At 41.0% G+C, this 576716-nt stretch overlaps 4 protein-coding genes across 13 annotated transcripts in view; all 4 read left to right on the top strand.

The window, feature by feature from the left end:
• Positions 1 to 165746, top strand: part of LOC127583286 (endothelin-converting enzyme 1-like) — a 251969-nt gene extending 86223 nt beyond the window's left edge. For 5 of the 8 annotated variants that reach the window (XM_052039077.1, XM_052039080.1, XM_052039078.1 and 2 more), the window contains 18 exons: positions 49281 to 49367; positions 66126 to 66264; positions 77451 to 77663; positions 101525 to 101649; positions 105168 to 105314; positions 108062 to 108127; positions 112790 to 112978; positions 115943 to 116085; positions 116929 to 117043; positions 128618 to 128728; positions 131896 to 131994; positions 137111 to 137188; positions 141152 to 141255; positions 142739 to 142849; positions 148458 to 148525; positions 154784 to 154974; positions 157508 to 157603; positions 158641 to 165746. In XM_052039077.1, the coding sequence (XP_051895037.1) occupies positions 49281 to 49367; positions 66126 to 66264; positions 77451 to 77663; positions 101525 to 101649; positions 105168 to 105314; positions 108062 to 108127; positions 112790 to 112978; positions 115943 to 116085; positions 116929 to 117043; positions 128618 to 128728; positions 131896 to 131994; positions 137111 to 137188; positions 141152 to 141255; positions 142739 to 142849; positions 148458 to 148525; positions 154784 to 154974; positions 157508 to 157603; positions 158641 to 158817 (2259 nt within the window). In that variant the 3' untranslated portion in view covers positions 158818 to 165746. Of the gene's footprint in view, positions 1 to 3092; positions 3523 to 20709; positions 20859 to 23405; positions 23533 to 49280; positions 49368 to 66125; positions 66265 to 77450; positions 77664 to 101524; positions 101650 to 105167; positions 105315 to 108061; positions 108128 to 112789; positions 112979 to 115942; positions 116086 to 116928; positions 117044 to 128617; positions 128729 to 131895; positions 131995 to 137110; positions 137189 to 141151; positions 141256 to 142738; positions 142850 to 148457; positions 148526 to 154783; positions 154975 to 157507; positions 157604 to 158640 lie in introns of those variants that run through there. The other 3 variants (XM_052039076.1, XM_052039075.1, XM_052039083.1) reach the window with 3 other exon arrangements.
• A 25070-nt stretch (positions 165747 to 190816) lies between these two features.
• Positions 190817 to 457379, top strand: LOC127583306 (eukaryotic translation initiation factor 4 gamma 3-like). The gene is given in 37 exon segments (XM_052039146.1): positions 190817 to 190966; positions 191077 to 191144; positions 231944 to 232025; positions 261977 to 262096; positions 307259 to 307351; positions 328993 to 329178; positions 338464 to 338572; positions 342999 to 343052; positions 348707 to 348804; positions 353594 to 353719; positions 359570 to 359657; positions 363057 to 363095; positions 365615 to 366352; positions 377985 to 378073; positions 382989 to 383226; positions 387232 to 387365; positions 390268 to 390390; positions 393657 to 393830; positions 397683 to 397880; positions 398537 to 398683; positions 402822 to 403058; positions 426061 to 426165; positions 426635 to 426773; positions 427446 to 427540; positions 433952 to 434022; positions 434024 to 434046; positions 436713 to 436803; positions 440424 to 440620; positions 442204 to 442319; positions 443740 to 443912; positions 444919 to 445044; positions 446916 to 446997; positions 447138 to 447236; positions 448212 to 448358; positions 450603 to 450684; positions 453679 to 453825; positions 454753 to 457379. Coding segments are annotated over 36 exon segments (5010 nt in total). The 5' UTR covers positions 190817 to 190966; positions 191077 to 191082; the 3' UTR covers positions 454935 to 457379.
• Positions 457380 to 479703: 22324 nt separating this feature from the next.
• On the top strand, positions 479704 to 504411 carry hp1bp3 (heterochromatin protein 1, binding protein 3). 2 transcript variants are annotated; one of them, XM_052039434.1, is made up of 12 exons: positions 479704 to 479868; positions 482493 to 482595; positions 485841 to 485985; positions 486858 to 487011; positions 488521 to 488664; positions 489622 to 489705; positions 496904 to 497058; positions 497895 to 497985; positions 498705 to 498864; positions 501272 to 501383; positions 502833 to 502964; positions 503360 to 504411. In XM_052039434.1, exons 2-12 carry the CDS (start codon positions 482529 to 482531, stop codon positions 503634 to 503636), a joined length of 1521 nt encoding a protein of 506 aa, XP_051895394.1. In that variant the 5' UTR covers positions 479704 to 479868; positions 482493 to 482528; the 3' UTR covers positions 503637 to 504411. The 2 variants fall into 2 exon arrangements, with proteins under 2 accessions (XP_051895394.1, XP_051895393.1); XM_052039433.1 differs by having other exon boundaries at positions 479755 to 479868; positions 482505 to 482595.
• A 19257-nt stretch (positions 504412 to 523668) lies between these two features.
• On the top strand, positions 523669 to 572214 carry sh2d5 (SH2 domain containing 5). Of its 2 annotated transcripts, XM_052039634.1 has the most exons (10): positions 523669 to 524054; positions 526374 to 526454; positions 527853 to 527927; positions 538783 to 538929; positions 550892 to 551164; positions 551624 to 551707; positions 555229 to 555382; positions 558759 to 558867; positions 570254 to 570413; positions 570501 to 572214. In XM_052039634.1, exons 1-10 carry the CDS (start codon positions 523998 to 524000, stop codon positions 570690 to 570692), a joined length of 1332 nt encoding a protein of 443 aa, XP_051895594.1. In that variant the 5' UTR covers positions 523669 to 523997; the 3' UTR covers positions 570693 to 572214. The 2 variants fall into 2 exon arrangements, with proteins under 2 accessions (XP_051895594.1, XP_051895595.1); XM_052039635.1 differs by lacking the exon at positions 550892 to 551164.
• Positions 572215 to 576716: the final 4502 nt, after the last annotated feature.

Genomic DNA, 576716 nt, shown 5'->3' with positions numbered 1-576716 from the left:
TAACTGCTACAGTATGAACTAGAAACTGGGGCACATCCCTCTGAGGACTTCTCTATAGTGGATGGTAGCAGAGACTGCCAATATTACCTCTCTGTATCCTTGCAATCATCCACCCACCAAGCTGTTATCAAAGTCATGATTGACACCATGGACTCTCAATATTACTTCTCCTTCCTGGAGTTCTCTGCTCTAAGATGAGCCAGAATCTCCAACATTTTGGAACTCTTTTTGTTCCGTCGACTCATTCCCATCTCCAGATTTATGGTACATCATTCTGACCTTCCAAGCTTTCCCCTCTTCTCTTCTAGCTACACCACAAGGCCTATCTCTGGACAACATGACAAGGCCTTAGCAGGCGCAACTCTTGACCTTGTTACACTGGAACTCAGAGGTCTTGTGCTTTGTGATGCTGTAGTCCATATTTCCTTATGACATAGAAGCCATTTCAGCCCATCGAATTTATGCTGGCTCACAGAACAATTCCGTTCCTCTCTAATTGTTGCTGTAACTTATTCTTCCAACATTCCCATCAACCTCCCCCAGATTCTATCACTCGCCTACACATTGGGAGCAATTTACAGTGGCCAATTAAACTACCAACCTACAAATCCCACTTTAATTTTTATTGTTGTATTTGGTGATTTCTGGCACTGCTTATGTTACATAAACCCAGGACATTCTACAATGTAACACAGCTGTTAAAGTGCAGGTATTTCCCTTTGCTCATGCATTTATAATTGCTCTGCATTAATTCAGCTGGGGGTTGATTCATTCTTGTGGCAGATGCTTGTGTGAGTTAGAGGTCAGCTTGGATTTCTTGCTGTTTATCTTTTAATTAGCAACCAGGGACTTCCTAGCACACATCTGTTTTTACTGGGTATTTTAATTTTAAAAAAATCGGACGTCTGGGCTTAGCAAAGTGCAACGCCCCAATGTGATGTGTAATTAGTAAAGAGTAAATCAGGCTCAAAGATTCATTCAGAGGCTTAAGGGGCTTGTGGAGAACGACTGCCGAAGATATTAAGGGAATTTACAAGGATTCCAAGTGCAGAATTCAAAGGATGAGGCTGATTGAGGGGTCAAGAATACTCAAGGCTTCACATTGGTCTTCTCAGGAATATGGAAGTAGAAATGGAGGAGTTGGGGTGGGAGGGTGTGGCACGCGGAAAGAGGTGAGACTTGCATTTATGTAGCAACTTGCTACAGCACCTCCAGTCTGCCGCTACACCGAGACGCAGTTAGAGCAACACCTTTTGGTGTGCCCATTGCTCGGGTTTGGGGAATGCAAAATTCACAATCTTGCTAATAGTGCCTATTCACAACCTCTGGCATTGACCTATTATTTCACAACCAATGTTTAAATACTATTACAACATAAACAAGGTTGGCACTCATCCAAACCCTGCAAATACAAATGAGAAATCTCATTGGTAAAAGATCTGAGCACATTTCTCAGTAAAGCTGTATTTTCTCAGTTGGTTTATTAACAGAGCTTCCTCTCAACTGTCTTATCATACGTTCTTAGATTTGCAGTTGGAATGGAAACTGGTCATGCTGTAATTAAGCCCTTCTCGACAATAGAGAATCTACGCTACAAACTGGAGGGTGTAATTAGAGTGACACGTTTACCATAACAGTTTCTATTGTAAGTGTGTACAAAATGTAATCTTGCTTCAGTTTATACTTCTACATTAGGTACAGTATAAGATCTCCAGTTTCTATTCCTTGGGCACTATTTGAATTACTGATAAAGATCTGTATCCACATTTGAGTGTTTTTATGTATTTGATGTAGTTTTCGTGTCATTTGTGTGTTACATTATTCTTCATGTGTAAGGAAATACTAAAATTATAAAAGACTTTAAAAACCCTTTTTATTTATTGAATTTATCTGCGGGATCCTTTAACAAATCTGTTTCTTGAAGATCTGCTTGCTGCTTGAAATTTGTCTCTCCTTGATTAGTTTCCCTTGGATATAATAAATACTCAGACATGCTGAGTGATGGGACCTTCTGCTCCAAGAATCTAGTGTCATAGTTTTAATTCCCTGATCCATGCTGGTCTTTCCCTGTGATACTTCACTATCATTGCCACTGTTGTCATGAATAACTTCAATAAGATTCATAACAATTTCTTTATCTGTCATATGCACAGGTCATGATTCACTGGTTTCACAGTGCCATAGAATGAACATCAAAAAAGAACTGCAGATGTTGAACATACTCAGTAAATCAGCATCTATAGATAGAGAAACTGAGTTAATGTTTCGGGTCAAAGATCCTGGTCTACTGTAATGTCATTAAAACAAATTAATTAGTTTTAAAGGGTACTTCCTGTCGTAGGAAACGCAGCACCAATTGGCAAGTGGCAAAGAGATCTGGTAAATAGTAACCAGGCAAACAACCTGGTGAGATAATGCTTTATTTTTCATGATATCGATTGATGAATAGATATTGAGCAGGGCGTTAGAGATAAATCAGTCATAGAGATTATGATCACAGCGTCATGACAGTGCAGTACTCCTTCAGTACTACACCTAGATTTTTGATCCACTGGAGTAGGGCTCCAACCTACATCCTTCCACTGACAGAGACTCAGCTAGTAACACATTCTACCATGGCCCTGAACATTAACTGGTGAAATTAATTACTTGGATTCTTTTTTTTGGAGACCCCACAAATATCAGTGGGATGATTGACCAGCTTCTTCGGGGGAATGGGGAGTGCTGGCAGTGGGAAGTGTGTGGTTAAGGGAAAGCCATGTGCCAAACAGCTAGGAGAATTGGAGACAAGAGACCGCAGATGCTGGAATCTGGAGCAACAAACAATCTGCTGGAGGAACCCAGCAGATCGAGCAGCATCTGTGGTGGGGTGGAGGGAATTGTCCACGTTTTGGGTCGAAACCCTGCACCAGGAGCAGGAGAAATGCCTGTACTTCAAAAGGAGAAAATATATCTTTTAAAAAATCTGCATATCTGAAATAAAAACAGAAAATGCTCAGCAGGTCAGGCAGCATCAGTAGAAAGTGAAACAGAGTTAATATTTGATTAGAGGTCTTCAACCTGAAACATTGACTCTGTTTCTCACTCCACAGATGCTGCCTGACCTGCTGAATACCTGGCCTACAAGGAGCAACTTGTGCCTGCCCTGTGCTGCTCTTGTGTGTGCCTGCCTAAATTGAATTGTGTTACTGACATGTACTCTGTGCAGCAGAGCTGGTCTCTGGTCCCCTCTGCCCTCTGTGCCGCTGGACACAGACCTTGCTGTGTGTGCAATGGACATCCACGTGGGTACCTTCCACACCTCAGAACTGGAGTGGAACCAAATCTTCCTCAACCCCCAAGGGACTGCCTGAGAGGCAGTCTGGTGGAGGAAATGGAACCAAACTAGCCCAGCCCAAGTGAGGAGGTAGAACCTCTCCTTGCTGGTATTTGCGTCCAGGAGTGTTTTGTGACCTGGTCAAGATGGATCAGCAGATGTTTAAGCTGAAGATGCTTCAGATCTCGGGTGCACAACATTGTATGGTACGATGAACTGTTATGGCATGCTCCTAATAATGTGACTTGATATTCCTCTAGTGCACTTGTCTGCATGGCAATGAATTGAAGTATCTCTAAATTGCGTTTTGTTTCGTAGACAAACACAACATCTGTGGGATTCCTTTTTAAGGGTCTGAATTTGTTTTAAAAATTGCAGTGAAGTACAATGAGTGAGCATGGGTGGTGAGGGGCAAGGATGGAGTTGGCCATTGGTACAAATTCAGCCTCCTTCGGTGGACCCTTCTGGCTGCTCAAAGGCTTGTATCTTTGATTCAGTTTGACCGATGATGGTGTTTGCTTACAAACTGCCCTCGGGGACAAAGGGCTGTTTGTAATCAGATGTTATAATAGCATTCTGCTTTCAATTGCAGCTGACTTGTATACACATGGCTAAGATGGTCAGCTGGTTGCTGCCTCCATTGCAATGGTGAAACGTTAACTTAAAAACCTTCTCACTTTCAATGGAATGGGAGCAGCAACAGCATTTCTCAGGCACTGTGTCGAGCACTTCCACTCCAGTTGTATGGATTCTGAGGTAGCTGATGAGGCCAGTGTGGGACAAGCAGACCTGCCACGGGTGGGACTTGGTGGGGTGGGCTGAGAGTTAATGTGCTCATTCCAGCAAAGTGATAAGAAGCTCTCTGTGCCTTCTCCATTTTGGTCACAAGCCCAGGGTTCCCATGAATCGATGGGGATCTTGTGTCTTCTCAAGAAGGTCAAGAACATCCTTGAGGCGTTCCCTCTGTCATAAGAAGAGATTAGCAGGAGGACAGAGCTGGGAGTAGTCTCTGGGAATCTAGGCTTGAGCATGTGAATGATATGGCCAGTTTAGGTATATTTAGTCTCTGTTGGCTTGGGAGAGAACATCGATGTTGGTTCACTTATCCCATCAATGGATGTGGAGGATTTGGCATAGGCAGCATTGATGACCTCTCTCCAGTGCTTTGAGGTGCTGTGTGTAGTCCTTGTCTCTGAAGCATACTGGAAGACTAGGATCACTGCTGCCTGGTAGACCATGAGCTTACTGCTGGGTTTGAAAGTGACCTATATTGTTTGAAGTCTAATTAGAACATAGAACACTACAGCACAGTACAGGCCCTTGAGCCCACAATGTTGTGCTGACATTGTGGACCTGTTTTTATTGTCAACAGTCAGGATTGTATCAGAGGGAAGATCAGTAGAGGACCTTTGATTTGCTTCTGAGATGTCAACTATGACAGAAGGGAAGCAGGGCTCTCAACCTTATCTCCTCTCTTTCCCCCACTTGTGCTCTCGTCCCCTCTCCTCCAAGCCAGAGGCAGAATAGGATTTCCCCCTTGTCTTTCAGTCTTTCACCCCACCAGCCTGTACGGTCAATAGATCAATAATTTCTGTCACCTTCTCTGAGATCTTTACCACCCTCCTCTTTTGGCATTCCATTCCCTTCATGACACCCTGGTCTGCTTTTCCATCCCCACCAACTGCTCCCCTTCTCGATGCACTTCCTGAAGCATCATAAAGAGAGACAACACCTGCCATTTTAGAGATGCAAGAGACTGCAGATGCTGGAATCTGGAGCAACACACAAAGCGCTGGAGGAACTCAGTGGGTCAGGTGGCATCTGTGGAGGGAAATGAACAGTTGATGTTTCAGGTCGAGATCCAGGTGAAGGGATGGGGCCTTGTCATAACCAACGTTGTCAGTGAAAGACCTCATGGCAACACTCCTGATCCAGGCACTGATACCTCTTCCAGATTATATCATCCTCTGTGTGAGAGACCACAAGTATGTCCAGATCACACTTGCCATAATGGGTACTGATGACTGTGGGACCAACTGTCACTTAATGTTATCCCCATTGGTCTGGCCCCAAAACGGTGGCAGCAACAGAAGTGTTGCCACTATAACATCAATATCAAAGATCTCGAGTACCACACAAAGTTGCTTTCAGTGGATGCTTTGCAGTCATCCTGAAGGCCCTGACCAACAGGAGGCACAGAGCGCCCACAGAGACGATGACCCATTGGCTAACAACTGCCTAGCTTCTAATATCATCTTTAGCCATTCAGTATGGTCTGAGAGACTACTAGATAGTGCACTCTATGTAATTATTTTATTCATTAGTTGCTCTGTCTGGTAAACGTGCAGACGGTGGGATTACCCTCTCACGTGATGATTAGGTGTCCAGTGTCAGTGAGACATGCTCAGTTGATGTAAGTCACTGAGATGAGATGCGGTAAATGGGTACTGTTGATGGCTCAATGCACAGAGCTACTACAATGGATCTGTGGACAACAGGAGAACAGGGTTGTGGGGGGTCATGCAACAAACTGGAGCTCTGGCCAAAGCTCGGATCTGCCATGATGTGGACTTCTGCAGCCCAAGCAGGGAACAGATACCATTCGGAGGAGAGATGTGGGATCTTGACAACATCCAGGAATTCTTCACTCAGTACAGAATCAAAACAGCAGATAGCTTTGATCCCCATAAATTGTGAAGAAATGGCAATAGGATCACCCACCCTCAGGAATTGGTACTCCATGCCCTGCGTCAGAACATTCTCAGTGTGTGACGCAATAGGATCACACACCCTCAGGAATTGGTACTCCATGCCCTGCCTCAGAACATTCTCAGTGTGTGTCTTTATCTGTCATAGCTTTTAATGAGTTAAATTCCTGTAATTTGATCATTGGGCTCGCAGCTTGATGGAGGGGGACAAAGTTCAAGCTGTTAGCGATAGTGAATTAATCCATAGAATTGCTCACTGCCAGGCGATTGTTTTGTGTACTTTTCAACACTTCTGTTTTGTTTTATTAACCACTGGGCCTGTCCAAGGCAGTGATGTTGAAAAGCTGACCTGTGACCAGGCTGATTGTGGATTTTATATCCCAATATAAAAGTCTAATTATGGGCCAAGCAGCCCTCTCCAATCTGCTTCAGATCACTTGGCAGATGTTGGCCTACCTCTGGTTTCTTACTCATGTCCATGTTCTAACGGTAGTTACAGTGTAGGTGCTGTGGGCTCTTCTTTATATATTGCTGCTCTGTACGGCAAGTAAGCCGTATATCCTTTATTGATGGCAAACAATGTTCTACTGGCAACAGTGGCTGATGCAGCAATGTATCAAAAGTCAAACCACATGGTGCCCACAGTTCTTAACAGTGTATACACACCAGTAAACTGCATTAATAAACTAGACTATACTGAGAGATCAACTTGGTGGTTGTGAAGTTCTTCCAGCCTTGCTGCCTGTTAAAAGTCATAGAGTTATACAGCAGGGAAACAGGCCATTCAGCCCAACTCATCCATGCCGACCAAGATGCAATTAATCCATTGATCTTTTTCTTCACCTCCACCTGCGCTTCTGATAAAAGAGCATCGACTGAAGTGTTAACTCTCTCTTGGATGATGCTGACTATTCCATCACTTTCTGTTTTTACCCCCTCACACCTTCCAGAGTTTTGCTAAGTATCTTGAACACTATGTCCTCTGTTTAGCTGCCCTTCTGCCAATGGAAGGAGTTTCTCTTTGGTTACTCACTCAGACTCTCCCATATTGTCTGTCCAGCGAACACTGACCTTGCCTAGTCTCATGACCAAATATTCCACTTCCAATATGACCAGGTATGATTTTGTCAGCAACATGGTCATTTAGCCCAGGAACTATAGATTTTGCCACCTTCCTTCTCCCTTCCAGTTTGTCCAGCTGTTTGACCTTGTCTTGGGTCAGATTCCCTTTGGCTGAGGCTGTGGTCAACTTCATTTGAGCAAATTATTCTTTTCAGCTAAAAATCCATTGTTCTGCCCTCTAACATGCTACTCTGAAGCTGTACAACGCATATCTTGCTCTGCAACTTTTTTTTTGCTTAAGTTATACCCTTATTACATTAGCCAATTTCCCTTGGATCAGAAGTCTCTCTGTTCTATTCTGGGCCGATATCCAAATTATTTCTTTACATTGTGTTCCAAGTATCAAGCACTTTCCTCTTTCTACAGTCTAAAACTTGGCCTCTCCCAGTTGATGGCTGAGTAGAACGTGTTTTCACTAATCAGTGAGCTCGTCTGTGTGCTGAGCTGCTTGCTATCTTGACTGAATGTTCTTGGCCATATAACAAATCAAGTGATGTGAGGTTACTTTGTAGAATGTGATGTGATCCAATCTCAGAGATTGGTTGGATTTTTACTTGAGGTGGTCACAGGAATCTGGAGAGATGGAAGGATCAGTCGTCAGTAACATGGAGGACAGTCAATTCAGAAATAAAATCCTTTTTTTGTTCATGTGATTCCTATCTCTCTCTATCCAGAGCACAACATTTCAAACTCTTATTTAAAGACTGAATAGAAATTTGGTCACATAACATAGGACAGGAAAAAGCTACAGATGAAAGTTGGCTAAACCTTCAGTTAAGTATTTTGTGCACATTTTAATGACTATCTAGAAAATGATCTCATTTTCCATCAGATTTATCATTCAGTTACTACACTACTTAGTGGCTGCAAAGATTGCATCTGCTGGGCTACATGCGGAGAGTTCAAGTTACTTTATTGTCATTCATCCATGCTATAAAAATACATGGCGGAACGAAATGTTGTTTCCCCCAGACTCTCACAACAGAGGACATACATAGAACAGAAGACATACTATAAACACAACAAAAAACAAAAAATCAAGAAAAAAAGTGCAAAAAACGGTATATACAAAATACAAATTTAGTGTAGGGTTAGTGCAAAACCGAGTTGGACAAGAGAAATACAAGCTTGGGAGAAGGGAGAACTTGCAACACATTAATCGGTACACTGAAACCAAATGTGCCAGTTCCAGCACACTGCCACACAGGAAAACTCAAAACACTTCTGTGAAACTTCCTTGCTTTTTGTGTGACTTTTACAAATAGCGTTAGGGTGAACGACAACATTATTTTAACCAACAAAAAAGCTTGAAGCAATTTCTTACCTTTATAGTTGGAGTTTATTGCACAGTTTGCACTGGCTATCTACCCTCTCTCATGTCCCTTAAACTCGTCACCTCATCCACCTTTATGACTTTGTCCACGTCCCGAGAGTTTTCTTAATGTATCACTTGAAGCATGTGGGGCATGGGGTGTTGATGTGAATGTATCTGTGATGTTGGTGATAAAGTGATGTCATCCTAAGGCATCAGTTATGCTACAATCACAGGAAAGATGGATGTTGTCTGGATCCTGTTATGAGGAAGGAAAAACTAACCACATCCTCAGCCCTGGTGACTGTGTTCATATCAATGGGAAGAATTGGCCCAGCTTTCTCCTGATGACCACAGCAGCAGCAGCCGTGAATGTGAGCATCAGAACTGTTTTTATAATTCCAATTGTTGTTACGTTGAAGGATCAGTTTGTTTGGAATTTTCAGGAATGTGTGGATTTTAACTCTCATTTTCCTTCCTTACCCATTTTTGGTTTTGTCTGCCCTTAAGTATGATTTATCAGAATTCACTCACATACCACATTAATTTAAAAGTTCCTTGTCTCTGCTGAAATCCATGCTTCTCCTTTGAAATGGGCTCCCTTTCCTCCTCGCTATTGAAGGTACCGCAGCAGACTCTTACTGCTCTGTGTGTCCTCACTTCGGACTCACTGACTATCTCTCCCGTTGTCCGCTGGTATGAGTGGTGACCTGGTGGTAATGCCCATCTAATGGAGAGGGGCCAACTAACCTTTGATGTATAAATTAAGATCTCACTAAGTGTACAGGATCCAATGAAAGGAGGTATTTCATCTTTATAGATCTTTTGAAGTTTTTGTGCAAGTTTCAGAGGATGTTTGGCAGTCGGTTGGCAACTGAAACGAGGGTTTCTTCTGTATCTCTTAAACCACATTACTGCAGTAAGCTCAGCAAATCTGTACCACCACCTTTCTATGGCTCTCCCCCAACCCCAAGCTAGTCTATTTCAATTACTTTGCCTGCACAGTGTGCTGCGTTGATGCATGTTATAGATTAGTGCATACATACTGTTATACCTCTGTCATACCTCTGTTCTTGCCCATTTTGACCACCCCAGGGCAGACCCTGCCTCCCAAACAGACCAAATGACTGACAAGTTCTTTGAGGAGATGGTGAGTGTATCTGATGTATGTGTGAAGTTTTAGCAAGATGTTTGACAAGATCCCACATAACAGAAAATTGAAAGACCATGAGAAGTAAAAGAAGTCTGTGGATCCAACCCATGCCACTAAAGCTGTCAGGCGGTAGCTCCACTGGTAGAACCGTTTCCTCCAGTGATGTGGGTTCAGTCCTGGTCTCTGAAGTTTGTATGTTGCCCTGGTGACCATGTGTGCTTCCTCCAGGTGCTCTGGTTTACTCCCACCTCCCACAGACATGCAGGTTGGTAGGTTAATTGCTCCTTGTGTGTAGGTGAGTGGTAGAATCTAGGGAGAGCTGATGGGAATGTGGGAAATGGGAATATGGATGAATGCTTGATGGTTAGCATGGGTTGTGTGGGCCTAAGGGCCTGTCTCTATGCTGTATGACTCTATAACTATGACTAAAAGGTGGCAAATTGGCTCAGTGGAAGAAAGCTAAAAGTAATGATTGATGGATGTGTTGGTGTCAGTAGGGCAGCAGTGAGCTGTCCTGGGGTTCTTGGCCAATATATTCTGTGGTGCATACTTTTATTTGTCCATGAGGTGTGCATGTCCCTGACACTTACCTTAACCACCTCTAACTGACTCTTCAGTTAGAGATGATTAAGACCACACTAATGACTTGAACTAAGTGTTGGCATTTACAGACAATTCCAAAATTGACCATATGCTGGCAGTGAAGAAAGATTCAAAGGACAGGCGACGTGGGTAGAAAAGTGGCAAGTGGAAATCAGTCCGGGGAAGTGCACACGAATAAGTTTGGGTTGAGGCACTACACGTGCAGGGTAGTTGGGTTTGAGTATTTGAATTTAATTGAATCTTGCAGGGCACAACAGGCAGGATGCAAGGACGAGGTTGCCGCAGGCTGAGGAGTTTAGAACCAGGGGTCACAACGTCAGATAAGGGGTCAGCCGTTTAGGACTGAGCTGAGGAGAAATTTCTTCACAGGGAGGGTTGTGACTCTTTGGAATCCTCTGCCCTGGTCAAAACTGAGATTGAAAGATTTATTATATATATTTTTCTTTCTCACGTTTCCTGAGATGGAAAGAGGCCATTTGGCCCATCTCTTGCAACAAACCATCATTCCCAATTCCCTCACTTATTTCCATGTAATCTATTCTCTCTCTCACACACCAACTAATACAAAGTCCCCACCCCACTGCTGATTCTTCTACCAGCCAAGCATACAAGGGGCCATTTATAGTGGCTACTTGACCAACTTACCAACCATCAATTCCCCCCAGATTCAACCACCCACTAACTAGGGGCAAATTATGGTGGCTTATTTACCTACCAACCTGCACATCTTTGGGATGTGGAATGAAACCAGAGCACCCAGGAGAAACTCACATAGTCCAGGGAGACATGCAAACTCTACCCAGACAGCAACAGATATCGGGATCAAATCCATGCCACTGAAGCTGGCAGACACAAATGTTGGAGCTGGGAAGCAGCAGCACTACATCCAGTGGGCACCACCTACACTCTCTCCAGGTGTATCTGGGCACAGACATATCCTCGGAAGAGAGGCAGCTGGTTTGATTGGAGAGGCTTCTCCAACAACCTGTTGCCTGGATCCGTGAATGGCCACCCTGGCCAAGGGCAGACCAATGAGAAGGTCCTCTGATCAATTTCTGCGCCCCCCCCACCCCCCCAAGCCTCCACACCAGATGCCTAAAGATCAGCAGCGTAGGGCTGAAGTGCAACCAGAACTTGAGGAGCAACCTCAAGGCCACAGAAATGGTGGTGGGCCTGGGAATCACGAAGGTAGTTCTGGTCACAGTGTGAAAAAGAGAGTTAGGAGAACAAGGCAAGGGTAGGAGAACTCTGGTGTGAGGAACAATTGTCAGGCTGTCATTATTTTCCTTGGAACAGAGAGGTGGCTGATCTTGTTTTATAAAATTATGAAGGGCTTGGATGAAATGAATAGAAGTTACTAACCAGGGAAGATGTGTTTAAAGTCATTGGTGGAAAATTGAAGAGAATTTATTTGGTCCTCTCCTCTAGCATTTCCCTTCCCCCCACAAACCCCTGGGAGAAGTAGGGCGGGTGGAACTTGCTGAAAGAATTGTCCAGAGATGGTTAACAATCTTAATGGTTTTACCCACTGATAATGGCTGTGTAAATGTTTTGTATACAGTGGCTCGTTGTGAAGCTTCTCTAGTTCTGAGCCTGTTTTAAATAACTAGATCAAGTTGAATTTCCTCAGTTCTGGGGTGCTTACTGCATGGGTCTTGAAATGCCTTCAGCTGGATCCTAAGGAGACTCAGTCCACTGACATCATGATTTAGGTGTTCTTCACACTGAGTTATAAGAGAAGACAGGAGACCAGTTAATCTTGAACAAGGATGACTATAAGGGAAGCTGTTGTCAGGGTACATTAAATGATAGAGTGAAGGTAAATGGAAAGCATGGTTTCAAGGTAAACTAGTGGGACAAGAGAGCTTGGGTTCAAATTAGTGAATTTGAATTTCAAAATAAATTCAAGACTGGTGTCGGGGGGAATCTCTTCACACACAATCTAATCTGCTGTTGGAGACACAAACCTTCAACAGCTGGTTGGAGGTGGTGGTGGTTAGGGAAATGGATGTTGGCTTCCTCTGTGTGTGGGTGTGTGGGTGGGTGGGTGGATGGATGGATCAAGTGATCAGAAGGCATTTTGCATTTGGGACTTGACAGCCTCTCTGCCCAATCTTTGTCTGCACCTCGGCTCATCCATTACTTCCTTCCACTGACACTTCACACAGCCCAGAGGACCTTGGTTAGGAGTGTGTGGAGGTGGAGGAGTCAAGTGGGAAAGGGGGAGTCTGGTGCTGCTGGAGCTATGTCACAGTGGGGTATGAAGGGAGGACATCACAGTATGCTGCATGGGACAGCTGGACACCAGCATGTTAAATTTTAAATTTTATTTACAGCATGGTAACAGGCCCTTCCGGCCCAATGAGTCCGCGCCACCCATCTTAAACCCCCAAATTAACCTACCCGTACGTCTTTAGAACGTGGGAGGAAACCGGAGCACCCGGAGGAAACCCACGCAGACACGGGAGAATGTACAAACTCCTTACAGACAGCGACGGGAATCGAACCCCGATCGCTGGCGCTGTAATAGCGTCGTGCTAACCGCTACGCTACCGTGCCGCCTTGACAGCCAGCAGGCCAGCTCCAAACCATCGGCTGTTAGTCATTACATCCCCCACAGGAAGTGTCTGCGGATAACCCGTGGAAGTGGCTTTCACTAAACCCTTGCTGTTTACATCAGTTTAACAAAGTGGGTGACTATGGGAGGAGGGAAAAAGTGATTTCATTCGTCTTGTGCTTTTCACAAATCCCTTGACTTCCAAAAGTGCTCTACAGCACATACTTTGGGCTTTTCTTTAGGTATTTTAGTGTGAGAAAGACAGCATCCAAGGAGTGGACAGGATTCTCCCGTTGGACTGTGTGTCATTACCACTCAGTTCCACTCTATACCCACTTGCTTGTGGTGATGCGCTGAGCATGGACTGGAGCTACCAGTTGCCAGAAATCAGACTTCAACCTCCAGAGCTTTACAGTGAACAATGCAGGAGGGAGCTCAAAGGGGCAATAAAATACTTTAGATTTGGGGAGGGGAAAATATCTTTTTTAAAACTCCAATCACAGTTTCCAAATTCCAGAAGCTATTTGTCCACCGATCTGTTGACAGTCCAAGTTCAAGTTTATTGGCATTTATACCAGGTTTGAACCTGACCTTGGATGCTGCTGTTTGTGTGAAGTTTGCAAGTCCGCCCTGTGACTGCTCCAAGCGCTCCGGTTTCCTCCCACATCCCAAAGATGTGCTGGCAGGTTCATTGATCACTACTTGCCCCTAGAGTAGGTTAATGGCAAAAAGAATCAATGCAGAGTTTGGGGGCATGTATGAGAGAATATAGGTTGAAAGATTGCAGAGAAATAAAGAGAAGAGGACTGGGACTAATGGAAACCAGTGTGGATCAAGTGGTCTCCTAATTTGCAGCAGGATGTAAATGAATTGGTCAAATGGGCAGACTCATGGCAAAAGATGTTTAATGTGAAGAAGTGGAAGGTGGTGCATTTTGGTAGAATGAATCTGCAGAGGCATCTTGGAATAAAGGATACTGTTCAAAAAGGGGTGCAGGAACAGAGGGACCTGGGGATATAGGTGCACAGATCACTGGTAATAAGGCTTACACGATTGATAAAGATATAGAGTATAAAAACATGCTGAACCTTTATGAAACACTGATCCAGCCTTAATTCTGGTCACCTCATTATAGGATGGACATGGAAGCACTGGAGAGGGTCCAGAAAAGCTTTGAGGATGGTTCCTGTGATGAGGGACAAGGACAGACATTGAAAGGCTGAAACTCTCTCAAGAAGGCCGAGGGGAGGTTTGACAGAAGTGCATAAAATGATGAGGAGTCTGACAGAGTGGATAGTGGGAGGCTACTCCCATTGGTGGAGGGGTCAGGTACAGGTACCTGACAAGGCAATGACCTGACAAGAGGTTGCAAGGAAGAGAACTGATAACAATGTGAGACAAAACATTGTCTACAGCATGTGTCTGGAATCTGGAATGTACTGCTGGCAGATGAGATGGAGGCAGATCCCACTGTGGACTTCAAGAAGAAAAATGTGCAAGGCTCTGGGGAAAGAACCCAAGAGGTACAAGCAAGTTCCTCTGGTAGAAATCCAGCATGAACACAGTGGGTAAAATGGCCTGGTCTTCTCCTGTAACAATTCTGTCATTCTATTTCATTATAAGTGTGCAAAAAGAATTAAAAAGAAAAGGAAATCACTTTAGTGATCTGCCCAGAGTAGCAAGTTCTCACTTTAGTGAACTTTGTCTTCAGTTTGTGACACAGCCATTAGGGGGAGATGGATCTGGAACATGAATGTTAAGCACAAAACATGCTTGTACTCTGGCTGAAAGTCTAATGGCAGGATGTGCATTGGACTGCATTTATCAGCAATTGGCTTTTTGGGTTGAGTAGCTTGTTTTTAATATTAGCCTGTAAATAAGACAAATATTGATCTGTGTTGCCAGTTATATCATATCATATCTTATCTTAATGGTACAACAAAAGAGCTTTGCTTATCTAGAGAAGGAAGGAGATTTGAGCTAAAGTTACAAACCTGATCTCTGCAGAGGAAGCTTTGTTAACATTGATGGTGATACTGTCTGCAATCAAACAGTCTGTGGCAAGGCTGGGTGGGGATGACTGACTGGAAACTGATAGGGATGCAGGAGCAAGAGTTAATTCCTTACTATAGTTGCACTATTCGGCTAGATCATAGCTGATCTTTGCTTCATCTGCCTGTCTTGGTTTTTCAACTATTACTATAATTACCTATTAAAACCTGTCAGACTTGGTTGTGACCCCACTACAACAGCATTACAGTGAAGAGAGCCCTTGGGTTCTGCTTGATTTTATCCCCCCAGGTGAGGTACTGAGGACTAGGTAGTGTGTCAGTGAGGGCGGGTGTTTGCAAGGAGCTTGTGGCAACTTGAGAGGCCAGCACAAAAGTAACATACTTACCCCCACCTTTCACAGTTAAAACAGGCCACCCAAACTTCTAGCCTGACACTCAAAGCTCCCCTTGACCCTTTGATCACCCTCCCCTCCCGTGACAGCCTTGTCTGCCTCTCCCAACCCCTCCCCTCCTCCACCTCCAACACCCTCCCTACAAATTACCATGCTGCTATCTATTCATGACTCCTACCCAATAAAATTCAGGCCCTTCTAATCCCAAAGTAAAAGGATGCATCACATTCAGCGAAGTGGGTGATACAACTGAAGGGCTTAAGGTATGGGAGTTGGTGGTGTAGGTCATGGAATTGTACTGCACAGAAACAGCCTACCTTGACAATGCTGACTGTGATGCCGATCTCCACTAATCCCATTTGCCTGCTTTGGGTCCGTATCTCTCAACACTTTTCCTATCTATCCTGTCTAAAAAAAATCTTCTGGTTGGAGAGTCAAAGAAAAAGGAATAGTCTTAAAATTGATCTTTTCAGGAGGGAAATATGGGAATAGGAAGAGATGGAGAAAGCTCCCGGAATGTCTGGGGCAATTTTACTTGCCAGATCGAGACCAATGTCTTTCACCTTGCGAAAACCGATTGAGGAGTAAGACAGAGTGGTTAATTAGACAAAGTACTGGATGTGACTGAGTGCTGGATCAGAGTCGATTGGTTTGAACGCCTCTTGTTGCCTCTTCACCCAACTCAATGCTGGAGATGCAGTGACTGTACAGCATTCAGTTTTGATCAATCCAGGAACATACCATCGAGAGAAGGCAGCTCCTGTTCACCCATAACTCCCAAACACTGATGCACCAAACCACTCCTCTACTGGAAAAGATGTTATTCCTTTTGCCAATCACTTCCCCCGGAGCCAACCTGCAGACTCGAAGGTTGAAGGCTCGCTCCCAGCTCTTCTTTCAGTATGAGCAATATTAAATATAACAACCAGCATCCTCCTAGGCTGTAGCTTCTTCACTTTCTATTCTTGTCTTCAGTCTCCCTGGCCTGATTAACAGTATTCATCCTGAGCCACTAACCACTTCTCTGTTGCCTGATATACTGCGCGTTGCCAGCATTGCCTGTTTGAATTCCTTTGTGCAGGAATTTTGTGCAAGAGACCTCACTATGTGTGATATTATTTTGCAATGTAAATAGAAATGAGGGAGGGGGCAGTGGAGGCTTAAACTACTGTAGGGGACTGAGCTTCCAGCTGTGCAGTGTCAGGCAGGTTTCTGGTCTCCATTCAAGTGCCTGCTGACCACAAGGCTGGTGCTCAGGACAACCCAGAGGCTCAAGGTCACTTTAACTCATTTCTTGCATATTTTAAAACACAAATTTAATTCACAGAATGGTTACAGCACAGAAGGGGGCCATTCGGCCCATCAAGACTGTGTCAGCTCTACGTAAGAGCTTTGTTTTAATAAAGGGTCTTCGACCTGAAATGGGTAACTATGTTTCTCTTGCCACGGATGCTGCCTGACCAGTTGGCGCTTCCACATATCTTGTTTCTGTAGCTACACGAGCACTTCAGCCTCTCCCACTTGGCCCTCCTCGCCCCACAAAATTCTTTCCTATCAGATTTTTCACCAGCTCTCTCCTATGGTTGAAACTTCCTCTACCATTACCACAGGCAGTGCATTTTGTACTCTAACCACTCACTGCATTTATATATATATATGTTTAAAAAAAAACTCTCATGATACTTTTGGGGGGGAAAATGTTCCTCATTCCATATGTCAAATTCTTTAATTATGTTGTTGGCTTAATTATTAGTGCAAGCCCTGTGCTCATGGTGCCGGTTATGACTGTTTCATGTGGCCATTGGTGAAGAAGGCGTTTGGCACGCTGACCTTCATCAGTCAGGGCAGTGAAGATAGGAGCTGGGACGTTATGTTGCAATTGTACAAAACGTTGGTGAGGCCACACTTGGAGTATTGTGTACAGTTTTGGTCACCCTATTATAGGAAGGATGTCATTAAGCTGGCAAGAGTGCAGAGATTTACAAGAACGTTGCCAGGATTCAAGGCCCTAAGTTATAGGGAGAGTTTGGGCAGGCAAGGACTTTATTCCTTGGAATATAGGAGAATATGAAGGGTGATCTTATAGAAGTGTATAAAATCATGAGGGGCGTAGATAGTGTGAAGGCACACAGTCTTTTTCCCAGGGAAAGAGAAACAAAAACCAGAGGGCATAAGTTTAAGGTGAGAGGGAAAAGATTTAAAAGGGACCTGAAGGGAAACTTCTTCACGCAGAGGGTGGTGCGTGTATGGAATGAGCTGCCAGAGAAAGTAGTTGAGGCAGTTACAACAACAGCATTTAAAAGACATTTGGAGAAATACATGGATTGGAAAGGTTCCGAGGTATATGGACTAAACACAGGCAAATGGGATGTGCTTAGGTGGGCACCTTGTTGGCATGGATGAGTTGGGCCGAAGGGCCTGTCTCTGTGCTGTATTACTCTGTGGCCCCAGTAGACTTTCAGTTGTAGCTGTGCATTACTCTGCAGAACCTGCATCCTTCTTGCTAATTAGAAAGTTGAGAATGTTTTTAAACTTGATGTGGGAAAGAGAAAGAAAACTCATTAAAGGAACGTTGGATTAGAGCCAAAGCTGTGGATAACGACCCATGGAGCACATTCACTGTGGCAAATTGAGATTCCGGATGCGTGCTTAGAGTCTCTCCACAGGGCTTTAGCTTATACATTTTAGCAACAGAATGATTTCCTGTGTTGCTGAAGCTACTGTCCCCTCAAAGCCTCCCTCGAACAAACATTGCATCTTGCTAATTTTTCAGTCACTGGACTGTGCCCACCCTCCGATGAATTAACGCCTTGTCACCAAGAAGAGCTTTTCAATGCTTATGAAGAAATTTTGAGTTTTGTTCTTTCGAAGTCTGTGCTGTCATCCTAGCATTGGTTAAGCTGCTTAGAACATAGTGGCCAAAGTTAGGCAAACCCCAAAACCTGAAAAGCTGGAATGTTTTTAAGAAATCGTGTTTATACGGAAATGTTAATGATTACTCCTTCTGAAGCAGGAACAGCTGGCATAATTGTGCCACGTGCAAAAACCACTGAGCAATGTTGGAAATGGTGTACAATAAGGATCCCTTTATAAGGGAATTTTTTTTTATTTATGTACATTGGACATGTTCACACAGGCAAGATGAGGCTTGAGACATGATTGCTGCTTTTAGGATTCTAAAGGAATTCAATAAGGTAGATGATAAGCTCCATCAGCACAGAAAAACTTGAAGGCAGACAAAATCAAAAAGTAACCTCTGGTATATTAGTTTACTGAGAATGTTACCAACCCATGGAACGGAGTCTTAGAGCATTTAAAGAAATATCTGAGCAAGCACTTGAATCACCAAGGCATAGAAGACTGTGGACCAGTGGTAGTAAATGGGATTAGCATAGATAGGTACTTGATAGTAAGCATAGTCATGATGGGCCGAAGAACCTGTTTCTGTGCTGTATCACCCTGTGAATCTAATCTCTTGGAATGGTTGAAGCTGTTGGCATTGATTCATTCAAATTAGTTAAGGCTTCCTTTGTGAAAATAACATGGAATATATGAGATATGATACAAGTGTAGCATGTTTGGGAGGATCAGGTAACTTGTAAGGTTTCCCTTGAAATCTGGCTTGGTTTGGTGTGGGCCAGTTCATAGAGATTGATGGCTACAATAAGCCAACAACTCCCTGATCATTGTACTGTCCCAACCACTGGGGTGGCTGAAGATGAGTGGTTGAACTGCGACTTTACTTCACCTGCCACTTCTGTGAGATACAATGAGGGTTGTTAATGGAAATACTCTGTTTGGATCTCTGCAATGGGTAGACTAACAGGAGATAGAAGATTAGATTAATGGCTGTGAACACTTGCATTCTTTTAGATAAAGGGCTGAGGAGCTGAGGCTGCAGAACCACAACTGGCAATCGAAGTGAAGCCCGTGTGACCACTCCAGAACAGGTTAGCTAGGATGGCGAATAAAAAAGGAGCCAAAGGGATATGGGAGAACATGGATCAGAAACCAGCGTTCACTTACTGGTCAATCAGCCATTCCTGGACTGGGGTTTGTGTGTTTTGAGGTTCTCGCTGTTATGACAACAGACAGCTCTTCCTTAGGATTTTGTTTTTAAAAACCGTTCAACCTGGCCTGGACTTCTGAAACATCTCTCACTTCTACTGCCAGTCAACAAAACATTATAACATTCTTTTTAACCACTGGTGTTGAGAGGGGGAGCACTCTTGATTCTGATGTTTTGCCTTATTGAGTGCATCTAATAAGGTAGCTTTCAAGGGAGCAGCTATGCAGGTGATGAGTAAGATCAGTAAGTTAACTCTGTTAACTGTATTTCTCTTTCTTCAGATGCCCCCTGACCTGTTGAACATTTCGAACATTTTCTGTTGTTTCTTTTCCAGATTTCTAGCATCTGTAGTTTTTTGTGTGTGAGTTTCACTTACTGTTGAACTCACTGCCTCTTCCCTCCCAGGAATGGGAACCTTGAACAAATTCTTCTCTCCTCTCCAGCAGGATTTTCAAGTGTCTCTTTTACTTTGTTCACCCTTATTTCCCTGCCTGTCTTCAGCTTCTCTCAGCTCTGACAAAAGGTCTTTGACCTGAAACATTAATTCTGTTTCTCTTTCCACAGATGTTGCCTGAACTGCCGAGTGTTTCCAGCATTCTGTTTTTGTCTGTTCCATCTTGTTCCTTATTATGAACTATATTTCTCCCTTCTCCCATTCTTCCTAATTTTATTTTGGTTCTGTTCCACTTTTATTCCTTTCTGTGAAGCAGTGGCCATCTCAAATATCACTTTCAAGTGTTATAACATGTTTTAATCTTTCCCCATGGAGGCGTTATTTGAAGTCCTGCGATCAGTGGTTGGGACCACCTGGTTTTCATTACGTTTAACAATGGTAACCAAGGGGTCACTGTGGAGAGAGGGGGTCAGGCATATAGAGATGTCAACACAGTTCAATTTAAGAAACTTGCTTTGAAGCTCTTCCAACTGTTGTATACAACAGCTGGTTAATTTATAACCTCGGTGGTTTGGAAAGATCCTGACTGATGGCACAAATTCCATTGTGGAAATGGCTGTGTTATGCGGAGTTGCCTGTTAAGGGTTTTGGCACTGGCAGGACACCCTGCTGTGCTGCTGATGTTGCCTGCAAGTTAGCAGCGCAGCCACGTCAGAATCAAGTTTATTATCACTGTCTTATACAGAAATGACATGAAATCATGAAATTTGTTGTCTTGCAGCAGCAGTACAGTGCAGGGACATAAAAAAACTATAAATTACAAAATAAATAGTGCAAAAAAAAAGGAACAATGAGGTAGTGTTGGCGTTCATGGATCGTTCAGAAATCTGATGGCGGAGGAGAAGAAGCTGCTCCTGAAACATTGAGTGTGGGTCTTCGGGCTCCCTGACGGTAGTGATGAGGACAGTTATCGGTCTGTACAAGGGACTACAGTATTCAATCCACTTGAGCCCTAGAACGAGGGTATGACATCCTGAGGGCACGGGAGGAAGTTGGAGACACAAGAGACGGCAGATGTTGGAATCTGGAGCAACACACAAGAAGCTGGAGGAACTCAGAGGATCAGGCAGCATCTGTGGAGGGAAATGGACACTCAACACTTCGGGTCAAGCCCCTTCGTCCAGACTGAAAGATGGAGGGGAGATGGCCGGTATAAAGAGGTGAGGGGAAGGGGTGGAGTAAGAGGTGACAGGTGGATCCAGTTGAGGAGGGTTCATAGGCAGATGGAGGAGGAAATGGTGGGAATAGCGACAGAGGCCGGGAGGTGATGGGTGGAGGCAACAAAGGGCTGCAGATGATGGAATCTGATAGGAGAGGAAGGTGGGGCGTGGAATCGATTAAGGGAGGTGGTGGGGGGGGGTGCAGATGGAGATAGCAGGGGGAGGCATACCAATAGGAGGAGTAGGTGGGTGATGGGAGTGAGTGGAGGAGGGGAAAGAAACAGGGTGATGGGGGACTAGGCTATGTGATAAAGATCTTAGTTCCAGTCACTTCTCAAATCTCAGACACCTGATGACTCAGAAGAAGGCTATTCAGTCCATCGAATCAATGCTGATTATCAGAGTATTCCCATCAATCCCATTCCCCCACTTATTTCTGTATAACCAATCCTCTCTGACAGGCCCTCTGCTCACCTGCCACCCACCTACACCGAGACAGTGTACAGTGGCCAATTAACCTACCAGCATATCTTTGGGATGTGGGAGGAAGCTGGTGCAACCAGATGAAACCCACGTGGTCATGGCAAGAATGTACAAACCCCACGCAGATGCCATCCAGAGTCAGGATTGAACTTGAGGCGCTTAATCCATGCGGTAGCAGTACTACCTGCCATGCCACTGCGCTGCCCTTCAAATGCCCCAGGGAAGCTGATTCATTTTGAATCGCAGCTCACCTTTCCACAGACGCAACATCAATCTCGATTTACGAGGCAGCAGCTCTCAATATTGCATGCCAATCTATGATCGCCAAACCCTTGGGTCAAATGCCCACTCACACAACCCCCCCCCCCCCCCCCAACTACCTGATACCAAACCGCCTTCTTTTCATAATCAGCAGGTAGCATTAACCCTTCCGCGATCTACAATAGAAACAACACTCAAGTAAATCCAAGCTTTATCCCTTTCCTCTGCTCCAATGCTCCTGTCAGCTGATATTTTTATTGTCAGTAGGTGTTGACTGAATTGCTCCCAAGTCTCTCTCTACTTTATCGATGTAACATCAGAGCATAGAACAGTACAGCACAGGAACAGGCCCTTTGGCCACTGTGTCTGTGCCAGCCATGATGCCAAATGAAACAAATCCATAAACATTGCACTGATCTTGTACAGCAAGTGCTGAGTTATTCTAAATGTTGAACTGATTCAGAGAAAGTAGTCTTCCTTCCCTTACAAATTTGGTAAAATGTGACATTAGTCCCATTCCGTGCCCATGGGGATAGATATTAATTAATTTACCCTGTTACTGGTAATACCGTGTCATTGAATTACTATTAATAGATGCTGGAAATTTGAAATAAAAACAGGAAAGCTGTAGACATTCAGCAGGTTAAGCAGCTTCTGTGAACAGGGAAACAGAGTTAACATTTCAGGTCAAAGGCCCTTCAATCATTAGGTTTTCAACCTAAAATATTAACTCTGCTTTGCTTTCCACAGATGTTGCCTAATTTGCTGTTTCTACTGTTCTGAATTCACAGACCTGTTTGCATCTGCTTTTACCATGGTCCTGAAGCACTTCTCCCAGAACTTTACTCAAACTGCTTTTGTTTTCTGCTGTCTCAAATTTTTCTGCTTTACTCTTCCCATGCGTATACTCCTAATCTGAAGTTTATGCTTTGCTTCATTCGGGAGCTCTGAATGTATCCCAGTCCAAGTTAAGAGCCTCTATCTCCTGTCCTGTCACTGGGCTGTGGGTGGCCAGGTCCTGTGTCTGTATGTCGATTACATTGTGAAATACAAATATATTATGGCATATATCTTCATTGTTAAAATATTATTATAGTATTCTTATATAGGTATATTCTAATGTGGTATGTAGACGATTAAAATAGTTTAACCTCCAACTCAGCATGTGCAATGCTATACAGAGATGTTAGGGGATAATTATTGTTTCTCTTTTGAAAAAATAAATCTCGGCCCCAGCATCAAAGTGTGTCATTTATCTATGAGCAACAACCGACCAATTCTGACACACACAATGGCTCTTTAAATCTCAGCATGGCCTCTGCATTAGTGACGGGGGGATGGGAATCCATGCAGAAAGACAGAGAGAAGCAAAGCAGAGACCAGAGGAAAAGTTAGAAAAGGGAAGAGTAAGAGTGGGGTACGGAAAAGTCAAATGCAAAGGACACAAAGGTTACAAGATTCTAAAGGGACAAATGAGTGTAAGGGCACTTTATCTGAATGCCCGTAGTATTCGAAACAAGGTCAGTGAATTTGTGGCACAAATCACGACAAAGGGGTATGATTTAGTGGCCATTATAGAAACGTGGATGCAGGGTGGAGATGAGTGGGAATTAAATATACAAGGATATCAGGTAATACGGAAGGATGGGCAGGAAGGTAAGGGAGGTGGGGTAACGCTATAATAATATAATATTAATAACGTTACAGTGGCACAGGCAATAAACCCAAGAAATAACTGACACATGTAAGAATGGAACGGCAGTTGTCATGGGGGACTTTAACTTCCACATGGATTGGGCAAATCAAGTTGGTCGAGGCAGTCTTGAGGAGGACTTCATAGAATGCATCCATGATAGCTTGCTTGAACAGCATGTTACTGAACCTACAAGGAAAAATGCTATCTTAGATCTGGTCCTGGGCAATTAGAAAGGTAAAATTAACAATCTTGTAGTTAGGGATCCTCTTGGAAAGAGTGATCATAGCATGATTGAATTTCTCATACAAATGGAGGATGCAATAGTTCGATCTGAAACCGATGTATTATGCCTGAACAAGGGAGACTACAACGGGATGAGGGAGGAGTTGGCTAGCGTAGACTGGAAACGCAGGTTATGTGGTGGGACAGTTGAGGAACAGTGGAAGATTTTCGAAGAGATTTTTCATGGTGCTCAACAAAAGTTAAAAGCAAGGACAGTAAGGGTGGGGAGAGCCAGCCGTGGATAATTAAGGAAGTAAAAGAAGGCATCAAGCTAAAAGCTCATGCATACAAAGTCGCCAAGAGTAGTGGGAAACTGGAAGATTTGGAAAACTTTAAAAAGCAACAAAGAACCACTAAGCAAGCAATAAGGAAAGGGAAGATGGATTACAAAAGTAAACAAGCACAAAATATAAAAACATAGTAAAAGTTTTTTTATAATTATATAAAGCGGAAAAGGGTGGCTAAAGTGAACGTAGGTCCCTTTGAAGATGAGAAAGGGGAATTAATATTGGGTAATGTGGAAATGGCTGAGGCCCTGAACAACTATTTTGTGTCAGTCTTCATGGTGGAGGACACGTCTAACATGCCAAAGAGAGATGCTAAGGATGCAATGGGAGGTGAGGATCTCGATACAATCGCTGTCACTAAAGAAGTGGTGATGAGCAAACTAGTGGGCCTAAAGGTAGACAAGTCCCCTGGTCCTGATGGGATCCATCCCAGGGTATTGAAAGAAATGGCGGAAGTTATAGTAGCGGCTTTGGGATAATTTACCAAAATTCTCTGGACTCTGGGCGGGTCCCGGCGGATTGGAAGACAGCGAATGTCACACCACTGTTTAAAAAAGGATGTAGGCAAAAGGCAGGTAACTATAGGCCAGTTAGCTTAACATCTGTAGTCAGGAAAATGCTTGAAGCTATCATTAAGGAAGAAATAGTGAGACATCTGGAAAGAAGTGGTTCCATCAGGCAGACGCAGCATGGATTCAGGAAGGGTGGGTCCTCTTTGACAAACTTACTGGAGTTCTTTGAGGATATAATGAGTGCAGTGGATAGAGGGGAACAGATGGATTTTGTGTACTTGGATTTCCAGAAGGCGATCAATAAGGTGCTGTGTAAAAGACATCCATAATATAAGGATGCATGGAGTTGAGGGTAATGTATTAGCATGGATAGAGGATTGGTTAACCAACAGAAGGCAGAGAGTTGGGATAAATGGGTCTTTCTCTGGTTGGCAATCAGTGGTGAGCAGGGTGCTGCAGGGGTCAGTGCTGGGCCTGCAACTGTTCACAATATACATTAACAATTTGGAAGAGGGGGCCGAGTGTAGCGTATCTAAGTTTGCTGATGACACTAAACTGAGTGGAAAAGCAAATTGTGCAGAGGATACGGAGAGTCTGCAGAAAGATATCGATAGGTTAAGTGAGTGGGCAAGGGTCTGGCAGATGGAGTACAATGTTGGTAAATGCGAGGTCATCCACTTTGGAAGGAAAAATAGAAGATCAGATTATTATTTAAATGGTGAAAGATTGCAGCATGCTGTACTGCAGAGGGACTTGGGAGTGCATGTGCATGAATTGTAAAAGGTTGGTTTGCAGGTGCAACAGGTTATCAAGGAGGCAAATGGAATGTTGGCCTTCATTGCTGGAGGGATTGAATTTAAGAGCTGGGAGGTTATGCTGCAGCTGTACAGGGTACTGGTGAGGCTGCACCAGGAGTACTGAGTGCAGTTCTGCTCTCCTTACTTGAGGAAAGATATACTGGCTTTGGAGGTGGTGCAGAGGAGGCGTTAGCCTATGAGGAGAGATTGAGTTGCTTGGGACTATACTCACTGGAATTCAGAAGAATGAGAGGGGATCATAATAGAAACATATAAAATTATGAAAGGGACAGATAAGATAGAGGCAGGAAGGTTGTTTCCACTGGTAGTCAAGACTAGAAATAGGGGACAAAGCCTCAAGATTCGAGGGAATAGATTTAGGATGGAGATGAGGAGAAACTGCTTTTCCCAAAGAGTAGTGAATCTGTGGAATTCTCTGCCCAGGGAAGCAGTGGAGACTACCTCACTAAATATATTTAAAACAGAGTTAGATTTTTGCATAGTAGGGGAATTAAGGGTTATGGGGAAAAGGCAGGTAGGTGGATCTGAGTCCACAGACAGATCAGCCATGATCTTACTGATTGGCGGAGCAGGCTCAACGGGCCAGATGGCCGACTCCTGCTCCTATTTGTTATGTGACACCTGCCATTGATTTTATTTTGGTTCTGGGTGACGTGACCTCTCTGCTGAGCCTGAAGACTCGCAGATGATGCCACTGCCTCTGGAAACAGCTGGTACCCTGTCAGGAGTTGAATGGTTCCCCGACAGGGGTTGACTTGGTCCTAATGCAGACTGTGTTCACCCTGAGCTGCTTCCAACAGATTGTCAATTTGCCTCTCTCTCTGGGTAGTTTTCCTTTGATCTCGCTTCCTTTTTACTTGTAGTTTTTAAGGCACCTCATTATCAAAACTCTCACCAAGCAAAAACCATCAAAAGGTTTGTTCCATGACTCATTGAGGGTCCAATTTTAGCTTGGTGAGCCACAGGAATGGGCAATAGCACCCTGTGAAGAGTCCTGTTTTTATCTAAATAAAATAGATGTGCAGAAAAATCAGTTGATGCATTTACCTACAGAAACTCTTGTTTATCTGCCAAAAGTTACCTACACATGATGCATCCACCTCATGATCTTAAAAAAAACTTGTCCTTGCTGAGTGTCTTTTGCCTATTCTAAGTGCTCATATGGCCAGTGAAGTGGTTGAAAATGAAGTAACGTAGACGGTGCAAGGCCCAATTTTTGCAAAGCAAGATCCTGCAAACAGCAGTGTACACATCAGATATTTTGGGAGAAAAGTTCAGTCAGCAGTTTACCGTCTCAAAGTGTGAACTATTGCCAGTTGGCTGCAGTGTGACGACTAATTTTTGGCATATGTGTTACCAGAGGCTTCTTGCTCTTCCCCTCTCCACCATCCCATCCCCCACAGAGCCAGATGGCAGTTTTGGGCCTTCCAGCAAAAAAAAGTAGAGAACTTTTTTTCTGCTGATTTAAAGCCAAAAATTGATTTGGCAAAAAAATAAATCTGTTGACCGCGTTGCTGCAGTTCCGGGTGCAGATATGGTTTTGATTAAATTTGGTTTTGGATGCAGTTGGAGGCTGGCAGTTTTTATATGCAGGTTTGCAGCTCCCACTCTAAACGTTCCTTGGCAGCAAGTGGCATCTTCAATGCGGACAACAATGACATTGTTCTACCGTAGAATGTAATATAGGAGGAGGGAGGACGGCCAAGGACTGTATATCCACAGTCCAGTGCACTGAAAGTATCAGCCGCACTCTTCCCAAACATTTTAGCTCTCTCGATGCCTTCAGCGTAACCCTGAGGTGACCTGGCAGTCTGAGATGTCTTCACCCAAACAGCCCAGTGAGCAGAGGCTGGTTCCCAGCCCCAACCCAGCTCTCTGTGAGGTTCTGTCAGGTCCAGCTGAGCACTTTATAAATAACTGCAGTAATCTCCACCATTTGATTTTGTTTTAAAATGCTGATCTTTGTTTTTAAAATGTTGATGGTGGTGGGTGGGGGGGTGGTGTGGTGAAGGTGAAAAGGAGACTTCAGATTGAACTTCAAGTTAGAGTGGTACAGTGGTGCAGCCAGTAGAGCCAAAAAACAAACTGCTGGAGGGACTCAGCAGGTCAGTCAGCATCTGTGGGGGGATAGGGAAGGAATGATCAATGTTTCAGCTCGAGATCCTGCATCAGGGCTAGAAGAGCTGGTGCCTCTTGACTGCATTGACCTGGTTCGATAATGAGCTCTGCTGCTCTCTATGTGGAGTTTGCATGTTCTCCCTGTGACCACATGGGTTTCCCCTGGGCACTCCATTTTCCCCCCACATTCCAAAACTTGTGGGTTGGTAGGTTAATTGGCTACTGTAAATTGTTCCTAGTTGGTATAGATGAGTGTTTGAATCTGGGGGGAGTTGTTGGGAATATTGGGAGCATAAAATCAATTAGGAATTGGATTGAATGTGGAATTAGATTATTGTCACATGTACTGAGATATGGTGAAAAACTTAGTTTTGCAAGCCATCCATGCAGATCATTTCAAAGCAGTACATCGAGGTGGTACAAGGGAAAAGCAATAACAATGCAGAATATAGTGTTAGTTGCAGAGTGCTGGTAGACAATAAGATGCAAGGGCCATGACGAGGTAGACTGTGAGGTCAAGAGTTCATCTTTAACATACAAGAGGTCCGTTCCATAAATAAAGGATAGAAGCTGTCTTTGAGCCTGGTAGTGTGTGTGTTTTCAAGCTTTTCTATCTTCTGCCCAGTGGAAGGGAGAAGAGAGAAGGTCTGGGGTGGGAGGGCTCTTTGATTATGCTGGCTGCTTTTCTGAGCCAGTGAGAAGTGTAGACAGAGTAGAGTTAGTGTAAAACAAAATGGGTGCCTGATGGTTGGCATGAGCAGTGGGCCAAAGGGCCTTTCTGTGCTGCTTCTCTCTGTACATCCAGTGCTTCCACTGGCTGCCTGTCCCCAGAATCTCTCCCAAGAACATCCTGAGCAAGCCGGCCTGATGTTTGCACAGGACCCACCCCTCATTGGACCTCCAGCTTGTTGATTCACTGAGACGGTGTTGAATGAGAATGTAAGAAACTAAAGCAGGAGCAGGCACTTAGTCCCACATCCCTGCCGTACTTTTCAATAACATTATGCCTGATCTTTCATCTCCACCGCTTTCCTGTATTAACCCCCGCCCCTCCCGTGAGTCACTTAATATCCAATAATCTATTGATCTCTGTCAGTGGCTGAGATTCCACAGTCCAGGCACAGAATTCCACACATTCGCCATCTCTTGCGGAAAAATTTTGTTTCATTCCGGTCCTTATTTTGAGCTTGTGACCTCTGACTGGACAGTGAGTCAGGAATTATCGCCCCTGAATCTACCCTGTGGAGTCTCATAAGAATTTTATGTTTTAATAAGATCACCTGTCACTCTTCTAAAGTCCAGAGAGTATAGGCCCAGTTTGATTCATCTCTGCCCGTGGGAAAACCTGGTATTCCAGGAACTAGCCTGGCAAACCTTTTGCGACTGTCTACTGTTAGTATCTCCTTAGGTAGGAAGACCAGACTTGTGTACAGTCTCCCAAGTGGGGTTTCACCAAGGCTCTATGATTAGAGCAAGACATCTTGTGGGCCGAAGGGCCTGTTCTGTGCTGTACTGTTCTATGTTCATTCCTGTACTTGCTACAGGGAACCTAGTGATATGCCTGGCTTCGTACAATAAATTAGCATGCAGCAGTGAACCCGAGACTGCAAACTGCCATCAGGGCTGGGCACTAGAACTTGGGATAGGCACCTTAAGAGTGTTGGCTGTGGAGATGCGACCACTGAGGTAGTTCCATGGAGGACAGTAAGACCAAGACTGCCCAGGTCTCACGAGAAGGCAGGTGACAGTGGGGTGGAAGTTGCACAGCTGACAATATGTGTGTGAATAATTGGTACTTTCGAACTCTGACTTGCACATCTGCATGGCTCCAAGTTGCAAACCTCAGCAGGGGGAGGAGAGGATAGATTTGAATGCAAGTTCAATTAATGAGACTCCTTATTAAATTGGACTGTGCAGAATCTTTATAAATCCCCTCTCCCTCTTCCCTGTCACTATGTCATGGTAAACTATAATTGAATATCCTCAGGATGTTGAAGGTGATGTCTGGTGGGAAGGTTGACATTTTGACCTTTACTTTTGACCTGAAGTCTAGCCTGGTCTATACTTAACAAGCGGAGGCAAATCACAGGCCTGTTAGTTTTTTTTTGTTGGTTGGAATCTGCTTCAGGAGCTGACACTGTAAATGTTAAAATATCACTGCAACAGGTTGTTAAACAGAAATGAATTGTAATTTGACCAGCAGTGTTCTTCAACAACGATATTCAGTCATGCACTGGGAGATATGGAGTTGAACAACTTAAGATGGAATGACATCCCATCTCCTTGTCTTGTATTTTGGAATACACGTTACGGTAGACTTGTTGGATGAGTGGCCTTGGAGATGTAGCCTTTGAAGTGGTTCAGTGGAGGGCAGCACAGTACAGAGATGCTGCCTCACAGTTCAAATGACCCAGGTTCAATCCTGATCTCCAGTGCTATCTGTGTAGGATTTATGACTGTGAGGGTTTCCTCCCACCTCCCAAAGACGCGCAGATTGGTAGGTTAATTGGTGTAAATTGCCCTTCATGTGTGGGTGACTGGTAGAATCTGGCAGGAGTTGGTGGGAATATGGAGCGAATAAAAGGCGTTGGTATAGGATGTGTCAAGCTGGGTGCCTGATGCTCAGCATGAATTTGGTGAGCCGAGGGACCTGTTTCTGTGCTGTATGGCTATCTGTTTAAGGCAGGGATATTTCAGGATGATCATTTTGTGGAAGGAGGAGCTGCCTGTGTTAAAAGTTCCATTCCTTTCCCTATTTCGCCAGGAACACCAACAACTGCATTGCAGTCGGTGCCTGCATGACCTTGGACAGAGGGAAATGCCTTCTAACTGGGTTCTAATTGTGATTAATGCAACACCCAATATTGGGCGACGTCTGCCAGCACACTCCCATTCCCAGGAGTCTGGAGTCTTCCTCTCAGCCACTCCTGATGTTTGCCGCCTGCCTATCCAATCCCAATCCCAGTCCCCCAAACCACCAGTTATTGCTTCAGATCCTGTGCACAGTAAACTGCACTCCACCCACTAATTTAAACAAAATAAGCAACTCAAAAAAATTTAATGGGATTATTTAAATATATTTTTAAAACGTTAGATATATTGATGTAGTTTAATATCATTTCCCTCAGAAACAAATATACCTACTAACTTTTGCAAATTACCGCAAAGTAAATTAAGTTTTTGTAACCCTTTGAAGTTTATCCAACAATTTAAGGAGAGCCTTATTTATAACCATTATGGTACTTTATTTATAGCCATTATGGTGCTGGATTATCACAAATCAGGCAGCCAATTTGTAAATGGCAAGATCTCACAAACAACAACACTATGATGCTGGATGCTGGAGCTCCCATAATGAGGCTTTCCACTCCAGGACATCCGGGATGTCCAACTTCTTTACTAACCATGGCTTCCCCCCCTACTGTGGTCGAGAGAGCTCGCACCCGTATCTCTTCCATTTCCCACACCTCTGCTCTCACCCCTCCCAGACCCAACAGGGATAGGGTCCCCCTTGTCCTCACATTTCATCTTACCAGCCTACGTATCCAACACATCATTCTCTGCCACTTACGCCATCTCCAACAGGACCCCACTACCAAGCATATCTTCCTCTCCCCACCCCTTTCTGCCTTTCACAGGGACCACTCTCTCCGTGACTCCCTAGTTCACTCCTTCCCCCTACCCACCCCACTCCTACTCTGGGAACTTTCCACTGCCACCTCCATCCAGGGACCCAAACAGTCCTTTCAGGTGAGACAGAGATTTATCTGCACTGCCCTTAATATCATTACTGCATTCGGTGCTCCAAGTGTGGCGTCCTCTACATTGGTGAGACCAAACGCAGACTAGGTGACTATTTCACAGAACACCTGCGCTCTGTCCATAACTGCAGCCTGAATCTCCCCATTGCCAGTCACTTCAACTCCCCCTCCAACACTATCACAGATATGTCAGTCCTTGGCCTCCTTCACTGCCAGGAGAATCCCAAGTGCAAACTGGAGGGGAACAGCACCTCATTTTCGCTTGGCACCACCTATCACTGCTCTGCTTTTCCCTCCTATATATTTGCTTCCCTTTTCCTATCTTCAGTGCTGAAGAAGGGTCCTGACCAGAAATGTTGACCACCTGCTTTTCTCCACGAATGCTGCCTGGCCTGCTGAGTTCCTCCAGCGTCATAGTGTTTTTTGTCTAGATTCCAGCATCTACAGTCCTTTGTTTCTCTCACGAACAGCAATATGAAAACAATCAGCTAATCTGTTTTGAATATTAAATGAGAGAAGTGTAGGCCAGGAGAACTCGGCACTCATCTTTGAATAGATCCATAGAGTAGGCAAATAAGTGCTTGTTTTAATACTTGATGCAAAAGATGGCAAAATTTGGACTTGGAGACACAAGAGACTGCAGGTGCTAGAAATCTGGAGCAACAAACAAAGGAGCTGGAGTGACTCAGCAGGTCGGGCAGCATCTATGGAGGGAAATGGACAGTCGACATTTCGGGTTGAGACCCTTCATCTGGACTGGAAAGAAAGAGGGGAGATAGCCATTAGAAAAAGGTGGGGGGAAGGGGTGTTGCAAGAGCTGGCAGGTGATAGGTGGACCCAGGTGAAGGGGGGGGGGGGGTAGGTAAGGGAGGGAGGGAGGAGAGTTGGAATGAAGTAGGATGCTGGGAGGTGATAGGTGGAAGTAGCAAAGGGCTGAAGAAGATGGAATCTGATAGGAGAGGACAGTGGAGCATGGAATAAAGGGTCGAAGGTGAGGAGGGGAACCAGTGGGAGGAATGTGTGGGCAATGGGCAGATCGAGAGGATGGGAGAGAGGAAAGAGATGGTGTGATGGGGGCCAGTGGGAGAAGATAATTTAACAAGGAAATTTGGACCTGGGCAGGAACATTACTAACTGAACTCTGAAACCTGTGTTTCCTCTTGTTCTGGTGAATACAGGGAGGTCCTTTGTACTCCTGAAACAATTCTTAGCAACTGAAAGGGAACTTCTCCAACTCAGCTGCATCCCTCTAAATCCTGCTTTTCATTTCATCTGCTAGTTACATTTCATTTGTTTCACTTTGCAGTTTTTGAATGGTCTCCGATTTCACCGATGCAGGCCAATGGATGGTACCCTGCTTGTCAATGACACTGGTTTGAATCGAGTCTCACAACCCAGTATTTACATGAATCAGGAATATTATTTGCCCCAGTACAGAGCCATGCATCCTGCTTCCTCCCCAACTCCCTTTCTACTGTCTTCAATATTTAGTCTTTTCAGCCACTTTCTTGCCAACACCCAAGTTATTTGCATAATCCTTCTGTCTTTGACCAAAATATCGTAAACATAGAAGATTTTCAAATCAACCTTGCAACTCTAAGTACACATTGTTCAAGCATTTACCACATTTGTCTTTTTCACTAATTAAAGAATTTGGTCAGATGGGGTCATTCCTGTATAAAGCTGCGTGAACCCCTGTCCCCAGGTGACTCGCTGACAAAGATTCATCTTTTTAAACATCTGGAATTGAAGAAAGACTGATCCTGGGGTCCCTGTGTAATAAAAAAAACATGGCATTGTGTTAAGTTGTTGTTTAATCTACCATCACCTCAACTGTGTTCGTTGACCATGCTTTGATTATCTTTCCCTGTCTTTATCAAGTTTTACTCGCACTTGCTTGCTTTACTAGTTACTTTCTCCACACTTCCAAGTATTTGCTAAGGCTTTTGCTCCACACTAACTTCTGTTGGTGTGGCAATGCACACACCACTGAGGCTTGGCAACAGCTATGCAGAGGAAGCAGACAGCAGCAATAATTGGCTGCCACCAAATGATACAAGGGGGCCACCACAAATAAATGTCCCGAAGTGGAATCTCTTCTTTTATTGGCCAATTGTATCCGAGTGCTCAACAGTGGGCATCTGAAAGTGAGAAATGTACACGTACTGGTGAAGCAGGAGATGAGCACACTTAATACTGACAGGCAGTGCAGTGTTGCTGCCACATAGCTTCAGCCACCCAGGTTCGATCCTGACTTCTGGTGCTGTCTGTGTGGAGTTTGCACGTACTCCCTGTGACTGTGTGGATTTCTGTTGTGAGGGCTGATTGGCCAATAGTCGTTAAGCCAATCAGCCCTCACAACAGCCTTCACTGCTCTTCCTTCAAATTTGCCTCCTGTAACAACTCCTTTCCATTTTCCCAATTTTTCCCTCTCTCGTCATGTTGCCGACTGTCAGCAGGTCAGGCAGCATCTGCAGGGAGAGAAACAGAGAGGAAGGGCTTCAGACTTGAAGCGTTAAATGTTTCTTTTCCACAGGCAATGCCTGACCTGCTAAGTGTTTCCAGCACTTTCTGTTTTTATTACTGACACTAAATTTATCTTTTTTGAACAGCAGCTATTGGTAATTGTCCTGATGTTACCACTTGCACCACCTCCAGCTCCATCTTTTGTTTCTCGATCTATTGCCTTCCAGTTTCATCTCACTTAATCTCTGGTGCCTTCCGTCCTGACTATCGGCCTTTTTTTTTACCTTTGCAATCCCCTTACCCGGCATCTACTCAACCTGCTATCGAGAACTGACCCAATTCTGATCATTGCCTGAAACAGTAATTCTGTTTCTCTCCCCACGGATGCTGCTCATTTTGAGCATTTTTCTGTTTTAGATTTCTGACATCTGTTTTTGCTTGATTTCTCTTAATGTTTTTTCCAGATTGTCTGGTTATGCATTTCACATTTGCAGAATTGTCTTTTATTTCAACCACGCTCCTGATTACTGTGTTAGCAGATTCAGTTGTGATGCACTTGGATCCAACTGGCTTGGTGTGTGGTTTTGAAGACTATTGAAAGATTGTAGTTTTCCGTGGGTTGTGTGCAGATCTGTGTTGAGGAGATTGTGATGAATTGTAATGTCAACACAGCCAGGATACAAGGCAAAAGGAGACTGATGATAAACTTCAAGATTCCGAAAATGTGGGAAATCTCGGAGCACAAAACTATTGATTTTAAAATCGAAATGGTCGCGGAGGGTAGTTGGTGAAAGAGCATGAGGACCACTGTAGCCTCCATTAGGATATGAATTGGTAAATTGGTTTATTATTGTCACGTGTGCCGAGGTACAGTGAAAAACTTTGTTTTGCGTGCCATCCAGACAGATCATTTCATCACGTCAGTACGTTCAAGTAGTATGGGGGAAAACAATAACAGGATGCAGAATAAAGTGTTATGGTTACAGAGAAAGTGCACTGTAGGCAGGTATTACAACAATTAGCAAGGTCATAATGAGGTAGATTGTGAGGTTAAGAGTCCATTCTTATCATACTAGGGGACTGTTCAATGGTCTTATGAAAGCAGAATACAAGTTGTCCTTGAGCCTGGTGGAACATGCTTTCAGGCTTTTTCTTGTATCTTCTGCCCGCTGAGGGAGGGGAGAAAAGTGCCTGAGGTGGGTGGGGTCTTTGATTATGTTGGCTGCTTTACCTAGGCAGTGAGAAGAGTAGACAGAGTGTATTTTTAGATGCCTTGGGCAAGTTGGGTGGTGGATTTGGATTCCACAGGAGATAAAGACCCAAAGTTTCCCCAGATGAACTCTACACAGTCCTTGGATGCTTGTTGCTCCTTCTGACTAGTTTGTTTCTGCCTCCTGTGCCAAGTCTTTCAGCCAGGTTCTGTTGAATCTGGCAGCAGAATCTTAAAAAAAAGTGTCAAATCCAGATTAGCACGTACAAGGTGCTTAACCGATCCAACACCCAGCCATGTGTTTGAATGTGAGCCAATTGGTAGCCAATGTTTTGGAGCAAATACTGGTGTCACCAACACCAAACATGAATAAATGAGTGCCAAGAGGGTGCTTTTTCTTGCATTCCTATGAAGGTGTCAGGGATGGCTCAGTGCTTTCTCCCTGGGCCATTGATTCGTGGGTTCAAGTCCTGGTTCAGAGACTTCAGGGCATAATTTATGCCCATGCTCCTGAGCAGTGTTGAGGGGATGTTTCATTATCAGCGATGCCATCTATTTGAATGAGGTGTTGAACTGAGACCCCTATCAAACCTCTCAGGAGAATGTTAAAGATCATAAGGACATAAGAAATAGGAGCAGGAGTCGGCCATCTGGCCTGTAAAGACTGCTCTGCCATTCAGTAAGACCATGGCTGATCTGGCCGTGGACTCAGATCCACCTACCTGCCTTTTCCCCATAACCCTTAATTCCCCTCCTATGCAAAAATCTATCTAACTGTGTCTTAAATATATTTAATGAGGTAGCCTCCACTGCTTCCCTAGGCAGAGAATTCCACAGATTCACTACTGTCTGGGAAAAGCAGTTTCTCCTCATCTCCATCCTAAATCTACTCCCCTGATTCTTGAGGCCACGTCCCCTAGTTCTAGTCTCACCTACCAGTGGAAGCAACTATAGCTAGGGGAACATATCCTGTGGAATTTTGAAGAGCATTAGTGTTCTCCTCTCCCTATTGGCTGGGCCAATTAAATTCTAGGGTTTTTTTTTGGATCAATACCATATTGCTGTTTGTGGGATCTTGCTCCATATACATTGGTTGCCACATTTCATTCATTGCGACAATTGCTGCACTTCAAAGGAATTTCATTGGCTTTGAGGGACAAGGCACTATAGAAACAACATTCTTATTTCTTTCTTCGGAGGGTCAATGCTGAGCTGGCCTCCAGCCCCAGGCTAGGGTGGAGGAATAAAGATCTAATTTAAGATCCTGCCCCTAACAGTGTTGGGCATTTGTGGACATGTACCTGCGTGCCAAAGTAGATTGTATAGAGGTGCTGAATTCCTGGGCAAGCAGTAGTGTGTGTAAGAGTGCAGCTTGGGAAGGGAAGGGTTTGACAGTTAGATGGAATAGTGGCACAGCAGGTAGAGCCACAGCCACGCAGCTCCTGTGACCCGGATTCAATACTGACCTCGGGTGCTCTCCGTGTGGAATTTGCAAACCTCGTTGTTTACTCAATGTGCACTGGTTTCCTCCCACATTCCAAAGATGTGCAGGGCTGCTAGGTTCACTGGCCACTGCAAATTGCTCCAAGTGTGTAAGTGAGAGGTAGAATCCAGCAGGAGTTGATGGGAATGTGGTGACAGTAAAGTGGGATTAGTGTAGGATTGGTGTAAATGTGTGTTTGATGCTTGGCACTGACTCAGTGGGCTGAAGGACCTGTCTCCATGCTGTATCATTCTATGACTCTTGGTTATAGATGGGAAGAGATGACCATTGACACCCCTGGTTAGTACATGCTCAAGTCTAAAGAGGCGCAGTGACTTGCGTGGTAGAATGCGGACTGTAAATGGGTATCTTTGCAGAGACTCCTAGCCATTTGCCCTTCAGTATCTCACATCATTCTCAAAGACTTGTCTATGGGTCTCCACTATAAACCTGCTGTAGCCTGTCCAATGGCTTGACAGGGTAGATGCATGCAGAGCTGCTATTTCCCCAGACTGGGGTGTCAGGAACAAAGGATCATAGTCTCATTCAGGACTGAGATGTGAAGAAATTTCTTCACCCGAAGGCAATGGCTGGCATTCTCTGCTGAGGAGGGCAGTGGATGCTTAATCACTGAGTATATTCAAGACAGAGATCGATGCATTTCTGGATATTAAGGGAATTGAAGGTTGTGGGGTTAGTGCAGATCAGTGGCATTGAGGTAAAAAAATCAGAAATGATCTTATTGAATGGTGAAGCAGGCCAGAAGAATGAATAGCCTACTCCTTTTTCCTATGTTAACAAAGTGTATTCTTCCAGAGAACACTGGACAATAGTCAGGAAGTAGAGCCTGCCTCATTTCTTGGTAATTTCTCCTGGGGCTTAAAATCATTAATGAACAGTTTTGAAAACAAGTTCTTGGCAGTGTAAGTCATTCTATGCAAATTTATTGCACCAACTGCTCTTAATATGGTTGTTTTATTTGAAGGTGGAATTTGTGCGGAAACATAACTGGGCTTAATGTTCCTTGTTCTGTGTAGATGGGCAGGGTCTACTGGATAAATGGAAGCAGTTGTCACCCCTGTTTATAACCTGCAATTAAGAATAATTAGTGATGGCAAGATCTCAACACTAAATCTTCAGTCTGCAGATTGAATGGAACAACAGCCAGATAAAGGAGTCAACACATGTCAGTGTTTCTACAGCAACAAGAACTTTTTCATAAATACTGTATACACTGGTGATAAATAGTTGGCAGTTAGGTCATTTGAAGTGAACAAAATGTGAACTATGTGGTGGGATCAGAGATTACTATTGGGAACTGCTGACTGCTTCTTGCATTGCATCAATGCTTTCAAATCAATACCGCTATTGATTCCCATCATTGGCACTTGCAAAGCACTAAATCAGTTAGACTCGTAACTTTTGAAAAGGCTTCTCTGTACAAAGAAAATATTAGGTAGTACCAAAAAATGTGAATTCAAGGAGAGTCTTAAAGTAAGACATAATCACTGCTGGAGGTTTTGAAGTTTAGCTGGCAGTTTAGGTCATTGAGTTAGTGGTGAAGTAAAGGAGGCAAATGTTTGCGTTAGAGAAACTTAGTGTGTGGTAAGGTTTGGTATTGAATGTATCACATTTAACATGCCACTCAATGCTCACTCTTGGGAGCTATATTGATAAGCCTGACTTGTGTCTTGTACACAAAGCTTCCAGTTTATGTTTAACAATTAACTTTTCATGCCAGTAGCTCTGCCTTGCCACAACTGTGCTGCCAGATGTTAGAACACATCAGCCCTTTGCTATTCTGTGGATGGTCACCCAAGCTTGTATGTATTGGGAATGAGAGCCAAAAACACTGGGGAAACACTCAGCAGATCAGGAAGCATCTATGAAGAGTGAAACAGAATTAACGTTTCTGGTCAATGATGCGTCATCAGAACTGGGAAAAGTTAGAAGTTGGAGGTTTTTGGATAATGGAGATAGGAGTGGAGGGAATAAAATGGGAAGGCCCATGAGGATATCATCCAGGAGAGAATGAATGGTTATAGAGATGGTTGAGAGGGTGATCAAGGTGTATCTGAAGGAACAGTAAAAAAGAAACAGCGTAAAGAGGGAGGGAATGGAAGCAAATGGAAACCTGCGAGTGGACTGCAATGGATGATTAGTGGAAATTGTTGAATTCGTTTTGAGTCCGGAAAGGTAATGACGTGCTATGTTGGAAGATGGAGTACTGCTTCTCAAACTCACCTTGGGATTCATTAGAATAGTATTGGAGGCCAAAGACCAGGTCAAGGTGGGAGAGGGATGAGAATTAGTGACGTTTCGTGAATATGTTTCTGTAAACATTCAGTAGCAGTTGTCAAACGATGAGCAGGTTTCTCATTAACACGTCTGGTGTGATTTTTCACTTCTTTTTGATGCTTCTCCAGGGATGCTTTTATCTCATCCTGAACTGTTTTGTTTTCGCTCTTGCGCAAGACCACATCTTAAACCAGGTTTAATCCCAAACAGATTCAAAGTCATTCTCTATTGAGGAGTAGCATCAGAAATAAGAGCAGAAAATGCTGGAATCACTCAGCTGGTCGAAAAGGGAAACAGAGCAACGCAGAAAACACTGGAGGAACTCAGCAGGTTGAACACTTGCTTCACCCCTTCCCTCCAGCCCTTTATACTGGCTATCCATCTTTCAGTCCAGATGAAGGATGTCGACCCAAAACGTTGGTTGTTCATTTCCCTCCATAGATACTGCTCGACCCATTGAGTTCCTCCAGCGTTTTGTGTGTGGCTCCGGATTCCAACATCTACAGTCTTTGGTGTTTCCAAAGGGAAACAGAGTTAACATTTCAAGTCAAACCCTGTCAGAGTTAGAAAGAGAAAATGTTAATATCAAGTTGAAAGGAGGATGAGGAGGGATGGATAAGACAAAGGGATTGCCTCTGATAGAGTTAATGTTCTTTGACCTAAAATGTAAACTTTGTTTCATTATCAACAAATGTTACCTGACCTGCTGAGTGTATCCAGCATTTTCTGTTTTGGCTTCATATTTCCAGCATCTGCAGTATTTTGATTCTCATTGTTACAAGATAGCATGAGATGGCCATTCATGTTTAGATGAAGGCTGGAGGGTTGGGACTGGGTGATGCTGGCAGAGCCCAAACTCAGCGCCACTAACAAGAGAGGAAAATGTCCTCCTATTGCAGAGTCAGTAGCACCCTCCATTACTGTGATGCATGTCCATTGGTTGGATTTGGTTTGTCCTGCTTTTAATGTGCAGTACTTCAGCAGTTGTCGACATATTGACTAGACGTGTTGGGATAGCTAGCCGGAGACTCAAGTGCTGGCGGACAAAGCTTCAGTGTGATGGTCAGTCAGTGCAGGACCCAGGGCCCATGTGGTTTTGGGGCTACCAATTCACTCCATGGTTTCTTGGCACTAGTTACCATGTGGACTACATCAAGTTGCTAGAAGATTCCTTCCCCCCCCCCTCCCCCCCATGGTGGGGGCCTCAGGAGGAGACTGAAGTGAACCATTTGAAAAATGTCAAAATTAGGAAAGAAAATGGTCATGGCTGCTGTGGATTGTGTTGTGATAATTAATGATGAATCTGCGGGATGTCTGGGAATCTTGGCTGATTCAACAAGCAGACAGGAGCAGTGATCAACAGTACTGAGAAGATGTAGAAGCAGGAAACGCTGGATGCACTCAACGGGTCGGGCAGCATCTGTGGAGAGAGAAACAGTTAACATCCCAGGTCAGAGGCCATCAGTTTCACTTTCCACAGTTTGGGTGACACATCCCGGGACGCAGGATTCTGCGGTGTGGCCAGAGTATAAATGACATCCCCAGGGGGCTGCCTTTTAAGGAATAAACCTGAGCCTGTGACTACATTCCTATCACACAGGTCCAGGTGAAATGCTGTGCCTCTGAAGACTGCAGGAGCCAGCTCTTTGTGGATGGTTTGGCCTCCTGCCCCAAGTTCCCAACTCTGAGTCACCAGCCACACCCATCCCAAAGCCTCCAGTAATGAAGAGCTGACAGTGCTGTCACACTGAGGCACACATTGAATGAGTAGCTCAGCAGCTAAATGCTGTGGCAACAGGTGCTCCTCATTAGTTATAGCACACTCTGTGGACTTTGGAAGGTATCTGAATGCATGCAGACCGTTCTGGATCTGGTCAGTTCTCCCACTGTCGGCAGACTAGCTAGAATAGCAAGAATTTAGCGAGCTGCACTCCCTGTTCTCCTGAGACTTTCATGTCAGTTACTGTCAGTCTGTGCAGTATATGATGTGACATTAGGTTCACTCCCTGGGGCAAGGAGAAGGTCAGGGGCACTGACGTGAATCACAACAGAAATCCCTGGTCCAATTCTGCATTAAATTCCACATGAGTTTCTAATCTGGCTTCTTTACTGGCAGAAAACAGAAAATGCTGGAAGCACTCATCAAATCAGACAGCATCTGCGAAAAGATAAACAGAGTTAACCTTTCAGGTCAGAACCACTGGCCTAGCAGATGCTTGATTTCAAGCCTAACCTCTGCTTCTAACTGGAGTTTAGCTATATCTACAAAGGGTTAGCTTTCATCTACTGGTCTGGCCTGAGTATTACTCTGATTCCCTTTTCATTCTTGTGCCTTTCTGTGTTTAACCTGATGCTAGTTTAGAAAGTTCCTTAGGCTGTTGAGGACATTATCTTTTGTAGCTAGGCTGTGTTATACCTGATACAAGAAGCTCTCAGAATCCCTAGGTCTCCTGCCCTGCATTCTAGCTCAGACTCTGGGTGTTGACAGGTGTGCACCTCTTGAGCTCCACTCCTTAAGTAATACCAAGGCCTTTGTCCAAAATGAAATTCTCCTCCTAATTCCCTTTGTCTAACTGTCTCAGCCCTTCAAAAGCTGCCACAACTCTCCTCACTAGATAAGATATCTTTATTAGCCATATGTACATCAAAACACGCATTGAAATACATCTTTTGCGTAGAGTGTTCTGGGGCATCCTGCAAGTGTCGCCATGCTTCCGGCCCCAACATAGCATGCCCACAACTTCCTAACCCATACGTCTTCGGAATGTGGGAGGAAACTGGAGCACCCGGAGGAAACCCATGCAGACACGGGGAGAGCGTACAAACTCCTTACAGACAGTGGCCGGAATTGAACCCGGGTTGCTGGTGCTGTAATAGCACTACGCTAACCGCTGCACTACCGTGTCTGCCCACTAATCCATGAACTCTCCCTTGAAACAGTGGCGTGCTCTCCTTGCTTATTTACGTTTATACACTCCCAAAATAAATGGGTGGTGAGCAAATTGATCTTTGACTGTTGGAGGACAACTTGCACTTTCCCTAACATTAGTGTTGTTCAAGTTTACCTCCCATAGAATGTTTGCAATGTTACTGCAGCAGTGCTTACTTTAAGTTGCTGAACGTTAGAATCTAACTTTTCCAATCAATACTATACCAATGTCCAGGTTAAGTGATTTAAAATGCATGGTTAATGGTTTGAGTTAGTTCCTCCTCAAAGGCACTTTGGCAAACTTAATTTATTTGCATCATCTGGGGCTTTTATTTCCTGGAAGATCCTCCGGATGATCCGAACTGGTGTTATCCAGTATATTAGCCACTAACCACATGTGGCTATTTATGAATCCAGATGTAATGAATTGGATTTCAAATTAGTTAAATATGAGTAGTAGGCATGGAGCCAGGCTTGTCCTAAAACTTGTAATTGCACAGCATGTGCACATCAACTTTAACCTTTGCATATTGTTGGCAAGACAAAAAGGTAGAGTCTACGAGTGTTTTTTTGCTTATTGTGACTGCATTTCTACTTTGTATTGTATATTGAATACATATTAAATGAATTGAGGAGTGAAATGTGTTCACCTATAAATTGTTAGTCCCTTAATACTAAGATTACTAAAACGGTGTTGTCATGGCAACAGTGATTTAGACCAGGCCATCAAAGGAAATTTGGCATTAGTTTGTGAAAGGGCAAAGTGATGGCGAATAACTTTACAACCTTCTTGTAATGTTTTCCAGGAGTATCAGCAACCTTCCGTACACTGGAGACATCCTTATGAATTAGCCTGAAGCTTGCTTTAGTTGAACAAATTCTATAATGACCAGATCTCACTGAGATCAGAGATTACTGTTGGCTAGTAGGTGACTTGATAGAAGTGTACAAGGTGATAAGAGGCATAGATTGAGTGGACAGTCAGAGACTTTTTCCCAGTGCAACAATGGCTAACACGAGGGGACGTAGTTTTAAGGTGATTGGACGAAGGTATAAGGGGGATGTCAGGGGTAAGTTTTTTACACAGAGAGCAGTGGGTGCGTGGATTGCACTGCCCGCAGAGGTTGTGGGGACAGATCCATTAGGGACATTTAAGAGACTCTTAGATAGACACATGAATGATAGAAAAATAGGGGGCTATGTGGGAGGGAAGGGTTAGATAGATCTTAGAGCAGGATATAATGTCAGCACAACATTGTGGGCGATACTGTGCTGTAGTGTCCTATGTTCTAATATGATATCCTCTTCCTTCCCCAGACACTAACATGGAATCTTCCACAACCAACCCATGCGGAGGTTGGTGTTTCTGCTCGTGTCTCATCGAAAAGACACAACCTTCAATAATGCACTATGCACTCATTACTACATTGGAGCCTCAGCTTGGGTTTTAAGTTTCATTACTTGGAGTGGCCTTGGCCCCATTATATCTGACACGGGCAGTGTGGTCCCCTTGAGTTGAGACTGGCAATAATGTAGAACAGAGCCAGAGATGTGCACTCCCCTTTCATCGAGAGATTGGGAGGAGCCACTGGGTATTACCTCTATCTTTCAGAATCTGCTTCTCAGCTTCATTGGTAGATTGCCAGCACATGATCCATATTCTTCTATACCACGCATATTCGTGAGTCTATCAAAAAGCCTCTTAAATGCCGCTATCGTATCTGCTTCCACCACTACTCCTGGCAGCCCATTCCAGACACCCGCCACTTTTTGTGTACAAACAAAACTTTCCCCACACACCACCTTTAACCTTTTACCCTCTGATCATAAAGGCACGTCCTCTAGTATTTGACATTTCTACCCTGGGAAAAAGATTCAGACTGTCCACCCAATCTATGCCTCTCGTAATTTTATAAACTTGGTGTAATTTGGGGAGCAGCAAAAAAAAATCACAAATGGAAGTGAATAAAGTGCAGGGAAATGAGCAGGAGTTGAATGGTGCTGATGGGATAGGTCTGAGGGCACGGTGGTGTAGCGGTTAACGTAACACAATTACAGCGCCAGCGACCTGGGTTCAATTCCGGCCGCTCTCTGTAAGGAGTTTGTATGTTCTCCCCGTGTTTGCGTGGGTTTCCTCCGGGTGCTCCGGTTTCCTCCCACATTCCAAAGGCGTACGGGTTAGGAAGTTGTGGGCACGTTATGTTGGTGCCAGAAGCGTGGTGACACTTGCGGGCTGCCCCCAGAACACTCTATGCAAAAAGATGCATTTCACTGTGTGTTTCGATGTTCATGTGACTAATAAAGATATCTTATCTTAGAATGGCATCCTTTTGTGTTCTAATAACCAAATGAACACCTAAAGACAGCAAAAGTAAGTTAAAATACTGGAGATGTCAGCAATCTGAAACAAAAATCGAAAATTGTGTTTAGTTCTGATCGCCTCATTATAGAAAGGATGTGGAAGCTTTAGAGAGGGTGCAGAGATTTACCAGGATGTTGCCTGGATTGGAGAGAATGTCTTATGAGGATAGGTTGAGCGAGCTAGGGCTTTTCTCTTTGGAGAGGAGGAGGATGCGAGGTGACTTGATAGAGGTGTACAAGATGATAAGAGGCAGCGATCGAGTGGACAGTCAGAGACTTTTTCTCTTGATTGACATGGTTGACTTGAGGGGACATAATTTTAAGGTGATTGGAGGAAGGTATAAGGGGCATGTCAGGGGTAAGTTTTTTTACACAGAGAGTGGTGGGTGTGTGGAACACACTGCCAGCAGAGGTCATGGGGGCAAATACATTAGGGACACTTAAACTCTTAGATAGACACATGAATGATAGAGAAATAGGGGGCTATGTGGGAGGGAAGGGTTAGATAGATCTTAGAGCAGGATAAACTGTCGGCACAACATTGTCGGCTGAAGGGCCTGTACTGTGCTGTAGTGTTCTGTGTTCTATGAAAATGTTGGATATGCTCAGTTGGTCAGGCAGCATCTGTGGAAACAAAAGACTTGATGCTCCAGGTCTCTCATCAGACAAGAGACCAATGATCTGAAATGTCAGCTCATATTTTCCCTTTGGCTGATGCCTATCCTGCTGCGTATTTGTAGCTTTTATTGCCATGAAGAACATATTGGCCTCCATTCTAATGCTCCACGTGGGTGTTACCTCAGTACCTGTGTTGGGTGACGGGCCCCACTGCCATTTTTAGTTGTCAACACCAGTGCCCTCAATGCAAGTGAACATTGTTGGTCACGTGCATCCTGGCCTTCAGGGCATTGGAATGGCCAGCGACTGTTGGCCCAGTCAACCCTGTGTTGGGTAGGCAAGTGGGGGAAGAGCCTTGTGCTGTGATCAGCCAAGGTTGGGGGTTGAAGGAGGGTTCAGTCCTTGCATTGGGGTGATGATGGCAGTCACGAATTGTGGTTGGGTAGGGTGTGGAGATGATTGGAGCTTTAGGTTGGTTTGGTGGATTGGGGGAGTTGTCAGGGGAACTGGAGATTTGAGTGGAGCAGGGCTCTCCCTTGGGGAGTTGGGAGAGTGCCAGGTGTTCGTCGGTACAGAATAAATAGTCCCAATCTGCCACTGCTTCGGGAGGACCTAGTTTTCTAGGAATGAAAAAATTGCAGGTGCTGGAAATCTGAAATAGAAACAGAAGATGATGGAAACACTCAACAGGTCAGGCAGCATCTGTGGAGAGAGAAACACTGAACATATCATGAGAGTACCTGGTGATGGCCACATAAAGTGGTACAAATTCTGTCACAATGCTCCAAACAGACCATCAGTTAGGTAATGACATCATCATATGTGCCTCTGACACACAAATCCCATCCCTAAATTCCTAGCAAAAGTTTCCAAATTGTTGTAATGTGACCTGAAAATTGTTATTATTGTGTTTCATGCTAGAATATAATGCAGCTGGAGAAAAAGCAGCAAAGGGGATCCAGGAAACTCTGGTCTTTCATCTTATTGCCATTTGTGGGGCAGGCTATAAATCCAATGGGGACCTTTCTTCAAAGATGTGCTTTTGGCAATAAAACACTTAGTACTTTGAGGCTGGGAAAGGCAATATTGTAAAGAACGTTCTCAAAAACAGCTGGACTAGTCTCCAGCTGTATGAAGAGACCATAAGATCCAGGAACTGGCAGCCCCAAGGTACCAGAGGGTTTTTGTTACTTATTTGTTCAGAGGATGTGGACATTACTGACATTGTCAGCATTTATTTTGTATCACTAATTCCCCCAGAACTGAGGAGGCGGTGAAGAGTTAACCGCATTGAGTCAAACTGGCTAGTGTGTCTACAATGATTTCCCTCCCTGAGAAACATTGTTGAATCAGGTGAAGTTCTTGTGACAGTCTGGTAATTTGATCTCTTCAACTGAGACTATCTTTTTTAATTCCAGGTTTATTGAATTACCCGAGTTTAAATTCCCTAGATGTCATAATGGGACTCGTTTCATTCTTGTATTCACTTGAGATGTGGACATCACTGGTAGGGCCAGCATTTGTTGCCCTTGAGAAGGTGGTGGTGAAGATGCTGCCATTGTGCTGTCCATCAGGAGACAGGATTAGGCACCATATTCGGTCATAGAGAGATACAGCATGGAAATGGGCCCCTTGGTGTGATGACCACCAAGCACCCATTTTTACACAAATCCTACCCTTACCCATTTTATACTCCCCACATTCCCATCAACTACCCTTTGCCCCCCGCACCTCCCACCCACCCACCCACCAACCACCAATTCTACTATTCAGCTGCACACCAAGGGCAATTTACCTATCAATTTCACATTCTTGCAATGTGGGAGTAAACCAGTGCAGTCACAGGGAGAAGGTTCCAAGTCCACACAGACAGCACCAGAGGTCAGGATTGAACCTGGGCCGTTGGAGCTGTGAGGCAGCAGCTCTATCGGCTGCACCACTGTGGTGTTGGTGAAGAAGCAGTGATGTACTTCCAGATTGGTAAGGTGCATGATTCAAGTTGAGGGGAGTGTACAGCTGGTGATGTTCACAAGCACCTGCTGCCCTTGTTCTAAGTGGTGGCCGTTTGCAGGTTTGAGAGACATTGAAGAAATCTTGATGAGTTGCCACATCTCATTTTGTAGCTGGCTCACACTGCAGTCAAAGTGTACCACTGGACAAGGGAGGGATTGGTTGTAGGCTACCAATCACTTTGTCTCACTTGATGACAGCCGTGTCTTAAAGAGCTACCACTTAAAGCTTTTATTCATTGTGTTTATTTTTAATGCAATGGCAACACAAAAAAGGGGAGAAGTCTTTTTACAAATGAGTGTAATGTCCAGAATGCACTGCCAGAAAGAGAGGAGGAAATGGATTTGATGGAATTTTCTGAAAAGAATTGCATATATCTGGACAGGATCTTGCAGGACGATGAAAAGTGTCAGCAGAATGGAACTAACTGGAAAGCTCAAATAAAAACAGAAAATGCTGGAAACACTGAGCAGGTCAGGCACAGAGAAACAGTTAACGTTTCAGGTTGAAGATCTCTGTCAGCTGGAAACATTAACTCCATTTCTCTTTCCTCACATACCACCTGACCAGGTGTTTGTTTTCCAGCATTTTCTGTTTTCCAGCATCTAGCAGTGCTTTGATATTTCATTGGGAAGTTGAGCTGAATGGCCTCGTGCCATTCTCTGATTTGAAGAAGTGTTTAATCAGTAAACACTCCCTCAAGTTAGTCCCTCTCCATTTAACCTTTGTGCTTAGTCAAGGTTGTGATAGTTTATCTGTTGTTTGGCCCCTGTCCAACCAAGGAATAAGGTGTGTGCACGTGCAGTGTTGTCCATCTCTGCAGATTACTACCTGGATGGCTGGCTTTGAAAACAGCACAGAAACAAAACAATTCAGTCTGACAAGTCCTTGCTTGATGCAACTACCTCCTCTTCCTGTAACACTATCAAGCTTTTCCTCTCTTCTTCTTTTGTGTGTTTCTTCCTGCAGCAGCTACTTGCAGTGTCCCATAATTCAAAGCTTACCCAGCTGAACAAGATCCCTGAACAATATTAGCCACCCTCCAGTCTTCTGACACATCACCTGCCATTAACAATGATGCATACATCTCAGCCAGGGCTCCCCCAATTTCTTCTCTGGCTTCCCACAGTGTTGTTGGACATACCTAATCAGACCCTGGAGATTTATCTACCTTTATACGTTTAAAGATATCCAATACCTCCTCTTCCTGGTTCACCCAGACCTCTTCCAGCCTGGTCTACTGCATTTGGTGCTTAAGGTTTGGTGTCCTCTACGTTGGTAAAATCAAATGCAGACCAGGTGACCATTCTGTGGAGCACCAATGCTATGTCTGCAATGGCCATCCCGAGTTTCCAGTTACATCACTTTAACTCTCCTTCCCAATCCCACTCTGCCCCATCTGTCCTCAGCCTTCTCCATTGCTATGGAGAGGCCAAACACAAATTGAAACAACAACATCCCATTACCTACTTTGGTAGCTTCCAACACAATGGTATGAATATTAAATTTTCTATTTACATTTAGCTCACACCCGTGTTCTCCTCCCCCGCACACTCACCTGTTCACCTAGTTTTCTTCTCCATTTGTTCACTTCTCCCATTCCCACACCCCCCACTCGCCGCCTGGTTCCATCCGCCCATCAATCTCTCCACACCGGGTTCTACCTATCACCTACCAGCCTGTATCCCACCTTCCAATGTACTGCTATACCGTGTCAATCTTCCCTGTTCCCTCTCAGTCCTGATGCAGGGTCTTTACCCAAAATGTTGACTTGCACCTTTTGCCTCCACAGATGCCACTTGACCCACTGAGTTCTCCCAGCATTCTGCTTTTTGTTTTCAATTACATTACACTGTTGAATTATTTTTAAATGTGTAATTGATCTGAAAATAGCCTCAAAATCTTAACTAAAATTCAAACCTAAATTTGCAACCAGGAACTCTAGTCGCCCCCAGTGTATGCAGCTGGCACAGGATCTTGGGTTGGGCGGACTTATTGTAACACCAGATGGAAATCAACTCCACATGGGCATGAGGTTGTTCACTTTCACAAACCATTCTGTAACTTGAACACCCCTGTCACAAGATGTGGCTGAGAGCTGAAGTGCAATACTGAAAGGGTTAAGCCAGTGCTTTCATTTCACCTGGGGAGCTTATTGGTGAAAGTCAGATCTGACAGCAGATAACTGGAACCGCTCTGACTGCAGGAGGGACTACAGAGCTCTATAGGAATGTCTTAACAAGCTCCTCCCTCTGAAATACTGCTGGTTTAACGAAAGAAACGTCAAATTTGAGAAGTACCAAATTCTTCTGACAAACAAGTACAGTTGTTTGTATCTGAACAGGATATTTACTTTTCACAGACCTCCATAGCTATCAATGTGGGAGTTCAAGAACAAGGAAGTTCTTTTCCTATTAACCTTTGCGTTTGACTAAGTGCTTTTGTTCGTTCAAACCCTATCACAAAATATGTTGTGAAGCACTATGAAAGGAATTTAAATTACTCCAGCTTCCGGCTCCAAGAGGTGCTTCAGTCGAACTTGTTGCCACAAAGAAAAACATGTTGCCATTACGAAGGATAAAGGAGTCTGGCACTAAGAGTTCTGGGAGCTAATCTGTGGCAGATCAGTGTTTACGTTTCAAAGGATTTGGTTTCCTCAGGTGTGGTTTGACACACTAGCTTGTGCAACAGGAGACCTTGTTTGCTTAAACTTCGTGGGGTTATTATGGATCTCACCTGACCTGATACTACATCATATGGCGGGTCTTTGAGGTCTGACAGAGAAATATGGAAGTGCTCAGAGAATCTGTTATCCATTTGGCCCTTCAGATGTCGACTTACAGGCGGGCCACCTTTGACGAGGATGACCTGATCGACTCCGTTGCTGAAGATGAAGTATATCCAGAGGGCGAGCAGGTAGGATGTTTGTGAAAGGCAACTTCATGTTTTACCTTTTATACCAACCATACTGCAAAATTCCCTATGCTTTTCTAAAGCACTGAGCTGCTTCCATTCAGAGTGTAACCCTTACTGTTACATGTTTTAAAAATGTAAATTCACACTAAGCTTTGAAGTCCAACAAGTCTTGATTTGCCTTTGCTAATTTTCCTTCAAGCATCTTGGAATCTTTTCATTTCCTTGGCATTTCTGTAGTTTGTTTTATTTCCTTTCCCTGTGTGGGAGATGCTGTTTGAATTTATCATTCATTTCTTCCCAACCCCCCCCCCCCCCCCCACTACCAATCCAGGAAGTCTGTAATTCTCAGAGCAGGTCAGTAGCACAGTGAAAGCTACCTGTCAGGCGACATGAGCAACCCTAGCTACTCCATCCTTTGTAAAGCCCTTACACAGTTGGTCTCCTGAAGTCTTGCCAAACTCAGTTAGCCAGAAGGGGAATCTCACCTGGGGTGTGGCTTTCATTCAGGACACAGATCCTCTCTCCCATCCAACCTCTCGGTCGTTCTCAGGAGTTCTGCTGGAAGAGAACTTCCAAAATGACTTCAGTTCTTGCCTCCCTTTGAAGTGAAGGATGCAGAACACACCAGGTTTTGTGTCTGTCTGCCCCCATCTCTGCATCCCCACTCACCCAGGGAAGTAATGTTCAGTGACTGTAGCATCAGGATTGCATTAAGTCACAACCTTCGTCTGTGGTACACAGCGCTCATTCATCACACGATGCTGGATGTTGAGTATTTGCAGGCTATAGCCAACTGCATAGGCTAATTGCTCTTCCCTGGGCATTTTCCCTGTATTTTGAATAACATTTAAGAATGGGAGTGATGCCAATTCTCTCAATTGCTAGCCCCGTGTGAACTAGAACCAGTTGTCTCAGCAGGTCAGCTATGATTCTCCAACATTGCAAAGTCAGGGGTCAATCCTGACACTATTCTGTGAAAACAGAGTCCAACTGGTATCCGTCCAATGTAATTTTTTAAGATGTAATAGTAGAACACTGGGATTTAATTGGGGTTAATTGACATTCATCAAGCTAAGGGTGTGTTCCTAAAATTCGCCCCAGCTCCACTCCCATTACAATTCCAAAGTGAAATAAGGGAGGTGCACTTCACTAAACAAAGCAAATGTATAAAGCTTGTGCCACCAACACAAGAATGTGCAGAATGCAATGACCATTGGATTCTACGTGCAAGATCACTTATGCATGAGAAGAGGATCAATTTTAAGGTTCACAGACAATTTAATAAGATGAAAGAGCAGACAACTTGCCAATAGGATGAGATGGTTTGACAGTAGCACAAGAAAGGATTAGAACATGCATTTAACATGTCAGACATCAGCCATGGAACTCTACATTGAGACACTTATTCATGTTACATTGAATGTGATGGGAATGATGTCAGAGGCCGAGGACAGAATGGGAGAGAGAGTGGCAGAGAATTAAAGCAGCAGGCAGAGCTCATTAGGCGAGACAAACAGGAGGTGCTGTACAATGCAAAGGCAATCTGCACTTGATCTCCAGTGAAGAGGGAACTCAGCATAAGCTTTGAATACAATATACAGTGGCATGCAAAAGTTTGGGCACCCCTGGTCAAAATTTCTGTTACTGTGAATAGCTAAGCGAGTATAAGATGACCTGATTTCCAAAAGGCATAAAGTTAAAGATAACACATTTCTTTAATATTTTAAGCAAGATTACTTTTTTATTTCCATCTTTTACAGTTTCAGAATAACAAAAAAGGAAAAGGGCCCGAAGCAAATGTTTGGGCACCCTGCATGGTCAGTACTTAGTAACAACCCCCTTTGGCAGGTATCACAGCTTTTAAATGCTTTCTGTAGCCAGCTAAGAGTCTGTCAATTCTTGTTTGAGGGATTTTTGCCCATTCTTCCTTGCAAAAGGCTTCTAGTTCTGTGAGATTCTTGGGCTGTCTTGCATGCACTGCTCTTTTGAGGTCTATCCACAGATTTTCGACGATGTTTAGGTCAGGGGACTGTGAGGGCCATAGCAAAACCTTCAGCTTGTGCCTCTTGAGGTAGTCCATTGTGGATTTTGAGATGTGTTTAGGATCGTTATCCTGTTGTGGAAGCCATCCTCTTCATCTTCAGCCCTTTTTTCTCCAAACTTTCCTGCGTCCTCACCACAAAATTCAGCATCAGAAGTTTGCAAAGGAACATCTAAGCAAGCCTGATGCATTTTGGAAACACATCCTGTGGACTGATGAAGTTAAAATAGAACTTTTTGGCCACAATGACCAAAGGTATGCTTGGAGAAAAAAGGGTGCAGAATTTCATGAAAAGAACACCTCTCCAACTGTTAAGCACGGGGGTGGATCAATCATGCTTTGGGCTTGTGTTGCAGCCAGTGGCACAGGGAACATTTCACTGGTGGAGGGAAGAATGAATTCAATTAAATACCAGCAAATTCTGGAAGCAAACATCACACCGTCTGTAAAAACAAAAAGCTGAAAATGAAAAGAGGATCGCTTCTACAACAGGATAACGATCCTAAACACACTTAAAAATCCATAATGGACTACCTCAAGAGGTACAAGCTGAAGGTTTTGCCATAGCCCTCACGGTCCCCTGACCTAAACATCATCGGAAATGTGTGGATAGACCTCAAAAGACCAGTGCATGCACGATGGCCTAAGAATCTCACAGAACTAGAAGCCTTTTGCAAGGAACAATGGGCAAAAATCCCTCAAACAAGAATTGAAAGACTCTTAGCTGGCTACAGAAAGCATTTAAAAGCTGTGATACCTGCCAAAGGGGGTGTTACTAAGTACAGACCATGCAGGATGCCCAAACTTTTGCTTTGGACCCTTTTCCTTTTTTGTTATTTTGAAACTGTAAACGATGGAAATAAAAAAAGTAATCTTGCTTAAAATATTAAAGAAATGTGTCATCTTTAACTTTATGCCTTTTGGAAATCAGGTCATCTTTTACTCGCTTAGCTATTCACGGTAACAAATTTTGACCAGGGGTGCCCAAACTTTTGCATGCCACTGTATAATTGAAAGTACAACAGCTGTGTTATCTCACAGGAATATTTGTGACCTTGAACAGTGGAAAGAGAGGTAAAAGAAAGAAGTGTTCCATCTCCTGAAGCTGCTGGGGTTGGGAATGAAAGTGCTATTGCAGGCAATTGAATTGTGGAGCAGAGTCAAGGGAGCAGCTATCTAATACTGAGATTATTGAAGTGGGCACTGAAATCAGAATTCATTCAAGTCCCTGATGGGAAGATGAGTCTAGGGTTTCTGATCAGTTTGCAATCAGCAATATTGCACTTGCATTTGGGGTGGTCTATATTTTCTTGAACTTCTGTTCAACCTTCTTTACAGATTGTACAGCTCATGAGAGAATATGCATTTGGCAATCAGGCACTTTTGTAAATTGGAACTTGATTAAAAATGCTGTTTTAATTTTTTTTAAATAGTGTTGAAATTATTGGAAGTGAACTTGACCAGAAAATGGTTCTATTTATTTAATTTAGTTATGATAGTAAATTTCAAAGTCACTTGTAAAAGATTTTGCATTTTTTATTAGAATGTTCTTATTTGTGTCCTTGCGTCAAAAGATCAAACAACTTTTGGAGCCACCTTGATGGGTCCAATGTAGTTAAAAAAAAACACAGTAGCAGTTGTTTCATACTTATTGTCTCCTTAGGTTGTGACCAGCTTCAGTCCATTAAGGTTCATTCTGAAGCCATTGAACTTGGATAAAAGTTGTTAACACCCAATGCAATCACAATTTGAGCACAGGCACTATTTTCAATTGCAAGCATGTTTTTTTAAAAAAAAGACTATTTTGAGTGACTCACTATTTGAAATGTTGAAAGATGAGATACTAGAGGCATTCGGTTTGATGGAGCCACAGGGTAGCTGAGCAGGTCAGGAGATGGAGGTTGATAGATGTGTGGACAAGGAAGGTAGTTTAATAGGAGATGAGGTTTTGGAAGCTGTCTGTAGCTATTCTGATAGGGAGGCATAGCTACAAATAAAGCATCAGACATTAAGAAAGAGGAACAGGTTGCATGGAATGCACAGAGTTAGAGGATTAAAAACTTTATGCTACCTTGAAGGTCACCCAGATGGCTTGATAGAGGAACGAGACACCTACCTGTTCAGTGCAGAACAAGTGTTTTACATTAAAACAATCCAACTCCCCTCAAAGCCCACCAATCAAACTTACTCTGAATTGCAGCCCAGTGTTTACCTAATGGCCTGAATGTTTAAATGCTCTAATAAAATGTTAGCTGTCTTAGTGGCATTAGTCTCACCAGCAGGTCAAAGTTATAGGTTTAATCAAGACCTGCTGTAGGTTCTGACACCTCATTGCAGCCCTGAGCAGATGCTGCACTGCCAGAGGTGCCATCTGTAATTCAGTGACATTCATTTTGAAGTGGGGAAGTGGTAGATTCATACAGCATGGAAACAAGCCCTTTACCTCACGGCTTCTGTGCAGACAATCAAACCCCCATCTCCATGTTGCCATCAACTCCTCCCCGGATTCTACACTCAGCTACACGCTAGGGGTAATTTACAAAAATAATTAATCTGTCAACCCACCTGTCTTTAGGACATGGGAGGAAATTGGAAACTGGAAACACCCTAGTGAAACCCACACAGTCATGGGGAGAATGTGCAAACTCCACACAGATGGGAATGGAGGTCAGGATTGAACTTGGGTCACTGGAGCTGTGAGGTAGCAGCACCACTATGCCATCTTCTTCCTGGAGTCCTCACTAATATACCCCTCAATGACATTGTTTAATAAAAATATAAATAATTTGTCCAATAAGCTGGATTTTCTGGGCCTTTGTGCTTAAGTGTTTCCTGGTTTGAGTGTTCGGCTGTAGCTCTCTAATAATAAAAGAATATGGAACATTACAGCACAGTACAGACCCTTTGGTCCATGATGTTGTGCCAACCTTTTAACCTACTCTAAGATAAATCTAACCATTCCCTCCCACATACCCTGTTCTATGTGCCCATCTAATAGTCTCTTAAATGTCTCCAATGTATCAGCCTCTACTAGCACCCCTGGCAGCACATTCCACACACCCACCACTATATAAAAAATATACCTCTATCCCCTGTATCTTCCTACAATCACCTTAAAAATAAGCCCCCTTGTATTAGTCATTTCCACCATGGGAAAAAGTTTCTGACTGTCCACTCAGTCTATACCTCATCATCTTGTACACCTGTCAGGTCACCTCTCATCCTCCTTCACTCCAAAGAGAAGCCCTTGCTCACTCAACTTCTCCTCATAAGATGTTCTCCAATCCAGGCAACATCTGGTAAATCTCCTCTGCATCCTCTCTGAAGCTTCCACATCCTTCCTACAACGAGGCGACCAGAACTGAACACAATATTCTAAGTGTGGTCTAACCAGGGTTTAGAGAGCTGCAACATTACCTCATGATTCTTGAAGTCAATCCCCTGACTAATGAAGGCCAACACACCAAACACCTTCTTAACAACCCTCTCAACTTGTGACAACTTTGAAGGATCTATGGACTTGGGGTCCAAGATTCCTGTTCCTCCACACTGCTAAGAATCCTGCCACTAACCCTGTATTCTGCCTTCAAATGCAACCTTCCAGAGTGAACCATTTCACACTTTTCCAGGTTGAACTCCATCTGTCACTCCTCAGCCCAGCTTTGCATCCTATCAATGTCCCATTGTAACCCTCAGCAATTTTCTGCACTGTCCACAACACTGCCAACCTTCATGTCATTTGCAAACTTACTAACCCACCCTTCCACTTCATTCAAGTCATTTATATATAATAATAAAAAAAAATCAGTGCAGGGGTCCCAGAACAGATCCCTGAAGAACACTGCCTGGAGGTCAGTGACCAGTAGAATATACTCCATCTACAACCACCCTCTGCCTTCTATGGGTGAGCCAATTCTGAATCCACACAGCCAAGTTTCCTTGGACCTTCTGAATTAGCCCATCATGGAGAACCTTATCAAATGCCTTACTAAAGTCCATATACACCACATCCACTGCTCTACCTTCAAAGAATTCAGTCAGGCTTATGAGGCATGATCTGCCCCTCAAAGCCATGCTGACTATTCTTAATCAGACTATGCTTCTCCAAATGCTTAAATTCTGTCCAAGAATCTTTTCCAATAATTTGCCCACCAGTGAAGAAAGACTCTCTGGTTTATAGTTTCCAGGGTTATCCCTACTCCCTTTCTTGAAAGGAGGAATAACATTTGCCACCCTCCAATTATCTGGTACAATTCCTGTGGCCAGTGAGGACACAAAGATAATCACCAAGGGCTCAAATCTCTTCCCTCACTTCCCATAGTATCTTGGGATATATTCGGTCCAGCCCCAGGGACTTGTCTATCCCAATGTTTTCCAAAAGTTCCAGCACATCCTCCTCCTTAACATCAAGATGTTCTAGCTTATCAGCCTGATTTACGCTGTCCTCACACACATCAAAGTCTCTCTCAGGTGATTACTGAAGCAAAGTACTCATTAAGAACCTCCCCTACCTCCTCCGACTCCAGGCATACATTTCCTCCTCTATCTCTAATCGGAATTCCTTCACTATAGTCATCTTCCTGTTCTTCACATACGAGTAGAATGCCTTGGGGTTTTCCTTAATCCTACTCACCAAGGCCTTCTCATGCTCCCTTCTAGCTCTCCCAAGTCCATTAAGCTCCTCCCTGGCTACCTTGTAACTCGAGCCCCATCTGATCCTTGTTTCTTAAACCTTAAGCAAGCTTCTTTCTTCCTCTTCACTAGATATTCCACACGACTTGTCAACCATGGTTCTTTCACCCTACCATCCCTTTCCTGCCTCAATAGAACAAACCTATCCAGAACCCCCTGCAAGTGATCTCTAAGCAAACTCCACATTTCCATTGTACATTTCCCAAGTACATCTGCTCCTTATTTACACTCTCAAGTTCCTGCCTAATAGCATCATAATTCCCCTTCCCCCAATTAAACACTTTCCCATACCATCTGCTCCTATCCCTCTCCAAGGCAAGGGTAAAGGTCAGGGAGTTGTGGTCACTGTCTCTGAAATGCTCACCCACCAAAAGGTCTGATACCTGACTAGGTTCATTACCTAGTACCAGATCCAGAGTGGCCTCTCCTCTAGTCACCCTGTCTACATTGTCAGGAATCCTTCCTGGACACCGAACAAATTCTGCCCCATCCAAATCTTTTGCACTAAGGAGGTGCCAATCAATATTAGAGAAGTTGAAATCACCCATGACAACAACCCCGTTATTTTTACACCTTTCCAAAATCTGCCTCCCAATCGGTTCCTCAGTGTCTGCTCTGCTATTTTGGGGGGGGGGGGGGGGTGGTGGGGGCCTATAGAATACTCTCCATGGAGTGATTGCTCCCTTCCTGTTTCTGACCTCCACCCACACTGATTCAGTTGATGATCCCTCCAGGACATCCTCCCTTTCTACAGCTGTGATATTATCCCTGATCAGCAATGCCACTTCCCTCCACCTCTTACCCCCCTGTCCCTTTCAAAATATCTAAACCCCAGAACATCCAGCAGTCATTTCTGCCCTTGTGACAGCCAAATCTCTAATGGCCACTACATCTGGTTTCTGGAGGGAGAGACGTAGTGTACACAAACTGCCCCATCCTCTGACCTATCACTCTGGTTCCCATCCCCCTGCCAAACTAGTTTAAAGCCTCTGCAACAGCTCTAGTAAATCTGCCCGCAAGAATGTTGGTCCCCCGCCAATTCAGGTGTAACCCATCCCTTTTGTACAGGTCATACCTTCCCCAGAAGAGATCGGAATGATCTGTCTCTCCCTCCAAAAACAAATCTGATTTGTTTTATTTAGTGGGTAAGCTGGCATATGGAGCTGACAGTTGAATCTTTATATTCAGCATTGTTGCCAATAATATCCTCCTGACCCATTCCACACTTAAAGCAGAGTTTTCTGTAAATTCACTTTGTTTCTGGAGGGAAAGATGATCAAATCTGAAACCCTGTCCCCTGCACTAATTTCTCAGCCACACATTCATCTGCCAAATCAACCTATTCTTACCCTCACTGGTGCATGGCACAGGTAGCAGTCCAGAGACTACTACCCTTGAGGTCCTGCTTTTCAGCTTCCTACCTAGATCCCCATATTCATTTTCCAGGACCACATCCTTTTTCCTACCTACATCATAGGTACCAATGTATACCATTACTTCTGGCTGCACACCCTCCCCCTGTAGAACGCTGTGGGCCCAATCTGAGACCCCTGACCCTGGCACCCAGGAGGTAACATAGCATCCTGGAGTGTCTTTCACATCCACAGAACCTCCTGTCTGCTCTCCTAACTATAGAGTCCCCCATCACTATTGCTCTCCTTCCCCCCCCCCCCCCCCAACTTCTCTTCTGAGCCACAGAGCCAGGCTCAGTGCCAGCAACCTGACCACTGCAACTTTCCCCAGTAGGTCATTCCCCCTGCAATAGTATCCAAAGTGGTATACCTGTTATTGAGGGGAGTAGCCACAGGGGTACTCAGCACTCTCTGCCTATTCCCTTCTCTTCTGTCAGTCAACCAGCTACCTGCCTTCTGCAACTTAGGTGTGGCTATCTCCGTGTAGCTTTTATCTCTCACCTCCTCATTCTCTCATCCAAACCAAAGGTCATCCAGCTGCAACTCCAGTTCCCCAACAGGGTCTGTAAGGAGCTGCAGCTGGATGCACCTCCCACAGATGTAGCTATCGGGGAGACTTGAAATCTCCCAGATCTGGTGGGAAGAACACACCACGGACCCTGGATCCATTGTCACTACTTTAGTCAGGCACTTGTACACAAAGAAAGAAACTTTCCTCAGCCCCACCACCCTGATACACATCCGCCAGAGCCCCAGCCCCCCACCACCCTGATACACGTTCGCCAGAGCCCCAGCTTCCACCACCCTGATACACGTCTGCCAGAGCCCCAATTCTGACACTGGTCTGCTCCAAAATGGCTACTTCACTTGACCCTACCTTCTTTTTATTGGTTGTTGCCAATTGGCTAATTTCCTATTCAATTACCACCTAACAATTCACAGCTGTGCCTCGGAAAATAACTGGGTCCCGACACTCACCTCTGTATATGGCTCCCACTTCTCGCACCGAGAGTCCCACTTCTCGCTCCAGGTCACTGTCCTTGCTGCCTGGGAAAGAGGTGCGATGTAAATTCAACTCTTCCCTTTCCCTTTAGTTTACTTTACAAATCCAGATCCACAGTGTATTTATTTACTTTTGGGATGTGTGCATCACTCTGAAAGCCAGCATTTATTGCCCGTTCCTAATTGTCCTCAAGAGGGAAGTGGTGAACTGCTTTCTTGATCCACTATGCACATGGAATGCTCAGGATGCCCCTGTGGTTGGAAAGTAACACAAGGTGCTACTTGAAGAAGGGTAGGGGTTTGCCTTAGTCAAGATCCATCTCTCACCCAGCACCCAAAAGGGTGTGGTCTGGAAATTCACCTTTCCTTTACTCACAGACGGGCAGCTATTGCACCGAGCACCAGTTTCAGCAGAGTCCCAATTGAAGCCAAGTCATCAGGTGTTACCTTTTGCCCATTGTCCTTGCCCCTTCATGTACTGTGTGTGTGGTGACGTAAGTCCCGGTCTGTGGGGGTAGCAGAGGGAGTGGAGAAAAAGTGCTGGTGGTTAGAGATGCGGAGCAGGGCTTTTGAAGAGGTACACATCTGGGGATTGTTGCCATTGCCATGGTTCTGGGTGTGCAAGATCAGCATCAGAAGATCTTTGGGAGGTCAAGTGTGGTGTGAGGGGTTGGCCTGTTGGAAGGTTGGACCCCAGGAAAGCATTAAGTCAAAAAAAAAAGCCAAACAACCTCCACCTGGACCAGGTTACCAGCACTGCGCTAGAAGTACTCTAAGTCTCCTTGATGGCGGTGCCACAGTTGCTTTGCAAGCAGGCCTCCTTGAAACAACGGGCAATGCATCAAACTCTCAGGGGTCATTCGCAAGGAGGGGCTCTGAAGGACTTCCAGTCTAGACCAGTTCAACCAGGATATTGACAGGTCCATCCAACCCCAAAATTGAGAAAGTTTTTCAGATGCATCATGCTGAAACCAAACCACTCTGTGTCTGAATTGGCTTCCCATTGACTCATCATGCTCTTTGTAAATCCAGCTGCACAGTTTTACAGCTCTCAAACCCCTTTAATAACATTTAAAGTAATGCATTGGCTAGAACACACTCTGGGACATCTTGAGGACCTGAAAGGTGCTGGGTAGGTACAAAAGCATCACCTTTTACAGGGGATGGTACTGTATCCACTCAAGACCATCGAGCTCCTTGAGTGTGCATCTGGTGTTTAAAGGTTCAGTAAATTGAATATAATAACACAAAGCTTCTTTATGTAATGTTTAATCCTGCCGGTTAATCTGGTTATTGTTCCCTTAAAGATGTTTTACGCCGGAGGGAGTTTCCACTCTTAACCCTTACCAGCCATCAGCTTGGAGATTAATGGGATCTTGACACCAACTCATCCTAGTGCGCCTAATAAAGAATAGTAACCAAATGGAAAGTGAGTGCAGACTCCTTCATTGGTCCAGGAAGGGCACCTCGCAGGAAAACAATGAGCAGTTTTGAATATTGGGCACAGAAACCTCCTATTGTTTGTGCATTGGCTCCAGACACTGTCTAGCTGCTGAGAGACCAGGACATCAGCATTCAGTCATCCGAACCAATCAGTGTATGGGAGAACGAGCCAACTGCTTCTCCAAGCTTAGATCCTTCAAACTGAAGTTTGGCCTCTTGCTGCTCTGCTCTTTCTCTTTCAGTAAATGCCAAGCAAAAACTTAATACCAATATTTTAAAATTATTTTTAAAAAGTGAGTCTTTAAGTGACAAACACAGGATTTACCTTTTGACCTCAGAATTTTCTTAAGGTACATTCTCTCTGAAGCTCTTCTTCAACAGAGCAGCTCAGTAATATGGTTATGTTCTAAATTAAGTTTTTAAAGAAAAAGAGTGTTACCTCTTTGAGTTATTCATTGTTCATCAATCAAGGTGAGGATTTGTTCTCTAAAGTGTTTCTGCATATTATGTTTGTCAGCCTGACATAGGAAGAAATATGAAAGAGAAGAAGCTTGTTCTGGTGCCTTGGAGTCTAATGACAGTCCCTTTAAAGTATATATTTTTCAATTTTTAGAAAATTGCCAAGGAATTGTGAACTTAAAATTGAGTGCACTTCTGGCAGGAGTGCTCTTAGAACCCTGGTATTCTACACCTTGGAGTGAGGCCATTTAATCCATCTTTGGAAACTGTCCACTTATTCCCACCTCCCTGCCCTTTCCTCAGCAGCCTGTAAATGTTTCCTTTTTAAGTATTCACTCAATTCTCCTGTGAACTTTATTACTGACTCTAGTTCCAGCTCCATTTCAGACAGTGGATTCCAGATCATCATCGCACACTGCGTTTAAAGGGAAAATTCTCCTTGTTACCCCATCTAGATCTTTTGGCCAGTTTCCATAAATTTGTGGCCTCGGTGTAGTAAGTCTCAGCCTCGGGAACAAGATCTCCACCTGGTGTGACCACTGCAAGGGGCATGATTCCAGCTTCAAATATTTCCCCAAGTAACGTCAGTCCCTCATCTCTGTTGCCTTTCAAGTAAATCTCCCATGAACCCTGTCTGAGCCTCTTTCCGAAATCATGATGCACAGGACCAGACAAGAGGGTTGAATTTAAACCCCGAGAGTGCAGGTGGGTTGGGGTCAGCTGAGATGTTGAAAGTTTTTCAGTCTTCAACCCACCTCCCAGCTCACCCACTTTTGGGTTTAACACGGTTCGGACCAAGCACCAGTCCTGATGTTGAGGGAAATATAAATATTTTCGTGAAGCTGGAAGCCTGTGGTTTACCCCTTGCTTTCTCAGATTCACAGAACCTGGGAATTCAGAAGCTCCAGGGAGGTGAGGATAATTTCGGGGAAAACCATCATTGTTCCTTGGTACCCTCAGTACAATACTTGAAATATTTCAAAGAGTTTATGCTTTCAAAGACTCCAAATGGTATTGTCTTGTGCTGCAATTACTCCTTGCTAAGCTTTTTCCCTACTTGAGCATGAGAAGTTTGGACAGTGCTTTTCTTCATTGGCTGTTATTGACCTCAGTTTTTAACCACTAAAGGAAGTGCCTCCAGACCTCTCCATGACACGCACTACTGACAAGACCAGGGAAGGCTTTGGCTCTTTGCTATCAATGTCCCATCTGAAGTTGTGGGTAAATTCAGATCCTCTAGCATCTGTTGGTTTACACTATGGCACAGTTATCCATGTTTTCAAGGTGTCAGAGCAGAATCAGAATCAGGTTTATTATTACTGACGTGTGTCACGAAACTTGTTTTGCGGCAGAAGTACAGTGCAAAGACATAAAGACAAGTTACAAAAATAAATAAATAGTGCAAAAGATGAATAACGAGGTGGTGTTAACCCTGACCTTGCAGAAAGAGTGCATCGTACCATCACAACAACATCAAATTAGGAAACGATAGTGAGTGGCTGGGGTTGGTGCTGGAAATAGGTGGTATGAACAATAGTTTTAAATAAAAAATAGGGAACAAATAGAAATGATCCCTTAGACATCACTCACAGAGAAAATGTAAAAGAGTTATAATACTTTAAATCGTGGGAGACAAATATCTGAGTGTAATATGAGACTGGAAGGCTTGAGGGTGTTACCTAAATCGGCACCCATTGTACAAAAATACTGAGTACAAGGAATAATTGGGAGGGTGTGAGGTCATGAAACTTGGTTATTGCATAAGAACATAGGAAATGAATGGCATTTGGCCCACGTGCCTGCTCTGCCATTCAGTAAGGTAATGACCTTCTAGCTCAGCACCACTTTCCTGCACTAATCCCATTTCCCTTGATTCCCTAAACAGCCAAAAGTCTATCAAGCTGTCTTTAATATATTCACCACAGCCCTCCTGGGTACAGAATTCCAGAGAATTCACTGTCCTCTGGGTGATAAAGTTGCTTCCATCTCAGTCCTAATTTCGAGACTGTGACCTCTGGTTCTATACATCCCGGCCAGGGAAGTGGCACTCCTGCATCTATCCTGTCAAGCCCCGTAGGAATTTTGTGTGTTTCAATAAGTTCACACCCTGCTTTGTTGAACACCAATGACTATGGCCCAACCTACTCAATCTTTTATCCTGGGGTTATCCCCTCCCCTCCCTTCCTGCTATGCACTCCCTCTACCACATGTTTTGCGAGATTCTGCCAATTATTTATTAAATTTGCTAAACTTCTTGTAATTTAACTGAAGGGCCTTGTTTGCAGCTACAACGGATGACCGTGGGTACATATACATTGATTATAAGCACGACATATTTATTGTGTAGACTGCATCCTGAATGAAGAAGCAATACTCAACAAGGATGAAAGTCACAGTTTGTCCATGGAAACCACAAGGCTCCTCCTCTCAGTAACTGTGGCACGGTCCCTTTACCTCCAGATTCTTCATGCTGCTTCTCTCTCTCAGAATCCTAATTTTAATTCTGTTGTTTTTTTCCCTTTGATCTTGCATAAATAACAACCTCCTGGTCTATTGGTTTTCTACATTTATTGTGCCTTTCTCAGCTTTGACTGTTCTTGATGTAGGACTGGCACATGAACAGGGCCAGACTTTGCCACCAATGTCCTGGCTCCCACAATAATGCTTTTAAATCCCCCCGTTTTCTTAACTCCTAATTCACTTGTTTTGAGAACCATCCTTGTTTGAACATTCCTTGCAAATATAATTAATATCATGGTGCAGCCCATTCTCTGACCTTCACAGTCTCTGCAGTTAGCATCTTTTTTTGACTTATTTAACAATCATACCCTGTTTCTTGATTTCATTCTGTTAATACTGGAAAAAAAGCAATAAAGAAAGAAACTAAAACTTTCTCTCTGTAATTTAACACACTTGTTTTCTCATGCAGGATTCCTGACCTGAAAAGTTGACTCTGTTTCTCTCCCCGTGGATGCTGCCTGAGTTGTTGAATGTATCTAGCATTTTCTGTTTTTAAGACTGTAAGATATAGGAGCAGAATTGTCGTTTGGCACATTGAGTCTGCTCCACCATTCAATAATGGCTGATTTGTTTTAACCCCATACTCATGCCTTCTCCCCGTAACCCTTAACCCCCTTACCAATCAAGAACCTATCAATCTCTGCCTTAAATACACCCAATGACTTGGCCTCCACAGCCCCCTGTGGCAATGAATTCTACAGATTCACCACCCTCTGGCTGAAGAAATTCCTCCTCATCTCAGTTTTAAAGGGATGTCCCTTTATTCTTAGGCTGTGCCCTTGAATCCTAGATTCTCCTACTAATGGAAACATCCTCTCCACATCCACTCTATCCAGGCCTTTCAGTACCCACTAGGTTTCAATGAGATCCCCCCTCATCCTTCTGAACTCCATTGAGTACAGGCCCAGAGATATCAAATGCTCCTCATACGTTAAACCTTTCATTCCTGGGATCATTCTTGTGAACCTCCTCTGGACCCTCTCCAGGGCCTTGGATACGGAGCCCAAAATTGCTCACAATGTTCCAAATTTTTGCCTCTGATTTCCAGTTTTATTACTCCAATTACTCCAGAATCATGGAATGGTTCCAGCACAGGAGACCATTCAGCCTATCATGTCCATGCCGACTCTCTATCAGAGAGTCTCTCCAGTTCCAATGACTGGTCCCTTGCCTGGATCCAATTTTTTCATCACCATGCATTTATCCAATTCCCTCTTGAAGGCCACAATGGAACCTGCCTTCACCATATCTACAGACAATGCATTCCAAATTCTAACCGCATGCTGCATAAAAAGTTTTTTTTTCCTCGTGTCTCTCTTAATTCTCTTCCCCTTTACTTTATATCTGTGACCTTTTAGTTCTCAAACTCTCCACCAATGGAAGCACTGTCCATGCCCCTCATCATTTTATATACTTCTATCAAATCTCCCCTCACCCTTCTCATGAAAGGAGACAACCCCCCGCCGCTCTAATCTGTCATTTTAACTGAAGTCCCTCATCCTGCAAACCAACCTTGTAAATCTCCCCCGGGCTGCCTCCATTGCCTTCACATCCTTCCTAATAATGAGGCCACCAGAATTATAAATGATACTACACTCTTGCGAGGAAGGCCAGACTAATGCATAGTAATGGTTCAGTCTGCCTTCCCTGCATTTATAGTCTATGCCTTTGTTGACAAAGCTCAGGATTGCGCACGTCTTCTAACCTGCTTTCTCAACTGGCCCTATCACTTTCACTGATCTGCACACCCTTAATCTCAAGGCTCTCTGCTCCTACACTCTGTTCAGAACAGTATCCTTTATTCTATAATGCCTCTCCTTATTTTTTTCTCCCAAAATTCATCACCTCACATTTCCCTATGGTAAACTTCATCTGCCTTGCCTTTGCCCATTGTGTATTCATAATGTAGTTGTTCTAATGATCTTTTGAAACGTTACTGTATCACAGTAATGGGGAGGTAACTGTCTAGAACATTTGAAGCATCACACAGTTCGGGCTACTCCCTACAATACATATCTTTGGATAGGGAGACAAAAGCCAACCTATAATATTCTAGGTGTGGTCTAATCACGGCTGCATATAGTTGCAGCAAAGTGTTTTCAATTTGGAATTTAAAGCATTCTTTCTCGGAAGGCCAACACTTCCTCCCAAGCAGCTTGATGTACCAGAATGTCAACTTTCAGTGATTCGTGGCTTTCAAGAAACACCAACACCTTTCAACCTCTCCTCACAGTCCAGGGTGAGAGGTTGTAACTAGTTGGATGCCCCTTTAGCTCAGTGCTGGGGCCCCAGCAGTTCACAACCTATATCAACAATTTAGATGAAGAAACACAATGTAATCTATTAATTTTGCTGCTGATATAAAGCTGGGTGGCAGTGTGACTTGTGAGGAGGATGCAGAGAGGCTTCAGGGAAAAGAGACAAGGCAAATGAGTTTGCAAGGACAATGGCAGGAGGAACACAATACAGAAAATTGAATTCATTCACTTTAGCAGGGAAAACAAGATTTAAAAGAAAATGAGAGATTGAAAGGTGTTGGTGTTTCTTTAAATGGAGCCACAGGAGACTGCAGATGCTGGAATCTGGAGCAACACAGAAGATGCTGGAGGAACTCAGCAAGGTCCTGATCTGAAATGCTGACTGTCCATTTCCCTCCATAGATGCTACCTGACCTGCCGAGTTCCTCCAGCAATTTGTGTGATGCTCCTGATCCAGTCCCTGAAAGGACCAATGGGCTGGGCATATTCAACAGCAAAAAGCTCAGCCTATTGTACAAGTGTAGGTGTCCTTCCACACGCACCTGAGGGCTACTAGGATTTCTAGTCATACATGTGAGGTTAACATCTAATGCTTGGCATAAATACCTGGCCATTGTCTGCCTATTCTGTCAGTTTGCCTCCTTGCATCATCTTCAAAGGTGAACTCTTGATTTCCCAATCAACCTCATCGTGGCCCCTGCACTTTGTTTCTTTACCTGCACTGCACTCTCTCTGTAGCTGCAACAATAGATTCTGCATTGTTTTTCCTTTTACTACCTATATGTACTTATGTATGGCATGGTCTGCCTGGATGGTTCACAAACAAAAGCTTTTAGCTCAGTACATGTGACAGTAATAAACCAATACCAATACCAGAAGTGTATTGATTGAGGAGAGGTTTAACTATATTGTGGCTTTTGTATTTTTCCAGATGAACATCAAGAGATCAAGGGGTCTGAGGGGCTGTTGGAGCAACAGGACTCACCTGGAGAAACGCCTGCTGGTTCTAATCATCCTTCTTGTGCTGGCACTATTCTGCAGCGTCATTGCCCTGCTCTTCAGATACAGAAGTAAGTCCTTCATGGGGATTCATGTAATTGAAATTAAAGCAGGTCATAGCAGCAGGAACAATCCATTATGCCCTACAAACACACTTTGCCACTTAATTAGATCTTGACTCCATTCACCAGCTTTGGTTCCCTAACTCTCAATACTCTATCATGGCAATCAGATGGAGATCTGAAATAAAAACAGAAAATGCTGGAAAAACTCAGCAAGTCAGGCAGCATCTGTGGAAAGTGGAGCAGCTAATGTTTTGGGTCTGGGAGCCTTCAGAACTGGGAAAGAGAGAAAACAAGCAGAAACAGAAAAGGTGGGGGAGGGATGGGTAGAATAAAGGGAGGGTGAGGCCAAATGACTTAACATGTCCGTCAAGTCGCAGGTTATTTTTTTTTTGTCTGAGTTATGTGTTGCTAATTATAAAGCTGTGGGACCTGCCAAGCAAGTCAGAGTACATAAATAGAAAAACAAAACAGAAATAAAATGATAACAGGCGGAAATGGCCCGTTCTAAAACCAACCGAAAGAGTGGGTTATCTAAAGTTGGATAATTCGATATTGTGCCCATCTATCATTCTTCATTCTAACCAATCAAATCTCCCAGATATAGTGCCTTTAACGGTCCATCCTCATTAAATTACATCCATTTTGTGCAACCTGGCCTCATAATTCAAACATTTTTATCTGGTGAACCTGAACTGGACTCACTCTAAGGTCAAACATAAAACACTACTACACATTACAGGCCCTTTGGCCCACAAAGTTGTGCCAACATTTTATCCTGCTATAAGATATATCTAACCCTTCCCTCCCGCATAGCCCCCTATTTCTCTATCATTCACGTATCTATCTAAGAGTCTCTTAAATGTCCCTAATGTATCTGCCCCCACAACCTCTGCCGGCAGTGCATTCCACGCACCCACCACTCTCTGTAAAAAAAAAAACACTTACCCCTGACATCTCCCTTATACCTTTCTCCAATCACCTTAAAATTATGTCCCCTTGTGTTAGCCATTGTCGCCCTGGGAAAAAGTCTCTGACTGTCCACTCGATCTGTGCCTCTTATCATCTTGTATACTTCTATTAAGTCACCTCTCATCCTCCTTCTCTCCAAAGAGAAAAGCCCTAGCTCGCTCAAACTGTCCTCATAGGACATGTTCTCCAATCCAGGCAACATCCTGGTAAATCTCCTCTGCACCCTCTCTAAAGCTTCCACATCCTTTCTATAATGAGGTGACCAGAACTGAACGCAATACTCCAAGTGTGGTCTGACCAGAGTTCTATAGAGCTGCAACATCACCTCTTGGTCCTTCAACTCAATACCCCGACTAATGAGGGCCAGCATTCCATATGCCTTCTTAACAACCCTATCGACCTGCATGGCAACCTTGAGGGATCTCTGGACGTGGACCCCAAGATCCCTCTGTTCCTCCACACTGCTAAGAGTCCTGCCATTAACTTTGTATTCTGCCTTCGAATTCAATCTCCCAAAGTGTATCACTTCACACTTATCTGGGTTGAACTCCATCTGCCACTTCTCAGCCCAGCTCTGCATCCTATCAATGTCCTGTTGTAATCTACAGCAGCCTTCTACACTATCCACAACACCACCAACCTTTGTATCATCAGCAAACTTACTAACCCACCCTTCCACATCCTCATCCAAGTCATTTATACAAATCACAAAGAGCAGGGGTCCCAGAACAGATTCCTGCGGAACACCACTGGTCACCGACCTCCAGGAAGAATACGCTCCATCTACCACCACTCTCTGCCTTCTATGGGCGAGCCAATTCTGAATCCACACAGCCAAGTTTCCCTGGATCCCATGCCTCCTGACTTTCTGAATTAGCTTTCCATGAGGACCCTTATCAAACGCCTTACTAAAATCCATGTACACCACACCCACTGCTCTACCTTCATCAATGTGCTTTGTTACATCCTCAAAGAATTCAATCAGGCTCGTGAGGCACGACCTGCCCCTCACAAAGCCATTTGACTGTATCTAATCAGCCTATGCTTCTCTAAATGCCAATAAATCCTGTCTCTAAGAATCTTCTCCAGTAATTTGCCCACCACTGAAGTAAGACTCACTGGTCTGTAATTCCCAGGGTTATCCCTACTTCCTTCCTTAAACAAAGGAACAACATTTGCCACCCTCCAATCATCTGGCATTACTTCTGTGGCCAGTGAGGATGCAAAGATCGTTGCCAAAGGCACAGCAACCTCCTCCCTAGCTTTCCGTAATCACCTTGGATATATCCTGTCCAGCCCCGGTGACTTATCTATCCTAATGTTTTTCAATAGTTCCAGCACATCCTCTTTCCTCACGTCGACATGCCCCAGCATATCAGTCTGTCGTACGCCATCCTCACAAACATCAGGCTCGCTCTCGCTGGTGAATACTGAAGCAAAGTATTCATTAAGGACCTCCCCTACCTCTTTTGACTCCAGGCACATGTTTCCTCTTTTATCCCTGATCGGTCCTACCCTCACTCCAGTCATCCTCTTATTCTTCACATACGTGTAGAACGCCTTGGGGTTTTCCTTGATCCTACTCGCCAAAGACTTCTCATGCCCCCTTCTAGCTCTCCTAAGTCCATTCTTAAGCTCCCTCCTGGCTACCTTTTAACTCTCCAGAGCCCTGTCTGATCCATGCTTTCTAAACCTTAGCTAAGCTTCTTTTTTCCTCTTGACAAGATATCCTACTTCTCGTGTCAACCACTGTTCCTTCACTCTACCATCCTTACCCTGCCTCAGTGGGACAAACTTATCCAGAGCCCCATGCAAGTACTCCCTAAACAACCTCCACATTTCCACTGTGCACTTCCCCAAGAACATCTGTTCCCGATTTACACTCCCAAGTTCCTGCCTAATAGCATCATAATTCCCCCTCCCCCAGTTAAATACTTTCCCATATCATCTGCTCCTATCCCTCTCCAAGGCTATGGTAAAGGTAAAGGAGTTATGGTCACTATCTCCAAAATGCTCTCCCGCTGAGAGATCTGAAACCTGATCAGGCTCATTGCTTAGTACCGGGTCCAGTATGGCCTCTCCTCTAGTCGGCCTGTCCACATACTGTGTCAGGAACCCTTCCTGTACACACCAAACAAACTCTGTCCCATCTATGCCCTTTACAGTAAGGAGGTGCCAATCACTATTAGGGAAGTTGAAATCACCCATGACAACAACCCTGTTATTTTTGCACCTCTCTAAAATCTTCCTCCCAATCTGCTCCTCAGCATCTCTACTGCTATTGGGGGGGTCTGTGGAATACTCCCAATAGAGTGATCGCTCCCTTTCTGTTTCTGACTTCCACCCACACTGACTCAGTGGACGATTCCTCCAGGACATCCTTCCTTTCTGCAGCTGTGACACTGTCCCTGATCAGCAAAGCTACTCCCCCACCTCTTTTACCTCCGTCCCTGTCCCTTTTGAAACATCTAAACCCCAGAATATCCAGCAGCCACTCCTGCCCTTGCAACAGCCAAGTCTCTGTAATGGCCACCACGTCACACTTCCATGTACTTACCCACAATCTAAGTTCATCAGCCTTGTTCCTGATACTTCTCACATTAAAGTAGACACACTTCAGCCCATCCAACTGACTGCAATTTTGCCCTTTCAACTGCCTATCCTTCCTCACATTCTGCATCTACCTGTACACTAAATGAACCAAGCTCTGACTCAATGCATTCTTCCCGAGGCAGAGCATTCAGCAATGTGGTCTAATCTGAACCTAATATAATTTTCATAACTTTTTGTACTTCTTTGTACTCCAAACCAATGAGATGAAAGTTAATTTTCCAGTGGCCTTCACAAACAGAGAGATGATTTGCTCAATGCACGCATTCACTCAGCAGTCCGCTGTGTACAGCCCGTGCCTGGGTTATGAACACCTGACTTATGGACACCCCATATATATGAATGAGCTCCCATTATCATTAAATTCAAAAGCCTAACGTGTGTACATACATTCGTTCCCATGAATGGTAGAACTCTCTCACCACTTCTAGTAATTCTCGTTTCTTCTCAGTCTCATCTGATTTTGATGCCATTCATTACAATACTGTGGAGGTGTGTTACCACATCGAGTGATTTTCTTTGTTTTTTCTGACTTACGACATCTGTGAAAACGGAACCCATTCATTATCCGGGATAGAACCAAGACTAACACCTGTAGTGCTGGTTCTCGATGGGTGACTCTCAATCTGGCAGTTAACTTGTCTTGATTGGCTGAGAGTAGAGGTCATTAGGGCTGTTCCCAGAATCCAAACTGGCCAAAAGGGAAGCGATTCAGGTAAGGAAGAGTTATAGATCAGCTCCAGGAGTTACTTCTGGGATGTTTCCAATCAGCCACTATAGGTATGGAGAAACTTCGGAAGAAAGTCTATTTGCAACATCTCTGTGATTTGCTAAAGTTACACGGCATCTTCAGGGAGATACATGACACTAGGTTTGGTCAATAGTCATCTAGTAACGTAATAATGATTCAGTCTTGAACGAGTCATACCAATTTAAGTACAATGTTTCATTGTGTGCATTACCAAATGAGTTTGTATGGAATCTCACTAGCAAGGAGTTCTCTGATCAGTGAGGCAAGTGAATCACATTAAAGTTGATGTTCTTCAAAAACATTAGTTTGAATGTTCCTCTAGTGTTGAAGGTAGGAAAGATTGGAACCAGTGATTACCTTATAATAAGGATAAGGCTTTTAAATGACTGAAGCTTAGAAATTCATTTAGTGGTCCAGTGGGATACAGAAAGTGCTAACCATATATATCTTCACCATCTGTAGAACATAGCTAAAAGGGAGCGGAGGTTATCAACTTTTTACAAGCCATGAGTGCAGTTTGGTAAAGGCGGAACAAAGTGTTTCCAGTCACTGTTCAAGGGAGCCTGGAGGGGAAGACAATGGATGACAGAAATAATCATCCGTTTTGATACAGGAATGCACTGTTTAGCTTCTCCAGTGCATGTTGATATCTACCCTCCAAATAAGTAAACATTTTAATCGTGTTTACCCTCCTTTTCCCAAGTTGCTTCCATTTCTCTTCTTTTGTCCATCTGTCTAAACTAATCCTCAGTGTTGACATGGCTTTTGCCTTAAACATTAACTTCGAAAATGGAATAAAAACAGAAAAAGCTGTAAACCAAGTAGGAAAGAGAAATAGTTAACAATTCAGCTTGAAATTTCTTTGTCAGGAGTGGGAAAGAGAGAGATAAAAGCTCTGAAAGGGCTTTTAAATGTGCATTTGATCCAGAACAATTTCCTTGTTGAACTTGGCTGTTCTGTTTGAGTAAGTGCTTTGTGAATATTTCTGGGAGGAAAGGACTGGTTCTGGATGATAAGCAATTTTTTTAGTGAGTAAACAGTTTAAATTGTGTTTCAATTCACAGAGCAAAACGGATGCCACAGACTTGTAAGTGCAGGAGATCACTCAGTGGCAAGAGATAGATTCTGCTCTGTTGGGAGTGGTTGTGACTGAAGGTGTATGGGATTTAAGTTTATGTGGCGGGACAAGAGGTAGAGCTGCTGCCTGAGCAGCAGAGATCTGGGTTCAGTCCTGACCTTAGGTGCTGTCTGTGTGGAGTTTGCACATTCTCCCTGTGACCATGTGTCTTTCCTTTGGTTTTCTCCCATGTCCCAAAGATGTGTGGGTTGGTGGGTTAACTGGCCACTGTAAATTGCCCCTAGTGTGCAGGTGAGTGGTAGAGTCTGGCAGGAGTTGATGAGAATGTGGTGAGAATAAAAATAATGGTATTAATTAGTGTAAATGGGTGGTTGCTAGTTGGCATGGAGTCAGTGGACCAGTGAGCCTGTTCTGCATTACATCTCTATAACAAGAGAAACCAGCATTGACCTGCCAGAAGCAGAGAAGTTCAAAATCGTAAATAAAAGTTTTGCTGGAGTAAATGTGAAGTTGTTTTTACTGCTGGAGTGCATCACTAATTTAGAAGGCATGGATTTAAAATCATTGTCAGAAGAATCAAAGGGGATATTTTTTGTCTAAAGCTGGAATGCTTCCTGAAGTGGCAGTAGATTCACTGGTAACTTTCAGAAAGAAATTGAATACATCACAGAATGGTTGCAGCATGACCACGGCTCGGCCTGTCAGGTCTATATTATTGAAAAGATAACGTTTCCAGTTTGGAAGAAAGGGGAGATAAGTGGAATAAATTGCACAGCTTTTTCAAGAGCCAGGACAAGCCAGATGGAGTGATTGACTTCCCCGGGTATGAATCTGTGGTGAAGATCAGTATAAGTGCCTTGCTTATGCAAACACCTTCCCGGTCTATGTGCTAAAAACTTGCTCCTGCAACACCTGGCACACCTTTCGTTCCTGTCAGCAATTGCAACATCTCCAGTGTTGGCAGGAATAAACTGTGAGTTACCTTTATGTCATTGTCAAAAAACAATGGACCCAAGCCACTTCACTAAGATGCCAGATGAAAATCCCACTAAGCTTGTTTGTCTTTGCTGTAAGGATGCTTGTATGTTTAAGATGACTTGTTGCTATAGTGTTTCCTTGCACTCTGTATACAGGTGCTTCTGTTCTCTGTTAAAGGGATTAGGTAGAAAGGGCTCCTCTGACCTTTCTAGAATTCCCCTGGGAAGTGGCTTCAACGTGCTGTAGATGCTGTCATTCCCAGTCACATGCCAGAGTTCCAGGCTCAGTGCATGGCTCCTGTCATATGCCAGCGGGGGTCTTTAACCATATCTTGGCACATCTTACACTTACTTAAGATTCCCTTGACCACTGTACGTGCTTGCAATGTGTGGACTTGTTTTATACTGTAAGTCACTCACCACACCGATCTCCAAGTCCTTTCAGTGACTACATAAGAAATAAAGTCATGGAGTCATACAGCACGGGAATAGGCCCTTCGAGCCATTGATTCCGTGCTGACCATCTAGTAACCTTTTACAGCAATCCTACACTCATCCCACTTTTTATTCTCTCCACCCCTCCCCATCCACCCCAGACTGTACCTCTCAACCACGTATATGGAGCAATTTACAATGGCCGATTAACCTACCAATCTGCATATCTTTGCGATGTGGGAAGAAACCAGCATACTTGAAGGAAATCATGCAGTCACTGGCACTGCGAGGAAGTGCTTACTACATATAGAATACAAAATAGCTAAAATAAGAAGGGGGCTCGGTGTTCTGAAAGAATTAAATCAAACGGGACATAGTGATGTCCGAGCCCTTGGTGAATGTGGCCTTACACAGGAGCATTGTGAATGCATGGGCAGTCTGAGCCTGGGATTAAACCATTCCCTCGTGATTAGATTCTGAGCAAAACTACATCCAATGAATAAGTCTGTCAAATCCAGATACAAGAACATGTTGATCTCCCACAATATTTTTTAGTTTCTTCCCCCACTCAGATATAAGTGGGTAAGTAGGTTAATTGGCCACTGTAAATTACTCCCAGTGTGTAGGTGAGTGATCGAGAGTAGGTGGGGGAAAGATGTGTAGAACAAAGGGAATGTCTGTGATAGGATTGTCAAAATGGTTTAATAGTAGCACTTACCAGCATATTAAGTTTCATGGTACGTGTAATGAGTTGTTGATGTAAGATTGTAAGATGTGCTCAGCAGGCTAGACTAGGATGAAAGAATGATAACAAAAGTGAGATAACAGGATGTAAAACCAAAAAATGGAGAGAGTGGGGTCAGGTACGAGGGTAGTGAAGGTCTGGGGAGAAATACAGAATGGATGTTCAAGGGAGTGTTGATGGTTGAAATAAGGGTTAGGCTGGTAGTGTTGGGGTGTGTGGACACTTGAGTTGCCATAGCACAGCAGGCCACAGGCCATGTGCTGGTACATCTGTAGAAATTTGCAAGAGTCTTTGGTGACATACCAAATCTCCTCAAACTCCCAATGAAGTAGAGCTGTTGGCGTGCCTTCTTCATGAGTGCATCAGTGTGTTGGACCCAAGATAGATCCTCTGAGATGATGACGCCTAGGAACTTGAAGCTGCTCACCCTTTCCACCGCTGACTCCTCAATGAGCACTGGTGTGTGTTCTCCCAACTTCCCCTTCCTGTAGCCCACAGTCAGTTCCTTGGTCATGCTGACGCTGAGTGCGAGGTTGGTGTTGTGACACCACTCAACCAGCCGACCTATCTCACTCCTGTACGCCTCCTCATCGCCATCTGAGATTCTGCCAACAACAGTGGTGTCATCAGTGGAGGAGATGGGGAATAGGTGAGCAGGTCATTAGGGTTGGGGAAGGGGAAACAGAAGGGGTGAGGAACCACAGGAACGAGGGAAGACAAAGGGGGGGAGGAGGGAGGGGAGAAAACGTTTGGGGAGAAGAGGAGAGGGGTTACCGGAAGTTAGAGAAATTGATGTCGAGGTCGTCAGGTTGGAGATTACCAAGGCGGAATATGAGGTGTTGTTCCTCCAACCTGCATCTGGCCTCAATGAAGACGTCAGTATGGGAGTGGGCTGTAGAATTGAAGTGGCTGACCGCCGGGATATCCTGGCTGTTGCGACAGAGCGAAGGTGCTTGACGAAGCAGTCACCCAATCTGCATCAGGTCTCCCCATTGTAAACGATGCTGCACCGGAGCATCGGATGCAATAAATGATGCCCTCAGATTCACAGGTGAAGCGCTGCCTCACCTGGAAGGATTGTCTTAAGGCCTTGAATGGTGGTGATGGAGGAGGTGTAGGGGCAGGTGTAGCACTTAGTGCGGTTGTAGGAATAAACGCCAGGAGCATCAGCTTTGGGGAGGGACAAGTGGACGAGAGAGTTATGGGGAGAGCAATCCCTGCAGAAAGTTGGGGGGGTGAGAGGGGAAGATGTGCCTGGCAGTGGGATCCCGTTGGAGGTGGCAGAAGATGCGGGAGAATGATGTGTTGGATGCAGAGGCTCGTGGGGTGGTAGGTGAGGACAAGGGGACTCCTGTCCCTGTTATGTCGGGGGGCAGGAGGGGATGGAGTGAGGGCATACATGTAGGAAATGGAGGAGATGTGGGTTGAATGGCCTGCTTCCTTGCGGTACGACTCTATAACCCCATTTTGGGAGCATGCCCATATGTACGTGTCCAATATTCCATCTACGTCCTTCTCCTCGTTAAAGCTGATCAAATAAGTGTCCACCCTTTTGCCCTGCACATAGGTGATCTCACCTCTGAGTAGTACCAGGCTGCAGAGGTCCAGAGAGATTGCAGAGAGACTCAACAAGTCAGGTAACATCTGCCAAGAGTGAAACAGAGTTAACCTTTCAGGTTGAAGATTGGAAGTTCATTAAAGTGGCATGTTGGATTTGCAACCAGCAATGGAATATTAGAGGCCAATTCTGCATGAAAGGACATTATTCATCTGTCAACCGCTCAAATGCATGGATAATAAAATGTGCATTTTGTGGACATCACATGGTTTGCAATTGACCTATTTTCTAAATTGAAATTAAATTGTAATGTCAGAGAGTGCACGATGTCGTCCAATTTCCCGGTCTATTTCCTGTAATTGCACCAAGGATGGGAAACTTCTTTCTGTAAGGTAGAAGGTTGAGAGGTGATTTGCTATTTCTCGGATTTTAAATGGTCTGGGTGATTTAGATGATAATAAACTCTTTCACCTTGTCCGAGAGCAATAGAACAGACAGCGCTGTATGAATTGGGGTAAATTCAGAACATGCAAAAATATTTCAGTGAACAATTCCTCATTCTACAGATTGTGAATGCAGTTGATGTTGTTGCAAATGAGATCATGCATCCATTGATACTGTGAGTGGCTTTTCTACATTAACATAAGTTTTTGTGGTTATAGTTGAAGCTCTACGATTCAGTTCTGGAGTGTCAGCACAGACTAAAGGCTGGGGTATGAGCTTGTATAGAGTGGTTTCCTCTTTGAATTTGAAGACCTTCTTTGTCAAGGGTGAGAGCTGAACATTTGGGACTGCATCATGTGTTGCAGCTCTCAGGGGTTAAGAGCAGCTTTGACCATAATGCAAAAAGTGTGAATCAAGAAATCAGCCATAGCCTGGCAGAGGTCACGAAGCGGTGAACACATCCGCTATGTTTTTCAAAGGGGTTTTTGTGGGTCACTTGCATGTGAATGAGTTGGGGAAAATTTCAGCTGAAAAATGAGGAGTGATATCTCCTTGGCATTCACAGTAACTGGTGCAGGTACTGGGCATGTAAAGGAGGTTCTTGTCTTCCACAGGGTGGTGATGCCATTTCTGCTTTATTAATCATGTGAAAGAGAAACTCCCATGTTCTCTCTTTCCCCTGCTAATTCCTATTGCATTCAACATCTTTTGTACATCATTGTTTTAAGAAAATGGTTTCAGCTACTGTGGCCCTGATAATAAAATGTGTCCCTTTAGTGGAAACATTGATCAGAATGTCCCGAGATAAATCAACAGCTGCCACATCCCCATTAAAGTGGGGCAGGTTAAGAGCAGATTAGGCCAGCACTTAGAGCCTGAGGTCGAGCAGATAAGATTTCTCTTTCAGCAAATAAAAAGAGGACGCCCTTTGGTCTGCCCGAAACTTGTTGGTCTCCCAGCACTGCGAGATGTCCGTAGGGGAATGCAGGCGACTGGCACATTCCAGGCTGCAGGAGTACGTGCTGAGGGACGCACTGAAGCTGGGTGCAGCCAATGCAAGGACTCAGTGGGGAAGGACTACAGTTTAGGGTTCTTCTGCCACTGGAGGGGCAGGGTCAGGTGAGGAAGCCCCTTTAATATTGTAAATGTGGGATTGGGGTAGCACCCCAGGGAGCCACACGAGTGGCATCGGTGCTGTGGCTTTTTTTATATATAGAAAGGTAACACTAATGATTGATCCATACACAAATGTAAAGGTTTGCACTGTTTTATTGTTGTATATACTGTAGTTTGTTTTTTACGACGAATAAAGTTTATTGTCCACTTGAGTGAAAATGAATGCTGAGCTGCTGTGTCACCAGTTTGCTATTGCCCATTAACTACACAGAATGAGTCACAGGTATTTTTCAATAAAAGTGGAATCTCGCTGCCCCCTATATAGTCTGTTTCTTTCAAAGAGTGAAATATTATACATGGAAAGTTTTGACTTTAAATCTGGGTCCTGTCAAGAATTTCAAAGTACTTTGGCGATTTATTTTGATTTGCCAGGTTATGTGCATCCACTGGCACTGGGTGACGTTGATTTAGCTAAGTATTTTTGGATCTTCATGTGTTTTCCATTGCAGATACCCCAAAAGTTTGTCTAACCGAGTCCTGCATCAAGATTGCCAGCACTCTCCTCCAATCTTTGGATCATTCTGTTGACCCCTGCCACAATTTCTACAACTACGCCTGTGGAGGCTGGATTAAGGCAAACCCATTGGAAGATGGAAAGTCCAGACAGGGAGTCTTCCACAGCATCTGGGACCATAACCAGGTCATCATGAAGCATATCTTGGGTAAGTGTGTCCTCATGCTACCTTGTGCTAAAGCTATCCTGATTTCCAGTGCATGGGCAGCTCATCGGGGTGTCAGATTGTCCTAGCATTTTTTACACACTGAATGGGCTGAATGGCCTCTTTGTTCTTAACTGTAAGCACCTGTGGTTCATGGCAAATGTGCTTGCATTTGAAAAGAAAACCAAAGTTGTATGGATCAAATTTTTCGCTGACAAAGTTGTCCTTTGATTGAGATGTTGAACCAACATCCTTCTGCTTATCTAAGTGACTGCAAAGGATTCAGTGCCAGTGTTTGACAAGGCACAGGAGAACTTTCCCAAGCATCCTGGTCAACATTTGTCTCTCGATCAGCATTTCGAAGTGGATTATTTTGTCATTATTTTATTGCTCTTTATGGGAACGCGTGGCCCGTAAATATTTTGTCACATTTTATTTGGCTGCAGAGATCGTAGATATCTGGAGGTTGTGAAGATAACATGGGAATGAAAAAAATCTTTCATGCTGACAAAATTCTTGTCCATTTCCAGTTCTGGCACCAGGTATCTTGCATTGTACCAGAACCTTACACAAGTAATACAACAGCAAAATACCCCTCTTTCACCACATTCTGTCTTGCAACATTTAATGAACTTGTGATAGACTCAGGTTGCAGTGTGCCCCTGGTTCAAGTGCTGCAGTATCACCATGCAATAGTTAAAGTGATTTCTGAAGTGCAGAGTATTGTGGGTATTGCAGCCGCCATTGATGGCCAATTGACGTGCTTGCTTTATGGCTGAACAGGGTGGAAGTTGTCTGAGTGCTGTTTGGCTTTTCATCACAAGCTCCCTTTTACTTTAAACAAATGGCAGTTTCAGTCAGACTCCAACAGTGGAGGAGTAATTCAAATGTGAGGGTGCCTGTTTGTACTGGTGTTATCTGAAATGCACCATCACATGAGATACATTCCACGTTAGAAATGTGAAACTTCAGTCTGGGAATTGAACCTTCCTTCATCTGTCAAGTAAGTGCATGAGAACTGTGATATCCAATGGATTATTGACCAGTGGATCCCTGTAAGATCCCTTCATTCCTTCAGCTCCCATTGACTTACAGTGTGCACAACCTCCAGGTAGGGAGCTGCTGTTTGCAGAATCAGCCTTCATGTGCTAAACCCAGAGATCAAAGTATCTCTTGCATTATAGTGAAAGTTCAACTTCAGATAGGTTTGGAACTCTAGAGATTTAGATTTATTAAGACTCTGCTTTGTAAAAAGAAACATTTATTTATCCTTCTGATTTTAAGATTTCAAGCCTATCCCTATTCATCCAGTGAAGGTGTTGAGAGCCCTTTTGAAATTGCCACCTTGACGTGCAGGAGCAGTTTGGTATCAATGAACAGCTTCCTGCATTGGTGAAGAACCAAAGCCATGTGCAGACCTAACTAGACAAGAGGATTCCATCGCTAAAGGACACAGCAAACCAACTAGGTTTTAATAACTTTACAAAGGCTTCACCGTGAATCTTCTGGATGCTGTCTTTTATTTCTAGATTTTCAAGATGTTCTGAATTCCAGATTACCATGATGGGATTTGCTTACTTAATATGACATAGAAGGAGGCCATTTAACCCATCAAGTCCATGCCAGCTCCCAACAGAGTAATTCCATCAGTCCCATTACTTCCCTGTATCCCTGCAACCTCTTCTCTCTCACACTCATGTCAACTTCCCTTTGATTCTTTTGCTACTTATCCTCACTAGGGGTAATTTACAGTGGCCAATTAACCTAGCAGTGCATATTCAGGATGTGGGAAGAAACTGGAGCACCCAGTGGAAAGTAGAAAGTCCGCACAGAGAGCATCCAAAGTCAGGATTGAACCTGGGTCCCTGGAGCTGTAAGTCAGCAGCACTACCTGCTGCGCCACAGTGAGGTGGCATTTTCTGGATTACTCACCCTGGTCTTGGGGTTACTGGTCCAGTACAATACAGCTCATGTACAGTTCTGGACAACAGATGAGCATCATCTAAAGCACAGAAGTGATTGTAACATCAGAGAATACTGGGCACACTCATCAGGTCAGGCAGTGTCTGCAGAAGGAGAAGCAAAGTTAACATTCCAGGTTGAAGGCCCTTTGTCAGATGCTGCCTGACCTGCTGAGTGTTTCCAGAATTTTCTGCAGTATTGCAGTCTTCACAGTGATGACTGAATTGCAGAGGGTAGCAGTGCTGGTTGAATGCACTTTGCACTTCATGCCTGAGGTCGGCATCATGAACTGTCCAGGCAAAGTATCCAATGCAAAGCCAAACTCCATCCGCTCAACTCCAGTAACTCTCACCCTCAGAGCATCCTCTCACACTTCCACACGTCAGCAACACCATGTCAGTAGGGCTGGGGGTGTTGATTAGTGACAAGGCTGCTCAGAATTTGGTTGAAATTGTTGCAAAGCAATGGAGGAGTGAGGTCCCATTAATCCGAAGACCATTTGAACCTGAAGCCCAGAGGTACAGGTGGCTCACACTCTGCACAGTTGATTTGCTGTCTTGTGCGCAGTCTGAGGAGATCGGTCCCACTCCGGAAAACTTTGGGATGAGTCAAGCTACTTTGTTCTCTTCCACTGTTATTGTCTTCCTTTAAAATTATCAACTTAATATCTACTTTGGTAAATTCACAAGCCTCCTTGGATGATGTGCAAGACATTTTATTCAGTGGCTTTTTTAGCTGAATCCTTTGATAACTAGAAGCAGGTGAGCCAAGTCTGGATGCTATTATTAAAAAACATGTCTCTATAGAAAGATGATGATGAAAGATATAAGACTCGAGGTCTGATACTTCGTGGAAAGGATTAAGTGTAAAACATGAGATTCAAGGTGCTCAGTTCATAAGGGTTCTTGCTTTTTGGTGATTTCTTTGTAACACGAGAGAGGTGAAAATCATGATCAATATGACAGGAGGGAATCGGATGAGAAAGCTGAGTAATGGAACATTTCAAGGTCTTAAATTAGAAACTGAACTTCAATGCATTGATGCAAATGAATAGAAGAGTCTCAATTTGGTCCCACCTGGCTCAAGGACAGCTTTTATCCCGCTGTTATAAGATTGATGAATGGTCCCTGAATCCAATAAAATGAACCCTTGACTCACAATCTTGTTATGGCCTTCCACCTGATTGTCTGTCTGCCTGTACTGCACTTTCTCTGTAACCGTAACACTTTATTCTGCATAATGTTATTGCTTTTCCCTTGAAGGAACACAATTAGAATTTTAAAAAGTCCATTTTAGTGCAAAGTGGTCATAGTGTTGCTAAACTGTGGTGATTAGAATTTTGCCGGTTGGTTCAAGAACTGAATGGTTGAAGGGTTGAAGCTGTTCCTGAACCTGGTGGTGTGGGACTTCAGGCTTCTGTACCTCCTGCCCGATGGTAGCTGGGAGTAGATGGCATAGGCCAGATGGTGGGGATCTTTGATGATGGATGTGGCCTTCTTGAGGCAGCACCTCCTGTAGATACTATGGGATGGTGTGCAAAACAAAGTTTTTCACTGTACCTCAGTACATGTGGCAATAATAAACCAATTTACCTCGCAATTTACCAAGGAAATATTGTTACACAGGTTGAAAAAAGCTGCTGTAGCTTGGGCATGTTTTATCCCAGAGAGCTGTGCATCCCCTACAATGTCACAAGCATGTAGAGGTCGCAGAGAGAACAGACCTACTAAGTGAAGCATCTCTCCTGTTTTAGAATGATAGAGTTAGACAGCGGGGGGATAGGCCCTTTGGCCCAGCGAGTCCTCGCCAATCATCAACCACCCACCAATCATTCTCCACTTCCCTCCTGTTATGCTGAAGTCTGATGCTTTATAACTAAGGGTGGTAGAAGTTCAGCTGGCAATTGGATCAAATACGAAGGGCTTTATTTCAACTCAACCCACAGGGCAGGCATCCCACTGACTTAGGGGAAATGCCAGTTTTGCACTTCTGCTTAGTTTTGATTTTGCTCACTTCTGTGGAAAGTGGAATCAGATGGGGTGTAAAACCATTGATACAAACTCCCACCGGTTTCCCAGCTGGTGGGCTGAGTTAAAATTACTCTTCATAAGTAGATGCTTCAGGCATCGAAGGAACTCCTTCAACACTTGCTCCTGCCATCAGCTGGCACATGCTTATACACCAACAACTGACCATGCTCACTTACTTCCCCTTCCACTCACAGTTATATTCTACACCCACGTTCCCACCTGTACAGTTTCCAGCAGGTTTGACGAGACTCCCTTCAGGAGCAACAACCCGAGCTGCTAAAACATACACCTCAACATACACCCTCTTTCCCCTCTCCCACCCTCTCCAGCTGCCAATCACCCACACACACCTCCCTCTGGTTCCCCTCCCCACCTCCCTCCCTTTATTCCAGGCTCCACCTGGATTCCATCATCTTCAGCCCTTTGTCCCCTCCACCTATCACCTCCCAGCCTCTGACGCCATTCCCACACCCCCCTCCCTCATCTGCCTATCACCCCCCCTTCACCTGGACCTACCTATCACCTGCCAGCTCTTGCTCCACCCTTTCCCTCCACCTTTTTATACCGACCATCTCCCCTCTTATCTTCCAGTCCAGATGAAGGGTCTCGACCCGAAACATCAACTCTCACTTCCCTCCACAGCTGCTGCCTGACCCGCTGAGTTCCTCTGACACTCTTGTGTTGCTCAAGCTTCCAGCACATGCAGTCTCTGGTGTCTCCCCGCCCTACCCCCACCCACCGCACCAACTACCCAGCAGTTCATTCACTGGCACCCAAGACACGAGCTGTAAAGGACCATCTGACCTGGTACCACTGCATTGTTGTGTGGAGCCATAAAACCAAATGTGCTCAATCCCATTCTCTCTGCGCAGTGTATGGGGAAGGAGTCACATGGGGAGCTGTACCAGGCAGGAGGTGACAGTTGCCACTTTACATCTACTTTCACCAACTGCTGCTGAGCTTTGATCTTTGTATGTGTTGCAGTATCCCTGTCCCCAACCTCTTTATAACCTCTAACAAGGATCTGAGAGACTTGGCTACTGTAGTCTGTTAAGCATAAGATTCATTCACATCTGTTTGTTCTTTTTCATCTTGGGCTTGTTTCCTTTCAATGTTTTCTCTTGTTCAATTCTATTTCCTTAAATGTATTTTTAAATTTTGAAATGTGAGGCTGGATGATACCATTGAGTTATTTTTAAAATACTTTCACTCGACTGGTTGTGTTCGCAGTCCTTTTGTAACCAGCAGCTTTGTGGAGTTGATTAATTCCAAACTCCAGGCACTGCAGGTCTCTGACCCTTCCTTCATTTAGCATTGGTGACCCAATGTTGACTAACACTCTGTCTTTTATGCTCCACCTTCTTCAGTTGCTGCCCACTTGACCACATCCTCCCTGTATCAGCTCCAGTGCTGTACCAACAGGCCAGTTACACTGTAGTCTGAATTCGCTGTCGTCCACATTCTAGGTGATTGCAAATAGCTGAACAGTAGATCCAGCCAGATCGGATCTTGCATTAGCTTGGCCTAGATTGATAGGGCAACAAGGAAACTTTCTGAAAATCAACCTTATCTCACTTGATCTTGACTTTCAAAAATTCAGATTGACATTGTGCCTTTTGATTTTTGGAAAGCATTGTTGAAGTACTGTATTTTGACCTAGGGAGGGCATTTCTAAGCAGCACTGCCCTAAGAGGAAGAAAGAGATGTTTTACCTTATGCACACCTTTATAGTGCTTCTTCCTTATGAGACACCAGGGAGCAAGGTAGATGTACAAGGACTGAGATGATGCATGGATGGCCCTTGGTGTGAGATAGGATACGGGAACAGAGATATTTAACTGAGCCCTCATCTTGTCAGATGACCGTGATGGCAAGTAGAACATCAACTTCCTCAGAAAACTAAGGAAATTTGGCATGTTCCCAATGACTCTTCCCAATTTTTACAGATGCACCATAGAAAGCATCCTATCCAGATGCATCAGAGCTTGGTACAGCAACTGCTTTGCCCAAGACCGCAAGAAATTTCAGAGCGTTGTGAAAGCAGCCCAGTCCATCACGCAAACCAGCCTCCCCTCCATTGACTCTGTCTATACTTCCCCCTGCCTCAAGGAAGCAGCCAGCATAATCAAGGACCCCTCCCACTCCAGTCATTCTCTCTTCTCCTCCCTCCTGTCAGGCAGAAGATACAAAATCTTGAGAGCATGTATCACCAGGCTCAAGGATAGCTTCTGTCCTAATGTTTTCAGACTCTTGAATGGGCCTGTCTAAAGATGAACTCTTGATCTCTCAATCTACCTCATCGTGGCCCTTGCACTTTATTTGTCTACCTGCATTGCACTTTTTCTGTAACTGTAACACTATATTCTGCATTCTGTTTTCCTTTTTTACAAACTCAATGTACTTATGTATGAAATTATCTGACTGGGTGGATGCAAACAAAAGCTTTTCACTGTATCTCGGGACATGTGACAATAATAAACCAATTACAAATTAGCAAAAGTACATCACATTATGTGCACAGCAGATATTGAGACACTTTCCACCTCCATTTCCCAACTCTACTAGCATTCTTGTTGCCGCAAGTTTTGCATAAGAACACAAAAGATAGGAACAAGAGTAGGTCTTCTGGTGCTTCGAACCTGCTGCACGATTCACCAGGATCATGGCTGATCTTTTATCACAATGCCATTTTCCTCCACTATCCCCATGTCCTTGTGATTCCCTTAATTTTCAGAAATCTATCACTCTCTGTTTTGACTGAACTCTGTGCCTACAGAGCCTTTCACAATAGAGAATTCCAAAGATTCCCCAAATCCTGAATGAAGACATTTCTCCTCATCTCAATCCTAAATGGCTATCCCTGATCCTGAGACTTTGACCTCTGGTTCTTGACTCCTCACTCAGTGTGAAAGTCAACCCGTGCTGCGATAAAGTAGGCAACAACAGAACCAAGGAGCGTACAATTAGTGCTTTATTATTTAACGCTAGCAGGAGTGAGGGATACAGAGAAAGACTAAACAATGTAACCCGAGCTCTGTACTGATCCCCACTCAAAGATTTATATATTTGTGTACCTCCTTTTATACTTAATCTAAAGATGCCTATGTGCGAAGTTGCACATACTTGGGTAGTTGCTTACAGTGAACTTTTAGCAAAACAAGATATGCCTTAAGCACTCCCAAGCACCTGCACATCTTGCAGTCATAACTATAGTCACGCCATGGATGAAGCAATAACTGCCGTACATTATTAACCCTTACATATCCAGTTACTTTTACAAGAGGAAAAATCCTTCTAGCATCCAGCCTTTCAAGCCTTGTAAGAATTTTTCAATAATCTGCAGAGGACACAGGCCTGGTCTATTCAATCTCTCCTCATATGACTAACCCGTCATTCCTGGAACAAGTCTAGCGAATCTTCACTGCAGTCCACCTATTCCTACACTGTGCACATGATTTCTTTGGAACCATTTGGTAAGAAAGCTGAAGAGGCAGGATTTGTACTCAATCAAGTAAATAGGCAGGGCAGGTGAGAGAAGGGAAATATCTCAACAATAGTGATCATATTTTAACCTTAACTGACTTGAGGAAGTATGGCAAAACTAGGGCAGTAGACATTTTGAGCATCTGAGAGAACTTAGGAAAATAAAATCATATAGTACGTCAATTGAAATCTTTAAAACAGTGTTTGCAGTGTGTGGCAAATATGTTTCCTTGAAAGCTAAACTAAAGAGTCACCATTAATAAAAATATAGGGGAGAAGTTGATGGAAAGATACAAGCAATGGTAGATGGAGTGCAGGGCAAGCAAGAAAATGGAAAATAGAAATAAAAAGAAAGACAAGGAAGAAATGAAAAGCAAATTATCAAGAAATAGAAAGCAAATTATTGATTTAAGCTACCTCCGTGTATATTTCAAAAAAAAGATTTATTATGGACTTGTCCATAAATGATGGATAAAAATATAGCCCATCAATGGGGAATTGACAGAAGTATTAAATAATTTTTCTTCAATGTTTATAAGGGAGATGGATCAGGTGGGAACAATATCAAAAAGTAAAATTACTGATGATATAAACAAATTTAAAATACAAAGATGAGAACCAGAATATAAACTACGCAGTAATATATAAACTAACTAGTAGAACTGCTGCCCATTAGCACTGGTGACTTGGGTGCGGTCTGTGTGAAATTTGCATGTTCTTGTGAACTCATGGGTTTCCCCTGAGTGCTCTGATTTCATCCCACATCCCATAGACGTGCAAATTGGTAGATTAACTAAGCACTATAAATTGTCTCTGGTGTGTAGGTGAGAGGTAGAATCTGGGGAGAATTGACATAAATGTAAGGTGAATTAAAGTGGGGGGGGCTAGAATTAGTGTAGATGGTCATGTGATGGTTGGCATGGACTTGATGGGCCAAAGGGCGTGTTTCCGTACTGCTTGACTCTATGACTAATCAAACTCAATACGTGTTTGGCACTGTGAAAAGTCTTCGGACAATCACATTGTATTTATGTTAATCAGATTGAATCTGCATTTTAAAGGTATCTAAACAAGAGATAGCTGAGACACTTTTACACATATTCAGTAATTTCTTCAAGAAAGGTTTAGCTCTGTTTAAGAAGGGTCATGGAAGGTGTCCAAAAGAGCAATAGACCAGCCACCATAAAAATGGTGGTGTGGGAAATAATGGAGCTCTTACTAAAACAAAAAGCAGGAAAGCACTTGAGGTAAAAATATAAAAATGAATAATGGACATTGATTCAAAAGAAAAAGTCACCCTTGGTTGACTTCACCGAGTTATTTGAAGAGATAAAATAGATAGCAGACAGGCAAATGCATGGATATACTTGATCTAGATTTCTGGAAAAGGCTGTTTAAAAATGCAGTGAAAAGGTTCAGAGCATGTGAAAACTGGGACATAGAACAGAACATAGGGCTATAAGACAGAGGGCAGACAGTGGCAAAAGATGGAAAGCTGGGTCCCACAGGGATCAGGGCTTGGACCACTTCATAAATTAGTATTCAATTCATATTAACCATCAATACTTTGGAAACCAAACTAGAGATTTTTCTGTCCAATCTCAACTGATTTTTTGAATAGAATGAAATAATGAGGTAAATGTGTTTATAAGTGAAGAAACAGAAACCATTTCTCGGAATTTTTTTTAAATGAACAGCCCAGTGAGATTTAAGCCAGGCAGAAACAAGAGATCAGTTTTACTATGAAAGCAATGCTGCTTACTGACTCAGATTTGACATGTAAATCAGCTTTCTTCACTGGAATGTGTTTGAATCTTCGAAGGATGATGAATGTTTTATTTGGCATTGCTGGCCATTGTCCCTCCATTGGTTTCTCCAGGATTTAGTTGTCAAAAACAAACAATAATTGGCAAAAAGCCTGGAATGTATTGTTCAAACCTTTATCCACTTGACTGGGTGAAGTGATTAAGATTCTCCTGTATTGAAAGAGGGTCCTTAATCCTCTGTCACAATCTGAAAGTCCAGAAGAAGATTTGCGAAGTGTTCCTGCAAACCCCTGTTCTTTGCATTGATCTGCTTGCTCCCACCAGAGGTAATTGGGGAAGATTTATCGGAGCTTTGGCAGCTAACAGTTTATCTGGGTTTTGTAGAACTGTGTAGAAATTACTACAGCCCCCTCAGTTGCACTGGAAAGCAGCCTTGTGCATCTGACCTCCACTCAAATTCATTCCAAAAGTCTGAAGCCCTAGGCTCCAGATGCGACTCCAAATATTGAACTCAAAGGTTTTATGTCGTTTAACTATTACATCTCAATTTACTTTTGTATTTTGTCTTACAATCCAATAATCCATTGGCTTCTTATTGCACACTGTCTCCTTGGGGTGCTTCTTTTAATATCTTTGGAATGTAACCCAGCAAAATCAACCTTGTTCAGATTATTCTCTTTGTTTTCCTTACTGAAATTCCTCTTTGATGCTGGTCTTGCTCATTCCATCATCTTATCAGTATTGATCAGATGTAATCGTTCCAGTATCGATGCACTAAACAAGCTGTTAAATATAGATACAGAAGCAGGTTCAATCTGCTGGTTCGCCGTCATCAATATGATGATAAATTGTAACCTAACAACATCCCTGAAAGAATACTCAATAGCTGAACTCGAGTATTAATTGTAAGCATCCTGGCTGGTGAATGTTGATTAAAATTGAACAATATCTTGAGAGGATTACAATAATTTCCAGAAACCAGCCAGGTCTTGAGGACCTGAGTTACAGGGAAAGGTTGGACAGGCGAGGACTTTATTCCTTGGAGCGTAGGAGACTGAGGGGTGACTTTATAGAAGTGAATAAAATCATGAGGGGCATAGATAGGGTGAATTTCCACAGTCTTTTTCCCAGGGAAAGGGGAATCAAAAGCTAGAGGGCCTAGGGTTAAGTTGAGAAGGGAAAAATTTAAAAGGGGACCTGAGGAGCAACTTCTTCATGCAGAGGGTGGTGTATGTATGGAACGAGATGCCAGAGGAAGTGGCATTTAAAAGACATTTGTTCACATACAGAGATAGGGAAGGTTTTGGGAAGTTAACATATTTCTTATGTCAAATTATTCAAGCAGACCAAGAGACTGCAGATGCTGGAACCTAGAGCAAAATACAATCTGCTGGACGAACTCAGCGGGTTGAGCAGCATCTGTGGGGGGGGGGGGGGGGGAGGAATTGTCAACGTTCTGGGTCGAAACCCTACATCAGGACTAAGAGTGGAGAGGGAAGAGGGTGATGGGGGTGAGAGAGAATTGAGCTGGGAGGGGAGGGGGGGTAGGTGTGGGGGGTAAGTGGATTCCACCCTTCCCCCTCACCCACCTGGCTCCTTGTGCCCATCATCCCTCATCTCTCCTCAGTCCACCTATCACCTGGCAGCCCCCGTCTCACCATTCCTCCTCTCCTCTTTATACCAGCTATCTCTCCTCTCCATTTTCAGTCCTGATGCAGAGTCTCGATCTGAAACATCAACAGTTCCTTCCCCCCCCCCAACAGATGCTGCTCAGCCCACTGAGTTCCTCCAGCAGTTTGACTTCTGTCAAATTATTCATGTTCTTTTTCCCTAAGCCGTTATTCACTGAAAGAAATCTACCTAAAGTGAACTCGCTGTTACTGATACCTGCTGCTTCCACAGTCTCCTGAGGGAGTCTAATCCATCGATGGCTCCATTTCCTTTGATTCGCGTGTCTTATTTGGGGAATCTTTCAGCGGATTAGTGCCTGTCCCACCAAAGGCAGCCGATTACAGACGCCCAATGGATTCTAGCTTTATTCCTGAATTTCACTGGGTTATTCTTGGCAATCTCTCTCTGGCACCTGCTTTTTTACTAACTACTTGACATTGAGAACCATTCCTTTGATAAGTCCCATCAAGCCCCATTGTAAATTATATTGTTTTTAAATCTATAAACACAAAAAGGGAGAATGTATTTCAGATGTTTAACATGTGCGTAACTGCGTGTTTGTATCTGCATGACAGATTGCAAGCATTGCTTGGTGTTTGGCAGCACTCCATTTAAGGAAATTGGGCAAAGGAAGCAAAATAAACACAAGCAAAAATAATTAGAGACCTCACTCGAAACTTGAGCTGACTTCAATGAGGCCAGTGCTAAGCCCTTTGCTCCAGGGCCCTGCAGCAGTCAGTAAACAAGGTCAGAGTGCAATTTGCTGCAGGAAGTCTTCGCACCAACCCATTACCCTGTGATGATTCTTTAATCAGGGCCGTCCCATGAAAGGGTTTGGCTTCAAATGGAGCTCAGCACCATCTAGGGGCTAAAAGGGAATGATATCAGTTTCCTGAATTCCTTTGTATGGGAATATGGGAAACCTTGTACAAGGGAGATCCAGTCAGTGACTTGGATAAAGGCACAAGAAATAAGTGGCCTCTCAAGCCTGCCCTGCCATTCAATGTGATCAAGGCCTCACCTCTCTGCCAGATCCCCATAACCCTCAGTCCCCAGCTCCTTCAAAAATATATCTACCTCCACTTTAAGTAACTCTAATAATCCGGCCTTCACATCTACCTTGGGCAGAAAATTCCACAGAGTCACTACCCCCTGCGAGAAGAACTTTCTATGTATCTTGATTTTAAATGACTGGCCCCTCATCTTGAAACTATGTACCCTCATTCGAGACCATCCCATAGTTAAAACATCTTGGAATCTATCCTGGATACATAAGAGACTACAGATGCTGAAATCTAGAGCAACTCACAAAGAGCTAGAGGAACTCAGCAAGTCGGGCAGCATCTGTGGAGGGAAACGGGCAGTCGACGTTTCCAGTCGAGACCCTTCATCTGGACTGAACAGCTTTGACCCACTGAGTTCCTCTAGCAGTTTGAGTGTTGAAATATCCCCTGTCATACCCCCTTAGGATCTTTTATGTTTCACTCTGATCTCCCCTCATTTGCCTAAACTCCAAAGGCAGGTGAGACATAGATTCCTACTGATGGTCAGACTTTGGTAATGTGACCAGGCTGGTGAAGCTGGGATTGTTTTCCTTCAAGAAGAGAAGGTGGAATTTAATCAAGGAGTTATAAACAGCTTAGATAGTTGTACCATTAATGTTTCCACTGTGTTGATAACCAAGAAACAGCCTTCATTTGGAATTGGAATTGGCTTATTATGTACCGAGGTACAGTGAAAAACTTGTCTTGCATGCCATTCATACAGCTGAATTCAAGGTAAAACAACAGGATGCTGAATAAAGTGCATCAGCTACAGAGAAAGTGCAGTGCAGGTAGACAATAAGGTGCAAGGTCATACGAGGTAAATTGTGAGGTCAAGAGTCTATCATATACCAGAAGACCGTTTAATGGTCTTATAACAGCGGGATAGAAGCTGTTTAATTGGTACGCAGGAAGTGTGCAGTTTTTTATTGAGTAGTAGTATGGAATTCACCACCCAAAAGGCTGGAAGAAGCAGATTCAACAGCAACTGTCACAGTGAAATTGTGAAAAGTACTTGAAAAGGCAGGCTGCAGAAGCTGGAAATCTGGAGCAACACACAAAGGAGCTGGAGGAACTCAGCGGGTCAGGCAGCAACTAAGGATGGAAATGGACAGTGACGAATGGTCTCGACCCGAAATGTCGACTGTCCATTTCCCTCCACAGATGCTGCCCGACCCACTGAGTTCCTCCAGCTCCTTTGTGTGTTGATCTTGAAAAGACAGAACTTGACAGGCCACAGATCGTTCCCTCAGTGACCCTGTAATGACCTCCAATGATTCTTTAATTGCAAATCAAATGGAATTTTGTTAAACTGCTACACTCTTCCACTGGTGCCTGTTATAAACCTGTGCTTTTCCTAAGATCAGAACCATTGTTGGGAACTTGCCCAGAGCCTCTCCTAGTCGACCAGTCCAGCTTCAGTATTAATGCAATTTTGTCCGAACTTGCACAGGAACTGCCCCAAAGAAATTCCCTGTCATTTTGCTTAGTGATGGAGCCCTATAAACTGTCCTAATCTTCAACTAACCTTCATTCAGCTAATCTTAGAAGTTCTCGTCACTGGGTGGAAGTCATGGAGTCAGAGAGCACAGAAATAGGCCCTTTGATCCATCAAGTCCATGCTGGACATTAAGCACCCACTAATTTTACACTAATCCCATTTTACTCTCCCTGCATTCCTGCATTCCCATCAACTCAGCACCCCCCCCCCCCCCCGATTCTCTCACTCACCTGCACAATAGGGGCAATTAACAGTGGCCAATTAACCTACCAATTCATACCTATTTGGGACGTGGAAGGAAACCAGAGCGTCCGGAGGAAACCCACACTATCGCACGGAGAACGTGCAAACTCCGCACAGACAGCACCGGAGGTCAGGTTTGAACCTAGGTCGCTGGAACTGTAAGGCAGCAGCTCTACCCGCTGTGCTACCGTGCCGCCTGATTCTATTAGCAACCGGGCTGCCAGATGCATTGAGACCATCCATCAGTATTAATGTTCTCAGCACGAAACAAGCAGAAGTGACCCTTAAAAAGACAGTGGGCATCCCCATTCTTGAGTATATTCTTTCTCAGTTATCGAACAAATTGAAGTCAATCTTGTTACATCGGTCATTGTTCCAACTATGTGGCCTTTGCCCTTGGGGGCAGATTGGAGGAATGCATTTGTGTTCGAGGTGAAGTGGGATCCAGGTTACACTATCTGTGACCAGTATAAGGTTTCGTTGTCCATGTTTTCTCTACAAGTTGGGTAATGTGAAAAATGTCATGACAACTGGGCCAAAAACTCTCAGCAAGTGTTTTATAGGGATGAATTGTTTTCCGCAATTTCATTTGTCTTTTAGCCGTTTTTGAATGATGCTTGCAAAGTCTGGGCTTCTGGTTTCTGACCCATACCTTGCATAAAAGTGATCATTTTAAACAAGTCAGCCCGGTAAATGAGTGTCAGTGACACATTGTGCCACGTTTGCCGTCCAAGGCAGATGTGTGATTTGTCACCAGTTGCCACAAAATTGGCAACCCTGAGCAGATCTGACATGTGTGGAAAAGCAACAGACTAGAGCTTTATTGAGTTTGTGGTATAGAAAGGAATAACGTAAAACAGAGGTCACAGTGCAGCTTGCAGTGACCTGACCAAGAACTGCTTGATATTAGCACTGGTTATTAGAATTCCAAAACAGTATGGCATTCACCAGTTTTGATATCCTGCATGTTAATGAGGTTTAAATGTTTCATTCTTCATTGCAGTTGAGTTCACCATTATACATTTTAAATGAAAGCAGATTGAAAGGATCAGTTATGTGGTCAGGGTCAGCCAAGGATCACACTTGCTGATTGACCTTTTCCTTTCAATTTATTTTAACCACTTTTGCATTAAATTGGCTTCATTTAAGTTGTAAACACAAGCAGCCTCTGCTCGGCCTCATTCCCTGCGGCCCATTTAGCCAATAGCTGCAGACTCTGACCCTTTCTGGCCTCTCTTTTTCCGAGCCCAGGATCTCTCATTAAAGATGACTTTCTTTTCTGTTTGTTCTGTCAGCGTTCACCTCCGGCTTCCTCCCCTCCTGGAGATAATTGTTTCCTCCTGATACTACTGATGCTCATTGTGTACGAGGTGCCATGGACAATAATGTTCTCATGTCTATAATGTCTGTGTGGGAAGGTCACTGCAGTGCCAGTCAAAGTGATGGAAGGAAGCCTTGGTTAGTGTGGGGGAGGGATTGTTACTGTCTCGGTTACAATGAGGAGGCAGGGTGTCACAGTTACTGTCAGTGGGGGCTACTCTGTCTGTGAGGATGGGAGCTGTGTCAGTCACTGTTGAGGAGGGGTGGTTTTGTCTGTGTGTGGGGAAGGGTCACTGGCTTGGGAAGGGGGAGGTGTCAAGGAGGGAGGCTGTGTTTGCAAGGAAATAAGAGCAAGAGTAGGCCACTCAGCCCATCAAGACTGTCCCACCATTCGATATGATCACAACTGATCTATGCTGGCCTCAACTCCTCTTTTGTGCCCGTTCCACATAGCCCTCAATTCCTCAACCTTTCAAATATTTATCTATCTCCACCTTAAATATTGGAGACACAAGAGACTGCAGATGCTGGCATATGGAGCTGGAGGAACTCAGCGGGTCAGACAGCATCTATGAGGGGAGATAGATGGTCAATGTTTCAGGTCGAGACCCTTTGGGTCATTGGGTCTCCATTTTACTAATCCACTGCAAGATGTGCCCAATCTGAGAAATTTTCCACCTCTCTTTGACGGGAGTTCTGTGAGGCCCTCTCTCCCTACTCCCCTTCTGTGTTTTCTGCCGCTCTCCTGAACAACGACTTGGCCGTCTGTGGCAGTCCTTATGTCTCGACCCAAAACGTCGACTGTCCATTTGTGATGACATTGAGTGTACCATCCGAGAGCTCTAAACTTAAGTCAAGTTATACTATCTGGTATGAGTATATATGAGCACCCTCACCATACTGAATCAACCTATACTTCAAGGACTAGTTTACTTCACTACTTTAATAATCCAGCCGTCAATAATCACTGTCTCGAGCGGTGGGTCCCCCCTTCCAACCAAGGAGAAGATACTTCCAGCTAACGTAGCAGTCTAAACACAGTTTATTTTAAGTGAGACACATTTAATTCCAATAAGTAATTCTTAACAAAGATTTGTAACTTACAAAGAATTTCCAAACACAAGCACAATTCTTCCAAGCTAAAAAGTCATACCAGCAAGTTGCAGATGAACAAGTCGTCCCGTCACAAAAACCAAAGGCTGAGGAATGAATTCTAGGTCATCTTTCTGTAACCCCTTCTCTCTGTCATTTCATTCTGTCATTCCCCCGGACCCTGACTGCATCCTAACATTTATACTGCTTTTCAATTGGCTTGGGATGTTTTTTCAACCGCATTTTCAGGCCAGGTGACTGGAGTGTTTGATTAGGCCAGCGAGGACCCCATTGTTCTCTTGTTTCTGTTAAGAGGCTGAGCTAGGGAATATTGGTTAGAAGTTTAACTCAGCAAACAACAATTTGTGCTGTTGTTGCAAAAGGGACTTTAGCTTAATGAGCAACCACTTCTTGACCTTTGGACAGGTCATGCTGCTGTGCTAAAAAGCTGAGGTTAGCAATAAACCGCTTGGGGCCTGGAAAGTGAGTATCCATCACACATTTCCCTCCATAGATGCCACCTGACCTGCTGAGTTCCTCCAGCATCTTGTGTGTTGCTGCATGTTAAATATATCCAATGATCCATTCTCTACCACCCTCGGCAGCAGAGAATTCCAGAGATCCACCTTTCTCTGACAGGAGAAATTTCTATGCATCTCAAGTTTTAAATGATCAGCCCCTTATCTTGTACCTATGTCCCCTTGTTCATGACTCTCCCACTGGTGAAAACGTCTCAGCATTTATTCCATCAAGCCCCCTTAGGATCTTGTATGTTTGAATAAGGTCACTCCTCATTCTTCTAAACTCCGGAGAATAAAGCCCCAAACTCCAATGTTGGGAGGGGGCTGTGTCTGTCTGTCAGGGTGGGGGGGCAGGCTCGGGAAGGGGCTGTGTTGGTCAATATCGTGAGGGGGTCTGTTTCTGGGAAGTGAGGAGGCTGGGTCAGTCACTGCAGGGAGGAAGCTGGAGCCAAATCTGAGCCTTGACCCCAGGTGTGGTGCACGAGTTCACTGCGGCTCTCTGTGTCACACTCCGAGCCTGCTCTCAGCTGTCCAGTTACTGTCCAGCTCCCGTCGTTACCCAACACATCAAGAAAAATAACACCATTGAATTCTGGAGATTGAGGTGAGCCAATGGGGTGCACATTGTCCTCCAGGAACAAGCACTGGTGCCTGGACTGACTGTTACACAGCAAGAGGAAGTCACGCACCCAAACACTCCAGATCAGTGGTGTCACCATTAATCGTGAGCTGGACTGGAGTGAAATCAGTGGAAAATGTTGTGGTTTCGAAGGCTCACACCCCAAGAGTGAGCCTGTGGAGGGAGAGAGAAAGTGTCAGAGGGTATCTGAGAGCAGTGAGACAAGTCTTCAGGAGAAAAGGGTGAAAGTTTTAAAAAAAAGAAAAAAGGTTTAAAGGATTAACCGACGCACTTCCAGGGTGTAAACTTTTCATTCTGGATACTCAAACCTTGGGCTCCAATGAACACCTGTAATGGGGAAGGGGGAAGACACTCAGTAAATGTTTGGCCCTGCCCACACTCTGTTGATTCCCTTTCTGAACCACTCTTTCCCTTTTGTGATCTTTCCTTTCCCATTTGAAAGGCTTGACCACTGTATGCCTTGTCACCATGGAGACGTGTCACTGTTCTCTCACACATGTTCAGCTTCTCAATGAGATTATGTGGAGAAAAGTTTTCATGGTAGGAGACAGGTTGTCGTTCTATATCTCCCTTATCTGTTCTGTTAACCTTTATTTTAAGTTAGATTTAAAGAAGAATTTTCTTCATGGAATAAAAATCTGTAGTGTTTTTTTTAGTTGGGTTGGATAGTGGAGAGTTATCTGGAAAATTGTTTGCGCATGATTCAGATTCAGTCTACCTTATTACATAACCAAAGGTGTTCATCCATCCAGGTTCCTGGGATCTTCAGTAACACAGGACATTTCAATCTATCTTGCAGCAATGCTCCTTAAAGCCAGTGAAGATTCAGAAAACAGTCAGAATCCACTTTCCCTGGGCCCTCGCTGAAATAATCTGTCAGAAATATAAACAGGCCCTGCTAAGCTTAGTGTTAAGTGTATGTCTTAAGCCATGTGGAAATTTGTAATAAACATCAAGGGGTTTCTGGAAAATGTCTTGCAGAACTGGTGTACATAATTGAGTAAAATCCATTGTAATGTTCATAGCTTCTTCAACAGAAGCTCCCAGACCCAGAACCACTATCACTAAGAAGACTCAGGGTAGCAGGCAGATGGGGACAACGTCGCCTGCAATGCTCCCTCAATTTGATGAGGACTGCCATGGATCTAAACGGTAGCTTATTCACACCTTCTCGAAGGCTGAAAGGGATGGGCAATAAATGCTGGCCTTGCTGTTAACACCCACATCTTATAAGTGAATTAAAAAAGACAAGAATTTCCCCCAATGTTTGTACCTTTATGCTTTCCTATTCTTTGAAGCTTGTGTTGTTCATTCAAAGGAAATTCCCAGATGTAATCTTTCTCTGCCATTGCTAAACTGCAATAGGGTTTTGAGGCAGAGAGTGATATCTGAGAAGAACCCACAGTGTTGAGGAATTAAAAGTAAAAATGTGGGAAATATTCAGCAGATGAGTCAGCCTCTGTGGAGAGAGAAACAGAGTTAACCCTTCATCAGAACAAGGCTGAGTATTTTGTTTCTAATTCCAGCATCCACAGGATTTAGCTTCTGTAGTGATCAGTGGTCTCATTAATAGGACGTAGATCATGAAATTCTAGGCCAGATTAAACAAGCAATGGGTTCAGACTAAACAATAGTGGGGATAGTGCTGAGGATGAGAGATTTGGAGCACTAGGTGGGAGCTAAACAGGACAACTGGGTCAATCAGATATTTAGACCCTTCAGCTGCAGGTAATATCACTGAGCCAGCATGTCAATGGGGAAAAGGTGTCAAGGATGGAAGAGGTCAGGAGGTGTCTGTGTGACATGGGTGCAATGGGCAGGATTGAAGAGGGAACCATCACTGGCTACACTGGACTGCAGGAGTTGTGGTATATTTGAGAGTTAGTATACAGAACAAGAGTTCTGTGTATCATGTGGTGTGACCTTTATAATGTTGTCATACCAACCACTGTCATTAGTTGAGGGTTGATTGACTTCAGTAAAGGATGCGTGGTTGATAGCTTGACCTGTGTTGTCTGTTTTATTATGTAGCAACACCAAAGAGCTCATGGGCATTACATAGGTGGCGAGTTTAGAATATTGCTGCTGAGGGAGCAACAGAACAGTGGTCAAGTGGGAAGTTAACAGAAAACAGGGTGCCCTCGGTAGTGTGAGGACGCTTGGTGGTGGAGTGAACTTGGTGGATATGCGAGCAAACTCGGGGTACACAAGTGGTCTTGGCTGATTGCTCTACATATGGAACAGATGGAAATGTTCCTGAGGGTAAACAGTATTGTTGAGGTCCTTGAGAGGATACAGAACAGAGAAATGAGACCATATGGGAGAAGAGGAACGTTTTGCTGGTGGTAGGGCCAGAGGCATATGAGATGATGTGTCCGTTAGTCCCACAGACGACATACGAGATCTCTTATGAGGACATTGCAAAGTTTTGAAAGGGAGATGTCATAATACATGATACATGAGGAACCAGAGGAAACTAGTGGTGAATTTGTGGTCAGGCTAAAAATACATGCAAAAATATACAGTTTTTGAACTATTTTTAGATCTGTCTTTCTGGGATCATTTAGTGTGCAGACTGGCCAATAGGAGAGTTTGGACCAAACTACTTGATGCATGTAGACAATAGCTTCCTGTGCAGAAACTGTTGAAAAACGTGAGGCTGTTTTGCTTGGTGCACAATTCCAAGATGGTGAGTTAGCAGCTAAATGTGGGAGCTTCCCAGGAGGAGGTAAGGCAGAAGTTAGATCACTGCAAGGAGATCCAGCAAAAGTTATGTGATAAAGGGCTAAAGGTGGTGAAACAATATGGTGGAGAATAGGAACATGGCATTCCAAGTAATGGGTGGGTGATGTGGCCTGTCAGGTCATCAAGAATACTTCCTCTGAGGCATAGAGAGCATTTGAAGAAAGGCAAGAATGTGCAATGCTGACTGTTCAGGTGTCTGCCAGCAAGAGAGGATCAGGCTAACGTTTCACTGCAGGAGCAAGTAAAACCAATGTTGCTTTCTGAAGACAGTGAGAAATGAGGACAGACGGTGTCCTTCACTGTGTCTGGAGAGATCACCGTGAGGTTGTGAAACAAGCTTGCAACACTGGGGCCAGAGAATTGGAACAGAATGAGGTTCCCACAGTGAAGGACAGTCTAATGTGAGCAACCCAAGTCCAGGGTGTTAGTTGTACAGAGCATTTCTAAGCATTGAGAATATTTGCAATCCTCACTAGTACCCAATTCATTGGAAGAGTCCATAAGCTGGAGCGTATGAGAGAGCCGGTTCACCGGAGCTTTGGTACAATGGCTGCACCATTACAAGAATTCACAGATCAGGTGAAAGGCAAAAGGCTCGACATGAGGTCCTGTAGTGAGGTAACCTCCGTTATGTCTGGCACAGGTGATACTACTGCAGAAGATGTAATTGTACTCAGTGTCCACAAGTATTTTGTGGTTTTTGGAGTTACTTAATGGAGCACAGATTGAGCTGGATATTCTGAGTGGCTGCATTTTGTTGTGAAGGTGCTTCAAAGGTTCTGACAATCCCATGAAGGATTTCACAGTCGGCGTCAACTTAACTGACACCAGTCCAAGGTAGTGTAGCCAAAGTATGACAGGAGGTTGAAAATTGTAGGCATTGGAGATAATCCAGAGAAGAAAAGTCAGAAGAAGTGATTATGAGATTTCAAAAAGGAAGAGTAGGAAAGTAGAAAGGTCCATTGTCTACAGGAGGTCAGAATGTGAGACTGAAATTAAAGCGACAAGGAGGGAGAAAAGAAGCAAAGTTGTTGTTGCAATTGTTCATGATACTCAGTTTGTCAAAATGCAATGTATAATTATAGCCACGATAGAAGTGGACAAGTTTTAGCCTGTATTAAGTTCTATGTTTACACGTTATTGTAACACAAGATATTTATAAACATGTTATACAGACAATTATGTAAAAGTAACAATTGTAATACAAGGGCAGCACAGTGGCACAGCTGGTCGAGGCGCTGCTTCACAGAACCAAAGACCCAGAGTTCAATCCTGACTCTGTTCGGGGTTTGTATGTTCTCCCCATGACCATATGGGTTTCCTCCACGCGCTCGTTTCCTCCCACATCCCAAAGACATGCACGTTGGAAGGTTAATTGGCCACTGTGAATTGCCCCTAGATTGTAGGTGAGTGGTAGGATCTGGGAGAAGTTCATTAGAATGTGGGGAGAATAAAATGGGATTTATGTGGCATTAATGGGTGGTTGATGATCGAGGCAGCTTCGGTGGGCCAAAGGTATTGGTTTATTATTGTCACTTGTACCAAGGTACAATGAAAAACTTGTCTTGCATACCAATCATACAGATTAATTCATTACACAGTGCAGTTACATTGGGTTAGTACAGAGTGCATTAATGTAGTACAGAGAGCATTGATGTAGTACAGGTAAAAACAATAACAGTACAGAGTAAAGTGTTACAGCTACAAAGAAAGTGCAGTGCAATAAGGTGCAAGTTCACAACAAGGTAGATCATGAAGTCAGAGTCCATCTCATCGAAGGGCCTCTTTCTGTGCTGTATCTTTCTATGACTCTAGGACGTGGGACTGTATGTGCATGAAACATACCCAGAGAAGTGATCCATTGAAATTGCTAAGTGCCTGGAATCAGAGATATTAATGACAGCTCATGCATTTGGTTATACTTATTACTTGCAAAAGGTTTACTATTTTTGAAGGGGAAGGTTTGACCTTTGCTACATTACATCAGCCATGCTGTTGGTTGACCACTGACTACCTTCAATGGAGGATGTACTGTTGGTCTATCTTTTCTTGCCACGAGGCAACACCAAAGAACCTTCCAACCCTCCAGCTGTGATAGGTCCTAGTGGGGTGACTCAATTGAATGCTGTGGGAGGGCAAGGAGTAGATTTAAGCATGTTTCAGGAGAGTGAGCTGGGTGGGAGAAGGTTGAACATCGAGCAGTGGTTGGTGAGTTTATAAATGGTGATACATAATGGCAGTTTTTATGGAGAACAGAAAGTTACAGGAGAAACCTCATGCACCTCCCAGTAGCTAAATATGCATCCTTTTGCAGAGTATGCAGTCTCCACTCTCAAATAAGCAGACAGAACAACAACTGAACAATGAAAGTAAGGCATGAGATACAACTTCAGTTCAACTGGCAATATTCCACATTGATCAACTTACAATAGAAGAACTATACAGCAACAATGGGACCATTCAGCCCATTGAACCTATGCTGGCTCTTTGAATGAATCTCTTAGCCCTCAATCGTTACACGTAGCCCTGCAAAGCTTTTCATTCCAAGTACTTACCCAATTCCATTTAGTTGCTATTGAACTTGTTTCCAGTCTTTCAGGCAGTACACCAAGATCACAGTAAAAAGATTCCTCCCTCTAGTTCTTTTGAGAATTAATTTCTAAAAGAAGTAGCTGAGAACATTATATGTATCCTAACTATACTCTTCACAATTTGCTTCATTTTGGAGTCTTGAGTGGAAAATTGTGCATGACATCTTAAGAAAGATGAGAAAAGGGAACCAGGGAGTTAGAAACCAACAATTGGCAGGGTATTACCAGAATCTGTAATTAAAGATAAACTGATTGAACACCCTAATTTTTTTCCAGCTAATCGAGAGTGCTAAAACCTATTTGTAAACACTAAGTTGTTCTTAACAAAACTGATTGAAATTTTTGAAGAGAAAAATAAACTAATGAACAAGGAAGCATCAATGGATATTTTTTGTATGACTTTCCAGAAGGCATTTCATAGACACATGCATGAAAGAATGTAGTTGAACTTGAAGCTCGTGGTGTTGAAGAGAAATCATTGATGTGTTCAGGAAACTGGCAGGCTTTCAAACTGGCAAGACTAGTAGTCTGCAAGGATTTTTCTTGGTTTCTCAACCACTTAGCTAACAGGATAGGAAACCATTATCAAAGTTTCCAGATGAATGAAATGTGGGTTGTATTGTAAGCAGTGGAACCTGAAGTCACAAGGAGAGATTAAGCAAGAAGATAAAACTATGACAAATGGATTTCGGTAAATACAAATGTGGTACCATCCACCTGGCACGTTAAAAAGGAATGATTATAAATGGAGATAAATGATGGCAGGAGAATGCCATTCAGTTGATGCTGGCACCCAGCAGAGCAATCCCATCAGCCCCATTCCCCCTTCTTATTCCCCTGTAGCCTTGCAGCTTATTCACTCTCGCACATGCCCATCAACTTCACCTTTTGATTCTTTTGCCACTTGCCTATTCTAAGAAGGAATTTTCAATGGTACACACGTTTTTGGGATGTGGGAAGAAACCCACACGGTCACAGGAAGAACATGCAAACTCCACACAGACCGGAGGTCAGAATCGAACCCACATCCCAGAGCTGTGGAATAGCAGCGCTACCTGCACCACCAGATTGACCAGTATTCCACCTGAAAGGGCAGCCAAAGCAGACAAAATGAGTACAATTAATTCTTAATGAAAATATCGCTAAAATAGATGACTGAACTTTAATTAACCAGGTGCATTTATGAATGTTGACTTTTGCATTGAATTTACACTAAACCATAGTAACAGTCCTTAAAACATTTGGTTTCACTCCAGAAAGCAACACGTTAAACACCACAAGTGAAGCTGAACGCAAAGCCCAGCGTTACTATCAGGCCTGCATGAATGAGCGCAAGATTGAGGAGTTGCAGGAAAAGCCTCTACTTGACATCATAAACAAAGTGAGTACCAAGAGCTGGAGAGTTAGTCTATCACTGCATCAACCTTTGTACTCCTATGTTGTCTCCATTGATTTACAGCAGGTGCTGGGTCTAAGTGTGGAATCAAGATATTGTTTTTATTGATCCTGTACCAGGTATAATTCAGGTGTAATTATAATCAGTTCATAAGAGCACAAGAACACAAGAAAATAGGAGCAGGAGTGGGCCACTCGGCACCTCAAGCCTGCCCTGCCATTTGGCATGATCGTGGCCGATCTGCCCCAGGTCTCGACTCTGTTCTGCGCCAGTTCTCCATCGTCCTTAGCTCCTCGATCTTCCAACAATGTATCCAGCTCCTCTTTAAATATCTCACCCGATCTGGGATTGGTGACGATTGCTTGAGCCCCTATTTCCTCAACTTCTTCCATGCTGCTATCTTAGTCAAGGTTGCCTTTTAATACCTTTGCAGCTCTGCTCATTCTGGGAGGGTTTATTAGCTGACCTGACGGAGGGTGTGCGCAGTATCCTTGTGGGAAAGTTATTGGAAGGGGATCCCATTCAGTGCTGCGAAGAGTAAGATGATGCTACAGAAATCTGGTGCATTTACACTGAGACCTCACTGATGATCTCAGATTCTGCAGTGTTTTGTCTTGGTACCACAGTGGATGTTACCAATCAGTGCCACTAATATGCTTCAGGTCCCTTGAATGAACTGTTTTCTTGTGCCAAGTCCTGTGGGAACCCCACCACTGTGCAGCATTGAACTGTTCTCCACTGTTTAGTATACAAGGAAAAGTTAATAAACTGTGAATTCCAACAACAGTTTGCATTTGTATCAAATCTGTGCTCATCTTTCATGCTACTCTCTGCTTGAATCTGTTGAGTCCTGTTTCTATCAGTGTCACTGCACTGAAACATCACTTCTCAAAGATCCAACTGATCTTCTGTATGACTGTGGCTGCGTAGATTCTCACTGGTCATCCATCTCAACCTATCTCCAAGCATTGACATGAGTGAATGACACCAATACTCCAGCACCTCTCCATCATTATCCAGATGGTTCGGACTGCCTTTGCCTGGTTCCTGTCACAGCTGGTGAATTGCCAGCAATGGCTTCTTTCTGCCCTCCTACAATATTGCTTCTGATCCTTGAGGATCCTTGGTACCATCATCATTCTCACTTACACGCTGCCCCTCAGTTACAGCATCCACATACGTACGGTGAGGCAGGTTTGAGTGGCCTGGTGGCCTACTCTTACTCCGATTTTCTTGTGTTCTTGAATCCCTTAATATCCAAAAATCTGCTGATCTCTGTTATGAAAACCAGCCTCTCCTCCGTGGACTCTGTCTACACTTCTCGCTGCCTCAGGAAAGCAAACAACATAATCAAACACCCCACCCACCACAGATATTCTCTCTTCTTCCCCCTCTCGTTGAGCAGAAGATAAAAATTCCTGAAAGCACATACCGTCATGCTCAAGGACAGTTTTATGCTGCTGTTATAAGATTATTGAACAGACCTCTTGTACAATGATACACTCTTGACCTCACAATCTACCTTGTCATGACCATGCACCTTATTGCCTACCTGCACTGCACTTTCTCTGTAACTGTAACACTTTATTCTGCATTTTATTGTTGCTCTTCCCTTGTAGTACCTCAATCCATTGATGTTGTGAAATGATCTGTCTGGATGGCATACAAAACAAAGTTTTTCACTCTACCTCGGTACATGTGACAATAGTAAACCTATTTACCAATGAATATACTCAGCAACTGAGCCTTCTGTAGCCCTCTCCTGGGAAGAGTTTAAGATTCACTACTGTGAAGAATTTTCTTTTTCAATCTTTTTATTGAATTTCAAATTAATTCAAATGAATATACAAAACATTAATAGTTCTACATATGGTGCGACGGGATCGAGATAACAATAATAAGTTAATTTATACTCACAAGGAGTAAAATATGTAATCTGGACCTCCCGCTCTCTTGCTAAGTGAACATGATACAGAAAAAAAAAGAAATTGAAAAGAAATCTGATTATATGAAAAGAAAACCCAAATCAAAAAAAAAGTGTAATAATAAACAAAAGCAAACCAAAACTTCAAAAAAAAAAGCTGGACTGATATTTCTTCGGTTAAAAAAAAACATTACTATGTTGTCAGCTCCACTCCTCTATATTCAAAGGTTATTGAAAGGGGTTCAAAAAAGGTCAGCTTATATCATATGGAAATACCGAATAAATGGACTCCAAACTTGCTCAAATTTAAGCAAAGGATCAACAGTACCACTCCTAATTTTTTCTAAGTTTAAACATGTTATAGTTTGAGAAAACCATTGAAATGTGGTAGGGGGTATAGGGTCCTTGAATTTAAATAGAATGGATCTCTTGGCCATTAATGTAACAAAAGCAATCATACGACAAGCAGAAGCAGGTAGATGGCTACTGTGAAGAATTTTTTTCTCACCTTGTTGTGAATGGCCCACCCTTTATGTTGAGCCTGTGGTCTCAAGTTCCAGACACCCCAGCCTGGGGAAGTATCCCTGCATCTACCTTGTCAAGCTCTGTCAGATTTTTGTATGTTCCAATGAAATAGACTGACAAAATGTTATGGCTTTGCTGTTTGGCTTCTAAAATGGCTGCACTGTACAGCACTCAGAAGGGCAGGAGCAAGATATTTGGAGCTCAGAGTTGTGGGAGCTGGAGGATGTTGCAGAGAAGGGAAGGGGTAAGGCCATAAAGGGATTTTAATACAATAAAGAGAATTTTATAGACTGAAACTTTGAAGCTAATCCCATACCAGAAGTCTAATTGGACAGTCAGGGCTACCTTATAACATTGATTACCAAGCAGCAACTTGCAGTTAGACACTTCCTTTAAAACAGAAGCTTGATCAATTGGCAAGTGGATGAATTTAGAGTCTTATTGAGATGCACGGGCAAAATTGGATCCAAGTTTAATTCCTGGGCTGTGGTACCTCAGTAAAAGGATATTGGGCATCCCATTCCTGATGATAATCTGGAGAACCTTGTCTGCAAATTCTAATGTGTAGACGCCCACTGACAATGAGATTAGGACTTGATATGATTCCCCCACAGCTGAATAGCTGCAAACACTTGCAGCCTGGAATCAAAGATGAAGATTATCAAACATGAAGAATGTAATTGTAATAGAAATTAATAAGATGGATGTTCAAGTCAATGGGGAGAATTTGTTTCTATTGGTAGAAGGGCCTGCTTCATGGTGTTCCAGTGCAGCACAGGCTACTTGGTCATGTTAAGAGTACAATTTAAATGCAAATTATTTGTTGTTGGAAAGATGGTGAGGAAGATGAAAACAGATTCAAAACAGAATCAAACACTGAACAAGGAAACAAATTGCAGGACAGTGGCCAAAAACAGGGCAGTGGGATGAACTGGAAGGCTCCTCCAACATGTTGGCATAGTAATGATGAGCCAAGTGCCCTCCCTCTAATACATAAGTGCTCTAATTATAGTTATGTGAAGCTGTGACCTTAATTTCTTAATTCTTGCTCCAGTTGGGAGGTTGGAACATCAGCAGAGTGTGGAACAAGGACAATTTTCAAGAAGTGCTCCGGTCTGTCACAATCAACTACCGAGCCAACCCATTCTTCTCCGTCTACGTCAGCACAGATTCCAAGAACTCCAACAGTAACGTCATTCAGGTACGCAGCTGGGAACAAGGCCAGAGCCCTGTGTGACAGAAAGAAAGCTAAACCCTGAGGAAACCTGAGCTGCATTTGAAGGAGGCAGAGTGAATGTGGTGAGCAGACTGGGGAATGAACAGGTTGAAGTGAAGCTGATTAATGGTGTGAAGTGCAGTGAGGAAAGGCTGTCCAAAGAGACCATGACCACCTTGCACTTTGCCGTATCAAAGTCCTCTGTCTGGCCAATTTGGACCTTGTATGCTGGTGGCGACCTGTTTCATATCTAGAACATAGAATATTACAGCACAGTACAGGTCCTTCGGCCCACGATATTGTGCCAACATTTTATCCTGCTCTAATATCTATCTAACCCTTCCCTCACACATAGCCCTCCATTTCTCTATCATTTATGTGGCTATCTAAGAGTCTCTTAAATGTCCCTAATTTTCATTTGCACCCATTTTGTAAAAATGGGTGAGGGGTGTAGAATGGGCTTCTAACTATCTCTCACATACCTTACCCAACAAAAGATAAAATCTGCCACCATCCATGCAAAGAAAGTCAAACAGCATGGAAGCAGGCCCTTTGTCCCATCTATTCCACACTGACCATCAAGCACCTCCTACACTCATCCAATTTTATTCTCCCCATATTCCCATCAACCGACGAGATTCTACCACTCAGCTACACACCAGGGACAGTTTACAGTGGCCAATTAACCTGTCAACCACATGTCTTTGGGATGTGGGAGGAAGCTAGATCACCCAGAGGAAACCCACACGGTCTCAGGGAGAACATGCAAACTCCACACAGACACTGTTGGAGGTCAGGGTTGAACTCAGGTCTCTGGAGGGAACAGCTCTCCTTACTGCTCCACTATACTGCCATCAAATGAAGTTCAGGATTTCCTCAAAAGCTGCTTCCGGCTCCAAAAATACTTCCCAGCCAAGGCTCTGACTCATCCATCATGAAAGCCAGAGGAAGATATAGGAAGCAAACATACAAATGTCTTTATAAGTGTGGGGCTCCTGCCTTTAATGATCTTTCCACAGTTCCTATTCTCAGTTATCAGATCCAAGAGACTAGATACAAGCGGTTGCAATAAAATGAAATACAGAGAATCTTGTATAACCAACACTGTTCCCTTGGCATCTTCCAGTTATGATGCAGAAAGAACTCTTGCATTGGTTGGTTTCCGTGGTTCTTGAAAGAGTTTCCTCTTCTACAGCATCACATGCAATAGGACATCCCGAAAGTAGAAATATAGTAAATGCAGAGAATCTTGGAAATACTCAGGAGGTTGGGCAGCACCTGTGGAGAAAGAAGCAGAGTTATTGTTTCAGGTTAATGATCCTTCATCAGAACCTCTTTCAATTGCCTGGCATTTTCACTTTTTATTTCAGATTTTGAGCATTTGCAGGTTTTTTGCTTTTTCAGAAACAAGAGGTGTGCCTGGAAAGGTGTAGCTAGAAAATCTGATATTTTCAGGAGAGGAAAGAAAAATGACCACTGGAAATGTGGGCTAAAAGATGGGAATTATCTGAAATTATCCAATTTGACATTGAGTCCGGAAGGCAGTAACATACCTAGTTGGAAGATGAGATGCTGATCTTCAAAATTATGTCACGCTTCACTGGAACAGTGTAAGGAGACAACATAAATGTGTCAGTGGGGGAGTGGGACGAGGAATTAAAGACTACCTGGAATCTCTCTGTGCAACTTAAAACTTGCTTCATTTCTAATTTTTCCCAGTTCTGATGAAAGATCATTGCCCTTAACCTCTATTTCTCCCTCCACAGATTCTGCCTGACCTGCTAAGTATCTCCAGCATGTTATGTTTTATTTCAGATGCCCACAATCTGCAGTATTTTATTTTTTTAAAATGGAAGAATCTCAGCAGCTAACTCACACACAGCAAGCTCCCCTGAACAGCAATGTGACAATGAGCAGGGAATTTGCTTATGGTGGTGTTTAACAAGGGAAGAAGTCAAGGGTTTCAGTGAAGATGTTTTGAGATTCAGCAAAGGTTTGGTGGGGAAAGAGACAGTGGGTAGGAAGATGGGAATGCATAGTTTTCTTTGGCATTTTGTGTGCACCAGATCAATGGGTGTAAGCAATGGATAAAAATAGTCATCATGAGGGAACCAAGTGTAACCATTCATGGAGATAACATAAAGGAGTGTTTATTTTGCCCTGTTTGGAGAGTAAACAATTAAGAGATGAGTTCTGGATTTTTACACTGGTTTTTGTTTCATTGGGCGCACTGCCAATATTAATGGCAATTGGAAAAAACTGGATGAGATCAGTCGTGCAACAGAGCCAATGGAGGAAGCTTGGATTTCTCCAAGAGTTATTCTTGTCTCCAGGTTGGTGGAAAACCTGGCAAAGTCGTATAAGTGGCCAGAAGGGGTTTTCACCAGGTGCTCTGGTTTCCTCCCACATCCCAATTAATTGACCACTGCAAATCATCCCTGGTGCATGGGTCTGGTGGGAGAATTAGAGGGGGTCATGTAAATGGGCATGTGAGAGAAAATGTGAGAAGGAACTAAGTGGGAGGAATGGATCAATGGGGTTAATTTGAGAGCTGTTATGGATTTGATGGGCTGAATAGCCTTCTCCTATGTCATAAGGAAATATAAGAAAGGGAAGGTATAATCTTGATGAGAAAAGAATTAAAATGAAACCCCTATATCTGTTTTCACAATCGCATGCAGGTTCCACTCCCAGCTGTCTAACCTTATCGATATTCACTGCTTCCTCTGTAGGTAGACCAGTCTGGAATATCTTTGCCATCAAGAGATTATTATCTCAACAAAACTGCCAACAGTAAGGTAGGTGAACTCAGCAATGTAACCTCCTCAAACCTCTTGTAAGTTAAATCAATATCTCTAGTTTAGATTCAGCCTCAAGCTGTGGGCCCAGACTGAGCCCAATCAAGCAGTTCCCAATATCCTGCAGAATGTTCCTTGTTGATCACCTCGCCTTTATCCCCCATCCACCACCCACCACAGGTAAGTGTGAGTTTCCTACTAAAGTGCTTCACTTAACATGTTGATAAGACGGTGAGTGACAGCAGGCTCCAAGGGTGGGGATTGATTCTCCACCTCTTGACCTTCTGCACCCTCCTCTTCCACAGTCTCAGAATGTCAAAGACAATTGTGAAGTCCCAATTCACCTGAGCTGAGCTATTTCAACAAGGAAATCTCTGGGCTTTTGCTGCTTGGTTTGACAGCACCCTGTGACCCAGTGCACTTAGCTTGTGTCATTTCACTGAAGGGAGGGCAAGGTTTCTGTACTGGATTCATCTGTTTTAGTGAAAATAATGTTGAGCAGAGTCTGCAAACACAGTAAATCTTCCTTGTAAATGGAGTCAGAAGGAAGATATCCTCGTCCCTCAGTAGTGACATAAGTGAGGGTGGGAGAAGTGGTGGATGTTGCGATTGCTCCTTGTGTTGTGTGCATCTCTTCCAATGTTGGCAGCGTGACTTCAGCTATGCCTTTGCTGAACAGTTATTCGGGCATATTTATGAACCCATCCTAATATCTCAGTATGTGGCTCAGTACCAAATTTTATCTGATAATCATCTTTGATCCATTTTAATAAAATGTCATGTTTGTTTCCAGAAATACCTTGGAAAATTGGCCAGTTTGCCACTCCCTCCACGGGAGGTAAATGAGCCAAGTATTCTTGGGCATTCCCGATCACCTTTAGAGGAGCAGAGCATTTGCCTGCCCTTGAAAGGGGCAAGTGGTGGACGAAAGACAGTGGTGTCTACCCACCAGGCTCGGAAAGCCAAGATGTCAGTGGAGGAGGGTGTGCTGAGTGAGCGGGGGAAATTTGGCTTCCATCAGGGAGCTTTGGAAGGTTCACGCAGTTAAGTCCAGACCCAGACAAGGAGTTCAGAGAACCATAAATGGGTAACTATTTCCTGCAACCTTGACCCCACCCCAACACTCCAGTAAGCATGCTAACTTAATCAAGTGGCAAAGGGAAAGTTTAGAGAGTGAGAAAGCACTGTGCTGTGATAACTTAAGTGGGTTGGTGCTGGGAGTGAGAGATTCTGCTCAGCTGAACTACAACAGAGAATGCTGCAGATACCCAGGAGGTCAGGCAGCATCTGTGGAGAGAGAAACTGAGTTAATATTTCAGATCAAAGATCTTTCGTGGGAACTGATCACCTTTCCTAATCGGGAGGCTGGCAATGAAGTTTATTTAGAAGGAAAATGGCTCCCAACACAGAGCTACTGATGTTCTGTTGTGATGAGGGCACGTGTTACTGTTCTGGATATTGTTTCATTTACCAATAAGTGTGAGGTGTTGCATTTTGGAAGGACAAATCAAGGTAAGACATATACAGTAAATGGTAGGGCACTGAGGAGTGCGGAGGAACAAACGGATCTGGGAGCTCGGATACATAATTCCCTGAAAGTGGCATCACAGGTAGTCAGGGTTGTAAAGAAGGCTTTTGGCATCCTGGCATTCACAAATCAAAGTATTGAGTATAGGAGTTGGGATGTTATGGTGAGGTTGTATGAGACATTGGTGAGGCCAAATTTGAGTATTGTGTGCAGTTCTGGTCACCTAACTATAGGAAGGATATTTGTAAGATTGAAAGAGTGCAGAGGAGATTTACTAGAATGTTGCTGGGTCTTCAGGAGTTGAGTTACAGGGAAAGATTGAACAGGTTAGGACTTTATTCCTTGGAGCGCAGAAGAATGAGGGGAGATTTGATAGAGGTTTACAAAATTATGAGGGGTATAGACGGAGTAAAGCGAGTAGGCTCTTTCCACCTAGATTGGGAGAGATAAGTACAAGAGGACATGGCTTTAGGGTGAAAGGGGAAAGATCTAAGGGGAACTTCTTCACTCAGAGAGTGGTGGCAGTGTGGAACAAGCTGCCACCTGACGTGGTAAATGCGGGCTCACTCTTAAGTTTTAAGAATAAATTGGATAGATACATGGATGGGAGAGGTCTGGAGGGTTATGGACTGGGTGCAGGTCAATGGGACTAGGGGAATAAAGTTTCGGCACAGACTAGAAGGGCCGAATGGCCTGTTTTCTGTGCTTTACTGTACTATGGTTCAATCATTGTAGTTGGTGAAGCTCCAGCAGTTGCAGACGGCAGTGTTTTAATGCAGATGCTGAAGACTTCAGCTGGCTTCAGTACTGTGGAGATGTTGGTGGAGCCCTGTTATCACCTTATTGAACACATCACTCCTTGATCATTACTTAACAACTGTGGTGATGCTTTAACAAATGCATTAATAAGAGTGTATTTAGCTGTAAGTATCCAGTCCAATGCTGGCATTGCTCACATTGTTTACCCAAAATCAGTCCTTTAACAAAAAATATAATCACTGTGGCTCTGGTATACAGTACAGGATACAGCAGGAGGGGAAGTAACAAAACCAAAAGCAAATGCTGGAAACTCAGCAGTTCAGGCAGCATCTGTGCAGGAAAAACAGTTAATGGTTAAGATCGATGACTTTTTGCTGAGAATCTGATCATTTTGTCTGATCCCTCCACATAGAAATAAATTGCCAAGAGGCTGACAATCAAGTCCAGTTGGAAGGAAAACAAAGCTGCTGCCTGCTGTGTGCAAGCACAGGGTCAGTTCTAACACACGTGTCACTGGAACAGGTCCCAGTTTCAGAATCCAGATCTCAGTTGTGTGGATGAAGGGTAGAGAATGACGAATGTATGATCTGGATTGCTGGTGACACACTGCCAGATGTAATCCAGAACATCATCTTCATTTGAACTGTATCCTCTATTCGTGACTTCACCTGGTCAGTGCCTCAAACCAGATGAAGTGAGGCTGGTGTTCACTTTAACACTGACTCATGCTTTGCTTAGTGGTCCAAGCTGTTAGAATCCCACACACCCCTGTTTTAGTCCATTTTTAGTATACAGATTAATAGGATAACATCTGTCCTAGCAATACATGGATCTGTTCACACTTCAAAAGGGTACTATTATTTTAATCTAATGTGAACTTGGTCTCTTTTGGAGAATATTACTGACTGTTGTTGCAGATGTGTTTCTGGGATTTGTCAAATGGGATTTCTCACTGTTATATTATGAGCTTCAACAGTAACCAGTCAATCCATGTAAAATTCTAAATCAGAGATCTAGACAGGGAGATTCCCAGTGGATATTGCTCAAACCTGTCCAGTTGATGATGAATTGAAACCCATTTTTCTTTAAATTATCCACCAATATCCAGTGACTTTACTTGTGGATGAGACAGAGGAATCCACTTGAGCACCAGCAAGAATGTGACAGTGTGTCTGAGACAACTGATGTTTTCCTCTCATTTTGGCTCATAATTATCCTTTAAATCTAGTGACAGAGAGTTTAAAGACAGTTGCCTTCAGGCTCACATCAGCAGCCTTATTTGATGCAAGTGTTACTAAATTTGTAAGGTTGAAAGGAGGAACTGGGCCATTTATTTCAAATGTAGTTACGGCGTTTATTTGTTTAAGTTACAAGTAAATGACTCGTAGATGTATGACTGGGAGTTTATTAACTCTAACTTACCTCAGAGTAAGTTGAATTGAGATTGTGAAGTTGGTTTTGAAACTTTAGAGTGGTAAATGGTGCCAGTTAACACAAACATTAGACCATATAAAAGAGCAAGAATGAAGATGAGTCACTAAACAACTCAACAGAAAGAATACAGACATATAGGGGAGAAAGTTATCTTTGGTTGCCAGTATTAGATGTGTATACTATGTTTTGGATGCCAGTTTTACTCAGCTCTGCTACTTTCTTTCAAGATTTTGGTTGTATGTTGTTGACAGTAATTACTTTATTACACTTATTCACTTATTGTTAAATGTCATTGCTATTTAAAGTTTAACATTAAGTCTCATTTTCATATAGTTCTTGTGGAAGTCAAGGATAATATCAGCAGTGAATCTAATTGCTGAAGAGTCTACTATCCACTGTTATTGGGTTCACTGTCATGAATTTACCTGGACGCCAGAGCCAGTGGAGGTACATTTGAAACCATCAGGAGAAGAAGTGGGCTTACTCCCCCTAGGGATTCAGGCAGAAGATGTGGGATTATCAGTGATGGGGCAAGGTTAAGGAACCTGTGCACTGGAGGAGTTTTTAGGTAAATGATCAGTGCACTCCTGATATTCACCAAGGTAGATGATTTAAATTGAAGTATCCACAAGAAATGGAAAGGAAATCCCAGCAGTGTGTGTCATATTATCAGAGGCACTGACAAACGATAATCGAATGGGCCAGACTCTGGTGCCGCATCAGTGAAACGTGAATGGGAAGGCATTAGACAACACAGATGTGACTCTTGCAGGAAGTTCTAACCCTAACTAAGGCTTTTGATTTATCATAGATTGTTGTGGGATTGTTGTCATCGCCAAAGGATTCTACCTTCAAAATTAGAAGCCCTGTTTGTGTTTTATTTTGTAATTCTGCTAATTAAATGGTTTTGAAGTAAACCATCTGTTTGCCTTTCCCTCCAGGTCCTAACAGCTTACTTCAATTACATGGTGGATCTGGGGATGCTACTGGGCGGTGAGGAGGCTTCCACCCGGGCCCAAATGCAGCAGGTTCTAGACTTGGAGACAACCCTGGCCAACATCACAGTTCCACCGGAGGATCGCAGAGATGAAGAGGCTATCTACAAAAAAATGACAGTACGCAGCCTCCAGGTGAGCTACGTGTGATGGGGCCAAGTAGCCAACTGAATCAGTATTATCTTGCTGCTTTGACTCCATTTCAGATATCACCTTGTCTACTGAAATGGTGAGCAGCTGCCAGCCACTCAGGGAAATCAGTGCATAGGTGGCAGAAGGTAAATAGTTCCGCTAATTGATCCATATTCTGAACCTTGATTGAGTGTTCTTTCCGCCTTCTCTTCTCTTTTCCCTCCTTCCATCCCTCTCTTTCCTCATCCCTCAATAGTCCACACCCATCCACTGCAGTCGATAGACCTGCCAGCAAGTCAGAGTGCACAGGGGTACAAGTCCTGTTCCTAAGGTTGTAAAGGGAAGTGATAATGAGATGTTTAACATTTCCCAATAGAAAAGTGATAGGTGTCACACGACTAGGAGGAACTGGTCTTGTTGGGACTTGTAGATCCCTAAACCATCTACCACTGAGGTTTTCCATTCCTTTTGTCAGGGTCTGATGTAGGGTAATTGATTGATTGATTACAGCAATTTGATTGTTGGTTTTGTATGGGACCTTGGCTGGATCACTCATGGAGAACTGGGCACAGTTCTAGCATTCCTGTGAAGGACATGGAGAAGATGTAAAAATAATTTGCAAGGATAATACCAGCACTGACTTTATAATAATGGGGAAGGACAGAGCAGATGTGGGGGAGGGGGTCTTTTCTCCAGAAAAGAGTTTAAATATCCACTTTATTGAGTTCACCCTGCATCCTCTACGATGCTCGCATGGCTGATGGGATTTCTATGTCACATGCAGATCAAATGATGAGATTCCCCATGCAATGCTCCTTCAGATCTACTGACAGGGAACTTGGATCATTGTACTCCTTAATCATAACCCCACCGCCCCCCCCCCAAACTCCCAACCACCAACTCCCCCATCTTCCTGACCTCCCCAAACACCTGATCACCAACATTCCAAACACCTCGACCCCTGGAACTCCCCGATTTCTGACACACCCAACTCCTCCACATATCAGGGAATGACCTGATTGTGTTCTTTGAAACTATAAAGAGTGATAATGGGCAAGATGTAGAGAAGAGAACGGGCAGGGCAGCAGCTGGGTGTCTGATCCTGGCCAGGGATCCAATCGTGTTCAGAGTTTGCTGGGGCGGGTGGTGCTTTGCCTTGGCCTTGTGGGTGATTCAGGGTGGAGACTGGGAACTCTGTGTGGGGCAGGAGGTTGGGGGGGGGGATGCGGTTCAAGGGATTGGTATTTCAGCGATGAGCAGGGTCAGGGAGTTTGGTGTGTGGAAGAGTTGGGTGCGTCAGAAATCAGGGAGTTCAGGGTTCGCGTGTTTGAAGGGGAGGTCAACTGGATTGGGAGTTGGTGATTGGGAGTATGGTATTTGGAAGTAAAATGATCTAAGTTCCCTTCCCATGGATTAAAAGCAGCGATGCATGGGGAAGCTCATCATTTGATCTCCATGTGACATAGAAATCCCATCAGTCGTGACCATTGTAGGGGATGCAGGCTGAGAAGACGGAAGAACTGGAGGGATTCAACTCAACAGGGTGGAGTTTTAAACTCTGATGTTGCCAGATGTGGACACAGAGCTCAAGAAGAGTGCGCTGATTCTGGCTGGATCATGAAGTACAACAGAGGCTTAAACCTGAACCACTCGATTCGACTGGTTAGCACATTAATATAACGTTGCAGCAGGGAAGTGCTGGTGGGAGGGTTAGAAGCAGCTTTCCACAAATATAGGCAGACAGCCTCCAAGTGATTGTTCTCCTGTGGGTATCTTATCTATGGAGTTTTTGACGAGCCTGCAAATGTTTGTACACTAATTTACATCTGAGGAATTTATTGGTGGAGAACTTCATACAATAGATGATTCTATTAATAAACATACAAAATGCCTCTCTTTACAATTGGAGCCCAATTTGGCAATGGTGACAGTCACAGAGTGGAAGCTTCCTGCTTGTTATCCGTGGCTAATTTCTCCAGTGACGTGAACGTTAAGATCAGCTGGAATACTGTCTGCACCTTGTCACGCAATCAGACCACACCACCCGTGTCTGGTGCTGAAGTTTGTGTTGTTGCTCCTCTGAGCCAAACCCCACACCCATTATTGGATGGTTAAACTGATTGTCAAGTCTGGTGTGGTCCAATGGTAAATGTGGACCAGCCTCAAAGGTGACCTCAGCAACACATTCAAGTGGAAGCTCCTTATGCAGAATGCAATATCTATGCTTGCATAACCACTCCCACCTTTCAGTGAGTAAAGTATTAACTATGATCAAACACACATACACACTCACCTTTTCCCTTCAACACTTTATCTACTGTTGAACAAGAAGGTTACCGTTCATCTACATTCGCTGTTTCCGCGCAACCGGTGACGTTACCTGTTAGTCATTTTTATTTTGCTGATCAGAAGTGCAATTAGCCACATCTGGATTATGTATTAAACAACCCCCAGCTCGCATCAGTTCAGCCAACTCCAATTGTTACCAGGAATCACTCACCTGCTTAATTCCTTTTCATCTTCAGCCATCATTCATCTCTCAGTGCAAGTTGATTTCTTTCTTCAAAGGAATTAATTTATTCCCTACATCAAAACGTGGATGAAGTGTGTCCTTGGGTTACACAGCTGAAAACACCCCCCCCCCCCCCCACAAAATGGATCATTGGCTCTCCCCATCCTCCAACCTTGACAACGTTTGAATCCCTGTGTTGCACTGAGTGAAGACTACAAAGGATTTGTTTCCAAAGTAGCTTCACAGTTAACTGTTTTATCTCTTTGGGGGTTTTAATAATCATTTGGTGACCCCCTCATGGTGTCAAGAGCCAATAAATATTAATGCAGTTGGACTGCACTACGAGTTCTGAACCCATGTGAATTGAGTCCGTGCCTCTTATTCATTCCGGAACATTCTTTGTCTCCTTGCCCTGGCCTGTTTCTGTTTAGTAATATTCTCCTTTTTTCTTTCAGTTGCTGGCTCCATTTGTTGACTGGCTGCCCCTGCTCTCTGCCATCTTCTATCCTGTTGAGCTGAATGACTCTGAGCCTGTGGTTGTCTACGCAACGGAGTATCTGCAGCAGGTCTCTGACATCCTTAATTCCACCGATAAAAGGTCAGGTTCCATTGCCTTTATCTTTCTTTTCTCTCCGTCTGGTACATAATAGATACATGGCAGCTCCACTCAGGCTCATTGCAACTGCCCAAGAAGTGCCTGTTTTAGTTTAATGAGAAGATAATGTTTCAATAGGAAGGAAAGTAAATAAAGCCTTCACATTGGGAAGTCAACAACAAATGTCCGTAGTTCATAGTAAGTTCTACCACAAAAAGATAAATAAAGTAAGTGACTTGGTTCATATCTTGGAAAGGCCTCAAAAACGTAATTACTTCAAGTGCAGACTGTTGTTAAGTTGGCAAATATGGCAACTGTTTTCTGTATTTTAATAGCCCAACAACAGCAAAGTGATGAATGAGTGTCAGTCTGTTTAGTTGGTGTTCATTACAGTGCTTGCCTAGAACCCAGGAGAATTGTCAAGAGACACCCTCTATCTCTCTTGCTCTCTCTGTCCCTCTCTCACTCTCTCTGCTTTTCTCTTTAATTCCCTCCCTCACCAATCTCACTGACAGCCTCTCAATCAACTTTATCCCTTTGCCTGGATCCCTTCGTTTAAGTCCCATCCCCCTTGCATGTTTTCGGAATTCTGCTTATTTTTTTTCTGGAATAGTTGATGTTTGCTTTTATTCATCTTTTTTTAATTATCATTTCTTGTTTTCCAACAAAAGTATGAACATGTTCCAAATCTGTTCATTTTGGGATATATACAACCCTAGTGATTTCAGCCTGTTCTCCCCCAGCCCCAGGCAGCTGTCACTTGCCCAGTTGGTTTCACTACTCAGTTTATGTTCATTATTCATCTTAACAGCGGACTGTAGATGACTTCAATATTTCTGCTTCCAGTATCCTCAACAACTATATGATATGGAATGTGGTATTGAAAACTGCCAACTATCTGGATCATCGCTTCCAGGATGCAGAACAAGAACTCGTCGATGCCATTTCAGGAACTAAAAAGGTGAGTGAAGAGCCGTCAAAGTCCGTTGGTTAGTAATAGAGCCGAGAGCCCAGCACAGATTCTCATTTAATTGGATCATCAAAGATGTATTGACATTAATCCAACATAATCCAGATTTGATTCAATTTGAGAAGCATCCACTCTGATTTACTTTTTGTATTTTTCCTGTTCATTTCTGGGTTTGACTAGAAATCTGGACTGGATCAGAGAAGCTGGCTATGTACTTATTATACTAACGTTCAAACACTTTGGGTCTGAAAAATCTCCCTTCCTATAGTAAATGCGAGTAATTTTTGGTCCAGGGTTTACTTCTGGTTTAGCTCTGCCAATGTCCTCAAGCACAAATCTATGTCATTTTGAAATTCATTTTGAGGTCATGCTTCTCAAAAACAGATACTGAGCTGAAACTAAATTGGATAAATTACTGAAATACAATATCCATCACACGTTGGTGTTACTGTGTGCCCTTTGTTAAACTGAGTTTGTGCAATTGAATGCAGTAAGCCCGAGGGAACTAAACCGTAACATGTGTCATGTTTGTTTTGCCTAACGCATGCAAGAAGTATGGGATTTTTCCTGGTTTCTTGGACAATACATAAACATTAAGCAATGGAAAATAAATACAAAACAAAATAGCCATGCTCCCAACCGTGACTGTTGCAAAGCGACATCAAAGCAAAAGTCGGTAAGAGTCTTAGTACCAGGACAATGTGACCAACCTGTTTTAGACAACTGCCTGACTGACTTTCTTCTGGAAGGTTCTATTATGGTGAACATTCGTTGGGTCTGTTTTTTTCTAGGGGACAGGTTTGCATGTTCCCAGCAGTGTAGATCGGCTGTGCAGCATCTGTGAATTCAGGCAGGGGTAGAAGCCACCAAATCCTGGCTTTGTTTTCCATTGGCCTCTGAATAGGAGCTTCATTAATAACTTGTAATTCATAGATGTTGAATTAAAGGATTCAGGATCTGGGCGTCACTAGCATGTCTGGTATTTATCACCCATACCTGGTTGCTTTTGCGAAGGTGGTGATGGGTCTCAAGGTGAATTGATTGATGTCCTTAGATTTGGGACAATTCCCAAGGCCTAATACAGGTAAAGAGTTTAGGTTGCACACATGTCTCGATTAATTGTAATCTATGCAGAGAACAAACAGAGCATTGCCAGTTTATTTTAGCTCTTGGGTCTTTCCTATGTTCTTAATTGATTCTCCCTCAAAAAAGCTTCATAATATCACGAAATGAAAATCAAAAAGCTGCAGATGCTGAAAATCTGAAATAAAAGCAGAAGATGCTAGAAAGACTCAGCAGCGTCTGTGGAAAGAGCCTTACACTGAATTATCACTGACCAATCACCTATCACTGCTCTGCTTTTCCCTCCTTTTCCTATCTTCAGTCCTGAAGAAGGGTCCTGACCCAAAACGTTGACCGCCTGCTTTTCTCCATTGATGCTGCCTGGCCTGCTGAGTTCCTCCAGCATTATCGTGTTTTCAGTCTAGATTTCAGCATCTCCAGTCCTTTGTTTCTCTAGGGATTGTGCATGAGTAGGTGGGTCTTCATCCCAATGCTTTGAGCCAGTGGATCAGTGGTGGGGTTCCTGGGATGTTGCAGGGTGTCAGACACCCCTCCCAATCAGCACACTGCCTCCACAGCCCAACGTTCCAGCACAGGCCCAATGCACTCTGGGTGCGTCTGAGTTCTGAGTGGGTGGGCTGTAACACCCATGGCTACGCCCCTGGGTATTCAATGACATTAAAGCCACAGAAGGCCACTTGATCCAACACATGCCAGTCCTTAGGCTCCACACATCTCTCTTCAGCTAACCCCAAAGCCCATCCATCCATTCCTTTCCCCATCTGCCATCTTTTCCTCAACTCTGTGTGGGAGCAGGTTTCAACTTCTCTGTTTCTCCTGAATTCTTTAGTAAATATAAAGAAGGAGGCTAAAGAAATTTGGCATGTCCCCTTTGACACTCACCAACTTTTATCGATGCACCATAGAAAGCATCCTATCTGGATGTATCACGGCTTGGTACAGCAACTGCTCTGCCAGGACCGCAAGAGACTGCAGAGAGTTGTGAACACAGCCCAGCTCAACACGGAAACCAGCCTCCCCTCCATGGACTCTGCCTAAACCTCTCATTGTTTTGGTGAAGCAGCCAATGTAATCAAAGACCCCACCCACCTGGGTCACTCTTGCTTCTCTCCTCTCCCATCAGGCAGAAGATACAGGAGGCTCAAGGACAGCTTCTATCCCACTGTGATAAGACTATTGGACGGTTCCCTTGTATGATGAGATGGACTCTTGACCTCACAATCTACCTTGCATCTTACTGTCTACCTGCAATGCACTTCCCTATAGCTGTGACACTTTACTCTGTTATTCTGTTATTGTTTTTACAAACAGTATGCAAGACAAGTTTTTCACTGTACCTTGGTACAAGTGACAATAATAAACCAATACCAAAACCTTCTAAGAATGAGGAATGGTGGAAATTATATTGCTTCACTCCAGAACAGTGCAGAAGGTTGACTTGAACTGTCTGTGCTTTGGGTAAAAGCAAAAGACTTGCTGCTAATTATCTTGAAAGATTGTGAATTACATGTAACTAAAGGAGTCAAACAGCGATAAAAACTCTCTGAAATTAGTCCCACTAACCTGCTTTCACCCTGTGCTCCAGTAGATTTTCCTTGACATCTATGCATGCAAGTTCTCTTGCAGTTTTATCAGATTGTATCTAATACTGAATCTAATTCTATCAGAGAACACAGAGAGCAGAAAAAACACACAGCAAACTCCCAACAAGTGAAAAATTTAAATCCTCATTATACTGAGTCAAGCAGGCAAGGGGTTAATGCCTGGCAATTGAAAGCCATTCGAGGGCAATATCAGTAGTTAATCAGAGAGTGCACTCTTCCAAGGAAGTTGTCCGTAGCTTAATGAGTAGCACAGTCAAATTGTTTGGATGAGGAATCTGAACTCACAGGAAGAGGCCTGCTCTTTACTATCAGATCTCAGCTGACCCAATGACCTTTGCTCTGTAAATTAAAGATCAATGGACACCACTCTGGTACCAACACTCAGACAGGTGGTGGTATTTGCCTTCAGTTTATGCTCAGAAATAATTACCTGGAAAAGCACGTGACCCTTGCACTGCAAGCTGCGGCCAAAAATCAGATCAAATGGATTCATTGCAATTTCAAAAATTCATCCTGTGGTTTTACGTGAGACATTTAGCTCCTCTGAATGCTTTATTCACTGCTGACGTAAAAGGAAACATACAAGAACAGCCCTACCAACTTACAAATTCTTGAAGAAATTATCTGATGGAAAATTCCTGAAATTTCATTGGGAACAGAATTATTGTCAAAATCACGCAGGTAGTCAAGTCTGCACCATTTAACACATTTACATTCACTCATCTCCCATACAGCCATGCTCAGTAATGAACCTAGCTACTTTCCAAAAACCAGCAAGGGTGCCATCTAGGGTTTCTCCCTGCCTGTCTCAGGGAAGACAGTCTCACTATGCATCAAATGGAAATGATCATTTTAAATCAGAAATGAAGGAAGGCAAACGTTCTTTGATTTCCAAATGCCAAGAAGTTGCAACAAGGCCAAATTTCAACACACTCACTGTCTGTTAAGGTAAGGAGCCTCAGGTGACACAAAGGTTTTTGAGAGGGAGTGACAGCCCCACACAGAGTAGAATCAAAACCAGGTTTATTATCACTGACGTATGTTGTGAAATTTGTTGTTTTGCAGCAACAAGACACAAAAATTACTATAAGTTACAAAAATAAATAAATAGTGCAAAAGAGGAATAACGAGGTAGTGTTCATGGGTTCGTGGACCGTTCTGACATTTGATGGCGGAGGGGAAGATGCTGATCCTGAATCATTGAGTGTGGGTCTTCAGGCTCCTGTACCTCCTCCCCAACGGTGGTAACGTGAAGAGGGCATGTCCCGGGTGGTTAGGATCCTTAATGATGGATGCCACCTTCTTGAGGCACCGCCTCTTAAAGGTGTCCTCGATGCCAGGGAAGGTTGTGCCCATGATGGATCTGGCTGACTAAACAACCCTCTGCAGCCTCTTTCGATCCTGCGCATTGGAGACTCCATACCAGGTGGATGTAATTAATTTACACAGAGTGGATTAAAGGTTTCACTGGGCTCTCTGGCCTAGAATTCATTCATTTACAGCATGCCTGCACACAGAAGTGCCCAGGCACACAGTGGCATCCCACATTGCCCACACACTTCCAATCTCTCACCACACATTTCAACACACTCACTGTCTGTTAAGGTAAGGAGCCTCAGGTGACATGGAGGATTCTGGGAGGGAGTGACAGCCCCACACAGAGTAGAATCAGAATCAGGTTTATTATCACTGACATATACCGTGAAATTTGTTGTTCTGCGGCAGCAGTACAGTGCAAGACACAAAAATCACTATAAGTTACAAAAATAAATAAATAGTGCAAAAGAGGAATAACAAGGTTCCCGAAACATTGAGCGTGGGTCTTCAGGCTCCTGTACCTCCTCCCCAATGGTAGTAACGTGAAGAGGGCATGTCCCGGATAATAAACCTGATTCTGATTCTACTCTGTGTGGGGCTGTCACTCCCTCTCAGAATCCTCCATGTCACCTGAGGCTCCTTACCTTAACAGACGGTGAGTGTGTTGAAATGTGTAGTGAGAGATAGGAAGTGTGTGGGAAGCAGGGTTTCACAACCAATCAGCAAAATGCAAGAGCTGTTTCAGCAGGTCTAGGAAATGGTGCACAGAACTTAGATCCACCTACAGTCAGGTTGTTTTAAGTTATCTGCTTACATCTTGCACCTCACACCCTTGCTGTGAGTCTCCTTCAGACTCCCACATCACCCAACTAACCCCAACCCAGTCTTCAATGTAGGCTTGCCACTTCCTGGCTGAACCCCACTCCATTCTGGGGCCCCTCAGCAGCATGCCTCTAAATACTACACATCATCACTCTCATTATACAATAACTTCCAGGTGTTGCCCTGACCCCACTAGCAGAGCACAGACCTCATTAAGTGCACACAATGTATTTCCTTAGGCCTCCCTTGTTGCGTTGTGGGAGTCCATGCACAAAGTGCTACCTGCCCCCACTATTAACCTCCAGTTAAGTACAGAACAGTTTCTGAGCTTTTATCTTTTAAGTGAATGTTCAAGTTTGGGGATGGCCCTTTAAGCCTGTTACACATTTAAAGAAAGGCACTACCTTCAGGGGATTCCATCAAATGTGAAGACGATGAGAATCCACTGCATACTTCCTGATTTAATTCTAAAAACAAAGAGCAAATTCAAACCTTGTGGAGTTTTCTAGTGAGTGCAGCAGGTGAAGGGCTGATGTTTGGTTGCATTATCTGCTTGAAAGCTGCTCATGGTTAATGCTCAATGAAGCAGACAGACCTTCCATCAACTGGATTCTTCATTGTTCAGCGAGTTGCTTTGTTTCTCCTCCCCCCCCCCCCCAACTTCTCCCCTCCACCCAGCTCAGTGTTAAACTCTTCCTTTATTACTCTTCTTACACAGATGAGTTCATTGATTTACATCCAGCAAGCCATTCATCCCTTCAACTTTAAATAACACCCTGCAAAAACTATCCTTTTAATTCATTTCTCTCCCGTTTGTTTATCCAGCTTACCCTGAAATTTGCTTTATTTATTTCACCCATTTCTACAGGAGTGTGGCATGTGTCAAGTTTATTGTTGTCATATGCATACATACACAGGATATAAATGCCATGAAATTTAGTTTTCTGCAGCAGCAGTACAGTGCAAGACACACACAAGCATAAATTAACATAAATTAATGTCACTTATACATAACTTACACATAGGCAAAGTAAACAAAATAAACATAATGGCACTAATGCAAGATTGAGAGATAAGATATCTTTATTAGTCACATGTACATCGAAACACACAGTGAAATGCATCTTTTGCGAAGAGTGTTCTGGGGGCAGCCCACAAGTGTCACCGCACTTCCGGCACCAACACAGGATGCTCACAGCTCCTAACCTGTACATCTTTGGAATGTGGGAGGAAACCAGAGCACCCAGATGAAACCCACACAGACATGGGGAGAATATATAAACTCCTTACAGACAGCAGTGGGGAAGAAGCTGTTGTTGAGCCTTGAGGTGTGGGTCTTCAGGCTCCTGTACCTCCTGCCTGATGGCAGCATCGAGAAGAGGGCATGGCCCGGATGGTGGAAGTCCCTGATGACAGTTGCCACCTTCCTGAGACATCACCTCGTGTAGGTGTGCTCGATGGTGGGAAGAGCTGTACCCATGATGGAACTGGCTGAGTCCACCACTCTCTGTAGCCTCTTGTATTCCTGTGCATTGGAGTTTCCATCCCAGGCGGTGATGCAACCAGTCAGAATGCTCTCCACTGTACACGTGTAGGAGTTTGTCAGAGTCTTCAATGACATGCCAAATCTCCTTAAACCTCTAAGAAAGTGGAGATGCTGGCGCACCTTCTTCATGGTTGTATCTTTGTGCTGGGCCCAGGATAGGTGCTCTGAGATGTTGACACTCAGGATCTTGAAGCTACTCACCCTTTCCACCAAAGACCCTTCAAGAGGACTGGTGTATGTTCGCCTGACTTCTCCTTCTTAAAGTCCACAATTAGTTCCTTGGTTTGCTGATATTGAGCGCAAGGTTGTTGTTATGACACCACTAAACCAGCTGACCTATCTCACTCCTGTATGCCGTCTTGTCACATCTGTGATTTTGCCATCAATAGTGATGTCGTCGGTGAACTGTAGATGGTATCGGAGCTATGCTTAGCCACACAGTTGTAGGTGTGGAGAAAGCAGAGTAGGGGGCTAAGCACGTAGCCCTGAGGTGCATCTGTGTTGATGTTGTCAAAACCAGGAACCAGTGTCCAGTTATAAAACTCGTGTATCCCTTGATTTCTTCACCCGAACTCATCCATCATCCATTGGGGAATACCTTCAGACATGCTCAGAGCACCACTGCTGGAGGCCAGGAGAGAGAGAGAGAGAGCCCAGTGAAGATTCAATCAAACTTAGTTGGTTTGGTTGGGATGGCACGTTTTCCGTGTGAGGAGAGATTGAGTATACTAGGCCTGTGTCCTCTAGAGTTTAGAAGAATGAAAGATGATTTCAGTATCTCAACAGGCTGGATGCAGAGAAGATGTTTCTCCAACTGAGAAGTCTAGAGACTGGGTTCGAAGTCTCAGAATAAGAAGTAGGTTGCTTAGAAACGAGAGGAGGGAAATTTCTTCATTCATGAATCTTTGGAGCGACAAACAATCTGTTGGAACAACTTGTTGAGTTCTCCCAGCAGGTTGTCGTTCCAGATTCCAGCATCTGCGGTCTCTTGTGTCTCCGATGAATCCGATGATGCTCTACTTCAGAGACCTGTGGAGCCTCGGTCATTGAGTTCAACACAAAACAGAGAAGGATAGATTTCTAAGTATTAAAGGAATCAAGGGATATGGAGGAGCAGGAAAATGGCACTGAGCCATTATGATCTTGATAAATGGCAGAGCAGGTTTGAAGGGCTGAGTATCTACTCCTCCTACTAATTCTTACATTATTATGTTTACGTTCTTAAAGCCCAAAACCTCCTGTCTGTTGAAGCTTCCTCGATTACAGCTGCCCCCAACCCCGGGCCCCAAGAAACAAGCAAAAAGCTCAAGAAGAAATCTATCTTGTACCGCTATCCACTATAGTGAGAGATTCAACTGCGCCACACTTTCTGATTTTCTAGACAAGCAGCGATGAACTAAAAAATGAGCCACTGCAGTATTTTAACCAGGTCCTTAGAGCAGGTGACTGCTCTACATTCAGTCCTTTAGGGCCATCTGACATCAGTTTTCATTAACGATGTTTTCTTATGTCCTGCCAGCATTTCACAATAGCCATCAGAGCAGAAGTGAATGGTCCCACTGGGAGCATGTACACTTGTCAATCCAATTCACAGGCTGGTCTGAGACATGGCTATAGGATCTGAGATTAGTATCTGAACAACTTCTCTCAACCACACAGATATCTGGCCCTGATATTTGTTTTCCAGTTTGAGTGTCTGTGCCTTCAAACTCTGCATCTCTCCTCACTTTGAACTGCAGTGTAAATGAACAACTTTCCTACACTTCTATTATTCTTGAGGGAAATAGGGGAGAGCAGTACACACATATGGTCTCTCAACAAGTCATCATGTTTCACTTTCTGCTGCTTTGTTTACTTCTCTCTTCTCATCTTACTGCTTTTGGTTGTACATAGAATTAAGAAGTAGAATTAAGAACACACAGGAGGCCATTCAGCCCATCATAAATGTGCTGGCCAATGAAGTGCTACCCAACTTAATCCCACTTTCCAGCAGTCAGTCTGTGGCCCTGCAGGTCACAGCTCTTCAAGTGCACATCCCAATGCTGTTTAAATGCAATGAGGATTTTTCAGGCAGTGAGTCCCAGACCCCATCACCATTAGGGTTCAGGAAAAAAATATTTGTCAATTTCCTAATCCTTCTACCAACTGCTTTAAATCTCTGCCCACTAGTTTTCAACCTATTAGCATAATGTAATAGGTTCTTCGTATTTACTCTGTCTAGGCTGCTCATTATTTTATATGCCTCAACTTAAGTCTTACCTCAGCTCCCCATTCCAAAGGAAACAATCCCCAATTATCCAGTCTTTTCTCACAGCTAAACATTTTCCAGTCCTGGTAACACCCCCATAAACATCCTCTGCAGCCTCTCCAGTGTAAAGGCACCTCTCCTGTGATGTGGTCACTGCAACTGAACTCAAGCTGTAACCTAATTAGTGTTCCAGCATAACTTCCTTGGGAAATAGCTTCCATCAACTCGGTGAAAGACTCTGCAGATGACCTATCACCCCCAATGTACGTTGCCCTCGGGACGGCAGCGATGGGGAAGAAATGGTCACCCACCTCTTTGCAGACTGTGGATTTGCTAAGAGGGTGTGGAGACGGACGCGAGGGTCCGTGTCCCGGTTCATCCCCAGCAGCTGCGTGACAGAGGACTCTCTAATCTACGGGCTGTTTCTGGGGACACACACCGAGACAGACATCATGTGCTGCTGGAAGGTCATCAACTCGATGAAGGATGCCCTTTGTTCTGTCCAAAACTTGTTGGTCTTCCAGCACAGCGAGATGTCCGTAAGGGAAAGCTGCCGACTGGCACGTCCAGGCTGCAGGACGATGTGCTGAGGGATGCACTGAAGCTCGGTGCAGCCAATGCTAAGTCTCTGTGGGCAAGGTCCACAGACTGGGCTCCTTCCACTACCACACATGGAGGGGCAGAGGTGGGTGGGGAAGCCCCTCGAACAATGAAAGGGGTATCACCTCAGGGAGCCACATGAGTGGCAATGGTGCTATGTTTGTGGTTTATTCCCTCTTTAAAGTTTTACACTACTGAATGTAACAACCATGAATGTTAAGGTTTTCAGGGGGGTTTTTGCACTATTTCTTCCTTTATATGTACATCTTATTATGAATAAAGTTTATTTTTGAAATTAAAAAAAAACTCAGTGAAGGACGCCCTCTGGTCTGCCCGAAACTTGTTGGTCTTCCAGCTCAGCGAGATGTCTATAAGGGAAAGCTGCCAGCTGGCACATTCCAGGCTGCAGGAGTACGTGCTGAGGGACGCACTGAAGCTCGGTGCAGCCAATGCAAAGTTTCTGTGGGGAAAGACCACAGTGTGGGCTCCTTCCGCTACCGCACATGAGTGGGGAAGACCCTCAAACATAGAAATGGTGCTTCACCCCAGGGGGCCACATGAGTGGCAGTGGTGCTATAGTTTTAAAAATAAGTTAACACCACTGAACCATGAATGTAAAAGCTTTGCACTGTGTTTATTCTTTTGTATATATTTTTCATTATGAACAAAGTTTGTTTTTGAAATATAAAAAAAATCCCTTAGCAAATGAAGAAAAGCATCCCATATGTCTTTTCAACCTGCGCTACTACCTTTAAGTATCCGTGGGTATCCTGCACACTTCTCACGTTTTATTGCCTTGTTCCACCTTCCCAAATGTATTACCTCATATTGCTTGGGATTAAATTTCAGTTAACCAAGTAGCTGTCCCTGAGGGAGCCCAGATCTTCAGTGTCGTTCCACAGTCAGGCTGGTTTGTCCCAGTGGACCGCAGTCCACATCACAGACATAGGGGGGGATAAGGACTAGCAACTGAACTGGTTCGTCTCTGAGCCCAGGTGAGGTATATCATTGCATCTCACCTCACCCTCTTTAGATATTGAAAGATGTGTTAAAATATGTCACAATGCAGCAATCAGTGATGATCCCAATCCTTCTGTGCAACATTCCCATTGAGCCCACTGAGGTAAACCATATTACCTTATGCTCGCCGACAATCAGATTGGAAGCTGGTAAATTAATTAACGACTGTTAATTACCCCATAGTGCAGGTTAATGACAAAAGGATCGAAGGGAAGTTGATGGGCATATCAGAGAGAGAACGGTGCAGGAGTACAGGGAAAGGAAGAGAAATGAGACTGATGGGATTGTTCCCCTGGGAGCCAGCATGGACTGTGGGCTGAATGGCCTTCACCTTTGTCATTATGAGTATAAAATGCGATAGTACTCGCTACATAGGTTTGTCTTCTGATGTGTAACAGCATTGGGAAAACACAAACAATAATGAGATCATCTGTGTATTACAGAAGAATATTATATGTACATATTATATTGTATGACCACTGTGAGGTGACTTTGTATTACAGGTTGGAAAATTATCATAGAATAAATCACAGCATAAGATAAGATAAGATATCTTTATTAGTCACATGTACATCAAAACACACAGTGAAATACATCTTTTGTGTAAAGTGTTCTGGGGACAGCCCACAAGTGTCACCACGCTTAGTAGGTCCTCTAAAAATACCTGGTTTACTTCATAAGCTGGAAGTACTGCAAAATACTGCAGGTGCTGGAAATCTATAATAAAAACAGAAAATACGAGAAATACTCAGTGGGTGAGGTGAGAGAATCAGTTATTTTATACCAGTCCTACTTTACCAGTTAAACAGGAGAGTTAAACTGCAGATATATGGAACTAGTAAGGATCTCATTAGCAAAGTTCTAAAACAAGTTGGTAATGAAAATGGAAATCTAACTGAGTTTACTGGTGACATTTATCTGAGTTGTGTGAGTGACTGAATTTGGTTGTTTTGAGGACTTTTCTCACTATAGATCCTGGCCAAAAAACTGGCCAGCTGCATCCCATTCCAATCTTCCCCAGCTTCAACCCATCACTGGTTTAATAGGTGTAGATATCTTTTCTGGATATGATATGAATTCTGTCACAGTTCCTCATTGGTTTTATACATAAATGAAATGAAATTTTCAGGGACGGTGCGGTGTATTAACTTCGGACCACTGTTGCTCTTGCTGGCGAAGAACAGGAGTAGTGGTGGTGCCGATATATTCCTGGGAAGCTCCGTGTAAAGGAAAGAGGTTTGACCATTGTCTATGCTATCCAGCAGCTATACCTTGGCTAAGTCTTAACTTGCTCTAACCCTTGTCCTTTCCCCTCTTCCTTCCAGGCATGTAACACTCGATGGAAGGCATGTATCAGTGACACTGATGGAACTCTTGGGTTTTCACTTGGAGCTTTGTTTGTTAAAGCAGCATTTGCTGATGACAGCAAGCAGATTGTAAGTCAAGACCATCACTATGCTCTCTCTAATTGTGAATAACTTGAGATGTATAATTGTAATGAAATTCCTTTTTAAAACAGTGGGTAAGAGTGATGTTGAGGCGTTTCAGCTTTGACTGACGCTGGCAGTGAAAATGCTTGGAATTCTTATCACCGCACACTGCTCAGTTCAGGTGTGCTCTCTGGTGACTGGTCTGATTGATCCTTTATTCCCCTCACTTCTTATTTGGGATTTTGGGTCTGAGGAGCGAGCCTCGCATTAGGACGGTGCTGTGCGTTGACAAAATGCCATCAGAGCTGTGCAGGAACAGGAGGAGGAACCTGTCGAGTGGTTTCCCAAACAAAGTGTCAATGTCCTTTGGCAAAATGTTCCATCAGCAGATCTTTCTGACTGGTGGTGAGGAGGGCCCTCTCCGTCAGATTCTTCATGAATGGTTGGAATATCAGTGGCACCACGTGTTGCCCTGGTAATGGATGCACTGGAAGTGGGATCATTGTCCACGTCCTCCAAGAATATCGTTTTGCTGGGAAGATCTTTGAAGAGGCACAGAGGTATTTGTCGTGTTCCATCCTGAATATTTGCATAATATAGGACTCTGTGTTGTGCTGGCTAGACCCAGGAACACACTCTGAAACAAATTCTCAAAGAGCCAGCACGTCATCCCTGATGCTCTGGCCAATATTTATCTCTTAATCAAACACCACAAACACACATTATCTGGTCATAATCACCTTGCAGTACACAAGAGCTTGCTGTGTACAGATTGGCTGTGATTCCTTCAACAGGAGCTGAACTCCAGGTGCATTTCCCGCTTTGAGTCACCCCAGGGTTATAAATGTGAGTGTTATCTTTCAATGACCCCCCTTATGTATGCAACTGTTCAAGTTCCTCAATGTTTGAACCTTTGAGTTCCAGAAATTTTGTAACTTGTTTAAATTTCACAAGATAGTTAATCAAATAAGTACATTTACAAATGATCAGGCTTGGCTTTTCCAATTGTTTCTGTGTGCTGAGGAGGGGCTGTTGGAGCGGTTGCGAAGGGATGGGTGTGAATTTTTTTCCCAAAATATGCTTTATTCCTAAAAATTTGGGATGTGCATGATACAGAACATTCAAGTCAACATTTTCATCATGTTATTCTAATTGTCTAACATCAGCACAACATCAGTTATTATTAATATACAATCCTTAAGCAAACAGATCACGGGGTGGCAAGAGAGTCTTAAACTGCGGCCCCTACTGATCTCGCACTTACAGTGGCTGCACCGAGTGTTAGTGTGTCCTTCAGCACACAGTCTTGGACCTTGAAGTGCTCTAATTTAATGTATTGGGACAACATCTTGCTTTACAAACCAGAGAGTTTTGGACAGACCAGAGGGCACTTTCATCGAGTTGATTGATCTCTATCAACACTCCTGATGGATGGGCAGAAACAGTGAGTTGGTTGGCAATTCAGCTGCCCATCACTGCTGATCAAGTGCTGAACTGATGCCAGCAGGTGTTTCCTGCCATGCAAGAGTCACTGATGTGCCGTCACCTTTTCTTTCTTGCCCGCTCCAATTACTGAGTCCAGGTGTGGCATTCCAACAGTGATTGAAGAGACTGGATTACGTATCTGAAGAGGGAGACTGTCAAAGGATGGAGCAGAAGTAACTAGAGCAGACACCTCGGCTTGAAAACTTTGCTCCAATGTGGGAATGATGGGCCAAATAACACTCCCATGTTGGGATCAGCAAGCACGGCACAAAGTGAAGACTGCACGTAGTTGTTGAATATCTGTGCACTGTGCAGTGTGAAATCAAGTCACACAATGCAACTATGGGGAGGGGTGCGGCTGTAGGACTAGTAAAAGGAGCCTGAGAGGGAGACTCCCTCAGTCTGTCGATCGTTACCTAGTCTGGCCACAGGGCCGCTGGAGGTCACGACTTTGCCACAGTCATCAGTGACCTCCCCTCCTGTGCTTACAGGGTGAGCTCTATGGCCTGTCGCTCTATGGGTCCAGGCCCTGTTGCCCTCACCATCTTTCTGGAATTTTTCTCAATGATACCAAGAAGCAGCATCCAACACGAGGGCAGGGTGTTCTGGTTGAGCTGTGATATGTTTTGATCAGGTACCTCATCGCTCCCCCCGCACACTGTGCTTCAGCCGCATGCTGTATATTCCCAGCAATAAGTTCAACACAACAGGGCCCAGCGCCCCGAGGGACAATGAACGTGGTGCCACTTGCTTCCGCCAGCTTCTTGTCCATCCGAATCATATATTGGGGATCGGGCTGGTTTGGACTGTTACGGTTGGTGTTGTGGGGGTGGGCAGTGTTCAGTGCTATCCCTTTGCTCAGTGCAGTGTGGTATGGACTGCAGAATTAGAGAAACCTGCGCTCGTTTGCGTGGCAAACCTCTCACTGAGCACCACAAGTTTGGAAGGTGCTATTGAAGAAGCCTGGGCAAGATGCTGGGCGACAACCTGTGGTTGATGAGCCACAGCCACCACGCACCAGGATGGACAGAGTCAATGTTTACGATGGTGGGTGGGCTGCAAATCATACAGGCTGTTTTGTCCTGGATGGTGTTGGGCTTCTTGAGAGTTGTTGGAGCTACACTTATCCAGGCAAGTGGTGAAGGTCCCATCACACTCCTGATTGCGCCTTGTATACGGGGCGTCAGGAGGTGAGGCACTCACACAGGATACCCAGTCTCTGGTAGAGACACCAGAAGCTATCCCGCTGCTCATTGAACTGTAGCCAACAAGAGTCAGAAAAGAAAGGTGAAGAAAATGGAATGGTTCCCGATCCACTTTCAGATCTGTTTTTTCAGCACATTCTCCCTGTGACCACGAGCTTTCCTCTGGGTGCTCTGGATTCCTCCCGCATTCCAAAGACATGCAGGTTGGTAGGTTAATTGGTCACTGTAAAGTGCCCCAAGTGTGCAGGTGAGTGTAGAATCTGGGGGCAGTTGATGGGAATGTGGGGAGAATATAATGGGATCAGTGTAAGTGGGTGGTTGATGGTCAGCATGGACTCTGTGGGCCGAGGGGCCTGTTCCATGCTGTATGACTCCATGACAGTCCAGTTAACTTCAAAGCTTTCATTATTATTTGTATAATAACTTGTACCATGTGTCTGTTGTACTGGACTAAATAGACTAAATAATGACACTGTTCTACAGGCAGAAGGGATAATTTCTGAAATTAAAGTGGCTTTCAAAGAGAGAATAAGGAAGGTCCCGTGGATGGATGAAGAGACTAAAAAAGCGGCAAGAGAGAAGGTAAAGTGAAAACAATTCAACCGGACGGTGGGCTGAGCGGCGTAGATGTGGAAGGGCTGAGCTGTGAATGGTTCTTACAGTCCTGGTCAGGGCAGGGCTGCTCGTGGTTTCAGAATATTTCAGGTACTGGAGATTGTTGGCAGTTCAGGCAGCACGCGTGCAGAAGGAGCCCTTACTTCCTCAGGAGGCTAAAGAAATTTGGTTTGCCCCCTTTGACTCTCGCCAACGTTTACCGATGCACCATAGAAAGCATCCTATCTGGATGCACCACGGTTTGGTACGGCAACTGCTCTGCCCAGGACCACAAGAAGCCGCAGAGAGTTGTGGACGCAGCCCAGCGCATCACAGACACCAGCCTCCCCTCCTTGGACTCCGTCTTTACCTCTCGTTGTTTTGGTGTAGCAGCCAGCATAATCAAAAACCCCACCCACCCGGGACATTCTCTCTTCTCTCCTCTTCCATCGGGTAGAAGAGACAGGAGCCTGAGGGCACGTACCACCAGACTTAAGGACAGCTTCTACTCCACTGTGGTAAGACTATTGAACGGTTCCCTTATACAATGAGATGAACTATGACCTCGCGATCTACCTTGTTGTGACCTTGCACCTTATTGCACTGCACTTTCTCTGTAGCTGTGACACTTTGCACTGTTACTGTTTTTACGTGTACTATATCAATGCACTCTGTACTAACTCAATGTAACTGCACTGTGTAATGAATTGACCTGTACGATCGGTTTGTAAGATAAGCTTTTCACTGTACCTCGGTACAAGTGACAATAATAAACCAAACCAAACCAAACCAAACCAAAGGAGACAGAGTCATGGTTTCAGGTCAATGATGCTTCGTCCAGTTTCCACTGATATCTGCCCTTCCTGAAGAGATGAATGAATTCTTGTTCAATTCACCTCCAGCTGCTTCTGGGAGATATAACGTTCGATGCATGGTGAGTGCTGGCAGTCCAGGAAACCAGGTACAGGGCTGCCCTGGTGCCAGATGTGCTGTGTTTTGAGGGTATACAAATGAATCAGAGTCAGATTTATTATCACTGAATTATATGATGTGAAATTTGTTGTTTTGCAGCAGCAGTACAGCGCAGAGACATAAAATTACTATAAATCACAAAAATAAATAAATAGGGCAAAATAAAGAAATAGCGAGGCAGTGTTCATGGGTTCTTGGACCATCAGGAATCTGAAAGCGGAGGGGAAGAAGCTGTTCCTGAATCATTGAGTGCGGGTCTTCAGGCTCCTGTACCTCCTCCCCGAAGGTAGTAACAAGAAGAGGGCACCGCCTCTTGAAGATGTTCTTGATGGTGGGGAAGGTTGTGCCGTGATGGAACTGGCTGAGTCTACAACCCTCTGCAGCCTCTTGCGATCCTGCGCATTGGAGCCTCCATACCACGCGGTGATGCAACCAGTCAGGATGCTCTCCACCGCACATCTGTAGAAATTTGTAAGAGTCTTTGGTGACATAACGAATTTCCTCAAACTCCTAATGAAGTAGAGCTGTTGGCGTGCCTTCGTGATTGCATCGTGAATGCTGACTGACCTGGAGACAGAAGATCTGAGTTTCCAGGGGCCAGATATACCAGTCGTGGGGTAACAGTGCCAGTTGTCCAGGTTGCTTTAGCTCTTCTTGTTCTTCCAGTCCACACATGCAAAAGAATGATTGTCTGACGTAGTGAGGCAATACATAGGTATTGGTTATGGTTTATTATTGTCACTTGTATCAAGGTACAGAGAAAAACTTGTCTTGCATACTGTTCATACAGATCAATTCATTACACAGTGCAGTTACATTGAGGTAGTAAAGAGTGCATTGAGGTTGTACAGGGTAAAAACAATAACAGTACAGAGAAAGTGCAGTGCAATAAGGTGCAAGGTCACAAGGTAAATCGTGAGGTCAGAGTCCATCTCATCGTATAAGGAAACCGTTCAATAGTCTTATCACAGTGATGTCCTTGATGGTGGGGAGGGTTGTGTCCGTGATGGAATTGGCTGAGCCTACAACCCTCTGCAGCCTCTTGCGGTCCTGTGCATTGGAGCCTCTGTACGAGGTAATGATGCAACCAGTCAGAATGCTCTCCACCGTACATCTATAGAAATTTGTAAGAGTCTTTGGTGACATACCGAATCATCATCAGCCCCTCTAATGTGATCTGCCATGTGGTTGGATCCTGACGGACCAATGCCAGGCCAGACTGTGCTGTGTTGAAGAGACAACTCAAGCAGGGAATTGCCCGAGAAAGCTGGTGTGCCTGAGTGGATTCATACACAGTTCGGTGAACAATTCCCATCCTCCCCATTCCGTAACCGTGGAAACTACACAAAATAAAAAAGCCAAAAGGCAGTATCCATGGAAAGAGAATCAGTAGACATTTTAGGTCAACATAGATGCTGCCTGACCTGCTGAGTACTTCTGGCGATTTCCATTCTTGTTTCAGATTTTCATTGTCTACGATATTTTGCTCCATGAAATAAAAGTTCGTTTGTTTCCCTGCGATACTGAACTGCGTACCAATAACCGAATTGAATAACCCAAAGGTATAATGAAACTTTTTTTAATTGAGGTTTGGAATCATTGTCACTTGGCAATCGGTCCAATTTAGTCCACCGTTAAGTGACTGATGACAAACCCTCATTTTAGGAATTCTCTTGGGATCGATGAAGATTTGCTTCCAGTCCCATTCTGTGAGTCTGGAGATAGCTGACGAGGCCAAAAGGCAGCATCCATTGAAAGTGAATCAGTTAACCTTTCAGTCACTGTAGATGCTGACTGGCCCGCTATGTATTTCCAGCATGATTTTCAGAGAATCCTCCACAAGAAGCATGTGAAGGTGGCTGGTTTAGGAGGGGGAGCAGCTCCTTCCAATGTTCCAAACAGCTCCTGAGGCACAGCACCAATGTTACATTTTTTCAAGGAGACTTACAGTCATAGAGTCATACAGCACGGAAACAGGCCCTTCAGCCCAACTCATCCAGCGTTGTCCAGTCAGCTAGTTCCATGTGCCTGCATTTGGCCCATAGCCCTCTAAACCTCTCCTATCCACGTACTTATCAAGATGGCTTTTAATGAAGCTAATGTGCCCGCCTCAACCACTATTTCTGGCAGCTCATTCCAAATACGCACCACCTTTTGCGTGAAGAAGCTGCCCCTGATGTCCCTTTTAAATCTCTCACCTCTGATCTTAAACCTATGCCCTCTTGTTTTTACACAACCCCCCCCCCCCCCAAGGGAAAAGACTATGTGTTTTCACCCTGTCTATGCCCCTCATTGTCTTATATACCTCTAACTTTGTGAACATCCTGGAATCTTTTCCTCTGTCCACCTGGTAATATTGTTGTGACAGAACTAAGGGTAGATTGCCTGTACCAGAAGAATGGCAATAATGTGGTTCACCCAGCAGGAGCAGCAAAGTGTAGTTCGGACCTCAGTGCCAAGGATGTTGGTCTGGGAAGGCATGCTGATTTTGGTTTGCTTATCCTTCTAATGCAGAGACAGTGCTGGAGGTATCTCCTCACTCCTCAGTGCTCGGAGGTGCTTGCTATAAGTAGTCCATGTTTTGGAAGCATACAGTAGGGCAGGGATCATTACTGTCCAGTAAACCATAAGCAGAGTGCCAGGTTTGAGGCTTTTTTCTGATAACCAAAGGCTGCGTGGAGGCCCTGAAGATGGTGGTGAATCTCATCAGCATCTGCTTTCACAGAGAGGAGGCTCCTGAGGAAAGGAAACTGGTCCACATTTTCCAGGGCTTTATTTTCCTTTATCGTCAGGGGCAGGGTTGGTTTTGGTCACAGCAGACAGGCTGGTAGAGGATCTTTAGTTTGCTAGACCCTTGTAGAACAGGTAATTTAGATGTAATGTTTCATTCCCGATCAATCTCTTCAATGCTGTTCAACGTACCAGTGATACTACAATGACAATAAAATGATGGTTAAGCAGCCAAGTGTTGCCTGATAACTCGTTCTGGGCTTTGACTGGCAGTGATCAGCACTGTCCCTTCGAATTCAGTGCATTCATCCTTCAGTTATCCAAGTGTTGCCAAAACTGGCCACTGTTTTAGACGCATGCACTTGCTTTAGGGAAAAAAACCATGCCTTGGACTTAAAAGAGGCCTTAATGTTCATTCGAACAAGCATCTCCCATCACTCAGTAATCAAGGAAGTATTTACAAAGATTGGAATCACTTGCATCGTTCCCCGCCCCACCCCCCTTACCATTCTACCAATGAATACATTGTAAGGTTAAAGTTCAGTCCAAGCTACAAGCATTGAGATCATAAACACTGTGGTGAGCCTGCTATTCATTTTTATTATTTCGTAATTGGAGGAGCATTTAGTCCTAACAGGATTCTCAATTAGCTACAGGTGTATAGTGTGGTAACCAGTCAGACAATGTATTGGGAATGGGGACTGTTTGAACTGAACTTCGCTGAGTTGGAGATGTTGATGCAGAGCTAATATCACAAGAAGACCAGCCCATTTCACAATGTTGTTCACTGGGAATTTTACTTCTGTTTGTTGACTGCTTGTGGGAGCATGGCCAGTAACCATTTCCTCAGGAGACCTCTGAACAATGTTATTGCTCAAGCATCACGCTGACTTAGTCCAAAGCTCCCCTTTCCACTCAGCGCAGCTTTTAATCCATGTGGAATAATTCCTGGCATGACAGTAATTGAGGGGCTTGATTCCTTCTCATGTGGCCATCAATTCCCCTTTGATTCTTTTGTTACTTACCTGTTCTATTGATAACTTACTGTTCCCAATACCTGTAACCACCTGCGTGTCGGGGGGATGTTGGAGGAAACCAGAGCACCCTGCAGAAACCCACACATCTCAGGGAGGATGTGCAAACTCCACACAATTAACAGCTGCGGTCAGCATCGAACCCAGGTCATTGGAGCTGTAAGGTAGCAGCACTAACTGCAACACTACTGTGTTGCCCCAGTTGCCAGGACCGGCATAGTGTACCTGGATTGTGTTAGGTAGCAATGGAGGTATTGATACATGGGTGTGTGGGCATTCACACAATAACATTGCTCTTAATAATTTGCAATCTTAATATATTCAACACCAGCTCTTGCCTGACCCTCTGTTTATTTTTCTGTTGGTAGGCAGATGCAATCTACAATATGATTGGCTATCCAAAGTTTATCCTGGATCCTGAAGAACTGGATGAGATCTTCAGTGATGTAAGTAGACACCTTCCAGATCCTTTTGAACGTTGGTGTACTGTTGAAGGTGTGTGTAACCTAATGTAGGGGAGTGTTTGCTCTGCAATGTTGACTAACGTTTACTTAAATCACTCATGTTATCACAAGTGGAAGAGTGAACTCTCCTAAGACCCCTGGAGTCCAGCCCTGGGGACCCCAGACTCTCTCCAGCTCTGAGTTCCTGGTCTGTGCTTCCATTGTGGAGGAGCTTTGCATCTGCTTGGCTGACTTCGCTGTGACCCCAGCTCAATTTCTGCCAACAGTAGAAAAGGGGTAGTGTCTTCGAGCTCACTGTGGGTTCCGGGTTGAATTGAACATGACCGAGCATGATGGAATTCAGGCTGTGCTTCAGATGGATCATGCTGGGCGAGGAGGAGGCAGCTTAACAGGGCAGTTCGGTTCCCCAGATAAAGGAGGAACTTTATTTTGGGACTGGTGCCTCAACAGGTGAATTGATGAGGCATTAAAAGAAAATAAGAACAAAATCTTTCAGCACGAGGTGATCTGTCAGAGGGGTCTTCATTTGTCTAGGTGGGAGCCTCTTCATTGACCACCAGACAGAAATAGCTCTGGACCCTCCTGGCCAGCACTATTTCCATCCAGCGGCCAACGAAGAGGCTCCCAGCAACCCGTCCTCTGTGACACCTGTGGGGAAGTTGAGATCATGGTGTCAGTGGATGGCACGAGGCTTTCCCATCACTGTGCCACCCAATGAGAGTCGACTCACTGAGTCAAACTCTGGACTTGTTCAAAACTGCTCTTTGGGTCTTCAGGGTTAGAGAGAAATAAGAGAGGGGATGGGACTGATGTGATTGCTCACTCACATGGACCTGGTGGGCTGAATGGCCTCTCCTGTGTAGTAATAAGCAAGGAGGAGTTAAGCCCCTCAATTACTGTCACGCCAGAAATTATTCTACATGGATTAAAAGCTGCGCTGAGTGGAAAGGGGAGTTTTGGACTAAGTCAGCACGATGCTTGAGCAGTAACACTGTTCAGAAGTCTCCACAGGGCAGTTGGTGCACTGGGGTCATGGTCAGTGACTAGCTACTAGGTCAGGATTGGATCAATGTGGGGGCTCATTAGGAAATCCACAGCCATGGTGGGGAGGGCATGGGAGAGACCTGACTGAGACCAGGTCCAAGCACCAGACCCCACAGGCACCTTTAAGTTGTGCTGAAGCCGCAGGGAGATGACCAAGTGACTGCTGGCCCTGATGACAGGGGAGGTTGGTGGAAGTGATGTCAACATGTGATAAAGGCCAGTGATACCACTGTGTGTGTTCAGACAGCACCTGTGTAAGTGTGGCACATGCACCAAAGGTCAGGAACTACAGCCAGCTCTCAGAGCATTAAACTGGAATAAAGTTCCTTCCTATAGCACTGAAAGCATTATGCTGTTCGACAGAAATTCTAGCCTTTACCTTCTGAAGCAGAGTGGTGTTTCTTTCCCTGTGCTCGTGACGAAGTAGTCTGATGCTCCACCAGTTAGCACTGGTATCAGTCATGTCATTGCAACATCAAAACTTTAAAACTTTTTAAACTTTATCATTTTTAAAAATTTATTTACACAGCACAGTAACAGGCCCTTCCGGCCCAACGAGCCCGCACTACCCAATTACACCTGTGTTAACCTACTAACCCATACGTCTTTGGAATGTGGGAGGAAACCGGAGCGCCCGGAGGAAACCCACGCAGGCACAGGGATAACGTACAAACTCCTTGCAGTCAGCGGTGGGAATTGAACCCCAATCGCATTTGCTGTGATAGCATCACGCTAACCGCTACACTACCATGCCTCCCTTCATTCTGTGCTGAAAGATCAAAGGACGATATACAGCCTGCAAAAAGGCTGTGTGTTTGTCTGACATTTACCAGCAGTGCTAGCTGCAGTGGGGCTTTGCGTCTGAGGGCTGTGTAGCGGATGATGAGCTTTCTGTCAGGACTCAAGGGCCTGAGTTATAGGAGAGGTTGGGCAGGCTGGGACTTTGTTCCTTGGAATATAGGAGATTGAAGTTGACCTTATCGAGGTGTATAAAATCATGAGGGGGAGAGGTAGGGGTGAATGCATATGGTCTTTTCCCAAGAAAGGGGAACTAAAAACTAGAGAGCATAGTTTAAGATGAGAGGTGAAAGAGGTAAAAGGGGCCTGAGGGGCAACTTCTTCATGTAGAGGCTGATGGGTAAATGGAACGAGCTGCCCAAGAAGGTGTTGAGGCAGGTACAATAACAACATTTTAAAAGACATTTGGATAACTACGTGGATAGGAAAGGCTTTAAAGGGATATGGCCAAATGTGGGCAAATGGGACTAGCTTGGTGGGCACCTTGGTCGGTATGGACGAGTTGGGCTGACGGGCCTGTTTCCGTGCTGTATGACTCTATGCTCTGACAATGCCAGACAGACAACTCTAACCGTGCACACTAACCTTTCTCTCACACAGGACAGAACTCCCCGAACTAGGTATGTACAAAACAAGGGCAGCCTGAATATGCCCCAGTGCCTGTGTGTAGATACCTCTGAGATAAGTTCAGTGTCAATCATTTTGTTAACGATAGGGCTTGCTTCCTTTTGCTCTGAGTTTGACCAGTTATGTAATGGCAGTCATGAGACCAGAATGTCACACAACTAGTTTCAAGTTTAAATTGCTTCCAAGCCTGAGGTGGCGTGTTTTAAACAAATTAATTTTCCCATTCGTCTTCCTAGTCACCACTGGGGAATGATAGGAATCAAAGGAGAGGGGGTGAGGAGGGAGGGAGGTGAGTTTGGGCTGGATGTAGCGATGGGGGATTATCAGTTGTGGATGGGTGGAGGGGAGGGTGTAGAGAGGAGACAGCTGGATAGTGGAGGGTGATGAGAAGAGACAGGGTGGCAACAGATTACAGGGGCGAAGAGGAAGGGTGGCAGGAGGACAGGACGGGATGGAAGAGGATGCAATGGCCTTAACTGGTGGTGGCTCAGTAGGAGAAAGACGGTGGGTGGGTGAGTGGTCCCTACCTTGTTCACCTGGTGCAGTGGCCCTGTGTTGTCTTACAGTGAGGAGCACATTGGCCCACTCCTGGCTCCACCTTGGAAGGGATCATTAGATCTACACCCAAGGGCAAACACATTTCATAGAATCGTAACATGATTCAGCATCAAAGAGCCAGGTCTTTGGGCCAACTGACAATCAGTCCCACTCCCACAGTCCTCCAAGAGATTCCCCATCAATTTTTTTTATCCAATTCCCTTTTGAAAGTTACCAAAAATCTGCTTCACTGCCCATTGTATCAGATCAAGGTAAAGGCGTTTTTCCACATCACACCTTTTTAAGGCTAATTACTTTGGATCTGCCCCTGACTCCACCTCCAGGCTACAGACCCAGGTGGGTTTCGAAGGCTGCAATCACCTTCTATTGTTTACAGTGTCACAGGAAGTGCAGCGGAGGTACAGACTTTCCTTGGATTGGGTGCAGGATGAGGTGAGCATGAAGGGCTGATTGGCCTGTGTGGGTTCTAACGCCCCTGCAGGAGGTTTTTAGTGGGAGTTCTAACACAGAGCCATGTATCCACGAGTTTAATTAAGATAAGATATTTTTATTAGTCACATGTACATCGAAACACAGTGAAATTAATCTTTTGCGTAGTGTTCTGGGGACAGCCCGCAAGTGTCGCCACACTTTCAGCGCCAACATAGCATGCCCACAACTTCCTAACCTGTACATCTTTGGAATGTGGGAGGAAACCGGAGCACCCGGAGGAAACCCACGCAGACACAGGAAGAACGTACAAATTCTTTATAGACAGCGGCGGGAATTGAACCCAGGTCGCTGGCGCTGTAAAGCATTACGCTAACCGCTACACAGCAACTTTGTGCTCCGTAGATGGTTTTTGGATTTAGCTTTCATTTGTGGTTGTTCGAGGGGAGTTGGCTGTTTGCTGAGAGACTGTTGTTTGTTTCCTCCCAGTATGAAGTGGTTCCTGACCTCTATTTCCAAAACCTGCTGCAGTTCTATAACTTCTCCGTACGAGTCATGGCCAAACAGCTGCGGAAACCTCCCAACAAGAGCCAGTGAGTATTTCACCCTCCTGCAGGTATAGGTGCCTGGCGGAGGTCTCACCACCTTCTCCCATGATCAGGGGTTAGGTAGAGCCAGTTGCCTTCCTCTCACTTGCCTGCCTGGCCAGCAAGTGATTGTCTCAAGCTGTTGTATCCACAGCGTTGAACATCTAATGCCCTCATCTAATGTTTCCACACTGACCAATAGGTGTCGCTGGTGAGCAAGCAACCAGTGGACAGGGAGGTGGATATAGAGAGCTGTAACTTGCCTGAAAGTCCATCCCTAGTCCATAAGACTAAACGTGTTATGTGGTAGCATCAGCCTGCTGTAAGCGTTCTCCAAAGTTCATTCCCATTGACTTTAATGGACCTGAATTTCAGAAACAGTAAAGCGAGGTGCTACCAGATAGGACATTCAGACATTTAGATCAGGGATACTTTTTCAGGCAAGTGAGTTGAAGAGACCCTGGGCACAGGCGTCCCTTGACTCTACCCCCTTACTCCCTCCATCACCCAAACCCCAATCTACCCACCTCAGGGTCCTGGGTCAAACTTGCCCAATATAATCAGGATTCATTTCCACACTTCCATGGCTTAAAACAGGCAGACTTGCTGCTTCACTCATGGACACCAAGTGACAACACAAATCCAATGGTCATGATCAGTTTCTGGTACAATAGATCAAAACAGAAGCCTCTGGCCCAGAAATCAAATGGCAGCTGGAAAGGCCCTTAAACCTGTGGCCAACCAGTGTTGGGTTTGAGTGAGCACAGCCACAAAGAACCTGGGTAGTGAGCAAGCCTAGATAGACCTGGGCCTCGGTCATGAGGTGTGAAGGGGTTTGCTGGGTGTGAAGGCCAGAGGTTTCATTTGCTCAATGGTGGAGACACAGTCATCCGCCTGGGGAGGGGAGGCTAGGGTGGGGGGTGGGGTTTGGAGAGGAACACCCTGCAGATCAGGGTGGGGGTAGGGTGGTCTGAGGCAGAGCAGCCACAGGGGTCACAGCAGACCTACCTGAGATGGGGCCACCTCTAAGTAATGATGAGGCTGTCATACATGTGTTGAGAAGACCTGGTCCTGTACGTGTGGTGCGTGCTGCCTGCAGATCATGCATGGCACAAGTCCTGGAAGAGGCATCACTGGGCACATCTGGTCTGCTCTGTGGGCTAGTGTGACACACAGGAGACCAAGAGGGACAGTCTCAGACTTTGCAAGGTCTCTGATTTACAATGGGAGATGAACTGCTGAGAGCTCTGGGAGGTCCCAGGCTGCTGCCTGCTGCTGTTCACCTGGCCAGCAGCTCCCTCATGTGGCTGCATGACATCACTGCAAGTACCTCAAACTTGCCCCGAGCTGCTCTGTACAATCCTCTCTCCCTCACCCTCTGCAGCCCTCATCCTAAACTCCTTATCAACGCTATCTCAGTCTCCTCCTTGTTCTCAGCGCCGGTTTCGTGCAGTGTTTCTGATACTACCTCTGGCTCTCTTCCCCCCAGGTGGAGTATGACCCCTCCCACTGTCAATGCGTACTACACCCCCACGAAGAACGTGATTGTGTTCCCGGCCGGCGTCCTTCAGGTCCCATTCTATTCTCGGGATTTCCCCATGTAAGTGTGAACCAGGACGAGGATTGGGTTATGGTGAGGTGCTGATTCACCCATGCACACCCACATGCACACTCTCTCTCTCTCTCTCTCTCACACACACACACACAACCCTCACACACACACCCACATACATCCCTCATACACACACACCCCTCACACATACACCCCTCACACACACACCCCCATACGCCCCTCACACATACACCCCTCACACACACACCCCTCACACACTCACCCACACCCCTCACTTACACACACACACACACACGCCCCTCGCGCACGCATGTACACACACGCGCGCACACACAGAGGATTTTTCGTCTTGAACTTATTTTTCCCGTATGACAGTGGAGGAGACCATTCAGCCCATTAAGTCTATGCCAGCTCTCAGAGCAATCCCATCAGCCCCATTTGTGCAGTTGTCCTCCATAACCCATTTTATCTCACATGCCCATCATCTCCACTCTGATTTTCTTACCAGCCAGCTACTCTGGGGAGATTTTTACAGCGGCTAGTCAACCCACCAGCTACCAGCATATCTTTGGGATGTGGGAGGAAACTCAGCGGGTCACAGGGAGAACGTGCAGACTCCACACAGACAGCACCAGAGATCAAGATCAAACCTGGGCTGCTGGAGCTGTGAGACAGCAGCACTACTAGCTGCCCTACTGTGCCGCCCTCTGTAATTGAGGGGCTGCAATTTCTCCCTTATTGTGACATGCAAGGAGGCCGTTCAGCCCATCAGATTCATCGCAGCTCCCAGCAGAGCAATCCCGTGAGTCCCAGTTCCCTGTAACCCCAGAGCTTATCCTCCTCCTCATGCCCATCCGCACCCCTCAGCTGCAGAGTGACGGAGAATCGGAAAATGTGTTTTGTGATCCACTTGTTAAAGAAACAATATTGAACATAACAATTAGAAGCAGGAGTTTGCCCATCCCTGCCCTCATCCCTGCTCCTGTCAATAAGATCATGGTGGGTCTTTAACCTCAGCTCCCTTTCCCTGCACTTCCCATCTCCCTGGATTCCCTTAATATCGAAAAATCCATTGGTCTCTTGTCTTGAACACTCTCAGTGACTGATCCTCCACAGCCATCCTGGGTGGAGAGTTCCAAAGACTCACCATGTTCTGCGTGAAGAAATTTCTTCTGTCCTGGTGGCTGACCCCTTTCCTTTTCAGTGCCCTTGGTGACCTCTGGTTCTAGACACCTCCAGAAGAGGAAATATAATCCCTTGCATCTAACTGTCAAGCCCCATGAGAATTTAAACAAGATCTTTCTTTCTTTTAAACTCCAAGAGAGTGTAGGCCTAGTCTGTTTAGTGACAAACCCCTCCCCTCTCCACCACCATTCAGCTATCAATTGGGTGAACCTTCACTGTGCAGCCTCTGTCATAAGCATAGCCTTCCTTAGTATGGAGACCAAACGTACACAATAGTCCAGATAGAGTCTCTCTATTTCTTCTTTTTATTTAGCAATGCATCCTCCTCTCTGAACTGCCGTCCACCCAGTCCCTGTGATGCCATCCTGTGGGAATTAGCTTCCCCGGCTACCAAGTGACTTTTGTGTGTTTGACGAAATTGTGCCAGCAGGCTCTTCCATGGTGGTGTGTTGCATCTCTCTGAAGGAACTGCTCTCCATTTCAAAGGAAAAGTCGGGTGTAGTCAAACCATCATCTCCGAGCCGCTGGTCTTTCCAAACCATTTGCTGCCTGTTTAACAGACAATACAAATCTGCCATGAGTGGGACACCCAGTACCATTGTTACAAATTCCAAATGCTGGTTTTGTAGACTGGGAAACCATGGTGTCCTTGACACAGATCCTGGTAAATCTGATCAGCTTACAGTGAAGTGGTCACTCACTGGTAAGTCTGTCCCTCACAGTCCACTGCCACAGCAGGCTTGAAAACAGAGGTAAGAATCAAGAGTCCATTTAGGTTAGCGAGCGTTGTTGTGAAGAGTGAAGACAACATGCTGAGAGGGAGGAAGCAAGCAGTAGAGTTTAGGGTGAGACCCATCTGCTTATAGGACTCAAAGGATATGGAGTGAGTGCAGGAAAACGGGCCACAATCTTATTGAATGGTAGAGCAGGTGCTCCCTCAACCCTACTCTCACTACCAAATGGACCCCACCTGCTCTGAGTTCTTATATTATTCAGCTGAATAAGCAGCCAGACAGTGCAGAGGTCATGGAAGGATGAAGTTAGATTGTGGTCAGGTAGAGTTTGATGTTGTTTGTGTGTGTGTGTGTGTGGGGGGGGGGGGGGCGCGGGGGGGGGGGAACTGACAGTATGTGTTCATCAGGGTCAACTGGTGGATAAGAAATAGGAGGGGACTTGGGATAGATTATTGAGGGGGCCACTGGAGGTGATACCACAAGTACAAGGAGGGAAGTCAGTCCTGGTGGTCTTGTAAACCATGACTCGATAGACAGTGGGCAGCACAGTGGTGCACCTGACAGAGATACAGAGAGCTGAAAAGTAAAGAAACACCCCTACAACTTGCAAGTGTGGTGAACCAACCCAATTGAATTGGGACATCAAGGTGCCGTAACAGAGAAGTTAAGATAAGATATTTATTTGTTAGTCACATGTACATCAAAACACACAGTGAAATATGTCTTTTTGCATTACTTGAGAGTGTGCTGGGGGCAGCCCACAAGTGTCGCCACACTTCCGGCGCCAACATAGCCTGTCCACAACTCCTAATCTGTAGGTCTTTGGAATGTGGGAGGAAACCGGAGCACCCGGAGGAAACCCACACAAACACGGGGAGAATGTACAAACTCCTTACAGACAGCGGCGGGAATTGAACCCCGGTCGGTGGTGCTGTAGTAGCATTACACTAACCGCTACACTACCGTGAAGGGATTCATGCTGCTGTTGCTCATGGAATGAATTACAAATTAAGCCATGTCTTTGTTCTGGAAAGGGGTTAACAATCAGATACCAAGATGCAATCCTCTCTGTAAAAGGGCAGCACAGTGGCACAGCAGCTGGACCTGCTGCTGTACAGCTCCAGTGACCCAGGCTCAATCTACACTGAGAGCAAGGTTGAACCCGGGTGGTGGGGGGCTGGAGCTGTGAGGCAGTGATACAACTAACTGTGCCTCTGGGCCCCCTAAGTTTGCGCAGTGTCCCATGGATTTGAGGAAGAGGAGATGAGGACCATGCAATGGGAGAGAGTAACGGTTTTAGAGGAGACTAGGATATCTAAGGTGGAGGCAATGGTGTGGTTTGGGTAAACACAGAAACATTGCAGTGGATAGAGGGACTGAGGTAGGGGGAATGGGATTTTGAACGTACCACTGTTAGTGAAATGGGAGAAAGTTTTATCCTTGACAGGCATAGAAGGAAGACGGGAAAGTGATGTAAAGTAGTGATTGGAGATGGCCACATCCGTGATCGAGATAGTGAGAGTAGCAAGCTGACATGAGACAACAAAATCAAGGTGATTGGGGAATTTACTTGGGGGAGAGATTAAAAAGGGGGGGAGATCAAGCTTTGTTTTATCACCAGTATAGTTGTACTTGTGTCATCTGGGCTCACTTCTTGTGTTATTCTTCCACTTCACATTGTGATTCAAACAATCCAAGTGCTGGGGTGCAGAGGGACTGAGAGACAGGGATGTCAGAGTGAGCATTGAAATTGGCTGTTGAAGGGCGTGACCAGGAGACAAAGTAAACTTTGGAACCAAAGTCTAAATGTGAAGAGATTTACTATGAGAACAGACGGGTTGCACCAGTTTGCAGGGACTGGCCCTCTTTGATCTAGAAAATAGAACATCTGATGGAGGTTATCAGAAATTAAGGTTGGATTAGATGGAGAAGATGGTTCAACTCATAGAATGAGTTCAAATCTGGATATAAGATGGTTAATAATAATTCCGATAAGAAACTTTTCATGCAGAGAGTGGTGGGAAAACAGAGAAGCTGAGGAAAATGGCATTACTATATTTCAGAGGAACCTCGATAACAGCTGGGAGAGAGAGAGATAGAAAGAGACATTGGTAGAAGGAAACTCAGGTAGACAATAAGCACCAGCACAGACCCACTGGGCAGAATTACTTGTTTTAATGCTGTAAGTTCGAATGGTTCCATATAAATATGATGATCTATGGGAAGGGTTTGTACCTAATTGGAACTTACATGTGCCTTGATACAAAGAAAGTTGGCTTCTGAGTTTACTGGTGTGTAGAAGAGAATCACTGGGCATGAGACTTGAATGTGTACAAGGCACCATTACGTCCATCCTGGAGAACAGTGTATAGGAAGGCAGGCTGATGCTGTGAATGGAGACTCCAGACTACAGAGCATAAATAATTAGCAGCAAAGCCCAGCCAAATGGTTGTGAAAAGAGGGATCTAATCAGCACGTCGCCCATACAGTTTCACAAACCTAGTGAGATCTGTTTTCGAAGGAGCTTTTGGCAGAAGGCAGGTTACATCAGAGGAATCAAATTGAATGGCAATGCTGTCTGAAGGCAGAGATTGTGTTCAGGCAGTTTGGTAATGCACACATTAGATAGATTTATCAAATCCGGGACTCAGCCCATTAATGTGTGAACACAGAATAAAGCTCTGCTGTGATTGTCACAGAGCTTGCTGTAAATGTAGACCATTTATTTGACATTAATCAAATCCAAGGTACAACAAGCAAAGCAGGAAATTGCAGGAACTGTGCTACTAATTGCCTCATAGGACCTGGAACCAACAGGGGCTGAAACCACATAGGTTTCATGTTTAAATAACATCTCCCTCCTCTGACATCATCTGGGTCCTTTATAATTGATTTCCTGGTCAGGAGGTGTTCTGGAGGTAACCTCGGGGCCATGTTAAAAATACTCAGTGTTCAAAACCCACTGAAAATAGCAGAGGCTGGAGATTTCAGTTCATCCAATGTGCAGGCTCCTGGGACTGACATTTGTCAAGTTCATGGGTAAAAGCAGAGCATTGCTTTGCCCTGGGTGCAGTGTGTGGTCCTGTCCATTACCCCCAAACTGTGGTAGCTACATCCAGAAATTTTGCTTCCCTTCCCAGTTTTTACTCTAGTTTATTCTTTTCTAGGTCTTAAGGCTGTGGAATTACATCTGCACCCACGCCCCAACTGCCCCCACTTCACCCCCACCTGATTACCCTGCACGACCCTTCCTCTTACAAACTACTGTTTTCTAAGCAAAATTCCTCAGTCGATCCTGCCCACTTTGCCCCTTGTCATTTGTTGCAGTCCAGCTCCATGACCTTGCCTTGATCACCAGTACAGACGTGTGAATGTTCACAGAGAGCCAATGGGCAGAGAGTCAATGGTCTGACCTGGATGTTCTTTACTTCACTTTAAAAACTTTATTTATACAGTATGGTAACAGGCCCTTCCAGCCCAACGAGCCCGTGCTGCCCAATTACACCCATGTTAACCTACCCGTCCGTCTTTGGAATGTGGGAGGAAACCGGAGCACCCGGAGGAAACCCACGCAGACACGGGGAGAACGTACAAATTCCTTACAGACAGCAATGGGAATTGAACCCCAATCGCTGGCGCTATAATAGCGTCACGCTAACCGCTACGCTACCGTGCTACCCAGCATCTAACGAGACCTATTTCTTCTCTCTTGACAGGTCTTTAAATTTTGGTGGAATTGGAATGGTTATGGGCCACGAACTAACTCATGCATTTGACGATCAAGGTATGAAGGGTTTAACATGTTTAGGTTTGTTGGGATCTCTCAGTTAAAATGTTCTTGGAGGGACGGGTAGTGGTTCCTATTAGTCCCGGATCTGGGGGATTACAATATGTCTGCTGTGTTCCTGTGTTTTGTCTTGGAGACCTAAAGAGAGCCATTCCATTTTCTTGATTTACCAGTGATCCTGGGACTAAAGGGGTTAATTAATGAGGATCTGTGCAGACTGGACTCTATTCCCACTAATGTAGAAAATAGAGCATTTAAGATGATTCAAGGAATTGATAGTGGGTGTGTCTTCTGAAAGAGTGTGTCTTCTGATTAACTGAGTTAATCAGAGGTGGTGAGGGCGGGGTCATCTAGAGGTGGTGTCAGGAAGCACTTCTCTCAAGAAGAAATCTGGAATATTTTCCCACTTCCCCCATGAACTTATGTGGGGCTGGCGTACCAAGAGATGAGAAACGAGGGAATGAAACTGAAGTCCAAATGCAGGTCAGAAAATACCATATTAAATGGTGGAACAAGGTTGAGCGGCTGAATGGCCTGCTCATCTTGTTTTCCAGTTCTCATGTGCCTGTGTCAAGTTCCCTCTGAGTTATGGATGCTCCCTTTGCACCAAGTCTTCAGTGTGATGCTGAGACACCTGGAGTAGGTTTGATCCTTCGTATCCAAGCCCAGTCAGGGCATGGCTTACAATCCACTGACCCCTGCTGGTGAATGCATGTGTCTGCAGGTTAGGTGAGACTGGAAGAGGTTTGTATTGTGTGAGAGAGAGGAGATTCAGGTGTGCAAGTCTAGAAAGTAAATTCAATTGAAATTTTGTTGTTAGCATCCTTTGCAAATATTTATCCTTAATATTTCTTGGGTACAACAGGGGATGTACCTTTATCCAGCTTTACCTTGATTTAAAGCCAGTGAAGTTTTTATTTGGTGCAATTCCAACTGTTCTGAAGTTGGAAACATGTATCACTTGCACAGCAAGATCCCAGGAGTAGTAATAAAATAACAGCTATTTCAGTGAGAATAAATATCGAGGAGAGCATCAGTGAGAATTTACCCGTTCATCGACGGTATGGGTTCATGTGTTCTTTCACACTTACCTGCCATGGCAGTTGTGGTCCCAGTTTAACACCTCAGGTGAAAGCCGACTCTGTAGTACTCCCTCAGAACTGCACTGCAGTTTCATCCAAAAATCACGTTCACATCCCCGGAGTGGGAATTCAGTCCACAACCTCCTGGCTTATATTGGAGAGCAAAGTTATTTTCGAAGCTTAAACATTGAGGTGAAACCTTATTTGGCCACCTTAAGAATTCAGATCAGTCCGAGTTAATTCCTTGGGTTCCAAAGCATCGGTCACTTCTGCAGATGTTGCTTTTCTGGGAGTTGACAGTTGGCCTCACATCTGGGACCAGAAGTGAACATTAGTGTCTCTTGAACATATTTATCTTTCACACTTGAAAACAGAAATGCTAGAAACTCTCAGCAGGTCAAGCTGATTTCTGATTTTCAGCATCTGCAGTTTTATTTTAATTTTCATTTATGTTTCCCACCTGGGACAGATTAGTAAGTGAAGATGAGCTTACGGTGAATGTCTGGGTCATTGAGCTGCTTCAATCTGCAGGAAGATAAACAGAGGACAACAGATTCAGTTGCATCAATCTGTACAAAAACTTCGCATAACGACATAAAAATGCTGCATGTTCTTCTCTACCTCTCTTGACGGGGTCTCCTTTCTGAACTTAAACAGACTGTCTGCTCTGCAATCTGTCCAGCACTTGGGCAGAGCCACCTTCTTGGCAGTCCCCTGTCATTTTAATCTATCTGATCACTTCACTGGCCTTTTGCGAACAGCAAAAATCCCAACTGGTATCAATTTCGAATAAAACTCTTCTAGCTACTCAAAAGCCGGGCGCTGTAGCTACCAGCACTGTTGAAAGGGTTGGCCCAACAACAGCGAAGCATCTAATCTTCTATTGCCTTCAGGGTGCTGGTTCAGGCACTCTGCTTGAATCCTAAAACATGCAAGTGCACCCTGCCATCTGGTCATTTTTATTCCTTTTAATATGAGATTAAACTAAACATGTTCGGCAATTAACAAGCCTTCACCACCCTGTGTGAGCTATTTGCTTCATTCAGTCTTTCTTGGTTTCCACCCTCTCTTTTAATGTCTCCACCCTTCCCCTGTTCACATGTCCTTCAAACAAGCCTGCTTACTAACTAACTAGTTTTGATGAAAGGTCATCAACCTGTAGCATTAACCCCATTTCTCTGTCTCATGCCTCCTGACCTACTAAGTATTCCTAGTCCATATAAAAGTGATCAGAAGTTCCTGAAACGTGACAAGCCTTTAAAACATGCTAGAAAATTCAATGAGGAGTTTTAATAAGATTATTGTAGAACAAGTAGGTTCCTAAACATTTTTACATTAAGATCATGCTTTGGGGTTTTAGAAATTTCAGTTATTGAGGAAAATCTAGGAGGTCAGAAATTTTGTTTGAGTGATAAAATTAATCCTTTCTTAAATTCACTAATTCTGATCTTTCAAATTTTTCAGTTCATTTTCAGTAGTTTCCTAATTGCCTTCTTTGTTTCAGTTTTGCTCCTTCTATATCCCTGCAATTCTAAGTTATTGCTATTTTGCTTTAAGCCAAACCATAAAAATTAGCAGGATAATAAGATGTGAGAAAAACATACAGCAATATACCTAAATGCTGTTAAAAAAAATGACAGTGGTCCTCAACTTGAAATTATTTGAGCATTACTAGATCAAAGAAAAGGAAAACAAAGTTACATAAAGTACACGAGCAGCACGAAATTTGATAATAAAATGAATCAAAAAGTTGTGCAAAATGTCCATCATATTTCAATGTCCACAATTTTATATGTGCAAATTTCTTCTGTTCATAAAATGTATTAAGAAAGACACGCTTCCTGTTTAGGTCTAAATAACCACAAGTCACATAAGCAAAAATGACTTTAAAGACATTTCTGACCACTAATTGATCCTAATATCTGCTTAAAGCAAATAGCCTTGTTAATTTTTAAAAGCCTCCAGACTTAAGGAGAAATACTCACTTTAGTAGCAGAATAACTATAAAACTTTTTTACGCTTAGATTGCAAAATATACCTCCCAACTTGCGACCAGGTGGGATCTGCCGGTTTAGAACTGTTTAACAATTTGGTTGCAGTAGAGAAGGTTGTACGTAGATGGGTGAACTTGTGTCAAAGATCAGAACATATCTTGGGGAATTATTGGAGTTTTACTGTAAACAATACACAAGAAATGATAAGCCCAGGCTGCACCAACTCTCTGAGAGAACTTTTGTCCCACTTGTCTATTTACAGTAAAACCTCGATAATCCAGCACCCTCAGGACTTAAGTGGTTCAGAACAAACAGATTTTCTGGATTATTGGATATCATTCCTATTAATACCCCAATGCATTTTGAATTCACTTTTTGTTAAATAAGTGGCATAATAAATGTTCCGATTAGCCTGGTGAGCTTAAAATGAGCTTGGGAATGGGATTCTGATAACTTAGAAGGGAGTGCCAGAAACAGGTGACTTTAAAAGAAATATGGGAAACAGATCCCCAGTATGTTTAACAGGAGTGCAGTGAGATGAACATAAACTGTTGTTATTAGTCCAATAAAAGAACTATACAATTTGTCCCACTCTATTTCCCCACGCCCCAACTCTTACCATAAGCCTGTAATATTTTTACCCTCAAGCATCTATCTACTTCCCTTCAGAATGGCCCCATCAAATCTGCCTCTGGCAGAGCATTCCCAATCATAAAAACTCTCTGCATAAAAACAGACCTACCCCTACACCTCCTCTCTCACCACCATTCAAGGCCCCAGACAATCCTTCCAGGTGAGGCAGCGCTTCCCTTGCGAATCTGAGGGTGTCATTCATTACATCTGGTGCTCCTGGAGTGGCCTCCTCTACATCGGTGAGACCCGACGCAGATTGGGTGACCACTTCGTCGAGCACCTTCGTTCCGTCCACCGCAACAGCCAGGATTTCACAAGGTCACAAGACAAAGGAGCAGAAGTAGGCCATTCAGCCCATCGAGTCTGTTCCATGAGCTAAACTAATACTATCCCTATTTAGCCCCAATTTCTGGCCTTATCCCCATATCCCTTGATACCTTGACTAATTAGATACATCAATCTCCTCCTTAAACGCCCCCAATGATTGGGCCTCCACAGCTGTACATGGCAAAGAATTCCATAATTTCACTACCCTCTGGCTAAAGAAATTTCTCCTCATTTCTGTTTTAAACCGGTACCCTCTAATTCTAAGATTGTGCCCTCTAGTCCTGGACTCACCCACCAGGGGAAACAGCTTAACCACATCTACTCTTGCCAGTCCTTTCAACATTCGAAATGTTTCTATGAGGTCCCCTCTCATTCTTCTGTACTCCAGTGAGTACAGTCCAAGAGCCGACAACCGCTCATCATAAGTAAGCCCTTTCATTCTGGGAATCATCCTTGTCAATCTCCTCTGAACCCTCTCCAACATCAGTACATCCTTCCTAAGATAAGGGGCCCAAAACTGCGCACAGTACTCCAAATGAGGCCTCACCAGTGCCCCATAGAGCCTCATCAACACTTACTTACTTTTATACTTTATACCTCTCGAAATGAATGCCAACATAGCATTCGCTTTCTTTACCGCCGATCCGACCTGGTGGTTAACCTTTAGGGTATCCTGCACGAGTACCCCCAAGTCCCTTTGTACTTCTGTACTTTGAATTTTCTCCTCATCTAGATAATATTGCGCCCGTTTATTTCTTTTTCCAAAGTGTACAATGGCACATTTCTCAACATTGAGTCTCATCTGCCATTTCTTTGCCCATTCTCCTAAACTATCTAAGTCTTTCTGCAACCTTCCTGTTTCTTCAATACTCCCTACTCCTCCGCCTATCTTGGTGTAATCTGCAAATTTAGCCACAAAACCATTTACTCCATAATCCAAATCATTAATGTACAAAGTAAAAAGAAGCGGCCCCAACACCGACCCCTGCGGAACACCACTAGTAACCGGTAGCCAACCAGAACAGGATCCCTTTATTCCCACCCTTTGCTTTCTGCCTACCAGCCAATGCTCCACCCATTCCAGTATCCCACCTGTAAATCCATGGGTTCTCATCTTATTAATCAGCCTCTTGTGCAGCACCTTGTTGAAGGCCTTTTGAAAGTCCAAATATACAACATCTACAGCCTCTTCCTTATCCACCCTACCTGAGATTTCCTCAAAATCTCCCGGTGGCCACCCACTTCAACTCCACATCCCACTCCTACACTGACATGTCAATCCGCAGCCTCCTCTACTGCCACGTTGAGGCCAGACGTAGGTTGGAGGAACAACACCTCATATTCTGCCCTGGGAGTCTCCAACTTGATGGCCTCAACATCGACTTCCTCTAACTTCCAGTAACCCCTCCCCTCTGATTTCACTTCCCCCCCTTTGTTTTCCCTCCTTCCTGTGGCCCCCTCACCCCTTCTCTTTCCCGTCCCCCACCCTCACGACCTGTCCATCACCTCCCTCTGGTTCCCCACCTCCTTCCCTTTATTCCACGGTCTACTGTTCTCTCCTATCGGATTCCTTCTTCTTCAGCCCTTTGCCTCTTCCACCTATCACCTCCCAGCTTCTTACATCACTCCCTTTGATCCCCTCTCCCCCACCCACCTACCTTCCCCCACCCACCTGGACTCACGTATCACCTGCCTGTGTGTGCTCCTCCCCCACCCTTGACCTTATTCCCGCTTCTGCCCTCTTTCCAGTCCTGATGAAGGGTCTCCACCCAAAACGTCGACTGTTTATTTCCCTCCATAGATGCTGCCTGACCTGCTGAGTTCCTCCAGCATTTTGTGCTCCAGATTCCCAGATCCAGCATCTGCAGAATCTCTTGTGTCTTATGTCCGTGTTGTTGCCAGTTTCCTTAAATCTGTGTCCTTGCGTGACTGGCCATTGTGCTAGTGGGAGCAGTTTCTCTTTGACATTCAAAAACACTTCAAATGCTGAGAATCTGAAATAAAAACAGAAAATGCTGAAAACATTCAGCAGGTCAGGCAGCATCCGTGGAGAGAGAAGCAAAGTTAATGCTTCTCTTCCCACAGACACTGTGACCTGTTGAATGTTTCCAACAGTTTCTCCTTATTCGCTCAATCAAAGCTATTTATCAACAGCGGCATTCGTCATCTTGCTTCCTGAGGGCACTTCCTCAAAACCTATCTCTTGTGTCCTTCGGCAGGGAGGGAGTATGACAAAGAGGGCAACCTGAGGTCCTGGTGGAAAAACTCCTCAGTCGAGGCCTTCAACCATCAGACTGAGTGCATGGTCAAACAGTACAATAACTACAGCATCAACGGTGAGCACGTGAATGGCAGGCAAACACTGGGTGAAAATATCGCGGACAATGGTGGTTTGAAAGCAGCTTACCATGTAAGTACTTGTGGTCCACCAAGGTGGGCCAGTTTTAGGAGAAAATCTTGTCTGTGTGTCATTAAGTTATGGATTTAGGTGTGTTAATTGGATATTCTTGAATGTCCAGACAGGGTAAAGTCTATGTAACTAAAGAGCAAATGCTAAAACCATACAAAAGAATGTCATCAAGCTTTTTGCTTGACTGAGTAGCTTCATTCATCAGCTTACTGAGGCAGGGTCCCATGGGAGGTGAATCCAGGCACAGACTCTCACGGACCTATCTTCATCCTGCAACACTGCAGTGAGGCGAAAGCTCTACTCGAGCTCTGTTGTGTTATTCAAGGCCAATAGATGATTGGTCTCTCAGCACCAAAGCTTTAAGATGTACCTAAGGATACAATTCTGAAATCTGTTGTTCCTCAAGGACCTGTTCAGGCCACAGAACTTTTCAACCAATACATCATGGTTATTCCAGTAACAATGTAGAGAGAACTTGTGTATGTAATAGGCATTGCTTTAGCTACCCAATATGCAGGCCTATAAACCATTGACTGTACCTAAACTGACACATTAGGCACCTATTTCCACTGATGAGAAGTTAGACCTAACTTGGAAGGAAACCACTGTGACTCCTTTCAATTTCAACAACATAATGGCCCATACCTGACCTGACCTGACGTTCCGTTGACAACTACAAGCCCATCCTAAGACCTCACCAATACATTCAACCAGTGCCATTGGACCTTCTGTGAAAACCAGTAATGTCAGGTCTTGGGTTCCAGCTTTTGGCATTATGGGGCTCCTCTCCATGGGGCCTCTGAGCCACAATACCCTTGATACGTTGTACGGTTGAATGCTGTTGGCTGGTGCAGTTGGAGGGCAGACACATATGACCCATCCAGTGCACTTGAGGCAAGGACGCTCCTGACAACCAAGGCCTGATCCCACTACTCATCCAATTTCCACACATCAGAAGAGTGGTCATGTTTTCTCAACAGACTCCATTGCTCAATGATCTGAAGGATACTCCTAACATGAGGTTAAAATTATTTCAAGACCATCACACCCAATTTCGATGCCAAGGTACAAGGAGAGTTTCCAGAAGTGGAAATGCAGCTAAGCCCTCTTCAGATGGAGAATTCAGATGCAGCAGGATGTGGTTGTGGTCAGCCACCCCCAGAAGGCGGTGCACATCACCCCTGAGGGTCCTCTCTTCCACCAAGCATCCGCCAGCTCACTGCTGCTGCAAGCTGCTGGCTCTCTACCCTAGGCATTAATTGGTCAACGTTTTTAAGAGTCAAATGAAAGAAGTCACCCACATCCAAATGTCCTGGGCTTGAGATGATTCTTTCCAATGGACACAGCCATTATTGTGCAAGGTATGACTCCAACCAGTGGAGAAGTTTTCCCACGATTCCTATTCACTTCACTTCTCCTAGATGTCACGTTCAGTCTAATGGTCCCCTGATATCAAGAGCAGCATTCTCACCTTAACCTCTGGAATTAGCTTTGATCAAAGCTGTAATGATCCCTGGAGCTGAGTGGTTTAAGCCATGCTGAGCAGGTTATTGGGAAGTGCTGATTAGTAGCACTGTCCCTGCCACATTCTGAGAGTAGATCCATATTTGAATGGATTTGCTCTTTGCAAGTAGAACGTGTCTGGACAAATTCCCACATTGGTTGGGAGATGCCTGTGCTATAACCAAACAAGAACAGCTTGGGGGAGGCCTGGCTCATTCTGGAGCATAAGTCCTGCAGGGATATTTTCTGGCGCCACTGCCTTTTCTTCACCAGTGCTTTCAGCTGCTTCTTTAATCAAATTGGTTGCAGACTGGCCTCTATGCTGGGGAGGGGACTGAGACAGGTGATTCACACTCAGCTGGAGATGGCTGTGGATGTTTGGCTGGACTCCCACTCACTCAGGATGTGCATATCCATGGCTTCCTCCTCCTGTGCATTGCCCACCGCCATTCTCAACTGGATACAGCAGAGCTGCAGAGTCATAGAGTTCAAACATAGAGTCGTAAGTCAGGAAGAACCCTTCAGCACACCATGTCCTTGCCGACTATTAAGTATCTATACTAACCCCAATTACCAGCACTTGGTCCACAGCCTCCAATGCTTGGCAATTCAAGTGCTCAGCTGGATACTTTAATGTTGTGAGAGTACGTGCCTCCAGCACCCACTTTGGCAGTGGAACAGATTAGCCTGGTCTTTCTCCTGCTGCTCTGTCTGTGCTCCATCACTTGTTGCTAGCTTCACCAGGCTGCCATCTCACTTGGTGCTGCTCCCAGCATGCTCTTCAGCCCCCCTCAATGCCTAGGGTTGGTTCCCAACTAGGAAGCAATAATACAGTGAGAGACAGGTTGGGCCGTGAGGTACTAGGTCTGTAAATGAAAATTTGTTTATATTGGCTGACATTTTTGGTAAATAACTGGAAGTGCTACACCGTAGCTGGATTTATAATGCAGGGAAGATACCAGGTGGATTGTTTAAATTAATCTGTGATGAAGGGTCGATTCTCTAGCTAATATAAGAATCTGTTTTTCAGGCCTATGAGAACTGGGTAGAAAAGAATGGTGAAGAGATGATTCTGCCCACCTTGGGCCTCACTAATCAACAGCTCTTCTTCCTGGGATACGCCCAGGTGAGTTGAAATTATGGAACTGTATTTAAGTTTCAAAGGAATGTTGCCAAAGAGCTGGATGTTCAGTCAGGGTCTAACTCCCAGTTTCGACAGATATTTCCACTTGGATTTCTGGTCTCACACTTTAATAATTGCACACCTTGCTGCAATAATGCTTCTTCAGCAGCTTTTCCAGTGAGCTAGTTCTGAGACCTTTCGAATCACCATCTCCAGTTGGTCCATGTACAATCCTTCAATATGTGGTGTGCAAGGAAAAGCAAGAGCCAATGACTTGGAGAACCTGTGCATGGAGGTGCACATTTAAGAACCCATAGCAATTCCTAGTGTTAAAATGCTTTGTATGTTTCTGAATGTCTCTGACATTTAAAAAAAATTAAAGTTATGTATGCATAAAAACTTTTTTAAAAATCTAAACTTTTTCCCCTTGCCATCTTTCAAGTCAAATGACTGGAGTTACAGTTCCTGCATCAATCTAACCCGAGACTGATTGTTGGAGTGGATTCCCTATCAAAAGTCGCTGAACAGTGTGCTTCACTGTTGTGCTCACTGAAGAGCCCAATGTCAGAACACAGTTGGGGATTCACCAGCTTTCAGGGAGTGCGGAGACCTCCACATTCCAGCGCATGTTGGAACCTCAATCTTGCTGATATTTGTGCGGGGAAATGCTGCAAAGTTCTGACCACTCCCTCCCCCACCTGCCAAGAAATTCCAGACATTTATTCCTTTCCCAGTGGAAAAGAAATCGAAAGACTTTGATATATATAGTCTTGCAGCCCAGAAGGAGACCAGATAGCCACTGGGACACATCCTGGCTGTTTGGAAGAACAATCCAGTTAGTCACAGCCCCCTGTTTCTCCGTGGTCCTGCAGGTTTTCACTGTTATAAGCAGAGATTCGTCTCTTTTGAAATTTACTCTCGAATCTAACTTCATAGTAACTTAGTGGCAACTGTCAGGTACTCCTTATGGCCACTGGGGACTTCAAGAATACTGTCACTCCTGTATTGAAGGAAACACAATACTTTTTTTGCCTCCCCAGGTTTGGTGCTCCATACGGACCCCGGAAAGTTACCACAAGGGCCTCATCACGGACTTCCACAGTCCTCAGATGTACAGGGTGATTGGAGCTGTGACTAACTCTGTTGAATTTGCCAAGCACTTCAACTGTCCTGAAGGAAGTCCAATGAACCCCCTGCACAAATGTGAAGTGTGGTGAATTAAATGAGACAATGAGAAATGGAAGCCTTGAGCCCTGGAACAATGGGATTGGTTTGAACGTCTGGTCCCACCACAACTAAACGGGTCACTTCTGCGCCTTGTAACAAAGGGAAATTTATTTGGCTGTACTTTTGTTGAAAAACCTGTGGATTACAGTGTGAATATTCTTACTTGGCTTCCCATTCTGTGGATAACACTGGAATCTGTGGGAAGAGCACACAGCCAAACACAAGACAACATTTGGTGGCATTGTTGCAAGACAGGATGCTATCCTCCAAAACAATAGTTACCCTTTTGCTTCAGAACGTTTACACTTAAGTAGTTATTTTTACTTAGTAAGTTGAATATTTAAGATGTTAAAGAGTGATTTTGGGAGGTTCCCTCAGGATGACAGGGAGCGGCTTTTGTGGATGTTCTGTCACTGCAATGGGGTCTCCATTCACACTGATTTTCTGCCTAAGTTGGAAAATCCCAAGGAAATTCATGGCACAGGTTTATAATTGCTGGCTGGACTTCGTATGGATCTCCTTGGTCTAAGTACACTGAAACGTTATTGATCAGAGAGGTCATGAATATTTTACGGGCACATGGCTTTGTTTGCCTCCTTTCCTTCTCTTTTCTTTCTAGCCATTGATTTGTCCGAGTTTGCTTTCTGTGCGGCATTTGGTGGCAGAGGGTGGTAAGCGAACTCAGGTGACTAATTAACCTCTTAACTAACTTTGATAATTTAACTAAACGGCTGGCCTATCCCCTCTTCCCACCCCACAGCCCAAAGAACCCAAGGATCAACAGAGAAATGAGAGTCCAAAAGTGCACTTCTTGGTGGGGGAGAGAGAGTTGGGACAGTGATGAGGGTGTGGAGAGCGATCGTGCCATGGCCTTATTGAAGTCCATTCTTTTAGCTTGGTTCCATCAAAGTAAGGCAGATTCTTAACAAAACTGCTATTCGCTTGTATGTATCCCTACCTACCTCTGAAACTCATTCACTTTGGTCAGTTTTCTAGAGTCTCAATCGACTCATCTTCACAATTTTCGACATCTATTCCTGCAAAACTCTTGAGCTAACTTTTGATTGTGGTGTATCCACTTTTAATCACATGTCAAATGTTGTTAATAGGATGCTCCAACGGAAAGTACTGCTTTTAAATCTGAGTAAGTTAATGGACAATGATTTGCCTTTTTAATCTCTAATGATGTCCTTTAAAATTCTTATTCTGGTGATCAAATCCTTCCAAGATACAAACTTGTCTCTCACTATCTCTGTTATCTCATTTAGCCCTACAACCCTTAAGATCTCACCAGTTCTGACCTCATTTACATCCACAGTTTCCTCTGGCCTATCACTGGTGAGTGTGTAGCCTGTCATCAAATAGCTGCGTTGCAGTCACTGTAGGAATATTCATTAGACTGGTTCCAGGGATGGCAGGTTTTGCTTATGAGTAGAGATGGAGTGAACTGGTGTTGTATTCACTGGAGTTTAGAAGAATGAGAAAGAGATCTCATCAAAATTCTTGAAGGATTTGACAGGGTAACTGCAGGGGGATGTTTCAATAGTTCAGGAGTCGAGCACCAAAAGGGACAGTTTTGGAACTGCTTGAGATTGAGATGAGGAGAAACTTCTTCCCTCAGAGGGTGGTGAATCTTTGAAATGTTCTACCCTAATGGGCTGTGGAGACTCAGTTGTTCTGTTCATTTAGAATGGAGATCAGTAGATTTCTGGGTGGCCATTAAGGAATCAAGGCATATGGGGACAGTGCCGGAAAATGGCACTGAGGTAAAAGATCAGCCATGATCTTCATGAATAGCTAAGTGGTTCAAAGATCAGATGCTCCTATTTATTTTGTAAATGAAGGTCTATTTCTTTTGGGTGAGTCATTGCAAGATCGGTGGCATCTGTGGGATCATACCCAGCTGAAATGCTTGAAAATATACAATGCCAATGCTGATGAACTTGGCAGTTCCACATTGCCAAAAACTTCCTTGTACTTATTTGACAGAACTTTAAAGCCTGAATGGTGTGTAACACTGGAAGCCCAGACCACAGTGTAGCTCTAAGGCTTAACTTGGGGAAAGGAAGAAGCAAGTGAGGGGAGGGTGACCACACAGAAAGCAAGGTGACTCTGTAAGAGGAGTGGGACTGAAGGGAGCCTACACAAACTTCAACAGCTGTGAGAAAAATTGGGAGACCGGCCAAGGTGCGGCTGCAGAAAGTGAAATACTTTTGCCCAGCAGCAAGGGGCTCTGAGCAAACATGGAACAGGGGCTGCCGTCACTGTCTGTCTCTCAGGAGCCTCGCAGGAGGTCAGAGCTCACCACACATGGGTAGTCCTCTCCAACCAACCCTGCCTCATGTTGCTGGTTACACTTGTGATTTGCACTCATTCGTCTTAAGAAGTCCCCCAGGATGAAGAATGACTTGCTTCCACTCCCGTTCTATGAGCGCTGAGGTGAGTGATGAGTCCACTGTGGGATCTGCAGATCTTGCCACAGGTGGAGTGGATTACAGATTCTGTCTTCCTAAACTGAGTGATATTCAGTTGGTAATGGTGTAAATTCCTGGGTGGGTGGAGATACGGAGAGTTTGGGAGGTAATGCACCCCTTCAGTCACTTACACAGGACCTCTGTGTGTTCCTGGTGTATGGACCCAAGGCTCTCAATACCAACTCAAATGCTCCTTCTCCACTTTGAATGGTCATGGGCCAGAGGTTCCCAGGAGTGGTTGGGGATGTTGCACTTTTTCAAGGAGGCTTTGAACACGTCCTTGAATCTTTTCCTTTGTCCACCTGGTAATCTCATTCTACGACAGAGCACAGAATGGCGGCAAGAACAGTATAGGTGGCACAGTGGCACAGCCAGTAGAGCCACTGCCTCACTGCACCAGAGACCCGGGTTCAATTCTGACCACTAATTAGCCACTATATTGGCCACTATGAATTAGCCCTGGTGTGTAGGTGAGTGGGTAGAATCTGGGGAGTGGGCTGATGAGAATCTGGGGAGAATAAAAATTAGGTTAATGTAGGATTAATGTAAATGTGTGGTTGATGGTTAGTGTGGACTCGATGGGCTGAAGGGCCTGTTTCCCTGCTGTATCTTTCTGTGACCCTAGGACTTTTTGGGAGTTTGGTGTCAGTGATGTGTAATTGGGGCTTTAGTGTTGAGGATGTTGCCCTGGGAGAGTTCAATGACATTGGTTTACTTGTCCTGTCAATAGATTTGGAGGATTTTGGTTTAAGAACACAACAACTAATCAAGATGTGGAGCAATTTTTAAAGCTTTGTTTACTGTCATGGGGCATTAGTTGCAATAATGTGCACATTAACAGGGATTAATTTTCCTAATTTTTATTTATATCAGCTGCAATAGATTGCCAGCTATCAGTAACTTCAGCAGATATTTTCCAAGGTGGCTGCTGGCTGAGAGTCCTGCCCATCCCTTCCTCGCTCATTGGTGGGGAACTGCCACAGATTCAGGCAACTCCCGCTCTTCCAAAGGTTGTATTAATTAATTAAAATTCCCATGAATCTTCTCATAAATGAGAGTGAATAATAAATGCTCGTATTTTACCAGGGAATATCTGACTGAGATTTTCACTGCCCTGTTTGTTTTCACCACTAAATGCCGAAGAGTTCATTCATTCACCACTGCATGGGCAGTTTTCGCACATTAAAATTTCACGATGAGGCTGAGTGAGTTTGCTGGGCATTGGGGAAATATAGGAAACAGATGATGTCTAAGAAAACCAATGTAATATTGTCATAGTAAAACGTGAGTTTTTACACAAGCTGTGATAGATGTCCGATGTGTGTCATTGGTTCATGGGCTGGGTGTTTCCCATTTGTATTCAGCTGACTGACCCATCCCGCTGTTCTGCAGTCCTTTGTCTCCAAACTGTAAATCCATCAGCTGCTGGATTGAAGCAAATCCCAATTGCACTGTTACTGGGTCGCTCAGTGCGTTATCTGCTGAGCTGGATCTCTTCTGCACTGGATTAACATGGTTGGAAGTCAGTCACAAACAGCTCCACCACAGCAGATAAACAGATCTTTCCTTTAGTTTTTTTTTGTGTACTGTGAAACTTGTAGAAAATGTTGAAAGATTCCACATGATAATGAACTAAAGCTGATATGTTGTCATCAGGATTATCTTGGTGGGATAGTAATCACAATATGAGAACAGATTTCCACTTTGGCAGCTGTCGTACACCATCAGGAAATCCGCAACTCTGCCTACGAGCCTCTGGACTCTGAAGACCCTTATAATTGGAAATGTTGCTCTCCTATCTGGGGCTTTGTCGAGAGAGAACAATTTCCAGTGTAGAGTATCCGAGTAAATCCTGGTGGCTGCATGTCTGTCACTTATGGTTGCACATTTATTACTGATCTTTGTAGTTATGTCAAGAAAAAATAAGAGTTACTTATGTACATAAAACAAAACAGGGCTTTGTCCTCTGCATTAGATTAGCAAAGTACAATATTAATTCTAACACCCACCTAACCCCCATCAATTAACTGGAATAATAAGCACAGTTACCTCTGGGTTTATTTCATATTGTGGTAGCGAGACATTCAAAAAATTACATGCAAACGTTATGCACTAATGTCTATATATGCAATCCTTCAGTAATGCTCTTCATTTGAAACAAGTAGATATTTGCTGCTGCTGCCTGCCTACTGGGGCCAGAATCACAGCACCTCATATGTGTACTGATTGGGTCAGGGTCACTGCTCCCAATCACTGTCCAGTGGTTGGGCCGAAGTCACTGTTCCCTATTGCTATCCAGTGGTTGAGGAGGGTCAATGGTCCTGATCTCTTCCAGTGGTTAGACTGGGGACAGTGCCTCTGATCATTGTCCAGTGGTTGGGGTTGGATTAGTGCTCCCAGTTGCTGTCCAGTGATTGGGCTGGGGTCTCTGCTCCTGATCACTGCCCACTGGTTGGGCCTGGGGACACTGCTGTCTATCAGGTCCAGTGGCTGCATCAGCATCACTGCTCATAACAGCTGCCCAGAAACAATCGGATGACGGTATGTTTTTCTTCCTTGACTTTACTGTGCCACTGATTGTGTAAACCTGCAACAGAGAAGTGCAGGATGTTTGGAGGTTTCAAACTTAGATTGACAGTGGAGATTACAATGGAGTAGTTTTTCATTTCCCTAACCTTCCCCCTCTCTCTGATTCATGATCAATCGTTGCCTTTTATTACTTGTTATTCTTTATGTTGCATCATCTCTAACAGACCGCATTTTGAAGGGAAAGTCAATCACGTTGCTAGAAAACAACTTGACAGTACTGACTATGTGCTGTTAGCAACGTGCTTGACCTATCCCAGTAGCCAGTTGATGCAAGTGCTCTCTTTATAGGAGCAGGACCAGGACATTCATCTCCTATTCAATAAGCTCATGTTGGATCTATACCCCAAATCCATTTACCTTCTTTTGCTGCATATCACCTGATATTGTCAGCAAAGGTAGGTAATGGAGGCTTATGGAGCTGCTGTCTCACAGCCGCAGCAACCAGGGCTCAATCATGACCTCCGCCACTGTCTGTGGAGTTAGCACATTCTCCTTTTTTCCTCCCACAACCCAAAGATGTGCAGATTGGTTGGTTGATGGGAATGTGGGGAGAACAGGTTACAGGGAAAATTAGTGGGTGAATGGGTTTGCCCTGCGAACAAGGATAAACTTGATGGTGGAAGTGGCCTCCTTCTATGCTATAAGGAAAAATACGGATTAACATCTGAGAAACCGCCAAGAATATGTCCAACCACAGATAGCAACACTGTGCAAGTAACAGTGCTAAAATTAAGTTTTAAAAATGCTAACCGTGGGCTTCTGGAAGTTGAGAAGAAGGGAAAATAACCAGAAATGTAAAGTCTCATTTAGAACAAGAAGTAATACACTGAGCTACTAACCTCTGGATTGAAATTTTTAATTCATGTTGAATGGCATTCCTGAAGTAACCAAGTAAGTAAAACAGAATGAGCAAAGTCCTGCTGGTTAACAATGATGAGTGATCAATAATATGATTCCTAATAGCAAATATATTGGCTTAATGCCAGCAATGGAATTTAAAGGGAACCATGACCAACATTTAAAGCCTCCCCTTTAGTCAAGGGTGAAATTTCAGGTGCTTGGTATTTCTATTTGCTAACCTATTGTCCCACTACTTACTGTGAGTCTGATATGGGGCTGGATACCCTCATTACCCAAAGGAGAGAGAAGTTTCACATAATCTTACTGACTTGATAAGATGATTATGTAGTTTTCTCTTGTCAATCTGAAAATGTGCCTCCTGTTTGAAATAAATCACTGTTTCTTACTTTAATTTTTCTGTAATATTAGCTTGTAAAGAGAAAATATTTGCATAAATATATTTTATGTATGTAAACATATTTTCTTGCAAAGTTGACAGATTTTATTTTGGGTGAGTGCTGTTGTGTACAGAGTCTTGTTAATGAGATGTCCTGTTGCTGCATTACAATTCTGATAGCTTACACATAAGCTTTTGTTGTACAGACAGAAATGTTTTAATTATAGTTCAAACATTAATCAATGTATTTGGTGTGGTGATTTCATGAGTTATTAGAGAGATTTTTATATCAGTTGTTCAAGGAACATTCTTTTACTTTTCAGTATTTTCTTCTTGTCAGTGAGTTTTCCATCTGTTTTATCAAGATACGTCCTTGCAAGAGCTAGCTGCCTTTTGAGGGAATGTAGTCAGGATCCAGAACATGGCTACCTCTAGGCGATGATTGTCAGAGATACCACTTCAAACTGGTGGAGCCACCACCTGCAAAGCAAAACCACTGCATCCCTGGCTTTGGTGACCTAAATCAGAGATATACTACACAGGCCAGAGTAGGCTGAGTGTCACCAGAGGCAGGCAACCCATGCTTTACAGTTGTTGGCATTGATGTTGACCTTGACCCTGACCCCACCAGCTATTTGGAGAGATCCAGTCTGATCTTAACCCCAGTCGGGACAGAGTTTATTATCAGCACCAAACCCTAAATCCTACCTCATAAAGCTCCCCTCATAACTGGACCCAGCTCTCAGGAATTCCCTCCATGTTTTTCCACACTGTTTTGAGGGATTCCCTGTATACACTGCCCCTGCACAGTCTTTGCCTTCTTGCCCTTGTTTTCCATCCAGACAAGCCCCAACATTTCATTTGTCTAGACAGACACCCCTGCCCCCAGTCCATCTCCCTTCCATACATGCATTTTGAACACCATATATTTTTCCTATTTATGTTGTAACGTCTTCCCAATTCTCTTTAAACTGTTTTGGATAGTAAAAGCATTTGGACAATGTTATACCATTGGTTAACATGGATGAAGATAACTCATTCCATCCATCATCTTCGATTCCTGATTTCTCAATAGCAGCCCGTGTGTATTTGTGTATTCAAAAAAACAACCCAAGTGTTCCAATTGGCACTGACCCATATCGGAGCAAATAGCAAAAAACTTAGTCCTTATGAGTCTTCTAAAGGACAAAAAAAGAGATCAAGAGAGGTCTAGAGAAGGAGTTCCAGAGCTAGAGTCTCAGCAGCTGAAGGTGCAGTGGCCCATTGTGGAGTGTTTGAATTTGGAGATGGTGATGAAGCCAGAACTGGAGGAACACTATCATGTAACCAGGAGCAAATGGAAGTCAGTAAATGCAGGGCTGATGGGATTTGGGGCAAATTAGAACCAGAGGCACCAGGATTTAGGAACAGCTCAAGATTTCAGAATATCTCCCTTTCTATTTTCCTCTGACACAAAAAGAAAATCCTCATCATAAACTTTCAATAAAGTATTTGAAATGCATCCTCGAACTATCCTTCAAATTATTTTTAGAAGCAATTAGATAGTTGTCTGGAAGCTAAGCTGCTCTGAGCACAAATATTAAGTTCAAGCTTCAGCTCTGGAAGGAACCGAGGACTTTAAGTAAAATCTTTCAGTGGAAATATTATTACTCAGAAAAGACAATAACTTTGTTTGGATTTGTTGTGGTTACACTGGGGACAAGGAATATCTGTTCAGGACCTGGTTTCTGACCCTCATTTGAAGCCCATGCTCAAGATGAGAATGCAGATGTATTCAGAGCTGTGCTGCCGCCACCATTGTCATTGAATAGATACTCAGCATCCTTAAGCACTGCTTGGACAACCCAGCAAATACCTTGGAATAGAGCACAGAGTATCCCAAGCATAGGAAATTCCGATGGGACAGATTGTTCACGTTGCATTTCTGTTACGAGAACCCAAAAGGAGTTGCTACTGTTTAAAGAGAAAAATCTGTGCAGTTATGAAGAAGGACCTGGACAATGTTCAGGCATAGCCTGATGAATGGCAAGTAATATTCCCCTCATGCAAGTGTGAGGTGATAACAACAGTCTGACAAGAGAAAGCTCAACCACCTTGCCTTGACATTCACAATCAACATCCAGGTGGTCATAATTAATCAGAAACCTAACTGGGCAAGCTGCTTAATACAGTTACAGCAACACGTCAGTGGCTGAGTAACCTACTGCAATCAACTCATGTCCTGATGCCTCAAAGCCCTTACACCATTTGCAAGGCACAGATCAGGAGTATAATTACTGTAAATGCTTTCTACATGTATGAATGAGTGTATCTCCAACAACATTTGAAACTTGACTCCATCCAGGACAAAGCTGCTTGGCTGGCACCCCTTCCACCACCCTGAACATTCGTTCCTTCCACCACCAGTGCACAGTGGCTGTAGTGTATGCCATCTACTAATGCTCTGTAACAATTTGCCAAGGCTTCTCCAAAAATGCCTCTCAAACCTGCCACCTCTATCAACCAGAAGGACAAAGTGTTTGATTGCAGGAAAAGTGCATGCTGTGGTTCCTTGTATTATTTCACCAGATGTTTAATTTGTATTTGACAACAATTTTGGCTCTTGTTGGCCACTTCATCTTGATTTTGGCATGTGTGCCAGCTATACAGAATGGGGAAAGCTCAAGCCAATTGTGTAACAAAGGATCACTGAATTTTGTAATCTGCAATTAAATACATTATTTTATATTTAAATTGTGCAAAATTTGATTCAAAATTTTTATTATGGAAAATCAAATTGGATAGCAATTTAAAATCTTAATTCAATCGTTCAGTTATTCCAACTAAAAGCTGGCAGCTTCAAGCTTTTTAACCTGTGTAACTGGGCAGAAGTTGGGAACTCCCAAGTGAAAGTGAAAGTCCCTCATTGTCACTCAGATGATCAGCAATCAGTTGTGCTTCATTGAACCCGCAACAGGTTAATCCAAACGATCCATCATTTTAGTGGGAAGGAATGGCAGCTGCAGAAGGGTAAGGACAGTAATTCTTTTTTATTTACTTAAGTTGATTTAAATGTATTTAAGTGTTTTAATTGTTTTCTACTGTTCTATGTTTTTAATGTTTTTCATAATTTAAAAACAATTATAATGTTATTAATTATTAATAATTGTTATTGTCAATGAATTGGATCCAAAGGCATTTGTGTGGGGTGCCTCCCAGCTGAATTTCTTCACTGTTTTGTCCACTCCTATAACCTGGTAACATCTGAGCATCCATCAGCTGAGAGCCAGCCTCCCAGTGGAAGGCTGCACTCAGATCCCCACTCCTGGTACAAGGGCAGGTGGTTGGTAAGCTCAGGCAATTCATCCAGCAGCAGAAGATTTTGCCCATTGTTTCTTGTTGGGTTTGTTACCATGGCTACAGATAAAGTGAAAAAGTCACTCACCAATGAAGATAAAAAATATGCACAATTATGTTAGGAGAAAGGGATTGTTCAGGGGAAATCTGGGCTTCTTATAAACTAGTAATGATGATGACAAAATAAGGCAAGATATCTTTATTAGTCACATTTACATTGAAACACATAGTGAAATACATCTTTTGCATAGTGTGTTCTGAGGGCAGCCTGCAAGTGTCGCTACGCTTCTGGTGCCAACATAGCATGCCCACAACTTCCTAACCTCCTAACCTGTACGTCTTTGGAATGTGGGAGGAAACCGGAGCACCTGGAGGAAACCCATGCAGACATGGGGAGAACATACAAACTCCTGTGGCCGGAATTGAACCCAGGTCGCTGGTGCTGTAATAGTGTTACACTAACCGCTACACTACTGAGCATATTAAAATAAGGAAGTTGTGAATTAATTGAATAATCATGGGCAGGTAATTAAGTCGGCAGAGTGTGACTGGTACGGCCACAGGTATTCACCATTGTTAAACAATTTAGTTGATGGAACAGAAAGCCATGTATCCAAGTTTCCTGAGGACATATGGAAAGGTGGCATTATATGCAGTGGAGATGGAAGCATTAAATTACAGGACCCAGAAGCCACTTTGATAGTTACGTGAAAAACAAGACTGTGGCAAATATGAAGAAATTCAAAAAGATAGAGAAGTATTTTCTAAGTGGTGTAAAAGTGGGAACAGTGGATCTCCACAGTGATTAGGGGTCACTTACATTGACCATTAAAATGTGATGAGCAGTTTAGAAAAATAGTCAAAATGATAACAGAATTCTGGTCATTTATATACAGAAGACTAGAATAGTTGTTATAAAAAGGCAAGGTTCAAACATGCTTGAAAAATAGTGAACGGTTCTATGCACTGGACCTTAGAAATGGGTGCTGAGTAGATTTGTCAGAACCTGGGCTCTGAAAGATAAATTATGACATGTTAATGAATTAGGGTTGTATGTATGGAATTTAGATGGAGATTTGATAAATTATGGGAAGTGCTCCTTACTGACTTTATTCATAAAGAGAATCTACATCCTGCAAATGAATAGTTATAAGTTTCTCTCCCTTTCCAGCTAGCAAGCTAATTCCAGGAAACAAGAACAATTTAATGAAGGCATGTGCAGTGGTGCAGCTGGTAGAGCTGCTGCCTCACAGCTCCACGGATCCAGGTTTGACCCTGACCCTCGCAATGAGACTTAAGCGCTTAACTTAAAGGTCTCCTGTCTGCGGGTGGTTCAAAGCACTTCACATTTGTCATGAAGGGCTACTTCTGAATGAACAGCCTGCAGTATTTGCTGAGCAGGTTTGCATTTAGTATGTCCTATTGTGGCGTCCAAACATCCATTCTGTGCGTTAGATGTCTCCATGAGTTATTGCCTCACACACACAGAGGAGCCAGAAGCAATTTTGCAAATTTCAGAAGTGGTGCAGAATGTAGAAGTGATAACTTTTTTGGAAAAGCTCTATTAGGAAGCACACGGAAATGTTGTGGTAAACAATAGAATTTCAAGGCCAATGACATTCAGTGTTTCTTTGTGAAACTCTAATGCTAAACTAAAACATGTTTTCAATTAATAATTTAGGACTAGACGTGGCATATTCAAGGAATATATTTTAACTGCAACATCAACAGTATAACATCCCAGAACAGGACCATTTTTTCTCCAGTAGGCTAACAAACCAAATTTACAAATCCAGGAAGAAGCTTTGTGGAATATATGGTTATAAGTGGTGGCTGTTGAGTCAACCACGAGTCAACTTCCTTCCACTATGGTTATAAGAGTTTGCTTCAAGTAAGCGCGAAGGACCTGACAGTGGAGCCTGCAAATCTGTCCTCTACAAAAAGGTGTTTTGGGTTTCTCCATCTTTCCAGTTATCCAATTACTTCTGAAAAAACCATCCTACTTTGTAATGAAATTTGCCGACTTCAAAGTTGCATTATTTAGAAATAAGACCTCGTAATTTATCTATTCTCAGATCCTCACATGAACAGTTCATTGAGAACTAAAGAACTAGATGATAAGAGTATGATACATTCTCCAATGGTTAATTGGCATCTCAGCCTGTATTCACTATTTTAATCACAAACGTTGTGCATTACAAATTCCACTCTCTGCTGTTCCAGTCATGTGTTTCTTTCCATCGTCATTCTTTGATCAACCTTATATTTACAAAACAACAAAAGGATTTTGAAAATGGCCTGAGATAATACTGTTCCACATTCCATAGTCTTCTAGTGGATACATATCAGCATCATCCCCATACCATCAGTGTGATACATGATACCATCAGTATCAGCACCATTCTCACACAAACACCAACAAAGTATTTCTAATCTAGCTTTACTAATTCACTACTCTGTTTTTAAGAAAAGTCTGTTGAGGGATTCCATATGATTAGATTAAATGTTTATACAGTTTTGGTCAATAAATATGCCCAATGGCTGACCCCAGAACACACTACGCAAAAGATGTATTTCACTGTGTGTTTCGATGTACATGTGACTAATAACTGCACTGTGTAATGAATTGACCTGTACGATCGGTTTGTAAGACAAGCTTTTCACTGTACCTCGGTACAAGTGACAATAATAAACCAATACCAATAAAGATATCTTATATATATCTTTAATCCAAAATTGAAAAAAGTATAGGGTTGTTTTGACCCCTACATTAATTAGTCTGATTAGTGTTTAAGTCCTTTTCTCGTATGTCCTTGTGACATGGAAGCCCATTCAGCTCGTTGAATGTGTGCTGGCTCACAGAGCAATCCCATCCCATCCTGTCCTAGTCCAGCCACGTGGAAGCTATGGGCAAGAAAGCACGCCATTACTTCTACTTCCTCAGAAGGCTAAGGAATTTGGCACATCCCTGATGATTCTAACCAATTTTTGCAGATGCATCATAGAAAACATTCTATCCGGATGCACCACAGCTGGGTATGGCAACCGCTCTGCCCAAGATCACAAGATATTGCAGAGAGTTGTGGACACAATCCAGTCCATCACACAAACCAGCCTCCCCTCCATTGACTCTGTCTGTGCTTCCCACTACCTCAGGAAAGCAGCTAACATAATCAAGAACCCCTCCCTCCCCAGTCATTTTCTCTTCTCCCCCCTCTCATCAGGCAGAAGATACAAAAGCTTGAGAACACATACCACCAGGCTCATGGACAGTTCCTATCCCACTGTTATAAGACTATCAAACAAACCTCTTATTGAATGGACCACCAATACATTAAAGATGAACTCTTGATCTCTCAATCTACCTTGTTATGGCCCTTGCACTTCATTTGTCTACTTGCACTTCATTTTCTCTGTAACACTATATTCTGCATTCTGCTTTTCCTTTTTGTACTACCTCAATGTACTTATGTATGGAATGATCTGTCTGGATGGCATGCGAAACAAAGCTTTTCACTGTATCTCAGTACATGTGGCAATAATAAACCAATTACCAATTGCCATTCCCCCACTAATTTTCCTACTCTCCTCACATTCCCATCCATTTTACCACCTGCTTAATATTGCAGAGACTTGGCAATATCCAGTCTAGAATCAGTCACCAACTTGTGAGTGACACTCCTCTCCTAATAAGATCATATTCCATTCTTTGAATACAATGGTTAAATCACTTTACCCATTTTTTTGCCTTAAAGGAGTATATCTATTATTGGAAAATGATGTATTAATTCATTAATTGTTGGCCATTAATTGATTACTCTCATACCTTTTAATGTAGTTTCCCAGTCCAGCAGAGCCAATTTGTGCCTCATGCCTTTGCAGTTTGCTTTAGTCTCAGATTGAGCTCAATCATTTCAATTTTGAAATAAAACTCTGTCACATTATGGTCACAGTTTCCTAAAGTCCTTAACTACCAGATCATCAATTAACTCTTCTTCCTCATACAATACAAGATCTAAGATATCCTGCTCTCTCGTTGGTTATTCTACCTGCTGATCCAGAAAGCCATCTTGTTTTGACTCTCATCCTCCACTTCTCCATTACTGCACAACTCTGTTCTGAACGACCAATCTCTTATTGTGAAATTATGATCCCTGCTCACAAAGTCCTTCTGAAGTCGAGCATCATTCCTTCTCCTTGCTTCCTTTTTTGAGTTTCTGTGACACCTATAAGTTTTGAAATCATACCCACCTAGCCATGTATAACATAGAGTCATAGAGTTATACGTACTGACAGAATCAATAATCAGTTGTACTCATGTTCATGATTTCCTCACAATATAAGAGAGGCCATTTCAGCCTATTGGCTCCATGCCGACTCACAGAACAATCCCATTCCCAACTATTCTTCCCTCTTAACCTATTCTCCCCACATTCCCATCAACTCCCCCCACCTCCCCAGATTCCACCACTCACTGCACTGTCGGGGCAACTTACCATAGCCAATTAACCAACCAATACACACGTCTTTGGGATGTGGGGGGAAACCCATGTGGCCATAGAGACAATGTGATAGAACTTATAGATAGAACTTGGTAGCTGGAGCTGTGAGGGAGCTGCTCTATCAGGCACAGCACTGCACCGATTTTATCAGTGAGTGAAGTCCATTCATTTTATCATGATCATTTAAAGCATTCTTACCTTGACAGTTCTATTTCTATGTCTTTAACCTTCCACAGGGCCCTTAAGTGCCCCCTGGAGCTGATTCGGGAGGACAACGATGACTCATCAGAGTAGGTCACAGACTCATTTCAGATCGTCACCAGCTCTGATTCCCAGGAGCAGAAAGGCAGGAAGTTGGGTTTTCATCCACTGACTTGTGCTTCGCAAGTGAGCGAGATCAGGGGATGATGATAAAGACAAAAGTGGAAGACTCTTTTCCAAGGCTGCAGGATCTTCCATATACTTAGTTGCCCTTAAGAAGATTGTAATGATCCATCTCCCTGAACTGTCACAGTCCTTCTGATGAAGGTACTCCCACAGTGATATTGTGGACTCTTCATCTGGACTCTAGAAACTATAGACCTGGAAACTAGAGACCCTGGTTGAATTGTTCTATGCCCATGTTGTTTTCATCACTAACTTGTATGTTTGTGTTCTCCTCATCCAAATTGAACGGAGCATGAACCAGCCTAATTTCAATAGTGAGCATTTCTAACAAATCAACCAACTGCTGTATTCAACATTACAAAAGGAAGTCTTGCAAATAAGTGCATCATGTAATGTGGGGATGTGCTGAATTCAATGTGAGAGGCATTTCTAAATGCAAGCCTTTGAAATGCTAATTCTTCATTGTGTGTTTTCTGTTGCACTTTTGAACATTCTCTTCTATGCACAATTGTGTGCAAAGGTCTTTCCTTTGTGCCCTCCCATCCTTGCAGAAAGTAGGCACTGCAGAGAAAGTAATGGACAGCAGATAGTTGGTGGGGGGAGTGCTGCCCAGTCGGGGTAACCAGTGGAATAGGGAAAGGTTCTTGTGGGATGTGGGAGGGGGTGTTTGAGAGAAGACAGCCAGCATGTGGAGAGGATCAGAAAAGGAGGAGAGATTGGGAGGGAAGCCGGGTAGGAGGGAGGATGCCGAGGATGATTGGCAAGGCGAAGGAGATGATCTAGGTGTGAGGAGATTGGAGGGCAGTGATGGAACCAACAAGAAGTTTGAGGACAAGGTCTGGGAGGAGATGAGGAGGTCAGATTGAACATCTGGTTAATGGAGAGAAGATTGTGGGGAGGCGGGTGGGAAGAGGACCTCAAGGACCGTGAATGAAGTCAGCAGGGAATGGAGATCAGTATCAGGAGGTAGTCAGTGGTGAGGAGTGACAAACTGTAACAGGAACCTGGTTTAAGGAAGTCAACATTTCAGGCTCCTTGGCATCAGCCCAAGCTGTGACAGACATTTCAACAAACAGTGAAGACTTTTTTTTACTATATATTAAGCTTTTAGAAATCAGAAAGTTGAGCATTGTATACTAATTAACAATGCTGCACATTCTTTGTGGTCCCCCCCCCACCCACTCTCACCCTCCTACATACAGAGGACCCAGAGTGAATTTCCAGAAGTGTGTTATGGCCACAAGACGTATCTAATCACGTTGGCTATATTTCATTTGTGTCCATACAATCATTGCTAAGTGAAAGAATTTATGTTAAAAGTAATCTTCTAAAATGTTGCTTAATTACTATCTACTTATTATTGCTGTCAATTACTGGAAAGTTGCCTGGGAGCTGACTTTCAGAAATAGTTTTGTAAATCTGTCACATTCCAAATTAGAATATGAATAATTCCATTCTAAATGTCATTGTTTTTATAAACTAAAGTGGTTAGTTGCTGCTCTCACAAGACTTAAAAACCAACTGCTAGTGTTGAAGGTGAACAAAAATATCACAGGTATGGTATCTGAAGCACATCCCTGGATTAAGATATGTTAAAGGTGAGCTAGAAGTTCTTGATGTTGGTTATGTAATAGAAATAGGAAGGATTTCACTCCAAAGCATAAGTCACAATGACAAATAAAAGACACCTCTACAGCTTCAGATTCAGATTAGTCGACCTCATCATGACCCTTACACCTTATTGTTTACCTGCACTGCATTTTCTCTGTAACTGAAATTGTAATAGTAGATTCTGCATTCTGTTATTGCTTTTCCCTTGTACTACCTTAATGTACTTTTGTTTTGAAATGATCTGCAAGCAAAACTAAGTTTTTCACTGTATCTTGGTACATGTGGCAATAATAATAAACCAAACCAAACCAAACCAAACCAAAGTTTATTGTTATATGAACGAGGGTGCAATGAAATTCCTTGCTCCCATGAAGTTCACAGAGTAAACAGTATATATGATAATAATATATACAACGATGAGTGCAAAACAACGGAATAGTGCAAACTGCAACAGAATGGTGTAAAGATTGTAGCGCAAGTGTAGTGATCCAACTCCGATTGAATTGGTACATCAAGATGCAATGACTGTGTAGATCTGCTGCCTCACAGCTTCACTGACCCAGGTTACTGACTGTGGTGGAGTTTGCAGGTTCATCCCTGTGACTGCATGGGATTCCCCTGGGTGCTCCGGCATTCCAAAGGTGTGCTGGTTGTTCAGTTAAGTAATGACTGTAAATTACCCCTGATATAGGTGAGAGGTGGGAGAATTAGAGACTGTGTAAATGGGCATGTGTGAAAGATTAGGTTATAGTGAATAGTGGGGGAATGGGATTGATGGGATTGCTCAGAGAGCTGGTATAGACATGATGGGCTGAATGGCCCTTTTCTATGTTGTGAGGAAACATGGGATAATTGTAAATGTGCATGTTGCATGTAGCATGATGAATGAGCTACCCATGGGATAAAGAGGAATTTTTTATTGCAGGCGTTCCCCCAAAGAATGGAAAGTAAAATCAGAGATAAATTCAGCCCATGTTCCTGTTGGACCCTCCAACACTAAAACTGAGCAACGCTGGAAGAATTCTTCAAAGGTACCAGCAAACTATTATCCAACCCAGAGATAGTTTGTGACAAGGAGAGGAAATAAAGAATGAATACTTTTTAATAGTGAGATGATAGCATTGCTTCATCATTTCTAGAGACTTTTTTAACTCTAATTGCAGGTTATTGCTACTTCCTAAATGAGAAAAGACAATGACAAAATTGCTAGTGTAGTTGTTAAGGAGGAAGAAAGTTATAGGCTGCCAGAAGATGTCAAGGAACTGGTTAAGTGGACAAAAAATGGCAAATGGTGTTCAATCCCAAGAAGTGTAGGAACAGATTGGACAGAGCGGGGGTGGGTTGTAGATAATTCCTCCAACATTTGAACTGCAAGGGTTCTGGGGAGTGAGTGTAAGTAGGAAGGTGGTGTAGAGGCCAAAACTGGGTCAGCTGTGATCTTATTGATTTGAGGGAATGATTAGCTTTCCTCTGTTCCTAATTGTTATGTTCTAATAGCTCATGTCCTCATTTCTTTCAGGATTTTGGAAATTTAGAGATTGGACAGGAGACTGCAAGTGAAAATGTTTGTTTTTGAGAATGGGGTTAATAAAAGGAGATTTGAAGTATAGAGGAATGGTACCTGAGGAGTGCCAGAGGTTACTGATACTCTATGTCACAGAAGGGGAGCCACAGCAGGGCAAGGAGGATAGTTGGGTTAGCAGAAGTTTAATGAAGATATATTGATGGGGCAGGAGATGGGTCATATGTGCAAGGTGAGTTTGAAAAGGCATGAGGGAAGTACAAAATTAACTGAAGAAGCAAAGACTAAAGCAGATTATTAAATCCCAAAACAGCTGTAAAAATAATTGTGAGTTCACCTCACAAAAACAGTAGTCCACAGTTAATATTCCCATACATTGGATTCCTGGAAAATGAACAACTGAAACTGTGCATTCTCATTCCTATAGGTAGTAAATAGTTCCCACAGGCTTTTAAATTTCTAATCAAAATGTTGTTCATTTGATTTATGTTTACTTTTATGTTTTCTTTTATCATAGTCTCTTCCTCTGTTTTCGTGTATTTACAGGTCCAAAAACTTATGGTGACCCTGACTGCAGTATCATGCTTTCTCTTTCTTTAGTGGTTAAAGTGATGTCAACTCCACTGCAAGATCGAGTAGGAACCTGCATTGGATCATACTTAAAAATGACTGGAGCTCAGTAATATTTTTGAATCTCCCGACTTTAATGAGCTGAACAAGTTACCTCCTGGGTGAGGGAACATTTGCTTTGTTTGTGCACAACATTATGGCATTTTCTAATCACTTCCTTGAATATTTGGAAGGCTCTCCACCTCTGAGATGGTTGAAAATAGTATATCATCCTGATTTCACAAACAATCCTTATACTGTATATGAGAAACAAAGGACTGCAGATGCTGGAATCAAGATGAAAAACACGATGATGCTGGGAGAACTCAGCAGGCCAGGCAGCATCCGTGGACAAAAGCAGGCGGTCAACGTTTCGGGTCAGGACCCTTCTTCAGGACCTAGAAGAAGGGTCCTGACCCGAAATGTTGACCACCTGCTTTTCTCCACAGATGCTGCCTGGCCTGCTGAGTTCCTCCAGCATCATTGTGTTTTTCAATCCTTATATATAATTAATTTGAAATTTTTTGTTCTGATTTTTATCCCATATGCTAGTTTGGTTTATGTTTTCCACCCCATTGGGAGTATTAATTGTCAAGAAGGGTTGCTTCCTTCAATCACATTAAGCTGGTCAGAAGCATGAGATAGATCTAGATTTGTAGAAACTTCTGCACCTGTGAACTCTGCATTCAAATCTCAAAACATGGGCAGAAGTATACTCATGTCACTCAAGCTTGCTTTGCTCATCACCATGTATTTTCAATGCATAGGACTTGGGTTGGGGTTTACATTAGATCAGTCTAGCATCTAGTTTTGTGCATATAAGAGCCTTTTGACTCCCATTGTCTTTGTAAGAATTCTTAAATATATTTTCATACAGTTGCACAAATCTGTTCAAACCTGGCTGTGATGTGTTACACTGAATACATTTTTCAATCGATCCTCAACTCAATTGGTATTGGTACTGGTTTATTATTATCAACCAACCTCATCCAAGCAAGTTCTGTATGTTAACATAATCAGACATTATAATAGGTAGCATTGACTTCTATCTTTTACAAAGGACCATGCATCCCCAGAGCTTGTCCATAATTTTAAATAGTTTCTTATCAATGGCACCTTATTAAACTTTTGGTTAGAAGACCCTTACCAGGACAGAATAGCCTGTGGTCATGATATTCATATGAATGTCTCAATGAAATCACTTTTTTCGTTATCTCTGCGAGTGGCATATATAGTATTCAAACTTCTTGCTCAGACACCTAAATGTTGTGTTAATCTACTTTCTGTGGTTTTTGACTGTAATTTTCTTTTCCTTTTCTTGCTCAACTTCCACTGTTTGGCCTTGCATACTTAGGCTTTCTTTTGGCAATTAAAGTATTTTGCAGCTCTAAACTGACAGGCTTGAGTGGAGCGTTCCCCATGATCATGTTACCCTACATAGCTGTTTCCCATATTACTTTTTCTATTTGCCTTATGACGTAGAAGGAGGGCATTTGAACCACTGAGTCTATGAAGCTCTCAGAGGATTTCTATAAGTCTCATTCCCCTCACTTATTTCCCTGGAATCTATTCTCTCTCACATTCTCCTTCCATCACCAACATGAGAGGTAATTCATAGCAACCAATTGACCGACCAGCACATCTTTGTCATCCAAGGTTTCTTAATCTTGCCACTTTTGCCTTTCAGCCCTACCAGAACATGCTGACCCTGAACTTACACTAACTCTCTTTTAAAAGATTCCCACTTGTCAGATGTCATTTTACCCACAATCTGCTTTCACCACGTTTTCTCTTACACTATTGAAATCAGCCTTCCCCCAATTTAGGACCTTAATTTGAGGATCACCTTTATCCATTTCCATTTTGAGACTTACAGAATTTTGTTTGTGGAGCTTCAGGTCACTGAGTATATCCAAGATCAACATATTTTTGGACATTAAGGGAATCCAGGGATATGAGATTGGTGCAGGAAAGTAAAGCTAAGGTAAATAATCAGCCATGATCTTATTGAATAGTGGTATAGACCTAATGGTCTATTCCTGTTTCTATTTCTTATGAAGTCAGCAACTCTCAACTGTGCAAAAATGTACCAGAATCATTCCAGATGGTACATTCAGTTCTGGAAGGTATTTTTACACTCATATACACTGCACTAACCAAACTGTCCTGTTCCTCTACATTCTCCTCATAGCTCCATACATTATGTTCCTTCAAATATTTATTCAATTCTCTTTGGAAAGTTATTAACTAATGTTCTTCCATCATCACTACAAGAGCATTCTGAGCGCCCTTTCTTCTTCCTTGAGATGACGTCAAACTAATGCACATCCAGCACCATCCTCCCTGCTTGGCTGCACTTGCTTATATAAGGAACAACCTGGCCTTTGATTCCACTCACTTGTTCCAAATAGAAAGAGTTGCTATGGGAACTCTTATGTGTTTCAGATATGCAAGATATGCAACTCTTATGTGTTTCAGGCATTTCATAACATATATGGAGTATCCTTTGCTTCAGTTCTACTTTGTCTCGACACTCAGACCTTTCTCCATGATGACTGCATCAATGTGCTTCTGTTTTCACCATTACCTGGAAAATCATCATCTTGGTTTTTAATTTCCATCATTTCCTCAACTTCATAGGGCATATGTCTGATCCTTCCTTTCCCTTGGAGATCTATCTCGGTTTCCGAGAATAGTCATAGAGTTGTAGTAGAACCCTTCAGCCCAACTTGTCCATGCCGACCATTTTGCCCATCTACACTAACCCCATTTACTTGCATTAGGTCTGTATCTTTCTATGCTTTACCTATTTAAGTATCTGTCTAAATGCCTCTTAAACATATATGATTCCACCACCTTTTCTGGAAAGGCATTCCAGATATCAACTACCTTCTGTGGAAAAGACTTTCCCATCAGATCCCCTTTAAATTCCTTCTCACCTCTTGATTTTGATATGGGGAAAAAAGATTCTGACTATCTACCCTATCTATGCCACTCAGAATTTTATATACTTCTACCTGATCACCGCTCAGCATCTTTTGCTCCAGGGATAATCAGTCCAGCCTATCCAATTCCTCCCCATAATGAAAGTCTTCCACTCCAGGCAACATCCTGGTGAATCTCCTCTGCACCGTCTCCAATGTAATCACATCCTTCCTATGGTGTGATAATCAGAATTGCACACAAAGCTCCAACTGTGGCCTTATCAGTGTTTTGTACAGTTGCAACATGATGTCCCAACTCTTATATTCTATGCCCCACCCTATGAAGGCAAGCATGGCATATATCTTCTTCACCACCCTATCTACCTGTGTTCTACTTTCGGGGAACTTTGGACATGTACTCCAAGGTTCCTCTATTCATCAACATTACTTAGGCCCAAGCATTTACTGTATGTGTCCTACCCCTATCTGACTTCCTAAAATGCATCTCCTCCCACTTTTCAGGATTAACTTCCTTCTGCCAATGCTCCGCCTAACCTTCTATCTGATCAATATCCTGCTATAGCCTCGCTGTAACAGCACCCCCAATTTTTGTGTCATCAACAAACTTACTAATCATACTTCCTACATCCACATCCAAGTTATTCATGTATATCACAACAACAAAGGTTCCAGTACCGACCCCTGTGGTGTACCACTCGTCACAGACTTTTGATTAGAAAAGCATCCTCAAATGCTTCCTTCTGCCTGTTATCACCAAGCCAATTTTGGGTCCTGTTAGCCAGCTCGCCTTGGTTCCCATGTGCCTTACACTTTTGGACCTGCCCACCATGCAGGACCTTGTCAAAGACCTCAATATAGGCAATGTCTACAGACCTGCCTTCATCGATTTTCTTATTTTCCTCCTCAAAAAACTCAATCAAATTAGTAAGATGGGATTTCCCTGGCACAGAGCCATGCTGACTATCCCTGATCAGGCCCTGCCTTTCCAAATGTACATAAATCTTATCCCTTAGAATTTTCTCCAAAATTTCCCTACCATCAACATAAGGCTCACCATACCACAGTTACCTGGTCTACCCCTGCTGCACTTCTTAAATAAAGCTATCCTCCAGTCTTCTCGTACTTCACCTGTGGCTAACAAAGATGCAAAGATCTCCCTCAGAGCCCCAGCAATCTCTTTGTTTTACATACATCTCATCTCATTTGGCTTTGAGGATTTATCAGCTGTAATGCCTAAACCCCGAATCTAAAATCTCCACCTTCTTAATATTGACATGCTCCAGACTATCAACATACTCCCTCCCTGAGCTCACATCTTCCATGTCCTTCTTCTTGGTGAATACAGATGACAAGTTTCATTTAGGACTTTGCCCACATCTGCTGGCTCCACATGTGGATAACCCATTCTTTCCCTGGTTACCATGTTGCTCCTAATTTACTTATAGAATATCTTGGGATTCTCCTTAATTTTACTTGCCAAGGATACTTCATGGCCCCTTTTTGTCTCCTAATTTTTTTCTTAAGTTCTGTCCTACGTGTTCCATATTTCTCAAGAAGCTCCCTTGATACCAATTGCCTACACTGGTCATATGCTTCCTTTTTTTATCTTGATCGAACCTTCAATATTTTTACTCATCCAAGGTTCCTTAATCTTGCCATCTTTGCCTTTCACTCTTACTGGAACATGTTGGCCCTGAACTCTTGCTATCTCTCTTTAAAAGGCTTTCATTATTCCGATGCCATTTTACCCACAAGTATCTGCTGCCAATCTGCTTTTGCCAGGTCTATCCTACACTATTGAAATCAGCCTTCCTCCAATTTAGGACCTTAACTTGAGGACCAATCTTGTTCTTTTTCATAACCACCTTGAAACACAGAATTATGTTCACTGTTCCCAAAGAGGTCCACACCAACACTTCCACACTTCCACCTCCTGCCCAGTTTTATTTCCTAGGATAAAGTCAAATACAGCCCCTTCACTGGTAGGACTATCCACATATTGTCTCAAAAAACTCTCTTGGACACACTTAATAAATTCCTCCCCATCTAAACCCCTTGCACTGAGGCAACCTCAGTCTATATTGGGAAAGTTAAAATTCCCAACCACAATAAATCTATTGTGCTTACACTTTCTGCTATTTGCATCCATATCCATTTCTTTATTCTCACTGACTATTGGGAGGCCTATAGTATAATCCCAGGAATGTGATCACCCCTCTCTCATTCCTCAATTCTATCCATAAGGCCTCGTTGGATGATCCCTCCAGCATATCCTTTCTAGTACTGCCGTGATGTTCTCCCTAATCAACAGTCCCCCTCCTTTTTTGCAATCCCCTGTCACATCTGAAACCTCGATACCCCAGAACATTAACCTGCCAGTCCTGCCCTTTCCTCAACCACGTTTCTGCAATAATATCAGAATTCCCTATGCTGATCCACACTGTATGAACGTGGTGGATTTAAATCAAAAACTGGTGGACAAAACAGGTAATTGAACAATGGAGGCCTTTCAAATCAAGAGGTTTGGACTATTTACATTCCTATGATGGCATTCAAAATTGGAAATTTCTGGACAGCTAAAGGTGTACAGGTCAAAATCAGATGGAAAAAGAATTATAACAAATTTAAGGTTCATAAAAGAGGAGAAAACCATGCTGTGTTTGGAAAGTACAGAGGAGATTTTAAAATGAAAATTAAAGGGGCAAAGAGAGAATGAAAATAGAGTAACGGTTCTTGAAGTAGATTAACAGATAATAAATTAACAGAGTTCTTGAAGCAGAAATGGCAGCTAGGCTGGAGGGAATATATCCTTAGTTTCAGAAGGAAGTAAGAGTGGAAATTGGTAACTGCTGTGTCAACACATTCCAATCTGCATTGGGTATGGAGATGGTGTCAGAGGATTGAATTACTGCAAATGTTATACCTGTTTGACAGAAGGGAAGAGGGCTATATTGGCAACCGCAGTGCAATCAGCCTAATATCAGTAGTGATAAAACTTTGAGAGACCATAATCTTGAACAAAATTGAATAGTATTTTTAAAAAATTGCTGGCTATTAAATAAAAGTTAGCACAGATTAATTTGTCAATTCAAGTCCTTTGATCTCACTGAGAGGGTCAATGGCTGATGTGTATGTGGATTTTCAAGGCACTTTTGATAAAATACCACGTAATAGACTTGATAGGGGAAGGATTACCCAAGGAACTGAAAGAAGAGAATAGTAGTGAATGGATATTTTTCAGACGGCAGAAAATGCGCAGTGACAGTACCCAGATTTCATAAAAGGATCAAATTCTTTTAGTTATAATGACCCTGGACTTGGGTCCACAGTGAGTCATTAAAAAATTTGTAGATGACGTGGACTTTGTAATCAATGAAGAAGGTAATAACAGAGTACCTTCCTTATAAGGGCTTAGACTGCTCAGGAAACTGGGCAGACAGAAGATGAATGAAATTTAACACAGAGAAATGTGAAGTGGGGTATTTTGATAGGAAGTAGATGTGTAAGACAAGAACAGCAAGACCTCTGGGTTCACAAGTCTTTAAAGGTGGCAAGGTAACTTGAGAACTTAAAAAAAGTAAAGGAATCTTTGTTTTGTTATAAATCAATTGAATACAAATGGAAGGAAGATATGCAAAACCTTTAGAAAACACTTCAGATGGAGCAGTGTGCTCAATTCTAGAAAACACACTTCAGTAAGGCTTTGAAGAAACTGCAAAAGATATTGCCAGATTGTTACCCGAGGTGAGAGAAGCCGGGATTATACTCTTTAAAAAGTTTAGGTAAAGATTTAACAGGTATGAATGATTTTGTCAGAATAAATAAATACAAATTGTGCTTTGGCAGAAGGGTTGGACAAACCACTTGCATTCAAGGTGGTTGGCAAAACAACCAGAGGCAATGTGAAAATTATTTTATCAACCACGAGTTGACATCTAGAAGGGTGGTGGAGGCAGATCTAATGATAGCATTTGAAAGATAATTGAAAAAATATTGAAGGAAAAATATTTATAAAGCTATGGAAGAAGCAGAAGGGAGGGCAACTAATCGGTAGCTCTACAAAAGAGCTGGCAGTGCTACAAAGTTTCATTCTATGATGGTGAAAAGCCCCTAAAGGTGGCAATTCCACTGAAAGCTATTCCACATGCATTGATCACACCCCACCTCTCAGCCAGAGACATGCTGTCTCCTCTGCCAATGACTAAGTCTGCCCTGAGTTTTTGATAACAGCTCTACAGGTTCTAATAACCAAGGGACATAGGCAGGTCAACAATCGGAGCAGCAAACTGAGCAGCTCATCTCTACCTCTGCTAAAGCCACAGGGCCTATCCCCAAATGAGTTGTAGGGAAAAGAAGAGCAAAGCTCTATAGTTACTCCAGAGTATCCACAAACTTGTTTGACAAATATTACACTGTTAAAATTCTGTTGTTTAATACACACATGAAATATATTAAGTGCCACTCTCCTCCATGACTCTTTCTTCCCTACCTTGGTGTTCAGAAGCTCATTGATGAAATGGAAAACTGGAACGGATTTGGATTAGGAGGTAGAGGGTGATGATGGAGTGTTGTTTTTGTGATTAGGACCCTGTGACCAGTGGTGAACCAGATGGATCTATGCTGGGAACCCATTTGTTATATACATTAACGATTTGGATATCAATGTAGGAGGTTTGATAAGTAAGTCTGCAGATGACATGAAAATAAACAGTGAAGAGGAAAGTCATGGAGTTAAATGGAAAAGAAAGAAAAAATCATTTACTTAAATAAACCAGTAAAGCAGCCAATGTTAAGCATTGATGTGAGAAAGTTATTGAAGTTTTAGTTCTTATTTCAGTAAATGGAGACATGGCAGGGACATTGAATGTCCAAGCTGCACCATGTGGGAATCCAGGAAGCTTCTCACACTCTGGAGAGCCAAACATGCAGGAAGTGTTATCAACTGGAACAGGTCAAGATCCAGATCCAGATGTTAGATCTGAACTGTAACTGGAGCTGATATTACTTCAAAGCCTGCATGTTCTGTGGATAGCATGCTTCAGGAGTGATCAGCCCGTGGCTTAAGCATTTACAGACAGAGGGGAAATGGGTGACTGATTAGCAGATGAAGAGGACCAGGCAGCACCTGTCACTCTGTCTAACAGGTAATCAATTCTTCACATTGGAAAGCATGATGGTCCTTAGGGATAAACAGTCAGAGCTGAATCAGTGTAAGTTACTCACTTGTACAGGGGTGGGGGTAGAAAGAAGAACTACATTGAAAGATAATTCAATAATTCAGAGACAGATATTCATTTCTATGGCCATAGACGTGATTCCAAGATGGTCTGGTAGTTCCCTGATATAACTGAGTGGCTGCCAAACATTCTGGAGGGGAGGTTGTGACCCAAGTTAACACCAAAGACATATGTAGAAGGAAAGATGAGGTCTTGTAGGTGAATTATATGGGGTTAGAAATTAAAAAGCAGAACATCAAAGACAAAGATCTTCTACTGATGCCAAGAGTCAGTAAGTACAGAAACGGGAGAATACTGCAATGAACATATAGCTAAAGAAATGGTGAAGAAAGGAGCACTTTGGATTCCTTGGGTACTAGGACCAGTTCAAGGGAGATGGGACCTACACAAGCTGGATGGGTTGTTGTCAATGGAACCAGAACCAATATCTCTGTGAAGAAGTTTACGAGTTTTCGTAAAGGAGGGTGGGAACTTGACAGCAGTATTAGAAGGGAGAGGTAAGATTGAATATGGTAGGTAGTGGGTTAGTAAATGAGTTCGGAAGACAGAAAAATGAGCCTGGAAAGCAAAGGAAACAATAACTGGGGGGACAAAAAGGAAACAACACTGAGGACAGAAGAGATTGCAGATGCTGTATTCTGGACCAAAAAGTATTTCCTCCACTTCCCGCATGCCTTCCCTCACCCACTCTTCCTCCAGACAGAACAGCAATAGAATTCCCTTGATCCTCACCTTTCAACTCACTAGCCTCCACATCTAACACATCATCTTCTGCCGTTTCTCCCAGCTCCAAAGTGAACCCACCACAGATCACATCTTTTCCTCTCCCCTCCTTTCTGCTTTCTGCCAGGACCACTCCCTTCATGACTCGCTGGTTCGCTGATCCCTCCCCACCCAACCCCCCCTCATCCTCTGACACTTTCTCCTGCAATTGTAGGAAGGGTAACACCTGTCTCTTCACCTCCTCCCTCACCAACATCCAGGGACCTAAGCAGCTACCAACTTGGTCTACTGCATTTGGTGTGGGCTCCTCTGCATTGGTGAAACCGAGTGTAGAGTAAGTGACCATTTTGTGGAGCACCCATACTATGTCAGCAACAGCCACCTCAAGCTTCTTGTTGCAAGTCATTTCAACTCTCCTTCCCACTCCCACACCTTGGCCCTCCCCATTGCTGTGGAGAGGCCAAATGCAAATTGGAAGAACAACATCTCACATTCCACTTGGGTAGCTTACAACCCAATGGTATAAATATTGAATTTTCCAGTTTCAGATAACACACAACCTCATGTTCTCCTCCCTCACACATTCACCTGCCCACCTAGTTTTCTTCTCCCTCTGTTCACTTTTCCCATCCCCTCTCCCACCTGGTTCCTTCTGTCCATTATCCCATCTCCATCTGGTTCCGCCTATCACCTACCAGCCTCTATCCAACCATCTCCCCTCGTACTGCAATAAACTAGCAGTCTTTCCTCTTCCCCCTCAGTCCTGATGCAGGGCGTTGACCCAAAATGTCGACTTACACCTTTTGCCTCTGCAGATGCTGCTTGACCTGTTGAGTTCTTCCAGCATTCTGTCTTTTGTTAAAGAAACAAAAATGTTTGGCAGTGACTAATTGGCAATGTTTACTTTAATACAAGGGATCGTGGAAATTGAGGTGATAAACTGAGAGCACAGATAGATCTGTAGAAGTATGAAATCATGCCCAATACTGAAATACTACTTAACGATGGCCAAGAATGGGACTTAAATATTCCCAGATTATATGCAAGAGGAGGGATGAAAAATGATGTACAGCAATATTGTTTAAAGAAACAATTACACCTGTGAGGAGGGATGATATGTTGGAAAGATCAACAAATGAGGCCATGTGGGTTCAACAGAAGAAATAAAAGAGGGGATAGAGTTGGAAAGTTTAGACATGTAGTTTAGGTATGTAGGCAAGTTTCTGAAAAGTGCAAAAATAATAAGGCGGCAGCATTAACTGGAACAGTAGTGGAGTAAAGGATGTAGCGAAAGCAGACATCTTGAAATGCATTCAGGACAACTTTTTACACCCACACCATGCAATCTGAACTGATAAAAAAGATAGCAATAGGAAATAAATTTGGAGGCAGCTATTATAATTCCATGAGATTTACCATTGTTATGGAAAAGGACAAAGATAGATCAGAACTAAGAATTTAAATTGGGGTGAGAATAATCATACCAGGTTGGGTAAAATTTAGCAAAAATGGGCTGGAAGCCGTTACTTAACAGAAAAACAATTTCACAGTAGCTGAAGGCATTTGTACAATGGATGGTGAAAATCCTGATCAAATGAATTCACAATAAAAGAAAAGGGGGAACTTCCAAATATTTCCCCATGGATGTCAATGAATATTCAGGTAATGATAAGGCATAAAAGGGAAGCTTGTGACAAATACCCATGGCTCAACATTAAAGAAAGCATGGAACATAGAGGCGTAGGGGCAAATTTAAAAGGAATTTTAGGAAGGCAAAGGCATGCATGAAAAAAATATTGGCAGTAAAATCAAGGAAAACTTTTTTAATATAAATACACAAAAGGAAAAGGGAATAAAAAAAGAAAGATTACATCCAATTGTAAACTGAAATAGTAACCTGCGAGTGGATGCAGAAGATAGCTGTTTAGCTCTAAATGAATACTTTGCATTTGTCCACATTGAAGAAGCAGATGATACAGATATCAGTATGGAGGAAGAATGTGATTTATTGGAAGAGTTAAACCAAAAGGAAGAAAATGTAAAGATGGTAGACCTCTTTTTATAAGTGGATAAATCACCAGCCCTCTGTAGAATGTATCCCAGGTTCCTACAAGAAGCGTAAGTGGATATACTGCAAGTTCTATCATTCTCCAGTACTCTTCAGCAGCTGGGGTACTGTCAGAAGAATTGATTCTCCTCTATCTGGGTGCCAATGTTTTTTAAAAAAGGAAAAAGACATAGAACAGGTAACTACATCAAGACAACTTAACATCAGTGGTGGGCAAAACATCGGAAAATGTTCTGAGATATAATGAAGACCAACAAAGACAGAAGCGTGGGTTAATCAATGAGAGTCAGCATGGACTTGATAAGGGAACAACATGTCCGATTAACTTGATAGAATTTTCTGAGGCGGTAACAAGAATGATTGATGAGAGTAGTGCAATTTGATTTACTCTACATGGATCTGAGTAAGATGTTTGACAGACCTACATGGCTGATTGATCAGGAAAGTAAAAACCCAGGGGATCCAGGGGAAAGTGGCAAGTTGGAATAGACATAGAATATGAAAGGAGTGAAGTCATGCTAGAACTGTATAAAACACTACTTAGGCCCCAGCTAGAGTAACGTGTGCAGTTCTGATTACCACACCAGAGGAAGGATGTGATGACACTTGAGAATGTACAAAGATTTTTCAGGAAAATCAAAAAAATCTGCAGATGTTGATTTATTAAGATGATGCCATAGACAGAGAATTATATTTATGACAAGAGACTGGAGTTATTTTCTTTGGAACTATGGAGATTTACCGAAGATCTATGTGAGGTCAAGGCAGGGTAAAAAGGAAGTATCCATTTTCCTGAGCAGGGAGGTTGTCAGCTAGGGGACAACAATTTAAATTAATTAGTGGAAGGATCAAAGGGGAATTGAGGAAAGATTTTTTTCACCCATTGTAAGGATTTGGAACTCTCTGCTTTAAAGGAAGTGGCAGGCAGCAACCCTTATCATATTTAAAAAGTATCTGGATGAGCACTGAGAAGCCATAACTTACAAATGGAGTGAGAGCTCCATATTTCTGTCCTGCATGGACACTATGGGCAGAATGGTCTCCTTCCTCTGATTCTACAATTTATGTGTGGCTAACTGGGTGATTCCTCCGGCTGTGCTCTGGAAGAGATGGAAGCCTAAAAGTTGAAGTTATGTGGTCACTTTCATACCCACATGTACTCGTAGTCTGTAGCTCCAGCAGGTCTGCTTTCAGGAGGCTGAAGGTGCTACTGTCACCTAGCAAACACATCCTTTGACAGCACTGCCCTCTCCAGTTATCAAGGAAGCTTAACGTTTGCCTGTACTTGCGGTTGTTATGTGATTAGTTCCATCTGCAAATCTGCCTATTCTGTGCCTGCTCCTCCCCTCTCTGCCGTACATTTGCAGGCATTGGCTGCTCCTCATGATCAGTTTATTTCTCCTCCAAAGTTTATTCTAAGTAGCCATAATGTCACCTCTCCTAAGTCTCAATTCCCCCGATATATAAAATAAGGCTTTCACTTACTCCTTTCAACATACCCTTTCCCAGTAACAAAAGAAAACGGTTATGAATGAGCATTAATTATTTATTGAGTCATGGAATCATACAGCACAGGGGCCCTTCAGCCTACAATCAACCACCCATTTACTCCAAGCCTATATTAATCCCATTTTTTAAATTTTCCCCACATCATCTCTGCCCAGATTCTATCACTTACCTATGCATTATGGGCAATTTACAGTGACCTATCAACCTACATATCTTTGGAATGTGGGAGGAAACTGGAGCATCTGGAGGAAACCCATACATTCACAGGGAGAGCAGACTGCACCCAGGGTTAGTATTGAACCCAGGTTTCTGGCACCGTGAGGAAGCAGACTTTTAATGAGACACATGAACTACTTTTTACTTAGGATCGTCTTAATTTTAACTGGCTTCTGGATGAACTGACATTTTTAACCAATTCATTTTTAACCTTACTCCTGCATGTCAAACCCTACACTGTAGGATATTAGTTTCCTAACTAAGGCATGGCAATACAGTAACAATTTTACTACAAGGTAAATAAACATGTAACATTTGTTATTTTTTTCTCCTTTCTCCTAACTGGATTTTCATCCATTTCAGAACTTTTACATCTAATTTTGGGGACCGAGGCTGTATTTGGGTGTGGTGGCAGAGAGAGCCAGCAGTCATGGGCCTGATAGGGGCCTAGGGTCAAGATAGGTTTTGATCAGGCAAGGAACTCACGGAGAATTCAAATTGGTTAAGGGTCAAAGCAGAGTTATAGTTCAGAACCTCGGGGAACAGTTGGGTCGGAAGCCTCAGGGATTAAAGTGTTGCTGGGGAGGAAATTTATGTGTGTATAATCGAGATGGATAAAAAATCCATTCATTTCAATTGTTACATTTTATTTTTGTTTAGAAATACAGCCTTCATTTGCTTAATGTTACTATCATTTGGGACATTCTAAGCATGGAGAGAGCAAGTTCTTACTGATAATGAACGTGGGCTTGAAATTTATGCTACTCCTGTTATACATAATTAGTACACCTTGCATGTTAATAACCTTGAAATCTAATAAAATGAAAACAGGGATTGCCCAGATGTTGATTCACGGTGTCCTTATGCGGGGCAGTAAGTTTCCGGAAATAGTCGAAGATCGGGCGCCGAACCTTTCCGGGAGTTGCCGAAGAGCCGACGGCGAAGTTCTCCGGAAGTTACCGAGCAGTCGGCACCGAAGTTTTCCGGAAGTTGCCGACGGCTGCCGGGCGTCCGTCTTCTCGGACTGAGAGCGGCTTGGTTCGCCATGTTGGTTTGTGTGTAAAAAATCGCTTGCATCCGTCCTAAAGCTTGACTCTTTCACTCTAAGGACGAGCCCTGCTGCTAGTTCACACTCTGGGCCATCTACCAATGCTATTATTTTTGTGATTTGCAGGTAAACTCACGTGGGAAACGTCCTTCTGAGGGAGGACACCCTGAGGTACATCTCTCTGTCTCTCTATACAACAAAATCCGCCTGGTTTTTCTTTTTTTTGTCTTCTTCAGCCTGAAATGAGCTTACCACAGAAAGCCAAACCACAGCCTGTAATAAGAGGACTACAACAGCCTGCTTCGTATCCTTCACTTTTTGGGAAACATTCAATTTATCGCTATATAATCCAAAAAAAGTAACTTAACTGAGAGGATTTTTACCTTTTTTTTAAACTAATGTTGGTATTTTTGTTAGGGGCCGGGTAGCGTTGACACAATAGGCTTAGAACTAAAACCTTAAGGTCTGTTTGGTTTCTGGGCACTTGTTGCAAGTGTCGATGCATTCAAGGTTTTAGATATTTTTTGAGAAAGGGGTTTGTTGTTTAAATGGTTTGGAAAGGAATTGCTTTGTGTTTGGGATGGTTTAAAGGTTGTTGATTGAAGGGAAGGAGTGTGAGAAGGGGAAAAGAAGCTCTCAACGACGAACCGGGAGCAATCTTGTTTCGATTTTTCTTTCTTGAGCCCCCCCCCCCTCCCCCATCCACATAAAAATGTAGCTACACATCTAGAGACATTTTTTTTACAGTGTTTAAGATAAAAGTCACAGTCGCTTACATTTTTTTAAAAAAAATCAACTCTATAGAGGGGAGCCGGTGAAGGAAAGGGTGTCTGGTGAAGATTTTATATTTCTGGGTGGGCTTGTGAGAATTTTTCTCTTTTTTTTGCTGCGTTTAATATGTTTGTGTGTGGGGCTTGAAAACAAAATATTTCCTTGTGAAGAATTTTTGTTGGGAAATTGTTTTTTTTAAAAAAAGCTGTGGTGGGGTTAAGGATCGTGTGTGTATGACACGTCTTCAGAAAATGCCGGTTACAGGCACACCAACTCCACTGCAGTCAGCCTGCAGCTCCGATTTGCAGCTCTCCATTAAAACCTGCAGCCGTGTAGCTCACAGGTCTAATTTACATTTACAACGTGTTTTATATAGGTTTTTATATAACAAAAAGATGACAGATGGAGAATTATGGACACAATTACTTGTTCTATGCAGCGACATTCAGTGAGTTTACTGTATGGATCATATTTCATATTCAGGATTCCTCTCTCTGAATTTGGGTTCCGGTGTCTGACCATTTTCATTTTTGGGGAATATTTTACAATGTAAACGTGTGCCTTTCACACTACCGGACCGGCAACAAAGCCCCGATCAAAACAGAGAGATTGTTAAATTACTAGGGCTGAACCTCGGTTATTACGGTGTAATGATGACCTTAGTTTTATTTGTTTAGGTTTATGTTGTTTTAAAATTTATCTGATTTGTGGTTGTTTTGGTAATCTATTATTTGTAGAAGTCGATGGCTTTTATGACAGTTGTGTATATGTTTTGACAATCCTTCCTGGAGGGGGAGGGAAAACAATGTTGTTTTGTAAATTTTCTTAGTAAATTGTAGTGTGATTTGAAATAAAATAATGTATTTTAGTCCAATTGCATTTTAAATAATAAAAATAGGATTGTGAAAGAGTTTGATGCTCAGCCAAGTTATTGGCTATTAGGAAATGATTCAATGATATGCTGTGATATTGAATAAATTGTTGCACTAATAGGGATAATGAATGGAGATGATACTGTGCTTTGGATTTAAATGCTTGATTCTTGACAGGATGCACAGGAGTACAGTTTTTGTAGTATTGCGCTGTTTTGAATTAACTTTTTAATATTGTTATTGTATTTAATTTCTTAAGTGCTGGATATGTGCTCACATACAATACCTCATTTTTCATTTTGGATTGAATTACAACTGGTTGTTGGATACTTTAATGTCACATAATTTACCAGGTTCAACCTGATCAATTTGCATGGAGGATGATAGTTATTAAATTATATTCTACAAAAAGTTTTGTTAGACCTAGGTTAAGGCTGTGCTTTCTCTGCCACCTAACTGCTCACCCAGTCTCCACAGCAGAAACTGGGCATGCTCAGATCTCCAGCATTGGTTTCCTGTTAAATAGCATTTCACTGAACTGAATAAAGGACTTCAACTGCTGGATTGTATGTCACCTTTTAACAGTCATATGACACACAGTCACATGGCATGGAGGCATCTGCAGACTTCCTAGTAAATAATTTACTTGGTGCTGACCATATCCCACAGTTATAATTTCATCTGTTAAAATCTTATGAGAAAATAATTTGACCAAGTAGTTTTACAGTAATTTCAGTAAATATTTGGCTACACTTCTGCACGGTATTGAGGATATTGCATGACTTCTGCATTGAAATCTTGATTGCTGTTATACTTTGTATGATCAGTTCTGCAGTGTCAAGCATTCATTTGCTTAGCAGTGGAATTTTATCTGGATGCAGTTTAGCTGCACGGAAATATTTTGATATTGTTTTGCAACTGAAGATTAAATCCATTTTTATTTAGGATGAAGGTGAAACCAAGTGTTGTTATCCACCTTCAACGGTTTTGAAGGTTAGGACTAAGCTTGCAGTGAAAGTGAATGAAATTCTGTGAATGGCGGTGTTCCATGCTGGTGCACTGCTTAATCATGATGTCACAACGTGATTGCAAGTAAAATTTGATGAATATGTGGAAACGATGACATAGCTCTTTTACACCTGTTTGAGAGAGCAATGGATCTTGGTTTAATGTCTCATTCAAATGGTAGCCACTCCCGTAGAAGAAAGCTTGAGGCTGAAAACCATTGTTTTAAAAAAAAATTGTGTAGTTTTGTTCTTGCAGGACTTGATAGGGTGGAGGTGAAGTTGATATTTCCTCTTGCTGGGGTGTCTGGAACCAAAGGTCACAGTCTCAAAATAGAGATTGGCCATTCAGGACAAAAATGAAGAAATTTTTCACTTAGAGAGTGGTAAATCTTTGGAATTTTTTTACCCAAGAGGACTCTGGGGACTCAGTCACTGAGGATGTTCCAGACAGAAAGAAATAGATTTTCAGCTATGAGTGAATCAAGGAAAATGAGGTTTTGGTATTGGTTTATTATTGTGACTTGTACCGAGGTACAGTGAAAAGCTTGTCTCACAAGCCGATCGTACAGGTCAATTCATTACACATTGCAGTTACATTGAGTTAGTACAAAGTGCATTGATGTAGTACAAGTAAAAACAATAACAGTACAGAGTAACGTGTCACAGCTACAGAGAAAGTGCAGTGCAATAAGGTGCAAGGTCACAACAAGGCAGATCGTGAGGTCATAGTCCATCTCATTGTATGAGGGAACCGTTCAATAGTCTTATCACAGTGGGGTAGAAGCTGTCCTTAAGTCTGGTGGTACGTGCCCTCAGGCTCCTGTCTCTTCTACCCAATGGAAGAGGAGAGAAGAGAGAACGTCCCGGGTGGGTGGGGTCTTTGATTATGCTGGCTGCTTCACCAAGACAACGAGAGGTAAGGACAAGACTCCAAGGAGGGGAGGCTGGTGTCCGTGATGCGCTGGGCTGTGTCCACAACTCTCTGCAGTTTCCTGCGGTCCTGGGCAGAGCAGTTGACGTACCAAGCCGTGATACATCCAGATAGGATGCTTTCTATGGTGCATCGGTAAAAGTTGGTGAGAGTCAAAGGGGACAAACCAAATTTCTTTAGCTTCCTGAGGAAGTAGAGGCGCTGGTGAGCTTTCTTGGTCGTGGCATCTACGTGATTTGACCAGGACAGTCTGTTGGTGATGTTCGCTTCCAGGAACTTGAAGCTCTCAACCCTCTTGACCTCGGCACCCTTGATTGTAGACAAGTGCATGTACACCACCCCCTTTCCTGAAGTCAATGACCAGCTCTTTTGTTTTGTTGACATTGAGGGAAAGGTTGTTGTTATGACACCATTCCACTAAGCTCTCTATCTCCTTCCTGTACTCCGACTCATCGCTGCTTGAGATACAGCCTACAAAGGTGGTATCATCTGCAAACTTGTAGGTGGAGTTAGAGCAGAATCTGGCCACACAGTCGTGAGTGTATAGGGAGTAGAGTAGAGGGCTGAGGACGCAGCCTTGTGGGGCACCAGTGTTGAGAATAATCGTACCAGAGGCACTGTTGCCTATCCTCACTGATTGCGGTCTGTTTGTTAGAAAGTCAAGGATTCAGTTACAGAGGGAGATGTTGAGTCTTAGGTCTCGGAGTCTGCTGACAAGCTTGCTTGGAATTATTGTATTGAAGGCAGAGTTGTAGTCAATAAACAATAGTCTAACGTATGTGCCTTTACTGTCCCGATGCTCCAGAGCTGAGTGTAGGGCTAGGGAGATGGCATCCGCTGTAGACCTGTTTCGCCGATAGGCGAATTGCAGTGGGTCCAGGTTGTCTGGTAGGCTGGAGTTGATGCGTGCCATGACCAACCTCTCAAAGCACTTCATGATGGTGGATGTCAGAGCCACTGGTCGGTAGTCATTGAGGCATGTTACCTTGCTTTTCTTTGATACCGGGATGGAGGAAAATAGTTTTGAGGTTAAAAAGAATTTACTATAATCTTGTTCAATAATAGAGCTGAGTGGCCTACTATTATATAAACTTGCTTTTTTCCCCACAAGAAGATTGTCACTGAGACTTTCAAGTTGATGTGCATTGTTACTGAATATGTGAACTACTTAGCTTGCGTTTTTTAGTTTTACTTTTGTTTTGAACCACTTGTGATTATGAGTAAATGATCAGTGCAATGAAATCCAAACTTCCATTGGATAGGGACATGTGCAGTGAAAAGTTCACATACTTTTTTGCCCAGTTAATTAGCTCAACAGAAATTAAATACTGCATTTGTGACTGAAGAAAGCATATGGTGGTATAGCTGAATGTTTCTTTGATCAATAAGATGGCTGACATATGGAAAACAGATCTAAGAGAAATCAGGATGAGTGAGAATTTCCTTTTTTATAGTGCATTGTCATCTGAAATCGTGTTAGCAGATTCAATTAGTATGGACGATCTGGATCCTAATATTGGCACGTGAGGTTCTAGTCTTGTTTTATGTATATATTAAAGTTTGTTAATAACATTCAGTTTGTTTTAAGCTCCTTTTGGTTGATAGAAAGTGAAAGTCCAGTTTATTCTTGCATATGTTGCAAAAATGGATTAAGACATCTGAAAACCTGGGAAAATTGTGCTTCATATTTTAAATTTTATATCTATAATGACAATGGATGCAGCATGCCTGTGTGTTCCATTTTCATTGTGTTGTAGAAAAGTTAGGAAGCATTTGGAGACTATTTGACCCTTCATGTCAATTCTGATTGAAAAAGAGCACCTCAACCTGGTATTGCATTCCAGGACAATATATGTATCCCTGTGTGTCACAGGTATTAATGTACACAGGGGTACTTGTTAAATGTGATAAAGGTTTCTGTCTCTGCCACCTTTTCAGGCAGTGAGTTCCAGACTCCATAACCACACTCTGGGGAAAATTCTTTTTCCTCATCTCCCGTCAACTTCTCTACCAATAAATTTGAATCTCTGCACCCGCTTTGTGAAACCCTCACTAAGGGAAATAGGTCATTCATATTTATACTGTCTGGGGCTTTCAGGATTTTATATACCTCAATTAAGTTCCCATTCGACCTCTTCTTGTTCAAGGGTCCTTCCTCATAGCTAAAATTTTCCAGTCCTGACAACGTGGTCATAAATCTCTGCACATTTTTCTTTGCAGTTGCATCTTGTGGTGACAATAACTATATGCAGGACTCGAGCTATGATCCAACTACTATTGCATAGGGTTCAAGCATTCCCTTCTACACTTGAATTCTATGTCTCAGCTAATGCATTTGACCTCCTGTGGGACTCGGCACTGAGTTCAGAGTAGAGCTCAGTTGTCCTGGTCCCGCTGCTTTACACCAGCCACAGGCAGCAAATGTTATGCAGCCCATTCATTTGAATTGGGTGGTGGACCTGGTAAAATAAGTGTTTTGTTTTGTTCTTAGTTAATTTCTATCAGTTGTATGTGATTTCATTATTTATTATTATATTTTTAATTTTTAAACAGATCTACTTGAACTGTTTCTTGAAAATCCTCGATCACAGACATTTAGAAACAGATGAAAAGGCCTTAACAGCATCATTGGGGTGATCTGGGAGTGGACCTCAGGGTCAATGAAAATGTTCATAAATTACACACAACTTTCTGATCCGTGTATTGTGGAACAATAGGCATGAATTTGAGCAACACAAGGCTTCTAATGAATGGTGTAATTTTTAGCATAGCCCATTAATTAAGTCAGGTATTTAATTATGTAGAGTTGCTTTTTATGAGGGGAAAAATTCTTTTTGTGAGCAGTGGTATTGCGTGTCTTTGGCCTGAGTTAAATTATGTGTTTGAGGGCTAATCAGGAAGTAATGTAGCATCTTTGTACATATATTCAGATTGTATATGCACATACAAAATAATTTGCAGTACGACACAACTTCCAGCATATTGTCTTTGGTACTGTGTGGTAGCTTTGGAGACTGGTAGCATAACATAATTCTATAATGTTGTCTTCGAGAGGTTGGCAGCACTAATTCATTTAGCGTACTATAACCAGTTGTTCTGCTTCAGGTCATGCCAAGAGATGAAGTTGCATGGCATGATGGATCTCTGTTGAAATTACTTGTACGTTTTAAATCAGTTTCTTCTCCCTCTGTCCAAAATCTACACCAAAAGTGGCATTCTTTTGCTGACTTTTTAACTTTCATTTTTCTTGTTTTATGAGAGTTCCATCTCCTAGCATGTTTAGGAAATTGATGCACTGCTGTATGCCTTGTGTTATGGACACCATTTTCTTGCAGCAACACTTTTAAACAGATAACTGGCCATCTATTAGATCATGTTTTCTGGGTCATGCTGTGTATAAGTTGGCAACTAAGGCTAGAGTGAAATGTATAATAAGAGGAATAAAACTAGAGGTTATAAGATAAAGGCTTTGTGTGAATGCTCAATCCATTTGGGGGGAAAAGAAAGATAAATTGAGGGAGTAAGTAGAAATATCTGAGAGCCATTACAGAGAAATGGCTTAAGGATGACATGTATTGGGAGCTGAATATTGAAGGGTTTGTGACATTTTGGAAGAACAGGAAGCTAGGAAAAGGTGAAGGGGTGCTCTGTTAATGATAGTCTTAAGTCATTCCTCACTTTTGCATTAAGTTAAGAAAGATAGGATGTTGAATCACTCTGGCTGGAGATGAGAAATAATAAAGCCAAGAAGTCACTTGTGAATGTGGTTATACAAGGCCCCCCAACAATGACCACATGGTAAGATGGAGTGGAAAGGAAAAAAGTAATTGGAGCTTGTAAGAAGTAGCCTGTCAGACAGCGGTAGTCAATGGGGGATTTTAATCCACATAGACTGAAAGATCAGGTGGGCAAGGTAGCCTAGATGAAGGGGTTCATAGATGTTTTCAGGATGGTTGCACAGAAAAAGCATGCCCTGGAGCTAACCAGAGGGCAGGCTATACTAGAACTGGCATAATGCAACCAGATGGGGATTAATTAATTATGAAGGTATATAGTGATCATAACATGACTGAGTTTTACATTCTGTTTGAAGGAGGGAAAAATAGAAATAAGATTTAGTATTTTACACGTAAATAAGGATAATTATGAGGGCAGAGCCAGCTGAAGTGAACTGGCAAATTAGGTTGGGATATCTGTTAATCAAGATGCAGTGTCAGACATTTAAGGGGATTTTTAAGAATATACAGAACAAGTAAGAAAAATTCCAAGGGGAGGACACTCCATCTGTGGTTATCTAAAAGCAAGTTAAAGATGGTATCAAACTTAAAAGCATATTCTTGGGTCCTGATGAACTTCATTGAAAGAAGTGGCTTGTGATACAGTTGATGTAAATCAGAAAAAAAACTACAGATGCTGGAAATCTGAAATTAAAAACAAAATGCTGGACAAACACAGCAGGTCAGGGAGCATCTGTAGGAAGAGAAATAGTTAACATTTCAGGTCCGGGCCCTTTCATTGGAACGAGATAGTTGATGTGTTGGTATTAATTTTTCAAAATTCCCTAGATTAAAGGCAGGTTCCATTAGGTTGGAAAATAGTGGATGTAATTTGTTTATTCAATAAAAAAAGGAGACAAAGACAAACACTGCAGGTCAGTTACCATAACTTATGTCATAGGGAAAATATTGGAAACTCTTATTAAAGACATTGTAGCAGACACCCTCCAAGGCATAGGGATGCCAACATTAATAACACAGGGCCTTGACAAGACCACACCTGCAGCACTGGGGAGAGTGTTGTTTGACCAGCCTGTCAAACCCTGTGAGGATTTCGTAATGAGCTTTATTTTCAGTCTTCTAAATGCCAGAAAATAATAAGGCAAAGTGAACATGATTTTGTGAAAAGAAAATCATGTTTGATCAATTTATTGGGGTTCATTGAAAAAGATAATGTCCTCTGGATAAAGAGGAACTGTTAAATGAACAAACTTAGATACCCAGGTTGTATCGGTTCCTGTGACGTTTTGAAGGCTATTGTGGGAAATAAAGGTTTATGGTATAGGAAGTAATATATTGGTGCAGGTAGAAGTTTGGCTGGCTAACAGGAAACTCAGCAGGCATAGATCGGAATTGCTCTTGCTGTCAAGATGTAGCAACTGGTGTGTTACATCGATCAATGTTGGTACCTCAACTTTACGTAAATGACTTGAAAGAATTGATGTGTTGATGCTAAATATGCTGATGACACAAAGTTGGATAGTAAGTCATGAAGAAGACATGAAGCTATATGAAGGATATAGATGGGTTAAGTGAGTGTGCAGAGGTCTAGCAAATGCAATGTAATCGAGGAGGGGAAGGGCAGAATTGTCAATTTTAGCAGGAAAAATGGAAAAAGGAAAAAAGCATATCTGAGATTGCTGAGCTCTGAAGTGCAGAGGGAACTACATAAGAAATAGGCCCTTTGAGCCAGCTCCACCATTCATCAAGATCATGTCTGATTTTCTATCTTGGTACCATTTTCCTGCAATATTATCCCATGATTCCCTTCGTATCCAGAAATCTATTGATGTAAGCTTTAAGTGAACTCAATGACTGAGCCTGCACAACACTCAAGGGCAGAGAATTCCAAAGGTTCCTCAACCCCTGCATGAAGAACCTTCTCTTTATCTTAGTCGTAAATGGCTTAGCCCTTATTCTGAGACTACAACGTTTGGTTCTAAACTCCTCCTCTAGCGGAATCCTCGCATCCAGGCTGTCAAGCTTTGTAGGACTTTGGTAAGTTTCAGTGAGATCTTCTTTCATTTTTTCCTCAAATGATGTTTTCCATGCGTCATGAATCTTTGGAACTTTCTTCCTCAGGAAGTTATGTGAGAAGAGTCTGAATATTTTTAAGGTAGAGATACTGGCCATCCCCTGGTTACAAATGCCTTACCTAGGACATCCATAGATGCAAATGAGCTCCCATAATATTAAATTCAAAAATCTGACATGCGTACATGTGTTTGTTCCTCCAAATGGCAAACCTGTTTCCTCTCTCCACTATTAGTATTGTTCTTACTAGTCTTGTGTGTTTTTGATGCCATTTATCACAATACTGCGGAGGTGTGGTTACCATATTGAGTGATTTTTTTTGTGTATTTTCTGACTTGTGGACAAAATCACCTGAAGGACTTCTGTGAAAGTTGAACCTGTTTGTTATGCAGAGATGGTCTGTAGATAGATTCTTGATAAACTGGATTGGGGGGAAATTGCTGTCAATGGGCAGGAATGTGAAATTGAGATTACAGTCAGAACAGTCATGATGTTATTTCAATCTCAGAGCAAGCTGGAGGAGCTGAGTGGCATAGTCCTGCTTCTAATTTGTATATTGTACATTAGGCTGTATTTGATAATGTTTCAATAATGTATTATTCCTTGGTGGCATCTGAGAATGTGACTAATACATAAATTGATTTTTTTTCCATGAAAATTTGACCATCTTTCCAAAAGAACTTGCATTCATTGGAAAAACAATGCTCACTGGCCACTTTAACCAGAAAGTTCATTTATTTGTTTACACGAAGTTTGAGAAATGTTTGTAAACTGAAGCAATTATCAAAGGCTCAGTTAAAAGCCATGTTTTATGCCTGGAATTCAGAAATTTTTTAAAGTTGTATTTGTAGCATTTTGAATTTTCTTCTTTTGAAAAAGGGCTAATTGCTGTGTTGATAAATATTTTGATTAGATTTTAAAAGAGCAAATGTAGTTCAGCAGTGCTGCACAAAAGTTACTTAAACTAAAAATTCTGTATTTGCATTGGAAGTAGCATGAAAGGATGTTTTGGATTACATGAATATGAAGTAACATATGAAATTTTGACTTGTTAGCACATTGAAAAACTTATGTTTTTCTTCATTGAGCTAAACCATTGGTTGTCCTTAATCAGTTCCTTGGGCCAGAGAGGCTATATTGAAATTACCATTCATTTGATAAAATTTGAAGGTTTAATTCTATGTGCATGGTTAAATCAATTCCAGTTTCAAGAAAACTGAGTCAATTAGAGGATTTCTTCTCTCCCATCTTTGCATCACTCATAAATAAGTTTGGTCATCTTGTCCTCAGAAGCAACAATCAATTATCTGGCTTATTTGACCTTTGTTTACTTGAGGCCCAAGCCATAATTTTGGTGTTTTAAGTGGTTCATTTTTTTAAAATGCATATTTCACGTATGCTTAAACCTGTGACTGATTTCCTTGATTGGTACCAATGGTCAATCACAATTTTCCAGAAAGAACCAAAAACAACTAATTGAGCAAGTAAGAAGGGGACTAAATGAAGCTCAAGTACTTTTCAGAAGCCCAAGTGTTACCAAGTCATTCTGTGAATCTTTTCATTTTACCATTTATTCAACAAAGCACAGGAAGTTGTTATTGTACTGTTCCTGTCCTTTTGTCACCTATTTGAAGCAAAAGTCTTGGTCTAGAAAACTGGACACGACCAGGCAAAGTTTATGTGCAGGGGATAAAACTGAGTGTTGAGAAAGCGTTGCTTTGATACCAAGTAGTTGCCACAAGTAAAATAGTTTTGGATGAATTACTGAATTTCTTAATAGTTATAGCTCCTAATACAACTGCATTGGAGAGTGCTGTAGCAGTACACTGAATCTTTGATTGTTGTAAGTATTTCTGCTTGTTTTCTAACTCTTCCACAGAGGCGAGAAGGGTTGAAGGCATGGAGAGATTGGAAAGCAAGGATGGGAATTTTAAAATCAAGCATTGCTCACTTAGGCACACCAACCAGTGCAGGTTAGCGAGCACAGAGTTGGGTGAACAAGCCTTTTGGATAAACTTAGTTTGTGAAGGAGAGTGCAATAAAGTCGTCAAGAAGTACCAAGAATGGATGAGTGTATTAGCGGCAAATGAGTTGCCAGTTGTGGACTCCAAGTAAACAGCCTCAAGATAATTGCCGAAGAGTCATTGTAAGGAAAAGGACAGTGGTGGAGACTGAAGATAGTGGCTTCAGTTTAATATTTAATTGGAGGAAGTTTTGACAAGCAGATGTATTTGGTAATGTATAATAAGTATGTTTTTAATTTTATCTTTCAAGTGAAAACAACCGAGTATTTGGAAGCTGTACAATAGCTTTTGTCAGTATTGTTCTTCTTTGGCTACCATTTTTAAGGATGGATCATTGGTACTGTCCATGAAAGTCACTCTAATTATATTATGTAGTTCCATTTTAACAATATAAATAGGAATGTTGGTTAAGGAAGCTGCACAGTTTCAGCCATGGGATCTGAGCATAATGGTAAGTCTTGGGTATGTAATGTTTAGTATGTGATCATTTTTTTTAATAACTGTAGACTTTATGTTAGCAATGTTTCAGAATTAGCTTTAATTTTATTTATAGGATCTGAGGAAGATTATTTAGCCCTTCAAGCCATTGTGCAGCCTTTGTTAGACTATCTATCTATCTTGATTCTGTCTTTCAATGCCCTAACATTATCAATCTGTATTAAATTTTCAGTAGATCCCTAGGCTCAACAGCTTTTGTTTTAGGAGTGGGGAATGAGTGAAAGTTTTGGATTTCCATCTCTTTACATGAAGAAATACTTAATGAAATCATTCCCGGATAGACAAGCTCTAATTTTAATGTTATAATCACTTGATCTAGATTTCCGCAACCAGAGAAAATCTGTTTTGTCCACTCTACGTACTACTTTGAAATCCTTAAATACTCAATTATGTTGCCCCATCATTTTATATTCCAGGAATATAATCCTGATCTTTACAGCCTCTCATCATAATTTGCTGAAAATTATGATCCTGCTGAATCCTGTACTGCACTACCTCCAAAGCTGAGATACCTTTCCTGAAAGCAGTACTTCAGATGAGTCTAACTAAATCTGCATGGCAGCAGCATTTTCTCTTATCTCTTTGTATTTTCACCCTCTTAAAATAGCAATACTCTATTGATTTTAAAAATAAGTACCTGTTTACTAACTTTTAATAGTTTCCATACTTGGACATTTTAATCTCTCTGGTCATCACTTGGGTCCAAGGTGAATGACCTTGCACTTGCCATTTAGCATGCCACCTACCAAAGAGCAGCCCGTTTAATTTATTGCAGTCCCTTTTTAATTTTCTGCCCTGTGTACATTACTTACTGTGCCACCCATCTTAGCATGACTAGTTAATGTCTCTCTATGCCTCCATCCAGTCATTTATAAATATTGTGAAAATCTCAGGTCTTGAAGTAAATTGTGGGGATATGCCACTTGTCACATTATGCCAATTTGAGGACAAGCCCAATATTCTTCAAATGCTCCTAACGTCCTTGCTGTAGTCCAATGCATGTCTGCTTTTTCAACGACATACACCTTTTTGGGAAACTGAATATTTACCCAGAAATCTCTGAACTAGCCTTAGTCAGGGATGGTTAAAGGCAAGAGGAATTGGACTGAAGGCATGAAGATTATAGACCAAACCAAAGTAGTAGTTAGCAGAGTAACTGGAGGGAAAGGAGGGAGAGCTGATTAGTTCCATATGCAAGATGAAAGTTCCTTCCAATTCTCTTGAGTGGAGCAGTGTCAAAACTTTTTGGAAGTTTTAACCAAATGCTATGTCTGGACACTTTTATCTGCCATGTTAGTTGCTGCCCACCCCTACCCCACCAAAAGAATTAATTGAGTTTATTAGGAATCATGTGTCTTTTGGAAATTGATCAGCTTGCATTTGTTCAAGTGATTACCCATGGAGCTGAAAAACATATGTTGAAGAACTTAGCTTCTTCCATGCCTTAATTTGACTTAATTTAAAGTGGGCAGTCAGTGACTGAGGTGGCTTCTGTGTCATCTGTATTTCTGCACACGTCACAGTTAAGTTGCTGAGAGATTATTTTGAGCTTGACAATGTTGTGTTGTACTCTTCAATCCATACTCGTGTTTGAAGCACATGAGCTATGCTTGTTCTTGTTAGCAAAATTAGTAATTGAATTGTAAACTGACTATATGCTGCTACAAATATTGGGTTACAGATTTATCTGCTGATTTAATTTAATTGTATATTTCAGTATTGTAAACTTGGTCTAGTAGTTTAAGTATAAAGACTATAGTCTAATAGTAGATTTTTTTTGCTCATTGCAAAAATCAGTAGTGCATAGTGAAAGATGAATGCTCTATCTGACTTGTATTACAGCAGTAAAGATGGATTATTAAACTGGAGGCATGTTGATGTTAAATTTAACATTCCCCCTTGTGTGCTCATAAAAATGAACTACCAACTAGGAGAAAAGTTGGTGACTTGTCAGATTGGAATAATGAAGATGTTAATTTGTATTGGAATTCCTTTAGAACCAACATGTTCGAATTGCGTCAGAGATACTGATGAGTATGTGCCCTTGGTATCCCTGGCTCCCTACTTGGGTGTGACTAATCATGTGAAGTTTCATTGTTGGATTCTTTAGTCTGAATTATGCAAAGGTTTTGATGCCTGACCAGTTCTTTGTTTTGCATGTTACCAGCTCTTGTGAATTTTTTGTATCTCTATCAATTCCCACCTTTCAATTTCTTGGGTTGTTCCTCAGAGTTGGAGATAACTTGCTTCCACTCCATTTCTCTAGATTCAGAGTTGGAGTCCACTGAGATCCACAGACTCTGTCACAGGTGTGCAATGTGGTATAAACTAAATGCGGCAAAACTCAGCCAGAGAAGCGTCTGGGGAGAAACCAGTTAATGTTTTGGGTTAGTGACCCTTCCTTAAAACTATGAGGTACTTGATGGGGCAGGTGGAGGGGTTCTTTGGTGGGCCATAGTATGCTCCTTGTGCTGTTTGAGTTTGGCCTCTACATGTTATTGTCATTGAGTGTCTGGTACTCAGTAACTCCTGGATGCATCTCCTCCAATCTGAGTGCTTGTGGACCAAGGATTCCCATCAGTTGGAAAGTGTGTTTAAAAATGTTTAGGGAAACTTAAGAATGTTCTTGAAGCAGTTTCTGGGCCCTGTAGATCTCTTGCCATGATGGAATTGATTGCAGCCTGCTTGTTTAGGGAGTCTGATATCAGACATGCAGATGAGGTGACTGGTCCACCTGTCCTTATTCAGTTGAGCGTGATCAGAACCTTGATGCTGGGGATGTTGGCCTGGGCGAGAATGCTGATATTAATTTGGCTATATGAACAATGGATTTTAGGATTTTTGCAGAGAATGTGTTGGTCATATTTCTTCAGGGTATAGTGGTGTTTCCTGTAGATTTGTCCAAGTCTCCAAAATAAACAAGACAATGGGGATCATTGCTGCTCAGAAGACCACGAGGTTAATTTCTGGTTTGAGGACATGGTCTTAAAGCACACTTTTCCTCAGTGAACTGAAGGCTGTCCTGGTGGACTGGAATTGGTGGTGTATTTTGTCAGCAATGTATTGTGGCAATGAAGATTGAGAAGAGGGTTGGTGAGACGATATAGCCTTAAGCTTAGTCTGTATTGGGATTGGGACTCTGGACCTGTTGATGAAGATGATAACTTGTATTTCATAGTGTAACAGAAGTAAAATAGAAACAGCCTTTTGAGAACAGTTGAATTTGAGAAGGATTCTTTCAGGTTGATGGAGTTGAAAGAGGGGAATAAAGTTGGAAAGACCTTGTACAGTGGTTGATGGTGATCCCTAAATTCATGAATTGCTTGAACGCTGAAGTTTATGCCCATTGCACCTCTTAATGGATGTGATATTTGCCTCTGGAAGTAGCTCTATGGCAAGATGGAAGGGGCAGTTGAAGATTTTTGTGATGACTTTCCATGTGGCAGACAGCAGCGGGTAGATGTCTCTGTAATTACAGTTGGACATCTCGGTTCTTGAAACTAGTTATAATGGTAGTGCCTCAAATACCCAGGTGTGCCCCCCTCAGATAAGGGGCACGAGTTTGTGAATTCCCATTTGAAGTGCTTTTGTGTCATGTTTTAGCACTCAAGCAGGGATTTTGTTTGCTCCAGAGGGCCTATTTTTCTGCAGTTGGATGGCCTTTTGCCAAGCTGGAGTAGCATTAAGATTGCAGCAGTTGGTGTGCTGTAGCATGGAATCAAGGAGACATGTCAAAGATTGATCTCCTCAACCAAGTGCTTTTTCCAGTGGGCACTGGCAGCCTTTCTGTCCTTGACAAGCTCTCCTTTGCTCTTGGCTTTCAGCAGGTAAGAACCTTTGGTGTTTGGACCAATGCTATTCTCGACAATGCTAAAGAATCCATGCACGTCATGGGTATCAGTGGTGTCAGGTGTCTTGCTCTCGTTCCATTGACCATCTGTTCCTTAGGTGCAAAGTTTTTTTTTGAATTTTGACCTTCAGATGCCTATAGACCTGTTTTTATTTTCTTCCCCTTGAGACATGATGAGCTTTTAAAATGTACAAAGTTCTTACTGAGCTGGACAAGGTAAATCCAGAGTTGACCTTTCCTTTGGCTGTGGTGTCTAGATCCAGTTATCACAAGTTTCAAAATTAGGGTTCTGGCAATCAAATATGAGAAGAAATTTCACCTACAGCATAGTGAATCTTTGGAATCTCTATCCAAAATGGCCATGGTGGCTTAATCATGAGTTTTTAAGACTGAGATTGATGGATTTTTGAATGTTAAGGGAATCAAAGGATAGGAGGTTTGTGCAGAACAGTGAGGTAAAGGATCATTTATGATCTCATTGGAAAGTGATACAGTCTGGAGATGTTGAATGGCCTACTTCTGTATCTTGTGTTCTTGTGATGGTGTTTCCAGTCCAAGCATGCATGGTATTTATGATTAAACCCCTGGTTGTCCTCATCTAATAGAGAAACCAAGAATCTCTTCACGGGCAGTATAAGTAGTGGAGCTGAGGACAAAGCTGACACCATAGATACTTTGCAGCTCCTGTCGTGTGAGGTTTGTCAGTGTGGCACTGAATGAGGTTTTTTTTTGCAGAATCTTTAAGACCTTTGATTTTCCAGTGGCTGTTGCTGCTTAGGAACTAAATTAAAGGAGGTGAAAACTAGATTAGACAGTGACTGCAGTCATTGGCATCTGTCATGATGTGAGTGATGCAGACATTCCTGTGGATGCCTGTTTGGATGATTATGGAATCTAGCAGATACCATTGCTTGGATTGAGGGAGTTGCTTTGAGGTGTTTAACTACAAAGTGTTAATTATAAAATATTGGCTGTCCTTTTGATGTTTGTTTAGGAATATATTTTGATATAGGAACAGGAATTGGGGGTTTAGCTCTTTGAGCCTGTTCCATAATTGGTGAAATTATGGTTGATCTCTGAACTAACTCCTTATTCCAGCATTTCCCCATATCCATTAATATCTTTAATTTACAAAAAATATTAAAATTGGATTGAAATTAACAGTTCACTTGACTTCAATTGTTGTTTGCAGCACAGAATTCCAATGTAGAAATGTTCTGAAACTCTTGCCTGAATTATTATTCTATGGTCCCTAGTCTAACACTTCTTAATGAAGGGAAATTGTTTCTTATCGACTCTCCTGATCAATACTCCTTAATATTTGTCATATTATCTCCTTATCTTCTAAATTCAGTGAAACACTATCCTTGTATGTATAATTTCTCTTGGTAATTTTGCCTTTGGAGTTCCAGTAAATGTACTTCTTCCAAGGTGTGTTGTCCATTATTGCCCACAATTCTTTCTGTGTGGCCCTACAGGGCTTTGTACAGATATTGGATAACTTCTATGATGCTGTACTCCAGTGCTGTAGATATTAAAGTCAATGTTTCATTAGCCTTTTTGATTTTTCTTTGTAACTTGCTTTTGTGGTCCATGAACTTAAACCCTTAACTCTCTTTGCATCCCCAATGCTTATAGCTTTACACCATTTAGAATGTACTCTGTTCTATCCACTTTGGGTTCATGGCTTGCCTCAAATTTGCTTACATTGACATCCATTGTCCCATGCACTGAATCCAATGCTGTATTCCTCCAGAGTTGCCCATCTTTGTGTAATTGACAAGCTAGAATATCCAGCTTTCTCATTATCTAAATTGTTACTTACTGTGGATAGTTGAGGCCCCAATACAGATCACATTTTACCATTATCAATACCTCCTTTGTCTCCTGTTACTCAGCTAATTTCCAAGCCTAGTCAATAATTTGCTTTTAATTGTATAAACTTCAACTATAACTAATAGTCTGTCATGGACTTTATCAACTGCCTTTGGAAATCCTTAGAACATGGAACAGTACAACACAGGGACAGGGCCTTTGACATCTTGGTTGATGCAGACGTGGTGGGCCAATCTAACTAATCCCATCTGCATGTATCTTCCTGACATGTCATCCATCAACATTAAAAGTTCAGTCAACATTGTCATGGATGTTATAAAAATATTAGCATTCTGATCAGCTGAAAACTTTCAATGTGTTTAGTTGCTCTGCCCTTAATTATAGCCTCTAGCATTTTACCAACAACAAATGTTGGCCTAACTGTTCTATTAGTACCTGGGTACTCCCTCACCTTCCTTGAAGAGCTGAGTGACATACAGTTTTCCATTCTGAAAGATTGCTTCCTGAATAGAGAAAACTTTGTAAAAATGGTTACGGCAGCGACCAAATTCCTAGTTACTGTCTGTAAAAGTCATCGGATCCTGGGAAGTTTTCATTCTTCACTACCATTTTCAGTGCTCATGGTTGGGACTTGAAGGGAGTGGTAATCCTGTCTTTTCTCTAAGGCAGTAAAGCTTGTGTTATCTACAGAAACTGCATGTTGATTTTGAAATTTTTCACCAGTGCCACCTCTGGAAGATGATTGCTATAAAGTGGGAGGATTGCTCCATAAATACTCGTATCCTTTCTGATGTTAACATCAATGGTATATACTGATAGAATAAGAAAAACCAAACCAAAATGATAACGGACAAAGAAAGAGTGAGTTACCTAAAAGGGAGAATTCAGTTTGAGTCCAGAAGTTTGCAATGTGCTAAGCCAGAAGGTGAGTTGTTCCTCAAGCTTGTGTGGGCCTTGCTATGGTAGTACAGAAACTGTAAAAGCAGAGAAGGGTCAAAGGGTGGGAAGGTGATCTGGCATATGGAGGGCGACCTTATTCATTTGAATGGAGTCACTGAACTGCATTGAAAAGCTGAGACCAATTTAGTATACTCATGTTTGTTCACTTGTTGAAATTGATTTCAAGTGTACATTGAGCTTTTGTCAAACCTTTATTTTGCATTGTTTTATTATTTACAACCAATGTAGAATGTAGTGCAGCATGAAGAGTAGAACCTTCATTTTAAAGGTTGAGATTGTCAAAAGTGTACATCTACTAATATATAGCACAGGTTCTCCCCAGGTTACGGCAGGGTTGCGTTCCTGTGAACTGTTTGTAATCCAGATAGTTTGCAAATTGGAAGTGGGGCCACAGAGTTCCCATGTGGCAGAAGATGCCTGTAACCCCACAGCACGTGGCGAATCTATTCCACTGATCTCAAGGCTTATTCATACGTTTGGGGTCTACATAAGTCAGATGATTGTAACCTGGAGAGGATCTGTAATGGTTAAATGTATTTTAGCAGAATTATTGTCTGAAGTTGTTGAAATCGTTGTTGCGTGGAATTTCATTGAAACTGTGTTCAAGACAAATGTCAGAGAGGCATGGTGTAGAAAATTAAAGGAATTAGAATTGTGTTCTTAGACTTGAAGCTATTCCATAAAGTGGGAAACCAGCATATTTGATCTTAAAGTATTTGAAAAGTAGCTTGTTGTTCAACACAACTGATTCACTGTCTGGATATCTGTAGAGATGTATATAATTTTATTTCCCTACTCCTACATCTATTCCTCCTACATCACCATTAACATTTCTTATTGATTTTTCTCTTTAAATTTCTCTGAACTATACATTGTTTCCTTGTTTAAAGAGCATAAACAGAACTGATAAATGTAGATGAAGGATCCTATCGAGCAGAGCACAAGAAAAGTCAAGGTAATTAAGTCAATTAACCTGTCCCACTGGTGTAACAATAACCTGCTTTGGGATTAGTTTTCCAAAGACAATAAATGCAGTGGCCTAGAAGAAGAAATGAAGATGAGGAGATTGTCAGAGGTTGCTTTGTTGCAAATGGTGAAAGTTGACCAAGGACAGAATTTAAAGAGGAGTTTGAAGATGATGTTTCAGGCAAGAAGGGATAGAAAGTTGTAGGAAAGTTGGGAGGACTGTCGGGAATACACTGAGAAGTTGTAAGGATGCATCAGTTTTGGTTTAAAAAAGGTTTGGCTTCTGTCACAGTTGGGATGTCTTTTGTTTCATTGGTATTATGGGTGACAAGTGTCTTCCTCAAGTGGCAAAAATTTTGTTCGCGAGGGAGTAAATGCAACGGTGATAAAAGAGCTGTGGATGGTATAAAGAACTGTCAGCAGGATTAGGGCTTTATGCATTATCTGTAGACATGTATGTGACTCCTGGCAGTTTATAACTACATTCTACTAGCTTCATAGTGACTTGTCATGTTGTCTGGACATCAAATGTAACTTGTCCACAACAAGCTTAAAAAGATTAGATGAGATGAGTCTTCAGTCTTTTTAAACACCATTAATTAGGGCATTTAAAAAAAACTGTATAAGGCCTGGTTGAGGTTCAGCCCTAACACTATACTGATTATGATTCATAGTATTAATTGGCAGTGGAAGAACCTGATGATTTACAGCTTCATGCTTATTTATTCGAGATATTACATTGTCTTTTGCATGGGCTTGATTGGTATTTCAACACTTGGGTCTCATTTGGGTGTGATAAGTATAATATAAGAATTTGGCTGGACGGTTCTTCAGTTCTCTCGTTTACCATTCCCCCAGCTCACTTTGAACTAAACCTCCATTGGTGTTAATAGGTTCAGGTGTATAGAAACATTAAACGATCTCAATTGATTTGCCATGTTGAACTCCAAAAAGCTGTAAAATGTACAAAGTTCACAAGACAAGGGAGCAGAAGCAGGCCATTCGGCCCATCGAGTCTGCTCCAAGGAAAGGGAAATAGAAATGAGAAATGGGGAATGGGGGAAGAAGAAAAAAAACTATTCTAATCCCAATTACCGGCCTTATCCCCATATCCCTTGATATCCTGACTATTTAGATATCTATCTATCTCCTCCTTGAACGCCCCCACTGATCTGGCTTCCACTGCTGTACGTGGCAAGGAGTTCCACAAATTCACCACCTGTATTATTGAATGAATCTGATTTTATTTAATCAGGAGAGCATTTCTTATAAATGTACATCCTATCAGTCAAACAATACTAGGTCTGTGCTAGGAAATCTAGAGCAGGCAAATTATGGATGGTTTTGTCATTTAATTGCCCTTAAATTCCACCCTTTTTACATATCTGCCTTTCTGTTTTCCCTGCCTCTCAACTTGCATGAAGATCTATATTTGTAACATTTCTAGTCATGACAAAAAGTCATTGAAAGATTGGGCAGGATCATGCCAGATCTCGTCTGCATCTCATGGTTTCCACCCATATCCCCAAAATGTGCAGGTTGGTATTTAACTGACTACTGTAAATTAGTCTGTGTGTAAAATTGATTGTAGAATCACATCAACTCTCCCTAGAATGTGGGGAGAATAAATTGGGTCATAGGAACTGTATAATAGCTTTAAGGTGCAAACTCAGTGGGCCTGAGGGTCTGTTTTTGTGCTGTATCTTGCTTTGATTCTATGACCTGGAGGCAAAGAATGTTTTGGTCTCTACTATTGCTGTCTGGACATGCACTGTGTAATTCTCAAGTTGCTAGATCAAAATGCTCTCATTGATATCTATCAGTAATCTCTGCTCTGTTGGTTCCCACCCAACTGACTACCAGATTACCTGCTGCAGTGAAGTAGCTGTTGCCACAAACCTTATCAACAATGATCCACTTTCTCATGTGTTCTATTGCACAGAGTCCAATCTGCTTTGGAAAACATTTTTGTAACTTCTTTGAGATTGAACAATCAAAATCATTTACACTGGTTCAGTTTTCTTAAACTCATTAACACCACTGAGAGGGATTGCCACTATCCTTGTACAATGAAATAGTTTAAGTAAGTTTTGCTTGGGGTTTCCTGCTTCATCAAGATAGATTTTTAGATCAATTTGCTATCTTTAACACAGGGAATATTGTTTTAGCAGAGTAACATTCAAGCTTGTGTTTAATTTTAAACATGAATATTTGGAGACTTCGCGTGTGTTGTCGGCATTATATGCATTTACTGGGCCAATGCTATAAATTGTTGATTGGGAAATTGTGAATCCAATTTGGATGCTTGGGGAAAATAATTTCCTCATGGTATGCCTTAAATCACCTAATTATTCTCATTTTCATTTTATTTTGACCATTGACAGTCCTAATTTTAAAATCATAATAATTTATTCATGTCATTCTGTGATTCATACTTTTCCCCTACTTGGCCTTGTGTAATTTTGTTCCCAATGTCTCTGCTCCTGAAAGGATTCATGGTGAGATATGGTCGTGTGGCCCAGACTGTTTGTGATTTATTAATCTGGTTTAATGTGGGAATTCTCTGGCAAAAATCTCAGATTATCAATAGAAGTGATTTTCGTTTGGGTTTAGAATTGCAGTTTCATTGCCAAAATAATTCTGAGTTTTTTTTTTACAAACTAGATTAAGAACATGTAATTTAGCACAAACCGTCAACAGCTTTGACAGCTTGTGAACCTGGGCTTTGCTAGCTGTAAAGAAACTTATTAAGGATAGAACCAGTCATGTGCTTGCACGTTGTCCTGCACTACATTCACCCTGCATATTGATTGGGAATGAGCCTCCAGATGAAAAATTGAACCTTGAACCACGCTGGAAGAAATGGCATGGTCCGAGGGCGAGAACTGTATTCTCAAATGAGTTGCTGTCATTGTTGGATGTAAAATTGACCAGTGAAAAGGATGTAAAAGCTGTAGATGTAAGAGAATAGTCAAGAAGATAGGTGGAGTGTAATGTGGTAATTTCAAGGAATTCACTTTTGACAGGAAGAAAAACATTTTTTTAAATGACTAGAAAGTTGTTATATGGATAGCTCAAGGTACGTTGTAACCCAGAATCCTCAGAGTTGACATCCAGGTACTGAAAGCAATTGGAACGTTGCAGCATATTGACCATTTTTGCAAAGGAGCTGCAGTACAATAGGGAGGAACTCGTGCAGGGATTATGCAGGGCTTCAGTGAGTCTGCTCCTGAAGTATTGTGTGTGCCGTTTTAGTCACCATATTTAAGGGAATGAAAGACTTCAAGGCAGTAGAAGTCTGATTTACAGGATTTTCAGGGCAGCCTGTGAGGAGGAAGTGAGCAGGATGAGCCAAACTCACTGGAGTTAAGAAAAATAACAGATGAGTGTGTCAGTTATAGGCTGAGTTGATAGGCTGTAGCATTAGAAAAAGTGCAGAAGAGATTCACCAGGAAAATTGTCTGGAATGGAGGGCTTTACTCATAAGTAAAGCTTGGATGGGCTGGGTTTATTCACACTGGAATGAAGGAGGCTGAGAGATGACCTCGTAGAGGCTTATGAAATGTCTTGGTGTCTTTTACCTCGGGTGGGAATGTCTAAAACTAGAGTGCATGGGTTTAAGGTGAGAAGAAGAGAAATTTAAAGGATACCTGGGGGCAAGTTTTTCATACAGAGGGTGCTGGTTATATGGAACAAGTTGCTAGAGGAAGTAGTAGTGGCAGATACGTTCACAATGTTTAAAATGCATTTGGACAGGTACTTGGATAGGAAAAGTATAAAGGGATATGGGCCTAATGTGGGCAAATGGGATTAACATAGGCATCACAGTCTGCATGGAAGGGCCTATTACTGTGCTGTACAACTCTGGCTCTATAATGTGGGGAGTATGAAGAAAAGGATTAATGTAGGAATAAATGGGTGGTTGATGGTCAGCATGGATGTGTTGGGCAGAAGGGCCTGTGATCATGTTGTATTTCTCTGACTCTGTAAGCTATTAGACATTTAGAAGAAAAGGATTTCCATTTATATAGTACTTCTAAGCATTTCAAGAATTCTCTTGATTTAGTGGGGTAGATTGGTATCTTCAATTAAAAGGTGTAATATTAAAAGGTGTAATGCTAGATAAACAGTGGCAGGCATGTAAAGGAATATTTCATTCTCAGTAATGAAGCGTGTCATTGAGAAATAAAAATTCTGTTGGGGAATCAAAGTTTATGGGGTTTGGGAGGGAAAATGGAGTTAAGGCTAAAGATCCAAACAGGCATGGTATTGAATGATTTGGAGGTTTAAGGGGTTAAATGGACTACTCCCATTTGTTTTCTGAAAAATTGTTGCACTCTGTCCAATGACAAGATCAAAAGAATAAAAGTAGAATCTGAATATGTCAGTGAATTGAAAAATTTGAAGGAAAATTTAATAGGTTCAGAATTACGAAGGATTTCAGAGTAAACAAGGAGTACCTATTTCCAATGCAGTAACCAGATGATACAGATTTAAGTTAATTGACAAAGGAATGCAGAGTTGTGATCTGGAATGCACTGCTCAAAGGTGGTAAATGGATTCAGTAGTAACTTTCAGGTGGGAATTGAATTAATCCTTAAAGGAGGAAAGCTTTGTAGCACCAAAATTGGAGCAATGAATTGGGACTAATTCAAAAATTATTAAAGAGCCAACACAGACATGGACCCAGTAGCTTTCCATTGTACACATATAAGAATACATATTAAGTTCATAGTACTAGAATTTTTTGATTCCATTAGAATAGAATCATATAATTCAGATATAAACACTTAGAGGTGGTTCTCTCTAAAAATCTGTAGTAATATTTAATTTTATACTCCACTAATAGTGTTTTTGTTTTATGCCTTTCAACCTTTGCAGAATCATTGAATTGCCTTTTAAAAGGGAAATGTATAAATCCATGCACGTAAAATCCTGATTTACATCTGAAAGTTTAAATCCTTAATTAAAATTTTTGTCAGGGCTTCACTCTTCTGGTATGTTCTCTTTCATTTGTTCCTCCTACAAAAGCTGATTTGGTTTGGTCTTTAATCTTTCAAGCTGAGGGAGGTACTGAGCTGGTGGGGGGTAATGGTTAAAAAAACACTGGACATTTTATTTAAAGTATATCTTAAGCAAAGTGTGATTTGTTTTTTTTCCCTTTCTTGTTGTAGTAAATAATTTGCTGCTCTTTATCAGAGAAGAACATGCAAACAGGTGTTGCCTGATAATGTTTGAGTTCTAAACTTGAAAATGTTTTTTTTCAAAAACTAGAGAACACCGGGGAACCATGTTACAGTGATTAGCATTGTTACATCCAAAGAGCTGCTAGAATTACTTTCTTGAATTGTATCTTTAGGTGTACTGTGAGCTAGATTCCCTAATGGATTTTTTATGTTGATATCAGGCATTACATGTAGGAGTTGGGAAAATATTTAGTGCTATTGAAACTTTTACTTCACAGCAATAAAAGCAAAATACTGGAAGTACTCAGCAAGACAGGCAGCAGTTAACTTTTCAGATTGATGACTTTTCATCTAAAGTTGAAAAACAAGCATGTTTTAAGTTGCAGAGAAAACAAAATGACTGGAGAGGACAGAGATTATCTGTGAGAGTGAGAAGCATGGGAAGAAAGATAATGGATGTGTTACTGCTGGTTTAGAGAGGGTGGTGAAGGCATGTTAATTACAGCTGATCTGTATGGAGAAGGTGTAAATAAAAGATGAATGAGAACAGAGGAGAGAAAAATAATGCTGGAGGTGTGGGATATAGGACCTTGCATTTGCAGGAAATCTGAAATCAAAGAATACTAGAAATACCCAGCAGGTTAGGCGGCATCTATGGAGACAGGAGAAACTGAGTTAACAATACAGGTTGATAATTTTGCATCAAAACTAGCCAGGACTGATACTGACTGGAAAAGCTGGCTATCTGGATTTGTTGAATTCATTGAGTCCAAATGGCTTGAGCATGTGTAGAGAGAAGATGAAATGTTGTTCTTCAAGCATTTGTTGGTTTTTGTTGGAACAGTGATTTCTCTCATCTTTTGGTTTCTTGCAGAGTGGGAATGGATTGGGACATTAAAATGACAGGAAACTGGAAGTTCAGGGTTACACTTGCAGACTGAAAAGAGGCATTCTGCAAAGTGATCACCCAGTTTATGTTGGTTTCTCCATTATATGGGAGACTGTTGTGAGCACTGAATGCAGCACCCCAAATTGTGAGAAGTACAAGCGAGTCGCTGCTTCACTGAAAGAAGTGTCTGGTGGTGGCATTTTGTTTAAGATGATAGAAATTTTGGAGGATGATCTATTGATGTAGAAGCTTGTGGGGACAGGGTGAGAGGACTTGAGGAAGCCCATCAATTCAATGGGTGAGAGAATTGTAGAGCATGGAACTTGCAGTTGAGAGCCATGTCAACTACAGTAGAGGTAAAGCTATTAAAGAAAAAGGAAGAAATCTTAAGCTCAGAATCATGTTTATTATCACTGACATACGTCGTGAAATTTGTTGTTTTGCGGCAACAGTACAATGCAAGACATAAAAATTACTAAGTTACCAAAACAAAAGTGCAAAAGAGGAATAACAAGGTAGAGTTCATGGGTTTAGAGGTCTGATGGCGGAGGGGAAGAAACTGTTCCTGAAACGTTGTGTGTGGGTCTTCAGGCTCCTGTACCACCTCCCTGATGGTAGTAATGAGAAGATGCATTGGAGCCAGAGAAATGTAGAAGATGGAACTTGAAGGATTAGAAGAAATGTTGTCAAGATAGCTATGGAAGTGTAGCATTTTCTGTATTTGAGATGTCCAACAACTGCAGTTTTTTTTGCTTTTTGATTACTTCACAGTAATGTGAGTTGTGGATAGATCACCCCCACAGTCAAGAGTTTACAGATTATTTGGCTATTTTGTCCAGCTTGTGTTGATTAGAGAGTCATGCTTTGGAAGGATTTCAAAAAGCCAAAATTTTCATGGAGCTTTCTGGGAATTTGCAGATGGTGCAGGAAAGGGAAGTTGCTCTGCGGGTGTTTCATTGTAAGTCACTTGAGAGAGATTGCAACTAATGTTTAGTTTGGTAAAACCATTCTAAGACTTTCTTGTCAAGTTTTCTAGGTGGTCTTTGAGGGTCAGATTTGCTTTACTGCATGTAATAGATGGCAAAAGTAACTATTTTTAAATGTTTATCATAAAGTTGAATTTTGTTGCTTCCATATCAAAGATGAAGTTCGCATTGTAATCATTGCAAGTCCAATATTTAAAAGTCATCGTCGTGACTATCCCTCGAGGTCGAGGATGATGGTCTTCGTTCCGTTGATCTATCTATGGGCTCTCAAGTGACTTATGAGTCCAATCTTGGCTCTGAAAGTTCTTCGACGTTCAGGACAGGTTGTTCCAGATGGCAGATTGGGCTTTGGTTGTTGCTGCCTCTTTCCATTTTCTTCTCTTTTCTTCTAATTCTGCACATCTCTTGGCTTCAAAAGTTGCTGTTCCTTGAAGTAGCCCACATGAGCGAAGACGCCTGTGCGTGTATTTGTTTAACGTGTACTTGATGTTGCACTACAAAAAGCACATGATACTTCACAAATCGACCAACTGATTCCAATGGCATGGAAACCATGACGATCGGAGCTGATGGATTTGTTGCGGCCTTCATCCGCCTTCACGGCCATTGAGTTTGAGGTAACTTCATCTGCCTGTTCCACCGTTGAGGTCTTGGTTGGATCGTTCTTTGTCAGGGACCTCGCCATCGACCTTACCGCCATGAGTGACCCTACCAGGAGCATAGCTGCACACGGCATTGCTCTCGGGATCTCAGGACCACACAAGCTTCTCTACCACGACAAGGTGACAATCCATGGAGAAGATATATTAAAAATATGTTAGGTCTTAATCATATGTTTTCTTTTGAGATTTATTTTCCTTTAGGTAAAGAATATTGTTTTCAGTTTAAAAACATGTACACTTTAGGCAATTCTGTATGTAAATCTCACCTCATTATGCTGTTTGCATAATATCTTATTGAGGGAATGAAATGGATGTAGAACCTGTTAATAGGAAAGCAGAAGAACTTCTACGCTGCTTCAAGCGTTTTTAGTGGATGTGTACCAGTGGTATTGCATGAATGTATGTCTCGCTCGCAAGCAAAAGGAGCTCCTGTAGTTTTTAGCTTTCTTATAATTGGTCCTTTTGCCATTGAATCAAAGGTTATATCCACTTTGGAGATTTGACCACACTCTGATAGTGCTGCATTCACTCTGCAGTGCACTGTCCAAAAGTTTTTTTTTCAGAGGGCTCCATCTGCTTCTGTTGAATGTTAAGGACCCCATGACACTATTTTGAAGAAGGCAGGGGAATTCTTCCTGGTGTCTTGGTGAGTATTTATACCCACACAACTTTTTAAAAAAGTTGTCCTTTCTGATTATCACCTTGATGTTTTTGGTGCCACCTTGTGTACAAGTTTGCTGCTGCATTTCCTACATTTCAATAATAATTCCATTCAGAAGAGCTGCATTTTGTCCACCCATCAAAGGTTCTTTGGGTACGATAGTATTGCTTTACTTAGTGAACAGTGGCAGCAGAAAAAGCAGTCAGTAAGAATCTCAGTGCTGTGATGTGGATCTCGTGGTCCCAGAGTACTTAATTGGTTGCAACACAGGATGTTGTGAAAGTAGCCATATAACAAATATTTCTGTAATGGGATATTGTGGTGCATGCAGCAGAATGCCAACTTGGCACTGAAATGGGATCAGTTGCGTATGGTTAAATTATTGGACCAGTTATCCAGAATTCTGGACTAATGATCCATGTGCTAAAGTTCAAGTCCTAACGCAGAGCTGGGGAATTTAAATTCAGTTAATTAAATCTGGAATTAACAAAAATTACTGCCAGTAAATGTGAGTGTGAAACTACCAGGTTGTCTGGGCAAACCAAATTAACAGTATTTTGTGGAGGATGATTCATGACATTTACAGAAGGTGGTTTTCTAGATCAGTATATGGAAGAACCAGCAAAGGAACAGCCTAGTATTCTGCAATGTGAAAGGTTTAATTCATAATCAGATAGTTAACGGGCTTTGCGGGAAGAGTGGATCGTAGTATGGTAAATGTTACATAAAGACTGAAAGTGATTTCCATCCGAAACAGGGCCTTTAATCTTTAGGTGTAGGTTGGCTATAGTAGATTGGGAAATTACATTAAAAGATATTACAGTAAACAAGCAATGCTCAACTTTTGAAGAATTAATGCATAGCTTACAACAAATATGTATTCCTTTAGTACAATCACCAAACAGGAAAATTGTTGCAGCTGTGTCTAACAATAAGTTAAACAATGTATGAGACCAAGGAAAGGGCTTAAAATATTGCAAAACAAAAAGCAGTAAGCTTGAACAATAAAGAGATTTCAGAATCAGCAGACTTGGGCATTGACAAGGAAAGGGCAAGTAGAATATGAAATTAATCTAGCTAGAAGCAAAAACAGAATAAGGAAATGTTAGAGAATTTAAACATTTTGTATCTTCTTCTGTGGAGGCAGATACAGAAAGCCACCTGAAAGTAACAGCAAACAACGAGTGCAAAGTGCATGAGGAGCTGAAAGAAATCAGCATTTAGTAAAGAAATAGTATTAGAGAAATTACCGTGACTGGAAGCTATTACATTCTCAGGACCTGATGCTGTCTCTCAAGATTTTAAAAGATTTGGCTATGTAGACTGGTTATCATTTTTCCAAAATTCCAAATTCTACAACAGTTCTCACAGATTGAAAGGTTGCAAATGTAACACCACCATTCAAGAAGGGAGAGAGCAAATCAGAACTACAGACCGGTTAGCCTGACGTAAGTTGTAGGGGAAAATGCTAGAACCCCCGATTCCTGAACCCAGCCATGCTCCATCCGCATTCCTAGCCCCAGTTCTCAACCATGCACTGTCCCCTGCCTTCTGCGAGAGCTGTGCATAGGATTGATAGGAGCTGCCACTGGCTCACAAACCTTGCAGTGAAGAACAATTGATTTGAATGAAAAGACCAATTCTGATACATTCACATCTGATGCTGGTATAAAACTGGGTGGTGGTGTGAATTGTAAGGAGGATACAGAGGGGTTTTGGAGGATATGAACGTCCTTTGTGAATGGATAAAGAATGAAAGATTGAAGTGAATGAGCAAAAAATGGGAGGTCACTACTTTGGTAGGAAAAAATATAAAAACAGATTGTTTTAAATGGTGGGAGATTGAAAGACTGTTCAGAGGGACTGGAATGTCCTTGTACCTAAATCATTGAAATTTAATGTTCCAATACAGCACGCAGTTAGGAAGGCAAATTGTATGTTAGCTCTTATTGGCAGAAGATTCAAGTACAAGAGCGAAGACATCTTCAATTTAAAAACAGAGCCCTGGTGCAAATGTAATTGGCATATCTGACATCCTTATTTAAGGAAGGATTTACTTGTGACATTGAGAGTGCAATGAAGGTTCACAGGTTGATTGTAGGTGTGAGATAAGCCATGATCTTATTGAACAGTGGAGCACGTATGAGAAGAAAATGTTATTAACAGCAGAATTGTATTTCACTGAAGCCTGTTGTTCCATGACCCAGAACGTCCCTTGCTCTACTAATCTTGGTTCAATGAGGTATGTAAAAGGACATTCTCAGTACCAGGCCTACTTAAAGTGTAAAATGGATACATGCATGCTGACAAGCAAATCAGCATACAGTTAACATTAGTGATCTCTCAACCAGTGGATCAGAGCAAAGCTCTGTAGGTGTGTTGAATCCAGTCATGAATGGTTGTTATCAAACAAGCAGCTTATGAGTGCTGAAGGTGAGGCTATTTCAATACTGTTCTAATACTTGCATCTGCCCAGCAATGTTTTTTAGAAAAAATTATTTTAATATGTCATCTTCAAAGATCAGGACAAATCCAGTCTGGCTAATTACAGCTCTGTTAGCCTACTCGTTCAGCTGCAAATTGCTGGAAGGTGCCATCAACAGTGTTGTCATGTGTTACTTCATTCAGCAGTGATCAGCAAAACTCACTGATACTCGGTAGAACATTAAACACCATTTAACAAGTGTGACATCAAGGAGCTCTGGTAAAAATGAAGCTATTTGGAACCAAGGGGGGAATATCTCTACTTTATCTTGTACAAAGGAATATGGTCATGGCTGTTTGAAGTCAATCATTTCAGTCAAAGAATGTTGCTGCAAGAATTCATGGCAGTGTTTTGAACTCAACCGTCTTTACTGCTTTATCAAATACCTTCCTTCCTGTGTGAGATCAGAAGTGGGGATGTTTGCATATTATTTTAATGTTCAATTCCATTCACAGCTCCTTATAAAATGGCGCAGCTCATCTGTGGGGGAAAAAGACTGTGACACTATAATAATTTTATAAACATCTACAAGGTCACTTGGACTCCAGGGAAAACTGTCCCAGTCTATTCAGTCTCATTATAGCTCAAGCCCTCTAGTTCAGGCAATATTCCTGTGAATCTTTTCTGCACCCTCTCTAGCTTAATCACATCCTTCCTATAATGTGTCGATTTTAGATCTGCACCCAATCGTCCAACTGTGGCCTAACCAATGATTTGTACAACTGAAACGTGACATCCTAATTCCTATACTCAATGCCTCAGTCAATGAAGGCAAACATACCATGTGCTGCGTTCACCAGTCTGTCTACCTGTATTGTATAAAATAATGGCTCTTTAGCATGGATAGAGCATTGGTTAAAGGACAGAAAATGGAGATCAGGAATAAATTAGTTGAGTTCAGGTTGGCAAACTGCATCACTGGTACTTATTCTGGGGCCCAGATAAAATTTGCATGTAAGACTAGGGTTTGTTACATTGCCTTTTCATCTTAGTTTGCTGATAATACAAAGTTTGGGAAAGTAAGGTGTAAGAGGATGCATCACATCTGAAATATGCAGACGCTATACCAGTGGGCATGAAAGTGACACGAAGCATAATATGAGAAAATGTGAAGTTACACGAGAGGAGAATATAAAAGAAATATTTTAGCCTGTGAGAAACTAGGTAGCGTCAGTGTACTGTTGCTAATTCAATACAGCACATGATAATTACACACCAGACAATGACTTTGCCCTACAGCTATACTTTATTAATCACAATCGATTCAACCAACTCTTTCGCTTCACAACTAAATAAATTACCAGCACAACTCCTTAGTTTACTTTCACAACTTCCAAAACCCACTACTTGTATTCAGATATTACCCTCTCTTGGTGAACCGGCCGGGGCTAGATCTTGGTAAGTTCTTCAAGTCCCTGACTCAGGGTCTTCTACTGCAGTGGTTGGTCTGTGGAGTAGCTCCTGCTGGTCATCTTGTAAGGCAACTTTAGTACATTTCTTCACATGCCTCCCAAACATTGCTTGGTTCTTTTTTGCCTTCACACAGCCTTAATTCCAATCCTTATCATAGGAGCATGTGTTTCCTTAACTTCAAATTGCTGCTGGTGCCAAACTACAATTATTTTTTGGTTCCTAAATTACTAGAGAATTTATTTGAGATTTGTAATCTATAAAATAGTACTTTTCCACAAAATGTCAGTTCTCAAACACCCCATCTGCTTGTTCTGTCTTCCGGATAGCTCTCAGTGGGATGTTTACAATGGGATAGCCTACAGGGCTGTAAAGCTGTCTCAGCTATGTTCTCACTTGATACTGTCCGGGTGTTGATAACGTGAACTTCCTTTGCTGTGGCCCTTTGTTCTGTGGCTTCCAGCATCTCTTCCTAGGCAGCAGCGTATCCCCCTAAAGCCTGATGGGATACCTGACATCACTCTGGCTGCTACAGTACAGAAAGCTTGAGATACAAGGAAGTAAATAGACAGGTACAGCATGTAATTAGGAAGACTGTCACCCTATATTGCAAGGACAATGGAGTGAAAATTGGAGGCCTCATCTGGAGGCCTGCAGGGTTTTGAATTGCTAAATTCATGCTTAGTTTTGCCTTTATGCCAAAGCATGGGTTACCAAAACAAATAGTAAAATTGGGATATGTTTGTTTTAAAAAGTTGTTAAGCATGGTTTCTCACTTTTCCTCTGTGTGAGAAACACCTCATAGGGCTGGTGGAAATAGGGAGGCAGTGAGGTGTTTTTTTGTGTGGTTATCTCTTTAAAGTATCTTTAAATCAAAGGACAATCTAGAAAATGTTTGGAATGCTTAGTAAGTCAGACTGCATTTTGCCTTTGGGATAATGCATGATGGTTGGTCAGTGTCCAGTCAGGGCACTTGTGCAGTACAATCTATACTGAAATAGTGGGAGTGGAATGTCAGTGGATGTTCTCATATAGACATCCAGAAGGCATTTGACAGAAGTCCTTCACGTCAAGGTGAAACTTCTGGCATCAATGGCGTCAGTGGGAAATTGATTCAGTGAGAAAGACAGACTACAGAGATTCTGAGAGAGGTTCTGGGCACTGGAGGGAGTATATTATGCAGACTCTTTTATTTCATATACTTTAAATCATTAAGTTATATTCTCTGGAATTATTTTGGCTATTTGGGACTAATCGCCAGCATTGTGAGGAAAAATGTGAGAAACCAGTTGGGGAGGGGAGGAGAAATGGTCAAAAATTAGGGCCAGAGCTCTGGGAATGAAAATGTGCAACAGATGCAGAATATAGTGCAATTTGGAACTTTTCCTCTTGAAGTTAAATGATGTTCAGTCACTTGATAATTTTAAATCTGACTATTTTTGTTGAGGATGGATATTAAAGAATGCAGAGTCTGGAGTTAGATCACAGCTTAACCATCATTACATTGAGGTTGAAGCGTGAGAAAACCCATTTCCGTTCCTTTGTGTTGTCATGCCCAGTGTTCATGCTGCACCACTATAACCTCCAATTACAGCAAGACTGAGCCACTGTGTGCCATTTAAGAACTGTTTTACATATGTGAGTTAGCAGTTTAGGAATGTTGTAAATTCATTTCAGTTATGACTTGGCATTAGTAAAAAAAATGATTTTATTTGTTGGAACTGGATTTAGATCTAGTTTTTTTCCTGACTCCTTTTCAGCTTTCCCCATTTGCCATTCATGGTATATACCATTAGTGAACTGAGAGTTGCAGTTTTCTGTCTATAAATTGCCAGTCTGTATAACATACTAAAATATTTTAAATATATTTAATTTTACTATTTTTTGCAGGATTTGCTTCCAGTTTATAAGACTTTGGATGGTAATTTTTACCATTTTGAGATGCAAATTCGTAATAATTTTTTTAAAATAACTTCATTTTCAATAGGAATTGGAGCAGTGAAAAACTGACAGGTTTTGAAACTAAGGAAAAAGCAGTTTTAATTATGAAAATAATTAGCTCTAATAGATGGCTGTTAGTGATTCAGCATTTTTTTGTTTACTTCTCTGCCTTCCGTACCCCACCCTCAACTCTTAACCATGTACGGTTGAACAAATTTGAAATATGCTGTAAACTTGAGAGACATGACAAGAGATTGAACTTTCATTTCCAGGTTTTCAGGTAGCTTTTAGTTTTGCATGTAGCCATTTTGAGGAGAAATTCATCAGCATTTTGTTCACTAGGGTGATACTTTGAGTTCCTACTAGCCAGCTGATTAAACAGAGAATATTTCCTAGCAAAATGTTGTTTGGGTAATATGTGTTATCCTATACCACTCGTGTGAAATGTTGTTGTATATAAGAACTGAATTTCAATTTAAATAATTCCTGGGCTCTCTTAATGTGAAAGCAGCACAATGGTGGGTGCTGCAGATTGTGCTGCTGTCTCACAGCTCCAGCGACCCAGGTTTGAGTCTGTCCTCTGGTGCCATCTGTATGAAGTTTGCATGTTTGCCTTGTGTCTGCATGGGTTTCCCTGGGTGCCACAATATCCTCAAGGCGTGCTAATTGTTAAGTGAGTTGGCTGGTATCAATTACCCCCACTGTAGGTGGCTGGGTGTTTGGTGGGGGGTAGGGGTTGGAGAATCTGGGTTCTTAATGGGCATGTGTGAGAGAATAGGTTTCAGGGAAGTAAGTAGAATGGGAATGATGGGATGGTCCTGAGTGCCAGCACTGAGTTGATGATCCACATGGCCTCCTTTGTCTTTATGAAATTTGAGAAGTAATGTAAAAAGATGAGAATGAATAGATCTGTTAAAGAGTACCAACTTCAAAGTTACTTCTTTTTGTATTACTGAACAACAGTTGCAATTATTTGGATTTAACAGAGTACTGAAGTGTAACTTCGTTCAGCAGTGGTCCCTCAGAACTGAGCATGAGGTCAGCCACGAGCCCAATTCTGGATGGACACACTTCAGCAGTTGAGGTATGTCTTTGCTGAGGAGAGTGGATTGGTTGGTTCCTTTCTTCTGCTTCCACCGTTCTACCTTTAGTATTGACTTGTTAGGTCTCAAAGTGGCATGCATCTTAATGGACCATGGGGCATCATGCTGAGCAGTTGGCAACTTGTCACCCTGAGTCATTGGTGTAGATGCCTGCTCAAATTTCTTTTGGCCACGTTTTGAGCATTGACCACTGGTGAGCTGGGGTAATAATGTAAGTTGGAAACTGCCAGCATGATAGACCTCTGCAGGTCCAGCCCTTGGGCTTTAGTGGTTTTCATATTTTGGAGGCCCACTTCAGCTCTCCATTGGTTAGTGAATCACCAAGGAAACCCTCCATAAGGTGTTGCAGGATAGCTGGAAGGGTCTCCTCTGATATGGTGGGTGCAAGTTTGAGGAGGAGTTCAAACTGCTGCAAAAAGATGGCGTCATCTTTCCTGTGAAGCAGGGAGTTATCCTATGATCAGGAGGGTTTTGTGCAGTGGGTGTCCTGGTAGCCTGAACGAAGTTACACGTGATGCTGATATGCTCTGTTATGAACCTCGTGCACTATCTGTGCCTGGTATTTGTTTTTCATATTGCAAATGTCCATGGACTTGGGCTTTCAGCTGGTGGTATTCTGCCATCTTTCACTGGATTTGTGGGTAGCTTTGACAGGTGATGAGGGCTGCTTGTTTCTGCTCAAGGAGATCACGAATCTGAGTACTGTCAGCATCAAACCAATCCTGGTTCTGTTGCAATGTGAAAATAGTCTGGTTGTAGGCATCTTGGACAGCAGAGTTAAGTTGCTCCCAGTATGCCTAAAAACTTGTTCAACTGTTGTGTATAACTGGGCCTTAAATTTCTCCCACTCTTCCGGAGCTTTTAGGGTTGCAACGTTTAACTGGCCCCAAGTGACTTTCTGGGTTTTCTGTTGTCTTAATGACAGGCAGATGTTCATCACTGAACATTTTTTTAAAAATTGATAGTCCATCCAGTTGTCTTCAGATCTATACACTGTCCTTGGAAGGAGCATGACACTCGAGGGTTTCTTCTGCTAGCAGAGATGTAATCCCAAGAAGTGCCAGAGCAATGATCTCAGATGTCTCCATGGAGTGTCGGGCTGGTCTTTTTGACAGAATGTGTTCATCACAATTAGGCTATGTTTAACACACTTTGTCAAGAGCATGTTGGTGTTGTCCTTCCTTCCCGCACACCATTCTTGAAAATAGTCCTAGATTTTGTGGTCACGTCCACCCTGGGCACTCGGGAGAATGATCTTGTCATCCAAAAGTTGGTAGAAAGGAAGATATCATGGTTGGAGTAAAACTTTCCCTGATCCTGTCATCCCAATTCAGGATTGGAGCATATGCAGAAATGGTGGCACATTTGTTTGAGGTATAGGTGGAGCGTGATCAGCTAAGGATGTAGTTCAGGGAGTGCAACTGTGTTCTTGTTCCTGATGGCTGTAGCTAGTTTCTCTTACAGCTATTTTCTGAGTTCAGGCTCACAGAGCAGCACAGCTTGGAACTCTTAAAAGTTTATTAAAGTCCAACTAAACTCAACAAACATAATATAAAAATGAACACTGAGTAATATGACACACACTGCACAATTTCATAGATATTATCTAAAATATTATAAACTTTCATACTTGTATAGCATACAGTTGATTTGTATTACTTACACTACTTAACCTGTAACTCCTTTATCTCTTTATCTCTCTATCTCTCTTGCCCTCTCCATCACTTGGTCTTGCTCTTGTATGGTGGTCAATTCAGTTTGCAGTCCCCCGCAAGCTACACGTTAACTCCAAATATAACTCCTCATTTAACTCTCGATGGTTTTAGTTAAAACTCAGCACGGCGACTACACAAGATGTTTTGCCTATGACTCATTTGAAAGTTGTCTGACCCTGCCCTTTATAATCCAACAATGACACCCATGACAATTTGACACAACCTTCCCTTCTGCTTGTACTATCTCCATCCTGTTTGCCTGATTATAGGAATGTTTAATGTCTAACTAGCGTAACAAAAATGCTTTGGAGATAAGTTTCAGCTTATCAGCAGTCTAAAAGTTGTTAATGAGGATTTCCCCTGATGTTCACACTTGCAAGCGCTTGTTGAGGACAGAACTAAACACATCCGAATTAGTTATGCAATGATTTGTTACTTTGGTGACATTGTCACTTAGCAGGGATACAGAAAAAGACTTGTGTTTGCAGAAACAAATACTTTTGAATTTCATTTCCAGCTGAGTCTGAGAATTTCAGCACTGGTATTGAATTCCCCACAATACTTGGGGATAACAGTTGCACTTTTAAGCAATTTTTGGCTTGCCATGAGCTGTGCATTGCTGAACACACCTGACTGCACAGTGAAGCTGACTCAGTACGTCATGATCTGATTTCCCTTTCTGGAAGGTGTTGCCTCTGCTGACCTCCCTTCAGTGTCCCTCGGCTACATCATGTAGGTGGCAAAGATCTGAGAGCAGTAGTGTTGAAGTATTTGTTGTGTTGTGATAACCCTGAATCAATGACCCTGCAGAAAAGAAAAGAGAATGTTTCGAACAATTTCAGCAATTTACTTTGTGTTGTTCACCAGTGGAAAGTATTGATATAATTTCATGTGTTCTTTTGGATTCTTCCTGTTCATGATACAATGTTGAGATGGTTTAACCCAGGAATGCACAGTATACAGTCTGTGGGCCACAGTGGACTGGATGACCCTTTGACCAGCTCAAAGCTCTTACAGGACAATGAAAGCAAAGTGCGCCTTGATTAAAAGCTGTGAATTTTGAGTTATTCAAGCGGTAATAGGGATATTAGTGAGAATTGTGGCAGTAGTTAGCTGGAGGGACTTTGTTTCCAAAAATGTGAAGATGGGACAGTTGGTTACCCTGCAATCCCAGACAAGCTTCGGTTTTGTTCCCAGCTTTGCTGAATCTTCACAGCTGTTAGTTTGAGCACTGCGTGGACTCTTTTTCTATGCATCTTGCCTTACCTTCATCACTGACAACACATCATGTGTTAATGTTGTTCCTGAACTTCATATTTGCCATTCATAGAACCAATCAGCAGTATCACTCAGAAGTTGCACAATTGTAAAGAAAGTGCTTTAAGTTGCTTGCTTTGAAATGTATTGGGATACTTCATGAACACTTTGAGCATGATCTGGATGAGAGGAGTAGTTTGTTCAGTATCATTTATTATACACTAGTACAGTCTGGGGAAAATATTGCCTTCATAATTCACTTAATATTTCTCAACCTGAGCACTGTCAATGTAAAGCAGGTTTAGAAGTTGATGCTATGTATAGTAATGAAGTGGCTCGATGTTTTTTTTCTTTTTCAATCTTTTTATTAGTTTTCAAATTAATACAGATTGATTATATAGCATCAATATTTATACGTGTAATACAAAGAGATCAGGATAACAATCATAGCATAGGCTTGATGGTTGAGAAGGGTTGAAAAGGATTTGGTGCTGCTGGTGAGGTTAAAGACCTGTGGTTGTTCCCCCTCAAGGCACACTGACAAAATGGACATCATATGGCTTTGAGCAGTCTTTTCCTCCTGAACTTACGGCCCTCCTTTATGATCTGAATGTTCAGCTCCAGGGAAAAGAACAACTGTTGTCTGCGTTCACTGGGCAAAGCACATCTTCTCAGACAAGACTGAAGTTATCACAACTATAATGAGGTGATTTCTGACACTTCCCCAGTTATGGTTTTCCTGGAACTTAATAATCTGCAGTGCTGAGTCTCTCCTCGCAGCAAGTACCGCAAAGGAAATCTGTACAATTTCTATGGTTATCTTGACTGAGACTACAAAACGTTTCTGAAACTGCAAAAGGGAGTCACAAAGCTTGGTTGTCTTTAGGCAATACATTCAGATGTGAGCGGGCCTTTTTTTGGTGGTGGGTCTCAACTAATCAAACCAGCACAATTGGGTTACAAATGAAAATCATGAAGCAATTATGCAGATTTCTCACATCTCCTATTTCCTAATCATTTAGGAGAACGCCATTCAGCCCATCAAATCTATACTGCTTGGAGTGATCCCATCAATCCCATTCCCCCACTTATTTCCCCGTAATCTGTTCTCTTTCACAAGCCTATCAACTCCACCTTGATTCTCCTACCACCCAGCTACACTAGGGGTAAATTGCCTACAACCTACAAGCACACCTTTGGGATGTGGGAGGAAAACAGAGCATCTGGGGAAGCCCCAGCAGTCACAGGGAGGATGCACAGCCAGCACTAGAGGTCATGATCAAACCTAAGTCACTGGAGCTGTGAGGTAATGATGCAAATAGTGATGTAAAAAATAAAACCCATTTCTAAGCAGTCTCCCAGATGCCCTTCAAAACTGGTGAATTTGAAATGTTTAAATTAAATTTTATAAATCATTGAATATTCTTAAAATTGATTACAAGATCATGGTTCAGTCAATAATATAGACTTGTTAATGATATCTCCCAAGTTTGATGGGGGCTGTTAAAATGATTTTAAGGAAATTATGCTAACAAAAAAATACACTTACAAGCTTTAGTCACGTCCTGTATTTTAAATAAGCAGACCCATTATTGCATGGCAGAAATCTTTTCAGAAACTAGATTTCTAACGAATATTTTTTTTTGTCTTCAATGACTAAAAACATCAGTTATTTGGTTTCATTTGGCCCTGAAGTTATTTGGATTGTAAATCTGGCTTAGTCTGCAAATGTATTGTACACACACTAGTTTAACCAATATTCACCCGAAAGTGATGCATCTTTGCTCTGATGTATAATTGAAACGAGCAGGAAATCAATGAGGCTCTGCATATGTGGACCAGTGCTGTGAATGTGAACTCGTAGAGCATCACTGGATGATTTCTTTTTCCCCCTTTCAGCTCTGTCTTCAAAAAAAAACAAGTGCTGTTTTTATTTCACCTCAAGCTGGATAACAATGAAATGATCCTGCCTGAACTTAATTCATCTGCTTGTATGTCATGTGCAATGAAAAGCAGGCAATTACCTTAACAGGAAAATAAATAAAACAAAAGAGCTGCACTTGGAAATTTTAAATTTTAAAATTTAAGGTACTGCCCAGGAGTACAATCATTCAGAGATGATACTTAGCTAAAGATGTCATTAAATGACAGCTCCAAGATGTTTGTTATTTAGTAGGTCTTAAAGGAGAACACGGAGGTGGTTTGTGATATATATCCAGAGGGCATGTGTGAGGGTATCCGGACTGCTGTGAGCACCATCACTAATCATGGATTGAAGATTACAAAATACATAAGAAGCCAGAATTGGAGAAGGATTGCATCTTTGATTTTCTTTCGAAAGTAAGAGAATGGGAGGTGTGATGTCATGAAGGGGCTTGGTGTACAATTGAGAATTTTTAGTTTGGAGATGTTAATGTCCCTTAAGTTAATATAGGTCATAAGGAGTAGGTCATCAGCAGATAGTGAATGGATGGCGGGAATTTTGAGTTGAAGTTTATGGATGACACAAGTGGGAGGCAAACCTGGAATTATTGGGACGGCTGAAATTGATGGTGGATACGGTTCAGAGCAAACATTTGGAAAAATTAATACTTTGTGATATTTTTACTGGTGGCTCTGCTTTTGGAATACCTAAGAATTATAGTACTTATTCAACTGTGTAGCTTTAAATCAAATGTAATTTGAATTTTAGGTAGTGGATTCCTCATTTATCTATGAATGGTTGTGCAGTAATTTATATTACCAAACTTTTAGGCCAAGTTACAGAAGTGGAGTTACTGAAACGAGACAAGAAATGGATATTTGTAACTGGAATGATGTATCAGTGTTTTACATTTGCCAATCTTCATTCTTCAACTGTATAGATGTATTTCTTGGTGTACGTACATATCTGCTATACTTTGTCTTTATTTTTGTATTTGGGACAGATTTTTAATACAGGTTGATGAGTATGTGTACCTACTGGAAAATTTAGCATGGTTATATTCTGTAACAACTTAACCAGATGGCCAGATATCTGATTTTTTTTGGCACTAATGCAGGAAGATGACTGCATTCAGTTGCACTGTGGTCAGGTTACCAGTGTGAGTGTAGTATGTACACAAAGTTAAATGTTCAACTTGCATGACCATGGAGACTCAGTTTACAATCATCAGGCAGTACGACCGATTTAGCAAAGTCATATGATTGCTGCTGGAATGAGCAGTGCTGTAATGAGCAGTCATGGAACTGAAAGAGATCTCCGTGAACATACAATTTTCCTTAACACCCCATTTTACTACAGAATTGCCAGAGGACCTGTACAGCAGACAATTGAAGAACGTATCTACCCTCCTCAGGCAGCAGTAGCCACGGTCCAGTATACAGTGAGTATGCTTTTATTCAGGATTTTGAGTTTGTGAAAGTGTGTCTTGATAACTCAGTGGGCAAGATGTTTGATCTCATGATGACAAGACCATGCTGGGTCTGTTAAATGTGCAAATGTAAACTATTTTTGATTTTAAAAAAATAATCCAAAGCTGATGCAGTATGTAATGTTCCCATCAAGCTTTCTGTTTGACTTTCACCTGTTTTTGAATTATATTGAACCAATATTCAAATATTACATTGCTTCAGTGTATTTTTATATAAAATTTTGTATTTTTTTTGCATATGCAACTCTATCATCCACAGTGATAGATTATTACAACCACTATAAATATTTTATTTAGAATGACATTTGCATTGTACTGAATGTTCTTCAGAAAAAGTACCATTTGGTAAAGTTCAGATGAGAAATTATGAAATTGGTATACTATGTAGATTGTTGTCATTGTTTAAGACACTCAATATAACTACTTTTGGTATTTTGAGTTTTTTTTACCCTCAGTTACAGTTTTGAAGTGAGGCTTTTGCTACTTGTGCAATATTTTCCCACCCACACCAAAGCTGATTTATTTTTTAAAAAAATAAGGAATTGTAGTGTACATCAGAATTCTTGCTGCAACAGTTATATGTGATATTATGTACAACATCAATCCTGAGAATGTCAGGTATTTTTCCTGGCTTAGTCTCCTTGGCCTCTTTCATTCCTTATCATTTTCAGAAATTTGCAATGAACAGGGCAGTAATTTCAAAGAACAATTCACCTAGGAGCAAGCCCATACAGCCCATTTAGCTGGTGTTAGACCTTCCCTCCAATCGCGAGAAACAGCTACTAACCATTGTTCTTATCTTTGTGGCCCTTATCCAGTTTGAATCCTTTCTCTCATTGTGTCTTTAAACCCATTGGCTTTAATTTTGAAAATACATTTATGTAAATGTTTTATAGATATCAACTGTACTATCAGCAACAATCCTGTATGTTCTGTTATCAAAGAAGTTGATCTAGTTAGTCATGCATGATTGGTCTTTGCTGACTTTCATTTATTAGCTCATAGTTCCAAATGCTAATCAAGTTTTGTCCTATTCCTTTGGGTCACAGGCAACACACTCACATTCAGGGAAGATTGAATGTTTATGGCTAGAACCTCTGCAGTTTCCATCCTTATCTGACTGGGGATGTATTCCAACCTGATTACTGCATTGACTTCAGCAAAAACAGGCAAAATACTCACTCAGTACCCTTTTTGTTTTTGTTCTTTTAATGTTCTTGGCCTTTGTCTGACTACCCTTTTATACTTGTCTCTTTTTAAAAATGCATTACTCTCTGCTTGCTCCACTTATTTGTTTTATTAATTCAGTCAGATCCAAAATTAACTCACTCCCTTCTGGTTAAATAGTTTTACATGCTTAACCCTAACCCTAAATACTTTTGAACAAAAACACGGTCCACTTGTCCCACCTTTCTTCTCCAGCACTAAATCAAGGGCTGCTTCCTTCCTCTTTGGATTGGAAATACATGAATCAAGAAGATTTATTGTGCCCATTTCATGTACTGTATTCCACTTCTCTTTTCCCTTTACGCTGTTATCATCCTTTTTTGTATTGGGGTAATTTAAGCCTGGCATTATCATACTCTGATCCCTGCAGCTTTCTTTAATCTGCCTTCAAATGAGCTCCCTTATAGTGGTGACATATTGGATAGGTGGAATAGCATTATGTCTAGTCATTATTACAAAGTAAGTTCTGTTTTGCTCCTCAACTACATTGCCACTCTCCATTTTTAGATTGTTTTACCAGCGATGCCACCCTCCTTCATCTGCTTTGAGTACCTTGCAGTCAAGAAGCCATAATCCTCTCCTTTGATACAATTTTCTGTTAATGCAGCTAAACTACAATTCTATGTGGAACTTGGTGCTAGTAGCTCACTGTCTAATGTACCAAGCTTCAGTAATTTGCTTTGTCTGCCCTATTTCTGAACTTGTACTCATGCTTTTAGGTAGAAGTTCTCTTTGCATTTTGTTTCTCCTTTTGTAATGTTGCAAACTGATGCCCATGCCCCAAAGCCTTATTAATCTTCCCACAAATACATTAAACCCCCTTTATTTCAAATGTACCAGTCCACAATGAACAGGTCCCCTTACCTTAAAATTAAAACTCTTGTCCTTTCAGCACAATTTTCCAAAGGTATTAACTTGTTATATCCTATTTTCCTTCATATGCTAATCAATGGTACAGGGAGTAAATTGGTGCTTGAGGCTGGAATTTTTAACAACTACCATCACCCAGCAGCTCCCAAAGTGACAACAGAATCTTGATCCTTTTTTTTCTTCCTATATCATTATATCCCACATGGATTGTGAAATCTGGTTACTTCTGTCACCTGCCTCTCACTGAAATGTTCTGTATTCTGTGGTGGCACCAGAGAGACAGGACTCTTATTGCTGGTTGCAGAAGCAACTGTCCATCCTGACTATTGAACCCCCTATGACCACTACATTAAACATTTCCTGTGCACTCAGTTCCCCTAAAGTGGATGTGTTCTCGACAAAATCACCCCAAGTTATTGCCATCCTTATTGATCTTCCCTGTTGAAAATGGATTTTGTAGATTCCTGAATTCATGTACCTTCCTATCATGTCAGATAGGAACCCATTTTTATTCATTAGAAACCTCAGAAGCCCATAGAAGACAGAGGGTAGTGGTTGATAGGTCTTTTTCTGGCTGGAGGTCCGTGAATAATGGTGTTCCACAGGGAACAGTACTGGGACCTTTACTGTTTGTAATATATATAAATGACTTGGATGAAACCATGGATGGGTGGGTTAATAAGTTTGCAGATGACACAAAGATTGGTGGCATTGTGGATAGTGTAGAAGGTTGCCAAAGGGTACAGTGGGATATAGATCAGCTACAGGTGTGAGCAGAGAAATGGCAGATGGAGTTTAATCCAGGCAAGTATGAGGTGTTGTATTTTTGGAGATCAGATGTGAAGGGAAAGTACACAGTTAATGGCAGGACCCTTAACAGCTTTGATGCACATGGGGATCTTGGAGTTCATGTCCATAGCTAATGGAAAGTGGCTGCACAAGTCAATAGGGTAGTAAAGAAGGTGTATGACATGCTTGCCTTTATTTGTCGAGGAATTGTGTTCAAGAGTCAGTAAGTTATGTTGCAGCTTTATAAAACTCCGGTAACGCTGCATCGGGAGTATTGCATTCAAATCTGGTCGCCCCATTATAGGAAAAAAAATAGAGGTTATGGAGAGGGTGCCGAAAAGCTTTACCAGGATGCTACCTGGATTAGAAGGCATGTGTTGTAAGGAGAGGTTGGATAAACTTGGGTTGTTTTCTCTGGAGCGGCAGAGGCTGAGGAATGACCTGATAGAAGCTTATAAAATTATGAGAGGCATTGATAGAGTAGATGTCTAATACTAGAAAGCATGCATTTAAAGTGAGGGGGAGTAAATTCAGAGGAGAAGTGTGGGGCAGGTTTTTTTTTTACGGTGGTAGGTGCCTGGAATGTGCTGCCAGGGGTCGTGGTGGAGGCAGATATGATGGATGCATTTAAGAGGCTCTTGGGTAGGCACATGGATATGCAGAGAATGGAGGGATATGGATCGTGTGCAGGCAACAAGGATTAGGTGTCATTAGCCTAATTAGTTTGGCACCACATTGTGGGCCGAAGGGCCTGTTCCTGTGCTGTGCTGTTCCTTGTTCTATACATTCTAAGCTGCAGGGTGACCAGCTTCTGGAACACACAGTCCAGAGATTCTCAGGTTCGAGCTAATCTTAGAGCTCCAAGAACCTGAGCTTGAGTCCGAATAACAGTTGGCTTCACTCTATGTTACCCAGAATGTATTAAGAATCCTGGAGTTCCCACATGACACTATGCATCAAACAGATAGTAGAGTCTTTTTATGATCCTTTCTTTCTTCCTCTTTGACATTTGTCTGGCTTCTAGGTGGGCAGTAAGATACTTTGCGGGCAATTGGTGACAATTGGGTTTAAAAGTACCATCAACGTGCTTGTTAAGAATGGGGTTCTGCCATCTTCAGGCAAAGATGTAGGTTAGTGACTGGTATTGCCCAAACCTTGCGAAGATTTTTTTTAGTTCATGGCTATCTACAGACTCGTGTTGGTTGCTGTGGCGAGGAGCAAGCGACAATGATTTGAACCCTCATCTTGACAATTCACACAATTAAATGTAGGTTATCCAGTCAAGGATCTTGTAGAACCAGATGAAACCAAAAGGGCAGTCAAGTAGCTTTCCTTAGCACTCCTTGATGACAACTCAAAAGAATTTCTGATCAGCTGCCTCAACCTGAGATATTCACTTGACACTGAGGTTACCAAACTGCTTTGTTTTTGCTAATTTCCTTTTTTAATTGTGTATTTAAAAGTTTAGTTAGCCCCTGGCAAACTCCTTGTTACCTTGTTTATGATGGGTTGGAGATGATGCTATTTCAAGTTCAAAATGCTCATCTTCTCTGATATTAAAAGATTTCAAAATATTTTTAGGATGTTAAGTACTTGATGTCCACTGAATTGCTTTTGATCTATAATCACCATTTAAGGCAAACTGGGTGGTCAATTTTTACATAAAACCTTGCACGAGGATGCCTGCAAAGACTTCCCCCGGGAACCCAGCTCCCAATACATCTGCCCAGCTGAGCAGAGCCTTGGGCTCACAGAACCACTCTGAGTCCATGCGCCTCAGGCTATTGCTATGGTGTTAAAGTTGTCTGTCTGATCAGGGCTTTTAATGCAAAAAATATTGTTCAAACATTGTAAAAATGCATTCACACACAAAGCAATTTGAAACAAACCAATAATTAAGAAAAAACTTTCTCTGGACAACAGATTTCTCCCAATTGTTTGATCGTGGATTGCTATGCAGTTTTAATTTGGTGAAACCCTGGAAGGCAGGCTTCCCAGCCCTCTATCTGAGAAGCCTGCAAATTGCCCTGCACCATTGGACTGCTAAGTTGTCAAGCCAGTGGACAGAGGCACTGGCATCAAAGTGAAGGATTTGTTTTATTGTTTTGGTAGTGCTAATCGAAGAATAAATATTTTCATAGGCAATAGGTTGGGGGAAGGGGGTGGAGAGCAGTAAAACTACTGTTAAATTTTCCATTCCTGAAGATGAGTAAAGCTGATTAGGGGATCAATGGCAAATTTTGTTTAGATTATTCAGTCTTGCTTTTGGTAATAATTTTTAAATGATATTTGCATATTTGAGTTTCTTCATCTGACTGATGGATTTCTTATGTGATCTTCAAACCTCAGCTTCTGTGGAATACCTTGTTATAACTATTTTAAAATAGAAGCTGCTGTTTTGTAAACCTTAGTCAATATTATAAACTTTGTAACACTCCCTATTGGGAGTTATGACTTATTGGTGTGGTAAGATGTGGGTGAAAGTATTTTAAAATTATTGTTGGAATGATTTGATTTGTTTTTCTCTTCAATTGGTATAATCTCAGTCCATTGTTTCCTTGAGATTTTTATGAAAATGCAATTTGTTGCTGTCATGTCCATGTGCAAAGACAATATTTGAGCACAGATCGATGTGAAAACGTAGCAAGTTCATCACTTTTTTTGTTATGCACCGTGCTCATGGATCTCATGGTAAGTTATGTTCTATACTGTTTTGCAAAGACAGGTTTAACGTGGATTACACAATGTAGTTTTCTAAGAAGTGAAGTTCTGTCTTTGGCTGCAAAATTTAATTGTTGTTAAATACTGTTGTAAATGTTTTTGACCTTCTGGCTGAAGATCAAAACCTTGACTGGTTCAAAATGTAATTGATAAAATGGGCAGTTATAGAATTCTAATCTTGGTGAATTCTTGGAGGAACATTGAACGTTCAAGATGATTTGTTTTTTAATTTGAAATATGAAGCTAAGTTGTACTGACATTAAATGTATGTGGATTTACTGATAAAGTTTTGTTCCTAATGGTTCTCTTCTAATGTTCAAACTAAGTTGGCTGATGTGGAATTTCATAAAGATAGGAGTTAAAAAAAATCTTTTGTAGTGTTATTTTCTTTATAAAGAGTTGTTAGTGATCAATGAAATTTGAAAATTGAACAGGTGGTTGCTTTTGGATCTTGGTTAAAAATGTCAAACAAATTTTCTTTTCCCCTTCCACTCCCAGCTCTTCTCCACTTTGCCCATCCCTTAAGTTAATTGTTTTGCATCTTTTACCATCTGCATGTTAATGCACTATTTTTTAATATTTGATTTAAAGAACTTGTTTCTAATTAAAGGTGCAACATAAATAGAAATGAAGAAAATTCAGGGGATTCAAGCAAAGCAACACCTCATTTTGTAACGAGGTGACATCAGCAGAAAGGATTGATAATTATGTGATTGGCTGATTCAAAGCTGAGTTTATTGTCATATGCACAAGTACATGCATGCCCAGGTGCAATGAAAAAGTTGCTTGCAGCAGCATTACAGGCACACAGCATCATATAAGCAGCATTCAGAAGAAAAACAAATTGGACACACTTTTTACAAGAAAGAACACAATTAGAACAGGAAAAGAAAAGTCCCTTTTAGTGCTGCATGATCAAAGGTTGGTTTAGTGTTGGTTGGTTCGAGAACTGAATGGTTGAAGGGAAGTAGCTGTTCTTGAACCTGGTGGTGTGGGACTTCAGGCTTCTGTACCTCCTGTCCAATGGTAGCTGCGAGAAGATGGCATGACCCCTATGGTGGGGATTTTTGATTATGGATGTTGCCTTCTTGAGGCAGTATCTCCTGTAGATACTACCATTGGTGGGGAGGGATGGTATTACAATGATGTTATAATTGAGCCTACCTCTGTTCATGCCTGACATCCATTTCAAGAAAGATCACTACATTTGAATTTGTGCTAGAAATTTGCTCTTCACCCTCATTGATCTGTTCACAGTCCAACTAGTTGAGGCCTTAGTAGGATACTGAGATCCAAAAATTTAACAATGACTAAATTTTGAAGCCTAGGATGTTCTAGTCTATTATATGCTGTAGCTTCTTGCTCATAAGTTGTTTCAGTAATTTATACTTATAAGTACTATCATAATTAATGTGTGATACAGTTTTGTGACATGGAGGTAAACCTGGTGGTGTTCCCTTGCATGGGCAGACTTGATGGTATGTGCTTTGATGGTATATGTTCTGGGTTTATGAGGTGCTGTCAGAATGGGTGGGGGGAGAACCAAGTGCACTTTGCTGATGGTACACAATAATGGAAGGAGTGAATCCTTAGGTTGGTAGAGGATAGCACGGTCAACACCTTGTTGAAAGAGGTGTGGTCCCCTTGATTGTAATTATAGAATGAGGGATATGTGGGGTCTTGAGATTACGATAGAATGCAATTCTACTGCAGGTGGCCCACAGTGCCACATAACATGGTGAAGGGTGTCTTAAGAGCACAAGCAGACTTCGTCTATGCAAAAGCTGTGCTGGGTCATTTCTATCAGTGGTGCTGTGGACAGATGCATCTAAATAGATTGGCAAGGATGGGGACAAGTATATTTATCTCTTGTTGGTTCACGTACTACTTGTCAGAGATTTAGAATGGCAGCTTTGTGTTTCAGGACTTGGTCAACGTTGTTGATGGTAGTGCTATTTAGCCATTCTTGTTTCCTTTTGGTGATGGCATTTAAGTCCCCATCCAGAGTATATTGTCTTTCAATTCAAAATTATGTTCAACATGACGGTTTACTTATTAATCAGTCGTTGACAGTAGGTGTTTGTCAGGAGGTTTCCCTGTCTTTGTCTGATGTGATGTTATAAGGCTTCATCGGATCCAGATTCAATCTTGAGGTCTTCCATGCACACTATCCTTTGTACCTTTCGATTGTGATGAAGATGTCTGACATGTTTGGCTCTCTAAGGCTTAATGGTGTGAATACATCAGTGTCAGATTGTTGCATTCTCAATTTGGATAACAATCCCCAGATGTTCATGAGGAGGAATTTACAAGGTTAGGTGGGCCAGTTTTGCCTTTGTGTCTAAATTCGGGTGTGTAGCTGGATATTACGTGGTCTGTATTTTGTATTCTGTTTCAATAGAGTCATACAGTATGAAAACAGGCCATTTACACTCCCACACTTATTCCATCTTTTATTCACCTCACACAAACAACCGCCACCCCCACCCACTATGGGCAGTTTTACAGTGGCCATTTAACCTACCAACTTGCACGTCCTTAATGTCAGAGGAAACCATATGGTCACATGAAGAATGTGCAAACTCCACATGGACCCCATGAAGCCTTATAACAAAAGGTCACTGTGGTTATTTTGATACAACTGGCTTGACTAGGCCATTTCAGGGGCTAATTCAGAGGGATGCATGTTGCTGTTGAGTTTGGTGTCTCATATAGGGCAGTCTGGGGAAGAGCGGCAAATTTCATCAGTGAACCAGACAAGTTTTTGAGTTTCATTTGGGTAGTTTCATGGTTATCAACAACAACTCTATCTTTCATTTAATTCCAGATTATTAGATTAATTGAATTTAAATTCCACAGCTGTTGGGGTATAGATTGAACTTGTGCTCTGTTATTCTAGACCTCTAGATTATTAATTTTGGTGACTTAACCACTGAGGATTTAAATAAAGACATTTTGAATTTAGGAAACAGAAAATCTGTTTTACAAGACAAAATCCAGTGTTGAAAACGCGGAACCAATCTGTCAACAGCAGAAGTATCATTTTGTTTTTCCTGCTTGGAAATATTATGCAGTTTATTCTGTATCTGGTTTAAGGTGCAGTGCTCTGCAGTTGCATTTTTCAGTGGAAGGGGTTTGGTTCAATCATGTGAACAAAATTACAGTTTTTAACAGGATTGCATTTGAAGAAATTAGCATTTTAAAAGCAGAGATCTGTAGTTGGAAATGCACTTTAAATCTGCTATATAAACTGACACTTCATGGATACTAATGGGAGGAATTATAAGGCCTTGAACTTGTAGTCTTGCCACTCAGTGTTGGTGTGATGACTCCTTATGCCATGATTGTGCATCTCAGTAATTGCTACCATTAAAAGATAATGCAAACAGTAGTCATTTTGAGACTATCATTTTGTTTGCATGCTTGTGTTAGCTCTGAGGTACAAGCTGTCCCCAGGTTAAGAACACTCAATTTATGGGTACTCCTACAAATGAACAAGCTCCCATAATATTATTCAATTCAAAAGTCCAATGTATAGACACTCATTCTATGAATGGCAGAACTAGTTTTTCCTCTCTCTCCACTTTTAGTATTGTTTCTTATCAGTCTTGTGTGCTTTTGATGCCATCTGTTACTGTGCAAGTGCGGTTACCATATCGAATGATTATTGTGTATTTTCCAACTTGCAGACAAAATTGACTTATGGGCATCTGTAAAAACAGAACATTCCCAGGAATGGCCTATATATGTTAAAAGTAAATTTGTATCCTTTCAGACTTTGCTTCCAGACTATTTGGTGCCTGTTACAGGAAGATTGTCTCCTTGAAATGTGGGGGAATAACCTTTATCCTAACCACCAGACAGCATAGGCTACATACATGCCAGTTGTAGTTCTAGATGTGCAAACATTGTGATTTGGATATCCAGATGACCAAAATGTAAAATGATGCATGAGAGTGGCATGCAAGTGACTTTAATTGCAAAAATAAGTGGCGAACAATAGAAGTAGAAAATGCTGGAAACCCTCAGCAAGTCAGGCAGCATGCACGGAAGGAAATGGGTGATGTTTCGTATCTGGGACCTCATCACAACTGGGGAAAGAGAAACAAGTTAGTATAGGTAGCAGAAAAGGTGTGTGTGGGGTGGGGGGGGGGGGGGGAGGGGGTATTGATAGACAAATGGAATGTATCTGATAGTGTGATACCAAATTAACTAATATGGCAGTTAAAGAACAGTTTAGATCAAATTAAGCTTCTTTGTCCATGTAATATCTTGCTAATGATAAGAGTGTGGGAAATGCCCAGCAGGCCAGACAAAGAAAAACTGAGCTAAAATTGTAGACAGAAATGGCCAGTTCTGATACAAGAAGAGTGAGTTACCTAAAGTTAGAGAATTTGATATTCAGTCTAGAAGGCTGCAACATGCGGAGATGGAAGATGAGGTATTGTTGCTGAAGCTTTTGTTCAGCTTCGTTTTAACAACGCAGGAGACCACAGACAGAAAAGTCAGATTAGGAGTGGAACAGTGAATTAAAATGGCAGGCAACCAGAAGCTCATGGTCACTCCTGTGGATTGAGAACAGGAGCTCTGCAAAGCAATCATGAATTATCTGTTTGGTTCCTACAATGTAGAAGACGCCACATTGTGAACACTGAATGCAGTATATTAAATTGGAAGAAGTGCAAGTGGAGAGCTTCACTTGGAAAGTTTGGGTTACTGGATGGTGGGAAGGGAAGAGGTGAACTCCTATTTACATCAATCATTTCATCATCTTACACTAAATTTTAAAATCCAGCACACTGTGATTTACTACTTATGGCAATATTGTAAGCTTTCATCTAATATCATTTAATGCTTTTAACATCTATTAGCTAGGTTTGGGCTTCGTGCCCTGTGCAGTTTGTATTTCTTGAGGCAGTGTATTTGTTGTGATTTCTAAGTGACTTTAAATACTTGTTATTGCTTGGCCATCGTTTCTTTTAATCTTATTTCATTTTCACCCTTGAACAATTCTCTGCTCATATAATGTGCCTTTTCAGATTTAAGACCCTAGTTTTGGACTTAACAGATTTTGAAAGTAAATGGTACAAATCTTGTTGATAACTTTTCCCTAAAAGCTGCTTTTATTGCAAGGTTGATAATTATCCCCATTTCATCACCTTATTTCCTTTCTAGAAGGTGGGGAAGATGATGATTTCAGGCAGAGGTGCATTGATAGACAGGAGCCTAACAGTATTAAGAAGGTGGAGGTGTTAGATGTCTTGAAACACTTAAGGGTGGATAAAACCCCTGAGCCAGATGAAATTTGTTCCAGGATGCTATGGGAAGCAAGGGAGGAGATTTTTGCTTCGTTGGTAGTTGCAGAAGACGTGGAGGATAGCTAATGTTGTTCCTTTATTTAAGAAAGGCAGTAGGCATAACTCAGGCAATTAAAGGCAGGTTACGTTAGTGGTAGGGAAATTGATGGAGAAAATTCTTAGCAACAGGATTTGTGTACATTTGGAAAGGCGGGGTGGTTAGTATGGCTCTGTGCAGAGGAAGTCCAGTGTCATAATGTGACTTTTTTGAGGAGGTAACTAAGAAGATTGATGAAGGCAGGACGGTAAACATAGTCTACATGGACTTTAGTAAGGCATTTGCTGCAGTATGCCATAGAGAAAGTTAATGATACGGTGGTTACCGACTGCCTCCGAGTAGCTGAATAGCTGTTTCCTGAAACGCAGTGTGGATTCCATCTATTTTGCGGCACAATGGATGTAATCTTAATTATGCAACAGCTTCATGAGGGATTTTGAGACTGGCACTAACCACCACACGTGGTCTTTTTTGACCTGACTATTGCCTTCAAGAGTATCAACTGGGAGATATTATGGTGCACTCTTCTCAAGTTCAGTAGCCTACAGAAATGCACTTTCATTTTGCATTTGCTTTATGACGGCATGCATGCAAGCCATGATCATAACAAATAGGTTCACATTAGAGCTAATGTTATGAAAGCCAGTCTCAAACAAGGCTGCATTGTTGCTCTGACATTTTTTTCAGTATTTCTCATTCTGGTGCTGTACTTCACTCTTAATATATTTCCTGTGGGATTGATGTTAATCTTCAGAACCATCGTGGAAACTGTCCAGTGTACTGCAATTACATTCCAGGACCGTGGTCACCCCAGCCTCGATGGGCGAGCAGCATTATACAGACAGTGCATGCTATTGCACCTGCTTGGAGCCTGAGCTGTAATTCTTGGTCGACTCATTCACTGAAGCAAATGAGATGATGGGCCCAGCATCTGCAAAACAAATGTCCTCTATCAGTTGGTCCTACATTATAACTCCATCCTCCTGACAGTAAAGGATCCCGTTGGGACTTTGAAACAAATGAGCAACATCAGCTTGAAAGTCATCTCTCGGCAAAGACAGACAAAAACAATGAAATTTACCATTGGCTTCAATATGCCCACACAGTCTTTGGTCGATTGAAGTAAAGGAGGTTTTAAAGATCGAGATCTAAGGCCTGGTGTAAAACATGGTCTACTGAGTAGCAGTGATGCTTCCCCTCCAATGTGCCTCTGATACCTGAACTACTTGCAGTAGATACCTCAAAGCACGGAAAAGATGCCACCAGTGCTGTCTCCTCAAAAATCCTTCAAATCCACTGCAGAGTTAATTGAACCTGTGTCAACATTGTCTCCCAGGCCAACATCCCAGCATGGAGGCCTTAATTATAGTTGGCTTTCTAGGCAGACAAAATCATTTACGTACCCTTGTTCAAGCTACTGAAATAGACTATTCCGAGCTCTGTCGCAGGAGGACGTTACCAGGTATGCAGATTAAAAGATGTTTTGAAAGCTGCATTGAGAAGTACAACTCCACTGATTGCTAGGAATAGCTAGCCCCCAGCCCATCTGAGTGGGGAAGGAGAGCATACAGGATATTATTGAGAAGTGCAGAGTCCATCATTGACAGATACGGAAGCCCAGCGTAAGGAGCATACTACCTCAGAAACTTCCCACCTATCAGGCATCTCCTGTCCTATCTGTGGCAGACTCTGCCGTTTGCACATTGGCCTCATCAGTCACCTTGGAACCTACCAAACTGGAGTGGAAGCAAGTCACCTTAAGTAAAAGAATGCAATTTAAAATAGCATTCTATAATTAGTTTCCTGATACACTGATTCAGAAATCCATCTTAACTCATTTCATGAACTTGTCCTCCACACTAATTACAATTTGATTCATCCAGTCTGAAAATTGAAATCCCCCATGATTACGGTGGTACATTTGTAACATGGACATCCATTTCCTGATTTATTCTCTTCTCAAACTACACTGGGTATGTCATATAAATATGCTTCCATCTGTGTTTTTTGCCCTGTTTTTTTGTTCTGTCCCAATTTATTCTTCTTGATTTTCTGTATTTTCTCTCTCGTCTTTATCCCATTTTTAATAACATCAATCTTGCTATCTCTTCCCTGCATCATACCCACCCTGCAATACTTTTTTATTTATCTCTTCTAAATGTTATGTATCCAAGAATATTTAGTTGCTAGTTGTTTTCAGTGAGCAACCACTTCTCCATTATGTCTGTTGGATCAAATCTATTTATTTCTGCATACTATTAATCCATCTGTTTTGAACAATCAGCTATAGTATGTTTAGCTTTTTAAAAAAATTTTTCCCTGATGTCACGTTAGTCATTAATGTCATTTTAAGCGTCCCTTCCTGATTCACTGTACTTATTTTTATCCAAATCCCTATTCTAGTCAGCAGTCTTTTCACTGCTTTTGCATGTATCCTTTCCTGAATCCTCCCAACTAGCTATAGGTTAAAGTCTCATTGTACCAAAACATGTTTGATTTCCACATTAATGCTCCACTGTGTGATCTGGTCTGCTGAGTATTTCCAGTATTTTCAGTTTTTATTTCATGTTGTCAACATCTGTGGTAGTTTGCTGCTGGAAGTTCTCTATACTGTTCTAATTACTTGCTTTTCCAGGTACTCATTCTTTCTGCCGCCTTTCCTCAATGGAACAACTTGCATTTTTATAACTTTCTCAATGCCTCGCTCATGACCACTTCAATCATTCATTTAATCTTTTAATTTGGTTTGCACAAGCCAATTTGTGTACCTGGGTAATAATTCAATTCTCTCGTGCTGCATTTTAATTTAGATGCTTTGACTTCTTACCAGTACTCCCAAGTTCTTTTAATCCATTGAAGAATCACCCATACAATTGGACCAGCCAGACAGTTCAATCTTTATAACTCCTAGCCATAGCTACATAGAATATTTATGCGGTAGCCATACTGTCTCACATTGCTACCATGTTCCTTTTTGCTCTCTCCACTTGAATGTCTTCTTTTTCTGCAGTGCTGTTGTCAGTTTTCTCTCATCTGCCTTGTAGACTTCAGCTGTCTGGCTAGTTGTGGGTAGAGGCTTGACCCTGTTGAATATGAGGAAGTGCCTCTGGGTCTACTTGCCCCTTGATATGCAGTTACGACCTCCTGTCCATTATGACTAAATTAGCTCCAAATAATATCCAGATTGACTTTGTGTTGAAATGAGGCAAGCAATGAAGATTCAATTAAGGAATGGATATTTAATAAAATGGGATAAATGTTCTATTCAATTATACAGCACTGGAACAGGCCCTTTGGCCCATGATGTCTACATAAATTAAACTAAATCTCTTGTCTGCACATGATCCATATCCCTCCAATCCCTGCATGTTTATGTGTCGATCCAAAAGCCTCTTAAATGCCACTATTGTATCTGCTTCCACCACCTGTTCCAGGCGCCTACAACTCTTGTGTGAGAAAACAACTTGCCTCGCACATCTCCTTTAAACTTGTTATCTGATGTACCTCCCTCTGGAAAATAAAACTTCAAAGGAGCCTTGTTTATATGCAGAACTGCTTCTGGAATTAGTTTTACCTTTCAAGTGCTCTTCATATTGAGATTAATGAAATATTTGTGATCAGGACTAATGATGCAAACATTATAAATGTCATTTTTGAATTGTCTGTGATCGTGCCTTCCAAAAACAATTGATTCTCAGTGGTTCTGATGCACGTATTTAAAATTTCCAGGATTTAGTCTGGATTTAGTCTCTGTCTTCTTGCGATGCAATTATAGTTTTGATTGTAGGCTAACCTTTATAATGCAAGCAGAGGAGTAAATGGAGCTATAAAGACTGGTGTTTGATGGCCAAACAAAACTGTATGTTATCAGGTCCAACTGTAAGTTATTTGAAAGACTGTGCAGGGTGAAAAAACGTATGTGCTTTTGTCTGCAATGCATTAAGGTGTTTATAGATGCTATTGATATCACTAAAATGTTTACACCAGATTGATTGGGCACATGATGAGGAAAAAAATGCTGTTGAGCACATCACATGAGATTTTGCATGATGTTTTTCTATGCTGGGCAAGACATGTTTCCAAGTCTTGTGTGTATATATAAACAAGCACTGTATTACGTTTAGTGTTGCAACAACTTCGTTCAATGGCTGTTAAGTCTTCATGTCATCACATTAACCTCACTGATTTCAGTATAAATCACCTGAGTTTGGGTTGTATTATTATCCAGAAACGATGTTTTCTATAATTGTCATCTAATATTGTGAATTTTATTGGAGTTTTTTTTTATAACATTTTAAGATTTTAAAGAGAGGATCCTTCGTGGTTGGTGACAGATTTTAGGCTGGCATGCTGCCCATAAGTTCAATTTGTTATTTTAATATGTTTACCTTGGAGAATTTGAGTATAGCGAGTACTGAATGTCTTCTGAGCTTGGAAAGGACTCGATTCATTACAAATTAAACATTTCAATTGATGGTAGTAGCTTGGTAATTCGAGTAATAATGGAAAAGACTCCAGAGGATTCCTTTGTCCATTGTGGTACACCTTATTGCTGGTTCTTGGTAATTCATAATCATGGGACAGAAGTTCATATAACAATCTTTATTATGTGTATAGTGAAGAGTTTACGTTGGATTACAATCTGAAATTCCTGAATGGGAGAAAATGGGTCATCCTATGTTTGCAATTATGTTTCCCTTTGTCAATTTGTGATGCTGCTGGATCCAACAAAGGCAATGGAACCAGACAGTACCCCAGCTATAATATTGAAGACCCACACTTCAGAAGTTGTACTAAAGCCAAACTATTTCTAATGTAGTTACAACATTGGCATCTACCTGACAATGTAGAAAAATAGCCCAGTGTGTCCTGTTCACAAAAAGCAGAACAATCTGGTTAATGGCTGCCCAAACTGTCTACTCTCAATTATCAGCTAAGTCATGGAGGTTGTCTTTGTTAGTAGTGTGAAGTAGCATTCAATAATGTGCTCACAGCACCCTGTTTGGGTTTCACTAGAACCACTTAGCTGCAGACCTCAACACTACATGGACCAAAGAGCTGAATTCCAGATGAGAGTAACTGCTGCAATATCAAGGATCCTTTGGTAAAACGGTAGTCACCGGGTATCAAAAGAAGGTGGTTGCAGTTGTCGGAAGTCAATCATTCCAGCCCCAAGACATCACTCTATGAATTTGGCAGGGCATTGTCCTTGGACCAGCTGCTTCTCCTTCCATGAAAAGGCAAGAACTAGGAATGTACATTGATGATTGCACTGTTCAATTCTATTTGCAACTCTTCACTAAATGAAGTAGTCCTTGACTGCATAAACAAGACCTTGACAGCATTCAGTCGAGGACCGAAAGGTGGCAAGGAACATTTGTGTTACAGAAGACAATGACTGTCTCTAAGATGAGAGATTTTTCCACCATTTTCCCTTGCTGTTCAATGATATTACCATTGCCTAGTCCTCCAGCATTAACATTGAGGGGTAATAATTGATCCGTAAGTCAGTGCACCAGCTGCATAAATGTTGTGACTGCCAGAACAGTTTGAAGACTTGGTATTCTGCAGCGAACGTTTTATCACCTAACATTCCAAAGCCTTTTCACCATCTACGAGGTACAAGTTTGCAACATGATGCAATTCTCTGCACTTGCTTGAGAAAGTGCAGCACCAACAACTCTCAAGAAGCTTGACCTTATCTAAGGGATTGTAAGAAAGGGTAAAGGCTGTACCAGTCAATTGTCATAAAGTTGTAGAAATATGAACTTAGATTTGGTAAGTGTAATGGAAAATTGTTTTAAGCCAATTTTTCTGCAGAACTACTTTTCCCTTTCCTGCAAATGTTTCTATCTGCCATAAATAATGGAAGTAGAAGAGTATATTTTCACTTTCTCTTTGAAGAGCTGTGCACCCAACCTTCCTCTTTGTGATTTATAATAAGGAATACTGTGAATACAAACTGATGTAACTTTCCATTTCCTGTTCTGAGGTGGAATGCAGTGCGTCACTGAGAGTCAGAGGAACTGTGGCCTCCCTTATTGTTCATGAATTAGTAATTCAGTTTACATTCCATTTGTGTGGCATTACTTTTTTTGATTTAGCAGTAACTCTGATGATTGCACACAGATGCAAGAATTAGGAACAGGAGTCAGCCATTCACCACCATAAACCTTGCTCTGCCTTTCAAAATTGTCATTGCTGGTCTTCCTTAATTGGTCTTTTCCTATCCCATCCCAGTTCCCTCGTTTTATTTAATGTCAAGAGATCTATTGATCACTGTTTTGAATGCAATCAGTGACTGAGCATTCACAGCCCTCTGGGGTACAGAATTTCAAAGGTTCACTACTGTCTGTGAAGAAGTGCTTCTTCATTTCCATCCCCTCATTCTGAGACTCTGACCTGTATTTCCAGGCTTCTCAGCTGGGGAAAACATTGTAATATCTACTCTGTCAAACTCTTTAACCTCACTGAAACATACAAAATTTGTAAAGCACAAGAGAATAGAAGTCCAGTCTATTCAATGCCTTCTCATCATAGGAATCAGTCTGCTGAATCTTTGCTGGACTCCCTCTATAACAAATAAATCTGTTTTTTTGGTAAGGAGAGAAAATTGAACGCACAATTTACAAATGTGGTTTCAACAAGGCCCTATATAATTGTCTTAAGGCATCTTTACACTAATACAAATCCTCCAGAAATTAAGGCCAGCATACCATTTGCCTCCTTGATTGCTGGCTTCACCTCCATGTTGGCTTTCATTGACTTGGGAGCAAGGATATCAAGTCCCTTGGAATGTCAACATTTCCCAATTTCTCTCTGTTTAAACAAATACTTAGCATTTTTTTCTACCAACGTGGTTAATCTAATACATTGTACTCCATTTGCCATGTTGTTGCCCATGTATTCAGTTTATCTATATCCCTTTTGAAGCTTCTTTGGATCCTCATCACTGTGCACACTTCAATTAGTTTCATTTCACTATCAAGCTTGAAAATAATGTGTGGTATCTCAATTTTTCACAACCAATATCACTAATTTGGCTGAGGCCCAAGCATTCCAATAGATGGTACCATACTAGTCATAGCCTACCGAACTAAGAACAACTGTTTATTACTTTGTTTTCTGTCTCACTCTCAATCCATGAGGGCATATTACCCCCAATTCCAAATGCTCTAATCTTGCTCACGAACTTCCTTTGTGTGAATCTTAGTAAGTCTGAAAATCTAAATACTATACATTGACTAGTTTACTTCTTTTCTAAATGCGGGCTCACTCTTGAGTTTTAAGAATAAGTTGGATAGATACATGGACGGGAGAGATCTGGAGGGTTATGGACTGGGTGCAGGTAAATGGGACTAGCGGAATCCTGTTTTGGCACAGACTAGAAGGGCCAAATGGCCTGTTTTCTGTGCTGTAGTGTTCTATGGTTCTAGATAAAATTTCAAAGAATTCAAATATAGTAGTAAAATATTTTTTTCATAAATCCATGTAAAAACTGCTCAATCACATTATTTTCTAAGTGATAATAACAAGTTCCATTATATATTACAGCATTTTCTCTATTACTGATGTCATGCTAATAGGTTGGTAGTTGCTTGTTTCCTCTTTGAGGATTCCAGTTTCCTACCTTCCAATCTGCAGGAACCATTCTGGTATTCTATAGAATTTTGGAAGATGATAACTAAAGCATCTGTTATCTCTAATGCCATAACTTTCAAACCTCTGGTATAGGGATCATCAGGTCCTTGGAATTTATCGTTTCTTTGGCTTATTTATTCTTTTTTAATACAGTTCTTATACATTTTTTTAAAAATATCTCCTTTTACTTTCTCATTTGCCCTGAATCCTTTGTTATCCAGTATTTCTGGGAGTACTTTTCATATTTTCTAGGAGGACAGACACACAGTATTTAAGTCCTCTGCATTTCTTTGTTTTAAAAGAACATGTATTTATTGCAAATCATGTATTAGTTTTTCTAAATGCTAGCCATTGTACACTGTCATACCCCTTAATATATTTTTACAATCTACCCCATCCAACCTCCTCATACTTTCATAGTTTCCTATATTTAGATTAAAAACTGTTTTTCAGATTGAACTACATCACTTTAAAGCTTAATGTAAAATTCTATGACATTATGGTTACACTTTCCTGGAGGATTCTTTACAACAAGCTTAATTAATCCTTTTGTTGCACAGAAGTGGATCTAAAATAACCTGTTCTCCAGTCAGTTTCTCAACATACTGATCCAGAAGTACATCTTGCATTTATTGTAGGAGTTCATCCTCCATATTGTTAATAATAATTTGATTTGCCCTGTTGTGTTATTTGAAGTCTCCAATAATTTCTGTTTTATCCCTGTTGCATGTTCCTTTTAATTTCCTCACTCATACTATGCCTTCCATCTCCATTACTATTCTGAGGCATATGAACATTTACCTGTATCTTCTACCCCCTGCTGCCGTCAAGCTCGACTTAGTGATTCTAATTCTTTACAACTATGCCAAGCCAAGATCCTTTCCAACTACCATGCTGATGTCAACCTCAATTAGTAATGCTACCCCACTTCCTTCAATGTTTTGCCCATCATGCTCAATTTGTCAAATGTCCTTGCACATTTAGTTTTCAACTATCCAGTTTTGTTTCTCTTTCCTGAATTTTCTTTTTCCCTCTTTGGTTTCCACCACCCCAAGTTTAGATCCTCCCCAAGAGGATTAGCAAAGCCTATGTGAGCATATTGCTCCTAGTCCCATTGAGGTGTAAACTTGTACAATTTGTACAGTTGTACTTGCCCCAGAAATAGTCGCAATGCTCAGAAATTTGAAGCTCTCCCTCCTGCACCACCTTCCATCCACATTTTCGTCTGTCCTCCTATTTCTGTACTTGCTCACACATGGCACTGGGAGTAACACTGAGGTTACAGTCTTTGAAGTACTGTCTTAGCATCTTTCGTTGCTTTGATATTTCTGTTTGCAAGATCTTGTGCCTTCTGCGTATGTTATTGGTACCAAATGCATACCATTTTATTCACACAGTTTTCAAATGCCTCTAAGGAGAACTATGTTGTTGGAGAAGAGGTTTATTGTAATTATAAATGGGAAACATGAGAAGCTAAATGGTTCAATTTTTGAAGTGGATGGAAGAACAAAGACACCTGAGGGTGTTTATGCACGTTTTTGAAAGTGTCAGGACATGCAAACAAAGCAATTAATAACAGGATATGAAATTTCAAATTAGAAGCGAAGGCCAAGATGTTGCACTAAAATCATTTAACATCCTTATTGGGCTCTAGCTGTAATATGGATCTCACATTTCAAAAGGATTTGAAGCTTCCAAGAGGATATAGAAGAGATTTATTATAATGGCTTAAAGAAAGAGGAATTACAATGATGTTTATTGGTTGGAATAGCTGGAATTCTTCTTAGACCTTAAACAGTTAAGGGGCAATTTGAAGAAGATGTTCTTTCTCCTGATTGGAGGACATCAATCTAAAATGGTTAGCCAGAGGAAATATGAGGGAGAACTTTTTTTATGCAACGAGTAGTTAAAAATTTGGACTGCATTCAAGGTGGTATAAACAGATTCATTAGTAGATTTCAAAGGAAATTAATTGCATGTTGTAATGTAAAAGTACCTTCTGAAATGAAACAATCCCACTATGTATGAGCTTCATGTTGGATACAGCAGTCAATTCTTTTCTGGTGAATCGTAACCACACCTGAGGGGGGGCATGGGAGATGCAGGATAGAAAGAAATGTACAGAGGGAGGAAGGAGATGCAGCAAGGACCTGACCTCTCATAGGTACTGTTGCTGTACTGTTCTATGTATGACTCGAACAGTAGAGCAGACTTAGACTAGATTCTTAAGACTGAAACCTGGGGATCACTTTGATTTTGCCACCAGCTCTTGATGCAAGAGATCAGAGCAGCACCAGTTCTGGGGTAAATCCCCCTGGACTGAGACTAGTGGTATCTGCACCCTTATGCTGATCAGCTACATGATTGAATCACATCCTTTCTATTGCCCTGAAACTAGGTCTGCACAGATCATCAATGCCCAGAGCAGGTGGAGAGCAAGGGCCAGTGAAATGAAACCCATCTACTTAGGCTCTTTGCTGCTCTTAACCATCACCTTGTTTCTTTCTGTGGGCTTCACAATTCTGCCCATGTAGTATCTCATCCTGAAAACTGTTCTTGGTGTATAAGCTTAGTCTTAAATCTATGACTACACTATTTAATATGTAAACCTGGAGCCTGCAGGAGATTGGGATTGGAGGATTGAGGAGATTTTGAGGGTTATAGGACTGGAGAAGGGTTTAAGGGTAGAGAGGAGCAAGGCCGGATGGGGGGGAGACGGTTGGAGAACTTCTGATTGCGTCACTGGATTTTATAAAGGAAATTGGACTATTTTGAATTTTGCATTTTGTACTGATCAATAATATTGGTAATCTATCGTTGTTTAGGAATGTGATTTTTAAATCGGTTCACAATAAATGCTTGAAGGAGAAATAATTGCCTGAGCAATTGCCCTTTGAGAACCAGGATAGAGGGCTTAGTAACTGCCTCCTGTGTTCTGTTCTGTGCTGAATCTTATTCTGCCTAATTTGTGGCACAAGGAGTTTCAATCCCTCACACTTGCATACTACTGTCCACTGTTTTGTAGAGACATTCACACCATTACTTCATTGTGTTAAATTATGGCTACTAATGTATTAAAACAAAAATGACAGTTCTCTGAGCCAAATGTGGATAACTTGTACACATTTGGAATCACTAAAGGCAAGTTGCACTGTGCTGGTTTATTATGCAGAATTCAACAATACGGAAATTTGTTTAACTTTGTCAGAACTGTTTTTAATTTTAAAGACCATAGTCTCTTGCCCTAGTGCTTTAAGAAAAAAGTCCACGTTTGAGTTCCAGCAACTTGTGTGATGATTGTGTATACTGTGCTAAGCAACTATGATTGCCAGTGTTTCTGATCCACAGAATTCTGTGGACTTCATGGGAATCTGGCTAATGGATGTTCCAGTTGATTTAGAATCCCTGACAACTCATTCAAATAATGCGTAGGGTACCATTGCAGCTCGGCCAGATTTGGATTGCTTTTTGTGTGTCCCATTGCATTTGTACTCCACAGTACCATCTGTATTGCTGGAAAATGCATGACTGGAACATACTTTGTTTTGGGGGAATAATCTGCCAACATTCAAAATCTAATTTATTCTGGGTTTTTATGGGGGAACTTGCCTTCTATTTGCCAAACAGTTTAATAGTGCTTGAGGCTGTTACATGATTTTATTTCAGACAGGAATGTAAAATTCATCTTAAATCCTCAATTGTGTCCCTTTTTAGATGACAAGTGTTCTTGTGATCTGTTTAATTTCCCAAGTTTGCAGAAGTCTTCATTGAGTGGACAGTTTCTTGCATTTGCTAAACAGATATTTCCTTATTTAAAAATGTTAAATTATAAATATCAAGGCTAGCATTTTAAATAACATCACAGTCCATTCTGTCCCCAAGATCAACACGCGAAAACCCCATGTGCTTTCTCACTCATCAGTTTCACAAGATAACAACATGCCAATATATCTCTGTCACACTTGTGGTAAGGCATTAGCTCAAATAATATGGGTAATATTAGATTCAACACATATCTAATATTTGTTGAATCTAATATAATAGCAGATGCTAACATGTGGACATAATGTTGATAGCATTTCTTTACTGGTTCAAGAGCATAATAATATTCCTTCATAACTTTATGCTCTGGCTGCTGTTTGTTAAATATGAACTCAGGATGTCATGTTGAACATGGTGTTCCTGCATAGAGTTGCCCATTTTCCTATCAGTTGTTGCTGTTTTGCTCCCCAGCCTCCATTCTCAATACTTCTAACATGGAAGTCTGTTCCTCCACATTTCACTTCAAGTGAATAAGCTAATTCAGTTACTGTTCATAAATCATCTGTTCTGGTTGGTGTCACATTTCTGCTCATTCTTGAAGACAAAAGAGACTTCAGATGCTGTATTCCAGAGGGGAAAAAAAAACCACTGAAACAACTCAGCAGGTCAAGTAGCATCTGTGAAGGCAAAACGTGTATGTTAACATTTTGGCTTGAGATCCTGCATCAGGACCGACGGGGAAAAGGAAAGATTACCAGTATATAGCAGTGTGAGGGAGGGGTGGGGCAGAGGTTGACAGGTGAAAGATGGAACCAGATGATTGGGGGGGGGGGGGGTGGGTGTAAAAAGATGGGCAGATGGAACTGGGAGATGGGAAAGGTGAACAAATGGAGAACAAACCTAGGTGAACAGGTGTGTGTGATGGAAGAGAATACCGGGGTGGGGGTCACCTGAAATTCAGTTTCATATTACTGGGTTGTTAGCTATCCAAGTGCAATATGAGATTTTGTTTTTCCAATTTGTGATTGGCTTCATCGTGGCAACTGAGAAGGCCGAAGACAGACGGGTTGGTGTGGGAGTGCAATGGAGCGGATAAATGACATGCATGGCTGTTGTGGACAAACTACAGGTGAAGCCAAATTGCTTTCAGTCCTGATGCAGGGTCACGACCTGAAATGTAAACATACAACTCTTGCCTCTACAGATGTTGCTTGACCCACTGAATTCTTCTAGTGTTCTGTTTTTTCTTCGCTGTTCATTAAAATTTGAAGTGCAACGAACAATAAAGGTGTTAAGTTGACTATGACCCAGTCACTCAGTTTCAAGGGCATGTTCAATTAATTAAGTGTAGCCCATGTTCTCAATGATATTGCTGGGTCTGCTGCTGTTTTTCCAGATGCTGTTCTGCTTCGTAATTTAGAGAAACTGTTCAGGTCTGAGAGGCATTTTTGTTATTGCTATTCTGTTCTGATCTTCATTTGAGAACTGGATGATTCACTTTGGCCACAGAAATGTCTAATTTCCTGAGCAGGAAAATAAACATGCTAAACAAATAATTTGTTTCTGCCTATTCTTGCCCCACAGAACTTGCCTCCTCATACCTTTTACTCTATCCTGTCTTCCCTTGTCCAGTGCCTTCCCACTTACATACGGGATACCTCACATACCCTCCATCAGTTTGATAACTTCTCATTTTCTGGTCCCTGCTGCCTCATCTTCACTATGGTTGTCCAGTCTTTATACACCTCCATCCCCATCAGGAAGGTCTTAAAGATCTCTGTTTCTTGTCCACCAACATTCTCATCTGCCGAGCTGAAGTTGTTCTTGCCCTGAACAACTTCCTTTTTGACTCCTCTCGCTTCCTACAAATCAAAGGTGTAGCCATGTGTACTTGCAGGGGCCATAGCTATACCTGTCTTTTCATTGGCTATGTAGAACAGTTCTTGCTACAAATCTTTTCTGGTACTACTCCCCAACTCTTTCTCCATTACATTGACAACTGCATTGGTGCTACTTCCTGCACCCTTGCCAAATTCATCAGTTTTATCACCTTTGCTACTAACTTCCACCATGCTCTCAAATTCAATCAGACCATTTTTGACACTTCTTTCCTTTTTCTGGATCTCTCTCTTTCCATCTTGGGAGACACTCTCCACTGACATCTACTATAAACCCACTGACTCCCACAGCCAGCTAGACTACATCTCATTCCACCCTGTCTCTTGTAAGGATGTCATCCCCTTCTCCTAGTCTCCCTGCCTCCACTGCATCTGCTCTCAAGGTGAGGTCTTCATTCTAGGACATCTAAAATGTCCTCATTTTTCAGGAAACATGGCTTCTCTCCTACTGTGGTTGATGAAGCTTAAACACCCTTCCAGGTGAAGCAAAGATTCACATGCACCTCTTCCAACTCATCTACTTGATTCAAGACCAAGCACAGACTCGGCAACCGATTTGCAGAGCACCTGCGCTGTCTGGCAATGGCAGTTGTGAGCCCCATTTGCATTCCATTTCAACTCTCCTTCCCTTTCCCACACCCATCTGTCTGTCCTTGGTCTTTATTGCCATGTTGAGGAGAGCGCAAGCTAGAGGAACACCATCTCATTTTCCACCTAGGTGGTCTGCAACTCAGTGGTATGAACAATGAATATTCCAATTTAAGGTAACCAGTGTCTCCTGTGTCTTACACCCACCCCTTCCTTCTTCCGATCTATCTCTGGTCCTCCCTTTATTGTTCCATTTCCCCTGTCCTCCAGTGCCTGGCCACCACCCATTTCCATCCACCTACTACCCAAACATTTCACCCACTGGATCTCCTCTTCTCTCTTCCCCCCATACACCCCTTTAGGTTTCATCTGCCTACCTCTCTCCTTATGGTTTCCATTATCACCTCCCTTACTTAACAGATTCCAGCACTGGTCACCCTTGTTCCTGCTTATCACCCTCCTAGCTGTCTCCACCTTCACTCCTTTCCCCTGGCCCCATCTGCCTTTTTGTCTGTCTCCTCCTTTCATTCACCCGCCTCTCTCCTAACTCCACCCCTTCTTCTGCTCTGCCTGGCTCCATCTGCCTGTCATCCTTCACCCCTTCTCAGTCCACCAATCACATACTGGTCCCTGTTACACCACTGTCCCCCCCCACACTTCTTTATACTGGCTATCTTCCCTTTCCACACTCAATACTGATGCAGGATTTCAACCAGAAATAACAACAATTCCTTTCCCTCCCACAGATGCTGCTAGAACCACTGAGTTCTTCCAGCAGATTACTTGTTGCTTCAGATCCAACATCTACAGTCTCTTGTGTCTCCAAGCAAATCATTATGCCAGTATTGTTTTTTCCCCCTTTATTCTCAAATTTTATAATCAATTTTATTATCAACTAATAAAGTCACAGAGAATTAGCACTTTGGTTTACTCTTTCATCTCCACCAAGACACACCCCCCTTCCCATTGTATTTTCTAATGCAATCTTAGGAAACACAACACCTGCTCTTTTACCTCTTCTCTTGCCATCATCCAGGAACACAAACATTAATTGAAGCAGCAATTCACTTGCACTTCTGTGTTCAGTGCTAAGGATGAAGTCACATCTACACTGGAGAAACAGAACATTGGGTGACTGCTTTACTGATCACGTCCCATTCAATCTGCAAGGCTGATCCGGAGTTTCCGGTTGCTTTTTACTTCAGTTTACCATCTCACTCCCATTCAGACATCAAGTGCCTTTGGCCTTTTACATAATTCACTTGAAGCCCAATGTGTGCTCAAGTGCTTAAAGGGGAAAAAAAATCATCTTATCGTGGCACATCTTCAGCCCTTGGGGTTGGCTGTCAAAAATTTGTTGAATTCAGCCTTCCCAGTTTGTGCTGGAACTAGCAAAAAAAATAAACTGCTGGAAGAACTCAGTGGATCAAGCATCATCTGTGGAGGCAAAGGGATGGCTGACATTTTGGATTGAGACCTTGTATCAGGACTGAGAGTGTAGAGGGAAGATGGCTAGTATATAGAAGTGAGGGAGAGGCAAGATAGAGGCTGGTAAATGGTAGGTGGAACCAGATGAAGGCAGGATGATGGGCAGATAGAATCAGGTCAGGGATGATATGGGAAAGGTGATCTAAGGGAGAAGAAACCCAGGTATATGGGTGATGGGCAGGTGGAACAAGGTGGGGCAGGGTGATGACCCTTGGTCATGAGGGGTTATCGTCATAAAGTTATACAGCTTGGAAACAGGTCCTTTTGGCCTAACTTGTCCACGACAACCATGTTGTCTGCCTGAGCTAGTCCAATTTGTTTGCATTTGACCCACATCCCTCTGAAGCTTTCCTATCATGTACCTGTCCAAATGTATCTTAAACATTGTAATTGTACCTGCCTCTACAGTTTCTTCTGGCAGCTCATTCCATATACCCTCCACCCTCTGTGGATAAAGTTGTCCCTCTCTTGCCTTAAACCTTTGCCCTCCAGTTTTAGACTCCCCTATCCTGGGGGAAAAAGGTATGTTAACCATTCACCATGTAACATGACATCCCAACTCCTGTACTCAATGCCCTGACTGATGAAAGCAAGCATGCCAAGTGCCTTCCACCACCCCTTCTACCTGTATCTTCACTTTCAGGAAACTATGTACCTTACCCCTAGATCTTGCTGTTCTACAATACTCTCCGGGGCCCTACCATTTACTATGCAAGTTCTGCCCTGGTTTATCTTGCATAGTAAATGGTAGGGCCCCGGAGAGTTAAACTTGTCATCTCACACTTGCCCAAGTTAAACTCCATGTGCCATCTTTTGGCCCATTTCCCCAGTTGATCTAGATCCTGTTATAATCTCAGATAACCCTCTTCACTGTCCAGTGAACCACCAATTTTGGTTTCATCTGCAAACTTGCTAATCATTGCAACTACATTCTTATCCAAATGGTTACCATAGATGACAAATAACAGTAGACCCAGCACATATCCCTACGGCTATTGGTCACTGACCTCCAATCTGAAAAACAACCCTCCTCTACCACCTCCTGACTACTTCCAGCAAGCCAATTTTGTATCCATTTGCTAGCTCACCCTGGATCCCATGTGTTCTTATCTTCCGAATTAGCCTACCATGTGATGGATGGAAAAGAAGAACAAAAGGAGAGAGAGGCCCTGGCGGGACTGGGAAAGGAAAATGGGGGACTGGGTTACCTGAAACTGGAAAATTCAATGTTCATACTATTGGGCTCTAGGCTACCAATGTGGAATATGAGATGCTGTTTTTCTGATTCGGAGAAGGCTGAAGACATTCAGTTTGGTGTGGGGAGTTGAGATAACATGCATCTGTCAGCTCAAGATGGCTGTTGCGGACAGAGCACAGGTGCTCTGCAAAACATTTGCTTTGTCTATGCTTGGCCTCGCCAATATAGAAGCGACCATATTGTGAGCATTGAATGCTGTAGACCAGTTTGGAGGAGGTGTATGTGAATCTCTGCCTCACTTGGAAGGGCTGTTTTGGTCCTTGGATGGTGGTGAGGGAGGTGGTGTAGGGGCAAGTATTGCACTTCCTATGGTTGCAAGTTAAAGGGCCAGGGAACAGGATGGGCTGGGCTTCTCATGGGGTGAATTCTTTCTATTAAGCCAACTAACGCAAAGGTGCTTGGCATACTTATTTCTTAAATAGTATGTTTGGTGAGCAATTGTGTTTGTTCTTCTCATGATCTTCCTTCTATTCATAGTCATGCAACCTAAACGGTTTTGTTCCTTTCTCCTTGGTTTTACTAGCTTCAATCTAGATAAATCTGTGCCATTTGTCTCATCTTTGTTAGTATGTTCCGCACTCTTCAGATGATCATTTTGATTACCCTCTTGGATTATTAATAGCTATCTTGAATTATTAAATCCTTGTTTGGATCTCTCTCTAACAGTAGTAGTATCTGCTGTATGGTTATCCCATCACAATCTTACTGGATCCCATCATATAGTTCCTTATCTTCGGAAAAGACCTCTAGGCTATATAATCTTTCATGATGGGTACAGCCTCCTGATTAGGATTTGTCTTTTGCTTGACTTTCCCATTTGCTTCACCAGTAATGCTTAACGATTGTATTGTTGAACAAATAAGCACATCACCAGGTTGTAGCAGACACAATAGCTTGCATTCAGATTTTTCAGGTCTTTATGGTGATACTTTGTGCTTCTTAATTAGAATTTGCTGTGAGCAAATTGAAGGACTCAATTAACAGTGAAATCTAACTGCTAGATTAGGTTTCATTTTCTCCCAAAAAATACTAAACTATATATTGCATTTCTTCCACTTCCTACCATAACTTCCCAGGAAGTGGGGAACTTTCAGTCTTGGAAGATTATCCAAAACCATTGACAAATCAGTAATTCTTGCAGAATGCCAAGAAATAGATGTCTTATTTTGATTGTCAGTATAATCCTCTTTGACCTCATTTTGTAATGTTAATAATGAAACTCATAAATTTTTGACAATACCCACATATTGCTGGCCAAATTCTGCTATAATTGCTGTTTTCATATTTGTGGTTGTTCCGTTGTATTCTTTAACTATTTGGTTCTGCATTCCATCTGGATGTGGAAATTATTGTTGACTCCATAATATCATATCAATAACGTTGTACTAGACTTACTTGCTGCCAGTTAATCCTGAATAGGACATACAGCAAAAAGACTGCTGAAGCTTGTTTATGGTGGAGCTTACTATTATAATTATACACTTTTACTATGATTTATATTTTTTCTTAACCTATTCATGATGTCTTCAGCTTGCAAGATTCTCTAATTGAGGGGTTAGGCAGATGACCTGTAGGATTTATGCCATTGTTGAATTGGCATCTTACCTCTTCATAGCATTATGCTACAAGAATAAAAATAAATCCTGTTAATCTTGAAATGTATAATTTGCAATGTCTTGGCTGTGTAACTCATAAAAATGCAAATAATAGGTGGTGCCTAAATTCTTGTGCATTTCTTGAGGTGTTTCAAAAGCTGTAGTATGTATGGTCTGGAGGATGATCCTGAAAGGAATAGAACTTGCTGTTAGTAAAAAAAAACCTAAATGAAAAATTTGATTTTTGGGTTGCATCAATATTCTGAGTTTTGCAATGGAGTTTAAATTAATACATCTTTAGATTTGAGAACAGCTTTGGCATTGAAGGAGATTAAAAACTGCTTATATTTGTGCATTCTGGATTCTCAATCACTAATTTGATTTATTTAAATTAATTTAATTGCAAATAAAATTAGGATTGCTTATTTCATCTTTTGTATTAATTTAATGCTAACAAAATATAAGCAAAGCTTTAGGAACACAGCCTTTCTCTGAAATGGTGGATGGTTCAATTTTAAATTGCCTTTTCTATTTTTTAATATTTTAATAACACTTATTAGAAACAGCACCAGTTGTCAGTTCTGATCCCCATCAAGCATTGTTGCCCAATGATCTAAATTACACTCAAACAATTTTCTTTTTTTTTACCCAAATGTATGTTGCTATGTTTTGCGGATACCACTTTATCCTAACATTTAGTGTCTCTGTCAGGTCCCACAGGTGCCCAGACAGGCAGGACCTGCTGCTTACACAACACACGAAATAAACAAAGGTCATCCAAATCTCCCTGCAACGCCGCCAGGCCATGCCTCTTCACCAGGCCTCTCACAGGTAACAAGAACCAAAGAAGTCGAAGGATATTTATCCTTTTTGGGAGGGGTTGAGTGTCAGAATAGAGAACGATAAAACATCTTGTTGCTAAGTAACAATCAGTCCTGTTATTTTCATGGCTTTATTGCTCATGAAAAATGAGAATGGTTCTTGAAAATAGACAAAATAGTGATAAAGTAAGTTGTGGAGTTGGAGGTAGTGCAGCCCCTTCACCTTACAATATTAAAACAGCCTAGAATTTCATGTAATTTATATGAAGTTATTTAGGATCCATAGTTTATACAACATAAAGTAAACCACAGTTCCAAAGCGCACAGATCCTTATGGAACCTTGACATGCAAAATTCTGGGATCGTCTAGTATTAATTGAAGCAAACACTCAAGCTGCTTGGTCTCCTGACTTGAAGTTATTCTGATGTAATGATAGGTCTGAGCAAATAACTGGATTCTGCATCTTTGCATTTTGAAGCTCGTTGCTAGGCAGATTTGGAAAATCATACTCTTGATGTTTGCAGTTTTCTTGGTTGGACACACCCAGCTTCTAACTACTGGCATTAATATGAATAATGTCAGTCGTATGATTTTTGCTTTTTTTTTTGACCAAACTACGAAGCAGTGGGTGACCTAACAATATTTCTCTTTTAGACAATAGGCAGAAGGGACATGTTGTGATTCAATCACCTTCATCCTCCCTCACTTAGGAAATTCTGAGGTAGTGTTTCCTCCTGATCGTCATGGTTGATAACTTCTACAGAGAATTGCATGTACGGTGGATGTAGTCCTTCCAGTTTGTGCTGTTTGAAATTGCAGTGAGAATGAGAAGCATATGTAGAGAATTAGTTGTAAAAAGCTTTATATTTGTGCAAAGAATTATTGGGTATGTGGTAAGTTTCTGCTGAAGTGTTTGAAGTCCATGGCAAATTGTAGTGCCAGTTGCCTATTACACGATATATATTGCAATTGTAAAATTGTATCATCAATGTAGAGCAGATGTCAGCACTTATTCTTAAGCCAGCTCTGAACACAAATGCAAACTGTATTTGAACAATTGGAACTAAATTTGATGTTGCAACTTGTATTTGTGAACAGGTCACAATAACTAACTTAAACTAGAGCATTTACTAAGTCAATAAATCAAACTTCATTTCTTTCCTTTTAAGCAAATCTTTTGAATTTGATGTGTGATTTTGATGAAAGGTTGGATTAATTTGCCCATTTCTACCATTGGTTATTTACCATTCATAAATGCAGTATAAAATAAAATGCTTTTATTTTGACATGTCATACCTTCAGCTAACACTATAGGGTAACTAATTGTTTTGAATATTAGCATTTTCCTCTGTAGCCAAGAACTGGCACCAACTATCTGATCGTAGTGGGACATCCCTCTGAGCAGACTATACTGTATTTTACCTTATCTTGTTTATTGTTATGTGATGTAGAAATGTATAAAACTATGCATGCAGTCTGTTGTTTTAGGAATGTTTTGAGGTATAGAAAATAACAGGGTGTAAGAGATGATCTTTGTGAAAGGTAATGAAGAATAAACCCAGGGTATTAATTTTACTCGAACAAATTATAAAATAATTTTTTCCTTACTCATTTTCCTGATATGGCCATCACTAGCAAGACCAGCCCCATTTACTGTTGAGAAGACAGTTAGTGAATCATCACTTTGAACAACTACCGTCCTCCTTGTGAAGGTACTCCCACAATGCTGTTGCTAGGGAGTTCCTGGATTTAATCCCAGCAAAGATAAAGCACTGGTGATGCATGTCGCACTCAGGATGGTACTTGAGGGTAAATCAGCAGGTGATGGCACACAGAACAGTGCAGCACTGGAACAGGCTCTTCAGCCGATGATATCTGTGCTGACCATGATGCCAATTTAAACTAATCCCATCTACCTGAACATGATCTGTATCCGTCCATTCCCTGCCTATTCATGTGCCTGTCTAAATTCCCCTTAAGCAGTGTTATTATATGCTTCCACCACTTCTGCTGGCAGCACATTTCAGGCACCTACCACTCTTTATATAGTAAAATAAACACGTGCCTCATAAATCTCCTTCAAATTTTCTTCCTCTCGCTTTTAAAGCTATGCCTTCTAGTATTTGACATTTCCACCCAGGGAAAAAGGCTATGTACTCTACCCATGCCTCTCATTATGTTATATATTTCTATCAGGTTGTCTCTTGGTTTCCAGCGCTCCAGAGAAAACAATTCAAGTTTGTCCAGCCTCTTCAGAACCACAGTTCCCATGCACCTGACACCATTCTCTTTTTGTGGTAGAGGTCATGTGTTTGTGTAGGGCTATTGCATTTGCCTGGGTGAGTAACTGCAGTGCATTTTGTAGATTGTATAGACTACACCCATTGTGTGCCAGTGGCTGAGGTAATAAATGTTACAGGTGGCTTGTGGGGTGCCAGTCAACCAGGCTGCTTTGACCTGGAAGATATTGGACTTGAAAGTAGCTGGAACTGCACTCATCCACTTGTCTCTTCACACTCCAGTTCTTTCCTTCATACTCCTGATTTGAGCCTTCTGTCTGATAGAAAGGCTTGGAGTGTAGGAGGTGAGTCATAGAAGGAGACCCAGCCTCCAACGTGCGTTTGCAGCCATGGTGTTTGTGGCTTATCTGGTTGTGTTTCTGGTTATTGCTGACTTCCAGGATATTGAATGGTGGGACAATTGCCAATAGTAATGCCATTGAATTTCAAAGATGGGTGATTAGGTTCTCTCTTGTTGGAGATCATCACCATGCTCTTTTGTGGCAAGGGTGCTACTTGCCACTAATCAGCCCCTGCCTGAATGTCGTCCAGGCCTTACTGCATGCAGGCATGGGCTGCTTCATTTACTAAGGTGTTGTGAATGGAATTGAATAATACAATCATCAGCTTATATTTTTCTGACCTTTATGGAAAGAAATTATTGATTAAGCAGCTGAAGATGTTTGAGTCCAGAACACTGTCCTGAGGACATCCTGCAATGATGTCCTGTACAAATTGTAACTCCAACCACTGGAGTGCTTTCCCATTGATGCCCATTGACTTCAGTTTCATCAGGCCATCTTGATGCCACACTTAGTCAAATGCTGCCTGGATGTCAAGGGCTGTCACTCTCACCTCACCTCTGGAATTCAGCTCTTTGCTCTGTTTGGACCAAGTTTGTGACAGTCGAGCTGAGTGATGCTGGCAAAACCCATAGATTATTGGTGAGTAAGTGCCTTGATTGCAATACCAGTACCACCTGCCATCATATTACTGATGGTTGAGTATAGACTGAATGGGCAGTAATTAGCTGAACTGTATTTGTTCTGCTTTATTGTGAACAGAATTAACCTGAGCAATTTTCCACATTTCGGGTTCATTGCAGTGTTGTAATTATACTTGAACAGCTTGGCTGGAGGCATATGTCTTCGGTATTGCAGCTGGATGTTGTCTGCTCATGTAGCCTTTGGGGTTTCCACTACTCTCAGAACCACTATCAAGAAATATTCCATATAAATAGAGAATAATCCTGGAAGTGGAATACCTTTCCCTCAATGTCAACAAAACAAAAGAGCTGGTCGTTGACTTCAGGAAAAGGGGTGGTGTACATGCACTTGTCTACATCAATGGTGCTGAGTTTGAGAGCTTCAGGTTCCTGGGAGTGAACATCACCAATGTCCTGGTCGAATCACATAGATGCCACGGCCAAGAAAGCTCACCAACGCCTCTGCTTCCTCAGGAGGCTAAAGAAATTTGGTTTCTCCCCTTTGACTCTCACCAACTTTTACAGATGCACCATAGAAAGCATCCTATCTGGATGTATCACGGCTTGGTACGGCAACTGCTCTGCCCAGGACCACAAGAAACTGCAGAGAGTTGTGGACACAGCCCAGTGCATCACGGACACCAGCCTCCCTTCCTTGGACTCTGTCCTTACCTCTCGTTGTCTTGGTGAAGCAGCCAGCATGATCAAAGACCCCACCCACCCAGGACATTCTCTCTTCTCTCCTCTTCCATCAGGTAGAAGATACAGGAGCCTGAGGGCACGTACCACCAGACTTAAGGACAGCTTCTACCCCACTGTGATAAGACTATTGAATGGTTCCCTTATACAATGAGATGGACTATGACTTCACGATCTACCTTGTCGTGACCTTGCACCTTATTGCACTGCACTTTCTCTGTAGCTGTGACACTTTGTACTGTTATTGTTTTTACCTGTACTACATCAATGCACTCTGTACTAACTCAGTGTAACTGCACTGCGTAATAAATTGACCTGTACGATCGGTATGCAAGACAAGATTTTCACTGTACCTCGGTACAAGTGCCACTAATAAACCAATACTAATACCAATATCAGAGTTTCAGAATTTTCTTTTCTTGAGTTGCTTAAGAGGTACCCGGATGCAGTGGATTGTGGTTAGAGTCATACAGGATGGAAACAAACCCTTTGGCCCACCCACCCATGTCCATACTGACCATTAAGTACCCACTTATACTAATCCCATTTACCAGCACTTGGTCTTTAGCCTTCTGTGCTTTGACAATTCAAGTGCACATTTGGATACTAAAGCATTTTGAGGATTCCTGCCTCCAACCACCCTTTGGATGAAATTAGTGTTTCTTAGATCCTCCATAAACCTCTTATGCCTTACCTTAAACTTATGCACTCTGGTTTTAGAAATCTCTGTTATGTTCTTATTACCAGCCCTAGAACTCTCAATTTTGTGTAGCTCTTTTGGATCCCTCCTCAGCTGCCTCTGGTCCAAGAAAACAAACTCAGCCTATCCATTCTTTTCACGTAACTGAAATGCAGCATCCCAGGTAACATCCTGAGATATCCCCTTTGCATCCTCCCTAGTGCAATCAAATCATTCCTATAATATGGTGACCAAATCTGTGCACTGTACTCTAGCTGTGGCCTTACCAATGTTCTATAAAGTTGTACCATACCAGTAAGAATATGGTGGCAATACAGAGAATGCAAAAGAGGTCCACTAGGATGTTGCAGAATGGAAGGCAGCAGTTAGAAGGAGAAATTGGATGGGCTGGGTTTATTCTCGCTGGAACATGGGAGGCTGAGGGGTGAAATTGTAGAGGCTTATAAAATTTGAGGGCATAGATCTGATACTCAGAATTTTTTCCCAGGGCAGAGGAGTCTAGAACTAGCCCAGGTTTAAGGTGAGAAGGGAGAAATTTAAAAGAGATCTGAGGGGTAACTTTTTTCTCTACCATCGACACACAGTAGCAGCACCTCACCAAGACTCCTTAGACAGCACCTTCCAAGCCCACGACCTCAACCAGCTAGCAGGACAAGGGCTGTAAAAGCATGGGAAACACCACCACCTGCAAGTTTCCCTCTGAGCCACACACCTTCCTGATTTGGAAGTAAATCACCATTCCTTCACCGTCATTGAGTCAAAATCCTGGAACTCTCTCCCTAATAGCATTTGTGTGTATTCCCACACCTCAAAGACTGCAGCAATTCAAGAAGGCAGCTCAACACCACCAGCTCAATGGTAATTAGGGATGGGCAAGGCCGCTAGAGGAGGTGATGGAGCCAGATACAATGCTTAAAAAGCCGTTGGAGAGGTACTTGAATAGGAAGTGTGCAGAGAGACATGGGCCTAACGTGAGCGCATGTGATTAGCATAGATAGACATCACAGTCGACATGGACAAGGTGGGTTGAATGGGCCTGTTTCTGTGTTGGCTATTTCTATGAACCTCCCTGCTCTTGTATTCTAAGGCTCATGAAAACAAGCACCCTATATGCCTTCTTTACCAATTTACCTACCTGACAGTCACATTCAGGGATCTATAGACTTGTACACCAAGATCCCTTGCTTCCTCAATACTTCCAAGGACTCTACCATTCATTGCTTATGGCCTATCCTTCTTAGTCTTCCCAAACTTCTCTGTCCTTCATAACAACTTATCAATATCATCCTGTAAATTACGACTGTCCTCATAATCAACAATATCACTAACTTCATGTCATCTGTAAACTTGGTAATCAGATCTCCTATGTTCATATTTAAATTGTTAATGTATAAAACAAATAATAAGCGTCCCAGCACCGATCCCTCTGGTACACCACTGGTCAAAGTGTCACGAACCAGCAACAAAAGAAACACACTGAGCATGATTCAGTGTTAAAAACTATTTTATTAATCACTACTTATGACCATACGTAAAATAAAAGTAAAAATGTTAGTATGTTAGTATTCAAAAATGTTAAACCTTGAACGTTAACCCCAAAACTAAACTCTTTGTGTGTGTGTGTGTGACAAAGTCCCAAACTCCACGTTCAGGAATGGTTCTTAAAGTTCAGTTCCGCAAGCCATAAGGTGAAACATGAGCAAGGGCTTCTTCAACAACCACCGTTGTCTGAAGATAAGACGTAGAGAACATAGAGTAATTACGAAATCCAAATGTTCCACGATGGAACCCAAACGACACTTCAGTGTTTACTCGGTAGTGACTTCCTCACCCCGAAAAGCATCCGAATCGTGGTCGTCCACACACAAATACCTGTTTCCTTCTACAGGTCAGCAACAAAGTGAACTCCACCGGATTACTTCCAACTTCCATACATGGATTTCAGTGGTAGACACAATTATTGTTTCTCATCCATCGATAGAGAAAACTAGCAGGCTGGCGTCTCTCTCCCTTCTCTCTCTCTTCTTCTGACTTCTTCAACAACGTCATTACGTCCTTTATCTTCTATTGACGTAAGCATGCCCCACACACACACACACACACTATCCTAAAGGGACATTCACTGAATCCGTAACAAAAGGCTTCTAATCACAAAAACAAACCTCCATTACCACCCACTGTCTTTTATCACCAAGCCAAATTTGGCTCCAATTTAACAACTTGCCCTGGATGCCATGGTCTCTAACCTTTTTGGATTAGTCTCCCATGTGGAACCTTGCTCAAAGGCCAACTGAAGTCAGTGTGCTTGATAGGGCAGACAGGTAGGTAGTTGTGCTGATGCACTCCTTCCACAGTTTTTGCTGAGCTTCTAATGACAAGACTTGAGGTTCTCTGCCTTAAATAGTACCCTTAACACTGCTGAGGTTTATACATATGCATGCATAACTTAAATGGGGAACACTCTACCTTTTATAACTTAAGCAAAATATTGCATTAGAACCTGAAGAAGCTGTTAGGAATGAATTGAATTGCTGTGAACAGAGCAACAGCAGTATGGCAACAGGATCAGAAGCATGCTTGCTCTTTTCAATATCCTTTGCAAGTGAATTTGATTGTTGCGAACACCAGGGGCTTTTGGCAATATGTTTAGAAAATATTTATTAGAATTTAATTTTAACAAGAATCATTTGGAGAAATTATGATTAATCCTTATTTTTAACTCATGATTGGAAACTGATGGTTTTATTTGGTAGTAGTTCATTGAGTAATTAAATTAGATTTTATTTGCCATCTGATGGTTGTTGATGAATCTCTTATCTGACTGGTTGCACTACTTTGAAAACCCAATATAATCTAGGCTGAGGAACCTGACATGTTTTGAAAGAAATTTATAACTTCTATTCAATTTTCATTTTCTGCTCTGCTTCATTAGAAATTCACAGAAATGTTGTATTTTTCGATTCACTCCATTTTTTCACTCAGAGGTATCTGGAAGTGATGTAGAATTTGGGGTGGATTGGAGCATGTGGGTTTGTATTTAGGTGGCTTATTAGCTGTATCACAAGTAATATTTTTGGATGTGAAGTTGCTAATTTTGTCTTTGCTTTGCCATTCTAGCAGTTGTCATGGGGCTTAAACAGAAACAAATTTGTAAAGCTGTATTCTTTTTGCTTAATATACATAGTCATTGCTTTCTCAACACCATAGCCTCCATAGCAGGTGCAAGAAGCTGATGGATTTATTTAATAGGATTAAGGCCACACATTATGCTGCTGCTTCCCCAGCAAATCAAACCTTCCACAAGTTCATCCTGTCCCAATTGTGATCTTTGTATAGTTTCTCTTACATCATTTGTTGTGCCAATGAGATACACGTCCAATTCACATAGTCCTATTCCCATTAGATTGGCTGTATACGCAGTTGTTTATCAGATGACACTATTACGTTGCTCCCTGCCCTCATACTGTTTATGTTCCTTTAAAAAGCTGTCACAAGCAACTTCTCCAGCTCACTCGCACCCAAAAAAAACCACTTTTAATTGTAACCTGATGTTTTTTTCACCTTTGGGGAATGTGAGAACATTTTACTTGCCCTCTGGAATCCTAATGACAGGAATAATGAGTGGGTGCTACCATATGATGCCACAGAAGGGTAGTTAGTAATTGTTGCTTGGGATTTGTCATGAGTTTCTTGTGTTTGGTACATGCAAGAGGTAACAAATAGAGTAGGAGAATTTTGGGTTGTAGAAGAGAAATTAAGGGTGAAATCTGATCTGTATTAAAAGCCACAAAAGGGTGAAATTACCAGAGACTAGGGAGTAAGTCAGCTGTCTGTCTCCATTTAATGGTATCAGTGACTAGATGCATAATGAGATAAAATAATTAAAAAAAAAGAAATTAGTTGCTATATCACAAGATTGGTTGAAGCAAAAAAGTTTTATTTTCAAATGCTCTCTTGTCTCCATTTTCCAGGGCTTCAGATTCTTGGATACCTGGGACCTTTTTTGGGGGAGGCAAGACCTATTTGCTAAGGATGGGTTGCACCTAAACTCCAAAGGGTCCAATATCCTGGCGGGAATGTTTAATTTAGTTGTAGGGGAGGGTTTAAACTGATCTGGCAGGGGGATGGTAACCGGGATGCTAGGTTACAAGATGCTAAGGTGAGGGAGAAAGTGTATAGAAACGAATCCATTGAGGATAAAAGTCAGGATAATTTAGTGAATAATAGAAGTACAACAAATCAGGATGTTAGGATACAGAATGTTAGGATCGGGGATGAGGATGTTAGGATACTGAATGTTAGGATAGGGGATGAGGTCTACACGAACATGTCTAAGATAGTAGGTAGCGAAGATAGTAAGAAGGATGGACAGGTAGAAAGTCAGGATAATCTGCTGAACAATAGAAGTACAATAAAATCAATAGCAGATACCAGTCTAAACGTACTATATTTAAATGCACGTAGCATCAGGAATAAAGTAGATGACCTAGTGGCACAACTACAGGTTAATAAATATGACATCGTTGCAATCACTGAGTCATGGCTTCATGATGGATGTGATTGGGAACTGAATGTCAAGGGGTATACAGTATATAGGAAGGATAGGCGGGTAGGCAGAGGGGGAGGTGTGGCCATGATGGTTAGTAGCGATATAAAATCAATAGAAAGGAAGGACATTGGGTCAGAGGAGGTGGAATCCTTATGGGTGGAGCTAAGAAATAGCAAGTGTAAAAGGACAATAGTAGCAGTCATATATAGGCCCCCGAACAGCAGTCAGGAAGTGGACCATAAGTTGCAGATTGAGATAGAAAAAGCGTGCCAGAGTGACAATGTGAAGATAATTATGGGGGATTTTAACATGAAGGTGGACTGGGAAATCCAGCAAGGCGGTAGTACTCAGGAGAGTGAGTTTGTGGAATGTCTTAAGGGATGTTTTTCTGGAGCAACTTATTGAGGAGCCCACCAGGGGATCGGCTGTTTTGGATTGGGTGCTGTGTAGTGAACCCGAGGTGATTAGGGAACTAAAGGTAAAGGAACCACTGGGAACAAGTGATCACAATATGATTGAGTTTAGTTTCAAGTTTGAGAAGGAGAAGCTGATAACTGGTGTATCGATATTTCAGTGGAATAAGGGAAATTACAAAGGTATGAGAGAAGAGTTGGCCCAAATTGATTAGAGGAGTAAGTTAGCTGGAGGGACGGCAGAGGAGAAATGGAAGAAATTTCTACAGGAAATAAGGACAATGCAGGACAGATATATTCCAAGAAAAAAGAAGGTTTTGAATGGAAAAAAGGCACAGATGTGGATAACGAGGGAGGTGAAGGATAAAATAAAAGCAAAAGGGGCGGCGTACAAAGTAGCAAAAATTAGTGGGAAAACAGAAGATTGGAAAGTTTTTAAAAATCTGCAGAGAGAAACTAAGAAGGTCATTAGGAAAGCAAAGATGAGTTACGAAAGGAAGCTGGCGGACAACATTCGGAAGGATTCTAAGAGTTTTTTTAAATACATAAGGAATAAAAGAGAGACACGGGTTGACATAGGACCAATTGATAACGGTGCAGGAGGTATTATAATGGACGATAGTGAGATGGCAAGGGAATTGAATGAATATTTTGCATCGGTCTTCACCGTGGAGGACATAAGCAATGTGCCCGTTAGTCAGGAGTCTCACGAATTGGAACTGAGTTCAGTTGAGATTAATAGGGAGAAGGTGCTAGGAAAACTAAAGGGGCTTAAGACTGATAAGTCTCCCGGACCGGATGAGGTGCATCCCCGGGTTCTGAAGGAGGTGGCTGTAGAGATAGCGGAGGCATTGGCGATTATTTTTCAGGAATCGATAGATTCTGGTATGGTTCCGGAGGACTGGAGGGTAGCGAATGTAGTTCCGTTGTATAAGAAAGGTGGGAGGCAGCACAAAGGCAATTACAGACCTATTAGTCTGACGTCAGTGGTGGGAAAATTATTGGAATCTATCCTCAAGGAGGAGGTTACCGAATACCTAGAGGCGCAAGGCAAGATTGGACCTAGTCAACATGGTTTTGTGAAGGGGAGGTCCTGTCTGACCAACCTATTGGAGTTTTTTGAAGAAATCACAGGTAGGGTGGATAAGGGAGAGGCGGTAGACGTTGTGTATTTAGACTTTCAAAAGGCCTTCGATAAGGTGCCTCACAAGAGACTGATTAATAAGATGAGAGGTCATGGAATTATGGGTAGGGTAGCAAAATGGGTGGAGCATTGGCTGGTTGGCAGGAAGCAAAGGGTGGAAATAAAAGGATCTCGTTCTGGTTGGTTACCGGTTACTAGTGGTGTGCCGCAGGGGTCGGTGTTGGGGCCGCTCCTTTTTACCTTGTACATCAATGATTTGGATGATGGAATAAATGGTTGTGTGGCTAAGTTTGCGGATGACACCAAGATAAGTGGAAGAGTAGGGAGGGCTTAAGTATGATGAGCGTTTGTTGGCTCTTGGACTGTACTCACTGGAGTACAGAAGGATGAGAGGGGACCTCGTAGCGACATTTAAAATGTTGACAGGTAAGGATAGAGTAGATGTGGCTAGGCTGTTTCCCTCGGTGGGCGAGTCCAGGACCAGAGGGCACAATCTTAGAATTAGAGGGTACAGTTTCAAGACAGAGATGAGGAGAAATTTCTTTACCCAGAGGGTGGTGAAATTGTGGAACTCCTTGCCACGCACAGCAGTGGAGGCCAGATCAGTGGGGGTGTTCAAGGAGGAGATAGACAGATATCTAAATAGTCAGGGTATCAAGGGATATGGGGATAAGGCTGGAAAATGGGATTAGAATAGTTTTTTTTTTCTTTTTTTCCCACCCCATTTCTTTTTCCCTTTTCCTTGGAGCAGACTCGATGGGCCGAATGGCCTGCTTCTGCTCCCTTGTCTTGTGATCTTGTGATCTTTTTTACAACCATGTAAAGTGAACGTCTCTACATTGCGCAATCCTTGGTTTTCATTGATAGTCACTCAATTCCATCAATATCTGTTTTATCCCACTATGACTGTTTTATGTCTAGATCCTGGGAGGGCAGAGGGCATAGAACCCAGAAGAGGTCATTAGGTTAGGAAAATTGTGTGGGAAGAGCTTTGACAAAAAATGATAGACTAGAAATTTGATAATTAGTCACTTACAGAATCATAGAACAATGCAGAACAGAAGCCGTTTGGTACATCAAGGATCTTTGATTCCAAGAAAAAAAAACCAAATTCAGTTAGTCCTGCTTGCTTACTATCCCTAAGTATTCAAAGGAGTAGATTCCACAAATTAAGTACATCAATCACTATCGTGAAAGCAAAATCCCATAGATGCTGGAAATCTGGAATATAAACAAAAAATACCAGAAATATTCATCAGGTCAGAGAGCATTTGTGGAGAAAATTTACGTATTGAATTTATCTTTTACTTGGTATCTCAGAATAGTCTCAACATACTGGAAAATTTGAAAGTGGCAAAATGCCACTTTGATGTTCAGAGGAGGTGAGGATTGAAAAAAATATGGAACAATAGACTAGTTAGCTCAATATAAGTTGTTGGCAAAATTCTGGAAACTTAAGATGATTATTTACTTTTATTAATTTTATTAACGGCAGTTAGAAAATCATCTGATTTGGTTGAATCAGAATGGTTTTATGAAAGGAAATATAGTTTGATAAATGTTCATTTTTTGGGGGAATGTGAGTAGCAAGGTAGATAAGGAAAATAATGAAAGTGGTAAATTCTGATTTTCAAAAGGCATTGTGTTACTTTATGTCTTGATTTTTGGGGCAGCAAATTTGTATGGGTAATTTTCAGGTGGAAAAATGTGAGGTCATCCACTGTGATGCACAGAGTGGAAGAGCTGAATCTTTTTAATGGTGAGAGATTGGGTAATGTTTCTGTTCATTGGGACCTAGATTTGGGAGTATACAGTTCACTGAAAGTGAGCATGCAGGTGCAACAAGTGATTAGGAAGGCGAATGTTATATTGGCCGTTATGATGGGAGGATTTGAGTGCAAGAATAAAGATTTCTTGCTGCTTTTGTATGGTGCCTTAGACTATGGAGTATTTTGTACAGCTTTGATCTCATTTAAGAAGGGATGTATTTGCCAGAAAGGAAGAGCAGCAGAGATTCATTAGAGTGGTTCCAGGGATTGCAAGATCGGATATGCTTTGTCTATAAACTCCAGCACTCAGAAAAATGAGGGAAGATCTCACTGAAACTTGGCACCTGGGAATAGTGAAGGAAAATGGCACTGAGGAAGATCATCAACCATGATCTCAATGAATGGCAGAACAGCCTTGAAGGGCTGGTTAGCCTACACCTGCTCCTATTTCTTGCATTCAGACCATTACCAGAGTGGTGGTATAGAGGTCAATACTGAGCCCTTGGATATTCATAATTTTAGAACAATGATTTGGATAGAAAGAAGGGAACAACACAAAGCTATATGGCCAAAAGCAAAGAATGTAGGCAAATGGAATGCAATATAAGGTTACCTTTAATGGTAGGAATAATAAAAGCAATATTTTAAATGGTTTTTGTGTGCTGGTTCATACAGTGTAAACTTTAGTTATAGAAATAAGATTGGCAGGCAAATGGTCTGTTAACCTGGGTTGTAATTGTACACAGTGTTGTTGTGAGCTGCTGATACTTTGTGCAGTTTGATCTCTGTACCTAACAAAGAATATACTTCTGTAGAGCCAGTATTGCTTGTATTTACTAGATTAGTTCCTGAGATCAGGGATGATTGAGTAAAATTGGTCTGTGCTTTCAGGTGTTGAGAAGAAATAACCCATTGAAGCATGTAAGATCGTAAAGGGCCTTGCCAGGGTAAATGCTGAAAGGCTGTTGTTTCAGGCTGGAGAGCTTACAACAGTGAACCACAGTATAAGGATAAGGACTTGATCATAAGGACTGAAATAAGGAAAGATTTATTTACTGAGATGGTTGTAAATCTTTGGAATTCTCAACCTAGGATGGCTATATATGTTCTATCTACTCAAGGCTGAGAGGAATAGATTACAGGGCACCAAGGGAATCAAAGGATATGGGGATCAAGATGTGAAAGTAGATGACATGCAGAATCAGTTTTGATTCTATCAAATGGTGAAACAGACCCAACTATTTGGGAACTGAGAACCACAGATGTTCTGATTTACATTTTTGAATATTAGTTTGGAAATGTATTGCTTTTCCCTCATTGTTGGATCCAAGACCTGGAGCTCCCTCCCCAGCAACATTGGTGGGAGGACCTTGGGCAATTAGGAATGGGCAGTAAGTACTGACTTCAGCAGTGATGCCTCACATTGCCTTAATTGAATAAAAATGAATTATTCCTAAATCACCAACTTTTACGAAGTAGTCAGTAGATCAGAATTTTAAAACTAATTATACACATTGATTATATTATTAATTGCATATAGAAATTATATATTTAAGTAACATTTATTACACTGTTGAGACTGAATTGCTTTGGAATGGGTTACCATGTTAGTTAAGAAAATGTGGTAGTGAATCTGTGTCTCACAAATGGCAAAGGAGAATTTTAAAAATTAATTTAGATCCATTTAATAACTATTCAATTTGATCTAAAGCCAGCAGAGAACTGGGTTGCTGAGCCTCTGCCTTTTTACATTATTTGAAGTTCTTCTTTGATCTGAGTGATAGGCAACTGAGGAAGAAGTGATATTTAAAAAAAACCTTTGGTGCATAATGGCTTGAGGAATCCTGTTGATGGTGGAACAGTACCTTGACTTAATGAACAGGCAGTGGACACGTGTAATCCTGTGAGTTTAAGAGCTTTGGCCAGAATTGATATTTGAGGAGTAACATTTGTTTTCTTTCAACCTCATCCCCAAGGATGTTTCTGAATGACTAAGTTTGAGGCAATCTCTGAAGCTAAATGCTGTTGATTAAATTAAGAATAAGAAATCGGTGCTATTTAAATTCAATATTCAAAATGTTCAGTGTTGTAATAGCTCTCAGACCATCAATTCATTTTATCATTCTCATTTTTCCAGTAGGAGTAAAAGGAAGAAGAACATGTTTTGGAAAGTAGGTAGTGAGGTATCAAGGCAGAGGAAACAGGGATACAAAGTGAGAACACAGTAATGTAAGAAATGTTACTGGAATAATGTGGGATAGTCCATGGAGGAGTTTGGAAATGAGAATGAGCTTTGAAATGCTGGAGAATGAAGAGCAATGGAACTTGCTGTTAAAGGATATGTATTTGGGATCCTGCATGGAGGATGATGTAGGCTAACATATGCATAAGTTGAAGCTAACACAGCCAGGTCAGAGAGTTAGGAAGATGCAAACTTGATGTCGTGGAGGCTAGACTTAAATTTAAATGCTATTGTATGTCAAAAAAACATTCTCGAGGAGGAGGGGGAGCAGCCAGAGACCCTTGTACACAATGGTACCAGTGGTGTGCCACAGGGATCAGTATGGGCTCCCCTATTGTTCGTTAATAATAATCACGCCACCTACATTCTCATATTAATAATTTGTATGAGAATGTAGGTGGCGTGATTAGTAATTTTGCAGATGACACCAAAATTGGTGGTGTGGTGGACTGTGAAAAAGGTTGTCTAAGGTTACAACAAGATCTAGATCAATGGGGGAAGTGGGTAAAAGAATGGCAGATGAAATTTAACTCAGACAGATGTGAATTGCTGCATTTTGGGAAGTTAAGACAGGGCAGGACATGCACATTAAATGACAGGGCCCTGGAGGGTGTTGTAGAACAGAGAGACCTTGGGGTACAAGTACATAGTTCCCTGAAAGGGGCGACACAGGTAGACAAGGTGTTGAGGAGAGTGTACAGCACACTTGTCTTCATTGGATGGGGCATTGAGTACAAGAGTTGAGATATTATGTTCTTGCTGTTCAAGATGTTGGTGAGACTGCACTTAGAATACTGTGTGCAGTTCTGTTCGCTATACTGTAGGAAGGATGTGATTAACCTAGAGAAGGTGCAGAAAAGAGAGACTCGATAGGCTGGGACTGTTTTCCCTGCTGTAGAAGAGGCCAAGGGGTGGCCTTGCAGACGGTGGTAAAATCATGTGGGGCATAGATAAGGTGTTCTTTTTTCCTAGGATGGGGTATCTAAAACTTGAGGACATAGGTTTAAGGTGAGTGGGGAAAGATTTAAAGGGGACCTGAGGGGTCTGTTTTTCATAGGGAGGGTGGTGCGTATATGGAATGCGCTGCTCGAGGAAGTGGTAGACAGGTTCGTGGATAGGAATGGTTTAGAGGGATGTGGGCCAAATGTAGGCAAATGGGATTAGTGCATTTTCGAGTGTATTTTAGTGCATCAGAGAGTTATTCAGCAGACAAACAGGCCCTTCAGCCCAACTCGTCCATGCCAACCAAGGTGCCTTGCTAGTCCTATTTGCCTCTATTTAGCCCATTTCCCTCTAAACCTTTCCTATCCATGTACCTGTCCAAATGTCTTTTAAACGTTGTAGTTGTACCTGCCCCCTACCACTTTTCTGGCAACTCTTTCCATATATCCACTAGCCTCTGTGTGGAACAAGTTGCTCCTCAGTTTCCCTTTAAATTTTTCCTCTCTCACCTTAAACCTATGCCCTCTAGTTTTAGCCTTCCCAATCCTGGGAAGAAGACTTTGACCATCCACCTTATCTATGCCCCTCATTATTTTATAAACCTCTATTAGGTCACCCCTCAACCTCCTTTGCTCCAGAGAGAACAGCCCCAACCTGTCCTGTTTATCCTTATAACTGAAGTCCTCCAGTCCCAACAACATTCTTGTGAATCTTTTCTGCACTCTCTAGCTTAATCACATCCACCCTATTGCACACTATACTCCAAGTGCGATCTTGCCAACATCTTGTACAGCTGTAACATGACGTCCCAACTCCAACCGATGAAGGCAAGCAAACCAAATGCCTTCTTCACCATCCTGTCTACTATGTCACCACTTTCACAAGAACTATGTACTTGTACCCCTAGGTCTCTTTATTCTGCGACACTCCCCAAGGCCCTGCCATTCATTGTCTATGTCCTGCCCTGGCTTAATTTCCCAAAATTCATACTTGTCTGAATTAAATTCCATCTGCCTTTCCTTGGCCTATTTTCCCAGTTGATCGCGAACCTGCTGTAACCTGAGACGCTATCCTCGCTGTCCACCACAGCTAATTTTCATGCTATCAGCAAACTTGCTAAATGTGCTACCTACATTCTCATCCAAATCACTAATATCTATGACAAACACCAAGGGACTCGGCACTGATCTCTGCGGCACACCACTGGTCACTGGCCTCCAATCTGGAAAAACATCCTTCTATCACCACCCTCTGATCCTTCCTCCAAGCCAATTTTGTATCCAGTTGGCTTGCTCACCCTGGATCCCATGTGATCTAACCTTCTGGAACAGCTAATCATGTGGGACCTTGTGAAAGGCCTTGCTGAAGTCCATGTAGATGATGTCTACCACCCTACCCTTGTCATTCCTCTTGGTTGCCTCTTCGAAAAACTTGATCAAATTCATGAGACACGATTTTCCACATGTTAAGCCATGTTGACTATCCCTCATCATTTCTGTTTTTCCAAATGCAGATGGATCCTGTCTCCCAGAATTCCTTCCAGTAACTGATGTTAGGCTCACCGGTCTGTAGTTCCCTGTCTTGTCCTTGTAGCTTTTTGTAAATAAAGGAATAACATCAGACATCTTCCAGTCCTCCTGTACGTCACCTGTTGTCTAAAATTCTTTGCCAGGGCCCCAGTAATTTCTTCCCTTGCTTCCTACAATGTCCAAGGATACACATGGTCAGACTCTGGGGACTTGTCCACCTGTATGTGCCTCAAGACTGCCAACACCACCTGTTTTGTAATCTTCCCTGAACTCCTTTGCTTCCATGACCACCTCCATGGTAAATACAAACAAGGAGTATTCATTTAAGACCTTGCCCAACTCCCATGACTCCACACATGCTTGAAATCTCTTCCTTTGAATGGTTTCACAGTAAATGCACTGTGATATAAGTGGATTCACCAAGAAAAAAAGAAATTTGAAATTGGGACACACAGTTTACAAGTCTGTTTCAGTGTCATTTACAGGAGATGTCAGTCTCTTTCTTTTAGTATACTTTGGCCTCCAATATAATGGTGATGTGAAAGATTGTTGGCATTCAGTATATAATTATAATGTTACCTTTCAGAATAGCTGTTATCATCCAAAAGGTTCATCAAGCATATATCTCTCATTTATCACACTTATATCCAGCATAATTGTGTCAAATTTAAAAATAACGATGCCTTTTAGAATGTATGAAGAGAGAGTCCAAAGACTGAATGTGCTGATTGTATCTGCTGCCTCACCATTCACTTTTATCTTTTTAAATACAATGAATTTGGCTAAATTACAGTTTACAAACTTAGCTTTGAAAATGGCACTGCTTCACTATGGAAGCAGAATAATTTCTGCTCTTGTGTTGAAGCTTTTTTTTATGGCAGTGGTGTGATTATTTAAGTAGTTTACTGGAATATTATGATGAAGCCTGGCTAGTTATAAGCACAGTTTTCCATATCTAAATTTCTTTAAAGGTTATTATTGCTGTACTTGCATCTTGGAGATACCAAGTGCTTACAATTGTTGTATCATATTTGGATTACAAGATACTAGGAATTGCATTAATTCCTTATAACGGCTTGACATTCTCAGTGTCCTCAAATCCTTCATAGTCAATTAATTTCTTTTGAAATAAGCCCTCTTGTGTGGGCAAACGTGGAAGACAGTTTGCACACAGAAAAGCAAGAAATTCCTAACAAATAAGTGGCATTTTTTTGGTAGTATTGATTGAATATCAAGTATGTTATCAGACTTGACTGATGAGAAGACATCACTTCATGCCAATCAAATAAAAAAAAGTACTGTGGGTTTACCTTTGTTAATGAATAGGGGTGAAATGAGATTTGGCTTTGTGTAAGTGTTCCACTTCAGTTTAATTGCAGAATTTGAATCCTACCAAATATTCTTAGAAAGGAACGATTGGAGCTCTAATTGCAATTTCCAACTTGAAGTTCAATAGGATACTTGTGTTTTTTTTGTTCTGGGTGGTTCCTACAAATCTTGGGTTCTGGCAGCTCAGAAAACCCTCAGCAATTTTGGACTATAGGCTTGAACAGAGGTACTGTATACATGACAATAGAAGGAACATTCACATTGCAGCCTATTTGATATTTGGTCTGCCTGTGTGCTTTTGCACACCATTTCACACTGGAGATCTCTGTGGACATGAAATTAAAATGTGGCAAATATGGTTTGGCCATGGCCTGTTCAGTCCTGTGGATAATTTTTGATGCCCAATCCAAACCTGATGTATGTAATCAGGCCTTATAGGCTCTGCTTGGGCAGCTAGTCATATGCATTATCGTGGCCTGTGGGACTGGCTGGCACCTGTCATTAACTGACATGGCTCTGGCTGGCAACTGGGATAATAGAGTGCATCTCTGAACAGCTCATGTCATGCATCCCACTCATCAGCAATCGGAGCAGCAAGTGGCTGCCAGCAGCAGCAGGGTGCATAGTCTGATGGCAGGCTCAAATCTTTCGAGACTCTCTGGAACAGAGGCTGTTGTGTCACGGATACTCGTCTCTGGCACGGTCTGTACTCCTGCATTCTGCAAAGTGTATTCTCTTTCTAAATTCACCCAATTTGGGAAGATTGGCAAGGAAATCTGCTGCAGCTCCATTTGGGCTGCACCTTGCAAAGGTTCCTTAATCTACTGGAGGTTCTGGCTTGGCTCTGAGCTTAGCAGTGAAGATCTTTTGAGGTCTCCAAGCTTTCTCCATGGACCTGCAAAGATCAGCCTCCCATCACCACAGCAAATCTGGAGTTTTCAGCCACTTGCTCGTCATTTGGAAGCCCAGCACTTTACCATATGCCTGTATGTGGTTTGCTTTGACTGTCCTGTGATAGATAAAATAGCATTGCTCCTTAACCCAGTAGGGGCAGGGTGGTGTGGGGGCAAACCCTGTGTCTATAGCAAATTGGGTTGCATGGGTCCTCCTTGGTCCAGTGGAAGAGATATGGAGATGAATAGCCAGTGTAAATGCCAGTTCAGTTCGAGTTTTTATTTTTTTCAGAAAAAGATTGAGAGTATTGGAACGGAATCAAATGTTTGTGATCAGTGCACATATTTATAAAGAGCTTACCAAATGTGATCTAACCTGAGCTCGGGGACTTTTATTGTTTTATTTATCTGATCCAACCTGAAGTTGCCATATGTAAACGAGGCCTGTTGGGATCAGGTCAGTTGGCCAGGATTACTCTATTCTCTCTCTGGCAAGAATAGCATGAAGGTATTAAAAACAATCTTGAAGCAAATGAGGCCTCTGTTCTTGTAAATTTTATAAAATATCCTTGGCCACTGCACAGGAGTCTCTTTCAAAAAATGGCTCTGAAGCACATCAGCAAATACTTGGGGCAGATGATCAAAATGATGGACTTTGTGTGTCTTGTAGGTAGAAAATGAGGTAGAGAGATTTTGGGTTGAAATTCTCTAAATTAACGATCTCTGTCCACTGATGGTGGTACGATTAGATTTGGTGATAATCAGGAGGGATGAATTGGAGGAGCACAGATATCCTGTGATGTCATAGCCTGAAGATAAATGTAAAGAAGGGTAACAATGTGCAAAATCAAGGTTCTCTGGCATTTAACCAAGAACCTATATAGTTCAGGAAACATGGGTGACAATGACTTTGTATGGTGGCATAGCTTTAGAAGATTTGAAATTGACAATATAGATCATCGGGAATCAACTAAATTATGTGACCATATCCTAGACTGAGGCAATCTACTATCTGGACTAAGTGATAAAAGAAGAACTGGGTAGTTTCAGGAATGGGTTAAAGAGAAGAACAGCTCGGCTTAGCTTCTTCCTCCTGGACACTGTTGATGAGTGCTTTTGTTGTGGACATCTTTGGGCTATCCAATGATGCCACTTAGATGTCCGACGCATCATATTTCACCAGTTAAGCGACTAACTTCAAGACCTTAAAGTAGCAGTCACCAACTCATCATTTAAGAGTGGAACATAGAAGAGAATGGGGGGAAAAAAAACTTTAACATTGTCCCATGCATCCTTTTTGCTTCAAGACACTCTGAGAATCTTATTAATCATACCACTCAAAGGATCATTAAGTAAATGAGCTTATTAATTTGTAATAAAGCTGAAATAATGCAATATACTGCAATATCAGCATGCCAGTGTGTGATGCATAGTCATCTAGTATTCTGTGATGTCTAATAACACTGAATTTGTAATTCAATTTGAAGTGCTCTGGAAAAATCTAAATGAAGGACGTGAGCATCTAGTTGCAGGAAGAATAAGTGATGCGACTATTAATAGTCAAATGTTTAACACTTTGTGGCTGCCTTCACAGTTTTATTGCTGGAGTCACAAATTCGTATCTAATCTGCCCTTTTAAACATGGATGGTGCTGGGCAGGGAAGAAACTAATATTATGTAAGTGCATCAGTTTGTACATGAGTTATCAGGCGATTTTGTGCATTTGACCATCCCCTTTAAATCTCCAGTTGATTCTGATTGGACAAAATATAGTCACCATACTATGAAATGGGTTCTTACTGGCTCAGTCAGATGTGTGCATAATACTGTAGCTGTGGCTCAACGAATTTCAATAGCAAGTCCCATTTTTAATTAAAAAGTGCTCATCGCCACCTTAAAAGGAACAAAGCTTTTCTATATATAGCTAATGTAGTTAGCAAAGTCCCTCAGCGTTAACATATTTAAAATCAGCGTGCATTCATCAGTATGAATTGGACGTGGATGACAAGTGCTTCTGAGCAACCTTATTTTAACACTGAATGCGCTTTACTTAGCATCCGATGCTTCATCTCAGTTTATTTTCATGTAGTAAAGAAGTGAAAGAGGTAGGTGGTGACTGGGTGGATTTGAACTGTAATAGTTGTTTGTCCTATTTAGTCATAGGGAACAGAAACTGCCTGAATGACTCAGCTGTTTTCAGCATGTAGCGTATGATTAATGGGTGTTGGTCTTTGCATGCAGTGCCTTCCACCTCAGAACATTGGTACGTTGATTTTCTGCCCACGTTACACTCTAGTCAGTACGAAAGGTTCTTAAAATAACATGCTGGATCTTCTGTGCCCTTGCTTTATATACCAGATAAATGTGATAGAAAGGCCAAAATAGCCTATGTTGCAGTTTTTAGTTACAATATTTTTAGCACGCTATGCAGTCCAATGAAACACATTTTGTTTGGTCCTTTTACTTGTAGCAGTAAATCGTTTCATAATCTATGTGCTTAAAGATAAAGATGAAAGATTTTGTTCACCTTTCTATCCTTAAGACACGACTCCTGATGTGGGTGGAGTACTTCTCCACTACCTTAGTCTTCATGCCAGCAGCCCATGTAACTAAAGCACAGCAAAAATCAGGCTGACCCTAAATCATCTGATCTTTGCAAAATGCACTTTCAGTATCTTTCACTGGCTGATAAGAATTTTGGCGTATCCCTCTTCCTTTACCTTTCACCTCTCAACCTTTTCCCTAGCTATCATTGTAATCCGTACATGTGAGAATTGTTCACTAAATGCAGGTTGGGATTGAAATTGGGACCTTCCTAAATTGTTGGAAATAGCCATTTAGGGATTGAATATGTAACCTGTTTTCAGACCTCTGGCAAAAAAAACTGCAAATATCAAACTGTATGAACACTATGTTTGGCTCTGGTTTTGACATAAACCACATGTCCTGAACAATTACCTGTGGTTGAAATGAAAACAGCTTTACATGCAGCACTTTTAAATTAATCAAATATCTTAATCAGCTCCACGTTTAAAAAAAATTGCTGGGTAGCAGATTTAGGAGCAATAACTAAAATAGCCAAACACTGAAAATCTGAAATTAGAAAATACTGAAAAGGACATATCAGGCAATATCCATAGGAAGCGAAACATTAGTCTGAATTTCCTTGCATGGGGACTACTGCTTATATTTACCACCTGTGCTCACCATTGTCCTGAACTTGCCTTTTGTGATCTGGAGGATGGTCTCCGCCAAGCAAAGGGACCTCAGTGAGATAACATGGAGGTGGATAGAGTTAGCCCTGGCCACAAACTCCTCTAGAAGTCATCTGCTGAAGGCCTGCCCCAGCTTTGCCACCTGTCAAAACTCATTGTTCTATATCTGACATTTGGAGACATTTAGAAATATATTAATTTAACTTTATTAATAATGAATATTGAAGTAAAAATAATTTAAATTATCAAAAACATTAATCAAAACAATTCAAAAAAATAACGTCCCTTTTGTCCTGCAGCCCTTTAAAATCCTTATTCAAATGAATTGGCTCATGGATCCTTCAGGTCTAATGTGCATGTTTATCTCACCGGATCCAAGAGCTGATTCCCTGTTGTAAATGGTGGGGTGTCTAAGCAAGTTTCTGTTTCACTATAGGACTCCACGGCAAGTCCAGAATTGCAGCACAGTTGGGATATTGCAGGTGGAGTATGGCCAGTAAATTTTGATCTTCCACGTTTGCTTGGGGCACCTGAAATGTGTGGTACTTGTGCAGTTGAATGTTAGTAGTTCCATGCTGAACTGGAAAAATGTGGGTTTCATGCTTGTGGCTTCAGTCATTGACCTTTCATTAGAACAGGTCTTCATTTTACACTTTTCTAAGGAAATTTTTTTTTAAATATTCTGGGCTCAAAATGTGACTTGTGCAAGAAAAATTGTATAAGGTGTAAACATTGCCAATTTACAGGTGATATATGGGTGCTGACCCTCCAATATGACAGGCCCATACTCCGCTATTTGCATTCTGCATACAGATTGCTTTGCTCCATTTGATTACTGAATTGCCATACACAAATTGGTAATGAAAAACTGCATTATATTTCCAAATTAAATTTGTGTATAACTTGGAGTTAGTGGTGTTCCCTTGCACCTGCTGTCTTTGTCCGAAGTGGTACATTTTGCATTTTGGTGATATTGAAGAACCTTCGAGTTACTGCAGTGCATTTTGTAGGTGGCGAAAACTGCTGCTCTGTTCTATGCTGGTGATGATTTTGCACTGAATTGTGGTGTTCAGCAAGTAGTGTTGGAATTGCAATAAATGCTTTCCACCAGCAGGTAGCAAAAATTATATTGCATCACATTCCTGATGTGCAGAAAAGCTCTGGGAGTTGGGAATTGAGAAACTCGGCACAGAATACTCAATCTCTGACCCGCTTTTGCATGTTCATCTCACTGGTCTAGTTAAATTTCTGGCCATCAGTGACCTTGTTTATTGCCATTTATCACCCTAATCCTGAATGTTGTCCAGAAATTGCTGCATGCAGATATGCATACTGAAGAATTGTAGTGTAACTGAGCACCGTATGATCATACATCCGTCTGACATTGAAGGAAAGTCGGTTATGAATCAGTTGAACCTGAGCATCAGGCACTGAGATTCGCCATCAGCATTATCTTGCGCCTTAAATGATTGGTTTCCAACAACCATTTTCTCTTGTGCTAGTTGCAATTTAAGCAGTGATGCATCTACTATTTGATTCCCATTAATTTCAATGTTGCTTTGGCTCCTTCTTGATATACTATGTCAAATGCTATCTTAATGTAAAGATGGTCACTCAGGCCTCACTTCTGGACTTCAGGTCTTTTGTTCCAATATTTGAATCAAGGCTTGTAATGATTTTCTGGGTAAATCTTAGCATTTGGTGAGGTTGACTATAATATGGCAAAGTCGATGAATGATCAGATTAGATTTGACCCGACAGGGTCCCAATCTAGCAGCTGCATCCTTCAGGGCTCAGTCAGCTGTCAGTGGTGATAGTACCAAGTTGTTCTGGGCATGAGTATTGAATTTCCTATCCTGGTCATTCTGATCTTTCTTTTCCTGTTCTTTTTTGTCTGGAGAACCTAAAGGGTTTCATAGTTAAGGTCCAATGAGGTGACTCATTAAATTATCAGTCAAAGAGGAAGAAATAATTAAAAAGGCTAATGGAGTGGACCTTTGATATCTTGAATAGACAATAATAAACTGGTCCTGGAGGACATAAATGTAGATTTGGCAGAATAATAATGGAGACCAAGGTTTAATTACAAGGCGATTTTACACCCAGCTAGTGTTGTATTCCCTGGAATTTGCAAGGTAATTTAATTGAACTTCCCAAATATTCAGAGAAATTGACAGGTAAGTAGAAATATTTTTCCTGGTTTGGAAATCTTTGCTGAGGTTGTTAATTTAACGATTATAAGAAATAGAAGCAGAGGAATCATAGCAAATTTACAGCACAGGAGGAGATCATCTGGCCCATTGTGTCTGTGCCAGTATTGGAACTACCCAGTATTATCCTACCTTTCGATGCTTAGTCCCTAGCTTTGGAAGTCACAGCCTCTTCAAGACACATCCAAGTCATTTCTAAATCTCTTGGGCATTCTGTCTCCCCTTTCAGATAATGAGCTCCAGATTACCAACCTATGTGTGAAAAGACATTTTCATCTCCCCTCTCACCTGCCTACGAATTACTTTAAATGTATGCTTCCTGGTTTTGACACTTTTAATACGCGTAATAGATCCTTCCACTTTATCTAGGCTCTCATAGTTTTCATATGGCTCCTCTCTTTCAAAACTGGAGTAGGAGCAGGGAAAAATGCACTTGAGCCTGCTCCACCATTAGATAAGGTTATGGTTGTTCTGTACTTCAAGTTCATTTTCCAACTCACTTTCCATATCCTATCATTCATTTGGTACCTCAAAAGAAAACAAGCTAACTTAGCCTAGACAATTGGACATCCTACAACAGCAGGTGCTAAGGATTTCCAAATATTAGTGCATTTTAAGAAAAAAAATTCTCCCTTTAGTTCTAAATGATCCACTCTTTATCCTGAGATACTATTCCTAGTTCTAGATTCTGCCACCTGAGGTTTTTCAGCATCTCATGACAATCCTTCTCAGAATAATGTTTTTTCTTATGTTATCGCAGGACAATCCTTCATCATCTTTCCTCAGAATCATCCTGCCCCTCCCCATCCCAAGAAGCTATCTAGTTTTAAATCTGAAATTGAGAGACATTTAGTTAACCTGCTTTAGTCAAGGATAATGAAAAAGAAATAAAAATAGAATCTGCTGGAAATACTTAGCAGATTAAGCAGCACCATGGAGAAAGAGTTTGAGTTAATATTTCAGATAACTTGCTATTTCCAGCATTTCCTGCTTTTTAGTTCAGATTTCAAGCATCTGCAGTACTTTGCTTTTAGACATGAGATAAAGGCTGAGTTAGGTCTTGGATCAGTCAAGACCTCATTGACTGGTGAAATGGGCTTGAGAGACCATGGTGGCTTATTTGTGTTCCACTACTTGGTTTAAATTTTGGGTGAGAAAGCTTTCTTTTTCATTTGAGGGTTGTAAATGTGTACAATTAATCGAATAAACACACAGATATTGTTGTGACTGATGTATTCTAGTGTAGGTGAATTTTTAAAGGTACATTATTTATAATTATTTGCAAGGAAGCATGTCTGACCTACGACTTGTCTTGCAATTTCCACGATTCCTTTGCCTTTTATGTGATTTATTTCCATTCTCCTGTTGTCTTATTTTTCCACCATTTTTTGTGAGGGCTGTTTTCGCCAATCCCCACAAAAATGTCAAACTCAATAACCTAACATTATTTACTAACTTTGGCATTAAGGGAAGTAGTTCCCAGAGGAAGGATTGTATTACATTGCCTGCAAGCAACATTAAGAAAGGAATGATTGCAATATTTCTAATATGGAACATTTATCTTCTAATATGTGATACAGCTGACATCATACTGCATGCACTGCTTTACCAAAGTGGCTCATGCAGAAGCAACTTCTACATCATGTTTTTCCATACAGAGGGTGGTGGGTGTATGGAAAGAACTGCCAGAGGAAGTGGTAGAGGCAGGTACTATTACAACATTTAAAAGATATTTGTGCAGGCACATGGATAGGAAATATTTAGTGGAATATGGGCCAAAAGCAGGTAAAAGGGATCAATTTAGATAGTATCTTGGTCAGCGTAGATGAGTTGGTCTGAAGGGCCTGTTTCTATGCTGTATAACTCTGATTCAATGATCATGAGCCTCATATGATTTAGAGTGGGTGGCTGGAGTTTGAATTCTTTTCGTTGAGCATCTTATCTTATATGTTTGCCAAGCTATGCATAATCTTTCTCATCTTGAATGGAAAGAGGAATTTTTCCAATGAGTTCCAATTCTGGCAGCCTCTTCCAAAATTTAGGCTAGTTTTCTTCAGATTGTAACTAATTTCCAATAGGTGGTTTGTGCCAAGTTGCATAAACTGTTTTTCTGGAGAACATTGAAGGATGTCCAGTAGTTCAACTTTTGAAATTTTGTAAAGCTGGACGTTTTGGACCACTTGGAAATCGTTACTAAAATACCTTCTTCTGGAAAGAGGTGTTTAGGATGCTAAAATGTATTAATCCAAGTAGCTTTAGTAGTTTGTCTGCACACAATACTGGCAACTCCACGCTTATTAATTTAGTGTGATGTTGTACCGTCTTATAAAATAACTGCGATCCTTAAGTCCTTGTAGTCTTTCTGGGAGAGTGAATCTTGATGATTAGAACATATAATCAAGAATGGGCTACCTGGCCCGTCAAGGCTGCTCTGACATTTGGCATGGTCTTAACTGATTTTTTTTCCTTAATCCCACTTTCAGAATGGTATTTATATCCCTTGATTCTCCCTGATTATCCAATAATCTAAAACTTGAATTTGTTCAGCAAATTCTCTGGTATAATTTCAAACTTTCCAAGCCTTTCAACGGAGAAATTCCCTTCTGACTTAAGTCCAAAATGAATGCTTCCTATCCTGAGACCACAACTCCCATTCTGCGCCCCCCACCCCTCCAGCTTAGTTTTAGACTTTCCAGCCAAGGGATGCCACCCCTTAGCATTCACCTTCTTAACCCCATTAATTTTTTTTCATATGTTTCAATGAGATCATTCTGCATTTGGACTACAGATCCATCTTTCCTTGTAGGACATCGTCCTCATCCAAGTAATTAATCTACCATGTTCCATCTGCCACCTTCATTCCACTGATAAAGCTGCTGTACCCTTCTGCAACCTCCTTGTGAACTCCCTGCAGGACAATGTATAAGTTGAAAATAATGAAGTTGTTGTCATTCCAAACATGCACCTTGGAGGTGTGGGTGGTTTTTTTTGATCTAATAACATCATTACAATTATATGGAATGATAAGATATTTTATTACCAAATCTAACAAGATAACTAAAATATTAAAAATTACAATGAGGTCCCCCCCCTCCAACTTCCCATCTTGCACACTCTCACTGTCTCGGTATATAGAATGTTTGTAAGTTGAGAGATGTAGGCAAGTTGAGTAAGTGAGGTCCTTCTGGCAGTTGGGTACTTCATGTTCAATCACATAATTGTGTATGGTTTGATAACCTTTAAGTTCTGCAAGTGTTTTTCCCCAATAGCAGCTTCCGGGCACCTGGTATTTTAAGTATGGCTTTTCGGAACAATCCTATTAAAATCCTTGAAAGAAATAGTTCTGATTTCCTACCTCCTTGTGTGAGTAATCCCAGCTACCAGTGTCGTTCTGAAAATAGGCTATAACACTGCTCAGTATGCCTGTAGTACTAAGAGATACCAGGGGCAGTCATTTATTATTTCGCTATCTCAAGGTTGTGTTTTGGCCAATTGAGCAAGACCAGCTACTTGAGGTTCTTCCCCCATTATATTGTGGAAACACTATATTTATTGATTTAAAGAAAAACAAAAAAGAGCATACTTTAAGAACATAATGTCTTTTCTTGGGGGTAGGGAGCCCTTTCAAGTAATGGCACTGTAATTACACCTTTTATTTGATAAAGAAATTTGGATAGTGATTAATTCATTTAATAGCAGTCATGTTTTTTGAATCTGGACTGATCATATCAAAACCAGATACAGAATTTGAACACACAAGCTTGCATAGTACAGGCAACCTCTAAATTGCAGCAGTTCGGGTAACAGAAATTCACCCTTGCGGAATTTACAAATCACTGCCAAAAATCTGTGGAATAAAAATATGCTCTCATAGAACCATAGAACAGTACAGCACAGAAAACAGGCCATTTGGCCCTTCTAGTCTGTGCCGAAACTTTATTCCGCTAGTCCCATTGACCTGCACCCAGTCCCTAACCCTCCAGACCTCTCCCATCCATGTATCTATCCAATTTATTCTTGAAACTTAAGAGTGAGCCCGCATTTACCACGTCAGATGACAGCCCATTCCACACTCCCCACCACTCTGAGTGAAGAAGTTCCCCCTAAACCTTTCCCCTTTCACCCTAAAGCCATGTCCTCTCGTACTTATCTCTCCTAATCTAGGTGGAAAGAGCCTACTCTCATTTACTCTGTCTATACCCCTCATAATTTTGTAAACCTCTATCAATCTCCCCTCATTCTTCTACGCCCCAAGGAATAAAGTTCAATCTTTCTCTGTAACTCAACTCCTGAAGACCTGGCAACATTCTAGTAAATCTTCGCTGCACTCTTTCAATCTTACAAGTATCCTTCCTATAGTAAGGTGACCAGAACTGCACACACTACTCCAAATTTGGCCTCACCAATGTCTTATACAACCTCACCATAACATCCCAACTCCTGTACTCAATACTTTGATTTATGAATGCCAGGTTGCCAAAAGCCTTTTTTTACAACCCTGTCTATCTGTGACGCCACTTTCGGGCAATTATGTATCTGAACTCCCAGATCCGTTTGTTCCTCCGCACTCCTCAGTGCCCTACCATTTACTGTGTATGTCCTACCTTGATTTGTCCTTTCAAAATGCAACACCTCACACTTGTCTGCATTAAATTCCATCGGCCATTTTCCAAACTTTCCTGTGTCCTCACCACAGAATTCAGCGTCAGAAGTTTCCAAAAGAACATCTAAAACAAGCCTGATGCATTTTGGAGAAACGTCCTGTGGACTGATGAAGTTAAAATAGACCCTTTTTGGCCACAATGAGCAAAAGTATGTTTAGAGAAAAAGGGTGCAGAATTTCATGAAAAGAACACCTCTCCAACTGTTTAAGCACAGGGGTGGATCGATCATGCTTTGGGCTTGTGTTGCAGCCAGTGACACAGGGAACATTTCACTGGTGGAGGGAAGAATGAATTCAATTAAATACCAGCAAATCTGGAAGCAAACATCACACTGTCTGTAAAAAAAAAAGCTGAAGATGAAAAGAGGGATGGCTTCTACAACAGGATACGATCCTAAACACACCACAAATCCACAGTGGACTACCTCAAGAGGCACAAGCTGAAGGTTTTTCCATGGCCCTCACAGTCGCCTGACCTCAACATCATCGAAAATCGTGGATAGACCTCAAAAGAGCAGTGCATGCAAGACGACCCAGAATCTCTCAGAACTAGAAGCCTTTTGCAAGGAACAATGGACGAAAATCCCTCAACAAGAATTGAAAGACTCTTAGCTGGCTACAGAAAGCATTTACAAGCTGTGATACTTGCCAAAGGGGGGTGTTACTAGGTACATGCAGAGTGCCCAAACTTTTGCTCAGGCCCTTTTCCTTCTTTGTTATTTTGAAACTGTAAAGATGGAAATAAAAAAGTAATCTTGCTTAAAATATTAAAGAAATGTGTATCTTTAACTTTATACCTTTTGGAAATCAGGTTATCTTTTAGTCGCTTAGCTATTCACAGTAACAGAAATTTGACCAGGGTGCCCAAACTTTTGCGTGCCACTGTATCTGCAAGGGCCCCTGCAATTTTCTACACTAGTCTCTCTCAAGGTCCGAGGAAATATCTTGTCAGGCCCAGGGATTTATCTACCTTTATTTGTTGTAAGGCAGCAAGCACCTCCTCCTCTTTAATCTCTATATGTGCCATGACACTACTGCTTGTTTCCCTTCCTTCCATTTACACTATGCCAGTTTCCTGAGTAAATACTGATGCCAAAAAACTGTTTAAGATTTCACCCATCTCCTGAGGCTTCATACTTAGACAACCACTCTGATCTTCTAGAGGACCAATTTGTCCCTTACTATCCTTTTACTCTTAATATACTTGTAGAAACCCTTTGGGTTTACCTTCACATTATCTGCCTAAGCAACCTCATGTCTTTTTGCCTTCCTGATTTCCTTCTTTAGTATTTTCTTACATTTTCTATACTCTTCAACTACCTCATTTGTTCCTAGTTGCCTTTCCCTGCTATACACCTCTCTCTGTTTCTTAACCAGATCACCAATATCCCTTAAACTAAGGTTCCCTATGCCTGTTAACTTTGCCTTTAATCCTGGTAGGAATATGCAAACTCTGCACTCTCAAAATTTTGCCTTTGAAGGCCTTCTACTTACTGAACACATCCTTGCCAGAAAACAACTTATCCCAATCCACTCTTACTAGGTCCTTTCTCATTTCCACAAAATTGGCCTTTCTCCAATTTAGAACCTCAACTCGAGGACCAGACCTATCCTTATCCACAATTAACTTGAAACTAATGACATTATGGTCACTGGACCCAAAATGTTCACCTACACATACTTCTGTCACCTGACCTGTCTAGTTCCCTAATAGGATATCAAGTATTGCATTCGCTCTCATTGGTACCTCTATATATTGATTTAGAAAACTTTCCTGAACACATTTGACGAACTCACATCTGAACAGCCCTTTCACAGTGTTGGAGTCCCAGTCAATGTGGAAAGTTAAAATCCCCTACTATTACGACTTTCTGTTTCTTACATCGGTCTGCTATCTCTCTACAGGTTTGGTCCTCCAATTCTCTCTGACTTTTGGGTGGTCTACAATACCACCCTATTAGTGTGGCCACAGCTTTCCTGTTCCTCAGCTCCACCCATATGGCCTCCGTAGATGAACCCTCCAGGCTGTCCTGTCTACGCACAACTACGATATTTTCCCTGACTAGTAATGCCACTCCTCCCCCTTTCATCCTTCCCCCTCTATCATGTCTGAAACAACGGAACCCCGGAACATTAAGCTGCCAGTCCTGCCCCTCCTGCAACCAAGTCTCACTAATAGCAATAATATCGTAATCCCACGTGCCAATCCATGCCCTAAACTCATCTGCCTTACCTACAATACTCCTTGCATTGAAATAGATGCACCTGAGAACATTTCTATCACGTACAAACCTTTGATTTCTGTCCATACCTGCAGTCCCCGCATGACCTTTATCCTCCTCCACCTCACCATCTGCTTTAACACTCTGGTCCCCTCCCCCACAAATCCATTTTATCCACCCCCCACCAGAGCAGCACTAGCAAACCTACCTGCAAGTATGTTAGTCCCCCTCCAGTTCAGGTGCAAACCGTCTTGTCGGAACAGGTCCCACCTTCCTTGGAACAATGCCTAATTGTCCAGAAACATGAAGACCTCCCTCCTGCACCATCTCCTTAGCCACGTACTTAGCTGCATTATCCTCCTCTTTCTAGCCTCACTAGCACGTGGCATGGGTAGTAATCCTGAGATTGCAACCTTGGAGGTCCTGTCCTTCAACTTTGCACCTAATTCTCTAAACTCTCTTTGTAGGACCTCCTCTTCCTTTCTATCCACGTCATTGGTCCCTAAATGGACCACGACATCTGGCTGCTCACCCTCCCTCCTGAGAATATCGAGAACTTGATCTGAGATATCATGGACCCTGGCACCAGGGAGGCAACAGACCATCCGGGATTCTCGATCTCTCCCACAGAACCTCCTATCTGTCCCCCTAACTATCAAATCCCCTATCACTACTGATCTCCTCTTTTCCCTCCTTCCTTTCTGAGCTGAGGGTCCAGTCTCGGTGCCAGAGACGTGACCACTACAACTCTCACGAAATTTTGTGGTTGACCCAAAAAACTGAAGTCCATGCACCCTGGGCAGAGTTGCACAAAATCAAAGTGATTATTTATATAAGCATTTCTGAGATCTTGTATTGTACAGTTCATTCACATTGGCTTGCATGATTTCACAGCGCTTTACAGTAGTTATGCATGGGCTACATATGAGGTGCTCTTGGGTAGAAAAATATATAAATATAGATTTTTGTTTTGCAGTTATGGAATTTATAAGCATCCTATTTAAAATTTGGTTATTCCAGTTTTTGGTGCTTTCAATTAAACATTTGGTGGAAATGTTAAATACTTAGAACTTCACAATAGCATTGGTAGAACAATTTAAATTTTACACAAACTTGCAGTAATTGAATTCACTGCGTCAGTATTTGAAAACATACGTTTGAATTTGCACTGCTGCAGAACTGCAAGCAGCTTCAGATTGAAAAGGAGTGTTTGTATTAAGTGTATTGTGCCATGTTGTGTGGTTCCTGCAGTAATTTCATCCTTTCAGTCTAGCTTTGTAAAGGTCTCTACAGGTTTGATCTAGTTTTTTTATTCAATGTGTGATGCGAAACTGACTGCATAATGCTCGGTTCTCCCAAGAGGAAATGTTCTCTCCACATCCACTCTTTCAAGGCTGCCAGGATCTTGCATATTTCAATTAAGTCCCCTCTCACTCTTCTAAAATGCCAGCAGATACAAGCCAAGCTTACCTCATTCTCTCAGCAGCATTCCACCCCCCCCCCACCCCCCCACCCCCGGCACCCTCCACCCCCATTCTTGGTTTAAGTCAAGTAAATCTTCTCTGAAAACTAATGAATTAAAGACCCTTTAAATAAGGAGACTAGATGTGGAGTCATCAATGCCCAATTACAACACCCAGATCCCTTCGCATCTTGGAGTTTTCTACTCTCTCTATTTAAACATACTTCCATTTTGTTAGGAAAATAAAGACAATTTCACATTTTCCCAAATCATACTCCAACTGCCAGATTTGTTTGGTCACCTAACTCATCTATATCCCTTGGTAGCCCATTTGTGTCCTTTTCATAATTTACTTTACCATACTTTCGGTGAGATATGCAAGTCCTTTATGTAAATTGGAAAAGTAGAAGCCCTCACACCAGTCCTGTGGCAGAGTAATTGCATTTAAGAGACCCATTTTTGCCTACATTGTTTTCTGTTAGCCATGCAGTGTAACTATTCTGATATGTTGTCTCCTGCCCCATGTGCTTTTCTTTTCCACAATAACTTTGATATGGCACCTTATCAAGTGCCTCTGAAATTCTACGTATTGTACATTTACCATTTCCCTTTTATTTGCAGCATGTTCCTTCTGTAAAGAATTCCAATAAGTTGGTCAAACACTATTTCCCTTTCATAAAACCACAGTGACTTTGTCTGATTGCCTTGAATTTCTGTAAATGTACCACTATAATGTCATTAATAGTAGCTTATGACATTTTACCTATGACAGATATTGAGATGTTAAGCAAGCTGGCTTTAGTTTCATATTCTTGCTTTGTCTTTTTTGAAAAAAGTAATTAAAATAAGAGGTGATGAATAGGTTTTTGGGCACTCGGACAATGAAGTGGACTGAGGCGGTAGTCTTATTGAATGGTGGAATAAGCTTCAGGAGCTCTTGTCCATTCAGAATAACAGATGCTTGTATTCTACAAAAACAATTCTGCAGTTTAGCTGTACAAACATTTTGGCTATTATTGAAAATGTCCCACTTCAAATGCAGCAATAACTGTCACCATGTAGCAGTAATTTGAATATGAACATACTAGTAATTGTTTTTGAAGGAAAAAATGGTCAGGTAATGCTGCCCGTTCAGAGCTCATACCCCCAAAAACTGTGTTCAATTCTGACATTGGGTGCTGTCTGCATGGAGTTTGTACGTTATTCCTGTGACTATTTGGTTCTTTCCAGGTCCTACAGTTTCTCTGTCCCTCTGCCTCTGCCCCCCTCTCACAAACACCATTCCCATAAATTGTAAATTATACTTGAATCAGAGTGAAGAGAAATAGGCTGTAAGGAAATAAGTGGGGGGGGGGGGGGGAATGGAATTGATGTGATTGCTCTGAAAACTGGCATAGACCTGATGGGCCTCCTCCTATGCCATGAGAAAATAAAGATTCAAGAGAAATGAGGGGAAATATGATTTTTGTTAACCATTTTACTTTATTGATTTTTGGATATTAAGGTAATCAAGGGGAATAAAGTCACTTAAAGCAAGGTGCTGCTGAGGTAAAAGATCAGCCAAGACCTCATTGAATGACAGAGCACAGACGCCTGCTTAAGTTGTATTTTTATCTGAGTTTTAAATAGCTTTTTTGACCAGCACAAGTATGATGGACTAAATAGTCATTTGCATTGTAAATTTTCTCTCTTATCTGCACAGTTGGCTCTTGTTTGGTTGGTTCCCTATAGCATGATGAAAATTTGTGGAAATATATCATTGCTATTTGGGTAGAGGTTGATAGCATAGTGGAGCCAGAGAGCACAGAAAATGGCCCTGCAGCCCATCGTGTTCACTGTTTTGCTTTGTTGGATTTTAGTGTTTTCAAGCTAAGTAAAAAACCAAGTTGCTATAAAAGGCTTTGTGCCGAAGTATAAATCTGCCATTTGGCAACCATACAGCCTCACAGGTTTAGAAATATTGATGCACCTGGCAGTGATCCATGCAACAGGTTAACAATTATTTATTTCATTGTGGGTCCATGGACAAATTAGCTTTGGATCAAGTAGAGCTTTTCACTTTCAGGCTTGGCAAATGAGGCACTCTGGTTCTATTGACTAAGCAATGTCACTTCAAGGCTGCACTGCTAGCCAACATTGCTAATATTTCCCTTCTATCTTGGCATTTTCAGATCTTTTGCCATTGCCTTCCTCACACCCCATACATGACCTTCCAGTATTTGAAAACAGCTGGCAGCCCCTAATCTCCACTCCATAACGTACTGCTGCCAAACCGAAACTTCAGCACATGTTTTGATTTTGATCTTGTTCAATCAGGCTACTGACCTTTCCACTGCAGTGAGTCAGTCCTTTATCAAAGTCAAAAATAAGGTTCTATGCAATTGTGAACATGCTGCACCATCTTTCTTTTAACACTATTGACAAACCAGACTCTTCCAAATACTCTGCTGTCTTATCCATCTGAGGTAACTCGCCCTTATCTGGTTCAATTTTCCCACCTGTTGAGTTGAAAGTAGAGAATTTCTTCAAATGGTTTCTCTTCCCACTGCTGCACCATTCCCCCTGAAGTCCTTCAAGAATCTAGTGTTGGTTCCATCCTACATCTTTGCATGTTGATAAGAAAGATACTGTAATAATGGTTGTATAGATTAGACAAATCATATTGACAAGCATATCCTGGAAGTTGTCCTGCAACTCTAAGGTCTCTGATTCAATCTTCAGTCATGATCTTGGGTGCTGGGATTGTTTTGCTAGGAGTCAGCATGGACCCAATTGACTGAATGGCCTCCTGTGTCGTAATGAGTAAATAGAATGAGTTTATAGTGTATGTGGGATGGTTTCTTTGGAGTATCATGTCAAGGAACCAACCTGGGAGCAGGCTGATGCTGTGCAGTGAGTCAGTTGTTATGGGGCAGCTCCACCGTATCTATGCTTGTGCAGGGTGGGTCGCTGTGGTTGTTGTTGTCTGCCTACGTGATTTTGTGAGAGTTAATCTCAAATTAAAGGATTTTTGAGAAAGAGTGATCAGAGCTTGGTTAAATTTTAAATTCAGTTGGGGATGAGAAACTAGTGTCCTAAATTTAAATGATGACAATGGTAATAGGACAGAGTTGGCAAAAAATGGATTGGGAAAATAGATTGAATGGTAAGATAAATCGACAGTGGTAGACATGAAAGGATTAGACTGGGGATATGTTGGGAAATTCTGAATGATTACTTTGGATTTGACTTCACAGTAAAAGATGTTGTAAACATCTTAATGAGAATTCATAATAATATGATAACTTATAATTAAGGGATGAAAGAGTGGGAGGAACAATGTTTAGCACCAGAAAAAAAGTACAAGGCAAACTACGGATGGCCCACGGACCTGATGTCTCTCATCCTCAGATCTTGATCATAATCTCTGCAGAGAGAGCAGGTGCATTGGTTGTAAAGTACTAAAACTGAGTTGTGGAGAGATCCCAAAGGAAGCGCATGGGGCAGCTCACCGTATCTATGCATGCGCAGGGTGGGTCGCTGTGGTTGTTGTCTGCCTACGTGATTTTGTATGTGTTTCTGTGTACATATGTGGGGGAGTGACTGGCTGCATGTGTGTGTGGAGTGAATGACATTTTGCCTATGTGTGGGTGAGTGGCTGGGCACATGTGCATGGTTTCTCATAACCACCATTGTTTATTCTCCACAGATGAGGCTGTACCTCTGTTTCATTTTGCCTTTTTTCCTAACTGTGGGTGGGGGTGGGGAGAGGTGTTGCTGTGTGGCTAACCAAGTCTATATAGTGAGCAAGGGGTGGGTGCTGTGCTGTGCGGCTGACCACATCTGTGTACGGGGAGGGGCTGTGCTGAAATACTGTGCAGTTTTGACTCCCTTAAGAAAGGGTATGCCAGCACTGGAGACAGTCGAGAAGCATTGCAGAAGGCAAATTCCTAAGATGAGAAGCTTGTCCTATTGTGAATGACGTCAAAAGTTAGACCAGTAGTCTTCGGAATTTAGAAGAATGAGCTTATTGAAAGATAAGATCCCATGGGATATGACAGGGTAGATGTTCAGGTGTTTCCTCCTGTGGCAAAGTCTCTAATGAGGAGACATAGTTACAAGATAAAGAGGCAGTCATTTAATCTTGCCAGGAATTTCTGCACACAGGTTAGCGAGTATCTGGATTCTCTATCTCAAAGGATTGTGCTGGCTAGATCACTGGAGGGATTTAAAAGAGAAGCAGATAAACTTTTGAAAGAATTGAGGGCAATGTGGAACTGGCACAAGAAAAGGACTTGAGCCCTGGGATAGATCAGCCATGATTATATTGGCTGAGGGGTCCAGGTGGCCACCACCTGCACTTACTTTCTGTAGAAACACACATCAAGAAAGTATTAATGGTCTTTGTATCTTACTAAGTTATTCTCATATTCAGCTTTTCCATTTCTTTTGCCAGTTTCTTGGTCCTCATTCACTATTCTCTGGCAAGATATTAGCCTTTTCCTTTATTGTCATACTACAGCTTTAATGTGGTCGTCACTGCATTGCTGAAAGCTAATGAAAATTTGGTGAATACCCTGTGATACACTTCCTTTTTGTGCACAAGAACGACCTTGAGATTCCAGACACGTCTGTTTATTTTTCCATTCCACTCACACTCCCACTCTGATCTCTCTCTCCAGCCTCCTTTGTTACTCCAACAATGCATAATGTTAACACCTGATCTTCTGTCTGAACATGCTGCAGGCTCAGGACTCAATATTGAATTTAACAATTTCGGATAGCTGCCTTTGTTTTTCTCTCCACAGAAATGGCTGTAACTGTTTCAATTGTCTTTTTTCCTCTAACTGTAGGTTTTTAGGGTAATTGTTTACCTTGGCAATCTTAATCTGCACATTATCAAAAATATTTTCTCTGTTCTTCTACATCTGCCTGTCCATCCTAAAGTACATGCTCACTTGAGTTTGATGAAGGACCCTTGACCTATAACATTGGACTGTTTGTCTCTCTATGGAAGATTCTTAAGTGGTTTAACGCTTCCAGCATTTTTGCTTTTGTTTTGAATTTCTAGCAACTGAAAATTTTTGCTCCACTAACTAACTTCTCTTGTTAGCCATGGATAATAACTTTTCTGAGTTTTGTGCCTTCAAGGGATATAAAATTTGTTGTAAACCATATATAATTTTTCAAATGCTAGTCTTAGCTTGTCTATTGTAATTTCTTTTAATGTAATTTCCCAGACCAGCATTGTCAATTCCAACCTAGCACCTTTAAAGGTTGCTTTGTTTAGGTTGAGACCCTGGTTTTTAACTGAGCTAAGTTACTTTGAATCTTGAAATATGTATTGTGAATCACTCTAAAGGCCTGTAAACTATTAAATTTTCTTTGCACAATAGTATTTCTAAAATAACCTGTTTCCTTGTCAGTTCCTCAAAATCTGGCATACCATTTTGTGTTCACTCTGAATTTGTCCTCCATACTGTTAACTGCTGACTTTGTTATATGTAGATTCAAGTCCCTATGATAACTTTTTAGCCTTTGTTACATATACCTCTAATTTCTTGATTTGTACTGTGCTCTATATTACCAGGCCTGAATTGTAATGTGCTCTACATTATCAGCTCCCAACAATGTCTTTTATCATCTACTTAACTGTTTCTGAGCTCCACGATAACTGATGCTACTTTTGATGTACCAAAATAAGGACTGCTATCTCCTTTTCCATCTTGCCTGTCTTTTTAAAAATCTTGTTCATTTTGCAACCACAGTATCTTTAGTGGTTGTTTGATTATACCCAATTATTTCTATTTGCACCACTAGTTATAAATAATTCGACTAATTCAGACAAAACAGCTTCATTTTTTTGTTTGTACCAACTTTGCCTACTCTACCTTTAACTAGAGGTCAACTCTTAGGTTTGTATACTCTGTTCCTTCCTGACAGGCTCTGATTATTCTTTCCTTGCACTATATTAAATTTTAGTGGAAAATCTTATCCATGGCTCTTATTATTTGAGTGCTGGTCCCTGCTCAATTCAAGTGAAGCACAGCCCAGCAGAACAGTTTCCTCTTTCCCCAGCAATGCCTGTTGAATTGAAACCCATTTCTCTTAACATCAGTCTTTGAAGCACGCATTCAACTCTGATCTGTTTGATCCTCTGCCACTTTTCATTTTCACAGTTCAGAGATTAATACCTTTATGGTCCTGTTTTTAACTTTGTACACCGGCTGCTCATAGTACCACAGCAGAATTTCCTATCATTGTTGTTCATTCCTACTTGGATTATAACAGCTGGATTTTTCCTCTGCCACATAAGTTCCTTTGCAGCCCTGAAGAGATTTCCTTAACCCTGGCACTGGAACTTGTGTTCACATCTGCAGGGAACAGTATTTATCCCCCTAATTATGCTCTCTCCCAATACTACTGCTTGCTTTTGTGCCCCCTCAACTAGCACGGTCCCTGCGGTGCAGCCAGGCTGCTCATCCTCCCTGACGTGTCTGCTCTTGTCCATTCAAGGCGCAAGAATTTCATACTGTTGGCAAGTGCAAGAGCTGAGGCACCTACAGCATTACCTCCAGGTCCCCATCCTTGACTCACTCATAGTTGCATTGTTCTGTCCCTCTTGACTGATGAATTCAGAACTACTTTACCTGAGGTGTTTGACTGCTTTCCAGAACAGTGGCAAGTAGCATTTCTCCTGTCAGAAACTTGGACTGCAGCTCACCTACTCCTTTCGACTATCACTGTCGCTGTGATTGCCACGGAGCTCGGATTTCCATCAGCTCCTACATTATACAGATGCAACGTAACACAACACACCACGTCACTTTAGTTATGAAACTAATGAAAGGGGCAAGAACTAGCATCAAAGTAAAAGGAAGACTAAAAGTAGTTGAACAATGAGAGAAATTTTAAAAACAAGTCTGCATGAAGAATTAGGACACCAGGTTGCAATGTGTGTCCTGTCTGTATACATGTAGGGAGCAAATTGAATTGCAGAAGAGTATAGCATGTTGGCTATTACTGAGGCATGGTTAGGGAAGGGAGGTCAACGGGAAGTAATTAGAAAATGCTGGAGTGTGAGAAATGGTTTTAGTGATGAAAGTGAAATTACGTAACAAATATAACTGAAGTTATGAAGCTAATGGGGACTTAAAGTTTTAAGAATCGTTTGAGAATTCTGAGTTGGCTTCTTGGTAATTCCTGTGAAGTGGCCAATATAGATAAGCACGGAGCAAAGGCAGGATGCTTTTTACTGTTTCATTTTACTTTTTACAGATTAAAATGATCAGTATAGTTATCTGTAGCAAGTATAGCCTGCAGCCAACAAGAAAGCTGGTCTCATTGCCTTTAGTAACGTTTAATAAACTTGTTTGGCACCCCATAAGACAATAATAAGCTTTGCCTTGGCTTGTTATTCAGGCTGAAGTTCTTTAAATTATGATTCTGTCAAAACTCGGCCCTATAAGGGAAAAAAACATCTGTGAATATGATGTGTCGTGTACAAATAGGTCAGCATAATTAATAATCATCCAGTATATATTCTGCTTTTATGAAAGGAAGGTATTGAAGGACATCTGGTACCCGGCCTAATCAAAGAACTAGTCATGCAGTAGAGCGGACAAGAAGAAATGAGCAATGGAATTGGTTATGTTTATATTAGTTTCAAGAAATGAATTGGTTGATGATCAAACAAGATACATTTTATGGTGTATATTTCAAGATGGTTAAATAGTGGCTCTATGCAATACAGATAGAAAACACTAGACATGCAAATAATGTCAAGTAAAAAGAAAGCTGGATTGCACAGCAAAGCTGTCAGCAGAATAAAAGGATAAAATTAGTATTTCAAGTGCAGGCCCATCATAATATTCATCTCAATTGTTGACCTGTTCAAGATGATGATAACACATTGTGTATTTCATGGTATTTTGTTAGTAAGTTGTGACACGCCTTTATGCGGAGGATGAAATCACTGTAGTGATGGAACAGCTAGCTCTGCTTGGTGTAGGCATGATGCATTTGTTTCGAATACATATTCAGTTAACTAATGAACTTTATTTTTGCTTTGTTCTTGTATTTAGGTTTATATATTTTAAGTTCTTATCAAGGGTCAAGATAACAGCCATTAATATTACTTTATGTATGTTTTGAGTGACAAAGAAGACTGCAATTACTGCTTTCCAATGCAATTGACTGATCTGATAGGAGTAGCTAAGTGGGATAGGATATCAATATGGTTGGATAATGTATAGTGCATCCAGCTAAGATTCAAAACAGATTGTCCTGGAGCATGCTAGTATTGACATGTAAACATGGGTGAATTTTCTTCTCCTATTTAATTTTCACATTTGACTTATTTTAAGTGATGACGCGTGCTTTGTTTAGTAATGATTTGAATTGAGTTTTTGAAGAGCTGAGGGGGCTTGAATGATCTGGAAGTAAGTGCAAGTAATGCTTTCTCAGAATAAACCCCAGGGAACTATCTTTCATCCCTTTCTTCTCCATGTCAATGAATTCCTACTTTTGCTCTTCTTCCTTATTGAGTTTAGTTTAACTTCTAGTTGCGTCTTAGTGCTTCTACTACTCCCCTTTTATTTGTTCATCTGGTAGCTTATTTCAACAATCAGGGGAAGGATCTTTGTTTGAGGGTATTATGGCTCCATTCAGCTCAAGGGAATTGGAATTGGAAGGTACAGTGAAAAACTTGTAAACCATTCGTACAGATCAATTCATTACACAATGCATTGAGGTAGTACAAGATAAAACAATAACAATGCAGAATAAAGTGTAACAGCTACAGAGAAGGTGCAGTGCAGGTAGACGATAAGGTGCAAGGACATAACGAGGTAGATTGAGAGATCTAGAGTCCATTTTATGGTACCAGGAAACCATTCAATAGTCTTATAACAGTGGTATAGAAGCTGTTCTTGAGCCTGGTGGTAGTTCTTTCAGGCTCTTGTATCTTCTGCCCACGGGAGAGGGAGAAGAGAGAATGTCTGGGGGGGGGGGGTGTGGTCTTTGATTATGTTGGCTGCTTTATTGAGGCAGCATGAAGTGTAGACAGAGTCCACAGAGCAGAGGCTGGTTTCCATGATATGCTGAGTTGTGTCCACAACTCTCTGCAGTTTCTTGTGGTCACGGGCAGAGCAGTTGCCATACCAAGCTGTGATGCATTCTGATAGGATGCTTTCTGTGGTGCACAGATTTAAAAATTGGTGAGGGTCAAAGGGGACATGCCAAATTTCTTTAGCATCCTGAGGAAGTAGAGGCGCTGGTGAGCTTTCTTGGCTATGGCATCTACATGGTTGGACCAGGACGGGCTATTGGTGATGTTCTCTCCTTGGAACAAAGCTCTCAACGCTCTCAACCTTAACACCATTGATATAGATAGGAGCATGCGCACCCTACCCCCTTCCTGAAGTCAATGCCCAGCTCTTTTGTTTTGCTGACATTGAGGGAAAGGTTGTTGTCATGACACCATGTCACTAAGCTCTCTATCTCCTTCCTGTACTCCGACTCATCGTTATTTGAGATACGGCCAGCTATGGTGGTGTCATCTGCAAACTTGTAGATGGTGTTAGAGTAGATTCTGGTCACGCAGTTGTGAGTCTATAGGGAGTAGAGTAGGGGGCTGAGGACGCAGCCTTGTGGGGCATCAGTGTTGAGAAAAGTCTTGCCGGAGCTGTTGCTGCCTAACCTCACTGATTGCAGTCTGTTGGCCAAGGATCCAGTTGCAAAGGGAGGTGTTGAGTCCCAGGTCTGAGTTTGGTGATGAGTTTGCTTGGAATTATAGTATTGGAGGTGGATTTATAGTCAATAAACAATAGTCTAATGTAGGTGTTTTTACTGTACAGATGCTCCAGAGATGCGAGTAGGGCCAGGGAGATGATATCTGCTGTAGACCAGTTTTGGCAGTAAGCGAATTATGGTGGGTCAAGGTTGTCTGGGAGGCTGGAATTAATGTGTGCAATGACCAGCCTCTCGAAGCACTTCATGATGGTGGATGTCAGAGCCACCGGGTGGGATTTCGTGTCTCTGTTAATGAAGCAAGTTTTGGTTTTAAGATCATTGAAGAAATAAATAAGATGGGAAGGTAGGACCTTAATTTCCACAATATTATTTAGTTTGCTTTCTGGATTCTCTGAAATTTAACATGGCTTGTTTCCCGCCACATAATATCGAACCCATTGAAGTTTCTACTTAAATTGGGATTAGATCAATAAGTAATACTTTTTTAGGAAAATGCTGGAAATACTCAGATCAGACAGTATCTGTGGGGAGGCGAAACAGTTAATGTTTTCAGGTGATGACCTTTTATCAGAAAACTTAGTGAACTGCCTTTTGTTCCATCTGTAACATAGAAACAACATGTGCAGTTGATGGAACAATTACAGTTTTTGCCTTCGCTGGGCAAAAAATCAGGCACTGATGGGCAGGCAATGCCAGGTGTTGGAAAATCACTTGAACAGTCAGCATGCGTAAACTGAGTATTCAACCTGTAGGTCCCTAGAAAGAATACCATTGCTGCCTCAAGGAGTAATGTATTACATCCCATGTGAGGTATGCATGTGGATTTTGGAGGAGGCAGATATGTAAATAGCTTGAATGAGATACTTGAGGTGTCTACATATTTGTGCCCATTTTAAATAAAAAAAATTCATTGTGATATTAAAAAAAAGATATTGTATTGTTCAAATAGATATGTGGTGTTTGAAATATTTCATTTGCTAGTACCTTGCCTCTAACACCATGGGCAAAGAAAAAAGATCATACAAAGATTGGTGGAGGGGCAGGTGATGTTGAGGAAGCAGGGAATCTGCAGGACTTGAGCAATGTGGGAGAATGGGCAAAGAAGTGGCAGATGGAATACAGCGTAGGGAAGTGTATGGTCATGCACTTTGGTAAAAGGAATAAAGGCACAGACTATTTTCTAAACGGGGAGAGAATTCAGAAATCAGAGGTGCAAAGGGACTTGGGAGTCCATGTGCAGGATTCTCTAAAGGTTAACTTGCAAGTTGATTTGGTGGTAAGGAAGGTAAATGCAGTGTTAGCATTCATTTCGAGAGGACTAGAATATAAAAGCAAGGATGTAGTGCTGAGGCTTTATAAGGTGTTGGTCAGACTACATTTGGAGTATTGTGAGTGGTTTTGGGGCCCATATCTAAGGAAGGATGTGCTGGCATTGGAAAGGGTCTGGAGGAGGTTTACGAGAATGATCCCGGGGATGAAAGGGTTAGCGTATGAGGAGCGTTTGATAGCTCTGGGCCTGTACTGGCTAGAGTTTAGAAGGATGAGGGGGGGATCTAATTGAAACCTACCGAACATTGAAAGGCCTGGATAGAGTGGATGTGGAGAGGATGTTTCCAGTCGTGGGAGAGTCTATGACCAGAAGGGCACGGCCTCAGAGTAAAATGAACATTCCTTTAGAACAAAGATGAGGAGGAATTTCTTTAGCCAGAAGATGGTGAATCTGTGGAATTCATTGCCACAGATGGCTGTGGAAGCAAAGTCATTGGGTATACTTAAAGTGGAGGTTGATAGGTTCTTGATGAGTAAAGGTGTCAAAGGTTACGGGGAGAAAGCAAGAGAATGGGGTCGGGGGGGAACTAAACCAGTCGTGATCAAATGGCCTAATTCTGCTCCTATGTCTTATGGTCTTATTCTGGTTGCTGTGCTGTAGATCAAATTTTCCAAGGAGTGGAAGGCTATTAAACTTGCAGCGTATCACTTTCAGAGGATGCTTTTAGCAATGAGTTCTGCAGTTGGATTATTTGCTAAAACTTCGGATAATTATCCATACTCTATCCATTCAAGCTGTGAATGCTATCTGAATGTACTGATTAAGATCTGTTTGATCTGTTTAATGTATCCAGACAATTTTAATGCTCTATTAAATTATAAGCCCATTGTGTTTTTTAATGTAGCCATGGTTTTTTTTATGCAGGCAGCCTTCCAGTCTGGACAGAATGCAGCTCCTCCTCCTCTTGTCTACTCCCAAAATCCACAGACAATGACTACGCAACCACAGACAAGACAGGTAAGCTATCTCTGAGAAATTGCCACTGCAGCATCTTGATTTCATTCACATTTATTATTCTAGTGTTAAAAGGCATGCTTTTGGTGTAATGCATTTTATTTTCAGTGCTTTCCACAACAGAATAATTGCCAGCCAGTCAGTGATAACTTTAACAGAAAATTAAAACAGAAAATGCTGGTAATAATCAGCAGGTCAGCCTGCTTCTGGGGTGGGTGAGAGAGTTAGAGTTAGAGTTTCAGGTCCAGCATATTTTGTCGAAACTAGGGAGGAGATAAAAGACACTTTTAAAGTTGCAGAGGAGAGTGGGGGTGTCTCTGATGGGCTAAAACTGGGGTGTCCATGGGGACAAGCCGTAAACAAGGTTATGTGGTCAATGAGTGAATAGGAGTAGTTGGAGAGTAAGAACATTGACAAAAGAATATAGACAAAGCGAAGTTATGAAATGCAGAGCAGGATGACGTTCCTGGCAAGTCTGGGACAGAACAAGGAAGGAATTACCCTGGTGTTCACCTTCCACCCCACCAGTCTCCGAATTCAACAGATCATTCTCCACAATTTCTGCCACCTTCAAAGAGATTCCACCACCAGACACATCTTCCCCTCCCCTCCCCTTTCAGTATTTTGCAGGGCTTGTCCCATTTGCAATTTCCTAGTCCACTCTTCCATTCCCACCAATCACCTCCTCTTCTGGCACTTTCCCTGCAACCACAGCGATGCAGCACTGTTTTTCCAGATGAAGTAGCAATTCACTTGCACTTCTTCCAATCTAGAGCATTGCATTTGTTCTTCAAAATATGGTCTCTAAATTGGAGAAACCAAATGCAGATTGGATGATCAGTTTGCGGAGGACCTGTGTTCAGCCCTCAGGCAACCCTGACCTTCCTGTTGTTTGCCATTTTAATTTTCCATCCAACTCCCTCTGTGACCTATTGCTCAGTGGCCTTCAGCATGGTTATAATATGGCCCATTGCAAGCTTGAGAAACGCCACCTTATCTGTCTGGACATGTTGCAGTCTTTTGGACTTGACATTGAATTCTACAACTTCAGGCAGCTTGATTTCTCTGTCTGTATCAGCCATTCATCTGTGATATTGGAGTTTTTTTCCTGTCTGGAAGTGGAGGACATGCCAGCCTGACCTGTTGGGCATATCTTCCTGCTCTGCATTTTGCATCTCCTGCACTCTCTTGTTGATGTTCCTTTGTCCATGTTCTCATTCTCTAATTGCTTCCTTTCACTCATTGATCAATAATTTTGTTTACAGTTTATCCCCATGATCAACCCAGTTTTACTGTATGAGAAACACCCCTCCTTCCTCCCTACAGCTTAACAAGCATCTTCTATCTCCTTCCCAGTTCTGACGAAGGATCTTTTACCTGGAATGTTAACTCTGTTTCTCTTCCCACAGATGTGGCCTGATCTCCTGAGTATTTCCAATATTTTCTGTTTTGTTTCAGATTTCTAACCTCAGATTTCTTTTGATTTCCATTTATATGTTAAAACATAGGTATTTTTAATAGATCCAGCTATAGAATATTTGTTTGGAAATGGTTCATATCAGCTGAGATCAATCAGTGGTGTAGATGTACCAGAACTTAAATTTTCATGGAAGGTACACTAATCTGTTAAACTACTTAACAATTACTGTCTTGACCATCATTTCTCCTGGATATTTATTTATTCACAAATGATTCTAACTCTAAATATGCTTATTTCTATCTTTAATTGATGCTGAAGCTGTTGCGTTTATTTGACTTGGCTTAAAACAACTATTCAATTGGAATTAGATTTATTATCACTGTCTTACAACGTGAAATGTGTTGTTTTGCTGCAGCAGTACAGTGCAAAGACATAAAACTATTATAAATTACAAAATAAATCGTGCAAAAAAAAAAAGGAATAATGAGGTAGTTATGGGTTCATGGTCCATTCAGAAATCTGATGGCTGAAGGGAAGAAGCTGTTTCTGAAACATTATGGGTCTTCAGGCTCCTGTACCTCCTCCCTGATGGCAGTAACGAGAAGAGGGCATGTCCCAGATGGTGAGGGTCCTTAGTGATGGATGCCACCTTCTTGAGGCACCGCCTCTTGAAGATGTCCTCGATGATGGGGAGGGTTGTGCCCATGGTGGAGCTGGCTAAGTCTACAGCCCACTGCAGCCTTTTACGATCCTGTGCATTGGAGCCTCCATAGCAGGCGGTGATGCAACCAGTCAGAATGCTCTCCACCATACATCTATAGAAACGTAGTAATGAGCAGTGATACTGTTTTGCCTACAAGACTGAGGTAATGCTTGCCTGCCTTAATTAACAAAGGCTCAGAACTCGTCATTATGATTATCCCTTTTAATGTCTGTAGTGAACATTAGAGAATTATTAGTTGTCATAGGTTCTTAATAATCTTCGGTTTCTAGAGTTCTGCAAGATTTTCAGTATCTTGAGAAAAGCCTTTCCTTATCTGGGATCTCATGGGCCCCAAAGAAATCTGGCTTGATGGCAATTCCTTTCTGTACCAAAACTATTTGACCCAGTGACACATTTTGTTGTGTTCCATGCCAAAACTGCAGCAAGAATGATCAAGTTTGTCTAACTCGGTATCTCTTTCAACTGATTCGCTTTTGTGGAGCTACAGTGATATTTTGCCTTAAGTCTGTATAGAACCCACTTAAGTTTGATACTTAATTGCTAAAGTCTCTTCCTCTGTAATGACTGATATCTTGTCGTAGTTTTCCTCACTTTTGAGAAGATTTTAATTCTCTCTTTAATGAACTGTGGCATTTATGTGCAACAAAGAATCATTGGAATTCCTTTATCTTCAGAATTGAGCTCAAGCAAGATCTTGCTCCACTACTACCTCCATTGATAGAATATTTTTCAACTCTTCTTCCTGTCAGCTCTCTTTTGCATTTGCTTACTCCTGATACCCAGATTCTGTAGAGTACTTTCATGGTGTAATCCTTCTGAGCAGTAGCAGCTGCTCTTTTTCTCTATCTGTTCTTTTCTTGTCTGTTCCATTAAAAATAGTTATCATCCTTTTGGTAAATAACTTGGTTTTCATTCCATCCACCATTGTCATTTACCCTTTTCCCCTAAACTTGGAAAAACATGTAAACTCTCTTGAATTTTTTATTTTCTTTTCAACAAGCCTCAAGCACAGTTTTTTTTTAAATGGATAGGGTCAGCAGAAAGTGAATGGAACTACAGTGTTTTTGTTCCTTGTTATCCTTGACATGATTGACTGTTCATCCTTCTCCATTGGTTCCTTTCAGAGCTCACTGTTGATCACACTTCCATATCTCACCATACTAAAATTATCACTCTCAACGGAGCTTCTTCCTATCCTGTCACCATGACTCCATCCTTTGATATTATCCATTGACAGAGCTTCAGGCTGTTAAAAATATGCATATGAGTTAGTTTGATCTCTCTACCTCCATTTTGTGATAGTGCAATGATATTGGACTGCCTGTATTTCAGCAAGCTAGAACTTCTATTCCTATCCCATACACATATAATTACTGCCTTGGGTATCCCTTGTTGGGCCGCTGCTCTGCATTCAGCTGGTGTCAAGTGCTTATAATTTTGTACTAATCTCTGGCTACAGATGCCATATTTCTGTAGTGTTTCATCCATGTTTTAGCTAAAACCATCTTCATAGACCTGGACTGTTGTGCCTTGGGTTTGTGCCACTTTAGAGCAAGTTGTTGAGTTAACAATGTACGTTATTAAATTTAGCATTTCTGTTCAAACAAATGCCTGTTGAATGTTACTTAAGGAAGTAAACCAGAGCTTGCAAAAGAAGCAGAATGAACATTAATAAAGCTGTTCATTTAACAGAAGTTCTTGATTTCCAGCATTTTAAAGTTAAGGTTGAGACCTCGCATCCTTCAAGATAACACCTTACAGACAGCTTGTTGAATGAGTGCATGTTATTGCCACTCCAGAGCTTGTTACTAGGATATTTTTGCCTTGTGCTCCATTCGGGAACATTGTTAAAATAAGCCAGTGATTTCTATATAAGAATTACACCTTGATTGTGATCGTAATGAACAATTCAAACTCATCCTCCTTTTCCCCCTCTGCAGTTGTTACATCTTTAACTAGGCCATCTTCCCCTGACTGCACCTGTCTTCCATTGTCCAGCTAGGTTGGACAGTCCTGGACTTGAGTTCTGCTCTGATTTATGTGATTGCAGCCACTGCATCTTCGGTAGTGATTTTACTTCCTGCTCCTGCATTTTGAAGGATCTATCCTTGTTATACTCTTCCTATACCCTACTCCTGTGGCAATATCATCATGTATCAATATATCTTACTCATCTCAAATGGATTCATTATCATTTATCATATCAGAGTTTAACAACTTTTCCTTTTTAAATGTAAAGTTTGTATATATTAGTGTTTTTAATTGACATTACTAATTTAGGATTGCTAGAAAATCGCAGTTCATGCATGGTTATCACTGAGCCCTTGTCCAGTATAAAGTTAAGCATTGCTTTTTTGAGGCTTTAAGGTATTGATCACATATTTAATTCCAATTTAGCAGAAAAATTCATTTGTTTATGATGGAAATGCTGCGTTGTAATTCTGATTTGTGGAAAGCTTTGATTTTCTTTTAAACCTAATGTGTGTTTAGTGACATCGAGTACTGGTATATCAGAACTGTGGTTTAATGCTTGTGCTTTTGAGTTTTCTAGTCTGTCCTTGCGTTCTTGCTGACTCTGTGTGCCTTTCCCTTGTGTATTTCTTACTTCTCTTCAGTTCGCAGCGGGGCCCCGGGCTGCCCACCACCAGGTATTTACCCCCTTCACTTCATACATCTTGATTTTTGCCAAAAGAAAAATTAGCCTTAATGAGTAGTTCTCACCTTATTGATCAAATGATGCATTTATTTAATGGGGAAAAATCAGAATAACATTCTGTCACCAAAGAGTGTTGAAAGTTGGTTTTGGGCAATTGATGTCAACCAGCAAAGACTGTGTTCAAAATGGTCTTCAAGCAAGACTCCTTTTGGCCACCAAATAATTGTTTGGTCAGTTAGCTGCTAATGGTTGAAAATTTCTAGCTTCATTTTCACCATTTCCATTACAATGAGGAGTGGATCTGTTATTTTTTCATTTGTGATTAAAAATGAAGTTAATAGTTAGGACTTGTTCAATACTTCATTTGCTAGATAACACCGGAATAAATCCTCTGGTTCTGGGTTGCTGAGAGAAGTTCAAAAGGAAATTGTAGAAGCATTAGCCATAACCTTGCATAACGTAGATACCTTAACGTAGATTCAGGGTTGCTGCCTGAAGACTAGAAGTTATAAACGTTAAACCATTGTTCCGGAAATGAATGAAGCTAGTAACTCCAGACAGGTTAATTTAACTGTGGTGGAAGGGAAAGTTCTAGAAATAATTAGAGATAGAATTGACAGTCACTTGAGTAAGTGTTGACTGATTAGAAAAAGCCTGCATGGATTTGTTAAAAATTTCATGTCTAACTATGATGGAGTTTTTAAGTGAAGTATTGGATTATCAATTGGATCCTCATATTGGATTAACAATTGTATTAAATTGGTTGCTCATAGTTATTCACTTCTCTGCTCAGGGTGAAATACCATTCCTCCTTGCCCCATTTAGAGTCCTCAGCATTACACCTCAATTAAATCTTTCATTGGCTTTCTTTGTATATCTAATTTGTACACTCTTTGGTGCTACTACTTAGTTCCTACAATGTAGTAACTAGAATTGCTGTTCCCAGTACTCCAGCTGTGGTATAACTAATATCTGGCATGGACAGCATGCACAACTCCGGTTTTTCTCACAGCAGTTCCAATGTCCCAGGAATATAAAGTCCTTGCTCTTGCGCCACCTCTTCAATCATCCATTCACGTGCGCTCTCCTCCTTTTTCAATAGTCTATATCACAAGCCACCAATAGAAATCTTCCAATTACTTACTTCAATTGCCTGTATTGTAATCTCCTTCCCTGTTTAGTATTTGCAGCACCTCATCTCTCTTTACATCGTTAATCTTGATGTGGATCACGACTGCTGCCACTTCATCATCCCCCAGCAGAATGTGCTGTAGCCGTTTGCTGATGTCTTTGACTCTGGCACCTGAGATGGTATCAAGAATTTTCAGCCAATTACAAGCAGCAAACACTTGCTAATTATGTTCAAAATAGCAATCAAATTACATTGTTTTTAGCCAACTTGATAAGTTAGCTACTGTTTGTGGAAATGTTTTAACATTCCCATTTTCACTTTTCTGCTGCACGGGAATGCCGGGTGGACAAACGAACTCCTGTCTGCCTCCCTACCCATCAAATCTTCTCACCCAAGCCTAATTGCAGGTACTTTCATCCCAAAATTAAAACTAACTGCTTATTTTCTTTGAATCCAGTCCTTTCCCCGATGAAACCATTAAACAAATAATGTCCACAAAATTCATCAACTTCTCCCTTAATCCCTTTTTGTCCCTGCTGACCATTCAAATTTCTCCCCTCACCCCAATGTTGACCATTAGTATCTCTTCTCAATCCTTTAACATTGCTACTTCGTAGCTGAAGAGAATTTCCACTCTTTCACGTGTTCATTTTTAAAGAGATTGTTACACTTCATAAATGGTTTGAGGACAAAGAATTCAGTGAATGGGGTAAAGTTAAGGCTAGATATCGCTACTGAATAAGGAAGATGAACTTTTGCCTCCAAATGTTATAACTGAAAAATTTGTGACTGAGCAGAAGAGGAGTAACAGAGTACAGTTGTGAGGTAAAGAAATGCTCCAGGATTTTAAAAAGAAAAAAAAGGCAAGACAGTAGATTAGTTTTTTTACATTTATTACAATAGCTGTTTTGAAGGAGTAGCTCGAATTTAAGGAGCTTCACAAAAGCAGATACAGGCCATCCCAGGGTGACAGAGTTCTGTTTTTTACAGATGTCCATAAATCAATTTTGTCCATAAATCGGAAAATATACTAAAATCACTTGATATGATAACCATATCTCCACAGAACTGTAGGAATTGAAGTTGACAGTTTGTCTTAATATTTAATTGAAAAACAAATTTTCTCATCCAGTATTGGACAAATGGTTAGGCTACCTGAAGATGATGACAGAGGTAGAGCCATGTGTTGACACTGTTATTGTGGAAGTTGGTTCCTTTATCATAGTTACAAGCATCCACCAATAGTACTTATATATAAAAAAAAATTAGGAGGGCAAAGAGGGACCATGAAATATCACTGGCAGATTCGATTAAGGAAAAACCCAAAGCATTTTATAAGTATATTAAAGCCTGAGTATTTCAGTTATGAGAAGAGACTGGATTGGTTAGATTTGTTTTTCTTGGAATGGAGGAGGCCAAGGGTGGACCTGATAGAGGTATACAAAATTATGAGGGTCACAGATAGTTAGAACTTTTTCCCCATAGCAGAAATATCTAAGGCTAGAGGGCATAGATTTAGGATAAAGAGCAAGGTTCAGAGGGGATCTGAGGAAGAACGTTTTCATCCAAAGGGAAGTTTGCATCTGTAACACACTGCCTGAATGCGTGTTGGAGGCAGCTACTCTCACAACATTTCATTGGCACTTGAATTATCTGCCTTTAATGACAATGTCAAAGCATAGAAGGCTATTGTATGGACCAAGCACTAGTAAAGGGGATCAGTGTGGTCAGCATGGATATGCTGTATGTCCCAGTGACTCTGAGATATGATTTTTTAAATTTTTCTTGTCCAAATGGACAATTTTGCATTTTCCCATATTATACTCTATTTTCCAGATTTTTGCCCACTCACTAAACATTTTTTATATCTAATATCTACTTGTAGCCTTTGTCCTCTTCACAGTTTACTTTCTTACCTACCTTTGTATCATCGGCAGATCTAGCAACCATGTCTTCTGTGTCTTCATCCATGAAGGTACCAAAGGTATTGATGCTAAATGTATATAAATTGTAAAAAGTTAAAGCCCCAGCAATGATTCTTGAGGCAGACCACTCATCATGTTTTGTCAACCAGAAAAAGCCTATTTAATCTCACTGACCAGCCCCCCTCCCCCCCAAACTTCTATCCATGTTAATATGTTAGTTCCTAAACCATGAGCTTTTTATTTTCTGAAGTAGCATTTGATGCAGGCCTTATGAAATGCTCCCTTGAAATTCAAGTATAGTGCATCACCTGTTTCCCTTTATTCATGGTACAAGTTACCTTTCAGAGAACCTCAATAAGTTGGTCAAATGTGATTTCCCTTTCACCAGATCTTGTTGGCTTTGCCTGAACAATTGGTATTTGGTTTATTATTGTCACATGTACTGAGATATGGTGAAAAACTGTTCTGCATGCCATCCATACAGATCATTTCAAATCATAAGTACACCAAGGTAGTACAAGGGAAAGGCAATAACAGAATGCAGAACATAGTGTTACACTTACAGTTACAGAGAGAGTGCAGTGCAGATGGTCAGTAAGGAGCAAGGGCCATGACGAGGTGGATTGTGAGGTCAGGAGTTCATCTTCATTGAACAAGAGGTCTGTTCAGTGGTCTTATAAAAGCAGGATAGAAGCTGTTCTTGAGCCTGGTGGTGCATGTTTTCAACCAAGCTGGTGCAGCTTTACTTAGTTCTTGGTGGTGAGTAGGTAGCAGAAGATGTACTTCAGTGTCAAAACATAGTAGAAAGTATGTGAAAGAGGAGGAGGAAGTATTACGTTTTATCACATTCACCTCGGATGTCAAAAAAGACTTTGAGAATGATTTTCAGCCCGACTGGGGAAGTTCGCACGAATTCTGGGGAAGATGCTGTCCAATTTGTAAGCCTATCATATGTTCAAGAAGTTTAAAGGAAAGGGAAACAGAAGATGAGGTAGTAATTTGCAAGAACGTAGGCATCAGGGGTTGGGTTTTTGGAAAGTTGATGATCGCACATTTGAAGGTAAGGGGAACAACAATACCTGAAGGGAAAGAAGTGATAACAAAATCAGCTAATATTGTGTGGCCAGGGTGGCAAATTGGCTGGTCAGCAGTGCAGTAGAGAGGAGGAGGAGGAGGGCCTTGTGGAAAAGATGATTTTGTAGTGTGTGAGTGTGTTTGACGGCAGGTGGCAACTGGAAAGGTAGGAGAGAAACTTGGGGTACTATTTTGGGAGTAAGGCTTGGGTAGGGGGAGGCGTGGGGGGAGGGTGGGTGATAGGAAGAGGGTGTATTTGGAAGGGAGCTGGAAAATGAGGATTTTATAATGAGATATCTGGTAGAATAAGGTGAGATACTCAGAGGAGGGGAAAGAATGGGACAGATCAGGTATGATCTAGTACTGTGAGCTGCACCATAACTGCTAAAGTGTGCACAGAGCAAGTGGTGGAAGGGAAGTCAGGAAAGAGGGCTTCAAATGGTGTGAATTGACACCACTCATCAGCTTGATTTTAGCGAAGGTTACATTGTCTATCCAGGGGTGAAAAAGGGCCTTTCTTCAGTCAACAGACATATTGGAATGAGTTGAGAGGCGGTGATAGCTGTGGTACTGACAAAGTCAATTAAGTTAGCTCTGGATGAGGTGAGTTGGACAGGAGGTGATTGGTAAGATTAAAACCCAGCAGACATACGATGGTAAGGTTGGCTCCCAAGTGTTGGGACAGTTGGAGTTGCTTTTTGTAACAATAATCCTTTGAATAATGCCATATGAGGAGCTGCAGGATTGATCTAAAGAGCCTTTGAACCATGTGCTCAAGTGGAGGATTTTTGTGCTACTAAGTCCATTGTATACTTTGCTTTCTGCCATTTTGTATGCTTCTGAGATAAAGACGACCTGCAGCAGTACTGAGAAAACACCATCAAAGCTGTCTGCAAAATCCTCCAGGTCTACTGGCAGGATAAGTCAGTGTCCTTTCCAAGGCCAACATCTTCAGCACGGAGGTTCTAAATGCGCTTGCCCAGCTCCAATGGATGGGCCACGTCATTGTCCTGCCCAATGTTAGAATTCTGAAGCAGATGTTCTACTCTGAGCTCAGTCACAGCAGGAGATTACAAGGAGAACAGAGAAAGCACTTCAAATATGTTCTTATACCTTTCCTTGGGAATAATGTAACATCTTTACTAACTTGTGGACATTCCTGGCCTATGGCTGCTCAACTTAGTGAAGGAGCCAGAAGCCTTTGAAGAGGTCAAGACTCTTCATTAGAGCACACAGTAGCCAAGTACAAACAACAAAGGAATGCTCCATCTCCCTTACTATTTACCCAAGGACCTTCTGCCGCACCTGTTATAGAGTTTGCGGATCTTATTTTGGCCTTATCAGCAACCTCAGTGTCCAGAGAACTGGAGCAGAAGTAAGTCCTCAATTACTTTCTGTATGAATTTCTACTTTTTCGGTGTACAATATGCAGCATGGTAGTGTAGCGGTTGGTATAATCTACTACAGCGCCAGTGACCCAGGTTAAATTCTCACCGCTGCCTGTAAGGAGTTTGTACGTTCTCCCCGTGTCTGTGTGGGTTTCCTCCAGGTGCTCCAGTTTCCTCCCACGTTCCAAAAACGTACAAGTTAGGAGTTGTGGGTACGCTATGTTGGCGCCAGAAGAGTGGAGACACTTGCGGGCTGCTCCCAGCACATTCTCGGTAACACAAAAATACGCATTTCACAGTGTGTTTTGATGTACATGTGACTAATAGATAAATATCTTGTATTCTGTTTGTCTCTGTTTTCCATTGTGATGGCAGGAATGGTGACTTTTCCTCTTTTGGCCACTCCTTTACTTTCAAAGCACAAGATATTTAAAATTGTGTTGGGCTTTTGTTTTCTCCTTCAGTTGAATGTCAATTGCAATATTACAGTTGTACATCTGATGTAATTTTCAACAGGATTTATGAGCATTTGGAAAACTATAGCCTAATTAGGGACAGTCAACATGACTTTGTGCAGGGCAAGTTGTGCCTTACTAACTTGATTGAGTTTCTTGACAAGGGAATGAGGGTGATTGATGAAGGTAGAGCTGTGGATGTTATCTGCATGGATTTTAGTAAGGCGTTTGACAAGGTCCCTCATGGGAGGCTCATCCAGAAGATTAAGATGCATGGGATCCAAGGTAAACTGGCTGTCTGGATACAGAACTGGCTTGCTCATAGAAGACAGAGGGTAGTGGTCGATGGGACTTATTCTAGCTGGAGGTCTGTGACTAGTGGCGTTCCTCAGGGAGCCGTACTGGGACCTCTGCTGTTTGTGATGTATATAAGTGACCTGGATGAAAATGTACATGGGTGGGTTAGTAAATTTGCAGATGATACGAAGGTTGGTGGTGTTGTGGATAGTGTAGAAGGCTGACAAATGATACAGCAGGATGTAGATCAGTTGCAGATATGGGTGGAGAAATAGCAGATGGAGTTCAACCTACCAAATGTGAAGTGTTGCACCTTGGGAGATCAAACTATAAAGAGACAGTACACTGTTAATGGCAAGACCCTTAACAGTGTTGATGAGCAGAGGGATCTTGGGGTCCAAGTTCATAGCTCCCTGGCTACACACATTGATGGGGTGGTAAAGGAGGCATATGGCGTGCTTGCCTTCATTAGTCGAGGCATTGAGTTCAAGAGTCAGGCATTTATGCTGCAGCTTTATTAACTGTGGTAAGGCTGCGTCTGGAGTATTGCATTCAGTTCTGGTCACCCCATTTTAGGAAGGATGTCAAGGCTTTGGAGAGGGTGCAGAAGAGGTTTACCAAGATGCTGCCTGGATAAGAGGGCATGTTCTATGAGGACAGGTTGGACAAACTTGAGGTTGTTTTCTCTGGAGTGGCGGAGGCTGAGGGGAGACCTGATAGAGATTTATAAGATTATGAGAGGCATAGATAACGTAGACAGCCAGTGTCTTTTCCCCAGGGTTGTAATGTCTGACACCAGAGGGCATGCATTTAAAGTGAGAGGGGGAAAGTTCAAAGGAGATGTGCGGGGCAAGTTTTTTTTATTACACAGTGGTGGGTGCCTGGAATGCACTACATGGGGTGGTGGTGGAGGCAAATATGATAGGTGTGTTCAAGAAGTTCTGAGATAGGAACATGAATGTGAGGGAAATGGTAGGATATGGACATTGTGTAGGCAGAAGGGATTAGATTAGCTGGCCACTTTATTATTCATGTAATTGGTTTGGCACGACATTGTGGGCCAAAGGGCCTGTTCCTGTGCTGTTCTGTGTTCTAAACCTTTGGATTTGAACATTGAAGTGAACAGAATTGCAAGTTATGTTGTTTATCACTCTCTCTTTAAACAGAACTTTCTAACAATAAAAAACACAGAAAACACTAGAAACACTCAGCAGGCCAGGCAGCATCCTTTCAGCACTTGACAACCAGTTAATGTTGCAGGACAATCACCTTCATGGGAATTTTTAAATAGTTTTGACAGTTGTTGAACATAGTGCTAGAGAAAGTCTCCTTACAAGGTTTTGATTTAGATGCTGTATAATCTTCAAATGTATCAGCAACTCTAGGAAAACATTTTTAGCTTAATAAAAGCTGGCAGATTAGACTTTGTTGATTTGATTCAGCTAATGCATTCTATCATGTTTTCTGACTCCTTATGTAAAGTGGTGAGTAATATTCTGAGATTTTCATGTAATCAGTTCAAGATACCTTAGTAAACTATGAAATAATTCCAAATTTCTAGAAGTAGTACTCAGCTTAGTTAGATTGCTGTCATTCTCAACTGTAGATTCTTAAGGCAAGTAATAGTTCATCTGTTTGATCTGTTTTTAGAACTACATTTTAAGGCTAATAAAGAGGCGATGGTGATCTTCTGTGGTTTTACCTTTTTCAACTGTCGACAATTTTTTTTCCATTCTCAATTGTGCAATGTAAATCCTATTTTAAATTGTGTGGGACAATTGGGATTAGCTGTGTGATCTGGGGATCCATCATTTCCTTTGAATCTTCACACCGGCATTTTTTTTTAAAAGGTGCCTGGGATAAATGAAAGAAACGTGTCACAGGCAAGGGCTACAACAAGTATCTCCATTGACAAGATACCTGTCGAAAAGTCCTATCTTGATGCCAATAATCTGTTCTCTATTGTGGTTTGGCTGCGGGGTTGTTAATAAATTGTGAAACTAAAGTGATGATTGAGTAAACAAGCAAAACTTCAACATGCTATGAAAACCATTAACAAGAAGTTTTATCAAGAGATTTGTTTTTTTAGCAGAACCCTTTGTTAACCCATGGAGAGGGAGAACTCTTGGTAATATTGGGAATGCTATGATATACTTTGATCCCTCTTCCCAACTTAAAAATATTTTTACCAATGACTTTTTCTTAAATTGCTTGTTTTAGAACATTGAAATTTGCTTACTTTTATGTTATGTTATTTCATAACATAACTATAGTTATAACATAACATTATGTTATTGTCATAACATAACAAATAGTTATGTTATTTCATACCAAGTAAAAGTAAGCCAGAAGGTTCTAAGATTTATTACAGAGATATGCAGTATATTTGGTAATTTTTCCGGGATGTGGGAGGGGAGGGGTGTTCCATTTGTACTTAGAGTCCCTAACGGTTAATGGGGTGTATAAAGTTGGTAGGGGCTCCCAGTCCTTAAGCAGAACTAGAAGTTAATGGCATGCTCAGTTCATTAGACAGCATCCATAGAGATAGCAGATGTTAACATTGCAGTTGTGTTCTTATTAAAAGTTGGTGGATGAGGATGTTAGTGGGCCTACCATTTAAATGCAGGCCATCCCCCAGTAACCCAGATTCCATTTTTACAGATGACCATGTTGATTTTGTCCATACGTTGGAAAGTACACCAAAATCACTCAAAATAATAAGCATGCTTCCACAGTATTGTAATGAATGGCATCAAAAGCATGAAAGACTGTTAAGAAAGAACAACTACTAAAAGTGAAGAGGGGAAACTAGTTCTGCCATTTTGTAGGAGTGAACTTGTGTACATTTGTCAGACTTTTGAACCTAATAATATGGGAGCTTATTCATATGTAGGGATGTCTATAAGTCAGGCGATCTTAACCCAGGGATGACCTGTGGATGAGAAAAGTCTGCAAGCATTAACTATTACATGTGAATGGCTACTTAGGCTAGGTACAGAAGAGGAACCACGTGCTAGGATTCCAGACTAGAAGGGGGGAGGGGGGCATGGGAAGGTTGAAATGAACCTTTTGCATGAGTTCTATTTAAAATATGGCATTTTGATATCCCTAATATAATTTGCTGAAATTTGATCATAGTTCCTTTGCTTTCTTTTTTTTTGTTTCATCATTTTTGTGATATAGTAACTCAACTACAACATATGGAATCTTGATGCCATGGATCAACAACTTGGACAGCCCAAGTTCAGATTCCACCTGAATTTGAAATCAGTTCCGTATACTCATACCTGATGTTTGATGGCATTAGCATTGCAAAGTACCCCAATCAACACTCTCCAGAATTGGGAGGGGTTGGAGCATTGCTCACCACTCTTCGTAAAACTAACTAGTCCAATTACACAACTATAGTAGCTGCAGGAGCAAGTCAAATCTTAGGGATCCTGTAGTGAGTGATTCAGCTCCTGGAACCCCAAAGCCTTCCTACCATCTGCGAGACATTTTAGGAGTGTTCTTGAATTGCCTCTACCGAATGAATGAATGCAGCCCCAATGCTTGAATGTTGACAGTATCTAAGACAAAGCAGTCTGCTTCATTGGTACCACACCCGCCACTCAAAATATTCACTCCCTCTACCTCCAGTGCACTGGCTGCAGAATGTGCCATCTACATAATGCATGCTGTTATTTAGCAAGGTTACTTTGATATCTCCCAAACCTTGACCTTAAGTACAATAACGAATAAAGGCAGCATGCGTGCGGGAATATCGCTATTTCCAAGTTCTCTTCCAAGTCTCAGGCTTTGGAAATGTATTGCTGTTTCTTCATTGTCACAGAATTTAAATCCTAGAGCTGCTTCCCAATGGAACTGTGGGTACACCTTCACTAGGAAGACGGCACTCTCTGAGGGCAGTTAGAGAGAGGCAATAAATGCTGGCTTTGTCAGTGATTCTGGCATCCTTTCAGTGATTTTTTTTAATTAGATAAATCCCACCCACAAAATGGTGGGGAGGGAGAACAACATTTTGATGGCAGAAATATTACGCAGGGAAGTTCAAGATATCGCTGTCTAATGAGTGAGATTAAGTCCATGATTGCTGTTAGGACACCAACCCAAAGTTGGGTGTGTGGATTCTTCCCCCCATTCCCCCCCACCCCCCCCCCACCGCCGCCGATCCTAATCGTTAAATTTCAGATGTTAATGTTTTCATAGTACTAGTTCTGTAGCTATCCTAGTGTACTGACATTTTTCAACAGGTACATTCGGTTTTCAAAAATTGGCTAAGCCCATAAGCTGCTGCACAGGAACTTAATAGACATTGATAGCACAGAACAGTTGAAAAATATATGGAAGGTCAGTATTGCCTTTTTCAAATGGAATGTTGCCTAACGAATGGAGTTACGCATGCATAGCATTGTATTGATTTGCTTTGACTATCACTTCAATTTAAGAAAGCATCTTGCATATTTATCGAGTACATCTGTTGCAGCTGTCAATCCATTCTGGGTGTCAGAATGATCTAAATTTGTATCACAAGATGAGGTGTTGTAGATTGTGTTTGTGTGACACTGGGATGCAATTATAACTACAGCCTCTCTCTGTCTGCAGTCACTTTAAACAGCTGCAATTTTTGCCCATTATTTTATGCAGATTTTTCATGCCTTTCAGCTTTGTTGCACATGATGTGTACCTCCATGTAGCAGAATACCCTTGGCATTTCTATACATATGAGTGTTTTATTTTTTATATTATATGATATACTCTGATTTTATTTGCTGAGCTTCTATTTCCCCAGTAAGGGCCAATAAAATTCCTGCCTTTCCTTAATGTCATAGAGAATGTTACAGATTCATACAGCATGGAAACAGTCCAATCCGCCCACCAAGTCCACACTGCCATCAAACACTCATTTACACATTCCCATCAACTCCCCCCAGATTCTACCATTCACTTGCACACTTGTGTGAATTCACAGGGGCCAATTAACCTACCAACCTGCTTGTCTTTGTGATGTGGGAAGCAATCAGAACACCTGGAGGAAACCCATGTTGCCACAGCATGAACATGCAGACTCCCACGCACAGCACCAGAGGTCAGGATTGAACCTGGATCACTGGAACTGAGAGGCAGCAACTCTATTAGCTATGCTAATATATTACCCTGTAGTATGTTTTTTTTGATAGTACAGATTATTTGTCTGTCAAGCAAGACTTTTTTTTGGTTACGAGTCCATCTTTCCAGTGTTCTTTTTTCTGCTTTACAGCAGGGTTGGGAGATATTCATCAATTCAGAAGGTGTGATTGGAATTGGAAATGAAACTCCAGATACAATCCAGATGCCTGTAATTCAGAGGCACAGCAGTAGTACACTGTTCTGCCTTTTGTGTTTCTTCAGGGTTTATACATTACATTGCTAAGTCAGACCTGTTGTCATGTCCCACTAATCAGTATTCAAGTAATTTACTGTAGTGCTGAAATCTTGCTGTTGAGAGTCACTTAACAGATGTGGAGCCATCTCCCCTTGTGATGATAAAGATGGCATGGATCACAGACAAGTGTGGTGTTTTATTGCATTTGTCATCTGGATTCTGAGCAGATGCTTTGGTTGCTCAATCATACTCACCTGACATTGCTGGTTTATTAACCATGTTTTCTCTTCTGGGGAATCTAACACTAGGGCAAAGAAACCACATTCAGTGTAAGGGGCAACTTGTGGCCACATTTCTTTGGAAGTGTAACTGAAAACTGTGCCAGCAGAAAGGAAGGAGGGAAATTAAAAATTAAATTGAAGTATCCTGCTTAATCACCTTGGGGAGTTTTCTTAAGCTAAAGGAGCTTTATCATCAAAAATTGTCTTTCCCAAAATATCATTCTGATATGAGACACTTTTTTAGCAACTGACTTTAGTAATTGATTCAATTTGCTGACAGGCAGATGTTATCACACAGTGCATTCCATCTAGCTGGATTTTACTGTTATGCCCAACGAGGCATTTATTAAAATTAAGCAATGAGATTTGCCTGGCATTACATCTCTGAAACAAGAGAAACTGAGTTGTCCCATAATTTGTTTACCTTTGCTGGATTGTTGTAACTAAAGTTTCCAGCTGTGATGTTTTTTTCCAATTTAGTACCTTATACTGGATAATGTAATAACACAATGAGCAGAATTGTAAAAATGTTTGCATCCAGTATTTACATTTTCCTTCAAGATTAAGTAAGTACAGCTATACTGAGCTTTGGAGCTTTTATAATGATAATGAACACTGGCTTTCCTGGCTATTCTTAGACCTGTTAATTCCCTACAGTACTGTCTGCCTCATCAGAAAATACAAAATAGATTTAACAGTTAACACTACTTTGCATTCTTATGACAATAATGGCAGCACTTTATCTGCAACTTATTCTGTGAACTTTACCTTCCCTGTGAATTTCCTTTGTCAGTTTTGCTGTGGCTCAGTTGGTACCACACTAGTCGAGTCATAAGGTTCAGCATTCAATTTCCACTCCAGAGACTTCAGCACAAAACCTCTGGTATTCAGTGCACTACTAAATGTTGTGCAATCAAAGCTGCTGCCTTTCATATGAGGTGAGATGTTGAACTGAGTGGCTGTCTGCTGTCTCAGGTGGAGATGAAAGGCAAGAAATTATTGTGAAAAAGAACAGTTGGGTTCTTGCCTGCTGTTCTTACCCGGGCCAATATTTATCTCTTAATATGTTTTGGAAATGTTGATTTATCTGGTTGTTATCACACTGTTTTTTGAAGGATGCAAGTTGTCAACAATTCTTGCATTACAACATGATTGCACTTCAGAAGTACTTCATTGGCAGTAAGATAATTGAGAAACATGAAGGGGATATATACAATTTGATTTCTCCTTTGTTGAACAAGAGGTTGCAATTGAGCCCAGTACCAAATCCAAATCTGCAGCGGTAAGTGGATTTGTGACATATTTTATACTCTGGTAGGTCTGTCCAAGTTTATGTTCATTGTTCTATCATAGGTTTATAGAACAAACAATGTATAAAAATGAACATCCCTTGCTGCTCTCAAAAGTCCTGTCTTAGTTTATGGAAACATGGGTGATGTGGTGGTACAGCTAGTAGGACTAATGCTTCACAGCTCCAGCAAAGGGTGACCTGTGGTGCTGTCTGTGTGGCGCTTGCATGTTTTCCCTGTGGCTGTGTGAGTTACCTCTGGGTGCTGCAGTTTCCTCCTACATCCCAAAGACAGGTGGGATAATTGACCACTGTAAATTGCCGCCTACTGTGTACTTGTAGAGACATAGAGTTATACAGCACAGGAACAGGCCGTTCAGCCCAACTGGTCCATGCTGACTAAGATGCCTCATCCAAGGTAGTCCCATTTGTCAGCGTTTGGCCCATAACCTTCTAAACCTTCCCAATCCATGTACCCGTCCAACTGTCTTTTAGAAATTGTTATTGTGCGTGCCTCATCCACTTCCCCTGGCAGCTCATTCCAAAAGCAGTTGCATTTGAGTCAAATATTGCAGGTTGTGAGTTATCCTCTTTAAGGAGGTTCTTGTTTCAATCAAGGATGTCAAACATAGAGTACTACATCTCCATACTGAACTGAATGTGTAAATAGGATTATCTAAAATTATTGATTGAGATATTCTGGATTAGTCCAAAATTAACAACTTGTAGTCAGGAATTATTTTTGCTTTCTTGTTCCTGATTTGGTTCATAGTGCTGTCAAACTATTATTAATCACAACTATAAAAGAATATGTAATAGACTTGGAGTGATATATTTAAATTCCCAACAAAATGCAGTTTTTATTTAAATCCAAGCTTAATATTTAAGGATGGGCTTCAAGAAGTTTCCTGGTTCCAATGTAGCCTTTGGCTTTATATCTTGAAGTCCACCAACTAATGAAGTGTTACTTGTTTCAGCTAGCCAATTCACTGTGGAAAGCATTACACTTCAGTGAATAGAATCAATAGTGAATAAAACTAAATTATTAAAATTCTGCCAATAATGGTGTGAAACCTGTAACCACAAGCAATTCACCTGACTCTTTTAAAACTCAGTCTGCAATCTTCAGATGCTACTTATGAGAGCAGGCCAAAATTTATACTTGAAAGTGAAAAAGGGTTAACGTTTCAAGTTGAATACCCTTTATCAACCTTCTCATTTCTAATGAAGGGTCTTTGACCTTGATATGTTAACTCTGTTTCTCTCTCCACAGATGCTGCTGGACTTGAATGTTTCTAGTATTTTCTGTTTTTATTTCAGATTTGCAGCATCTGTAGTTTTTGAATTTCAAAATCTAAACATTTTAACCTTTGAAACACTTAAAGTGCAGTAATGTGATTTACTGAAATCCTAGTGATAACCTATTACGATATTCAGACGATGTACTGTATTTCTCTTGGAGGAATTTTTAAAGGAAATCTTTTAAGTATTTCATTTTGATTACAAAATAGTGTTTCAACCCAACTTAAGCTCTGGATTCACTGAAAGCCAATTCATGTACCTGATTGAATATGGTGCCATTGAAAGCATTTTTGCTTTCCAAGTTTCTCCACCTGATAACCTGTTCACTTATGAATTTGGATGGTCTACTCTCCACTCCACTGACAGACCAAGAAGGTTACTAATCTACTGAAGGCATACATTTAGAACAAAGAAGCAACATTTCCTTGTCAACAGCCCTTAAAACTAAAGTGCAGGTGAGTGGTGTGGAACACACCTTCACTTTAAGGCATACAATTTGTTGTTGGAGATGACAGTTTACTGCTTAATTAAGCTAGTGGAGCAAAACAAAAAAAATGTCATTTCTCCTGGTAAAAGTTCAAGTTGTGGTCAGTAGAAAAATTGAGGGATGCCAGTGAGAGCATTGACAAAAGGCAAATTGTTCTTTGCTTGACATACAGTTATTACAACCAGTTTACTGAATGGGTCCCGTTCTGGAGTTCTGCACTAGCACAAGGTCATGCATTGTTTCTGTTGTAAGAAAAGGCAAGCTCAAAGCTGATTAGAAGGTAAAATCATTAGAAACTGACCATAGAAGGAATGACTAATATAAGAGGTAGTATTTAATACAAAACAACCCCAAGCTGTTTTCAGTATTCTGTCCTTCGGTATCTTATCCTTCTGTTGGAACATAATTTTCTACCAAGAGATGGCAGATTCATTTTGTCTTAACTAATACTTAGAAATATTTAAACCATATCACGGTTAATATCTTGATCTATTACCAAATATTTCAATGCCTAAAGGAATGCTCCTTGTGATTCATTTGTTCCAGTCAAGCTGTGGTATTGTTGTTTACCTTAATGTTCTGATACTTTCCTCGTCATCTAGTTCATTTAATTTCCTGGTAAGGAATATCTTGAATGTGGATAGTAAGAAGTAGTGAACATAATCTCCAGTACAATAAAGATGTAATTCAAGCTAATGATTTTCGACTTATTGTGGGAAATCACTATAAATCATAGAATAATATTTCTGAAAAGTGCAGTAGTATTTTATGATTCCTGTTGGAACATAATGTTGATTATTCCAGAGTCACATAATTGGGAATTGTTCCTTTGTGTGCTGAATGGTGGTACGTTCACTTCTAAGCATACTGTAAATTATACACTGCATGGTTAGAAATATATCAGTCTGGGTCAATAGAATTATCTTGAACTGGAGAAAGAGAGAAATTTTAACAGTTCCCTTAAATGTGGAAAATCATTGGCTGTTACAATGAATGCATGTATAGCATGATCCTTCCTTCTGATCTATAAGGTGTTCCATTGGCTTTCTCTCTTTTCTGCTACTTTGATTGCTTCATTGTTGAAGGGAGGATTCAGACCTATCCAGGTAATATCAACTAATTAGTAACTTACCCTCTCAATCGGCTTTGCTAAATGCTGAAAATTGGACAAAGGGTTGTAAGGCAGCATTATTAGAATTGTTTTCACATTTTAGAAGTACATTTCAACCATCCCGCTTGCAGATCGGTTTGCATTCAAAGTTACCTTGCAAGTGTTTAAAATTGATGTCTTTGACTCCAGATCTACAAGCTTTGGAAAAATGAAAGATAATTGTTGTTTACTAACTCAAGATGATTTAAAAGTATTCATGGAAGTTCATGAAACTACAAGTGAAAAGTCAAATGACAAGTTACTTTGAATGCTTGTACAACTTCTTAAATGGCAATGATTGTCCCCTGGTTGGTTTATCTTGAGGACACAGAAGGTCATGATGCAAGTAGGCTAATGTTCCTCTGAAGTAATTGAGAAGATCTGTGTTACTGCAGGACATGGCAGTTGAAATGCTGGAGTTCACCAGTGGTGAGCCTCTGCTACTAAATTACTGCTGTCCTTGAGGCAGTGAGCTATTATTGCAGGAAATAGCCAGCAACAAGTTCAGTTCCCCCAGTGTATATTAATGAGTTGAGTTTTTTTTTTAATTGGCATGTAGTGTCTGAATGAAAATCGTTTCTGTTTTGTTTTGAAGGCTCAATTAGAAAGATGGAGTGTATAATGTTTGTATTTTGTGAATGACTTGCAACTGTATTAGGAAGCTTTATTTTGTGACATTTATCATTCTTCTTTCCTGCAGTTTTTTCAAAGACCACCGATGCAACCAACTAGACCCAGCATACCGAATAATAATCCTTCCATGCGTCCAGGGACACAGACTGCAACGGCTGCAGTCTATCCGCCCAGCCAAGGGCCTATAATAATGATGAATCCACCTGTGCCATATCCCCCAGCCCCTCAGGCTCCATATTACATTGCTAACCCGGTAAGAGGAGCAACTGTTATTTCAAATGTTATTGATCATCTGAACTAGTAGTATTGCTATTCTTTACAACTGAACCCACAAGTTTATAGAGTGAGGATTGCAAGTACTTGTAAACAAATCTGTCTCTGCACACAACTGGGGGTATTGCAATTTACAATCTGCTGCTCATAATTCAGTCCTGTTTTGCTTTTATCAAAAAGATATACAGTTCAAAATTTTGGATAATTCAATTTGGAATTTAGATGAGGCTTTATTGATGAGCTCATGTTCATAAAAGGAAGTATATCATAGAACAGTACAGCACAGGAACAGGCCCTGCAGAACACGATGCCTGTACCAATTTAAGCTGCACATCTGCCTGCATGTGGTCTACATCCCTCAGTTTCCAGCCTGTTCATGTGCCTGTCTAAATGCCTCTTAAATGTCTAAATCCCTCTGTACATCATTACTCCTCTACGTCCTGCCATTTGCTGTATACTTTCCTCTCAAATTTGACCTCCCCAAGTGCAACACATCACACTTGTCCAGACTAAACTTCATCTGTCATTTCTCTGCCCACATTTCCAACTGTTCTTTATCTTGCTGAATCCTTTCACAGCCTTCCTCATTATCTACAACTCCACCAATTTTTGTGTCATCTGCAAACTTGCTAATCAGCCCACCTACATTTTCATCCAAATCATTTATAGATCGCACAAACAACAGAGGTCCTAGCATTGATCCTTGTGGAACACCACTGGCCACAGACCTCCAGTCAGAATAACACCCCTCCATTCCTACCTTCTATCTTCTATGGCCAAGCCAATTTTGAATTCAATCTACCAAGCCTCCATGGATCCCATGTACCTTAATCTTCTGGATCAGCCTACCATGAGGGACCTTGTCGAAAGCTTTTCTAAAGTCCATGTATACTGCATCCACTGCTCTACCCTCAACAATTGTTTGTCACCTCCTCAAAAAAACGTAATCAAGTTTGTAAGATGTGACCATCCCTGCACAAAATCACCTTGACTGTCCCTAATAAGTCTATGCTTTTCCAGATATGGGTCGATCTTATCCTAAGAATCATCTCCAATAATTTCCCTGCCATTGATATATGGCTTACAGGCCTGTAATTTTTCCGATTTGTCTCTGCTCCCCTTAAACAGAGGGACAACACTGGCTATTGTCCAGTCCTCTGTGGCTAAAGAGGATATAAAGATCTCTGTCAAGGCCCCAGCAATCTCCTCTCTTGCCCCTCTCAATAACCTGGGATAGATCCCATCAGGCCCTAGGGACTTGTCCACCTTAATGCTCTTCAAGGGACCCAACACAGTCATTCAAGGTTCCCAAACCATGCCATCCTTGTCTGTCTTCCTCACAGGAACAAGTTGGTCCTGCATTCTGACCAGCTGGCCCTTAAAACGACTCCCACATGTCAGATGTGGACTTGCCCGGTAACAGCTGCTCCCAATCTATACTCCTCAGCTCCTGCCTAGTACTGTTGTAATTAGCCTTTTCCAAATTTAGCGCTTTCAGGTTCAGTCTTATCCATAACTAAGTGAAAACTGACAGAGTTATGATCACTGTTTCCAAAATGCTCTCCCACTGAAACTCCAATCACCTGGTCAGGCTCATTTCCCAATACAAGATCTCCTATGACTCCTTCCCTGTTGGTTGTTTACATACTGTTTGAAGAAACCCTCCTGAATACACCTAATCAATTCTGCCCCATTTAACCCTCTGGTACTAATGCAGTCCCAGTCAATATTGGGGAAATTAAAGTCACCTTCTACTTCTATCCTGTAGTTTTTACATCTTTCCATTATGCGCCTATCTACCTGTTCCTTTATCTCCTGCTGGCTTTTGGAGGCCTACAGTGTAAACCCATCATAGTGATTGCACCTTTCTTATTCCTGAGCTCTACCCATATTGCCTCACTGGATGATCCCTCCAGGATGTCCTTTATCAGTGTCACCGTGTCATTCTCCCTGCTCAGTAGTGCCACTCCCCCACATCTTCTACATCTCTCTCTATTATGTCTGAAACATCTGAATCTTGGAAAGGTGAGCTGCCAGCCCTGCCTTCTCTCACCAAGTCTCTGTAATGGCTACAGTGTTGTAGTTCCATGTACTAATCCAGGTTCTAAATTCTTCTGCCTTATCTGTAATCCTCCTTGCATTGAAGTAGGTACACTTCTGCCCATCAGCCCCCATCTTGCTCATTAACCTGGCCCTTTCTGAGTTTCCTTTCAGCTTTACTTGACCTAACCTCGACCTTCACCTCAGTCCCTTCACTTGTTGACCTGCTTCTCTGGTTTCCAGCCCCCTGCCCTGCTAGTTTAAACCTTTCTGAGTATCACTAGCAAATCTCCAATGAGGATGTTGGTGCCCCTCCAGTTTGGGTGCAACCAGTCCTTCTCGTACAGGCCCCATGCGCCCTGGATGAGAGCCAGTAACCCATGTACCTGAAGCCCTCCCTCCTCCACCAGTTCCTTAACCATGCATTTTACTGTACTGTTTTACTACTTTCTTGCACAGGGAGTAACCCTTAGATTACAACCCTAGAAGTCCTGCTTTTTAACTTTCTGCCTAACTCTAAATTCTCTTGCAGGACCTCACTTCTCTTCCTGCCTATGTCATTGGTCCCGATACGGATCACACCCTCTGGCTGTTCACCCTCCCCTCTCAGAATGTCCTGGGCATGTCAGAGATATTCTTGACGCTGGCATCAGGGAGGCAACACACCATCCTGGAGTATCTCTTGCAGCCACAGAGATGCTCATCTGTGGTCGTGACTAAAGAATCCCGTATTGCCCGTTTGCCTACACTTCGACCTACCCTGCAAGAGAGCTATTCGTGGTGCCACTGATCTAGCTGTTGCTGTCATTTTCTCCTGAGAGGCTAACCACATCTCCCCGCACCCTCCCCCCACCCCCAACAGTCCAGCAGTACCCAAAGTGGTGTACTTGTTTGGGAGGGGAGCAACCTCAGGAGAATCCTGCACTACATGCCTGCCCCTTCTAGCAGTCACCCATCTATCTGACTTGAACCATTGGCATGATCACCTCCCTGAAACTCCTGTCTATAACTCTCTCTGCCTCCTGTTATATGCTCAGGGAGTCCAACTAATCCATGTGATCTGAGAGGAGCTGCAATGGGACACACCAAGGGCACTTGAACTCTCTCTGATCTCCCACATCTCACGAGAGGAGTATACCACTCCACTGACTGCCATCACTGCCCTTTTAACAACTCGAGGACAGTGAAAAATCCTACACTGCTCTACCAGTTTTGGTTTTATTTAATTTATATCCAGGTGATTGGTTTATTGTATCATGAAAAACTAGTTCAAAAGGTAATATGTGAAGATATTGAGTGAAAGGTTTCTTACTATTTCTGCTGGAACTTTTCCTCTTTCCGGTACTAACAGCTTGCCATACAAGCACTCTGCCTTGGGTGCAACATTATCATTGGCCTGACTACCCCCCTGCAGCATATCAACCCACATCAAAATTAGGGTGGTTAAGAATGTGATAAGTAGAGGTGATTTTAATTTTATAACTCTCAAGCCAAGTGGTTGAATGCAAGCAAAACTGTGGATGCCTTTACTGCAAGTGGTGTGACAGTGACAAGGGAAGATCATTGAACATTCTTAAGGATGCCAGAGGGGATAAATAATGACTAGTACAGGTCTCTTGTGAGCACGGGCAAATTCTTAATCTAAATTATTTTATAGATTAAAATTTCAAATGCTATTTGTTTGCAGTGGAATGAATACCCAACAAAACATGAGCTGTCCTAGTAATCCTGTGTGTTCTCCCCTGCCCTCTTTTCCTTCCCCATTGTATAGATGACATGGTCATGTCATGGATGGATCTATTTTATTCCCTTCCCATTGCCAGTCTTCTGTTAGTTAGTGCTCTCACACTGCATGCTTTGCATGTGTTCATGCATTTAGTAGTTCTTATTTTAACTGGTCTTTTATAATGTTTTAACTTGATTACCATTTCTTGATGTGTCATTGGTTATCAACAGTACATCAGACTACAGTTAATTAAAGTAAACTAAATCCTTGTTACCCACTGGCTTATTGTACACAGATCAGTGTATTTTTAAGGTCAGCCATATATTACTGGGAGTGTGGCAAACATCGCTTCCTCCAGAGCCCTTGCCTGTCGTGTCTGGTGAATCCTGTTTGCCATGAGATGAATTGCATTTGATTGCTTCTGCTGGCAAGTAGTGAAGTACCTTTAGTCTGTGTGCAGCTGCAGCCAGGACTGGGAACCTGGACCAGGTGCTTTTCTTTAGTTACTGTGCTTATTCTGTACAAATATGTAAAATTATATCTACTCTTCACATTATTTTTGTGCGACTTCCAAATCCTGTTATCACCAGTGTTTTAATAAGTTACTTAAAGTAGCAATTATATTGATATATGATTAGTACTATGTACAGAGCTGGGACCTGGTGTACGGCCAGGTGTGCAGCTGAGGTCGGAACACCAGTGGATTGGGAATGTGAGTAGGTTTGTGGCCAGGGCTGGGTGCATGGCTGGAGCCGGCTTCAAGGGTATGGGTAGTTGTGTTAACAACTCTGTTGTGCACTGCCTCTGGGAGCCATGAGCTCTCAACTCCCACAAATGGTGATAAAGTCTGAAGCAGGTCGTTCTCCTCCCTGTATGACTGCACTTAATCAAAAGTAAATTGCACTTGTTCTAACGAGCTGCGACAAGGGTATGAGCCAGATTAAGGGCTGGAGGTGAACTTTATGAGCTAAGCCTTACTGACAAGTGTAGAGCATGTGAGCCAAAACTTGCTTGTGAGCTGAAACTTTCATCATGAAGCATATATTTGAGCAGAAAGTTGCGAGTTGAAACATGTCTACTGGCAGGAATATATCAGTGGGAATATGCAAGCTGGAGTGAAGCAGAGTCCACGACTGGAGCCGGGTTTGGCAACAAGTGGTATCCACTAGCTGTTCAATGGTGAGAAATGTCTGAAGCTAATCAATCTTCTTATAAAGCTGCATTAATCAAAAGAGAACTCTGCTTGTTTTGATGAGCTGAAGCATATGAGCAGAAACATACAAGTCCCAGTGAGAGCCAGATTTGCAGTGAAGGTCGAAAGCTCCAGGGGTCAGGACTGGAGTTGGGTTTGCCATCGGAGCTGAGGTCAGGAACATAGCGAGTTGTGTTGACAACTGTGTGCTATTTCAGTGATAGCCACCAGCTACCGTGAATGGTGAGAAAGGTCTGAAACTAGTCAGTACCTCTCTAAGTTAAAAGCTAACTGCTTATTTTGATGAGCTGGAACATATTTATGAGCTGAAACCTTGTTATGAGTTGAAATGTATGTACAAGCTGAAACCTATAAGTTGAAACGCACATATGAGCTGAAATATACATGGTCAAATGTATGTACGAGCTGAGCATTATGAACTGAAACATACGAATTAAAACTTGTGCCTGAGTTGAAATGTATGAATGAGTCAAATCTTAAATTGTTGCCATATCCATGGAGGGGTTGACTGTTGTATGTCATTGCTGGAGGCCTTGGAGGGATCTGCATGTTTTGTTATCTGCTCTAAGTTTGTGTCCCTATTCCCCTCAATTAACAAAGACCTAGTGTAATGTGAAATTTTGAGCCATCTTTTAATGAATTGAAAGCATTCAAGAAGATCAACACATTCCTTTGAACTACTCAAAACTGATGTATTCTTTTTTTTGCATAATATATATATTTATGAGGAGTAAACTATTTAAAACTTCAGCTCAATGTTGGATGTATTGAATTTTATTGAACAGGTTGATTTTATTACGAGTATTCTGAATTATGTCTAGATGATTTATTGATTGGTTACTGTTTTTAATAAACCAATTTTGCCTGTTGTCCCTGTATGTTAAAAAGGGACGATGTTGTAGAATTTTAAGTTTTGTTGAATTATTTCCATGCCCTCCACCCTTGATGCTCAACTTTCAACAGTAAGCCACCAAGTGGAATCTTTGAGAAATGACAACTGGCTTCAGGTTACTCATAATGTGGCTAATTCTGACTTTTCACTAGCAATTTGAAATATTTATTGTCCTTTGCCTTTTTTGTAATGCTGTCTGTGGTTGTGAGGACTTGGGTTTTGAGTGGTTAAAGGATTTGCAGGGAGATGGATTGGACGCGAGAGAAGACCTGAAAATACTCAACCGATCAGACAGCTTCTTTGGAAGGAGAAATAGAGCTAATGCTTTGTGTCAATGAGCTTTCATTAGAACTCGGGAGTGAAAATGAAATGTGTTTTATGTAGCGGAGGAGTGGAGAGAACAAGGGAATGCAAGTGAGATGAGTGATGGTACTGGCTGAGGGAGGGTGGTAAAGATATGTTCATTGCAGCTGTTCTGTCAAGAGAAGATGAATGAGAACAGAGAAATTAACACTGCTAGAATGGTGAGTTACACTGCAGTTGCTGGAAATCTGAGATGAAAGAGAACGCTGGAAATACTCTGAAGACCTATAAAATATTAATGGAGATACTTCCCCTGGAGATCTTCTTCCACAGCCTACAGCCTCATAGTTCCCCAGTTGCGCACAACCCACTTCCTCCTCCTCCCAAGATCCATAAACGGGACAATACTGATAGACCGATCTCATGTTTCAGTCTAATCCCACAGAACTTGCTTCTTCCTAATCTTATCCATCTCTTTTCCAACTTACATCTGTGACACGTCTGACCCTCTCCACTTTGGCATTTTCCAGTTTGCTGGTCCTAACTGATTCATTTTCACTATCAATGTCCAATTCCTCTGTACCTCCATTCCACATGAAGATGACTTGAAAGTCCTTGGGGCTCTGTTCAAGGAAGAAACAAGTCCTTCACTTCGCTGAACTCATAACATTGAACAGCTTGTCCTTTTAAGTTTACCCACTTCCTTCAAAGGTGTAGTTATAGAAAACTGCATGTCTCTCAACTGTGCCTGTCCCTTTGTGGGATATATTGCCCAGTCCTTGTTTCAGACTTGCTCAGTCCAGTAGATTAATCAGTTCATAGCTGCTGCTTCCTGCTACTGTATCAAAATCAAAAAAATGTCACTGCCTCTTCCCTTGACTTTCTTGACTTCTTTCTCTCCATCCCAGTGGAAAGGGTAACAACCAATATCAATTACATTCCATAGACTCCCACAGCAATCTTGATTATGCTTCCTCCTGCACTGCTTCCAGAAAGTTTTCTGTTCCATTGTTGTAGTCTCTTCAGTTCGGTTGCGTCTATTCCAATGGCAACACTTTCAACACCAGTGTTCCTGAGATGACTTCCTTTCCCCTTAATTATGGCTTCAATTCCATCATAGTTGCTAGGTCTCTCAACCACTTCAGTTCCCCTTACCTTGCTTTCCACCCCACCAAGCCCCACATTCAGTATATCGCCCTCTGAAGTTTCCTCCAAATTTAACATACCACACTAGAAATGTCATTTCCTCTCCTCCCGTAAGGACATGAGAAATAAAGCAGGGTTAGGTCATCTGGTCCCTCATGTCCACTCCATCTTTCAGTAAGACCATAATCAGTTTTATTTTTAATCTCAGCACCACTTTCCTGCCCCAACCATATATCCCTTAATTTGCTTGAAGATATAAAAATGTATTGAGCTCTCTCCTGAGTATTTTCTGTGAATGCCTCTTGAGCAGAGCGTTTTGAAGATACACCACCTTCCAGGTAAAGAACTTTCTGAATGGACAACTCCTTATTTTTGACTGTGGTGACCAGTACTAGATGCCTCAGCAAGGGGAAACTTCATGTCCACATATTCCCTGTCAAGCCTCTCAAGAATTTTGTGCATTTCCATGAGATTGCTCCTTCATCCCAGGAATCAGTTTCGTGAACCTTTGAACACCTCTGTCCTAAGTATATCCTTCCTTAGGTAGGTAAACAAGACATAATATTCAGGTGCAGCTTCATCAGGACTTTGTGTAATGTCGGTAAGACAATTTTAACCTTGTACTCAAATCTTCTTGCATTATGGGGCATCATACAATTTGCATCTACATGAGAACTTTTGGTGATTTGTGTACAATGACACTTAACTCACTCTGGACATCTTTCAACCTCTTCCTGGATGGTGGGAAGAGGTTAAAAAGTCAAGTTTTCATCTTCTGTGGTTGCATGGGAAGGTGCTGTTGGAAGAGAAATGGATTTTGGTGGAGATGGTTGAGTGAATCATGGAAAGCACAGACCCTTCAGTTCCTTTGTGACACCCTGGTTCAATCTTGCATCTCCAACAGAAGTTCTCCTGAAGGCACCAGCCATTTTACCCTTGCCCCAACATCCAGGGTCCCAACCATTCCTTAGAGGTAAAACCACAGTTCAGTTGTATTTCTCCCAATTAAGTGTACTGCAGTTGGCACTCCCAGTGTGGTTTTCTCTACATTGGAGAATCCAAATATGGATTGGGTGAACATTTTGCAGAACATCTCTTTTCAGTCTGTGGGGGCAGCCCTAGCATTTGAGTTGCCTGTCATTTTAATTTACCATCCCACTCAGTCTTTGGCTCTTGCAGAGTTCCAAGAATGCCCAACATAAGCTTGAGGAATAGTGTCTCTGAACCAGACGTGTTACAGCCCTCAGGATTCAACATTGAATTCAACAATTTTAGGTAATAAGCCTTTCCAGTCTGTATCAGAGCTGGCTAGTTCTGATGTCAGGTCATCAATGTGTAACATTAACTCTTGTTTCTTTCCACAGAGGCTATTCGAGCTGGTGAGTACATCCAGCATTTTCTGTTATTTCAGATTTCCAGCAACTGCAGTGTTTGTACCTTGCCTTTCCAACGTTGCTGTATTCCCTCTGTTCTCATTCTTCTCCTTCAATTTACTTCTCCTTTGGGTAGATCAGCTATGATTAACTGACCTTCCCACCCCCCTCTCAACCAGTGCCACCACCACTTGTGTAATTGAGTTTCCTTTGGTCTCCACCTGATCACAGACGTTCAGTCTTTTTTCTCTACCCCACCAACTGAAACTTTAAAACATGTTTGATTACTAACTTTTTGTAATTTTCATGAAAATTCATTGACCTGAAAAGTTAACTCTGTTTTTCTCTCCACAGATACTATCTGACATGCTGAGTATTTTCAGTGTCTGTATTTTGCTTTCTGAATTTGGGACAAGGCTGCATACCAAAAGTTATTTCATGTCACTTTACTGTGGTATCATTTTCAAAAAAAATTCAATTAAAATGTTTTTTTCAGAACTACAGTGTTTAAAATGTTGTTGGTAAGGAATGATGTGCACAGAAACTAATAGTGGTTTTTGCTTTTGTAACAGTTCCGCCCCAGTGCGACTCCATACATGGGGCCACCCCAGCAGTATCCTGTTCAGCCACCTCCTGGTCCATTCTATTCCGGACCAGGTCCTGGTGATTTCACTACATATGGTGAGTATTAAGTTACTAACAATATTGGAGCCTTCTGTTTTAAATAAGAATAGAATGAATGCTGAGCATTTACTCTGAGCTCATGAAATTAATTGCACTTAAGTGTGTTTTATCTTCTTTCATCTCAGCTGTTGTTTCAAACATGAGTTTGCTGTGTGCCAAGTTGGTTATTATTGATAAATGTATCTTAAAGACACATCTGTGAACATTGAAAATAAGACCTTGTGCAATAATTTTTAATAGTAAAATGGATGTGCTCATTCTTTGCCTATTGATTTCTCTGCCAAAATGAGAGCTTTGAATATGATTGGACAATGCTGTTGAGGCTTTGTTCATTGCCATTCCAGGTTATGCTAAAATGATGGGCTTCTTTTTACAATCCTTTTATTCATGCTCTCTGATAGAGCCTTGAGAGTCAACCATGTAACTCCAGTCCTACACTACATGTCCAGAAACAGCAATATTCATTGGTCATTTTCCTTCTGGTATTAGCCCACATATTACCAGATTTATTGAATTCCATTTCACGATTTTTTTTAACGATGGGATTTGAGTTAACCTAGATTGCTATCTAGATAACCAATGGCAAAAAATTTTGAGTTGTATGACTGTGGTAAAGTACTTGTGCTTGCCTGTTTGGCATCAGTATTCCTAATGAGAGCAGCAAAAGCATTGCACAACCAACATATTGATGTATCATCAAACCACTTTGGTTCAGATTTTATTGCAAAGCATTTTATTGACTATCTACACCTTTTAGATTATTCGTGCAATCCAAACATTGCTTTCAGACTGGAGTACGTGTGCAATTTCAAATTTAGTTTATGGTATCTGTAGATTTTCATCTGTGGTGATGCCATACTTAATCAGATAGCAAAAATACTGATGTAAAGATGTGTAATTTGCATACAAGATTTGAAATTGTATATTACTCTGCCGTCTGAGGTAATTTATTTAGTATCTATAAATATTCTAAAGACTACTGTACCACTTGTTATAGTTCATTAAGTGTCATGATCAACTGGTATATTGCTGAAAATTTCTGATTGCCCAGAATCTGAAAGTACACTGTGATGCATTACAAGACAAAATCACTTACAAGGCTCTTTGCTGCTGTTGACATGTGAATTGTTGTTGATTGATGTTTAATTTTCAATAAATTGAGTCTGATGTGGTTAGCCAGTGGCACAATGTGTGAACAATTTAGAAAGTAATGAATACCTGTGACTGCTGACGAAGAACTCAAGTCATTCAGAGTTTGTGGAAAAATAAAATATGGTGAGAACGTTCAGCCCAATTGTATCCACATTGGCCAAAAAATGGAGCTACTTACAATTCCCCAGCTCATCGAGGTATTTCCCATCACTGTGGTTGACAATATATTTGATCTGAGCCCTCAATATTTCCATCAGAGATTCCCACTGCTCTGCCACTGATTTACCCTTCAAGTGTCTGTTTCCAGTCCACTTTTGTTAAATCATAGGTTACCCTGATAAGATTGGCTATACTTTAATTTAGAACTTTCACACCTGGTAATCTGTATCCTTTTCCATAAAGTTGATTGTTGCCTTCATAATGCTCCTCCACTGCCATCCTTCCCATTTGCCCAAGTTCATTTTCTAAAGGTGTCCAGCTCCCCACCTCTCCCATCGTACTAGCTGAGTACAATTTTATAAAGAACATCTCAAATTAACATTGTTGCTTTCCCAATTAATGTTGTGTGGTCAAATCCCCTTTTATAACTGCTATGTTATTTTTGCATTACTCAGAAACGTGCCATTAGCTCTTCTATACTGACGCCTATGGTCATTGCAACTAAAATCAACAAAAATTTCCTGCTGTTTACTTTTATAGCATATCATCTTTCTTCACATCTGTAGTAATTTCTTCAGTGAATATTGCTATACTCCCTCTTTTTTTAAATCTCCTCTTTATCTCATTCATGTGACCCAGGAATCCTGAGCTGCCCTTTCTCCTCATCATGAGCTGTTTTTCAGTAAAGGTCACTATATCATACTTTCAGATGTCTTTTTGCGACCTCTGTTTACAACCTTTATTTCAGAGATTCCTTACATTACACAATTAAGCACTGCCAAGTTACATGTAGATGTTCTCATTCAAACAATTTTAGTCTTTTAAAACGCATCAAGATATTTTCTTAAAAAGATCTATACTGTGAATTTTGCAGACTAATCTTATTCATTGTTGGATCACTTGGCTTGCGGTACTGCCCAGTAGCCCAATCTGTGATTTCAACAGTACAAAGTTGACTATGGCTTAATTATCTCAGGGTGTTGTGATGACCTGTAGAGAGTAATTAAAAAAAACACTCTTGAGATGCTGGTCAATTGCCCTGCAGCTTTAAAAGTAGTAATCCCAGAAAGATTTAGTTGACAGATGAAAGATTTAAACTGTTTCAGCTGACATCAAAATTCAGGTTTATGTTCAATTAATTTACATTGTTTATTTAGGAGGTAAATACACATGTAGTTCATTATCCATAAAATGCCCATGCATATTTCAGCTGAAATGTAGAATGGAATGTGTCTTGGCTTTAAGTAGTTGTTATAAAGTTTTAAGGCAGTTTTAACTTATTTTTTATACATGTACCTGAAGCTTAATTTAAACCTTCCAGTCCACTTGCAATATTCATTAATATTTGGATAGTTACACTTGATAGCAAGTAAAGGAAATCCATGTTCTCAGGAGTCACTGGTTAATCCTATATTGTGATGTCAGGTGCTTTTTAAAAAAAACTGATCTCACTCAAAATCCCAAGTTAGTAATTGATGAATCTAAATTAAATTCAGCACTACGTATACTTAACCAGTTGGGCAGTTTCCTTATCTTTGATTACAATTCACCTGCACATGTGCACAGGCACACACAAATACCTGCATGTGCACAAATATGAGCATGTGCCTGCACACATGCACATTGAGAGAGAGAGGGGGGTTTCTGGACAACCCAAAATAGTAAAACTAATATTGATGCACCTCTTGATAGAGGATAAAAATGAAATAGATTCTGCTGAGTGTGTGGGGGTGGGGTGGTGGATAAAATTGAGATAGAAGCCTTGAAATATCCTGGAAGAGTTTCTTTCTCCCCCATTTTATTAGGATTACCTCAGTCACATTGGTTGTACGGGTTTCATTAGATATATCTGCTCATTTAAGCCTAAGGTAAACTGGCAAGACAGTCTTGTAATGTGCAACTGGTTGAACAATTTTGGTTAATGAAATCTCCAATGGTCAAGCTGTTAGCTCATTTGAGAATGTTTTAATCATTTATTCCCTGCTAAGCAGATTTCTACTGGAGGTTTGGAGTCTGTTTTTTCACTGTCTTGTATTTGCTACATTAGGAAAATTGTTCACAATTAAGGGACAATTGAAGACCCAGCAGCAGCTCATGAAGACCAGAGAAACGCAGTTCTTTATTGCTGTTAGGTGTGCTTCCAGTGGTTTTTGCGAAAACTGCAGGTCTGCATCCAACTGTGCCATAATTTCCTCTGATCACTTTTTGCACATGATTCAAATCTGTAGGATGTTGGGGAGATGTTGCTTGTCCAGGTGTGGTGAAATATAGTTCAGCCAGTGAACCTTTACTTGGGCCTTTAACAGTAATTACCACAGTGAAGCGAAGGCAGTGGTCCTAGCTGTCCACCAGTAAAGTTTACCGTACTACTCCCACTCCTATCAAGTGGCAGAGGTGCAAACAATAATAATAATCCTGTTACAATTTTTATTCATGCATTACAACTAGTCCTTAAAAAGAAAGTAAATTTTCTCACAAATGAACTTAATTGATGATAACATTGTCTGCCCACCGTTCCATCAAGAATCATCTAGAAGTTCATAAAGTATCTTAAGGATGTGAATGATTTTGATGTCTGTGGCCAAATTTTACTTTCCATTTTGGTCTCGCTTATGTAAAGCAATACAATGACTATTGGGATCGTCACAAACCCATTTGAGGCAAGACCTGCCTTTGACGTTTAATGTTTTTTATATAGCAATATTATATCATCCATTTCTAAATCAAACAGGATCTTTGATTTGTTTGTTTGCTCCCCATTTTTACTTTCTCTATCTCTGTCTAACCACCCATTCCCTGGATCCTATACTGTTTCTGGGCTCGATGCCAGAGCTATGCCATTACCACATGAAAAATCTAACTTAAGAAAACAGGAGGATAATTCTGACCTTTGTTTAAATATTTAGAAAACATAACTTTTTTAAAAAAAAGATTGAATATTTTCAAAATAGTTTCATCCAATAGTTGCTAGAATCATCACTCCACTCCTGCCACATTTCCAAGGCTAGGCACTGAAATGTGATCTTTCTTTGCTTAGCCTTGGCTGAGCAGTGAGCAACAGGGAATGTTGGGACCCGAGGCTAAACAAATGTATGTTCTGTTTCATGCCTAGCCTCAGAAACAAGGCGCAGAGGGTGGCCCCAATCAGGAGTTCAGCCACTGTGTGGTGAGTTTTTTTTAAAAGAAAAAGTTGTTTTTTTTAATCTATCTATATATATTTAGAGGCATGTATATCTTAAGAAGATTCTCGAGGAAGTACATTGCAGGCTTTTATAAATAAGTACAGCAATTAATTTTTCCTTTTCTAATTCCAATAGTAATGCACAGGCAGATGGCCTATTTCTTGCTTCTGCCAACATTCTTTATAGTGCCTTCAGGAAGAGGATGGGCTCTGGAAAGCTGTACACCAAGTCCTTCCCCAAGCTTGCTACATCCCTACTGGATAGAAAGATGGAGCTTAAGTCACATTACATAAGGTTCTCAGGGTACATCACTTTATGCCAGGATTTTTTTTATAATTCTTCATCATGTAATTGTAATAGTCAGATATTTAACACATTTTTGCAATTTTTTTTACTGGAATGATTTCCCCTGCATGCATTGGATTATTTTTTGCTATCAGTTTTAGCTCATTTTCTCTTAGGTTGACTGTTATACCAAAATGGGCAAGAAAATGAGCAAATTGTGTTGTGCAAGATTTAACTAGTTTTCAAGTATTTTAGTTCCTTAAGTAGTAGAACAAAGAATATTTATGTAGGTTTGATATTTTCAAGACTAATGGGAAGAATGCAGGAATATAAGGTATATGGAGACATGGATCTAAAATGTTTATTGTAAGCTTCTAATCTGAACGTTCCATCTTTTCAATCAAAAAAAAATTGACAGGGATATCACATGGATATCTAAGATTACCTCCTCCTCTTCCTCCTTCATGCTTTCTCTCCTCTGTTTTCCCTGCTTCAAGTTTTTGCCAATGTTGCTTTATTCCATTTTGTTTCTGTTTCCCTTGTTTTTTTTGCTCCTGCCATTAGCTTTTTCTTTAACTACATCTGAGATTTCAGACTAATCAATGACAAATTTCATGGTATAGAAGGAGAGACTGGTTTGATGCCTAGGTTATGGACACGTGTTTTATTCTTGTTATTCTTTGTAGTGGCTTAATACAGCTGAGGAGCTTGCTTGGCCACTTGAGAGAGCAGTTAAGATTCAATCACTTTTGTGTGGGACTGAAAGTACTTACGGCTAGATACTGAGGTACAGCATATTTCCTTCTCTGATCAGTAAGCCAACTGGATTTTCATACAATCTGACAGCTTCATGTCACTTTTACTGATACCACCTTTTTTCATGCAAGTGATTTTGAAACCAAATTCAAATTGTTTGCCATGACACAATTTGAATTTAAACTTGTATTCTCTGGATTGCTGTCATGTAATCTAATTGCTGCACTATCAAGTTTTACGTGAAAATGTGGCTTAAAGTCTCACCTGAAAAAGATGATAGCTTCAATATGCACTGGGAACATAAGCTGACGTTCCTGATATAGCGATGAACTCAGTTTTCTCCTACACAGGTACCAGTTGTGCGAGCCAGGCTAGAATATACTTTTGCCTTTAGGATTAGAGTAATTGTGTGTGAGAGAAGCTATCATGGCAATGTAATGTAGTTGGTTGTTTTCACGATGGAATAAGCCAATCAGTAAGTGTGAAACTGTTGCTCTGAAGTTTAAACAGTTAAAATGGGGCTTTTAGTTAAGTTGACTGCATCATGACATCTCCACATGTAAATGTATACAAAGCTCAGTTCAGGCATTCAATTAGTTACTTTGTTGTTGGAGAGCTGAATGCTGTTTGTAATTTTTCAAGAATGATAATTGTTGAGTTAGGAAACATGAAGCATAACCTAATTATTCTCCCACTTCCTTTACCAGTGCAAAATTATCAAAGAAAAACATGCTGTTAATGTTATTTCTTTCTTGCAAAACTTTAGAACGTCACAATTGTTGCTCTCAATAGGAAGTGACCAACTAATGTTACCTGTTAGATGTTACTAAACAGTTCCATTTGATCTAACTGATCAAGAATGCTCATCGTGTGATGGAACTAGCTCATTAAACAACCACATCCAGTCAGCCTGAACAGTTCATGCTGGACATATTATGGTTAGGCAACAATGTCTAGGAAAGATGATGGTTTGTAATAGTTTGGTTGAGACTTTCCTGATATTCTTGCAGCTGATCACAATTAAGGATCTTTCCACTGAGAATTAAATATTGAAACAATTCATTTTTCAGAAGGGAAGTGAATGCAGAAATCACTGATTGTTTAGGTTGTTGTTTGCAAATATTACCTTGCTGAATCTATTTTCAAAGTATGAAATGGCCGTTGCTGAGAAAAAATTCTAACTAATTTGAAATCTATAGATGGGATCTCATTTCCCCTTCTCATCCAAATGTGTGTTTTTATAATTCTACAAGTGCTGTCATCTCTTTTGTTCCAGTCACAAGAACTATTTTTCATACAAGAAGAAAGTGTTGGTGGTATAACAGTCAAAAGCAAGATTATTTTTTTCTCTCTGTCACTGCTACTTCATGCCTTTGCTACTTTAATATGGAGATGAAAAGCCCAAAAGACCCATCAGTGTTAATTGAGGTTGGCCAGATCAGCAAATTCCACATATCAAATCTGGTGCTTTCCTCAGCATGTTTCAGAGCCTTTCAAACAAATTTGAAAATTCTGTTTTCACTTGGGTCATTTTGAGCATCAATAAAATTCCTACATTGAATTCAAAAAATTTAATGAGAATGATTCTTACTGGCTGTAAGTTTAGGTGCTCTACACTAAGCATGGATGAAAGTTCTATCTAGAAGAGTGAATGTGCTGAATTGGCATAGAAAGGATTGTCCAAAGCTGTTGTGCTATATTTCTGGTGCCATGCCTGGCTTTGAGCTGATAACTATGAGAATACATTGCTGTGCATCAGTTTGTCCTATGAAACGAAGGTTCAGAGGTCAGACATACAAAGAATGAGCTGATTATGGCTAGGTGCTAGGATTAAGAAAATCCTTTAAGTGAATTATGGCGTGAAGGTGATCATTTATGTATAGCCACAGATGAAGCCATTCACCCTCTTTGCAGTTGCTGTTGAAGTGACGGATATTGACTTGGTATCTTAAATAGTGTCATATATGGCAGCTTTTGATTTTGTGTGCACTCACATCCTTGTTAGTATCGTACTCTTGTTTTAAAAAAAATGGTGGTTAGTGTTTGTAATTTAATATAAAATATGACAAGCAATGAGTTTTAAAGGTTGACTTTCTTACAGTTTTACAAATGGTTATTTATACTGGATAGAACAGGTGGAAAAGAGATAACTACTTGAAGATGTGAGGAGGTAAAAACGCATATTGCATCAAAGGAGAAAAAATGGTGGGATCCTCCCTTCTGTGATTCTTAAATGCTTTTACTGCAGTGTGATTGCATAGGATTTTTTTTGTGGTATGTGAGTGGGGTGAAAATGTTGAATCCTTGGAAAATGATTGTTTAGAAGTGAATGAAACACACATACATGTGCAGAGATAGGTTTTAGTATTTTCCCAGAACCTTAGCGTATTAGTTTTATTTTCTCCGAAAGCTATTGAGATTAAGCAGTTGTATCCTGTATGATGCTGTAGATGTTTCTCACCATTGTTTTATTAAATCCATTATTTTAAACTTAAGCCATCAGACCCTGAGTTGTGGGGACTGAATGAAATCATTACTTCATTCATAGTTGTGGCTCTTTTGTCCCAGAAATAAAGTTTTGTAATGTTGCATTTTATCTGTTACATTCAGGGTCTTATGAAATCTGTAGAGTCATAGAGTAATACAGCACGGATACAGGCCTTTCGACCCAACCAGTCCATGCCGACCACGATCCCCACCCAGCTAGTCCCAATTTCCTGTGTTCGGCCCATATCCCTCCAAGCCTCGCCCCTCCATGTACCCATCCAAGTGCTTCTTAAATGATACTGTTGTACCTGCCTCACCCACTTCCTCTGGCAGCTCGTTCCATATACTCACCACCCTCTGCGTGAAAAAGTTGCCCCTTAGGTCCCTTTTAAATCTTGCCCCTCTCCCCCCTAAGTTTTGGACACCCCTGCCCTGGGGAAAAGACTGTTACCGTCCACCTTATGTATGCCTCTCATAATGTTAAACATTTCTATAAGGTCGCTCCTCATTCTCCTACATTCCAACGAATAAAGACCCCTAGCCTGGCCAACCTCTCCCTATAACTCAGGCCCTCTAGTCCTGGCAACATAGGACCATAGAATAGAACAATACAGCACAATACAGGCCTTTGTTGTGCCGACCTTTAAACCACTCATCCGCATGATGCTTCTGAAAACCTCTTTGAATGAGCAAATTACATCAGATTGTGTTGAGCAATTCTATACTACACATGAGCTGACAGTCTGACTGCGAAAGCATATTCAAATATGCTAATTGTAAATGGCCCTGTTTGGAATAAAAAGCAGAAAACACTGGAAACACTCAGAAGGTCAGGCAGCAGCTGTGGAGAGAGAAGTAGGGTTAAATTTCCACATTAATGACCTTTCATCAGAACATTAGAATATGATTTATTTCTCTTTCTCTCCAGGTGCTGCCTGACCTGCTGAGTATTTCCAGCATTTTCTACTTTTGTCTCAGATTTCCAGCAACTGCAGTTTTGATTTTTGACTTCCTTCTCAGAACTGTTCTTGTTAAGTATTTCCCCATCTCCAATCTCCCTTTCCCTTTTAAAGATCATAAAGATTCTATCAGCGCCGAAATCCATACCAGTCTTTCACATACTTCCAAAGTGAATTTCTACGATCAGGTTTCTGTCCATTTATTCTTGCCTGCTGCAAGTACCTAATTTTATTTGAACTTTGCATATTGGCCTTATGGGTCTTCCCATAATCTCTTTAGCGCCTCAAACCCAATTTTTGTGATGGGTCCTACTAAATTATGCCGAGAGAGATTCAGTAGCTCATGACCTAGTGGTCTGCATGTTTACTTTTTAAAAACAACTATCACAATAATAATTTTGACTTGTTTTTTATTTAAATACAAATCCAATGGCACCCTGGCTGCAGATTTGCAGGCCCAGTAAGGGAGAGAACAGGAGCTGATCCAGAGACCCCTGCAGCAGCAGAATCACGTACCTGCCATGACTGCTATCCAGGATCATTCAACATCTTTTACAACTAGCCAACCCATAGCCTAGTAATCACGTACTCAACCAAATTGACAACACCATCAATGGACAGATTTTTTCTTAAGCTAAAAAGAATTTTGCAACCGTATAGTTTTACTTCACATTTGGGAGGCACTGTTCGAAGTTTACTGCCCTTTATACTTGTGCATATTTTTGCATACATCCCAAATCCTCTCAGTTTTGAATCCGTCTTTGCTTACCCCCTCCTGCCACCACCACCCCCACCCTACTGCATATACTACATTGGCTAAGCTTTAGGTTTGTGATTGAATACCTAAAGCAAAGACAACAAATATGCACAAGACAGCGGTACTGTCATGGAAGAATGGAAGGAACATCACAGTGTGTCAAATAAGTGTGTTTGACTTCTATGTCAGCTTGATATGAACAGACTCCTGAGCTCCACATGTTTCCAGGGGGATGCTGACTTGAATCTAAGTGATCATAACAGCTAGTAAATGAAAATATTCCACATTTTATCACTTATAATGTGCATGTAATTTGGAAAACTCCACAAAATTGCCTACCGCTGAATGCAGAGCATGTGTGTAATAAACTGTGATGTGCATTTTCTTTCACCAGCACCGTCCTATTACAGTCAACCTGTGTATTCGCCGTCTGCACCTTTGATAGTGCCTACACAACAACCACCACCTCCAACAAAGAGGGAAAAGAAAACGGTATGGCAAGTCCATGTGCTGGTTTCTTTTCATTTCTGTGTGTGCCATTGAGTATAGTTGAAGTATAATAGTATCTGTCTTGATAAGTCTTTTGGGGAAAATTATTTTGCCATTTAGTTTTACAAGTTCCATTGAATAGAACTGGAGGTTATGAAGTACAGTTTATTCAGGCTAAATTTACCAATTTAAAACCAACAAATTGCCCTGCAGTCCCAATATTTAATTCTGCTACAAGAATTTTTTTGTGGTGTGTAAGTCACTGGTAGTACTGAGTCTGTTTTTGTCCTTAAGTTAGGAATGCTAAAAGGAAGTATAATCGCCTTGGGATATCATTCAGTTTTCTGATGTCCTTATCTGTGAAGAGCTTTTTATTCAGCTTAAGTGTCTGTGGATTTCTAGGTGAGGTGGGACATTCTGCGGATCTACATGAAGTTACTTGGTATTTCCTGCCCATTCAGCTATCTGACAGAATTACACTATGTGATGAGTGATCCTCACCAATTCTGTTTTGGTACAGAAAATGGAAGAAGCCTTCCGCCTCAAAGTAGCACCTACTTGGTGATAAGCTCACCAACATTTAGTTTGCTTTATACCAGATGGCTTTATTCTAATCTTGTTGCATTCTTTATTTAGTCATGGTTGACAAAGTGGTATGAAAAAGGGAGAGTACTTGCCCATAAAATAAATTTAGCACTTGTTCCAGTATTACGTCACAGAACCCCCAGTAACGGTAAGCCCAACTAGAGGAAAATGTGAAACCCTACAATTGTTAGTTGAAGATGGGATGAATGTCAGAGGCTGTTCATTGCAGAATCACAACGTCTCTGCAAGGTATCTGCAGAACAATATTGTCAGCCCAACTGTTTTTAGTTCAGCAATAATCTTTCCATTAGAAGTAAAGCACATTGAATATCCCAGACTATACCAGAGCAGAGCTCTGTTTGCAACTTTGGATAATAAAGCTGCCAATTCCAGCCAGATAATGGCCATATCTGAAATTAGTGAGAACTCTGTAATTCACTGATCTTTGGGCACACATCATCAGTATTTGGGGCGTAACTATTGATTTGAAGCTTAATTTGACCAGCCCTATTAGCAGTAAATGAAACTGCAGATGCTGGAAAACTGAAACAAAGACAGAAAACACTGGGCACATTCAGCAGGTCAGGCCACGACTGTGAAAAGAGAAACAGGCTTAATGTTTCAGGTCAAAGACCCTTCATCAAAACGGATCTTCTGAGTGTTACCAGCATTTTCTGTTTTTATTTCTACCATTATTGGCATCACAGTGACAAGGGGAGGCTGAGTACCATGCAACAAGGACCCAAGCCCAGAACCTCAACCCTCCTACCATCAAGGTGCAATGCACAGTGGATGGGTGGGGCTGCAATAACACCAAAAAAAGATTCAAAGTCATCTGGGGTGGAGCAGTTTACAAGTTTTCTGTCTCCAATTCCTCCAGTTCTACAACCATCAAAGATATCTCCTTTTCTTCAGTTCGAACTTTGAGCATCCTTGGTTCGAGATGGTTCACTGTTGACAGCAGTGCCTTTAGATGACAAGGTCTTAAGCTCTGGAATTCCATTCCCAATCAGTTCTCTTTTCCCTTCTTTAATGCACTCCTTATAGTCAACAATCCATATATCTCTATATGTGCGTTGGTGTCAAATTCTGTTAATGTGCTTATGAGGTGGTTTGACATTTATGAACTTTAAAAAAAAGATTTAAGTACAAGTTAATTTTGTTGATGCACCTCCAACGTTAGCTTTATGCAGGTAATCTCTCCTGTGAACTCTACCACCAAAAAGTGTATGAGCAGCAATACCGCAAACATGATTGACTTCATGTTCTCCACTCTGGACACTGTCCTAATTTACTGAAGTTGTTATTTCTTTCTAATTGCTGAGCGAATAGCTTGGAATTTCCATCTTCCACGGTAGTGGCCCGATGACCATGAGGATAGTAACAATTTGAGGAAAGAGTTATCATTGCCTCTTCAGAGTAATTATGAAACTGTACAATTGCTGGCCTGCCAGTGTCATCCAAATTAAAACACCTCAAGAACAAATGAAAAGCACTGCATGTTGCAGGGTGTGAATCCCAAGAAGTTACAATTTGCATGCTCACTGCCTTAATAGAGGATTAGTTTGAGCCCACTCAGGTTAAGGATGTGTGGGGATCAAAATAAAAGTTAACTGAAGAATGAATTTTGATCCTTTGGTATACTCAAGATATTCAGATTGTATGGGCAGTTATTAGGACTGTACAGGTTTGTGGTCACTAGCTTGATTCTGAAATAATTTGAGCTATACGTTGCTTCAGGTATGATATTTAAAACGGCACAGTTATGTAGTTCTGTCAATTTTTGTCCTTTTAATTGATGTGAATGCTGCTGAAATTGGGGCTTCGTGAGGTTCTAGAAGGCCATGGCTGACCATTGCCAAGCACCTGCACTCTGTCCACTGTCTGGAGCTCCCTGTTGCCAGCTATTTTAAATTCCTCCCCATTTCCACTCTGATCAGTCTGTTCTCTGTGTCTCCTCTACTGCCACTGTTACCAACACAATCTAGAGGAACAGCACCACCTATTCTGCCCCGGTAGTCTACAACCGGACCGCATGAACATCAAATTCTCCACTTTCAGGTAAACTACTCCCACAGAGGTTCATGGGGTGGTCACCTACCACCCCACGAGCCTCCACATCCAACACAACATTCTGCGCAACGTTTGCAAAAATAAAACACCTCCAACAGGATCCCACCACCAGGCACATCTTCCCCTCCTCCCCTCTCTTCACTTTCCGTAGGGATTGCTCTCTCCGCAACTCCTTTGTCCACTCGTCCCTCCGCACAGATGACCCTCCTGGCACTTATCCCTGCAACCGCACTAAGTGCTACACCTGTCCCTACACCTCCTGCCTCACCACCATTCAGGGCCCTAGAGAGTCCTTTCAGGTGAGGCAGCACTTCACCTGTGAATCTGAGGGTGTCATGCCGGGAGGGGCATCTGTGGGGAGGGACGAGTGGACAAAGGAGTTGCGGAGAGAGCAATCCCTACAGAAAGTGAAGCAAGGGGAGGAGGGGAAGATGTGAATCTGACGGTGTCATTTATTGCATCTGGTGCTCCTGGTGCGGCCTCCTCTACAGATAGGGTGACCACTTTGTCGAGCACCTTCGCTCTGTCCACCGCAAAAGCGAGGATCTCCTGATGGCCATCCACTTCAATTCCACATCCCACTCCCATACCAACATGACTATCCACGGTCTCCTCTACTGCCATGTTGATGCCAGACAAAGGTTGGAGGAACAACACCTCATATTCTGCCTCGATAGTCTCCAACCTGACGGCCTCAACATCGATTTCTCTAACTTCTGGTAACCCCTCGCCTCTTCTCCCTCACCCCTTTTCCCCTTCCCCGCCCTCATGACCTGCCCATCCCTTCCCCCGCCCTCATGCCTGCCCATCTATTCCTCACCTTCTTCCCTTTATTGCATGATCCACTGTCCTCTCATACCAGATTCCTCCTTCAGCTCTTTGCCTCTTCTACCTATCACCTGTCAGCTTTTTGCATTCCCCCCCTCCCCTACCTTCCCTCTCTCACCTGGACTCACTATCATCTGAACTCACTCACCACCTGCCTGCATGTGTTCCTCCCCCTCCCCCGACCTCCTTATTCTGGCTTCTGCCCTCTTCCTTTCCAGTCCTGATGAAGGGTCTCCACCTGCAACGTCGACTGTTTATTTCTCCCCATAGATGCTGCCTAACTTACTGGGTTCCTCCAGCACTTTGTGTGTTGCTCCAGAATCCAGCATCTGCAGAACCTCTTGTGTCTTAAGTTGGCATTTTGATCCTTTTTGAAAACCTAAGACAAAAGCTGCTGCCTGGAAGCTAGATTTGCCGAAGCTGCTTTATCCTTCCTTTCTTTTACCTTGCATTAAAACAGAGTACAGTTGTTTATGTTAGGAACAAAACTAGTTCTGCCATCTTTAACTATTGTGAAAATACCCCACCATTTATCTAAGTCAGGATATTATATTTTGTAAACTTCAAACTGCTTTGAAGCTCTATTGAAAAGGGCGAATTTATTCATGTTTCCAGATGTTCAATATTGGGCAGCATGGTAGCATAGCGGTTAGCGCGACGCTATTACAGCGCCAGCGATCGGGGTTCGATTCCCGTCGCTGTCTGTAAGGAGTTTGTACATTTTCCCATGTCTGCGTGGGTTTCCTCCGGGTGCTCCGGTTTCCTCCCACATTGCAAAGACGTACGGGTAGGTTAATTTGGGTTTAAAATGGGTGGCGCAGACTCGTTGGGCTGGAAGGGCCTGTTACCACGCTGTAAATAAAACAAAATGTATCCAGCAGTGCAGTTTCTTGATTCTTTTACCTTCTGAGTGATTAATATGTCTTCCCAATTGAAATTACTTTTGGTGGTACATATGTGGGGATATGGGATTAGTGTAGGATTACTGTAAATGGATGTTTGGTTGGCACAGAATGTGGGCCAAGGCACCTGTTTCCGTGCTGTATCTCTCTGACATTCTCATGTATTTCATGCTATTTACATGGGAAGAAATTGAAGTTCCAAACTTTAAATAAAACAGGATTGCAGCTTTATAGTTAAATAATGAAGCACTTTGGGGCACTTTCCTACCATAAAGCTGGAGAAATTATTTTATTTATACCGCTCTCTTTGCATGATGTTTGTTTATGTTCCAGAGCAAGGAATGTTTCATTTGGAAAATATTTGTTGTAAGTAAAAAGCTTAAATTTTGGATTCTCTTCTGCAGATTAGAATCCGTGACCCAAATCAAGGAGGCAAAGACATCACTGAAGAAATAATGTCAGGAGGAGGTGGAAGCAGAAACCCTACACCACCTGTTGGGAGGCCAAACACCACACCCACTCCACCTCAGGTAATTAGAAAATATCTGATGACTTCAATATAATGAACAAGAATTCAAAGTAAATTGATGATTGTTAAAAATTGGCAATTGTATTGAATTTTTAGTTTTATCTATTTTGGGCTATTCTAACATGTATAACACAGGACCTTCACCAAAGTGCTTAATATAGTTAAGGTAAACTCTAAGTAGTACTTTGAATGCCTGGCTTGTAGCTTTGCTAAGCACAATCAGAACTTTCAAAGGATGTTTAACAGTTGGCACAATTTGTAATGGAAGAGTGGTTACAGCTAAGGCATTAGTTTTTTAAAGGAATTTGTATGCTGTAATGAGAAGTTGAAAGTTTGTATTCTGAATGTACCATAGGGTCATCTTCAGCCCAATTTATCTTATCACTCACAATCTTTCTAATTGGCAAGCACAACACTGCTGATTGTAGAAAATTAACTGGTTGATGGGCAGCAGAATAGGCATAAGTTGGTGTTTTTTTTACTCTCCAAGATATAACCAAAGATGTCCCTCAGAGATCTATACTGGAGCCTCAGTTTTTCTTAAAACAACTTATATAAATGACTTAGATGAAGGCACAAAAGTTGTGACTGTTAAATTTTCTGATGACCTAAAGATAGGAAGAAAAATAAGATATGAAGAGGAGATGAGAATATTACAAGGAGGTTTAGATAAAGGTAAGCTAGTAGACAAGGATCAAGCAAAGGGATTATGGGAAATTGTAAACTTTACCAACAAGTCATCAGAGTCGGGTTTATTATCACTGACGTATGTCGTGAAATTTGTTGTTCTGTGGCAGCAGTACAGTGCAAGACATTAAAAATTACTATGAGTTACAAAAGTAAATAAATAGTGCAAAAGAAGAATAATGGCGTAGTGTTCATGGACCATTCAGGAATCTGATGGCGGAGGGGAAGAAACTACCTAAAATGTTGAGTGTGTGCCTTCAGGCCCCTGTACCTCCTCCCTGATGGTAGTAGCGCGAAGAGGGCATGTCTCAGATGGTGAGAGTCCTTAATGATGCACGTTGCCTTCTTGAGGCACCACCTCTTGAAGATGTCCTCGATGGCGGGAAGGGTTGTGGCCGTGATGGAGCTGGCTGAGTCTTCAACCCCCGCAGCCTCTTTGGATCCTGCGCATTGGAGCCTCGATACCAGGAGGTGTTGCAACCAGTCAGAATGCTCTCCACTGTACATCTGTAGAAATTTGCAAGAGTCTTTGGTGACATACCAAATCTCCTCAAACTCCTAATGAAATAGAGCCACCGGCGTGCCTTCTTTGTGATTGCATTGGTGTGTTGGTCTGAGATGTTGATGCCCAGGAACTTGAAGCTACTCACCCTTTCCATTGCTGACCCCTCAATGAGGACTGGTGTGTGTGTTCTCCCAACTTCCCCTTCCTGAAGTCCACAATCAATTCCTTGCTCTTGCTGACGTTGAGTGCGAGGTTGTTGTTGCGACACCACTCAACCTGCTGATCTTTCTCATTCTTGTAGGCCTCCTCGTCGCTATCTGAGATTCTGCCAATAACCATGGTATCATTGGCAAATTTATAGATAGTGTTTGAGCTGTGCCTAGCCACACACATATGAGTGTAGGGAGAATAGAGCAGTGGGCTAAGCACATCTCCTTGAGGTGCGCCTATGTTGATTGTCAGTGAGGAGGAGGTGTTACTACCGATCCGCACTGACTGTAATCTCCCGAGAAGGAAATTAAGGATCCAGTTGCAGAGGGAGGTACAGAAGCCCAGGTTTTAACGCTTGTTGATTAGTACTGAGAGGGTGATGGTGTTCAGTGCTGAGCTGCAATCAATAAACAGCAGCTGTTTTATGTATTGCTGTTGTCCAAGTGCTCCAAAGCTGAGTGAAGAGCTAGTGAGGTTGTTGTGGCAGTAGGCAAATTGCAGCGCATCCAGGTCCTTGCTCAGGCAGGAGTTAATTCTAGCCATGACCTACCTTTCAAAGCACTTCACAGTAGATGTGAGTGCTACTGTGGGCAATAGTCGTTGAGGCAGCTCACCCTGCTCTTCTTGGGTACCGGTATGATTGATGCCCTTTTGAAGTAGGTGGGAACCTTCCACTGCAGTACTGAGGGGTTGAGGATGTCCTTGAACACTCCAGCCAGTTGGTCGGCACAGATTTTCAGCACCCTGCCAGGTACACTGTTGGGGCCTGATGCCTTGCGAGGGTTCACCCTCTTGAAGGATGTTCTGACATCAGCCTCCAAGACAGAGATCACAGTCGCCAGATACTGTGGGGATTCGCACAGGTGTAGTGTTATTCTCCCTTTCAAAGAGTGCATAAAAGGCATTGAGCTCATCAGTGAGTGAAGCATCACTGCCATTTATGCTGTTAGGTTTCACCTCATAGGAAGAATGGCATACAAACCCTGCCACAGCTGACATGCATCCAATTGTGTCTATAACTTCACACGAATTGCCCTTTTGCTCTCATGATGGCCTTCTGTAGGTCGTACCTGGACTTCTGGTAGGGTTCTGGATTGCCGGTCTTGAATGCCACAGATCTAGCCCTCAGCAGACTGAATCTTCTGGTGTGGGAAGACTTGATATGTTCTGGAAGGGATGCATCATCTACGCAGGTCTTGATGAAGTCGGTGACGTCTGTGGCATATTCAGATCAGAAGATGAATCCCTGAATATGGTCCAGTCCACTGATTCAAAGCAGTCATTGTAAACGCTCCTCTGCCTCCCTTGACCGTATCTTCGCTGACCTCAGTCTCTGCCCATATACTAGGAGTAGAAGTACAGCCAGGTGATTGGACTTGCCAATGTGCAGGCGCAGGCTGGCACGGTAAGCGTTCTTGATGCTGGTGTAATAGTGATCAAGTGTATTGGCTCCTCTGGTTCTGCAGATGACATGTTGATTGTAGATTGTCAGAGGCTTCTTCAAGCTGGCCTGGTTGAAGTCCCCCATGATTGGGAAGCCATCAGGGTGTAGTTGATATTTGGAATTTGCTGTCAGAGGAGCTCGTGGAGTTAGATGTAATCACTGTGTTTAATATACATCTAGACAGGCACTTAAATAGGCAAGGCATAGAAGGATAATTACCTGGTGCGGGAAAATGGGAAGTGTAGATGGGCAATAAGGTAGGCATGGACATGGTGGGCTAGTGCCTGTTTCTGTGCAGTACAGCTATGACTCGGTACTGAGAAGGTTTACTCGATTAAACAAAAAATGCTGAAAATACTCAGCAGGTCGGGCTGTCTGAAGAGAAACAGAGTGAATGTTACAGGTCGAAGACCTATTACTTTTTTTTAGGCCAAGGTAGATAGATTCTTGACAATCAAGAAAGTGAAAAGTTACCGTGGGTGGATGGCAATATAAAATTGAGGTTATGTTCATGTCAGCCTTGTTCTTTTGAAATAGCAGAGCAAGCATGAGGGGCTGAGTGGCCTACTCCTGCTCCTCATTCATATGTTCAAGAATCTCGGCCAGTTCTCATCTATTGCTAGCCTGACTCTTCAAATGGCACTATTGATTTCTATTCACAATTAAATGAAATGATTCCCTGCCAAAATGCAGTTGCATTCCCTACCACTCCTGCCTGCATCGCTTTTGTTGACCAGCCAAGTGTTGATCTAATAATTAGACCATTAAATTAGCTTATAGCTCCCTCATGCTCACAATGCCCTTGAGTCCCCCAGTAAGCCCAAGGCAACTGGCCAAAGCCCCAACCACAGCTTCAGTCATGAGCATCCAAGGAAACATGCAGTGCTTAGGTGTTGTAATGACAAATTTACTGAAGGTGACCACATATATTTTGGCTAGATTTCTACAGTCTGGGGTGTGTGAAGTCTGATTGCCTTTTGGAGCAGCCGCTGAGGTGCCAGTTGTCCTTGCTGACAGAAGGAGTATTGTTGCCAAGCTTATAGTCCAAACATTTGAAAAAGAAAATCCATGCAGATAATCCAACTTGCATAATGCAAGCACAAGCAGTTGAGCTTTTACATTTAATTTTAAGGTAAACTAAATTGAGGGATTAAAAGACCTTTGGTGTGATACTGTCAAAGAAATGGAGGTTCAGGAAAGACTAATTTTGTCTGTCAGGCCAGAGCAATGAAAGTTGGGAGATATTGTTCAAAGGAGTTCAGTGTGAGAGGGAAGCACTTACTATTGACTATAGAAGTATTTTAACTTTTCAGCAAATTGTTAAGCTATTGGAACTGAATTACAGCAATTGCATTATGTATAATTATTACACAATATAACTACTGAGATTAAAATTGAAATATGAAGATTTGCTGAAATGAAACAATGAAATGTATGTTTACACACCTTGTTTGAAGTGTTGTCTGTGTTTCATGTTGTATTGAACTTTAAATATTTGTTTGTCTTCACTGTTATGAGATTCATGTTCCCACTAAGTTAAATTGTGGTTACAAATGATGCCTTTTTTTAAAAATAAGCATATCATTAGTAGGTGAATTTTAGCACCATGATTTGATTTTAGTTCACTTCTAGTTTTGTGTATGAAATGTGCCCACCCAGGTGGTAGTGGAAGTAATATAGTGTGGGTAGACTTCATTGGAATTTACTACATTTCTTGCTCGGGTTACTTACAGGCTAAAAGGTGTATTTCAGTTGCCTGCCACTATTTTTTTTAAATTTGCTTTAGTTTGCTCAAAATTGCCACCAAATTTAGACTACAGGTATATCCATCCCAGTCATTTGCTGATTCATTTTGTAATGGATAGGTTTTTTTGAGTCGCAGCAGGTCCGATCTTTACTTCTCTTTTGGAATGAAAGGTTTCATTCGGCACTCGTTCAAAATCGAGAGCTCTGATGATTGTCCATGTGACTTAAAGTTGCAGCTGCCATAAATTCAGAATGATGGTTTTGGCTCTGCAGTTGAAGTACACCATGGTCTGGAGGTGGAGCTCCCCAAGAATTGACTGACAAACGACCATTTATAAGTTCTTGTTCTTAAATTTACAGAATTAGTCTCCCCATCAATTATTGGCAAATTAATATTGGCATAGAGAAAGAATCTGTCCCATTTATTCCTTTTCCCAGTTTTCTTTTCCAACTCCCTTTTTTGCTATAATTTTTTTCCTTACAGTTAGAGATCTATATTGGTGGATACTTGAGGTTTCTGAAATTAGTAATTTACTATCGACAGTAAGCGACATGTTTTTAAACACGCAGAATGGTAGAATAGCTGCATACTTGATTTATAATAACCTTCAAATTCAAACTAAACTTTTATTGTTGCCCAATTTAGAAAGATCAGATCAATTTAATCAGTTTGAAATCAGCTGACCTATGATGTATTCTGACGTTCAGTGATGCATGCATCAGAGTTAGATGACTGCGGAATTAAAGTTATTTGCAATTCAGCTCTTTAAAGTTAACCACTATGTTAACTGGTTACGCCATTTTTAAAAATTGCTCTCAGAAATAATTAAATTAATTTTCTGGTGAGTACATTATTTATATTTCATTATTTCACAATAACAAATCTTTTGGAACGATCAGCTGCATATTAATGTTGTCATAAGAGGTTAATGAAAGAGAGGAAAACAATAAATGGAACTTTATTACAAGTATTTGGCCAGTCCTGAATCAAAAAGGACTCTTGGAGGGAACACTGAGAATGTATTAGCAGAGTTCTGTCTGTTGTCTTTCCTTGCTGTTGTTAATGGTAATCCTGTTTTCTTTTCCTTCTCATTCCTGCTTATTCCATCTTTTTCATTTTGTTTTCTTTTAATTTATTGACCTGTTATGAAATTTCATGGTAAACTATTTTACATATTTTCCTCTCCGTTATGTGTTCCACGTGCTAGTTTTTGTGTCCGCACCCTCATTATCCTCACCTTTTGTACCTCAAATCCCAGCAGCTGCCCAGTCAGGTTGCAGATCATGCGCCAGTTTTTGGAACTGTGGAAAATGCTCACTTGGCACCAAATGTGGACTTCAAGCAAGGTTTGTTCATTTCTACTCTGGCATATTTCTTGTACTGTATCAACTGGTAACTAAGGGGAGGTTTAGCTATATTGTTCTGAAGTGAATGAAAGGGTCTTTATTTCATTTTGCAGATTGTCTTCCAGTCAGGATAGCTGCCAAGGGATATCTGTGTGAAAGCTTATGTATTGATTGAGATTCTTTTTAAGTTTAATTTTCAGGTAGTTTAATGAGTTTAATTTCATTTACATTATCTGTGGAAGAAACTTTCCATCTGTCACTTTGAAGACTTTATAATGACTAGTTTTCACAATGCCTTTCTTTTTCAATCTTTTTATTAGTTTTCAAATTAATACAGATTAATATATAACATCAATGTTTGTACATGTAATACAAAGAGATCAGGAGAACAATCATGGCATAGCTAATCATAAAGAACAATGAAATATAAAAAAATCTGTAGATCCAACGATCTCTTAGTAAATGAAGATAATATAAAAGAAAGGAAAGAAAAAGATTTATTATATAAATTAAAAAAAAGAAAAAACCCAAATCAATGAGAAAAATTATAAACAATATATCAAACCAAACTAAACAGAAAAATTTCAAAAGAAAACAAAAAAAAACTGGACTAAAATTTCTCAGTAGAAACAGCGCCATATTATGTCGTCAATTCCGTTCCCCTAAGTTGGAAAGTTATTGAAAAGGGATCTACATCATGTGAAAATATTGAATAAATGGACTCCAAATATCTTCAAATTTAAGCGAAGGATCAACAGTACCACTCCTAATTTTTTCCAAGTTTAAACATGATATAGTTTGAGAGAACCATTGGAAAGTAGTAGGGTGTATTGGATCCTTCCATTTAAGCAAAATGGATCGTTTGGCCATTAATGTAACAAAGGCAATCATACGGTTAGCGGAAGCAGATGAATGACCAGACTCTATCCTTGGTAATCCAAAGATTGCAGTGATAGGGTGAGGTTGTAAATCAATCTTCAATACATTTGAAATAATGTCAAAAATGTCTTTCCAATATTTTTCCAGAAGAGGACAGGACCAAAACGTATGTGTCATAGAAGCCACATTCGAATTACATTTGTCACATATAGGATTTATATGGTGATAAAAACGAGCTAGCTTATCTTTTGACATATGGGTCCTGTGAACTACCTTAAACTGTATCAACGAGTGTCTGGCACACATTGAAGATGTATTAACTAAATGAAGAATTTTCTTCCATGTCTGTGTAGGTAAAGATGTCTGGAGTTCGCTTTCCCATTCATTCTTAATTTTGTCCAGTGATTCTGGACGTAATTTTCATAATTAAATCATAGATTATTGCTATCAAGCCCTTCTGATAAGGATTAAGACCTAAAATTTTTTCCGTAGTTTCAGTTTTGTAAGGTGATGGAAAAGAGGGTATAGTAGCTTTTAAAAAAATTTCTAATCTGCAAATATTGAAAAAAGTGTGATCTAGGCAAATTGTATTTGTTAGACAATTGTTCAAAAGATGAAAAACAGTTATCAATGAATAAATCACGAAAACATACTATTCCCTTCCTTTTCCATATGGAAAAAGTTGAGTCAACTCTGGATGGATGAAAGAAAAAATTAGATTGAATGGGACTTGACAAGTTAAATTTATTCAATCCAAAAAATTCACGAAATTGAAACCATATTTGTATTGTATGTTTAACAACTGGGTTAATCATATGTTTACTTAATTTGGTAAGTGCAAAAGGGAGTGAAGCTCCTAAAATAGAAACTAATGAAAATTCAAGTACTAATTGGTGCTCAAGGTATACCCATTTGGGGCATTGAATTACATCTGAATCTTGTATCCAAAAAATTAATTATCTGATATTAATTGCCCAATAATATAATCTCAAGTTAGGCAGGGCCATACCACCATCCTTTTTTAGTTTTTGTAAATATTTCTTTCTTAACCTTGGGTTTTTATTCTGCCAAATATATGAAAGAATTTTAGAATCTATAGTGTCAGTAAAAGATTTTGGGACAAAAGTTGGAATTGCTTGAAATAAATATAAAAATTTTGGTAAAGTGTTCATCTTAACCGCATTAATTCAGCCTACCAATGATAAAGACAGTGGGGACCACTTAGTAAATAATTGTTTAACATGGTCAATTAACAATGCCTTAAGTATCTATTGCCCATTTGTTTATGTTTATATCAGCAGTTGGATTATTTAGTGCTTGATAACAGTTATATTATTTTGAAAAATTAGCAGAAAGAATCATGGGAGTGTATGCCCATTATTTCACAGTAATAATTGCAAGATGTTAGCACTTCAGTGACTTTATTGGGAGCCCCCAGTGAACTGGCATCAACAATTAGCCTTGGTTATTTTTAAATGCACAGGTTTAACACAGAAGGGAATGTGCTGCCAGTAAGTTATTGTCCTGATGCTTCAAAGACAGATTTCTTTCAGAACATGAAAACCTGCCCATTTTGTTCCATTTATCGAGGACCATTTGCAATTCCTTTGACAAAACTGTCCAGATAGTATTCCTCGTATTCCCTCTTTATAAACTTTAAAAAAAATACTTGAACTGTGTGAACATCTGTTGAAGATTAAAGAGAATACTGTGGTCAATTAAGTAGAGGAATGACAGAACGAGGCTTTCATACAGTGGAATGTGATGAAAATCATTGACCAAGAAAAAGGCAGTGCAGGTTATTATTTTGTTTGAGGCATGATTATTGTCCCTTCTCCCTTGAACCTTTTCTGTTAGTTTTCAGAAATACTGTTTTGAGAGAGTTGGTATCTCTACTCCAGTTTTGCCCATAATGGAAAGTATTGGGGTGAAATGTATTGGCTTTAATTATGATTACATTGTCTTGAATCAACTGCCTGTACTTTGTTGTGACCAATTCTTGTTTTATCTAGATTCTTGAATTTAGCTGATCATTTTAAATGTTTAGATGCAATTATTCATTAATTTAAAATTAGATTAGCCATTCATTTGAATTAAGCAACATAAGTTATGGAATGCAAAGATAAAACAAAATTAGCAGTTTTAGTAAAGCAGCTTTGAATTCAAAATAGTGAAGTGAACTACAGATATTAGTGATTATGTAAGAAAGGTTCATGGAGTAAGGAAGCATTATGCAGATGACGTGCTTTAATCAGCTGTATACTACCAGTGAAATGTAGTCTAAATTCCTTAGAGAAAAAAATTGGAAATTTTGATATACTTCCAACACAGACATGATAAGTAGTTTTCTTTGAAAATTTTGTTTTATTGAAGTACTTTTAGTTGCCTGTTTTAAACATCTGGAGTTGTATATGCAATGTTTTCTACGAAGGGACCAATAAACTTAAATACAAAATAGAATTTCCTATAATTACAAGTTCAGGCATGGTACATGCCATAAAATGTTTCTATTTATTTCAGTGGAGCGAACTGAAGCTGCTATTACAAAACTGAAACCAGGTATGGAACAAATATAATTAAGAATTTACTGCAAAATGAAACGAAGTAATGTGTTTCAACTTGGTACTATGACCATGCAACTTCAAATGTGCACTTCTGAAGAAGGGATATTTAACTGAGTGATTAAGCAAAGAAAAGTGACAGTTTTTTTCTGCCTATTGCATGATGAAAATAGAATATCCTAATGTTCCATGCTTAATTATGATATTTACTATGCTGTTACTGAAAGCATAGGTTTGATTTTAATTATTATATTGTTACTTTATTTTGGAAATGTGTTCAGAATTCCTTCATACTTTTGATCCACTGATTTAAATTTTGCTTTGTGATATGACATTCATAAGACAACAGCACTAACAAGCCCTTCGGCCCACCATGTCTGCACTGAACAGGATGCCAATCTAAACTAATCCCACCTACCTGCACGTGGTCTGCATCTCTCTCTTCCCTGCCCGTTCATGTGTCTTGTCTAAGTGCCTCGTAAATGTTGCTGTCGTTTCTGCTTCTACCACCTCTTCTGACAACTTATTCCAGGCACCTACCACATTCTGTAAAAAAAAACTTGTCTTGCATATCTTCATGACTGCCATGACTTTCTCATCCTAGTTTTTTTCCCCTGCCCTTGGACCTCTCCATTTTCTAATATCTTTCAGTCCCTCCAGAAACTCTGTATGCAAATCAGAATGTAATGTGTTCAGGTTTGCTGATGATGCAAAGCTTGGTGGGGAAGTGAAGGCTTTGAATCTGCAAAAAGACATACAGGTTAAGTGATTGGGCAAAGTGGTGGCAAATGGATCACTATGTGAGAGGTTGTTCATTTCCTTCTGAAGAATTTAAAATAAAAAGCATTTTATATGGTGAGAAACCAATGAATGCTTGTGTACAGAGATTTAGGTATGGTAGTGCAGGAAATGCAGAAAATAAATGTGCAGGTACAGAAAGCATTTAGATAAACAACTGGTATGTTTGCCTTTGTCGCAAAAGGGATTGTGATCAAGTTTAAGAACATCTTGCTGAGATTATATGGAGCTTTGGTGAGACCAAATTAGAAGTTCTGCATTTTTGGTTTCTGGATTTAAAGAATTGTCTTGGAGTCAGTGCAATGTTGATTTACAAGATTGATTGCATGTTGTCCTATGAGGGGGAAAAATGAGAATGATTGCTCCTTACTTAAATTTAGAAAAGTGAAAGGTTTTTACTTAAATAAACAATATCCTGATAAGGAATGCTGAGAAGCTCTTGCCTCAAGTTGCAGAATTCAACTCGTGATGCAATGAAATATCTTTCTGTAGTGCACAGTAAATTTGTAGAATTCTCTGTCTCAGGACTGCAGATGCTCAGTGGTTGAGTATATTTGTGGATGAGATCAATTGATTTTTGATCACTGAAAAGATGTGGGGATGCAGTGATCAGGTAGGAAAGTTGACTTGATACACAGAGTTTGCCACTGTTTTATTGCGTGGTCTCCTCTACTTGTACACCCCTTTAACCCGCCATTGATGAGCTTACTTTTACCTAAGTACACTGAAGCTTTCTGAACTTTTCCATTTAACCTGTTTCACCTCTCTTTTTAGAGCCCTGCATGAAACCTATCTGTGTCTATTGCCCCACATAATATGGCACATTTAATTTGGTGTCAATTTAGTTTATTACGCTCCATTAGAGCATCAACAGATGATTTCTTATGTTGAAGGGCAATATACATACAAATTATTGAGTGTAGAGACATGTTGAATCTGGAAAAAATGCTGGATCTATTAAGTGTTCTTTAGATATGTATACTCTACTATTTAAAAATCATTTACTGTTTCCAATTTAACATTTTGCAATGCGTTGTTTAAGTATTATCTGATTTTATTTAAATTTCAGTTACTTTTAATACACTTAACATCACTTAGATGGTCGCTCATAGCTTACATGAAATTGTGGAACATGAATAACACTTTCCAATACAATGTAAATGAAAAGCTCACGTTAAGACAAGCAAATTGTGCTGTGACTACAACCTGTAAAGTAAAGGTTGCAGTGCTTTCTCACTTCTACATGACAATATGTATTTAATAATTATTTTACAATGCTTTAGCTAGTGTCATTTACCAAATTCCTCAGTTTGTAGAGTATTTTTAAAGAGAAGACATTTATAGCGACATTTCATCTTTATTGCAGCCTGAGGATTGACTTGTACAGGTTGCTTTTATAAAAGGATTTTGATAGATTCCATGACCATTAAATTCCTTTTCAAGCTTTTGTCCTTTAAACAGAAGTATGTGGACCTAGGTCGACATCGCAATTAAAAAATTTAGTGCAGGCCACATTAAGAATTGAGTTATTAATTGATGAACTTTTTTTATTTTCTGGGTTTTAACCGTGCATAGCTATATTTCTGTCAGGTTCTTGGAAAGGGTGACATGTAATTGTTATGTTTTATCAAATTAGTAATTTGTTTACATTAAGGTATAAACTTTGTGTAAACATTTGGTATGCTTACTGAAATAAACTCCCCTCTTTTGCTCATACAGAAGAAAAACCAAAGCAGGAACCACCAGTGAAAAGTTCTACCACTGATGTTAGAACAGAAATTGTTGAAGAAAAGAAGGAGATTGATGGAGAACCTTCTGTTACAGTCCCTTTGCAAGAAGAGGAGGAGGAGGAGGAGGAGGAGGAGGAGGAGGAAGTGGTGGAAGAGGAGGTGGTGGAGGAAGAGGAGGCCTTAGTGGAACATGTTTCTAGTAATGCTGTTTTCCCAACTATGGATTCTACTGAAGAATCTGGAACATCCATTTCCAATGAGGAGAAGAAACTTGCACCTAGCGTACATTTGCACACAGAGGTGGAAGATGATAAACAAAAAGAACAGGACATCGAAGAGCTACCCGAAGAAACAACTGTTGCTCCATTTGATGAAACCACAGTACCTTGTACTGTTGTCACAACTAAAGAACTGAATGGCATTGCAGGCCAGGAAATAACGCAAAGCACTTTGGAAGGTGTTTCACAAGACTTTCCATTGTCTCCCAATGTTGAGATTGCAGATAATCTTAGGACAGAAATAGAGGCGGAGATGACGCTTTCTTCTGTTGGTTATTCAACCAGTCTGGAGGTTGCAGCAGAGGAAGATGACAGTGAGGAAGTGCCTGTTAATGATGACAAAGATGAAGATGTGGAAAGCAAGGAATCTGTGGAAGTTGAGGAGAAAGAGGTAGAGGAAAGTGAATCACAACAATTAAACTCCAAAAAAAGCCCCGAGATTGTGTATGGTAGGTTTTCATTGAATAAGACTGTCTGTATAATATCAGATCTTTATGTAAAAAAAAATTGTTTTAGTGTAATGTCATTCTCTTTTAGATATGAGTGTTTTTATTTTCTTCAAAATTTTTCCCACTGAGAATATTTTTGAAGGCTTTTCAGCTTAAAAACTATGTTAGTACTGTGGCAGACTTCAGATAATAGTTTTGCTTTCATTACTTTCAAACACCCATACAGTTATTACAATGGTGAACCAATTATCTGGGTATTATTATCCTATTCATTATCCCAATATTGATCTTTTCTCCCCCCATTCCAACAGAAAACCAAACTGATACAAAGGTGGCTATATACTGAGTGCCAATGAAAACTGATTTCTTAATACAAGACAGTGAAGAAATTACTTCCATAAACTTTTAAGGTTATCCAACATGCAAAATCAATTTAATAAGCAATGGAGTCATGTAAATCACAAAAGGTCTTGGTTCAATCTCCGATCTGTCCTTAATTAGCTGATTGTGCCCAAGATGTTAAGGATTCAAAATTGGACTCAAAAGTGCCTATGTTTGAGGGAAGGAAATTGGTAATGATTGCACGGTACTACTTTAAAAAGATATGAGAGAGTAGAATCAGGCTGAGCTATGTCATTCCTTGTGTCTGAATTACCCACTAATGATTTCTGCTCAATTTCATACATAAATAATATATACAGTTACTAGCAACAATTGCCACCAAGGTATTAGTTCCTTTAGGGTTGAAAGATTGTCTTGTGTGTTGATGGAGTTGAGAATGATTTGCTTTCTCCCTCATCAGCCCAGCGTTGCTGTACTACCCCTCATGAGATCGTCCAGAGTCTAGATGAAGTATCTCCCATAGCCTTTTTGTTCACAACAAACTTCTGCAAACAGCAAATGATAATGATCAGATTATGTTTCTGTGATCTTATTGAAGAGTTGCATATTGTCCCTAGATCACCGAAGAGAACACCTCTGTTTTTAACAGTAGTGACTGTGGAACTTCTTTACATTCACCTGAGAGGGAAGCCTGGGCTTCAGTGTAATGTCCCTTCCACAACAAGGGCTTCTCCGACAGTGGAGCGCTCTCTGAGTGGTAGAAATGTAAAACGTCGGGCTGTATTGTGGAATTTATCTCAGGTGGGATTTTAATCCTCAGTTCTGCAGTGAGAGCTGCTGTTGCTCTAATGCACTGCTGTTGCTCTAATGCACTATCTTGGTGTGCATTTGAACGAGTTTATCCAGCTCGCTGCAGCACAGACCTGCACAGTGGTGTTCCACAGGGATCTGTTCTGGGACCCCTGCCCTTTGTGGGTTTTTTTGCAGAGGTTGTGGGGGCAGATACATTAGGGACATTTAAGAGACTCTTAGATAGACACATGAATGAAAGAAAAATAGGGGGCTATGTGGGAGGGAAGGGTTAGATAGATCTTAGAGCAGGATAAAATATCAGCACAACATTGTGGGCCGAAGGGCCTGTATGGTGCTGTAGTGTTCTATGTTCTAAAGATGACTAGATGTTTTAAGAAGTATGTGTTTATTTCAAACAGGATTTTTAATCTCATGAAAGTTTTGGCTATTTTCTGAATTAACTTTGTGAATTTGTTCTAAATTCAAGATGAAGAACCATCTTCAGTGCTCAACTAGATCAAATTAATATCATAACAGAATTTTTTGGGATCTTTCTACTAATTGCCATGATTTGAGTATTTATAGTTATTTAATAGTATGTGAAGCATGCTGATCTCAATAGGTTACAGTCATGAAGCTTCACTTCTTTAAAAAGGGTAGTCTGTGGAAATCTGAATAAAGAATTAAAATTACTAGTTTTAAACAAGTACTTCATATGAGAAGATTTTCATTTGGAACAAAAGTAATGTATTACTGGACAATATTAGACATCATGACCACATTTGATCAAATTGCAAAGACTCTGCTAACTTTTGGAATCCATAATTAATCAGTGTTTAAAAACGCATGACAACTGATGCACTTGAGCAAGAAAAAAATTGATGGAAATCTGCTGAAAGATGTGGAGAAAGAGTGGGGATCTGAATATGAAATACCTGGCAAACGCAAGTAGAGGAGTAGGACAGTGGTGCTTTGGATTTTCTAAGAGTGCAGAGTGCTGCAACAATTAGCAACTTGTACTGGTCCATGCTTTGATTGCAGTTTGAGGCTGTGTGTAATTTTTGAACAGCTTTTAATAGAGCAAAATGTATTGTGTTTTATTAAAGCTGCAAGGTATCGCCAGAATTATAACAGAAGTGTAGACTTGTGTTTAATGTTGTGAAGAATTTGATAGGGTGAATATGAAATCAGTATATCTTTATATTTGGAAGTCATTGGTGAAAGTTTATATATTTAATATTTCTACTCGTATGAAAAAGGAAGTTGAGAGAAATTTCTTTGTGTGGGGAGTTAATGGAGCATATAAGACTTTGCCACAGCTTGTAGTTGGGGCATCCTTTAATGGAAAGCATTAAAGGATAGAAAAGCCGGTGGGATTAATAGAGAGCCTGAAAAGATATATGCTAAATGGCCGCCTTTGTTGAAAGCTTATATTGTCCTATGGTACTGTACTGCAACTTCCAGAGAAATAAGAAAATATTTTTGAATGACTAATTATTGCTAGAAGTCTGATGTCAAGAAAAAGAAAATGATTATCAAGTAAGTCATGGAGTCAAGCAGCAGGAAAAATTAGCCTTCAGCCTACCTAGTCCATGCTGACCATCGAGCACCCGTTTACACTATGTCCCATTTTATTCTCCCCAAATTCCCATCAACTCTCCCATTTTCTGCCACTCATCTGCAAACAAGGGGCAATTTACAATGATCAGCTACCAACCAATGTCTTTGGGTTGTGGGAAGAAATGCACACGGTTGTGGGAAAACCCCACGTAGACAGCACCAGAGGTTGGGATTGAACCTGGGTCACTCGGACTGAGGCAGCAATTTGCCACCTACTCTGTTTGAAATAATTGCACATCTCATTGGATGCGTGTGTTCATGCACTTGAACATGTTGCCGTATGTAGTTTCCAATTACATGATTTTCACTTGATGCTGGCATTTTTAATCACTGAATGAAGGTAACCTTCTTGCGCTGTTGAGGTTAACCTGTCTCATCAGCAGTGCAGACATCAGTAATACATTTGTCCAACGAACGAATACTATCGAATGAACAATATCACTCTTTGAGTATCCCGACTACATAATAGGAAAATGGCCACGGGTGAATGCTGTGTAGCACTACAAGCCTGTTCCTCCATTCAACTAAATCATGGCTGATTTGTGACCTAACTCGAGGTTCCCACATTTTTGTTTATATATTGCTTACAAACTTTAATAAAAAGTGTTTGTATTGTGCTTATCTATAATTTCACTGGAAGGGGGCTCTTGTTATAATCATTGTATTGTGTAGTTTCTATTGTAATGCTGAAAGTTGGGCAATATTTCTTTCAAAAGGAGCCATTTGTTTGTATCCTGTACAGTTGCTGTTTCTTTTTAAACTTCTCTTATGCATGTTCAGGATGGAGAAAAATAAACTAAGTTAATAATATCAGTCTTGTCGCTGGGTCTCAGAAAGGCTGAGGACTCCACAGATCATTGTTTGTCTTCTGTGTTATCCCTTTCTTCATCCCAAGAACAGGGCAATGATTACTTTATCAGAACCAATAATTTCCTGTAGATGGCTCATGTACTGACTGAGGTATAGATTATTGTGGCAAATATCAGTAAGAGTTTGAGGTTTGTAGCTTTTTAAAACTATGGAGAAAAAAGTGTAATTTTAATTTGTTCTGCCTTTTTAAAAAGTACAGTTCCTTATATGACTTGCCAGTTTTAACTAAGGTTTTAATGTTCCATTCTACTCATTTTGGCGACAAAATTCATAAATTGGACTTGTAGCTGATTTAGATACTTTGAGAACCGGTAACAGACTTACAGTATATAGGAATCTTGAATGTCAAGTATAATATAAATAAATGCAAAGGAATCTCCTGTATTTCTTTGCCTTGATTTAGAAGATTAATATAATAACACACTTTAATCCAGAATTTCCAGGACTTGGGTGCTGAACTAACAAGATTTTCTGGGCTACTGAGTTATTTCTGCTAGTACTCCAAAACGTCTAAGTTACTCTTTTTTTAAGATGTTACACAATAGGATAATACATTTTCTAGTGATCCCGGTGAGCTTTAAGGGAGTGCAGGCAGACAGAATCCAGGTGAGTTTCAAGGGAGTGTAGGAATCAGCGTCTGGTGAGGCAGATCCAAAGCATCAGAATTTCTAAGTAGATGCAGAATTATCGGAGTTTTACTGCAGTAACATCTGAGACATGTTAGAGTTTGCACTAGATAGGAGCATACAAATCCAGCATTTAATAAACTGAAACTGAAAGGTAATTTCATTATGGGGATGATAAAATGAACAGAAGTTGGGTATCATAATGTAGTGTAGGATATGGGTGCTTTGTGAATTATAAGAAACCTAACCAGGCAAAGATGAAAGAGAATCTAAATCCTGGCTTTGGGTAAAATTGGAATGAAATTTTGTCTGTGTGCAGGATACTTGGAAATAAAAGGAACAAATGTGGAAGGTGTCTTTATTTCGGACAGTGCTTTGCAGACATGCTCTTAATCAGTTTTGGAAGTGAGGTGTTTCTGGGCATTCCCTAATCTGGATTTGATTGCCCAGTTAAGTAAGAAGAAACTAACAATTAGATTGCAGAAAAAATTATAGAATTGGCAAAAAAAAAGGGGGTGGGGGGACCTGTGGGATATGCCTGTATGTATTTTAACTAAGTGTGCTACTTTAGTTTGTTTAATTTGTTTACCAGGTGTACTGTGTGCTTTTCTCATTAATGATTTTCTTGCTAGTTACTGTGTCCCAAATAGCAATGCTGCAGAGGGAATGTGCGTGGTTTACTTACTGAATTTAACACATTTGTGTTTGGTCTGCACAGGAGTTGTAAGTCAATCCTGTGAGTTAACCGATGATGGTGGTCCAAGTGCTTTGCATGGGTAGTTGAAATAGTGATTTATATTGCACTTACTTGGAAACTTGTCAAAACCAGAAGATATCCACTTAGAGAAGTAAAATGTATCATGGATACAATTTGTGCAAAGTCAAGCCTGAAAAGAAGCACCTGAGTTGCACTCTCAGTTGTTTTTAGATCATTTTCTGAAATTGCTGGTTGTATTCTTTTCACTCCAGATACAGCAGCATGTAATTGGTATAAATGTTTCTTTCTCCCTCAGCAGGGTCACTGTAATCCTGACAGTGAAGTGGAATTATTGCCAGCCCATCAATAAATTTCAGGGTTTTTTTATGTGACAATAATATCTTTATCTCCAAAGCTATTGCTCATTGTGCTACTGCACTTAGCTGTTTTGTTGGGAGCAAGGGGGCACTTTTTATGTGTCTTGATGAATTTCTGAATTGATTTATGCTTCATCATTATTTTCTATAACCAAATGGAGCTTGCAGACAATTTCAGCAATTGTTTTAAAGATTAGTTGCTTTATCTCATGATGAGGTGAAAGTTTTAACCTTTAGTTTTAGACACGGCTGCTGTATTGTCAAAATTGTGCTTTTTTTTCCACAAGTATTTCAAGTTGTGTAATAGCCATCAGACATTGTGCTTCTTATTTGACACGAGCTGCCTGTAAAATTAGAGTAGGTCAGTACATTTGCTGTATTGGATCAGTGCTAAATGTCTGATTTGAGAATGTATCTGCAAGTATGATGTAGTTTGATATTACATTATTAGAATTTAAGTAGTGGCGATAACATACAGATCTGAAGAGAACATTGAGTATTTTGTATCATCTTCATATGTTCTTTACCCTAAAATTTTGTGCATTCAAATTCCTAGAGTATGAATCAAAGGCAAAACACGCTTCAAAACTGTTTGATTTAACTGCTTTTTGTGAATGTTGAGAACTTTTAATTCTAAAAGTAACTTGATGGCCTTTTAAAGTAGCATCACTAAAGTAGCAATGGTGTTGATTTGAATGTTTTGTTCTGAGTGCAGTATTCATGTCAATGCACTATAGTAACAACTCTGACTTGTAATGTTGTTATGGTGCCCAGTTACTTCAGCCTCCTTCCCTCAATTTTTTGATGGTTAGTTTACTAATGCTTAGGAATTTAGAAATGGTATCATTGCTGAATTACTGTGTCACGTCAGCTGACATAGTTGGTAGCATTTCGGTCTCATCAGGGTTGTAGGTTCAAGCTTCAGTCCAGTGACTTGAACACAAAAAGGGTGAACTGCTGAATGACATTATTAAACCAAAGTTTCATTTGTTTTACAGGTAGCCAGGAATGATCTCATGACACTATTTTAAAGAACTTAATGTGGTTATTCCCATGACTTGATCAATATTTATTTAACCAACATCACTGAAAGACAAATTATCTTCATGCTATCTAATTGCATATGGTTAAAGCTAGCTCTGTATAAATTAGCTACCATATTTTTTATAACAATGATTACATTTCAGAGGTATTACATGTAAAGCACTTTGCCAGGTGTAAAAACTGTGGAGGATTTTTAATAATTCTGAAGCATTTAAACAAAAAACCAAAAAATAACTAAATTATTGGAAAAGTTAAAATTAGTTAGCTGAAAATGTTTAAAAATAATTTAGTATATTAAATTAAATCAAAGTAATGAAAAGGAAACAAATTTGCCTTCCCCTTTGCTTTATATCGATGGTCTTACAGTCCAGACAATTGCCTGACACAAATGCTGGGGATATAGCAAGGTGGAAGTCCATTGGTGGAGTGAACTGACAGATTTGACATCCTGAATATCTCAGGAAGCTTATGATGTCCATGTTTGACAACACTAGCAGAAATCTTAGACTTGTCTATTCTGGATCTCCAGAATTTACCAGCCCAGGAAAATTGCTTTTTCCTCTTGTCTAATGCTATTCTTTTTTTTTAGCCAACTAAACTCGAGATGGAATACTGAATCAGTGAAGGAGCACTATACTGAAGGGTGACATATTTTGTCACATACTTAACAGCTTCAGCATTTGATGTGGTTGTTAAATGCTGCAGCTATCCAGTATGAATGTGCTTGGATGAATTATACCGTCTTCTATTAATATTTAATGTCAATCTTCCTCCATAGATTTCAGCTTCAAACTGCTTAAAATGGAGGAAGTTCCTGCAGGGAGTAATTGTGCTTCACTTTTGATCTTGCCAAAAATATAGTCTGAGTTCCCAATTCTTGTACCTCTGATTCTATTATGTAAGCAGAAAGAATGTAATAGAAGCAGGAGTAGACCCTTCAGCCCTTTGAGCATGCTCTGCTATTTGATAAGATTATAGCTGATTGTTATCTTCAGTGCCACTTTCTTGTACTGACCCCATATACCTAGATTCTCTTAATATCCAAAAATCGGTCATTCTCTGTTTTAAATATATTCAGCACTGGATCTTCTGCGGCCTCTTCTGTAGAAAATTACAGCAGTTGACCACCTGTTGGGTGGAAAAAAAATGTCTTCAAAACTCTGCTGATTGGTTGACCCCTTATTTTGAGACACATACCCTATTTCTAGATATCCTGGACAGGGAAACATCCCTGTATCTATACTGTGAAGCCTTTAGAGTTTTGTACACTTATGAGATCACCTCTAAGTTCTGAGGAATGTCGGGTTAATATACTTAGGAGAGTTAAGGTACTTTGCTATTAAAACAGAAAATGTTGGAAACGCTCAGATCTTAAGTTTCTTTTTGCACAGATGCTGCCTGACGTGCTGAGTGTTTTTAGCATTTTCTGTTTTTATTTCAGACTTCCAGCATCTGCAGTTGTTTTTTATTTTCATTTCAGGTTTTTAGCTTTTTTGGATGCTCTTAGAATTATTGTAATGAATGAAGCTTAAAATTGGTCATGAATTTAGATTCCTAATCTCTTTGTTGAAATTTTTTGTTATAAGTAAAAGTACTTCTTCCAGAAGTGGTGTCCTTTTTGAAATGCATTCATGTACAGGTCCTCCCCAGGTTACAAATGCCCGACAGAGAGACCCCATACGTATGAACAAACGTTTGGGAGACCGGTGGGATGGATGGCATTTGGATTTTCTGGTTCCTGCAGGGCTGTAAGCACCTTCTGGTGGGTGGGAGTGGGGCATTACTGCATGCTTTCTATCCCCACCCTCCACCCCCCGAGCTGTAACAGTTGGGGTCTGGATCGAGCTGAGCAGAGCAGTTGAGCGGACTCATTGGCTTACACACTGAGTCAGAGAGGCTAACTGGTGGCCACTGTTCCCTCACCTGCTTGCTCTCCTGTCACAGCTGTTTGTGATCTTGTCCCATACACTTTTTGTTCACTTCTGACTTACGAACAGTTATTGGGAACAGAACCCTGTCATAATCTGGCAACTGCCTGTAATAAGGTGGCTCAAATTCAGAGGACTGGAATTAGCATATAGTATGATGATCAAGCCCAAGGAGCGGTTTTATGCCAAATAATCTAATAATCCCTAGCTTGCTAGTCATGTTCCCCATCGTAACATTTAACTTAATCTAGAAACTGAAGCATAACATGCTTTTTTTTCTTGAGGGATGCTGCTAGTATTCTAAATTCTAGTCTAATCAAACGTTGGAGACACAAGACACTGCAGATGCTGGAATCTGGAGCCCAAAAAAACAAACACTCTAAAGACTCAGTGGGTCAGGCAGCATCTGTGGAGCAAAATGAACAGTCGACGTATTGGGTTGAGACCTTTCATCTGGACTGAGACAGTTGACTTTTCAGGTTGGACCTGTCATCTGGACCAGTCCAGATGAAGGGTCTCGACCCGAATCATCGACTGTCCATTTCCCTCCACAGATGTTGCCTGACCCACTGAGTTCCTCCAGCATTTTCTTTTTTTTTTGTGGTAATCAAATGGTATTCTTTGTAAGAGATTAGCAGTTAAGTATCCGTCCAACTTTTATTGCTTGTGTTCAAACTGTTGGAAAAGTCTCAATCATTTTGATTGTGATTAGGAAAGAATGTAGCAAATCATGGCCACAAGCCTCTCAATCAGGGCATTAAGGATGTGCAAAATTCTAACTCCTTCACTCTGGTTACCATTGTTCTTGGTTTTTTTTGAGTCTAATACAACAATATTCATTTTTAAAAAAAATTTTGGCCTTGCGTTTGTGTTCAAAAACACCCTCTGGTCCAACACGATTTAATTTACTTGCTAGGACTGGGGGATCTGTTCATAATTGTGGCAAACAAAAGACTGGTGTTGTGCTCTAAATACATAAATTATGGAAGTGTTGAAGAATATGTTGCCTATCATATTGGAAGCTAAGTGCAGAGGCAGTGTTACTTCACTTTGTTAATGGTTTCAGCAATTAGCTTTTACATTTTTGTCTGTTACCTGTAAATGTCTTGCATAATCGAGTTGTATACTTACCCATCACTGGTGATATGGTAGCCACTTTCTGTATCTAAATATAGACATATTACAGCATTGCCTGGAATTGTTGTCGCCAATAATTTTTTTGATGCTAATTGCTTCAATTTCCTTTGCTTTTGTTTCATATTTTTTGTACATTTTGACATGCATTCTTCAGATGCCCTATAAAAATTGTGCAAAACTTTGAATTATGATTTTCCTCTTAATGGACAGGCTCTACTTATAATTTACTTCTCATAGTATGACTGGGATCAGGAAACTGGCATGTGGACACATCCTATCATTCTGTTCAGAGATTGTCAAGTTACCCTTAGTGGACTTGAGTTAATAGTTTCATTTATGTAAATTAATATTTGCTATCATTTAGGTAGGGTCACAAATTTTATATTAGCCATTTGTCATATGCACTAATTAGGTGCTTTATTTAAAAATAAGAAATGTATATTGGTATACAACTAGCTGCTGATGAAATTCAGACCCCTCAAGCCTGCTGCACCACTCAAGAAGGTCACAGTTGATGTGATTGTAATCTTAATTTCACACCTGTGTCTAATTTTGGTGATCTTTCACCCCCTTGCAAATCAGAACTCGAACTCAGCCTTAAATAGATTCAAATACTTTTGCTGGGAATGTCCCGGGAGGTTAGACTATACAAAATTATACAGATTTTACAGCGTATTACACAGACATAAGAGCTTGACTTATTTCACTATGTCAGAGAAATTCCCTTTGTGGTAATCTATTTCTCTTCTACCTAGACTAACTTGTTTCTCTATTTCTAGTTCTAATGAAGGGTCTCAGATCTAAAACTTAAATTATTTCCTTAGCTGCTGCCTGACCTACTGAATTTATCTAGCATTTTCTGTTTTTATTATTGCTGCTGATGACCCACACTAGACATAGTGGACCAGATTGTATCAGAAACCATTTCACTGCAAATATTTGATGATCAGGGGTTGAGAACCCTTAAATAAGTTTTAAAAACTTAAACAAACTTTTAACAGATTAAAAATATTAAAGTTTTGAAAAAAAATCATTACCTTCACTTGCAGACAGACGTACAAATTAACAATAGAAGTAACCCCCTGTGCCTCTCGTTCCTGCTCTACCATAATACCATGGTGGATATAATTGTAATCTCAACTTCACATTTCTGTCTAACTGTAATGATCTTTTACCCCCTTTGCATTATCAAAACTCTTATCTAACTGTGCCTTAAAAATATTTACAGACACTGCTGTTTGATAGAGTTCCAAAGGCTCTTAACCTTTGAGAGAAAAAATGTTGCCTCATCTATCTTAAGTGTTCTTTTGAACAGAGATACAAGCCTAGTCCGTCCAACCTTTCCTCGTGGCAATCCACCCTTCCAAGTTATCAGTCCTACTTTCCTTTTACTGAATTTCAGCTACCCTATTCAAGTGAATGGATGTACCATCTATGGCTGGAGTAAAGCTGAGGAGCCGTCAGTTCATTAGGTAACTGAATACCCCTGGACCCCATGGTATATCCAGGGATGGAGCAAGAGATCAGATTCCCTGCATCTGATCTTCAGAACCTTCTGTGTGCAGATATGGAAACCTGGAATGTGCTGATGTATGCATTGTAGCTAGCCAGTTGTTACCTACAGAAACATTGGCTACCCATCAGCCCATTATTTTTCAAGGAACTTGGCAAACATATTTTTACAATTTTCAATATAGAATCTTTCATTACTGTCCACTTGAAAGGTATACAATTTGGAAGTACGAAGATGTTTTTTTTTCCTGGGTGTTTAATAGCTTACCAGTATGTTTTATTCACCAAATAGTCAGATTTCTTTTTTTCTAAATGCATGCATCTTAAAATATAAATACAATCCAGTCAATTCAATATAAAGTGACACTGAAGGAAAGTTACTGTCTGACCCATTGAAATTTAGAAGTACAATGTTTACACACTCACACTGGCCTTTTAGTCTTGTGATCGTTTTGTTTAACATCCTAGTGTATAGTAATTAAAAATTAGGTTTTTCTCAAACACAATTAGAACACAGTTTAAAACCTCAGACATCCAGGGATTTTGAATAATCCTTTTATTTAAGTACAAATTAATGTAGATTATGCTTTAAAACCTGATACAAGAGAATAGTAGAATAATTAATTCCAGTGATTTAAGCTGTTGAAGCTGAACCAAGCAAGTAATGGGCCTCAACCTGTATTACAGTCCAGATACCTATTACTGCACCAAAGATGCAGAAGAATCCAAAAGAGTGGAACAAACCTGATGAGGATTTGTTAGAGATCAGTGAAGAGGTAAGGGTTACTTTATCCACTTAATCATGTGTTGTATTGACATGGTTCACTTTTCTGTGCATTTTTGTGTTGGGATCAACTCTTACGAATGAAAGCTGCATTCACCCTTTTTTTCTGAAGTAATGTGAACTATTTCCTAAGCAAAGGTTAGCATGAAATCTGCTGCGATTTACCTTCCACCAATGTCAGAAGCTTCAGGAAGTGGATGAAAAGAGTATTAATTAATACCCATGGTGCTGGAATCTTAGAGCTTCCCTTAGACTGTCTGGATAGCCTCGATGGTTAAACAGGCGATCTGAAAAAGCCTGTGGCATCTTTCATTGCAGTGCAATGTGTCTGTGTACTTAGCCACCATGTTACCAAAACTGCATCAGGTACATGTTAATACTTGGTAAGAGATGTCATTCCTACCACTAAAAATTATTGATTAAAATCTTCAACATACAGCTACCAATTTGCCATTTATCTTGTTAGCACAGTTTAAATGCTGCAATTATTTCCATTAACTGTTTCATAGTGAGCCTCCTCAGTACTTTTTTGACAAAATAAATGGCCTAAGTTTATACCTTCTCTCTAATTAATTGTTGTTTAAAAAAACTGACTTTAGAAGAAATGTATTTATTTACTATGAGCTGCAAATCCATGCAGATTACCAGGTTGAGTTCAAATCTTTGCATTGCCATACGAGGGTATTAAAATTATTTTTTCATATTCTGAAATACAGAAACCAGCATAGAAATACAGAAACCAGAAACCTCTCATCCTTCCAACCAGTCTACCCACTTTTAGATTATCACTGATTATGTCAACTTCATTAACTTGCCTTTTGTTCGTACTCAAATCTTTCTGAACAACAATCTCAGCCTTGAAATTTGATTTGACATTGCTTCCATAGTCTTTGGGGGAATGAGTTCCAGTTTCTGCCTCTCTCTGAAGAACAAAGGTTCTTCCTCATTTTGTTGCTAAGTGGTTTAGTTGTAATGTAAGAGATCATGCCCTCTTGCTCAAGATTCTTCCGTTAGATAAAAGTATCTATCCTATTGCATTTGGTTAGCATTCCAATTACCTCAGTTGTGTTACTCTTTTGCTATCTTAATTTGAGAGAATACTGGGCAACCATAAGACTTAAGTGATAGGAACGGCATAAGGCCAAATGCTCTCTTCAGCTCCACTGTTAAATAAGTTCATAATTGATTTCACTATGGCCTCAACTCTATTATTCTTGTCAGTTTCCCATAACACTTGATTCCTTTATTGTCTAGAAATTTGGTTGCCCCAGCCTTGCATAGATTCAATAAGTCAACCTCCTCAGCTTGCTAGGATGGAGAATTCTGAAGGTTCACAACCTTCTGAGAAGAAATTCTTCTCGTCTCTTTCACATTCATTACCCCTTCTGCAGCAATGTCTCCTGGTTTTAGATTTCTTCCATCTAAAACATCCTGTCTGCATGTACTCAAGTCTCTCAGAATCTTATGTGTTACAATAAGATCATGTCTCATTCATCTAAATTCAATGCATGTAGGCCCAGCTTACTCGATCATTCCTCTGGAGTTAATGTGGTAAACCTTCTCCAAATGGCTTCTTTAAGGGGACCAATCTTTAGGCGTGGTCTTGCCACACTTTGTACAGTTGAGTCAAGACTTACCTACTTCAATCCCTTTGCAGTAAAGACCAACATCCCATATGCACTCTAATACTTGCTACACCTAATTTGAAGCATTGAGTTTAATGTTTGAGATCAATCAGATCCCTCTGTAGAGCGGCATTCTGTAGTCTCCCTCCATTTTAACAATATTTTGCCTTCTGTTCTAGCTACCTCACATTTCCTCACTTCATGCTCACTCCACAGATTTTTGCCCACTCACTTAATCTATCTATATTGCTTTGCAGACGTTTTGTGTCCTCCTTGCAACTTGCTTTTCTTTGTACCCTCAGCAAATTTGACTACAATATGTTCTATCCCTTCATCAAAATTATTAAGGCCCAATCATTAATCCCCGTGCCACTGAGCTGAGTTCTAGTTTGCCAACCTAAAAATTTATCGTCACTCTGTTTTCTGGTGGTTAACCAATCCACTTCTCATACTAATTTATTATTCTCAAAGCCATTAGTTCTTGTGCAGTAATGTCTTATGTGGCGCCTTACTGAATGTCTTTTGGAATCCAAACATTTTGTTTCTCCATCCAGCTAAATACATTTTCAAAGAACACTAATAAATTTATCTAACAATATTTTGAAAGTCAGGATGGTTTGGAGGAGAATCTGCAAATAGTAGTGGTCCCATTGGCCTGAAGCTCCATGGTTTTAGAGGTACTGTTGGAGTACCTAGGGAAATAACTGGAGTGCATTTTGTGCTTCATTAGTCTGACCTGACCTACCCATAACAAACCCCTTCACAAGATTGATTAACTGCTAGCCCCCTGATAGATTACCTGGATTTGCTCACAATGTAGGAAGGGAACTGCTTTTAAGGTGAAATTTAAAATTTATCACCAGTTTTCCAGGGTGGACCAGAAAGAACTTCAGATTTCTTTTTCATAAATTGCATCAAGAGTCTCCCTGGTTAGCAAACATTCACTTAACAAACCTTTGCTTTAGCAAAGAGTTTTATTTAATCTGATTTGGGGCTGAACACAAGTTTTGCTCACTAAAATAAAGGATAGGGACTGTATTTCACTTCTCACAACACAATCTCAGTTCATGCAATAGGAGTCAAGCCCTGGTTACCAGCACCACAGGGACACCTTCACTTGCTTCACTAATTAACTCAGACTGACTGGACCCGAAAAAAACTTATTTACACCTCAGAATAACAGCCATTAGTGCAAAGACACCAGGCAACAAGTGCCTACTTGGGAATTGGCACTTGTGCAGTGATTTCACTGCATGGAGAGCAACTCTAGCCGAGAGAACAGTAAGATCCACCCTGACAAACTGGCTCTGAAAATGATTGGCATGTGGGGGTCAGTGAACTGCCTTTAACTCTACTCGTGCACCACCACCTAAAACATAAGTCATCTGTCCACCTTTCACACCACCACCTTATAAAGGTAGGTGGCAAACTGAATTTTTTTTACATAGAAAATAAGCTAGCACCTGCTTAATGTGTTTTGCATAATAAAAGAGTTCTTAAGGAAGGTAACCCCTTCATTAACTGAGGGAGACATGTATGATTATGTACTATTTAATGTGCAAAAATATCTTGCCTTTTATTTAGAGGGATATAGCAAAGAATAATACTGTTGCTGATTTAAGTAGTATATTGAGATCCCTGGTTCTGTTAAGCAGATTGATGTGTATAATCCAATGGTTGAATTTTCTTTGTCCAGTGGAATCTATTCTATACAGATAGTTCAGTAGTTCAAAAATAATTTTGAAATTCAATAAACGTGATTTGACCATTGTTGACCAGATATTTTTAATTTGGTAAAAGAACCATTTAAGTTTTCTTTTGTTGTGTTAGCTGCCTAACATATCTGCAGAGTTTTAAAATGTAAAATGTTTTTTTTTCAGTTGCTGTGATTTCAATGTCACATTTAGCGCTGAGAATAAACTTCTACGGGTCAACTTTAAAAGTTTAATATGCATGCTGAGAAAACTGAAAAACAACTATTCAACTGGCTGGTTGTAGAAATCATAAATTTGTACCATACAGTCCTAATTACTGAAAAGGAATTTAAAAAAACACAATATTGTCTTCCTGTTAATGTGATCAAATATTTCTATTGGAGTCATTCGCTGCTTTTAAAATGCTGTATTGAGTTATACCACATAGAAGCAGGCTCTACAGCCCAACTCATCCATGCCAACCAAGTTGCCTACCTAAGCTGGTCCCATTGGCCCAGGCTCATATTCCTCTAAACCTTTCCTATCCATGTACCTGTCCAAATGTCTTTTAAACATTGTAATTGTGCTTTCCCCCCATCACACCACCAACCCCCCCCCCCCCAGCAGTATTATTACAGGTGAAATATTGAAGCATGCTAAATTCATGATTTCAGTGTTAAATACATTTAGGCAAAAGGGGTAAATTAACAGTACTGTGTTTGGCATCTTTACATGCAATTGCACATTGAAAACAAAATGTATAATCCAGTTAAGGTGCAGCTTGATGTCGGTTAATCATCACTTTGAAATGCATTTCGGAGAGACTTCTAATACATTCCCAAGCCTGCTGCATTACTTGACGTAGTTGAAAGCAGTTCAGTTAGCCCCAGTCAACTGGATTAGGAAGAGGCAGACTGACCAGGGTTTTCACTCATTAATAAACAATCTTGGTTTCTGATAACTGTCAATGAACCTCTGCTGAAAATATGGACCTAGCTCTTTAAATGAGAATCGATCTCTGCTGTGTTTTTCCTAAACAGGAAATACTTGATAGGGTGCAAAGAGGTCTCAATGAAACTGGAACACTCCTCCTAAAGGGTCGGTTGTGTTTAAGGAGAGGAAATTGTTTTTTGTTTAATGTTCTGCTGCCTTATTCTTGGGTTTTATTTCATTAACTTTTAGAAAGTGTACATTGAAGGTTTGCAGTGGGTACATTCAGGTTCTAGCTTGTGACTAAGCCACAATTATTTCTGAGTATTGGTTATATGTAGACAAATTTGATACCTATTTTAAAATGCAGCCAAATTAATCTTGATAAATATGATGTGGGCTTGTTATGCAGTTTTCTTTGTTACCTTAATTTTCACCCAGGTCCAGAAAAGTATTGAAATTAACATTGCATTTGAATGGCTGATGTTGTGCTGCAGAGTTACACCAATGTTAGCTGAAAGTAGAAATGCTGTTACCATATGTTTTTCCTTATTGTGGATTATTGGAATATTAACTTATAGTTTGTTAATATTTAATCATGTTCCATTTTGGGGGTGTGGGTAAGTATTTGAAGATAACGTGTCCATTTATACTTCAGCTTAAACTTGAAGAACTTGCAGTTGAAACTTTGCCTGAATCTGAACAAGATAGGACAGTTCCAGATACAAATCTGGACAAAGACTTGGACATTAAAGGTCATGCAGATGTGGAAGAAAATGGGAATCAGGAGGTAGAACCGGAACAGAACGGTTCAGAGACTGTTTCTGAAAGTGAAAGTACAGAGACCAGCACCAAAGAGAGCCCTGATGATAGCGTGGTGTGTGGCTTCAAAGAAGGTAAACTTTGTTTTCAGTTCCAGGCTGTTGCTTCTTACCAATCCCATTTTCTATGAGAATTTGCTTGTTGAGCATATTTAAAGATCTTGTGAGTATTTTATGTCATTAAGCTCTGAACTGATAAGTTGCAACAGTTCATCATGATGTGAGGTATTATGGCTGACAAACAGAAAAATAAATAAAATTAATACTGTTCCCAATTCTTCAATAATTGAACTGCATGCTTATTAAGTATTGACAGATGTTGATTAGAAATCTGCACCACCTGAACTGTTCTTGATCTGACCAATGATTTATCAGGATTAATGCTAGTAGTAATTAACACATGTAATTATTTGTGACATACTTTGCAAATGAGTGTATCAAATATTGTAACAAACAAGATGCTGGAGGAACTCAGCAGGTCAGGCAGCATCTGTGGAAGGAAATGGACAGACGGGACCTGAAACATCGATTGTCCATTTTCCTCCACAGGCTGTCTGACCGGCTGAGTTCTGAGAGCATCTTCTTGTTGCTCCAGACTCCAGCATCTGCAGTCTCCTTTTGTCTATATCAAATATTGTCCTGTGAGGAGAGGTTGAGGAACTTGGCCTGGCCCTTCTGGTGTTTAGAAGGAAGAGAGATGATCAGTTGGATAGAAGATTCTGAGTGGGATTGGCAGAGAAGATAATAAGGGTCTGTTTTCTCTCAGTAGAGAGTCCAGCTCTATAAGCAGAGTTCACAATAAATGATCCTGAGGTCCTCAGGATAAGGTGATGTTATTATTAGAATATAAAGGAAAGCTTATTATGAAAAATACAAGATCTCCAGAAGATTTACACACCTATTTAAAAAATGTTCAAATGTGCTGGTGGTCTCTTAACAATATAATAATAAAAACAGAAGTATTCTCAACAGTCATTCGAGCCTACTCACCCATTCATTAAGATCATTCCTAATCCTGTACCTTGTACACTTTCCTGCTGATTAACATGCCTCAGTCATCTTGGTATTGGGTTTAAACTCGATGCATCTGTGGGTAGACAATTCCAAAGATCTACAATCTTCTGCATTAAGAAATTTCTCATCTTCTCAGTCCTAAATGACCAATCTCTTATCCTGAAGCAATGTTCTTAATTCTTCACTGTGAGGAAACAGTCTCACCATTTTCTTTATCGATCCGCCTCAGAATCTTATCTACTTGAATGGGATCATTTCTCAGTCTTCTAAGTTTTAGTCAGATTAGCCCAAGCATCCCCTGCCTCTCCACATGAGAGAACCCCCTCATTCCAGGAACCTGACCTGTAAATCTGTATTGCAATATCTCCAAGTCCAGTATATGATCTCTCTTTAATAACTGCTCTCTCAGCATGGCCTACAACTTGCAAGGATTTTTTTATGTTCTTCTGTTCCTTTGCACCTTTTGAAACTGAGCCACTCCTTATTCCTTCTGCCAAAATTTTCTGATCTCCATCTTCAGCTCCTTCATCGGTGGCAGTACTCCCATGCGCCTGAAACCTAGGTGTTTAGTGATAAAGGTCACTGGTTTCAAGGTGCTATTGAAGTCGCCTAGGCGAGTATTTGTAGTGCTTTTTGCAAAAAGTACGTGGTGCATCCGCAGTCTGCTATTGATGTGGGGAATAAATAGAGATGTGGGTACCAGGGAAGTGGGCTGCCTTGTCCTCTATGGTGTAGAGCTTCCTGAATTTTCCTGCTCTCATCTAGGCAAGGGTAAAGTATTCTTTCACACTCCCATCTTGTACCTTTATAGGTACTGTGATCTGAGGTGGCGAGTATTTTGCTGCAGGATATCCAGCCTCTGACTTGCTCTTGTAAGCCAAAGTATTTATGTGGGTGTGGTCCAATTGAGTTCCTGGTCAGTGGTGATCCCTAGGATATTGATGGTGGGGGATTCAGCAATAGTAATGTCATTGAATATTCTCACTGGTCCAAGCTCAATTCTATGTGCCATTCCTTGGATCATTTCCCCAGTTCATCTAGATCCTGTTGTAATCTTAGATAACCCTCTTCACTGTCCACTACACCACCAATTTAGTTTAATTTGGCACAGACATTGTGGGCCAAAGGGCCCATTCCTGTGCTGTACCAGTGTTACAGCTCCTGTCTGTGTTCATCCCTTGCTTCCTCTATATCTTTCCTCCTCCTTTCGTCCCAAAGCCAGCCAATCTTGATATGGTCACCTCATGTTTATGCTTTTAGTATTATGCTTTTTTTATTGTTCCTCTCACGGAAGTCTAATTAAGTCTTCACATAAATTCATTCTATAAACTCTAACTGATCTAAATTGGAAAGAGATTTCATTGTTTAGTCTTCAGTTGAATTGAGATTTAAAGGAAATAAGCACTGATTTGGTCTTTCAGGCATACAGATTACCTTCCTTTTTCACAAGAACTACACATCATTTGCTTTGACAGGCTCTTAAAATTGATCATGCTTCATGTAGAAACAGTAATAAAAACAGATGAAGTTGGTGCTTTGTTTGTAATGCACTGCTTATCCGAGAATTTGGTAATGAATGATGTATTAAAGTCTTCAACAAATTATAATGTAGCATGAGATGGTGGTACAGTGTATAAGATTGGGGAAGTGAGGCCTTGGGGCTTGTGGTGTGGGAGGTGGTGCTTGTTTTGAAAATTCCAGAAATGGGTATACAGCTGTGTTTATGGTGAAAGCCTGAGGAATCCAGTGACGGTGTATCTATGGCATTTGGTGAATGGAAAAAGAGGACAGACCATTTAAAGGTCTTGTGCAGTCGATGTTGAAGAGTCTGGTGCTCTGATTTAGAATAGTAATTTCTGGGTGTGGTGCTGGTGAATTGTTTGAAGATCAGCCAATGTTATCTACATTTGGTTTCAAGTCATGCTTTGTGCATGGAGTGTAGCTTGGTGAATTGAAACCTACCCCAATCTGTACTTACATTCAACTTGTCACATTTACGAATCTTGTAACAATGGCTGAAAAGTTCTTAACTGAGCAATCAGAAGTAAATTGTTAGTCACCGAGGCTTCCTGCAAAGAAAATAATTTGAATTTTGAATATCAAGGAATGTTAAATTGTTAACAAACAACATCAGTTCATTATCAACTTTACATTGGTGGCTTGGTGTATCACCAATCTTAATTAAATTTCAAGATTATTTTTAAACCACAATCTGAAGAGCTATACCTTCTCAGTGGTATTGTTATGAAGTGCATGTTGCATAGAGTGGGTTGGGGAAGGATAAGTATCCATCCTATGCAAGTGTATATTTAAAAATTACTATTAGTTTGTGTGGTTAACTCATAACCAACCAAATATTTAAATAGAAATTTGAAATATGTGAATGCATTTTACAGAACGAACAAAGGAGAGCAAAAAGTACTAATTTTTAAAGTTTATAGAATACAATATAATCAGAATAGGAAGTCCATTTGACTCATCTACAGCCTATTCATTCCAGCATTTAATTTTCTCAATCATACGATTGTCAAAGTGATAGGAGGCACCCGTTTGGCCCGTTGTCTGTACCAGCTCCCAGTAGAGCCATCCCATCAGTCCCATTTGCTCCGTTTTTCAACTCACCTGCTGTATCCGCGTATTGGTTTCCACAAAACTTTATATTTTCACCATCGATTTAATGCAATGATATCAGTGCAATTATCAGATTTCTTGAAGGTGTTACTTGCATTCTTATTTGGCATGGATCCGTTCTATGGTTCTTAGAGTTCTGAAATGCTGCAGCATGTGCATTACATGATTCTCTGACATACAGACAAGTTTCAATACGGATTTATGGTTTGTATGCAACAAAACTCAATTAGATGCATTCTTTTTTTTAAAAAAAAAGCATTTTCCCTTGGACAAGAAGGCTGATATAGCCATAATTTCTTTTTGCTGATTCTCGAGTTGTAAGTTTATCTTAATAATGTAATTTGTGTGCCTCAAAGAAGTTGTTTAGCTGCATAAACTCTTAATTGGGTTTTCAAAAAAATGGAGTTTTTTTTTGTATGTTTTGCATCATTCCAGAGCAATGGAAATTGATGAATCCAGAGGGCAAGAAGCGATATGACCGTGAATTTCTCCTTGGTTTCCAGTTCATAGCGGCTAGTACACAGAAGCCAGATGGACTGCCAGCAATCAGCGATGTTGTTCTTGATAAGGTGGGTTTACTGCTCCTGCTGAATTAGTTATGCAAATTAATGTTAAAATAAACTCATTATTTACAGTACCCTAGTATCATTTTGTCCTCCAAAATTGCAGTATTTTTTAAGTAAATTTCAAAAAAAACATGCTTAATTTTTCCAATCAGTTTCTGTTGAGGTCTGAACATTTGAGTTCCCAGTAATAAATAGTACAGAACCCACTTCCTCCATGTGTGAATCGATACTTATGGGGTGTAAATGCAAACCTGCCATATTAGAGACCAACTTGGTAGAAAAGATCCTTGAAATCGCAGAGCAAGGGAATTTTATCAAGTACTACTGAAGAAGTAATTTAGATGAAGTATACCCTGAAATTGTTTACCACATGCTTAACAACTGGTATTTTAAATATGAGACAGTTTGTTGGTAGTAATGGTACTGTTTTTATGCGAGCAAAGAGATGAATAATTACCCTCCACCTGGAGAATTCACTCAAACTTCAAAGCTTAAGTTTGCTGAATTTTAGAATTACATTCATTACGAAAGTCCATGGGTGAATTTTGCAAGCTTTTTCTTGGTCTTCAGAATTAATTTGAGGAATAGCTATTTCAAGGGGAAAGCATACAACTCACACTGGTTTGAATTTGCACAGCTGATTGGAAATAGATTTTTTTGTTGGTGTTTTCTCATTTTCTTCCAACTCTTCTTATGGGTATACAGATCTATAAGTTACACTCTGTGCAAGATCAGCTGATGAGTGTCAGTAAACTGATTGTGGAGTTTAAAAGCTGACAGAAACCCAAAATAACAAAAAATGCTGAAAATCCCCAGCAGGTTAGGCATTGTGTGGAGAGAGAAACAATGTTAATATTTCAGATCATTAACCTTTCATGAAAACTGGGAAAAGTGAGAAAACAGCATGGTTTGAATTGCAGAGAAGAGGGAGGTTTCTAAAGAATATGATAGCATGGAGACTAAGAGAATTTCGGAAGGTGTAGATGTGGGAGGTGGGGAATAAAAACTTGTTAACCACATTTGATCTGTCTGGAGGAGGTGTAAATAGAGGAGATGACTGAGAACAGAAGAAAGTAAAAAAAACAAATGCTGGAACCTTGAGATGCAGAAAACATTAGTTACTGGAACTCTGAAATAAAAGAATAATGCAATTACTCAGCAGATCAGCTCACATCTCCAGATAGAAAACTGAATTGACATTACAGAGTGATGACCTTGTGTCGTAACTGCCTAGACAGAAGATAGGATGCTGCTGCTTGAGCTTTTTTGGAACAGCACAAGAGCAGCAATTGGAATGGAGAGAGAAAGTGACAGGGAACTGGAAGCTCGGGGTTCCCCTAGGAGTCGTGGAGATTCTGTAACTCGTACACTGTCCTCAGCTGTGAAGACAGAGGAACAGAAAATGTATTAGTACAAGAAGCAGAACTAGTAGTCATCGTTATACCAGAAAGGGAGGTGATATGGGGTGGGCACTGAGTTGGACTGAAAAATGGACTTACAGATGGGTGGAACTTGGGCACTTTTGAGTTCCTATTGCTACTCCTTGGGTTTGGTGATAGTATGTGGAACTTGTTTCTGTGTTAACTGGCATTCTGTTTGGATTTTCCCTTTGCCAGTTTTGTTTTCCTTTGTCTTGTTCTGACCCTACTGCATTCAACCTGATTCTCACTTGAATTCTCCTGACATGCATTATTCACCCCCTTTATCTCTTTTGTCATCTAGGGAGCTTGAGCTTTGATTCCCCTGCTGGCCAGATGCCCCTCATCCCATGCAGGTCATCACTCCATCAGCTAAGAAATTGTGCTTTAGATATATCCTTGCCCTCTCCAGCAGAATTATCTCAGTGGCACAATAATGCACTTGTTACTTCTTAATTCTAACCAAATAGATTCTATCCTCAACCCCTCAAAGACCACTCTCTCTCTTCAGTACCATTCCTTAATCGGTACTAGCACTTGATCTTCATTTTATCACTGAAAATCCCTTTGTTCTCTCCACCTCTCTCCCTTTTGTGCAACTCAAAATATGTTTGACCTTTCATTAGAAGAAAGCAATCAATGACCTGAAATATTAACTGTTTCTCTCTCCATAGATGCTGTCTGACCTGAGTATTTCCAGCATTCTCACTGCAAACCAGTCTTATTTTCCCACAGGAATGAAATTGATGCATTTGAAGTTTAAGATTCTGTTAATTGTGCTCAGCTCTTCCCAGTTATTTAAAGAAAATGATTTGAGATGCTTGCTGCGATGAGGTAGGGTAGGGGGAGGATTATGGCTAATAGCCCTTGCTAATTCTCCAGGCAGCTCATTAGATTGTTAATTGATTGTGTTCATTTAGAGACTGCATCATGCTCTATATTACATGAAGTAGTGTCCCTTTACTTCTACCGGTGTTACAGTATAATCTACACCAGTTTTAATGCTTGATAGCTGGAGAACCGAAGAAAAATGAGTGTGCATATGATTTCACTGGTATGATTCCCCAAATGTGAGGGTTGAGATATGTGTAAAATGGGCCTAAAGTCTCTGGTGTTTGGAAGGATATTGATCTTACTGAACCAAACCTCCTTAGAAGGCTTGGCAATATAGATTTGAGAAGTTGTTTTCCTTGGTTTTAGAGTTTAAAACTTGAGGTCATAGTTCCTGGATAATGAGTTACTTAAGACTGAGATGAAAAGGAATTTCTTCACTACGGTTGTAAATCTTTAGAATTGTGTGTATCAGAGAGCTGTGAATGATATGAGACTCAAGGGATATTGAGATAGTTGAGGTAGTTGCGGTTGATGTGGGCATTCTTCCATGATAGCAAAGCAGGTTCGATGGACTGCATGGCCTACCCCTATATCTATTCCTTATGTTCTTATCATGCACTGTTCCTGCATTAACAAGATATTTTTATTTGCAGATTACCCAGACTAAACAAATAACAAGGCCTTTAGACCCCTCACGAATACTGTCCCGGGGCCCAGACTTCACACCATCATATGCGGACTTTGGAAGGCAGCCACAAAGTGGACGAGTAGGAGCAGTAAGTCATGTCTGTCTTAAAGCAGGTTCTGGTGATCATTGTTGCAGGGATTTGTTATATCTTTGAGTATCACTGTGATTTTATTAATAGATAAACATTAATATATTCTCACAATTTTTATATCAGCGTAAATCACATGGCTAATTAAGCAATCTGTACAGTAGGAAATTCTGACTCCATGTGCTGAGTAATCAGGTCAAAACCAAGAAAGTACACAATGTAGAAGTTTTTGCTCTAAGAAGTATCAATACGATAAAAGGTCATTGACCTGAAGTGTTAAATTGTTGTTCAGTCCATAAATGCTACCTGGCCTGGAACTTTTTCTGTTTTAGTTTCAGAATTTTAGCATCTGCAGTATTTTTGCTTCAATAAATATTGTTGCTTGCTCATCTGTAATCTACTCCCAATCATCAGAGAGCAGTCTGTTGTAAATGCCCTCTGATATTTGCTTTCTTGCATAGAATTATTCTGCATCTCTGCATAATAACACAACTTAAGAATTTAAAATGTTCTTTGTAAAATTATAAGGGGAGATATTTCTGTATGATGCTTGGTTTGCTAACATGGTTCAACTGTAATGTTTTCAGTGGGATATTATGGTAATGTCCATATAACATCATCATATCATATCTAATGCATGTTTCTTCTGTAGCCTGGAGCATTTATGGACAGAACAACAATTTAACACTAAGGTCAATGACTTTTTATGTATTGATACTTCTCAGAGCAAAAGTTGGCCCAACAAACTTCTACATAGTGTACCTTCTTGGTTTTGACATGATTAGGTCAGACATGGTGTCAGAATTTCCTACTGTACAGTCACTCCATTCCTTTTTTCACAGTACAATTGATAAACAGCTGGATAACTTTGACTCGAAGGTACTGTTGAAGCTGAGAGATACATTGATGAAGGTATTGGTAAACCTGTTCTGGTTTACCAATAAAAAACTTTTTGCTTTGATTTGCAACTGCAAATAAGACTCAAAGAATTTGACAATGTTTTGGGGGCTGTATCAACTTTGTACAGTCACAGTTCTTCTTGGGACATCAACTGGGATATATAAAGGTTGATAAAGCTGGTCAAAAAGACCGTTTGTCTTCTAAACAGCTGATGGCAACTGGCAAAAGAGAGTAGGCATTTACTTTAGTATTAAGATATGTGTAAAATATTAGCATTCTAACCATTATCAGTGTTTTTGTATTTCAACTGAATATGTTACTGATATTCTGAGGGTCTTGCATGTCCCCCAGGCAACCAAGAGATTTTGGTAAAATCTAAGGGATATCTAAGTAGGTTTGAACTTCAAGCAATACAGCGAACTCTGGCAGGCTAGCGGGCTATGGAATGCAACATTGGCAGTTTAAACCATTTATACAAATTGGAGCTTCACTTACAGTTAGCTTAATATTTCCAAGGAATTTCTTAGATATTACGCAAGGAACCACAGTTATTAAATCTCCCTTATCCAAGTGAAATGAAGAATTGAACAGTGCTGTAACTACTTTTTCAAATCTTGTTCTTTGGTCTTCCTTGTCCTGTATGATTCAAAGTTAATTTTGCCCTCCAGAAAGCCTTAGCTTTTACACCTGGAGCCTGCAGAAATTTCTTTTAATAGCTTGATTATGGCAAAGAGAGGTTCAAAACCAAAGAGCTGTCACCTTGTATTATGCAAGTATTAATAGTTCACAAGGACTCATTTACTGATGAGATATACAATCCAAAAATTAAAGTAGTAAGGTAACCATTCAGAATTTGTAATATATGAGCTGACAGAAGTTGGATGCCACTTAATTGCACTTTCTAATTTATAAATTGCTTGTTTAAGACCAGAATTTCACATTGCCATGAGGAAATTTTTGTATTGTTACATTAATTCCTATCAGCTCATGTATTGAAAAACTAAATATACTGTATGTTCCCTGATACCCTCTTGTTTTTCAAGAGTAATGCATTATAGAATGTATCCAGTCCCAAGTTTCTAGAGTGGTGTGGGCCTGCTGAACTTCATCTAAAGGCAGATAAATTGAATATCTGTGGCTAATGAGTTAGATACTGGTGTCCATTTCTACAGAATGTGACCATTAATGTCATCAGATTGCATTTGGCCTAATTAATCTTTGTCAGCATCAACCTGGTTTTAAAATCCTGTTTTGTGAAGAAATCAAATGTCACAAAGAATAATCTACTTTGTTCGAGAGCAGTCCCGTTTGCATTTATTTGATGACAGTGGTTACAAATTTCTATAGATGTGTGGTGGAGAGCATCCTGACTGGTTGTATCATAGCCTGGTATGGATTCCTTTTTTTTGCACTATTTATTTATTTTTGTAATTTATGTTTTTGTGTCTTTGCAATGTACTGCTGCTGCAAAACAACAAATTTCACATCATGTCAGTGAATAATAAATCCGATTCTGATGTAGACAATTGTGTGGTGGAAGCATACATATCCTCAGTTTGCTGCTGCATTTATCTTCTATCAGGATGTTTTCTAATTGCCTTCAAGCCCTTGGAGGAAAGCCAGCCCCTAAGGATTCACTCTCCTGATTATAATTGAGCATATACCAAACGACAGGAGAACATGTGCCTTTGATACCCAAACCCCAAGTCAAAAAGCTTGCCAATAATTATTCTGGACCAGCAGTCACTTGACAGTAGTCACTTGATTGTATCACCTGTGAGCAGCTGTAATCAGCCTTGAATCACTGCCCCAAGGCAGTTTTAATAAATATACTGTGCTGTTTTGTACTAAGTAACATAGTGCTTGCATTCAAGGAAAATGCAATTTTAACTCTTAAGGCATTAATCAATCTGGAAGTCTTCTCAGAATGCTATGGATGCCAGCATAACTCATTTTTGTTATTCAGGGATGTGGAGTTAAGGTTACAGATGACTCCTGATTTATTTGAAAAATGAAGCAGACTAGAGGGGCTGAATGTTCTAGTCCTGTTTCTTAAGTTGCTGTTACAACTTAACTCTGCTTAACTCTGTGACAAACTTCAAATAGTATTGCAAATTCAACATCATCCATACAGTAAATGAAATCACTGAGGATGGAATTTACACTAAATAATTTGATCATGCACATAGTTGTTTTAAAACCAGAACTATTGATTTTTAGGGTGATTGAAGTCCAATATCTCTCCTTATTATGTGGGTTCTGAGATTTAATTTCTTACTCAGTATCAATGTGTGTGTGTGTATTAGTTTTGTATCAAAGGTCCTTAGGATGCTATTATAAGTTAACAATTAACGTTACTTACTTAGGTGCTAAATGTTGGTCCAAGAAGATCACAGCATGGGCAACGAAGAGAACCAAGGAAGATTATTACAAATATATCTGTAAATGATGATATCCAGTTAAAGAAGTCTGAGAATGCATGGAAGCCCATATTAAAACGAGAAGAAGTCTCTGATGACTCTGATGTGCAAAAAACACAGGTTGGATTAAAAACAAACACATATTTAGGTCTAAAATGAGCAACAGTGGCAATTAACTGAGCTGAATTTCCAGAAAATATTGTATCTTTTTATTGGAATGCGTAAGAATTAACTGAAGTCAGAAGGCCTTTTGAAATGTAATTTTTATATAAGATAAGATATCTTTATTAGTCACGTGTACATTGAAACGCAGTGAAATACATCTTTTTGCGTAGTGTTCTGGGGGCAGCCCACAAGTGACGCCACGCTTCCAGTGCCAACATAGCATGCCCACAACTTCCTAACCCGTACGTCTTTGGAATGTGGGAGGAAACGCAGACACTGGGAGAACGTACAAACTCTTTACAGACAGTGGCCAGAATTGAACCTGGGTCGTTGGTGCTGTAAAGCGTTACGCTAACCGCTACACTACCGTGTTGTTGAGTTCTTATGTGTCTCTGAGTGAGAGAGTAGGATGCCCCATAATCACTGGAGTTTAAAAGAAAAGGTGACTTAATAAAACACCCCAAATTCTTATGTCTCTTGACATTGTATATTAAGAGACTGTCTTGAATTTCTGTAATGTCCGGAACATGAGGTCATTGTGTCAGGATAAGGCTTGCATTGTTTAGGTGGATGACAGATTTCTCCGCAGAGATTTGTGATTCTTTGGCTGTGGATGCTCGGTCAAGAATACTCAAAATGGATACTGCGACATTTTGGACTTCACAATACTATGGCAGATGAACACAAAAGAAGGGGGTAGGATAGAATATTGGCCCTATTGAATGGCAGAACAGGCACTAAAGAATACTGCAGTTTTTCTATTACCAGATTCCCCACTTAATCTCCCCTCTGTGTTCAGTCTGACGTGGATTGAAAATCTCATTGAGTATTTTGCAATACATGTCTTTTCCTTCCTGTTGTGAAAGTACCTTTTGATATCTCTACCGATTGGTAAATAGGAATGCATTTTTCTTTTAGCACTTGTCATTGTCTTAACAAAAATATCGGTGAGGTTATAAAGTGCATCTTAGAAAAAGTTTTCTTCAAAATGTTTAAGTACTTAAAGTTTGAGTTTCAGGGTATTCAGTGCTTAGGTTAAGCAATGGTGGAAGTAAGGTGGAATGGCTCACCTGTGGTGCACATGTAAGAAGAATCTGACATTGGTTCCCTTAGTGGATTTGGAGACTCTGTGTTGGACCTCTCCAGCACTTTAGCCTGCTGTAAGTAGTCTCTGAAGCATACAAGAGGACAGTACTTCAGGCGCAAGACTGTTATCCACCCCACTCATGAATCACCAAAGTGATCTAGAAGTAACTCCAAATGGTATCTCTATCGAATTAGAGGTTTTGATCTTGGAACACTCACAGAAGGTGCTGGTGTATGTCATCATTGATCTCTGCCTTTGCTGAGAGGTGGCTCTTGAAATCTGGAAAGTAATCCATATTTTCCAAGGTGTTGCTATTGGATCTTTATTATTGGAGAGAGGGAGATGTTATGTGGCAGGTTCAGATTGGTAGAGGATATTTATTGCCGCCTGTTATTGTAACAACATAAGAAAGTAAAGCAGCGGGAGGCCATTTTACCCTGAGGCACCATTCAATAAGATTGTTTGAACCACCTCCCTCTATTAACCCAAATCACTTGATTTCCTTAATATTTGAAAACCAATAAATCTGTGTCTTGAATGTACAAAATGATTGACTCTTTGCAGCTCTCCCAGATAGAGAATTCCAAAATTCACAACCTCCCAGGTGAAGGAATTGCTTCTTGTGTCCATCCTGAAAGGCCCACCCCTTATTTTGAGACTTGCATCCCTGGTTCTATACATTCCTTCCAGGGGTGTCACCATTCCTGCATCTATTTCATCAAGCCCCCAAAGAATTATGTATATTTCAAAAAGATCATCTCTAATTCTTCTAAATTATAGAAGTATAGACCCAATGTACTTAATCCCACTTGATAGGATAATTCCTCCTATCCCAGGAAGCAACCTGGTAAACCTTCTCTGTCACAAGTATAGCCTTCCTTGGACCTGTAATAGTATTCCATATTTCTAGTATTCTAATACAGTCCTCATGCCCATCAGCTCTTCAGAGGAGCTATCTTTGCAGTCTTGGCAAACCAACAGATGTAGTTTTATTTGAAGGAATGCTTTTAAGGACACATTTTGTGACTGAAAGTACCATGTCAGTTGAGCGACAATTAAGATCTTGAACTCAGTTGAGATCCAGGTAACAGTTTAATTTATTAGCACGTGATCCAATGCAGTTTACATGCCTCATTCAGCCAACCTGCTTTACATAAATAATACAGATACTCTGTCTTTGGTTACAAAAATTTTCAGTTCATACAACGTGGAAATAATCTTCAGACCACTGAGCGCACCCCAGCCATCAAACACCCATAATATACACTAATCCTCCGCTAATCCCATTTTCTTTTATTCTCCTCATGTTCCCAACAACTTTCTCCCAACCCTTCCACCCCCACTGCTATTCCCCAGATTCTACCACTAATATACACCCTAGGGGCAATTGTACATTGACCAACTAATCTACCAACCTGCACATTTTTGTAATGTGAGAGGAAGCACCCACACAGTCATAGGGAGAACACAAATGCTACACTCGGTGAGGTTGCTAGAGCTGTGAGGCAGACTACATGTTGAAACTCTCCAGTCCAGCACCCTTGGGTCCTGACTGGTGCTGGACCACAGGAATTGCTTCCGATCATCTTCCTCTGAACGGGACAACTATTCTTCTTTAAGTATAGACACTCCCTGGGTCAAGTTAGAGTTCCGAGAAGTTTCTGTAAGTCCGAAACTCTGTTTGCTAAGGTCACAAAAATTGCACTGGTAGGTTAATTAGCTGCGGGTCAGTACAGATCTTAGTTAATTTTAGATCTTAGTTAGAATTACTTGATTAGTATAGATCTGTATTATAGATTCAAAACATGCCAAACTGCGGGAGTTTCTGGACTATGAGAATGCTGGACTAGAGAGTTTCAACCTTTATTTATTGGTTGCGCCACTGTGCCATCCTAAGCTTTTCTCCATAGCTGCTGGCCCTCCTTTCCCTCCATTTATATACAAGTACAGGGATGGGAAACTTGACCAGGTTATTCAGAGCACATATTTCTTAAAGGGGTACTGTCCCTTGATTTATTTCATTCTTCTCCCAACTGCCCACTTCCTTTGCCCTTTTCCCCAAGCCATGCAAGGCAGTTGCGATATTCTTGTATCCATTTCTTTGCAATAGAGAGAGAACTGCTGTGGGTAAATTTTGGCTTGTCAATTTACCATAATTTGTTCAAATTCTTATTTCCATTAGAAGTTAAAATATGTGCAGCATTGAGTTATGAGTAAGTACCATGCATAATGTTATGAATCATTGAGGTGTACCTAGGGTAAATTATAGTCTTTGGCATGTTGCCAACATACTTGTGTGTTTTTCACTTAGAGTTATAGCAGTGGTATGCTGTTGATGAACAAAAATTGAGCTTTGACAGATCCTGAAAGTCTTCTCTGAAGGACTTGAGTGTAATTCTTTGGCATTGGAGTTGGAGGTCAATACTTAAAGAATTGTCCAGTGAATTGGACTGTAAAAAATAGCCATGCTTCAATCCTGTCTCCTCTGTACTACTGACTCCATCTTCGTATTAATTCTGTCATTGTGGAATGGGTTCTGTGAAGTGAAGCTTCAAGACCACATGAACAGCAAGTTACTCATTATCTTTGTTACTATATTGTAATGCTTTACAATTCAGTCATCTTAAACTCAATGTATGCCATTTATTTTGTTGAATTAATATACAGCCCAAATTTGCTCTCAATTATTGTTATTGACATGATTTTTATACTCATTCCAGGAACTATTCCGACGAGTAAGAAGCATCCTGAATAAGCTTACGCCACAAATGTTTCAACAATTGATGAAACAAGTTCAGGAGTTGACTATAGACACGGAGGAGAGGCTGAAAGGGGTTATTGACCTGGTATTTGAGAAAGCGATTGATGAGCCTAATTTCTCAGTAGCATATGCCAACATGTGTCGCTGCCTCACAATGGTAGGTCAACAAACATCAATAAATACATTTTACATCTGCGTACTGATATTTTGAAAACTCCAAATCTGAATTTTTTTTGATTATTTTAAACATCCAAAGAGCAGCATGTGCATTTTCAAAATGCATTTTTAATATTGCCAAAATGCACTTTTGTTCTTTGGCTTAGCTAATCTAACTGGCTAGTATATATTGTAGGTAACTGAGAAATTTGTACAGGAATAAGAATTAACCTGTAGCAACATAATTACCAGGCTAGGTTAATCAATATTGATCTGTGACGAAACAAAGACCTATATACAGTAACTGCACATCATATTCTGTGGATATGATAATTTCCCACTGGTGAAATGTTCACTAAAATGTCATGGTGTGAGTGAAACTGATCAATTACTAGAATTTGAAAATAAAAGTACTGAAGTTTTCCACCAATTGTTAAATATTTGTTGTTCAAAATCGTCCTACTCAGAGTCATGTTTTTTTAAACCAATGAGGATTTGAGGATGTCACTAATTTTACAACTGTAACTCAAAAAATTGATAAAAATTGTAGTTACTGTATTTCCTCTAAAAATTCATGTATATAAAGGGACTGCAACTACCATAGTTTTGTATTGTGATCTCTACAATGAATGATGTGAGAATTGTTTCTATTCACAGTTGAAAGTCCCAATGTCAGATAAGCCAGGTGCCTCGGTGAATTTTCGTAAGCTACTCCTAAATCGATGTCAGAAAGAATTTGAAAAGGACAAAGCAGATGATGTTGTCAATGAGAAGAAGCAGAAAGAGATTGATGCTACTGCTAAAGTAAGAAGTCTTGACATATGTTTATGTGGTGTGTCTGATAAAAACGATTTTTCTTTTTACTGCTTGTAAGTGACTTGAACACCATTGTAACTCATTGCTAGCTGTCTTTTCTGTAAGCTAACCGAAATGATGCATTCTAGTGGTGTTTAAACAAAATTTAGGCAAACCTAAACTGAAGGTTCTCTTGGTGCTTTTGTTTAAACAAAAAGCTATTTTATAATTTATTTCAAAGACAAAAATCTAGGCTGACACTTGTGCTGAGGGAATATTGCACAGATGAAGGTGCTGACTTTGATAAGACATTGTACAGAAGCTCCGTCTGACCTCTTGGGTGGAGGTTGGAGGTTCCATGGCATTATTTCAAGGAAATGTATGGCCAATTCTCATACTTCAATCATTGTAACTACTGAGGATCACATTGCTGTTTGTGACAGCTTGCTATCTGTTAATAGGCTGCCTTGCTTCTTATAAGTATGACAGCAAGTTGAAGTGTTGAGACTTAGAACTGTTCGGGAGCAATTTGAAAGACTCGTGAATGGTGCCAGATTAGACTAAATTTTCTGAAGTAACTCTGCTGAAATTGTAAATCATGGCATGAAGGAGCTTAAGTCATAAACCCACAACCTCATAATCCTTATCTGAGAAGAGGAGAATGTGCTAAGGAATCCGAAGGACCTTAGGTAATTGTACAATCTTTAAGAAAGATGACAAATCCAACTGCAGTAATTACAGGGATGTCTCCCTGCTGTCTGCCACAAGGAAAGCTATTGCCAAAATTCCCTTTAACCATCCCCTCCCAGTGGCTGAAGAGTGGCTTCCCAAATTGAGTATAGATTCCATCCATCCAGTGGACATGATCTTCACCATGTAACAGCTTGAAGAGAAATGCAGAGAATTGGCTCTGGAGCATAGTCCTCAAATCTATCTGGCTGTAGAAATTTGTCTCCATCTGCTTTTACTTCATGCTGGTGTGCAAACCATGATCCCAACCAAAGGGTGCACGCAGAGTCAATCTCAGTGGATACCGTCAGGCAAAGCTGCATTGTTGCCCCAACACATTTTCAGTCTTTTTTGCTGCAGTGCTGCACTTTAGCTCCACTGCAAAAGAAAGGTCATTGGAGCTGATGTACAGGACAAATGAGAAATTGTTTAACATACAGTACCTGTACTGCAGAGCCAAAGTCACCTCAACTCAATAGTTAAGCAGATGCTTGCACGTGTGCATGTTTGGCAGCTAAACTCCAAATCGTTGACTCGTACACTGAAGCATATGAGAGGATAGGCTCTGTACGTGACATTCTCAGGACAAAGATCCTGTCTTTGTACAATGCTATGCTTTGACAATTAAGGTATATATCAATACACTGAAAAACATGGACGACTTCCCATATTTGAGGAGCCACGTCTCAGTAAAAGCTGACTTGGAGAATGAAATGCACCAATTGCCTGCAGTATGCCAACACAGTCTTCAGTCGATTGAGAAAAAAGTTGCTTGAAGATCAAGACCTCAAGTCTGGCATGAAACTCGTGGTCTGTTTGGCAGTGATGATCCTTGCCCTCCTTTATGCTTCTGAGACATGTACCACCTAGAGCAGGTAAATTAAGGCTCTGTAAAGATGTTGCCAACACCTTCTCAGCAAAACCTTCCAAATCCACTGGTAGGATAACTGAACCAACGTCAGCATTCTCTCCCAGGTCAACATACCCAGTTGCACACAGTTGGCTCCGCAGGCAGACCATGTCATTTGCTTGCCTGACATCAGACTCCTAAAGTCACTACAGTATTCTGAGCTCTGTTACAGGAAGAGATTACCAGGCAGATAGATGAAAAGATTCAAGAATGTTATTAAAGCCTCCTTGAAAATGCAACATCTTGACTGACTCCTGGAAATCTCTGAAGACACAAGACTGCAGATGCTAGAATCTGGAGCAACAAATGATCTGCTGAAGGAACTCAAAGGGTCAAGCAGAATCTGTGGGGGGAGAGGGGAGAAGCTATTGTCTATGTTTTGGGTGGAAACCCTGCATCAGGTGAGTGGAGATGGCTAGTATAAAGTAGAGAAGGGGAGTGGTAAGACAGAGGCCAGAGGTGATTGGTGAACTGTGGGGGGTTGCGGCATTGGTTAGATGACAGGCAGATGGAGCCGGGGAGGGGAGGGGAAGGGAAGGCATAGAGTTGGGAGACAGGCAGGTGGATTATGGAGGCAGTCAAAAAAGAGGAAGATGAAGCCAGGAGGGGGGAACAGAGGATGAGGATGGAGGTGAGGGTGGGGACAGCTGCTGGAGGGTGCTAAACAGGAACACAAAGGCTACCCATGCTGGAATCTGATAAGGAAGGAAGCTGATAATGGGAACCATTAGAGGAGAGGTGAAGGGCAGATGGAAACAGGACCAGATGGGGGAGTGGGGGGAGAGCCAGTGGGTGAAATGTGTTAAAATTTATTTTTAGGTCTCAAGTTTCATGTTGTATGAGCGGTACCTTTAGCTTTTAATAGGCACTGGTAAAGTAGCACCTGCTTGTATTTATACCATAAGCAAAATAATTGCAAGTAAGTCTACAGTAAAATTCACCCACAATGAAAGGAAAATATCTAGTGCTCCAATACGTAAGCAACAGTGGCACCATCAGCCAAGCTGAACATAGTGCACAGCATGACAGGATTCTCCAAAGATCTTACAAATCTTCAGTCTTCCACAACAATCTTTGCAATATTCCCAGTCCCTTATTCATTCAGTAAAGTGTTTCCTGATTGTGGATGAGTAACTTTGCTGCCATGAAATTGGAATCTACCAAAGGAGGAGTAAATTTGAAAAGCCTCAAATAAAATACACAGCTTTGGTTCTTAATGAGTGGTAAAAGGTGGTGAACTGCTTGTGCTTGCTTTGCAGTTTAGCCTTGGAACTTCATGTAACTATAGTTATTGTGTTTGTATTTCTGACTTTCTTAGTCATACGAAAGACAAGGAGGTGTAGATGCCTGGGTAATATCACCAGATATCTCGCCTCCAATAGCAATTTAAATTGGTTTTGAGCATGATAAATCTCAGATGAAATTGATTTTATTAACAACAGCTTGCATTTACATTGCATGTTTATTGCAGGAACTCATCCCAATGTTCTTCAGAATATCATAATTAATATTGTACCTAGATGACTGAAGAAATGTTGGGAGAATTAAGTGCAAGGGACACTGAGTTCTCTGTCAGAGAATGAGACAGTAGCAGGAAATATGAAATCACTCCTTTTAATCACTTAATCTGGTTAGCTGGTGCTCTTTGGGTTATAATGTAAAATATGTTCACCGGAATGAATTGATCTTTGTTGTTGCAACTTTCAAACTTTAAATTTTTAGTGCATTTTTGAGATGTTTCAAAATACATTTGGCCAGCCAATCCCTCCAATGCAAGAACTATTTGGAATTTTCCTTGATAATCAGTGGGGAGAGGAACTTAATTAGACTTCGACAAATGTTACGAGTTGCTCACTAAATATGCCCCTCACCAAAAGTATTCATTTTTCTTTGGAAATAACTTGTTTTGCTTCTGAACAATTTTAGCTGTTGTTTGTTATTTAGCTGTAAAATGTATAAAAGTTAATTTGCAAATTTGCTAGTAGCTAGTTCCTGCAATGTGTGCTTTGTTAAATGTCACATTTGAGTGAGTAGCATCGTTCAAATTCAAGACATGTATTTAGAAGTGGTTTTAAACTTGATGGCAATAGCAAGAGTAAAAATAAATAATTTATAACTGCAACGAGAAATTTAGTCAAATATAAGCATTCCTTGAATTACAAATGTTTTTTATCTCAGTTTTTATAACAGCATTTTTTTTACTCTTTAGGGTATGTGTGTGTCCTTAATTTATAAATCTACTTTTCACAATAATGAATAGCTCACCACTTGCTGTCATTGAAATAAGCTGCATCAAATACTGACAATGCATTTCACCCAACCTTTTGATTTACAGAATTTATCTTTAACAGCATCTTTTACAGGAATGCAGTCCTTTCATAAATCAAGGATTATGTATACAATATAAATAGTACAAATTACTAGAAAAATTGGAAGTACCTGATTGTCAGCTCCCAATTTACTTTTAACTTGTTATATGTGACAATTCATGTTTTCTATCTTCTGCAGACGGAAGAGAGGTCCAGGCTTCAGGATGAGCTAGAAGAATCCAAAGACAAGGCTCGTAGAAGGTCCATTGGAAACATTAAGTTTATTGGTGAACTGTTCAAACTTAAAATGTTAACAGAAGCCATCATGCACGACTGTGTTGTGAAACTACTAAAAAACCATGACGAGGAGTCATTAGAATGTTTATGTAGGTTATTAACTACAATTGGCAAGGACCTCGACTTCGAGAAAGCAAAAGTAAGTGGACATGGATTTTTTTTAAGGCGTTTTGTGAAATAGTGGACTTGAGTGGTATTCTCATTAACCTTATTAAGTAGTAACCTACTGTTTGCTGCTTAAAATATAGTTAAAGATCTGAATCAAAGCAACATTGACCCAAAAGCACAAGCCTTTGCTTAAACATTTATTGGCAGGCTCAGGCTTCCAGTGTTTCACTAACTTGAGAATCATGAGTTGATGCCTTGTCAAATATTACTCAAATTGCAACTACAAATGATGTTGGTGTTATGAGATTTACAAAATTTCCAAAGCAGTTCATTTTTAAATACAAAATAAAGGAAATGCTAAGGCTGTTGTTTTTGCTCGGGTTGTTCTCTGCTAAAGAGGTTGAGAGGATATTTGGTAGAGATCTGCAAATTGATGATGGGTTTAGATGGGGTAAAGTGGAGAGAGGCACACCTTTGATCTGGAGCTCACTGCACGTAGGGGTAGTGGAAACAAAGTCATTCAGGTCTTCCAAATAATGTTTAGATAACATGAGTGAAAATAATTTGCAGTGGAATGAGACTAAATGCTCAACAGTGAGGCAGCTTGGACTCAATTACCAAATAGACACATCCTGTGCTGTAGCAATTGTATTATTCTCTTCTACTAACAAGTATGATGCAAACATTAGTTAGTTGAGATGGCCATTTTCAGGACTCCCTTGTATATACTGTTTTGTGTTGAATAGTTTCGAGTTTCTCCATTGTTCAAGTAGCAGTTCAAGTAGCCTACATCATGCAATCCTTAACAAGATGGTGAACTTTATTTAAATATGTCAAGGCTAACTTGGTAAAAGTACTTCTTATTGTTTAGTTATACCACCACTTTACATACCCGTTTTATTTTAGCAGCTGCAACAATAGTTTTGATAATAAGTGCAACACGAGTAGAGAACTTCCATCTGAATGCTGGATCTATTGAGTTAACATGAAACCAATCAGGATAGCAATAAGGTCACAGTGTTATTGGACTGGGAAGGAAGATAGTCAATTGTGTGACCATGCTTGAATGATTTTTTGTTTGAATATTTAATGAAGGATAGGGTTGGGTTTGGGGTGCATTTCCAATATCTTCAAAGTAAAATGGTGACTGACATTCATGATCTAGTGTCAACAAGAACAGAATCACTTCTACATGGTCCTAGAGGATACTTAGAATTGTACACAGAAATGATTGGAGTCAGAGACATGGACACTTCAGTCCTGAAAGTTCTCTTGACAGCTGGACTGATCTAAGCTTGATTGCCATTGGGTATCAGTCAGCCTAAGTGTTCCATTGGTTAGAAACAGATGAATCATTTATCTCTAACTCCTCATTCAGATAGTTCACCTGAAGTCACTGTTCAGTCTTGCATGTTGTAATGGTAACTGAAGTAAAGGAAACCTGAAGGGATATATAAAAACAGCACCGGATATGTTCTCAGAAACAGTGACTAGAGACATTGCCAGCAAAATTTAACGAGCAGAACGGCACAGAATAAAAACTAGCTTAAATCAAAAAAAATCTGAGAGTTAAGGTGTGGTTTTCTTATTCAAGTGATGTAGGTGTAACTGATAGGCAGTTCCTTGAAGATGTAGTGAGCTGTCTTCTTGAATTACTCCAATCGTACTGGGGAAGATATTCCATAGTTGGGACAGAATGCCTGGAATTTACCCAGTGACAATAAAGGAACAGTAAAACGAAATACTGCATATTCTGGAAATCTGAAAGAAAAACTGAATATACTAGAAATACACATGTCAGATGAAGTATAGAAGGAGAAACAAAGTTAACTTGTCAGGTTGAAGACCTTTCTCTGTCAGAACTTGGAAAACTCAGAAATCAAACATGTTAGAAAAAGATAGAAGTCAGTTTAGGGAATGTCTGTGATCGGATGAAGATCAAGAGAAACTGTGATGCAGATGATGGTGCTGCTGCCTCTCCTCCGACCCAGCACAAGGGTTCCCATTGTCGTCACCATGCCAACCTGTATGTTCAATGTAATTTCCACCACTTTCAATGTGATGCCATCACACTCATCTGCCTTTTCCCTATCCTTTCAGAAGAAGCCATTCTGATGCTCTGATTCACTCTTCCATCTCTATCAATGCTCACTTCCCTTCCATTGCCACCCCATACAAGATGTGACACCTTCCCTTATACCTCTTCCCTTCTCACCACAAGGACCCAAATACACCTTACAGGTGAAACATCAATTCACTTGTGCTTCTAATTTAGTGTATTCGATGTCCCTGATCTGGTCTCCTCTATATAGGAGACACCAGGTGCAGAAATAATAACTGCTTTGCATGAATGTTCCTAGTCCCCTACAAGCCTTTGCCTGAATGTTAACCAGGTCTTCCTGCATAGAAACACAGACCACTGATGAGCTGTGAATGGAGCTAAGTACTATGCAATCAAGCATACTGTGCCATTCAGTAAGATAATGACTCAGCTGATCGTGACCGCAACACCACTTTCCCCATTGTTTCTCCATTATCCCTTGACTTCTTCATAGTTCAGATATTTACCATCTCTACATTGAATGCATTCTGTGGGTCCACACTTCTCTGGGTAGAGAATTCCAAGATTCTTAACCTATGAGAAGAGCTATGCCCCCTAGTTCTGGATACCCCACAAGAATTGTCCTCAGAATCCTTAAGTTTAAATAAGATTAACGCTCATTCTTCTAAGCTCCAGTGTGTATTGCCCCAGCCTGTTAAAATGTCTCTTGCATCAACCCCTTCATCCTAGGTATCAGCTTAGTGAACCTTCTCTGCCTCCAATGCAAGTATATTCTTTCTTAAAAATGAAGAAAAAAAACTGTATGCAGTACTCCAGATGAGATCTTGCCAGCACCTTGTAAAATTACATCAACTCTTCCCTGATATTACGCTCCTTAACCCTTGCAGAAAAGGACATTCCATTAGCTTTCCTAAATATTTACATACCTGCCTGCCAGTCCTTTGTTTCATGTACCGGCCCCCCCCCCCCCCCACCTTTTTATTGCAATATTTTGTAGTTTCAGTCCACTTAAATTATTTGCATTCTGCCTTCCAAAGTGGATAACCTCACATTTCCCCACCTTTTTTTCACCTGCCATCCTCTTGCCCACTCATTAAAACTATCTTTATTCCGTTGCAGACTCTTTGCATCCTCCGCACATCCTGCTAACCAAGCACTGATTCTTGTGGCGCTGCACTATTTACCCATTGCCAATCCAAAAATGACTTGATTTATCCTGACTGTGTGTTTTCTGTTGGTTGGCCACTCCCCATCCCATGCCATTACGCTGAACCCCTTGTGCAAACATTAACAAATGTCTTCTGGATATCCAAATATCTTGTGTCTGCTTGTTCTTTATCCACCGTGTGTTTTACGTCCTCAAACAGCTGAAAATAGTTTAGAGGAGTTCTATCTTTGCTCTGTCTAGGACGAGGGGGTGAAAGCAGAGGTGCAGAAAATAGTTGAGATCTGGTCAAAGGCTCTGTCAATTATGGTAGAGGGAAAGCCATGGTTCAGGAAGAAACAGATCATGTTTGACAATATCCACCAGCTGTAACAAGATTGGTATTGGTTTATTATTGTCACTTGTACCGAGGTGCAGTGAAAAACTTGTCTTGCATGCCGATCGTACAGGTCAATTCATTACACAGTGCAGTTACATTGAGTTAGTACAAAGTGCATTGAGGTAGTACAGGTAAAAACAATAACAGTACAGAGTAAAGTGTCACAGCCACAGAGAAAGTGCAGTGCAATAAGGTGCAAGGTCACAACAAGGTAGATCGTGAGGTCAGAGTCTATCTCATCGTATAAGGGAACTGTTCAATAGTCTTATCACAGTGGGATAGAAGCTGTCCTTAAGCCTGGTGATATATGCCTTCAGGCTCTTGTATCTTCTATCTGATGGAAGAGGAGAGAAGAGAGAATGACCCGGGTGGGTGGGGTCTTTGATTAGAATTCCACCACCAGACGTGTCTTCCCCTCCCCTCTTTCAGTATTTCTGAGGGATTGTTTCCTTCATGAATTATTGGTCAGCTCTTCTATCCCTAACAACCATAGCACTTTCCCATGCAGCCATAGGAGATGCAATATCTGTATAGTTATTCTTCCCTTCCCACCATCCAGGGTCCCAAAATATTCTTTTGGCAGCAATTTGCTTACATTTTCTTCAATCTAGTGTACTGCATTCATTGTTCACAATATGGTCTCCTTTACATTGGAGAAAACAAAAACACAGATTGGGTGACCGCTTTGCAGAGCACCTATCTTCTGTTCACAGGGGTGACCATGAACTTCGTGTTGTCTGCCAAGTTAATTCACCATCCCACTCCCAGTTTGACCTATCTGTCTGTGGCTACCTGAAATATTACAATGAAGCACAGTACAATTTTTTAAAATTACATTTCTTGATATTTCATGGATGAATTGAATTGACTGAGACTGACTTAAGTGACACGTCATCTACTGGGCATTTACTACTGAAATCTTTCAGATTTATCTTTTGCTTGCCATGATAGGCATGTTGCTGGATCCACTTCTTGTTAATTGTTTAATATTGGCCACCGCCATTTATATCGGGGTTTGACAGGACTGCGGACCTTTGACTTGATGTGTCAGTTGTGAGATTGTTTAACACTGCCTATAGCATATTGCTTCCACTGCTTGATATGTAGCTTTCCAAGGCAAGCATTCAGTTTTAGATGCATCTTTTGGTGTTTTTGGAATGCTCTACTATACTCACTGAACCAAGGCTGGTCCATTGAATTGATTGTACTATTAGAGTGAGGGAAAAGCCAAGCTGTTTAGATACAGATTGTGGTACAATAGCAATGTGCTGCATCTGTGTACCCAGCTTTGAGCTTCTAGATCTGTTCTACATCTATCCCATGAAGTGTTGTGAGACCATTTTGCAGGGCATTGAGTATCAATTATACTGTTGTGGGCCCAAAATAATGTCTAAGCAGATAAGGAAAGCAGACGTCACCCAAAATATCGTTAAAGTACTCGGTGGATTTTAACAACATTTTGCTACTTTTATAGTCCTCAGTTGGTTATACTAGTTCTTTTAGTGCCAGACTATTTAATTAAATGAATTGAGTGTTGTTATACTGTTTTGGGACTCATTTCATGATCATGAGTCCAATTCCGTTGTTTGTAATATATGTAAATGACTTGGATGAGAATGTTGGTGATCTGATTAGTAAGTTTGCAGGTGGTATGAAAATTGGTGGAGTTCTAGATAGTGAAGAAGGTTGTCTAAGGATACAGCAAGAAAGTTGCGTGGAGTGGTGAGGGATGGTATTTAATCCAGACAAGTGCGAGCTAATACACTTGGGAGGTCAAATTCAGATAAGATGTATCGAGTAAATAGCAGGGACCTTCGGAGTGTTGATGTACAGAGAGACCTTGGGATGCAAGTCCATAGGTCCCTGTAAGTGGCAATGCAGGTGGCTAGGATAAAGAAAAAGGCATTTGTTATGCTTGCCTTCATAGGTATTGGTATTAGTTTATTATTGTCACTTGTATCGAAGTACAGTGAAAAACTTGTCTTGCATACCGATCGTACAGGTCAATTCATTACACAGTGCATTGAGGTAGTACAGGGTAAAAACAATAACAGGATACAGAGTAAAGTGTCATAGCTACAGGGAAGTGCATTGCAGGTAGACAATAAGGTGTAAGGTCATAACAAGGTAGATTGTGAGGTCAAGAGTCCATCTCATCGTATAAGGGAACCATTCAATAGTCTTATCACAGTGGGATAGACGCTGTCCTTGAGCCTGGTGTTATGTACCATCGGGCTCCTGATTCTTCTGCCTGATGGGAGAGGGGAGAAGAGAGAATGACCCCAGTGGGTGGGGTCTTTGATTATGCTGGTTGCTTCATCAAGGCAGCGAGAGGTCTAGACAGAGTCCATGGAGGGGAGGCTGGTTTCCATGATGTGCTGGGCTGTGTCCACATCTCTCTGCAGTTTCTTGCGGTCCTGGGCAAAGCAGTTGCCATACCAAGCCATGATGCATCGAAATAGGATGCTTTCTACGGTGCATCGATAAAAGTTGGTGAGTGTCAAAGGGGTTGTGCCAAATTTCTTTAGCCTCCTGAGGAAATAGAGGTGCTGGTGAGCTTTCTTGGCTGTGGCACCTATGTGGTTAGACCAGGACAGGCTATTGGTGACGTTCACTCCAAGGAACTTGCAGCTCGCAGCCCTCTCGACCTCAGCACCATTGATGTAGACAGGTGCATGTACACCACCCCCTTTCCTGAAGTCAATGACCTGCTCTTTTACTGACATTAAGGGAAAAGTTGTTGTCATGACACCATGTCACTAAGCTCTCTATCTCCTTCCTGTACTCCGACTCATCGTTATTTGTGATGCGGCCTACTATGGTGGTATCATCTGCAAACTTGTAGATGGAATTAGAGCAGAATCTGGCCATGCAGTCATGAGTATATAGGGGCCATGGGCATTGTGTCTAAGAGTTGGGGTATGTTTCAGTTTTGTTAGAATGCGCATCGATATTGTGTACAGTTTTGGTCACCACACTACAGGAAGGATGTGGTAGCATTAGAATGAGTGTGGAAGAGATTCACCAGGGTGTTTCCTGGAATGGAAGACTGTAGTTATAAGGAGAGATTGGATAAGCTGGGTTTATTCTCACTGGAAAGTGGGAAGCTAATGGGTAGCTTTGTAGAGGTTTATAAAATTATAAGGGCATAGATAGGATAGATAGAATCTTTTTTGCAGGGCAGGGGAGTCTAGGGCACAGGTTTAAGGTGAGAAGGGAGAAGATCTGATGTTTTTCAGAGGATGGCGAATACCTGGAGCGAGCTGCCAAGAGCTGGTAGAGGCAGATACAATTATAACTTTTAAAAGATGCTTGGACAGGTACTTGGATAGGAAGCACATAGAGGGATACAGGCTTAACACAGGCAAATGGGATTAGCGTAGATGAGAGTTACAGTTGGCGTTGGGCCGAAAGGGCCTGTTTTAGTGCTGTATGATTCTCTGGAATACTACTGTGGTCTCACCTTTCTTGTGGTTAGAAAAAAATCCAACTAGCAACGAACAGAAGCATTTTTTGTGATACTGCACAAATATTAACCAGCCCAGATGTGTTACAGTTACAGCTTTTTCCCCACCCACCATGTTTTTTTAAATTAATTTTTAAATTGTAATTTGGAAATAGCTTTTTGTTGTCCATCAAGATATGGTGTAGTGATGCAATGTATTTTTAAACATGCACTCATAATTCTAATCCATTGCTTCTTGGGTGAAGATGTGATATTCAGTCACAAACCAATGATGCATTTCCAAAGATAGTAAGCTGTATGATTGGTAGGTTTGCGAAAGATGAAAATTGGTGGTGGTGTGGATAGCAAGGAAGGTTGTCTGAGGATATGGCAGGATATTTATCAGATGGAAAATTGGTTGAAATGTTGACAGATGGAATTTAATCCCGATGAGTGTGCATTTTGGGATAGGACATGTACAGTAAATGGTAGGGTGCTAAGGAATGTTGATGAACCTTGGGGTTCAAGTACGTAGTTCCCTGAAAGTGGCAACACAAGTAGATAGGTTAGTGAAGGAGGAATATGGCATGTTTATCTTCATAAAGTCGGGGCATAGAATATAAAAGTTGGACATTATGTTGCAACTTTACAAAATGCTGGTTAGACTGCACTTATAATATTCCCTGCAGTTCTGGTCACCACACTACAGGAAGGATGTAGTTGTGCTGGAGGGGGGTGATCCACCAGGATGTCCCCTGGATTGGATAGGCTGCATTTGTTTTCCCTGGAGCAAAGAAGGCTGAGGGCATGACTTGATAAAGGTATATAAAATTACTAGAGGCATAGGTAGGGTTGATAAAAAAAATATTTTTCCCAAAAATAGGAGAACATGGGTTTAAGGTGGGAAGGAGGAGTTTTAAAGGGAATTTGAGATGATTTTTATTTTGCACAGTGAATGTTTAGTATTTAGAACACGCTGCCAGAGGAGGTGGTGGAATCAGATACAATCACTATGTTTAAGGTATATTTAAACAGGCACTTAAATAGGCAAGGCATAGAAGGGTACAGACCTAATGCTGGCAAATGGAATTAATGTAGACGGGCAGAAAGTGTCAGGGTGGATGTAATGGGCAGAAGCATCCATTTCCTTACTGTGCAGTTATGATTCTAATACATTGTCCTGTGCGCTGCCGCGAATTTTTAAATTAAGATTTATCCCTGGAGTTCTGACTGACTGTCCTGGTCTTAAGAAATACTTAAGCCTCTATCTCTATTCACAATAATATTGCCAACAGGAACTAAACAGTCAGAATTGGTTTTGGTCTTAAATATTGCACAATAAAAACCAAAATCTTGGAATTCAATAACCACTGAATTGTTGAATATTTGACCTTCAGTATTCAGAACTATTTTGTTAAGATTTGCAATTATTATCAATTTGCAGCAGCCTGCATATTAATTTGTAATGTTAACAGTACATAAAATTTTTGTAGTGGAGAAATACTTCAAAGAAATTGCATTGTGCAGTATTTTACATGTGATCCAAATTATATCAGAAGTAGTAGTTGGAAAACCTCAGAGATAATTCAAGGCCCAGGAACACAACTTGGATAAATGATGCTAATTTATTTTTGTTTCTGGAAAAACTGCCATTTTGAAAATGTCCTTGGGATATTTTGCATCTATTTCAAAAGCAGAGTCTCTTCTGCCCTATACCTGATCCATAATAGGCAACTTCTACAGTCCAGTATTACCTCAGCATCAGTCAAGAATCTATCTTTGAATCCACGTGCCGTGTAAGTTCTCAACTTTCTGAAGGACATGGAACATGTCCTTCAGTCTTTAAATCTAAAACATCAACATCATCACTGCTGTCTATATTGCCTTTACTTTGCAATAGGAAATGGACATGAGATAAATTTTGCATAATTATTTTACAATTTCAAAAGCTTAAAAGTATTTGTGTAATATAGATAGAATTGTGTCTGATCTTTGAAAGAAAGTATCTGCAAATATTCCACTGAGTTAAAATGGTGAGAAAGTTCAAACAGTGAATTTGGTAGATCTAATTATTAATTTGGTAGCTCAGATGAGAGTGGTGTTTTATTTTCACATCATGTAAGGTCCAATAGTGCAAAAGCATGCTAATTCCTTTGTTATTTATTGTTTCTCATTAATGGGGGTTGGTGCATCCGAGTCATCTAAGAACATAATTTTATTATCTCAATATCTTCATAGCTGCATTGGAGCCTGCCAACCTTTGTTGATGTTGACCATCAGTAATAATCTCCATAAATGTAAAGGGCCAATTATGTGAATATCTTTTTTTTATTGGTCTGGACACACATTTAGCCTCAGCAAGACTTTTTAAAGAAGAATTGGTGGAGAGAGGATAATGATGTACATTTGTCAGCTCCTAAAATCATTTTTTTTTAAAAATACCTACAGTTAATTGAATTAATTGCTGAGGTTTTTGAAACTTAGATACTGGAAATTAAAATCAAAGCTTAAGGCTACAGGAAGAGAGAAGAAGTATACTGCCATCCACTGGAATCAGGATAATTTAATGATTAAGCCATTGAGTGTTGTGGTGAAGGGAGATTTCGATTTAAATTTGAATTAGTAAGCACAGAATCCTGTTCTATTGCTAGCATAAAAATGTTCCTGTTCTAAACAAAAATCATTTATTTTAACCAGATACAGGATAGTCAGCAACATTTCCTGTTAAACCTGTGAAAATGCAGCATTTATTTTTTGCCTTGTGCAAAATCTGTTCTGTTGCCCTGCAGATTTATTCTTGGTCCTGTGGAAGTATTTTTATAGCAATGCTTATCCACCTACAATCTGCACGATTGCCTGTGGTGCATGAGCAAAATAGTTACCTTCAGAATATTCCCATGTGAAATGTATAACTAATTAAAATGTTTGTAGAATTGTGTGAGCCAGGAATCGTACCTATGCACATAAATAACATTTAAATTAGAACTTCATGAAGAAACAAATCCCTTTCATCAGATATTGGCCTCAATTCCTACTTCAGTGTTGAAATCTTTAGTACTTGGAAGTGCATTTAATTCTTAATTGCATAACACTTAACAGTTGGTGTATTTTACTGGTTGCTGAATAATCAACATCTTTTGAACTCATTGTTTACCTTTGGATTTGGAGTTAGCTTCTCAAAAGGCACACAACTTGAGTAATTCAACACAGGAAAAAGGCCCTTCAGTCTGCAAGGTCTGTGCAAAACATGATGCTGAAGTAAAATAATTCTCTTCTGCTTGTACGTGATCCATATCCCTCCACTCCCTGCATATTCATGTGTCTATCTAATAGCTACTATCATATCTGCTTTCACCACTCCCCCGGCAGCCCTCTCCAGGCACCTCGCACTCTGTGTATATATTTTTTAAAAAACTTGCCCTGCCCATCTCCTTTATACTTCCCCCTCTCACCTTGAATGCATGCCCTCAACCATAGGAAAAATATTCTGACTTTCTACCCTATCTATCTCTCCCATAATCTTATAAACTTCTATCAGGTCTCCCCTAGGCCTCTGACGTACCAGAGAAAACACCTAAGTTTGTCCAATCTCTACTTATAGCTCATACCCTCCAGTCCAGGCAGCATCCTTGTAAATGTCTTCTGCACTCTCTCCAAAGCCTCCACTTTCTTATTGTAATGGGGCAACCAGAATCACACATACTACTTCAACTGCAGCCTAGCCAAAGTTTTCATATAGCTGCAACATGACTTTCTGACTCTTGTACTCAATGCCCCGACCAATGAAGGCAAGCATGCCATATGCCTTCTTTACCACCCTATCTACTTGGTTGCCCCTTTCAGTGAGCTATGGACTTGGAGCCCAAGATCCCTCTGAACATCAATACTGTTCAATGGTCCTGCCATTAACTATATAAATTCTCCTTGCATTAGACCTCCCAGAGTGCAACACCTCACACTTGCTCAGATTAAATTCCATCTGCCATTTCTCCACCCATATCTGTAACTGATCTATATTCTGCTGTATCCTTTGACAGCCCATCTACACTGTCCACGATTCCACCAATCATTTGCAAACTTACTAACCCACCCATCTACATTTTCACCCAAGTCATTTATATATTATCACAAACAGAGGCCTCATCACCAATCCCTGCGGAACACCACTGGTCACAGACCTCCAGCCAAAATAATACCCTTCCATTGCTCCTAATAAATTTGAAACTTATTTCCTCTAATCATAGCTCAGTCTGGTTCATCTGTTAAATAATGAGTTATTTTAAGTAATGAGTTTCAGCTCCAAATGGCAGATCAGGAAGCATTCGGTGGAGAGAGAAACAAACTTAATGGTTCAGGGCAATGGCCTTTCATCAGATTTGGAGAAGTGAGAAAACAAGTGTATTTTAAGTTGTTGTGAGCTGTTTTCACACTCCAGCTCTGAAGAAGGGTCATTGACCTGAAACTCTTGTTTCTCTTCCTACAAGAGAATATAAGAAGCTGTGCTCCATCTCTGTTGCTGGTGTTTCATTGTCTTCTTTTTGAAGGATGTCCCTTTTTTTCTTGAGTATCCTCAGTTAAGGACAAGGCACCAAACAGCAGGGTTCCAAACCTTTGTCATTGTGAACAAACAGTTAATTGCACCTGTCCCTGTTTGGAAAAGAACTTGGAGCATAGCTGGGCACGTCAGTTGCTGTGGTCCATGAAGAGACCAATGACATAGCAAGAATTAGGGGTAAGGTTCTGCTAAGGGAACTTAAGAACTAGTGTACAAATTAAGAAACAGATTTTCAAAAGTAGTAATCTCCAGATTAGGATTTAGTATCGGGGCAAATGGGACAGAATACACGGGCAGAATGATGCAGGAGACGTTTTTGGATCATGGAACTAATGCAAGTATGAGTAATGGAGAATGCTTTTGTATTGGGATAACCTCCACTTAAACTGGATTAATCAGATTCAGAAATGGCTTTAAATTTAAGCAGGTTCGCTGGGGATTCAGGCGAGAGGAAATTTTGAATCAAAGATTCAAACCCATTATGTGGTGTGGAGAATTACACGCAGATTGTGAGTGCAAGAACACGAGGAGAAGCAGGTGTCAGCCATATAACCCTCATGCTAAGGAGGTCATGGCTTGTGTAATAATGGTATATCCCTCAATTCCCTTAATATCCAAGTAGCTATCATTCTGTCTTGAATATATTACACAGCCACAGTCCTCTTAGCCGGAGAATACTTAGCATCTGATCACACCAGAAATGACAACGTAATGAAAAGAGTAAGGAGACAATGAGATTTTACAAATTCTTGCAATCTGGCTGTAAATTACCATAATGCTCTATTGATTTGAGTTTTTGTTTCCTATATTTCCCTCAATCAAATCCCCACTCATATTGCTTTAACCTACAACTTCGATTGTTCATTTCATAAAACACTAGTTTCAGCCTGATTTATATAGAGTCCATCTACTTTCTGCCATACTTGACAATGTTCCATGATTCAAAATCTTTCTCCCATGCTATTCTGACCCACATATTCCACTGTATGATCTATTTAACTCTGTATCATTTTGTACATTCTCATCGAGAGATTTTTATCTTTGAAATTCAGCTCATTAATGTGAACTCTATTTCCTTAAAGAAATTACTATAAGTGTATCAGTAGAGGTAAAGAACCAGAAGGAGGAATTAATAGAACTAAAAGTAGATAAATACCCTGGAGCTGATAGCTTTTATTCCAAGTTATCTTTGTTCTTCAGGATGCCAGCTGACAAGTGTTAGTTTGCTGATGAATGACTCGGTTCTATACAATAAACAGCCCTCATCCAGCCATTATTAATCTCGTATATAAATTATGTTTCATTCTTAGTAGACGTTCTCTCACCTTTGGAGTATTTCCAGCATTTTCTGTTTTTATTTGATTCCCAGCACTTGTAATTTTCTCCTGTGTTAATGTTTAAGGAGCTTGTTAGCCAATGGTGAGTGTTTCCCTGTCTAGAGGCTCTGGAATAAGAGGTCTACCAGTTAGAATAGAGTTGAGACATTTCTTAATGCCAAGCTGTGAAACTTTGAAATGCAGTTAAACTGTATAGAAAAGACTCAATAAATTGATTGTTAGATGCAGTGGAACCAGTATACAAAAAATGGTCACTTGTATAAGAGAAAATGGAAAATCCGAAGTAACTTGTGAAAGGGTTCAATGAGCACTCCGAAACCACAGATGTTTACCAATTAGGAGCCACAAACAATCTTCCATTCATTGAGCATTTTTCAAATTAAAACATTTGTTGCCTTTTTGTAAGTTTTCCAAATCTCACTGTTTTCTAGTTTTCAGATTGCCATTGATTCTGCAGTTAAAAATATGAAAAATATAAATCAGTGTAGAGAAAGTGCTTAGTGCAGGTAACTGTCAGGAAGCCAGACAAAATGTGATTTCATTGAGGCAAGTGTATAACTAATAAACTGAGAGGGCCTGCCTTTACTTAAAAAAAGGATTCTTAATCTAATATAAGGCCATCAGTGGGTTTTCAGGTCCCTAATTTTTTGTCCTGGAGGATCTTGGTGACATTGTAATATCTACAAGAGGTGAGAAGGAAGAGTTTGGTTTCTGGGCTCTCGTGATCATTTTCTATAGTATATAAGTCCAATTTTGTACATGCTTATTTTCCTTATAAATAAATACGAGTCTGAGCTTTGTGTTAACATTTCAAAGGTGTGGCTTTGCTGCCTTTCAGAATAGATGGGATGTCATGCAATTACGCCATTACAGGTCCTCCCAGATTACAAACACCCAATTTATATTCAGCCCATACATACAAGCATTTGGCAGACTGGCAGAATGGATTTGCCAGCTGCTGTGGGGCTGCAGGCATTTTCTGCCACCTGGGAACTCGGTTCGCTACATCTCCTATTTGCGAACTGTCTGGGTTATGAACAGTTCACAGGAATGGAGCCCTGCCGTAACCAGGGGAGGACCTGCGTTAAGAAATATCACTGGTAGGCTACCCTATCCATAATGCATGAAGAAACTTTGGATTTGGTTTCATAGGGAAGCTCAATCTGCTCATGCACCTAATGTTTTTCTGAAGTGTCCCATGGGTAGAAGGGAGAATTTGAAAATCTTTAAGAATTCATTGATAAACTGCTTCAGAGTGCAAGTAAACAGTGTCATACTGTAACTTAATAAGTGTATTCATTCATTGTTGGTTAAGCTGCAGTTAGAATGCAGTTAGTCCAGTATCAATTGCCATACTTCTGAAAAATTAAAGATAATGACTGCTCTTCCTGTAAAGAAATGTGATGGACAGCTGAGATATTGTGCATTCAACAAAGTCTAAAAGACAAAAGAGCTCGCTTCCATGTGCAGAACACATGACACAAAATTGGAACATACAATTTGCAGACTGTGCTGTAGTTGGGAAAATTTTCAGATTAGTGATTAAGTCATCTGTGTGATTACCTTGGATTTGATTGATTTCAATTGAAGTAAGGTTGGGTAGGATGTTAACTGCAAGGGGCAAACAAACTTGTCCTGTAAGAAACTATATCATTCGATGCAAGCATCCTTGTTGAAAGTGTAACATTTTGCAGATGAAGCAGATGGATAGGAAGATGTTGTTTTATTGAAAATTGTTAAACTAAAAACAACTTGTATGCTTGATCTAAGATTAAGAAACATAATACTGAAGTAATTATTTCATTGGATGTCGGCACTTAAGGATATCAGAATATTTTTCCATTTAAAATCTCAAATGCATTTAACTAATTTCCAGATATTAATCCTGTCACTATGAAAAACTAGATGATCATTCAGTAAAGAATGAATATAGGTACAAGAGGCTAAATACAATTCAGAGAGGTGGTAAAAAGAGAAAACTGAAGAGAGTTTTAAAAATAAAAACTTGAAAATAAGCAATGCCAGCTTTCCAACTTATATCTCTGTGCACTATATTTGATGTATATCTTAAAATCTGAGATAAAATGCCAATCAAATTGGACCAAAAGCCGATCAACTGATGGGGACTTTAAATATGAAAATTAGATTGTTACCAAACCTCAGAAATGATTCAAATTGTCAGTCTGGCCTTCCACACAAGAGAATTGTGCACCATTGCTTTACATCCACTGGAGAGAAGAGAGACATTCCTGAAACACTGCATTGACATGCCACCTGCAATTGCAGATTTCAGTGTCTCAGGCATGTCTCTGGAGTGGGGCTTGAGTGTTTAGAAGGTCAAGGCGGCAATAGTTGTAAAAACAATAATTGTTGTCAACAAGGAAAATTTAGCGAAAATTGGATAAAGTGATTAGGTCATTGAAAGGTGACTCAGGTAAAGTGGCCTCTTTCTACATCGTGAAATGCTGTGCCCCTGGGTGAGGCGTAATGAAAATTGCACCGAGCAACAGTAGTTCAACGATTCAGCGGGGAATTAAGCATCTTTTGTACTTGTTTCAACTAAAGGTACATAAGAAATGTAGAGATTGTGATTGAGTGATTTCTGTGGAAGAGCTATAGATAACGTCTGTATTTTTGCAGCTCATCCTCCATCCCAACAAAAGGAACATTTATCTAAGTACAACTAACAAGTTGGGTGTTCCAACCTTTAAATATCTCTTCGCTGAATAGTCTTATACTAGGCATGCTTCAACATCTCAGTGCATCTATCTGTTATCTTCCCTGTTCATTCTTTCTCTCCGACACCCATAAGACTATCAGAAGACCCCAACAGAAATAATAGCTTGTAGCCAGATGCAACGCACTAGGAAGAATGACATGGAGGCAGCGAGTGCTGAACTCAAGACTCTTTACTTCCAAACCAAAAAGCGTGCCAAAATCTCTACCCAAAAATCCTCGCGATCCGCGGGGTGGATGTGACATCAGACCGTTCCTGGAAGGTCCGCCCTGCACGGGTAGTTCAAAATGCATTTCCACGCGTGCGCCTGTGGCTCCTGATGGCGGTTTGAGCCCCACATGTGTGGCCGCCACACACCAACCCCCCCCCCCCCCGCCCCCGAAGCGTCTATCAGGGGAGTGGAGCCCCCAGTCCGTGTGGCTTGCCCGGGTGGCCGGCCACACTGGCGCGGTGTGGGTACCCTCACTGGCTGACCAATGTCCAAATGTGCCGGTTTGAGGCGGTCCACCGTAGAGGTCTCTTCCCGGCCACCCACCTCCACAACACCCATAGATCTGTTGTGCCGGATCACTTTGAAGGGTCCTTCGTATGGCTGTAGAGGTGACTTGTGCATGCCCCTGCGAATAAAAATGTACTCACAGTCCCAGAGGTCTTTAGGGGTGAAGGCTGGCGTGGGACCATGCCTGGAGGTCGGGACCGGTGCCAGGGTCCCTACCTTGTCCCGCAGCCTCGTGAGCACCTCTGCTGGAGTTTCCTCCAGACCTCAGGCCCCTGGTACGAACTCACCCGGGACCATCAGGGGAGCGCCGTAGACCAATTCCGCCGAGGAGGTGCCCAGGTCTTCCTCGGGGCTGTGCGGATGCCCAGTAAAACCCAGGGAAACTCATCCGTCCAGCTGGGGCCCCTGAGGCGCGCCATTAAGGCCGACTTGAGATGCTGGTGGAACTGCTCGACCAAACCTTTGGACTGAGGATGGTACGCTGTGGTGTGGTGCAGCTGGGTGCCCAGGAGCTGCGCCAGTGCTGTCCACAAACCAGACGTGAACTGTGCTCCCCTGTCGGAGGTGATGTCCGTAGGGAGGCTGAACCTGGCGATCCAGTTTGCGATGAGCGTCCTGGCGCAGGACTCAGTGGACGTGTCTGCAAGCGGTACAACTTCCGGCCATCTGGTGAACCTGTCGACCATGGTAAAGATGTACTTGGCGCCCCGGGAGACTGGCAGGGGGCCAACAATGTCCATGTGGATGTGTTGGAACCTCCTGTGCGTCGGTTGGAACTGCTGGAGGGGAACCTTCACGTGCTGCTGGACTTTGGCGGTCTGGCAGTGTACGCAGGTCCTGGCCCAGTGTCTGATCTGCTTGCGCAAACCATGCCAGGCGAATCTGTCCGCTACTAGTTTGATGAATGCCTGGATGGACAGGTGGGCCAGGCCGTACAGTGCGTCGAACACCCGTCGCCTCCGTTCTGCTGGTACCACGGGTTGGGGTCTGCTGGTAGACACATCGCACAGGAGTCGAATCGCTGCTGGGCTGATGGGGACATCCTCCAGCTGGAGTCCCGAAACGGCAGTGCAGTAAGCCAGGATCTCGGTGTCCGACTGTTGTGCTTCAGCCAGTGCTGCATAGTCTATCCCTGAGGACTGTGCCAGCTGAGTGGAGGCAGGGGCAGGACAGTGTGTTGGCGACGACGTTGTTCTTCCCCGCAATGTGGCAGACATCCGTGGTAAACTCTGAAATAAAGGACAGGTGCCTCTGCTGCCGAGCCGACCATGGGTCCGATATCTTGGCCAGTGCGAAGGTGAGGGGCTTGTGGTCCATGTAGACAGTGAACTCCCTTCCCTCGAGGAAATACTGGAAATGCCAGACAGCCAGATAGAGCACTAGCAACTCTCTGTCGAAAGCACTGTACTTCACCTCTGGTGGTCGTAGGTGCTGGCTGAAGAAAGCGAGTGGTTGCCACTGGCCCTCGACAAGTTGCTCTAGGACTCCGCCAACAGCCATGTCGGAAGCATCGATTGTGAGTGCCATGGGTACGTCAACTCTCAGGTGTACTAGTAGGGTCGCCTTTGCCAGCACCTCCTTGGCCCACTCGAATGCCTCCATGGACTCCACGTCCTATGCCACCTCTTTGGCCTTGCCGGCCATCGGTCTGAACAAGGGTCTCATGATACGTGCCGCCACTGGCACGAGCCGATGATAAAAGTTGACCATCCCTATGAACTCCTGCTGGCCCTTGACCGTGCTGGGCTTAGGGAACTGGTGGATGGCTCGGACCTTGTCCGGTAGGGGAACTGCGCCTTGCCGGTTAACCCTGTGGCCCAAGAAGTTGATCTCTGTCAGCCCGAACTGGCACTTTGCTGGGTTGACTGCCAGGCTGTGGTCACTTAGGCGTTGGCAGAGCTGGCGCAAATGTGCCACGTGTTCTTGGCGTGAACTGCTGGCCACCAGGATATCATCCAAGTAAATGAAACCGAAATCCAGGCTGCGTCCCACCGAGTCCATGAGTCTTTGGAAAGTTTGGGCTACATTCTTGAGGCCAAACGGCATCCTCAGGAATTTGAACAAGCCGAACGGGGTGATGAGGGCTGTCTTGGGCACGTCGTCGGGGTGCACTGGGATCTGATGGTATCCCTGGACCAGGTTGATCTTCGAGAAGATGGTCGCTCCGTGCAGGTTCGCTGTGAAGTTCTGGATGTTGGGCACCGGGTATCTGTTGGCGGATGTGGCATTGTTGAGCCATTGGTAGTCTCCGCAGGGCCTCCACCCTCCTGCGGACTTGGGCACCATGTGCAGCGGGGATGCCCACGGGCTGTCTGAGCGGCGTACGATTCCCATCTCCTCCTCGGTGAGGTGGAGCTTGTTGGGTGGGAGCCTGCAAGCTCGGGCGTGCAGCGGCGGTCTTTGCGTGGGGATGTGGTGCTGCACGCCGTGCTTGGGGTCGGCCTTGGAGAACTGTGGGGTGACTATGGAGGGGAATTCTGCCAACACCCTGGCGAATTTGTTGCCCAAGTGGGTCACGGAAATCCAGGTGGAGGGCCAGTAACTTGGCTTCTCCGAGCTGGAAAGTCTGGAATGTCTCGGCATGGACCAAATGCCGGCCTTTCAGGTCGACCAGGAGGCAGTTGGCTCGTAGGAAATCTGCCCCTAGTGGTGACTGTGACACCACTGCCAACATGAAAGTCCACATGAAACGGCTGGACCTGAAATGCAGTGGGATGGTTCGCGAGCCATACGTTCGAATACTGATGCCGTTTGCAGCAGTGAGCTTGGGGCCTGGGACCGCGTTGCGAGTGTCCATGTTCGGGGGGGGAGAACGCTGACTTCGGCTCCGGTGTCTACCAGGAAGTGCTGCCCGGAGGGTCCCAGAGGTACAGGAGGCTGTCTCGGTGGCCAGCCGTTGTAGCCATTAGCGACGGCTGGCCCCAGTGTTTCCCGGGAAGGCACATGGTGGACGGCAGCGGCGCGCACCTGAACCCCATCTTTGGTGATAGAAACACCATTGTTCGGAAGCGTCGTCCTTTTCCCCCGTGGGTCTCGACAGCTTCGATTGCGGGGCCTGGGCTTTGGGCTGTACGGTCGCAGCTAGGCCAATGGAGGCTGCTCCACGTTGCTTGCTCTGCCAAAAGACGTCCACTTTAGCTGCGACCCCCCTTGGGTCGCTGAAATCCTCACCCGCAAGGAGGAGGCGAATGTCCTCTGGCATTTGCTTGAGGAACAACTGCTCAAATAACAGGCACGGCTTATGGCCGTCCATGAGCGCCAGCATATCGTTCATTAGCTCGGATGGTATGCAGTCACCCAGACCGTCCATGTGCAGGAGGCGTGCGGCTCGCTCATGGCAGGAGAGACCGAAGGTACGGATCAGGAGCACCTTAATCTTGTGTTACCTGTTCTCCGTTGGTGGCTGGTGTAGGAAGTTGATGATCCGGCCTGCCATGTCCTGGTCGAGTGCGCTGATCACATAGTAGTACCGCTGGTATCGGCTGTGATGTCTCTGATGTTGAACTGGGCCTCGGCCTGCTCGAACCAAACGTGGGGCTGAGCGGCCCAGAAAGTCGGGAGCTTCAGAGACACCGCGCTGTGCGAGTTGCTCAAATTCATTGCTGGTCACTGAGTCGTCGGTTCCAGATGCTGTCTGGAACGTCGGGGTCACCAAAATGTAGCCGGATGCAACGCATTACAAAGAACGACATGGGGGCAGCAAGTGCTGAACTCAAGACTCTTTACTTACAAACCAAAAAGCGCGCCAAAATCTACCAAAACCCCTGGTGATCCATGGGGCAGACGTGATGTCAGACTGTTCCCGGAAGGTCCGCCCCGAACGGGTAGTACAAAACACGTTTCTGTGCATGCACCCGCAGCTCCCGATGGCGGTTCGAGCCCCGCGTGTGCGGGCCGCCACAAGCTTGTTCTTGGTGTTTTGGCCATCTGGGAAAGGGATGTTGAAGATGAAGACCTCAAACCCTGCACAAAACTCTTGGTCCACTTGTTAGTAGACACTCCTGCCCTTATTTATGCTTTTGAGACTTGAACTACATACAGCAGACACCTCAGGTATTGTAGAGGCAGCACCAAAACTGATTCTGCAATGTCTTCTAAATCCACCAGTAAGGTGAAAAAAAAATCAACATCTCTCTTGCCAGCTTCCTCAGCAGCTGCATTGAGCAAGCCACATTTTTCATGTGTCTGACACCAGATTCCCTGAGCAGACGCCCTGGGCTCTGTCACAAGAAGAGATCATTATAGAAACTGGAAAAGATTCCAGGACATTCACCAAACCTCCATGGGGGAGAAAATGTAACATCTCCATTTCTGGGAATCCCTAACCCATACGACTCAAATTCCAGATAGTACTGAGTGCCTTGAGTCTACACATCAAGGTGTAGAAAGAGCTCACCACCTATCAAACTGTGCACCCATCTGCTCCATCTCTTGCCTCATCTATGTCCGTGGATCTCGCATTGCCCTCAGCAGTGAACTCAGAACCCACAGGTCTGAAGTGGAATCAAGTCATCCTCAATCCTGCCAGGCACCCGAAGAGGCTATTGACTGAGCCAGAAGTTCTCGTTTTCAGGTCTTCCTCCAGACCCGTAATCCAGGCTGGAGATTTTAGTGACGTACCGTGACAATGTTCAGTGCTATTTTCTTTCAGATGAAAATTTAAACTGAGCACCTGACTATCCCCTTGGGTGGATACAAGGTGCAATGGCTGGATGTGATGTTCAGAAAATGTTTGCCAGATTCCACCCCCCCACCAAACAATTTTCAGCATCATTACAGCAGATTATCTGGTCATGTATCTGATTATTTGTAGCAAACCTTGCTGTGTGCAAATTAAAATCCACATTTCACAAAATTAACTACCTATATTTGAAGGCAGCTTCACCTGTTTCTATATTATTTTCAATTCATTTCCTTCCTTTCCATTGAATACAATTTTGGTGGTCAGTTGTACATTACAGATGTGCAGTTTTACAGACTGTGGTAATCAAAACTCAGTTCACTTTCCAACCCATTTTCATGAATGGGTATCTTGATAAGCCATATGGCTGGGTCTTTGGGAAGCGATATGAACTGTTTTTAATTTGAGGTTTACATCAGATCACTGTTTACACAGCCTTGGTCAGTACAACTTCTGTTAAGCTCCCTTTTGTTTCTTGCTGTGGATTAATGGCCAGCATCATGTTTTTATTTATCAGATAATTTTCTAATCCAAATTGTAAACGCTAAATTTCAAGTTCACCAAGACTTTTCATAAAGTGTTAAAGAAATTTGGAACAAGATGGTGTGAAACTGAAATCAAATGTTGGTTGACACTTTATGGGTCAAGTTGGCTATCTTAATGTTATTTGCAAGATAGAGCTGATCTGGACTTAGAATATTGATGTTTCTATTAGACTGGTCATTCTTGTTCTTAAACAGTTGGGAATCCTTCATCTTCAGCTGTTAGCACTCAGTAGTTTGGAGGGGCACCCCTTCCAGTTGGGATTAGAAAATCCATTCCAGGGTAAATTGAATGAGGGTGGATAAAGGTGGTGTCTCCATGTTTACGAAACAACTTTGTTTCTGTTTTCATAAACTGTAGCAACATGTACGCTCCCTGAAATGTGCCAATAGCATTGCAATGTGTATTTCATTCATCCACTTGTATCATGAAACTGATATTCTGTCACAATGGTTAAAAGGACACAAAGCCTTTGATCTATCAATGTAGCTTCCATGCTTAAATGGATTTTAATGTTGATGCTTTTATTGTGCTTGCAATTATTCTGTATGCCTAGAAGCATTTTATTCAGTTGGGCAGTATCTGTTTTACTAAAAGCAGGAAGGAAAGAGACTTGAACAATTGTTGATAGTTAAAGATCATTGCTTTGGAAAGTAGCATTTAGCATTACTAACTGATCATTCTAAAAGGTTATGGTATTTAAGGATGCTTTTATAGCGCCATTTAGTGGTTAAAATAGGAAATGCTCCACTGCATGGTTGTAGAAGTGGTAAATCCCCTAACTATATGTCTTCAACACTCAGTGAAAACCAAACCCATTGTACTAACTATGTGTCTAAAAATTAAATGACTTGATATTGACCAGATCAATCACTAATTCTACAAAGACGGCATCTTCTTCTGGCTACCACACATATGCCAGTTTGTTGTTGCCTGAATTTCTGGAAGTTGCTCTGGAATAGTACGCCACCGTGGAATTCTAATGAAAACTTGCTTTCATTTGTTTTATATCTATCTGTCTGTCTTTTCCATTAAAATTACATTTCTAACATCCAAATAGTAACTGCATAATCTTTTACTGATATAGCAGGAATAGAGAGAGAGTGCAGAAAAGATTCACCAGGATATTGCCTGGAATGGAAGCTGTAGTTAGAAGGAGAGATTGGATAGGCTGAGTTTATTCTCACTGGAACATAGGAGGCTGAGGGGTTTGTGAAATTATGTGGTGCATAGATAGGGTAGTCAGAATCTTCCAGGGCAGTGGAGCTTAGGACTAAAAGACACAGGTTTAAGGAGAGAGGGGAAAAATTTAAAGGAGATTTCAGTTTTTCCACACAGAGGGTGACGAATATCTTGTACAAGCTGCCAGAGGAGGTGGGGCGGCAGATACAGTTACAGCGTTTAAAAGGAGAGGTACTTGGATAGGAAGGGCATAGAGGGATACAGGCCTAATGCGAGCAAATGGGACGAGTGTAGATGGGCATCACAGTCGGCATGAATGAATTGGGCTGAAAGAGCCCATTTCTGTGCTGTACATTCCTGCGATTCTATGATATTAAAATTGAGTTCAAAAAAGTTCAACAATATTTAATAATGAAACTGAGTTTTAATAATTTGATTGTCATTTCAGCCTCGCATGGACCAATATTTCAATCAAATGGAAAAGATAGTGAAAGAAAGGAAAACATCATCTAGGATACGTTTTATGCTCCAAGATGTAATAGATGTTAGAATGGTATGTAATCCATGTATTTTTTTTAATCCTCCTTTTGAAGTGGTAAATTCCTTCTGTGTAATATTGTTACCTTGGTCTGATCAAGTACATGTTTTTGATGTACCAGTTTGGAGTAAGGGTATCACTCATCATAATAAGGATATTTTCGTTGTCCTTTTCATCCATTCCCTCCTTGGGAATTTTGATGGAGACCTGCTTATTTTTTTTTAGAATAGCTCACAACTTATGCAAGTGTGTCATAAGTGCACTTCCTATTTAGTTTTGAACCATGGCAGCACTTAAGAAACGGGACAAATGTGTTATCACTTGATTTTTAAGGGGAGCGAGATAGTTTGAAATCCATCCTGAAAAGAATATGTTAATGCAGGTAGATGTACAACATCATGATATTGAAATATCTAAATATATAGTGACATAATAGCCATCCCTGGGTTTCTGTACACATGGAATATTTTGTAATCAACCACAGAAAAACTGGGTGTCGCGTCGGGTCGAACAGGGGCCAAAGACCATTGAACAGATTCATAAAGAAGCTCAAATTGAAGAGCAGCAGCAGCAACTGAAGGTTCATCAACAATTATTGTCGAAACAAGACAAGAGGCGAACAGGTAGGAGCTTTGATTCTGAAGCTGTCTTTTCAAATGTAACTATTTTTAAGTATTATCTTTAAGTTGTAATGCTTCTTATTATGCTCGTGTATTCACTATTTTTATGTCATTCTTGTTCAAGTAGAATCTATCTATTTGAGTTCTTTTATACCCACTTGGATAAATAGCTGTCTGATTAAGTGGTAGGAAAAAGTGGGTGCTCAAAACCACAATAGCTGTTATCAAAAAGGTCCTTTTTTTTTTAAACTGCAGCTTGTGCTGGTGCTTGCACTGTTAAATGAAACAATAATTTGTGCTGTTGATTACAAGTGTGCTCATGCTTTTTGGAGTTTAGCTGAATATGCACTTCTTTTGCTAAACTGCATACCTCTGAATTACAGCTTTTAAAATGGTTATGAAGGATACATGCACAAGAAAATTGTTGTTTTGGGGTCAGCTATTTTTCAGTGAATTTTAAAATTGTGTGTTAAAATGCAGGAGCTACACCTATTTGGCCTAATTCCAAGTCATCAGAATGAGCATTCATCAGAAAGAGAGATGATTCTTGGAACCGAGACAAAATAATTAATTTTTACCTACATCCACTTACCCGTTAGAGTAATATTTTAAAATAAATGTGATCACCATAACGCGAATATTACATATTTTAAGAATAATCTCTGACATTTGCAGGTGGTGGTCGACCCACAGAAGAAGCTTGGAACACTGTCCCAGTCACAAAGAGCAGCAGAACGATAGATCCCAGCAAATTTCCAAAAATCACCAAAGTATGGGCCTTGCTTATATGATTTTTTTTTAACCAACTAAGTAGTAAATCAAGAGCAGACTAGCTAATTGCGTTGATTGTCATATATTTACCGTTACCACTGAATAGTAAGTGATTATTGTATAAAACACAAGGTTTGAAGACAAATTTGTTGTTCTTAGGTTAAACCAGTCCAGAAAGTGCTGTAAGGTATTGTACAGAAATATTAAGTAGTTTAAAAAAGGGTGTACTGACTGAATGCAATTACTGATGAAAATATTTCTCCCCCTGCAGAAGGAAAACTGAGAATTTATCATCACTAGAGAATGAGAAAGTAATTTTTTTCTGTCATGTGTTAAGATAGGCTCTATATTGTAAAAAACAGAATTAAATGTCTATTTGATAAAAAGAAGAAAAATAAATTGTAAAAGGAAAGTTGGCAGTACAAACATACATTCATGCAAATTAGGAGCAGGAGGAGTCTGCTGTACCTCTCAAGGTTGCTCCACCATTTTGTAAGATCATGGCCGATCTGATTTTAACCCCAGCTCTGCATTTCCATTTACCTGCAGTTACTCCCTTGCTTATCAAGAATCTACTTCTGCCTTAAAAATATTCAAAGGCCATTCTTGCAGCACACCTTGAGGAAGAGAGTTCCACAGACTCGTGATCCTCGAAGAGAAAAATTTCATCTCATCTCCATTTTAATTGGGGACCCTGTAATTTTAAGCAGTGACCCCCTGATTCTAGATTCTCCCACATCAAGAAACTTCCTCTCCATGCCTACCCATCAAGATCCTGAACGATCTTGTATGTTTGTCATTTAAACATCAGCAGATACAAGTCCAGCCTGTCCATCTTTTCCTCATAAAGTTACCTATTAATCTAGTAAGTTTTCCCCAAAGTGCTTCTAATGCATTAATATCTTTCCTTAAATAAGGAGACCAACACTGAACACAGCACTCCAGAGGCAGTCCCTTAAAGCCCCCCACAAGCATAGCCTCCCTACTCCTGCTCTCAATGCCCGTGGTAGCAAATGATGACAGTCTGTCAGCCTTCCCAATTACTCGATGCACTACATACCAAACTTTTGCATATCATGAACTGGAACACCCAGATCCCTGTGGATCTGAGCTCCCACATTTTAGGTAATATCCTTAAGTTTTTTTCTGCCAAAAAGGACAAATGCATTTTTTTGCCCACATCAAACTCTCTATTTGTCAGATTACTGTGAATACTGAGACTAGCCCGACACACATACAATGGGGTAAATGGCATCCTTCAAGACTAAGTACTCTAATTGTAACTGCAGAGGCTTTAAAGTTATTTAACATAACCAGTCATTTCACAGTTAATGTGTGTCCTATCAATGAATTAAGAGGACCCAGCTGAATGCTTCTCTTTGATCTGAAAACTTGTCAAATTTGCTGTGATTATTGAATAAGTAAGAAGTCATTGAGTGCCTTGGTGCATTTGATCAATTTGAGAGGGAAAGCTTGATTCAGCAAGTACATGTTGCTTTTTGCTGGTTAATGTCTGGCAAAATATGTAGGAATGGATTGGGGCTATGTTAAATGAAGGACTGTTTTGACGCAAATTTGACAGCCCAGTTTGATATAGCCAATGATAATTGCCACTAAGGTGATTGATGAGGAATCCAGGTACTGGAGAAGTAACATTTTAGCTGTTACAAACCAGCAACAAAAGAAATACACCGAGTCATGTATCAGTGTTGAAAAAACTTTATTAATAACTACTTACAATAATAAGAAAAATAAAAGTAAAAATGTAGAGTCTTAGAAGTAAAAATGTTAATTCTTAAACGTTAACCCCAAAACTAAACTCTGTGTGTGTGTGTGTGTGTGTGTGTGTGTGTGGCAAATTCCCAAACTCCAAGTCCAGGAATAATTCTCAAAGTTCAGTTCAGCAAGCGGTAAGGTGAAACATGAGCAAAGGCTTCCTCAACAACCACCGTTGACTGAAGATAAGACGTAGATGTAGAGAGAAAATAGAGATTACGAAATCCAAATGTTCCACGATGGAACTCATACAACACCTCGGTGTCTGCTCAGCAGTGACTACTCCACCGCATCTGCCTCACCCCGAAAGGCACTCGGATCGTGGCCGTCCACACACATACGTGCTTCCTTCTACAGGTCAGCAACAAAGTGAACTCCACTGATTTGTTCCGAAGTATCTGCCACCCCGAAAAGCATCCAAGACGTGGCCGTCCACACAAATACCTGCTTCCCTCTACAGGTTAACAACAAAATGGACTCCACCGGATGACTCCAATAATCCAAACGTGGATTGTAGTGACAGGCACAGTTACCATTTTTCATCCATTGATAGAGACTAGCAGGCCCCTCTCCCCCTCCCCCTCCGACGCCGACTGACTTTTTCAACAACGCCCTTTAACTTCTGTTGACGTAAGCACGCCACACACACACAAAATGCCCTATCTTAGAGGGACATTCACCAATAGTAACCTAGTCCGTAACATAGCACTGAAGATCACAAGGAAACCCTTTTGTGGTAGCATGAACTGTGTGTAGACTACGTGTCACTTTATTGTAGTCGAACAATGTTTCCAATCTTATTTTGAAATAATCTAAGTTTTCTCAATGCCAGCCACTATCAAATCTCACTACTGAACTTTTGCAAGGATGCTGCCTTGAGATTACTTAAGCAATTTTAACTTTTATTCTTCCAATCAATGAGTAGAATTTTGTTCCATTAATCTGGGTTGGATTCAAATCCTGGTTCTGAAGGCAAGGAAATCTATTTTGTTGCAACATTTATAGTTAACAGTTTGATTATGGTGTAGGTTTTAACCTTGGCATTATGTAAGATCTTGTTTGTTTTTCAATCAAGTGTTTATAAATTGCCTTTGAAGAATTTAACCAATGCATCTGTAAGTGCTTTAGCCAGGAGTGTATTCCATGTAGTTACAACTCTGGGGGGCAGTGGGGGGTTGGGGAAGTGTGGTGGAAGGATATCACTCAAAACTTCATTTGTTTCAGGCCCATTAATAACAAGTTCATCCTCTGTCCCCTGAGTTAAATAGCAAATTAAACAAATGACCACTATCTACAAATTCCATCCTTGATTATCTTAGATTTTTGTACAAGGAGGAAAATTGAATTTGAAAACAAAACTTGGTAACTGGTTGGGCTTGTAAGCTCTCTGCACCTCAGATGCAACTATATCTGTTAATTGCTGGGAGGTTCCTCTTGTGGCATCTGTTAATTAATGAGAGCTTCCTGTTGTGCAGTCTATTAATAGAGGAGATGTTGCTGCAGTAGGATCTGTTCTTTGGTGTTTTATTTTTTTGGGTTATGTTTATTGGCAATGTATTCTCATTGTGAAGCCTGATTAATGGTTGGTCCTGTTGTAGAATGTATTAATTGATTTGAGATTCCCTTAATTGACCAGCACAAGAAAACCACACAAAAGGATTTGCAGTAGAAACACAAAATGCTGAAAGTATTCAGCAGGTCAAGCAACATTGGTGGGAAGAGAAATGGTTTATGTTTCAGGTCGAAGACCCTTCATCAGAACTGGAAAAGTGAGAAAGCAAGTTAGTTTTAAGTTTAGCGGCGTTGAATGGATAAAACAAAGGGAATATCTCAGATTGTGATGTCAGGCTTACCCAGTTGATCCCAATGTTTACGGCACTGTCTCATTAATAAATTGATCGGCACACTTGGAGAGGGAGAAAACAAGTGAAGGGACATGTTAAAGCTGACCTGCAGGTCAGAGCTATTGCTGAAACGTGAAACCAAAAGGAGATTGTTGGAAAAGCCCACCAGATCAGGTGGTGTCTGTGGAGAGAGAAAACTTGAGTTAATGTTGCAATTGAATAACCTTCCAGCAGAACTGAACATTTCTGATACAAGCAGGAAAATCAAGTTGCCTGAAATTATTGAACTCAGTATTGATACCTGAAGGCTTCAATAGGCTTAGATGGGTGATGAAAGTTTCATTGGAGCAGTGCAGGAGGCTACCTACGGGTCAGCATGGGAATAGTGTGGTGATTTAAAGTGACAGTCAATTGGAAGCACATGGTTACTCTTGCAGACTGAATAGAGGTATTCTGCATAGCAGCCACCTCTGTTCAGTCCACAAGAGTAACCACTATGTTTGTTTCCTCCAATGTAGAAGAGATCACATTGTGAGCACCAAATGCATTACACTAGATTCATAGAAGTCAAAATGCTTCACTTCATGTGGATGGAGTCTTTGGATCCTTGGGTGGTGGGAAGAGATGAGGTAAAGGAGCAGGTGTCACTTCCCCTGTGGTTGCATGAGAAGAGGAGGGTTGATGGAGGTCAAAGAGTGGACTAGGGAGTTATGAAAGGAATGGTCCCTTTGGAATGCTGAAAAGGGAGGGGTATCTGGTGGTGAAATTTCATTGAAGGTGGCCGAAATTGAAAAAGATGATCTGTTGTATTTTGACACTGCTGAGATGGAAGGTGAGGGAATTAAATGAGACAAGGTTGAAGGCTCTCTCAACTCATGGTTGAGAAAAAAGGCATTCAAAAGGTACCTGTGTGGAAAGCCTCATCAGAGCAGATACAATAGAGACAATAGAACTGGGAGAATCAAATGGAGTTCTTATAGGAGGCAGGATGGGAGGAAGTATAGTTGAGATAGCTGAGGGTTTGTTATGGAAATGTTTTGCTAACCTATTCCCCAAGATGGAGAAGGAGAAATCCAGAAAGGGCAGAGAAGAGTCCGAGAAAGTGAAAGTGAGAGTGTGAAAATTGGCAGCAAAAGTAAAGAAATTTTTGCGCTCTGAATGATGGCAGGAAGCTGCACCAATATACTTCTCAGTGCTTTTACATGCCCTTTTATTTGTTTTCCTTCTAACTGTCCTCCTCAATCATTCAAGCAGATGGCTCCGTAAACAGTAAGATCATCTGCGCAGGCCTATTCTCACCCCATCACAGATATTCCCTCTGTCCTATCCATCCCACTCCCACCCTCCCTGAACCTTAAAACTAACTTGTTTTCTCACTTAGACCATTCTGATGAAGGGCCTTTGACCGGAAATGTAAACTCTGCTTCTCTGCGCAAATACTGCCTAACCTGCTGAATGTTGACAACATTTTGTTTCTATTCCAGATTTCCAACAATTGTAGATCTTTGTTTCGCATAGAACTTGCATGCAGTTGCAGCAAGTATTTGGGATGGCTCATTTAAGAATGATATGCATGCATTGGAGGCAGTGCAGAGGAGGAGATTTACTAAATTGATTCCAGGGATGAAGAGGTTGAGAACATTGAGTATATACTTGTTGAATTTTAGAAGAATGAGAAGTGATTTTATTGAAATGCATGAGATTCTGAGAGATGATGTTTCTTGGGATATCGTTTCAGAATAACGTACATTTAAGACAGATGATAGCAAAGAATTTCATCTTGAAGGATTGTGAATCCTTAACATTCTCTACCCGAGAAAGCTGTGGAGGTGGAATCATTGATCACAGACAGGGTGGAGATTGACAGACATTTGAAGTACGAGGGAGCCAAAGGATGTGAGAAAGTGATGTTGAGGCCAAGACTGGATGAGCAGTGATCTTATTGAATGGTGGAGCGGGTGGCACGGCCAATTGGCCTAATCCTGCTCTATTTTCTTATAGGCAGGGAATTCCTGCTGTGGGATTTGACTGAAACAGCATTCCTGTTGCGGGAAATGTTAATTGCCAGGAGTTTCTCATTGTGGGATTTGTTAATTGCCAGCGCTTTCCCTTTATGGGATTTGTTAATTAATGGGGCATTCCTGTCGTCAGATCTGTTAATTAATCTGCTTTTGGATTTGTTAATTGATGGGAATGTGCTGTTACCTGTTGATAACAAGTTCATCCTGTTGTGGCTTGAATTAACTGATCCATGAATGTTTAATTCATGTTCATTTTTTTTTCTTTCCCCCTTCATTTTCCCTTGGAAATACATTCAGTCACGTAGACTGTGGGACATTACAGCTAAGCTTTAACCTGCCCTTGTCTGTGTTCTTTGGTGCCGAGATCAGGATCAGGAACCACTTTTGTCTATTAAGGGTAATGATTTCTGGTTTCAAACCTAACTTCACACTACACCACCATTGAAATTATCTATATTGTTTAGACTTGCACTAATTCAGTTCACTTAGTAGCTGAATGGAGACAATACCCTGTTGTTAAAATGCCAAAAAAACACCTTTTTGGAAGTAACAATTTTCTCTGGTTTACAAAATCACATTAAGTGCTGGCAAACGCTGTGATGGAGACTGATTCTGTAGAAAGATGAAACAATTCACAGCTTTAACAAAAATGTCAAATTGATAAGCATCAGGGTCAAAGAAACTTGTATTTTAGTCCGACCAGTGTAAACAACAGGATCATATTTCTCAAAACTTTGTAAATATCCTTTTGCTTCATTCCGTTCCATAGCCTGCCACAGATGATAAAATACAGCTGGGTCCAGGATGCCGATTAGGCAGCTGGGGTAAGGGCAGCAGTGGAAGGAGTGAAAACTAATGAATCTGGTAAGTAAAATTCTGTTTAATTGACCACCTTGGCAACGTGAATGTTCTTTGTTATTGCTTTCTTTTGTAAATATGGCTTTGGAGACTGTTAAACATTTTGGTACACACCTGCCTAATCTCTCTACCACAGTGTTGTAAATATTAGTGGATCAATGTTTTTTGGAAATGCAAATTAAAAATTCTCCATTGATCATCAAAAGCTTAAAAAAACAAGTCACCCTCATCTGAACGAATGACATATGACCTTATCATAAGCTTTTACCAATGCAACCTCTCTCAGAACATGTAGTGGTCCTACTTAATATGCCACTAACTGATTATTCAGAAAATAATCACGTGGTTAATCACAAACCACTGTGGTCTTCATGGTGTTTTGAGAATCTTGCAGTGGACAAATACAACAAGTTTACATGTTAACCTAAAGTCAGTTTTGGAGACTAGAAAGATGGTCACATCATGGATAATCCAAATTGCTTTTTTTTGTAAATATTTCTGGACAATGATTATTTGAATTTGCTGTGAGAAATGGTTACTAAAACCAACAGAACTAATGGGAATTGAATCTTTAGGCATTGATCCCATTTAATTTCTTACCTTCTAAGGGATGTTGCCTTTTTTTTTGCCCCAAAAACACCCACGGATCATCATAATTTAATTTGCTGTTTACCTGATTGCTCTGCAAGATACCTTCCTGTATTCTGATGCAAAATTAACAATATTTCCTGAATCTTTGCCCACACTGAAAGGTCTGAAGGTTTAATTTTATTGCAGCAAAGTCATTACAAATTTTGCCTTCTGCACCTCCTTCCACCACCACCACCCCGCCCCCCCCCCCGCCCCTTTTCCCAGGCCTTGACGTTGTGTGTGATTATGACAAAGGTAAATTATCCCTCTTCATCCAACTCAACTTGACCTCAACCTTGGACACAATTGACTACACCATCCTCCTCCCAAAGACTCTTCATCATTATCCAGCTGGATAGAGGTCACATACCTGGTTTACAGAGAAGCATCTGCAATGACTTCCCATTCCTGGTCCATTGATTCTGGTGCCTCCACCCTGAGGGTCTGGTCTTGGCTCATCCTAATTATCAGCGAAACATCTAAAAAGAATAATTTTCTACCTGAACACAGAAAAAGTACTTAACTTCAATTATCTTGGTCTATCCATTTTCTAAATTGTCAGATTATATGTTTGACATCCAGTGAACTACAACAACATAATGGTTACGTGAAATAATGATCAGAAGTCATCAGTTAAAATCCACCATTCAGTTTGGGAAGTTCCATTCAGTTAATTATATCCAGAGGAAGATGCACATATATGTAATGCCGATGGTGAGTTTATTAGAAAAACCCACTGGTACGGTAATGTCCTTTAGTGAAGAAAATCTGCCAGCCTTGCCCTACATGTGACTCCAGATCCACAGCAATATAATTACCTCTCAACTGTCCTTACAATTGACCTATTAAGTCAACTGAGCCTGCCAAAAGAATGAGCTATAAATGCTAGCTTTGCCAGTGAGACCCACAGCTGGGAATTAATAAATTAAAGTACTGGATGAGCTAAAATCTCCTCCAATTTAATTCTGGGAAGGCTAAAGCCAGTTGCCTTAGTCCTTAACACAAACACATTCCCTCTCCATCAACCCATTCATCTTCCTGACAAATCATCCAAGGCCGAACCTGTTTGCAGTCTTTTTCATTTTGACCTGAAGATGAGTTTAATAGTACAAGACCATGTGATCTCAAAGATCGTCTGTTTCCATCTCTGAAACATCAGCCAAAACTGCTGATGCCTTTGTTACCTCCAGTTTCAGTTTAATCCTGGCTTCCTGTGTACCTCCCTTTGTAACCTCGAGGTCTTTCAAAACTCCACAGCCTATGTTCTAACTCTCACCAAGTGACATTCACCCATCTTTTCTATGCTTACTGACTCTGGGTTAAGCTCTGCTTCAAACTTAAAATTCTTATCCTTTTGTTGTTAAATCCCTCCCTGGCCTCAACCCTCCCCATTTCTTTAAATTCCTCTTGTCCTGTAATGCTTCCAGATACCTGCTCTTCCAATTCTTGTCTTGTGAGTACCCTCAATTTTACTTGCTCCATCTTTGGCAGTCATGCCTTCAACTGCTTGGCCCTAGAGCTTTCACATCCTTTTCCTTTAACAATCCAGGTTTTTGTGTGTGTCTACTTTTCCTTTAAGATGCTTCGTAAAATCTTTGACCAAGCAACAGGTCATCTTACCTGATATGTCCTCCTGTGATTTGGTGTCAGATTTTGTTTAATAATTTTGTTAAATATATTTTACTACATTAAAGGCACTAAGTAAATGTATGTTATTAAGAACATAATCCAGGCCGATGTGAATGCAGCATTTTTTTTGGAGGTGTCACCTTTTAAAGTGATTATTGCAAGTCTTGTTCACATAGACATAGAAAGTACAATGTCCTTTTAAGGAGTTTAGGTTTCCAGGTTTTGCGGCCAGTATTTTCTGCTCAGCCAACCAAAACGATTAGTTGCTCATTTATCTCATTTGGTGTTTTAAAAATTGATTGTCATGCTTGTGTTTGCACTAGATCAGCACTCTTGTACATTTTATTTTTCTCGTTAAAGGCTTACCTTTACTTTTATGTTCCGATAACACAAAGCTCAATGTTTTATTTCAGATTCGCCGCGAACAACAAGTTTAAATAGATTTTCTGTGCTACAGCAGTCTGCCCCACCTTCTGATTCAGATGCACGCAGGATGGCACCCAGGTGAGTGCTGTTGAAACTAAAGGCCAGAAATTGGGATTAGAATAGTTTTTTTTTCTTTTCCTTTCTTTCTTTTCCCCCATTCCTCATTTCTATTTTCCCTTTCCTTGGAGCAGACTCGATGGGCCAAATGGCCTGCTTCTGCTCCCTTGTCTTGTGATCTTGTTAGCATATTGCTTTCACTGTTTAGTCTCTCCAGATAATATAAGCAAAGTACCAGAACAACTCAGCGGGTAAGGCAGTAACTGTGGAGAAGGAAGAGAGTTCATGTTTCAGAACTGTGGAAAGTTGGAGAGGAAACAAATTTGCATTGCTGAGAAAAGGAAGTGTGGAGGAGAGAACATGAGGGTTGTGATAGGGTGAAGACTGTAGTGATTAAATGACGAAAGGCACATTAGTGCAGGTTGAGAACATAGAGGGAGTAGTTAAAAGTAAGAGGCTTAGGTGGAGGAGGTATGAAAGAAGTACAGTAATATAAAATTATCAGAGGAGAAAAACTGGAATGCTCATTTTCTGAAACAGTTGAGCCCAAAATACGAGTCATCAAGGCTGTATCTGTAAAACAATGTTCTGTGAGCTTGCTGCTCGCTTTGAGTTTGATGGAACAATGTTGAAGACCAAGGTCACAGTGGAATAGAGAATTGAAGTGCCAGAAACTGGAAGCTCAAGATCATGCTTTTGTAATGAATAGATATGATATGTTCAGCAAAGCGGTCACCCCACTTACATTAGGTTTGCCCACTGTAGAGGAAACTGTGTTGTGAGCAGTGAATGCTGCTTTTCCTGGAAAGAGTATTTGGAGTCCTGGACAATGGGAAAGAAGGTAAACGAGTGGGTGTGGCATCTCCTGCTGTTACACTGGTGGAGGTGGACTCTGTGAACCAGACCATTGCAGAAGGGATGGTCTCTTTGGAATGCTGAAAGCAGAGGGAGGAAGGTGCTTATGTTGTTGGCATCATGTTGGAGCTGTTGGATAATACACAGGATAATTTGTTGAATGTGGAGGCTGGTGGAATGGAATGTCAGGATAAAAGAAACCTGGTTCTGGTTAGGAGGAGGAGGAGTTCGAGTAGATGAGCAGGAACGTGATCATTTGGTCCAGTTTTACAGTAGGTTCATTCATAACTTATATTAATAAAATGATGTTACATTGACTGTTACAAGCCTATGAAAAGATGAATCTCAGTTGGAGATACAAGGCATGTAGATTTTTTTTTAGCTTCTTCTTACATGGAATGCAGCCATCACTTGCTTTTGGGTTAGTGTGTACCTGGATTATCTTATTCTGTAGGTGTTGAATATTAAGCAGGTTTTATGTTAAATCCGTATGTTAGAAGAACAACTCCAGAAAATAATGGCACCTTCATTAGTTTGGATAGCATGTCTGCACCTTCAACCATATGAAATACGAGCTGCAATTTCCTGTCTGCAAATAGTAACTCTCCTCTTTCTAGTATTATTTATCTTTATTTTCTTGACCTCGCTCTGGAGCGTGCTCATTGGAAACTAATTTGCAAGATGTGCAGACCCTTGCCCTTTACTGTTTGGATCTCCAAACAACTTAGTTTTTGGCTCTGCTCCCTCCTATGTTGTTCCTTATTTGTGAAATTGTGCCCAGAGCTTGTACTGTTTTGATAACCAAGAAATTGGCGCTGAGTTTATTTTATAGTATGCTACTTTTATGAAGGTGACCATCACAAACCCAAATAAAGGTAAATCTCAGCTGCAGGTATATTGCAGGTAGATTTTGTTTGTTCAGGTTGCAGGCATGACTGGCAAAGCCAGCAACTAAGTGATTCATATTCAGATCTTTAACATTTTACTCAAAACAGTTCTTTACACCAGACCATATATTTTGGATGATCATTGTTAGCTTTCATTTAGTGTGAATTTCTGTGTGTTCAGTGATCTCACGCTGATTGCAGTCTTTCTTTATATTCTACACTTCCCAAATGCCATTCCGAAGAAAGACAGGCAGACTGATGCAAGTCAGCCACTATAGCTCTTGAATTGTTTGCTGAGAGGTGTGCAACGCCTGCCCAAGTTGACTAACTGTTTTGCCTTTCTCCATCATCACAGGAGAACTGCTGGGCCAGGTTATGCTGAACCCAAGCCACAGGCCTGAATTGCTGTTGGTGGTTTCTGCCCACTTGCACTTGCCTGGGCCAGATGCTGTGAGCTGATGTTACTGACCCTCCACATACACAAGAAATCTGGCATGGCATAGCAAAACTTCAGCTGGCCTGCTGCAGAGGTCCCTCCCCTAGACACTTCTGACAGGAGGTAAAGCTGAGGTGGAATTTGCCCCCTGTCAGAGCAGGAGATTCTTATTAATAGTTTTGAAGAATATTTAAATGACGTTATAATTTAGAAAGAATAAAAAATACTTAAAATTGTAATTAAGAAATTTAAAACACAAACAAAATAAAACATTAAACTGAATTAAAATATTTTTTTAAACATCCATTCTCCAGGCTGAGTACACTTGCTGAAATGGAGTCTGATTCTACGCCACAACTGAAAATACCTTCTTTTTGCCTAATCTATCAAAACTTTTCATAATCATAAATTCTTCCTATGAGAAGAAGTCCAACCTATTTCATTTTCCCTGATTTGATAAAACGTCTCAATTCTGGTATCATCTGAGTATATCTTTTGCCCTTCACTAATGCCTCAAGCCTTTTTATTACTTCCAGTACTTCCAAAAATGGGAAAAATAGGGATATGTACGTGTAACTTCTCTGCTTTACAATTCTGGTCTTCTAAAATAAAAACATTCTTTGCATTGTTTTTTCAGGGCCTTATAACCCAAGTGTGTCAGTGTCCCCATTCCTTAACCATCCAACCCCACAGATTCCTTTATACCTTTTGAATACTTATTTTCCAAAAAGCATGTAATCTTTTTATTATTCCTACCAAAATCTTAACACCACATAATTATCTACATTGGGTTTGTTATTGGCAAAAGAACTACAATCTGTAATTTTTTCATGTCTTCCTGTTGTTGATTCTAATTTTTCCTATAAAGTCTTGTTGACGAGATGCTGCTATAACAGTTTTACATCAGAACATCATAAGTAGTTTAAATCAGTGTTTCCCTCATCTTTGATGAAATATAAAAAATGTTTCTTAAAACAAAATGCAATGATTTGGATTTAGTGCCTTTTATTCATTTATGAGATATGGACATTGCTGATAATGGTGGCATTTGTTTTCCATCCCAAATTGACCCACAAGTGAAGAGGTAGTTAAGAGTCAGCCACATCAGTTGATCTGGAATTGTGTACAGGCCAGATAGGGTAAGGATGGCAGATAACCTAGTTCCTACGATTCATCAATGTGTCAATGCACACATCACTTAAGGCAAATCATTATTATTTACAGATTCTAAAATTAATTTTTTTTCAATTTTGGGATTGAATTTTATAGACAACAACTGTTAATGAAACCATCACAATTCATTCAGGCACTTTGAGGTTCATGAATTAGTGTTACTTTATATTGCTATCTTTACTTTTTATTTTATAGACATCTGCTTAATCTATAATGTGTAACTTCAAGATATAAAGACTATTTCTTTCTTCTTCTCCCCCTCACCGTCTCAATCCCAACCTCTCATGTAGTCGAAGCAGTATGGGTAGAGAGAAGAACGATAAACCAGGTCGGCCAGCCATCACACGGGGGAGCAGTAATAAGGAGCTCCTTGATGATCGAACACGAGAAGAAGAGAGGAGAGAAGCCCTTGAAATTGTACAACAAGCCACAAGTACCTCTGAGGAGAAGAGTGCAGAGGGAGATAGGAACCGTACTAAGGAAAATGGTAATTTTGCAATTCCTGTAGCTTATAGCCAACATGAGGCTAAACCTTCAAATTTGCTCCATTAATTTGGAAATCATTTGTATAATTAGAAATAGGCATGCAGAACTAAACTTAACCTAGCTCAACTCTCTGCATTATTTTTTTACAATAGCTTATGTCCAGATCTACACTGCTTTATCCACAAGATGAGGTTTGAGCATTCGGCATAACTAGTCACCCTGGTGGACATAAACTCCAGTAACTGATCTTCAACAAATAAATTTTGCCGTGTTGGGACATTTCTAGAAGTATTTACTGGTGTTTTCTTCCTAATACTTCCCAATCTTACAGTAATGAGGACAACTGAGCATCGTAATTTTGGGCATTTACCACTGGTACTCTAAGCCAACTATCAAGTAGTGCAGAAGTGAATAACATAGCACCTTAACATTTACAGTGGCTCATGGATATTTCCAGCAATATCCTTGAATTTATATGTATTTTAATTGATAAATGTTATCTATTTTAATCTTGTAAGTAAAACAGGGCCTCATTAACTGTGGCTCAGAGATGAAGATGACCCTGACATGATTAATCTCAGGTGTAGTAATACTATGGTGAAATAGTTATCCCTTGGGCAAGGGAGAGCAAAAAATAAGGGAAGGTTGCTGCATGCTATCTCTGGATAAGTTACTGGGAATACAGCAGGTGGTTGTCAATCACTTTGGTTTACCTGCTGCCTATTGTCCTCCCACTTTTTCCCCTCACCTTACAATAGGCCTCCATGCTCCATTTATACTTGATTAATGCTTTCACAAGGTAGTTAATTAAAGCTAGTGCCAGTGAAGCCATCCCTTGGTATAAGTCAATAACTAGTGGAAATGATGGGGTGGGAATGGGGAGGAAAAAAATAATTGATACTCATTTCATGTCTTATATGGCAATAGGGCGGCTTTTAGAGTTTTTGTTCTTGATCAATAAGCAGCTAGTCATGGTCGATCTTCTTTACTAATAGCCATTTGAAAATACTGATTATAGCAGCACATGCAGTGTTAAGCGGTTTATTCATCAGCTTTTAATTTCAAGAATTTATAAGCATGAATAACACACATGCATATTTGAATGATAAGCCGTCTCCAAAGGGTAGATTTTATGTTTAGGTGGCTTGTGCTGGGCCGAGATCTGTACATGTTTTTGAGTATTTTAGTACATGAAGTAGAAAAGGCCTTGGTCATTTTGTGTTGTGATTTCTCTGTGACAAGCTGCTGATGTCATAAAGGTGTAATCACTATGGGAAACTGGCAATGTCTTGTTGGCATATAAAAAAAACTAGTTGTTGCAATATTTGTTACAAGAACATTTTGAATGTAAAATATCTAATCATCTTTCTTAAAGCAGAGGTAAGCATTTATAATTGTACTTGGCTTATAGTGGGTGGACTTCATTTAAAATAAATACAAAGCATTGGAGATGTATTGAAATAATAATTTTAAAATAACTGGTCCCTTGAGAAACCTATCAGTGGTTCACTACCTGTCAACTGTATATAAGCAGCCTCTATGTTGAAGGAAACCTCATTAAATTTGTTATTTTTTTTCCCTCAGTGAAATCTGAAATTCCTTCTGCTGAGGCTTCCCTCAAAGCTGTTGAGGCTGAGGAGACGATGGAGAAGAAATCAAAATCCATTATTGATGAGTTTTTACACATTAACGATTATAAGGTGAATACCTGCAGAATTTTATTTAAAATAACTGCCTAAATGTAAAAGGTTTACTTAGTAACTAATTGTAATAAAGCTGCCTAGTTCCTATGAACAGTATTGTTTCTGCACCTTTGAATATTTGGTTAACAAGATTTCAGGAGATCCCCATTCCAAAACATATTCCATTGAAAAACCAGCATCAAATATCATGAGTTCATGTTTCATTCAGTGCACAACTAGGAAAGGATGAACAGAATGGGTATCATTTTTCTTTGTAGTAATAATAAATAAAAAATAAGAGGTATTTAACATTATGGAAGGTTTTAATTGATTAGATTAAGAATTTCCACTTGTGTGGAAGAGGCCATTGTAAAATAATTGAAAAGAAATCAAGTGGAGAATTCAGAAGAACTATCTTTACCTAAGGAGTGGTGAGAATCTGGAACTCACCATCATTAGGAATAATTGAAACAAATAGTGTAGATGCTTTTAAGAAGCAGATCAATAAGCATTGGAGGAAGAAAGTATTAGAAAGTTTTGCTGTTATTTTAATTAAAAAGGACGGAAGGAAGTCAAGTTAAGCACAACATGGACTGGTTGGGCCAAGTGACCTGGTATTTTCAAACCAGGATTAACATTTTCCAAGATAGCTTATCAATTCATCATTAATTATGAATACTAAATGTCCTTAACATCTTACATGAAAATGTATGTGTTAAAATGTCTGAATCTGTACTTTTTGAACTGGTTAATTTTGCTGCTATTGCCAAAAATGATGAAAAAATATCTCCATAAATTTATTGCCATTGCTGTTTGAGGTTTTCCCTCGTATTTCAAGTGTTTCATCTTTCCTGGTATGTTGTGAGGTTTTGCTCGTTCTGCAATATAGTAATGTGACTCATAATATTTGCTTGTGCTCAGTTGCCTTTTCTGTCCTGCTGACAGTGATGGTATATTCAGAACTCCTGATTAGGCTAGTTATAAAAGGCTAAATAATGAACTGGGAAGGAAAGAGAGGAAGCTTCATTATTTCCTTTGGTAGATTGCAAAGAATTGGGTACATGTCGGCCTTGTGATTCCATTGAATGTTTTGCTGATAATACATCTATCACACATTTGGTTTATTTCCAGTCCTATCATTAATATGTAGCGTGTTCTTGTTTTTTTTTACAAAACCACATACTTGCCAGTTGTTCCTTACATCCTTCAGTTGTGCCAGCAAATAGAACTGGCCCCATTCCCTACATTAGTTTCTCATTAGCTTAGCATTTTGACAGCTACTGTTCTTTGGTCATGTTGGTGCAGAAAAAGGGAGAAGAATCAAATAGTTAAAATAACAGACAAAATCATCAGGGTTATTTGTAAATGGGGTGAATGTGTTTCTCGGAAAGAGGAGTGCTTGACAATGATATTTGACTGAATTATTTTCTACTTCCAGGAAGCGCTCCAGTGTGTGGATGAATTGAATTCACTGAGTCTCCTCCATGTCTTTGTAAGAGTAGGTGTGGAGTCAACATTAGAGAGAAGTCAAATAACAAGGGAACACATGGGGCAGCTTTTCTACCAGCTGATACAGTCTGAAAAACTACCCAAGGATGAATTCTTCAAAGGGTAACACTTAATGAAGAAAAATAATATGCAATGAAATCTTGCATAAATAGCTGGTTTATGTGTATGTTTGTAGAATGTCTTTCACATTAAGGTACCACCAAACACTGTATACAGCTAATTCCATTTGGAGGTGTAATGATCAATATGCCAGCATGTGTGACTGCCATTTTACATCTTTATGGCACCTGAAAATCATCAGGTCATCAAGAGCTCCACAGTCTTCATCAGTTCTGCTTATCCTCTGTGATAACCTGAACTACCTATTCAGACAGAGGCCCCATCACATTTGATCATTTACCTAAATTGCTTACCAAATCTTGCCAGTTTGGTTATTGAGTTCTTAATCATCATTTGACTGCAATAAAGGATGAGCAACGACTGGGATTTAATAAGCAAATAGTTTACTTGCCTGTGCTTTAATTCCTCCCTCCCTTTTTGTTGACTGCAAATGTTCGGATAGAAATTTTAAATTAACCAAATTCATTGTTTGAAATTCAACTAAATACTCTGGCTAAACTAATTCTGCAATATGTTATAATTTGTGTTCAATCTCCAGTACTCAAATTGAAAGTATCAGACAAGAGAGTGTACATCATTAATCAGAATGTGTCATACACATGTTAACCAAGATCTGAACTTGTACTTAGCAGATATAATAGCTCAAAATAGCAAATGGAGTGGTATGTTTCACACCTATTACTCCATACATAGTGAGTGAATTGGCTATAAGCCACGGATGTTTTGTCTATTCATTGGCTGGCTTCAGGACGTACTTGTGGATGCTACTTAGTGAAATTGGGGTGAGAGAAGGACTGCATTTAATGACAAGTGGATTTTAGTGGTGGAGGATGAGAAGATACTACATTCAAGCACAGTATTGTTTTAATTTTTTTATTGCTGTCATCTGGGTATAAAATTATGGTGTGTGTTTTCTTGCAAATTAATGGGTATCTATTCTGAAATGGAATGAAGGATTTTTCTCTCATAGTTATTTGTTTCTTCTCAGGTTTTTAGAACTCTTGGAATTGGCAGAGGATATGGCCATTGATATCCCACATATATGGCTGTACCTGGGTGAACTTGTGACACCCATGTTACAAGAAGGAGGAATCTCTATGAGAGAATTATTTACGTAAGAAACATTTTACTTTTACTGCAAGAAATTTTATCAGTGTTATGGAAATCTTAAAATTTAGTCCAGTTAAAGCTCAGCATTTTAAGCATATTTCTTTTGAGCACTCATTAATCTAAATTTGAGAAGGGAGATGATTTGAATCTGCTCTGCACCTGGTTCTTACCAGTAAACCATATCCTTTTTGTTGAAATGAGAACACATCCAAGCACTTGGCTTTATCAAGGTAGATATTTACAGAACTAAGCAATGGCATGTTTTGTAAATCCCTTTAATCCTGAAATGGGTATTCTTTGTGGTGGTCTTAGTTGGTAATTTTTTTATGGAACGTGAGCATTGTTGGCAATACCAACATTTAATGCTTATCTCTATATCCACTGAGATGGTGGTGGTGGGCTGCCTTCTTGAACCACTGCAGTCCTTCTAATTTGAGATTTTTACTTCAAATTCCTTTTATTATTTTGAGAATTGGGATCATTCCCCATTATATTTTCTCTTCTAATACATGTCAGTTCTGTTCACTGGAGCATATAAAAGTTCTTCATGTTGCCATTCTGCAGCTCTTTTGCAATGCCAATATATATATAATTTTCTATATCATGATGTGCATCTTTTCTGATCTTACCAATGTCTTATGTTGTTCCAGTAATAATTTAGATAAATGTTCTACAGAATATATTATTTGCCTCAACATTTTATTTGTCTTTGAACCATTCCCACGTTATATCTTTTACATTTTAAGTTTAGTGTGCAGAATTGTAAATGTATAAGGCCCTTCAGTCATTGTTTCACCAAGTGGAGATGCAGAGCTATTTATTATGTCCTCATAAGATACTACATTTATCTATCCCAACAGTAGCAGTGCTTACATTATCTAGCTATTGAATTTCCACGCTGTTTAAAATGCTTTGAATTTTTTTTTTGTTTTGCTAACTTCAATTTCTAATCTCTCAACCAGAACTTAAACACAATTTTCAAAGCTCAGTACTTCACAGCAAAATGATTAAATATTTCAATGATTTAATTTAAGTTTTTGGTCAAGCTCTTGCTCTGGATTATCTGTATGCATTATATCTAACTTCCCAGGATGCTCAGTCTATTTCAGTCATCTACACTAACGGAATATTCTTGCAATCTATGTTCAAAGCTTCTAAATTATTTATCTGATGCAAAGCTATATTTTGACATTCTATATCCACTCTAGTTGCATGAATAATACTCTTACAAAATTGTCACCAGAACAGAATTTAAAGTTGATAAATATTCTTCAATATAATTTCAGTTCTGCTCTGCTCCCAGGACCAGTACAGGAAGTTTATAGGGAGAGGTTGGCCAGGCTAGGTCTTTATTCCTTAGAACATGAGGGGTTGTTCCATGGAAAATGAGGGGCATCCTTCTAGAATTGTTTAAAATTATGACAGGCATAGATAAAGTGAACGATAACAGACATTTCCCCAGGGTAGGGGAGTCCAAAACTGGGGGGGGGGGGGGGCATAGGCTTAGGGTGAGCCGGGAAAGATTTAAAAGGGACCTGAGGGGCAACTTTTTCACGCAGAAGGTGGTCAGTATATGGAATGAGCTGCCAGAGGAAGTGGATGAGGCAAGGTATCATTTAAGAAACACTTGGATAAATGAAGGGGAGGGGCCGAGAGGGATAAGGGCCAAAAGCAGGAAATTAGAACTAGCTAGGTGGATAATGTGGTCAGCATGGACTCGTTGGGTTGAAGGGCCTTTATCCATGCTGTATTGCTCTGTGACCAATCGTGCAAGAATTTTGTCCTTAGTTGTAGTTCTCACCAGCTGCAAGTGTAAAGATCCTGTGTCTGTTCTGTAGAATATTGAACAATAAATATGTTTTCCTTCTCTTACAGAGAACTTAGTAAACCTTTACTTCCTGTAGGGAGAGCGGGGGTTCTGCTTGCAGAAATTTTGCACCTTCTATGCAAACAAATGGTGAGTGAAAGGAGAATTCAGTCCAGAATGTGCTGGTTCACAAACTGATATAAACAGAACAGCATTGAATCCTTTTGCTTCTCTTGTGTGAAGACTGTTGGAATTGATTCAGAACAACATTTCACTTTTATTGTTAACAGAGCCATAAGAAAGTTGGGGCCTTATGGAAAGAGGCTGGCCTAAATTGGAAAGACTTCCTAACTGAAGGAGATGATGTTCAACACTTCATTAGTGATAAAGTGAGTCTACTACTTTTAAGTCTCAATCAATTCATATAGTAAAATGTCCAGTTTTGCTCTATTGAGATGTGTGCCTGTCTTAATCATTATAATTCCTTGACCGATGGCTTCAGCACCTGTACTCTGAAAAGTAACATTAACGGAAGTCAACCAATGGCCATTTCCAGTTGGGTTGAGAATGAGCAACAGAACTTGCATTTTCTTCTTAAGCCCCAGAATGAATAATGGCCAAGCAGAAAGATGGAAACTGCTTTGAGTGTTTCTAAAAATCACTTTGTCATTGCTGTGCATTAGAATCATTTCAAAGTTCAGTTTAGATCAACAGACATGGCAGATAAGAGACCAAACTTGCTAAATTGTGTGAAATATGAAAACATTCATGTACAACAATTTTAGCACTGTAAGTATTTTGTTGCCCATGAAATTAACCAAGTGAGAAGGTATTTTCAAGATATTTTTGAGGCTGAGCAGATTGTAATTGTTTTATTAGTTCCATTCTGTGGTACATTATGTTTTAAAACAACTTAAATTTTAGAATTCAGTATACCCTGATCTTTGACAAGAACTAGAATGAAGTGGTGTACTGGATCATAAAACTGTATTTGATATCCTTGACCTTGTTTTACCTCATGGTATTCATTCTTTTGTGCTTTAATAACATTGTATTGGTTTAAATTGTATGGTTCTAGAACCAGGCACCTTTTGTTCAGCATTTTTTGAACTCCTTTGTTGAATCATCAACAGTCACAGATGTACCACTGTCGCAATAAGATTAGAGAGTTGAGGTTTTTAACTGTTTTCTGTCTAGCGTTTGTGAAGGTGACACTCCAGACAAATGAAATCATTGGTAATTGTTCTGAATTTCCAAGCACAAACCAAATAGGCAGGATAGGTGGAGATACTACTGCAGAGAATAGTCATGTTTTTATTATATTGGCTGAGAATATTAATATTAGTTTTGTGATTCCTTTGCAGAAATTGGAGTTTACCATATCAGAAGTTTCTGGTCCTACTGAAGCACTTTCAAAAATGGAGCTCTCTGCTGAAGAACTGAACAAGTGGCTAGAAAAACTTATTATTGAAGACAAGGCCAGCAATGAGCAAATCTTTGATTGGGTAGAAGTAGGTTGAATTTTTCAGAAGCAAAATATTGTAGATGCAGGAATTCCGCAGCAGGTTAGGCAACATCGATGGAGAAAGAAATATAGTTGACAGTTCAGGTTGATGACCTTCCCCGCCCTCAAACTGATTAAAATTTGTTGACCTAAAACATTGTTTGTCTCCACGGAAGTTAACTGATCTGAATATTTTAAACATTTTCTGTATTTATTTTAGGTTGAATTTCTGACCTGTAAGATTAATTCATTTGTGCGGCAATTTCTTACGTTGACCATAATATTAAATTTACAATAAATTTGTGTTCTGAACATGGTCATTAAACTAATTATCACCAAGACAAATATTGTATTTGTGTTTGGTTACCTTTAGTAGCCACAACATTAATGCAATTCTTTCCTGTAAATACGTAAATCCATCAACTAACTGGATGCAAGCTTGTATTTGCAAATGAAAGTTATTGCTGACATTCAAATACGGCGATTTTTATTTCTGTAATTGTTACATAAAGAAATGAGTAACTTTAAACAGTACCCAGGCATGTCCGGAATCTGTTGAAGAGTCTGTTTGATTTTTCAGTTGCCTTCCCTGCAGTAGTTGGTGATCAATAATTCTGTGATGCTGTTGATTCTTTCATTTAATAATATTGATGTGTTGATTTAATTTTTATTGATCTAATGTAATTAAGGGCAGACAGGGCATTTTGCTTCAGGTAAGCAGAGATTCTTTGTGCATAGATTTCTCAGTACTTGATTCAGAGATTGTTCAACATAGCATCAGGTTTTCATGCTTGTCAAATACCTCCCAAAAAAAAATCAAACACAAACACTGAGACTTCAGTCAATTGAAGCTTACTCTAGATGTCATTTAATCATTAAGATGACTCCTCTGAGACAAGGCAGGTTGCAAAATTAACATTGCGGCAATTTTTCATTGTTTCCATATGTAATTCATTGCAATCCTGATCTGCAAGGATTATGTCCAATTAGGCAAGCACAGAATACAGATTTCTATGTTAAACTGAAACTCTTTTGTTGTAAAATTATTTTAAAATGTTTTCAACATAATTTCTGAAAATCAGATGCATCTAATTTACAGTGATTGCCTTTAATGTTTTGTGGCATTTTGATCATTGGTAAACTTATAAATCCATATTTTAGCTTTATGATTTTCCTATACATTTCCTGTACTTGTGGCTGTTGCTTATCCGACCAATGCTAACTTCATATTGTCATTTTAATTGTTAATAACTAAGGATGTGATCTTTGCTTCATGATTGGCATTCTCACCTCTGAGTTGGAAGATTCTAGGTTCAACTCCTACTGAGCATAAAATCTAGACGATACTTCAGTGTAATACTGAGGGAGATCACCCAACTGTGCACTGAAATTTGAGGGATCTGCCTTTCTTAGCAAAGTGCAAAAGATTCAGGGGAGTTCTCCTTTGTGTCCTAGCCAATAATTATCCCTCATCTGAGATAACTAAAATAAATTATCTAGTCATTGGGTCTTTACAATATTAAGAAATGACAGGCCCACTTCCTATATTATAACAGTTCAAAAATCCAGCATTGAGTGCAGAATGCTTTGGGATGTCTTATTATCATGTGAGATGCTATATAAATTAGTCTTTCAGAAAGGAAAAAAATCGGAACAGGTTTTTGTTTTTATTTTGCCTTGAGGATTGACCATTTTACAACGGCCCTCTCTCCAAACCCTGTTTCTTTTTAAAGCAATTGTCCAATTTTCTTTTTATCTTATTTTTGGTGTCTACTTCAACGTGATTGCTAGCAAAGAATTTTCTGTACTAGCATCCTTTGTGTACAGAAAATTTTCTCATTTCCCTTTTTAATTGTTGCATATGTGCTTTTTCTTTGTTGCATCAATGACCAGTAGGCATCATCTGTCACTAATTTTCCATAAATGCTGCTTCACACTTTTTTTAAAGAAGGAGTCACTAAATACCACAGTGCAACCCAAGTGATCACGAAGAATTTTTAAAATGGGATATTTTTCCAGCTCTGCTTCCTGCCCTTTATCCTCTGGTGCTATAATTTGGATGGGCTTTTTTATGCAGCTTTCTTATGGATGGAGTGTGGTAGTTGGTTTTATTCAAATGTACTTTTACTTTAAATATGAAATTGTAGGGTGAAACCTCAAGCTTAAAGGTCAGAAATACACTTGGTTCAAATCAAAGGAAGTTCCTTTCATTATTGTTCAATTCTAAAATTATTTCTTTATCTTCCTACAGGCTAATTTAGATGAACCACAGATTGGTTCATCGACATTCCTTAGAGCTTTGATGACAACAGTATGTAGATCATCTATTACAGGTAAATAAATCAGCTTCTTTATGTGGCTTTTATAATATACTATGTACTGATTCAAATTCAATGCAAAAAAATTGGTGATTCATTAAGTTTGTTGCTTAAGTATGTTGTATGTTCTTATGGAAAGTCATGAGTCAAATCATTAATTTGACGTCCACCTGCTAATAGTTTGCGGCCACAATGTGGCCAGCCTGATATCAATTGAGCCTGTTGAACTCCTGACTTGAATACTCTACAACATTTGCTTTATTGGCAGAAGAAGAGGTTGGGGGGGGGGGGGGCTTAAAGAGAGAGAGCAAGAGACGAGGCATTCACATGACTATCCCTCTAAGGCACTAATCATTTCCCTTGATTCATGTTCCTTCAATTCCTTCTGTTGTTTCTTCTCACCACTCAAAAGGTTTCAGCTGAGAAATGTCACCAGGGTGTCCATGTCAATCATCTGGTAGAAATCAAGAACTATGGAAATTTTTTGAAATAGTCTCAGTAAAGTTCAAAAAAATTAGGGCCGGTTTCTGTTTTTATTTGGTTGGTTGCCAATATGGTTGGTAATTTTTGCAACAATTATAAGGGCAGTGTTTGCCAAATTTACTCTCCACTCCCAGGGTACCCAACAAACCAGAGCCCTAGGGAAAAGCTGGGGTCTCACTAACCTATATTCTTTCACCATTCTGCTGTGCCAAAAAATCTCAGCAGGGATGGACTGCAGGTAAGACTGACACACAGGTCAGATTATTGTAGTCCCAGCGGCATGTCAGTGAGTGAGTTGTCTACTAGAGGCTGGCTTGGCAAACAACAAACCCCTCTGCCAATCTGGCCACCTTCCGACCAGGAACAGTAATTACTCCTGCAACTGTTGGTCCATGGGTCAGACCACACTAAACCCTTAGAAACGGTAGATTTCTTTTTTTAACTTCGTAGGAATAATTTTTAAATTATATGCAAAAACTTTAAAAGCAAAATTCTTTGATTGTAAAGCAACAAACAAGAAGCTGAAGGAACTCAGTGGGTTAGGGAGCATCTATGGAGGGAAATGGACAGTCGTTGTTTCGGGTCAAGACCCTTAATCTGGACTAAAAGACTGAGGAGAAATAGCCAGTCTAAAGGGGTCAGGGAAGGGGTGGAGCGAGAGCTGACAAGCAATAGGTGGTTCAGGGTGAGGAGGGGTGATAAGCAAACAGAGGAGTAAAGAGTAGAAATAGCGACAGAGGTTGGAAGGTGATAGGTAGAGTCAACAAAAGGCTGCAGATGATGGAAGCTGATCAGAAAGGTGGAGCATGGAATCAAATAAGGGAGCTGGGGAGGGCAGATGGGAATGGTGGGGGAGGGGACCCAGTGGGAGGAGTGCATGGGTGATGGACAGATGGAGTGGGTGGAGGAGGGGAAATAGGGCCATAGGGGTCTAGGGTGTTTGTGTGGGAGGAACTGGTTAGATCAGGAGGAGAGAGAAAAGGGATAGAAGGGGAGCACTTTACCTGAAATTGGAGAATTCAGTGACCGTGCTGTTGAAAATCATAAATATTGGTTTAATTGCTGATGAGCACTGAGACTGTTAGCCACAATAACCATGAACCAAGAACTATGAATAATTTCACTTGGAAGACTCATGGGTGTGGTCATTAAGATTACAGATTCTGTAAGATCCTCCCTTTAAGTTACATAATTTCTCAAAACGAGCCAATCATATTTTCAGTTATCGTGTAGTGATAAATGTCTAATACTTGTAGTTTTTGTTTGAATTTTCCATTTAAACCAAATCAAAGAAATGAGCTAACTCCAAAGATTTGATGAAATTCATTAGAATGAGAGCACATAAAGATATCTTGGTGCATAGAGGAAAAAACAGAAAGGCAACATGGCAACTGTTAACTGGGTTGTTTTTTCAATGGGGAAAAAAACACATCTTTGGACACTGAGAAACAAGTGTAGAAAGACTGCAAGCCTTTTAATCTTTTCAAAGCCACCCTGGATAATTATGTCAGAGGAAGCTGTGGGTGGTAACAAACTAAATCTTTCAGCAGTCCATGGGGTGGTTCGATGGCCCAGGAATAAGTCACCTTTCTGCTTATTTCCTGATTGACAGTTCTGTGTCTGTTAAATGTGATCTGGGGATGGAGGGAATACTAGCAAGCACTTAGATGTTAAACCTCCACTTCAAAACCTGGTATAATTCTAATACAACCTAACTGATGGAACACTGGAAAACTATATAGATTTTGAATATATTCTACAGGATTAATTATATAATGGTACTTCCCTGTTTGTTTTTAAATATGTGTTGATAGAAGTAAGACTACGTCTTATCCCTTGAGGCTGATCCACTACTCAATGAGATCATGTCTGATCCTGTACCTGAAGTTCCGCGTTTGTTTCCATATCCCTGTCCCTTTGGACTCAAAATATTATATTTGAATATTCTCAATTCCAAGGCAGATATCATAGGGTCCAAGTCGTCAATTAAGTTGTAGTTGAGATTAGCATGTAAACAATAGTGCAGCACCTTTTTTCAATCTTAAGATTGAAAGCATGGTTTTATATATGTGTAACGTCACACATTTGGAAAAAATAAAATTTATTATAAATGGTCTCGAGAGCAAAGTAAAATTGAGATGTGCTACACAGGGCAGAGCAATGTAGGCATATTTTATTTACATTGGAACATGGTGAGGTTTCTGTATGCTCTGTGGGTCTACTCACTGGAGTACTGGAGTTTATACATTGGTCTGTGTTTTGGTGAATATCTGAAATATTTTAAGTCTTGTGTGCGAGGTAAAATAAAAACACATAGAAATTACAGAATGAGTATTTAATGTTGGCTTGTTGCATAGCTTAAAACGTTTTAAGGATGCTGTGGTTATGGTATATTTGAAAAGTGCTCTGCATTCTTAGAGAGTGATTTTGCTCCAAAGTGTTAAAGAATACCATTGTTTTGAAAAGATATTCTTGATTTCTGTCCATGAGTTCCTTGCCAATGTTGTTTTTTGTTTTCACTTCTAGGAGAAGGGGTTCAAAGTCGTGTAGATGCAAACATTATACAGCAGAGATTGCGATTGTTACTCAAGTACCTTAATTCTGATCCTGAGCGAGAATTACAAGCACTTTATGCACTACAAGCATTAATAGTAAAACTTGATCAACCTCCTAGTAAGTATTGTGCAAGCTTCTTTACTAATAGTTTTATCTAAAGTTTATGGAATATAATCTCTCACCCCTTTCTCTAATCAAAGTAATTTTGATTTTCATTTATTTGAATTTCAATCATTTTTAAAATTTCTGAATATTACAAATATATAAAAACGATTGAAAGCAGCTGGGAGCTTTTACAACCAAGGTGTTGCCTGTCCAGGTTTTCAGGGTAATTTGAAGGCAAAGCCTTCACACTGCATGGCTGAAGGCTCTGCAGTCACTGACACCATGCTACTAGTCCTGGATGCTCTGGGCCAGTGAAATTGGCTTTCCACATTCAGAACAGGTCAGTACAGACAGGCGCTAGATCAGTAAGACCTCACCATTCTATGTCTTTGTATACCTTGCAGTCCAGAGCTGTGTAAGCTTGAGAATCCCTTCAGGGTGATTGCATCTCAGCGCAAGGTTTATGTGATCACGTTGGCTTTGATCTATGTATTCGAAAGTGAGTGAGAGGAAATTAGTCGCAGTTCCCCATTCCTAATAGTTGTGTTATAACTTCTTCTGAAAAAGAGTAGTTGTAGATGATGGTATTTTATATCCTCGATGGTTAATTACTGAGTATTTTTTTTCTCTATTGAATAAGAATTTTAAAATAGACCATCCAGTTTTCTCCATATGGATGGCACTCCCAACCCCACGTGTCTACCCCAATCCCATGGTCCTTTATTCACATTTCTTACAGATGCCTCTCTAATCTTAAAACTTGCCATGGTCCCTGCTGAAACAGAACTCCAGTAATACTGTATGCAATCATAAGCTTTTTCAAAACAAAACTCTAATTTCATCAAATTGCCCCCAGTATAAACAGGCAAATTGTTTTTCTCTGTGCTGCAATATACTAATATGCTGCATTCCTTTTCCATTTTTCCTATTCCAAAACAGACTTGTTAAGGATGTTCTTTGACACTTTGTATGATGAGGATGTTATATCTGAAGATACATTCTACAAATGGGAATGTAGCAAAGACCCAGCAGAACAGAGTGGCAAAGGGGTAGCGCTAAAATCTGTCACGGCTTTTTTTACATGGCTAAGAGAAGCAGAGGAGGAGTCGGAAGATAACTAAAACTAAAAAGTCTTCGCCAATCAAAGTGCACAAAGGCCAATCATCGCAACAAATATGCACGGATATACAGTCAGCGATCATGATGAAAATTATGGTACACGCACGTAAAGAAAAGCCGCGGTGATGTTAAAGAACCATGGGTGGGAGCACTAAAAGAAATGTATTATTTATAGAAAATATTTTTGTTTTAAATTTTACGCTTTTTTGTTATTTTTAAAAGGACATATGGTTCCATTTTTCTGTGCAGCAAAAAAATAAAAAAATTGAACACTTTAATTTATTTTTAGAACTGCAACGGTGATGTAATTTGAGTTTGCAGTTACTGTAAACAGAATGTAACATAGAAAAAAAGACCCAAACTCTTGCCTACATGGCCATTACAAACAAATATAGGGCATCAAAATTTAGTATATGGGTAGGTTGGGGGGATGGGGGGGTGGTAACAATAATGGCTGAAAGTAGTAATATGTACCAGTAATTCTTCCTGCCTGCTTCAGCTTGCTCTAGAAATGTACATAACATTCAACTGGAAGATGATGCTCCCCGAATTTCCAAGCCCATACATTATGAACTGCAGAATATGGAGAACTTGTACAAAACAAAAATTCAACTGAGGAAGTGCTTGTAATACTTTCAAACTATAGAGCTACTCAAGAGCTTGTAAATACATAAAGAGAAATATTTAAAAAAAGATGACTCATTACTATCTTTTCACTTTCAAAACTAAATAAAAACAAACCGTGCAAGTTGAAAAAAAATCAATAAAAACTGCTGTTTATCTGAAAGTTCATGATCACAAGACCTGTTCTACATAAGTTTGTACTCCGTTACCTCACTGTAATATATAGTGCAGTGGATGCAGTACTGATTATTGTGGCAGAAGTCATTATCGAATGGCTGGCTGACACAGGTCAGTCATTGGATTATGACAAAAGTTTAAAAAAAAACATGCTGCACGTATGAGGATCCTTTCTCCTTACAAACTTTCTACCTGTGATCCGAGACGACTGTTGGATCTTGTGAAAGAAATGGAAAAACCTAGGAGGTCAGAGTCTCTGTAATAAAGGATTACAAGTCCCATACAGAAATGCAAACTTTCTCAGAAGCTGCTGCCTTGATTCTACATACAGCAAATCGAGGATACTACCATGTGAAACAGCACTTTCCTTAAACTTGTGTGGTTAATCTCATGAGTTACTGGTCTGATTTGAAATGGCAACTCACAGATTAATGCTAGATTTTACTTGTACCAGTTTGTGCATTTATTTGAAAATTGGTTTTGAAAAGCCAAGCTTAACGTGGATCAGTTATGATTTTGAGACTTGCTTCAATGCAAGTGGCTATTGGAATGCTTATGAAGATAATGTTCCAGACTTGAGATGCCATTAAATAACTGTATAACTTGAATTAAAAACTGTTCTAGGCTGGTAATAAATGCTGGGTGGATTTTTTTTCCCTGTTTTCGGAATTTTTGCATGTTCAGTGGTTCTGTTCTGGATGCAGCTGTTGCACTTAACTGCCAAATTGTGTGTTGGCATTGGTTCATTAATACAAAAGCAAGATGTAAATGCCCTATGGATTCATCAATGGCTTGAGCTGTTGATGCTGGTGACTGGACTGTTATTCACGTTTTTCGATATGTAACGTGCCTTGACGAGCATCAGCCTACAGGAAATATTATATACATGATGGATAGAAATGTGTCCGAACCAAAAAAAGTTAAAATGGACTCTGAACTAATGCATTTTACTTATCCTGTGACTTCTTCCAGAAGTCATAACCTAAGGAAATAACAAGTTAATGTAAGACTATAAAATGGTTCTACTGTGTACAAAATGGAGGCTCAAATGACCATTGGATACTTTGGGTACACATATGAAATGGTAAAGTCGTTAAAGTAGATTTGAAAGTACTCTTATTTAGTTCTTTGAGCATCAAGAATGAAATCTTTGGTTTAAGAGGATCATTGTGAAATGGCAACTAACTGGTTGGTAGAAGACTTGTGTTTTAATACAGTAATGATTCTGTGTTATGGGAGCCTTGCTAGGTTTGGGTGGGTCCAGGTTGCTCATTAGTAAAACCTAACTCTGGTGCATTGTCTAAACTTGATCCAAGCAAAAGTTGAGATTCCATTGGTTTGCTTTGTGCAATAAATACCTAAGGGGATTAGCCTGGCGTTCTACTCCTAATGACATCTCAGATGCTGTAGTGTGGAAGTTAACCTTTTTATCAGAAAGTCACTGACGTGGTTTATTTCTCATGGTTGTGCATGGGCTACTACATTACGGATCAAGAAAAAGTGAGTATTTGTGCATTTTGTGATTCACTATATTAAATAATTAAGAGTGGAGAATAATTAATTTTATCACAAGTCTAGAGAGCCAAAAAATATTGCTGAATGCTTGAATGGTGCTTCATGAATGTTCCGACTGTATAAAGCAGCATTGTATCCTATTTTCATTACCTTTTCACTCAGTTGTAATCCTTTGCCAGATAAAGTTGTAATTTAGTAACACATTAGTGTGATGTACTTGTGTTCTCTAATTTGCTATTTCCTAGGTTGAGGACTATTAGGCTCAGACAACACAGCTTTATCCTAAATGTATATAATTGATCACGGAGAGAAAGGTCCTGACCCATTGTATAAAAATTGGATGCCATTCAGTCATAGAACTACCAGTGTTCTTTAGGGGAGCATGATCTATAAACGCAGTTATTGAAAGAAGGAACTAAAAATCAGATGTTGTGTGCTCAGTGTAACAGCAGAGAACTCAAAGTGGCAACTGCAACAGCTTACTGTGAGGTGGAAGAATGTTTCATGAGTCAGAAGTTTTCATGAAACTGCTAGTTTATGAAAAAATTACTGCAGCTTTTGATAAGACCAGACTTAACAGCACTTTTGAAATGCAGCATTTTATGAACATTACAAATGTAATTAAACACTGGAAGCATGAAGGTGTTTGAATTGAATAATGGGATCCTACTGGACCATACGTTCCACTTATAATTATTAAGTGAAACAACATAAGGAAGTGCAATCAGTTTTCCTAAAGTGTGCAGTAAAATTTATAGTTTTATTTTCTTTATGAATACAGAAAAGTTAATTACTGAATTATCTGCATGCAAGATCAGCTATGTAAAATAGAATGACTCCATTGTGTGTCTTATGCCTATAGTAACAAACTTCAAAATTATTAAATTTGATCTGTTATTCCATCTTATATTTGACACTATTTCTCAAAATAATCTTCATAAACTTACTAAAATTGCCTTCACCCAATAGAATATATGATAACTTTATTCCTTTCCTGGGGTATAGTTCAGTTTGCATCAAAGTCAAATTTAAATTGGAGCAAGTTGCAAAGCTTTTCCAGTAGATAATTTTTAAAAATGTAAACCTGTTAAGGGGCATTTATCTTGATGGTCTGATTTCTTTTTTTCCCCATCCCCTCTTTACTGACATTTAGTATCTTCATACTAATGTGTTTCCAGGGCTCTCCACCTCATCGAAATCCATATTCCTCTTGTTTCTCTGACCTAGAGAGAAATTCTAAGTGGTTACAGAAATTTACTACTTGAACTGATGTGGGGCTGATTAAATAGAAATATGTAACCACGATGATGTATTGCTTTGCTGTGCAGAATATTTATTGTTATAGTACCTGAAATTCCCACTGATAGTCCACAAAATTGTTTTAAGCAAAAACTTTGAAGATTGCTCTTGTGACAGTACATGCAAAGTATAAATCTTGTGACAGTTTACCAAATTATAATAGTTCAGTTATCTGCACCTCTGAAACATGCTGCTTGAAGGTGTTCATTCCAAATCAGCATCCCTTCCCCTGCCTTGATCACCTGTCCTCCTCCTCCCCCATCCTTTATTCCATGGTCCACTGCCCTCTCCTACCGGATTCCACCTCCTTCAGCCCTTTGCTTCTTCTACCTATCACCTCTCAGCTTATTAGATCTTCTCCCCCTGCCCCACCCACTACCTTCCCCCATCACCTGGACTCGCCTATCACCTGCCTGCGTGTGCTCCCCCCCCTCCCCCCACCTTATTCTGGCTTCTGCCTTCTTCCTTTCTAGTCCTGATGAAGGGTCTTGGCCCGAAATGTCGACTGTTTATTTCCCTCCATGGATGCTGCTTGACCTGCTGAGTTCCTCCAGCATTTTTTGTGTATTGCTTCAGATTCCAGCATCTGCACAATTTCTTGTGTCTCTGTTTATTGTCCATTAGAAAGTTTTACAAACTAGAAACTAAGAATGGCTTTTTGACGGTGCTTTAACGTTGCACCAGCAGGATAAATGCTGTCATTCAGCCTTCTCCCCTCCTTTTGTGTTGTGCCAAGAGATGGGGCCAGATTTTGCTTGAAAGCTATGGGCATCTGACCGACACGCTATTATTGGTGCACATTATCCACAGGGTAGTTTAAAGTGAGAATGGAAGTTCAGTAAGTTGCCTCAAATTTCTGGCCATTTTGAGTCACTCTGGTGTTATTTTTGTGAATGTAGCATCTCTCCTTGCTGTGATTTTCATGAAAGTTCTGTGTTTGTATTGTTGCCCATTAAAACTGATGATCAAGTTCAGTCACAGGATATGTGCCTGTCTAAACAATGTGATATTTGTTAATGTCCACCTCTATTAGCCAGAAAGTGGACAGTTATAAGAATGGAATCTCATTTCTCCTAGTTGTGAATTGTTAGGTATAAATTTATTTTTATTTTTTTCCTGATTTCTAATTTGCCTCATTCCTCTTTCTGCGCCCAACTTGACATTTAATTCTCCATCTTTTGATTGAAGGTGTATTTTTCCTGACACTGAGATTTTAAAGAGTACATGAACACAAGCATCAAAATTTTTAAAACCTAAACACATTCAAACAAATATAACCAATGAGATCTAAGTCAGAAAAATCAGTTATTTACCTCTTCTTCTATCGTGAGACCTCTTGCAATTCCTGCAGTGGTCACTGGGTGGCCAACGGGTTCACAAACTTCAACTCATTTTCTCTTGGACGATGTGCTTTGCATGACACTTTGAGGAATCTTCTAAAATCTGAGCATTTATTCTCTACTGTGATGTCTTGACAATCAGATTTTGTACCACATGTTGTTCTGGGACACTTGCAAACCAAAGGAAGTGTTTGAAAATATGTTTTAAAATAGATCACAAGACAAGACAAGGGAGCAGAAGTAGGCCATTTGGCCCATTGAGAAATAATGTAATCATAAAAAATTTGATCATGGATAAAATACAAAATAAATTTGCTACTTAGAAAATTAGATTAACTAAAGAAGGCTGGACTGAATTTGTAAAGGATAAGTCTTTTGCCTAGCAAATTGAGATTGAGAGTGTATTGATAAAGTAAAATGAACACGGGCATACATTTTCAAAGTCTTTAGATAATGAATTTGAATTGACATATTACCTTTCATGTCCTTGGGGTATTTCAAATACATTGAAACACTTCAAAACTTTTTTCTTAATTTATGGAATGTGAGGAGATGGTAAGGGAGTCACCACATTGAACCACTGCAGCCCTTCTGCTGATGGTACTCTAATAATCCTGTGGGGTGGGGAGTTCCAGGATTTAAAGCCCAGTGACAGTGAAGGAATCTCATTATGATGGTGTGTAACTTGGAGGGAAATCAGCTGGTGGTGCTGTTGGAGTAGCCTAGGCGAAGAACCGGAGCAGTATGCAGATAGTAAAGCTTGCAACCATAGTGTCTCAATGATGGAGCAAATGAATAATTAGGATGGTGCTAATCAAAGGAGCTGGTTTGTCATGGATAGTATTGAGCTTCCCGAGTGTTGGATCTGTCGTCATCCGGGCATGGGGAGAGTATTCCATTGCACTCCTAACTAGAGCTATACAGAAGGTGGAAAGGCTGTGGGTGTAGGAATGTGATCGGGCAGCAGAATTTTGAATGAACTCAAATTTGGCAGAGGATGAAAACAAGGTAGTCACAGTGAGAAGGAATTGTCACGTCTGATGGGAACTGGCATGGATGAGGGTCTTGGGATGCAGATCAGCTGAAGCGGGGCAAGTCTGACAAAGTGATATGTGAGCAGTCTTAATGACTGAATGGATATGCAATCAGAAATTAAATTATGTGACACCAAGATTGTCAGCAGTCGTACAAATGGTTTGGTAAGTCTTCCTATTTATGTGGAAGTAACTTGGATCATCCTTAAGTCTTTCCCTTCACTGCTGGGTGTTGATGAAAATAAAGTAGACGAAGGTACCAATTTGTTGATTTCAAATGATACTGTACGTCGCAGGATACAATGCCATCACTGGTTAGGGTCTTGTAATTTACATAGCCATGAATAACATCCGATATGTAACTTAGTATTTTTAAAAGAAAATGGAATGCAGTCCTCTGGACTAACATAACATTTTGAACCCTTCAAGGACTTATTTCTCAATAGTTGTAAATTTCAAAAACCATACACATTGTGCTTCTAATGAAGAAAAACCATTGGAGAACTTGCAAGAGGAATCAAACAAGCCAAGTCTTTGAGGAGAATTTGGAAAGATGAGGTGAATATGAAGAGAGAGTTTTTGAGGTTGCATTTAAGTGTGGGAATGGAGAAGTTATGAAACAATACAGTAATTGACCACAGATTTACAAACCAAAATGTGTTTTTCACTGCTTCATTTCTACTTTCTATGATGAGAGCAATAGTTCTTGTTTTTCCACCATGAGATCTTTTTGTAAATGGGAGAATATGGATTCTGTTGGGCTAGCTCTGGTTGTAAATCCTTGAACACAGAACTAGTAAATGCATTCAATCTTTTCTCAGTCCTTCCTGGCCACTACAGTTGTACCAGAGGACTAATGTTGCTAACAAAAAAAAAGAGGAAGGAAGAAGCTGAGTAATTATGGGCCAGTTAGTTTAACTGCAGTGGTGAGCAAATAATTAGAATCAATTCTGAGAGACAATATCAATGTTCAGTTTAGAAAGGCCCAGATTGATCAGTGGCAGGACAGATTTGTTAAGGGAAGCTTGTGACTAACTTGATAAATTTTTTTGAAGGTAACAAGAGTCGATGAGGGTGGTGTGTTTGGGGTCGACATGGATTTTAGCAAAGCTTTTGACAAGGTCCTGCATGATAGGCCAATCAAAGAAATAACAGCCTATGATATCATGAAAGTGGGCAAAGGAATGGCAAATGGAATTCCACTCAGACAAGTGTGAGGTGATACATTTTGGGAAGGTAAGCCAGGGCAAGACATGCACAATGAGTGGCACGGCCTTGGGGAGTGTTGTAGAACAGAGAGACCAAGGGATACAAGTACATTGTTCCCTGAAGTGGTGACACCATTGCACAGTGTGGAGAAGGTGTATGGCACACTTGCCTTCACGGCTCAGGGCACTGACAACAAAAGTTGAGACGTCATGTTGCAGCCATATAGGACATTGGTGAAACCACACCTGGAATGTTGTGGGCAGTTTTGGCCATCATGCTACAGGAAGGGTGTGATTCAGCTTGACAGGGTGCAGAAAAGATTCACAAGGATGTTACTGGGATTGCAGGGCTTGAGTTAAAAGGAGAGGCTGGGGCTATTTTCCTTGGAGTGAAGGAAGCTGAGGGGTGACTTTTTAGAGGTTTGTAAGACCATGAGGGGCATAAATAGGGTAGATAATCTTTTTCTAAAGGGGAGGTGAGTCCAAGACTAGAGGGCAGAGATTTAAAGTGAGGGGGGACAGATTTAAAGGGTCCTGGGGCAGCAAGTTTTCCATACAGGATGGTATATGGAACGAACTGCCTGAGGAAGTGGTAGAAACAGGTTAAATTACATGTTTAAAAGACATTTGGACAGCTACGTGGCTAGGAAAGGTTTAGAGCAATATGGGCCAAACACAGGCAAATGGGACCAGCTCTGGCAGGCACCTTGGCGAGAATGGACAAGTTGGGCTGAAGGGCCTGTTTCTCTGCTGTATAGTTCTTGACACTCCCCCTTGGATGTAGAGTCAAATTGGAACCACTAATGGTTTGATGGCAGGAACTAGAGGTTGATGGGTGTTTTGTAATTGGAAGGCTGTGGTTCCACAGGGCTCAATTGTTCATCCCTCAATTTTTGGAGACTATTAATGTTCTAGACAAATGTAAGGAGCGTGATAAGTTTCCAAATTATATAAGAATTGCCAAAATGGTTGACAATGAGCAGGAAAACTTGTAACTCCAGAAAATTTAGTTGATCTGATCAGTGGGGCAGAATAATGGGAAATCGATTTCAATCCAGAGAAGTGTGAAAGAATGCATTTGGGGAGGTGCTAGAAAATATATAAATGGGGTGGGGACACTGATAGGTGTGGAGGGATGAGATCCTTAGTGGTAGCAGGAGAAGTCAAGAAACTAGTTAAAAAGGCACATGGGATGATTACCTTTCTAATAGCTGAGGCAGAGAATATAAGAGCAGAGAGGATTTGCTAGAACTATATTCAATGCTATTTAGACAACCTTGACCACATTGAAAAGGAGGATGTAGTTGCACAAGAGCAGATTTGAGGCTTTTTTGTCAGGACTGGAATATTTCAGCCATGAGCAAAGATTACATCAGCTGAAATTTTCTTTGGAAGAGAGGAGGCGGAGGAGAGATTTAATTGAGGTGCTAAGATTTCAGGGGGCCTCAGAGTAAGGAGGGCTTATTTCCCTTTGCAGAAAGGTCAAAAGCCAAGGGTCAAAGTTAAAAATAATTGGTAGAAGGATTTGGGGAAGGGAATTAACCCAGCCAATGGTGGGAATCTAGAGTCTTTGGTAGAGAAAGTGCTTCCCACATTTAAGAAGCACTTGGATGAGTACTTGAAGAGCAGTGATTTGCATGACTAATGATTAGGCATTTGAATATGGAACTAGGCTGAGCAGTTCTTTCTCCACTGGCATGGACACAGTGGGCCAAATAACCTCTAATGTTATCAGTTTAATGTACTCTTATTCTATAAATTCAAACTGCATTTATGACAACAATAACTTTATTTTCAAAAACAGTTTAGAAACAAATACGTGGAAGAAACATTCTGCTTTTCAATCCTGTTTTCTGTTGACAGATATAATGATTGTTGGGCCATATTATTTTAGAAAACTGAGCCTTGCATTCACCTGCTGCACTCATTTACCTTCTGCAGCCCTGCAGCTCATAATGACCTCAAAGCCTCAAGCCACAGCTGTTCCACATGGCAGAGCAGGCTGTGAGTGATGAGGCCTCAAGACAGGCCTGATGGCCTTCTGACAGCTGTTGTTTTAATAAGTGGAAATATACTTAGTTTTTTAAGAATAAAATTGTCAACAATCAAATGATTTATCTTAAAACACATTCAACTTGTATCAAGTAATTAACACCATAAAAAATTTAAATAAAGTAAGATGTATTTACTGACAATTTCCTCCACCACCCTTTCAGACAATGCAATTTGCTGTATTTTTAAATTTTATTTTCAGGTTCTATTGTCAATTATATTAGATCTGTGCACCCTGGTTACTAAAATTAACCAGTGTCAACAATCAACCATTTACTCAACAAACCTTTCCTTATTCTAGATTAAATCTTTTTTTCCCCCAAGTTATAACCCCTTTCTCTGGGCACAATGCATAAATGAAGTCTTTCATTCCAAATGCCTTTCTGTAAATCTGGTACACAAACCTGGTGATGACATACTTCTGAGGTCTAATGAATGATTTATAATATTGTGGCAAACAAAAAGGTATAAATGCAAAGAAGTTATTTATGAATTCCAGCGGTATAAAATCTGCACGATCACCAATTCTTTATTCCTATGCCCCTTTTGAAGTTGCACCATTTACTTTTCCTTGCTTTGCATTCTTCCTTTGAAAGTGTATCGCTTCATGTTTTTCTGCATTAAATGTGTACTGATAGGTGCCTGCTCAACTTGCCAGTCCTGCCCATTGTCCTGAAACGTCCACTCTTCCCACTCCTGACATTTTGTTATTTTGTCATTTACAAATGTTGATGCCCTGACTACCCACATCAATGTCATAAATATATATCAACAAGTATAGTGGTCCCAATATTATATACTGGGAATACTACTGCAAGTGGCAATCCTGTCCAATAAACTGTTTTCTCTCTTCTCATTATGCTCTGCCTCTTAGGCACTTTCTTATCTCTGGTATCACTGCTCCTTGAAGCCTGGGTTTCAGTTCTGTTAATCAATCCATTCCGTGACTTGTTATCAAATGAATTTTGAAAATCCATTCAAAAAACATTATATTGTAAATCACATTACTTCATTGTGATTCAACTCAATTATGTTGGTCAGACTTTAGTACCTTAATGCCAATTGTTCTTTGTTAACCAATTTTTATTCTTCCTGCATAACCAGTCAGTAGTTACCTCACTTACCTCTACAAGAGGAAATATTTGCAGCCCTCCATTTTCCAGACACACACCTGCATGGAATTTCTGCCCGTGCATTGAATGAAGCTGGACCATTGAGAGTAAGATTTCAAAATTGTAGTGTATTAGAGTTTAAAGGTGATAAATTACCAAGATAGTGGCAGTTAACAAATACTAGTATGAAAGTGCATTTTAATGGCTTGTGTTTAATGATTTTCTTTTATTTCCAAGGTTCTCCACTTTCATGTCATTAGTTATCCAAACCAAGGGATCAATCTGGAAACCACCGAGACCAACATTGCTCTGCAATGTTTCATAAAGGAACCTTGAATTTTAATTATTTGTCACCAGAAGCTACAGTAGAGATATGATACCTCCTACTCTTTTGATGCCAGCACATCAACTATTACACCCACCTTTGCATCTTCATCCAGAATGCCTGTTCTGTTGTGAACAAGGCTCTTGCTGTCTGTGAACTTATCATAGATGATTGCATCAACATCATAGTCCTGAAGGAAACTCTTTGTCTTGGAGCAGTCTTTCCATCTGGTTATATCTTCCATTACTTGCTCCATCCAGGCCACCTTGATGGCAATGCAGCCAGCATCTCAAATCACACCCATAATCACAACAGTCCCCTTGTTCTTCCGGGATGTTTACTTGCTTTTGGGTATCTTGGCTTTAAAATCCTTTTTCTTTAGTTTCACACAAGGCTATGTTTTTCATCTGATACCTCCATTCTCCTATCAGCTTTCAAACCAACCCAACTTTTCACCCTTGGTGAAACCTCCATTTTAAGTCATCTTCCCCACTTTCCTCGGAGTCACCGATCTTCTATCCTCCCTAACCTTTCCCTTCATGTTTACCCATGGCCAATCCCTCAAATTCACCATGTTAGTCGGTTTCTCTGCCCTCTGTCAATCACAGATAAGACCATTCCTGAACATTTGTATGCTATTGCATTCAAATTCATTCTCTTCCCAATACAGTTTCTTTATGTTCACCCCAGAGAGCCTCTGAAGTCATTTGCACAGTTATCTAGACCTTGTACCTCTATTTATGGTGACTTTTTTCCAACTATCAAACTGCAGAATCATATCTTTTGGATGGTGAATCTCTGGAATTCTCTGCCTCAGATGGTTGTGGAGGCTGGATCACCAGAGATATTTAAAGGGGAGATAAAATTTTGAAAGATCGGGAAATTGGGGACTTTGGAGAACTGGCAAGAAAGAGATGAAGCCTGGAGCAGATCAAATATCACTTGTACTGAATAGTGAGGCAGGTTTGAGAGGCCAGATGGCCTACTCCTGCTCCTATTTTCTTGAGTTCTTGTCTCCAACAAAACTGTCACTTTCACCACTGCCTTTAGCTCAGGTATGCTCTCCATTTACAGTATATTCCCTTAAATCCAAAGCTTGCAAACTTGTATGCTTGTAGTGGGAAAATTGGTTTAACCATTATACACCCAGTTTGACCTGGTTGTAACAGCACCACAAGGTCCTACACTCATTTGCCAAAACTATTCCAGCATCATCATGGAATGGTAACTCTTGGTTTCACTTCTTTTCAGAAGAAACAGTGTTATCAAAACTTTCCCCTTTCAACACCAAGAAATACAAATAGCTCATGAATTCTTTGTTGCTATATCTGCCATTTCCTTCCCTCTTTCTAGGTTAAACTTCTTGGGCTCCCCCTTTCTGAATCTCCATCTTTTGTTTCTTACCTAATAATCTCTCCAATCAGTACAGAATTTCATAAGGGTTTTTTTTTGTGAAAAGTCTAGAGACATGTTTTTATGCTAGAGGTCCTAGGAACATGTACATTGTTGATAATTTTTTTACTTTATTTAGGGGTTGATTGGTATAAGACATGCTGTAGTGTGACCATCTCTAGTGTTGACATCAGATGAATTTGATCTGTTCACTTGAAGACCACCAATGCAAATGTAAGCTAATAGTTCTTGCGGATAAAAGCACTGACACATTACTTCATAATGGAGAGATGAGGGCCTTGTGGATCCAGATTGAGAAGAGAAAGTGGACCTTTTGCCATCTAATTTGATGGTTACAGATGAGATTCATAAGAAATAGCAGAAGCTGTCAATGTCTTCTCACCCTCTCCATTCTATAAAATCATGGCTGATCCTTAACCTCAACTCCCCTTTCCTGCCCTATCTCCAAACTCCTTGATTTGCTTTGTATAAGCATCTTGCCCTTGAATAAACTTGATAAGATCTTTATTAGTCACATGTACATCGAAACACACAGTGAAATACATCTTTTGCATAGTGATTTTTTTTTGGGTGGGGGGGGGAGCCCACAAGTGTCGCCACGCTTCCGGTGCCAATATAGCATGCCCATAACTTCCTAACCTGTACGTCTTTGGAACGTGGGAGGAAACCGGAGCACCCGGAGGAAACCCACGCAGACATGGGGAGAAGGTACAAACTCCTTACAGACAGTGGCTGGAATTGGACCCAGGTTGCTGGCGCTGTAAAGCATTATGCTAACCACTATGCTACCGTGCCTGATAACTAATCAATGACCCCAATGGCTAAGCATTCTAAAAATTCAGTGAAGAAATTGCTCTTCCACAGTGATAAATGGCGACCACTCATTGTCCCGATTTTTTTTTTTGTTCATCAGTTTTGAATGAAAGCAGCTTTGCTTCAAGGTGAAATGCTCATATCTCTGTTCAGTTTGAAGAGCTAACTTAAAGGTGCTTTGAGAACAACATATTTCATTTGCAATACATTCTAAAAGTAAACATTCTAAGATGCTTTCAACAAGAACATCATGAGACAAAATTTGAAAGCTAGAAAGGTGATACTTTGACTGTCAAAGTGACAGATTTTAAGGAAGTCAAGCAGAGGGGTTCTGGAAGAGAATTCCACAGGTTAGAGATTCATCTGCTGTAGGAACAGTCACAATGGTGGATTGTCTTTCACAACTTGCAAACAGCTCAGTGAAGTGTCTTCATAAAATTGCAGTAATTGAAAATCATTGAGTGAAGGAAATCGGAATTAAAGGCTTATTTTAGAGCTGCTGCTTCAGGGCTTTTTTTTTAAGGATTCTGTTTTAGAGACAGCTTTCCAGCCGTAGAGTGCAATTGTGTTTTTTTAAACAGGTAACTTATCAGCAAGTTTTGTAAGTATCAGTCAGTAATCTTCCAAGTCATCCTATCAGACGTTTTGGAAGTTTGTGAAGTAATTATAAAGGCCCAAATAGCTATGGTTCTCTTGAGATATATATTGGACCTTTATCATTTTATACAAAATCATGGAACTTTATCAAGCTATTTAACTGTTCAGTTATTATTGTTAGGCTTTGACTAACTTTTTCCAAGCAACCTTAAAAGAAATCAAAAAATTAATACAATAACCAAGTCTTGTACATTACTAAAATGTGAACCCTAGCTCCATAGTCTGTAACAAGGTAGAGTAGAGACTTATTGAATCATTCTCTTTCAACCAAGAAGAAGGCAAGCTTGTCATCTTCAGTCATAAGCATGTGACATTGTAGGGGACGTGTCAAGTATACTTCATGTCAGCTCTAGATAGTTTTAAAATATATGATGCTTTCCTTTGTAATGCTTGGGTGTTGTTGCTGGACTGATCTGTGAAACAACTCAGATGGCACTAAGCTGAAAGGGGATCTTCCCAGATAGACTGGAATCGCAAATTGGTCCGTAAAATACTAAATGGCCAATGATCAATGGGTAGCACAATTAGAGATAATTGGGTTTGATCTAATAGCCATTAGAGAAATACGGCTGCAAGATAACAGAGCCTGGGAACTGAGGTCCTTGGCATTTCTTGAACAGGCAGCATTGAAAAGGGAGGGCAAGTAGTTCTAACAATATGACATTCGGAGTGTAGTGAGAACGAACCTTGGCTCAAGATCGGTAGGTTGAATCAGTTTGGGTGAAGCTACGGAATAACAAAGGGAAGTAGTGCTGTGGGGGTAGTCTACAGATTCTGTTAAAAAATGCATATTCCATTGGGAAATAGAGACTCCAAAAGTAAAGTGGTTCATTTAAAGTGGTTAATTATGATATTAGATTGAAAGAAAAGGTTTATAAAATGACAAAGAATAATGCAGTCCTGTAAATTTGGGAGAATTTTAGAAGCCAGCAATATATTTTTTTAAATCATTGCTTCTCTCTTCCTTTTGGAAACTCAAAGGTAAATGATGGTCCCTTAGAAACCATGGCAGGGAAATTAACAATGGGGAACAAAGAAATGGCAGAGATCTTAAACGAATATTTGGTATCTGCTTTTACAACAGAAGACATGAAAGGCATACTAAAAATGGTGGATAACTAAGGGGTAATACAGAATGAGGAACCTGAAACACTATCACTTTAGTAACAATCCAAGATAAGCTAATGGGGCAAAGAGCTATCACATTCCCTGGATCCTATAACCTGCATCCTCAGTCCAAAAAGAGGTGGCTAAAGAAATATTACTTTATTTCCCAGGATTCTGCAAAGATGCTAAAGGTGGATAGTAATAGATTTCAGGAGGTGTTAGGTTGGTGAAAGAGGCAGACATGTAACACATAATTTAATGCTGCAAAGTAATTCATTTTAGTAACATGGATGAGTGGTGCAATTTTAAAGGGGGCGCAGAAAGAAAGAAATATAGACATTGGTACACAAATCCTTGAAAGCAGCATGGCAGGTTGGAGAAAGCAGATTCTTTTTTAAAAAAAAACTCAGCTGAGCTCTTGGCTTTATAAAAGCACTGAGCCTAGATCAAGGAACTTACACTGATTAGATCCCAGCTAGATTGATTTAGGGCATTGCACTTTAAGAAAGATATCAAGGCTGAAAAAAAAGTGCTGTTGAAACTAACAAGTATTCTACCAGGACTGAGGGACTTTGAGAGGCTGGAGAAACTAGGATCGTTCCCAGGAGAGTGGAGAAGGCAAAAGGAGGCATTTAATAGAAATGCTCAAAATCATGAAGAGCTTTGATAGAGTTGGTAACAACTCAGCTCCTTTTACAGCAGGATCAATAACCAAAGGTCACCAACAAAATGTTATTGACAAAAGGATCAGACATTTTGAGACGGTACCCAGTGTTATGATCTGGAATGCATTGCCTGAAAAAGTGCAGGAAGTAGTTTCAAGAGTAGTGTTAACAAGTGTACACAAAGTGTTAACACTTGTGTACACAAGTGCCTTTTGAGAGGTGAAAATGTAATAAGAGCATGGCAAAAAAAAGTAGGTGAGATTCATTGTGCAGTTCTTTAAAAGAGCCACATAAGGCACAATGGGCCAACTATGGACATAAAAGTCGTATCTGTTTGGTTCGATCATCACCACAGATGAAGCCAGCTACTTTTTTTTATTTTTAAGAAAGGATTCTGAATACAAGACCCTGTAATCAAGTGCATATTTATCTCAAACTTTTGGTATAAAGTTACAGATTATTCATAAGTCCATTTATTTTGGCTTTTTCGATCAAGCCCTTGTGAAAAGTAGGCATTTCCATGCTTGTGTTTTTCAGTGCAAAGACGCATTAATTTGTATACCGATTTATAAGATAACGTCTCTGTCTTCCAGCCAAATAAGAATGGATTACATGGATAATAGAAGCTGTTTGCTGCAGATAATGGAAGTTCTCTCAATTCAGGAACCATGCCATTAAGTTGGAAGATTATTCGTGTAGGTGCACTATTTTTAAAAAAATGGTGTCACAGGGAATCCAGTTAGCATAACATCTTTTAGGGATGACTATAAAGCTACAGTTCAAGACAGAGTGACTGTATGCCCTGAAAATGTTCAGTTGACTGAAGAAAGGAGTTATGAAGGGTAGGTCATGTCTGATGAAACTGAAGAATTACTTAGAAGTGGTGACTAAAGTAGTGGATAGGATACTAAAAATGATGATATGGATTTCCAGAATCCATATAGTCAAATCCCTTGAGACTGTTAGCTAAAGTTGAAGCTCATAGAATTGAATGCAAATTATTGACCAGGTTAGAAAACTGGCTGAATAGTAGGAGCTAGTGTATAGACAATGAGTAATACACAAACTGGCAAGATGTTCCTAGTTGTACTGTGCAATAATTTGTGTGCAATCATTCACCATACCTATAAGTTTTTAGATGATATGTTAGAAATCCATGTATCCAGGTTTGCTGATGACATAAAGATAGGCAACAATATATGGAAACTGTGAATTATAAAGGCATACTAATAAATAACGCAAATGAGCAAAACTGAGGCAAATTCCTTTTCTTGTATGCAAATTAGATTCATTGATAATGGACCAAAAGATTAGAATAGAGTGCTTCCTGAATGGTGGAAGTCTAGATGCAGTGGATCTCCACAGATTTAGGAGTCCATGCACATGGATCTTTGAAATGACCAAAATGGCAAATGGAATTTTGACCCTTGTATCTAAGGAGATAGAAGCTATGCTACCACTAAACAAATTTCTGGAGGACTAACACCAGGCAGAGTGGAGTAAGGCAGGTAAAGCAAAAAAAATTCCCAGTGGGCATCCCCTCTGAAACAAATATTGTTTTGGATGCTGTTGGGTAGATGGCTTCTCAGGAGAATGCAACAAGATATGTGGCACTCCAGGTAGCTCTGCTGCATAAGAGGGGAAGAATAAAAGAGTGGAGTTATTGAGATAGGGGATACCACTGTAAGGGGAGCAAAGAAGCTTCTCTGTGGCTGCAGACGTTACTCCATGTTGCCACCTTTCCCTAGGAACAAGGATCTTGCAAAACTATAATGGTGCCAATGACATAGGGAAGATAAGGGATAAATGTCCAACAAGATAAATGTGACTTAGGAGATAAATCAGAAAGCTTAAAGATTGTTATGTCAGGCTTATTGCCAGTGTCACATGCTAATGAGTATAGAACCAGGATAACAGACCAGATGAGCACGTAGGTGGAGAGATGGTGCAAGAGGGGAGATTTAGACTCCTGGGACACTGGACTCAGTTCTGGGAAAAGTGAGACCTGTACAATTAGGACCACTTACAACCAGGCAGGACTGGGACCAATGTACTAGCAGGGGATTGTTGCTAATGCTGTTGGGAGGCTTTAAACTAGAATGTTGGGGGTTGGGAACCTAAGCAGGATGATTAGGGAGGGGAAAGAATAGCTTAATGCAAAAGCATGAAACAGGAAAATTAAGGGTGAGAGACAAAATGAACCACAGTAAAAATGATAAAGGCTAACCTGAAGCCTTTGTATCTTAATACAAAAATCATTTGTAATAAGGTGGTTAAAGAAACAATCGGTATTATCTGATAGCCACTGCGGAGACATGGCTGCAAGGGGATCAAAACTGGGAATTTAATATTAGGGGATATTTGAAAAATCATACAGGAAGGAAGAGATGTGGATTAGCAGTTAATAGGAGATACAATAAGTAGAGATATGAGAGAAGCTAAGGTCAGAAAATGTTGGATGGGGGTGAAAACAACAAGGGAAAAAAGGCACTGGTAGGTAAAGTGTTTAAGTGCCCAAATAGTAGCCACACTGTTGGACAAACAAATAATGGGGGCATGTGGATAGAGCTGTACAATTATGGGAGACTTCAATCTTCATGTAGATGGGATTAATCAAGGTGGGAAGGGTAGCTATGAAAACCAATTCAGAGAATCCATTTGGGATAATTTCCTAGAGCAACATATCATGGAGCCAACCAGGGAACAGATAATTCTGTGTCTGTAATGCATAACAAGGCAGGTTTAATAAATTACCTCAGAGTAAAAGATCTCATAGAAAGTAGAGATCATTGCATGATAGAATTTTGTATTCCATTGAGAACAAGAAACTTCTGTCCAAAACAACTGTCTAACTTAAAAATGGGCAATTACAATGAAACAAGGATAGAGTTCACAAAAGAGGACAGGGCCTATAGGTTAGTGGGAAAGATGGTGGGCAAGCAGATGTAATTCATGATGCACAGCAAAAATATATTCCAGTAACAAGGGAAGATTCTAAACGAGCGAAGGAAAACTAAACAAAGAAGTTGAAAGAGAAGATGTATAAGGAGGCAAAAGTTAGTAGTTGACCTGAAGACTGGGATAATTCAGAATCCAGCAAAAGATGAAAAAAAAATAGAAAATAAACTGAGGGGAAAACTAGCAAAGGACATAAAAATGGACAAGACTTTATTTAAATATACATAAACAGGAAGAGAAAGGGAAGTAGTTAGGGAGCACAAGAAAATGACAGATGTTAAACAGATATTATGCATCAGTCTTTAAAGTAGATGATACTATGAGCATCCCATTAATGATTCCAGGGAGGAATTAAATACCATCACCACTGCTAGAGGAATAGTATTAGGCAAACTAATGAGGTGAAAGGCTGATAAGTCCCCAGGCTCAAATAGTTTGCATCCTATAAAAGTGGCTACCAAAATATTGCACTTACTAGCTGTAATCTTCCATAAATCCTTAGATTCTGGGCAAGTGCCAGAGGATCGAAAACTGCCAGAGTGACACCCCTTCCAAAAAAAAAGGGTGGAAGCAAAAAGCAGGCAGTCATCAATCAATTTGCTTACGGATGTTGTTGGAAATATTTTGTAGTTAATTCTTCTTCCTCTTAACGCTGCAGAACTAGGGAGGAATAGGATGACCTGCTTCCATCCATTACCGAGTTCTGAGGTGGCTAACAAGGCCAATGTGGGAACTGCAGATTCTTCCACCGATGGGGTAGGAGGTGGCTGATGGGGCTGGCAGGTGGGTAATTTACACAGGGCCTCTCTGTGCTCCCAGTGCATGGGCCATTGGTGTTCATGAGCCATGTGTTCCCATGAGTTAGTGGAGATGCTGCATTTCTTCACTATCGGTTATTAGGGAAATAACAGCAGCACATTTGGAAAAACAAAATCTAAACAAGCAGAGTTGGCAGACCTTCATGAATGGAAAATTGTGTTTGACAAATGGAAAAGTGTTGTTTTGAGAAAGTGTCAACCGGATGGACAGATATATTTGGACTTCCAGAAGGGATTTGACAAGGTGCCTCTCAGAAGATTGAGTTAGAAGTCCCCATGTCATTGGAGGTAACGTGTTAACATGGATAGAGGACTGGCTGACTGGCAGGAAGCAACAGGTAAGAGCATAATTTTCAGGCTGGCAACCTGTGACCAGTGAAGTACCACAGGGATCAATGCTGGTCACAATATATATAAATGGTTTGGAGTGAATGTGTGATGGCCAGGTTTGTAGATGATACAAAAATAGATGGGAAAGGTAAGGAGGACACAAACAGCTTCCAGAAAGTTATTGTTAAGTGAGTGGTCAAAAAGTTGGTAAATAATGTTGGAAAAAGTTCAGTTGTTCAGTTTGGAAGGAAGAACAAAAGAACAGTATTATTTAACTAAAGAAACTTTTCAGAAAACTGCAGCTCAAAGGGATTTGGGGGGCCTTGTACGTGAAACACAAAACTAGAAGACAAGTGCACCTGGTAATGGGGAAGTCTAATGGAATGTTGGCCCTTTTTGTACGCAGGTTAGAGTAGTTGGGAAGTCATAGTGCAACTGTACAAGGCACTTATGAAACCACATCTAAAGTACTGCATATATGGTTTTGGTCCCCTGTTTAAGGTAAGATATTATTTCATTGGAGGAGGTTCACAGAAGATTCACTGGGATTATCCCAGGTACGGATGAATTGCCCTGTGAGAAAAGTAAAAAGAGGAAAACTATTTCTGCCGGTTGGGATTCAAGGAGCAAAAGGCATTGCCTAAAAATTAGAGCACAGCCTTTCAAGGATGAACTTACAAAACAATTCTTTGCAAAAAGGTTACTAGTTTGGAACTCTGTATGCTGTTATTTTTAAATCTGAGATTGCTAGTTTTTTTTTAAATAAAGGAATCTGTGGGGAAAAGTTAGAGATATGGAGTCAGATCTTCAATTTAATAATATCATTGAATGATAGAATAGGTACAAGGGGCTATGTAGAGGAGTAAAAACAAACTGTAGGTGCTGGAAATCTGGAATAAAAACAGAAAATCCTGGAGATACTCAGCAGGTCAGGTAGGATCTGTAGAGAGAAAAACAAAGTTCACATTTCAGATCAATGACCGGATCTAATGAAGGGTCATTGACCTGAATCATTAACTCTCTTCCTCTCTCTATTAGATGCTGCCTGACCTCCAGGATTTTAATTTTATTTCAGGGCCCAAATAACATACTCTTATCCCTCCTGACTCTGTGGAGGTTCAGTGTGATATTCGGCAGGTGTATTCACAATGCTGTGTGCCAAATGATGATCCACTTTGTGCAATGGGAACCTATCTGAGCTAAGAACATATTTGGTAGGTTAGACAGCATCTGTGGAGAGAGTTGATGTTTCAAGTTATTGACTTTGCATTCCTAACTGGGAAAATGTTAGAGATAACAAGTTTATATGCAAGTGCAGAGTAGGCAACAGAAGGAAATAACAAAAGGGAGGTTCTGAGATAATGTGGAGGACAGGAAACAAATGACAAAACAGAGCACAAGGCAAAATGTGCCTAATTTAAAATAAGGCATGGTCAGGTTCACATTGCACTTCATTTCCAGAAGCTGTCTCCCCAATGTAGAGGAGATGGATTATAAACAGTGAATATAGCATGCTAATTTGAAAGTACACAAATTGCTTCATCTAGAAGGAATTTTTGGGGTCGCAGATGGTGGGAAGGGCAGGCAATACATGTCCTGAACTTGTATAGAAAGGTCTGTGGGAAAGAATGTTAAGAGTGACTGAGGAGCAGGCTGATATGACTAGAAACAGAAGGTTCAAAGAAGAGAGTGGGTGTTAATAACGGCATTGAAGGATGTTGAATGCAATACAATGGAAGATGGAATTAAGATGAGGAAGGTAATGGTTTCATTAGAAATTTGATGGAGACCAAGGAAATGGGCAAATTCAATGGAATACCTCCACAGAGCAGATGACTGTCAAGGCTTAAAGCTGATAGGTCAATGGATTATTGGGAGAAATGAGGATATAGAAGCTGAGCAAGGAAAAAAATCAGATGGGAAGAATGGAAATTTTAAGTGGATGCTGGGTTCTAATGAAGAGTCATTAATTGTTTTCCTCTCCCCAGGTACTGCCTGACTGGAGTATTTCTGGCACATTTGGTTTTTATTTTAGATTTCTAGCATCCACTGTTTTATTTTCATTTTCAGCAAACTTAATAATTTTCTATTTCAGTGCAAGAGATGGACCGATCAAATGAGTCAACATTGTCCAAGGAAAAAAAAGGGAGGGAACCTGAGTGGAACTGTAAAACAAAATGTTCCATATATTCCACAAGAAGGCAGGCTGAGCCAGAAACTGTTTGTGTTCCCATTGTAACAGTTTCAATATGAAAACAATTCAGCATGGTTGAGGGTGGGGACAGGGAGAGGTGAGGAGGAAAGGAGAATCCAGCACTTGGGAACAGTCAGTATATACAATATGCACATTTGACTTGTGGTGGCACCAGATTTTCCTCTGTTTAATCCTCTGCTACTGTATTTTTTTAACTTAATATACAGGTATGAGCATCAAAGTCGAGTTTATTGTCATATGCACAAGTACATGTATGCACAGGTGCAATAAAAAACTTACTTGCAGCAGCATCACAGGCACATAGCATTAGAGGCACATCATTCACAAGAAAGAACACAATTAGAACAGAAAAAAGCCCATTGTAGTACAATATGTTCATACTGTTGCTATACTGAGGTAGTGGTTAGAGTTGCGCTGGTTGGTTCAAGAATCAGATGGTTGAAGTGAAGTAGTTGTTCTTGAAACTGGTGGTGTGGGGCTTCAGGCTTCTGTATCTCCTGCCTGATGGTAGCTATGAGAAGATGGCATGGCCTGGATGGTGGGGATCTTTGATGATAGATGTTGCATTCTTAAGGCATCACCTTGCGAGGATACTTTTGAAGTGGGGAGGGATGTGCCTGTATTGGGCCGAGTCCACTCTTCTCTGCAGCTTCTTACAATCCTGTGCATTGGAAATGCAGTACCAGACTATGATGTAACCAGTCAGGATTAGTGCAAAGGTCAGCATTTAATGCCCATCACTAATTGCCCTTAGAAATGTAGTGGTGAACACCAGTAGTACACTTCTTGAAAGTACATCCACAATATTGTTAGTAAGATGTTCCACAATTTACAGCAGGGATTGGCACTATATTTCCAATTTAGCACAGCACTTTATTTGCAGGAGAACATGCTGGTAGTGTTCCTATGCATCTGCTACCTGTGTCCTTGGTGATTGAGTTCACAGGTTTAGGAGGTGCTCTTTGGCCTAAGCTGGAGAAGTGTAGTTCTACACCAAGAGTATTGCATCATACTCCCAATCTGTATCTTGTCAAATGGTTTTGGGAAGTCAGGAGATGAGTCACTTGTTGCAAGATATGAAGCATTGTCTCAGTAGTGTTTATATGACTAGTTCAGTTACATTTCTGGTCAATAGTGACCCCCAGAATAAGGGACTCAATGGTAATACCATTTAACATTGGGAAGATGCAATTGGGCAGCACGTTGGCACAGCTTGTAGAGCCGCTACTTCACAGCACCAGAGAACGGGTTCAATCCTGTGATTGTTTTGTTTCCTCCGGCTGCTCCAGTTTCCTCCTACATTCCGAAAGACGTGCAGGAAATTGATGGGAACACGAGGACAATAAAACTAAATAGGATTAGTGTAAATGGGTGATTGATGGTCGGTGCAGTCTCGGTGGGCTGAAGAACACGGAAACAGGTCCTATCTCTCTATGACTAACTCTCTCTCTTTGGAGATGGTCATTGCTTGGCAGTTGTGTTGCATAAATGTTGTCATTTATCCGCCCATGGCGTCCAGGCTTGCCACTTACAGGCGTGGGCTGCTTTGTTTTATAAAGAATTGCAAATGGCTTTCCCTCTTCTGACTCTACGATTGAATGCGGGCCATTGATGAAGCAGCTAACGATGGCTGGGCTTAAGATATTACCCTGAGGAACCTCGGCCCTGAAGAAATCCTGCAGTAACAACCTCGGGATGAATAAATGACCTCCAAGAACCATATTTTTTGATGTGAGGTATGGCTCCAGACAGGAACATTTTGTCTCGTAATTGTCAATGGCTTCATTCTACAAAGAGAGACAAGTCTAACCACTAACACAAGATAAAATTCTTTTATTTTAAATCCATCCTGATTTTACTTTTCATCATTATCAGTGAAGCTTAGTTAATCAGTGTGGGGAAGATAGTGTTTAGATAGATTAATACTGAGTAAACCATTCACTTAAATATTTGAGAAAGTTTAAAAAATCTTGTTCTTTGGCCCAGACTTGACAGTTGACTCTTCAGAGTCACAGAGCTGTATAGCATGGAAACAGGTTCTTCAGTCAAACTTCTTTACTCCAACCAAGTTGCCTTACTGAGCTTACCTACCTATTTGCCTGCATTTGGCCCATATCTCTCTACACCTTTCCAATCCATGCTTTTTTTTCCCACGGATGCTAACTGAGCTGCTGGGTGTTTCCAGTATGTACTCTTTTTATGTTAGTTTTGTTCTTTACTCTCCTTATGGTATAATCTCTTGCAAACATGAAAACATTCCCATAAAATATTTTTCCCATTTTGGAGATATCTTTGAAAAATTCTTTGGAAAGGACACTGACCCACAGTTAGTTCTATTCCTAATTAAATCCCTCAGGTTTCCAGTGAACCCAAGCACCAGGGTTGATGTGAACACAACAATCTGATTTGCCTTGGTTGCGCTCCCCGTTGGGGCCGGGCCGCCATTTAATTGGCCCTTTCAAATGTAAACCGTCAGTGAGAGGCGGGGGCTGCTGGTTGGTTCAGCCGGCGCCTGGAAATGTCGCCCCTCGTTTCCGATGAGTAAACATTAAATATTAAACATTACCTCTGCCTGGAGGCGGCCCGCAGAGCTCTCGGCTGGAAGGAGTCAGCACCAACTCCCCCGAGGGTCTTGTGCGTTAAAACACTGTAATATAATTGAGCAATAGGCTCTGGTTGTTCTCTACTTGAAAATAACGTCTCGGTATTTCCAATGAAACATTTATTTGGAATTTGCAGGTGCACTTTTTAACTTCAAGGAAATAAGTATGTTTAAAAAAAATAACAGGTTTTGGGGCTCAGCGCGCCATCTTTCTGAGGGGCAGAACCCCGTGGCCGCCATTTTGTGAGGGGCAAAGCCCGGTGACCGCCACCCTTGTGAGGGGCAACCCCCCCCCCCCCCCCCCCCGCGGCTGCCATCTTGTGAGGGGCAAGAATCCCCTTTGTCGCCATCTTGGTGAGGGGCAACCCGCCCCCGCCATGTTTTTGAGGGTAAAACGGAAAAAATAAACGGTCAAGAGGGAAAAAAACACAGTTGATTTTATCGATTTAAATAATTTCGGGCAAGGTAATTCACACTGCCCGCTGAATTTTTTCGCGAGGGGCATGGTTTGTAATTGGGAGGTGTGTTTTTTTTTGTTTTTGTTTGAATCTTGTTGCGCGCACCGTCAGTTGGGTGACGGCGTTTCCGGCCGGAGGCAGGTAGGGTGAAGAGGCGCCAGAGCCCAGGCTGCAGGCACAGCGGGAGGAGGCAGAGCGCAGGGCGGCCGCTGAGGTAAGGAGTCCGCCTTAAAATAAAACAACGGCAGGGCGCGCCGCCCCTCCGGTGCGGCGGGCAGGTGAGCGGCGGCGATGGGAGCGCCGGAGCGGGCCGCTGCAATGTTTGTGTTTTCTCGGAGCGCCATTTTGATGCTGGGGCTTTGATGTGGGAGCGGGTTCGGTGCCGCCGTCCGCCCGTCCGTCCCCCTCCCTTCCCCACCGCCCGGAGAGGGCGCACGGCCGCCGCCTGCCCTGCTTCCTCTGCTGCGGAGAGCGGCGCTGTGCGTGGCTGCGGGGAGCTGGAGTTGCTTATTTTGCAGAGTTTGAATGAATGCGTTTGTTTGCTTTTGTCGAGGGGCTGCTCCGTGGGATGGTACTGAGCATGCGCCCCTGCGGCACTGGGGACTCCCTCCGTCCTCTGGAGGAAGCCTCCCGCCTCCGAAAGGCTCGGCCGCATCTGAGACTTGCCCCTGCACTTCCACTGGACAGCCAAAACCTCGTACCACAAGCTCTGTTTTATGGTTTTTGCCTGATCTCCCCTCTCTCCAAAATATCGTTGCACGTCCTTGTGTCTTAAGTAGTCACCTCATTTACTTACAGTGTGCAGTTATGTTTTTGGACTTATTTGGTGCCAGATTTACCTAGAAATGTAAGCTTCTTTGGCATAATGTACTTAAGAGAAGACTTGAGCAATGTTCATTCTTGTAAGGTTTCTACAGCTACATATGTATTAGAACATAGTTAGAAAATGGAAAAAAATACTAAGGGCAATTTGGCATTGATTTTTCCAACCCTAGTTGGCATTTTAAATTGTGAAGTAACATTCATTCATGTAAATTGCCAACAATTTAATGTCTTTCAATTTTCTGAATCTGGATATTCTGGGCAATTTGACATTTATTGTCCATCCCTAGTTGCCATCAACCACTGCAACAATTGGACTAATCCAGGCTAATGGTAAACCAAATATCTTTGAACTAAGAAGCAATTGTAGATAAATTGTGTTGGTTCAGATCAATTCTTTGTCTGTAGAACATTAGTGAAATATTTGAGATTTTAAGATCACATTTCAGAACATAACCTAGAGCTACTATAGTAGCCATGGTATAAAAACAAGCCGTGATTGAATGGTGGAGCAGACTCAATGGGCTGAATGAACTAATTCTGCCTATATCAGGATGCAGGGTTTCAACCCAAATCGTCGACAGTTCTTTTCCTCCCATTCTGCTTGACTCGCTGAGTTCCTCCAGCAAGTTGTTAAATTGCTGGCGTCCCAGTTTGTAGCAGTTGATGCATTGATTTGACTTGCTGGACCAGTTTACTTGGTAGTGAAGATTCAGCCACATAGACAGTGAACTGGAGCTGCATATAGATAGCCCTGGTGAGGATGGCAGTGTTCCTTCCTTAAAGCACATTAGGAAGACAGATTAGTTGTACACTTTTGACAGTACCAGGCAACTGATTTTGATAAATTTTTTAGCCTTTTATTTGACCTGTTTGTACCCTTTGATAGTTTACCTCTCCTGTGGCATCCAGCTTGATGGACTGCACTTGCTTTCCGTTCCCTAATATCCTGATATCAGAACCTGACAATTTCCCTCAAATAAATTGGCCAATTCTTATCCATCCAGCCAGAGAAGCAATAAAAATTCTGCTTCTGTGCCCATTTGTTAACTTTGGCATCTCCACAGATCTCATCTACACACCTACCTTGGGCAACCATTCAAAATCTGCAATATATGTCAGCTGGTCAACATGGCTCTACCCCACTATCATATCTCTTGGCTCACTGTCTTCAAATTGTCAAACTGCTTATTTGATTTCCAGTACTCGATTTCAAGAGATTTGCTCCAACTAAATATCTGGTAGACTGAAACCAGTCTAGACCCGGTTGTAAACCCCTGTTTCCTAATTGTAGAATAAGTCTCTCACCCTCGCATCTGAGGCTGAGCTATTTCATTGACAACCTTGCATTTGACATCAAGGTAAATCTCTGATAATGTACACGTGACTTCAATAACACTGGCTATTTTCACATCTGTATTGCCTCCTGCCCTTCCCTCCATTACTCCTTTTACAGGGTATAATTGGGAGCACTTGGATCCTTGTAGAAATCTGAATGCTGTAACTAACATTTAAATTTTGTGCACAAGGGCTCACCTGTGCAATGAGAAATATGCCTGTGTTAATCTTATTGTCATCTGAGTAATTTGAAGATTTCATCCATTTACTCTTGCAAATCCAGATTTTGTAAGATTTTAAAAGGCTAATTGTCTATTAAATAGGCAGTTCTATCTCATTATCATTACAAAACACACGACTATCAGCTCAATCTAACAGTTATATTTCTCAGTTTAAAGTTTAGTCCATTCTTTGACAATTCAACGCAGTTCATTTAATATTAGATTCTTTTCAGCTAATGTTATTATGTTATCTGCACATTTTGTTTAATTACAAATTACAGTTAGACATCTATAAATGGTGCACATAAAATTGAAATGCTAGGTTTGTTTCTTTATAATAGTTGATGTCCATTGATTCACTAATCTTGGCACAGTGTTCGAGCCCTTCTGTTCCCTGTCCATCATTGTTATAAAATGCTGTTCAAAATAGTATTTTGGCTGAAACATTATTATGTAGTTTCTTTAACAGGTCGTTCATTCTATCAGTGTAAACATGCCTATTCGGCGGAATGCTAGTCCCTCAGCACAGGAGAGTCCAGTGAGAAACAAGCCTACCACAGGTATAAGTCATGTTTAAATCTAGTTTTCAAAATGATTGTTGTTCTCGGTGTGAGAGATTAATCAAGACAAGGGTCAGGTTACCAAAAGTGGGGACTCATCACATTCCTACTCCTTCTCTTCCCCCACCCCCCCACCCCCAAGATATTGATGGTAGGGATTAGATGGTGTTGCCAAAAGTTAGGGTACATGCCTGGCATTCTGTTTGTTCAAGGTATCCATTACTTGTGATATTTGGACCAAATAAATCTCACTTCAAGCTGCACACATACGTTTCTCTGGTAATACTGTAGGATGGCTGGTCGCTCACTTTATTAATAAAGGTGCTAATGATAGAATTATTAGCTAACAGCCTCAATCCTGTCTTTAAAACTTGATCATTGATATAGTAACTAAAATTGGTTGGTCTTAGCAACAAGCCAGCCATCTGAAGCTTGTGATCTACTGAACAACTGATGTTTGGTCTTGGGCAACTATGATGGTCTTTTAGCATCAGTGAGGGTTTCAGAGAGCTCACTTCAATTATGAGCAGGTTTCATGAGCAGGTTGACCAAAAAGCTTGAGCAGCTCACTATTCAGTGGAGAATGCAGCCAAGGTTGATGAAATTGACTAATTTAATTAGGGGAATTTATTAGGTCCTGATGTTACAAGGAAACAATGTAAATCAATTCAAGAAGTGATTATAGCTCTGTAGATCATACTTGAGAGAGAATATGAGACTAATGTTCTGGCCTTTACACACCTTAACTGAGATGTAGGTCAGGACTTCAGAACGAAGTTAGAGGGTCAGGCACAGCAGTGTAGTGGTTAGTGTAATGCTATTACAGTGCCAGTGACCTGGGTTCAATCTGGCCACCATCTGTAAGGAGTTTGTATGTTATCCCCGTGACTGCATAGGTTTCCTTTGGGTGCTCCGGTTTCCTCCCACATTCTAAAGATGTATGGGTTAGGAAGTTGTGGGCATGCTATGTTGGCGCCAGAAGTGTGGCGACACTTGTGGGCTGCCCCCAGAACACTCAATGCAAAAGATGCATTAGTCTATGTGTTTCGATGTACATGTGACTAATAAAGATATCATATCTACTGTGCTGCTTGCCTCCAAGAGGAGTCCTCTGGGGTATTTTGGACTTCCTCAAATGTCCCATAGTTGCCACATATGGTCAAATCTATCCACTGAGCCTATTCCTGCTTAACCTAGCACAAGTCAGGTGGGGTTGTTATGGCATTGTGAAGGAACAGCTGGTAGGAGATTGGAAAGCACTGTTTAGGTTGCTCATTTAAGTTTCTTGATTTTAAATATGTATGCTTCAACTTTAAATCCATGGAAGATTAAGCCATTTAGAAGGGAATTGTGATTAAGTGTGACTTCAGTATGCCAAAATGAAATAACACTTTCAATAAAGCTGAGCTAAAGCTCCATTGCTTTGACCCACTAATATAATAGCATGGTGGGGGAATGTGGCATTGAGAGTTCTCGATGTTGACTCTAGACCCCATGAGTACTTGTGGCATTGGGTCAAATACAGCCAAGGAAGGCTGATTGCTTGCCACTTCCCTCAATTGTTGATTCAGCATCCCATGCTGAACAACTCTGAGGAAGCATTGAAGCATAAAAGGTACTCTGGATTGGGGTGCAATGGCTATCACAAAGAGTTGGCACAGTGGCACCATCCCTGTCATTGTTGCTGGACGTGATGAGTGAATCAACAATGAGGGATAAATCTGTTTGACCTCATCACCAGTCTACTGTTGTAGACATCAGCATTGGTAGAAGTGTCCACTGCACTATAAATTTCCATCTTCAGATTAAAAGCTTGCTAGATTTTGTGTGGCACTATCATTAAGATAGACTCAGAATGGAGATGGCAGTTGAAAACTGGGAAACCATTGGGAATTGGCTATGGACATCAGCTGCAGCTGATGTTCTACAATGATCTGTAACCTCGTGGCCTGGTACATCCCACACAAGACAATTACAATCAAGATGGGATCAATCCTGGTGCAGTGGTCCTTGATGGGGGCAGTACAAGTCATATCTAAAAATAAGATGAAACTTGGCAAAGAGGCATTGCAGGATTAGGTGCATGCTAAACAGCTATATGTACTGGACAAAACAGACCAATCTTGCACTTGACAGATTACCAAAGATCTGCAGTCCTGCCACATGTAGTCATGAATGGTGCCAGACAATTAACCAGCAAATGGATAGAAGAGGCATTAAGAACATTCCCATCCTTTTAAAATGAGACTGTCAAGGACAAGGTTGAAACATTTGCAATTCATCTCTATCTCAAACTAGATACAGAAGGAAAGAGAAGTCTTTCATTTATATAACAACTTCTTTTTAAAGATGTCCCAAACCTCCTTTGCAGCCAACAAAGTATTGTGGAAGTATAGTGATTATTACAGCGCAGAAAGTGTAGCAGCCACTTTATTCAAAGTTTGTTGTAAAGAAGCAGTTGAGATTGCAATCGATTTAACACTTGCTAGGGCTAGTACTGTTTATATATAAAAAAAAATATGGCTCTAGGTTTCTACGTGTGTCAAAAAGCTAATGCCAATCTTTTAAATTTTTTCATTGGAAATTGCTCTGTATAAATTAGTGTAACGATCACTGTAGTTGCAAATGGAAAGTAGAACATTTATCAGATTCCATTCTTCTGGCACATCCTTTCTGTATTGTTGTAATTCTGAACTTAAAAGACTTTTCAGTAATATTCTTTCTACTGAATGTAAGCTTTGAAATTATTGTGAGAATGGGATTACTGGAAGTAGTTTGCAGTTACTGGAAATGGTCTATGAAATGGTTCCAAGATCAAGTGTCTGTGCTGGAAATTGGGCCACTGCTTATGTTTTGGCAGCTGACTTGGCTTACTAATGTCATCCACAAAGGTTCGTCTGTTTCTTTGTCCTGGGGTTGTTAACTTTTACCAGCAAATCACTTAAATAAAGGGCGACTCTCTAGATGAGGAGTAGGACTACTGCAAATTTCTTCTTGGATAAACTGAACCGAGTGGTTGGTAAAGATGAACTGTACCCATCTTTAGTGAGGAGGGGCCCACAGGATTGGATCTGCTCCTTGGTACAACTTGTTCCTGTACAGTTGGGACTAGGGAAACAACTTGGATTGCATCAGAACTTTTGATTATAGTGATTGACATTTATATTTGTCAGAAACATAGTTGCCAAATAATAATTTGCTCAGATTTCAAGTACTGCAATAATTACTCTTTTCCATACATTAAGATGCAGATGTGACTTCTGAAGAATCTGTCTCAGCGGAGGAGGAACCAGAAAATGACACTTCAGCCCAAGAGGAGGAAAAGAAGGAAGCAGAAAAAAGTGGCGATGAAGAAAAAGAAACAAAATCTTCAGAGGAGCCTAAAAAAGAGTAGGTATATCCAATTCAGAAATGTATGGTGCTAACATTGGAAATCTCAATAATTTGTATTTTGCAGAGCATTGCTACAGTAATCGTGGCATGCTCCAGAGAGAGCAGAAATATCTTCATTGTTTTAATCTTTGTTTTTCTTCTAATGACTTTTTAGGCAGCAATTGGTGCCTAAATCCAAGGCAGATAGTGAAAGAAAAGATTCCAACATGCAATGTTAAAATACTGCACTCTGAACAGAAGCATTTACATGTCCTGAAAAGGACATTATGTTTGGAGTAGATATCCATTTGCCATTCATGGACAACTTATCTGTATTGTTACTCTGATACCTCTTTATTTTCTCTTCTCTGTTTCCAGCAACGATGGATTGGATAATTAAAGTTACAATTCTAGTTTTGTGCAATCAAGAACCCTTGCAGTTCTGCACATTCCCATCCTTAATAACATGCCATAGGGGGAAAAATGATTAAATTCATGTCAGTAATCATCCTGCAATTCTACAAGTGAAGCTTATGTCCACCAAGCCTGTTTAGTAGATGAGCACTATTTTGGATATCTGATCTGAGGTGTTAGTACAGTCTGGAGGAGTTCTGCACAGTTGCTTAATCAAGATCCTATTTGTCCATACCCTTATTTCTACCGGACATTGAGGATCCCATGGCTCAATCTGAAGGAAAGTGATGAACTCTCCCATTTATTCTGGCAACCTTCGTCACTCAGCTAATATCACTGAAAAATAGATTATGTTAATTTTCAATGTAAAGTGCATGGCTTTAAAAGGCTTTGAATTAGGTATTAGTAAAAATGTATTGGAGAGAATGCTAAATGTTGACCAACACTGAAGTTTTGTAATATGTGACCTATTACAGAGAAAAGGAACCAACCAAGGATAAGAAGATTAAAAAGACCATTCCATCATGGGCTACCTTGTCTGCTAGTCAACTAGCTCGAGTGCAGAAAAATTCTCAGATGACTGCTACTGCACGACCAAAAATGGACGCAATTGTCATGGAAGCTATTAAGGTAGATAGTGGCAAACCTCATAATGACATAGCATCTGTATCTCCTCACTTTTGTACTTGGATGTCAAAAATCAAGTGCCTATCTTTGTGATTTTTTTTTTAGAGAAACACTCATTTAGACCTTTGTCACCTCTAAACTCAATTGTTCCAATAGTCTTCTGCCACAGCTCCTGTGCCACATTACTGTTTGAGTGCAACATCAAAGGTTGCACTCAAATATCAATGTTCTCATTGCAGTGTTTGCCTGTAAATTTTGGTTTTGGCTCAGTGATTGTACTGTCGTTCAAATTGGAAGTTTGCGAATTCAACCCTGAAGATTTAAGCATTAGATCTAATGTGGAGATACGGAAGATTTAATGGAAGAGATTCCTGAGCAGGAAACCTGGGTAGCTGAATGCACTGTGAACAGTTGTGTGGTTTGGGGAGGGGTGGGGGTGTCAGGAACAGTTTAAGGAATGAGATTGTGCAGATGGGTTGGGGTAATGCCACTATGGAACTCGAAAAGGCTGAACATTTCATGTTTAAGATGTTGAGAAACAAGGTCATGGATAAGTGGGATCTAGTACTGGATAGGATATGATAGGAGAGGATATAGTCAGTAGACCTTATTGAAGAAAGACTTACACCTACGCAGCACTTTTTACAGTCCATAACACATTACAGTTAATGAAGTAGTTTGTAGTCACGTGGTAGACACTTTGTGCACAAAATTCAAAAACAATGTGAAAGTGATAAAAATTCATTAAGAGATAATTATTGACTAGGACTCTGGAGATAATTCCACCTCTCCCCTTCAGAGTAATACCATGCATCTTCTTTATCCATCTGAGAGAACAGGGCCTCAGTTTACATTTACTTGAAAGATGGCACTCCATCAGTGTAGTGCTCCCTCCATGCTGCATTGATGCGTTGGTAGAGGATGGGCTCAACTGCAGATGTGTGTTGGAATAGATTGAGTCTTGAGTTGCTGATAGGAGTTGGATGTTTTCAACAGCAGGTGGTATGCTAGGGATAACATATAATGGTAGAAATAGGAAGCCTTTTAGAAAGCATGCAGGGTTGGAAGCAAAACTCAGTGTTGGATTGGTGGGGTTGTGAACAGCCTTATTGCACCTTAGCCCTGGATGTTGAGGCCAATTTTGTCAGCCTTATTGGCACTCTGTTTGAAGTCTCTCAACTTAGCACTGATCTGAAATATCAAGCTTTGGAATTTTGGCAACGTTTAATAGTTACAGTTCTCTTTTCAACTTGTAATGAGGAATGATGCTCCTGGTATCGTGATATGTTTTCTAAAAGTCTCAAATTGTGTTTAAGTACTGTGCAGCTTGTTTTTCTTTGCTGTTTCAGTTATTTAGGGTGATTAGCAATATTTATACTTGTTATTGTTCAAATTAATTTGGTTACAACAAAATATCCTCTTTGTAGGATGACCATTGTAGTGAGAGTCGTTTCAAACTTGCAAATGCACGCTGAAAATGGGACATTTTAAAAATACTCAGACACTTTTCAGGCTTGTTTCCAGAAGTCTGGTGCTTCCGTTGTTGCCATAAGAAAATATATCATTAACAAGTATCCATCACTGGAACTCGAACGCAGGGGATATATACTAAAGCAAGCCTTAAAACGGGAGCTGCAACGTGGTGCTATCAAACAGGTAACCATTAGATTTTTTTTATGGAAATGCCTTCCATTATGTATCAATAAAAATTAAGTGAAAGATAAGTAGGAGTGGACTGCATTCTGTATAGGAAAGTTTCAACAGTAGAAAGATGGTATTGCTTTTTCCCTCCTTGCTTATTTGACTTCTAATTTGCTCCTCTCTATCCCTAGGATAGTGAGAGCATGTTTACACTTTATAAATCATTGTTCATCTGTACCTAGAACATAGTGTGCAGTTCTGGTTGCCACAGTACAAAAAGAATATTTTACTTGCTGAATGGAGGGATTGGAATCTGAGGAGCAGTCGCGTAAATTGGGCATGTTAGCAAAACAGTAAGGATTATTGGGAAATGATATTGCCATAGGAGCTAAGGTCTATCTTTACATTCTCTATTTGACTCTGTTTCAAATCTACCTAGCTTAGGCACTAGAAAATCTGAAATGTCATGGGAATCAGTCGTACACATCGGAACAGTTACAGTTTATTAACATGGTCCCTCTGCAAGGATGACAGATAAATCAATTGTTTTGGCCAGGGGTAGGAGTCCAAAGGAGGATTCGGTGAAAACATACATTGCAAAGGGGAGGTGGTTATATTTGAAGGTTGATATCTTCAGGCTCTGCTGTTGTCTAATGTACTCTGTCACTTACCTAAGCGTACTGGAAAATAGACACAATGAACAAATTATATTCTGCCAATATTGGTGTGTCTCATTTTGAGTTCAATAGAGTCTGAATTTCATTGAAACGTAAGTGCAGTTGATTGCCTTGTATAGTTGTTAACCTTGTGAAGAAATGTTTAACTTTTTTATTTTACTTGATTCCAGGTACTAGGATGAATTATTTCCTTGCAAGTGCATGATAATATTGCTATTGACCTCTAAACTAGTTCTTAAATTACTTACAGTCCAATAGATAAAAGGAATAATGTTGAATGCATCCTGTTCTTCAGGTGAAGGGAAAAGGTGCCTCTGGAAGTTTTGTGGTTGTGTCAAATGCAGGGAAACAATCGCATAAATCCAAACAGGACAAAAAGGTAATTAATTGCATAGTTATTATTGCTGTAAAAGTGTAATTTAAAACATGTTTTCATGTCCTTTGCTCTTACTTACCACATTTGCTAATACTTTTTTGGGATTGTTCATCAGGTCGGGAAGGCAGTGTTTAGCTTGAGGTATAGCTGTGCTGAGACAGACCTAAATCTTCAACTGCATCATTTATTCTTGTAGGAACACACTGTAAACGGCAATATTCAAGAATCAAAGTTCCTAAACTTTTATCTACTGCGTCCAGCTGTAAGACAAAGCCGCATTAAATGACTTGCTTTTTTTCTCTTACATCAGTATTGGTTTATTATTGTCACTTGTACCGAGGTACAGTGGAAAAACTTGTCTTGCATACTGTTCGTACAGATCAATTCATTACACAGTGCGTTGAGGTAGTACAGGGTGAAAACAATAACGATACAGAGTAAGGTGTCACAGCTACGGAGGAAGTGCAGTGCAGGTAGACAATAAGGTGCAAGGTCATGACAAGGTAAATTGTGAAGTCAAGAGTCCATCTCATCATATAAAGGAACCATTCAGTAGTCTTATATCAGTGGAATAGAAGCTGTCCTTGAGCCTGGTGGTATGTGCCCTCAGGCTCCTGTATCTTCTGCCTGATGGGAAAGGGGAGAAGTGAGAATGTCCTGGGTGGATGGGGTCTTTAATTATGCTGGCTGCTTCACCGAGGCAGTGAGAAGCATAGACGAGAGTCCACGCTGGTTTCCATGATGTACATTTATTAGTAAAGCTCTGATAATCTGCACCCTCAGAAACTCGGTAGTGCCAGACTAGTGGATCTTTCAAACTTTACTTCTATTAATACACAAATACCTTTTCATTTCACATTTTTTAATATGTTATATAGTGTAGCGGCTGCTACCACGCTGCGAAAGTAAGACACTAGTCGATGAGTTGCAGAACAAAACTGATTTATTTTCCCGCCTTGTGTGGGCCTTTTAAGAGGAACGGTTCACGCCCACTGAAAACGGAAATAACGTATGCGCTACGTCATCAAACTTTTCCCACATGCGGGTTCTCCCCGTCGCTCGGGGAAGACGAAGGCCCAGCGCCACCTTAGGCCTCGTTGCTCCGACGACGCACAACCCGACCGCCGAGCCGGTTCGCTTGCTCAGACGGTGAGTTGTTACACACCCCCCCCCGAACCAGTGATACGGTCCGCCGAGGTTCGCGGGCTGTTCTAGCCGTTGCTTAGGAGGTCGGCCTCTGCATCGCAGTGTTGGGACCTCGACTGGTTGTTGTGGACCTAAATGGGTCGGTTTGAGGTGGTCCGTCGTGAAGACTTCTTCCTTGTCCCCAGTGTCCAAAATAAAGGTGGACCCATTATTCCTGATGACCCGGAACGGCCCCTCATATGGTCGTTGCAACGGTGCCCGGGGTGTGCCCCTGCGAACGAAAACAAACTTAGTCTCGTAGTTCCTTGGGCTCACAGGATGGGGCTTGACCATGCTGCAAAGTGGGAATTGGTGCGAAGCTGCCGAGCCTCCCGCGCAGTCTTTCCAGGACTGCCGCAGGTTGTTCCTTTTGCCCCCGAGGGGTGGGTATGAACTCCCCTGAGATGACCAGGGGTGCACCGTACACGAATTCAGCTGACAAAGCATGGAGATCTTCCTTGGGGGCAGTGCATATGCCGAGCAGGACCCAAGGTAGTTCATCGACCCAGTTAGGACCTTTTCAGGCGGGCCATCAGGGCTGATTTCAGATGGCGGTGGAAACATTCTACCAACCCGTTTGATTGAGGGTGGTAGGCCGTGGTGGTGTGCAGCTGCGTCCCTAGCGTGTTTGCTAATGCAGACCATAGGCTGGAGGTAAACTGGGCGCCCCATCTGAAATGATGTGGGCCGGAACAGCAAAATGCGAGATCCAAGTTGTGAGCAGCGCCCGGGCACAGGAATCGGTCGTGATGTCAGATAGAGGGGTTGGCTCTGGCCATCTCGTGAACTGGTCCACGATGGTAAGGAGGTACCGGGTTCCTCTTGAAACTGGCAGGGGCCCAACGAGGTCGACGTGGATGTGGTTGAACCTTCCACGGGTAGGCTCGAACTGCTGTGGTGGGACCTTGATGTGTCATTGGATTTTTGATGTCTGGCAGTGTGGACGAGTCCTGGCCCACTCACTGACCTGTTTGCGCAGGCCGTGCCAGACGAACTTGCTGGCGACCAGTCGGACAGTTGATCTGATGGACGGGTGCGCCAACCCGTGTACTGAGTCGAAAACTCATTTCCGCCAGGCTGCAGGAACTATAGGGTGGGGCTGACCTGTTGCGACGTCGCAAAGGAGGGTCTGCTGACCTGGACCGGCTAAGAAACCTTGGAGCTGCAGGCCCGAGACTGCAGTTCTGTAGCTAGGCAGCTCGTTGTCGGCTTGCTGTGCATCAGCCAGGGCCGCATAGTCTACACCCAAGGACAGGCTGTGGATGGTTGGTCTGGAAAGTGCGTCAGCAACGACATTGTCCTTTCTGGAGACATGTTGGATATCCGTTGTGAATTTGGAAATGTTGGACAAATGTCGCTGCTGACAAGCTGACCAGGGATCAGAGATCTTGGAGAAGGCGAAGGACAAAGGCTTATGGTCAGTGAAAGCAGTGAAAGGCCTGCCTTCTAAAAAGTACCAGAAATGCCAGACCGCCAGGTACAGTGCTAGAAGTTCCCGATCAAAAGTTTTGTATTTCAGTTCAGGTGGTCTAAGGTGCCCAAGGGTTGCCAACGGCCTTCATTTAGTTGTTCCAGTACCCCACTGACTGCGGTGTTGGATGCGTCCACCGTGAGGGTGGTTGGGACGGGTCCTAGAGTGTACCAGCATCGCGGCGTCTGCCAGGGTGTCCTTGGCCTTAACGAATGCAGCCGACGCCTCGTCGTTCCAGGCGATGTCCTTGCCCTTGCCAGACATCAGCGAGAACAAAGGGCCCATGATACGGGCTGCTGCAGGGATGAACCAATGGTAAAAGTTGACCATCCCCAGGAATTCTTGTAGGCCTTTGACTGTGTTGGGACGGGCAAAATGGCGGGTAGCGTCTACCTTGGCGGGTAGGGGTGTTGCTCCGTCGCTGGTGATTCTGTGGCCGAGGAAATCAATAGAGTCGAGTCCAAATTGGCACTTGGCTGGGTTGATAGGCCGAAATCACTTGAGGCGGGAGTACAGTTGGCGGAGGTGGGTAAGGTGTTCTTGGTGGTCACGGCTGCCGATTAGTATGTCATCTAAATAAATGGAACACGAAGTCCAGGTCGCGGCCTACCGCATCCATCAGCCGCTGGAAGGTCTGCGTGGCGTGCTTAAGGCCTAATGGCATTCGAAGGAATTCGAAGAGGCTGAATGGAGTGATGAGCGCAGTTTTGGGGATGTCGTCAGGGTGGACCATGATTTGGTGGTATCCCCGGACAAGGTCCACCTTGGAGAAGATGTGGGGCCTGCGTAGGTTCGCCGCGAAGTCCTGGATGTGAGGGACGGGGTAGCAGTTTGGGGTGGTGGCGTCATTCAGCCTGCAGTAGTCACCACAGGGCCTCCACCCACCAGTGGCTTTGGGGACTATGTGCAGGGGGGAGGCCCAGGGGCTGTCTGACCTGCGAACGATCCCCAGCTCCTCCATGCGGCGGAACTCTTCCTTTGCTAGGTGCAGCTTGTCTGGAGGTAGTCATCGTGCTCGGGCATGAAGGGGTGGCCATGTGGTAATGATGTGATGCCGCACCCTGTGTTTGGGCATCGAATTTCTAAGGTGCCAAAACCGATGGGAACTTGGCTAGGAGCTTGGTGAACTCGTTGCCAGACAGGGAAACGGAGTCCAGGCGCGGGGCTGGTAGGCTGACTTCTCCCAGGGAGTAGGTTTGGAAAGTTCTGGAGTGCACTAGCCGCTTCCCTCGCAGGTCGACTAACAGGCTGTGGGCCTGAAGGAAATCGACTCCCAGGAGTGGCTGGGCGACGGCGGCAAGGGTAAAGTTCCAGGTAAAACGGCTGTTGCCGAATTGTAATTGAACTGTACGGGTACCAAAAGTTCGGATCGTTTGCAGCTTTGAGTGCGGGAACCTGTTGCCTGCTACAAGTGTCGCGGCCGGTCGGGGGCAAAACACTGACCTCTGCTCCAATATCGACGAGGAAACGACGCCTGGACTGGTTGTCCCAAATGAATAGGAGGCTGTGTTGGTGGCCAACCGCCATAGCCATCAGCGGCAGCTGGCCCTGGCATTTCCCTGAAACTTGCAGGGTGGGTGGCATCGACAGGCCTTCGCGCCCCACCTCTGATGGTAGAAACACAGCTGGTCGCCAGTGTCGTTGTCTGTGTTTCTGGGGTGTGGTCGCTCGGTTGCTGGGACTGGTTTAGGTAGGCATTGGGCCCGCGGTCTGGCAATTTGGCCGACAGACGAACTGCTCTCGCATTTGGCCTTCCACAGGACATCTGCCCGGGTGGCTACTGCACGTGAGTTGCTGAAATCTGTGTCGGCCAACAGCAGGTGAATGTCGTCGGGTAGTTGTTCGAGGAAGGCCTGTTCGAACGTCAGGCAGGGCTTGTGTCCCTCAGCCAAGACCAGCATGTCGTTCGTCAGGGCCGATGGGGATCTGTCCCCCAGGCCGTCGAGATGAAGCAGGTGGGTGGCACACTCGCGACGGGAGAGGCCGAAGGTCCGAATAAGAAGGTCTTTGAAAGCCGGGTACTTGCCTTTCTCCGGAGGAGACTGGATGAAGTCTCCAACCTGGGCAGCTGTCTCCTGGTCTAGGGAGCTGACCACATGGTAGTATCGGAGGTGGTATGCCGAAGTTGGAATTGGGCTTCGGCCTGGTTGAACCAGACGCGGGGCCGAAGCGTCCAAAAGGTGGGCAGCTTGAGTGCCACTGCATTGGCTGCTGCGTTGTTGTCCATTGTGTGGGTCCAAAATCCATTTGGACCATCGGGGTCACCAATGTAGCGGCTGCTACTGCGCTGCGAAAGTAAGAAACTAGTCGATGAGCTGCAGAACAAAACTGATTTATTTTCCCACCTTGCTTGGGCCTTTCAAGAGGAACGGTTCCCGCCCACCAAAAACAGAAATGACGTATGCGCTACGTCATTAAACTTTTCCCGCGTGCGGGTTCTCCCTGTTGCTCGGAAGATGAAGGCCCAGCGCCATCTTGGGCCTCGCCGCTCCGACGACGCGCGACCCGACCGCCGAGCTGGTTTGCTTGCTCGGACGGTGAGTCTGATCAACCCAGGTTCTCTCAAACCCTCCTCTCCCCACTGGCTCCATCTGCCCACCATCCCTTTTTCTGATTCCACTTGTTACCTTCCTTTATCAGATTCCAATATCTCTGGCGCTTTGTTGCCTCCACTTATCACCTTCTGTCTGTACTTTCACCCTCCCCTCTTTCTACTGGCTATTTCTCCTCTACACTCTCAGCCATGATGCAAGGTCTCGACCTGAAACATCAACTATCCCTCTGTGTCCACAAATGCTGCCTGACCCCCTGAGTTCCTCCAGCTGTTTGTTTTTTGCTCCAGTGTCTGCAGTCTCTTTTGTCTCCGTAATAAATTTTTCAGTGAGACCGATGAGTTTGAAGAGATTGGGAAATAGAACCCAGTCAATTTCAGCTTGAATGTTTTGGATTGAACCCTGGTATTCCCACCACAGCCAACAGTCCTGACCCCAGCTCTGGCAGCATGCCTCACTTGCAGACTGGATCCCTAGTTCGCACCCTGGACCAACGAGTGGGGTAGTTGCTGAACCATCAGGATTTCCGAACAATCAGATGCTGAATTATCAAAGTTTTACCATATTTCCATCTAGCATATGATGGTGTGGAAGATCCTCTTGGGTATTTTAGGCCCTGGAGTACTTAATATTAGGGTAATTGGGCTCATCATTTATTAAGACACAGGCTGCAGATGCTGGAGCAACACACAAGATGCTGGAGGAACTCAGTGGGTCAGGCAGCATATATGGAGGAAAATGGACAGTTGATGAAGGGTCTCAACCCAAAACATCGACTTTCCATTTTCTTCCATAGTTGCTGCCTGACTTACTGAGTTCCTGCAGCATCTCATGTGTTGCTCATTATTTATTAATGTTGGCAGGGACAAAGATTGGAAATGTATATGAAGTGAGTAGGAATGAAACTCTGCTGAAACGTTTTCTTTGGGGCTACATGCATTTACTGGTCCACATTGCAGGCATTCAGGTCAGGTAACTCAGCATATTTCTATATGGAATTCATTTTGAATGGTTTGTTTGATGCATAACAGTATTTAGGTGTCAGGGTTTGCTACTGCCTCAATATCCCAAATTGCTTAAGAAAATATGTAAAATTTTAATTAGAGCAGAAAATAGTGATATAATTTCTGTACACTTTCTATACAGAAAGTAGTGATACAATTTCTATTCAATCCTGCTAAGCTTCTGAACCTAATCTAACTGAAGATTTCAACATGTCCGGCAAGCAGCAATTTGAATTTTATTGTGATGCATCTGATTGTAAACTGACAGTGGCTTTTTGGACCAATTATTGTTGGTACTGTATATATTCCTGTTATTTTTGTCTCTGTATGCAGGAGAATTCCTCCTACCAGAACTGGAGAATTTTAATTGAGCACTTGACTTTCGTACTGGAGTCTGCTTGGTTATAAAATTATAACATGATCTGATCAGGGCCAGTCCAAACCCAGCCTGAGCACTAATACTCATAATTTTTTTTTCCATATCTGACCACAGACTTGAGAATCTCAAACATGCTCTTGATCTGTTTAAGGTTAAAGCACCAAATACTGATTACAGAGGATGTTATAATATCAACCAAATCATCTTGCCCTGAATAAATTACTGAGTTGGGTCAGCATGGTACAGTCCAGCTCAGATCAAATATTTTACCACATAGTTGGTTCCCATCCATAGTCAGGTAACCAGGCTCTGTTTCATACTAGTGAATGGACTTTCTCCTAGGCATTAGCAGAAATGACTGTCAAAGCTTTCACTGTTTTTCAAAGTTTCTTGGCCACAATCCTCCACTGATTCAGCAAATAGCCATATTGATAACTTTTTTCAGTTTTCAGTACGTCGGTATGCTTTTCCAGTTGGAGCAGGATCTTGATTGCCTCAAATCTTGCATATTGTACCTCTGCACTGACAACTTAAATGGATTGTACGGATGGTAAGTGCTTTTTCAAAGAAAAGTTGTTTTTGATCAAGCTTAGTATTCTTTTTTTAATAGAAAACCACTTCATCTGGACCAATGGAGCAGCCAATAAAACTGGAGGATGCTCTACCACTGGCATTCACAAAGCTGTGTGAACCTAAAGAGGCATCATACAGTCTTATCAAGAAGTATCTTCTTCAATATTACCCCAAACTGAATGCTGAAAGCAGGTATGAAAGTAAAGATTTATGTTAGCATATTTGCCCAAGGCTACAGCCAATGTGAAGCACACTAAATCCCTACTTTGAGATTCCACCTGTAAGATTATGGATTCTTTTAGTGTAGTCTGCTTTTCATTCTTGAAGATTGGTCATCAGGTGCACTAAAGTTGCCAGTTGCTCCGGTCATTTATCCAGATAAAACTTTTAAGTGCAATCTTAATTGATTGGATAACTGGCTAGTTCTCCCAAGTGAACTGAATTTTAGCCAATGAGTTTTGCTCCAAAACTGGATCATAGACAGTAGAGGCAAAGAAACAGGAATAAGTTTCTAATTTAACCACAAAGTCACCAAATGTTAGTCAGAGTAGGAGAGAGACACCGGAAAGTTGCATACATACAAAAGGGAAGGAAGAAGCTCAGAGCAGCAATGTTATTTCATATCAACTCTTTCTTAAGAAGAAACATCTTGTGGCCTTGGGTTTTAATTTTTCCTTTGTGTGATTTCTTCTTTTTCTGTATTGTTATGTTGCTCTGCTTTCCTTTACTATCTCTGTCTGTCTGTCCCTTTCCCCAGTGAGCATGATCATTTCCACATTCACTAGGAAAATTGGGAAGAGCAAAATAGAAATCAAATAACTAGTGATCAGAAAAATTGTCTGATAAGTATGCTACTTAACCTTTTGGCAGTCTTTCATCAGAATTCTACCATCTTCAGAACATGAAGTAGGCCGTTCAATTCTATAAGGATGCTTTGAAGTTGTGATTTTTTTTTCCTCCTGAGAGCTTGATTTATCATACTTGCATTTCTACCATTGGAAATTATTTTGCATGTGTTTAATTTACAGGCCCTATTTACTCAAACAGGCTTTGCAAAGAGCTGTGGATAAGGGTCAGTTGGAGCAGATCACTGGCAAGGGAGCATCGGGCACATTCCAGGTAAGTACCACAGATGCTGGCCATATGAAGAATGGATGGGCAGTGTTGTCAGTTTAGGGTACATGCATTCTGCTGCATTGAAGTGGACTTCAGTCTCACCACCTTTGGAAGTTACCCTGAGGACTTTGCTTCCCCACCACCAGTTTGGGATTGTATTAATTTGTTGGAATACCTGCATCCCAGAAGCATGGGTTTAGTTGTAAATGTCATTTATCCTTTTAATTTTATCTCATCACAAAGATCCACCTGAGAGTAAAGGAAATTGGCAAGCAGCTATTAAAATGCATGAACTATTGGAGCACATCTCTTTGTTTAAACAGTAGTTATTTGTGCCTGGATACTTGATATTGAGTACTTCCTGTATGGAGCCTGATGTTTAGTATCAATTATTAGAGGGCAAAAGAAGAGTGAATTAAATTTTTAAATAGGTTGGCTTGATTATATAACCATAGTCAGACATTCCCGCTCCTTGGGAAAACGGGCAGGAGGAATTCTCATCCCAGGAATACCTGGTGGCAAATTTGGACAGGGATGAGTTCTCACATGGAGGCTTTTGTTTAACTTGGGTGAACTGGGCAGAACCATTCCATTGTCCTAATGTTACCCGGGATCTTGCAATAACAAACACAAAGAAAAGTCTACACCTTAGTTCCACTTTGAAACTTGATTGGTGTTGAGAATTTTTTGTTTGGTTTTACTGCTTCCATCTCCTGTTGCAGCTTAAAAAGGCTGGGGACAAGCCATTGTTAAGTGGAGGTCCATTTGAGGATGCAATTCTAAGTGCTATAACTGCCATGAATGAACCAAAAACCTGTTCTACCACAGCTCTTAAAAAGTATGTTTCAGAGAAAGTTCCTGCAACAAATTCAAATTTCCAGAGTAAGTTGGACACTATCTTTTTTGCCTTTTAGTTTATATTTACTTTATTAAAAAGCTAGTTATAATTTAGTTGCCTAGGATACAATTTAATGACACTATTCTGGAAACTGCTAGTTTAACTGTGGGGGAAAAAAAAGTTGTGGTTATCTTAAGTTGCAGCTAGTGTATGAAGAAATAGTATTTGTTCTTGTAACTTTAAGTGGTTTTTTTTCTATTGCATCAAATTGTATATTGATAAAGGACAATTGTTTTAAGTATTATCCAGTAATGAATAAATATAATTTTACGTCGAACTTCATGACGCTCTTCGAAGGTCAATAAACGTGCTGATAGTAGACGCTTTTTTTTAAAGTTACTTGAAGCTTCATGCATGGCATCATTATGAAAAACTGTATAACCCAAACCTCTGAGTTGATTGGTGCTGCTATTAAAGAATGTAGTCTGTCGATCTGTTTGAAAGTGAGGACATTACAATTTTCACTTGCTTTACTTCAAAGTAAACAAACATCCCTGGGTGTTTTACAGATTAGGGTAAAGATATCAATACCAAGCCAGGGAAGAAAGGAATTAGAATAATGGGAAACCTTACTTTCTTAAAGCTTTTACTTTTAACTATTTAAAAGGAAGTTCATTTTAGGGGATAAACAAAACTTTGAGAAAGCTGTGGGTATGTTGAAGAGAGGAGTGCTGCAGTTAATTCACAAGAGTGAGAAATATTGGGCAACATTTTTCAGACGGCAGCAAGGCACCACCCTCATCGTTGACTGGCATATTAAACTGGAATTACCTAGATGTTTCTCTCTGGGCAAAGTGATGAGGAACAGAGCAATTTATTCCCTATGTTAGGATGGGGTTTTTTTGCAGCCTAGATCTGATACACAGGAGAAGTTCAAGGGCAAAGCCCACCTGCAAAAATGCTGAAAAGAACCAAGGACCCTTAGCTTAGAAGACTGTCAAAGTTATCAAATGCTTTTACTTGGATGCATTCACAAACCTTTAGAAACTTAACCAATTTACTAAGGTTTGGCCTGGTCCTTTTGTAGTCATTTCCTCAATATCAAAATGAATATAGTTGCTATTCTGGTCTAGGCCCAACCTAGTGCAGGTTGTTTGGACTGATCCTCCGAGTTGGGGAGAAAACGCAGACAGCAAAACGCCTGGGATTAGCTATCAGGAAGCTCAGGACTTGGATGCACAGAAATCCTGATTTTGCTAACTCTTGAGTGGAACATGGAAATCTAAGGGGAAAAAAAACTTTCTCAGTTATTACATTTCTCCTTAATTTTACATTGTAATAGATCCTCACCACATTGATCAAGGGTAGTAATCTCTGCCACCTTATCAAAGTGCAAGTCACAAATGAAGACCAATTTGTAATTCTTAAACTCATTGCAGAGTCATTCATACTCCTCTAGATGTAAAGAAATCGGAATTAAAATGCAAATTAAAATGTTGTTTGTTTGACTATTACACAGTAAGCTCCCACACATGCCACAACATATTTCTTGTTGAGTTGCAAAGAGATCAAAAGCCAATTCAACACATCTCAACTAATCAGAAATTCTTCATTAAATCACTAAAGATGATGAGTTTTGGTATGGAACAGAACTTTGTACTTACTGCTTGAAAATATAAGCATCTTCCTGTTTTAATCTCATTTTCCAAGGTGTTTGTAGCCACTTTAGTGAAGAGCTGGTGGTCTTCTGCTTAAATGCACACCAACTAAGTAAAGTGAAACCGCTGCACAACTAACTCCTGCCCTCAGTGTGCATCAAATTCACTTGTGTTAATAATTCCCTTAATAATGTAGAAGACATGGATCAGGTTCCCTCCCAGACCCTTGAATAAAGCCAAGACATAAAATCATTCTCCATGCTTCAGCGATTTAGGTGAGATATCATTGACATTAATATTCATTATACCTTGTCTAGAGCTGGAATATCATTATTATGGTAGGAGTGTCAGGTGCACAATAATCCAGATGATATCTCACCAGATTTCATGAATCATGAATCATTTCATGAATCATGAACCAGATTTCATAGTATTTTCTACCAAAGCAAATACTATGTTGATTATTATATAGGGACCACATAATTCTTTTGTGATTGAACCTACATTGAGCAAATTTTACATTATTGTAGTGTTGCAATAAGATGTAATATTTGGCATGCGGAAGTTAAATTTGAATAATGTGTTATGTATTGTAATTGAAAGTTGGAGTGGCATTGCTTTCAAAAGCATGAATTGCTATTCTCTCTTCCAAGGAAAGAAAAAGTTCATTTTTGCAGAGAAGAATGGATTTGGGGCTATACTTTCTTTGGAAGGGATACCATCATACCACTGTAACCAAATGAATGTAATATTCAGCATTACTATTTTGATTGTCCTGTGCTATCTTTTCCAGTGCACATGTTGAAGAGAACACTGCAGAAATGTGAAAAAAATGGATGGATTGAACAGATTTCGGGCAAAGGATTCAGTGGTTCCTTCCAGCTCTGTTTCCCATTTTACCCCAGGTAAGAACAATTTTAATTATTAAAAAAAACAAAGAATGTGAAAATCCAACAGTATAGAGACATACAGTTTTGGTCAAAGGGCTTGCTTGTTTCCATATTTAGAAACGCCACATTCTCATTTGTTGATCCTCTGTGTGCAAGTAGCTGCAGCCATTGAAAGTGATGCAGGGAATGGGTCAGCATGGGGACTTCAGTACGAAGTTTTTTATTTTGGCATGTCCAATATTAGTTTTTAATTTTCAGCATAAGGCTTGATTATTGAAGTCTAAAGAAAAAAATTCCAAGGCTTGAAAGTTACACTGAAAAAGGTATTTTGCATTGTGTACATTTTGGTTGTGTGAATGGTGGGGCTTGATTTGACAATTCCGGACCTCTGAACCCCCAAAGTCACCATCTTAGTCGGTAATTGCCCTTTAGCAAATTAGTTTAAGATTTGTACTTTCTATTTCCTTTTAGTGGACTCACAACAGTAACTTTTAAGTGGGCAAGTAATTTTTACTTATAAATGTTACATCTGACCTAGCAAAGATTTTGACCAGCTGACCGTTCTCTGATGCACCCAGGGTGTGAGTTAACATGGTGACCAACAGCAGACATCTCTGCTGTTTCATTCTTAGTTGCAACTGTAGAACCCAGGCCAGCACCACTTCTGCCTGGCATCATCTCTGCAACAACTGATTTTCTTGAAGCTGCTGGTGGATCGGCAAGTTAATTGTGTGTCCTTGTGATGTTATCTCGAGTAGCAGGATTCATCAGAGGAGATTAGATTATTCAGTCTGTTTCATAACCACTACCTGGCCAACAGAGAGGATTGAGTATTTGCAAGGTAATTGAGGTTTAAGATAATTAGCATGCTTTGAGTAAATAGCATTTGGTTTCATTGAACAACTTTGAATAAGTATTTCAGGGGTGGTTTTTCCACTGTCTTTTTAGCACCGCTGAATTTTGTATTACTTCGGTATGCTTATGGAGGTTGGACAATATGAATTTGACATCTATAGAAGCTAGCATATTTTTCTGTTGAGCATCATAATATTCCTTCCTATTGCACTCAACCGCTATTTTTAATGTACTATCTGGAGCTTTTTGTTTTGAAATATATTCTGTTACTCTGGAGGTCCTGAACCCTTGGATCATTTCTTACATTACAGTTGACTACAGTTCAAATGTACTTCATTGACTTTTAAGTGCTGGGAGACACACTGAGGCTTCAAAGCTTCGTGTTGGGCTTTTTCTGTCTCTTCCTTGGATCTTTTTTGCTCTGCTTTCTAATTTACTCTATACACCTCTGTTTCTAATAATTTGCTCTTTAAATTGTGCATTATCAGGATTGCCTATGCTATTACAGGACTGCTTCCATTTAGGTCACGGGCAGAATGTTGGGACCAAGCTTTCTTGGTGTTGAGCAACATCCCTTAACTGTGACTAAATATTTCTATTTTTCTTTAGTCCAAATGTCCTTTTCCCTGAAAAGCAGCATCAGAAAGAAGACGAATCTGAGGTAGAAGACGAAGAGGAAGATGAGGATGAGTTATCGGAATCAGAAGAAGAATCTGATGAAGACGAGCCACCTAAAAAAAGGTGTGTGTTTAGCAGTAAATAATTTTGAGAATGTTTGTTGCTGCATTTTCAATGTATTGACAAGGTTGCCCAACTAATCAGTTGGGAATTTTAAAAGCATGAAGAGCATCAACATTTAAAAATTACAAAGCCTCAGGTAAGAAGAAAAATAAACTAAACAACTGAAACAAAACTAGAATGCTACAATTACTCAATAGGCTTAATCAATGCCTGGAAAGAGTAACAATATAGTACCTTTGATTGGTTTAAGCTAATGTCCTTTGTCAGAACCATTTAACACTTTCTTTCCCTGGTGGATGCAAAAGCTCAAAGTTGTACTGTAACCCTGAGCAGTCAATAGAGCCATTTGACTAGACTACCAGTATTAAAGCTATCACATTTATAATCTGAAACAGGCAGAAGCCAGTTCCACGAGCCAAGGCCAAGTTGCAGAAGCGCAAAGCTGCCAAACCGAAGAAAGCAGTTACTGCTAAGAAGAGCATGCTGTCAAAGAAAGTACCTGCAAAAAAAACAGCTAAGAAGTCAAGGCCATCATCTGCAAAGTTGGCTAAAAAGCCAACAGCACCTCAAAAGCCTCGGCGTGGGTCTCCTAAAAAGTCTCCTGCAACCCCAAAGAAGATGAAAGGACCTGCCAAGGCCACCACAAGGCATTCACAGAGGCAGAGAAAGTAACAACAGCAAAGCTGGAAAGCTCTTCTACAGTGGTGCATGTGTTTGTCATTTGAAACACGCCACGTGACACAATACTTTTCTGCAGCTAACCTAGAAAAAAGTAGAAACTTATTTTTAGATAATTCCGTAGAATGCTATTTTAGATAAGCTGTTGGACATCAACTTGTTTCAAGAATGTTTTTTAGTTTAAAGGGTTTTAACACTTTATATTTAAGTGTGTGACCTTTTAACAAAATTGTAGGCAACACACTCAATTTTTACCTTTTATGTGGGGAGCAAACCAAAATGCTAGTTGAATTAAATGGAAATCATGATTAGAGAATTCATTAATTGGAGTTTTCTTTTAAATAAGGTAATTGATATGTACAGATGATACGTACACTTTGGGGAGGCGAGGGGGAGAACCCTCCTGAGCTAATGTGAAAGTTTATTTGTGCCATAGTATATTGAGCTTTGACATTACTGCCTAGTCATGAAAACTAAATGAAAGAACTACAGAGTGAAAATGGAAGCATTTTGGTGTGTCTTTGCCCTTTTGAAGTCAGGTATTACAAGTTCATTAACTTTGTTCAAAATCCTTGTATGATTTGTATTGGAGATTAGTCTTAAGAAATTGGCCTGTACACACAGTATGTGTATTACTGAATGTTGCTACTCTTTTACTTTTGATAATTGCATTAGTGTCAGATTTGTAAGTACAGTACTTGCATGCAGCACCATTTTGTTAAGCTTTTTTCTGTAATCTTGTCTCACTTAGTAAAAATACTGTACATTGTATTGTTGTCAACAATCTTTTGTCCACAAATTCGCATGAATTGTTTCAGAATTCAAAACTCTTGGTTCTCCATCACTCTTGACCTTTCAGTGTAAAATAAACATTCTTTATGACAAAGAAGGAAGAAATATTGGAACAGGGTTTTCCGTCCATTAAGTCTACTATTACTTTCCTTAAACATAACTGACAGTAGATTGGCTGCAGATGACATTTACCCTTAAAATTGCACACCAAAAAAGAGTTTTTGGTTTAGAATATTTTTTGGAAGTAGTTGTGCATCTGTGATGATAAAACAGAAGGAATTAGAAGCACTCAGCAAGCCAGGCAGCATCTGAACAGAAGCAGAGCTTCAGGTTGATTCTTCTATGAGAACACAGTGTCATTGATCTGAAACATTAATCCTCTTTTCGTTAATGTTATCTAATTTCTTACTTCAGTTCCTTTGTGTAAATTGGATTTCCTGCATCTGCTGTATTTTGCCACCTGTTGCCTGTCTAGACTATAGGTCTCCCCTGCTCCACATCCCAATTAGTGAACATTTACTAAACATTTTGCTACAGTGATAATTTAATTTGTTCTTTAACAAAGGTTTTGTTTGCTGCAACAACTGATAGGGAACATGTTTGGAGACTTTTTCAAACACACATCTGTGAAAACCTGCAACAGTTAAGACTTGTTGATCAGGTTAATGGAAAAGAGTCCATGAAATAAATTAAGCTATTTAAAATGGAAGGGGACTCTCTTGAGCACCTGCACTCTTCAATCTGGCAACAAAAAAACAATAGATTTTGGTTTGGATTTTGTAAGTTTCAACTTTTCAAAATAAGTGTGATTTTCTTTTAATTTACTGCAACCTTAAGGGGAAGAGATTGATGAGCTTCTGACTTTGTCACTTCTGGCAAATGGTATCGCCTGTGAAAGTTGAGGGTTTACTGTATCTCCCACTGTACAACTGTTTGCATAACAAAGGGTTCTTTGTTAGCCAGGGAGACCTGAATTGGGTTTAGATGATGGATATAAGCTTTCAACCCATTTTAAAATATATTGCTTGATATAATGTTAGTTATGTTGTTCACTATAATTTGGAAAATAGAAGAGCCAGTTGAAATCTAATGCTGGAGGGCCAAGGGAGGCAATGATGAGGTGCTAACAGAACCAATGTTACCATCTTAGGTGGGCTGACTCGATTATAAAAATACAAGAATTAACAATAATGCATGTCATTATTTAAAGAATCTTGTCTACAAATTTACATTTGTAATTTAATCAACTGCATATTAAATAATCAGTTTGTTGCAATTCATAAGCATTGTTGCCCTGAGTCAATATGTCATCAATTTTACAAGGAATTAGGCTGCTCTTTCAGCATTTGTTATACTGGCTGCCATCTTGCAGTACTCAAATGGTGGAATGTAGGTTTCCCTTCAATTCTGTTACTACTTGGCAGGTTCCAATCAGAGAAGCCTGGAGTTCTAGTGCTGCTAAAATAAATGTTTCAGCAAGTCTTAAAAAGAAACTTCACTCTATATTTTTCTCATTTAATATGAGGGAACATGGCTGGGCTGTTAATGAGCTGGGATTCTTCCCGTCCCCATTCCAACCACCCCCGATGAAGCATAATTGCTTGTCAAAACTGGTGTTTGCATAAATACCAAAAGACTTAGGGTCTTTTAAGAGCATCTGCCACTTATCATCACTTTTTGTTTATAGGTTGATCAAAACATATCCCTCACCTATTTAAGTATTAGAGTTTCCCAGTTTTTGGAAGAACTGTTCACATTCTTGCTGTATGTTGCATTATTTCAGATTATGTAATGGGAACTACTAATCCTGTGCATTCTGATAAGTCAATGGGGCAGGGTTTGTGTTTATACACAAATTTTAGTACTTCCTTTCTCAATGTGGAGACCAGGAAATATTGAATAATGTCAGCATTATTTCTTGCATATTCACTGAATGTACAAATCTAAAAAGCATGTAAAATTCAGGAATAATAATAGTTGTATATTATGGAGATAGGAAAAGTACTTTAATTGTGTTATCATTCCAAATTGTTCAAGCACAATCTATGAAAGATCTATGTACTTGGAGTAATGAAAAATTTGCACTCCCAATCAACTTAAAGCAGCAAAAGTAATTAATCATAGTGCAGAGCTCATAAATGCATAACATTCTTGGAACAGTAAATCCCAGCAAGCACAGACTAACAGCTTAAGATCAGCTACTGTAATTGAATACATTCTTCTCCCTATGTCACTTGTGTAAATGCTCTTCCAAACTTGATGCTGGGGAAAAAAAAGTCTAAAAAGCTGCCAGTATGAACCTTGCTAAATTGAATGGTTTTCATTGAAGGAAAGAAATTTACTTCTAATGGCATTCTCTTCGACCAATACATGTAGGACCTGTTTTGTAGGCATCAGGAAGATGTCTTCTGAAAAATAGTGCATAAAATGATGGTTCTAATTTGCTACAAATGTCCAATTATTAAAAGTACCATTCTCAATACACGGGGGTCAAGTAGCTCTCAATAAAATACACCAGGTTGATAATTCAGTCAGTGTGAGGATAATCTCATTAAAAGATTACTATATGATCAACCTTTAAAATAAAACAATATGTGTTGGAGAGAATCAGATTCTTCACATTGGGTACAACTACATTACTATTACATTGGTGCAAAGTAATAGAATGTGAAAGCATTGAGGTTAATGTCAAACGTTTGGAGTCCCATGGAGTGAAATGGAAGTACTGCTGAAAACACAAATATTTTAACAAGGTCAGTACCAAAGCTGTTGCGTTATGAATAGGAAAGCTGGACGTATTTTGGAAGTGAAAGCAGTGACTTGAAGAGATTGTGAATGGAAATCCGGATTTAAAAAAAACTGGAACTCTAAAATTAAAAACAATGTTGAAATTTCACAACAGGTTGGGTAGCATCTCTGGAAAGCGAAACATAGCCACCATTTCAGCTCAGCGATTTTACATAAGAAATGGGTAAGTCATAAATAAAACAAATTTAAGTTGCAAGGCAAAGCGCAAAAAGGTTTCTGATGGGGTGGAGACTGGAAGTGATTGAATGATGCAAGTGGTGGTGGTGAAGGCAAGTATGGAGGAAGTTAAAATAGGAGCCTGAATGAAATCTGAAATACTGGAGTAAGGGAGAAAGGAACAAACGTTAAAAGTCAGATACAAAGCTGAATTGGTTGATTATCTGATACTGTTAAATCTGATGATGTGCCCAGGAAGCTTTAATGTAACAAGTTGAAAATGAGATTGTGTTCTTCGAGCTTTTGTGGAGCCTCCTGAGAGCAATATAAGAGGCCAAACGCCCGGAGGTCAGGGTGGCATTACAATGGAGAATTAAAGTAACAGGGAATTATAAACTCAGGGTTACTCTGAACCGAGGGTGGCCACTGATATGCCTCATAGAAGTTCTGAAAACTGGATGATATTCTAGAGACAAGTGAAAAAGTAAGTTCAACAAGACAATATTATTGCCAGGAATTGTCATTGATAGGGGTACCTGGGGGGGGGGGGGGGGGTCTTTTCCAGGCTCCACTTAATTTGCAGAATGAACTTAATCATTGTAATTTTCAAAAGTCAGGAGCCATGTCTGTTTCTTATGGGCAAAATGGCTTCGACTGCATGAACACCTTTTTTACATCTTAAAAAACATTAAGCTTGCCAGTAAAGGTGTGGTGGCTCCTGTTGAGAACCAGCTCTTCTTCACCTACCGTTCGTAAGTGAAGACTGGGGAGAGAGAGAAGGATGGCACTGGGATGTGGAGCAGGTTTTTGCCTTCACTCTCTGAGGCTGGATGAAGTGCAACCCCAATTATTTGTCCTGATCCAGCCCTCCAAGCAGTTTGCACCAGCCCAACAAATGCCCACTCCACATTGGTGGAGACACCTACCTAGAAGGTTTTAGAGTGTGGAAAACTTTATCACTTCGAACTGTTGAGGTAGATATGGATCATTTAAAAGGATGCTGGATAGTATACAAGGGCAAAAGGGACAGAAATGCTGGGGTTTAGATGAAGAAGGGGAGGAAGTGTCTTGTACAGCATGAACATTAGCATTGAGCAGTTGGGGTAGCTCCCCTATAAATTCTAAATAAAATCTATTAAATGCCAGGAACTAGTTCTCAGGAGACGCATGCTGACCCTGAAAAAGATTACCAATTTGGGATAAGCATGGATTTACTACAATGGGGATGATGAGCAAATTAAAAAGAAAGATCTTGATTTTAGAGTAACAACCATCTTCTGGAGCACAAATATTTGGCAGGGAGGATCATTCTGGCAAAGTCACCTCTGAGGGTGACTCATGAAACATTTTATTTTAACCAGATGTAACCAGACACTGATATTTTTAGTCACATACATGAAAACACATTCTAAAAGTTATTAACAGCCTAGTTTATTTTCAGATAGCTACCAAACAACAAGAAGCAAATAATACAGTGAGCTATGAGCAGAATTTCTATGTGTTTTAACGTGTAATTTACTTGAAACCAGTAACGGTTCTGGAGGTTTGAAACAATGAGCGATTAAAATCACTCTCTCATGGATTTTAAAGTTTACACTGTCTTTACAAATTTGTTCAACAGGTTGATATTGTTTACAACTTCCTTCTGCATTTTTCTCCTTGATAAATCAATTGTAAGTAGCCACCAATATATGTTTTTCCTTTATTAGGTAATCACAGCACTCATTTGAAACTGGATTAATTTCCTTTCCTACAAAAATATTTCATATATTTGTGATTATAAATTGGGGATTTTTAAAATACATTTTCTATTGCCTACAGAACCTCTAAAGTAAACACTATTTCTTATCATCAGACCCTTTATGTAAAGTGGAAGAGATTTACAGATTTTATGAAATGTTTCAAAATAGGTTAACGTGAAATATGTTTCAGATTTTGTTTAATATTTTCAAAGATCCCAAAAGAAAATGCTTTATAAAGGATGTTCAATTTGGCCAGCCAAGCAAACTAAGTATGAAGAAACCACCATACTCTCCAAGAGTAGTTACCAAATTGAGCCACTGAAGAAATTAGAATTTCTGTTGGCCTTATATTCGGAACACCTAGTTCACCCAAACAAAATTATTTCCAACATTTTTTTTTAAACATAATCCAGTGAGTTTCCATGGATTGATAATGGAAATGGAGACCACCAACTATGAACAGGGCTGCTCTGGAGTTCAACAAAACCAATTATGTGTACCATAGTTGAACAGGAGTGAATCTCTCACTGAGAGACCATTTGGACCAACTAGCCTCCCATATCTTCCAGCCATGTTGGAGATTCAAGTGAGGACTAGAAAGAAACCTCTGGCTAGTTGGATGTCTCCGTTGGGCCATATGTTTATGCAGTTTGTTTCATTGCCTTGAGGGGTTGAAATTTCTCAACTTCTCCCCTTGCTGACCAAACGGATCTTCCTCAGTTCTTTGACAGTGGAGTTGTGGTAGCTGGAGAATTGGGGAGGTGATGGGTGAGGAAGGGAAGGATGCAAATGGTACTATATCTACAGGGACAGTTAGATTTCCATCTGTAATGCTTGAGCTTCCATAGCCTGTTTTGAAGGTCCCTTGATAGCTTGGAACTGTCTAATAACTAAATCTGATATTACTCATTTCCTTTGAATTTCTAGGGTCCATGCTTTTAAATTGGCAATATGAATAATAATCATGAAGCAAGTGATGCATTTAATTAATTTTAAAATGGTTGCATCAGCATAAGATGTATTCACCCACAGGTTAATTCTATATGGATAAAATAATGAGACCAATTACATAAAGATTAAATTACGTATAGTGAATCTTTCCATTATTTAATCAGTTTGAAATGTACTGTATTTGATCACCCAATCTACAATAATTTGATGTAATACTTGATTAGGATAGTAAGCTATATTTGCTTAATATTTAAAATCTTGTAATGGAAAACCAAGATGCAAGATTGTAATCTTGCCAATGAGCTTTCTCAAATGTCGTTCAGTCAGAAAGCAGCTGAGTGCTGTAGGGCTGTCCCTGGGTAACAGACACGTTCTGTTTTCACAGACATCCTTAAGTCGGTTTTGTCCGCAAGTCGGAAAATACACAAAAATCACTCAATATTATAACCATACCTTCATTGTATTGAGATGAATGGCATCAAAACCATGTGTGATAGGAGAGAAATATATAAAAGTGGGGAGAGGGGAAACTAGTTCTGCCGTTCATAGGAACAAACGTTCGTACATGCATCAGACTTTAGAATTTAATAGTATTATGGGAGTTTGTTCATATGTAGGGGTGTCCATATGACAGCTGTTTGTAACCCAGGGATAGCCTGTATTTCCAAATCAGACAGGATGCATAGAACTCACCCCAGGGCTCATCTGATTATCACCCATTTAAGCAATCCTTGGGTGCATGAGCTTAAAACGAGTTGTGAGCCAATGTTTGTCAAGTGGCTCTCTGTTATTCTGTAATCTGGATTTACTGACAATTCTGAATTTAGAGGTCTGTTGATCTGGCTGTTGGTTCTTTTCACCAGTTTGGTATTGGTTAATGCTAGGCCACGCTGGGCTCAGCACAGTCAGCAGGATCATGTTTCACTCCTCCATAAAATAACCAAACTGGATATTTTGGTGTTTCTTTGCATGAGGACCGAGTCAGCAAGAATTCCGTAAAGCAGTAAAATCCTTTGATATTTGCCAACTCCCTACTGCATTATTTTTCTTTTGTGTAACTTTGATTCAAACAAATAAATAACATTTTAACCAAAAGGAAACTGACTGATGGAGTGGTGATTTTCCACTTACCAGAAAGAGTAGGACTAGATGATGGGAAGTGTGCTCCTTATTTTCATGCTATGTCCAAGACTGGAATTTTCAGATAACTACGGATATGGATCCTAGAAAGCAAATTCTGTGAATACAAACAAAGAATTGGGAGAAAGTCAAATTGCAAAACTGCAACAGGCGTTAATAAATCTTTATCAAATAGTTTACTACATATACACAGACTGGAATTAAGATCCATGCAAATGACTGCTTCCTCAGTGATAAGGATTATGTTAGTGCAGAATTTCCAGTGGAAGGTTAAATGTTAGCTGTAGGAGGGCATGTTGTTACACTGCAAGTCTAACAATACTTTGCCACTGCAAAAGTGGGAGATATCTCTCCTATAGGCAGTAACCATAAAGTTCTTGAAACGTATATAGTCGTTGCCACTCATTTGACAGGCAAAGCCTAAAGCTTTCTGTTTTCTTGAGTTAACTTAGAAATTGAGCTAGAAAGTCCTTACCAACAATAACCTCAAAACTATCAGACTGTAGCAAAATCCCCATTGTTTCACCAATGCCCTTCAGGGGAGTCAATCTGCCATCCTACCCAAGTCTGTTATATATGTATCTCCAGACCTGCAGTGATGAGGCTGACTCTGAACTGCTTTCTGAAGTTTCCTAGCAAGCCACCCAGTTATACCACAACCACTGTATTGAAATGGAGAAAGGATGAAACTGGGCAGACTACCAGCAATGACCTTGGCACTGAATTCAGACGTGGCAAAGTCACTCCCAGCCCTGTCAATGTTGCAAAGTCCTCCTCACCAATTTCTGGGTTCAGTGGTCAGAGGTGTCCCACAGACCAGCCAAGCAGCAGCCTGACGTAGTCGCATTCACAGAATCAACCCTCAGGGGTGACATGCCGGACTTCTGCATCACAATCCCTGTGCTACCAGAGGTCCTCATTGTTGACTTCAGACGCCATGAAATCAAGGGTAAGCAGTTGAAACATGGACAAGGAATCCTCCTGATTGCCACCTTCTGTCCTCCCTCAGTGGCTGAATCACAGCTTTGAAGTGTTGTAAGTAACAAGTGCAAAAATATACTCTAGGTAAGGAATCAATGTCCCATCATCAAGGATGGCTGGATAGGATCACCTGAAGGATGTAGGTGCCAGACTGGGCCTGAGGAGATGGTGAACCAATACGGAATAAATCTACTTCACTTTGTCCTCAGCAATCTGCCTATTGCAGATATGAAAGCCTTGGTAGAAAAATGATACCATCACACAGTTCTAAGGAGACCAGATCCCACCTTCACATTCAGAATACCTGCCATTGTATTGTGTGCCATTACCATCATGCAAATTGGGATAGACTCAGACCAGGTCTGGCCACTCCGGGCATTCCTGAGGGGTCCGGACCACCAGCAGCAGAATAAGTTACACCACCACAATCTGTAACCTCATGGCCTGACATATCCCTCATTCTACCATTACTATCAAGCCAAGATCATCATGCAGTAGGGCATGCTGGAAGCAATATCAGGTGTATCTGCAAATGGTGATGTGCCAACCTAGTGAAGCTGCAGCACTGAACTACATGTATGCTAAACAGCAAAAGTGTGTGCAATACATAAAGACCACGACCAATGGGTCAAATCAAAGCTCTGCAGTGCTGTCACATCCAACTGTGATGGACAATGAAAGAGGCAACAGGAAGAAAGCACGAGGCCCCAAGAGCATCATCATTCTCATCAGGGAATGTGCTTGTTGATGCCAAGACAAACATTCTCAACCACGTTCAGCCAGAAGTGCCATGGATTATCCAATTCAATCTCACCCAGAGGCCCCACCATCACAGAAGTCAGTCTTCAACCACTCAATTTATTCCATGTGATATTAATGCGCTGAAAGTACCGGATACCTTTGGGACCAGGCAACACCTCACGAGGGCAGAAGACTTGTACTCCACAACCAGCACCAAGTTGTTCTTCTCACAAGGTGAGCATTGCATTCAGGTAATTAAATAAATATAACTTTCTTTCAAAGATGCTAGTCTCAGCAGTGGTAACAACTGAACCCTCAAATTGTTGCTAAAAAAAACACATCTGGTTTGTTTATCCTTTTTCAGAAAAAGTTCTACTGTCCTTACCTGTCCAGCCTATATGTGACTCCAAATCAACCCATGTGGTTGACTCTCAACTAGCTCCTCTTCAGGGCAATTAGGTACGGCCAAGAAATGCTGGTGTGGTTAGTGATACACATGTCCCATGAAATCAATATATAAACTAAGATTTTAACAGAAGGCAATGGCAGAGCCTCATCTTCTGTCAGATTCTGTGAAGTTCTGTAGGAGTTCTGAAATGCCTCCGATATCCAGAGACACTTAAAACGTATTCAAGTTGTTTTAAATAGTTCAATGTTAATTATACTTCCTAACTAAATATAAAAATTATTAAAGTACAATAAAATACTAGGATATTAAAATCAAAGTAAATAAAAGAAATAAATAACCTACCTTTTTCCTTCTAATTTCCAGTTAATGGGAATTCTGATCCTGTGCCAAGTCTGGCTGGCATGGGATCAGAAGGCAGATTCCCCACTGTAATGGGGAATCCCAACTGCCAGCTGTCACTCACTCAGTTCCTCACAGAACGATGGCAATGGTCACTTAAGCCTGAGATGTACCTACCTGCTTGTGGCTGAATACTGGCTGTTCCTTTCCTAATCACCAGCTTGATTTGACACATTGAATCATATAACAGGCACTGAATTAGCCTAATGATGCAGTAACCTTATGTCCCAAATGCCATTGTATAATGCCAGCAATTAGAAACAACTGGGAAGAACCTGGTGAAACTTCAGTATAAAAACTGCATTACAGAAACATCAACAATACCATTTAAAGCAAATTGGGTTTTGAAACATGTCCAATGTTGTTACATACCTTCAAGGATTTTGATAAACTGATCAAGCTTGCTCTTGTATTTTGTGTCCTTGTTTTAAAGGAAGTGAACGGAGTCAAAGGAGAAGTAGTTCAATGTGGGAAGAAGTTGAGCCAGGTGGCGGAGGAGGGTGATGGAGGGAGACTGTTTTCTCCTCTGTTCGAGGAAGCAGAGGGCCCTCACTTCCTCCAATTGGAAGCTGGTACCATGGAGATCTGTAAGGGTGCTAACTAGGCCTGGTTTGCTGCGGGAGATGAGGAACATTCTTTGTTCTGGGCTTAACCAGGTCCCTTTTTATCTTGTTCAGAGGTATTAATGATTGAGGCTGTTTCTTGCTCACAACCCAAACTGGGAAATTCCATTAAACTTGCTTCTAATTTCAACCCTTTCATATGAATCATTCTTGATTTCTATTTCCTTTTCTGGATGTAGGTCTTCAGCGAACGTCTGCTGGATATCTTCAGCCTCTGACATCAGCCTTTTTTCTACAAAGCTCTTTTTCCATTCTTTCAGTTTCTCTATCTCCATTCTGTTTGTTCTGACAATGTCAGATACTGTGCCAGTGCATCTGATACGCCTTTCTTCTTCCTCAACAGCAGATCTCTTTCCACCATAGTTTACAGCCCCTCAATTGCGTCCATTGCACCTTGTATACCTGCACTCACCTCCTCCCCTCTCTCCTAGAGAATAATTCATTCAACATGAGGCTAATGGAGTGGAAGGAGATGACAAGAAAAATCTGGAGCAACACACAAAAAGCTGGAGGAACTCAGTGGGTCAGGCAGCATTCATGGAGGGAAATGGACAGTTGACATTTCAGGTTGAGACCCTTCATCTGGACTGGAAAGGAAGAGGGGAGATAGCCAGTATAAAAAGGTTGGGGGGGGGGGTTGGGGTACAGAAAGAGCTGGCAGGTGATAGGTGGATCCAGGTGAGGGAGGGGGAGAGTGGGAATAATGTTAGAAGCTGGGAGATGATAGATGGAAGTAACAAAGAGCTAAAGGAGATGGAATCTGATTGGGAAGGAGGTGAGGAATGAACTGGTGGGAGGAATGTGTGGGTGATGGAATAAATGGTTTCGTGGCTAAGTTTGCGGATGACACCAAGATAGGGGGAGGAGTAGGGAGTATTGAAGAGATAGGAAGGTTGCAGAGGGACCTAGACAGTTTAGGAGAATGGGCAAGGAAATGGCAGATGAGATTCAATGTAGGGAAATGTGCAGTTGTACACTTTGGAAGCAGAAATAAGCGGGCAGATTATTATCTAGGAGGAGAGAAAATCCAAAGCACGGAAGTACAAAGGGACTTGGGGGTACTCGTGCAGGATACCTTAAAGGTTAACCACCAGGTCGGATCGGTGGTAAAGAAAGCGAATGCTATGTTGGCATTCATTTCGAGAGGTATAGTGTATAAAAGTAAGGAAGTGTTGATGAGGCTCTATGGGGCACTAGTAAGGCCTCATTTGGAATATTGTGCGCCGTTTTGGGCCCCACATCTTAGGAAGGATGTGTTGATGTTGGAGAGGGTTCAGAGGAGATTTACGAGGATGATTCCAGGAATGAAAGGGCTTACATGAGGAGCATTTGTCAGCTCTTGGACTGTACTCGCTGGAGTACAGAAGAATGAGAGGGGACCTCATAGCAACATTTAAAATATTGATAGGAAAGGACAGAGTAAATGTGGCTAGGCTGTTTCCCTTGGTGGGTGAGTCCAGGACCAGAGGGCACAATCTTAGAATTAGAGGGTACAGCTTCAAAACAGAGATGAGGAAAAATTTCTTTAGCCAGAGGGTGGTGAATTTGTGGAACTCCTTGCCACGTACAGCAGTGGAGGCCAGATCTATCAGGAGGAGATAGATAGATATCTAAATAGTCAGGATATCAAGGGATATGGGGATAAGGCCGGTAATTGGGATTAGAATAGTGTTTTTTTTCTTCTTCTTCCCCCATTCCCCATTTCTCATTTCTATTTCCCTTTCCTTGGAGCAGACTCGATGGGCCGAATGGCCTGCTTCTGCTCCCTTGTCTTGTGATGAGCAGATAAAGAGGGCGCGGGAGGGGAAAGAGATGAGGTGAAGGGGGCCGGTGGGATAAGGGAAAAAAAGATTGAGGGGGGGAAGAGGGCAGTGGTTTCTGGAAGTCAGAGAAATCGATGTTCATGCCATCAAGTTGGAGGCTGCCAAGGCGGAATACCAGGTGCCGTTCCTCTAATCTGTGCCTACACTCAACTTGGCAGTAGAGGAGGCCGTGGAGGAAGGTTCCAATAGATTGGAAAATAGACTGTAAATGCAGTTCCTTCATTGAAGGAAGGGGGGGGGGGAAACAAAAAACAGGATCCTTGATCCCGAGGGACTCCCTAAGAAGAAGGATAAAACCAAAAATTAACTTTTCTAACTTTCATCATAGGGAGAATATTGGAAATTATTATTAAAAACATAATAGCAGGATAACTAAAAAAAACTAAAGACAACATCAAAGGGAAATCACATCTGACCAATTTATTGGAGTTCTTTAAAGAAGTAACATGTGGATAAAGCGGAGCCAGTTATTTCCAGAAGGCTTGGTGGGGTTATTATTAGAGGTTATTGAGGAAAATAAGTCATGATTTAGGAGTTAGCATACAAGATATTTACTTATTAGTCACATGTACATCGAAACACACAGTGAAATGTGTCTTTTTGCTTTACTGAGACTGTGCTGGGGGCAGCCCGCAAGTGTTGCCACTCTTCCGGCGCCAACATAGCATGCCCACAGCTCCTAACCTGTATGTCTTTGGAAATGTGGGAGGAAACCAGAGCACCCGGTGGAAATCAAGAGAATGTACAAACTCTTTACAGACAGTGGTGGAATTGAACCCAGGTCGCTGGCACTGTAATAGCATTACGCTAACTGCTATACTACCGTGCCGTGGATAGAAGATTGGCTCTCTAACAGGAAGCAGTAGGCGTTAATGAGTCTTTTTCTGGTTGACAAGATGCGACGAGCAGTGGGCCATGGGGATCAGTGCTGGAGCCTGTCTTTTCTACACTTTATGTGAATGACTTCGAAGGAAGAACTGAAGGTATGGCTGCTAAATTTGCTGATTACAGATAGTCAGGAAAGAAAGCCATGAAGTAAATGTAAGGAAGTTACAGAGTAATATAGATAGGTTAAGCGAGTGGGCAAAGGTCAAATAGGAAAATGTGGAATTGTTCATTTTGCAAGGAAAAATAAAAAAACATTCTATAAATGCAGTGAGATCTGAGGTGCAGGGGGATCAGGAAGTCCTAGTGCCTGATTTACAGAAGGCTAGTATGTAGGTAAAGCTAGTATTTTAGGAAAGCTAACAAAATGTTATTGTTTATTGCTAGGGAATTAAATGCAAAAAAATACAGAGGTTGTTTCAGTTGTATCCTTCTTAGGGAGTCCCTTAGGATGAAGGAATGACTTGCTTCCACTCCAGTTTTGTGGTGACTAATGAAACCAATGCATTAGATAGAGCATTGGTGAGACCACATCTGGAGTACTGTGTACAGTATCAGTCTCTGTGTTTAAAGAAGGATATTAACATATTGGAAGCAGTTCAGAGAAGGTTTATTAGACTAATACATGAAACAGATGCATTCCCCCATGAGAAAAGATAAGACATGTTAGGCTTCTACCTGCTGGAGTTTAGAAGAGTGAGAGGGGATGCCTGAATATATACAAAATCCTGATGAGTCTTGACGGGGCAGGGGATGCTTCCTCCTGCAGGAGAATCTAGAACTAGGAATCACTGATTTAAAACAGAGCTGAAACAATGTTTTGTTTTTAATTGAAGGGTTGCACGTTTTTGGGAGGTGGAGCAAAATATTTGAATATTTTTAAGGCGGAGGTAGCTAGATAATTGATAAGCAAGGGGTGAAAGGTTATCAATCGGCAGATGGGAATGTAAAGTTGATTGACAGCACAGTCAAGTGGCCTTCCCTTGTTTCTAATTCCAGATGTTCATATGTTTGTATGTTCTACCACAATTGTACCCAATGTGTTTAAACATTATTACAAGCTGCAAAAGTAATATTTAATCTATGAATAGATGTATGTACAGCATAGACCTCTTCCAAGCCTGGATGTGGGGGTTTACTTCTTCAACATCTTTTGTCTGAACATAAAACAGTACTGATAAAACCCAATCTTCATCTTTATTCCTGAAGAAAGAGGCATTCAGTAATTTGGATGTTGTTGTCAAAGTTGTCACATACAACCCACAACGTTGTGAAGTATCAGCTTTGCCTCATTCACTAATGCAATTCACCGAGTTAAATATCTTGGCTTCATGCCCAATGCTGTACACTTGAATATATTTTGGAGGCTGAGGCTCTCATGCAATACAGAGAGAGTCTTAGCACTGAAAGCAACATTTCTAATGAGATCTTAAACCAAGGCCCCGACCGTTTCCTTAAGTGACATAAACAATCCCTTAACTATCTCAAAACAACAGAGGAGTTTGATGAATATTCTGCCCAATATTCATCCCTTAACTAGTGTCACTTTAATCTATTATAATCTTGTGTACTTCTTTGCTATTATGGAACCTTACATAATGAATGTTAGCTGACAGACATGTTTCCCAACATTACCACAGTTAGGAGTCTTCAAAAGTAGACTATGAGGTACTTTGGAACATTGTGAAAGACAACAGTCTTCCTTTCACTGGCTATCACTAAAAGATTAAGTCATGCCAATATCGCTGCAGATCACTACCCTAAAATATTTAGGAAGTATAAATGAATAAAACAGTTTATGCGTACTCTAAGCAGTAAAAATGTAGATTTCCTTCATTAAAGTAGATGTGCACATAAGATTGCAAAAATGGTCATAAAAGGCAAGTTCTGAATCCATGTTAGGTTATTAGATTATATTCATTCTCTTTATCATTGATAATCAGTATTTTGCTTGTTGCTAACATAAGAATTACAGATCTTATATCAATTGTTATGCAAAACAGACAGAATACATGTCAGTTTACACTGAACTGCATCCAGAATTTTTCAACATTTAAATGCTGTAACCTTAAGGATTTATCACACTCCACGCATCCATACAGAAGAAGAACTTGTCTCTAAATCTCTGCAATACTTTGGCAATAACCTAACCTTCTACCTCCCTAAAGTCATTAAGGAAATGGGTAAGAGAAAGCAGACAGAGACAACCACAGATGGTGCATTAGATCATTCCATGCTTGGGAGAATTCAGGGATAACAATAACAAATACTTTACTTTGAAATGGAAATTAAAAGATGTAATGACCCAAAAAATTGGCTAGAATCCAGAGTTGTCGCTTAGAGTGGGGGAAGCGTAGGGCAGGTTGAAGGGAATGTGGAACCTACATCATGCCAAAAATATACCTGCAATGTGAGAAATCTAAACAGCAGTGGTCAAGAAAAATAGGATGAACAATAAAGGACGTTGTTTAACTGTATGCCAGTGTCCTGTGAGAGGTTGGTTTTATGTCAGGTACTCATTATACAATCAACTCACTAGCTGGCTATCTTCAGCACAGAAAGATTAAGGGTATTTATTCTCCAGCCTCTGCTGCAGACTGCCAGGTCAGAAAAGAAAGATGGCTTGTGCAATCAAGTAAAAGCAGAAAGTCAGTTTAATGTGGGATTTCAGTCAACCAAATGTAAATTGGAAACATTCATTTAGTTCAGAGAACAAGTTAATAAACATAATAGATGTTTATTTTGTGACTCAGTGCATCAGCAAAGCTGCATATAACAGTTTGTATCTATTTTAAATACACAAAATGTACAAGCCATAAGTTATTGTGAATGATCAACATAATCTGGGAATCATACTTCCTGAGGTCCTGAAATCTGTGTGATCAAAGAGTCAATCTACTAAACCAGGTGGGATTTTACGTATGGAGGAGGATGTAAAGAGACTTCAAGGGGATATGGACAAGTCGAGTGACTGAATGAAGACAAGCATTTACATGGAAAATGTGAGGGTATCCACTCGGTGCGTATAACAGAGATGCAGAATATTTGTGAAATGGTGAGAGATTGGGTGTTGTTGATGTTCAAAGGGACCTGGGTGTGCTTGTACACAAGTCACTGAAGGCCAGTGCAGGTGCAGCAAGTGATTAAAGGAGCAAATGGTATGTTAGCCTTTGTTGGGAGAGGACTTGACTGCAGGAGTAAGGAAGCCTTTTGCGATTTTATAGAGCCTTATGAGACTGTCCTTGGAGCATTGTGTACAGTTTTCATCTCCTTGCAGAAGGATGGACTTACCACACAGAGTGCAGCAGAGATTCCCTAGGTTGGTTTCAGGGATGGTGGGTTTGTCATATGAGGAGAGTTTGAATAGATTGGGACTATAATCTTCAGAGTTAAGAAGAATGAGAGGAGATCTCACCAAAACATACAAAATTCTTGAAGGGTTTGACAGGTCCGATGCAAGGAGGATGTATCCCCTGACCAAGGAGTCTGGTACCAGGGGGCACAGGAGATTTAAGAATAAGGATTAGGCTGTTTGAGATGAGAAATTTCTTCACTAGTGTGGTGAGTATTTGGAATTCTTTACCTCAGAGGGGCTGTGGAAGCTCAGTCATTACGTTCATTCAAAACACAGATGGCTAGATTTCTGGGAATTAAGGGAATGATGAGATATGGGGAGAGTTCAAGAAAATGGCCATGAACTTAATGAATGTTAGAGCTAGCTCAAAGGGCTCTATGGCCTACACCTAATCCTATTCCTTATGTTCTTTCTGATTAAGTTCATGGATGTTAAGAAAATTCAAATTGATTTTCAGAATCTATTGAATAAAATTTCAGTAGAATAAACTAAAAGATATAATAAAAATGGAATCATACAGCACAGAAACAGGCCTTAGCCCATCAAGTTCACTCCAATAATCAACCACCCACTTACACTAATCCCAGTTTATTCCCCCTACCACATTCCCATCAAATTCCCCCCAGATTCTTCCTTAAATTTACATACCAGGGGCAATTTGCAGTGGCTGATTAACCTTACATACACTTCAGTGAACCAGGGTTGATCGTCCTGCCTTGACAGCAATAGTAAAGTGAGGGATATTGCAGATTACGAAGGTACAGATTGTGGTAGAATACAATTCCACAGCTACTAACACGCACGGTGCCTTGTACATGCACAGCTTTGAGCTGCCAGATCTGTTTGGCACATCCTATTTAGCATAAAACTAATACTACACATTACCATGGAGGGTTTCCTTGGTATGAAGACACAACTTTGTCTGTAGTGCAGTGGCCATTCCTACTGTCATCTACTGGCACAGACAAGGCTAATTGGTTTACTTCTCACATTGGTTCACTAACTATCTGCCACTGATCCAGTGTGACAACTATGTCCTTTAGCACACAGCCAACTTAGTCAATGATGGAGGTGAATATTGAAGTTCCTCATTCAGGGTGCATTCTGTGGTCTCACTGCTCCCAGTTCTTCTAAGTATATTGAAGATGAAGACTTGATTCATCTGCTCAAGGAGGACAGTGGGTTTCTTTTCCTGTTTTGCTTGATGGATATGGAGCCAATGTTAAGACATCTCAGGGCCATTCCTTCCCAACTTCCATGTTCTCTGGAGGGACTATCATGCCTACCTGGTGTTTGAAATGGATGAACCTGGGATGTGCTTTAATCTTCTTCAAATGAAAGAGTGGGATATTTTATATCATGCTATAGATGCAGACTATTCCTCAGTTCAATATATCATCCAAAATATAATGCCTCTGACAACACAATACTCTCTCAGCACTGCATTAGGAATGTCAGCCTAGATTTTGTGCCATAAATCCTGAAGGCATGGACCTACAATGTTTTAGCTCAGGTGAGATATGTCTCAAAGCTCTTCACAAGGGCAGAATATGCATTGAGGTCTGAGCAAAAGAGAAAAGAAATAAAAGTGACACACTGTGAGGTACAGGTACAGTTGAAGGGAAAGATCACAGTACAAGGGTGGAGAGACCAAAAGTGTGGCTAATGTAGTGAGGCAGAGGGAGTGGAAAACACAAGCAGCTTGGAGTCAAAAAGAGTGTTTTGGACAACACGGCTGCAGTGACATTATGGAAAGGTATGAAAGCAAGACACTAATGGCATTTGGAAAGTATTTTCATGATGGCTTCCATCAATTGCTGTCTACCTGCTTTCCCTTTTACTATGTTCATACCTTATATTAATAAACAAAAATAAAATGCATAAGAATACTACGATTGCAGGCTCATGTCGAGGTAATTTGTTCAGGTTCAGGCTCTCAGCTGTAAGAACTAGCTTCAAATTCTCATTTTTTTTTAAACCTATGTCAGTGGTAATGTCTTAAGAAAGGACACTATGAGAACCTATTTACATCCTAATATTCTCACAGTAACCATTTTGGATTCAGATAAAGATTCACTGAATGGTAGAACAAGGTCAAGGGGCTGACTGGCCAACTATTTCTATGTTCCTTCCTAAGTAGATGTTCTGAAAGGTCGTTGAGAGTGTACCATACCACCAGAAATTCTGGCTCAACTCAGACATCAAGTGAAGAGCAAAGGATAATATTTCAGAGCATTTTAAAAAACAAAAGGTGCCATATAGTTGAAGTGAATGCAGAGGCAATGTTTATGTAATGTGAAGGGTTACTTCTAAAGACCAAAGGAAAACAGAGAAAAGTAAAAACAAATCAAAATTAGGCATTTGTGAAGAATGAGTTGGGAAACTTCAGGATGTCTTGATTGCAACACAAGATTGTGGGATGGGGAAAGAATGGATGAAGGAAATTAGCTCAGGAGAGTCAAAGTGGACAATTGAGAGCCGCGGTAAACAATGGAGATACTCAGCAGGTCAGGCAGCATCCATGGAGAGAGAAACAGTTAATATTCAGTCTGATATGCTTCCATAGAGTCATAGAGCCATGCAGCACAGAAGCAGCCCTTCTGCCCAACTGGTCCGTGCTGACCAAGATGCCCATCTAAGCTAGCCCCATTTACTCTGGTTTGGCCCATATCCCTCTGAACCTTTCCTCAGACATTTATTAAATCACATGAAAAGTCACCAGGCATCACCTCTGCTTCTCTCTCCACGGATCCAGCCTGACCTACTGAGCAGTTCCACCACTTACTGTTTCTTTCTCAGATTTGCAGACTTTGCCGTTTTGTTTTTTCCCCCCACTCTTAGACAGCTGTAACCATTGTGGTTTGGTTCCTAAAGACAATTTATTTGGAAAAAAGGAGTGTGAGAGAGAGAAAAATCGACGTTTGCAGAATGTGGAACAGCTGCGAGAAGACTGTAGCTTCAACCAGTGAAATAAATCACAAAATTGCTGAAATTCTAAATTCAAAAAAGCTGTAATAGACGGGCCAATGTTTTTTAAAAACACGTCTTTAAGAGAATCCTGCGAATCTTAGCTGTTTGCTGACAGACATTTCACAGGGGGGTGTGATTGATAAATTTGTTTTTTTTCACATGTTTGGAGAAATAATCACATTCCCTGAAACAGAAAAGGAAACTTTACGTGCATATTTAATGCGAGGATCCTGTTGCCGTGGCTGACACCCTCTGAACAGTTCTCCAGCCAGCCCTCCCCTTACTGTGATACTGTACACTGCGAGCCGTGGAAATAACAGTTTCAAAAAAGGAGAACCATTTCCGGCAAAATACACACGCCTCTGTGAGCACTGATGTCAACACGGCGATGAGGGGAGGACCAGGTGAGAGGTTCGCCCGTGCAATCGCCCAGTCCTCCGCAATCTCGGCGGCTCCATGACCCCAGCTCCTCGGGACCCCGGCTCCCCACACTCCAGAACTTGCTCCAAGTTTAGCCTGGAGTGTTACGCGTCAACGTTAAGTGAAGCCCCGCCGAGACGCCGGAGGGATCCCTGCGGTGATGGCCAAGAGCCGGTCTCCAGACACCAAACCCAGAATCAGGACCAAGTTCGCTGAGGTAGTTTTCTGCATGGCCTGGCGTTGTGTTGTGTGGTTCAGGGAGATTCGGTGGTCGCGGTGTTTGGGGCTTAAGCAGTGCGGAATGTTCCACGTTTCGTATATTTAACCTGCATGCTGTATTTCAGCAGACAGCAGCTATTTTCACTAGATTTTTTTTGTTTGAAAAAAAATCAAACCTCCAACTTCAAAAAATATCCGTGCTGGAAGGAGGGATTCTCTTCAGGAATTGCCCATGTCTGTTCCTGCACTACTCTGGCGCATTTTATTTTTGTTGATTGCTCCTTTAAGTCGCGACAAGTCATGAATATTTCATGCCATGCCCTCCCTGCGTTACAACACACACATTCCCCGTTGAACGTTACTCATATCCTGCGACTAAGAGGATATGCACGAACAGTTTTCCATCACCGGGCATCCAAAAGAAAGAATGACGTGTTTGTGATGGAAAGCTATCAAGAAAAATATAAAATCGCTACTGGAAACTGTTCGGGAGGCTCATTAGACTTGATTACATTTCCAGAGTTCAGTGCCCAGTTTGCATACAATACCGTGGGGAGAGATTACATTGCTACTTACTCGCGAACCATCTCCGCACCACACTGCAGCAAAGACAGAATTCCTAAACAGTTTCATCACTCGGTCTCTTATACCACTAAATAAATTACAATTGGACAATTAATGTCTGCTCGGAGTAAAATTGAAACAGAATCAGGACGTTCAGCCCATTACCATTAAGTTAGTTGCCCCAATTTAAAAAAAAACTTATTCCTTTATCTTTTCTGAAATCGTTTCAATCTTAATGATTAAGTATTTATCCACTTTACTTTTAAATGTTATGTCAGGGTATGCTTCCACCACTGCCTTTAGAGATAGTTTCCTTAGTTTAGCTTTTAAACAATCCATCATCATTGAATATTTCCATCAGATCTTTAATTGTCAACAGAAAAGAGCCACTGTGCCCTTCCATCTTAATGTCTAAGGTGGAAGTTCAAACTCAACGTTCCTTTCTTCCCAATCCCATAAACTATTGCTTCCTTCCTCATCTTGAAAGGTCTCATCAAAATCTACTTCTATTATTTTGAATTTCATGGAATTATTGTAAATTTATGACCAGAAAGCCATTCAGCCCATGGTGTCTGTGCTGGTCACAAAGACCTCCCAACCAATGAGGCAGTGAGTTCTGGACTCCAACAACTCCACATCTGTCTTATAAACCTTTTACCAATTATTTTCGATCAATGCCCCCATTTTTGACCCCTCACCTAGGGGAATAAATTCTTCCTAATTACTCTTTGCAGGCTTCTCTTAATCTTAAATACCTCAGTTGAATCTTCCCCATCCCACAGCCTCCCCTTTTCCAAAGACAACAGCCACAGCCATCCAATCTCACCTCATTGCTCCATTTTTCTAGTCCTGGATATCCTTGTACACATCCTCTGTGCCCTCTCCAGTGCAATCACATCTTCCCTGTAACATAGTGACCAGAATTGAACTCAGTACCCAAGCTCTGCCCAAACTAGGCTCCTTTCAAATTTCTCCAGCTGCAGACAAGAAAGATTCCCACCAGCTGATCCAATGAAAATCATTCCACATGGGTGGGAGATAACTTATCATTGCTCTGAAAGGTAAAATTATGGCTTTTAATTTTGAAGTCCCACAATGCAGAGAACAGTTACGACCATGTGCAAAAGATCTTACACCACAATTTGACCGCCAACTTTATTTCCTAATTTTGAAATTAATTATCAAGAACAAAGGACAAGGTACTCTATTTATTAGTTCTAAATAACTTAATCCACTGATTGGATCTACACTTTACTTTATCTATAAAAGTACCTATACTTTCTGAACAACACTCGGCTGAATTGATTAATGTGGGTTGTGATGTTCCAACATCTGGATGAAGGGACACTGAAAAATATGCAAGATTTAGTCCAAGGTTACTGCAACAAGTAGTAACTTTGAATTAACGGTGCAATCAGTACAAGGAATGCTGAGATGTGGAATTAGATCTGTGATTACTTGATAGCGAGCTCTTAATCTCAGTTGGAGAGCTCAGGATAGAAGTTAAATGGTTTTCCCGTGGCAGGAAGAGACAGTCCTCAACACCTTCAATGAGCAACTGGTTACATAATGAAATTATCAATGCCCTGGTTGTCTATGAACTATCAGCTGGGGAATTGCTCATGCTGCACGCACTCTGACAATTGATTACTTGTTGATGGATCCAGCTAATGCTTTCTGATACCAAATACTGAGTGGTATTTCAAATCTATGTTATGGACGTTGAGATTTTTCTTCGGAATTATTCCCACAGTATGTAGGTTCCTTCACTGTGGAGGATCAAGATCTTGAAGGAATGACATGGCGGATTCATCAACAGCTTCATTTGCTCAAGGTAATTATAAAAACAAGCTGTTTCTGATTGAATATCTCGGCCTTCATGTTGTGGATAAGATTCAGTGCAATATGTCAGCGGCATTGTAGGACTACTACTAATAAATTAAATCATGACAGTAGGATAAGCTTTAAACTAGCAAAAAAAACTGATGTCAGGAAGCTCTTCATACAAGGGATAATCAACACACAGACTTCCATTTACAATGGTGGAGATAAAAATATCTTCTGAAGTCATTAGAGGATTGGGGGTGGGGTTGGGAAGAGATAGATTCTTTATGGATGAATGAGATTGAATGGGTTAAATAGTCTTAAATGTGGGAAGCCATGGATGAATAATACAGCTGGACTTATACCACATGTATGAGTGGAGAACAAGGAAATGTGAATCCGGAAATTAGAAAATAAAAAGAGCTAGAGAAAATGGCTGACGTTAAAATTGATGCATTTGAGAAACTTACTGCTGAGAACCAAACTTGATAACATCTGGAGCTGCCAGAACAATTTGTGCCACGTGAATAGGCCATAGCTTCCACAACATGGGCTTGAAATATCACTCAGCATTTGTTACCAGGCTGATGGAGATTTTCCTGCAAAACAGCAAGCATTTCAAAGCAGAATAAGATTTGAAAAGTAAAGAGTAAATTGAAGCCACACATAGCATTTTCAAAGTTTTTGGGCTGGGGAGAATAAACCAGCTACCATTTAATAGAAATACAATAAGATAATTTAAAAATATACCTTAATTTAAAAATCTCACTGATGGACATTAAGTGAATGCTCAGAACTTTGTATCTAATTAATAACTAACTTCTAATTAAATAAAATTTCAGTTTAATTGCACCAAAATACTGAATTGATTATAATTTCATCCTATGTTTAAATTGAGTTTAAATTCTCTTTTCACATTTTCTCCTGTTACTATTGCAATAGAATTGAATTAGAAAAGCTCATCTCAATCTTTTTTTAAGGTTAGTTTAAAACTGGCAATAAAGACAAGAATCACAATTACTTCAAAGTGATTTATATTGTAAATATTTTTTAAACATTTTTAAAAATATGACAGTAATAACTTGCCATGATATGGGCTTTTCTGTTCAGTCATGGACTGTGCAACATTTAATTAATCACCATAGTAACACTGAAGAAAAATATGGTATATTCTGCCATTTCTGGATATCTGCTGATTTCATTGTGGCCAAGTTTCCCAGTAAAATGATTCCAGGTGCACAGATTCTCTGCAAACTTGTGCTTCTATGTTCATATGGGATTAATAGTCCCAATTTATTGCTCTTCTGTGTTTAAAAGAATATTGATCATATTTTCTTGCAGAATTTGAACAGTTTCATTTGTTAAATGATGTATGTTGTGTCTGACATGTGTTTTTACTTTCTTATAGAAGTTTCCTCGAAAAATGGCAGTAATACTGAAATTCTCATCACAAGGAATAAAGATGTATAATGAAAATAAAGAGGTAAAGTGCACAAAATTATTCATGACACAGACTGTGCCACTTACTTGCTTTATCCAAGACTTGAAAGCTTCAAGTTAAAATAGTCTCTGGGAGTTGAAAGTAATGGAACCTTAAATGCCATTATGAATCTTTAGAACTTACTTTATCTATGACGTAATAAGTTTGAGCACTTTTTTTTCTTCTTTTTCCTCTTCCTCAGACTATTTCAACACCTACCCTTATTTTTTTTTGTCTCCTCCTGAAGCCAGTAACTCATTGTGGTGTGGTTTACATAAGTTATAAATCAAAAGATTTCTCAAGAAAGGTTAAAAGTCACCAGGCTGGAAACTGTCATACAGTCATGAATATCAGTATTTATCAAGAGATTAGCACAAAAAGTGTCAGTGCATCCAAACTAAAGACCTATTCTACCATGAGCATTCCTATAATGGCTACTTATTTATGAGAGCACATACTTTTGGCTTCTGGAATTACATGACTTCCTGAGTAAACCTCCTGAACAAAAATACAACCAGTTTATGGAGCTTTACTTCTCATTCATTGGAAAAAAAAATGGAATCTAATGCTGCCCTTCATCCTGATGTCTTCCTTTCTTCAGCTGCAATGAATTTTCACTCTAATTTGTTTCAAATTCCACCTCTCCAATCCTTCATATGATTGATATCTTCTGTGACCCACTTCTGTCTTCCTTCCTCATTCAATTCCTGGTCACCTTTATAGGCCCAGATATTTGCCAATAGTGTTAGTGCCTTCTTTGCACAGGAATCATTCTCCATTACACTTCAAAACTGCTATTCTGTAAACTGCGACCAGTAAGCCATTGTGTGTAATTAGATAAACTCACTGCTGCACAGTGTAGGACAAATAGTTGTTTTCATTTTTACTACACTCAAAATACAGGGCATGCTTAGAACTATACATAGTTTTAAAGAACACATGTATATAATGTATATTAGACTATAAGAAATAAGAACAGGACCAGGCCAACAATCCCTCAAGCCTGCTCTGTCATTCAATAAGATCACAGTCGACCCAACTTTCTTCATGCACTTTCCCACCCTATTCCCATAGCTCATGATTCCCTTACTGATTAAAAATCCATCTGTCTTAGCTTTGAATATATTCAAAGATTCAGCCTCCACAGCTTTCTGGGCAAGGAATACCAAAGGCTCACATCCCTTTGAGAGAAAAACAAAGTCTTCATTTCAGTCTTAATTAGGCAATCCCTTATTTTGGTCATAGACTTTTCCATAAGGGGGAACATTCTCAGCATTTACCTTGTCAAATCCCTAAGAATTTTATGTTTCAATAAGATCATTTCTCATTTTATTAAACTCCAATGAGTATAGACTCAACCAATTCAATCTTCCTTCATAAGACAATCCCTTCATACCCAAGATCATACTGGTAAATCTTTGGTGAACTGTCTCCAATCTTTCCTTGCTAATATCACAGAGGGACTAGAATTATACGTGATACTCCAGATGTGATCTCACTACTGCCTTGTACAGTTGTAGTAAGACTTTTCTACTTTTATTCTCCAAGCCCCTTGAAATAAAAGCCAGCATTCCATTAGTCTTCCTGACTAACTGCTGCACCTGAACATTAATTTCCTGTATGAGGGCTCCCAAAATCCCTTTGAGCTACAGCATTCTGCAGTTTCTCAATTTAGCTGATCATCTGTTTTATCATTCTTTCTTTCAAAGTGAACAACTTTACATTTTCCTACATTCTGCCCCATTTGCTAACTTATTGCCCACTCACTTAACCTATCAATCTCTCTGTGAACTGTTTGTATCTCCTCACAACTTGCCTTCCCTCCTACTTTGATTACATCTGCAAATTTAGTTTTAGTATATTGAATTTCTTCTTCTTAGTCATTAAGATATATTGTAAACAGTTGCATCCCCACACCACCCCATTGGTTACAGGTGACCAATCTGAAAATGAGCCCCTCAACCATAACCTTTTGTATGGCACTTTGTTGAATTTCTTTTGAAAAGACAAATATATTAGATCCACTAGTTCCCTTCTGATACTTCCTCAAAGAATTCTAATAAATTTGTCAGATACAATTTCCCCTACTTGAAGCCTTATCAGATTAGAACTTTCCAAGTTTTTTGCTGTTATCTCCTTAATAATAAATCCTAACTTTTTTTTTTCATAGTCAATGTTTCATAGTAAGCCAGCATAATAGCTACCCACATTTTCCTTTTTGAATAAGGATGTCACATCGGCAGTTTTTCAATCTTTCAATCCCCTCTCCAGGATCTACAGACTTTTGAAAGATTATAACTAATCCATCCACTACCCACCAGGCGAAAAAAAAGGGACAAAAATACAACACACAGGCTGAGCTAATATCACAGATAGACAACTGATAGAGACAGAAATGAAGATACCTGAAGTTGTAGAATTCACAGTTAAGACCAGAAGGCTGCAAATGCCCAGATGGAAGATGAGGTGCTGTTCCTCAAGCCTGCATTGGGCCTCATTGTAACAGCACAGGAGGCCATAGGCCAGAGTGGGAATGGGATGGAGAATTAAAGTGGCAGGCAATGGGGAGCTCAGCACTGCTTTCACCAGCCTCAGATAACATTGTCCCCAATGTGTTGAATTCAGATTTGCCCTTTTACTACCCTGCTCTTTTCTGTTCAGTTTCTCAACTCTGGTTTCATGTGAATCTCATCTTTCAATCATCAGATGCCACATCTTCATACAGCTTAGCCCTACTGCTTACAACTCTCTCCTACTGCCACTCTACTTACTGCCTTTAAAAGTCTCATTAACAATTATCTTTGCAATCAATTCCATTAATTCTTTAAAAATTGCTTAATGCCCACTTAACACCTCAGAATAATTACTCCATAAATAATAGCACCTAATCTGCATCCACAATAAGATACCCTTTTCACATTTATCAAAGTAAAAATTGTGTATCTGAGTATTTTGATAAGAGACACATAAGAAGGTTTCGTACATTATTGCCATTAACTTATCCAGATCATGCTTTCTGTGCAGCCAATGAATGATAATTGACTTACTCTGAATTCAATGGACTAAGTCATCTAGACCAAAATAAATAGCTAAGTAATTTGTCAAGGTTAGTAAACCTGGGTGACTTTCTGCTTTGGGATTCTATAATACAAACTAGCTATTGAATCCAAATTAACTTCTTGTGTTGACAGTCACGATTGAATTGTGAATGATATATTGATACTTTTCTGGTCTCAAACCATAGGAATGTGATTATGTGTATACTATCCAATTAGTGGCTCTTTGTGTTGTCCAGCAATGTTGTTATGGCTGATTTTATTTGTCTCAAATTATGCTTCTTTCGAGGCACAACTGGTGGGTGGGGCAGAAAACTGAGCAGGAAATTATTGTGTTGACTCCCTGCATTGCGCAGCTTATTGCTTCACTGAATACCACGTTTTGCATTTTTTGTTATTTTTTTTGTAGTCAATTGAAAGTATTTAGAAAACAGCTATACTTAAGGATTGTATTTTAAAGTAAAGTGTATTCACACAAAAGAGTTTTAATAAAAGACACTGATGAAAGGAGGTTAAAGGAGATAAGCATTGTTGTTGTTTTCCTAAAGACTGTACATCAAAGGCCAATTATTAGCCTATCTTAGTACTCACTAAACACATCACCCCTAATTGCATGGAAATTTCCCTAGTACACGGGTGACAGAGCAAGAACCTTCAGGTTATCGTGGACACTCAAGTTTCTAAACAGGCATTTATTAAACTCAGAAAATTATAGTGTAGTAGGGTGATTATAAAACAAAAAACAGAATGCTGCAAGAACTCAGTGGGTCAAGTAACATCTGTGGAGGCAAAAGATGTAAGTCAACATTTCGGGTTGAGACCCTGCATCAGGACTGAAAGGGAAGAGGAAAGATTGCCAAAACAGTAAAAGGGGGAGGAGGTGGGATAGAAGTTGATACGTGTGTGATAGGTGAGGGGATGATGAGCAGATGGGCCTAGATTGGGGGGGAGGGAAATCGGAGAGGTGAACAAAGGTAGAAGAAAACTAGATGGACAGGTGAGTGTGTGTGGGAGGAGAATACTGGGAGTATGGGTTAATGGAAACTGGAAAATTCAGTGTTCATACCTTTGGGTTATAAGCTACCGAAGTGGAATATAAGATGTGTTCTTCCAGTTTGCATTTAGGCTCCTCTGAAGCAATGGAGAAGGCCAGGGAATATTAATTAAGAATTGAGAGAGAGTGTTCCAAGATGATCAAGGACAGAATCTGTCCATTTAGAGTTAAGAAAAAATAGTGGTATAATTATTGGTACTTGGACTATTTTATAGGCTGAAGCAATCAGCTATCTTAGTTATACAGCATGGAAACAGGCTCTTTGGCTCAACTTATCCATGCCAACCAAGTTGTCTACCTGTGCTAGTCCCATTTGCTTGCACTTGGCCCATATCCCGCTAAACCTTTCCTGTCTACGTACCTTTCCAAATCTCTTTTTAACATTGTAATTGTACTTGCTTCTACCACTTCCTCTGGGAACTGACTCCACATACCCACCACCCTGTGTGAAAAAGCTGCCCCTCAGGTCCCTTTAAAATCTTTCCTCTCTCACCTTAAATCTATGCCCTCCAGTTTTAGACTCTCCTATCCATCTCTTGAATCCCGAGAAGCTTACATAAACAATTTAACTTGAACCTTAATTAGCCTCTCATTAGGTGGCCACAAAAATGACAGGTGTATGAAATGGAAAAGTCACACTGGTGCAATTAACTGAGGTTCGAAAACCTTCTTGAGGCAATATAGCGGATGCTTTATTCCCATGACTCTGTAATACTTGGCTGGAGGCATTTATCATTGACATGTTCTCAAAATAGTGGAATAGTTTTATCTGGAAGTGGATATTTCTTCCCTCCAATTGATATCATACATGGATAGAATATTGTTTGCTGAGTAAAGTGCACGAACCAAGTTTGAACAACCAAGTGCAGGTTCTCCCCAGGTTACAACCACCCAAGTTATGGAAAGCCCATACATATGAACAATCATCTGGGAGATTGGCGGGATGGATTTGCCGGCTGCTGCAGGGCTGCAGGCATCTTCTGCTGCCTGGGAACACGGTCTGCAGCCGTATTTCTGACCTACAAACTGTATGGGTTACGAACAGTTCACAGGAATGGAACGCTACTGTAACCTGGCCAGGACCTGTAATATGTTAATGGGTCAATCTGGTGGGTGTGGAACTCTGAAAAGAATGAAAGACTTGCATTTCTTTAATGCCTTTCACATTTCTTTAAGAATGTTCCTTAACCACTTTACATCCAGTGAAGTATATTTTAAGTGTAGCCACAAGGGATATCAAATGATATTTTAAAAAGTCTCAGATTAAAGAAATCTAGTTGCTATTACTTGCAGTTTTGATCATGCTGTTAAATAATATATTTCTGGTTTTACAGTGGGGGAGGTCCTGCCTCACCATAAGAGATTAAATTGGCTTTGGACCAGAAATTCTACTTGTAGCAAGAGTTAATTTATTTTTACAAATATAGGTTTTGTTTCTTTGCCTACTGTCAATGTTGCTTAAATATGCCAGGTTGGGAAGAGCTGATGTGAGTGGGGCCCAGTGGTATCCCACAGCTGCCTCTGGTACATCTGCCGTTGTTGCCATCATCAACATGTGCCTTCCCCACCACCAGCTGACTTTGGAGATGGGGCTTATTCCCTGCCAATGACAGTCTGTCTTGCTGGACAACAGTGTTTGGCTTTGAGTGGGTATTTGGGGGTCAACTTTGTAACGAGCACATCATGAGAAGCCAAGACAAAGTATAAAGCTTCTTGGGAATTGGAGTTGGTAATGGGCTAGGTTTCACATTTTGCTGCTGATAACTTGTTCTCTATGAACTAGGATGGGTTAGGTACCACTGGAGGGAAGTGTCAGTTGGGGCATGGGGAGATTGGGCTTTCCAGAATGCTAACCTGGAGTCATTCAGCATGGGTTTGGGATTTGTGCCTAGGAATTGGATCACGTAAGCATCAGGTTTTGTTTCTGTTGCACATTTCAGTTTTGGTGGAAAATCAAATATAAAGAAAATTGGGAACTTAACACAGGTTACATGAAGTTTGTGATTTTCCTTACGTGTTTTTTGTGAGTGTGCTTCACTATGCATGGAGGAGACCAACATGCACACAGTGTGTCTGGGATTTTCATCCATGCTGTAGAAATTGACTTTCATAGTGTTCCGGTGTCTTGCTTCAGCATTATTTAAAGGTGAACTGTCCCCAACCTGTGGAGTCCAGCACATCGAAGCCAATTCAGGTTGACCACCTTTAAGTAATGTACTCGCCTGATTTTCCCAAGGCCCCTCTTCACCTAGCCCCTGCTATGGTTCTGCCAACCTGAACCATGACAATAGTTCACCTTATCGACTTTCCAACCTGATCATTCCTTTCCAGTTTCTGATCTTCACATCAAACCACCATTCTCCAGCCCCATCCCCAAGCACCTTTTCTCTCCTTCTCTCGGCCTGCTCACACCTGACACACACCTGTAACTTCCACTCCTGTACCCCATTGCCCCATCCCCAATTCCCTTCTTCAGCAGGGACAAAATAAAAATGGTAAGTAGCCCTGGAAATGAAACTAGACTTTGTTTAAATAGTGATACCATGAGAAATCATTAATTAAATGCTCCACAGAATGAGGGGATTTCTGTTCTTCCTTTGAATCTGTGCTGCCAATATTCTCCTCCCCTCCAAGTTTCTATTTTTTGGCTGGAAGTATGTCTGAACATCAGCCTAACACAGCTCTATTCTTAGTTTCACTGGGTTACCAACCAGTCGGCAACATATTCTGTACTGTACTGGATGGTTCAGCTGAGTTTATTGCAGATTTAGTGGCAACATGGTGTACATATGTCTGGGAAAAGGTCCTTCTACTGTTAACAGCATGTAGAAGTTATGCTAGAGTCACAAGGGTGAAAGATGCCAGGAACGACTAGTCAAATTTCCCAATTGGTGCAATGTAACCTGGAAATGCTCACAATCATGATCTACTCTCGGAAAAAATATTTTTCAATTGCACTGCTCTGAAAAAGAAACTGCAATCTAATTTTAAGGGAACAGGCTAGTTTCCAAAGGTTCAAGGTCTCCATTCTTTGATTAATGTTAAGGAAACGGCAACACAAATGCAGCTCTCAGCAAATTCTAACATGGTCTATGGAAAATCATGTTAGTATATCAGAACTATCGTCAATAATTTTATGAAGGAAACCAGAAAAGATCACAGAACACAAGCAAAGTCGCACAGGTCTATATGTCTCATCGGAGAATACAATTACGCCATAGTCCTGATTCTTAAAATTTTAACATATCAGAATTTTTATCAATGGAAATATCAATGGAAAAAGTGATTGGAAGCTATTAATAAATAAACAGAAAATGAACTAATCAATCTAATCTGTTTTTTATTCATAAACCTTTAGTCTACCATTTTCCTTTCATTCAATTCCAAATGTAATATCCAGGCAAAAAAATCAAAACCAAAAACTGGAAATAATCATCCAAATTAAGGAGGAAGTAGTGTAGCACAACAGTGAGTGCTGCTGCCTCATAGTTCCAGTGATCCGATACAATTCTGACCTTAGGTACAGTCTGTGTGGACATTCTCCCCATGACTGCATGGGTTTTTCCTGGGTGCTCAGGTTTCCTCCCACATCCAAAGAGATGCTGGTAGGTTCATTGGCAAAAAGTCTTTGCTGCACACCAATCACCAAAGGATGTCATCTCTTAAAAGCACACCCTCCATTGCAGCAAGACAGCAGCAACACACATTATGGCTTCCACAGAGCCTAAGAATAGAGGGAAAGAGCCCCACAATTTTCACAGGTGTACACTGAAATCTTGATGCTAGAGACAGGGACCAGGATGGAAGTCCCGTGCACTGGAGGGGTGTAGGAAGCCCAACATTTAAAGACAGTGGCAGTAAGCAGCCAAAGTGGTCTTCTCCAGGAATGGGAATCTTCTGTACCATCTAGGTAGGAAGGTTGCAGAGGGACCTAGACAGTTTAGGAGAATGGGCAAGGAAATGGCAGATGAGATTCAATGTAGGGAAATGTGCAGTTGTACACTTTGGAAGCAGAAATAAGCGGGCAGATTATTATCTAGGAGGAGAGAAAATCCAAAGCACGGAAGTACAAAGGGACTTGGGGGTACTCGTGCAGGATACCTTAAAGGTTAACCACCAGGTCGGATCGGTGGTAAAGAAAGCGAATGCTATGTTGGCATTCATTTCGAGAGGTATAGTGTATAAAAGTAAGGAAGTGTTGATGAGGCTCTATGGGGCACTAGTGAGGCCTCATTTGGAATATTGTGTGCCGTTTTGGGCCCCACATCTTAGGAAGGATGTGTTGACGTTGGAGAGGGTTCAGAGGAGATTTACGAGGATGATTCCAGGAATGAAAGGGCTTACGTATGAGGAGCGTTTGTCAGCTCTTGGACTGTACTCGCTGGAGTACAGAAGAATGAGAGGGGACCTCATAGCGACATTTAAAATATTGATAGGAAAGGACAGAGTAAATGTGGCTAGGCTGTTTCCCTTGGTGGGTGAGTCCAGGACCAGAGGGCACAATCTTAGAATTAGAGGGTACAGTTTCAAAACAGAGATGAGGAAAAATTTCTTTAGCCAGAGGGTGGTGAATTTGTGGAACTCCTTGCCATGTACAGCAGTGGAGGCCAGATCAGTGAGGGCATTCAAGGAGGAGATAGATAGATATCTAAATAGTCAGGATATCAAGGGATATGGGGATAAGGCCGGTAATTGGGATTAGAATAGTGTTTTTTTCTTCTTCTTCTTCTTCCCCCATTCCCCATTTCTCATTTCTATTTCCCTTTACTTGGAGCAGACTCGATGGGCCGAATGGCCTGCTTCTGCTCTCTTGTCTTGTGATCTTGTGATCTATGCTGTTTCATCACCATAAAGGTGTTTTGGCTGCAGCTTACAATTTTCTGGTCGATGGTCACCCACAGAATGTTGGTAATGGCATTGAATGTAATGGGTTAGGCTTTCCCTTGTTGGAAAAGACCATTATCTTGTACTTTCAGATTTGGTATGTCACCAAAAACTCTTACAAATTTCTATAGATGTATGGTGGAGAGCATTCTGACTGGTTGCATCATAGCCTGGTATGAAGCCTCCAATGCACAGGATTACAAGAGGCTGCAAAGGGTCATAGACTCAGCCAGCTACATCGCGGGCCCAACACTCCCCACCATCGAGGACATCTTCAAGAGACAGTGCCTCAAGAAGGCAGTATCCATCATTAAGGATCCTCACCATCCAGGACATGCCTTCTTCTCGTTACCACCATAATGGAGGAAGTACAGGAGCCTGAAGACCCATACTCAATGAATCAGGAACAGCTTCTTCCCCTCTGCCATCAGATTTCTGAATGATCCGTGAACCCATGAACACTTCCTTTTTTTGCACTAATTATTTTTGTAATTTTTAGATTTTGATATCCTTGCACTGTACTGCTGCCACAAAACAACAAATTTCACATCATATGTCAGCAATAATAAATCTGATTCTGATTTTATGGCACAAATATTACTTGCCACCTATCAAATCAGGCCTGAATTTATCTGGGTTTTGATGTCTGTTGGCATGGTCTGATTTATTTGTTGTGGAGTTGCAAATGGAATTAAAGATTGTAGAATCATCAGTGAACATCTCTAGTTCTGACATTATGAAGGAAGGAAGGTTATTGATGAAGCAGCTGAAGATGGTTGGGCCCAAGACACTTCCCTGAGGAACTCCTCCTGGGACTGGGATAATTGTCCTTCAAAAACCTCAACCATGTCTCTTTGTACAAGATATGACTCCATTTATTGGAGTGTTTTCTCCTTGATGCCCAATCACTTCAGTTTTACCAAAACTCAATGTCACAATGCCAAGGGCAGTCATCTCACTTCATCTCTGGAATTCATATTTGGTTCTAGGCTATGATAATATGTAGTCCTGACAAAACTGGACATAGGTGACAGCACTGATAATGACACTTTCCATCACTTTCATAATGATTTACAGTAGATTGATTGGAAATCATTTTTGGATTGGATTTGTCCTGCTTTTTGTGACTAGGACACACCTGCATTGGATGCAGTGTTATAGCTGTACAGGAACAACTTGGCCTTAACATCCAAAATGGTCTTACCCAATTCTCAAAACAACTGCAGCACAGCACCCTTGTGATATTCCAAATCTGTTGTAATAAAGGCCAGTGTGAAGACAAACTACACATTACAGGAGATTTAGAACTTGAGGGATATACTGTTGGGAAAGAATGAGTTAGGGAATACTACCAGTTAACTGATTGCTCTGAGGTTCTCCTCCTCCAGCATAACTACAACCCAAAAGCAAAATATTGTCAATGCTGGAAAGCTGAAATAAAAACCAAAAATGCTGGAAATACTCAACAGGTCAGGCAGCATCTGTGGAGAGAGAAACAGAGTTAACATTTCAGGTTGATGCCCTTTCATCAGAACTGAGAAAGTCAAAGGTAAAAGTTTCATGATAAAGAGAAAGGGGGATGAGTCACTGCAGAGAGAACAGAAGGAAAGGTCCAGGCTACAGTTTTCAAAAGCCATTTGGATGAGAATTAATAATAAGAAGTGGTTGGAATAGTGCTTCCCTGCAGAATGTTGGTCACCTTGGTTGAATTGCAAACTGCTTCACCATCCTGGCTTTTTGAAGAAATACGGTTTGAAGCTTTGAAATGTAGGGCATTATTGTTTTAATTAAAATATTACATAAAGTACTGTACACATATTTAATTGTGCAGCTGCAAATAATTCCTGTGCTGTGTTTTGATTAGATACTATTGATGGCTCATGCCCTGAAAAGAATCTTATACACCACGTGTCAACCATCTGACTGTCAGTTTGCATTTGTCACACGCAACCCCTGCAGACCACCAAGTGAGCTCTTCTGCCATCTGTTTGTCACTGCGGAGCCAAATGAGGTGAGTAGCAAATATTAAAAAGTCGCAGAGAATCAGATGATATAAATCATCCATTTGTCCAAATAGTTAGGGCTACCTGGCTTTTGTAAAAAAAAACATTTATTTCAGTGCTTATAACATCCTACTCTTTTTGCCTTAGCCATAGCTTGTTTTCTACTTGTGAGAGAGTCAAAGATGACAGAATCATCTCCTCCTGCACAATGATACATTGAATCAATATATGGTTAGTTGTCCAAGGACATGCAGGTGTTGGTGGGGAGGATGAGTTATGGCATATGTTCTTCATTGGAAATGAGTCTCATCTTCACATGATGATTACCATTTCCATTATGTTGTGAGGCACTATCATTATGCAAGACAGGATAGAATCAAATGGCAGCTAATAACTGGGCATCCAAGAGACACTTTAGACCATCAGCAACAGTACAACCTGCACCACTACAATCTGTAACCTCACAGCCTGGCTTCCATCATCCTATCATTATTAAGTCAGCAGACTGATCCTGGTGCAAATAAAATGCAGAAGAGCATGTCTACCAGGAACAGCACCAACCATTCTCAAAAATGAGGTGCCAACCTAGTGAAACTATGGCACAGGACCATGTGTTCTACACCTCATAAACAGCAGACAATGGACAGAGCTGGTCCAGCAATGCATCAAAAGTCAAGTCATGTGGTGAGCTTAACACATACTAATTTTACATCCTTTACTGTAGTTGTTGTCTTGACTACACATTAAAAATGCACTTTCTAGAGCATTAATTGAAATATTAAACTTAACACAGGCCCCAGTAAGACTTGTTAAATACTGCTGCAGTTACAGTTATATGTTATTTCCAGTTTATTCTCAAATACCAAAGTCAATAATATTACTGAAGGTTGGTCAGTAAAGTTAGAGCAAATGGAATTGATAACATGCTGATTGAGAATTCATTAACACGCAAGAGGCAAAGAATGGGAATAAACGTCTTTCTCAGGTTGGCGGGCTGACTGATGGGGTATCAAGGGTGAGCTCAGGTGCCAGCTATTCACAGTCTATATCAACCATTTGGCTGAGGGACCAAGTGTCATATTTCCGAGTTTGCTGATGATACAAAACTAAGTGGGATTATAAGTAGGGTAGAAGATATAGAGAAGATATAGATAAATAAGTGGACGAGAATGTGGTAGATGGAATATAATGTGGAAAAATGTGGGATTGTCCACATTGCTGCACAAAACACAAAAACAGGTTATCTCTTAAATGGTAACAAATTTATGTTCAAAGGTGTCCTTTTCCACAGGTCATGTAAATCTTACATGCAGGTGCAGCAAGCAGTTTAGGAAGAAAAATGGTATGTTGGCATTTATTACAAGAGAATTTGAATGCAGGACTGAAGATGTCTTTCTGCAGTTATATTGGGCTTGGTGAGATCACACGTGGAGTATGTTGAACAATTTTGATCTCCTTATCTGAAAAAAGGTATAGTTGCCATAGTGGGAGTGCAGCAAAGATTCACCAGACTGGAGGCTGGGAGGGCAAGTGTGTGGTATGAAGAGAGATTAAGTAGACTGGGCCAATTTTCTCTCGAATTTAGAAGAATGAGGGGAGATCTTATCGAAATTTATGAAATAGAAGAATAGAAAAGCAGAGTATTGTTTAAAGAAAGAGAGACAACAGAATGCTATGTACAAGAGCATCTGGGTGTTTTCATAAATGAACCACAGAAAGTTAATGTTTTATATATAAGAATGCGAGTGTACCGTTAAGAATTTTGTGTATCATTAGGTATGACCTTTGATATGTTATTGCACCAACACCGTTCTTAGCTGAATGTTGACTACCTTCAATAAAGGATTTTTTTGGTAGCACTATCTTATTTACTTCAATGAACAGTGACACAAAAGACCTTATGAACACATACACTTGGATGGTTTGGAATTTTGCTGCTCGAGGGAGTTAACAAGGCTATAATCATGTTTGAGATGTAATACAGTGGTGATGGCAGGCAGAATATATGGCTGACATATTGGCAAACGTGAGAAGTATGCAAGATCTCAGCCCTCGCTTCATGTATGGAATAAATGGGAGATGTTCTTGAGACCAAAAGGCATCATCAGGGTCTCAGGAGTAGACAAACAGAGAAGTCCAGCCAAAAGGTGATATTGTTAATGGTGCAAATTAAGGCCAGAGATATTGGGGACATTGGTGCCGAAAACAAGGTCCAAAGGAGGACACAGTAAAAGTCCTGACGAGACAATTTTAACCCAGCACCTTTAGAATTACGAGCTTGGCACAAGCTCGACATAACACTTGAAGCAGTAATAAGAACTGCCACCAATATGGACATGGCACTGAAAAATATAGTTTTGCTTACATCATATTTCTGCGGTGCAGGCAGGAAACAAGCCTACAGAAATGGTAATGGCCGCATCGTTTTCAGAGCTGAGCCATGTGGAAACTGTAAGTGGATTTAGTGGGAGAACAGGAAGGTACAAGTCACATGGATCCAGAAGAACAGAGAAACATAGACTTGTTAGGGACGTTATAGGAGCTACCTGGCTTCAGAATGCCTGTTCAAGGTGACCCAATGATTTAGTTGCCATAGAAGAAGATACATTGCATGGAGGTACAAGTCTCTGAAGAAGGTAACTGCTGGCAAAAAGATGCTGTTTGCCTTGGATGCAAGTGTGCAACAGTGCAGAACAGATCTGTTGAGGTCCATTCATGCACTGTAATCAAAGAGTGAAGAGCTGGAAATAGAAGAAATGATGAATAGAGTTGCTTGCACACTTGAAGAAGGGGACAACTACAGTAATTTAATAACCACTTTATCAATTCAGAACACCATGATCAGTACATCTATTGATACTGCAGCAAGTCAGTTAGTTACAGCACAGGATATTGGTATTGGTTTATTATTGGAACTTGTACCGAGGTACAGAGGAAAACTTGTCTTGCATACTGTTCATACAGATCAATTCATTACACGGTGCATTGAGGTAGTATGGGGTAAAAACTATAACAGAATACAGAGTAAAGTGTAGACACAAGAAATTCTGCAGACAGCTACAGAGAAAGTGCAGTGCAGGTAGACAATAATGTGCAAGGTCATAACAAGGTATGTGTGTCGGAAATATTTCAAACATTGTTCCTTCAGGCTTAGCAATATAATGTTGAGTTGTCCAACTTGGAGATAATACAGGCACCTGTTAGCCTAAATCAGGGTAGTTGTGCTCCTGAAAGTGAGAGAAAGATGTGTATCAGCGACTATGCCACACCAGCTTGGGTGAAGTGGCTATGATGGCTAAATAGCCGCCTGTGTGTGCAAACTGTTATTGTGGGAGTAAGCCTTGCAGCAGTGCTAAATTTGTGAGGGTGAGGTGAAACATAACTATTCAATCTGAATTCTGACTGTTGGAGAATGTGAGTACAAGAGTGGTAGGTGAATTATGAAGTAAGCAGTGTCTGAAATTAATGTTGCATTTGATAGGAGGTACCATGTGAAACTGCATTTACTGATGCTAACAACTTGTGAAAACTACAAATTCTTTTCGACATTGCATTATGGTCCTCCATGCCTAATTGCACATACTGTCTTTTGACATCTTTCTGGAGGGGCTAATGACCTTTTTCAGATACAGTTTGTCTCTCTTGCTCTCCACCCGCACAAACAAGGCCTCCTCTACAGAGTCCAAGAGCTTTAGAGCCACTATCACCCAAGTTGTGGAATTCTTCCCAGTTTAGATTTGTGTCCTGTAAGATGGCCAGCACCCACACAAGGCACCATGCACTTCTCCCACCATAAAGAGCTGTGGAGGTTAACTTTAACAAGCAAACAAGTTATGTTTTTGGGCCCCCTGCTGGTATGTACAGCCAACTGCAGAGTCAATTTAGTGTAATTCAATGTAAATTGCAGCTAGCATAAAGGTACCTTGCTGCATGGATTGTAATTTACAGGCATGAATTATTGTGACATCCATTTTGGTGGTCTAATAGTTTGGTTGCGAGGAAGTCTTCACCGATCCCCCAGAAAACTTTCAGCTCGAAAGCACATTCCCAAGACATTGAAATAAGTCTATAATTCTTATTGTCTGGCTGTGGGGAACTTTGTTGTTTTTTGGCTGAGTTCTCATACACTGCAAATCTGGCAAAAAAAATGCAGATGCATCCTTTTAATTTCCTTTAGTGTCAGCTGTACCTCGATTGATAATACTCTCAATTTTAAGCAGGAAGTTTGTTGTTTCAAGTCACACTGCGGAGGTTGGAGCACAAAATACAGCTTGATAATGCAGTGTGCAACTGAAGGTGTACTGCACAGTTGGAGGTATACCTTTTGAATTAGTCATTATATTCAGGCTGTTTCCTTTTGTAGATGAATGCCAAAGTTCCCATGTTTAAAGCAGATGAATGTTAGAATACCATTAAGAACAGTGTGTACCATAATGGTATGACTTTTGAAACATTGTTCAAAACTGCTGATGGCTGAGATGGCTGCCTTCGATAAAACATGTTTTATTGGTAGGTCTACCTCTATCATTTGCTTTAGGAAGAAGCAGTGCTTAGAACCTGCAGACACTACAGAATGTGAGGAACTGAAGGGGATTTATTACTTGTGTTTTGGCCATTATTTATCCTTCCATCAATGACATAAACAGAATTATCTGGCCATTTTCACATTGCTGCTTGAGAGAGCAAACTGGAACCAAATAGGCTACCATATTTCCTACATTACAACAGTGATTACATTTCAAAATAGCTGACAGGGTGTCAAGAAATTGGGATGACTTGAGGCTAGACAGATGTTAACTTCTTACAAGAAACATATCTTTCTTTCTTTATCTGACTTTACTGACAGGCATATTTATTACCCATCCCCAAATGTTTCCCATGTGTTAAGAGTAACGGCCAGACCAGTGAGCAGTGCAGATTCCCTTCCCTGACAGACATTTGTGAACCGGTTCTGTTTACAAGATAATGCAATAAATGTTATTTTTATAGTCTGTTATCAGCCTACTGATCAGCTTGAAAAGGATCTGCTCTAATGAAAGTTCCTTAAGCTGCAAAGTTAACTGGGGTTCTTTCACTACAGATGCAGCATAACTTGCTAAGTATTCCAGAATTATCTGTTTATATTTCAGGTTTCCAACATCAGTAGTATTTCAATTATTTAATTTTGAACCAAAACAAATGAACTTACTTTGGGAATTTGCTAAGATGGAATTCCAACTTGAATATAGCTTAGTACTAACCCTGGAATCTGAAGGGTACTTCAGGATATTGGCTATTCTAGGACAATGCATAAATACAGGGAGGTCCGGCTGTTGTACTCTACCATGCAAAACCCTGAGTTTTGCTAATGTTACTGGAGCTATGATTGCTTATAATGTTGTGAAGTAGGAGTTTACATGTTCTCCCTGTGACCATGTGGAACTCCCCTGGATGCTCCTGGATGGACATGCTGATTAGCTGGTTAACTGGTTCCTGAATACACTAGCCCTAGTGTAGGTGAGTAGTTGTGAATCAGGGTGGAATTGATGTCAAATGAGAACAAACAGGTTATAGAGAAGTGGAGAAATGGGATTGATGGGATTGCTCTGAGAGCTAGCATAGCCTCAATGGGCCAAGCGGCCTCTTCTATGCTGCATGAAATATAAAAATATGTTTTGAGTTCACATTTGGCTTATATCCTGCTATGTGTAAAGTCCTTCAGTTCTAATTGTGATTTGGTATTGCTGATCTTTAGATAAAAATTTAAAAGAATATATCATTTATGCCGTGCTTTTCATGATTATGGGATAGCCCAAAGTGTTTAGAACATAGAACATAGAACAGTACAGCACAATACAGGCCCTTCGGCCCACAACGTTGTGCCGACCTTTAAACCTCGCCTAAGACTATCTAACCCCTTCCTCCCACATATCCCTCTATTTTAAATTCCTCCATATGCCTATTTAGTAATCTCTTGAATTTGACCAATGTATCTGCCTCCACCATAGTTCATAGCCATTAACTCCTTTAAGTGTAGTTTCTGTGGTAAAGTTCAGAATGTGCCAGCCAATATATGCACAACAATTAGAAAAGTGATCATATCATCTATTCAAGTGATGGTAATCGAGGATGAATATTGGTCAACCAGTAACACTCTTCCTTCAACAGTGCCATGGAATCTTGCTCCTTTGCTCCAGTTGTCAAAATGTTTTGTGATCTGGGGTTAAATGTAACTACCAAAAATAAGTTGGGCTCAGGTTTAAAATCTTAAACCTAAGCCCCCAGCCACACAGCTCTGGTTTTAATAAACTAAGGGATGAATTGTGGGCAATCATCCTACTACAAGAAAGTGAGTCGGCACTTTAAATATTAGTAAGAGGTTATGTGCCTCAGACTGATTCAGTCATCCAGGTTTTAACCGTGGCCAGGTGGGTTTCCTGTCCCTCAGCGGGAAAGAGAAGGAGGACTGCTCTTCGAGAAAGCTGAGCGCCTGTATTGTATTGTTTGAAAGCTAAAATTAGCAAGAATGCATCTTCTCAGCCTGCTAAGCTTTTTGTGCTTCCCTGCTCAGCAACAAAACACACTTACCCTTCCCCAATCCAAAGCACACATCTGAACTTCCTTGCCCCACTCCCCACTGTAATTGGACCAGCGCATATTGAAGCTGGTTAGATCCTCCTCCCAATAAAAAAAGATCCATCCACCTATCCCAGTATCGGACACCCCCCAAGGATTGGAACCAGCTCTCTGCCCATGGGATTAGAGATTGGATTTTCCATTACCTCTGGACTCAGATTGCCTCCAGATGTCAGCGACCACATAACCCTGTCAAAATTCAACAAATGTATTTGATAGATTCAGCAGTGGATAGGCCGAGGTAAGGCAAGTAATAATATTTCCTTCCTTTTCTTGTGTATGGTCATTTTTCTCATTCCTGCATTTTCTCAACAATATCGCTTGCCCTTAGGAATATTTCCACTTGCCCTGCATACAAGGCAAATGGCTTAAACTTCTTGCATCTCTCAAGCTCATTGATTTATCCATCCACCCCTTGCCTGCCATCATCACTGCTCTTCCTGATTGCCATTAAATTTGAACTGGATCACAGCCTTGCTATTCTCTCAAATAGCAACAGCACAAGTATGTTAACAATATAGAACCTGTAGGGTCTTCATTGTTGCTGTTTTCTAAGGCTAACAACAGAAAGAGCTATCAACAAGCATCCTTTATTGAATGCAGCAAACTTCCCCAGCTAAATAGCAGTGGCTGGGAAAACAATACATTAAAATTATGCTACATGATACACACAGTTCTTAAAGATACCCTTGAACTATATAGACTGCAATACCTGAGCAGACCTCCACTTACAATATGCCCTACCAGTCACAGTAATGCAATATCTGGTCAAGGTAAGTTTCTGGTTTGTGGTGAATCCCAGAAAATTGATGTTGGGTGACTGGGCAATCAGAATGATCTTGAAGGTCAGAGGGAAATAATTAGCCTTCTTATTAAAGATGGGCTTTGCCTGGCACTTGTGTGGCACAAACATAACATTCCTATTGTCGGCCCAAGTCAGGATCTTGTTGAGATATTTCTGTATGTGAAAACAGAATGCTCTTCATTTGAGCTTTATGCTGTGGAGTAGTGCCCTCAGCAGAGCCAAAGGGTGAGCAGATACACTTGGCAACATGTTCAGGAAGGGCCTCTGATCATTGCCTCCTTTCTTGCTCTTCCTCCAGCCCTTCCAACAGGCCATGACAAAGAGCTAGTCCATGTAATTGTCAAATTATGGTTAGTGTTTGTGCATAATGCTTTAGTAGCTTGATAGCTGAATCACTGAACTGGTAAGTCAGAAACCCAAGATCAAAACCCACAATGGCAGTTATGAAAGTTGAATTCAATTAATAATCTGGAATTAATTTTTAAAAAAACGAGTCATTGGTAGTGATGAAGTTAACAGATTGTTGTAAAAATCCATCTGGTTTACCAATGCCCTTCAGTGGAGGAAAACTTCCTCAATTGTTCTGGCTGATAAGTGACTCCACATCTGCCAGCATGGATGACTCTGTCATAACCTTGACAGTGATTACCAGAATCCCAAAAAAACTAATAAATAAACAAGTCACTGTAAAGTGAAATGGAGGCCACTCCATGAGTTAATATTTAACAATCTAATGTGCACTTTCACTACCTTCCTTGTTGCTCTGGTGCTCGCTGTTCACATGAATAAGGGAATGTAAAAGCTGTGAAACGAGGGCTGTAATATTGGCTGTCCTTCTCTCTCCACTAGCATTGCCTGATGACATTTCCTACAGCTCTCCACTGTGCAGCTTCTACATTCCTTTGTTTGTGTTCTCTCTCTCTACTTTCCCTCATCAACCCATCAGCCAGGTGACTTCATTGACAGCCCCACAGGAATTCTGGCCTTGCCCTATCAGAGATATTCCTCTTATCCTATTCATCCCTCCCCAACCTCCCCAATCTGCAACTAAAAACATATCTGCTTTTTCTCTTCCCGTTCTGACAAAGGGTCTCTGACCTGAAACATTAGCTCTGTTTCCCTTTCCACAAATATTACTGCTTTGCTGAACATTTCCAGCATTTGCTACCTTTACTTCAGATTTCCAGCATCTGCAGCTTTTGATTTTCACTCATTGTTTCTATGTTTGAGAGCCTATACTTGAGACAGGAACCATGGAGTAAGGAGATAATTCTGGTCCAAAGTGGGGACTAAGTTATCCTGGGCACAATGGATGGCTTCCAGAATGAAAGCATTATGTGCCCAGCATTGACTGAAGTGCTTATATGTTCTTAAGAAAAAGACAATCTTCACTTCACTCTTAAAAAAAAGTCACAACAATATTTGCAGCAAAGTTCTTCAACCCTATTGAGCACAAACAAGGTCATCTTCAGCTCAATCCTCAACAAACCTGAAAGTAATTGAGAATTGCTTTAAATAGTGCACTTTAACAAGGGCTTAGTTTTGCTCAGATCTTGTCCCCTGTGAAACAGTTTAAACAGTACAGTTCTTTAGGTGCACATATGCAGCTCAGTTTTGGCATCAAATCATTATTGCTGATGGATTTATGTCAGTACCTAAGCTGTGTACTTCCAGTGTGCATGCAGAACATGCACAAAACTATGCAATTCAATTACAGAATTCCAATCAAACCAAATTGTACCACAAAAACAAAATCCATATTCAAAGCCAACCAGTTTTAAATTTGATCCCCCATACTGCTGAATAACTACTGCGGGGGGGGGGGGGGGGGAGCAAACCTTCCCAATGATAACAAATAATAGGGTGCACATGTTAAAGTAAAGGGTTGGCCATTCAAGTTTAAGACTTTAAAGAAATTTCTTCGTCCATAGGGTTGTGAATCTTTGGAACTCTACCTGAGATAGCTGTGAATATATAATTGATAGATTTTTGAATATTTAAGGAATCAACATTATGGCACTTGTGCAAGAAAATGGCACTGAGGTAAAAGATCAGCCATGATATTATTGAATAGCAGGGCAGACACAAGGAGCTGAATGGTCTACCTTTGCTTTAATTTCTTAAGTTATTTCTGTTCTTGCACTCTCAGTGAATTCACTTATGCACAAATTAACAAGGAAGCATTTGGAAAAGTGGTTACTGGGAAGATCCTTAAATGATCATTAGCCATATATAATGATATTAGGCTCCAATAAGCAATACCTATTGCAGCAGGATCAACGATGTAAAGATGGACAATCTTATTACATTATGACTATATAGAGAAGGTTGAGACCACACTTGGGGCTCATTCAATGAAATTTGGATTCTAGAGTTGAACATAAGCAGTTGACCCAAAAATGGTTGTGACACTAACCAGAAGAACACAGTTTCAAACCAAATAAGTACATCTGTGTTCTTGGCACCTTCCACTAACTCACCAAAATACCCAGCAGGTCAAACCCTCAAGTTCACGCAAGTGGGAGGTGGGAACTATAGCATAGATCTGTGGATCCAAGAGATATTTGGTTAAATTGGTGACAAAATCTGTAGTTGGATCCAACACAGACTTCAGGAATTAAAGTACCAAATTCAAATATGTCTGATAAAGAAAAAGAACACCACTTGATTTCAAATCCAGAATCACAGTTCAAAATTTGATTCGATATCAGCCTTGTAATTATACCACAAAGAGTACATAAAACAGTTACTAATCCAGATTTATAGTTTCTGTTCAATAAATATGTATATATCTCACTTGTATTTCACCGTTGCCTTAAAAAGCAGCGATCAGGGTAATGTATCTTTAATCATGGACGTGTTCTGCATGCATATGTCAGAAAGTCATAGAATTATACAGCACGGAAACAGTCCTTCAGCCCAATTTGTCCATGCCGAGCAAGTTGTCTTCCTGAGCTAGTCCCATTTTCCTGCATTTGGCCCATATCCCTCTAAACTTTTCCTATCAATGTACCTGTCTAGATGCCTTTTAAACATGATAATTGTTTTTGTGTTCATACTGTGGTCCTGATTAGATGGAGACTCATGTGGCATGTCTGCTTCTCAACAACGTAACATTGTCACAGACACTGGAACATGCAAACGGTACCAACAGCTTAAAAACTCAACGGGGTAAATTTTGCTGAGATTTGCATCAGATCTGCTGGTGGAAGTGCCCATAACTCAGTAGCTCCAGGGCAGAGGTTATAGAGCAGATCTTCCCACTCAGCAGAATGCTGACTATGGGACTTCTCAGAGCCTGGTTGGACCAGAGGCCAAGAGGGCAGTAAAAATTTCCAAATTTCCCATTGCTCAGGCTAGGAAATCCATCTGCTAAATCTGTGCCAGCTAAACTGGGTGCAAGTAAAGTGAGTGCCTAGAGAAGGTTAAGTAAAGCTTTTCATTTGATTTCATTTTAGTTTACATGTTTTAAATGCTTTAAATGTGTTCCAAGTGAATGTCAAGGTCAGGATTGACATCTGGGAAATTGGGGATCATGGGACCTCTCCCAGTGTTGCATTTTTTGTTTGCACTGAAAACCGGTCACTGTTTTGGGGGAAACCCTGAACTTCACTGATGTTTTGGAGTTGGGCTCCAACTAGAGACTGTGGCCCGGACCACTATCAGTTTGGATATATTATACTGTGCCTCCTACATTTGTGAAAACACTTCACTCATGTTTTGACACATGTAATGATGTGAATTCAGAAGAAAAAATAAAGGAGGAAAATAAATCCAATATAATCTAAACAGCTTAATTCATCTGGATGTAAAAAGCATCAACAAATAGTTTAACTGGTTACATGTCGTGTTTGTGGGAATTAGTTGCGTGTGAATTGGCTGCTGTATTTGCCTAAGTAACAGAGGCCACAATTCCAACATTAATGAGTTATTGTGATGGGCATTGTAATATTTGGAAAACAGAAAAGGCTCTATTTAAATACTTAAACATTTAGCATAGTTACCAAGAGCATATTGTATTTGGAGAGGTACATTATATTTACTGAAATGGTTTAAAGTCCCTGGAGCCAAGAATGAGACCAGTTTTATACCACTTAAAGTATAATTCAGTAGAAATGGCTTTGTAATATCATCAAAGAGGTTTGATCATGTTTATTTTAGTACGAAAATTATTTTATCATGAAAATTGACTTTTCCTGGAGCAAATTTCCAGGTCACCTCTGGTCAAAGATATTCCCCCTCCCCCCCCCCCCCCCCCCCCCCCCCCCCCACCTTTGCTTCATCTCCTGTCCATTGCAGTACATCAGCTGCTTCCAAACCCCTATCCTGGCTTCAATCAAGTCTCCAAATGTCAGCCTTCTGTTGCCCCTGAACCTAGCATTGCCAAATTTTGCAGTAGCAGGCCCAAAACTGAAGCAATGTTGGCACACCGTACAGTTTCTATGCCAAGATTTTGTAAGTTCTTTGGACTCACCAATTAATTAGATTGGTAATTTGAGTTTGCATGTTTTTCTCCTATCTTCTGTCTTAAACTGTTCTCTCTGCTGTAGGCAACGATGCTCAATTTGCAGCTGTGCCGGATGTTCCAGGTTGCTTGCTGCATGAAATACAAAAGGGAACAACAAAGTAGTGCACCTGTCATTAATTGCTCTAATCAGGAAACCCTCTTGGAACCAAGTTCCCCAGTACTTTCAACAAGACACGTGAAAGAGCGTTATGGTGATCTGGAGGTTTCCCTGAATGTCAGTGCCTTGGTGACCTTTAGGAGAATACCACGAGAAGAGGAAATCAGAGCAAAAGAAGTAGTAAAGCAAAGTGACCAGGTATTATGCATATGGATGAATAAACCATTATTATTTTCACATAATTCCAGATTGCACAAGTTTAGAAGAGACTATTGAATTTATGATAACACTAATCAAAATAACAGTGAATTAAAGGGGAATTATTAGCTCATATAACAGTATTGAAAATTATGTTTTATTGCTAAGATTCATATTGTTCAGTATATATTCATCTGTTATTAGAGAGTATAAAATCTATTCAGAAAAGCAAATTGCATACAGGCAAGGATTGACACTCTGGTTCCCAATATGCAAAAATATCTGGCCAGGCACATCCACATAATTTCATCATTCTTGCACTCAAAGGTAACTGCTTTGAAGGAACATAATCCCAGAAACAACGAGGTGCTAGTCACTCAGTCCCCTGCATGACTTACATTTTCTTGTAAAGATCTAAAATCTCCAAAATCATTTGCAAATATACTTTATCACTTGCAGGATGCGGAGGAAACCTTTAAAAGTGAAAACTATGGATATCGTACCAGCAGTCCAAATGCATATGATCCTTCTAGTGGTACTAAGGTATGTGTTGTAAAAAAATTACAAATTCTTTCACCTGAATCTGCCTTTATCGTTTGCCTCATTTTAAAAGATGTGTCGCAGACTAAACCTTAATATCAGTGTTTACATCACTTTTGCATTTGACACTACTGATGCTTTAATAGAGTAATGGGTGCTAATGCACTCAATTGCTTTCATGAACACCCTACTTATTAATTTATGCAATTAGAAATTGACAAGATTAGTATGTGGTGAATATTGTGCAAATAGAGTGGAACAGAAAATGAAGATGTCGATTAAAGAAGTACGTTCATAATTAACGTTGGCTTGGTAGCTACATGGGTCAATTATGATTTCCTCTCTTCAGCCCACCAACTGATCTGGAAGGTGGGGAAGCTAGTGGGACTAGTGCAAATCCACTTAAAGTAACTTCCAGAAAAATAAGTCTCCAATGTGTTCTAACTATTGAAATGTGAAACACACTGCTCTTTATGATCATGAGCTGTGAATGACTGCTAAATTGAGGATTGTCCTGATTCTTCTCATATCCCAGCTGCGGAGGGGTACTCTTATGAGACAAAATATGTTGTTTTCAGATTAATTTCAACCACTTCAACTTTTTTTTAAATACCTGGAGAATACATTGCTGTCTTACATCAAGTAAGTTATTTTCTGAATGTTGGTCTCTCTTCCTTTCATCTATTCTCTTCTTCCTTTCCACAGAGGAGTTTGAAGAAGTACTGTCACTTTAGCTTTTCAAAAAATGAATGGGAATTAAAAAAATTAGAGTTCACATGAGCTTTTCCGATCCAGGGCCATTTGAGTGAAAACGTTTAAGAGTCACAACATTCAAATAAACTATTTTAGAAACTATTTTAGGAAGTTATATACCACTAAAAGGAATTGTTTAAACTTTCCTTTGGTATTTGATGATTTATGGTGTTGCAAGTCTTTTGAAAGCTGAGTCTCTGACATCCAGTACTGTTTTTGTATATATCAGCATCTTCAGCCTATCCATATAAATTGCAGAAGTTGGGTTGTTCTTGTATGAACAGAGGAAGATGAAAGGGGATTTGATAAGTGTATTTAAAATCATTATTACATGTGCACATGACTTTTATTCCATGGGCTTCAATCTTAATATAAGCCTATTATGTACCACTTTAACAAATACCCTTTGCAAGCCTACATATTACCACTATAACCACATTTCTCTCTTGACTCTCTCTGTTACAAATATTCCTGTCAGATTAGCTTTAACAAATTCATGCTGGCTTTCTCTACTCAATCCATATTTGTCCAAGTGACCACTAATTTTGCACCTGATTATTGTTTCTAGAACTTTCCCCACCATCAGGAATGGTCTGCAGTTACTGGATTTATCCCAAAACTTCTTTTTGAACTAGGGCATAATATTTGCAGTTTTCAGTTTTCAGCCACCACTCCTGAATCTAAAGATGTATGGAACATTTTGGCCAGGAATTCTCCAATTTCCTCCCTTACTTCCTTCAGCAAATAGGTTGCATCCAATCTGGGCCAAGTGGTTGATCCACCTTAAGTGCAGCCAGCCTTTCTAGTAACCTCTTCTTCATTAATTTTCAGCCTATCCGGAATCTCAGAAACATCTTCCTTTGCTAAGGATCCAGCAGCATCTTCTTCCTCGATAAAGATTAATGTAGAGTACTTAGTACCACTGTCTCCTTGAGTAGGTTTCTTTTCTAGTCTTTGATCAGTCCCACCTCTCCCCTGATAACCCCTTCCCTGTTTAGTAATTTTCCTGAATATTTTTGGATTGTCTTTTATGTTCACTTTAAGTCTTTTATCTTGTTGTTCAGTTGTTTCTTGTATTCTCTCTTTGCCTCTATTTCCTTTTTCCTTCCTGTGTGAACTTCCTGTATTCAGCCTGGTTTCCATTGTGTTCACAACCTGGCAGTTGGCATACATAAAATAACATTTTCTGTTTGTGATATTTCAGCTGCTACAATTGACCAAATTTTATTTCCTTCTGTATAAAATGTCTGTTAAAGATTAACACTTTTTATTTCCTGGTTTTCTACATGCGAGAATTTTTCAATGTGTTTGGCTGATAACCTGCCTGATTACCTAACTGTTCCTCTAACCAGAGATCTCTTACTGCTGAGACTGAGGAAAAAAATCGAGAATGTGGAAATCCGTGTTACAGAGATCACCAGATCTCCGTGGGTAGTGTTCGGAATATGAGAAAATGGAAGCAGGAGTAGGCTGCTTGGCCCCTGAGGCCTGCCCGTCATTCAATATAATCTTGACGATTTTTCCCAGGCCTCAACTCCTTTTCAGTACCAGTTCCCCATAGCCCTCAATTTCCCTGTCTTTTCCTCACCACTTGCTGGGGCTCCAGTTTCTACACCCTCTTCCCACTGGGCGGGGCCCCAGTACCTGCGCTTCCTTCCCACTGGGCGGGGCCCCAGTACCTGCGCTTCCTTCCCACTGGCCGGGGCTCCAGTACCTGCACTTCCTTCCCACTGGCCGGGGCTCCAGTACCTGCACTTCCTTCCTGCTGGCTGGGGCCCCAGTTTCTGCACTCTCTTCCCACTGGCTGGGGCCCCAGTTCCCATGCTCCCTTCCCACTTGCCGAGGCCCTGGATCTAACACTTGTTGATGGCTCTCTGGTTTTCCTGCACCCTTCCAACTCACTGGGTTCACTGGGAAATTTATTATAATTAAAAATGTATTGGGGTATTAATGGACATCCCATAGCCTGGAAAATCCACTAGTCCAGCACCACCAAAGTCCCATGCATGCCAGATTATTTGGAGCTTTACTGTATGACCTTAAATAAGGGTACCAGAACTGTGCACAGTGTCCCCAACAACCTGTAAACTGTAACAATACTTCCTTATTTCTAAATTCTAACCCAATTGCAATAAAGACCAAGATGCCATTTGCCTTCCTAACTAATTGATGCATCTGCCTGCTAACCTTTTGTGATTCATGCACAAGAACACCTGGATCCCTCTGTACTTCACTCATTTGTAATCCTCTCCATTAACATAATAGTGTGCCTTATGATTCCTCTGACCAAAGTGATTATCTCATACTTTCCCACATTAAACTCCATTGGCCAAGTTTTTGCCCACTCACTCAACCTATCAATAGCCTTTTGTAACTACCCTTCTTCAGTCATGAAAGTCAGCAGCAAACACCATTGTTTCTTTACTGACCAAAATATCAGGCCTAAATATTAAAGAGGTTAGACTCTTGTCCCAATAGTAGTCATTTAACATCTGTAATACTCATATGCATACACAAAAGTAATTCTGATTTTAACAATGTCTGTAGAAGTACCAGGAGTTTGTTGCTCAAAAAGGTTATTACTAGTAATCACATTCAAGCAGCTTGAACAGGTTAAAATAACTACGGTAAAATATTATTCATTTTCACATATTCATTTTTCTTGTAATCTACTAATCTTATCTTCAAAATCTGAAGGAAGGGTTAGGTGAAATGAGCCCTTACCAAATGAAAGCTAAACTAAACTCATGTCTACTTGCTTTTATCTTTAGGCCCAAACAAAAGAAATGGATCCACTGGAAGACTGTCCATTCTCTTCACTAACGCTGGTACGTAAGAAAGCTATACGCAACAAAGGAATCAGGTCAGGAGCTTACAGGAGCTCGACCTTCAAGAGACAATTCCAACAAGCACTTGCAGATGGCTGTAAGTTATTTTTAACAAAATTATTGTAAAGTTAAAGCTCTAGAGCATCTAGAAGATTTTCATTATTTTATTGGCATTTGTTAATGTATGCTTAAGGAATACCTATTTTGAAGCTACATAGATAACTTAGCATTTTGCAGAATATTATTATTCATTCCCTCTAATCAAAATATAGAGAACATCATCCATATAATTGTTTCAGGGTATCTATCTTTACTAATAATTGTTACTCATCGCAACATGGGTGTAGGTGAGAAAGACTATTCCAACTATTTTAGCACATTCAACCAGAAAGACTACAACTCCTTGTCATAGAATTCAATGAATTATTGCAAGTCTACTCCAGATGTTGGGTCACTCTTCATGTGAAGAAGAAAACTTCCCATCCTAAATTTGTCCTTTCTGCGTGGGTTTCCTCCGGGTGCTCCAGTTTCCTCCCACATTCCAAAGACGTACGGGTTAGGAAGTTGTGGGCATGCTATGTTGGCGCTGGAAGCGAGGTGACACTTGCGGGCTGCCTCCAGCACATTCTACGCAAAGATGCATTTCACTGTGATTCGATGTACATGTGACTTATAAAGATATCTTAAAATCATGTATCCTTATACTGCTGACAGATTCTGGATTTTTTTTCCTATACTGCTACTTAAGTGGAGGTGAGTCTTTGGAGGATTCTTCAAGGACAGCACTGGTGAGATGGATAGGGTAGATGGCAGGAGACTTTTCCCCATATCAGTGGTAGATAAAACTAGTGGACATTAGAATAGGGTAAAGAGAAGAGATTCAGAGGGGATATGAGAAGGATCTTCTTCACCCAGAGAGTGGTAGGTATCTGGAATGCACTGCCTGAGAGAGTGGTTGAAGCTGGGTCACTGAAAGCATTTAAGAAGTGTTCAGATGAATATTTGAATCATTTAGGCATAGACAGGTCTGGACCAAGTGCTGGGCAATGGGGTTAATATAGAAGGGTGCCCCTGGTTGGTGTGTTTCCATGCTGTATAGTTCTATGATAATATGATTCTCCAGTATTTTAGGGTGTTTGTTGTGAGTAGTTCAAGTCTCAGAAGCATACAGGAGGGAAAAGATCACTGTTGCCCAGTAGACCTACATTGCATCCACTCCAAAACCAAGGTTTGGGAGTCTGGTGTTATAATATAAATGAATAGTCTGTTCAATGGAGCTAACTGAATGTAATTAGGGTCTTTACACTCGATACGTCGGACTGGGAAAGAATGCTGACTTTAGATTTGGAGGCTTTTGTAGAGACAGCATTGAGTATCTGTTCAGTCCTTTAAGAAGTCTGCTGTCAGTCATCCAGTTCTGAGAAGCATAAGGGAGGGCAAGGATCACTGCTGCCCAGTAAACCTAAAGGTTACCGTTACCTTATTAGCCGAGCTACAGTCTATATATGACACTTGCATGTGCATGTGTTTGAAGACCAGGCTCTACTTCATCACTTACTCATTCCCTTAAACATGCATGATAATCAAGCAGTCACAAAACAAAGGTCCTCTACCAATAAAGGCTCTCTACCAACGTTGTACAACGCCACCCTCCAACAATGAAGGTAAATGACAAGACCTTGAAAAATGTGGACCACTTCTCATTTCCCTGGGCTATAATACAGTGAAACAGATGTCAATTATAACATTCACCATTGCCTTTGTGTGCCTGCATAGCCTTTGATCATCTGAGGAAACAGGTGAAAATCAAGAACTGAAACCTGGCATGAAGCTCAAAGTCTACTGAACAGTATGATCCCTGTTTTTTTTGTACCTGAAATCACTGGAGAGACAACACCAATGCTGTCTCTCCAAAATGGTTCAAATAGACTCGCAGGATAAGGGAACCAATGTCAGCATTCTGTTCCAGGCCAATATCTTCATAACTGAGGTCCTAATTACACTCAGATGACTCCATTGAGCATACCCAAATCAGACTGTGAGGCAAACACTCTATTCTCTGTTATGACAAGAGATGCCAGGTGGACACAGAGAAAGATGCAGGGATGTTCTTAACACCTCTTTAAAAGTTGCAACATCTCCACTGACTCTGAGGAATCTGAAATGGAGAGGGTGCATTTGGGTTGGTATGCAGCAGGCCAGAGTTAAGAATGGAAGGAGTACACCCCTTCCCAAACCTAAAAACACCTGCTACTATATTTTATATACCACTATAAAAATCCCTGTGACTAATCAAACATTTATTTTTCTCATCCTCATAAGAATCTGTATTAATGAGAGAACGGTGGAAGAATTCAGTAGGTCATGCAGTATCTGTGAATACAAAAGGCGTAGGTTGAAGTTTTAGGTCTTAAGACCTGAAATGTCAAATAAATAAATAAATAAATAAATAAATAGAGATTGCTGTCCCCCAATATTGATTTTATTAGTAAATTGGCAGCGTGATGGGAGACAAAGAGTAGGAACAATGAGAAAATACTTAAATTGACAGGATGCATCAGTGTCATTCCACCAGAACCTGTGTTGGAATTGCAACCATTCACCATAATTGTATTCTTAGTGGCAAATTTTGTAAACAATGTGATTGCTTGCTTGGTGTGACGAACTCCTTTATCTAGTGTGTCTGTGCATTTGAATAGCAGAGTACTTTTCTTGTTTCATATTCTCTAATGCTCTGTTTGACTAGATGTATTAGCAGGGGTGGGGGACTGTGGACTGTGGAGCATGGAGAGTGCCCTCCATTGCACTTAATCAAAATATCGGGGCAATGCACTTAAAATTTTGAAGTCTTTTTTTTCAGTGTAGTTATTAAGCATTTCTGACATTGCACTGTTACCTTAGCTGAAAGGGAATCATATTATTTTATAAATAAATTAAACAGAGATTTAGCTTGCGTAATATTATTTAACATGTTTTTTGCATTTCAGAGTGTAAAGTGTCTAACCCATTTGATCTTCAGTGCTTCCCATAAAGGAGAAATAATGTGTTTCAGTTTTGCAGTAAGCCACTACATTCTGAACACACAGAAATTTTTAAGTTTTTGTTTATTGAATATATAAATCTACCACCTTTTTGCTGAGTTTTTGGATAGGGTCTGAACTGTAAATCTCTCCATCTCAGTAGTTAGAACAATTTAGTTCAAGGAGGGTCAGTATTGAAGTGAATTAAGCAGCATCTAGTATCCTTCAATTGATTTTCAAAACTGGACCTGGCATAAATCTAGAGTTAATATCATAACTTGAATATGCCCAATTCTAGTTCACTTTGGTGCTCTTCCAACATGCTTTGTTGAATAACTGATTTTTTAAAAAGTTAATTTTTAAAAATCAAAATTAGACTTGAAATAAATGGCATGAATAGTTGAAATAATGCCATCAGTGTGTCTGAAAGATTAATTATTATATCTTCCACAGACAGTTGCAGGTGGGGAGACGAACTCTTGGAATCCTGGAGAGCACTTGCTCCACTACAGCATGAAGAAGTCCTAATGGACACTGTTTGGGCCAGTGCTGGGATACCCAGGTTAGTTTGTTAGCAAGAGTTCAATGGCGATTCTTTTGAAAATTAACATTTTCAACAAAATAATGGTATCTAGATTGATTCTTAGGCCTGTTCTCTGCAGAGAAACAGAATGGGATTGTCCAACAGTCTTGACTTCATTAGAATGAGAGGTGATTTCATTAATACATACAAAATACTGAGAGATACATACCTAGAAGTTGTTTCCCTGGGTGACAGAAAATTTCTTCCCAACTTAAAAGGTTGCAAATCTTTGAAATTTTCTACCCGGAGATCTGTGGATCCTCAGTTACTTTGTACATTTGAGGCTAAGATTGATGAATTCTTAAGGAATCAAGGGTTATGGAATTTGGGTGGGAAATATTAAGGACCAACCTTGATCTCACTGAATGGGGGAGCAGGCCTGAGGGAGAATGGCCTACTCTGTTTTTCTCATCCCTTCCCAAAATCTCTGGAGCCTTATAATATCCAAGCACTTACCATAAACAAAATATGCAGATATTATTTCAATGTACCAGATAGTGTGATTACATCAATAATATAAAGATGCTTTCACTAGTTAAATATTGGTAAGGCAGTCAACGTGAAAGAAAATGGAGTCAGTGAGGGAACAGCTGCTTTCTGATTGGTGCCAGGGGTCTAGATTTATAGAATTAATTTATTAGAAATGGACAAGGATGACATTTCAACTTAGTTAAGCATTGGCTCTTTTCATATAACTAGTTGATCTCATGTGGCATTGGATAAAGCATGGTAGTGGTTAGGGGCCAATAAATTCAATCATAATTTTAATGCAGAGTGAGTGCAGGAATTGTCCCCCTTACCTAAACAGATAAGCTAGTGATGAATTCCTATTGGCTCTTGAGCATCATTATCATTTAGTAAGGAGGGGGCGACTGGGCAGATATCAGACAGAGGTCCTGCTGGTCTGGGTAAGTCAGTGCTTGGATGGGAGAGCTAATAGCAGGGAGTGCGTAAGATCTTGATCAGGAAAGTAAGCAGTGCCTGGCAGTGTAGTTTGAATGTGGGGAGAATTCCTGCTCCTCACAGCTCTGTATTCAGGTAAGTATTTTTTCAAGCTGTTTATAATTTGTGGCATTGCTTAAAAACCTTCCTATTAGGTCACAAGCTAACTAGGTTTCCCTGAATTTGGTCAAAATTCAAGGTGATGCAACACTTCAAACAGGCATTAACACTCCTAACTTTAATTTACAAGGAATATCAGATTTTTCTTTACCATGCGCAATGTGACGAAGATTCTCGTTGGGACATGAATCTTGTCTACTGGTTAGAACCTGTTTTCCCCAGGCAGTAAGCCTACAGTGCCTGATATTCCCTGGTGATCTCACAACCAAGTCTAAGTTTGCTTAACTAGATGCTCATGGGAAGTAGAACAAACATACAGATCCATTGTTCTGCTCTATTTCAGATGAAGGGCGTGGACACATCTTTTGCTTACACTCAATATATCAGGTGGCACACTTCTGATTCAAAATAACCATGTGTTTTTTGCCCAACACATTAGAAGCTAAGGGGGCAGTCAATTTTTAAGTGTTGGTCTTTCCATTATTTCTTGTTTTCATGTTACACTTTTGCTTTCTTCTGCTTCTGTATCTCTCCTATTCCTCTACTTCCCCCTCAACTTATTTTTACTTATCAATTCATTTTCATCCATTTCTGCTCTGGTAAAGCTTGTGAATGATATGGCATGGGGTAAGGGTGAAATGATCCACTGACAGGCTGAATTTGCAAAAGGATTTACATGGAAAATGGAACTATAGGCTGCTGTCTCTTTCCCCAGTCGCTGATACATCCACCCAAATACTCCTGTTATGTACACCTCCTATTTCTTGTGTTTTTATGTCCCCAAGTTACTAGGCAAATTGATGGCCTCCACATTAGTTTTACAAGAAGTTGACGCAGAAGTAGTGAATGCATCACTTGAGCTTTTCCATATTTTTAAAAGGTACCAGCAGATTGGAAAACTATTAATGTGATGCCCTTTTCAAGAAAATAGGAAGACAGAAAGAAGGAAACTATTGGGAAAATGCTAGAATCCATTATAGAGCCGTAGCCGGATACTTAGAATTCAATCAGAAGATCTGACATGATTTATGAAAGAGAAACTGCTTTTGACAAATTCATTAAGGTCTTTAAGAATTTAACAAGATAGTTAAAGCAGAACCAGTAGATGTCATGTATTTGGATTTTAAGACTGCATTCAGTAAGGTGCTATGATAAAGGTTACTGTGCAAGAGCTCATGGCTTTGTGGGTTTTATATGAGCAAGTATAGAGGATAGACTAACAGAAAACAGCTGGGATAACTTGATCATTTTCAGGTTGGTAAGTGGTAACTAGTGGGATGCCACAGGAATCATTGTTGTGGTCTTAACTATTTACACTCTTTGTTAATTACTTACATTAAGGGACTGAGTGCATTGCAGCAAAGCTGCTCTATATTTTCAATGGGCATTTGAACAGCAATTTGTCAGCATCTGAAACAGTGTGCGTCCCACTACAGTGGATCTGAGACCTACGTGAAAGGGCATGCAAGTTTATCCTTTTGATCAGACTAAAGAATCTTCAATGGGATAAACAGAGTAAAGGCCAGGAAGTGTAAATTAGAATATTTAATTCAACACAAAATCATAAATGGATAGTGAAATAAAGAGAGGGAATAAAAGATAAGATTAAGAGGGAGAAATTAAAGAGATCAAGATAAAGTCTTTACACTTAGTCAACACGTCAGTATTAATTTTCAGTGCTAGAAAAGTGCTTTGACAGTAAATAAGACATAGAATGGCACAAAAAAAACTGTTAGATTTGCATGGATAAGCCCTAATTTTATCTGGAATGTTAAATAGTTAACTAGTGGCTAAGTACCACTGCCTAATACATCAATTGAACCCACTTGTTGGCATTGTGCAATTTCTTTGGAATACAAATTGATAACAACCATTTCACGATCATTCACCATAAGAAGTTCCCTTTGAGGCATTATGGGGAACATGAAACATATTCCTCCAGGAGTGCCTGCCATTGGGTCCCCTGTCAGATAAGTCATTAATTGTTCTTGCTGCTCCACTACCAACACTGCGTTGACCACCCTTACATGCAGGGGAACTCTTTATAACATCAGAAATAGAGGTAGGAATAAGGCATGTGGCACTTCAAGGTTGCTCCATTATTCAATATGATCATAACTGCTCTACTCTTGGCCTTGTCACTTTCCTACTTGTTCCCCATAACACTTAACTTCGCTACATTCCTATAATCTGTTTGCCTCAGCCTCGAATGTATTCAAAGAGTCAGTTTCCACAGCTTTTTGGGAGAGTAACTGTCAAAGATTCTGAATCTCTGAAAGAAGAATTATCTCTTTACTTCCCTCTTAAATGGGTGATCCCTTGTTCTGAAACTGTGTCCCCAATTCTTGACTCCCCTGAAGGAAAATTATCCTTTAAAACTCCTCAGAAGCTTTTATGTTGAGTGAACTATCATTTTCTAATCTCCATTAAATATAGGCACAATCTGCTCAATTGTTCCTTAGAATAATGCCAGAATCAACTTGGTGATCTTTCCTGAACTGTCTCCAATGCAAAAATATCCCTCCTGAAATATGGAAACACAACATTACAAATTATTCCAGTACCCCTTTCCCCCAAGACCAAGGTCCTAATCACCTGATCCCGGATCTTGCAAATTCCCAGCCTCGTGGTCTTCTGCGGCCCCATATAGAGACCGCAACCTCCAACAACAATCCCCACCCATCACTCCTCCACATTATCAGTTAGCTCATTGCAGGTGCAATCATCATCATGTTCTTGGGCCTGACTCTCTCTTTATGCCTCCTCCCTCTCCTGAGAAGTACTGGCCTCCAATCCTGATACCACCACAACCCCTGTCACCACTTACTTCTGATCCTTCTTCCACCCATCACCAATTGAAACACCACTTTCCCCCAAACACCTGACAAAAGCACAAGGCTATGATGCCTCAATTGCCCATAACTACCCCAGCACAGGACTCCGATACCCTTTCCCCAAAAACACAAGTGGCACATGCTCTTGTGCTTCTCTCTCCACCACTATAATTTAGGGTCACAGCCCATCCCAAGCCCCCTGAATCTAACCGTGGGCCAGGCAATTGGACAATATGTTTTTAATCCCAAAAATGTGCAAAGTCCATTTACTTCCAATCGAAGCTTTGTGGCAGGGTGCATTAATCTGTTTTAGCTCATGCATTCATCCCTTTTGTGGCTATCATATCACCCGACAAGTTTGTGGAAGACCAAGGCAACTTGGGCATCTACTTCCAGATAACCTTTCCAACATCTATAATACTTAATCCAAAAGCACGATGGAAAACTTTGTTTGTCTATGAAGGCAACTCCAAAAACATTCAAGAAATATAGAAAATAATAGTAGAGGTAGGCCATTTGGCCCTTCGAGCATGCTCCACCATTCAATACAACTAGTTTTCTGCGCTGTAGTGTTCTATGGTCGTAGTACAATCATGGCTGATTATCCACATTAAGTACCCTATTTCTATGTTCTCCTTATATATCCAGATTTCCTTACAACATAGGAGGCCATTTTGGTCCTTCAATCTAACTTTCCCTGTAACCTATTCCTCCAACAACTACCCTCCCCCACTCCCAGATTCAACCACTCACCTACACACTAGGGGCAATTTACAGTGGTCAATCAACTTAACAACCCATACAACTGGGGCACCCAAATGAAACCCACATGGTTATGGGGAAACATGCAAGCTCCACACAGACAGTGCTGGATTGAACCTAAGTCACTGGAGCTATGAGACAGCAGCTTTACAAGCTGTGCCACTGTGCCAATCTTTTATCTCTTTAGCCATAAGAGCTGTACATAACTCCTTGTATATATTTAATAATTTGGCCACAACTGCCTTTTGTGGTAGAAAATTACACATGTTTACCACTCTATGGGTGAAGAAATTGGGTAAAGAAATTTCTCCTTATCTCAATCCTGAATGGCATGCCCTGTTGTTCTTAGGCTGTGACTCCTGGTTCTGGATTTCCTCACCATTAGGAACATTCTTTCTGTATCTAGTCTGTCCAGTCCTGTCAGGATTTTATAAGTTTCAATAAGGTCCTCTCTTATTCTTCTAAACTCTAGCGAATATAAGCCCAATTGTCCCAATTTCTCCTCATACTTCAGTCCTGCTCTCCTAGGAGTCTGTCCAGTGAATCTTTGCTGTACTCACTCCATAGCAAGAATATCCTTTTCAGATAAGGATTCCAAAACTGCACACAATATTCAAGTTGTGGCCTCTGTATAACTGTGGTAGGACACCCCTGCTCTAGTTTCAAATCCTCTCCTGCTGCACCTGCATGACTACCTTCATTGAATGATGCACAAGAACATTCAGGTCTTGATGCACCTTTTCCTTCCTAACCTAGTGCCATTCAGATTATAACTTGCCATCCTGTTTTTGCTACCAGCATGGATAACCTCATATTTATCCACATTATACTGCATCTGCCATGCATTTGCCCAAATCACACCAATCTGTCCAAATCACACTGGAACTTCTCCGCATCCTCCTCAAAATGCCCACTCCCACTCAGCTTTGTTGTCTGCAAACATGGAAATATGACATTTAATTTTCTCATTTTAATCATTATATACTGCACCCTGTGGTACCCCATAGGTTACTGCCTGTTGTTTGTGTCTGTTTATTCCTACTCTGCCATCCAGTTCTCCGTCCATGTCAGTACATTACTCCCAATCTCATAGTCTTTAATTTTGCACACTAATCTCTGATGCAGGGTCTTGACCCCGAACGCCAACAATTCCTCTCCCCCTACAGATGCTGCTCGATCCACTGAGTTCATCCAGCAGTTTGTTTCCCGAGCAGGCACGATAGTGTAGTGGTTAGTGTAATGCTATTACAGCGCCAGCGACCCAGGTTCAATTTCAGCCGCTGCCTGTAAGGAGCTCGTATGTTCTCCGCATGTCTGTGTGGGTTTCCTCCGGGTGCTCGGGTTTCCTCCCACATTCCAAAGACGTACAGGTTAGGAAGTTGTGGGCACGCTACATTGGCGTTGGAAGCGTGGTGACACTTGTGGGCTGCCCCCAGAACACTCTATGCAAAGATGCATTTCACTGTGTGTTTCGATGTACTTGTGACTAATAAAGATATCTTATCATATCTTCTTCCTCCAATCAAGGATGGAGTTGGTTCCTTGATTTATTGGTCCATTAAACCATCCCCATACAGTGCAGGAACTCTTCCTCCACATTATTGTTACAAATTTGTCTAGCCCAATCTACATGCAGATTAAAGCCATCCATGATAACAGTTATATCCTAATAGCCTGCATCTCCAACTTCCTGTTTAATACCATGTTCAACGTCATTACTACTGTTAGAGTGTCTGTATATAACTGCCACTATTATTTTTTGCCCCTTGGTATTTCTTAGCTCTACTCATACAAATTCCACATCATCTGAGCTAATATCCTTCTTCACTTCTAGTTTCGATCTTCTCTTTAATCAGCTACACTACCCAACCTGCTTTTCCTTCTTGCCTTTTCTTCCTAAATATCAAATACCCCTGCACATTCAGTTTTCATTCTTGTTCTCTTGCAGCCATGTCTCTGTAATCCCAAATAAATCATGGCTATTTATATCTATTGGTGTGATTAGTTCATCCACCTTATTGCGAATGCTCCATGCATTAAGGTACAAAGCCTATGGATTTGTCTTCTAACATTCTTAGTCCCCTTAGTATTATTTTGCACTGTAAGGCTGTTTGTTTTTTTACCCTTGATTTCTCTGTCTTCCCCTTTTGCTTTTGTCACAAACCAGCAACAAAAGAAACACACTGAGCATGATTCAGTGTTAAAAACTATTTTATTAATCACTACTTATGATAATACGTAAAATAAAAGTAAAAATGTTAGTATGTTAGAATTCAAAAAATGTTAAACCTTGAACGTTAACCCCAAAACTAAACTCGTCGTGTGTGTGTGTGACAAAGTCCAAAACTCCCAGTTCCCGAATGGTTCTTAAAGTTCAGTTCCGCAAGCCATAAGGTGAAACATGAGCAAGGGCTTCTTCAACAACCACCGTTGTCTGAAGATAAGATGTAGATGTAGAAAAGCATAGAGAGAGTACATACGAAATCCAAATGTTCCACGATGGAACCCAAACGACACTTCAGTGTTTACTCGGTAGTGACTTCCTCACCCCGAAAAGCATCCGAACCGTGGTCGTCCACACACAAATACCTGTTTCCTTCTACAGGTCAGCAACAAAGTGAACTCCACCGGATTACTTCTAACTTCCATACATGGATTTCTATGGCAAACACAGTTATTGTTTCTCATCCATCGATAGAGAAAACAAGCAGGCTGGTGTCTCTCTCCCTTCTCTCTCTCTCCTTCTTCTTCTTCTTACTTCTTCAACAACGTCATTACGTCCTTTATCTTCTATTGACGTAAGCATGCCCCACACACACATACACACACACTCTCTATCTTAAAGGGACTTTCACTGAGTCCGTAACACTTTTTTATTCCTGTCCTTTGTTTCTATCCTTGTTTTCCCTTGTTTCCCTGCACACGTTCCCATCCCTCTACTATTTTAGTTTCAACCCTCCCCAAAAACACTGGTAAATTCTCTCCCCAGGAATTTGGTCCAGTCATACAGCATTGAAACAGGCTTTTCAACACTCATTTACACTAATCCCATTTTATTCTCCCCACATGCCCATCAACTCCCCATAAGATTCCACCACTCATCTACACACCAGAGGCAATCTACAGTGGCCAATTAACCTACCAACCTACACGCCTTTGGGATGTGGGAGGAAATCAGAGGACATAGAGAAAATCCACATGGTCAGAGTAAGAATGTGTGAACTCTATACAAGCAACACTGGAAGTCAGGATTGAACCTGGATCATTGGAGCTGTGAGGCAGCAGCTCTGCAAGCTGTGCCACTGAACCACCCAGATGAAGGAGACAAGGCTGTAAACTTGTGTCCAAAGTTCCTGGTCCTGCCCAGCTTCAGGCTGTCCAGCTTGTACTAGTCCCTTCTCTCTCAGAACTGGTTCCAGTGTCACAGGAACTTGAAATCCTCTCCTTTGCACCATTCCTCTAAGGTAATGCAGATAGTTCCACATAGTCATCTGTTAATTCTATTTCTACTTTAACTAGTGTATGAAACCTTGCTGCTACCTGAGATTATGACCTTTGAGGTCCTATCTTTTAATTTACTTTCTAAGTTTCTATATTCAGCTGGTAGGGCCTCATCCTTGCTCTAACTATATTGTTGATACCAATATGTACTATGACAACCCTCCCCCTCCAGGATGCCCTGCAGCTGCTCCAAGACAGCCTTGAACTTGGCAGCAGGAGGCAGTGTACTGGAATCTTTTTTTGTGGCTGCAGAAATGCCTGCCTGTTCTCTTTACAATTGAATTACTTATCACTATAGTCCTATACCTTTTTTTTGCCTCCCCTCATGTGCAACAAAGCCACCAGTGGTGTCACAGACTTGGTTGTTGCTGCCTCACCCAGTGGAATCATTCCCAATATTGTCCAAAGCAGGTTATCTTTAGAGAGCAGATGGCCACATATGATTCCTGCATTACCTGCTTTCTCCTACTGTGCATGGTATTCCCTTCCTGCCTCTGCACTCATTACCTATGGTGTGACTGCATCCCTAAGTGTGCGTTCTCAGCACCTCACAAGAATCAAACCACGGCTCTAGCTTTATAATGCAGTAAAGCAGTAGCTGCAGCTATATACATATTCTGCACACATGCTGGAGCATGTCATGGTGCTAAGCTCTCCTGCCATAATTTACCCTTTAATTACAAAGACAACTAATTGCACTAGGGATTTATTTTCCTCTTAATCCCTACCCACACAATCAAGGACCTTGTCTTTAATTTAACCAGTAAACTGTAAAAGTGGAAATAATCACCTGCTCTTACTTATGAATCAGTCACCTCCCCCATCACACGTCATGTTCTGAATCATGGCATCAGCTCCAACTCTGCTGGTTGCTGAGTTGGATAATCTTTCTTGCTGGTTATCAACCCCTCACTGCTGCCGCTGATTGGAGGCTTTGCTACCACCTCTTGCTGCCTTTAATTCCTTGGTCACCTTCTACTCCCTTGCAGATTCTTCTCCCCTTGCTGCTGCCACTAACTGTAGGCCTCACTGCTACTGCCCACAGCCTTTAACTCACTGGCCATCCTGTAACCTCATTGCCACTGCTGACGCAACATCATCCAGGACAAGTTAGCCTGCTTGTTTGGTATCCAACATTTACTTTTTCCAACAATGGCACAACGCAGCTGCCATGTGTATCTTTTACAAAATGCAGTGCTTTCTTCAATAATTCCTTTCAAGCCCATGAACTCAGCTACCTAGTTCGACAAGGGCTGTAATTGTAAAGGAACACCAACAGCTGCAAGACCCCTCCAAATCTCACACCATACTAACTTGGAAATATATTACCATTCCAAATCCTGGAACTCCCTCCACCAGATAAACTGCAGTAGTTTAAGAAGATGGCAGATTATAGTACAATTAAAGGTGGGCAATGAATGCTGGCATTGCCAGCAATGTCCATACTCCATGGCTGAGCAAAAAGAAAATCTATATCCCAAATTCTGGAAGCCATCATTATAAAATTTACTGTTATCTTCAATTTTGTAAACTAATCTCCTAACTGCTTCCCTTGGTCTATTTCAAGTAAATTGGAACATTAAGCTAGATTTTACTTTCAGAGATGCCAGTTGTTCCTTACATTTATCCTTTCCCACAGCCTTCCATGTGATTTCATACTGAAAATAAAAAGTAGGTGCAGGAATAGTCCATTTGGCCCTGTGAGTCTGTTCCACCATTCAACAAGATCATGGCTGATCTTCTATCTCAACATCATTTTCTTACATTATCCCATATCCCTTGATTCCATTAATATCCAGAAATGTAGGGATCTCTGTTTTGATTGAACTGAGTGACTGAACCTGCACATCCCTCTGCATAGGGAATTACAACATTTCACCACCCTTTGAGTTTCACCACCCTCTGAGTGAAGAAATTTCTGAGTGAAGACCTTTGGTTCTAGACCCCCCAGTCAGGGGGAACATCCATCCTGTCAAACCCCAAAAGAATTCTGTCAGTTTCAATGATCACTACAGAATAATAACCTAATCTACATAGACTCTCCTCTTGCGGCAAAGTCTCAATGCCTGGAACCAGTCTGGTGAACTTTCATAGCATTCCTGCTATGGCAAGTACATCCTTTCTTAGGTTAGGAAACCTAAAGAGTACACAAAACTCCAGATGCCATCTCATCAAGGCCCTCTATAACTGCATTAAGACATATTTCACCTTTTACTCAAAACCTCTCCAAAATTCTGGGCAGGATTCTGGGTAGTGTGGAGGAGCAGAAGAGGGATCTGGGGGTTCATATCCACAGATCACTGAAAGTTGCCTCACAGGTGGATAGGGTAGTTAAGAAAGTTTATGGGATGTTAGCATAAGTCGTGGGATCGAGTTTAAGAGCCGTGAGGTAATGATGCAGCTCTACAAAACTCTGGTGAGACCACACTTGGAGTTCTGTGTCCAGTTCTGGTCGTCTCATTATAGGATGTAGAAGCGTTGGAAAGGGTTCAAAGGAGATTTACCAGGATGCTGCCTGGTTTGGAGAGTATGGATTATGAGGAGACACTAAGGGAGCTAGGGCTTTTCTCTTTGGAGAGAAGGAGGATGAGGGGAGATATGATAGAGGTATACAAAATATTAAAAAGGAATAGATAGACAGCCAGCACCTCTTTCCCAGGGCACCAATGCTCAATAGAAGAGGGCATGGCTTTAAAGTAATGGATGGGAAGTTCAAGGGAGATATCAGAGGGAGGTTTTTCACCCAGAGAGTGGTTGGGGCATGGAATGCGCTGCCTGGGGCGGTGGTGGAGGCAGGTACATTGGTCAAATTCAAGAGATTGTTAGATAAGCATATGGATGATTTTAAAATAGGGGGATATGTGGGAGGAAGGGGTTAGATAGTCTTAGGTGAAGTTTAAAGGTTGGCACCACATTGTGGGCCGAAGGGCCTGTATTGTGCTGTACTGTTCTATGTTCTATTGTTGCAGTGCCAGAAGTTGCAGTGCAAATAAATAGAAAGCACTGATACCCTCTTACTGCAGAATCTGGTTCACTGGTGATGTGGCTGTCATTCTGCCCACTTGAAATTTTTGTAATTATGGAGGTAAAATTAAGCATAATATGCCCAATACAAAGCGCATTTCCTTTCACATGCCCATGATCTTCTGCAAGCTCCTTTAAATGAGTTTGTTTTTCACAAATATCTTTTACTATTTTTGGTAAAGGGATTGTGCCATAGAACTTTTAAAACGTGATGTTCTGGGAGCTTTCTTACTTTGGGTGAATCCTGGCCCTCTGAAGTGCTGGACACTGATGATGCGGACCCCATTTGGTGTGATAAACTACATGATCTGTAAAAATGATGAAGGCAAATATTATCTTGAGGTAGGATTACATTTTTAAAAAAAATTTTGACATTCTTCTTGCTGTAGTAGATTTTAACATTCATCATATGCGCTTACTATCTTTCAGCATCTGAATACAGAATTTCCCAGCTTAAAAGCCTTGATAGAACATTACACAACAATTGATGATGGTCTGTTTTGTTGCTTAAGTGCTTCAAGGGTGAATCATTGTTATGAAGAACAAGATTGTACAGAATGTGACGGCTTGTATCCAACTCAAACCAAACCTGAAGGCAGGTTTCTTCAAACTAACAAGTAAATCTTCCATGATCTGAAAAGGTTGGTTTCTGCTGATCATAACAACAGACTGCCTGCAGATTATATTGTGCAGAATGGTTTAGGAAAATCAACTGCCAATAAACTTGAACTTGCCACAGACAGCTTCTTGAGTTGTCGTGATGTTATTCACTTTTGCAGCTGTTCTAGAGTGACACTTTATGCAATAGCATGCCTCAGAAGTTGTAAGAATAAGACTTGCTTATGGCTTTAACTGGATATCTGTACCTTCACATGTGTTTTCTCAATCCTTCCAAATCCAGACTGAGTTAACATTCGATGAGGTAAGACATAGATCATTATGCTGCATTATTTCACAACAAATAGACATTGATAGCAACAGTTATAATCAAATTAATATCATTCAATAGATAGAAAATATTTCTTTCATAATCGTATAAAATAGAGATGCAGATTCCCCACATCAGTGAGTAATCTTTATGTGATGTGAGCAAGATGTTTTGACCCTCCCATATTTTTAAACTTCATTACCTCAGTAAAAGGCTTCTCAGCTTCAGCTTCAATAGTATTAACTGTCTTTCTGTTTCAAAAAAAAAGATAGAATGTTTTTTGTGTCCTTGTATTGTCTTTGTAATGAGATAAGTCTGAAAAAAGAGATCAATGGATTTTCCAGCACAGGTTGTGCTATCACTTGATCTCATTTGGAATATTGCCGATGTTTCACATTGTTTTCAGATAGTGCCTTTAGAAATGTGAGATCATACATTTAAAGAACAAATAATAATTTCATTTTCAAATCTTTTCCATGTAAATATGATCAAAGATTCTAGAATGTGTCAGAAAACTTTAGATTATTGGAGACACAAGAGGCAGCAGATGCTGAATCTGGAGCAACAATCTGTTGGAGGAACTCAGCGGCTTGAACGACATCTGTGAGGGGAAAGGAACTGCTGATGTTTGGGTCAAAACCCTGCATCAGTCCTGTCAAACGTCAACAATTCCTTTCCCCTCACAGATGCTGCTCAAGGTGCTGAGTTCCTCCAGCAGATTGTTTGTAACTTTACGTTATTAATAATTAAATTAAAGTGTCCAAATAAAGACCATTGAACGATTGTATCAAATACTTATACATATATACAAGGGCCAGTAACGTTTTTAATAACGATTCCATTTAATTTCTGTATTAGCAATGTCCTCATTAGTTTTAAAATGGTTATAATGAATTTATTCAATTATCCAATGAAAATCAGTTTTGGTAAAGCTGGTCCAAAGCAATAAGTAATCTTGTTGTTCGCTTTGCATTTCACTAAAATTATGACATTAATTTGTTTAGTTTATGTATTATAATTATATATAGTTCCTCATACACAGTATTGAATATACAATAAATATAAAGTCATCTGAGTTGTTTACTTTTTAAATATGTGGTCTTAAAGATCCAGGATTATGTGGGCTAATTATTCCTCATTATTTTGAGCTGACCCTGTGATTTCACAGAAAACACAGAATGTGACTGTATTTTGCTACTTTACTTAAGGTATGTACTCGTCTGTCATAACTATATATTTTATATTTTAAAGTTGCTTATTTTTTTACAGTATTCATTGAGAAATTGTATAATAAAGAGCATATGAACAGTGACTTACGGCACATATAATTTTTACTGCTAGTGAGTGATGGGAGTATTGAAATTGGCAGAGTTTACCTATTTAAATCCCCTTTCTCCTTCCTTGATTATGCAAACCAACTGTAGTCGAGAGAATGGGAAACAGACCTTTCAGTGAACCTAGTGGTAGATTACTGGTTTGATTAACACTGATTTCTTTTAATTACACCTTCACACTACCTGCCAACCCACACCATCTGCACTACCTCACTCACCCTGGGCTCTTACCAAGCTATCCTATTTCCTTACCAGGGCGAACTACCTACTGCATGCTCAGGATCTCCTGTTTTTGTGTTGCACAGATTCAACACAAAGTGAGGAATTGAACATCCATTCTCAACTCTGTAGTGCTGTATAGGTGTCAGCACTGCATAGTGGGTCTATAGGAAGATATCGAGTAGTACCTGAATAAGGAATATAACTGTTAATATTAAAGCACATATGAATTAGAAGCAGGAGTATGCCATCTGGCTCTTAGAGTCTTCTCTATCATCCGTCAAGATCATAGCTGGATTTTCTATCTCAGTGCCATTTTCCTGCGCAATCCCCATGTTCCTTGATTCCCTGAACATCAATGGTCTTTTAATCTCTGTTTGGAATGAATTTAGTGACTGAGCCTCCACAGTCCTGTTGCATAAAGAATTCCAAGGATTCACAACACTCTGAATTAAGAAATTCTCCTCATCTCAGTTCTAAATGACACACCCCTTATTCTGACCTTCTGGTTCTATACTCCTCAGCCAGGGGAAATATCCTTCCTTCATACGCAGTTTCATGTTTTCTCTTTCCCTTCTTTCTTAAATCGTGGGACCACAATTACTGCCCTACAACCTGCAGAAACAATTCCAGCGTCTATAGAATGTTTGCAAATGATAACCAGAGCATCTACCTTTCTCGAATTCAGCTTTCAGTCTCATCAATTTTTTTTTATTTTTAAGCAATTTTTTTTTGCCAGTAATAATTTTCTCCAGATTCTTGCTAGGCTCTAGGTTCTTTAGTATTACTGTTAGTTTATTTTCTGTCTCCTTTTATGGGCCCTTCACAGACACAAACTAGTTGTTCAATTCAGCTGCCCTTCCTTCCATTACAAATCCACACTTGCCCTTTCTAGTTTATTTTGTCCTTTTAACATACCTATAAAAGCTCTTTACAGACCATTTTTTTTCTTCCTTGTCAATTTATTCTCACTCTTTCTTCCCTTTCTTTATCAATTTCTCAGTTGCTGAGTTCTAAAATGCTCCCAATCCTTAGGTTTACTGCTTTCTGGCAACGTTAAAGCCCCATCCTGAACCCTTACTCTATCTGTAATTTCCCCTATCAATCACAGATGGACCACTTTTCCCATGGGGTTTTGTGCCTTAAAGGAATGTATTTTGCAAATATTGCATTATTACTTTAAATGCTAGCCATTGCCTGTCCATATTCATATATTTTAATCTATTTTTCCAATCATCCATAGGAAACTCTCCCCTAAACAATTCAGTTTCCTTTGTTTAGGTAATAAGTCCTTAGTTTCAGACTGGATAACGTCACTTTCAAATTCAATATATGTTCTATCATATTATGGTTACTCTTCCCTACACAGCCCATGACAACAAGATTATCAACAAGAGCTCTTTCTCGGTGCATAATACAAGTTCAAATATGGCCTTTTTCCTAATTGGTTCAACAACATATAACCATACTAGATAACCATACTGTATACTATGAATTCATCCTCCACATTAATACTGCTAACTTGACTGGTCCAGTTTAGATCTACATTAAAGTCCCTCATGACTATTGTATTACTCCTGTTATGTCCATCTCTAATTTCTTGATTTTTGCTATGCCCTTTTTTTAAACTATTGTTTGTTGCCCTACACATTCAGTCCTTGTTATTCGCTGATTTGCTATCTGTGGATCTGTACACTCACAAGATCAACCCCAGGCACAAACTTGATTTTTTTCAAATAAATATATACACATATACACATTGATAAACCAATCATTGTCTTTACAGTGATCAGTTTCCAGACCAATTGTATCACATGGCTCCTTCAATTAGAGAGCAGTGATTTTGAAACCTATCATTGCTTGTAAGTTTCAATACATTCAATGGAAGTAGTTTGTTAGCATTTACTTTTAGATATTTAATGTTTTATTGCATTTATTATTTTGTATTAATGCTTTTCAAATATTATACAGCACATTTATGCTTATTCGGACAGTGCATTGCAGACTTGAATACAAATTCTTAATGCATTCATTTTAAGTCCTTTCCGTTGCTATTTTGAATATGCTCATTCTTCTTCTAAAATAGCTGAGGGTTGAAGCTCAGTAGGTACTATTCCTCATAATAATTACAGGGATAATTTATTTTGAGTACGCATACTTCCTATCAGAGTGTGTAAATTTAAAACAAAATACTGCCTATTTTGTGAGGTACTAGTTTTTTTGAAGTTATTTAAATAACTTGCTTGCATCAAGACTATAATAGAACAAAAGTGCTGGATATGAAAATAATTATATAATGCTAAAGGTGCACAGCTGGTGGGTCAGTATCCAACAGAGAAAGATAGGTTAATGTTGACATTCTTTCCTTTCTGACTGAGTTATTTGTCCATTTCCAGCACTTTGTTTTTCAATCACTTTTCTATACTGACCACATTTGGACATAAATGCAACATATAAAAGAGTGTTCTACTGTTTTATTTCTATTTTTGCCTCATCCTTGTTCGTTTGTCTTATTTAATTGTGTGCTTCCTAATAACCAATTGTAGTTGCCATGGCATTGCTCAGAAAAGTACATAGCTTGCCCGGTGACTAAGATATTTTGAGACTGAATTTTATTACAAAAGAAGTCTCCGCGAATATGTGTTTTTACTATATCCAGAAGTAGGCATATTTTTGTAAAAGAAAGCTATTGCTTGACTTCATCTAGAAAGGACATTTATCGAGGCAATGTTTCATTTTGTTGCATTCATTCCTGAGCACCACATAGCTTCAGTTTATTACTCACAGATCATAAACAGCACATCATGCTGAACCGAAAGTCAATTAATATTTTTTCCTCCCTTTTTGAAAATGATGTCTCCAAGTGGAGGATGGCTCCATAGTTCCCAGCAGCTCTCCTGTATCTCACCCTTGCAATGACAACCGTAGACAAAATTAAAGATGAATCTAATCCTGTCTGCCTCTTACATGCATACTTTGACGTCCAGCTGTGATTTATTTAAAGTTGTACTCAGGTACACTTTTATTTGGGCATATGGAATCAGGCCACCACACAGTTGGAGAATAAACATCAGCATGGATCGTTTAGACCGATGGTCTTTTTTTCCATTGTGATTTCAACATAATTGCAGTGATACAACTTCTGGGTGTAGGCTGTATATGTAGGGCCCCAATGTCAGCCTAAATCAATTGAAATACATTTATTGAGATTTGTACCAGCTAACATTTCATTTCTGAATGTTTTGTAACCTTCGGGAAAATAAATCACAAACAAATCACTTTAACTATAGAATTAACTTGTCAGGTTTTTTTAATTTTATGCCCGTGTCTCGATTCTAGTGTATAACAAAAGTATAGTAGGACTGGGGCATATGTAACAATGGTTCCTGTTCAATATGGTTCTGTTATGCAACAGCTTTGTAATCTTTAGCATTCAGCCACATGCAGAGTGATAATGATGAGTACAAGGTCATATTGAAATAACATGAAGATAGTAGAGCAGACACTGGCATTTCGCATTAACTGGTGTCAAATGCAGTTCAGACACTGGTTAAAGGTTTCGTTATTTAAGGGGAAGCTAGATAACCACATGAGGAAGAAAGGAGTGGAAGTACACGGTGATAACTTTGGGTGAATAGGGATGGGGTGAGGTTTATGCGGAACATAAACGGCAGTACAGATCAATTGAGGCAAATGGTTTGTTTTCTTCCTCTGGACTTAATGGGCTGAATTTTAAACTATAGAAATATGGGGGTTTTGGTTTAGTAACAGTAAAGGAGGAGATGTGAAACCAGGAAACTGACTGCATGTTGGAAGACCTACTCTAACCCATGTACTTACAATTTAGCTAGAACAGGTTAGAACCATAGAACCATAGAATACTACACCACAGAAAGCAGGCCATTCGGCCCTTCTAGTCTGTGCCAAAATGGTATTCCGCTAGTCCCATTTACCTGCACCCATTCCATAACCCTCCAGACCTCTCCCGTCCATGTATCTATCCAATTTATTCTTAAAACTCAAGAGTGAGCCCGCATTTACTACATCAGATGGCAGCCCATTCCATACTCCCAACACTCTTTGTGAAGAAGTTCCCCCTAAACTTTTCCCCTTTCACCCTAAAGCCATGTCCTCTTGTACTTATCTCTCCTAAACTAGGTGGAA

The sequence above is a fragment of the Pristis pectinata genome, chromosome 26 (assembly GCF_009764475.1).
Source record: "Pristis pectinata isolate sPriPec2 chromosome 26, sPriPec2.1.pri, whole genome shotgun sequence".
Taxonomy (NCBI): domain Eukaryota; kingdom Metazoa; phylum Chordata; class Chondrichthyes; order Rhinopristiformes; family Pristidae; genus Pristis; species Pristis pectinata.
The sequence above is the reverse complement of the archived record's forward strand: the minus strand, read 5'-3'. Positions and strand labels throughout refer to the sequence as shown.

Excerpts from the sequence above, each read along its gene's own strand:
- sh2d5 (XM_052039634.1), top strand. The coding sequence starts at position 523,998 with ATGGCCAAGAGCCGGTCTCCAGACACCAAACCCAGAATCAGGACCAAG. Across the intron at positions 527,928-538,782 it reads TGTATAATGAAAATAAAGAG|ATACTATTGATGGCTCATGC; the intron begins GTAAAGTGCACA and ends TGTTTTGATTAG. Across the intron at positions 551,165-551,623 it reads TAGTAAAGCAAAGTGACCAG|GATGCGGAGGAAACCTTTAA; the intron begins GTATTATGCATA and ends TATCACTTGCAG.
- hp1bp3 (XM_052039434.1), top strand. The coding sequence starts at position 482,529 with ATGCCTATTCGGCGGAATGCTAGTCCCTCAGCACAGGAGAGTCCAGTG. Across the intron at positions 485,986-486,857 it reads TCAGAGGAGCCTAAAAAAGA|AGAAAAGGAACCAACCAAGG; the intron begins GTAGGTATATCC and ends GACCTATTACAG. Across the intron at positions 487,012-488,520 it reads TTGTCATGGAAGCTATTAAG|GCTTGTTTCCAGAAGTCTGG; the intron begins GTAGATAGTGGC and ends GACACTTTTCAG.